Source organism: Amblyraja radiata, chromosome 5 (genome assembly GCF_010909765.2).
Source record: "Amblyraja radiata isolate CabotCenter1 chromosome 5, sAmbRad1.1.pri, whole genome shotgun sequence".
NCBI lineage: Eukaryota > Metazoa > Chordata > Chondrichthyes > Rajiformes > Rajidae > Amblyraja > Amblyraja radiata.
The window spans coordinates 111,440,139-111,957,774 of record NC_045960.1 but is presented as its reverse complement, the minus strand read 5'-3'; the positions used below and the strand labels follow the sequence as shown (position 1 = coordinate 111,957,774).

Below are 517,636 nucleotides of genomic sequence, written 5' to 3'. Positions count from 1 at the left end.
GACTACGGGCGCTGTCTGCACGCAGTTTCTACCTTCTCCCCGTGACCGCAGTTTCTACCTCTCCCCGTGACCGCGTGGGTTTTCTCCGGGTGCTCCGGGTTTGTTGGTTAATAGACAATAGACAATAGGTGCAGGAGTAGGCCATTCGGCCCTTCGAGCCAGCACCGCCATTCAATGTGATCATGGCTGATCATCCCCAATCAGTACCCCGTTCCTGCCTTCTCCCCATATCCCCTGACTCCGCTATTTTTAAGAGCCCGATCTAGCTCTCTCTTGAAAGTATCCAGAGAACCTGCCTCCACCACCCTCTGAGGCTGGGTAAAAGTGTAAATTGTCCCCGGTGTGTGTAGGATAGTGTTAGCGTGCGGGGATCGCTGGTCGGCGCAGACTCGGTGGGCCGAAGGGCCTGTTTCCGTGCTGGATCTCAAAACTAAACAACACAAGACTGGTTGAGGTGGCATGTGTTGGCATTGAGTTGGCACCATACTGCTTGACTTTTCATGTGCTCATTTCAGAGGACAGTGGAATCAAAGATTCAACGGTTACATATTATACGTTGCAAACATGTTCCGCGTGTCAGCAGCTACATTTGGGGAGCGCAGCTGGGAGAGTTGCTACCTCAAACTGTGCCAAGGTTCTGGGTTTGATCCTGACCTCGGTTGCTGTCTGTGTGGAGTTTGTACGTTCGCCCTGTAACTGCGTGGGTTTCCTCCAGGTGCTCCGGTTTCCTCCCACATCCCAAAGGGGTGAGCAGGTGTGTAGGGTAATTGGCTTTTGGTAAATTGCCCTGTAGTGGAGGGGGTGGGGAGTTGATGAGTATATGGGGAGACGGCATCACGGGTTATTGATTGGGGACGATCAGCCATGATCACAATGAATGGTGGTGCTGGCTCGAAGGGCCGAATGGCCTCCTCCTGCACCTATGCCTGTTTCTATGTTTCTATAACCGTGGGGTGGCTGTCTGTGCACCAGTCTCCCCACGTTAAACAAAGTCACGCACAGGCGCCCTCCAACCCTGGAGACGCCCCTGGCCAAAGGGGGCCTAAGGGGGAGACGGCATCATGTTCGGCACAGACAATATGGGCCGAAGGGCCTGTTCCTGTGCTGTGCTGTTCTACGTTCTTTGCACTTTGCTGCACTTGCACGGAATCTAGGTCAAGGTCTTGTTATTGGATACCCAGCAGAAAGAACTGTTCACAGTTTGTAGTCAGGTTTCTGTCAACATAATATAAAGGACAAGGCGCTACAATGGGTTTGTATGCAAATTGAAATGGAGCTGAGCAGTGAAGATTGTTGTACGTACAGTATACTTGTGCAGAACTGGGGCAGCTGGTGAAAAAGGACAGGAGGTGACATTTCAGTAGAAACCCATAGTCGTTATGTAACTTTGAATCGTTGCTGTTGGAGGAAAAGCAACAGATATTTGATAGTCACAGGGCTGCACAACATAATCAAGGACCAGTCTCACCCTGGCCACTCCCTCCTCTCCCCTCTCCCATCGGGCAAGAGGCACAGAAGTGTGAAAACGCACACCTCCAGATACAGGGACAGTTTCTTCCCAGTTGTTATCAGGCAACTGAACCATCCTACCACAACCAGAGAGCGGTCCTGAACTACTATCTACCTCATTGGTGGCCCTCGGACTATCCTTGATCAGACTTTACCTTGCACTGAACGTTGTTCCTTTATCATGTATCTGTACACTGTGAACGGCTCGATTGTAATCATGTATTGTCTTTCCGCTGACTGGTTAGCACGCAACAAAAGCTTTTCACTGTAGCGCCTTGAGGAGTGGGGGGAGAGACAAAGGAGGACCTCGGTACACGTGACAACATAGAAACATAGAAACATAGAAAATAGGTGCAGGAGGAGGCCATTCTGCCCTTCGAGCCAGCACCGCCATTCATTGTGATCATGGCTGATCGTCCCTATCAATAACCCGTGCCTGCTTTCTCCCCATTTCCCTTGATTCCACTAGCCCCTAGAGTTCTATCCAACTCTCTTATATCCATCCAGTGATTTGGCCTCCACTGCCTTCTGTGGCAGGGAATTCCATAAATTCACAACTCTCTGGGTGAAAAAGTTTTTTCTCACCTCAGTCTTAAATGCCCTCCCCTTTTATTCTAAGACTGTGGCCCCTGGTTCTGGACTCGCCCCACATTGGAAACATTTTTCCTGCATCTAGCTTGTCCAGTCCTTTTATAATTTTATATGTTTCTATAAGATCCCCCCTTATCCTTCTAAACTCCAGTGAATACAAGCCTTGTCTTTTCAATCTTTCCTCATATGACAGTCCCGCCATCTCAGGGATCAATCTCGTGAACCTACGCTGCACTGCCTCAATCACAAGGATGTCCTTCCTCAAATGAGGAGACCAAAACTGAACTGAAACAAGCCCTTTGGCCAACCTTTTCCCAGGCGAGTCCCATTCAGCTGCATTTGGCCCCTATTCCTCTAAACACCTCCTATCCATACATCTGTCCAAGTATCTTTTTAAATCCACAGTTGTATCCGCCATTCCAGATACGGTGTGGAAACAGGCCCCTTGGCCCACTGAGTCAGTGCCAACAGGTTACTATTAAATCTTTTCCCCCCTTCCCCCTCATCTTAAACCTATGTCCTGTTACATGATTCCCCTTCTCTGTGCAAGAGATTTTGTGTGTTTACCCGATCTAATCCTCTCATGATTTTGTCCACCTCTATAAGATCCTTCTGCGCTCCAAGGAATAAAGACCCAGCCTGCTTAACCTCTCCCAAAAGCTCATGCACTCTGGTCCTGGCAAGTTCCTTGTCGATCCCCTCTGCACCCTTTCCATTTTGACAACATCCGTCCCAAAGCTGGTAGACCAGAACTGTACGGAGACAGTTCCAAATACAGCCTTAACAATGTATTTTGCAGCTGTGACATGATGTCCCAACTCTTGTACCCAATAGAAACAAAAAGCTGGATAGATGGAATGGGTGACGTTTCAGGTAGACACCCAAAGATGCTGCCTGTCCCGCTGAGTTACTCCAGCATTTTGTGTCTTTTTGCACAAAGTCCGCGAGCATTGCCACTTTTCATATCACTGCACATCTCGGTATAAAATCAAGTCAAGTTTATTCGTCACTTACACATACGAGATGTGCAGTGAAATGAAAAGTGGCAATGCTCGCGGACTTTGTGCAAAAAGACAAACAAACAACCAAACAAACTACAAACAGAATCACATATTCTTATAAATGAGCATCTGCAGTTCTTTTCTGTACTCAATATGTGTAGGAAGGAACAGCAGATGCTGGTTTATACCGAAGATGGACACAAAGTGTTGGAGTAACTCAGCGGGTTTATACTTTTTTTGCTCAGTCCGTATCTGGAATCAGCTGCCAGAGGAATGGTGGGGAGAGGCACGGTGTTGCAGCGGTAGTGTTGCTGCCTCATAGCGCCAGAGACCCAGGTTCCTTCCTGACTTCGGATGCTGTCTGTACGGAGTTTGTACCTTCTCCCTATGACCTGCGTGGGTTTTCTCCGGATGCTCCGGTTTCCTCCCACACTCCAAAGACGTGCAGGTTTGTAGGTTAATTGGCTCTGATATAATTGTAAATTGTCCCTAGTGTGTGTAGGATAGTGTTAATAGAAACATAGAAATTAGGTGCAGGAGTAGGCCATTCGGCCCTTCGAGCCAGTACCGCCATTCAATATGATCATGGCTGATCATCCAACTCAGTATCCCGTACCTGCCTTCTCTCCATACCCTCTGATCCCCTTAGCCACAAGGGCCACATCTAACTCCCTCTTAAATATAGCCAATGAACTGGCCTCAACTACCCTCTGTGGCAGGGAGTTCCAGAGATTCACCACTCTCTGTGTGAAAAAAGTTCTTCTCATCTCGGTTTTAAAGGATTTCCCCCTTATCCTTAAGCTGTGACCCCTTGTCCTGGACTTCCCCAACATCGGGAGCACTTCCCCAACATCGGGAGCAGGTGCGGGGATCGCAGGTCGGCGCAGTCTAGGTGGGCCGAAGGGCCTGTTTCCGCGCTGTATCTCTAAACTAAACTAAACTAAAGGAAACTATTGATGCAGATACAATTACGAATACATTTGGACAGATATATATCATATATGACCCTCCATTGACAAACTGTGCACTACCAGGGGGGGGGGGAGGAGGAGGGGGGAGTGGGCGGCGGCTTCAATCCAGAGCCCGGGGGCGGCAGGAGGAGGGGAGTGTGGAGCGGGGCGAGCAGATGGGGTCACGGCGAGGAAAAGGGAGCGTGCGGTCTTTTTGGAGCTGGGGTTTCCGATTTGCGGTGTCTATTGAGCGGGCTGGGCCAACGGCGAGCGGGCGAGACCGACGGCGAGTGGACGGGGCCACGGCGAGGGGGGCTGACGGCAGGTTAGTGGGCGGGGCTGAAGGCGAGTGGGGCTGACGGCAGGTTAAAACATAGAAAGTAGGTGCGAGAGTAGACCACCAGGTCCGTCGAGCCCGCACCGCCATTCGCTCATGGCTGAACACTAAACAGACACACTTACCCACAAACAGTAGACACAAGACACAGAACACAAGACACTACCCTCCCCTTTATACCGCTATCACCCCTCTCCACCCCAAGAACCTCGTGATCTCCTGGGGGAGGCAAAAAAACGGATAAAAACCCAGGTCCAATTCGGGAAAAAAATCCGGGAAATTCCTCTCCGACCCCAATCCAGGCGATCGACACTTGTCCAGGAGATCACTCAGGTCTCACTATACTAACCATACCTAGGTCCATATCCCTGCCCTCTCCCCGTAGCCCCTTATCCCCTCGGCAGCTAAAAAACCATCTATTCTAGACTTAAATATATTTAACGATTCTGCTTCCACTGCTCCCTGGGGCAGTGAATTCCATAAATTAACCACCCTCTTGGTGAAGAAGTTCTTCCTCATCTCAGTTTTAAAAGAGCCCCCCCTTATTCTGCAACTATGTCCCCTAGTTCTAGTTTCCCCGATCATTGGGAACATCCTCGGTGCATCCACCCGATCAAGGCCCCTCACGATCTTATATGTCTCAATGAGATCGCCTCTCATTCTCCTAAACTCCAAAGAGTAGAGCTCCAGCTTGCTCAACCTTTCCTCATATGTCAATCCCCTCATTGCAGGAATCAATCTTGTAAACTTCGCTGCACTGCCTCCAGGGCTAGTACATCCTTCCTTAAGTATGGACCCCAGAACTGTACACAGTATTCCAAATGTGGTCTCACTAATACTGTGTACAGCTGCAGCAAGACCTCCGTGTTTTTATACTCAATCCCCCTAGCAATAAAGGCCAAAACTCCATTGGCCTTCCTGATTGCTTGCTGCACCTGCATACTGACCTTTAGTGATTCATGTACTAATACCCCTAGATCCCTTTGCGTTGCATTACAACGCAGCTCCTCCTCATTTAGAAAATAACTTGCCCTATCATTTTTTTCCCAAAGTGAATGACTTCACATTTATTAGTATTAAATTTCATCTGCCAAGTTGTTGCCCACTCACCTAGCTTATCTATATCCATTTGCAGACTCTTCCTATCCTCCTCATCCCCAACTTTTCCTCCCATTTTTGTATCGTCCGCAAATTTTGATATATTACACTTGGTTCCCTCCTCCAAATCATTTATATAAATTGTGAACAACTGGGGTCCCAGCACCGACCCTTGCGGAACCCCGCTAGTTACCGGTTGCCATCCCGAGTATGAACCATTTATCCCCACTCTCTGCTTCCTATTTGTCAGCCAATCCTCTACCCATGCTAATATATTACCCCCAATCCCATAATTTTTTATTTTTAGCAATAGTCTCTTATGTGGCACCTTGTCAAAAGCCTTTTGGAAGTCCAAGTATACCACATCCACCGGTTCCCCTTTATCCACCCGGGTTGTTACTTCCTCAAAGAATTCGAGCAGATTCGTTAAACAGGATTTCCCCTTCACAAAACCATGCTGGTTCTGTCCGATGAAGTCATGTTTATCCAAGTGCCCCGTTAGTGTTTCTTTAATAATTGTCTCTAACATTTTACCCACCACCGATGTTAGACTAACCGGTCTATAGTTACCCGCCTTCTGTCTACTTCCTTTTTTAAATATAGGTGTTACATTGGCCATTTTCCAATCCACTGGGACCGTTCCTGCCTCCAGGGAGTTTCGGAAAATTATCACCAATGCATCCACAATCCCCACCGCTATCTCCCTCAAGACCCTTGGATGTAATCCATCAGGCCCAGGGGATTTATCCTCCTTCAGTCTCATTAATTTCCCTAATACCACCTCCTTGGTGATCTTAATAGTATTTAGCTCCTCCATTCCTACCGCCCCCTGTTTATCCAGCGTTGGAATATTTTTTGTGTCTTCTATGGTGAAGACTGATACAAAATACTCGTTTAATGCCTTTGCCATTTCCATGTTCCCCACCAACAACTCTCCAGTCTCACCCTCCAATGGACCAACGTTCACCTTAGCCACCCTTTTTCTTTTTATATAGCTATAAAAACTCTTACTATTAGTTTGGCGGGGTTAACGGCGAGGGGGCTGACAGCGAGTGGGCGGGGCCACGGCGAGTGGGCGAGGGGGGCTGACGGCAGGTTAGTGGACGGGGCTGAAGGCGAGGGGGGCTGACGGCAGGTTGGCGGGGTTAACGGCGAGGGGGCTGACAGTGAGTGGGCGGGGCCACGGCGAGGGGGCTGCCGGCGAGTGGGCGGGGCTAACAGCGAGTGGGCTGAAGGCGAGTGGGCGGGGCCACGGCGAGGGGGCTGCCGGCGAGTGGGCGGGGCTAACAGCGAGTGGGCGGGCCACGACGAGTGGGCTGAAGGCGAGTGGGCGGGGCCACGGCGAGGGGGCTGACGGCGAGTGGGCGGGGCTAACAGCGAGTGGGCGGGGCCACGGCGAGGGGGCTGACGGCGAGTGGGCGGGGCTGACGGCGAGTGGGCGGGGCTGACGGCGAGTGGGCGGGAACAAAGGACTGAATGTCGGGGGTGACTTCACTCGCATCGAAGAAAATAAATCAATAAATTAAATAAAATCGATCACAATGAAATGTATTTCTATTTGGAACTGTAAATGTTAATGTAGTAAATTTTTCGAAGGATTATTGAAACAGTAATGACAAAAAAAACGCTGCCTTTGAAATTAAATGTTAAACGTTAAATATTAAACCTACAGCGAATTTTTGTCCAAAACCTATCAAAATTGGCGGGCTTGGCTGCGTTCAATACGGAGACTTTCTTGTCGAATTAAATCAATCACAACAGAATTTATTTCTAATTGCAAATGTAAACGTTAATGTAGTAAAAAAGGGAGGGGGAGAGAGAAGTGGGAGAGAGGGGGGGAGAGAGAGGGGGAGGGAGGGGGATGGGGAAGAGAAGGGAGAGTTGAGAGGGGGGGAGAGGGGGGAGGAGAAGAGGGAGGGGGAGAGAGGGGGGAGGCCTGGGCTGAGCCGAGGGGGCGAGAAAGGAGGAGAGAGGGTGGAGGAGAGGGAGAGGGAGGGAGGGGGGGGGACTGAGGGGGGGGTTGGGGGGGGGGGAGAGACACGAGCCAAGGCGTAAGTGGGCGAGCGAGTGTCGACCAAAGGAGCGCAGGTTGGGCCGAAGCAGTCTGGGCAGGCTGCGGGCGTGCATCGACCAAATCTCTCAGCAGCTCTCAGTTCTCGGGAAAGCCGAGGCGCAAGCGTGGAGAAGAGTGCGCAGCGGGCCGCGAGGAGTAGAGCCATTGTGACGTCAGCTCGTTAACTTTAAAAAATATTTCTGATTTGTTAACAAATTTAATAAATAACTCAACAAATAATGAATCAAATTTTCAGATAAGGCGATTTTTGACATCATGGCGTAAATCTCTATCGGAATATGTAAAAATTTCAACGTTAGCGCGTCGTGTTTTCATCGGAGATGTGAATCACAGACCAACAGACATATACACAAATAAATAAATAAATACACATCCAAGATCTGAGTTTTATAATTATAGAGATAAGAAAGATGAGAGTGGTCGGTGAAACAGCCGCCTAGTCTATGCTCGGTCTCGACCATGTAAAGGAGGCCACGTCAGGAGCACCGAATGCAGTAGATAATAGACAATAGGTGCAGGAGTAGGCCATTCGGCCCTTCGAGCTAGCACCAACATTCAATGTGATCATGGCTGATCATCCCCAATCAGTACCCCGTTCCTGCCTTCTCCCCATATCCACTGACTCCACTATCTTTAAGAGCCCCATCCAGCTCTCTCTTGAAAGCATCCAGAGAACCTGCCTCCACTGCCCTCTGAGGCAGAGAATTCCACAGACTCACAACTCTCTGTGAGAAAAAGTGTTTCCTCGTCTCCGTTCTAAATGGCATACTCCTTATTCATTAAACTGTGGCCCCTGGTTCTGGACTCCCCCAACATCGGGAACATGTTTCCTGCCTCTAGTGTGTCCAAGCCCTTAATAATCTTATATGTTTCAATGAGATTGCCTCTCATCCTTCTAAACTCCAGAGTGTACAAGCCCAGCTGCTCCATTCTCTCAGCATATGACAGTCCCGCCATCCTGGGAATTAACCTTGTAAATCTACGCTGCACTACCTCAATAGCAAGAATGTTCTTCCTCAAATTAGGGGACCAAAACTGCACACAATACTCCAGGTATGGTCTCACTAGGGCTCTGTACAACTGCAGAAGGACCTCTTTGCTCCTATATTCGATTCCTCTTGTTATAAAGGCCAACGTGCCATTCGCTTTCTTCACTGCCTGCTGTACCTGCATGCTTACTTTCATTGACTGATGTACAAGGACCCCCAGATCCCGTTGTACTTCCCCTTTTCCCAACTTGACGCCATTTAGATAGTAATCTGCCTTCCTGTTTTTGCTACCAAAGTGGATAACCTCACATTTATCCGCATTAAACTTCATCTGCCATGCATCTGCCCACTCCCCCAACCTGTCTAAGTCACCCTGCATTCTTATAGCATCCTCCTCACAGTTCACACTGCCACCCAGCTTGGTGTCATCTGCAAATTTGCTAATGTTACTTTGAATCCCTTCATCCAAATCATCAATCTATCCAACACCATTTCCTGCCTAATGTGGATTTCCTTCAGTTCCTCCGTCACCCCAGATCGTCTGGCCACTACTATATCAGGAAGGTTGTTTGTGTCCTCCTTAGTGAAGACAGATCCAAAGTACCTGTTCAACTCATCTGCCATTTCCTTTTTCCCCATAATAAATTCACCTTTTTCGGTCTTCAAAGGTCCAACTTTGGTCTTAACTATTTTTTTCCTCTTCATATACCTAAAGAAGCTCTTACTATCCTGCTTTATATTCTTGGCTAGCTTACCTTCGTACCTCATCTTTTCTCCCCGTATTGTCTTTTTGGTTATCTTCTGTTGTTCTTTATACATTACCCAATCCTCTTGCTTCCCGCTCATCTTTGCTACGTTGTACTTCTTCACGTTAATTTTTATACTGTCCCTGACGTCCCTTGTCAGCCATGGTCGCCCCTTTCTCCCCTTGGAATCTTTCTTTCTCCTAGGAATGAACTGATTCTGCACCTTCTGTATTATTCCTAGAAACAGCAATCATTTTTGTTCCACTGTCATCCCTGCAAGTGTACCTTTCCAGTCAACTTTGGCCAGCTCCTCCGTCATGGCCCCATAGTCCCCTTTATTCAACTGTAACACTGACACCTCCAATCTACCCTTCTCCCTCTCCAATTGTAGATTAAACCTGACCATGTTATGGTCACTGCCTCCGAATGGCTCATTAACCTCGAGTTCCTTTATCAAATCCAGTTCATTACATAACACTAAATCCAGAATTGCCTTCTCCCTGGTCGGCTCCAATACAAGCTGCTCTAAGAATCCATCACAAAGACACTCTACAAAGTCCCTTTCTTGGGGTCCAGTACCAACCTGATTTTCCCAGTCTACCTGCATGTTGAAATCTCCCATAACAACCACAGCATTACTTTTACTACATGCCAATTTAAATTCCTGATTCAACATCGCCCTATGTCCAGGCTACCGTTTAGACACACACACTCTCACACACACACACACACACACACACACACTCTCACACACACTCTCTCACATACACACACACACACCTGGTGCATGCATGTGAAGAAGGGTCCCGAGCCGAAAGGTTTAATTTCAACTGTGGTTGTGGTTGTTCTCTTGTTGTGTAAAAGGAAGGAAATGAGAAAGAGAGTTAAAGAGAGAGAGAGTGTGTCCCCCGGTGGTGGGAGAGGAAAAAAAAAAGTCTACGGCACCTGGTATTCCCAGGCGGTCTCCCATCCAAGTACTAACCAGGCCTGACCCTGCTTAGCTTCCGAGATCAGACGGGATCGGGCGTGTTCAGGCTAGTATGGCCGTAGGCAGAGAGTAGCTGTTTGTGCCCACATTTAACCTGCGTGTACACAATGCCCAGCTGCCACACACACACACACACACACACCCATAACCCCTCTGTCCACCTCCTCATTCTGCCCCTTACTACTCACCAGCCGTCCATCCTCACACTCTACCTCAAGCCCTCCCTCCGCTCCACCCTACGCTGATTTCTGAACAAGGGTCCCCACCCCCAACATCCAAAAACATCGCCCATCCATCTTCTCGGTGCTGGCTTGAAAGGCCGAATGGCCCACTCCTGCACCTATTGTCTATTGTCTAAAGCAGCTCCCGTTGCTCCAGAAACAAGGTGAATCTGTTCTCCTAGAGAAGCAGACCCCGCTGATAGAATTCTACGATGACGTGCAAAACACACCAGAGGAATATTGAACAATAGTCTGCAAGGATTACTGGCTCTTTCTTCCCGCAACATCATAATGGGGGTGGGTTTTTGTCCCAGTTACCCAGGACCCCAGAGAAAGACCGTGAGGCTGAACATTACAAATATGAAGACCCTGATGTTGGGGGCTAGTTGTAGTTTGATCCGGCGCCGATATGTGCAGCTTTTGGTTTACTTTTTCTGTGAGACCGATTAGGTCTCAAAGGGGGGGAATTATATGGGAGTATAGAAATCCGTCATTGTATCTTTATCTATCTATATTACTAAAAGTCTGATCTTGACCACTTCCTGTTTTTCTGTTTCATGATTTTAGAAAAAGCGCTGCCACTTACGGCTGTGATTTTTCGCCATCTTACTCAGAGTCGCCCTCCGCTGCGCAGGACAAGAGGATTTTTCCTATCGAATAAAAATAAAAGAGTTATTAATGTTTTTAAAATGTTGAGATTCTCTCTGCTGCCCCTGCTGGTGGGAGGGGGGAGGGACTATAAAACCCGGAAGTGTTGTGCCTCAGTCAGTCTCTGCATGATGGAGGAAGCGAGAGGGTCACGTCTCTCTGAGCTGTGAATAACACTGAACACATGTAACCTCAACTGTGAGTGCCCTTAATGTGGTTTAAAAATGAAAATGTGGTTGCTTTGAAATGCTGCACTGCAAATGGTTGTCGGTGGCGGTTGCTTTGAAATGCTGCACTGCAAATGGTTGTTGGTCTAAACTTGACAACTTCCTGTTTGCACTGTATATTGATGTTAGATAAAACGCTACCATTTACGACTGCAATTTTTGGCCATCTTACTCAGTCCCCCTCCGCTCATCAGGTGCAGAGGATTCTTCCCATCAATGAAAAACAAAAGTGTTATAAGTGTTTAAAAAAATGTTGAGAATCTCTCTCCTGTCAATCACGCCATGAAGGCAACGCCCCTTCTGGTGGGAGGGATTATAAAACCCGGAGTGTGTGTGTGGCTCAGTCTCTGCAAGATGGGGGAGGGAGAAGGCACAACTGTCTGAGCTGTGAATCAACTGAACACACTGAATGTCTACTGAACTGTGAGTGTGGTGTTTTGTGTGATTTTATGGTGGTTTCACCTTACTTGAAGTGGTATGAAACTGCATTTGAATTTGGTTGTCTTGCACCCTGCTTGAAGTGGCATGAAACTGCACTTGAATTTGGTGGCCTTGCACCTTGCTTGAAGTGGCAGGAAACTGTACTTGAATTTGGTGGCCTTGCACCCTGCTTGAAGTGGCATGAAACTGTACTTGAGTTTGGTGGCCCTACACCCTGCTTGAAGTGGTAGGAAACTGCGCTTGAATTTGGTGGCCTTGCACCCTGCATGAAGTGGTATTAAACTGCACTTGAATTCGGTGGCCTTGCACCCTGCTTGAAGTGGTAGGACACTGCACTTGAATTCAGTGGCCTTGCACCCGGCTTGAAGTGGTAGGAAACTGCACCTGAATTTGGTGGCCTTGCACCCTGCTTGAAGTAGCAGGAAACTGCAATTGAATTTGTGGCCTTGCACCCTGCTTGAAGTGGTAAGAAACTGCACTGCCGTATCCAGAAGTGGCGGCGCTGATAAACGGCTGCGGCTCGCCTGCAATCCGTTTGTCTTTACTTTTTTATGTTGTTTTTTTTCGTTTTGTCTAGTTAGTTTTTGTTTTTTAGGTTGTGTTTATGTGGGGGGGGGGGGGGTTTAAACGGGGCTTGCTGTCTCTCTCTTCGGGGGAATATGACTTTTTTATCGTATCCCCCTTCTCTGCCTCCGTCTGCGCTGAGGCCTAATGGCGGAGCTGGCGGCCTCGAGACTCCGGAGGCAGAGCCAGTCAGGACTTGCCCTGGGCTCGCTCCCGTGAGGGCGCCCGGCTAGGGGCTGGAACGGTGCTTCCGTCGGAGTGGCCCGGCTCGGGGCTGGAACGGTGCTTCCGTCGGAGCGGCCCAGCTCAAGGGTGGAACGGTGCTCCCGTCGGAGTGGCCCAGCTCGAGGGAGGAACGGCGCTCACGTGAGGGCGATCCGGCTCGGGGCTGGAACGGTGCTCCCGTCGGAGTGGCCCAGCCCGAGGGTGGAATGGCGCTCCCGTCGGAGTGGCCCAGCCCGAGGGTGGAATGGCGCTCCCGTCAGAGTGGCTGAGCTCGAGGGTGGAATGGCACTCCCATCGGAGTGGCCCACCTCGAGGGAGGAACGGTACTCACGTGAGGGCGATCCGGCTCGGGGCTGGAACGGTGCTCCGGTGGCTGGGACGGCGTTCTGGCGGCTATGACCTGAGTCCGGGGTTGAGCCGCGGGCCAGCGGCTGCGTATGCTGGACTGGAGGGCGGCAGCTTCGACCACCCCGGGCCGCGGTGTTTGAGCCGGCCCGTTGCGGGGTTCGGTGAGCCGCGGGACTGTTTGTACCATCGCCCGGTGGGGAATCGCCTCAGCGCAGAGGGAGAAGAGGAGGGAAGAGACTGCAGCCCTAAGATTTTTGCCTCCACCACAGTTAGGTGCTTGGAGGACTCACTGTGATGGTGTTAATTTGTGTTTATTGTTATTATTGTATGATGTATGTATGACTGCAGGCACGAAATTTCGTTCAGACTGTAAGGTCTGAATGACAATAAAGGCATTCAATTCAATTCAATTCAATTCAATTCAATTGAATTGAATTTGGTGGCATTGCACCCTGCTTGAAATAGAATTTCAAGGAATAGCCGTGAGTCAGCTGCTTGCCCACCAGCCGTGAGTGAGTGAGCTGCCAGCACATCAGGCTTGAGTGACTGAGCTGCCACCTCAAGAATCCATTTGACCCACAATGTCCATACTAGCCCTCTGGAAACCAGTCCCTTCGGCCCACAATACCCATACTAGCGCTCCAGAAAGTGCCCCCCCCCCCACAATATTGGAATTGGTAGAGAGGTGGAGTATTGCGTTGGGGGACCAGCCCTCCCGTGGGAACATAAGACCCAACGGGTCCCACTTAGTCTAGTATTCTTTATATCCTTAGTGTTTGTAATACTTGAGATACTTGACTTTTATCCTTTGTATTTTGTATTGATGTGGATAGAGAACTGGCTGGCAAACAGGAAGCAAAGAGTAGGAGTAAACGGGTCCTTTTCACAATGGCAGGCAGTGACTAGTGGGGTACCGCAAGGCTCAGTGCTGGGACCCCAGCTATTTACAATATATATTAATGATCTGGATGAGGGAATTGAAGGCAATATCTCCAAGTTTGCGGATGACACTAAGCTGGGGGGCAGTGTTAGCTGTGAGGAGGATGCAAGGAGACTGCAAGGTGACTTGGATAGGCTGGGTGAGTGGGCAAATGTTTGGCAGATGCAGTATAATGTGGATAAATGTGAGGTTATCCATTTTGGTGGCAAAAACAGGAAAGCAGACTATTATCTAAATGGTGGCCGACTAGGAAAAGGGGAGATGCAGCGAGACCTGGGTGTCATGGTACACCAGTCATTGAAAGTGGGCATGCAGGTGCAGCAGGCAGTGAAGAAAGCGAATGGTATGTTAGCTTTCATAGCAAAAGGATTTGAGTATAGGAGCAGGGAGGTTCTACTGCAGTTGTACAGGGTCTTGGTGAGACCACACCTGGAGTATTGCGTACAGTTTTGGTCTCCAAATCTGAGGAAGGACATTATTGCCATAGAGGGAGTGCAGAGAAGGTTCACCAGACTGATTCCTGGGATGTCAGGACTGTCTTATGAAGAAAGACTGGATAGACTTGGTTTATACTCTCTAGAATTTAGGAGATTGAGAGGGGATCTTATAGAAACTTACAAAATTCTTAAGGGGTTGGACAGGCTAGATGCAGGAAGATTGCTCCCGATGTTGGGGAAGTCCAGGACAAGGGGTCACAGCTTGAGGATAAGGGGGAAGTCCTTTAGAACCGAGATGAGAAGAACATTTTTCACACAGAGAGTGGTGAATCTCTGGAACTCTCTGCCACAGAGGGTAGTCGAGGCCAGTTCATTGGCTATATTTAAGAGGGAGTTAGATGTGGCCCTTGTGGCTAAGGGGATCAGAGGGTATGGAGAGAAGGCAGGTACGGGATACTGAGTTGGAGGATCAGCCATGATCATATTGAATGGCGGTGCAGGCTCGAAGGGCCGAATGGCCTACTCCTGCACCTAATTTCTATGTTTCTATGTTTCTATGAAACTGCATGTTTATATAAGCCATTTGTGCTTTGTTCACTTTTGTTTGTTTTTGAAAGCTGTGTGTAGGCGTTTGGGTTCTTCTCTCACAGCTAGTTCGGCAATTAGTGTAAATCAATTGTGACAGGTATATGACCTTTGTAACTCAATAGACAATAGAGAATAGACAATTGGTGCAGGAGTAGGCCATTCAGCCCTTCGAGCCAGCACCGCCATTCAATGTGATCATGGCTGATCATCCCCAATCAGTATCCCGTTCCTGCCTTCTCCCCATATCCCCTGACTCCGCTATCTTTAAGAGCCCTATCTAGCCCTCTCTTGAAAGCATCCAGAGAACCTGCCTCCACCGCCCTCTGAGGCAGAGAATTCCACAGACTCACAACTCTCTGTGAGAAAAAGTGTTTTTGAGAAAAAGGGGGGGGGGGGGGGGGGGGGTGTTTGGTGGGGGGGCAGTCTGCGGCGTCACACACAATAACCACCCCCCTTGATATTATAACTCGAGAAATATAGCATTAAATTTTCAGTTTGAACTCCACGGGAAAAATGTCTACCGAATATGTAAAGATTGTAGTTACCGCGTAGTTTTTTCGCAAAGATGTGATAATACACAAACATATCCACATACAAGATCAAACTTTTAGTTATATAGATGTGTGGGGGCAACATCTATTTTTACACAGAACATGGTGCTGGTTGATGCAGATACAATGGTGGCATTTAAGAGACTTTTGGATAGGCACATGGATATGCAGGACATGGAGGGGGATATGGATATGGATCAGGTGCAGAGATGCTGACATGGGTGGGTCGAAGTTTAGTTACGTTTGGAGATAATGTGGAAACAGGCCCTTTGGCCCACTGACCAACGATCACTCATACTACTAGTTCTATCGTACATACTGGGAGCAATTTACAGCAGCCAATTAACCTATAACCTTGGGACGACTGATGGCACAATGGGCTAAGTGTTCGGCTGGCAACCGGAAGGTAGCCGGTTCGAATCCCGCTTGGAGTGCATACTGTCGTTGTGTCCTTGGGCAAGACACTTCACCCACCTTTGCCTGTGTGTGAGTGATTGGTGGTGGTCGGAGGGGCCGTAGGCGCAGATTGGCAGCCACGCTTCCGTCAGTCTGCCCCAGGGCAGCTGTGGCTACAGAAGTAGCTTACCACCACCGAGTGTGACTGAGGAGTGAATGAATAATGCGATGTAAAGCGCCTTGAGTATTAGAAAGGCGCTATATAAATCCCATCCATTATTATTATTATAATCCTGCACGTCTAGGAGGAAACTGGAGCACCCGGAGAAAACCCACACGGTCACGGGGAGAAGGTACAAACTCCGTACAGACTGCACCCGTGGTCAGGATGGAAGCGGGGTCTCTGGCGCTGTGAGGCAGCAACTCTACCGCTGTGCCACCCATGTGCTGCACTGTTCCATCTACTATTGTAGCAACACCTGTAATGGTGCTACCAGAAGCAATTAGAACTGGTTCACATAACCAGATGCAAAGTAGATTTACGAGGATGTTGCCAGGACTCGAGGGCCTGAGCTACAGGGAGAGGTTGAGCAGGCTGAGACTATTCCTTGGAGCGCACGTGAATGAGGGGTGATCTTATAGACGTGTACAAAATCATGAGAGGAATAGATCGGGTAAATCCAGAGTCTCTTGACCAGAGCAGTGGAATCAAGAACTAGAGGACATAGGTTTAAGATGAGGGGGGAAATATTTAATAGGAACCTGAGGGGTAACTTTTTCACACAAAGGGTGGAGGGTGTATGGAACAAACTGCCAGAGGAGATAGTATTGCAACATTTACGATACATTTAGACAGGTACATAGATAGGACAGGTTTGGAGGGAATGTTGGGGGAATATTGGGGGAGTCCAGAACCAGGGGCCACAGTGTAAGAATAAGGAGTAAGCCATTTAGAGCGGAGACAAGGAAACATTTCTTCACACAGAGAATTGTGAATCTGCGGAATTCTCTGCCTCAGAGGGCGGTGGAGGCAGGTTCTCGGGATGTTTTCAAGAGAGAGCTAGATAGGGCTCTTAAAAATAGCGGAGTCAGAGGATATGGGGAGAAGGCAGGAACGGCGTACTGATTGGGGATGATCAGCCATGATCACACTGATTGGCGGTGCTGGCTCGAAGGGCCAAATGGCCTACTCCTGCACTTATTGTCTATTGATATGGGCCAAATGCAGGCAGATGGGACTAGTGTAGATGGTACATGTTGTTCGGTGTGGGCAAGTTGGGCCGAAGGGCCTGTTTCCACGCTGTATCACTAGACAATAGGTGCAGGAGTAGGCCATTCGGCCCCTCAAGCCAGCACCACCATTCAATGTGATCATGGCTGATCATCCACAATCACTCTGTGTGCTAAGGGAAAAGACAAGTCTGCAGTGTTGGGGATAAGACTGGACATGATCTCAGGCAAACAGCTGAATGGTCTAAATTGTTTAACATGTCTTGGGTTTGTTTTGTTCATTTTCCCACGAGCCCCAGAATAGTTTGGATTCAAAAGTAGCCATAATGAAAGATAATTACACGATTGAGAATTTGATATCTTGTTCAATTCATTCTTTATAACAAATAAGGCAACGGTATCAATTATTGTCCACCACAACTGCCTCTCCAAAGGAAGGTGCAGTTTGTGAGAACAATTTGCTCAGCAAATGACAGCTGGAATCAACCAGGGCTGATTGAAACAGTGCAGCTTCCATAACACAAGAGAGGGGAACAGTACAGAAGACATCACCCCCCCCCCCCACCCCACCCAAGAACTGAAGCAGAGATAAAATCATGTTGACATTAACTCTGTGTGGAAGTGTGTCTGAACAATGATGTGGTTGTGCTTGCCGGAAGTGAAGCTTGGTGTATCCGTGGGCCAGTGGTCGTGGTGTGTGCTGTGTTCCCCTCACTCCACTCTCGCACTCTTGGGGTTGCTCCCTGCCTGGTCCTCCTCCACCACCTCCTCCTCCTCCGCTGCTGCTGGCGCTGCCGCAGCCACCTTCGCCCCTTTTCTCTTCAGCCCTTTCATCTTCCTGGTCTGCAGCTTAGCGAGGTCTTGCTTCTCCATGTGTATACGACCGTAGCTTGTCCCAAACACGTCCCGGGACAGGTTCTTCTTCTTCTTGGCCTGGAGTGAAAGATGTCACAACTCAATCACAGCAAAGACCGGCCCCTTTCCACACTGACCCCAACCCTCCTCAGCAGCGACTGACAACCTGAGTGGTACAGCACGGAAACACAGAGCGGTCTTGACCTATCTACCACCTACCGCATTGGAGACCCTTGCACTGTCTTTTATTTTACAGTTTAATTATTGTCATGTGCAGTGAAAAGCTTTTAGTTTAGTTAACAGATACAGCGCGGAAACAGGCCCTTCGGCCCACCGAGTCCGATCCGACCAGCGATCCGCGCACACTAACACTACCCTGCACACACTAGGGACAATTTACAATCTTTACCAAAGACAATTAACCTACAAATCTGTACGTCTTTGGAGTGTGGGAGGAAACCAGAGCACCCGGAGAAAACCCACGTGGTCACGGGGAGAAGGTACAAACTCCGTACAGGCAGCACCCGTAGTCAGGATCGAACCTGTGTCTCTGGCGCTGTAAGGCAGCAACTCTACCGCTGCGCCACTGTGTTAAACAGTCAGCAGAAAGACAATACATGATTACAATCATGTCATTCACAGTGTAGATACATGATAAAGGGAATAACATGAATAACATTTAGTGGAAAATAAAGTCGGATCAAAGATAGTCGGAGGGTCACCAATGAGGTAGTTGAGGACTGCTCTCTGGATGTTGGAAGGATGATTCAGTCGCCTGATAACAGCTTGGACTTTACTGGACTTTATCTTGCACTAAATGTTATTCCCTTTATCCTGTGGACGGTTCGATTGTAATCATGTATTGTCTTTCACCTGACCCATGTGGTCACAGGGAGAACGTGCAAACTCCACAAAGACAGCACCCGAGGTCAGGATCAAACCTGGGTCTGTGGCACCGTGAGGCAGCAGCTCTACCAGCTGCGCAGCCCAAGATGTTACCACAATAATACGGTGTCTCTTGGACAAAAGAGGGAAGGAATTTGACTTGCTGCGATCACAAAACATTGTTTCTCAGAATTAATTTAAATTTACTAAAGTTACATGTAAGTTAAAGTAATAACTTTCAGTTTAGTTTAGACATACAGCACGGAAACAAGCCCTGTGGCCCACCGAGACCGCACTGACCAGTGATCAACCCTGTCCTTGTTCTATCCTCTACACGAGGGACAATTAACCTACAAACCTGCACGTCTTTGGGATGTGGGTGTAAATCAGAGCACCCGGAGAAAACCCATGTAGTCACAGCGAGAACGGGCAAACTCCGTACAGACAGCAACTCTACCGTGCCACCACAAATATGCAGCACATGCCTGGTGCCTTAACTCACATGATCTGCTGATCTCACCTTCAGGGACTTTGGTTGCTGCAGGGATTTCTTGTAGAGGTCGTCAGATGCCAAGTGGGTTCTCTTCAGCACAAAGTCAAAGGAAGGTCCCATTTCTTCCAGCTCTATCCGGGGTATTCTGCATCCAGATTTCTTCATCAGCACTCTGTGGATAAAGCAGACCCAAAAACATCACCTCTTACCCAGAGAAGGCAAATCGAGAAACAGAGGACAAACGTTCAAGGAGGCAAATTGAGAAGCAGAGGACAAGCGTTCAAGGCGAGAGGGGAATATTTAATAGGAACATGAGGGGAAAACTTGTTTTTACATTGTACGTTGGAGGAGGTAGTTTGGTTTAGTTTATCGTCACGTGTACCGAGGTACAGTGAAAAGCTTTTGTTGTGTGCTAGCCAGTCAGCGGAAAGACAATACATGATTCCAATAGATCCGTCCACAGTGTACAGACACATCAAAGGGCAAAGGACATTCATTGTCACATACACCAAATGGTGTAGTGAAATTTGTCTTCCCATGCAGCACACTGATAAAGATCAGACATAACATTAAAGAAATTTAACAATAAACATAAAAACATCCCTCCACAATGGTTCCCACTGTGGGGGAAGGCACAATGTCCAGTCCCCATCCCCAGTTCACCCATAGTCGGGCTTATTGAGGCCTCCGCAGTCGCCTCTACGGAGGCCCGATGTTCCAGGCTGTTCTCGCCGGGTGATGTAGCTCCGGTGTCGGGAGAATCAGGAGAATCCTCACAGCGGCTTGGGAACCCTGGAACAGCCGCTTCCGTACTGGAGGCCGCGCCGGATGGAGCTCCACAACTGCCGATCTCGGCGAGAGATCCCAGGCTCCCGATGTTAAAATCAGCGCTGCCGCCCGCACCACAGTCCCGCAGCTCTGCGATGTTTCTCGGCGGTCTCAGCACAGCTCCACCGCGGCGACCCGGGCAAGGCATCGCCCGCTCCACGATAGCGCTCCAGCGCTATGCCTCCGCCGAAGCTGAGGTTCTGGCCGGTCCCCTCAGGAAACGCCGCTCCAGGTCCGCTGGTAGGCCGCGAGGACAGGTCGACGGTGCAGCCCGGAGAAAAGCTGCCTCTCCGACCAGGTAGGGACCCTGAAAAGTAGTTTCCCCCTTCCCTCCCTCCCCTCATAAAAAAAAGGCTAGAACTCCTAAAAACAAAACACTCAACTAACTAAATTCTTTTTAAAAAAGATGAAAAACAGACAGCTGCAGGCAGGGTGGGCAGCCATACCACACAGGACGGCGCCCCCTAGGTGGCGTGATCAAGGGAATAATGTTTAGTGCAAGTTAAATCCAGTTAAGTCCAAACAAAGATAGTCAGAGGGTCTCCAATGAGGTAGATAGTAGTAGTTCAGGACTGCTCTCTGGTTGTGGTAGGATGGTTCAGTTGCCTGATAACAGCTGGGAAGAAACAGTCCCTGAATCTGTAGGAGTGTGTTTTCACACTTCTGTTCCTTCTCTGCTATTTCTTGCGGTCTTGGATGGAGCTGTTTCCAAACCGTGCTGTGATGCATCTCGATAAAATGCTTTCTACGGCGCATCTGTAGAAGTTGGTGAGAGTTGTAGGGGCCATGCCGAATGTATAGGATAGTGTTAGAGGGATATGGGCCAAACGTAGGCAGGTGGGACTAGTACAGATTGGGCATGTTGGTTGAATGGAAGGGCCTGCTTCTACACTTTATGACTAAATGCGGACAGTGGATAGGCTGCATTTGGAGTATTGCATGCAGTTCTGGTTGCCTCATTACAGGAAAGATGTGGAGGCTTCAGAGAAGGTGCAGAGGAGCAGGTCATCATGTGCTTTGCCCGTGTTTGGCCCATATCCCTCTAAACCTCTCCTATCCATGTACCTGTCCAAATGTCTTTTCCACAGGGTCTGCTTCCACGCTGTATCTCTATACACTAAATGCTGTTATAGTACCAGCCTCAACTATCCCCTCTGGCAGCTCATACCATACACCCACTACCCTTTATGTGAAAACGTTAACTCTTGCCCCTCTCACCGTAAAACAGATGGAGAATGCCTGGTGAATGCAGAGCAGAACAACAGACAGCCAACCATGTCATCTCTGGGTGCCCGCTCTAACACCCACCAAATGGAGCTCGGGGCCTGGCAGACATTGACGCAGAGACAACAACCTGGCTGTTCAACACCCAGCTTGAGATCTAACTATTCCTTTGGTTCATGTTTCATTCGCAAGAAGAAGAAGGAGAGACCGTAAAGCCTATCTTCTCTTATTTTTAATTTCTCTATCCTGGGTGAAAGAGGCAGGTATCATCGCAATGTTTAAGAAGCATTTAGACAGGTACATGGATAGGACAGGTTTAGAGGGATATGGACCAAACACAGACAGGTGGGACTAGTGTAGCTGGGCCATGTTGGTCATCGTGGACTAAGGCCCGTTTCTACACGGTGTGACTCTATAACTGTGCGCACTCACCCTCTCACTTCGTCGAACCCCATAATTAAAGTTTGAAGGAGATCACCTCTCATTCTTCCAACGCCAGAGAATATCGGCCTGGAGCAATGATGGTGATGGAGCGATACAGCATGGAAACACAGCCTGTTTCTATCGTTTCAGAGCATGCCCAGACAGGAGATTTCCAGTTGATTGTTCATTATTCATCACGCTGCTGAGACTGGATGCTACGCCTCATGTGACATTTGGGGCCACTGTGCAAGTCTGACCTTGTTATTGAATTGAATAAATGTTATTGGCCAAGTACGGCAGGGTGGCCTTCTGCTCTCTGCTTTTGCCTGATTCCAGCTACCTGTTGATCCTGCCAGTAGCATATGCTTGTGTCAAAGATTAAGCCATGCATGTCTAAGTACACACGGCCGGTACAGTGAAACTGCGAATGGCTCATTAAATCAGTTATGGTTCCTTTGATCGCTTGCTTTGTTACTTGGATAACTGTGGTAATTCTAGAGCTAATCCATGCCAATGACGCTGAGCCCATTGGAGGTGATGCGTGCGTTTATCAGACCAAAACCAATCTGTGCTCGCCCGGCAGCTTTGGTGATTCTAGATAACCTGGGGCCGATCGTACATCCTCGTGACGGCGACGATACATTTGAATGTCTGCCCTATCCACTTTCGATGGTACTATCTGTGCCTACCATGGTTACCACGGGTAACGGGGGATCAGGGTTCGATTCCGGAGAGGGAGCCTGAAAAACGGCTTCCACATCAGTACAAGGAATTTGCCTTGGTAACAACACGATATACAGTAGACAATTAAAATAAAACATTATAATTTAAACATGTGAAGAATTAAATTAAATACCAGAGCAAAAGGAGGCTACAGATTTTTGGTTATTGAGTAGAGCTACTGCTCGTGGGGAAAAAAGCTGTTTTTATGTCTGGCTGTGGCAGCTTTGACAATCCGGATTCGCCTTTCAGAGGGAAGTGATCCAAAGAGTTTGTGGCCAGGGTGAGAGGGGTCAGAGATGATCTTGCCCGCTCGCTTCCTGGCCCTTGCAGTGTACAGTTCATCAATGGAGGGGGGGAGATTGCTGCCAATAACCTTCTCGGCTGATCGAACAATTCACTGCCGCCTCCGGACGTCATGCTTAGTGGCTGAGCCAAACCAGACCATGATAGACAATAGATGCAGGAGTAGGCCATTCGGCCCTTCGAGCCAGCACCGCCATTCAATGTGATCATGGCTGATCATCCACAATCACTACCCCGTTCCTGCCTTCTCCCCATATCCACTGACTCCACTATCTTTAAGAGCCCTATCTAGTTCTCTCTTGAAAATATCCAGAGAACCGGCCTCCACTGCCCTCTGAGGCAGAGAATTCCACAGACTCACAACTCGCTGTGTGAAAAAGTGTCCTCATCTCTGTTCTAAATGGCTTACTCTTTATTCTTAAACTGTGGCCCCTGGTTCTGGACTCCCCCAACATCGGGAATATGTTTCCTGCCTCTAGCGTGTCCAAATCCTTAATAATCTTATATGTTTCAATAAGATCCTCTCTCATCCTTCTAAACTCCAGAGTGTACAAGCCCAGCCACTCCATTCTCTCAGCATATGACAGTCCCGCCATCCCGGGAATTAACCTTGTAAACCTACGCTGCACTCCCTTATTGCAAGAATGTCCTTCCTCAAATTAGGGGACCAAAACTGCACACAATACTCCAGGTGTGGTCTCACTAGGCCCCATACAACTGCAGAAGGACCTCTTTGCTCCTATATTTGATTCCTCTTGTTATAAATGCCAACATGCCATTTGCTTTCTTCACTGCCTGCTGTACCTGCATGCTTACTTTCATTGACTGATGAACAAGGACCCCCAGATCCCGTTGTACTTCCCCTTTTGCCAACTTGACACCATTTAGACAGTAATCTGCCTTCCTGTTTTTGCTACCAAATTGGATAACCTTACATTTATCCACATTAAACTGCATCTGCCATGCATCTGCCCACTCACCCAACCTGTCCAAGTCACCCTGCATTCTCATAGCATCCTCCTCACAGTTCACATTGCCAACCAGCTTTGTGTAATCTGCAAATTTGCTAATGTTACTTTGAATCCCTTCATCTAAATCATTTATGTATGCTATAAATAGCTGTGGTCCCAGCACCAAGCCTTGTGGTACCCCACTAATCACTGCCTGCCATTCTGAAAAGGATCCGTTAATCCCTACTCGTTGTTTCCTGTCTGCCAACCACTTCTCTAACCATGTCAGCACTCTACCCCCAATACCATGTGCCCTCATTTTGCCCACTAATCTCCTGTGGGATCTTATCAAATGTTTTCTGAAAGTCCAGGTACACTACATCCACTGGTTCTCCATTGTCCATTTTCCTAGTTACATCCCCAAAAAATTTCAGAAGATTAGTCAAGCATGATTTCCCCTTCGTAACTCCATGCTGATTCGGACCGATCCTGTTACTGCTATCCAAATGAGCCGCTGTTTCATCTTTTATAATCATCTTCCCCACCACCGATGTCAGGCTAACTGGTCTATAATTCCCTATTTTCTCTCTCCCGCCTTTCTTAAAAAGGGATAACATTAGCTACCCTCCAATCCACAGGAACTGATCCTGAATCTATAGAACATTGGAAAATGATCCCCAATGCGTCCACAATTTCGAGAGCCACTTTCTTGAGTACCCTGGGATGCAGAGCATCAGGCCCTGGGGATTTATCAGCCTTCAGTCCCATCAGTCTATCCAACACCATTTCCTGCCGAATGTCCTTCAATTCCTCCGTCACCCCAGGGCTTGGAGGGCCCTCTGCTGGCAGCCTTCAGATTTGCAGGAAAAAACACAAAGTGCTAGAGCACTTCAGCGGGTGTTGCAATACAGAATCAGACCCATTATAAATTGTATCAGCAATTGGCTAAAGTAATCGAGTGAGGCATTAAGAGCAAAGAAGAAAAGGATTTTGATCCCACACAAAATGATCATTGACCTGAAGTGTGAAGTTTCTCTTTCCACAGATGCTGCCGACCCGATGAATTTTTGCAGCATTTCATTTCAGATTTAGTGTTTGCTATTTTTCTGATTGTCACCCCATCAGACTGCGTTGTATTTAAATTCACTTTCAGTGTAGTTGGCTTCAGGAAGATCTACTGTCATTAAATAATGTAGTTGTGAACACTAACGCCCTTGGACTATCTTTGATCGGACATTACTGGCTTTACCTTACACTAAAACATATTCCCTTGTCATGTATCTGTAAATGGCTCGATTGTAATCGTGCCTGGTCTTTCCGCTGACTGGTTAGCATGCGACAAAAGCTGTTCACTGTACCTGGGGACAATAAACAGGTGACAATGAACCAAACTAACAGTCTGTGCCTAAAGCTGCTTAAGAATCTCCTCAGGGATGTAAACTTAAACTGAGCATTGACTTAGTGCCCGGCATCAGAGTCTAGAGATCACCTTTGGTAGGCTGCACGGTGGCACAACGACAGTTGCTGCCTTGTGACGCCAGAGTCCCGGGTTTGATCCTGGTTACGGGCGCTGTCTGTACGGAGTTTGTACCTTCTCCCTGTGACCACGTGGGTTTCCTCCGGGTGCTCCGGTTTCCTCCCACACTCCAAAGACATGCAGGTTTTAAGGTTAATTGGTGTGTGTAAATTGCCCCAAATGTGTAAAGGTGCCAAACTGGGATAACATAGAACTAGTATAGATGGGTGATCGCTGGTCGGCACGGAGTCGGTGGGCCGAAGGGCCTGTTCCATGCTGTATCTGTAAACTAAACCAGAACATTGAAATACAAGAACAGAAACATTCTGCATCAAACTCACTTGTAGCTTCGCATGAAGATTTTCCCTGCTAAAGCCGTAAAATGCAAAACGATTTCCAGTCCTCCCAAACGAATGTTTAGCACCGTGGGCCCTCGAAAGAAATCTATGGACAGATTTCAACGACCATTTTAGAACAAAAGTAATAGCAGATCAACTAGAAAATGTTAAACATTACTAGTTGTAATAAAAAACATAATATTGACTTCCCTTCCTGTGTACGGCGTGCACAGCCTAAAGTTGTAAGACAACTTGTTCTGTTTGATCTTCTGTTTGTGCACACCAGGTTGATTGCATTCGTTGAAACAGGGTGGACCACGTGAAGGTTGCAATCTCCCAGCCCATAATATTGACTGACACTCTCTTTGTGACAGGTCCCATTCCTTCCTAGAGCCAGGATTCACCTCTACCCCATTGTGGACATTGGACTTTGTCTGTGGAACTGATGCGCTACAATGCTGAGAACTATATTCTGCACTCTGTATCTTCCCTGCTGCTCTACCTATTGTACTGGAGTTTGTCTTGATTGTATTTCTGTATGGTATATGGATTGGGTAGCCTGCAGAACAAAGCTTTTCATTGTTCCTTGGTGCATGTGACAATAATAAACCTAAAAATACTGTATTTCCACGTGTCTATCCAAAAGTCTTATAAATAGAAACATTGAAAGTGCAGGAGTAGGCCATTTGGCCCTTCGAGATCATTCAATATGATCATGGCTGATCATCTAATATCAATAACTCGTTCCTGCCTTCTCCCCATATCCCTTGATTGCGTTAGCCCTAAGAGCTAAATCTAACTCTCTCTTGAAAACATCCAGTGGATTGGCCTCCACTGCCTTCTGTGGCAGAGAATTCCACAGATTCACAACTCTCTGGGTGAAAAGGTTTTTCCTCATCTCAGTCCTAAATGGCCTACCTCTTATTCTTAAACTGTGACCCCTAGTTCTGGACTCCCCCAACATGGGGAACATTTTTCCTGCCTCTACCCTGTCCAATCCTATAAGAATTGTATATGTTAGTGTAAGGTCTAAATGCCACTATTGTTTCTCCTTCCACCACTATCCCCAGCAACATGGTCCAGGCAGTCAGACATTCCACTCTGCAAGGCAGATGTACAAGGAGACTCACATCTCACATTCACCCAGGCAATCTCAGCTAGAACATTCCATCTCAAATATCATATTTACATGGGGAAAACTTACCAATAAGAAGGTTTTTCAGTCTTTTATGATTATTGTCCAATTCGAATAAATCTCCAGCAAATACCAACATAGGTTTGGAACCCTCTGCCGACTTGCTATTCTGGGGAACATAAAAGATTCAAAACGTGTATTCCTGGCATTATCACTTCTACTGCTGGTTCCAAAAGCTCAAAGAGAATCCGACACAACTTCTGTTAGACACAAGGAACCGCAGATGCTAGCACCTTGAACAAAACACAGTGTGCTGGAGGAACTCAGTGGGTCAGGCAGCATCTGTCGAGGCAATGGACAGGCAATGTTTTGGGGTGGGAATGAAGAAGCCGTGACATTTATTTCTGTCATTGGTAAAAAGTGCTGGAAAATGCTTGGGTTCAGTAAGTTGTTGTCACCCAGGGCAAAACTCTGTTCTCTCAACAGGATATATCCGGGGGTAAACGTGAAGGTTACAGTAAAAATAAAACAAAGTACTCAAAGTACTCCGAGAAAGGTTCCTGATCAAAACGTCACCTGCTCATTCCTTCCACACATAGAAACATAGAATATAGATGCTGCCTGACCCCTCCAGCACTTTATTCTTTACTTATATTATAGTTATTGAGCCAGTGTGGAAACAGGCCCTTCGGCCCAACTTGCCCACACCGCCCAACATGCCCCATCTACACTAGTCCCACCTACCTGTGTTTGCTCCATATCCGTCTAAACTTATCCTATCCATGCAACTTACCTTAAAATCACTTAAACCATGGAACTTTTCAATTCCCAGCTCAATCATATCTAGAATGTGGTAATCAAACATTCGGCCTGCAAAGAGGGAAGAATTAATTAATTGCCTTTAGAAACATTTCATTGGGATAACAGAAAATAAACACACATTAAACACACATTTAATAAGATTATCTTGTAAACCAAACAATTGAAACACTGCATCTCAAACAGCTAGTCAAAGTAATGGAGACTGCTGTGTAGGAAGGAACTGCAGGCGGGTTTAAACCGAAGATAGACATAAAAGACATAAATAGCTCAGTGGGTCGGACAGCATCTCTGAAGAAATGGAATAGGTGATGTTTCGGGTCAATACACCTGTGTCGACCTGAAAGATCACCTATTCCTTTGCTCCAGAGTTACTGTCTGACCCGCTGAGTTATTCCAGCTTTTTGTGTCTATCCAATGGAGACTATTATTTGTATCTTCCCTTCGGATTAAATAAAACATTAATCAAAACCAGAGTTTGCGCAGAACTTTCTCAAAATAAAACAAATGGGTGCAGGAAAGTTACCAGTAATAGAACTTATATTCAATAAATACAAATACATAGTACTGGAGGCGAACTTACATCAGTGCAAACACATCTGAAAATGACACTTTAATTTAACGAAAAAATAATTGAAGGATCAGTTCAGTTAATGAAACATCTTCACGTGGGAGCTTGAATTAATATTCAACTGCCTCTACGATTTATAAATCCTGCCCATGGTCTCTAGTTCATTTATAAATATTGTACGGCAGTGTAAACACGCTTTGTCTTGAGTCATAGAGTGTGGAAACAGGCTCTTCGGCCCAACGTCCACACTGACCACCATGCCCCATCCACACTAGTCCCACCTGCCTGTGTTTGGTCCATATCCCTCTAAACCTGTCCTATCCATGCACCTGTCAAAATGTTTCTTAAGCGTTACTATGTACCTGCCTCAACTACCTCCTCCAGCAGCTTGTTTCATACACCCGCCACCCTTTGTATAAAAAAAGTAACACCTTCAGTTGCTATTAAATCTTCCCCCCCCCTCGCCTTAAACCTGGTTCTCAGTTCCCCAACCCTGGGCACAAGGCTATGTCCGTCTACACGATCTATTCCTCCTGAATTCAATCATTTTTTTTTAGCAGTTTTCCCCAGTAAAGCAATAAATGTAACAGCTGCTTCAGAGATATTTAATATGTGACATTACTGTTATCAGGTTTTCTAAATGACATTTGTGAGGCCGCTGTCCTAGGAGAGAATACCTTTAGCCTCTTGACTTAAGCATAAAAGATGAGCTCACTGGTTTCAGCTTGAAACAAGAGGGCAGAGTCTCATAATATGGAGTCAAACACTTAACAAGAGAGGAAGCTGAATTTCTTCTCCAGAGGATTGTGAAGTTAGGACCATTTTATGTTTTTGATTGTTTGTCTTTATATGTATGTGTGTTTATGTATGTGTTTATGTGTGTGTGTTTATGTGTGTGTGTTTGTGTGTGTGTGTGTGTGTGTGTGTGTGTGTGTGTGTGTGTGTGTGTGTGTGTGTGTGTGTGTGAAAGTGTCTGCGTGTGTGTGTGTTTTTATGCCCACACATACACCTCTTTTTCTTGTTTATTATTACAAGGTTAATTCCCGGGATGGCGGGACTATCATATGCTGAGAGAATGGGGCGGCTGGGCTTGTACACTCTGGAGTTTAGAAGGATGAGGGTTCTTATTGAAACATATAAGATTATTAAGGGTTTGGACACGCTAGAGACAGGAAACATGTTCCCGATGTTGGGGAAGTCCAGAATCAGGGGCCACAGTTTAAGAATAAGGGGTAAGCCATTTAGAACGGAGACGAGGAAACACTTTTTCTCACAGAGAGTTGTGAGGCTGTGGAATTCTCTGCCTCAGAGGGCGGTAGAGGCTGGTTTTCTGGATACTTTCAAGAGAGAGCTAGATAGGGCTCTTAAAGATAGCGGAGTCAGGGGATATGGGGAGAAGGCAGGAATGGGGTCCTGATTGGGGATGATCAGCCATGATCACATTGAATGGCGGTGCTGGCTCGAAGGGCCGAATGGCCTACTCCTGCACCTATTGTCTATTATATTTCTATATTGTTTACAGTGTACTGTTTACATATTGTTTTGTGCTGCTGCAAGAAATAATCTCATTGTTCTATCTGGAACATACAACACTAAAACACTCTTGGACCTTGGGAATCCCTACAACACAGAGTGTTTTGTATGTTCAAGGCTGAGGTAACTAGATTTACCCACCACCCATACCTGCCTGGGCCAGGACCCTCTGTGTGACAAAGTTGACCCTTAGTTTCCTATTCAATCTTTTACGTGACAATCCATCATATGGCTTTTGGAACTTCAAATCACAAATGCACAGTTCCCCTGTGGACTGCCCATTATACCAAGAAACGTGAGCACATTTGACAAACATGATCTTCATTTTCATAAAACCATTTTGATTTGACTATATTTCTAAAAGTTTATCTATTTAGTGTAGTTTTAGATTAGAGATACAGCATGGAAACAGGCCCTTCGGCCCACCGAGACCGCACCGACCAGTGATCCCCGCACACTGACACTATCGTACACACTCTAGGGACAATCTTTTACACTTATACCAAGCCAATTAACCTACAAACCCGTGCGTCTTTGGAGTGCGGAAGGAAACCGAAGATTGCGGAGAAAACCCACGCAGGTCACAGGGAGAATGTACAAACTCCGTACAGACAGCACCTGTAGTCAGGATGCAACTCAGGTCTCTGGCATTGTAAGGCTTTACCGCTATGCTACTGTGCCACCATTTCTAAACGTTTCCCCATGATTATAGACTCTAGCTTCTACCCAGCAACAGATACATGTGATTCTCAAGTTATATAAAACATCTTACTGATGCAAGAGACTACAGATGGTGAAATCTTGAGCACAAGGCTAAGTATTAGAGGAACTCGGCGGGTCAGGCAGCATCTGTAGAGGGAATGGACAAGTGAGGCTTTGGGTCAGGACCCTTCTTCAGACATCTGTAATCTTACCTATTATCAAATTGTGTGGTCGTTTCTTATTGTGAGAACCAAACATGAACAAAGAACAATCTGACTTCTTTGAAAAGAATTCCTGTGAATACAGAGAGAAGAGGAAAACCAACCGTTAGAAATTTCACCTCAAAATAGACCAATAACCCTGTTGTGTTTCTCCCCAATCTAGGTTAGATAAAAGGACAGATCATAGAATAGTACAGCACAAGAACAGGCCCTTCGGCCCACAATGTCTATGCCAAACATGTTGCCAAGACCATCTCTTACCTGCCTACCTATAATCCATATCCCCGTACATCCATGTGCCCATCCAAAAGATTCTTGAATGCCACAATGGTATCTGTCTCCGGCTCCACACCTGGCACCCACCACCCTCTGTGTAAAGAACCCAAAGGGAAGTGTGCAAACTACAGACAGCACCCGAGGTCAGGATCAAACTGTGGACTCTGGCGGGCGGAGCGAGGCATATTGGGGACAACTTTCTCTGCACCTCTACATGACATCTCCCTCATGGTGGGGGGGGGGGGGGGGGGGAGCATCTGCAGTTGCAACTACATCCATCTCTAACTCCTTCACTCCCATCACTTCACTACTTAGCAACAAAACATGCAAAATGGCGAGTCAAAATGCTCTTCAAGGTGAACTGGGGTCTCCATAAAAAACAACTAAATAACCAGAGGAGTCTAACAGTATGAAATAATATCAAGTCCACTCACCACCGAGGTCTGATCTTCAAAGGGGCGGGTGATATTTTTCCTGGTTAAAAATAAGAGTTTACATTTTTTAAGAAAAACAGATTTCAATAGCACATTTTTCATTTTAGTGGGCAAAGCATGGTCACTAAGTCATAGTTTTGTTAAATCTGTATTTATACAGCAATGTTGCACAATGTGCTACAATGCTGAGAACTATATTCTGCACTCTGTATCTTCCCCTTTATTCTACCTATTGTACTTGAGTTTGATTTGATTCAGGTAAAGTGTTATCTGATCCTTTAGGATAGCATTAAATGCAAATCTTTTCACTCTACATAGAAACATAGAAATTAGGTGCAGGAGTAGGCCATTCGGCCCTTCGAGCCTGCACCGCCATTCAATATGATCATGGCTGATCATCCAACTCAGTATCCCGTACCTGCCTTCTCTCCATACCCTCTGATCCCCTTAGCCACAAGGGCCACATCTAACTCACTCTTAAATATAGCCAATGAACTGGCCTCGACTACCCTCTGTGGCAGAGAGTTCCAGAGATTCACCACTCTCTGTGTGAAAAAAGTTCTTCTCATCTCGGTTTTAAAGGATTTCCCCCTTATCCTTAAGCTGTGACCCCTTGTCCTGGACTTCCCCCAACATCGGGAGCAATCTTCCTGCATCTAGCCTGTCCAACCTCTTAAGAATTTTGTAAGTTTCTATAAGATCCCCTCTCAATCTCCTAAATTCTAGAGAGTATAAACCAAGTCTATCCAGTCTTTCTTCATAAGACAGTCCTGACATCCCAGGAATCAGTCTGGTGAACCTTCTCTGCACTCCCTCTATGGCAATAATGTCCTTCCTCAGATTTGGAGACCAAAACTGTATGCAATACTCCAGGTGTGGTCTCACCAAGACCCTGTACAACTACAGTAGAACCTCCCTGCTCCTATACTCAAATCCTTTTGCTATGAAAGCTAACATACCATTCGCGTGAAGGTGGAGGTGACCTGCAACCTCCTACCACCTCCCACGCATATGTTGAAAACCTTCCTCGACTATGAAGAAAACTGGCTTCGACTAGACCCGCGACTAAAAAATTATCAATTTTTAAAACGGCAACCTAGGTTTAGTCGAGGCCGGTTTTAATCATGATGAAAAAATAGCAGCAACCTAGACGAAGCCTTGACCACGCAGAAACCACTTTCGACCATTAGGGAGAGTGACCAAAAACCTCCGGTGACCTCATGGAAACCTTGCGTGGTGGGCAAGGTCACCGGAGGTTGCTGTTTAGGTCTCCTAAGTGGGACAGGGGCTTAATATACTTCCATCAGGTCTCTTCTCTTTCGTCAGAGGGTAGGAATTTGGCCACAGAAGGCTGCGGAGACCAAGTCAATGGATATTTTTACAGCAGAGATAGATGGATTCTCGATTTGTACAGGCGTCAGGGATTATGGGGAGAAGGCAAGAGAATGGGGTTAAGGGAGAGATCGATCAGCTAATTGAATGGCAGAGTCGACTTGATGGGCCGAATGGCCTAATTCTGCAATTACAGCTTAGGAACTCCCCTCAGCCTCAGAGTTTGAAACTCACTAGGGAAAGACATGAATCTTGGAAGCCACTTCCCCCATTTTTACTGCATAGCCAGCACAAACTATAGCAGCAGTAATCCTGAGATAAAGCAGGATGTTAATAAAACTGACTTACTTATTAATATATAAAGATACTTACTTCTTATACAGAACAGCATTTGGCTTCTTTAAAGAATACTGCAAAACATAAGCAAGATGGTTCATAATAAGTGTAGGTAAAATTGCTAATGTTCATAGATCACATTGTTGTTGCTTTATGATGTACATCATAATGTTGCTTTAGATCCTGCATCAATTGTACACTTCGAAAATCTTTTTGATTGATTGTGTGAAAGATACAGCATGGAAACAGTCCCTTCAGCCCATTGAGTCCATGCCGGCCATTGATCACCCGTTCACATTAGTTTAATGTTATCCCACTTTCTCATCCACTCCTCACACACTAGGGGCAATTTACAGAGGGCCAACTAACCTACAAACCCGCACGTCTTTGGGACGTGGGAGGAAATCGGAGCACCCGGAGGAAACCCATGTGGTCACAGTGAAAACGTGCAAACCGACAGCAGCTGAGGTCAGGATCGAACCCAGGTCTCTGGTGCAGTGAGGCAGCAGCTCTACCAGCTGAGTCATTTACGATGTCCAATAAGTTACATTTTCGGGGGGACTTCTAGAGGGGGTTTCAACTGTGCTCTCGTAGTTTTGTCTGGATTAAAGGGGAGGACCACCAGTTGCGAGAAAAATCGATGGTGAACCTGTACATCAATGCAACATTGTCACATTGATAAACACACATGGAGAATAATATTCCTTTGTTCCATTGTGTGGGAAGGAACTGCAGATGCTAGTTTAAACTAAAAATAGACACAAAAAGCTTGGTGGACAAAAATGCTGGAGAAACTCAGCGGGTGAGGCAGCTTCTATGGAGCGAAGGAATAGGTGATGTTTCGGATCGAGACCCAAAACATCACCTATTCCTTTGCTCCATAGATGCTGCCTCACCCGCTGAGTTTCTCCAGCATTTTTGTCTGCCTTCGATTTTTCCAGCATCTGCAGTTCTCTCTTGAACACAAAAAGCAGGAGTAACTTAGCGAATCAGACAGCATCTCTGGAGAAAAGGAACAGGTGACGTTTTTGAAGAAGGGTCCTGACCCGAAACGTCACCTATTCCTTTTCTCCAGAGATGCTGTCTGACCCACTGAGATACTCCAGCTTTTGGCGCCTATCTTCCTTTGTTCCATTGTTGGCACACAAGACAATTAAACACACACGACTCTTAAAATGTTGCTAATCTGCACTGGCATTTTACTCTGTACTCACAATGTTTTTCAAAGCTTCAGTCACTGTTTCACTCGTGTTTCCTCCTTTTATAAGCATGACATTCTTGGTATTCTCCAGAAGTTTGGGATCTCTCTTCTCAATAAATCTCTTTGCCCGTTTGGTCTTGGGCTTGCTTCAGTTCAGCAATGTAAAGGAAAACAACAAGTTATTAATGCACTTACATGTTAGAAACATTAAGAGATCCTCTTATTTTGCCACCAAATCATAGAACATAGAAGAGTCCAGCACATGAACAGGCCATTCAGCCCACAATGTCTGTGCCGAACATGATGTCAAGACCAACTCTTATCTGCCTGTTTGTTAAGATTGTTAAGGGGTTGGACACGCTAGAGGCAGGAAACATGTTCCCGATGTTGGGGGAGTCCAGAACCAGGGGGCACAGTTTAAGAATAAGGAGTAAGCCATTTAGAACAGAGACGAGGAAACACTTTTTCTCACAGAGAGTGGTGAGTCTGTGGAATTCTCTGCCTCAGTGGAGGCAGTTTCTCTGGATACTTTCAAGAGAGAGCTAGATAGGGCACTTAAAAATAGCGGAGTCAGGGGATATGGGGAGAAGGCAGGAACGGGGTACTGATTGGGGATGATCAGCCTTGATCACATTGAATGGCGGTGCTGGCTCGAAGGGCCGAATGGCCTACTCCTGCACCTATTGTCTATTACACATGATCCATGTGTCCATCTAAAAGCCACTGTCGTATCTACCTCCACCACCACACCTCTCTGTTACAAATAACTAACCCTGCACATCTCCTTTAAACCCGAGACACAAGGAACATGAGATGTTGGTTTAAAAAAAGAGACGGCAAGTCCTGGAGTTACTCCCAGTGCTGGTGTGAATAGAAATTCAGGGATGGGTAATTGATGAGGATTGGGCAGTAGATATTGTCCACGTGGATTATAGTGAGGCAATTGATAAAGTGAGTAAAGCTTGAAGGTGCAAGGACAAACTATAAGATGTGGGGCAAGCTTTTGTTTTACTCTAGAGTGTCGAGTGCCTGGAACACGCTTCTAGAGGTAGTAGTGGAAGCAGATACCATAATGAAGTTTAGGAGGCTTTTAGATAAGCAAATGGATATGCAGGGAATTGAGAGACATGGATCACAAGCGGCCAGAGATTAGATTAATAGCATCAAATTTGGCATGGAAATTGTGGGCCGAAGGGTCTGTTCTTGTGCTGTTCTATTGTGTGCAGTTTTAGTCTCCAAATTTGAGGGACATTCCTGCTATTGAGGGAGTGCAGCGTAGGTTCACCAGGTTAATTCCTGGGATGGCGGGACTGTCATATGTTGATAGAATGGAGCGACAGGGTTTGTAGACACTGGAATTTAGAAGGATGAGAGGGCATCTTATTGAAACATATAAGATTATTAAAGGATTGGGCACGCTAGAGGCAGGAAACATGTTCCCAAGGTACACAAAAATGCTGGAGAAACTCAGCGGGTGCAGCAGCATCTATGGAGCGAAGGAAATAGGTAACGTAACCTATTTCCTTCGCTCCATAGATGCTGCTGCACCCGCTGAGTTTTTCCAGCATTTTTGTGTACCTTCGATTTTCCAGCATCTGCAGTTCCTTCTTGAACAACATGTTCCCAATGTTGGGGGAGTCCAGAACCAGCGGCCACAGTTTAAGAATAAGGGGTAAGCCATTTAGAACGGAGATGAGGAAAAACTTTTTCACACAGAGAGTTGTGAATCTGTGGAATTCTCTGCCTCAGAAGGCAGTGGACGTCAATTCTCTGGATGCTTTTAAGAGAGTTAGATAGAGCTCTTAAAGATAGAGGATATGGGGAGAAGGCAGGAACGGGGTACTGATTGTGGATGGTCAGCCTTGATCACATTGAATGGTAGCGCTGGCTCGAAGGACCGAATGGCCTACTCCTGCACCTATTGTCTATTGACGGAGGAATGCAGGCTGACAAGCTGGTGATGGGGGAAAGGGTTTTAGCTACACGGGTCACTGGGATCACTTCTGGGTCAGTTGGGACCTGTAAACAAGGTCTGAGAGCATCTAAACAGGGAAAGGAAAGACACCCTTACAAGGAAGTTTGCTAACACGACTCAGGATGATTCATATGGCAGAACGTGGCTGGCTGCGTAACAGATGCACACAAAAATATAGAAGTCAAGACCTTATTCCCTGTAGTGCAGGAGGATGTGATCTTAGAGGTGTATAAAATCATGGGGCAGAGATTTACAAGGACATTGTTAGGACTAGATGTCCTGAGCTACAGGGTGAGGTTGAGCAGGCTGGGACTCTATTCCATGGAGTGCAGGAGGATGAGGGGTGATCTTATAGACGTGTATAAAATCATGAGAGGAATAGATCGGGTAAACGCACGGTTGGGGAACCGGTGTGGGCGAGTTGGGCCGAAGGGCCTGTTTCCACACTGTATCACTCTATGAGCAGAAGACAAAGGTTTAAGATGAGGGGGGAAAGATTTAATAGGAATCTGAGGGGTAACTTTTTCACACAAAGGATAGCGAGTGTCTGGAACAAGATGCCGGAGGAGGTAGTTGAGGCTGAGACTATCACAACGATGAAGAAACTGTTAGACAGGTACATGGATGGGACAGGAATATGGGCCAAACGCAGGCAGGTGGGGATAGTGTAGATGGGTCGTGTTGGTCAGTGTGGACAAGTTGGGGTGAAGGAGAGAGGGGGGAAGAGAGAGGGGGTTCGGGGAGAGACAGAAGGGGGGTGGGGGAGAGAGAGGGGTGGAGAGGGGGAGGGGGGTGGGGAGGGGGGAGGGACAGAGGGACAGAGCAGTCGGTGCGTGAGTCCCAGCGGCGGAGGAAGGCTGCGGTCTCCCCGCCCGGGACTAGGCCCGGTCTCCCCGGCAACGGGCAGCGGCGGACGGACACTCACGTGACCCTGTCGAGCTGCGTCATGACTGCGGCCGCCGCGTGGCTGCAACCAACTGCCGGCAACGGTCGCCGGTCCCGGTGGGGAGGATGAAGCAGCGGCGTCACTTCCTGTCGCGAGGGCCGGAAATGGTGGCTGTTCCCCGCAGGGAGCGGGGCGAGCGGAGGGCAGTAGCGTCACTTCCTGCAGCCAGGGCCGGAAATGGTGACTGTTCCCCGCACGGAGCGGGGCGAGCGGAGGGCAGCGGCGTCACTTCCTGTCCCGAGGGCCGGAAATGGGGGCTGTTCCCCGCAGGAAGCGGGGAGAGCGGAGGGCAGGAGCGTCATTTCCTGTAGCGGGGGCCGGAAATGGTGGCTGTTCCCCGCAGGGAGCGGGGCGAGAGGAGGGCATTAAGAACGTCACTTCCTGTCCCGTGGGCCGGAAATGGTGACTGTTCCCCGCAGGGAGCGGGGCGAGCGGAGGGCATCGACGTCACTTCCTGTCCCGGGGGGCCGGAAATGGTGGCTGTTCCCCGCAGGGAGCGGGGCGAGCGGAGGGCATCGACGTCACTTCCTGTCCAGAGGGCCGGAAATGGTGACTGTTCCCCGCAGGGAGCGGGGCGAGCGGAGGGCAGTTGCGTCACTTCCTGCAGCCAGGGCCGGAAGTCATTGATCATTCGGCATCATGGCGTCCATGGAACAACTACAGCTGGCGCTGCGGTTACAAGGATTGCTGCTTGAAGCTGCCTTGCTACTGTTAGATAAACCGGGCCCGAGTACAAGAAGGAAGGTGAAGAGGCCCAGGAAGAGGTCTGTGTGCGCGAGGTCCTTGTTCCTGAGGAGAAACAGGTTGGGTGAGTATGAGACGATGATGGCCGAGCTCCAGCAAGGAGAGGAGGAGGAGGAGGAGGCCTTCACACACTTCACCAGGCTGCCCCCTCACCTGTTTCACCAAATGAAGACACGAGTCGCTCCTCTCCTCCACATCTCCATCAGGGAGCCACTGGAACCAGGGCTGCGTTTAGCCATCACCCTCCGCTACCTGGCGACAGGTGAATCCTACCACAGCCTCTCCTACAGCTTCCGTCTGTCCCACAACACCATCAGCAAGGTTGTCCTGGACACCTGCCAGGCCATCGCCAAGGCATATGAAGACAAAGTCATGGACTGCCCCAGTACACCTGATGAGTGGAGGAAAGTGGCGCACGGCTTTCAAACCAGATGGAACTGCCTGCACACATGTGGGGCAGTGGGCGGCACGCATGTGGCCATCCGCTGTCCACCCAAGGAAGGTTCTATGTACTTTAACTACAAGAAGTTCCATTCCAGCATACTCCTTGCTGTGGTGGATGCAAACTACAACTTCCTGTATGTGGCTGTGGGCACACCTGGCAGTGTCTCAGATGGAGGGATCTGGAGTGAGACCTCCCTTGGGCAAGCACTGGAAGAAGGAAGAGCAGGCTTTCCTGACCCAGAACCTCTGCCAGGAGAAGACAACCCTGACATCCCCTACGCACTGGTTGGTGATGACGCCTTCCCACTCAGGTCATGGATGATGAAGCCATACCTTCACAGGCAGATATCAGGAGAGCAGAGGATCTTCAACAACCGACTGTCCAGGGCTAGGAGGGTAGTGGAAAACGCCTTTGGCATCCTTGCTAGCAGATTCAGATGCTTGCTGACCACAATGGAGCAGGAGCCCGAGAATGTGCAGACCATTGTCTACGCGGCATGCGTCCTCCACAACCTGATCCGCACCAAAAGTGCAGCAGCAGCAGCCATGGCGGAGGGTGACACGGTGGACACCCAGACGGGAAACATCACACCAGGCTCATGGAGAGCTGGAGGACAGGCTGCACCGATGGTGGGACTGGAGAGATTGCCTGGAAACACCTCCAACAAGAGAGCCAAGGAGCAGAGAGAACATCTCTGCGCTTACTACAACTCCGAACTGGGCAGTGTACCGTGGCAGAACGACATGTGCTGAAGATCTGCGGTAAACATCCCACACCACAAACAAAGGACCACCACCACAGCCTTTTTTTCAGGGCCACCCACATCCTCCCAAAAGAGTTTAATTTGAAAAGCAGTCAAATGCTCGTGTTTGTGTTCCTTTTATTGATCACATTATGTGAATTTTATTTTGCATTTCAATGCAGTGCAATGTTTGTGTGTGTCTGATTGATCTAAACACATGAGAATTTATATATGTGAAATCGATATAATGATTAATAATACTGAGAAGTGAGAAGATCTTCACATGTCAAATTTTCATAGAAACTAGACTAAGTGGGACCTGTTGGGTCCCAGCATCACACGGGAGGGCAGGTCCCCCAACGCAATATTCCACCAATTCCAATACTGGTGGCCTGTGGTTGGGGTGGGGGAGTGGGTGGGCGGGGGAGCTTTCTGGAGCGCTAGTATGTGGGCTGAAGGGCTGGTTTCCAGAGGGCGAGTATGGACATTGTGGGCCGAATGGATTCTTGGGCTGGCGGCTCAGTCACTCAAGCCTGTTGTGCAGGCAGCTCACTCACGGCTGGTGGGCTGGCAGTTGACTCACGGCTATTCCTTGAAATTCCATTTCAAGCAGGGTATACGGCCACCAAATTCAAGTGCAGTTTCATACCATTTGAAGTAGGGTGCAAAGACGCTAAAGACAGCGAGTCGTGACCTCTCCCTCCTCCATCTTGCAGAGACTGAGCCACACCCACATTTCTGGGTTTTATAACCCCTCCCCCCCTCTACCGGAAAAGGTGTGGCTTTCATGGAGTGATTGACAGGAGAGAGATTCTCAAAAAAAAATTTTAAACTAATAACACTTTTATTTTTCATTGATGGGAAGAATTCTCTGCACCTGCTTAGCGGAGGGGGACTGAGTAAGATGGCCAAAAGTCACAGCCGTAAGTGGTAGCATTTTATCTAAAATCAATATAGAGTGCAAACAGGAAGTAAGTGCATTTACAGTAGTGCCTTTTAACTTCAAGCCAAAGCACCTAAGACGCCATTTGCAGTAAATAGTACCTTTCAACTTCATGCCACCATTTGCAGTAAGTGGTGCCTTTCAACTTCAAGCCAATGCATCCACGCCACCATTTGCAGTAAGTAGTGCCTTTCAACTTCATGCCACCATTTGCAGTAAGTAGTGCCTTTCAACTTCAAGCCAATGCATCCATGCCACCATTTGCAGTAAGAAGTGCCTTTCAACTTCAAACCACACCCAAGCCACCATTAGCAGTAAGAGGTGCCTTTCAACTTCAAGTCAAAACTCCCAAGCCACCATTTGAAGTAAGTAGTGACTTTCAACTTCAAGCCAAAGCAACCAAGCCACCATTTGCAGCAATAGTGCCTTTCAACTTCATGCTACCATTAGCAGTAAATAGTGCCTTTCAACTTCAAGGCAATGCACCCAAGCCACCATTTGCAGTATGTAGTGCCTTTTCTACTTCAAACCAAAGCTCCCAAGCCACCACTTGCTGTAAGTAGTGCCTTTCAACTTAATGCCAAAGCACCCAAGCTACAATTTGCAGTAAGTAGTGCCTTTCAACTTAAAGCCAAAGCATCCAAGCCACCATTTGCAGTAAGTGCCTTTCAACTTCAAGCCACAATTTGCAGTAAGTAGTGCCTTTCAACTTCAAGCCACAATTTACAGTAAGTAGTGCATTTCAACTTCAAGCCAATGCACCCACGCCCCCATTTGCAGTAAGTAGTGCATTTTAACTTCAAGCCATTGCACCCAAGCCACCATCTGCAGTAAGTAGTGCCTTTCAACTTCAAGCCACACCCAAGCCATCATTTGCAGTAAGTAGTGCCTTTCAACTTCAAGCCAAAGCTACCAAGCCACCATTTGCAGTAAATAGTGCCTTTCAACTTCAAGCCAAAGCAATCAGGCCACCATTTGCAGTAAGTAGTGCCTTTCAACTTCATGCCAACATTTGCAGTAAGTGGTGTCTTTCAACTTCAAGCCACATCCAAGCCATCATTTGCTGTAAGTGGTGTCTTTCAACTTCAAGCCACACCCAAGCCATCATTTGCAGTTAGTGCCTTTCAACTTCAAAGCTCCCAAGCCACCATTTGCAGTAAGTAGTGCCTTTCAACTTCAAGCCAAAGCACCCAAGCCACCATTTGCAGTAATAGTGCCTTTCAACTTCAAACCAAAGTTCCCAAGCCACCATTTGCAGTAAGTACTGCCTTTCAACTGCAAGTCAAAGCACCCAAGCCACCATTTGCAGTAAGTAGTGCCTTTCAACTTCAAGCCAAAGCAACCAATCCACCATTTGCAGTAAGTAGTGCCTTTCAACTTCATGCCATCATTTGCAGTAAGTGGTGTCTTTCAACTTCAAGCCACCATTTGCAGTAATAGTGCCTTTCAACTTCAAGCCAAAGCTCCCAAGCCACCAATTGCAGTAAGTAGTGCCTTTCAACTTCATGCCACCATTTGCAGTGCCTTTCAATTTCAAGACACACCCAAGCCAAGCCAATCGGGGAGGGGAGGCTTTCTGGAGCGCTAGTATGAACCATTTTAGAACCAATAGACATTTTTTGCAAGCTTTAGAACCAATAGTCCTTTTTTTTTGTAAGCATTAGAACCAATAGTCCTTTTTTTGCAAGCTTTAGAACCAATAGACATTTTTTTTGCAAGCTTTAGAACCAATAGACATTTTTTTTGCAAGCTTTAGAACCAATAGACATTTTTGCAAGCGTTAGAACCAATAGACATATTTTTGCCAGCTTTAGAACCAATAGACATATTTTTGCCAGCTTTAGAACCAATAGACATATTTTTGCAAGCTTAGAACCAATAGAGACATATTTTTGCCAGCTTTAGAACCAATAGACATATTTTTTGCAAACTTTAGAACCAATAGACATATTTTTGCAAGCTTTAGAACCAATAGACATATTTTTGCAAGCTTAGAACCAATAGAGATTTTTTTTGCAAGCTTTAGAACCAATAGACATTTTTTGCAAGCTTTAGAACCAATAGAGACATTTTTTTGCAAGCTTTAGAACCAATAGACATTTTTTTGCAAGCTTTAGAACCAATAGACATTTTTTGCAAGCTTTAGAACCAATAGACATTTTTTGCAAGCTTTAGAACCAATAGACACTTTTTGCAAGCATTTTAGAACCACTAAGGGTACTTACATTTGAGTAGACATGTGTTCAGTGTTATTCACAGCTCAGAGAAACGTGACCTTCTGCCCAAAGATCTTATAGCGGAGCACTATAAGATCTTTGCCTCTGCCTTCCTCTATCTTGAAGAGACTGAATGAGGCACACCACTTCCTGGTTTTATAGTCCCTCCCCCCTGCCGCCAGCGGGGGCAGCAGAGAGAATGGGGAAAAACATGGGCATCACACGCCTCAGCACTCGTGAGTAAGGCAAGGCAGCGCCTTTACCACCTCAGGCAATTGAGGAAATTCAGAGTGTCTCTGAGGATCCTCCAGTGCTTCTACGCAGCGGCAGTGGAAAGCATCTTGTCCAGGAACATTACCATCTGGTTTGGGAATTGCTCTGCCAAGGACAAGAAGGTTCTGCAGAGAGTAGTGCGTTCGGCCGAACGCACTATGGGAACTTCACTTGCCCCCCTGCAGGAACTATACATCAGGAGGTGCAACTCCAGACCCAACAATATCATGAGAGACCCCTTCCACCCCTGCAACGGACTGTTCCAGCTGCTACGGTCAGGCAAACGCCTCCGTTGCCATGCGGTGAGAACGGAGAGGTTGAGAAGGAGTTTCTTCCCAGAGGCCATTCGGACTGTAAAGGCCTATCTCGCCAGGGCCTAACTCTACTGAACGTTTTTCCTTCCATTATTTATTATGTAAAAGAATATGTGTGTTATGATTGTGTTTATAGTTTGTTTGGTTGTTTGTCTTTTGCACAAAAGTCCGCGAGCATTGCCACTTTCATTTCACTGCACATCTCGTATGCGTATGTGACAAATAAACTTGACTTAACTTGACTTGACTTGAATTTTGTAAAATCATTAATATCTCTGTGATTTTTCATCGACTGGAAAAATCCTCGGCACACATGCGGCGGAGGGGGACTCTGAGCGAGGTGGCCAAAAATGACGGCCGTAGGTGGTGGCGTTCTCTCGGAAATCGCAGCACAGATCGCCAAAAGCGGTCAAGAACAGAGTTTTAGTAATATAGATATAAGATATAGATGTCAAGAATTTCCTTTACTGATAGTTGAACAAACAACTTTTTTCACAACACAAGAAGGTTTTACTGAAATATAATAATCACATTGATAATAGACAATAGGTGCAGGAGTAGGCCAGTCGGCCCTTAGAGCCAGCACCGCCATTCAATGTGATCATGGCTGATCATCCCCAATCAGTAGCCCGTTCCTGCCTTCTCCCCATATCCCCTGATTCCGCTATTTTTAAGAGTTTTGCTGGTGTTCAGGGCCAGGGTATTGCGCTGGCACCATATGGACAGTTGCTCGATCTCTCTTCTGTACTCTGACTCATCCCCATCAGTGATACGCCCCACAACACACGCACTCTCCTTCTCATTGTCGGTGGACCCTGAGGGGGCCGCCCGACATTCACTGGACAAGGTGAGAGGCGAGAGGCACGGCCGAGAGTCCCCGACCGTGACCCCGACCCCACGCAGCAGCAGCATCTCACTCACTCTCTCACCCACTTAGATTCCGAGATCAGACGGGATCGGGCGTGTTCAGGCTAGTATGGCCGTAGGCAGAGAGTGGCCACACTAAACGTGTATTTAACACACGCACTCTTCTTCTCATTGTCGGTCGACCCTGAGGGGGCCGCCCGACATTCACTGGACAAGGTGAGAGGCGAGAGGCACGGCCGAGAGTCCCCGACCCTGACCCCGACCCCACGCAGCAGCAGCATCTCACTCACTCTCTCACCCACTCACTCACTCACCCACCCAAGCATAAAGCAGAAAAAAACACAAAATCATCGTAACATTGTAGAAAGGAACAAAAAGCCTTTGATGAGGTCCCACACAAGAGATTAGTTTAGTGTGCAAAATTGACTTGGATAGGTGTGTGTGTGTGTGTGTGTGTGTGTTTGTTTGTTTATTTATTTGTGCACTTGAACGAGAAAGGAAAAGAGCGAGGAGGAGAGTTAAAGAGAGAGAGAGAGAGAGAGTGTGTCCGCCGGTGGTAGTAGGGAGAAAAAAAAGCCTACGACACCTGGTATTCCCAGGCGGTCTCCCATCCAAGTACTAACCAGGCCTGAGCTTGCTTAGCTTCCGAGATCAGACGGGATCGGGCGTGTTCAGGCTAGTATGGCCGTAGGCAGAGAGTAGCCACACTAAACGTGTATTTAACAAGTCAAGTCAAGTGAGTTTATTGTCATGTGTCCCTGTATAGGACAATGAAATTCTTGCTTTGCTTAAGCACACAGAAAATAGTAGGCATTTACTACAAAACAGATAAATGTGTCCATATACCATGATATAAATATATACACACATGAATAAATAAACTGGTAGTGCAAATAACAGAAAGTGGTTGCTAATAATCAGAGTTTTGTCCGAGCCAGGTTTAATAACCTGATGGCTGAGGGGAAGTAGCTATTCCTGAACCTGGTTGTTGCAGTCTTCAGGCTCCTGTACCTTCTACCTGAAGGTAGCAGGGAGATCAGTGTGTGGCCAGGATGGTGTGATGATACTGATCTTTGATGATACTGCCAGCCTTTTTGAGGCAGCGACCGCGATAAATCCCCTCGATGGAAGGAAGGTCAGAGCCGATGATGGACTGGGCAGTGTTTACTACTTTTTGTAGTCTTTTCCTCTCCAGGGCGCTTAAATTTCCGAACCAAGCCACGATGCAACCGGTCAGCATGCTCTCGACTGTGCACCTGTAGAAGTTAGAGAGAGTCTTCCTTGACAATCCGACTCTCCGTAATCTTCTCAGGAAGTAGAGGCGCTGATGAGCTTTTTTGATAATTGCGTTCGTGTTCTCGGACCAGGAAAGATCTTCAGAGATGTGCACCCCCAGGAATTTGAAGTTCTTGACCCTTTCAACCATCGACCCGTTGATATAAACGGGGCTGTGGGTCCCCCTCCTACTCCTTCCAAAGTCCACAATCAGTTCCTTGGTTTTGCTGGTGTTCAGGGCCAGGTTATTGCGCTGGCACCATATGGACAGTTGCTCGATCTCTCTTCTGTACTCTGACTCATCCCCATCAGTGATACGCCCCACAACACACGCACTCTCCTTCTCATTGTCGGTCGACCCTGAGGGGGCCGCCCGACATTCACTGGACAAGGTGAGAGGCGAGAGGCACGGCCGAGAGTCCCCGACCGTGACCCCGACCCCACGCAGCAGCAGCATCTCACTCACTCTCTCACCCACTTAGATTCCGAGATCAGACGGGATCCGGCGTGTTCAGGCTAGTATGGCCGTAGGCAGAGAGTAGCCACACTAAACGTGTATTTAACAAGTCAAGTCAAGTGAGTTTATTGTCATGTGTCCCTGTATAGGACAATGAAATTCTTGCTTTGCTTAAGCACACAGAAAATAGTAGGCATTTACTACAAAACAGATAAATGTGTCCATATACCATGATATAAATATATACACACATGAATAAATAAACTGGTAGTGCAAATAACAGAAAGTGGTTGCTAATAATCAGAGTTTTGTCCGAGCCAGGTTTAATAACCTGATGGCTGAGGGGAAGTAGCTATTCCTGAACCTGGTTGTTGCAGTCTTCAGGCTCCTGTACCTTCTACCTGAAGGTAGCAGGGAGATCAGTGTGTGGCCAGGATGGTGTGATGATACTGATCTTTGATGATACTGCCAGCCTTTTTGAGGCAGCGACCGCGATAAATCCCCTCGATGGAAGGAAGGTCAGAGCCGATGATGGACTGGGCAGTGTTTACTACTTTTTGTAGTCTTTTCCTCTCCAGGGCGCTTAAATTTCCGAACCAAGCCACGATGCAACCGGTCAGCATGCTCTCGACTGTGCACCTGTAGAAGTTAGAGAGAGTCTTCCTTGACAATCCGACTCTCCGTAATCTTCTCAGGAAGTAGAGGCGCTGATGAGCTTTTTTGATAATTGCGTTCGTGTTCTCGGACCAGGAAAGATCTTCAGAGATGTGCACCCCCAGGAATTTGAAGTTCTTGACCCTTTCAACCATCGACCCGTTGATATAAATGGGGCTGTGGGTCCCCCTCCTACTCCTTCCAAAGTCCACAATCAGTTCCTTGGTTTTGCTGGTGTTCAGGGCCAGGTTATTGCGCTGGCACCATATGGACAGTTGCTCGATCTCTCTTCTGTACTCTGACTCATCCCCATCAGTGATACGCCCCACAACACACGCACTCTCCTTCTCATTGTCGGTCGACCCTGAGGGGGCCGCCCGACATTCACTGGACAAGGTGAGAGGCGAGAGGCACGGCCGAGAGTCCCCGACCGTGACCCCGACCCCACGCAGCAGCAGCATCTCACTCACTCTCTCACCCACTTAGATTCCGAGATCAGACGGGATCGGGCGTGTTCAGGCTAGTATGGCCGTAGGCAGAGAGTGGCCACACTAAACGTGTATTTAACACACGCACTCTTCTTCTCATTGTCGGTCGACCCTGAGGGGGCCGCCCGACATTCACTGGACAAGGTGAGAGGCGAGAGGCACGGCCGAGAGTCCCCGACCCTGACCCCGACCCCACGCAGCAGCAGCATCTCACTCACTCTCTCACCCACTCACTCACTCACCCACCCAAGCATAAAGCAGAAAAAAACACAAAATCATCGTAACATTGTAGAAAGGAACAAAAAGCCTTTGATGAGGTCCCACACAAGAGATTAGTTTAGTGTGCAAAATTGACTTGGATAGGTGTGTGTGTGTGTGTGTGTGTGTTTGTTTGTTTATTTATTTGTGCACTTGAACGAGAAAGGAAAAGAGCGAGGAGGAGAGTTAAAGAGAGAGAGAGAGAGAGAGAGAGTGTGTCCGCCGGTGGTAGTAGGGAGAAAAAAAAGCCTACGACACCTGGTATTCCCAGGCGGTCTCCCATCCAAGTACTAACCAGGCCTGAGCTTGCTTAGCTTCCGAGATCAGACGGGATCGGGCGTGTTCAGGCTAGTATGGCCGTAGGCAGAGAGTAGCCACACTAAACGTGTATTTAACAAGTCAAGTCAAGTGAGTTTATTGTCATGTGTCCCTGTATAGGACAATGAAATTCTTGCTTTGCTTAAGCACACAGAAAATAGTAGGCATTTACTACAAAACAGATAAATGTGTCCATATACCATGATATAAATATATACACACATGAATAAATAAACTGGTAGTGCAAATAACAGAAAGTGGTTGCTAATAATCAGAGTTTTGTCCGAGCCAGGTTTAATAACCTGATGGCTGAGGGGAAGTAGCTATTCCTGAACCTGGTTGTTGCAGTCTTCAGGCTCCTGTACCTTCTACCTGAAGGTAGCAGGGAGATCAGTGTGTGGCCAGGATGGTGTGATGATACTGATCTTTGATGATACTGCCAGCCTTTTTGAGGCAGCGACCGCGATAAATCCCCTCGATGGAAGGAAGGTCAGAGCCGATGATGGACTGGGCAGTGTTTACTACTTTTTGTAGTCTTTTCCTCTCCAGGGCGCTTAAATTTCCGAACCAAGCCACGATGCAACCGGTCAGCATGCTCTCGACTGTGCACCTGTAGAAGTTAGAGAGAGTCTTCCTTGACAATCCGACTCTCCGTAATCTTCTCAGGAAGTAGAGGCGCTGATGAGCTTTTTTGATAATTGCGTTCGTGTTCTCGGACCAGGAAAGATCTTCAGAGATGTGCACCCCCAGGAATTTGAAGTTCTTGACCCTTTCAACCATCGACCCGTTGATATAAACGGGGCTGTGGGTCCCCCTCCTACTCCTTCCAAAGTCCACAATCAGTTCCTTGGTTTTGCTGGTGTTCAGGGCCAGGTTATTGCGCTGGCACCATATGGACAGTTGCTCGATCTCTCTTCTGTATTCTGACTCATCCCCATCAGTGATACGCCCCACAACACACGCACTCTCCTTCTCATTGTCGGTCGACCCTGAGGGGGCCGCCCGACATTCACTGGACAAGGTGAGAGGCGAGAGGCACGGCCGAGAGTCCCCGACCGTGACCCCGACCCCACGCAGCAGCAGCATCTCACTCACTCTCTCACCCACTTAGATTCCGAGATCAGACGGGATCCGGCGTGTTCAGGCTAGTATGGCCGTAGGCAGAGAGTAGCCACACTAAACGTGTATTTAACAAGTCAAGTCAAGTGAGTTTATTGTCATGTGTCCCTGTATAGGACAATGAAATTCTTGCTTTGCTTAAGCACACAGAAAATAGTAGGCATTTACTACAAAACAGATAAATGTGTCCATATACCATGATATAAATATATACACACATGAATAAATAAACTGGTAGTGCAAATAACAGAAAGTGGTTGCTAATAATCAGAGTTTTGTCCGAGCCAGGTTTAATAACCTGATGGCTGAGGGGAAGTAGCTATTCCTGAACCTGGTTGTTGCAGTCTTCAGGCTCCTGTACCTTCTACCTGAAGGTAGCAGGGAGATCAGTGTGTGGCCAGGATGGTGTGATGATACTGATCTTTGATGATACTGCCAGCCTTTTTGAGGCAGCGACCGCGATAAATCCCCTTGATGGAAGGAAGGTCAGAGCCGATGATGGACTGGGCAGTGTTTACTACTTTTTGTAGTCTTTTCCTCTCCAGGGCGCTTAAATTTCCGAACCAAGCCACGATGCAACCGGTCAGCATGCTCTCGACTGTGCACCTGTAGAAGTTAGAGAGAGTCTTCCTTGACAATCCGACTCTCCGTAATCTTCTCAGGAAGTAGAGGCGCTGATGAGCTTTTTTGATAATTGCGTTCGTGTTCTCGGACCAGGAAAGATCTTCAGAGATGTGCACCCCCAGGAATTTGAAGTTCTTGACCCTTTCAACCATCGACCCGTTGATATAAACGGGGCTGTGGGTCCCCCTCCTACTCCTTCCAAAGTCCACAATCAGTTCCTTGGTTTTGCTGGTGTTCAGGGCCAGGTTATTGCGCTGGCACCATATGGACAGTTGCTCGATCTCTCTTCTGTACTCTGACTCATCCCCATCAGTGATACGCCCCACAACACACGCACTCTCCTTCTCATTGTCGGTCGACCCTGAGGGGGCCGCCCGACATTCACTGGACAAGGTGAGAGGCGAGAGGCACGGCCGAGAGTCCCCGACCGTGACCCCGACCCCACGCAGCAGCAGCATCTCACTCACTCTCTCACCCACTTAGATTCCGAGATCAGACGGGATCCGGCGTGTTCAGGCTAGTATGGCCGTAGGCAGAGAGTAGCCACACTAAACGTGTATTTAACAAGTCAAGTCAAGTGAGTTTATTGTCATGTGTCCCTGTATAGGACAATGAAATTCTTGCTTTGCTTAAGCACACAGAAAATAGTAGGCATTTACTACAAAACAGATAAATGTGTCCATATACCATGATATAAATATATACACACATGAATAAATAAACTGGTAGTGCAAATAACAGAAAGTGGTTGCTAATAATCAGAGTTTTGTCCGAGCCAGGTTTAATAACCTGATGGCTGAGGGGAAGTAGCTATTCCTGAACCTGGTTGTTGCAGTCTTCAGGCTCCTGTACCTTCTACCTGAAGGTAGCAGGGAGATCAGTGTGTGGCCAGGATGGTGTGATGATACTGATCTTTGATGATACTGCCAGCCTTTTTGAGGCAGCGACCGCGATAAATCCCCTCGATGGAAGGAAGGTCAGAGCCGATGATGGACTGGGCAGTGTTTACTACTTTTTGTAGTCTTTTCCTCTCCAGGGCGCTTAAATTTCCGAACCAAGCCACGATGCAACCGGTCAGCATGCTCTCGACTGTGCACCTGTAGAAGTTAGAGAGAGTCTTCCTTGACAATCCGACTCTCCGTAATCTTCTCAGGAAGTAGAGGCGCTGATGAGCTTTTTTGATAATTGCGTTCGTGTTCTCGGACCAGGAAAGATCTTCAGAGATGTGCACCCCCAGGAATTTGAAGTTCTTGACCCTTTCAACCATCGACCCGTTGATATAAATGGGGCTGTGGGTCCCCCTCCTACTCCTTCCAAAGTCCACAATCAGTTCCTTGGTTTTGCTGGTGTTCAGGGCCAGGTTATTGCGCTGGCACCATATGGACAGTTGCTCGATCTCTCTTCTGTACTCTGACTCATCCCCATCAGTGATACGCCCCACAACACACGCACTCTCCTTCTCATTGTCGGTCGACCCTGAGGGGGCCGCCCGACATTCACTGGACAAGGTGAGAGGCGAGAGGCACGGCCGAGAGTCCCCGACCGTGACCCCGACCCCACGCAGCAGCAGCATCTCACTCACTCTCTCACCCACTTAGATTCCGAGATCAGACGGGATCGGGCGTGTTCAGGCTAGTATGGCCGTAGGCAGAGAGTGGCCACACTAAACGTGTATTTAACACACGCACTCTTCTTCTCATTGTCGGTCGACCCTGAGGGGGCCGCCCGACATTCACTGGACAAGGTGAGAGGCGAGAGGCACGGCCGAGAGTCCCCGACCCTGACCCCGACCCCACGCAGCAGCAGCATCTCACTCACTCTCTCACCCACTCACTCACTCACCCACCCAAGCATAAAGCAGAAAAAAACACAAAATCATCGTAACATTGTAGAAAGGAACAAAAAGCCTTTGATGAGGTCCCACACAAGAGATTAGTTTAGTGTGCAAAATTGACTTGGATAGGTGTGTGTGTGTGTGTGTGTGTGTGTGTGTTTGTTTGTTTATTTATTTGTGCACTTGAACGAGAAAGGAAAAGAGCGAGGAGGAGAGTTAAAGAGAGAGAGAGAGAGAGAGTGTGTCCGCCGGTGGTAGTAGGGAGAAAAAAAAGCCTACGACACCTGGTATTCCCAGGCGGTCTCCCATCCAAGTACTAACCAGGCCTGAGCTTGCTTAGCTTCCGAGATCAGACGGGATCGGGCGTGTTCAGGCTAGTATGGCCGTAGGCAGAGAGTAGCCACACTAAACGTGTATTTAACACACGCACTCTCCTTCTCATTGTCGGTCGACCCTGGGGGGCCGCCCGACATTCACTGGACAAGGTAAGAGGCGAGAGGCACGGCCGAGAGTCCCCGACCGTGACCCCGACCCCACGCAGCAGCAGCAGCAGCATCTCACTCACTCTCTCACCCACTTAGATTCCGAGATCAGACGGGATCCGGCGTGTTCAGGCTAGTATGGCCGTAGGCAGAGAGTAGCCACACTAAACGTGTATTTAACAAGTCAAGTCAAGTGAGTTTATTGTCATGTGTCCCTGTATAGGACAATGAAATTCTTGCTTTGCTTAAGCACACAGAAAATAGTAGGCATTTACTACAAAACAGATAAATGTGTCCATATACCATGATATAAATATATACACACATGAATAAATAAACTGGTAGTGCAAATAACAGAAAGTGGTTGCTAATAATCAGAGTTTTGTCCGAGCCAGGTTTAATAACCTGATGGCTGAGGGGAAGTAGCTATTCCTGAACCTGGTTGTTGCAGTCTTCAGGCTCCTGTACCTTCTACCTGAAGGTAGCAGGGAGATCAGTGTGTGGCCAGGATGGTGTGATGATACTGATCTTTGATGATACTGCCAGCCTTTTTGAGGCAGCGACCGCGATAAATCCCCTCGATGGAAGGAAGGTCAGAGCCGATGATGGACTGGGCAGTGTTTACTACTTTTTGTAGTCTTTTCCTCTCCAGGGCGCTTAAATTTCCGAACCAAGCCACGATGCAACCGGTCAGCATGCTCTCGACTGTGCACCTGTAGAAGTTAGAGAGAGTCTTCCTTGACAATCCGACTCTCCGTAATCTTCTCAGGAAGTAGAGGCGCTGATGAGCTTTTTTGATAATTGCGTTCGTGTTCTCGGACCAGGAAAGATCTTCAGAGATGTGCACCCCCAGGAATTTGAAGTTCTTGACCCTTTCAACCATCGACCCGTTGATATAAATGGGGCTGTGGGTCCCCCTCCTACTCCTTCCAAAGTCCACAATCAGTTCCTTGGTTTTGCTGGTGTTCAGGGCCAGGTTATTGCGCTGGCACCATATGGACAGTTGCTCGATCTCTCTTCTGTACTCTGACTCATCCCCATCAGTGATACGCCCCACAACACACGCACTCTCCTTCTCATTGTCGGTCGACCCTGAGGGGGCCGCCCGACATTCACTGGACAAGGTGAGAGGCGAGAGGCACGGCCGAGAGTCCCCGACCGTGACCCCGACCCCACGCAGCAGCAGCATCTCACTCACTCTCTCACCCACTTAGATTCCGAGATCAGACGGGATCGGGCGTGTTCAGGCTAGTATGGCCGTAGGCAGAGAGTGGCCACACTAAACGTGTATTTAACACACGCACTCTTCTTCTCATTGTCGGTCGACCCTGAGGGGGCCGCCCGACATTCACTGGACAAGGTGAGAGGCGAGAGGCACGGCCGAGAGTCCCCGACCCTGACCCCGACCCCACGCAGCAGCAGCATCTCACTCACTCTCTCACCCACTCACTCACTCACCCACCCAAGCATAAAGCAGAAAAAAACACAAAATCATCGTAACATTGTAGAAAGGAACAAAAAGCCTTTGATGAGGTCCCACACAAGAGATTAGTTTAGTGTGCAAAATTGACTTGGATAGGTGTGTGTGTGTGTGTGTGTGTTTGTTTGTTTATTTATTTGTGCACTTGAACGAGAAAGGAAAAGAGCGAGGAGGAGAGTTAAAGAGAGAGAGAGAGAGTGTGTCCGCCGGTGGTAGTAGGGAGAAAAAAAAGCCTACGACACCTGGTATTCCCAGGCGGTCTCCCATCCAAGTACTAACCAGGCCTGAGCTTGCTTAGCTTCCGAGATCAGACGGGATCGGGCGTGTTCAGGCTAGTATGGCCGTAGGCAGAGAGTAGCCACACTAAACGTGTATTTAACACACGCACTCTCCTTCTCATTGTCGGTCGACCCTGGGGGGCCGCCCGACATTCACTGGACAAGGTAAGAGGCGAGAGGCACGGCCGAGAGTCCCCGACCGTGACCCCGACCCCACGCAGCAGCAGCAGCAGCATCTCACTCACTCTCTCACCCACTTAGATTCCGAGATCAGACGGGATCCGGCGTGTTCAGGCTAGTATGGCCGTAGGCAGAGAGTAGCCACACTAAACGTGTATTTAACAAGTCAAGTCAAGTGAGTTTATTGTCATGTGTCCCTGTATAGGACAATGAAATTCTTGCTTTGCTTAAGCACACAGAAAATAGTAGGCATTTACTACAAAACAGATAAATGTGTCCATATACCATGATATAAATATATACACACATGAATAAATAAACTGGTAGTGCAAATAACAGAAAGTGGTTGCTAATAATCAGAGTTTTGTCCGAGCCAGGTTTAATAACCTGATGGCTGAGGGGAAGTAGCTATTCCTGAACCTGGTTGTTGCAGTCTTCAGGCTCCTGTACCTTCTACCTGAAGGTAGCAGGGAGATCAGTGTGTGGCCAGGATGGTGTGGGTCTTTGATGATACTGCCAGCCTTTTTGAGGCAGCGACCGCGATAAATCCCCTCGATGGAAGGAAGGTCAGAGCCGATGATGGACTGGGCAGTGTTTACTACTTTTTGTAGTCTTTTCCTCTCCAGGGCGCTTAAATTTCCGAACCAAGCCACGATGCAACCGGTCAGCATGCTCTCGACTGTGCACCTGTAGAAGTTAGAGAGAGTCTTCCTTGACAATCCGACTCTCCGTAATCTTCTCAGGAAGTAGAGGCGCTGATGAGCTTTTTTGATAATTGCGTTCGTGTTCTCGGACCAGGAAAGATCTTCAGAGATGTGCATCCCCAGGAATTTGAAGTTCTTGACCCTTTCAACCATCGACCCGTTGATATAAATGGGGCTGTGGGTCCCCCTCCTACTCCTTCCAAAGTCCACAATCAGTTCCTTGGTTTTGCTGGTGTTCAGGGCCAGGTTATTGCGCTGGCACCATATGGACAGTTGCTCGATCTCTCTTCTGTACTCTGACTCATCCCCATCAGTGATACGCCCCACAACACACGCACTCTCCTTCTCATTGTCGGTCGACCCTGAGGGGGCCGCCCGACATTCACTGGACAAGGTGAGAGGCGAGAGGCACGGCCGAGAGTCCCCGACCGTGACCCCGACCCCACGCAGCAGCAGCATCTCACTCACTCTCTCACCCACTTAGATTCCGAGATCAGACGGGATCGGGCGTGTTCAGGCTAGTATGGCCGTAGGCAGAGAGTGGCCACACTAAACGTGTATTTAACACACGCACTCTTCTTCTCATTGTCGGTCGACCCTGAGGGGGCCGCCCGACATTCACTGGACAAGGTGAGAGGCGAGAGGCACGGCCGAGAGTCCCCGACCCTGACCCCGACCCCACGCAGCAGCAGCATCTCACTCACTCTCTCACCCACTCACTCACTCACCCACCCAAGCATAAAGCAGAAAAAAACACAAAATCATCGTAACATTGTAGAAAGGAACAAAAAGCCTTTGATGAGGTCCCACACAAGAGATTAGTTTAGTGTGCAAAATTGACTTGGATAGGTGTGTGTGTGTGTGTGTTTGTTTGTTTATTTATTTGTGCACTTGAACGAGAAAGGAAAAGAGCGAGGAGGAGAGTTAAAGAGAGAGAGAGAGAGAGAGAGTGTGTCCGCCGGTGGTGGTAGGGAGAAAAAAAAGCCTACGACACCTGGTATTCCCAGGCGGTCTCCCATCCAAGTACTAACCAGGCCTGAGCTTGCTTAGCTTCCGAGATCAGACGGGATCGGGCGTGTTCAGGCTAGTATGGCCGTAGGCAGAGAGTAGCCACACTAAACGTGTATTTAACACACGCACTCTCCTTCTCATTGTCGGTCGACCCTGGGGGGCCGCCCGACATTCACTGGACAAGGTAAGAGGCGAGAGGCACGGCCGAGAGTCCCCGACCGTGACCCCGACCCCACGCAGCAGCAGCAGCAGCATCTCACTCACTCTCTCACCCACTTAGATTCCGAGATCAGACGGGATCCGGCGTGTTCAGGCTAGTATGGCCGTAGGCAGAGAGTAGCCACACTAAACGTGTATTTAACAAGCTTCCGAGATCAGACGGGATCGGGCGTGTTCAGGCTAGTATGGCCGTAGGCAGAGAGTAGCCACACTAAACGTGTATTTAACAAGTCAAGTCAAGTGAGTTTATTGTCATGTGTCCCTGTATAGGACAATGAAATTCTTGCTTTGCTTAAGCACACAGAAAATAGTAGGCATTTACTACAAAACAGATAAATGTGTCCATATACCATGATATAAATATATACACACATGAATAAATAAACTGGTAGTGCAAATAACAGAAAGTGGTTGCTAATAATCAGAGTTTTGTCCGAGCCAGGTTTAATAACCTGATGGCTGAGGGGAAGTAGCTATTCCTGAACCTGGTTGTTGCAGTCTTCAGGCTCCTGTACCTTTTACCTGAAGGTAGCAGGGAGATCAGTGTGTGGCCAGGATGGTGTGGGTCTTTGATGATACTGCCAGCCTTTTTGAGGCAGCGACCGCGATAAATCCCCTCGATGGAAGGAAGGTCAGAGCCGATGATGGACTGGGCAGTGTTTACTACTTTTTGTAGTCTTTTCCTCTCCAGGGCGCTTAAATTTCCGAACCAAGCCACGATGCAACCGGTCAGCATGCTCTCGACTGTGCACCTGTAGAAGTTAGAGAGAGTCTTCCTTGACAATCCGACTCTCCGTAATCTTCTCAGGAAGTAGAGGCGCTGATGAGCTTTTTTGATAATTGCGTTCGTGTTCTCGGACCAGGAAAGATCTTCAGAGATGTGCATCCCCAGGAATTTGAAGTTCTTGACCCTTTCAAAAAAAAGCCTACGACACCTGGTATTCCCAGGCGGTCTCCCATCCAAGTACTAACCAGGCCTGAGCTTGCTTAGCTTCCGAGATCAGACGGGATCGGGCGTGTTCAGGCTAGTATGGCCGTAGGCAGAGAGTAGCCACACTAAACGTGTATTTAACACACGCACTCTCCTTCTCATTGTCGGTCGACCCCAAGGGGGCTATGGGAACTTCACTCGCCGCTCTCCAGGAACTATAGGGTGATTTCACGAAAGGTCACTGGAGCGTAAATCCCCACTCACGTGACCGAAAATTTTAACTGGGGGACAAGCGTCACTTCCGGTACATGTTAGTGAATGGGAAAACACGCACTTTCACACCCGTGAAAAACATCGAAAACGGCCAGTTTTTGAGCTGCAATTAAGTGAGCCAGTCGGGGTGACCGTGAAGAACAGCTACCTAAATTTACAGTCCCAAAAAAAGATAGAAACTCAGGTAAATACAAGAGGGAGCTGAAGGTGTTAAAACGGCGGAAGTTGATTGCGGACATTTTTCGTGGAGATTTAAAGATCCAAAATATCGGGAATTATCGCGTTTGCTCGCTGCATTTCATCAAAAGTGGCATTATTGGCTTTGTTATCTTTATTCATTTGTTAGATGAAAAGTATTATAAGTTAGAAACCCGTCAGTAAAATTGCAAAATCGCCCATGGTTCTCGGGTGGGTTTTAACATGCAAAATAAAAACGCTTCTGAAGCTCCATTTACCATTTAAATAATCGTAAACTCTCAATGCGTTTGGAAATCAATTTTACTCAGATGCAAGCTTACGATTATTTAAGGAAAAGAGAAAGGAAAAGAGCGAGGAGGAGAGTTAAAGAGAGAGAGTGTGTCCGCCGGTGGTGGGCGGGAGAAAAAAAAGCCTACGACACCTGGTATTCCCAGGCGGTCTCCCATCCAAGTACTAACCAGGCCTGAGCTTGCTTAGCTTCCGAGATCAGACGGGATCGGGCGTGTTCAGGCTAGTATGGCCGTAGGCAGAGAGTAGCCACACTAAACGTGTATTTAACACACTCACTCTCCTTCTCATTGTCGGTCGACCCTGAGGGGGCCGCCCGACATTCACTAGACAAGGTGAGAGGCGAGAGGCACTGCCGAGAGTCCCCGACCGTCACCCCGACCCCACGCAGCAGCAGCATCTCACTCACTCTCTCACCCACTTAGATTCCGAGATCAGACGGGATCGGGCGTGTTCAGGCTAGTATGGCCGTAGGCAGATAGTGGCCACACTAAACGTGTATATGAACACTTTGTCTACTCCACTGCGATATCTCTTCAAGGTATGCCCACTTTGAAGAAGTTCTCCTCCTCTCTCCGGAGACAGTTTCACAACCTCCTCTCTAACTGCACACCTTCTGTGCTCCTCCCACCCTCCCATCCGCCCGCCCTCGGGCTCCTCCTCCTCCCTTTTTCCTTCTTTCTTTCCCCACCCCCCATCAGTCTGAAGAAGGGTTTCGGCACGAAACGTCACCTATTTCCTTCGCTCTATAGATGCTGCTGCACCCGCTGAGTTCCTCCAGCAATTTTGTGTACCTTCGATATTCCAGCATCTGCAGTTCCCTTTTGAACACTTTGTCTACTCCACTGCGATATCTCTTCAAGGTATGCCCACTTTGAAGAAGTTCTCCTCCTCTCTCCGGAGACAGTTTCACAACCTCCTCTCTAACTGCACACCTTCTGTGCTCCTCCCACCCTCCCATCCGCCCGCCCTCGGGCTCCTCCTCCTCCCTTTTTCCTTCTTTCTTTCCCCACCCCCCATCAGTCTGAAGAAGGGTTTCGGCCCGAAACGTCACCTATTTCCTTCGCTCTATAGATGCTGCTGCACCCGCTGAGTTCCTCCAGCAATTTTGTGTACCTTCGATATTCCAGCATCTGCAGTTCCCTTTTGAACACTTTGTCTACTCCACTGCGATATCTCTTCAAGGTATGCCCACTTTGAAGAAGTTCTCCTCCTCTCTCCGGAGACAGTTTCACAACCTCCTCTCTAACTGCACACCTTCTGTGCTCCTCCCCCCCCCCCATCCGCCCGCCCTCGGGCTCCTCCTCCTCCCTTTTTCCTTCCTTCTTTCCCCACCCCCCATCAGTCTGAAGAAGGGTTTCGGCCCGAAACGTCGCCTATTTCCTTCGCTCCATAGATGCTGCTGCACCCGCTGAGTTCCTCCAGCAATTTTGTGTACCCTCTCCTTCTCATTGTCGGTCGACCCTGAGGGGCCGCCCGACATTCACTGGACAAGGTGAGAGGCGAGAGGCACGGCCGAGAGTCCCCGACCCTGACCCCGACCCCACGTAGCAGCAGCATCTCACTCACTCTCTCACCCACTCACTCACCCACCCAAGCATAAAGCAGAAAAAAACACAAAATCATCGTAACATTGTAGAAAGGAACAAAAAGCCTTTAATGAGGTCCCACACAACAGATTAGTTTAGTGTGCAAAATTGACTTGGATAGGTGTGTGTGTGTGTGTGTGTGTTTGTTTGTTTATTTATTTGTGCACTTGAACGAGAAAGGAAAAGAGCGAGGAGGAGAGTTAAAGAGAGAGAGAGAGAGTGTGTCCGCCGGTGGTAGTAGGGAGAAAAAAAAGCCTACGACACCTGGTATTCCCAGGCGGTCTCCCAATTGACTTGGATAGGTGTGTGTGTGTGTGTGTGTGTTTGTTTGTTTATTTATTTGTGCACTTGAACGAGAAAGGAAAAGAGCGAGGAGGAGAGTTAAAGAGAGAGAGAGAGAGTGTGTCCGCCGGTGGTAGTAGGGAGAAAAAAAAGCCTACGACACCTGGTATTCCCAGGCGGTCTCCCATCCAAGTACTAACCAGGCCTGAGCTTGCTTAGCTTCCGAGATCAGACGGGATCGGGCGTGTTCAGGCTAGTATGGCCGTAGGCAGAGAGTAGCCACACTAAACGTGTATTTAACACACGCACTCTCCTTCTCATTGTCGGTCGACCCTGGGGGGCCGCCCGACATTCACTGGACAAGGTAAGAGGCGAGAGGCACTGCCGAGAGTCCCCGACCGTGACCCCGACCCCACGCAGCAGCAGCAGCAGCATCTCACTCACTCTCTCACCCACTTAGATTCCGAGATCAGACGGGATCCGGCGTGTTCAGGCTAGTATGGCCGTAGGCAGAGAGTAGCCACACTAAACGTGTATTTAACAAGTCAAGTCAAGTGAGTTTATTGTCATGTGTCCCTGTATAGGACAATGAAATTCTTGCTTTGCTTAAGCACACAGAAAATAGTAGGCATTTACTACAAAACAGATAAATGTGTCCATATACCATGATATAAATATATACACACATGAATAAATAAACTGGTAGTGCAAATAACAGAAAGTGGTTGCTAATAATCAGAGTTTTGTCCGAGCCAGGTTTAATAACCTGATGGCTGAGGGGAAGTAGCTATTCCTGAACCTGGTTGTTGCAGTCTTCAGGCTCCTGTACCTTCTACCTGAAGGTAGCAGGGAGATCAGTGTGTGGCCAGGATGGTGTGGGTCTTTGATGATACTGCCAGCCTTTTTGAGGCAGCGACCGCGATAAATCCCCTCGATGGAAGGAAGGTCAGAGCCGATGATGGACTGGGCAGTGTTTACTACTTTTTGTAGTCTTTTCCTCTCCAGGGCGCTTAAATTTCCGAACCAAGCCACGATGCAACCGGTCAGCATGCTCTCGACTGTGCACCTGTAGAAGTTAGAGAGAGTCTTCCTTGACAATCCGACTCTCCGTAATCTTCTCAGGAAGTAGAGGCGCTGATGAGCTTTTTTGATAATTGCGTTCGTGTTCTCGGACCAGGAAAGATCTTCAGAGATGTGCATCCCCAGGAATTTGAAGTTCTTGACCCTTTCAACCATCGACCCGTTGATATAAATGGGGCTGTGGGTCCCCCTCCTACTCCTTCCAAAGTCCACAATCAGTTCCTTGGTTTTGCTGGTGTTCAGGGCCAGGTTATTGCGCTGGCACCATATGGACAGTTGCTCGATCTCTCTTCTGTACTCTGACTCATCCCCATCAGTGATACGCCCCACAACACACGCACTCTCCTTCTCATTGTCGGTCGACCCTGAGGGGGCCGCCCGACATTCACTGGACAAGGTGAGAGGCGAGAGGCACGGCCGAGAGTCCCCGACCGTGACCCCGACCCCACGCAGCAGCAGCATCTCACTCACTCTCTCACCCACTTAGATTCCGAGATCAGACGGGATCGGGCGTGTTCAGGCTAGTATGGCCGTAGGCAGAGAGTGGCCACACTAAACGTGTATTTAACACACGCACTCTTCTTCTCATTGTCGGTCGACCCTGAGGGGGCCGCCCGACATTCACTGGACAAGGTGAGAGGCGAGAGGCACGGCCGAGAGTCCCCGACCCTGACCCCGACCCCACGCAGCAGCAGCATCTCACTCACTCTCTCACCCACTCACTCACTCACCCACCCAAGCATAAAGCAGAAAAAAACACAAAATCATCGTAACATTGTAGAAAGGAACAAAAAGCCTTTGATGAGGTCCCACACAAGAGATTAGTTTAGTGTGCAAAATTGACTTGGATAGGTGTGTGTGTGTTTGTTTGTTTATTTATTTGTGCACTTGAACGAGAAAGGAAAAGAGCCAGGAGGAGAGTTAAAGAGAGAGAGAGAGAGAGAGAGAGTGTGTCCGCCGGTGGTGGTAGGGAGAAAAAAAAGCCTACGACACCTGGTATTCCCAGGCGGTCTCCCATCCAAGTACTAACCAGGCCTGAGCTTGCTTAGCTTCCGAGATCAGACGGGATCGGGCGTGTTCAGGCTAGTATGGCCGTAGGCAGAAAGTAGCCACACTAAACGTGTATTTAACACACGCACTCTCCTTCTCATTGTCGGTCGACCCTGGGGGGCCGCCCGACATTCACTGGACAAGGTAAGAGGCGAGAGGCACGGCCGAGAGTCCCCGACCGTGACCCCGACCCCACGCAGCAGCAGCAGCAGCATCTCACTCACTCTCTCACCCACTTAGATTCCGAGATCAGACGGGATCCGGCGTGTTCAGGCTAGTATGGCCGTAGGCAGAGAGTAGCCACACTAAACGTGTATTTAACAAGCTTCCGAGATCAGACGGGATCGGGCGTGTTCAGGCTAGTATGGCCGTAGGCAGAGAGTAGCCACACTAAACGTGTATTTAACAAGTCAAGTCAAGTGAGTTTATTGTCATGTGTCCCTGTATAGGACAATGAAATTCTTGCTTTGCTTAAGCACACAGAAAATAGTAGGCATTTACTACAAAACAGATAAATGTGTCCATATACCATGATATAAATATATACACACATGAATAAATAAACTGGTAGTGCAAATAACAGAAAGTGGTTGCTAATAATCAGAGTTTTGTCCGAGCCAGGTTTAATAACCTGATGGCTGAGGGGAAGTAGCTATTCCTGAACCTGGTTGTTGCAGTCTTCAGGCTCCTGTACCTTTACCTGAAGGTAGCAGGGAGATCAGTGTGTGGCCAGGATGGTGTGGGTCTTTGATGATACTGCCAGCCTTTTTGAGGCAGCGACCGCGATAAATCCCCTCGATGGAAGGAAGGTCAGAGCCGATGATGGACTGGGCAGTGTTTACTACTTTTTGTAGTCTTTTCCTCTCCAGGGCGCTTAAATTTCCGAACCAAGCCACGATGCAACCGGTCAGCATGCTCTCGACTGTGCACCTGTAGAAGTTAGAGAGAGTCTTCCTTGACAATCCGACTCTCCGTAATCTTCTCAGGAAGTAGAGGCGCTGATGAGCTTTTTTGATAATTGCGTTCGTGTTCTCGGACCAGGAAAGATCTTCAGAGATGTGCATCCCCAGGAATTTGAAGTTCTTGACCCTTTCAAAAAAAAGCCTACGACACCTGGTATTCCCAGGCGGTCTCCCATCCAAGTACTAACCAGGCCTGAGCTTGCTTAGCTTCCGAGATCAGACGGGATCGGGCGTGTTCAGGCTAGTATGGCCGTAGGCAGAGAGTAGCCACACTAAACGTGTATTTAACACACGCACTCTCCTTCTCATTGTCGGTCGACCCCAAGGGGGCTATGGGAACTTCACTCGCCGCTCTCCAGGAACTATAGGGTGATTTCACGAAAGGTCACTGGAGCGTAAATCCCCACTCACGTGACCGAAAATTTTAACTGGGGGACAAGCGTCACTTCCGGTACATGTTAGTGAATGGGAAAACACGCACTTTCACACCCGTGAAAAACATCGAAAACGGCCAGTTTTTGAGCTGCAATTAAGTGAGCCAGTCGGGGTGACCGTGAAGAACAGCTACCTAAATTTACAGTCCCAAAAAAAGATAGAAACTCAGGTAAATACAAGAGGGAGCTGAAGGTGTTAAAACGGCGGAAGTTGATTGCGGACATTTTTCGTGGAGATTTAAAGATCCAAAATATCGGGAATTATCGCGTTTGCTCGCTGCATTTCATCAAAAGTGGCATTATTGGCTTTGTTATCTTTATTCATTTGTTAGATGAAAAGTATTATAAGTTAGAAACCCGTCAGTAAAATTGCAAAATCGCCCATGGTTCTCGGGTGGGTTTTAACATGCAAAATAAAAACGCTTCTGAAGCTCCATTTACCATTTAAATAATCGTAAACTCTCAATGCGTTTGGAAATCAATTTTACTCAGATGCAAGCTTACGATTATTTAAGGAAAAGAGAAAGGAAAAGAGCGAGGAGGAGAGTTAAAGAGAGAGAGTGTGTCCGCCGGTGGTGGGCGGGAGAAAAAAAAGCCTACGACACCTGGTATTCCCAGGCGGTCTCCCATCCAAGTACTAACCAGGCCTGAGCTTGCTTAGCTTCCGAGATCAGACGGGATCGGGCGTGTTCAGGCTAGTATGGCCGTAGGCAGAGAGTAGCCACACTAAACGTGTATTTAACACACTCACTCTCCTTCTCATTGTCGGTCGACCCTGAGGGGGCCGCCCGACATTCACTAGACAAGGTGAGAGGCGAGAGGCACTGCCGAGAGTCCCCGACCGTCACCCCGACCCCACGCAGCAGCAGCATCTCACTCACTCTCTCACCCACTTAGATTCCGAGATCAGACGGGATCGGGCGTGTTCAGGCTAGTATGGCCGTAGGCAGATAGTGGCCACACTAAACGTGTATATGAACACTTTGTCTACTCCACTGCGATATCTCTTCAAGGTATGCCCACTTTGAAGAAGTTCTCCTCCTCTCTCCGGAGACAGTTTCACAACCTCCTCTCTAACTGCACACCTTCTGTGCTCCTCCCACCCTCCCATCCGCCCGCCCTCGGGCTCCTCCTCCTCCCTTTTTCCTTCTTTCTTTCCCCACCCCCCATCAGTCTGAAGAAGGGTTTCGGCCCGAAACGTCGCCTATTTCCTTCGCTCCATAGATGCTGCTGCACCCGCTGAGTTCCTCCAGCAATTTTGTGTACCTTCGATATTCCAGCATCTGCAGTTCCCTTTTGAACACTTTGTCTACTCCACTGCGATATCTCTTCAAGGTATGCCTACTTTGAAGAAGTTCTCCTCCTCTCTCCGGAGACAGTTTCACAACCTCCTCTCTAACTGCACACCTTCTGTGCCCATCCGCCCGCCCTCGGGCTCCTCCTCCTCCCTTTTTCCTTCTTTCTTTCCCCACCCCCCATCAGTCTGAAGAAGGGTTTCGGCCCGAAACGTCGCCTATTTCCTTCGCTCCATAGATGCTGCTGCATCCGCTGAGTTCCTCCAGCAATTTTGTGTACCCTCTCCTTCTCATTGTCGGTCGACCCTGAGGGGCCGCCCGACATTCACTGGACAAGGTGAGAGGCGAGAGGCACGGCCGAGAGTCCCCGACCCTGACCCCGACCCCACGTAGCAGCAGCATCTCACTCACTCTCTCACCCACTCACTCACCCACCCAAGCATAAAGCAGAAAAAAACACAAAATCATCGTAACATTGTAGAAAGGAACAAAAAGCCTTTAATGAGGTCCCACACAACAGATTAGTTTAGTGTGCAAAATTGACTTGGATAGGTGTGTGTGTGTGTGTGTGTGTTTGTTTGTTTATTTATTTGTGCACTTGAACGAGAAAGGAAAAGAGCGAGGAGGAGAGTTAAAGAGAGAGAGAGAGAGTGTGTCCGCCGGTGGTAGTAGGGAGAAAAAAAAGCCTACGACACCTGGTATTCCCAGGCGGTCTCCCAATTGACTTGGATAGGTGTGTGTGTGTGTGTGTGTGTTTGTTTGTTTATTTATTTGTGCACTTGAACGAGAAAGGAAAAGAGCGAGGAGGAGAGTTAAAGAGAGAGAGAGAGAGTGTGTCCGCCGGTGGTAGTAGGGAGAAAAAAAAGCCTACGACACCTGGTATTCCCAGGCGGTCTCCCATCCAAGTACTAACCAGGCCTGAGCTTGCTTAGCTTCCGAGATCAGACGGGATCGGGCGTGTTCAGGCTAGTATGGCCGTAGGCAGAGAGTAGCCACACTAAACGTGTATTTAACACACGCACTCTCCTTCTCATTGTCGGTCGACCCTGGGGGGCCGCCCGACATTCACTGGACAAGGTAAGAGGCGAGAGGCACGGCCGAGAGTCCCCGACCGTGACCCCGACCCCACGCAGCAGCAGCAGCAGCAGCATCTCACTCACTCTCTCACCCACTTAGATTCCGAGATCAGACGGGATCCGGCGTGTTCAGGCTAGTATGGCCGTAGGCAGAGAGTAGCCACACTAAACGTGTATTTAACAAGTCAAGTCAAGTGAGTTTATTGTCATGTGTCCCTGTATAGGACAATGAAATTCTTGCTTTGCTTAAGCACACAGAAAATAGTAGGCATTTACTACAAAACAGATAAATGTGTCCATATACCATGATATAAATATATACACACATGAATAAATAAACTGGTAGTGCAAATAACAGAAAGTGGTTGCTAATAATCAGAGTTTTGTCCGAGCCAGGTTTAATAACCTGATGGCTGAGGGGAAGTAGCTATTCCTGAACCTGGTTGTTGCAGTCTTCAGGCTCCTGTACCTTCTACCTGAAGGTAGCAGGGAGATCAGTGTGTGGCCAGGATGGTGTGGGTCTTTGATGATACTGCCAGCCTTTTTGAGGCAGCGACCGCGATAAATCCCCTCGATGGAAGGAAGGTCAGAGCCGATGATGGACTGGGCAGTGTTTACTACTTTTTGTAGTCTTTTCCTCTCCAGGGCGCTTAAATTTCCGAACCAAGCCACGATGCAACCGGTCAGCATGCTCTCGACTGTGCACCTGTAGAAGTTAGAGAGAGTCTTCCTTGACAATCCGACTCTCCGTAATCTTCTCAGGAAGTAGAGGCGCTGATGAGCTTTTTTGATAATTGCGTTCGTGTTCTCGGACCAGGAAAGATCTTCAGAGATGTGCATCCCCAGGAATTTGAAGTTCTTGACCCTTTCAACCATCGACCCGTTGATATAAATGGGGCTGTGGGTCCCCCTCCTACTCCTTCCAAAGTCCACAATCAGTTCCTTGGTTTTGCTGGTGTTCAGGGCCAGGTTATTGCGCTGGCACCATATGGACAGTTGCTCGATCTCTCTTCTGTACTCTGACTCATCCCCATCAGTGATACGCCCCACAACACACGCACTCTCCTTCTCATTGTCGGTCGACCCTGAGGGGGCCGCCCGACATTCACTGGACAAGGTGAGAGGCGAGAGGCACGGCCGAGAGTCCCCGACCGTGACCCCGACCCCACGCAGCAGCAGCATCTCACTCACTCTCTCACCCACTTAGATTCCGAGATCAGACGGGATCGGGCGTGTTCAGGCTAGTATGGCCGTAGGCAGAGAGTGGCCACACTAAACGTGTATTTAACACACGCACTCTTCTTCTCATTGTCGGTCGACCCTGAGGGGGCCGCCCGACATTCACTGGACAAGGTGAGAGGCGAGAGGCACGGCCGAGAGTCCCCGACCCTGACCCCGACCCCACGCAGCAGCAGCATCTCACTCACTCTCTCACCCACTCACTCACTCACCCACCCAAGCATAAAGCAGAAAAAAACACAAAATCATCGTAACATTGTAGAAAGGAACAAAAAGCCTTTGATGAGGTCCCACACAAGAGATTAGTTTAGTGTGCAAAATTGACTTGGATAGGTGTGTGTGTGTTTGTTTGTTTATTTATTTGTGCACTTGAACGAGAAAGGAAAAGAGCCAGGAGGAGAGTTAAAGAGAGAGAGAGAGAGAGAGAGAGTGTGTCCGCCGGTGGTGGTAGGGAGAAAAAATAGCCTACAGCACCCGGTATTCCCAGGCGGTCTCCCATCCAAGTACTAACCGGGCCCGACCCTGCTTAGCTTCCGAGATCAGACGGGATCGGGCGTGTTCAGGCTAGTATGGCCGTAGGCAGAAAGTAGCCACACTAAACGTGTATTTAACACACGCACTCTCCTTCTCATTGTCGGTCGACCCTGGGGGGCCGCCCGACATTCACTGGACAAGGTAAGAGGCGAGAGGCACGGCCGAGAGTCCCCGACCGTGACCCCGACCCCACGCAGCAGCAGCAGCAGCATCTCACTCACTCTCTCACCCACTTAGATTCCGAGATCAGACGGGATCGGGCGTGTTCAGGCTAGTATGGCCGTAGGCAGAGAGTAGCCACACTAAACGTGTATTTAACAAGTCAAGTCAAGTGAGTTTATTGTCATGTGTCCCTGTATAGGACAATGAAATTCTTGCTTTGCTTAAGCACACAGAAAATAGTAGGCATTTACTACAAAACAGATAAATGTGTCCATATACCATGATATAAATATATACACACATGAATAAATAAACTGGTAGTGCAAATAACAGAAAGTGGTTGCTAATAATCAGAGTTTTGTCCGAGCCAGGTTTAATAACCTGATGGCTGAGGGGAAGTAGCTATTCCTGAACCTGGTTGTTGCAGTCTTCAGGCTCCTGTACCTTTTACCTGAAGGTAGCAGGGAGATCAGTGTGTGGCCAGGATGGTGTGGGTCTTTGATGATACTGCCAGCCTTTTTGAGGCAGCGACCGCGATAAATCCCCTCGATGGAAGGAAGGTCAGAGCCGATGATGGACTGGGCAGTGTTTACTACTTTTTGTAGTCTTTTCCTCTCCAGGGCGCTTAAATTTCCGAACCAAGCCACTGATGCAACCGGTCAGCATGCTCTCGACTGTGCACCTGTAGAAGTTAGAGAGAGTCTTCCTTGACAATCCGACTCTCCGTAATCTTCTCAGGAAGTAGAGGCGCTGATGAGCTTTTTTGATAATTGCGTTCGTGTTCTCGGACCAGGAAAGATCTTCAGAGATGTGCATCCCCAGGAATTTGAAGTTCTTGACCCTTTCAAAAAAAAGCCTACGACACCTGGTATTCCCAGGCGGTCTCCCATCCAAGTACTAACCAGGCCTGAGCTTGCTTAGCTTCCGAGATCAGACGGGATCGGGCGTGTTCAGGCTAGTATGGCCGTAGGCAGAGAGTAGCCACACTAAACGTGTATTTAACACACGCACTCTCCTTCTCATTGTCGGTCGACCCCAAGGGGGCTATGGGAACTTCACTCGCCGCTCTCCAGGAACTATAGGGTGATTTCACGAAAGGTCACTGGAGCGTAAATCCCCACTCACGTGACCGAAAATTTTAACTGGGGGACAAGCGTCACTTCCGGTACATGTTAGTGAATGGGAAAACACGCACTTTCACACCCGTGAAAAACATCGAAAACGGCCAGTTTTTGAGCTGCAATTAAGTGAGCCAGTCGGGGTGACCGTGAAGAACAGCTACCTAAATTTACAGTCCCAAAAAAAGATAGAAACTCAGGTAAATACAAGAGGGAGCTGAAGGTGTTAAAACGGCGGAAGTTGATTGCGGACATTTTTCGTGGAGATTTAAAGATCCAAAATATCGGGAATTATCGCGTTTGCTCGCTGCATTTCATCAAAAGTGGCATTATTGGCTTTGTTATCTTTATTCATTTGTTAGATGAAAAGTATTATAAGTTAGAAACCCGTCAGTAAAATTGCAAAATCGCCCATGGTTCTCGGGTGGGTTTTAACATGCAAAATAAAAACGCTTCTGAAGCTCCATTTACCATTTAAATAATCGTAAACTCTCAATGCGTTTGGAAATCAATTTTACTCAGATGCAAGCTTACGATTATTTAAGGAAAAGAGAAAGGAAAAGAGCGAGGAGGAGAGTTAAAGAGAGAGAGTGTGTCCGCCGGTGGTGGGCGGGAGAAAAAAAAAGCCTACGACACCTGGTATTCCCAGGCGGTCTCCCATCCAAGTACTAACCAGGCCTGAGCTTGCTTAGCTTCCGAGATCAGACGGGATCGGGCGTGTTCAGGCTAGTATGGCCGTAGGCAGAGAGTAGCCACACTAAACGTGTATTTAACACACTCACTCTCCTTCTCATTGTCGGTCGACCCTGAGGGGGCCGCCCGACATTCACTAGACAAGGTGAGAGGCGAGAGGCACTGCCGAGAGTCCCCGACCGTCACCCCGACCCCACGCAGCAGCAGCATCTCACTCACTCTCTCACCCACTTAGATTCCGAGATCAGACGGGATCGGGCGTGTTCAGGCTAGTATGGCCGTAGGCAGATAGTGGCCACACTAAACGTGTATATGAACACTTTGTCTACTCCACTGCGATATCTCTTCAAGGTATGCCCACTTTGAAGAAGTTCTCCTCCTCTCTCCGGAGACAGTTTCACAACCTCCTCTCTAACTGCACACCTTCTGTGCTCCTCCCACCCTCCCATCCGCCCGCCCTCGGGCTCCTCCTCCTCCCTTTTTCCTTCTTTCTTTCCCCACCCCCCATCAGTCTGAAGAAGGGTTTCGGCCCGAAACGTCACCTATTTCCTTCGCTCTATAGATGCTGCTGCACCCGCTGAGTTCCTCCAGCAATTTTGTGTACCCTCTCCTTCTCATTGTCGGTCGACCCTGAGGGGGCCGCCCGACATTCACTGGACAAGGTGAGAGGCGAGAGGCACGGCCGAGAGTCCCCGACCCTGACCCCGACCCCACGTAGCAGCAGCATCTCACTCACTCTCTCACCCACTCACTCACCCACCCAAGCATAAAGCAGAAAAAAACACAAAATCATCGTAACATTGTAGAAAGGAACAAAAAGCCTTTAATGAGGTCCCACACAACAGATTAGTTTAGTGTGCAAAATTGACTTGGATAGGTGTGTGTGTGTGTGTGTTTGTTTGTTTATTTATTTGTGCACTTGAACGAGAAAGGAAAAGAGCGAGGAGGAGAGTTAAAGAGAGAGAGAAAGAGAAAGAGAGAGAGAGTGTGTGTCCTGGTGGTGGGAGGGAGAAATAAAAGCCTACGACACCTGGTATTCCCAGGCGGTCTCCCATCCAAGTACTAACCAGGCCTGAGCTTGCTTAGCTTCCGAGATCAGACGGGATCGGGCGTGTTCAGGCTAGTATGGCCGTAGGCAGAGAGTAGCAACACTAAACGTGTATTTAACACACGCACTCTCCTTCTCATTGTCGGTCGACCCTGAGGGGGCCGCCCGACATTCACTGGACAAGGTGAGAGGCGAGAGGCACTGCCGAGAGTCCCCGACCGTGACCCCGACCCCACGCAGCAGCAGCATCTCACTCACTCTCTCACCCACTTAGATTCCGAGATCAGACGGGATCGGGCGTGTTCAGGCTAGTATGGCCGTAGGCAGAGAGTAGCCACACTAAACGTGTATTTAACACACGCACTCTCCTCATTGTCGGTCGACCCTGAGGGGGCTATGGGAACTTCACTCGCCCCGCTCAAGTTCAAGTTCAAGTTCAAGTGAGTTTATTGTCATGTGTCCCTGTATAGGACAATGAAATTCTTGCTTTGCTTAAGCACACAGAAAATAGTAGGCATTTACTACAAAACAGATAAATGTGTCCATATACCATGATATAAATATATACACACATGAATAAATAAACTGATAGTGCAAATAACAGAAAGTGGTTGGTAATAATCAGAGTTTTGTCCGAGCCAGGTTTAATAGCCTGATGGCTGAGGGGAAGTAACTATTCCTGAACCTGGTTGTTGCAGTCTTCAGGCTCCTGTACCTTCTACCTGAAGGTAGCAGGGAGATGAGTGTGTGGCCAGGATGGTGTGGGTCTTTGATGATACTGCCAGCCTTTTTGAGGCAGCGACTGCGATAAATCCCCTCGATGGAAGGAAGGTCAGAGCCGAGATGGACTGGGCAGTGTTTACTACTTTTTGTAGTCTTTTCCTTTCCAGGGCACTCAAATTGCCGAACCAAGCCACGATGCAACCGGTCAGCATGCTCTCGACTGTGCACCTGTAGAAGTTAGAGAGAGTCTTCCTTGACAATCCGACTCTCCGTAATCTTCTCAGGAAGTAGAGGCGCTGATGTGCTTTTTTGATGATTGCATTAGTGTTCTCGGACCAGGAAAGATCTTCAGAGATGTGCACGCCCAGGAATTTGAAGCTCTTGACCCTTTCAACCATCGACCCGTTGATATAAATGGGGCTGTGGGTCCCCCTCCTACTCCTTCCAAAGTCCACAATCAGTTCCTTGGTTTTGCTGGTGTTGAGGGCCAGGTTATTGCGCTGGCACCATATGGACAGTTGCTCGATCTCTCTTCTGTACTCTGACTCATCCCCATCAGTGATACGCCCCACAATAGTGGTGTCGTCAGCGAACTTGATGATGGAGTTCGCACTGTGGTTCGCTACGCAGTCATGGGTATAGAGTGAGTACAGCAGGGGGCTGAGCACGCAGCCTTGAGGTGCTCCTGTGCTGATTGTTATTGAGGCTGACACATTTCCACCAATACGAACAGACTGTGGTCTGTGGACGAGGAAGTCAAGGATCCAGTTGCAGAGGGATGCGCAGAGACCCAGTTCTGCGAGTTTGGTAACCAGTTTGGAGGGGATGATTGTGTTAAATGCCGAGCTGTAATCAATGAATAACAGCCTGACATATGAGTTTTTGTTGTCCAAGTGGTCCAGTGCGGAGTGGAGGGCCAGCGAGATCGCATCCACCGTTGATCTGTTGTGGCGGTACGCGAACTGCAGTGGGTCCAGGTTTTTGTCGATGTAGGAGTTGATTTGCTCCATGATCAACCTCTCAAAGCACTTCATCACCACTGGCGTTAGTGCCACTGGTCGATAGTCATTGAGGCATGTCACCTTACTCTTCTTGGGCACCGGTATAATTGATGCCCTTTTAAAGCAGGTGGGGACCTCAGACCTCAGAAGTGAGAGGTTGAAAATGTCCGTAAAAACTCCCGCCAGTTGGTCCGCACAGGTTTTTAGAACACGACCGGGTATACCATAGGACCAGGTGCTTTTCTGGGGTTCACCCCTCTGAAGGATTTCCTGACATCGGCCTCTGTGACTGAGACTGAAATGCCATCGCAGCGAATGGGGGATCGGGAAGGCACATCAGTATTCTCCCTGTCAAAGCGTGCGTAAAACGCATTGAGCTCGTCAGGGAGTGATGTTACACCGGCATTCGAGCTGCCTCCTGGTTTTGCCTTGTAGGAGGTGATTGCATTCAGACCCTGCCACAGCTGCCGAACATCTGTCTCGTCCTCCAGTTTGGAGCAGAAGTCCCTTTTGGCCTTTTTGATGGCCTTACCAAGGTCGTATCTGGTCTTCATGTAGGCCACTGTATCATCGGAGGTGAATGCCCTGTGTCTGGACTTCAGGAGAGTGCGGATCTCCAGGAACTATACATCAGGAGGTGCAACTCCAGAGCCAATAAGATCATGGGAGACCCCTTCCACCCATGCAACGGACTGTTCCAGCTGCTACGTTCAGGCAAACCCCTCCGTTGCCATGCTGTGAGAATGGAGAGGTTGAGAAGGGGTTTCTTCCCGGAGGCCATTAGGACTGTAAACTCCAATCTCACCAGGGACTAACTTTACTGTACCACTCTACTGCTTTTTGTTTAATTGATGTTTTTTTCCCCTTTTCCTTCCGCCCACCATATTTAATATGTAAAAGAATATGTGATTCTGTTCCATTCTGTTTGTAGTTTGTTTGGTTGTTTGTTTGTTTGTCTTTTTGCACAAAGTCCGCGAGCATTGCCACTTTCATTTCACTGCACATCTCGTATGTGTATGTGACGAATAAACTTGACTTGACTTGGCTCACTCACTCACCCACCCACTCAAGCATAAAGCCAAAAAAAAACACAAAATCATCATAACATTGTAGATTGGAACAAAAAGCCTTTGACGAGGTTCCACGCAACAGATTAGTTTAGTGTGCAAAATTAACTTGGATAGGTGTGTGTGTGTGTGTGTGTTTGTTTGTTTATTTATTTGTGCACTTGAACGAGAAAGGAAAAGATCGAGGAGGAGAGTTAAAGAGAGAGAGAAAGAGAAAAAGTGAGAGAGAGAGAGAGTGTGTCCGCCGGTGGTGGGAGGGAGAAAAAAAAGCCTACGACACCTGGTATTCCCAGGCGGTCTCCCATCCAAGTACTAACCAGGCCTGAGCTTGCTTAGCTTCCGAGATCAGACGGGATCGGGCGTGTTCAGGCTAGTATGGCCGTAGGCAGAGAGTAGCCACACTAAACGTGTATTTAACACACGCACTCTCCTTCTCATTGTCAGTCGACCCCAAGGGGGCTATGGGAACTTCACTCGCCCCGCTCAAGTTCAAGTTCAAGTTCAAGTGAGTTTATTGTCATGTGTCCCTGTATAGGACAATGAAATTCTTGCTTTGCTTAAGCACACAGAAAATAGTAGGCATTTACTACAAAACAGATAAATGTGTCCATATACCATGATATAAATATATACACACATGAATAAATAAACTGATAGTGCAAATAACAGAAAGTGGTTGGTAATAATCAGAGTTTTGTCCGAGCCAGGTTTAATAGCCTGATGGCTGAGGGGAAGTAACTATTCCTGAACCTGGTTGTTGCAGTCTTCAGGCTCCTGTACCTTCTACCTGAAGGTAGCAGGGAGATGAGTGTGTGGCCAGGATGGTGTGGGTCTTTGATGATACTGCCAGCCTTTTTGAGGCAGCGACTGCGATAAATCCCCTCGATGGAAGGAAGGTCAGAGCCGAAGATGGACTGGGCAGTGTTTACTACTTTTTGTAGTCTTTTCCTTTCCAGGGCACTCAAATTGCCGAACCAAGCCACGATGCAACCGGTCAGCATGCTCTCGACTGTGCACCTGTAGAAGTTAGAGAGAGTCTTCCTTGACAATCCGACTCTCCGTAATCTTCTCAGGAAGTAGAGGCGCTGATGTGCTTTTTTGATGATTGCATTAGTGTTCTCGGACCAGGAAAGATCTTCAGAGATGTGCACGCCCAGGAATTTGAAGCTCTTGACCCTTTCAACCATCGACCCGTTGATATAAATGGGGCTGTGGGTCCCCCTCCTACTCCTTCCAAAGTCCACAATCAGTTCCTTGGTTTTGCTGGTGTTGAGGGCCAGGTTATTGCGCTGGCACCATATGGACAGTTGCTCGATCTCTCTTCTGTACTCTGACTCATCCCCATCAGTGATACGCCCCACAATAGTGGTGTCGTCAGCGAACTTGATGATGGAGTTCGCACTGTGGTTCGCTACGCAGTCATGGGTATAGAGTGAGTACAGCAGGGGGCTGAGCACGCAGCCTTGAGGTGCTCCTGTGCTGATTGTTATTGAGGCTGACACATTTCCACCAATACGAACAGACTGTGGTCTGTGGACGAGGAAGTCAAGGATCCAGTTGCAGAGGGATGCGCAGAGACCCAGTTCTGCGAGTTTGGTAACCAGTTTGGAGGGGATGATTGTGTTAAATGCCGAGCTGTAATCAATGAATAACAGCCTGACATATGAGTTTTTGTTGTCCAAGTGGTCCAGTGCGGAGTGGAGGGCCAGCGAGATCGCATCCACCGTTGATCTGTTGTGGCGGTACGCGAACTGCAGTGGGTCCAGGTTTTTGTCGATGTAGGAGTTGATTTGCTCCATGATCAACCTCTCAAAGCACTTCATCACCACCGGCGTTAGTGCCACTGGTCGATAGTCATTGAGGCATGTCACCTTACTCTTCTTGGGCACCGGTATAATTGATGCCCTTTTAAAGCAGGTGGGGACCTCAGACCTCAGAAGTGAGAGGTTGAAAATGTCCGTAAAAACTCCCGCCAGTTGGTCCGCACAGGTTTTTAGAACACGACCGGGTATACCATAGGACCAGGTGCTTTTCTGGGGTTCACCCCTCTGAAGGATTTCCTGACATCGGCCTCTGTGACTGAGACTGAAATGCCATCGCAGCGAATGGGGGATCGGGAAGGCACATCAGTATTCTCCCTGTCAAAGCGTGCGTAAAACGCATTGAGCTCGTCAGGGAGTGATGTTACACCGGCATTCGAGCTGCCTCCTGGTTTTGCCTTGTAGGAGGTGATTGCATTCAGACCCTGCCACAGCTGCCGAACATCTGTCTCGTCCTCCAGTTTGGAGCAGAAGTCCCTTTTGGCCTTTTTGATGGCCTTACCAAGGTCGTATCTGGTCTTCATGTAGGCCACTGTATCATCGGAGGTGAATGCCCTGTGTCTGGACTTCAGGAGAGTGCGGATCTCCAGGAACTATACATCAGGAGGTGCAACTCCAGAGCCAATAAGATCATGGGAGACCCCTTCCACCCATGCAACGGACTGTTCCAGCTGCTACGTTCAGGCAAACCCCTCCGTTGCCATGCTGTGAGAATGGAGAGGTTGAGAAGGGGTTTCTTCCCGGAAGCCATTAGGACTGTAAACTCCAATCTCACCAGGGACTAACTTTACTGTACCACTCTACTGCTTTTTGTTTAATTGATGTTTTTTTCCCCTTTTCCTTCCGCCCACCATATTTAATATGTAAAAGAATATGTGATTCTGTTCCATTCTGTTTGTAGTTTGTTTGGTTGTTTGTTTGTTTGTCTTTTTGCACAAAGTCCGCGAGCATTGCCACTTTCATTTCACTGCACATCTCGTATGTGTATGTGACGAATAAACTTGACTTGACTTGGCTCACTCACTCACCCACCCACTCAAGCATAAAGCCAAAAAAAAACACAAAATCATCATAACATTGTAGATTGGAACAAAAAGCCTTTGACGAGGTTCCACGCAACAGATTAGTTTAGTGTGCAAAATTAACTTGGATAGGTGTGTGTGTGTGTGTGTGTTTGTTTGTTTATTTATTTGTGCACTTGAACGAGAAAGGAAAAGATCGAGGAGGAGAGTTAAAGAGAGAGAGAAAGAGAAAAAGTGAGAGAGAGAGAGAGTGTGTCCGCCGGTGGTGGGAGGGAGAAAAAAAAGCCTACGACACCTGGTATTCCCAGGCGGTCTCCCATCCAAGTACTAACCAGGCCTGAGCTTGCTTAGCTTCCAAGATCAGACGGGATCGGGCGTGTTCAGGCTAGTATGGCCGTAGGCAGAGTAGCCACACTAAACGTGTATTTAACACACGCACTCTCCTTCTCATTGTCAGTCGACCCTGAGGGGGTCGCCCGACATTCACTAGACAAGGTGAGAGGCGAGAGGCACTGCCGAGAGTCCCCGACCGTCACCCCGACCCCACGCAGCAGCAGCATCTCACTCACTCTCTCACCCCTTCCGAGATCAGACGGGATCGGGCGTGTTCAGGCTAGTATGGCCGTAGGCAGAGAGTAGCCACACTAAACGTGTATTTAACACACGCACTCTCCTTCTCATTGTTGGTCGACCCTGAGGGGGCCGCCCGACATTCACTGGACAAGGTGAGAGGCGAGAGGCACGGCCGAGAGTCCCCGACCCTGACCCCGACCCCACGCAGCAGCAGCATCTCACTCACTCTCTCACCCACTCACTCACTCACCCACCCAAGCATAAAGCAGAAAAAAACACAAAATCATCGTAACATTGTAGAAAGGAACAAAAAGCCTTTGATGAGGTCCCACACAACAGATTAGTTTACTGTGCAAAATTGACTTGGATAGGTGTGTGTGTGTGTTTGTTTGTTTATTTATTTGTGCACTTGAACGAGAAAGGAAAAGAGCGAGGAGGAGAGTTAAAGAGAGAGAGAAAGAGAGAGAGAGTGTGTGTCCCGGTGGTGGGAGGGAGAAAAAAAAGCCTACGACACCTGGTATTCCCAGGCGGTCTCCCATCCAAGTACTAACCAGGCCTGAGCTTGCTTAGCTTCCGAGATCAGACGGGATCGGGCGTGTTCAGGCTAGTATGGCCGTAGGCAGAGAGTAGCCACACTAAACGTGTATTTAACACACGCACTCTCCTTCTCATTGTCGGTCGACCCCAAGGGGGCTATGGGAACTTCACTCTTCTTCTGCTTCTTCTTCTTTGGAGTTTTACGGCAGCCGGCATCCACAATGTTGCATTGCTGCCACCTTGTGGCTTCACTCCACAGTCCTCATGTCTTTACATTATATCCTTTTTATAAGGCCAGAGGCCCTCAAGAAATTAAACAACACCTTTACTCCTTTTCCTTCCCCTCCATACTCTAGAATGTTCTTTTCTGATATATCTGTCATTCCAATATTCTTCATTTCACTGATCAAAACTCTTCTTTCTGTTTCATATCTTGTACATGCAACTAGAGCATGCTGAACTGTTTCCGGCTGATGGCATTCCTCACACAGCCCAGTAGGGTGTTTTCCCAACATTTTTAATGTGCTGTTCAGGTGAGTGTGTCCTATCCTCAATCTTGCTAATACTACCTGTTCTCTCCTGTTCCCCCCTCTTCTTGCTGTAATGCCCACTCTATTTTGTAGCGAATAGAGGTGTCTCCCCTTTGTCTCCTGTTCCCAGTATTGTTGCCATTCCTGATTTATTTTCTTCCACACAATGTGTTTTCCTTCAGATTTGGATAATTGTAAGTTTACCTCTATGTTCTCTTTTTTAACGGCCTCTTTTGCTAATTTATCCACTTTTTCATTTCCTAGCACACCAATGTGTGCTGGGACCCACAACAAAGTCACGTCACTGCCCTTCCTTGTTTCTTGGCTTAATAGTAGTAGAATTTCATACACTAGGTCAGGCCGCCTATGGGATGCACCAGACCCAATACTCTGGATTGCAGACAATGAGTCGCTACATATTAATACTTTGCATGGTTGCACCTGTTCTATCCACCGAACTGCCATCAAAATAGCGTACAGTTCCACTGTATACACTGCCAAATAGTTATTTGTTCTTTTGCAAATCTCAACATTCATCCCTTGCACTACCACAGCTGCCCCTGTTGTTTCAGCTACTGGGTCCTTTGATCCATCTGTGAAGATTAAGAGGTGTTCCCTGTATCTATTATATATATGGTTATGGTATTCTGTTTTTAGGTCCGAATTTATTCCCCTCCTTTTTGCCTCCCATATCTCCAGATCAACTTTTGGGATGTTTAGTAACCATATTGGGACAGATGGCCACAATACTGCAGGGCAGAACTCTTTGTCCTCTACTTCCATGTCCCTTGCCACACCTCCTCCAACCCAGCCGAAGCTTCCAGACTGAGCCACCCCTCTCTCCCAGCACTCCTGTACTACCTGTTTTGTTGGGTGGTTCTCTCCATGACCCTTAAGGCTTAGCCAGTAATTAGCCATTAGTTGTCTGCGGCGCAGTCTCAACGGCATCTCCCCAGTTTCCACCTGTAGTGCACATACAGGTGACGTCCGCACACCTCCTATACAGATTCTTAGAGCTTCCGCTTGGACTTTGTCCAACTCGGACAACACTGACTTAGATGCTGATCCATAAGCTAAACTGCCATACTCTAGTCTGGATCTGATCAGTGATACATAGATATGTTTAAGAGATAATATATCTGCTCCCCACTCTAAACCTGCTAAGCATCTCATTACATTGATGGCTTTTTTGCATTTTCCAATTATTTTTGTAATGTGGACCCTCCATGTTAATCTGGAGTCAAAATGGACTCCCAGGAAACGGAAATGTTTACTCTTTCCAAATTGTTGACGTATAGTTTCAACTGGACATCCTCTTTAATTTCATTCCTTGTGAAAACCATTGTCTTTGTCTTTTCTATAGATAATTTAAAACCCCATTTCACTCCCCACTCTTCCACCTGGGCTATCCCTTGCTGCATTTCCCCCACGATAACATCTATATTCTTCCCCTTTCTCCATAGACTGCCTTCATCTGCAAAGAGCGATCGCCCCATCTCTGGTTGAATGTTTGCAAATATATAATTGATCATGATTGAGAATAAGATCGGGCTTATCGCACTTCCTTGGGGAGTTCCATTCTCGACTACACATGTACTAGAGATGTCTGACCCTATTTTAACTTGGATACTTCTACCGTTAAGAAAATCCATTCTCCAGTTAAAAATATTTCCTCCTACTCCCATTAAATGCAGCTTCATTAGAAGACCTTCTCTCCACAACATATCATAAGCCTTCTCTACATCAAAAAATACAGTAACTACAGATTCTTTTTTAATTAACTTGTGCTTTCCTTAAATCATCTTCCAAGCACAGAACTGGACTTCACTCGCCCCTCTCCAGGAACTATACATCAGGAGGTGCAACTCCAGAGCCAATAAGATCATGGGAGACCCCTTCCACCCATGCAACGGACTGTTCCAGCTGCTACGTTCAGGCAAACCCCTCCGTTGCCATGCTGTGAGAATGGAGAGGTTGAGAAGGGGTTTCTTCCCGGAGGCCATTAGGACTGTAAACTCCAATCTCACCAGGGACTAACTTTACTGTACCACTCTACTGCTTTTTTTTTAATTGATGTTTTTTTCCCCTTTTCCTTCCGCCCACCATATTTAATATGTAAAAGAATATGTGATTCTGTTCCATTCTGTTTGGTTGTTTGTTTGTTTGTCTTTTTGCACAAAGTCCGCGAGCATTGCCACTTTCATTTCACTGCACATCTCGTATGTGTATGTGACGAATAAACTTGACTTGACTTGGCTCACTCACTCACCCACCCACTCAAGCATAAAGCCAAAAAAAAAAACACACAAAATCATCGTAACATTGTAGATTGGAACAAAAAGCCTTTGACGAGGTTCCACACAACAGATTAGTTTAGTGTGCAAAATTAACTTGGATAGGTGTGTGTGTGTGTGTGTGTGTTTGTTTGTTTATTTATTTGTGCACTTGAACGAGAAAGGAAAAGATCGAGGAGGAGAGTTAAAGAGAGAGAGAAAGAGAAAGAGTGAGAGAGAGAGTGTGTCCGCCGGTGGTGGGAGGGAGAAAAAAAAGCCTACGACACCTGGTATTCCCAGGCGGTCTCCCATCCAAGTACTAACCAGGCCTGAGCTTGCTTAGCTTCCGAGATCAGACGGGATCGGGCGTGTTCAGGCTAGTATGGCCGTAGGCAGAGAGTAGCCACACTAAACGTGTATTTAACACACGCACTCTCCTTCTCATTGTCGGTCGACCCCAAGGGGGCTATGGGAACTTCACTCTTCTTCTGCTTCTTCTTCTTTGGAGTTTTACGGCAGCCGGCATCCACAATGTTGCATTGCTGCCACCTTGTGGCTTCACTCCACAGTCCTCATGTCTTTACATTATATCCTTTTTATAAGGCCAGAGGCCCTCAAGAAATTAAACAACACCTTTACTCCTTTTCCTTCCCCTCCATACTCTAGAATGTTCTTTTCTGATATATCTGTCATTCCAATTTTCTTCATTTCACTGATCAAAACTCTTCTTTCTGTTTCATATCTTGTACATGCAACTAGAGCATGCTGAACTGTTTCCGGCTGATGGCATTCCTCACACAGCCCAGTAGGGTGTTTTCCCAACATTTTTAATGTGCTGTTCAGGTGAGTGTGTCCTATCCTCAATCTTGCTAATACTACCTGTTCTCTCCTGTTCCCCCCTCTTCTTGCTGTAATGCCCACTCTATTTTGTAGCGAATAGAGGTGTCTCCCCTTTGTCTCCTGTTCCCAGTATTGTTGCCATTCCTGATTTATTTTCTTCCACACAATGTGTTTTCCTTCAGATTTGGATAATTGTAAGTTTACCTCTATGTTCTCTTTTTTAACGGCCTCTTTTGCTAATTTATCCACTTTTTCATTTCCTAGCACACCAATGTGTGCTGGGACCCACAACAAAGTCACGTCACTGCCCTTCCTTGTTTCTTGGCTTAATAGTAGTAGAATTTCATACACTAGGTCAGGCCGCCTATGGGATGCACCAGACCCAATACTCTGGATTGCAGACAATGAGTCGCTACATATTAATACTTTGCATGGTTGCACCTGTTCTATCCACCGAACTGCCATCAAAATAGCGTACAGTTCCACTGTATACACTGCCAAATAGTTATTTGTTCTTTTGCAAATCTCAACATTCATCCCTTGCACTACCACAGCTGCCCCTGTTGTTTCAGCTACTGGGTCCTTTGATCCATCTGTGAAGATTAAGAGGTGTTCCCTGTATCTATTATATATATGGTTATGGTATTCTGTTTTTAGGTCCGAATTTTTTTCCCTCCTTTTTGCCTCCCATATCTCCAGATCAACTTTTGGGATGTTTAGTAACCATATTGGGACAGATGGCCACAATACTGCAGGGCAGAACTCTTTGTCCTCTACTTCCATGTCCCTTGCCACACCTCCTCCAACCCAGCCGAAGCTTCCAGACTGAGCCACCCCTCTCTCCCAGCACTCCTGTACTACCTGTTTTGTTGGGTGGTTCTCTCCATGACCCTTAAGGCTTAGCCAGTAATTAGCCATTAGTTGTCTGCGGCGCAGTCTCAACGGCATCTCCCCAGTTTCCACCTGTAGTGCACATACAGGTGACGTCCGCACACCTCCTATACAGATTCTTAGAGCTTCCGCTTGGACTTTGTCCAACTCGGACAACACTGACTTAGATGCTGATCCATAAGCTATACTGCCATACTCTAGTCTGGATCTGATCAGTGATACATAGATATGTTTAAGAGATAATATATCTGCTCCCCACTCTAAACCTGCTAAGCATCTCATTACATTGATGGCTTTTTTGCATTTTCCAATTATTTTTGTAATGTGGACCCTCCATGTTAATCTGGAGTCAAAATGGACTCCCAGGAAACGGAAATGTTTTACTCTTTCCAAATTGTTGCCGTATAGTTTTAACTGGACATCCTCTTTAATTTCCTTCCTTGTGAAAACCGTTGTCTTTGTCTTCTCTATAGAGAATTTAAAACCCCATTTCACTCCCCACTCTTCCACCTGGGCTATCCCTTGCTGCATTTTTCCCACGATAAAATCTATATTCTTCCCCTTTCTCCATAGGCTGCCATCATCTGCAAAGAGCGATCGCCCCATCTCTGGTTGAATGTTTGCAAATATATCATTGATCATGATTGAGAATAGGATCGGGCTTATCGCACTTCCTTGGGGAGTTCCATTCTCGACTACACATTTACTAGAGATGTCTGACCCTATTTTAACTTGGATACTTCTACCGTTAAGAAAATCCATTATCCAGTTAAAAATATTTCCTCCTACTCCCATTAAATGCAGCTTTATTAGAAGACCTTCTCTCCACAACATATCATAAGCCTTCTCTACATCAAAAAATACAGTAACTACAGATTCTTTTTTAACTTGTGCTTTCCTTATATCATCTTCCAAGCACAGAACTGGACTTCACTCGCCCCTCTCCAGGAACTATACATCAGGAGGTGCAACTCCAGAGCCAATAAGATCATGGGAGACCCCTTCCACCCATGCAACGGACTGTTCCAGCTGCTACGTTCAGGCAAACCCCTCCGTTGCCATGCTGTGAGAATGGAGAGGTTGAGAAGGGGTTTCTTCCCGGAGGCCATTAGGACTGTAAACTCCAATCTCACCAGGGACTAACTTTACTGTACCACTCTACTGCTTTTTTTTTAATTGATGTTTTTTTCCCCTTTTCCTTCCGCCCACCATATTTAATATGTAAAAGAATATGTGATTCTGTTCCATTCTGTTTGTAGTTTGTTTGGTTGTTTGTTTGTTTGTCTTTTTGCACAAAGTCCGCGAGCATTGCCACTTTCATTTCACTGCACATCTCGTATGTGTATGTGACGAATAAACTTGACTTGACTTGGCTCACTCACTCACCCACCCACTCAAGCATAAAGCCAAAAAAAAAAACACACAAAATCATCGTAACATTGTAGATTGGAACAAAAAGCCTTTGACGAGGTTCCACGCAACAGATTAGTTTAGTGTGCAAAATTAACTTGGATAGGTGTGTGTGTGTGTGTGTGTTTGTTTGTTTATTTATTTGTGCACTTGAACGAGAAAGGAAAAGATCGAGGAGGAGAGTTAAAGAGAGAGAGAAAGAGAAAGAGTGAGAGAGAGAGTGTGTCCGCCGGTGGTGGGAGGGAGAAAAAAAAGCCTACGACACCTGGTATTCCCAGGCGGTCTCCCATCCAAGTACTAACCAGGCCTGAGCTTGCTTAGCTTCCGAGATCAGACGGGATCGGGCGTGTTCAGGCTAGTATGGCCGTAGGCAGAGAGTAGCCACACTAAACGTGTATTTAACACACGCACTCTCCTTCTCATTGTCGGTCGACCCCAAGGGGGCTATGGGAACTTCACTCTTCTTCTGCTTCTTCTTCTTTGGAGTTTTACGGCAGCCGGCATCCACAATGTTGCATTTGCTGCCACCTTCTGGCTTCACTCCACAGTCCTCATGTCTTTACATTAGATCCTGTTTATAAGCCCAGGGACCCTCAAGAAATCAAACAACACCTTTACTCCTTTTCCTTTCCCTCCACGCTCTAGAATGTTCTTTACTGATATTTCTGTCAATTCCAATTTTCCTCATTTCGACTGATCATAACTCCTCTTTCTGTCTCATATCTCTACATGCAACTAGGGCATGCTGAACTGTTTCTGGCTGATGGCATTCCTCACACAGCCCAGTAGGGTGTTTTCCCAACTATTTTTAATGTGCTGTTCAGGTGAGTGTGTCCTATCCTCAATCTTGCTAATACTACCTGTTCCCTCCTGTTCCCCCCTCTTCTTGCTGTAATGCCCACTCTATTTTGTAGCGAATAGAGGTGTCTCCCCTTTGTCTCCTGTTCCCAGTATTGTTGCCATTCCTGATTTATTTTCTTCCACACAATGTGTTTTCCTTCAGATTTGGATAATTGTAAGTTTACCTCTATGTTCTCTTTTTTAACGGCCTCTTTTGCTAATTTATCCACTTTTTCATTTCCTAGCACACCAATGTGTGCTGGGACCCACAACAAAGTCACGTCACTGCCCTTCCTTGTTTCTTGGCTTAATAGTAGTAGAATTTCATACACTAGGTCAGGCCGCCTATGGGATGCACCAGACCCAATACTCTGGATTGCAGACAATGAGTCGCTACATATTAATACTTTGCATGGTTGCACCTGTTCTATCCACCGAACTGCCATCAAAATAGCGTACAGTTCCACTGTATACACTGCCAAATAGTTATTTGTTCTTTTGCAAATCTCAACATTCATCCCTTGCACTACCACAGCTGCCCCTGTTGTTTCAGCTACTGGGTCCTTTGATCCATCTGTGAAGATTAAGAGGTGTTCCCTGTATCTATTATATATATGGTTATGGTATTCTGTTTTTAGGTCCGAATTTTTTTCCCTCCTTTTTGCCTCCCATATCTCCAGATCAACTTTTGGGATGTTTAGTAACCATATTGGGACAGATGGCCACAATACTGCAGGGCAGAACTCTTTGTCCTCTACTTCCATGTCCCTTGCCACACCTCCTCCAACCCAGCCGAAGCTTCCAGACTGAGCCACCCCTCTCTCCCAGCACTCCTGTACTACCTGTTTTGTTGGGTGGTTCTCTCCATGACCCTTAAGGCTTAGCCAGTAATTAGCCATTAGTTGTCTGCGGCGCAGTCTCAACGGCATCTCCCCAGTTTCCACCTGTAGTGCACATACAGGTGACGTCCGCACACCTCCTATACAGATTCTTAGAGCTTCCGCTTGGACTTTGTCCAACTCGGACAACACTGACTTAGATGCTGATCCATAAGCTATACTGCCATACTCTAGTCTGGATCTGATCAGTGATACATAGATATGTTTAAGAGATAATATATCTGCTCCCCACTCTAAACCTGCTAAGCATCTCATTACATTGATGGCTTTTTTGCATTTTCCAATTATTTTTGTAATGTGGACCCTCCATGTTAATCTGGAGTCAAAATGGACTCCCAGGAAACGGAAATGTTTTACTCTTTCCAAATTGTTGCCGTATAGTTTTAACTGGACATCCTCTTTAATTTCCTTCCTTGTGAAAACCGTTGTCTTTGTCTTCTCTATAGAGAATTTAAAACCCCATTTCACTCCCCACTCTTCCACCTGGGCTATCCCTTGCTGCATTTTTCCCACGATAAAATCTATATTCTTCCCCTTTCTCCATAGGCTGCCATCATCTGCAAAGAGCGATCGCCCCATCTCTGGTTGAATGTTTGCAAATATATCATTGATCATGATTGAGAATAGGATCGGGCTTATCGCACTTCCTTGGGGAGTTCCATTCTCGACTACACATTTACTAGAGATGTCTGACCCTATTTTAACTTGGATACTTCTACCGTTAAGAAAATCCATTATCCAGTTAAAAATATTTCCTCCTACTCCCATTAAATGCAGCTTTATTAGAAGACCTTCTCTCCACAACATATCATAAGCCTTCTCTACATCAAAAAATACAGTAACTACAGATTCTTTTTTAACTTGTGCTTTCCTTATATCATCTTCCAAGCACAGAACTGGACTTCACTCGCCCCTCTCCAGGAACTATACATCAGGAGGTGCAACTCCAGAGCCAATAAGATCATGGGAGACCCCTTCCACCCATGCAACGGACTGTTCCAGCTGCTACGTTCAGGCAAACCCCTCCGTTGCCATGCTGTGAGAATGGAGAGGTTGAGAAGGGGTTTCTTCCCGGAGGCCATTAGGACTGTAAACTCCAATCTCACCAGGGACTAACTTTACTGTACCACTCTACTGCTTTTTTTTTAATTGATGTTTTTTTCCCCTTTTCCTTCCGCCCACCATATTTAATATGTAAAAGAATATGTGATTCTGTTCCATTCTGTTTGGTTGTTTGTTTGTTTGTCTTTTTGCACAAAGTCCGCGAGCATTGCCACTTTCATTTCACTGCACATCTCGTATGTGTATGTGACGAATTGACTTGACTTGACTTGGCTCACTCACTCACCCACCCACTCACGCGTAAAGCCAAAAAAAAAACCACACAAAATCATCGTAACATTGTAGATTGGAACAAAAAGCCTTTGACGAGGTTCCACACAACAGATTAGTTTAGTGTGCAAAATTAACTTGGATAGGTGTGTGTGTGTGTGTGTGTTTGTTTGTTTGTTTATTTATTTATTTGTGCACTTGAACGAGAAAGGAAAAGATCGAGGAGGAGAGTTAAAGAGAGAGAGAAAGAGAAAGAGTGAGAGAGAGAGAGAGTGTGTCCGCCGGTGGTGGGAGGGAGGAAAAAAAAGCCTACGACACCTGGTATTCCCAGGCGGTCTCCCATCCAAGTACTAACCAGGCCTGAGCTTGCTTAGCTTCCGAGATCAGACGGGATCGGGCGTGTTCAGGCTAGTATGGCCGTAGGCAGAGAGTAGCAACACTAAACGTGTATTTAACACACGCACTCTCCTTCTCATTGTCGGTCGACCCTGAGGGGGCCGCCCGACATTCACTAGACAAGGTGAGAGGCGAGAGGCACTGCCGAGAGTCCCCGACCGTCACCCCGACCCCACGCAGCAGCAGCATCTCACTCACTCTCTCACCCCTTCCGAGATCAGACGGGATCGGGCGTGTTCAGGCTAGTATGGCCGTAGGCAGAGAGTGGCCACACTAAACGTGTATTTAACACACGCACTCTCCTTCTCATTGTCAGTCGACCCTGAGGGGGCCGCCAGACATTCACTGTACAAGGTGAGAGGCGAGAGGCACGGCCGAGAGTCCCCGACCCTGACCCCGACCCCACGCAGCAGCAGCATCTCACTCACTCTCTCACCCCTTCCGAGATCAGACGGGATCGGGCGTGTTCAGGCTAGTATGGCCGTAGGCAGAGAGTGGCCACACTAAACGTGTATTTAACACACGCACTCTCCTTCTCATTGTCAGTCGACCCTGAGGGGGCCGCCAGACATTCACTGTACAAGGTGAGAGGCGAGAGGCACGGCCGAGAGTCCCCGACCCTGACCCCGACCCCACGCAGCAGCAGCATCTCACTCACTCTCTCACCCACCCAAGCATAAAGCAGAAAAAAACACAAAATCATCGTAACATTGTAGATAGGAACAAAAAGCCTTTGACGAGGTCCCACACAACAGATTAGTTTAGTGTGCAAAATTGACTTGGATAGGTGCGTGTGTGTGTGTTTGTTTGTTTGTGGACTTGAACGAGAAAGGAAAAGAGCGAGGAGGAGAGTTAAAGAGAGAGAGAGAGAACGAGGAAGAGAGAGTGTCCCCCAGTGGTGGGAGAGGGTAAAAAAAGCCTACGGCACCTGGTATTTAACACACGCACTCTCGATGAAGAGAGGCCCTAAGCTGTTCCACTTGTGAGCCCCACACCCCCCAATCCCCCGCCCGCACGACTAGAGGAAGATGGTCCACCAGATTGACACCGATTTGCAGCCGAATGTGGCCAATGTGATATGGGGCTGGAAAGCTGTGCTTTATTTATTCATTTATTTATTGCCACCGCTAGTGTCGAGTTATTGGCTTAAAACAATATTATTCTGAAATGGAGGGCAAGAAAAATGACTGACGGGTTGTTTAGAGACTACAGTGCGTTGTGACAGCATATGTAAGAAAGGCCTATGACAGTGTCAAAAATATTATACACCTTGCAGGGCTCTCACTTAATTTTTTTTCTCTGTTGTCAGCCGGGCAACCTTGGCAGCTTTTAAAGTTGCGAAATGACAGTTTAGGTGGTCATTTAAGACGACTTGCATGATGCGTGCGATAATTAGCTTGGACGAAGTGCGTAGTTACCAGTCGGAATTATGCTCAATGAAGCATTCACATATTATTTCTGCTTCAAATAAAACCACAATCTAAACATATTCACCATTCAAGACATGATATATACAATGACATGCAGCAAAATTATAATACAGTATCTCAACTCTTTTTACACATTGCAATGAATACAATTTCTATTATTTCTTTCCACTTCCAAACAAAAATGTGGTTGGATTATTCAGCGTATGATCAACCTCGGTGAGACCAAGCATAGGCTTGGCGATCGCTTCGCACAATACCTCCACTCACTTCGCAATAACCAACCTGATCTCCCGGTGGCTCAACACTTCAACTCCCCTTCCCATTCCGACCTTTCTGTCCTGGGCCTTCTCCATGGCCAGAGTGAGGCCCACCGCATATTGGAGGAGCAGCACCTCATATTTGCTTGGTTAGTTTACACCCCAGCGGTATGAACATTGGCTTCTCTAATTTCAGGTAGTCCTTGCTTTCTCCCTCCTTCCCAGCTCTCCCACAGCCTACTGTCTCCGCCTCTTCCTTTATTTTTCATGTCACCCCCCCTCCCCGACAATCTGAAGAAGGGTCTCGACCCGAAACGTAGTCTATTCCTTCGCTCTACAGATGCTGCCTTACTCGCTGATGTTCTCCAGCTTTTTTGTCTACCAATGGGATCCCACCACTGGCCACATCTTCCCATCTCTTCACCTGTTGGCTTTCTGCAGAGACCGCTCCCTCCGTAACTCTCTGGTCAATTCGTCCCTTCCCACCCAAACCACCCCCTCTCCTGGCACTTTCCCTTGCAACCGCAGGAAATGCTACACTTGTCGTTTTAATTAAGTTCAAGACTGTGGGGCTGAACATTGGCCATAAAATTGCTGCCTAAAAGTGCCACAGAACCGGAATTGATCCTGAATATGGGTGCTGTCTGTATGGAGTTTGCTCCTTTTCCCTTTGATCACATGGGTTTTCTCCGGGTACTTTGTTTCCTTCCACATTCCAAAGTTGTGCAGGAACCTATTTCAGACCCAACCCAAACGTAATATTTTCCTTTTGTCCGGAGATTCTGTCTGACCTGTTGAGTTACTCCAGCTTTTTGTGTCTATCTTCAGTTTAAGCCAGCATCTGCAGTTCCTTCCTACACACACGATACTATACGATAGAACTTTATTAATCCCAGGAGGGAAATTGTGTGTGTGTGTGTGGGTATATATATATTATACACACACACATATATTTATATAGTTATATATTCATATATAAATTACACTGTTTTGTTTTCTCGTTTATAACATTGTTTACAGAGTACTATGTTTACATATTCTGTTGTGCTGCTGCAAGTAAGGATTTCATTGTTCTAACTGGGACATGAGAGAATAAAACACTCTTGACTTACTCCGCTAATGTGTGGGAAAGAACTAGTGTATGGGTGATTGGTGGTCGGCGTGGACTCGGTGGGCTGAAGAGCCCGTTTCCACGCTGTATCTTTAAATTAAACTAAAGACACTAAAACCAGAGGGAGTCTAAAGAAGGGTCTCTACCCGAAATGTCACCCAATTTCTTCTATCCTGAGTTGCTTGCTGCTCCATGGAGTTCCCCCGCACAATTAAAGCATGGAATAGTCTTCACCCTACCATAGTTACCCAACCAGATGCAACTACATTTTAAGGTACCTCTTTTTTTCCCCAAGGACCCATTTTTGTTTAAGTCCAAGTCAAGAGTCAAGAGAGTTTTATTGTCATGTGTCCCAGATAGGACAATGAAATTCTTGCTTGCTGCAGCACAACAGAATATGTAAACATAATACAGAACAGGAGATAAAAGTTCACCATAGACCATATATATACACAATAAATAAACAGATAAAATGCAATATGCTGTTATTGTTCAGCCCTCTACCACCTCCAGTTTAAATTCCATTTAGAATATTTATGGAGGACCAGGAAACCAGAAGCAAGAGTTACTCCAGATCCAGGGTCAGGGAATGATTCTGCGTTGGTTTTCAGCGCTGGCGGCGAGGCAGCGACCGGACAGCAATGGCGGCCAAATCTCCCACAATTCAAAGCGAGGGAGAAAGTGCCCAGCGCCGACCAGTTGCCGTTGCAGTGCGCATGCGCAGGGCGGCCGATGATGTGCTGGCCGTGGTTGGGCGCATGTGCAGAGGGAGAGCACGTGCAGGCCGCAGCAATACGCATGTGCAAGGCGGCCTGCCGTGCTGGCGGATGAGGAGCGAGCGGAGTGCGGAGACCAGGCAGCCCGGATATGGATAGCGGGGGGAGACGGAGAGAGAGAGTGTGGGGGGCCGCCCAGAGTGAACGGCAGGTGTCCTGCCTTGGCTAGAGGCCCCTAGATTTCGAGGCCCTAGGCTTCAGCCTATGAAGCCTAGTGGTAAATCCGGCTCTGCGAGGCCCCCCTAGATGTCGAGGCCCTAAGCTTAAGGTTGTCTAGCTTATTGGTAAATCCGGCCCTGATCCTCAGAGACACTCTGAATTCCCTCAATTGCCTGAGGTGGTAAAGGCGCTGCCTTGCCTTACTCACGAGTGCTGCGGCATGTGATGTCCATGTCATATCCTCAGAGATGTGGACTCCCAGATATTTAAAACAGCTCACCCTATCCACAGTATCCCCATTTATCCTCAATGGTGTGTACGTCCTCGGATGATGTGCCCTCCTAAAGTCAACGATCAGCTCCTTAGTTTTTTTGTTGTTCAAGAGGAGGCTGTTGTGCTGACACCAGAGTGCAAGATCAGCCACCTCCTCCTGTGGGCCTTCTCATCATTGTCTGAGATCAGGCCCACCACCACAGTGTCATCAGCAAACTTAATTATTGAGTTAGAGCTGAACCTAGCCACAGTCATGTGTGTACAGGGAGTACAGTAGGGGGCTGAGGACGCAACCCTGGGGCGATCCTGTGCTCAGGGTGAGGGACTTCGATGTATTCCCTCCCATCTTGACTACCTGGGGCCTGGAGGCGAGAAAGTCCAGGGCCCAGGCACATAGGGGGGTGTTTAGCACTAATTCCAGCAGCTTCTCGGCCAGTCTGGTGGGGACTATCGTGTTGAAGGCTGAACTGAAGTCTATGAACAGCATCCTCACATAGCCCCCCTTCTGGCTGTCAAGATGAGAGAGAGCGGTGTGCAAAACCTGGGAGATCGCATTGTCCGTGGATCTGTTCGGACGGTATGCGAACTGTAACGGGTCCATGTTGCGAGAGAGGAAGGTGCAGATGTGTTTCTTTACTAGCCTCTCAAAGCATTTCATGACTACCGAGGTGAGGGTCACCGGACGGTAGTCATTCAGACAGGCTGGGGAGGCATTTTTTGGTACCGATACAATGATGGATTTTATGAAGCAGGCAGGGACCACGGACTTGGCCAAGGAGAGATTGAATATTGTAGTGAGCACCGGGGCTAGCTGCGTAGCACAGGAGTTGAGTACTCGCCCCGAGATGCCATCGGGGCCTGCAGCTTTCCTCGTGTTCACCCGTGTCAGAGCCCTCCTCACATCGTGCTCGGACAGCAAGAATGTGTGCACATTCCTCCCTTCAGCTCCCATAAACATCCACCACAGTGACTCCTCCACATACCTCTCTGAGCCGAGAAAAATTCAATCTCTCCCTTCTTTGTCCTCCCGCGGTCGGGGGCCTCTAACCTTCCGTTGACGGGACGATCTTACTCCCGTAGCCGGCAAGGTAGTCGGGGCGATCAAGCTCCTGCATCGGTGGGGGAATCTCAACTCCCCCGCACTGGGCGATCTACCCCGGGTCGGTGCCAGTCGAACATTGTGCGGCTTCTGGAGCTTCCCGACGTCGGTCTCAACCCAAGACTGCGAGCTTCTTGATTGTAAAGTCCGCAGGCCGCGGTTGGAGCGTTGATCCCAGGCAAGGGATCGGGTCCGATGGTAAGTCCACGGCCCCGTGGTGGGGCTCAAAGTCAGTCCCGAGCAAGGCCTCCGGCTCCACGATGTTAGGCCGTAGAGCGACCGGAGATACGATCCGGAAAACAATCGCATCTCTGGCAAGGTTAGAGATTGAAAAAAAGTTTCCCCCGACCCGCCTTCCCATACATAAAACAAAAAGACAGACTGTTGACGAGGCTGCCCTCGAAGCGCCACCTGGTGGTAGATAAAACTGTGTAGATAAAACTATGAATGCTGATATATGCTAAAGGGAATAACGTTTAGTGCAAGATAAAGTCCAGTAAAGTCCGATTAAATATAGTGCGAGGGTCACCAATGAGGTAGATAGTAGTTCAGGACCGCTCTCTGGTTGTGGTTGGATGATTCAGTTGCCTGATAACAGCTGATAAGAAACTGTCCCTGAATCTGGAGGTGTGCGTTTTCACACTTCTGTACCCCTTGCCCGATGGGAGAGGGGAGAAGAGGGAGTGGCCAGGGTGCGACTGGTCCTTGATTATGCTACTGGCCTTGCCGAGGCAGCGTGAGGTGTAGATGGAGTCAATGGAAGGGAGGTTCGTTTGTGCGATGGTCTGGGCTGCGTCCACAACTTCACGACAGACTACATCAGCAAGTGTGGAGAGGCTTGCGTACAAAAGAAGATGATACCTGTGTTCCCCAACCGTGGTGAACCATGAGGTCCATCCACTACCAGGTGAAGTCCATGTCTGCAGTGGTCAAGACATCTATCCACGACGTTTACAAGCCCATTAAAGATGCCAGGAGGGAAATATGGATGAGGTTGGCGCTAGAATAACTACAAGGACATCCATAGATTGTGGCAAGGCTTGCACACTCCAACGGGCTCCAATGTGATGCTGGACATTATCGCTGGTAACAATGGGACCTTCCCCAACAAGCCCAATGCATTCTACTAGAGTGGCACGGTGGCGCAGTGGTAGAGTTGCTGCCTCACAGCGCCAGAGACCCGGGTTCCATCCCGACTACAGGTGCTGTCTGTACGGAGTTTGTACCTTCTCCCCGTGACCTGCGTGGGTTTTCTCCGAGATCTTCGGTTTCCTCCCACACTCCAAAGACGTACAGGTTTGTGGGTAAATTGGCTTGGTATAAATGTAAATTGTCCATCGTGTGTGTAGGGGTGTGTTAATGTGCTGGGGTCACTGATCGGTCTGGATACGATAGCCTGTTTCCGTGCTGTATCTCTAAACTAAACCCTGCGTGGGTTTTCTCCGTGTGCACCGGTTTCCTCCCACACTCCAAAGACGTACAGGTTTGTAGGTTAATTGGCTTCGGCAAAAATTGTTAATTGTCCCCAGTGCGTGTAGGATAACGCAAGTGTGCGGGGATCACTGGCCGGAGCGGACTCGGTGGGCCGAAGAGGGCCTCTCCTTCTCGCTCTCATCCCCTCTCTCCTCCCCCTCTGCCCCACTCTCTACCCCCTCCCTGTCGACGTTAACCTCCCCCACCCCCCGCGCCCGGCGTCAGCTCCCTCCCCGCCCGGGATCAACTCTCTTTTCAACTTTGAAAAAAAGTTCCCCCTTTCTATGACCCAACTATGGACGCTCGTTCGCTCACGGCCGTCCAGCTGTTGACACTTCCCGCCCGCCTTCACCCTCTCAATTGTCGGCGCCCATCAAACAACCGCCCGCACCGGCACCTCCCCACCCAGCCAGCAGTGTCCGCCCGTTAACCGCACGGTCCAACTGTTGCCGATTCAATTGTCAATAGGGTGATTTCACGAAAGGTCACTGGAGCGTAAATCCCCACTCACGTGACCGAAAATTTTAACTGGGGGACAAGCGTCACTTCCGGTACATGTTAGTGAATGGGAAAACACGCACTTTCACACCCGTTAAAAACATCGAAAACGGCCAGGTTTTGAGCTGCAATTTACGGAGCCAGTCGGGGTGACCGTGAGGCACAGCTACCTAAATTTACAGTCCAAAAAAAAGATAGAAACTAAGGTAAATACAAGAGGGAGCTGAAGGTGTAAAAAAGGCGGAAGTGCTTGCGGACTTTTTTCTTGGAGATTTAAAGATCCAAAATATCGGGAATTATCGCGTTTGCTCGCTGCATTTCATCAAAAGTGGCATTATTGACTTTTTATCTTTATTCATTTGTTATATGAAAAGTATTAAAAGTTAGAAACCCGTCAGTAAAATTGCAAAACAGCCCATGGTTCTCAGGTAGGTTTTAACATGCAAAATGAACACGCTTCTGAAGCTCCATTTAAATAATCGTAAACTCTCAATGCGTTTGGAAATCAATTTTACTGAGATGCAAGCTTACGATTATTTAAATGGTAAATGGAGCTTCAGAAGCGTTTTCATTTTGCATGTTAAAACCCACCCGAGAACCATGGGCGATTTTGCAATTTTACTGACGGGTTTCTAACTTTTAATACTTTTCATATAACAAATGAATAAAGATAAAAAGTCAATAATGCCACTTTTGATGAAATGCAGCGAGCAAACGCGATAATTCCCGATATTTTGGATCTTTAAATCTCCAAGAAAAAAGTCCGCTAGCACTTCCGCCTTTTTTACCCCTTCAGCTCCCTCTTGTATTTACCTTAGTTTCTATCTTTTTTTTGGACTGTAAATTTAAGTAGCTGTTCCTCACGGTCACCCCGACTGGCTCCGTTAATTGCAGCTCAAAAACTGGCCGTTTTCGATGTTTTTAACGGGTGTGAAAGTCCGTGTTTTCCCATCCACTAACATGTACCGGAAGTGACGCTTGTCCCCCAGTTAAAATTTTCGGTTACGTGAGTGGGGATTTACGCTCCAGTGACCTTTCGTGAAATCACCCTATTGGCCTGTGAACCGCCGCCAGCTGTTCGAGAAGCGAACTACGAATAAATGACCGTTGGTGAAGAACCTTCTGGAAACCAAAGATCCTATAGCGGAGCTCCTCTATAATCTTTGCTGGAAACGGCTCCTTCCCAGCGGGCGACGCTCGCTCATTCACCAACCGCAACTGTCAGCGCTCGCCCCCCCCCGACATCAGCTCCCTCCCTCCCCCCCCCCCCGACGTCAGCTCCCTCCCTCCGCCCCCCCCCCCGGCCCGGCGTCAGCTCCCTCCCTCCCTCCGCCCCCCCCCCCGGCCCGGCGTCAGCTCCCTCCCCCACTCACACCTGCCCACGTCCGTTAACCGCAAGGTCCTGCCGTCGACCATCGATCCCGAACAACTGTCCCCGCACGACTGTGGTATTATGGAATAATAGTGTAAGGAATGCCTTTATTTTGTAGTAACCGGAAGGGGGCGCTGCTGCCAGTGGTCAGGCTGCAGTGACGGCATCCGGCCTGAAGTTGGCGCTGTGGGCGTAACCGGATGTGACGTGGTTAACGGGGGGTGTGAGGGAATGCCCGGGTATGCACACGAGCCTGCTGCTGCTGTACAGAGTTGCTAAATAAAGACAGACTCCGATTACGTCGTTGTACGAGCCTTATTATAAGAAAAACTTGACATGGTGTCAGAAACGGGAGACTTGTAAGCGAAAAAAAAAAAGAAGAAGAAGGGGAAGGTGTATCGTTTTGGCGGGAAATGGGAGACGAGCCGGAAGATATGGCGCAACCTACACCAACTGCTACGTTCACAATACAACCTCCAGAGCCATTCGATTTTACCAAGCCTCAAGAATGGGAGCGTTGGATCAGGAGATTCGACCGCTTTCGGCTTGCAAGCAGCTTAAACGCGACGTCGGCAGAAAACCAGGTGAACACGTTAGTGTATTGCATGGGCAATGAAGCCAAAGATGTGCTAAAGGGGCTAACGCTAACTGCAGATGAGAGGAAGATGTACACGGATGTCAAGGCGGGCTTTGATGCATTTTTTGTGCCTAAAAAGAATGTAATCTACGAAAGAGCCAAGTTCAATCAGCGTGTGCAACTGCCAGGAGAAACGGTGGATTCCTTCATCACTGCTCTATACGGATTAGCTGAACACTGCAACTATGGACAGTTACAGAACGAGCTGATCCGCGACAGGTTAGTGGTCGGGCTGAGAAACGTCTCATTGTCAGAAAAGCTACAGCTAGACAGAGACCTAACCCTTGGAACTGCTATAACAAAGACAAGGCAGTCTGAAGAAGTTAGACGACAGCGGTCTGACTTAAGAGGAGAAAATAGCGGTGCTAGCAAGTGCTCTAATGTTGATGCTGTGCATGCTAAAAGCTACAGAAAACCCAAATTTCCCTCAAAGCCTCAGCCACAAGCACAAACACCAGGCAAAAATAAACTTAATACACGGCCACAGCCAGGTTCAAAGGCCTGTTATAGATGTGGAAAAATGCCCTCGCATGGAAAATTGGAATGCCCTGCTAAAGATGCTGTGTGTCACAACTGTGGCAAAAAGGGACATTATGGCAAAGTGTGCAGAAACAGTGCCAAATCTCTCAATGCTGTCACTACAGAGGAAGAAGAGAGCTTTTTCCTGGGAGCCGTGGATTCTGTAAAAGACCCGTGGACGGTGCAGCTACAAGTGAGACAAAAAAAAGTGTGCTTTAAAATAGACACTGGTGCTGATGTCACCGCCATGCCAGCCGAGGTGTACCATGACATTACAGGGGGGCATGATGTGAAGCGCCTGGCAGTGTCGACACGCCCATTGTTTGGGCCAGGGGGCAATGCACTCTCTGTCCTGGGTGTAGCCAGAGAAACACTGCGCAGAGGCAAAAAGACAGCCATAGAGAACATTTATGTAGTAAAAGACCTGCACACTGCACTGTTGGGAAGGCCTGCCATAGAACGGCTTCAGCTTGTGTGCAGGGTTGACGGCATCACCTTGGAATCAGTGAAACAACAATATCCGAAGCTGTGTAGCGGCTTGGGTCTTGTTCGGAGGCCATACTCAATTAAATTGAAGCCAGAGGCTGTGCCCTTCTCTCTCCACACACCACGCAGAGTCCCTCTGCCGCTTATAGGAAGAGTGAAGGAGGAGATAGACCGTATGGAGAAGATGGGCGTAATCACCAAGATTGAGGAGCCGAATGATTGGTGTGCCTGGATGGTGGTGGTGCCGAAAAAAGCAGGTGATGTTCGCATTTGTGTGGACTTCACAATGATGAATGAATCAGTATGCAGAGAAAAGTTTATCCTGCCTTCTGTCGAGCACACTCTGGGCATGCTAGCTGGCGCAACAGTATTCAGCAAATTAGATGCCAACATGGGCTTTTGGCAAGTACCATTGACAAAAGAGTCTGCCAAATACACCACCTTCATCACGCCTTTTGGGCGCTACTATTTTAACCGTCTACCCTTTGGCATAGCATCAGCCCCCGAGCACTTTCAAAGGATGATGATGACAGAAGTGACCGGTGGCCTGGAGGGGGTACTGTGTCACATGGATGACATCCTGGTCTGGGGACAGACGCAGGAGGACCATGATGTGCGGCTACATGCGGTGCTAGAGAAGGCACAAAAGGCCGGCATTACGCTCAACATGGACAAATGTGAGCTCACACGCCACACAGTCAGATTCCTGGGTCATGTCATTTCAGCAGATGGAGTGAAGCCAGATCCAGAGAAGACGAGAGCAGTACAAGAGATGGATGCACCCAAAAATGTCAGCGAACTCAGGAGTTTTCTGGGCATGGTCAATCAGCTGGGCCGCTTCTTGCCTAACCTGGCTGAAAAAGACAAAGTGCTACGAGACCTGCTGTCCAAGAAGAACCACTGGTACTGGGGGACAGAGCAGCAGGCCGCCTTTGATCAGTTAAAAACAGAGCTGTCATCCACACCAGTGCTCACATTATACAACCCAAACAGTGCTCTAAAGATCTCTGCTGATGCCTCTTCCTTTGGCCTGCGGGCAATCCTGCTGCAGAAGAGCGATGCCATGTGGTCACCTGTGGCATATGCGTCCAGGTCAATGACACCAACAGAGCAGCGCTATGCTCAAGTAGAGAAGGAGGCATTGGCTGCAACGTGGGCATGTGAAAGGTTCAGCTGTTTCATCCTGGGAAGACCATTCGAGCTGGAAACTGACCATAAGCCGTTGGTGAGTCTGCTGGGAGGGAAAGCTTTGGATGACCTCCCACCAAGAGTCCAAAGATTTAGGATGAGACTCATGAGGTACAACTATACAGTCGATCATGTCCCTGGCAAAAGCCTGTGGACAGCCGATACCTTATCTCGTGCTCCTCTGAGAGCCGCAAGAACACACACAGACACAAGCCTATTAGAGGACACCAACATCTGTGTAGACTCTGTCATCAGCAACTTTCCTGTCAGTGGAGATTATCTGAGCAGCCTACGTGAGCACCTGAAGGCAGACAGCACATGCTCTGCACTGATGGAGTACTGCACAGACGGCTGGCCCGACAAAAGCCAACTGCAGGGAGTGCTGAGACATTACTGGGCTGATAGAGCAGTGCTGACTGTGCACGATGGGCTGCTGCTGCGGGGCACGAGGCTCGTCATCCCATCAGCCTTACAAGGTGATGTGCTGCAGAGACTACATGAGGGACACCTGGGGGTGACAAAGTGCAGGGGCCGGGCCAAACAGACGGTATGGTGGCCAGGACTCAGCAGCCAGCTGAATGACATGGTGCTGAAATGTAGAACCTGCATCCAAGAGAGAAGGAACGTCAAAGAGCCGCTGATGCCAACGGAGATGCCAGACAGGCCTTGGCAAACCTTGGGAGCTGACCTGTTCACGCTGAAAGACAAGATTTATCTACTAGTAGTAGATTATTTCTCAAGGTATGTGGAAGTTGCGCTTCTGTCAACCACAAGGTCTACAGATGTGGTGGTGCACCTGAAATCCATGTTTTCTCGTCATGGAATTTGTGAATTTCTTAAAAGTGACAATGGGCCCCAGTTCTCAGGTAGCCACTTTAAAGCCTTTGCAGCAGAGTATGGCTTTGTGCACATCACGAGCAGCCCCAAGTTTCCTCAGAGCAATGGGGAGGCGGAACGCGCTGTACAAACCGTGAAAAACCTGCTAACAAAGGCATCAGACCCATATCTTGCATTGCTGGCCTACAGAGCAACCCCTCTACAGAACGGCTATAGCCCGGCCGAGCTGTTGATGGGGCGCCGCCTCCGCACTACAGTTCCTGCCCTTCCAACCCTGCTGAATCCAGTTTTGCCTGACTACAACGCGCTGGGGCCAAAGAAAGGGAGAAGAGGAGGAACGACGCAAGATCCTTCGACAAGAGGCACGGTGCGAGAAATCTGGAGCCACTCGTACCTGGGGAGGATGTGTGGATCACCGATGCACGAGTCCAGGGCACAGTGCTATCTACACACAATACCCCTCGCTCTTATATCGTTCAGGTGGCTCAGGGCACACTGAGGAGGAACCGGCATCACTTGGTGCCGCTGCAGACCAACAGTGGGGTAGTCGACGCTGATGAGCCACCGGTGGGAGAAGATTCACCTACACCAGAGCCAGCTCCACCAGTGACAACATCACCCAGCAGAGAGGGCCCCACCACAGAGACTGTGCGGACCAGGTGTGGGAGAGAGGTTAGAAAGCCGAAGAGACTTGATTGGTGATTTATTGATTTGTTTTCTACAGTAAAGAAAAAGAGAGTGAAATGTGATTGTGAAATTGTTCTGCTAAACCTGTTACATTGACCTGAAACCTGAGAGTTTAAGTTTTGAAGAACACAGCCTGCTAAAGTAATAGTTCACAGTATGGTAACGCGTAAGTTATTTTATTTCTATTTTGCATGCTTGAATCAGGGACAGGTCTTCCAGCAAAAGGGCAGAATAAACCCCTTAATACCTGCAGAGACAAAGGTAGTCCACCCTTTGTTCTCAAACAAAGGGATATGTGGTATTATGGAATAATAGTGTAAGGAATGCCTTTATTTTGTAGTAACCGGAAGGGGGCGCTGCTGCCAGTGGTCGGGCTGCAGTGACGGCATCCGGCCTGAAGTTGGTGCTGTGGGCGTAACCGGATGTGACGTGGTTACCGGGGGGTGTGAGGGAATGCCCGGGCATGCACACGAGCCTGCTGCTGCTGTACAGAGTGGCTAAATAAAGACAGACTCCGATTACTTCGTTGTACGAGCCTTATTATAAGAATAACTTGACACCTCCCTCCGCCCCCCCCCCCCCCCCCGGCCTGGCGTCAGCTCCCTCCCTCTCTCCGCACCCTCCCCCCCCGGCCCGACGTCAGCTCCCCCCCCCCCCCCCGGCCCGGCGTCAGCTCCCTCCCCCACTCACACCTGTCCACGTCCGTTAAGGGCACGGTCCTGCCGTCGACCATCGCTCCCGAACAACTGTCCTCGCACGACCAACTGTCGACGATCGCTCCCGCCCAATCCACCTCAGCCGTTGCCGCCCGTTATTTCCCGCTCGCGTTGCCCGCTGGGAAGAAGCTGTTCGTTTCCAGAACGTTCTTCACCAACGGTCATACATTCGGAGTTCGCTTCTCCACAACGACGGACTCCGGAACACAGTTCGATAAAAAAACACTGGGTTTTCTGCCATTTTTAATTTTTGTTTGTTTTGAAAATCTTTTTATTTTTGATTACATTCATTATTTCGATTTACACCATTTTTCAAAAGGTAAAAACGCTTTTCTTTTTTTTCCCAAACGTAGACGTTTTTTTCAATAATTGGTTCTTGGTTTCTTGGTCCAAAATATTCCAAATGGAATTTAAACTATATATTTATTAAACTGTTATTTATATTTGAATAATCCTTTTTGAAAAGATGATTGCATAACTCAGTAGCAATGTTACAACATTTTGAGATTTTAAAAATCAAGTCTGTAATTTATCCCATCAGATAAAGCATAAAAAGAAGTTTAATTTGACACCTAATTCACTTTCATATCTTCAGTATTAAAAAAGTTATGGCCATTTTCATACTCAGAAATTAGCATCTTGTTCCCTATTGCTTTTCCATTGACTTAACTCAAAAGCTGTGATCAAGGACAGTCATAAGCCCATAACTTTATTAAAAATTAAGAGATTAAATACATTTTCAGTTATTATAGATTGAAGCATTCTGAAACAAATATGAAACAATCTTACTTGGATGACCTGAAATTAAAGTATATAATTAGTTAGTTACCTAATTGTAGCTAATTACAAAATTCAATTACTAGATCTAAACATCTATCCATTTCTTAAGAAATGGTTAACATTTTTAAATAGCCTAAGTGTCCAAATAACATTCACACAAGTACTAACCAGGCCTGAGCTTGCTTAGCTTGCGAGATCAGACGGGATCGGGCGTGTTCAGGCTAGTATGGCCGTAGGCAGAGAGTAGCCACACTAAACGTGTATTTAACACACGCACTCTCCTTCTCATTGTCGGTCGACCCCAAGGGGTCTATGGGAACTTCACTCGCCCCTCGCCAGGAGGGAGCTGAAGGTGTAAAAACGGCGGAAGTTGATTGCGGACATTTTTCGTGGAGATTTAAAGATCCAAAATATCGGGAATTATCGCGTTTGCTCGCTGCATTTCATCAAAAGTGGCATTATTGGCTGTTATCTTTATTCATTTGTTAGATGAAAAGTATTAAAAGTTAGAAACCCGTCAGTAAAATTGCAAAATCGCCCATGGTTCTCGGGTGGGTTTTAACATGCAAAATAAAAACGCTTCTGAAGCTCCATTTACCATTTAAATAATCGTAAACTCTCAATGCGTTTGGAAATCAATTTTACTCAGATGCAAGCTTACGATTATTTAAGGAAAAGAGAAAGGAAAAGAGCGAGGAGGAGAGTTAAAGAGAGAGAGTGTGTCCGCCGGTGGTGGGAGGGAGAAAAAAAAGCCTACGACACCTGGTATTCCCAGGCGGTCTCCCATCCAAGTACTAACCAGGCCTGAGCTTGCTTAGCTTCCGAGATCAGACGGGATCGGGCGTGTTCAGGCTAGTATGGCCGTAGGCAGAAAGTAGCCACACTAAACGTGTATTTAACACACGCACTCTCCTTCTCATTGTCGGTCGACCCTAGGGGGCCGCCCGACATTCACTGGACAAGGTAAGAGGCGAGAGGCACGGCCGAGAGTCCCCGACCGTGACCCCGACCCCACGCAGCAGCAGCAGCAGCAGCAGCATCTCACTCACTCTCTCACCCACTTAGATTCCGAGATCAGACGGGATCCGGCGTGTTCAGGCTAGTATGGCCGTAGGCAGAGAGTAGCCACACTAAACGTGTATTTAACAAGTCAAGTGAGTTTATTGTCATGTGTCCCTGTATAGGACAATGAAATTCTTGCTTTGCTTAAGCACACAGAAAATAGTAGGCATTTACTACAAAACAGATAAATGTGTCCATATACCATGATATAAATATATACACACATGAATAAATAAACTGGTAGTGCAAATAACAGAAAGTGGTTGCTAATAATCAGAGTTTTGTCCGAGCCAGGTTTAATAACCTGATGGCTGAGGGGAAGTAGCTATTCCTGAACCTGGTTGTTGCAGTCTTCAGGCTCCTGTACCTTCTACCTGAAGGTAGCAGGGAGATCAGTGTGTGGCCAGGATGGTGTGGGTCTTTGATGATACTGCCAGCCTTTTTGAGGCAGCGACTGCGATAAATCCCCTCGATGGAAGGAAGGTCAGAGCCGATGATGGACTGGGCAGTGTTTACTACTTTTTGTAGTCTTTTCCTTCCAGGGCGCTCAAATTGCCGAACCAAGCCACGATGCAACCGGTCAGCATGCTCTCGACTGTGCACCTGTAGAAGTTAGAGAGAGTCTTCCTTGACAATCCGACTCTCCGTAATCTTCTCAGGAAGTAGAGGCGCTGATGTGCTTTTTTGATGATTGCATTAGTGTTCTCGGACCAGGAAAGATCTTCAGAGATGTGCACGCCCAGGAATTTGAAGCTCTTGACCCTTTCAACCATCGACCCGTTGATATAAATGGGGCTGTGGGTCCCCCTCCTACTCCTTCCAAAGTCCACAATCAGTTCCTTGGTTTTGCTGGTGTTGAGGGCCAGGTTATTGCGCTGGCACCATATGGACAGTTGCTCGATCTCTCTTCTGTACTCTGACTCATCCCCATCAGTGATACGCCCCACAATAGTGGTGTCGTCAGCGAACTTGATGATGGAGTTCGCACTGTGGTTCGCTACGCAGTCATGGGTATAGAGTGAGTACAGCAGGGGGCTGAGCACGCAGCCTTGAGGTGCTCCCGTGCTGATTGTTATTGAGGCTGACACATTTCCACCAATACGAACAGACTGTGGTCTGTGGACGAGGAAGTCGAGGATCCAGTTGCAGAGGGATGCGCAGAGACCCAGTTCTGCGAGTTTGGTAACCAGTTTGGAGGGGATGATTGTGTTAAATGCCGAGCTGTAATCAATGAATAACAGCCTGACATATGAGTTTTTGTTGTCCAAGTGGTCCAGTGCGGAGTGGAGGGCCAGCGAGATCGCATCCACCGTTGATCTGTTGTGGCGGTACGCGAACTGCAGTGGGTCCAGGTTTTTGTCGATGTAGGAGTTGATTTGCTCCATGATCAACCTCTCAAAGCACTTCATCACCACCGGCGTTAGTGCCACTGGTCGATAGTCATTGAGGCATGTCACCTTACTCTTCTTGGGCACCGGTATAATTGATGCCCTTTTAAAGCAGGTGGGGACCTCAGACCTCAGAAGTGAGAGATTGAAAATGTCCGTAAAAACTCCCGCCAGTTGGTCCGCACAGGTTTTTAGAACACGGCCGGGTATACCATCAGGACCAGGTGCTTTTCGGGGGTTCACCCCTCTGAAGGATTTCCTGACATCGGCCTCTGTGACTGAGACTGAAATGCCATCGCAGCGAATGGGGGATCGGGAAGGCACATCAGTATTCTCCCTGTCAAAGCGTGCGTAAAATGCATTGAGCTCGTCAGGGAGTGATGTTACACCGGCATTCGAGCTGCCTCCTGGTTTTGCCTTGTAGGAGGTGATTGCATTCAGACCCTGCCACAGCTGCCGAACATCTGTCTCGTCCTCCAGTTTGGAGCAGAAGTCCCTTTTGGCCTTTCTGATGGCCTTACCAAGGTCGTATCTGGTCTTCATGTAGGCCACTGTATCATCGGAGGTGAATGCCCTGTGTCTGGACTTCAGGAGAGTGCGGATCTCAAAGTTCATCCAAGGTTTCTGATTGGGAAACACTCGGAAGGTTTTTGTAGGGATGCAGTCCTCCACACATTTCTATATGAAGTCTGTAACGACTGTGGCGTATTCGTTCAAGTCCGTTGCCGAGTCCTTGAACATTGCCCAGTCTACAGACTCCAAACAGTCCTGGAGTTGTTCTTCTGCCCCCCCCGACCAGCTCTGTGCTGTCCTCACTTCTGGGGGTGCGCTCTTTAATTGCTGCTTGTAGGCAGGAAGAAGCAGCACCGCGGTATGGTCGGATTTACCGAAGTGAGGGCGAGGGATAGAACGATAGGCATTCTTGATGGTGGTGTAGCAGTGGTCGAGGGTGTTTGGTCCTCTGGTGCAGCAGGAGACATGTTGGTGGAAGTTGGGGAGTGATTTCTTGAGGTTCGCCTTATTGAAGTCCCCAGCAATGGTGGTAAATGCCTCGGGGTAAGACGTCTGGTGTTTGTTGACCACGGCCTGCAGCTCCTCCAGTGCCAGACGGACGTCTGCCTGGGGTGGGATGTAGACCGCGGTCAGGATAACGGAGGTGAATTCTCTCGGGAGGTAGAAGGGACGGCACTTCACCGCCAGATGTTCGAGGTGTGGAGAGCATGAGTTGGACAGGACTGCCACGTCGGAACACCACGCAGAGTTGACCATGAGGCAGACGCCCCCTCCTCTCCCTTTCCCAGATGCCAGGGTACGGTCCATGCGGTGGATGGAGAACCCTTCAGGCTGGACCGCTGAGTCTGGGGAGCTGGGGGTGAGCCATGTCTCTGTGAAACAGAACACAGAGCATTCCCTCAGCTCCCTTTGATAAAGCAGTCTTGCCCTTAAGTCCTCCACTTTGTTTTCAAGGGACTGTACATTAGCCAGTAGGATAGTAGGGAGAGGGGGCCGGAGGCCCCTGCGCTTCATTCTGACCTGAAGTCCTGCCCGACGGCCACGTTTCCGGACACAATGGAGGCTTCCCCTTTGTTTCCAGGTACTGTGTTTGCTGTACCTGCTGTTTCTGCGGACCTGCGCTGGAACGGGGATTCCCTCACAGACGGCCGCTCCAGCTCCGTAACGAACAGGGGTTCCCTCAAAGTCGGCAACTGCAGCTCCGTTGTTGCTGGGAGATCCAGCCCGTCGGCTCTGGGGGTCATCCCGGCGTTTCAAGGTACAGTACCTGTGATCCACAGTCGGGTCGGGAGTTCCACAGCCAGTGTGGGAAAGTTTAAAGTCCTGGATTCCCGCAGCTGCGGGAGCTCGCGAAATTGCGAGAGCCTTGAGGATCTCAATCAGCTTGTCCGAAACGGCGCCGATATCTGCCGTTTTTCTGATCCAGGTAAGTTGTTGGAAGTTGTAGTTGAGCCTTTTATTTTCCGGAGCTCCGCAAAAGTCGCCGCAGGCAGGCGCCATCTTGGAGGGGATAATAAGATATTGGCTTTGTTATCTTTATTCATTTGTTAGATGAAAAGTATTAAAAGTTAGAAACCCGTCAGTAAAATTGCAAAATCGCCCATGGTTCTCGGGTGGGTTTTAACATGCAAAATAAAAACGCTTCTGAAGCTCCATTTACCATTTAAATAATCGTAAACTCTCAATGCGTTTGGAAATCAATTTTACTCAGATGCAAGCTTACGATTATTTAAGGAAAAGAGAAAGGAAAAGAGCGAGGAGGAGAGTTAAAGAGAGAGAGTGTGTCCGCCGGTGGTGGGCGGGAGAAAAAAAAGCCTACGACACCTGGTATTCCCAGGCGGTCTCCCATCCAAGTACTAACCAGGCCTGAGCTTGCTTAGCTTCCGAGATCAGATGGGATCGGGCGTGTTCAGGCTAGTATGGCCGTAGGCAGAGAGTAGCCACACTAAACGTGTATTTAACACACGTACTCTCCTTCTCATTGTCGGTCGACCCCAAGGGGTCTATGGGAACTTCACTCGCCCCTCTCCAGGAGGGAGCTGAAGGTGTAAAAACTGCGGAAGTTGATTGCGGACATTTTTCGTGGAGATTTAAAGATCCAAAATATCGGGAATTATCGCGTTTGCTCGCTGCATTTCATCAAAAGTGGCATTATTGGCTTTGTTATCTTTATTCATTTGTTAGATGAAAAGTATTAAAAGTTAGAAACCCGTCAGTAAAATTGCAAAATCGCCCATGGTTCTCGGGTGGGTTTTAACATGCAAAATAAAAACGCTTCTGAAGCTCCATTTACCATTTAAATAATCGTAAACTCTCAATGCGTTTGGAAATCAATTTTACTCAGATGCAAGCTTACGATTATTTAAGGAAAAGAGAAAGGAAAAGAGCGAGGAGGAGAGTTAAAGAGAGAGAGTGTGTCCGCCGGTGGTGGGCGGGAGAAAAAAAAGCCTACGACACCTGGTATTCCCAGGCGGTCTCCCATCCAAGTACTAACCAGGCCTGAGCTTGCTTAGCTTCCGAGATCAGACGGGATCGGGCGTGTTCAGGCTAGTATGGCCGTAGGCAGAGAGTAGCCACACTAAACGTGTATTTAACACACTCACTCTCCTTCTCATTGTCGGTCGACCCTGAGGGGGCCGCCCGACATTCACTAGACAAGGTGAGAGGCGAGAGGCACTGCCGAGAGTCCCCGACCGTCACCCTGACCCCACGCAGCAGCAGCATCTCACTCACTCTCTCACCCACTTAGATTCCGAGATCAGACGGGATCGGGCGTGTTCAGGCTAGTATGGCCGTAGGCAGATAGTGGCCACACTAAACGTGTATATGAACACTTTGTCTACTCCACTGCGATATCTCTTCAAGGTATGCCCACTTTGAAGAAGTTCTCCTCCTCTCTCCGGAGACAGTTTCACAACCTCCTCTCTAACTGCACACCTTCTGTGCTCCTCCCACCCTCCCATCCGCCCGCCCTCGGGCTCCTCCTCCTCCCTTTTTCCTTCTTTCTTTCCCCACCCCCCATCAGTCTGAAGAAGGGTTTCGGCCCGAAACGTCGCCTATTTCCTTCGCTCTATAGATGCTGCTGCACCCGCTGAGTTCCTCCAGCAATTTTGTGTACCCTCTCCTTCTCATTGTCGGTCGACCCTGAGGGGGCCGCCCGACATTCACTGGACAAGGTGAGAGGCGAGAGGCACGGCCGAGAGTCCCCGACCCTGACCCCGACCCCACGTAGCAGCAGCATCTCACTCACTCTCTCACCCACTCACTCACTCACCCACCCAAGCATAAAGCAGAAAAAAAACACAAAATCATCGTAACATTGTAGAAAGGAACAAAAAGCCTTTGATGAGGTCCCACACAAGAGATTAGTTTAGTGTGCAAAATTGACTTGGATAGGTGTGTGTGTGTGTGTGTGTGTGTGTGTGTGTGTTTGTTTGTTTATTTATTTGTGCACTTGAACGAGAAAGGAAAAGAGCGAGGAGGAGAGTTAAAGAGAGAGAGAAAGAGAAAGAGAGAGAGAGTGTGTGTCCCGGTGGTGGGAGGGAGAAATAAAAGCCTACGACACCTGGTATTCCCAGGCGGTCTCCCATCCAAGTACTAACCAGGCCTGAGCTTGCTTAGCTTCCGAGATCAGACGGGATCGGGCGTGTTCAGGCTAGTATGGCCGTAGGCAGAGAGTAGCCACACTAAACGTGTATTTAACACACGCACTCTCCTTCTCATTGTCAGTCGACCCCAAGGGGGCTATGGGAACTTCACTCGCCCCGCTCAAGTTCAAGTTCAAGTTCAAGTGAGTTTATTGTCATGTGTCCCTGTATAGGACAATGAAATTCTTGCTTTGCTTAAGCACACAGAAAATAGTAGGCATTTACTACAAAACAGATAAATGTGTCCATATACCATGATATAAATATATACACACATGAATAAATAAACTGATAGTGCAAATAACAGAAAGTGGTTGGTAATAATCAGAGTTTTGTCCGAGCCAGGTTTAATAGCCTGATGGCTGAGGGGAAGTAACTATTCCTGAACCTGGTTGTTGCAGTCTTCAGGCTCCTGTACCTTCTACCTGAAGGTAGCAGGGAGATGAGTGTGTGGCCAGGATCGTGTGGGTCTTTGATGATACTGCCAGCCTTTTTGAGGCAGCGACTGCGATAAATCCCCTCGATGGAAGGAAGGTCAGAGCCGAAGATGGACTGGGCAGTGTTTACTACTTTTTGTAGTCTTTTCCTTTCCAGGGCACTCAAATTGCCGAACCAAGCCACGATGCAACCGGTCAGCATGCTCTCGACTGTGCACCTGTAGAAGTTAGAGAGAGTCTTCCTTGACAATCCGACTCTCCGTAATCTTCTCAGGAAGTAGAGGCGCTGATGTGCTTTTTTGATGATTGCATTAGTGTTCTCGGACCAGGAAAGATCTTCAGAGATGTGCACGCCCAGGAATTTGAAGCTCTTGACCCTTTCAACCATCGACCCGTTGATATAAATGGGGCTGTGGGTCCCCCTCCTACTCCTTCCAAAGTCCACAATCAGTTCCTTGGTTTTGCTGGTGTTGAGGGCCAGGTTATTGCGCTGGCACCATATGGACAGTTGCTCGATCTCTCTTCTGTACTCTGACTCATCCCCATCAGTGATACGCCCCACAATAGTGGTGTCGTCAGCGAACTTGATGATGGAGTTCGCACTGTGGTTCGCTACGCAGTCATGGGTATAGAGTGAGTACAGCAGGGGGCTGAGCACGCAGCCTTGAGGTGCTCCCGTGCTGATTGTTATTGAGGCTGACACATTTCCACCAATACGAACAGACTGTGGTCTGTGGACGAGGAAGTCAAGGATCCAGTTGCAGAGGGATGCGCAGAGACCCAGTTCTGCGAGTTTGGTAACCAGTTTGGAGGGGATGATTGTGTTAAATGCCGAGCTGTAATCAATGAATAACAGCCTGACATATGAGTTTTTGTTGTCCAAGTGGTCCAGTGCGGAGTGGAGGGCCAGCGAGATCGCATCCACCGTTGATCTGTTGTGGCGGTACGCGAACTGCAGTGGGTCCAGGTTTTTGTCGATGTAGGAGTTGATTTGCTCCATGATCAACCTCTCAAAGCACTTCATCACCACCGGCGTTAGTGCCACTGGTCGATAGTCATTGAGGCATGTCACCTTACTCTTCTTGGGCACCGGTATAATTGATGCCCTTTTAAAGCAGGTGGGGACCTCAGACCTCAGAAGTGAGAGGTTGAAAATGTCCGTAAAAACTCCCGCCAGTTGGTCCGCACAGGTTTTTAGAACACGACCGGGTATACCATCAGGACCAGGTGCTTTTCTGGGGTTCACCCCTCTGAAGGATTTCCTGACATCGGCCTCTGTGACTGAGACTGAAATGCCATCGCAGCGAATGGGGGATCGGGAAGGCACATCAGTATTCTCCCTGTCAAAGCGTGCGTAAAACGCATTGAGCTCGTCAGGGAGTGATGTTACACCGGCATTCGAGCTGCCTCCTGGTTTTGCCTTGTAGGAGGTGATTGCATTCAGACCCTGCCACAGCTGCCGAACATCTGTCTCGTCCTCCAGTTTGGAGCAGAAGTCCCTTTTGGCCTTTTTGATGGCCTTACCAAGGTCGTATCTGGTCTTCATGTAGGCCACTGTATCATCGGAGGTGAATGCCCTGTGTCTGGACTTCAGGAGAGTGCGGATCTCCAGGAACTATACATCAGGAGGTGCAACTCCAGAGCCAATAAGATCATGGGAGACCCCTTCCACCCATGCAACGGACTGTTCCAGCTGCTACGTTCAGGCAAACCCCTCCGTTGCCATGCTGTGAGAATGGAGAGGTTGAGAAGGGGTTTCTTCCCGGAGGCCATTAGGACTGTAAACTCCAATCTCACCAGGGACTAACTTTACTGTACCACTCTACTGCTTTTTGTTTAATTGATGTTTTTTTCCCCTTTTCCTTCCGCCCACCATATTTAATATGTAAAAGAATATGTGATTCTGTTCCATTCTGTTTGTAGTTTGTTTGGTTGTTTGTTTGTTTGTCTTTTTGCACAAAGTCCGCGAGCATTGCCACTTTCATTTCACTGCACATCTCGTATGTGTATGTGACGAATAAACTTGACTTGACTTGGCTCACTCACTCACCCACCCACTCAAGCATAAAGCCAAAAAAAAAAACACACAAAATCATCGTAACATTGTAGATTGGAACAAAAAGCCTTTGACGAGGTTCCACGCAACAGATTAGTTTAGTGTGCAAAATTAACTTGGATAGGTGTGTGTGTGTGTGTGTGTGTTTGTTTGTTTATTTATTTGTGCACTTGAACGAGAAAGGAAAAGATCGAGGAGGAGAGTTAAAGAGAGAGAGAAAGAGAGAGAGAGTGTGTGTCCCGGTGGTGGGAGGGAGAAAAAAAAGCCTACGACACCTGGTATTCCCAGGCGGTCTCCCATCCAAGTACTAACCAGGCCTGAGCTTGCTTAGCTTCCGAGATCAGACGGGATCGGGCGTGTTCAGGCTAGTATGGCCGTAGGCAGAGAGTAGCAACACTAAACGTGTATTTAACACACGCACTCTCCTTCTCATTGTCGGTCGACCCTGAGGGGGCCGCCCGACATTCACTAGACAAGGTGAGAGGCGAGAGGCACTGCCGAGAGTCCCCGACCCCACGCAGCAGCAGCATCTCACTCACTCTCTCACCCACTCACTCACTCACCCACCCAAGCATAAAGCAGAAAAAACACAAAATCATCGTAACATTGTAGAAAGGAACAAAAAGCCTTTGATGAGGTCCCACACAACAGATTAGTTTAGTGTGCAAAATTGACTTGGATAGGTGTGTGTGTGTGTGTGTTTGTTTGTTTATTGATTTGTGCACTTGAACGAGAAAGGAAAAGAGCGAGGAGGAGAGTTAAAGAGAGAGAGAAAGAGAGAGAGAGTGTGTGTCCCGGTGGTGGGAGGGAGAAAAAAAAGCCTACGACACCTGGTATTCCCAGGCGGTCTCCCATCCAAGTACTAACCAGGCCTGAGCTTGCTTAGCTTCCGAGATCAGACGGGATCGGGCGTGTTCAGGCTAGTATGGCCGTAGGCAGAGAGTAGCCACACTAAACGTGTATTTAACACACGCACTCTCCTTCTCATTGTCGGTCGACCCCAAGGGGGCTATGGGAACTTCACTCGCCCCTCTCCAGGAACTATAGGGTGATTTCACGAAAGGTCACTGGAGCGTAAATCCCCACTCACGTGACCGAAAATTTAAACTGGGGGACAAGCGTCACTTCCGGTACATGTCAGTGAATGGGAAAACACGCACTTTCACACCCATTAAAAACATCGAAAACGGCCAGTTTTTGAGCTGCAATTAAGTGAGCCAGTCGGGGTGACTGTGAGGAACAGCTACCTAAATTTACAGTCCAAAAAAAAGATAGAAACTCAGGTAAATACAAGAGGGAGCTGAAGGTGTAAAATCGGCAGAAGTTGATTGCGGACATTTTTCGTGGAGATTTAAAGATCCAAAATATCGGGAATTATCGCGTTTGCTCGCTGCATTTCATCAAAAGTGGCATTATTGGCTTTGTTATCTTTATTCATTTGTTAGATGAAAAGTATTAAAAGTTAGAAACCCGTCAGTAAAATTGCAAAATCGCCCATGGTTCTCGGGTGGGTTTTAACATGCAAAATAAAAACGCTTCTGAAGCTCCATTTACCATTTAAATAATCGTAAACTCTCAATGCGTTTGGAAATCAATTTTACTCAGATGCAAGCTTACGATTATTTAAGGAAAAGAGAAAGGAAAAGAGCGAGGAGGAGAGTTAAAGAGAGAGTGTGTCCGCCGGTGGTGGGAGGGAGAAAAAAAAGCCTACGACACCTGGTATTCCCAGGCGGTCTCCCATCCAAGTACTAACCAGGCCTGAGCTTGCTTAGCTTCCGAGATCAGACGGGATCGGGCGTGTTCAGGCTAGTATGGCCGTAGGCAGAAAGTAGCCACACTAAACGTGTATTTAACACACGCACTCTCCTTCTCATTGTCGGTCGACCCCAAAGGGGCTATGGGAACTTCACTCGCCCCTCTCCAGGAACTATACATCAGGAGGTGCAACTCCAGAGCCAATAAGATCATGGGAGACCCCTTCCACCCATGCAACGGACTGTTCCAGCTGCTACGTTCAGGCAAACCCCTCCGTTGCCATGCTGTGAGAATGGAGAGGTTGAGAAGGGGTTTCTTCCCGGAGGCCATTAGGACTGTAAACTCCAATCTCACCAGGGACTAACTTTACTGTACCACTCTACTGCTTTTTGTTTAATTGATGTTTTTTTCCCCTTTTCCTTCCGCCCACCATATTTAATATGTAAAAGAATATGTGATTCTGTTCCATTCTGTTTGTAGTTTGTTTGGTTGTTTGTTTGTTTGTCTTTTTGCACAAAGTCCGCGAGCATTGCCACTTTCATTTCACTGCACATCTCGTATGTGTATGTGACGAATAAACTTGACTTGACTTGGCTCACTCACTCACCCACCCACTCAAGCATAAAGCCAAAAAAAAAAACACACAAAATCATCGTAACATTGTAGATTGGAACAAAAAGCCTTTGACGAGGTTCCACGCAACAGATTAGTTTAGTGTGCAAAATTAACTTGGATAGGTGTGTGTGTGTGTGTGTTTGTTTGTTTATTTATTTGTGCACTTGAACGAGAAAGGAAAAGATCGAGGAGGAGAGTTAAAGAGAGAGAGAAAGAGAGAGAGAGTGTGTGTCCCGGTGGTGGGAGGGAGAAAAAAAAGCCTACGACACCTGGTATTCCCAGGCGGTCTCCCATCCAAGTACTAACCAGGCCTGAGCTTGCTTAGCTTCCGAGATCAGACGGGATCGGGCGTGTTCAGGCTAGTATGGCCGTAGGCAGAGAGTAGCAACACTAAACGTGTATTTAACACACGCACTCTCCTTCTCATTGTCGGTCGACCCTGAGGGGGCCGCCCGACATTCACTAGACAAGGTGAGAGGCGAGAGGCACTGCCGAGAGTCCCCGACCCCACGCAGCAGCAGCATCTCACTCACTCTCTCACCCACTCACTCACTCACCCACCCAAGCATAAAGCAGAAAAAACACAAAATCATCGTAACATTGTAGAAAGGAACAAAAAGCCTTTGATGAGGTCCCACACAACAGATTAGTTTAGTGTGCAAAATTGACTTGGATAGGTGTGTGTGTGTGTGTGTTTGTTTGTTTATTGATTTGTGCACTTGAACGAGAAAGGAAAAGAGCGAGGAGGAGAGTTAAAGAGAGAGAGAAAGAGAGAGAGAGTGTGTGTCCCGGTGGTGGGAGGGAGAAAAAAAAGCCTACGACACCTGGTATTCCCAGGCGGTCTCCCATCCAAGTACTAACCAGGCCTGAGCTTGCTTAGCTTCCGAGATCAGACGGGATCGGGCGTGTTCAGGCTAGTATGGCCGTAGGCAGAGAGTAGCCACACTAAACGTGTATTTAACACACGCACTCTCCTTCTCATTGTCGGTCGACCCCAAGGGGGCTATGGGAACTTCACTCGCCCCCCTCCAGGAACTATAGGGTGATTTCACGAAAGGTCACTGGAGCGTAAATCCCCACTCACGTGACCGAAAATTTAAACTGGGGGACAAGCGTCACTTCCGGTACATGTCAGTGAATGGGAAAACACGCACTTTCACACCCATTAAAAACATCGAAAACGGCCAGTTTTTGAGCTGCAATTAAGTGAGCCAGTCGGGGTGACTGTGAGGAACAGCTACCTAAATTTACAGTCCAAAAAAAAGATAGAAACTCAGGTAAATACAAGAGGGAGCTGAAGGTGTAAAATCGGCAGAAGTTGATTGCGGACATTTTTCGTGGAGATTTAAAGATCCAAAATATCGGGAATTATCGCGTTTGCTCGCTGCATTTCATCAAAAGTGGCATTATTGGCTTTGTTATCTTTATTCATTTGTTAGATGAAAAGTATTAAAAGTTAGAAACCCGTCAGTAAAATTGCAAAATCGCCCATGGTTCTCGGGTGGGTTTTAACATGCAAAATAAAAACGCTTCTGAAGCTCCATTTACCATTTAAATAATCGTAAACTCTCAATGCGTTTGGAAATCAATTTTACTCAGATGCAAGCTTACGATTATTTAAGGAAAGAGAAAGGAAAAGAGCGAGGAGGAGAGTTAAAGAGAGAGTGTGTCCGCCGGTGGTGGTAGGGAGAAAAAAAAGCCTACGACACCTGGTATTCCCAGGCGGTCTCCCATCCAAGTACTAACCAGGCCTGAGCTTGCTTAGCTTCCGAGATCAGACGGGATCGGGCGTGTTCAGGCTAGTATGGCCGTAGGCAGAAAGTAGCCACACTAAACGTGTATTTAACACACGCACTCTCCTTCTCATTGTCGGTCGACCCCAAGGGGGCTATGGGAACTTCACTCGCCCCTCTCCAGGAACTATACATCAGGAGGTGCAACTCCAGAGCCAATAGGATCATGGGAGACCCCTTCCACCCATGCAACGGACTGTTCCAGCTGCTACGTTCAGGCAAACCCCTCCGTTGCCATGCTGTGAGAATGGAGAGGTTGAGAAGGGGTTTCTTCCCGGAGGCCACTAGGACTGTAAACTCCAATCTCACCAGGGACTAACTTTACTGTACCACTCTACTGCTTTTTTTTAAATTGATGTTTTTTTCCCCTTTTCCTTCCGCCCACCATATTTAATATGTAAAAGAATATGTGATTCTGTTCCATTCTGTTTGTAGTTTGTTTGGTTGTTTGTTTGTCTTTTTGCACAAAGTCCGCGAGCATTGCCACTTTCATTTCACTGCACATCTCGTATGTGTATGTGACGAATAAACTTGACTTGACTTGACTTGGCTCACTCACTCACCATATAATAACCATATAACAATTACAGCACGGAAACAGGCCATCTCGACCCTTCTAGTCCGTGCCGAACACGTATTCTCCCCTAGTCCCATATACCTGCGCTCAGACCATAAGCCTCCATTCCTTTCCCGTCCATATAACTATCCAATTTATTTTTAAATGATAAAAACGAACCTGCCTCCACCACCTTCCCTGGAAGCTCATTCCACACAGCCACCACTCTCTGAGTAAAGAAGTTCCCCCTCATGTTACCCCTAAACTTCTGTCCCTTAATTCTCAAGTCATGTCCCCTTGTTTGAATCTTCCCTACTCTCAGTGGGAAAAGCTTATCCACGTCAACTCTGTCTATCCCTCTCATCATTTTAAAGACCTCTATCAAGTCCCCCCTTAACCTTCTGTGCTCCAAAGAATAAAGCCCTAACTTGTTCAACCTTTCTCTGTAACTTAGTTGCTGAAACCCAGGCAACATTCTTGTAAATCTCCTCAGTACTCTCTCTATTTTGTTGACATCCTTCCTATAATTAGGCGACCAAAATTGTACCCCATACTCCAGAATTGGCCTCACCAATGCCTTGTACAATTTTAACATTACATCCCAACTTCTATACTCAATGCTCTGATTTATAAAGGCCAGCACACCAAAAGCTTTCTTTACCACCCTATCTACATGAGATTCCACTTTCAGGGAACTGTGCACAGTTATTCCCAGATCCCTCTGCTCACCTGCATTCTTCAATTCCCTGCCATTTACTCACCCAAGCAAAAACCCCCAAAAACCCCCAAATCATCGTAACATTGTAGAAAGGATCAAAAAGCCTTTGACGAGGTCCCACACAAGAGATTAGTTTAGTGTGCAAAATTGACTTGGATCGGTGTGTGTGTGTGTGTTTGTCTATTTGTTTGTGCACTTGAACGAGAAAGGAAAAGAGCGAGGAGGAGAGTTAAAGAGAGAGAGAGAGAGAGAGTGTGTCCCCCAGTGGTGGGAGAGGGTAAAAAAAGCCTACGGCACCTGGTATTCCCAGGCGGTCTCCCATCCAAGTACTAACCAGGCCTGTGCCTCAGACGGGATCGGGCGTGTTCAGACTAGTATGGCCGTAGGCAGAGAGTAGCCACACTAAACGTGTATTTAACACACGCACTCTCCTTCTCATTGTCGGTCGACCCCAAGGGGGCTATGGGAACTTCACTCGCCCCTCTCCAGGAACTATACATCTGGAGGTGCAACTCCAGAGCCAATAAGATCATGGGAGACCCCTTACACCCATGCAACGCACTGTTCCAGCTGCTACGTTCAGGCAAACCCCTCCGTTGCCATGCTGTGAGAATGGAGAGGTTGAGAAGGGGTTTCTTCCCGGAGGCCATTAGGATTGTAAACTCCAATCTCACCAGGGACTAACTTTACTGTACCACTCTACTGCTTTTTTTTTAATCGATGTTTTTTTCCCCTTTTCCTTCCGCCCACCATATTTAATATGTAAAAGAATATGTGATTCTGTTCCATTCTGTTTGTAGTTTGTTTGGTTGTTTGTTTGTTTGTCTTTTTGCACAAAGTCCGCGAGCATTGCCACTTTTCATTTCACTGCACATCTTGTATGTGTATGTGACGAATAAACTTGATTTGGCTTGACTCACTCACTCACCCACCCACTCAAGCATAAAGCCAAAAAAAACACAAAATCATCGTAACATTGTAGATAGGAACAAAAAGCCTTTGACGAGGTCCCACACAACAGATTAGTTTAGTGTGCAAAATTGACTTGGATAGGTGCGTGTGTGTGTGTTTGTTTGTTCGTGGACTTGAACGAGAAAGGAAAAGAGCGAGGAGGAGAGTTAAAGAGAGAGAGAGAGAACGAGGAAGAGAGAGAGTGTCCCCCAGTGGTGGGAGAGGTTAAAAAAAGCCTACGGCACCTGGTATTTAACACACGCACTCTCGATGAAGAGAGGCCCTAAGCTGTTCCACTTGTGAGCCCCCCCCCCCCAATCCCCCACCCGCACGACTAGAACAAGATGGTCCACCAGATTGACATCGATTTGCAGCTGAATGTGGCCAATGTGATATGGGGCTGGAAAGCTGTGCGTTATTTATTTATTTATTTATTTATTGCCACTGCTAGTGTCGAGTTATTGGCTTAAAACACTATTATTCTGAAATGGAGGGCAAGAAAAATGACTGACGGGTTGTTTAGAGACTACAGTGCGTTGTGACAGCATATGTAAGAAAGGCCTATGACAGTGTCAAAAATATTATACACCTTGCAGGGCTCTCACTTAATTTTTTTTCTCTGTTGTCAGCCGGGCAACCTTGGCAGCTTTTTAAGTTGCGAAATGACAGTTTAGGTGGTCATTTAAGACGACTTGCATGACGCGTGCGATAATGAGCTTGGATGAAGTGCGTAGTTACCAGTCGGAATTATGCTCAATGAAGCATTCACATATTATTTCTGCTTCAAATAAAACCACAATCTAAACATATTCACCATTCAAGACATGATATATACAATGACATGCAGCAAAATTATAATACAGTATCTCAACTCTTTTTACACATTGTAATGAATACAATTTCTATTATTTCTTTCCACTTCCAAACAAAAATGTGGTTGGATTATTCAGCGTATGATCAACCTCGGTGAGACCAAGCATAGGCTTGGCGATCGCTTCGCATAATACCTCCACTCACTTCGCAATAACCAACCTGATCTCCCGGTGGCTCAACACTTCAACTCCCCTTCCCATTCCGACCTTTCTGTCCTGGGCCTTCTCCATGGCCAGAGTGAGGCCCACCGCATATTGGAGGAGCAGCACCTCATATTTGCTTGGTTAGTTTACACCCCAGCAGTATGAACATTGGCTTCTCTAATTTCAGGTAGTCCTTGCTTTCTCCCTCCTTCCCAGCTCTCCCACAGCCTACTGTCTCCGCCTCTTCCTTTCTTTTTCATGTCACCCCCCCTCCCCGACAATCAGAAGAGGGTCTCGACCCGAAACGTAGTCTATTCCTTCGCTCTACAGATGCTGCCTTACTCGCTGATGTTCTCCAGCTTTTTTGTCTACCTATGGGATCCCACCACTGGCCACATCTTCCCATCTCTTCTCCTGTTGGCTTTCTGCAGAGACCGCTCCCTCCGTAACTCTCTGGTCAATTCGTCCCTTCCCACCCAAACCACCCCCTCTCCTGGCACTTTCCCTTGCAACCGCAGGAAATGCTACACTTGTCGTTTTAATTAAGTTCAAGACTATGGGGCTGAACATTGGCCATAAAATTGCCGCCTAAAAGTGCCAGAGATCCGGAATTGATCCTGAATATTGGGTGCTGTCTGTATGGAGTTTGCTCCTTTTCCCTTTGATCACATGGGTTTTCTCCGGGTGCTTTGTTTCCTTCCACATTCCAAAGTTGTGCAGGAACCTATTTCAGACCCAACCCAAAACGTAATATTTTCCTTTTGTCCAGAGATTCTGTCTGACCTGTTGAGTTACTCCAGCTTTTTGTGTCTATCTTCAGTTTAAGCCAGCATCTGCAGTTCCTTCCTACACACACGATACTATACGATAGAACTTTATTAATCCCAGGAGGGAAATTGTGTGTGTGTGTGTGGGTATATATATATTATACACACACACATATATTTATATAGTTATATATTCATATAGAAATTACACCGTTTTGTTTTCTCGTTTATAACATTGTTTACAGAGTACTATGTTTACATATTCTGTTGTGCTGCAGCAAGTAAGGATTTCATTGTTCTAACTGGGACGTGAGAGAATAAAACACTCTTGACTTACTCCGCTAATGTGTGGGAAAGAACTAGTGTATGGGTGATTGGTGGTCGGCGTGGACTCGGTGGGCTGAAGAGCCTGTTTCCACGCTGTATCTTTAAATTAAACTAAAGACACTAAAACCAGAGGGAGTCTAAAGAAGGGTCTCTACCCAAAATGTCACCCAATTTCTTCTATCCTGAGTTGCTTGCTGCTCCACGGAGTTCCCCCGCACAATTAAAGCATGGAATAGTCTTCACCCTACCATAGTTACCCAACCAGATGCAACTACATTTTAAGGTACCTCTTTTTTTCCCCAAGGACCCATTTTTGTTTAAGTCCAAGTCAAGAGTCAAGAGAGTTTTATTGTCATGTGTCCCAGATAGGACAATGAAATTCTTGCTTGCTGCAGCACAACAGAATATGTAAACATAATACAGAACAGGAGATAAAAGTTCACCATAGACCATATATATACACAATAAATAAACAGATAAAATGCAATAGGCTGTTATTGTTCAGCCCTCTACCACCTCCAGTTTAAATTCCATTTAGAATATTTATGGAGGACCAGGAAACCAGAAGCAAGAGTTACTCCAGATCCAGGGTCAGGGAATGATTCTGCGTTGGTTTTCAGCGCTGGCGGCGAAGCAGCGACCGGACAGCAATGGCGGCCAAATCTCCCACAATTCAAAGCGAGGGAGAAAGTGCCCAGCGCCGACCAGTTGCCGTTGCAGTGCGCATGCGCAGGGCGGCCGATGATGTGCTGGCTGTGGTTGTGCGCATGTGCAGTGAGAGCACGTGCAGGCCGCAGCAATACGCATGTGCAAGGCGGCCTGCCGTGCTGGCGGATGAGGAGCGAGCGGAGTGCGGAGACCCGGCAGCCCGGATTAGCGGGGGGAGACGGAGAGAGATAGAGTGGGGGGCCGCCCAGAGTGAACGGCAGGTGTCCTGCCTTGGCTAGAGGCCCCCTAGATTTCGAGGCCCTAGGCTTCAGCCTATGAAGCCTAGTGGTAAATCCGGCTCTGCGAGGCCCCCCTAGATCTCGAGGCCCTAAACTTAAGCTTGTCTAGCTTATTGGTAAATCCGGCCCTGATCCTCAGAGACACTCTGAATTCCCTCAATTGCCTGAGGTGGTAAAGGCGCTGCCTTGCCTTACTCACGAGTGCTGCGGCGTGTGATGTCCATGTCATATCCTCAGAGATGTGGACTCCCAGATATTTAAAACAGCTCACCCTATTCACAGTATCCCCATTTATCCTCAATGGTGTGTACGTCCTCGGATGATGTGCCCTCCTAAAAAAAAGGAGAGATTGAATATTGTAGTAGCACAGGAGTTGAGTACTCGCCCCGAGATGCCATCGGGGCCTGCAGCTTTCCTCGTGTTCACCCGTGTCAGAGCCCTCCTCACATCGTGCTCGGACAGCGAGAATGTGTGCACATTCCTCCCTTCAGCTCCCATAAACATCCACCACAGTGACTCCTCCACATACCTCACTGAGCCGAGAAAAATTCAATCTCTCCCTTCTTTGTCCTCCCGCGGTCGGGGACCTCTAACCTTCCGTTGACGGGACGATCTTACTCCCGTAGCCGGCAAGGTAGTCGGGGCGATCAAGCTCCTGCATCGGTGGGGGAATCTCAGCTCCCCCGCACTGGGCGATCTACCCCGGGTCGGGGCCAGTCGAACATTGTGCGGCTTCTGGAGCTTCCCGACGTCGGTCTCAACCCAAGACTGCGAGCTTCTTGATTGTAAAGTCCGCAGGCCGCGGTTGGAGCGTTGATCCCAGGCAAGGGATCGGGTCCGATGGTAAGTCCACGGCCCCGCGGTGGGGCTCAAAGTCAGTCCCGAGCAAGGCCTCCGGCTCCACGATGTTAGGCTGTAGAGCGACCGGAGATACGATCCGGAAAACAATCGCATCTCTGGCAAGGTAAGAGATTGAAAAAAAGTTTCCCCCGACCCGCCTTCCCATACATAAAACAAAAAGACAGACTGTTGACAAGGCTGCCCTCGAAGCGGCACCTGGTGGTAGATAAAACTATGAATGCTGATATATGCTAAAGGGAATAACGTTTAGTGCAAGATAAAGTCCAGTAAAGTCCGATTAAAGATAGTGCGAGGGTCACCAATGAGGTAGATAGTAGTTCAGGACCGCTCTCTGGTTGTGGTTGGATGATTCAGTTGCCTGATAACAGCTGATAAGAAACTGTCCCTGAATCTGGAGGTGTGCGTTTTCACACTTCTGTACCCCTTGCCCGATGGGAGAGGGGAGAAGAGGGAGTGGCCAGGGTGCGACTGGTCCTTGATTATGCTACTGGCCTTGCCGAGGCAGCGTGAGATGTAGATGGAGTCAATGGAAGGGATGTTGGTTTGTGCGATGGTCTGGGCTGCGTCCACAACATTCACGACAGACTACATCAGCAAGTGTGGAGAGGCTTGCGTACAAAAGAAGATGATACCTGTGTTCCCCAACCATGGTGAACCATGAGGTCCATCCACTACCAGGTGAAGTCCATGTCTGCAGTGGTCAAGACATCTATCCACGACGTTTACAAGCCCATTAAAGATGCCAGGAGGGAAATATGGATGAGGTTGGTGCTAGAATAACTACAAGGACATCCATAGATTGTGGCAAGGCTTGCACGCTCCAACGGGCTTCAATGTGATGCTGGACATTATCGCTGGTAACAATGGGACCTTCCCCAACAAGCCCAATGCATTCTACTAGTGTGGCACGGCGGCGCAGTGGTAGAGTTGCTGCCTCACAGCGCCAGAGACCCGGGTTCCATCCCGACTACAGGTGCTGTCTGTACGGAGTTTGTACCTTCTCCCCGTGACCTGCGTGGGTTTTCTCCGAGATCTTCGGTTTCCTCCCACACTCCAAAGACGTACAGGTTTGTGGGTAAATTGGCTTGGTATAAATGTAAATTGTCCATCGTGTGTGTAGGCGTGTGTTAAGCGGCCTTTTCACGGGGCGACTTGACGCAAGAGTTAACCAGAGTTTAACATCGTGGGAACCTCGTGCGATAACAGTACGGCATTCGTGGACCACCGTGGACCACCGTAGCGCTAACGGCAGGTAATCGTGTATCTTGGTCACTCGGGAGAAAATTCAAGAAAGTTTGAATTTCTCCAAGAGTGACTTGTACACTTGTGGTTGAGCATTGCAACATTATATGGACGTAGTGGCCAGTGCGATATCCGTAATAACTCTTGCGGGTACCGTGGGAACTCCTGCGAACGGTGAACCCGGAAGCTGGACAGAGGGGACAGAAGGTGAGTAAAAATTGTCTTCTGTGGGATTGAATTTAAAAAATAAATAAAAATAAAGATTTGCATCCGCATATGGACATCAACTTATTCATGAGTTATGTTAATGAGATTCAAGAAAATAACTATAATCTTTAAAAGGGACTTTAAAAGGGACTTTACTGAAAGGTTACGCATTTTTATGGTCCGTGAGAAATTTTTCACATGTACTTCTTTGAGAGATACAGGTCGGAGTCCTCGCCGACTAGCGATTGATGCCTTTCCGAAGCAGGGTCCGGAACGCTACCAATCAATGTTGTACAGAGACCAGTGTAAGGAGTGAACTGCACATGCTGGTTTAAACCGAAGACAGACACAAAAAGCTGGAGTAACTCAGCGAGTCAAGCAGCATCTCTGGAGAAAAATAGCTGATGTTTCGGGACGAGACACATCTTCAGACTCAATTCCGATTAGGCTGTCTGAAGAAAAGTTCCGATTCGAATCGCCACCTATTCTTTTTCTCCAGAGATGCTGCCTGACCCGCTGACTTACTCCAGCTTTTTATGTTTATGTCTATATCAACTGTGCGTATTAACCAGCATTAACCAGCGTCTGCAGTTCCTTTAGACATTACCTTCTATTCAACTTTGAAAAAAAGTTTCCCCCTTTCCCCCGTTTTAAACTGAATAAGGGGGGTGGGGTGTCGAATGGGCTAGTGGAGGATGGAGTTAAAGGGAAAGGGTTTCTTAAATGTGTGGGCGTAGAGACAGAGGGGTGTAAAATGAGGGTAGAAGCAATAGGTAGCAAGGTGAAAAGTAAAAGTGGCAGGCCGGAAAATCCAGGGCAAAAATCAAAAAGGGCCACTTTTCAACAAAATTGTATAAGGGGTAAGAGTGTTGTAAAAACAAGCCTGAAGGCTTTGTGTCTCAATGCAAGGAGCATTCGTAATAAGGTGGATGAGTTGAATGTGCAGATAGCTATTAATGACTATGATATAGTTGGGATCACGGAGACATGGCTCCAGGGTGACCAAGGCTGGGAGCTGAACATCCAGGGATATTCAATATTCAGGAGGGATAGAGAGAAAGGAAAAGGAGGTGGGGTAGCGTTGCTGATTAGAGAGGAGATTAACGCAATGGAAAGGAAGGACATTAGTTTGCAGGATGTGGAATCGGTATGGGTAGAGCTGCGAAACACTAAGGGGCAGAAAACGCTGGTGGGTGTTGTGTACAGGCCACCTAACAGTAGTAGTGAAGTTGGAGATGGTATCAAACAGGAAATTAGAAATGTGTGCGACAAAGGCAAAACCGTTATAATGGGTGACTTCAATCTACATATAGATTGGGTGAATCAAATTAGCAGGGGTGCTGAGGAAGAGGATTTCTTGGAATGTATGCGGGATAGTTATCTAAATCAACATGTAGAGGAACCAACGAGAGAGCAGGCTATTTTAGACTGGGTATTGAGTAATGAGGAAGGGTTAGTTAGCAGTCTTGTTGTACGTGCCCCCTTGGGCAAGAGTGACCATAATATGGTTGAGTTCTTCATTAGGATGGAGAGTGACATTGTTAATTCAGAAACAATGGTTCTGAACTTAAAGAAAGGTAACTTTGAGGGTATGAGATGTGAATTGGCCAAGATTGACTGGCAATTAATTCTAAAAGGGTTGACGGTGGATATGCAATGGAAGACATTTAAAGACTGCATGGATGAACTACAAAAATTGTTCATCCCAGTTTGGCAAAAGAATAAATCAGGGAAGGTAGTGCATCCGTGGATAACAAGGGAAATCAGGGATAGTATCAAAGCGAAGGATGATGCGTACAAATTAGCCAGAAAAAGCAGCATACCGGAGGACTGGGAGAAATTCAGAGACCAGCAGAGGAGGACAAAGGGCTTAATTAGGAAAGGAAAAATAGATTATGAAAGAAAACTGGCAGGGAACATAAAAACTGACTGCAAAAGTTTTTATAGATATGTGAAAAGAAAGAGATTAGTTAAACAAATGTAGGTCCCTTGCAGTCAGAAACGGGTGAGTTGATCATGGGGAACAAGGATATGGCGGACCAATTGAATAACTACTTTGGTTCCGTCTTCACTAAGGAAGACATAAATAATCTGCCGGAAATAGCAGGGGACCGCGGGTCAAAGGAGTTGGAGGAATTGAGTGAAATCCAGGTTAGCCGGGAAGTGGTGTTGGGTAAATTAAATGGATTAAAGGCCGATAAATCCCCAGGGCCAGATAGGCTGCATCCCAGAGTACTTAAGGAAGTAGCTCCAGAAATAGTGGATGCATTAGTAATAATCTTTCAAAACTCTTTAGATTCTGGAGTAGTTCCTGAGGATTGGCGGGTAGCAAACGTAACCCCACTTTTTAAGAAGGGAGGGAGAGAGAAAACGGGGAATTACAGACCAGTTAGTCTAACATCGGTAGTGGGGAAACTGCTAGAGTCAGTTATTAAAGATGGGATAGCAGCACATTTGGAAAGTGGTGAAATCATTGGACAAAGTCAGCATGGATTTACAAAAGGTAAATCATGTCTGACGAATCTTATAGAATTTTTCGAGGATGTAACTAGTAGCGTGGATAGGGGAGAACCAGTGGATGTGGTGTATCTGGACTTCCAGAAGGCTTTCGACAAGGTCCCACATAAGAGATTAGTTTACAAATTTAAAGCACACGGCATTGGGGGTTCAGTATTGATGTGGATAGAGAACTGGCTGGCAAACAGGAAGCAAAGAGTAGGAGTAAACGGGTCCTTTCACAATGGCAGGCAGTGACTAGTGGGGTACCGCAAGGCTCAGTGCTGGGACCCCAGCTATTTACAATATATATTAATGATCTGGATGAGGGAATTGAAGGCAATATCTCCAAGTTTGCGGATGACACTAAGCTGGGGGGCAGTGTTAGCTGTGAGGAGGATGCTAGGAGACTGCAAGGTGACTTGGATAGGCTGGGTGAATGGGCAAATGTTTGGCAGATGCAGTATAATGTGGATAAATGTGAGGTTATCCATTTTGGTGGCAAAAACATGAAAGCAGACTATTATCTAAATGGTGGCCGACTAGGAAAAGGGGTGATGCAGCGAGACCTGGGTGTCATGGTACACCAGTCATTGAAAGTGGGCATGCAGGTGCAGCAGGCAGTGAAGAAAGCGAATGGTATGTTAGCTTTCATAGCAAAAGGATTTGAGTATAGGAGCAGGGAGGTTCTACTGCAGTTGTACAGGGTCTTGGTGAGACCACACCTGGAGTATTGCGTACAGTTTTGGTCTCCAAATCTGAGGAAGGACATTATTGCCATAGAGGGAGTGCAGAGAAGGTTCACCAGACTGATTCCTGGGATGTCAGGACTGTCTTATGAAGAAAGACTGGATAGACTTGGTTTATACTCTCTAGAATTTAGGAGATTGAGAGGGGATCTTATAGAAACTTACAAAATTCTTAAGGGGTTGGACAGGCTAGATGCAGGAAGATTGCTCCCGATGTTGGGGAAGTCCAGGACAAGGGGTCACAGCTTAAGGATGAGGGGGTAATCCTTTAAAACCGAGATGAGAAGAACTTTTTTCACACAGAGAGTGGTGAATCTCTGGAACTCCCTGCCACAGAGGGTAGTCGAGGCCAGTTCATTGGCTATATTTAAGAGGGAGTTAGATGTGGCCCTTGTGGCTAAGGGGATCAGAGGGTATGGAGAGAAGGCAGGTACGGGATACTGAGTTGGATGATCAGCCATGATCATATTGAATGGCGGTGCAGGCTCGAAGGGCCGAATGGCCTACTCCTGCACCTAATTTCTATGTTTCTATGTTTCTATGTGATTCTGTTCCATTCTGTTTGTAGTTTGTTTGGTTGTTTGTTTGTTTGTCTTTTTGCACAAAGTCCGCGAGCATTGCCACTTTCATTTCACTGCACATCTCGTATGTGTATGTGACGAATAAACTTGACTTGACTTGGCTCACTCACTCACCCACCCACTCAAGCATAAAGCCAAAAAAAAAAACACACAAAATCATCGTAACATTGTAGATTGGAACAAAAAGCCTTTGACGAGGTTCCACACAACAGATTAGTTTAGTGTGCAAAATTAACTTGGATAGGTGTGTGTGTGTGTGTGTGTGTTTGTTTGTTTATTTATTTGTGCACTTGAACGAGAAAGGAAAAGATCGAGGAGGAGAGTTAAAGAGAGAGAGAAAGAGAAAGAGTGAGAGAGAGAGAGAGTGTGTCCGCCGGTGGTGGGAGGGAGAAAAAAAAGCCTACGACACCTGGTATTCCCAGGCGGTCTCCCATCCAAGTACTAACCAGGCCTGAGCTTGCTTAGCTTCCGAGATCAGACGGGATCGGGCGTGTTCAGGCTAGTATGGCCGTAGGCAGAGAGTAGCCACACTAAACGTGTATTTAACACACGCACTCTCCTTCTCATTGTCGGTCGACCCCAAGGGGGCTATGGGAACTTCGCTCTTCTTCTGCTTCTTCTTCTTTGGAGTTTTACGGCAGCCGGCATCCACAATGTTGCATTGCTGCCACCTTGTGGCTTCACTCCACAGTCCTCATGTCTTTACATTATATCCTTTTTATAAGGCCAGAGGCCCTCAAGAAATTAAACAACACCTTTACTCCTTTTCCTTCCCCTCCATACTCTAGAATGTTCTTTTCTGATATATCTGTCATTCCAATATTCTTCATTTCACTGATCAAAACTCTTCTTTCTGTTTCATATCTTGTACATGCAACTAGAGCATGCTGAACTGTTTCCGGCTGATGGCATTCCTCACACAGCCCAGTAGGGTGTTTTCCCAACATTTTTAATGTGCTGTTCAGGTGAGTGTGTCCTATCCTCAATCTTGCTAATACTACCTGTTCTCTCCTGTTCCCCCCTCTTCTTGCTGTAATGCCCACTCTATTTTGTAGCGAATAGAGGTGTCTCCCCTTTGTCTCCTGTTCCCAGTATTGTTGCCATTCCTGATTTATTTTCTTCCGCACAATGTGTTTTCCTTCAGATTTGGATAATTGTAAGTTTACCTCTATGTTCTCTTTTTTAACGGCCTCTTTTGCTAATTTATCCACTTTTTCATTTCCTAGCACACCAATGTGTGCTGGGACCCACAACAAAGTCACGTCACTGCCCTTCCTTGTTTCTTGGCTTAATAGTAGTAGAATTTCATACACTAGGTCAGGCCGCCTATGGGATGCACCAGACCCAATACTCTGGATTGCAGACAATGAGTCGCTACATATTAATACTTTGCATGGTTGCACCTGTTCTATCCACCGAACTGCCATCAAAATAGCGTACAGTTCCACTGTATACACTGCCAAATAGTTATTTGTTCTTTTGCAAATCTCAACATTCATCCCTTGCACTACCACAGCTGCCCCTGTTGTTTCAGCTACTGGGTCCTTTGATCCATCTGTGAAGATTAAGAGGTGTTCCCTGTATCTATTATATATATGGTTATGGTATTCTGTTTTTAGGTCCGAATTTTTTTCCCTCCTTTTTGCCTCCCATATCTCCAGATCAACTTTTGGGATGTTTAGTAACCATATTGGGACAGATGGCCACAATACTGCAGGGCAGAACTCTTTGTCCTCTACTTCCATGTCCCTTGCCACACCTCCTCCAACCCAGCCGAAGCTTCCAGACTGAGCCACCCCTCTCTCCCAGCACTCCTGTACTACCTGTTTTGTTGGGTGGTTCTCTCCATGACCCTTAAGGCTTAGCCAGTAATTAGCCATTAGTTGTCTGCGGCGCAGTCTCAACGGCATCTCCCCAGTTTCCACCTGTAGTGCACATACAGGTGACGTCCGCACACCTCCTATACAGATTCTTAGAGCTTCCGCTTGGACTTTGTCCAACTCGGACAACACTGACTTAGATGCTGATCCATAAGCTATACTGCCATACTCTAGTCTGGATCTGATCAGTGATACATAGATATGTTTAAGAGATAATATATCTGCTCCCCACTCTAAACCTGCTAAGCATCTCATTACATTGATGGCTTTTTTGCATTTTCCAATTATTTTTGTAATGTGGACCCTCCATGTTAATCTGGAGTCAAAATGGACTCCCAGGAAACGGAAATGTTTTACTCTTTCCAAATTGTTGCCGTATAGTTTTAACTGGACATCCTCTTTAATTTCCTTCCTTGTGAAAACCGTTGTCTTTGTCTTCTCTATAGAGAATTTAAAACCCCATTTCACTCCCCACTCTTCCACCTGGGCTATCCCTTGCTGCATTTTTCCCACGATAAAATCTATATTCTTCCCCTTTCTCCATAGGCTGCCATCATCTGCAAAGAGCGATCGCCCCATCTCTGGTTGAATGTTTGCAAATATATCATTGATCATGATTGAGAATAGGATCGGGCTTATCGCACTTCCTTGGGGAGTTCCATTCTCGACTACACATTTACTAGAGATGTCTGACCCTATTTTAACTTGGATACTTCTACCGTTAAGAAAATCCATTATCCAGTTAAAAATATTTCCTCCTACTCCCATTAAATGCAGCTTTATTAGAAGACCTTCTCTCCACAACATATCATAAGCCTTCTCTACATCAAAAAATACAGTAACTACAGATTCTTTTTTAACTTGTGCTTTCCTTATATCATCTTCCAAGCACAGAACTGGACTTCACTCGCCCCTCTCCAGGAACTATACATCAGGAGGTGCAACTCCAGAGCCAATAAGATCATGGGAGACCCCTTCCACCCATGCAACGGACTGTTCCAGCTGCTACGTTCAGGCAAACCCCTCCGTTGCCATGCTGTGAGAATGGAGAGGTTGAGAAGGGGTTTCTTCCCGGAGGCCATTAGGACTGTAAACTCCAATCTCACCAGGGACTAACTTTACTGTACCACTCTACTGCTTTTTTTTTAATTGATGTTTTTTTCCCCTTTTCCTTCCGCCCACCATATTTAATATGTAAAAGAATATGTGATTCTGTTCCATTCTGTTTGGTTGTTTGTTTGTTTGTCTTTTTGCACAAAGTCCGCGAGCATTGCCACTTTCATTTCACTGCACATCTCGTATGTGTATGTGACGAATTGACTTGACTTGACTTGGCTCACTCACTCACCCACCCACTCACGCATAAAGCCAAAAAAAAAAACCACACAAAATCATCGTAACATTGTAGATTGGAACAAAAAGCCTTTGACGAGGTTCCACACAACAGATTAGTTTAGTGTGCAAAATTAACTTGGATAGGTGTGTGTGTGTGTGTGTGTTTGTTTGTTTGTTTATTTATTTATTTGTGCACTTGAACGAGAAAGGAAAAGATCGAGGAGGAGAGTTAAAGAGAGAGAGAAAGAGAAAGAGTGAGAGAGAGAGAGAGTGTGTCCGCCGGTGGTGGGAGGGAGGAAAAAAAAGCCTACGACACCTGGTATTCCCAGGCGGTCTCCCATCCAAGTACTAACCAGGCCTGAGCTTGCTTAGCTTCCGAGATCAGACGGGATCGGGCGTGTTCAGGCTAGTATGGCCGTAGGCAGAGAGTAGCAACACTAAACGTGTATTTAACACACGCACTCTCCTTCTCATTGTCGGTCGACCCTGAGGGGGCCGCCCGACATTCACTAGACAAGGTGAGAGGCGAGAGGCACTGCCGAGAGTCCCCGACCGTCACCCCGACCCCACGCAGCAGCAGCATCTCACTCACTCTCTCACCCCTTCCGAGATCAGACGGGATCGGGCGTGTTCAGGCTAGTATGGCCGTAGGCAGAGAGTAGCCACACTAAACGTGTATTTAACACACGCACTCTCCTTCTCATTGTCGGTCGACCCTGAGGGGGCCGCCCGACATTCACTGTACAAGGTGAGAGGCGAGAGGCACGGCCGAGAGTCCCCGACCCTGACCCTGACCCCACGCAGCAGCAGCATCTCACTCACTCTCTCACCCACCCAAGCATAAAGCAGAAAAAAACACAAAATCATCGTAACATTGTAGATAGGAACAAAAAGCCTTTGACGAGGTCCCACACAACAGATTAGTTTAGTGTGCAAAATTGACTTGGATAGGTGCGTGTGTGTGTGTTTGTTTGTTTGTGGACTTGAACGAGAAAGGAAAAGAGCGAGGAGGAGAGTTAAAGAGAGAGAGAGAGAACGAGGAAGAGAGAGTGTCCCCCAGTGGTGGGAGAGGGTAAAAAAAGCCTACGGCACCTGGTATTTAACACACGCACTCTCGATGAAGAGAGGCCCTAAGCTGTTCCACTTGTGAGCCCCACACCCCCCAATCCCCCGCCCGCACGACTAGAGGAAGATGGTCCACCAGATTGACACCGATTTGCAGCCGAATGTGGCCAATGTGATATGGGGCTGGAAAGCTGTGCTTTATTTATTCATTTATTTATTGCCACCGCTAGTGTCGAGTTATTGGCTTAAAACAATATTATTCTGAAATGGAGGGCAAGAAAAATGACTGACGGGTTGTTTAGAGACTACAGTGCGTTGTGACAGCATATGTAAGAAAGGCCTATGACAGTGTCAAAAATATTATACACCTTGCAGGGCTCTCACTTAATTTTTTTTCTCTGTTGTCAGCCGGGCAACCTTGGCAGCTTTTAAAGTTGCGAAATGACAGTTTAGGTGGTCATTTAAGACGACTTGCATGATGCGTGCGATAATTAGCTTGGACGAAGTGCGTAGTTACCAGTCGGAATTATGCTCAATGAAGCATTCACATATTATTTCTGCTTCAAATAAAACCACAATCTAAACATATTCACCATTCAAGACATGATATATACAATGACATGCAGCAAAATTATAATACAGTATCTCAACTCTTTTTACACATTGCAATGAATACAATTTCTATTATTTCTTTCCACTTCCAAACAAAAATGTGGTTGGATTATTCAGCGTATGATCAACCTCGGTGAGACCAAGCATAGGCTTGGCGATCGCTTCGCACAATACCTCCACTCACTTCGCAATAACCAACCTGATCTCCCGGTGGCTCAACACTTCAACTCCCCTTCCCATTCCGACCTTTCTGTCCTGGGCCTTCTCCATGGCCAGAGTGAGGCCCACCGCATATTGGAGGAGCAGCACCTCATATTTGCTTGGTTAGTTTACACCCCAGCGGTATGAACATTGGCTTCTCTAATTTCAGGTAGTCCTTGCTTTCTCCCTCCTTCCCAGCTCTCCCACAGCCTACTGTCTCCGCCTCTTCCTTTCTTTTTCATGTCACCCCCCCCCCTCCCCGACAATCTGAAGAAGGGTCTCGAACCGAAACGTAGTCTATTCCTTCGCTCTACAGATGCTGCCTTACTCGCTGATGTTCTCCAGCTTTTTTGTCTACCTATGGGATCCCACCACTGGCCACATCTTCCCATCTCTTCTCCTGTTGGCTTTCTGCAGAGACCGCTCCCTCCGTAACTCTCTGGTCAATTCGTCCCTTCCCACCCAAACCACCCCCTCTCCTGGCACTTTCCCTTGCAACCGCAGGAAATGCTACACTTGTCGTTTTAATTAAGTTCAAGACTATGGGGCTGAACATTGGCCATAAAATTGCTGCCTAAAAGTGCCAGAGGCCCAGAATTGATCCTGAATATGGGTGCTGTCTGTATGGAGTTTGCTCCTTTTCCCTTTGATCACATGGGTTTTCTCCGGGTGCTTTGTTTCCTTCCACATTCCAAAGTTGTGCAGGAACCTATTTCAGACCCAACCCAAAACGTAATATTTTCCTTTTGTCCAGAGATTCTGTCTGACCTGTTGAGTTACTCCAGCTTTTTGTGTCTATCTTCAGTTTAAGCCAGCATCTGCAGTTCCTTCCTACACACACGATACTATACGATAGAACTTTATTAATCCCAGGAGGGAAATTGTGTGTGTGTGTGTGTGGGTATATATATATTATACACACACACATATATTTATATAGCTTATATATTCATATAGAAATTACACCGTTTTGTTTTCTCGTTTATAACATTGTTTACAGAGTACTATGTTTACATATTCTGTTGTGCTGCTGCAAGTAAGGATTTCATTGTTCTAACTGGGACGTGAGAGAATAAAACACTCTTGACTTACTCCGCTAATGTGTGGGAAAGAACTAGTGTATGGGTGATTGGTGGTCGGCGTGGACTCGGTGGGCTGAAGAGCCCGTTTCCACGCTGTATCTTTAAATTAAACTAAAGACACTAAAACCAGAGGGAGTCTAAAGAAGGGTCTCTACCCGAAATGTCACCCAATTTCTTCTATCCTGAGTTGCTTGCTGCTCCATGGAGTTCCCCCGCACAATTAAAGCATGGAATAGTCTTCATCCTACCATAGTTACCCAACCAGATGCAACTACATTTTAAGGTACCTCTTTTTTTCCCCAAGGACCCATTTTTGTTTAAGTCCAAGTCAAGAGTCAAGAGAGTTTTATTGTCATGTGTCCCAGATAGGACAATGAAATTCTTGCTTGCTGCAGCACAACAGAATATGTAAACATAATACAGAACAGGAGATAAAAGTTCACCATAGACCATATATATACACAATAAATAAACAGATAAAATGCAATAGGCTGTTATTGTTCAGCCCTCTACCACCTCCAGTTTAAATTCCATTTAGAATATTTATGGAGGACCAGGAAACCAGAAGCAAGAGTTACTCCAGATCCAGGGTCAGGGAATGATTCTGCGTTGGTTTTCAGCGCTGGTGGCGAGGCAGCGACCGGACAGCAATGGCGGCCAAATCTCCCACAATTCAAAGCGAGGGAGAAAGTGCCCAGCGCCGACCAGTTGCCGTTGCAGTGCGCATGCGCAGGGCGGCCGATGATGTGCTGGCCGTGGTTGGGCGCATGTGCAGGGGTAGCACGTGCAGGCCACAGCAATACGCATGTGCAAGGCGGCCTGCCGTGCTGGCGGATGAGGAGCGAGCGGAGTGCGGAGACCAGGCAGCCCGGATATGGATAGCGGGGGGAGACGGAGAGAGAGTGTGGGGGCCGCCCAGAGTGAACGGCAGGTGTCCTGCCTTGGCTAGAGGCCCCCTAGATTTCGAGGCCCTAGGCTTCAGCCTATGAAGCCTAGTGGTAAATCCGGCTCTGCGAGGCCCCCCTAGATCTCGAGGCCCTAAGCTTAAGCTTGTCTAGCTTATTGGTAAATCCGGCCCTGATCCTCAGAGACACTCTGAATTCCCTCAATTGCCTGAGGTGGTAAAGGCGCTGCCTTGCCTTACTCACGAGTGCTGCGGCGTGTGATGTCCATGTCATATCCTCAGAGATGTGGACTCCCAGATATTTAAAACAGCTCACCCTATCCACAGTATCCCCATTTATCCTCAATGGTGTGTACGTCCTCGGATGATGTGCCCTCCTAAAGTCAACGATCAGCTCCTTAGTTTTTTTGATGTTCAAGAGGAGGCTGTTGTGCTGACACCAGAGTGCAAGATCAGCCACCTCCTCCTGTGGGCCTTCTCATCGTTGTCTGAGATCAGGCCCACCACCACAGTGTCATCAGCAAACTTAATTATTGAGTTAGAGCTGAACCTAGCCACAGTCATGTGCGCACAGGGAGTACAGTAGGGGGCTGAGGACGCAACCCTGGGGCGATCCTGTGCTCAGGGTGAGGGACTTCGATGTATTCCCTCCCATCTTGACTACCTGGGGCCTGGAGGTGAGAAAGTCCAGGGCCCAGGCACATAGGGGGGTGTTGAGCACTAATTCCAGCAGCTTCTCGGCCAGTCTGGTGGGGACTATCGTGTTGAAGGCTGAACTGAAGTCTATGAACAGCATCCTCACATAGCCCCCCTTCTGGCTGTCAAGATGAGAGAGAGCGGTGTGCAAAACCTGGGAGACCGCATTGTCCGTGGATCTGTTTGGACGGTATGCGAACTGTAACGGGTCCATGTTGCGAGAGAGGAAGGTGCAGATGTGTTTCACTAGCCTCTCAAAGCATTCCATGACTACCGAGGTGAGGGTCACCGGACGGTAGTCATTCAGACAGGCTGGGGAGGCATTTTTTGGTACCGATACAATGATGGATTTTATGAAGCAGGCAGGGACCACGGACTTGGCCAAGGAGAGATTGAATATTGTAGTGAGCACCGGGGCTAGCTGCGTAGCACAGGAGTTGAGTACTCGCCCCGAGATGCCATCGGGGCCTGCAGCTTTCCTCGTGTTCACCCGTGTCAGAGCCCTCCTCACATCGTGCTCGGACAGCGAGAATGTGTGCACATTCCTCCCTTCAGCTCCCATAAACATCCACCACAGTGACTCCTCCTCATACCTCACTGAGCCGAGAAAAATTCAATCTCTCCCTTCTTTGTCCTCCCGCGGTCGGGAGCCTCTAACCTTCCGTTGACGGGACGATCTTACTCCCGTAGCCGGCAAGGTAGTCGGGGCGATCAAGCTCCTGCATCGGTGGGGGAATCTCAGCTCCCCCGCACTGGGCGATCTACCCCGGGTCGGGGCCAGTCGAACATTGTGCGGCTTCTGGAGCTTCCCGACGTCGGTCTCAACCCAAGACTGCGAGCTTCTTGATTGTAAAGTCCGCAGGCCGCGGTTGGAGCGTTGATCCCAGGCAAGGGATCGGGTCCGATGGTAAGTCCACAGCCCCGCGGTGGGGCTCAAAGTCAGTCCCGAGCAAGGCCTCCGGCTCCACGATGTTAGGCCGTAGAGCGATCAGAGATACGATCCGGAAAACAATCGCATCTCTGGCAAGGTAAGAGATTGAAAAAAAGTTTCCCCCGACCCGCCTTCCCATACATAAAACAAAAAGACAGACTGTTGACGAGGCTGCCCTCGAAGCGCCACCTGGTGGTAGATAAAACTGTGTAGATAAAACTATGAATGCTGATATATGCTAAAGGGAATAACGTTTAGTGCAAGATAAAGTCCAGTAAAGTCCGATTAAAGATAGTGCGAGGGTCACCAATGAGGTAGATAGTAGTTCAGGACCGCTCTCTGGTTGTGGTTGGATGATTCAGTTGCCTGATAACAGCTGATAAGAAACTGTCCCTGAATCTGAAGGTGTGCGTTTTCACACTTCTGTACCCCTTGCCCGAGGGGAGAGGGGAGAAGAGGGAGTGGCCAGGGTGCGACTGGTCCTTGATTATGTTACTGGCCTTGCCGAGGCAGCGTGAGGTGTAGATGGAGTCAATGGAAAGGAGGTTGGTTTGTGCGATGGTCTGGACTGCGTCCACAACTTCACATCCGGAAGTGGCGGCGCTGCCCTGGCAGCAGCGGCTCACCTGCAGTCCGTTTGTTTTTGCTTTTTTTGTGTTGATTATTTCGTTTTGGCTAGTCCAGTTTTTGTTTTTTTAGTTTGTGTTTTGGGGGGGGGGGTTGAAACGGGGCTTGCTGTCTCTCCCTGCGGGGGAATGCGACTTTTTTGTCGTATTCCCCTTCTCTGCCTCCGTCTGCGCTAAGGCCTAATGGCGGAGCTGGCGACCTCGAGGCTCAGGAGGCAGAGCCCGCCAGGACTCACCCTGGGCTCGCTCTCGTGAGGACGGCCCGGCTCGGGGCTGGAACAGGGCTTCCGTGAGGGGCTGTGACGTTCCCGGGGGGCGGCCTGGTCCGAGGAAGGAACGGTGCTCCCGTCGGAGTGGCCGAGCTCGGGGAGGTGCGGCGCTCCCAGCCCGAGAGGAGTGGCGCCCATGTTTGGACGGCCCAGCCCAAGGGAGGAGCGGCGCCCATGTCGGGGCTGCCCGGCCCGAGGGAGGAGCGGCGCCCATGTCGGGGCTGCCCGGCCCAGCCCGAGGGAGGAGCGGCGCCCATGTCGGGGCGGCCTGGTGCGAGGCTGAGACAGTAACGGCACTCACGTGAGGGCGATCCGGCTCGGGGCTGGAACGGTGCTCCGGTGGCTGGGATGGCGTTCTGGCGGCGGTGACCTGAGTCCGGGGTTCGGCCGCGGGCCAGCGGCTGTGTCAGCAGGACTGGTGGACAGCAGCTTCGACCACCCCGGGGCCGCGGTGTTTGAGTTGCGGGATTGTTTGCTACATCGCCCGGTGGGGTATCGCCTCAGCGCAGAGAGAGAAGAGGAGGGAAGAGACTGCAGCCCTAAGAGTTTTGCCTCCATCACAGTGAGAAGGTGCTATGTGGACTCACTGTGGTGGATGTTAATATGTGTTTATTGTTGTTTTTTATTGTATTGTATGTATGTATGACTGCAGGCACGAAATTTCGTTCAGACTTCGGTCTGATAATAAAGGAAACCCTGTAAACCCTGTAACGACAGACTACATCAGCAAGTGTGGAGAGGCTTGCGTACAAAAGAAGATGATACCTGTGTTCCCCAACCATGGTGAACCATGAGGTCCATCCACTACCAGGTGAAGTCCATGTCTGCAGTGGTCAAGACATCTATCCACGACGTTTACAAGCCCATTAAAGATGCCAGGAGGGAAATATGGATGAGGTTGGCGCTAGAATAACTACAAGGACATCCATAGATTGTGGCAAGGCTTGCACACTCCAACGGGCTTCAATGTGATGCTGGACATTATCGCTGGTAACAATGGGACCTTCCCCAACAAGCCCAATGCATTCTGCATTCTACTAGTGTGGCACGGCGGCGCAGTGGTAGAGTTGCTGCCTCACAGTGCCAGAGACCCGGGTTCCATCCCGACTACAGGTGCTGTCTGTACGGAGTTTGTACCTTCTCCCCGTGACCTGCGTGGGTTTTCTCCGAGATCTTCGGTTTCCTCCCACACTCCAAAGACGTACAGGTTTGTGGGTAAATTGGCTTGGTATAAATGTAAATTGTCCATCGTGTGTGTAGGGATGTGTTAATGTGCTGGGGTCACTGATCGGTCTGGATACGATAGCCTGTTTCCGTGCTGTATCTCTAAACTAAACCCTGCGTGGGTTTTCTCCGGGTGCACCGGTTTCCTCCCATACTCCAAAGACGTACAGGTTTGTAGGTTAATTGGCTTCGGCAAAAATTGTTAATTGTCCCCAGTGCGTGTAGGATAACGCAAGTGTGCGGGGATCACTGGTCGGAGCGGACTCGGTGGGCCGAAGAGGGCCTCTCCTTCTCTCTCTCTTCTCCCCCTCTGCCCCACTCTCTACCCCCTCCCTGTCGACGTTAACCTCCCCCACCCCCCGCGTCAGCTCCCTCCTCGCCCGGGATCAACTCTCTTTTCAACTTTGAAAAAAAGTTTCCCCCTTTCTATGACCCAACTATGGACGCTCGTTCGCTCACGGCCGTCCAGCTGTTGACACTTCCCGCCCGCCTTCACCCTCTCAATTGTCGGCGCCCATCAAACAACAGCCCGCACCGGCACCTCCCCCCCCCCCCCCCCCCCCCCAGCCCCCAGCCAGCAGTGTCCGCCCGTTAACCGCACGGTCCAACTGTTGCCGATTCAATTGTCAATTGGCCTGTGAACCGCCGCCAGCTGTTCGAGAAGCGAACTACGAATGAATGACCGTTGGTGAAGAACCTTCTGGAAACCAAAGATCCTATAGCGGAGCTCCTCTATAATCTTTGCTGGAAACGGCTCCTTCCCAGCGGGCGACGCTCGCTCATTCACCAACCGCAACTGTCAGCGCTCGTCCCCCCCCGTCCCCGGCGTCAAGCTCCCTCCCCCCCCCCCCCCCCCCACCCCCCCCCGGCGTCAGCTCCCACCCCCCCCCCCCCCGGCCCGACGTCAGCGCCCTCCCCCCCCCCCCCCCCCCCGGCCCGGCGTCAGCTCCCTCCCCCACTCACACCTGTCCACGTCCGTTAACCGCACGGCCCTGCCGTCGACCATCGCTCCCGAACAACTGTCCCCGCACGACCAACTGTCGACGATCGCTCCCGCCCAATCCACCTCAGCCGTTGCCGCCCGTTATTTCCCGCTCGCGTTGCCCGCTGGGAAGAAGCCGTTCGTTTCCAGAACGTTCTTCACCAACGGTCATACATTCGGAGTTCGCTTCTCCACAACGACGGACTCCGGAACACAGTTCGATAAAAAACACTGGGTTTTCTGCCCTTTTTTATTTTTGTTTGTTTTGAAAATCTTTTTATTTTTGATTACATTCATTATTTCGATTTACACCATTTTTCAAAAGGTAAAAACGCTTTTCTTTTTTTTCCCAAACGTAGACGTTTTTTTCAATAATTGGTTCTTGGTTTCTTGGTCCAAAATATTCCAAATGGAATTTAAACTATATATTTATTAAACTGTTATTTATATTTGAATAATCCTTTTTCAAAAGATGATTGCATAACTCAGTAACAATGTTACAAAATTTTGTGATTTTAAAAATCAAGTCTGTAATTTATCCCATCAGATAAAGCATAAAAAGAAGTTTAATTTGACACCTAATTCACTTTCATATCTTCAGTATTAAAAAAAGTTATGGCCATTTTCATACTCAGAAATTAGCATCTTGTTCCCTATTGCTTTTCCATTGACTTAACTCAAAAGCTGTGATCAAGGACAGTCAAAAGCCCATAACTTTATTAAAAATTAAGAGATTAAATACATTTTCAGTTATTATAGATTGAAGCATTCTGAAACAAATATGAAACAATCTTACTTGGATGACCTGAAATTAAAGCATATAATTAGTTGGTTACCTAATTGTAGCTAATTACAAAATTCAATTACTAGATCTAAACATCTATCCATTTCTTAAGAAATGGTTAACATTTTTAAATAGCCTAAGTGTCCAAATAACATTCACACAAGAATTCATAGTATAACATGATTTTAAAATCTCATTGTCATGAATTCATAGGCCAAATGGAAGGAATTTAATGTTTAATTCCTGTAAATAATGGTCATTTTAATCATCTTGCGAGTGGGTTTTTGTTGAACGCGATCGATTGGAACGTTGCGGTTTGCGGTGAATTTGACCACATATCGGCAGGAAAAACACTGCCGGTTCGTATGGGGCCCAAATCACATTTTCGCAACGTGAAATTTTGTTTAAAGTCATCCTAAGAAGCAAGTTTATATGTAAAATACACAACTTCCCTTGCTTTGTCCCATACGTGAGATCCGTTCCGTTGCCTGCGTTGATGGCGTTAGAAGTAGCTTTTTATTTTACTCCAGCGCTGAAATTGGCCCCCGGGGGGGGTGTTTTTTTTTATTCCGAGACCGGCAGTCAGAAGGAATTTTCAGCATCAGGTAGAAGCCCGAGAAAATATATCTCGGACAGGCAGGAGGAACCGGCATTTTAATCCAGCCCCCCTCCTCAAAGGCCAGTGACAGAACTGCAGCGCCGCTGAAGGTAAGTTTTGTAACATACCTAATAACTGTTTCAAAACTTTGCGCTTATTTGATCCGCTGATTTAGACTGAAATTGCTTTTCTTTAATTTACATGAAACAATTAATTTTTTCAAAAATTGCTTCTTTTGAAATGTTTATATCCCCACTGCTCTCTCCTTTCTATTTACTTTTTCAAACATTGCCGTTGTTTTCTTTTCCGTTAATATCCCCGCTGCGATCTATCCTCAAAGTCACAAGTAAGTGGATAGGCAGTGACACAGATAGGCCGCTCTCAGAGGAGGGAGGGAGGGAGGGAGGGACAGAGGGAGAGAGGGCGCTTTTAAAGCCAAAAAAACCCCTATATCGTTAACTTGTAGAAAGGATCAAACAGCCTTTGACGAGGTCCCACAAAAGAGATTAGTCTAGTTTCCAAAATTGACTTGCATAGGTCTGTGTGTGTTTGTGTGTGTGTTTGTTTGTTTGTGCACTAGAACGAGAAAGGAAAAGAGCGAGGAGGAGAGTTAAAGAGAGAGAGAGAGAGAGAGTGTGTCCCCCAGTGGTGGGAGAGGGTAAAAAAACCCTACGGCACCTGGTATTCCCAGGCGGTCTCCCATCCAAGTACTAACCAGACGGGATCGGGCGTGTTCAGGCTAGTATGGCCGTAGGCAGAGAGTGGCCACACTAAACGTGTATTTAACACACGCACTCTCCTTCTCATTGTCGGTCGACCCCAAGGGGGCTATGGGAACTTCACTCGCCGCTCTCCAGGAACTATAGGGTGATTTCACGAAAGGTCACTGGAGCGTAAATCCCCACTCACGTGACCGAAAATTTTAACTGGGGGACAAGCGTCACTTCCGGTACATGTTAGTGAATGGGAAAACACGCACTTTCACACCCGTGAAAAACATCGAAAACGGCCAGTTTTTGAGCTGCAATTAAGTGAGCCAGTCGGGGTGACCGTGAAGAACAGCTACCTAAATTTACAGTCCCAAAAAAAGATAGAAACTCAGGTAAATACAAGAGGGAGCTGAAGGTGTTAAAACGGCGGAAGTTGATTGCGGACATTTTTCGTGGAGATTTAAAGATCCAAAATATCGGGAATTATCGCGTTTGCTCGCTGCATTTCATCAAAAGTGGCATTATTGGCTTTGTTATCTTTATTCATTTGTTAGATGAAAAGTATTATAAGTTAGAAACCCGTCAGTAAAATTGCAAAATCGCCCATGGTTCTCGGGTGGGTTTTAACATGCAAAATAAAAACGCTTCTGAAGCTCCATTTACCATTTAAATAATCGTAAACTCTCAATGCGTTTGGAAATCAATTTTACTCAGATGCAAGCTTACGATTATTTAAGGAAAAGAGAAAGGAAAAGAGCGAGGAGGAGAGTTAAAGAGAGAGAGTGTGTCCGCCGGTGGTGGGCGGGAGAAAAAAAAGCCTACGACACCTGGTATTCCCAGGCGGTCTCCCATCCAAGTACTAACCAGGCCTGAGCTTGCTTAGCTTCCGAGATCAGACGGGATCGGGCGTGTTCAGGCTAGTATGGCCGTAGGCAGAGAGTAGCCACACTAAACGTGTATTTAACACACTCACTCTCCTTCTCATTGTCGGTCGACCCTGAGGGGGCCGCCCGACATTCACTAGACAAGGTGAGAGGCGAGAGGCACTGCCGAGAGTCCCCGACCGTCACCCCGACCCCACGCAGCAGCAGCATCTCACTCACTCTCTCACCCACTTAGATTCCGAGATCAGACGGGATCGGGCGTGTTCAGGCTAGTATGGCCGTAGGCAGATAGTGGCCACACTAAACGTGTATATGAACACTTTGTCTACTCCACTGCGATATCTCTTCAAGGTATGCCCACTTTGAAGAAGTTCTCCTCCTCTCTCCGGAGACAGTTTCACAACCTCCTCTCTTAACTGCACACCTTCTGTGCTCCTCCCACCCTCCCATCCGCCCGCCCTCGGGCTCCTCCTCCTCCCTTTTTCCTTCTTTCTTTCCCCACCCCCCATCAGTCTGAAGAAGGGTTTCGGCCCGAAACGTCACCTATTTCCTTCGCTCTATAGATGCTGCTGCACCCGCTGAGTTCCTCCAGCAATTTTGTGTACCTTCGATATTCCAGCATCTGCAGTTCCCTTTTGAACACTTTGTCTACTCCACTGCGATATCTCTTCAAGGTATGCCCACTTTGAAGAAGTTCTCCTCCTCTCTCCGGAGACAGTTTCACAACCTCCTCTCTAACTGCACACCTTCTGTGCTCCTCCCACCCTCCCATCCGCCCGCCCTCGGGCTCCTCCTCCTCCCTTTTTCCTTCCTTCTTTCCCCACCCCCCATCAGTCTGAAGAAGGGTTTCGGCCCGAAACGTCGCCTATTTCCTTCGCTCCATAGATGCTGCTGCACCCGCTGAGTTCCTCCAGCAATTTTGTGTACCCTCTCCTTCTCATTGTCGGTCGACCCTGAGGGGGCCGCCCGACATTCACTGGACAAGGTGAGAGGCGAGAGGCACGGCCGAGAGTCCCCGACCCTGACCCCAACCCCACGTAGCAGCAGCATCTCACTCACTCTCTCACCCACTCACTCACCCACCCAAGCATAAAGCAGAAAAAAACACAAAATCATCGTAACATTGTAGAAAGGAACAAAAAGCTTTTGATGAGGTCCCACACAACAGATTAGTTTAGTGTGCAAAATTGACTTGGATAGGTGTGTGTGTGTGTGTGTGTGTGTGTGTGTGTGTGTGTTTGTTTGTTTATTTATTTGTGCACTTGAACGAGAAAGGAAAAGAGCGAGGAGGAGAGTTAAAGAGAGAGAGAAAGAGAAAGAGAGAGAGAGTGTGTGTCCCGGTGGTGGGAGGGAGAAATAAAAGCCTACGACACCTGGTATTCCCAGGCGGTCTCCCATCCAAGTACTAACCAGGCCTGAGCTTGCTTAGCTTCCGAGATCAGACGGGATCGGGCGTGTTCAGGCTAGTATGGCCGTAGGCAGAGAGTAGCCACACTAAACGTGTATTTAACACACGCACTCTCCTTCTCATTGTCGGTCGACCCTGAGGGGGCCGCCCGACATTCACTAGACAAGGTGAGAGGCGAGAGGCACTGCCGAGAGTCCCCGACCGTCACCCCGACCCCACGCAGCAGCAGCATCTCACTCACTCTCTCACCCACTTAGATTCCGAGATCAGACGGGATCGGGCGTGTTCAGGCTAGTATGGCCGTAGGCAGAGAGTAGCCACACTAAACGTGTATTTAACACACGCACTCTCCTTCTCATTGTCGGTCGACCCTGAGGGGGCCGCCCGACATTCACTAGACAAGGTGAGAGGCGAGAGGCACTGCCGAGAGTCCCCGACCCTGACCCCGACCCCACGCAGCAGCAGCATCTCACTCACTCTCTCACCCACTCACTCACCCACCCAAGCATAAAGCAGAAAAAAACACAAAATCATCGTAACATTGTAGAAAGGAACAAAAAGCCTTTGATGAGGTCCCACACAACAGATTAGTTTAGTGTGCAAAATTGACTTGGATAGGTGTGTGTGTGTGTGTTTGTTTGTTTATTTATTTGTGCACTTGAACGAGAAAGGAAAAGAGCGAGGAGGAGAGTTAAAGAGAGAGAGAAAGAGAAAGAGAGAGAGAGTGTGTGTCCCGGTGGTGGGAGGGAGAAAAAAAAGCCTACGACACCTGGTATTCCCAGGCGGTCTCCCATCCAAGTACTAACCAGGCCTGAGCTTGCTTAGCTTCCGAGGTCAGACGGGATCGGGCGTGTTCAGGCTAGTATGGCCGTAGGCAGAGAGTAGCCACACTAAACGTGTATTTAACACACGCACTCTCCTTCTCATTGTCAGTCGACCCCAAGGGGGCTATGGGAACTTCACTCGCCCCGCTCAAGTTCAAGTTCAAGTTCAAGTGAGTTTATTGTCATGTGTCCCTGTATAGGACAATGAAATTCTTGCTTTGCTTAAGCACACAGAAAATAGTAGGCATTTACTACAAAACAGATAAATGTGTCCATATACCATGATATAAATATATACACACATGAATAAATAAACTGATAGTGCAAATAACAGAAAGTGGTTGGTAATAATCAGAGTTTTGTCCGAGCCAGGTTTAATAGCCTGATGGCTGAGGGGAAGTAACTATTCCTGAACCTGGTTGTTGCAGTCTTCAGGCTCCTGTACCTTCTACCTGAAGGTAGCAGGGAGATGAGTGTGTGGCCAGGATGGTGTGGGTCTTTGATGATACTGCCAGCCTTTTTGAGGCAGCGACTGCGATAAATCCCCTCGATGGAAGGAAGGTCAGAGCCGAAGATGGACTGGGCAGTGTTTACTACTTTTTGTAGTCTTTTCCTTTCCAGGGCACTCAAATTGCCGAACCAAGCCACGATGCAACCGTTCAGCATGCTCTCGACTGTGCACCTGTAGAAGTTAGAGAGAGTCTTCCTTGACAATCCGACTCTCCGTAATCTTCTCAGGAAGTAGAGGCGCTGATGTGCTTTTTTGATGATTGCATTAGTGTTCTCGGACCAGGAAAGATCTTCAGAGATGTGCACGCCCAGGAATTTGAAGCTCTTGACCCTTTCAACCATCGACCCGTTGATATAAATGGGGCTGTGGGTCCCCCTCCTACTCCTTCCAAAGTCCACAATCAGTTCCTTGGTTTTGCTGGTGTTGAGGGCCAGGTTATTGCGCTGGCACCATATGGACAGTTGCTCGATCTCTCTTCTGTACTCTGACTCATCCCCATCAGTGATACGCCCCACAATAGTGGTGTCGTCAGCGAACTTGATGATGGAGTTCGCACTGTGGTTCGCTACGCAGTCATGGGTATAGAGTGAGTACAGCAGGGGGCTGAGCACGCAGCCTTGAGGTGCTCCCGTGCTGATTGTTATTGAGGCTGACACATTTCCACCAAAACGAACAGACTGTGGTCTGTGGACGAGGAAGTCAAGGATCCAGTTGCAGAGGGATGCGCAGAGACCCAGTTCTGCGAGTTTGGTAACCAGTTTGGAGGGGATGATTGTGTTAAATGCCGAGCTGTAATCAATGAATAACAGCCTGACATATGAGTTTTTGTTGTCCAAGTGGTCCAGTGCGGAGTGGAGGGCCAGCGAGATCGCATCCACCGTTGATCTGTTGTGGCGGTACGCGAACTGCAGTGGGTCCAGGTTTTTGTCGATGTAGGAGTTGATTTGCTCCATGATCAACCTCTCAAAGCACTTCATCACCACTGGCGTTAGTGCCACTGGTCGATAGTCATTGAGGCATGTCACCTTACTCTTCTTGGGCACCGGTATAATTGATGCCCTTTAAAGCAGGTGGGGACCTCAGACCTCAGAAGTGAGAGGTTGAAAATGTCCGTAAAAACTCCCGCCAGTTGGTCCGCACAGGTTTTTAGAACACGACCGGGTATACCATAGGACCAGGTGCTTTTCTGGGGTTCACCCCTCTGAAGGATTTCCTGACATCGGCCTCTGTGACTGAGACTGAAATGCCATCGCAGCGAATGGGGGATCGGGAAGGCACATCAGTATTCTCCCTGTCAAAGCGTGCGTAAAACGCATTGAGCTCGTCAGGGAGTGATGTTACAACCGGCATTCGAGCTGCCTCCTGGTTTTGCCTTGTAGGAGGTGATTGCATTCAGACCCTGCCACAGCTGCCGAACATCTGTCTCGTCCTCCAGTTTGGAGCAGAAGTCCCTTTTGGCCTTTTTGATGGCCTTACCAAGGTCGTATCTGGTCTTCATGTAGGCCACTGTATCATCGGAGGTGAATGCCCTGTGTCTGGACTTCAGGAGAGTGCGGATCTCCAGGAACTATACATCAGGAGGTGCAACTCCAGAGCCAATAAGATCATGGGAGACCCCTTCCACCCATGCAACGGACTGTTCCAGCTGCTACGTTCAGGCAAACCCCTCCGTTGCCATGCTGTGAGAATGGAGAGGTTGAGAAGGGGTTTCTTCCCGGAGGCCATTAGGACTGTAAACTCCAATCTCACCAGGGACTAACTTTACTGTACCACTCTACTGCTTTTTGTTTAATTGATGTTTTTTTCCCCTTTTCCTTCCGCCCACCATATTTAATATGTAAAAGAATATGTGATTCTGTTCCATTCTGTTTGTAGTTGTTTGGTTGTTTGTTTGTTTGTCTTTTTGCACAAAGTCCGCGAGCATTGCCACTTTCATTTCACTGCACATCTCGTATGTGTATGTGACGAATAAACTTGACTTGACTTGGCTCACTCACTCACCCACCCACTCAAGCATAAAGCCAAAAAAAAAAACACACAAAATCATCATAACATTGTAGATTGGAACAAAAAGCCTTTGACGAGGTTCCACGCAACAGATTAGTTTAGTGTGCAAAATTAACTTGGATAGGTGTGTGTGTGTGTGTGTTTGTTTGTTTATTTATTTGTGCACTTGAACGAGAAAGGAAAAGATCGAGGAGGAGAGTTAAAGAGAGAGAGAAAGAGAAAAAGTGAGAGAGAGAGAGAGTGTGTCCGCCGGTGGTGGGAGGGAGAAAAAAAAGCCTACGACACCTGGTATTCCCAGGCGGTCTCCCATCCAAGTACTAACCAGGCCTGAGCTTGCTTAGCTTCCGAGATCAGACGGGATCGGGCGTGTTCAGGCTAGTATGGCCGTAGGCAGAGAGTAGCAACACTAAACGTGTATTTAACACACGCACTCTCCTTCTCATTGTCGGTCGACCCTGAGGGGGCCGCCCGACATTCACTAGACAAGGTGAGAGGCGAGAGGCACTGCCGAGAGTCCCCGACCGTCACCCCGACCCCACGCAGCAGCAGCATCTCACTCACTCTCTCACCCCTTCCGAGATCAGACGGGAACGGGCGTGTTCAGGCTAGTATGGCCGTAGGCAGAGAGTAGCCACACTAAACGTGTATTTAACACACGCACTCTCCTTCTCATTGTCGGTCGACCCTGAGGGGGCCGCCCGACATTCACTGGACAAGGTGAGAGGCGAGAGGCACGGCCGAGAGTCCCCGACCCTGACCCCGACCCCACGCAGCAGCAGCATCTCACTCACTCTCTCACCCACTCACTCACTCACCCACCCAAGCATAAAGCAGAAAAAAACACAAAATCATCGTAACATTGTAGAAAGGAACAAAAAGCCTTTGATGAGGTCCCACACAACAGATTAGTTTACTGTGCAAAATTGACTTGGATAGGTGTGTGTGTGTGTGTTTGTTTGTTTATTTATTTGTGCACTTGAACGAGAAAGGAAAAGAGCGAGGAGGAGAGTTAAAGAGAGAGAGAAAGAGAGAGAGAGTGTGTGTCCCGGTGGTGGGAGGGAGAAAAAAAAGCCTACGACACCTGGTATTCCCAGGCGGTCTCCCATCCAAGTACTAACCAGGCCTGAGCTTGCTTAGCTTCCGAGATCAGACGGGATCGGGCGTGTTCAGGCTAGTATGGCCGTAGGCAGAGAGTAGCCACACTAAACGTGTATTTAACACACGCACTCTCCTTCTCATTGTCGGTTGACCCCAAGGGGGCTATGGGAACTTCACTCTTCTGCTGCTTCTTCTTCTTTGGAGTTTTACGGCAGCCGGCATCCACAATGTTGCATTGCTGCCACCTTGTGGCTTCACTCCACAGTCCTCATGTCTTTACATTATATCCTTTATTATTATCCTACATTATATCTGTCATTCCAATTTTCTTCATTTCACTGATCAAAACTCTTCTTTCTGTTTCATATCTTGTACATGCAACTAGAGCATGCTGAACTGTTTCCGGCTGATGGCATTCCTCACAGCCCAGTAGGGTGTTTTCCCAACATTTTTAATGTGCTGTTCAGGTGAGTGTGTCCTATCCTCAATCTTGCTAATACTACCTGTTCTCTCCTGTTCCCCCCTCTTCTTGCTGTAATGCCCACTCTATTTTGTAGCGAATAGAGGTGTCTCCCCTTTGTCTCCTGTTCCCAGTATTGTTGCCATTCCTGATTTATTTTCTTCCACACAATGTGTTTTCCTTCAGATTTGGATAATTGTAAGTTTACCTCTATGTTCTCTTTTTTAACGGCCTCTTTTGCTAATTTATCCACTTTTTCATTTCCTAGCACACCAATGTGTGCTGGGACCCACAACAAAGTCACGTCACTGCCCTTCCTTGTTTCTTGGCTTAATAGTAGTAGAATTTCATACACTAGGTCAGGCCGCCTATGGGATGCACCAGACCCAATACTCTGGATTGCAGACAATGAGTCGCTACATATTAATACTTTGCATGGTTGCACCTGTTCTATCCACCGAACTGCCATCAAAATAGCGTACAGTTCCACTGTATACACTGCCAAATAGTTATTTGTTCTTTTGCAAATCTCAACATTCATCCCTTGCACTACCACAGCTGCCCCTGTTGTTTCAGCTACTGGGTCCTTTGATCCATCTGTGAAGATTAAGAGGTGTTCCCTGTATCTATTATATATATGGTTATGGTATTCTGTTTTTAGGTCCGAATTTTTTTCCCTCCTTTTTGCCTCCCATATCTCCAGATCAACTTTTGGGATGTTTAGTAACCATATTGGGACAGATGGCCACAATACTGCAGGGCAGAACTCTTTGTCCTCTACTTCCATGTCCCTTGCCACACCTCCTCCAACCCAGCCGAAGCTTCCAGACTGAGCCACCCCTCTCTCCCAGCACTCCTGTACTACCTGTTTTGTTGGGTGGTTCTCTCCATGACCCTTAAGGCTTAGCCAGTAATTAGCCATTAGTTGTCTGCGGCGCAGTCTCAACGGCATCTCCCCAGTTTCCACCTGTAGTGCACATACAGGTGACGTCCGCACACCTCCTATACAGATTCTTAGAGCTTCCGCTTGGACTTTGTCCAACTCGGACAACACTGACTTAGATGCTGATCCATAAGCTATACTGCCATACTCTAGTCTGGATCTGATCAGTGATACATAGATATGTTTAAGAGATAATATATCTGCTCCCCACTCTAAACCTGCTAAGCATCTCATTACATTGATGGCTTTTTTGCATTTTCCAATTATTTTTGTAATGTGGACCCTCCATGTTAATCTGGAGTCAAAATGGACTCCCAGGAAACGGAAATGTTTTACTCTTTCCAAATTGTTGCCGTATAGTTTTAACTGGACATCCTCTTTAATTTCCTTCCTTGTGAAAACCGTTGTCTTTGTCTTCTCTATAGAGAATTTAAAACCCCATTTCACTCCCCACTCTTCCACCTGGGCTATCCCTTGCTGCATTTTTCCCACGATAAAATCTATATTCTTCCCCTTTCTCCATAGGCTGCCATCATCTGCAAAGAGCGATCGCCCCATCTCTGGTTGAATGTTTGCAAATATATCATTGATCATGATTGAGAATAGGATCGGGCTTATCGCACTTCCTTGGGAGTTCCATTCTCGACTACACATTTACTAGAGATGTCTGACCCTATTTTAACTTGGATACTTCTACCGTTAAGAAAATCCATTATCCAGTTAAAAATATTTCCTCCTACTCCCATTAAATGCAGCTTTATTAGAAGACCTTCTCTCCACAACATATCATAAGCCTTCTCTACATCAAAAAATACAGTAACTACAGATTCTTTTTTAACTTGTGCTTTCCTTATATCATCTTCCAAGCACAGAACTGGACTTCACCTCGCCCCTCTCCAGGAACTATACATCAGGAGGTGCAACTCCAGAGCCAATAAGATCATGGGAGACCCCTTCCACCCATGCAACGGACTGTTCCAGCTGCTACGTTCAGGCAAACCCCTCCGTTGCCATGCTGTGAGAATGGAGAGGTTGAGAAGGGGTTTCTTCCCGGAGGCCATTAGGACTGTAAACTCCAATCTCACCAGGGACTAACTTTACTGTACCACTCTACTGCTTTTTTTTTAATTGATGTTTTTTTCCCCTTTTCCTTCCGCCCACCATATTTAATATGTAAAAGAATATGTGATTCTGTTCCATTCTGTTTGGTTGTTTGTTTGTTTGTCTTTTTGCACAAAGTCCGCGAGCATTGCCACTTTCATTTCACTGCACATCTCGTATGTGTATGTGACGAATTGACTTGACTTGACTTGGCTCACTCACTCACCCACCCACTCACGCGTAAAGCCAAAAAAAAAACCACACAAAATCATCGTAACATTGTAGATTGGAACAAAAAGCCTTTGACGAGGTTCCACACAACAGATTAGTTTAGTGTGCAAAATTAACTTGGATAGGTGTGTGTGTGTGTGTGTGTTTGTTTGTTTGTTTATTTATTTATTTGTGCACTTGAACGAGAAAGGAAAAGATCGAGGAGGAGAGTTAAAGAGAGAGAGAAAGAGAAAGAGTGAGAGAGAGAGAGAGTGTGTCCGCCGGTGGTGGGAGGGAGGAAAAAAAAGCCTACGACACCTGGTATTCCCAGGCGGTCTCCCATCCAAGTACTAACCAGGCCTGAGCTTGCTTAGCTTCCGAGATCAGACGGGATCGGGCGTGTTCAGGCTAGTATGGCCGTAGGCAGAGAGTAGCAACACTAAACGTGTATTTAACACACGCACTCTCCTTCTCATTGTCGGTCGACCCTGAGGGGGCCGCCCGACATTCACTAGACAAGGTGAGAGGCGAGAGGCACTGCCGAGAGTCCCCGACCGTCACCCCGACCCCACGCAGCAGCAGCAATCTCACTCACTCTCTCACCCGGCCGATGATGTGCTGGCCGTGGTTGGGCGCATGTGCAGGGGGAGCACGTGCAGGCCACAGCAATACGCATGTGCAAGGCGGCCTGCTTGCTGGCGGATGAGGAGCGAGCGGAGTGCGGAGACCAGGCAGCCCGGATATGGATAGCGGGGGGAGACGGAGAGAGAGTGTGGGGGCCGCCCAGAGTGAACGGCAGGTGTCCGACCTTGGCTAGAGGCCCCCTAGATTTCGAGGCCCTAGGCTTCAGCCTATGAAGCCTAGTGGTAAATCCGGCTCTGCGAGGCCCCCCTAGATCTCGAGGCCCTAAGCTTAAGCTTGTCTAGCTTATTGGTAAATCCGGCCCTGATCCTCAGAGACACTCTGAATTCCCTCAATTGCCTGAGGTGGTAAAGGCGCTGCCTTGCCTTACTCACGAGTGCTGCGGCGTGTGATGTCCATGTCATATCCTCAGAGATGTGGACTCCCAGATATTTAAAACAGCTCACCCTATCCACAGTATCCCCATTTATCCTCAATGGTGTGTACGTCCTCGGATGATGTGCCCTCCTAAAGTCAACGATCAGCTCCTTAGTTTTTTTGATGTTCAAGAGGAGGCTGTTGTGCTGACACCAGAGTGCAAGATCAGCCACCTCCTCCTGTGGGCCTTCTCATCGTTGTCTGAGATCAGGCCCACCACCACAGTGTCATCAGCAAACTTAATTATTGAGTTAGAGCTGAACCTAGCCACAGTCATGTGCGCACAGGGAGTACAGTAGGGGGCTGAGGACGCAACCCTGGGGCGATCCTGTGCTCAGGGTGAGGGACTTCGATGTATTCCCTCCCATCTTGACTGCCTGGGCCCTGGAGGTGAGAAAGTCCAGGGCCCAGGCACATAGGGGGGTGTTGAGCACTAATTCCAGCAGCTTCTCGGCCAGTCTGGTGGGGACTATCGTGTTGAAGGCTGAACTGAAGTCTATGAACAGCATCCTCACATAGCCCCCCTTCTGGCTGTCAAGATGAGAGAGAGCGGTGTGCAAAACCTGGGAGACCGCATTGTCCGTGGATCTGTTTGGACGGTATGCGAACTGTAACGGGTCCATGTTGCGAGAGAGGAAGGTGCAGATGTGTTTCACTAGCCTCTCAAAGCATTCCATGACTACCGAGGTGAGGGTCACCGGACGGTAGTCATTCAGACAGGCTGGGGAGGCATTTTTTGGTACCGATACAATGATGGATTTTATGAAGCAGGCAGGGACCACGGACTTGGCCAAGGAGAGATTGAATATTGTAGTGAGCACCGGGGCTAGCTGCGTAGCACAGGAGTTGAGTACTCGCCCCGAGATGCCATCGGGGCCTGCAGCTTTCCTCGTGTTCACCCGTGTCAGAGCCCTCCTCACATCGTGCTCGGACAGCGAGAATGTGTGCACATTCCTCCCTTCAGCTCCCATAAACATCCACCACAGTGACTCCTCCTCATACCTCACTGAGCCGAGAAAAATTCAATCTCTCCCTTCTTTGTCCTCCCGCGGTCGGGAGTCTCTAACCTTCCGTTGACGGGACGATCTTACTCCCGTAGCCGGCAAGGTAGTCGGGGCGATCAAGCTCCTGCATCGGTGGGGGAATCTCAGCTCCCCCGCACTGGGCGATCTACCCCGGGTCGGGGCCAGTCGAACATTGTGCGGCTTCTGGAGCTTCCCGACGTCGGTCTCAACCCAAGACTGCGAGCTTCTTGATTGTAAAGTCCGCAGGCCGCGGTTGGAGCGTTGATCCCAGGCAAGGGATCGGGTCCGATGGTAAGTCCACAGCCCCGCGGTGGGGCTCAAAGTCAGTCCCGAGCAAGGCCTCCGGCTCCACGATGTTAGGCCGTAGAGCGATCAGAGATACGATCCGGAAAACAATCGCATCTCTGGCAAGGTAAGAGATTGAAAAAAAGTTTCCCCCGACCCGCCTTCCCATACATAAAACAAAAAGACAGACTGTTGACGAGGCTGCCCTCGAAGCGCCACCTGGTGGTAGATAAAACTGTGTAGATAAAACTATGAATGCTGATATATGCTAAAGGGAATAACGTTTAGTGCAAGATAAAGTCCAGTAAAGTCCGATTAAAGATAGTGCGAGGGTCACCAATGAGGTAGATAGTAGTTCAGGACCGCTCTCTGGTTGTGGTTGGATGATTCAGTTGCCTGATAACAGCTGATAAGAAACTGTCCCTGAATCTGAAGGTGTGCGTTATCACACTTCTGTACCCCTTGCCCGATGGGAGAGGGGAGAAGAGGGAGTGGCCAGGGTGCGACTGGTCCTTGATTATGTTACTGGCCTTGCCGAGGCAGCGTGAGGTGTAGATGGAGTCAATGGAAAGGAGGTTGGTTTGTGCGATGGTCTGGACTGCGTCCACAACTTCACATCCGGAAGTGGCGGCGCTGCCCTGGCAGCAGCGGCTCACCTGCAGTCCGTTTGTTTTTGCTTTTTTTGTGTTGATTATTTCGTTTTGGCTAGTCCAGTTTTTGTTTTTTTAGTTTGTGTTTGGGGGGGGGGGGTTGAAACGGGGCTTGCTGTCTCTCCCTGCGGGGGAATGCGACTTTTTTGTCGTATTCCCCTTCTCTGCCTCCGTCTGCGCTGAGGCCTAATGGCGGAGCTGGCGACCTCGAGGCTCAGGAGGCAGAGCTCGCCAGGACTCACCCTGGGCTCGCTCTCGTGAGGACGGCCCGGCTCGGGGCTGGAACAGGGCTTCCGTGAGGGGCTGTGACGTTCCCGGGGGGCGGCCTGGTCCGAGGAAGGAACGGTGCTCCCGTCGGAGTGGCCGAGCTCGGGGAGGTGCGGCGCTCCCAGCCCGAGAGGAGTGGCGCCCATGTTTGGACGGCCCAGCCCAAGGGAGGAGCGGCGCCCATGTCGGGGCTGCCCGGCCCGAGGGAGGAGCGGCGCCCATGTCGGGGCTGCCCGGCCCGAGGGAGGAGCGGCGCCCATGTCGGGGCTGCCCGGCCCAGCCCGAGGGAGGAGCAGCGCCCATGTCGGGGCGGCCTGCCGCGAGGCTGAGACAGTAACGGCACTCACGTGAGGGCGATCCGGCTCGGGGCTGGAACGGTGCTCCGGTGGCTGGGATGGCGTTCTGGCGGCGGTGACCTGAGTCCGGGGTTCGGCCGCGGGCCAGCGGCTGTGTCAGCAGGACTGGTGGACAGCAGCTTCGACCACCCCGGGGCCGCGGTGTTTGAGTTGCGGGATTGTTTGCTACATCGCCCGGTGGGGTATCGCCTCAGCGCAGAGAGAGAAGAGGAGGGAAGAGACTGCAGCCCTAAGAGTTTTGCCTCCATCACAGTGAGAAGGTGCTATGTGGACTCACTGTGGTGGATGTTAATATGTGTTTATTGTTGTTTTTTTATTGTATTGTATGTATGTATGACTGCAGGCACGAAATTTCGTTCAGACTTCGGTCTGAATGACAATAAAGGAAACCCTGTAAACCCTGTAACGACAGACTACATCAGCAAGTGTGGAGAGGCTTGCGTACAAAAGAAGATGATACCTGTGTTCCCCAACCATGGTGAACCATGAGGTCCATCCACTACCAGGTGAAGTCCATGTCTGCAGTGGTCAAGACATCTATCCACGACGTTTACAAGCCCATTAAAGATGCCAGGAGGGAAATATGGATGAGGTTGGCGCTAGAATAACTACAAGGACATCCATAGATTGTGGCAAGGCTTGCACACTCCAACGGGCTTCAATGTGATGCTGGACATTATCGCTGGTAACAATGGGACCTTCCCCAACAAGCCCAATGCATTCTGCATTCTACTAGTGTGGCACGGTGGCGCAGTGGTAGAGTTGCTGCCTCACAGCGCCAGAGACCCGGGTTCCATCCCGACTACAGGTGCTGTCTGTACGGAGTTTGTACCTTCTCCCCGTGACCTGCGTGGGTTTTCTCCGAGATCTTCGGTTTCCTCCCACACTCCAAAGACGTACAGGTTTGTGGGTAAATTGGCTTGGTATAAATGTAAATTGTCCATCGTGTGTGTAGGGATGTGTTAATGTGCTGGGGTCACTGATCGGTCTGGATACGATAGCCTGTTTCCGTGCTGTATCTCTAAACTAAACCCTGCGTGGGTTTTCTCCGGGTGCACCGGTTTCCTCCCACACTCCAAAGACGTACAGGTTTGTAGGTTAATTGGCTTCGGCAAAAATTGTTAATTGTCCCCAGTGCGTGTAGGATAACGCAAGTGTGCGGGGATCACAGGCCGGAGCGGACTCGGTGGACCGAAGAGGGCCTCTCCTTCTCTCTCTCCTCCCCCTCTGCCCCACTCTCTACCCCCTCCCTGTCGACGTTAACCTCCCCCACCCCCCGCGCCCGGTGTCAGCTCCCTCCCCGCCCGGGATCAACTCTCTTTTCAACTTTGAAAAAAAGTTTCCCCCTTTCTATGACCCAACTATGGACGCTCGTTCGCTCACGGCCGTCCAGCTGTTGACACTTCCCGCCCGCCTTCACCCTCTCAATTGTCGGCGCCCATCAAACAACAGCCCGCACCGGCACCTCCCCCCTCCCCCCTCCCCCCTCACCCATCCCCCCCCCAGCCAGCAGTGAGTGTCCGCCCGTTAATCGCACGGTCCAACTGTTGCCGATTCAATTGTCAATTGGCCTGTGAACCGCCGCCAGCTGTTCGAGAAGCGAACTACGAATGAATGACCGTTGGTGAAGAACCTTCTGGAAACCAAAGATCCTATAGCGGAGCTCCTCTATAAACTTTGCTGGAAACGGCTCCTTCCCAGCGGGCAACGCTCGCTCATTCACCAACCGCAACTGTCAGCGCTCCCCACCCCGACGGCTTCTCCCCACCCACCCCGGCGTCAGCTCCCTCCCCCACTCACACCTGTCCACGTCCGTTAACCGCACGGTCCTGCCGTCGACCATCGCTCCCGAACAACTGTCCCCGCACGACCAACTGTCGACGATCGCTCCCGCCCAATCCACCTCAGCCGTTGCCGCCCGTTATTTCCCGCTCGCGTTGCCCGCTGGGAAGAAGCCGTTCGTTTCCAGAACGTTCTTCACCAACGGTCATACATTCGGAGTTCGCTTCTCCACAACGACGGACTCCGGAACACAGTTCGATAAAAAACACTGGGTTTTCTGCCCTTTTTTATTTTTGTTTGTTATGAAAATCTTTTTATTTTTGATTACATTCATTATTTCGATTTACACCATTTTTCAAAAGGTAAAAACGCTTTTCTTTTTTTTCCCAAACGTAGACGTTTTTTTCAATAATTGGTTCTTGGTTTCTTGGTCCAAAATATTCCAAATGGAATTTAAACTATATATTTATTAAACTGTTATTTATATTTGAATAATCCTTTTTGAAAAGATGATTGCATAACTCAGTAGCAATGTTACAACATTTTGAGATTTTAAAAATCAAGTCTGTAATTTATCCCATCAGATAAAGCATAAAAAGAAGTTTAATTTGACACCTAATTCACTTTCATATCTTCAGTATTAAAAAAGTTATGGCCATTTTCATACTCAGAAATTAGCATCTTGTTCCCTATTGCTTTTCCATTGACTTAACTCAAAAGCTGTGATCAAGGACAGTCATAAGCCCATAACTTTATTAAAAATTAAGAGATTAAATACATTTTCAGTTATTATAGATTGAAGCATTCTGAAACAAATATGAAACAATCTTACTTGGATGACCTGAAATTAAAGTATATAATTAGTTAGTTACCTAATTGTAGCTAATTACAAAATTCAATTACTAGATCTAAACATCTATCCATTTCTTAAGAAATGGTTAACATTTTTAAATAGCCTAAGTGTCCAAATAACATTCACACAAGTACTAACCAGGCCTGAGCTTGCTTAGCTTGCGAGATCAGACGGGATCGGGCGTGTTCAGGCTAGTATGGCCGTAGGCAGAGAGTAGCCACACTAAACGTGTATTTAACACACGCACTCTCCTTCTCATTGTCGGTCGACCCTAGGGGGCCGCCCGACATTCACTGGACAAGGTAAGAGGCGAGAGGCACGGCCGAGAGTCCCCGACCGTGACCCCGACCCCACGCAGCAGCAGCAGCAGCAGCAGCATCTCACTCACTCTCTCACCCACTTAGATTCCGAGATCAGACGGGATCCGGCGTGTTCAGGCTAGTATGGCCGTAGGCAGAGAGTAGCCACACTAAACGTGTATTTAACAAGTCAAGTCAAGTGAGTTTATTGTCATGTGTCCCTGTATAGGACAATGAAATTCTTGCTTTGCTTAAGCACACAGAAAATAGTAGGGATTTACTACAAAACAGATAAATGTGTCCATATACCATGATATAAATATATACACACATGAATAAATAAACTGGTAGTGCAAATAACAGAAAGTGGTTGCTAATAATCAGAGTTTTGTCCGAGCCAGGTTTAATAACCTGATGGCTGAGGGGAAGTAGCTATTCCTGAACCTGGTTGTTGCAGTCTTCAGGCTCCTGTACCTTCTACCTGAAGGTAGCAGGGAGATCAGTGTGTGGCCAGGATGGTGTGGGTCTTTGATGATACTGCCAGCCTTTTTGAGGCAGCGACCGCGATAAATCCCCTCGATGGAAGGAAGGTCAGAGCCGATGATGGACTGGGCAGTGTTTACTACTTTTTGTAGTCTTTTCCTCTCCAGGGCGCTTAAATTTCCGAACCAAGCCACGATGCAACCGGTCAGCATGCTCTCGACTGTGCACCTGTAGAAGTTAGAGAGAGTCTTCCTTGACAATCCGACTCTCCGTAATCTTCTCAGGAAGTAGAGGCGCTGATGAGCTTTTTTGATAATTGCGTTCGTGTTCTCGGACCAGGAAAGATCTTCAGAGATGTGCACCCCCAGGAATTTGAAGTTCTTGACCCTTTCAACCATCGACCCGTTGATATAAATGGGGCTGTGGGTCTCCCTCCTACTCCTTCCAAAGTCCACAATCAGTTCCTTGGTTTTGCTGGTGTTCAGGGCCAGGTTATTGCGCTGGCACCATATGGACAGTTGCTCGATCTCTCTTCTGTACTCTGACTCATCCCCATCAGTGATACGCCCCACAACACACGCACTCTCCTTCTCATTGTCGGTCGACCCTGAGGGGGCCGCCCGACATTCACTGGACAAGGTGAGAGGCGAGAGGCACGGCCGAGAGTCCCCGACCGTGACCCCGACCCCACGCAGCAGCAGCATCTCACTCACTCTCTCAGAGATCAGATGGGATCGGGCGTGTTCAGGCTAGTATGGCCGTAGGCAGAGAGTAGCCACACTAAACGTGTATTTAACACACGCACTCTCCTTCTCATTGTCGGTCGACCCCAAGGGGTCTATGGGAACTTCACTCGCCCCTCTCCAGGAGGGAGCTGAAGGTGTAAAAACTGCGGAAGTTGATTGCGGACATTTTTCGTGGAGATTTAAAGATCCAAAATATCGGGAATTATCGCGTTTGCTCGCTGCATTTCATCAAAAGTGGCATTATTGGCTTTGTTATCTTTATTCATTTGTTAGATGAAAAGTATTAAAAGTTAGAAACCCGTCAGTAAAATTGCAAAATCGCCCATGGTTCTCGGGTGGGTTTTAACATGCAAAATAAAAACGCTTCTGAAGCTCCATTTACCATTTAAATAATCGTAAACTCTCAATGCGTTTGGAAATCAATTTTACTCAGATGCAAGCTTACGATTATTTAAGGAAAAGAGAAAGGAAAAGAGCGAGGAGGAGAGTTAAAGAGAGAGAGTGTGTCCACCGGTGGTGGGCGGGAGAAAAAAAAGCCTACGACACCTGGTATTCCCAGGCGGTCTCCCATCCAAGTACTAACCAGGCCTGAGCTTGCTTAGCTTCCGAGATCAGACGGGATCGGGCGTGTTCAGGCTAGTATGGCCGTAGGCAGAGAGTAGCCACACTAAACGTGTATTTAACACACTCACTCTCCTTCTCATTGTCGGTCGACCCTGAGGGGGCCGCCCGACATTCACTAGACAAGGTGAGAGGCGAGAGGCACTGCCGAGAGTCCCCGACCGTCACCCCGACCCCACGCAGCAGCAGCATCTCACTCACTCTCTCACCCACTTAGATTCCGAGATCAGACGGGATCGGGCGTGTTCAGGCTAGTATGGCCGTAGGCAGATAGTGGCCACACTAAACGTGTATATGAACACTTTGTCTACTCCACTGCGATATCTCTTCAAGGTATGCCTACTTTGAAGAAGTTCTCCTCCTCTCTCCGGAGACAGTTTCACAACCTCCTCTCTAACTGCACACCTTCTGTGCCCATCCGCCCGCCCTCGGGCTCCTCCTCCTCCCTTTTTCCTTCTTTCTTTCCCCACCCCCCATCAGTCTGAAGAAGGGTTTCGGCCCGAAACGTCGCCTATTTCCTTCGCTCCATAGATGCTGCTGCACCCGCTGAGTTCCTCCAGCAATTTTGTGTACCTTCGATATTCCAGCATCTGCAGTTCCCTTTTGAACACTTTGTCTACTCCACTGCGATATCTCTTCAAGGTATGCCCACTTTGAAGAAGTTCTCCTCCTCTCTCCGGAGACAGTTTCACAACCTCCTCTCTAACTGCACACCTTCTGTGCTCCTCCCACCCTCCCATCCGCCTGCCCTCGGGCTCCTCCTCCTCCCTTTTTCCTTCCTTCTTTCCCCACCCCCCATCAGTCTGAAGAAGGGGTTCGGCCCGAAACGTCGCCTATTTCCTTCGCTCCATAGATGCTGCTGCACCCGCTGAGTTCCTCCAGCAATTTTGTGTACCCTCTCCTTCTCATTGTCGGTCGACCCTGAGGGGGCCGCCCGACATTCACTGGACAAGGTGAGAGGCGAGAGGCACGGCCGAGAGTCCCCGACCCTGACCCCGACCCCACGTAGCAGCAGCATCTCACTCACTCTCTCACCCACTCACTCACCCACCCAAGCATAAAGCAGAAAAAAACACAAAATCATCGTAACATTGTAGAAAGGAACAAAAAGCCTTTGATGAGGTCCCACACAACAGATTAGTTTAGTGTGCAAAATTGACTTGGATAGGTGTGTGTGTGTGTGTGTGTGTTTGTTTGTTTATTTATTTGTGCACTTGAACGAGAAAGGAAAAGAGCGAGGAGGAGAGTTAAAGAGAGAGAGAAAGAGAAAGAGAGAGAGAGTGTGTGTCCCGGTGGTGGGAGGGAGAAAAAAAAGCCTACGACACCTGGTATTCCCAGGCGGAATCCCATCCAAGTACTAACCAGGCCTGAGCTTGCTTAGCTTCCGAGATCAGACGGGATCGGGCGTGTTCAGGCTAGTATGGCCGTAGGCAGAGAGTAGCCACACTAAACGTGTATTTAACACACGCACTCTCCTTCTCATTGTCAGTCGACCCCAAGGGGGCTATGGGAACTTCACTCGCCCCGCTCAAGTTCAAGTTCAAGTGAGTTTATTGTCATGTGTCCCTGTATAGGACAATGAAATTCTTGCTTTGCTTAAGCACACAGAAAATAGTAGGCATTTACTACAAAACAGATAAATGTGTCCATATACCATGATATAAATATATACACACATGAATAAATAAACTGATAGTGCAAATAACAGAAAGTGGTTGGTAATAATCAGAGTTTTGTCCGAGCCAGGTTTAATAGCCTGATGGCTGAGGGGAAGTAACTATTCCTGAACCTGGTTGTTGCAGTCTTCAGGCTCCTGTACCTTCTACCTGAAGGTAGCAGGGAGATGAGTGTGTGGCCAGGATGGTGTGGGTCTTTGATGATACTGCCAGCCTTTTTGAGGCAGCGACTGCGATAAATCCCCTCGATGGAAGGAAGGTCAGAGCCGAAGATGGACTGGGCAGTGTTTACTACTTTTTGTAGTCTTTTCCTTTCCAGGGCGCTCAAATTTCCGAACCAAGCCACGATGCAACCGGTCAGCATGCTCTCGACTGTGCACCTGTAGAAGTTAGAGAGAGTCTTCCTTGACAATCCGACTCTCCGTAATCTTCTCAGGAAGTAGAGGCGCTGATGTGCTTTTTTGATGATTGCATTAGTGTTCTCGGACCAGGAAAGATCTTCAGAGATGTGCACGCCCAGGAATTTGAAGCTCTTGACCCTTTCAACCATCGACCCGTTGATATAAATGGGGCTGTGGGTCCCCCTCCTACTCCTTCCAAAGTCCACAATCAGTTCCTTGGTTTTGCTGGTGTTGAGGGCCAGGTTATTGCGCTGGCACCATATGGACAGTTGCTCGATCTCTCTTCTGTATTCTGACTCATCCCCATCAGTGATACGCCCCACAATAGTGGTGTCGTCAGCGAACTTGATGATGGAGTTCGCACTGTGGTTCGCTACGCAGTCATGGGTATAGAGTGAGTACAGCAGGGGGCTGAGCACGCAGCCTTGAGGTGCTCCCGTGCTGATTGTTATTGAGGCTGACACATTTCCACCAATACGAACAGACTGTGGTCTGTGGACGAGGAAGTCAAGGATCCAGTTGCAGAGGGATGCGCAGAGACCCAGTTCTGCGAGTTTGGTAACCAGTTTGGAGGGGATGATTGTGTTAAATGCCGAGCTGTAATCAATGAATAACAGCCTGACATATGAGTTTTTGTTGTCCAAGTGGTCCAGTGCGGAGTGGAGGGCCAGCGAGATCGCATCCACCGTTGATCTGTTGTGGCGGTACGCGAACTGCAGTGGGTCCAGGTTTTTGTCGATGTAGGAGTTGATTTGCTCCATGATCAACCTCTCAAAGCACTTCATCACCACCGGCGTTAGTGCCACTGGTCGATAGTCATTGAGGCATGTCACCTTACTCTTCTTGGGCACCGGTATAATTGATGCCCTTTTAAAGCAGGTGGGGACCTCAGACCTCAGAAGTGAGAGGTTGAAAATGTCCGTAAAAACTCCCGCCAGTTGGTCCGCACAGGTTTTTAGAACACGACCGGGTATACCATCAGGACCAGGTGCTTTTCTGGGGTTCACCCCTCTGAAGGATTTCCTGACATCGGCCTCTGTGACTGAGACTGAAATGCCATCGCAGCGAATGGGGGATCGGGAAGGCACATCAGTATTCTCCCTGTCAAAGCGTGCGTAAAACGCATTGGGCTCGTCAGGGAGTGATGTTACACCGGCATTCGAGCTGCCTCCTGGTTTTGCCTTGTAGGAGGTGATTGCATTCAGACCCTGCCACAGCTGCTGAACATCTGTCTCGTCCTCCAGTTTGGAGCAGAAGTCCCTTTTGGCCTTTTTGATGGCCTTACCAAGGTCGTATCTGGTCTTCATGTAGGCCACTGTATCATCGGAGGTGAATGCCCTGTGTCTGGACTTCAGGAGAGTGCGGATCTCCAGGAACTATACATCAGGAGGTGCAACTCCAGAGCCAATAAGATCATGGGAGACCCCTTCCACCCATGCAACGGACTGTTCCAGCTGCTACGTTCAGGCAAACCCCTCCGTTGCCATGCTGTGAGAATGGAGAGGTTGAGAAGGGGTTTCTTCCCGGAGGCCATTAGGACTGTAAACTCCAATCTCACCAGGGACTAACTTTACTGTACCACTCTACTGCTTTTTGTTTAATTGATGTTTTTTTCCCCTTTTCCTTCCGCCCACCATATTTAATATGTAAAAGAATATGTGATTCTGTTCCATTCTGTTTGTAGTTTGTTTGGTTGTTTGTTTGTTTGTCTTTTTGCACAAAGTCCGCGAGCATTGCCACTTTCATTTCACTGCACATCTCGTATGTGTATGTGACGAATAAACTTGACTTGACTTGGCTCACTCACTCACCCACCCACTCAAGCATAAAGCCAAAAAAAAAAAACACACAAAATCATCATAACATTGTAGATTGGAACAAAAAGCCTTTGACGAGGTTCCACGCAACAGATTAGTTTAGTGTGCAAAATTAACTTGGATAGGTGTGTGTGTGTGTGTGTTTGTTTGTTTATTTATTTGTGCACTTGAACGAGAAAGGAAAAGATCGAGGAGGAGAGTTAAAGAGAGAGAGAAAGAGAAAAAGTGAGAGAGAGAGAGAGTGTGTCCGCCGGTGGTGGGAGGGAGAAAAAAAAGCCTACGACACCTGGTATTCCCAGGCGGTCTCCCATCCAAGTACTAACCAGGCCTGAGCTTGCTTAGCTTCCGAGATCAGACGGGATCGGGCGTGTTCAGGCTAGTATGGCCGTAGGCAGAGAGTAGCAACACTAAACGTGTATTTAACACACGCACTCTCCTTCTCATTGTCGGTCGACCCTGAGGGGGCCGCCCGACATTCACTAGACAAGGTGAGAGGCGAGAGGCACTGCCGAGAGTCCCCGACCCCACGCAGCAGCAGCATCTCACTCACTCTCTCACCCACTCACTCACTCACCCACCCAAGCATAAAGCAGAAAAAACACAAAATCATCGTAACATTGTAGAAAGGAACAAAAAGCCTTTGATGAGGTCCCACACAACAGATTAGTTTAGTGTGCAAAATTGACTTGGATAGGTGTGTGTGTGTGTGTGTGTTTGTTTGTTTATTGATTTGTGCACTTGAACGAGAAAGGAAAAGAGCGAGGAGGAGAGTTAAAGAGAGAGAAAGAGAGAGAGAGAGAGAGAGAGAGAGTGTGTGTCCCGGTGGTGGGAGGGAGACAAAAAAGCCTACGACACCTGGTATTCCCAGGCGGTCTCCCATCCAAGTACTAACCAGGCCTGAGCTTGCTTAGCTTCCGAGATCAGACGGGATCGGGCGTGTTCAGGCTAGTATGGCCGTAGGCAGAGAGTAGCCACACTAAACGTGTATTTAACACACGCACTCTCCTTCTCATTGTCGGTCGACCCCAAGGGGGCTATGGGAACTTCGCTCTTCTTCTGCTTCTTCTTCTTTGGAGTTTTACGGCAGCCGGCATCCACAATGTTGCATTGCTGCCACCTTGTGGCTTCACTCCACAGTCCTCATGTCTTTACATTATATCCTTTTTATAAGGCCAGAGGCCCTCAAGAAATTAAACAACACCTTTACTCCTTTTCCTTCCCCTCCATACTCTAGAATGTTCTTTTCTGATATATCTGTCATTCCAATTTTCTTCATTTCACTGATCAAAACTCTTCTTTCTGTTTCATATCTTGTACATGCAACTAGAGCATGCTGAACTGTTTCCGGCTGATGGCATTCCTCAAACAGCCCAGTAGGGTGTTTTCCCAACATTTTTAATGTGCTGTTCAGGTGAGTGTGTCCTATCCTCAATCTTGCTAATACTACCTGTTCTCTCCTGTTCCCCCCTCTTCTTGCTGTAATGCCCACTCTATTTTGTAGCGAATAGAGGTGTCTCCCCTTTGTCTCCTGTTCCCAGTATTGTTGCCATTCCTGATTTATTTTCTTCCGCACAATGTGTTTTCCTTCAGATTTGGATAATTGTAAGTTTACCTCTATGTTCTCTTTTTTAACGGCCTCTTTTGCTAATTTATCCACTTTTTCATTTCCTAGCACACCAATGTGTGCTGGGACCCACAACAAAGTCACGTCACTGCCCTTCCTTGTTTCTTGGCTTAATAGTAGTAGAATTTCATACACTAGGTCAGGCCGCCTATGGGATGCACCAGACCCAATACTCTGGATTGCAGACAATGAGTCGCTACATATTAATACTTTGCATGGTTGCACCTGTTCTATCCACCGAACTGCCATCAAAATAGCGTACAGTTCCACTGTATACACTGCCAAATAGTTATTTGTTCTTTTGCAAATCTCAACATTCATCCCTTGCACTACCACAGCTGCCCCTGTTGTTTCAGCTACTGGGTCCTTTGATCCATCTGTGAAGATTAAGAGGTGTTCCCTGTATCTATTATATATATGGTTATGGTATTCTGTTTTTAGGTCCGAATTTTTTTCCCTCCTTTTTGCCTCCCATATCTCCAGATCAACTTTTGGGATGTTTAGTAACCATATTGGGACAGATGGCCACAATACTGCAGGGCAGAACTCTTTGTCCTCTACTTCCATGTCCCTTGCCACACCTCCTCCAACCCAGCCGAAGCTTCCAGACTGAGCCACCCCTCTCTCCCAGCACTCCTGTACTACCTGTTTTGTTGGGTGGTTCTCTCCATGACCCTTAAGGCTTAGCCAGTAATTAGCCATTAGTTGTCTGCGGCGCAGTCTCAACGGCATCTCCCCAGTTTCCACCTGTAGTGCACATACAGGTGACGTCCGCACACCTCCTATACAGATTCTTAGAGCTTCCGCTTGGACTTTGTCCAACTCGGACAACACTGACTTAGATGCTGATCCATAAGCTATACTGCCATACTCTAGTCTGGATCTGATCAGTGATACATAGATATGTTTAAGAGATAATATATCTGCTCCCCACTCTAAACCTGCTAAGCATCTCATTACATTGATGGCTTTTTTGCATTTTCCAATTATTTTTGTAATGTGGACCCTCCATGTTAATCTGGAGTCAAAATGGACTCCCAGGAAACGGAAATGTTTTACTCTTTCCAAATTGTTGCCGTATAGTTTTAACTGGACATCCTCTTTAATTTCCTTCCTTGTGAAAACCGTTGTCTTTGTCTTCTCTATAGAGAATTTAAAACCCCATTTCACTCCCCACTCTTCCACCTGGGCTATCCCTTGCTGCATTTTTCCCACGATAAAATCTATATTCTTCCCCTTTCTCCATAGGCTGCCATCATCTGCAAAGAGCGATCGCCCCATCTCTGGTTGAATGTTTGCAAATATATCATTGATCATGATTGAGAATAGGATCGGGCTTATCGCACTTCCTTGGGGAGTTCCATTCTCGACTACACATTTACTAGAGATGTCTGACCCTATTTTAACTTGGATACTTCTACCGTTAAGAAAATCCATTATCCAGTTAAAAATATTTCCTCCTACTCCCATTAAATGCAGCTTTATTAGAAGACCTTCTCTCCACAACATATCATAAGCCTTCTCTACATCAAAAAATACAGTAACTACAGATTCTTTTTTAACTTGTGCTTTCCTTATATCATCTTCCAAGCACAGAACTGGACTTCACTCGCCCCTCTCCAGGAACTATACATCAGGAGGTGCAACTCCAGAGCCAATAAGATCATGGGAGACCCCTTCCACCCATGCAACGGACTGTTCCAGCTGCTACGTTCAGGCAAACCCCTCCGTTGCCATGCTGTGAGAATGGAGAGGTTGAGAAGGGGTTTCTTCCCGGAGGCCATTAGGACTGTAAACTCCAATCTCACCAGGGACTAACTTTACTGTACCACTCTACTGCTTTTTTTTTAATTGATGTTTTTTTCCCCTTTTCCTTCCGCCCACCATATTTAATATGTAAAAGAATATGTGATTCTGTTCCATTCTGTTTGGTTGTTTGTTTGTTTGTCTTTTTGCACAAAGTCCGCGAGCATTGCCACTTTCATTTCACTGCACATCTCGTATGTGTATGTGACGAATTGACTTGACTTGACTTGGCTCACTCACTCACCCACCCACTCACGCGTAAAGCCAAAAAAAAAAACCACACAAAATCATCGTAACATTGTAGATTGGAACAAAAAGCCTTTGACGAGGTTCCACACAACAGATTAGTTTAGTGTGCAAAATTAACTTGGATAGGTGTGTGTGTGTGTGTGTGTTTGTTTGTTTGTTTATTTATTTATTTGTGCACTTGAACGAGAAAGGAAAAGATCGAGGAGGAGAGTTAAAGAGAGAGAGAAAGAGAAAGAGTGAGAGAGAGAGAGAGTGTGTCCGCCGGTGGTGGGAGGGAGGAAAAAAAAGCCTACGACACCTGGTATTCCCAGGCGGTCTCCCATCCAAGTACTAACCAGGCCTGAGCTTGCTTAGCTTCCGAGATCAGACGGGATCGGGCGTGTTCAGGCTAGTATGGCCGTAGGCAGAGAGTAGCAACACTAAACGTGTATTTAACACACGCACTCTCCTTCTCATTGTCGGTCGACCCTGAGGGGGCCGCCCGACATTCACTAGACAAGGTGAGAGGCGAGAGGCACTGCCGAGAGTCCCCGACCGTCACCCCGACCCCACGCAGCAGCAGCATCTCACTCACTCTCTCACCCCTTCCGAGATCAGACGGGATCGGGCGTGTTCAGGCTAGTATGGCCGTAGGCAGAGAGTGGCCACACTAAACGTGTATTTAACACACGCACTCTCCTTCTCATTGTCGGTCGACCCTGAGGGGGCCGCCAGACATTCACTGTACAAGGTGAGAGGCGAGAGGCACGGCCGAGAGTCCCCGACCCTGACCCCGACCCCACGCAGCAGCAGCATCTCACTCACTCTCTCACCCACCCAAGCATAAAGCAGAAAAAAACACAAAATCATCGTAACATTGTAGATAGGAACAAAAAGCCTTTGACGAGGTCCCACACAACAGATTAGTTTAGTGTGCAAAATTGACTTGGATAGGTGCGTGTGTGTGTGTTTGTTTGTTTGTGGACTTGAACGAGAAAGGAAAAGAGCGAGGAGGAGAGTTAAAGAGAGAGAGAGAACGAGGAAGAGAGAGTGTCCCCCAGTGGTGGGAGAGGGTAAAAAAAGCCTACGGCACCTGGTATTTAACACACGCACTCTCGATGAAGAGAGGCCCTAAGCTGTTCCACTTGTGAGCCCCACACCCCCCAATCCCCCGCCCGCACGACTAGAGGAAGATGGTCCACCAGATTGACACCGATTTGCAGCCGAATGTGGCCAATGTGATATGGGGCTGGAAAGCTGTGCTTTATTTATTCATTTATTTATTGCCACCGCTAGTGTCGAGTTATTGGCTTAAAACAATATTATTCTGAAATGGAGGGCAAGAAAAATGACTGACGGGTTGTTTAGAGACTACAGTGCGTTGTGACAGCATATGTAAGAAAGGCCTATGACAGTGTCAAAAATATTATACACCTTGCAGGGCTCTCACTTAATTTTTTTTCTCTGTTGTCAGCCGGGCAACCTTGGCAGCTTTTAAAGTTGCGAAATGACAGTTTAGGTGGTCATTTAAGACGACTTGCATGATGCGTGCGATAATTAGCTTGGACGAAGTGCGTAGTTACCAGTCGGAATTATGCTCAATGAAGCATTCACATATTATTTCTGCTTCAAATAAAACCACAATCTAAACATATTCACCATTCAAGACATGATATATACAATGACATGCAGCAAAATTATAATACAGTATCTCAACTCTTTTTACACATTGCAATGAATACAATTTCTATTATTTCTTTCCACTTCCAAACAAAAATGTGGTTGGATTATTCAGCGTATGATCAACCTCGGTGAGACCAAGCATAGGCTTGGCGATCGCTTCGCACAATACCTCCACTCACTTCGCAATAACCAACCTGATCTCCCGGTGGCTCAACACTTCAACTCCCCTTCCCATTCCGACCTTTCTGTCCTGGGCCTTCTCCATGGCCAGAGTGAGGCCCACCGCATATTGGAGGAGCAGCACCTCATATTTGCTTGGTTAGTTTACACCCCAGCGGTATGAACATTGGCTTCTCTAATTTCAGGTAGTCCTTGCTTTCTCCCTCCTTCCCAGCTCTCCCACAGCCTACTGTCTCCGCCTCTTCCTTTCTTTTTCATGTCACCCCCCCTCCCCGACAATCTGAAGAAGGGTCTCGACCCGAAACGCAGTCTATTCCTTCGCTCTACAGATGCTGCCTTACTCGCTGATGTTCTCCAGCTTTTTTGTCTACCAATGGGATCCCACCACTGGCCACATCTTCCCATCTCTTCACCTGTTGGCTTTCTGCAGAGACCGCTCCCTCCGTAACTCTCTGGTCAATTCGTCCCTTCCCACCCAAACCACCCCCTCTCCTGGCACTTTCCCTTGCAACCGCAGGAAATGCTACACTTGTCGTTTTAATTAAGTTCAAGACTATGGGGCTGAACATTGGCCATAAAATTGCTGCCTAAAAGTGCCACAGAACCGGAATTGATCCTGAATATGGGTGCTGTCTGTATGGAGTTTGCTCCTTTTCCCTTTGATCACATGGGTTTTCTCCGGGTACTTTGTTTCCTTCCACATTCCAAAGTTGTGCAGGAACCTATTTCAGACCCAACCCAAACGTAATATTTTCCTTTTGTCCGGAGATTCTGTCTGACCTGTTGAGTTACTCCAGCTTTTTGTGTCTATCTTCAGTTTAAGCCAGCATCTGCAGTTCCTTCCTACACACACGATACTATACGATAGAACTTTATTAATCCCAGGAGGGAAATTGTGTGTGTGTGTGTGTGGGTATATATATATTATACACACACACATATATTTATATAGTTATATATTCATATATAAATTACACTGTTTTGTTTTCTCGTTTATAACATTGTTTACAGAGTACTATGTTTACATATTCTGTTGTGCTGCTGCAAGTAAGGATTTCATTGTTCTAACTGGGACGTGAGAGAATAAAACACTCTTGACTTACTCCGCTAATGTGTGGGAAAGAACTAGTGTATGGGTGATTGGTGGTCGGCGTGGACTCGGTGGGCTGAAGAGCCCGTTTCCACGCTGTATCTTTAAATTAAACTAAAGACACTAAAACCAGAGGGAGTCTAAAGAAGGGTCTCTACCCGAAATGTCACCCAATTTCTTCTATCCTGAGTTGCTTGCTGCTCCATGGAGTTCCCCCGCACAATTAAAGCATGGAATAGTCTTCACCCTACCATAGTTACCCAACCAGATGCAACTACATTTTAAGGTACCTCTTTTTTTCCCCAAGGACCCATTTTTGTTTAAGTCCAAGTCAAGAGTCAAGAGAGTTTTATTGTCATGTGTCCCAGATAGGACAATGAAATTCTTGCTTGCTGCAGCACAACAGAATATGTAATACGCATGTGCAAGGCGGCCTGCCGTGCTGGCGGATGAGGAGCGAGCGGAGTGCGGAGACCAGGCAGCCCGGATATGGATAGCGGGGGGAGACGGAGAGAGAGAGTGTGGGGGGCCTCCCAGAGTGAACGGCAGGTGTCCTGCCTTGGCTAGAAGCCCCCTAGATTTCGAGGCCCTAGGCTTCAGCCTATGAAGCCTAGTGGTAAATCCGGCTCTGCGAGGCCCCCCTAGATCTCGAGGCCCTAAGCTTAAGCTTGTCTAGCTTATTGGTAAATCCGGCCCTGATCCTCAGAGACACTCTGAATTCCCTCAATTGCCTGAGGTGGTAAAGGCGCTGCCTTGCCTTACTCACGAGTGCTGCAGCGTGTGATGTCCATGTCATATCCTCAGAGATGTGGACTCCCAGATATTTAAAACAGCTCACCCTATCCACAGTATCCCCATTTATCCTCAATGGTGTGTACGTCCTCGGATGATGAGCCCTCCTAAAGTCAACGATCAGCTCCTTAGTTTTTTTGATGTTCAAGAGGAGGCTGTTGTGCTGACACCAGAGTGCAAGATCAGCCACCTCCTCCTGTGGGCCTTCTCATCATTGTCTGAGATCAGGCCCACCACCACAGTGTCATCAGCAAACTTAATTATTGAGTTAGAGCTGAACCTAGCCACAGTCATGTGCGCACAGGGAGTACAGTAGGGGGCTGAGGACGCAACCCTGGGGCGATCCTGTGCTCAGGGTGAGGGACTTTGATGTATTCCCTCCCATCTTGACTACCTGGGGCCTGGAGGTGAGAAAGTCCAGGGCCCAGGCACATAGGGGGGTGTTGAGCACTAATTCCAGCAGCTTCTCGGCCAGTCTGGTGGGGACTATCGTGTTGAAGGCTGAACTGAAGTCTATGAACAGCATCCTCACATAGCCCCCCTTCTGGCTGACAAGATGAGAGAGAGCGGTGTGCAAAACCTGGGAGACCGCATTGTCCGTGGATCTGTTCGGACGGTATGCGAACTGTAACGGGTCCATGTTGCGAGAGAGGAAGGTGCAGATGTGTTTCTTTACTAGCCTCTCAAAGCATTTCATGACTACCGAGGTGAGGGTCACCGGACGGTAGTCATTCAGACAGGCTGGGGAGGCATTTTTTGGTACCGATACAATGATGGATTTTATGAAGCAGGCAGGGACCACGGACTTGGCCAAGAAGAGATTGAATATTGTAGTGAGCACCGGGGTTAGCTGCGTAGCACAGGAGTTGAGTACTCGCCCCGAGATGCCATCGGGGCCTGCAGCTTTCCTCGTGTTCACCCGTGTCAGAGCCCTCCTCACATCATGCTCGGACAGCGGGAATGTGTGCACATTCCTCCCTTCAGCTCCCATAAACATCCACCACAGTGACTCCTCCTCATACCTCACTGAGCCGAGAAAAATTAAATCTCTCCCTTCTTTGTCCTCCCGCGGTCGGGAACCTCTAACCTTCCGTTGACGGGACGATCTTACTCCCGTAGCCGGCAAGGTAGTCGGGGCGATCAAGCTCCTGCAACGGTGGGGGAATCTCAACTCCCCCGCACTGGGCGATCTACCCCGGGTCGGGGCCAGTCGAACATTGTGCGGCTTCTGGAGCTTCCCGACGTCGGTCTCAACCCAAGACTGCGAGCTTCTTGATTGTAAAGTCTGCAGGCCGCGGTTGGAGCGTTGATCCCAGGCAAGGGATCGGGTCCGATGGTAAGTCCACGGCCCCGCGGTGGGGCTCAAAGTCAGTCCCGAGCAAGGCCTCCGGCTCCACGATGTTAGGCCGTAGAGCGATCAGAGATACGATCCGGAAAACAATCGCATCTCTGGCAAGGTAAGAGATTGAAAAAAAGTTTCCCCCGACCCGCCTTCCCATACATAAAACAAAAAGACAGACTGTTGACGAGGCTGCCCTCGAAGCGCCACCTGGTGGTAGATAAAACTGTGTAGATAAAACTATGAATGCTGATATATGCTAAAGGGAATAACGTTTAGTGCAAGATAAAGTCCAGTAAAGTCCGATTAAAGATAGTTCGAGGGTCACCAATGAGGTAGATAGTAGTTCAGGACCGCTCTCTGGTTGTGGTTGGATGATTCAGTTGCCTGATAACAGCTGATAAGAAACTGTCCCTGAATCTGAAGGTGTGCGTTTTCACACTTCTGTACCCCTTGCCCGATGGGAGAGGGGAGAAGAGGGAGTGGCCAGGGTGCGACTGGTCCTTGATTATGTTACTGGCCTTGCCGAGGTAGCGTGAGGTGTAGATGGAGTCAATGGAAAGGAGGTTGGTTTGTGCGATGGTCTGGACTGCGTCCACAACTTCACATCCGGAAGTGGCGGCGCTGCCCTGGCAGCAGCGGCTCACCTGCAGTCCGTTTGTTTTTGCTTTTTTTGTGTTGTTTATTTCGTTTTGGCTAGTCCAGTTTTTGTTTTTTTAGTTTGTGTTTTGGGGGGGGGGGGGGGTTGAAACGGGGCTTGCTGTCTCTCCCTGCGGGGGAATGCGACTTTTTTGTCGTATTCCCCTTCTCTGCCTCCGTCTGCGCTGAGGCCTAATGGCGGAGCTGGCGACCTCGAGGCTCAGGAGGCAGAGCCCGCCAGGACTCACCCTGGGCTCGCTCTCGTGAGGACGGCCCGGCTCGGGGCTGGAACAGGGCTTCCGTGAGGGGCTGTGACGTTCCCGGGGGGCGGCCTGGTCCGAGGAAGGAACGGTGCTCCCGTCGGAGTGGCCGAGCTCGGGGAGGTGCGGCGCTCCCAGCCCGAGAGAGGAGCGGCGCCCATGTTTGGACGGCCCGGCCCGAGGGAGGAGCGGCGCCCATGTCGGGGCTGCCCGGCCCAGCCCGAGGGAGGAGCGGCGCCCATGTCGGGGCTGCCCGGCCCGAGGGAGGAGCGGCGCCCATATCGGGGCTGCCCGGCCCGAGGGAGGAGCGGCGCCTATGTCGGGGCTGCCCGGCCCAGCCCGAGGGAGGAGCGGCGCCCATGTCGGGGCGGCCTGGCGCGAGGCTGAGACAGTAACGGCACTCACGTGAGGGCGATCCGGCTCGGGGCTGGAACGGTGCTCCGGTGGCTGGGATGGCGTTCTGGCGGCGGTGACCTGAGTCCGGGGTTCGGCCGCGGGCCAGCGGCTGTGTCAGCAGGACTGGTAGACGGCAGCTTCGACCACCCCGGGGCCGCGGTGTTTGAGTCGCGGGATTGTTTGCTACATCGCCCGGTGGGGTATCGCCTCAGCGCAGAGAGAGAAGAGGAGGGAAGAGGGATATATTGCTTGGTCATCAACTTCACTCATATTGTTATTTAGATTTTCAATTTTAGAATTTCTTGTAGAAGTTTCCATAGAGAATGCTGGAAGTGTTGGAGGAAATTCCTGATTAGTGTTATCAAGAAGTGACGGAGCTGACGGAGGAAGTTCTCGATTAGTGTTGACGGACATGGTGCAAGGTCACGAAGTGAGACAGTTGACTGACGTCCATCCCCATACTTGATAGTTGCATAAGAAGGGTTGACATCAGTCAGTTCAACTTCATCAACAAAAGGTTCATTCATATTTAATCGGACATTACGACGAAGCAACACAGGCCCAGGGCTCGTCAACCATGATGGCAGAGAAGTACCACTAGAAGAACGCCGTTTGAAGTTAAAGAACCGCTCGTGTGGAGTAGTATTGGTAGCAGTTGACAGTAGAGATCTGATGGAGTGTAATGCATCTGGTAGAACACATTCCCACTGCTGATCTGGTATATCATTTGACTTTAAAGCCAGTTTCACTGCTTTCCAAATGATTCCATTATACCTCTCAACCTGACCATTTCCAATAGGATGATATGGTGTTGTTTTACTTGTTGCAATTCCTCTCTTAGAAAGGTAGTCCTTTAAATCTTTTGACCTGAATGAGGTGCCCCTATCAGAATGTATGTAACTTGGAAATCCACAGAATGAAAACAGTTGATCTAAACATTTGATAACCATAGCAGCTGAAATATTTGGACAAGGAAAGGCAAATGGAAACCTCAAATATTCGTCAACTAAGGTAAGTATATAAAAATTTCGAGAGGAGGATGGTAAAGGCCCTTTGAAGTCAATACTCAAACGTTCCATAGGTTGAGCAGCTTTGATCAATCTTCCTTCTTCAGGACGGAAGAACCTTGGTTTTAATTCAGCACAGATTATACATGAAGCACACGTCATCTTCACATCTTCTGTAGAGAAAGGTAAATTTTTGGAACGAGCATAGTGTAACAAACGAGTGACTCCAGGAAGACACAGCCCATTGTGAAGATCAGTGAGTGCAGAAGAATGAACAGAGGCACAAAATGCTCGAGTTAATGTGCCCGGAGCAACATTATCCTTATCAGTTACTCAATTGAATAACTATATGCGGATAATTCAATCCTCCATTCATTAATTTTACTATTTTTAATCTTCGTTGGTTTCCGATTATCCAGCATAAAAGCTACTGAACGCTGATCTGTTATCAAAGTGAAGTGCTGGCGAGCAACGAAATGACTCAATTTCCTCACTGCTTCAATAATTGTTGTAGCTTCCTTTTCGACGGATGGGTAGTGCAATTCACTACCTTGGAGAGTACGAGACATGAAAGCCACTGGTCGTCCTCCTTGATTTAATGTTGCTGACACTGCTAAATCAGAGGCATCACATTCAACAACAAAGGGGAGATCCTCATCGATGCAGTGTGATGTCGCAGATTCCAATTGTTTAAGAAGTAAAGGCACCAATTGCTGTAGAGTCAAGGGGGAAAGATTTTGCTCTAATCAAAGGTTGAATTATGTCAGAAAAAATTGGTATCCATTTAGCATAATATGCAAACATCCCAAGAACCCTTCGTAGAGAGTTTAATGTTGCTGGAACAGGTATCTCTTGGAGTGGGCGGAGTCTTTCTGGATCAGGCTTGATTATATCATTTCCAACCCAATAACCAAGAATATTAATTGATGATACTGATGTTATTGACTTAGCCTCATTTAATGTTAGATTTTTAGAATGTACAACATCTAAAAACCGTTGTACATTTTCATCATGTTCAGCTTGGTCTTTTCCTGCAATAGTTATATTATCAAGATAAGGGAAAGTATCTTTCAGGTTTTCCTGTTCAACAAGTTTGTCCATCTCTCTCTGAAAAACAGCCACACCATTAGTTACCCCAAAAGGAACTCTGCAGTAGTGATATAATTTCCCATTTGCTTCAAACGCAGTGTATTTCTTCTCTGATTCCTTCAGAGGAATTTGATAGTAAGCACTTTTTAAGTCAAAAGTAGAGAATATCTTATACTTAGCTAATGTATTGATAATCTCTTCTATTCGAGGTAATGGATATGCATCAAGCTCCGTGAACTGGTTTATAGTTTGAGAGTAATCAATGCAGAGTCTCTTTCTATGTCTCTCCAAGGGGTCCTTAACCACGACAACTTGTGCCCTCCAAGGGGAAGAACTGGGTTCTATAATCCCTTCTTGTAAAAGATTAGTTACTTCTGTGTTGATAAAGTTCCTATCATCTTTACTAAAATGTCTTGATTTTGTAGCAATTGGCTACAAAGGATAAATTAGTGAATAATGAAGGACATTCAACAGATGCAGCAGAAAAAAAACACAATACTGGTGGCTTTGACAATACAAGATCAGGCATAGTTCCTTCATACATTATTTGAAGTGATCTGTGCAGTTTCTGGAAATCCTGACCTAGAATTATATCGCTACACAAATTTTTCAAAATACCAAGACATACAGATTTATAGCTAATTTTGTTCAGAATAAAGTCTACAATACAAGATCCTATAATTTGAGTATTGAGAGTTGTCAGAGCCATCGAGATTTCTCTATTTGAAGGAATTATAGTTAGATTTAGACGAGACACAACTTGTTCACTTATAAAACTTTCTGAACTGCCAGATTCAAGTAGTACATTAAGTGTATGGCCATTAATGGATACCGTTGTAGCTGCATGAGACAAGCTCTGAGGAAATGCAGCTGTAATTGCACATAAAGAAGGCGTGTATATGGCAGCAGTCACACTTTTAGTAGTTGCTTTGGACTTGCATACTCTAGAATAATGTCCCTTCTTGCCACAACTATTACAAGTTGCCTCTCGAGCAGGACATGTCTCTCTCTTATGAATATTACCCCCGCAAAAGTAACAGTTCCTTTTTGAATAATTATATGCTGCAGCAAGGGCACCTTTATCAGTGGAAATTGTTTCCGTTTGCTCCATATTAGTACGTGGGTGAAATTCTTTTGTAGTAGTTGCAGCAGAATACACATTAGATGAGCCATAAGCATCTGAATTTTTCTGAGCCAAGTCTAAAGAGTAAGCTTGATTGTAAGCTGACTGTAAATGCAAGGTTTTGTGTTCTAATAGTCTCTGTCGTATTAAAGGCGATGCCAAACCATTGATAAAAGAGTCTCGAATAACTTCCTGTCGTTATTGATCAGCCGTAACTGCTTTGAAGGCACAGTCTTTACTAAGTCTTTGAAGTTCTTGTAAAAATTCATCAAGTGACTCACCAGGTTTTTGTTTCCGAGTCGCAAGGAGGTGTCGAGCGAATATCACGTTGGGTGTCTTAACGAAGAGTTTGCTTAGTACATCAATAGCAGAATCATAAGTTGTACATTCCTCTATGTAATCATATACATCAGAAGAGACGAAGCTTATTAATGTCTTGAGTCTGTCTGGTGCATCATTGCCACACTCATCAAAGAAGTTATTTAGTATACAAAGCCAGTGCTTCCAATTCTTTGCAGCAGCAGGTGAGTTGGGATCCAGATCCAAGCGTTGTGGTTTCAGTAGCTTCTCCATCCCAAGTCGGACTGTTTGACTTCTAAGATAAGTTGCTTAAATTGTTGTGAGATAAATTAAACTTTGACGACTCGCAATTAACTTAACTTTATTTAAGCTTTAAGCAACTTATTTCTTTAATACATAAACCTCAGAAACGTCTGGCAAACATGGCTGATTCCGCAGGCTTTTCCCGCCCGAAATACTTCGCACATGCGCACACTCCGGAAATGTCCTGCACATGCGCACACTCTAGAAGAGCTCCGCACATTCGCCCACTTCAAGGTGTGTGTGTGTGTGTTTGTTTATTTGTTTGTGCACTTGAACGAGAAAGGAGAGCGAGGAGGAGAGTTAAAGAGAGAGAGAAAGAAAAAGAGAGAGAGAGAGAGAGTGTGTCCCCCGGTGGTGGGAGAGGGGAAAAAATGCCTATGGCACCTGGTATTCCCAGGCGGTCTCCCATCCAAGTACTGACCAGGCCTGACCTGCTTAGCTTCGGGATTGGGCGTGTTCAGGCTAGTATGGCCGTAGGCAGAGAGTGGCCACACTAAATGTGTATTTAACACACGCACTCTCCTTCTCATTGTCGGTCGACCCTGAGGGGGCCGCCCGATATTCACTGGACAAGGCGAGAGGCGAGAGGCACGGCCGAGGGTCCCTGACCCTGACCCTGACCCCACGCAGCAGCAGCATCTCACTCACTCACTCACTCACTCACTCACTCACTCACTCACTCACTCACTCACTCACTCACTCACTCACTCAGGGCTGGATTTAGATGAAGAGAGGCCCTCAGCTGTTCCATTTGTGAGGCCCCCCCCAATCCCCCACGACTAGGGGAAGATGGTCCAGCAGATTTACACCAATTTGCAGCCGAGCGTGGCCAATGAGATAAGGGGCTGGAAAGCTGCACTTCATTTATTTATTTATTGACACTGCTAGTGTCGAGTTATTGGCTTAAAACACTATTATTCTGAAATGGAGGGCAAGAAAGATGACTGAAGGGTTGTTTAGAGACTACAGTGCGTTGTGACAGCATATAGTATAGTATAGTATAGTATATCTTTATTGTCATTTTCCTGAGTACTCACATACCCAGAGGAAACAAAAAAATGTTGCTCAACCAGTGTCCATTCAGTGAGCAGTAAAAAATAAATAGAAATAAAAATACATATATCATGAACAAATTAAACACTCTACTCTCTACTAAACATCAACAGGCGTTCCGATCGGCAGCGGCACGACAGTGGCTCTGCTGCAGTGTGTCCAGGTTGGTGGTTGGTGCGCGATACTTTGGCAGGGGGCATAGTCTGTTTATCAGTCTTATAGCCTGCGGGAAGAAGCTGAGGAGTATCCTGCTGGTTTTGCAGCTAATGCTCCTGTACCTCTTCCCAGATGGCAGGATGGAGAATATGTGATGCGATGGGTGGTAGGGGTCTTTGATGATGGAGATGGCTCTGCTGATACATCTCTTCCTGTATATGTCCAGCAGGAAAGGGAGTGGAGCACCAATAATCCTGCTGGCGGTCTTCACAATCCTGTCTAGTTGGTGCCGTTCGTACGCCTTGCAGCTCCCGAACCAGGAAGTGATGCCGTAGGTTAATGTGCTCTTGATTGTCCCCCTATAAAAAGTTCGTAGGTGTGTAGTGGGGAGACCTGCTTTCCGTAGTCTTCGGAGATGGTGTAGTCGCTGCTGGGCTCTCTTGACCAGTGCTGTGGTGTTGGTCGTGGACGTCAGGTCATCTGACAGGTGGAGTCCTAGGAACTTCACGCTGCTGACCCTTTCCACATCAGCTCCATCGATGTGCAGAGGTGTATGGTGTTGTTTTCCCGCCCTCCTGAAGTCAACCACCATCTCCTTAGTTTTTCCCACGTTGAGAATGAGGTTGTGGGATTTGCACCATCCTGTGAGCAGCTCCACCTCCATCCTGTACGCCGACTCATCATTGTCACTGATGAGACCCACCACTGTTGTGTCATCAGCGAACTTGTTGAGGAAGTTGTTGTTGAGTCTAGCAGTACAGTCGTGTGTAAGCAGACTAAACAGCAGGGGGCTTAGCACACAGCCTTGGGGCGAGCCAGTGCTCATGGCTATGGTTTTTGATGTCCTACTGCCCACCCTGACTGTCTGCTGCCGTTGCGATAGAAAGTTCAGGACCCAGTTACATGTGCCAGCATCAACCCCCAATAGCTCCAACTTCTCCACCAGCTGCTGCGGAATGATTGTGTTAAAAGCAGAGCTGAAGTCTATGAAGAGGATCCTGGCATAAGTATTTTTCCGATCAAGGTGTGACAGTACGAGGTTCAGTGTTGTTGAGACTGCGTCCTCTGTGGATCGGTTGGCTCTGTAGGCGAACTGCAGTGGGTCTAGGTCGGCAGGTAGACTATTTTTGATATGCTGCATAACCAGTCGCTCAAAACACTTCATTACTATGGGTGTTAGAGCCACTGGTCGAAAGTCATTATGGCAGGCTGGGTTTGGTTTCTTCAGGATATATATATAAGAAAGGCCTATGACAGTGTCAAAAATATTATACACCTTGCAGGGCTCTCACTTAATTTTTTTTCTCTTGTCAGCCGGGCAACCTTGGCAGCTTTTTAGGTTGCCAAATGACAGTTTAAGTGGTCATTTAAGACGGATTGCATGACTCGTGCGATAATGTGCTTGGACGAAGTGCGTAGTTACCAGTTGGAATTATGCTCAATGAAACATTCACATATTATTTCTGCTTCAAATAAAGTCACAAACTAAACATATTCACCAATCAAGACATGATTCGTGGATGACACAACAGTGGTGGGACTCATCAGCGGAGATGATGAATCAATGTACAGGGAGGAAGTAAAACAACTAGTGGACTGGTGCGGCAACAACAATTTAGCATTAAACGTCGACAAAACAAAGGAGATGATGTGTCGACTTCAGGAGAGGTCGCAGCCAAAACACACACCCCTCAACATCAGTGGCACCACGGTGGAGAGAGTGGAGAGCACAAACTTCCTCGGAGAGCAAATTACAGACAGTCTCACCTGGTCCAGGAACAACACTGGGATTGTCAAACGGGCCCATCAGCGACTGCACTTCCTGAGGAAACTCAAACAGGCCTCACTCCCCACCAACATCCTCAGGACCTTTTACAGGGGCACGGTGGAGTCTGTACTCACGTACTGCATGAACACGTGGTACTCCAACTGTAATTGCTCAGACAGGAAGGCTCTGCAGAGGGTAGTGAGGGGAGCAGAGAGGATCATTGGCATCTTCCTACCCTCGGTACAAGAACTGTTCCAGAGCTGCTGCCTGAAAAAAGCTCTGAGAATAGCTAAGGACAAACTGCACCCCCTCCACACACATCTGGATCTCCTGCCATCAGGCAAGTGATACCGTAGCATCAAAGCCCGGACTACCAGACTGCTAAACAGCTTCCTGCCACAGGCTGTGAGGCTGCTAAACAGTCACTCCACCTGATTCTGCGGCTTTGTACTGACATTTTAATAACTCTGGCACTGGCCACTCAAATCAGATGCACTGGACATTTTAATGACTGTTTTTACTGTATTTTAATGTTGCTGTTTTACCTGCTTTTAACTATTTATACTGTTTCATCAGGGACTGGATTGCATTTATTGTTATTATGTGTGAAATGTTTTATGTGCGATGCTCCGGTATTCCCTGGGAAACGTCTTCTCATTTTGCACTGTACAATTGTTGCTTTGCAAGATAACAATAAAGGTTGATTTGATTTTTTTATTTGATTCTATCATTTCTTCCCACTTCCAAACAAAAATGTGGTTCGATTATTCAGCGTATGATCAACCTCGGTGAGACCAAGCGCAGGCTGGGCGATCGCTTCGCACAACACCTACACTCAGTTCGCAATAACTAACCTGATCTCCCGGTGGCTCAACACTTCAACTCCCCCTCCCATTTCGAATCCGACCTTTCTGTCCTGTGCCTTCTCCATGGCCAGAGTGAGGCCCACCGCATATTGGAGGAGCAGCACCTCACATTTGCTTGGGCAGTTTACACCCCAGCGGTATGCACATTGGCTTCTCCAATTTCAGGTAGTCCTTGCTTTCTGCCTCCTTCCCTTCCCATTCCCAGCTCTCCCACAGCCTACTGTCTCCGTCTCTTCCTTTCTTTTTCATGTCACCCCCCCCCCCCCCCCGACATCAATCTGAAGAAGGGTCACGACCCGAAACGTTGTCTATTCCTTCGCTCCACAGATGCTGCCTTACTCGCTGATTTTCTCCAGCTTTTTGTCTACCAATGGGATCCCACCACTGGCCACATCTTCCCATCTCCTCCCCTGTTGGTTTTATGCAGAGACCGCTCCCTCCGTAACTCCCTGGTCAATTTGTCCCTTCCCACACAAACCACCCCCTCTCCTGGCACTTTCCCTTGCAACCGCAGGAAATGCTGCACTTGTCGTTTTAATTAAGTTCAAGACTATGGGGCTGAACATTGGCCATAACATTGCTGCCTAAAAGTGCCAGTGACCCGGAATTGATCCTGAATATGGGTGCTGTCTGTATGGAGTTTGCTCCTTTTCCCTTTGATCGCATGGGTTTTCTCCGGGTGCTTTGTTTCCTTCCACATTCCAAAGATGTGTAGGAACCTATTTCAGACCCAACCCAAAACGTAATATTTTCCTTTTGTCCAGAGATTCTGTCTGACCTGTTGAGTTACTCCAGCTTTTTGTGTCTATCTTCAGTTTAAACCAGCATCTGCAGTTCCTTCCTACACACACGATACTATACGATAGAACTTTAATAATCCCAGGAGGGAAATTGTGTGTGTGTGTGGGTATATATATATTATATAATATATATACCCACACACACACACACACATATATATTTATATAGTTATATATTCATATATAAGTTACACCGTTTTGTTTTCTCGTTTATAACATTGTTTACAGAGTACTATGTTTACATATTCTGTTGTGCTGCTGCAAGTAAGGATTTCATTGTTCTAACTGGGACGTGAGAGAATAAAACACTCTTGACTTACTCCGCTAATGTGTGGGAAAGAACTAGTGTATGGGTGATTGGTGGTCGGCGTGGACTCGGTGGGCTGAAGAGCCTGTTTCCACGCTGTATCTTTAAATTAAACTAAAGACACTAAAACCAGAGGGAGTCTAAAGAAGGGTCTCTACCCAAAATGTCACCCAATTTCTCCTATCATGAGTTGCTTGCTGCTCCATGGAGTTCCCCCGCACAATTAAAGCATGGAATAGTCTTCACCCTACCATAGTTACCCAACCAGATGCAACTACATTTTAAGGTACCTCTTTTTTTCCCCAAGGACCCTTTTTTGCTTAAGTCCAAGTCAAGAGTCAAGAGAGTTTTATTGTCATGTGTCCCAGATAGGACAATGAAATTATTGCTTGCTGCAGCACAACAGAATATGTAAACATAATACAGAACAGGAGATAAAAGTTCACCATAGACCATATATATACACAATAAATAAACAGATAAAATGCAATAGGCTGTTATTGTTCAGCCCTCTACCACCTCCAGTTTAAATTCCATTTAGAATATTTATGGAGGACCAGGAAACCAGAAGCAAGAGTTACTCCAGATCCAGGGTCAGGGAATGATTCTGCGTTGGTTTTCAGCGCTGGCGGCGAGGCAGCGACCGGACAGCAATGGCGGCCAAATCTCCCACAATTCAAAGCGAGGGAGAAAGTGACCAGTTGCCGTTGCAGTGCGCATGCACAGGGCAGGTGATGATCTGCGATGATCTGTTTGTGCGCATGTGCAGGGGGAGCACGTGCTGGCCGCAGCAATACGCATTTGCAAGGCGGCCTGCCGTGCCGGCGGATGAGTAGTGAGCGGAGACCCGGCGGCCCGGACACGGATAGCGGGGGGAGACGGAGAGAGATAGAGTGGGGGGCCGCCCAGAGTTGAACGGCAGGTGTCCTGCCTTGGCCGGAGGCCCCCTAGATTTCGAGGCCCTAAGCTTCAGCCTATGAAGCCTAGTGGTAAATCCGGCTCCGCGAGGCCCCCCTAGATCTCGAGGCCCTAAGCTTAAGCTTGTCTAGTTTATAGGTAAATCCGGCCCTGATCCTCGGAGACACTCTGAATTTCCTCAATTGCCTGAGGTGGTAAAGGCGCTGCCTTGCCTTACTCACGAGTGCTGCGGCGTGTGATGTCCATGTCTCGGCTTGTACACGCTAACATTTAAAGATTGAGGGGGGATCTTATAGAAACGTACAAAATTCTTAAGGGGTTGGACAGGCTAGATGCAGGAAGATTATTCCCGATGTTGGGGAAGTCCAGAACTAGGGGTCACAGTTTAAGGATAAGAGAAAAGTCTTATCCTTAAACTTCTGCATTCGGGGCCTGCAGCTTTCCTCATGTTCACCCGTGTCAGAGTCCTCTTCACATCGTGCTCGGACAGCGAGAATGTGTGCACATTCCTCCCTTCAGCTCCCATAAATATCCACCACAGTGACTCCTCCACATTCCTCACTGAGCCGAGAAAAATGTAATCTCTCCCTTCTTTGTCCTCCCGCGGTCGGGGGCCTCTAACCTTCCGTTGACGGGACGATCTTACTCCCGTAGTCGGCGGCGGGCCTCCTCGTCGGGGCAATCAAGCTCCTGCATCGGGGGGGAATCTCAACTACCCCGCACTGGCCGATCTACCCCGAGTCGGGGCCAGTCGAACATTGTGCGGAGCTTCTGGACTGTTAAAGTTGGAGCGTGGTTGGAGCGTCGATCCCAGGCAAGGGATCAGCTCCGATGGTAAGTCCACGCCCCGCGGTGGGGCTCAAAGTCAGTCCCGAGCAAGTCCTCCAGCTCCACGATGTTAGGCCGCAGAGCGACCGGAGATACGATCCGGAAAACAATCGCATCTCCGGCAAGGTAAGAGATTGTACAAAAAGTTTCCCCCTCCCCCACCCACCCCCCACATAAAACAAACCAGAGAACATTAACACAAACTTTTAAAACAAACTAAAAAGATCAAAAACAAACAAAAAGGACAGACAGACTGTTGGCGAGACTGTCATCGTAGCGTCACCTGGTGGTAGATAAAACTGTGTAGATAAAACTATGAATGCTGATATATGCTAAAGGGAATAACGTTTAGTGCAAGATAAAGTCCAGTAAAGTTCGATTAAAGATAGTGCGAGGGTTACCAATGAGGTAGATAGTAGTTCAGGACCGCTCTCTGGTTGTGGTTGGATGATTCAGTTGCCTGATAACAGCTGGGAAGAAACTGTCCCTGAATCTGGAGGTGTGCGTTTTCACACTTCTGTACCCCTTGCCCGATGGGAGAGGGGAGAAGAGGGAGTGGCCAGGGTGCGACTGGTCCTTGATTATGCTGCTGGCCTTGTCGAGGCAGCGTGAGGTGTAGATGGAGTCAATGGAAGGGAGGTTGGTTTGTGCGATGGTCTGGGCTGCGTCCACAACTTCACGACAGACTACATCAGCAAGTGTGGAGAGGCTTGCGTACAAAAGAAGATGATACCTGTGTTCCCCAACCATGGTGAACCATGAGGTCCATCCACTACCAGGTGAAGTCCATGTCTGCAGTGGTCAAGACATCTATCCACGACGTTTACAAGCCCATTAAAGATACCAGGAGGGAAATATGGATGAGGTTGGCGCTAGAATAACTACAAGGACATCCATAGATTGTGGCAAGGCTTGCACGCTCCAACGGGCTTCAATGTGATGCTGGACATTATCGCTGGTAACAATGGGACCTTCCCCAACAAGCCCAATGCATTCTGCATTCTACTAGTGTGGCACGGCGGCGCAGCGGTAGAGTTGCTGCCTCACAGCGCCAGAGACACGGGTTCCATCCCGACTACAGGTGCTGTCTGTACGGAGTTTGTACCTTCTCCCCGTGACCTGCGTGGGTTTTCTCCGAGATCTTCGGTTTCCTCCCACACTCCAAAGACGTACAGGTTTGTGGGTAAATTGGCTTGGTATAAATGTAAATTGTCCATCGTGTGTGTAGGGGTGTGTTAATGTGCTGGGGTCACTGATCGGTCTGGATACGATAGCCTGTTTCCGTGCTGTATCTCTAAACTAAACCCTGCGTGGGTTTTCTCCGGGTGCACCGGTTTCCTCCCACACTCCAAAGACGTACAGGTTTGTAGGTTAATTGGCTTCGGCAAAAATTGTTAATTGTCCCCAGTGCGTGTAGGATAACGCAAGTGTGCGGGGATCACTGGTCGAGCGGACTCGGTGGGCCGAAGGGCCTGTTTCCGCGCTGTATCTAAAAACTAAACTATACTTTCATTGGACAAAGTCAGCATGGATTTACGAAAGATAAATCATGTCTGACGAATCTTATAGAATTTTTCGAGGATGTAACTAGTAGAGTGGATAGGGGAGAACCAGTGGATGTGTTGTATCTGGACTTTCAGAAGGCTTTCGACAAGGTCCCACATAAGAGATTAGTATACAAACTTAAAGCACAAGGTATTGGGGGTGCAGTATTGATGTGGATAGAGAACTGGCTGGCAAGCAGGAAGCAAAGAGTAGGAGTAAACGGGTCCTTTTCACAATGGCAGGCAGTGACTAATGGGGTACCGCAAGGCTCACTGCTGGGACCCCAGCTATTTACAATATATATTAATGATCTGGACGAGGGAATTGAATGCAACATCTCCAAGTTTACGGATGACACTAAGCTGGGGGGCAGTGTTAGCTGTGAGGAGGATGCTAGGAGACTGCAAGGTGACTTGGATAGGCTGGGTGAGTGGGCAAATGCATGGCAGATGCAGTATAATGTGGATAAATGTGAGGTTATCCACTTTGGTGGCAAAAACCGGAAAGCAGACTATTATCTAAATGGTGGCCGATTAGGAAAAGGGGAGATGCAACGAGACCTGGGTGTCATGGTACACCAGTCATTGAAAGTAGGCATGCAGGTGCAGCAGGCAGTGAAGAAAGCGAATGGTATGTTAGCTTTCATAGCAAAAGGATTTGAGTATAGGAGCAGGGAGGTTCTACTGCAGTTGTACAGGGTCTTGGCGAGACCACACCTGGAGTATTGCGTACAGTTTTGGTCTCCAAATCTGAGGAAGGACATTATTGCCATAGAGGGAGTGCAGAGAAGGTTCACCAGACTGATTCCTGGGATGTCAGGTCTTTCACTTGAAGAAAGACTGGATAGACTCGGCTTATACTCACTAGAATTTAGGAGATTGAGGGGGGATCTTATAGAAACTTACAAAATTCTTAAGGGGTTGGACAGGCTAGATGCAGGAAGATTGTTCCCGATGTTGGGTAAGTCCAGGACAAGGGGTCACAGCTTAAGGATAAGGGCGAAATCCTTTAAGACCGAGATGAAAAAAACATTTTTCACACAGAGAGTGGTGAATCTCTGGAACTCTCTGCCACAGAGGGTAGTTGAGGCCAGTTCATTGGCTATATTTAAGAGGGAGTTAGATGTGGCCCTTGTGGCTAAAGGGATCAGGGGGTATGGAGAGAAGGCAGGTACAGGATACTGAGTTGGATGATCAGCCATGATCATATTGAATGGCGGTGCAGGCTCGAAGGGCCGAATGGCCAACTCCTGCACCTATTTTCTATGCATCTAGAAAATCCCACTTTGAAACAGGGCTGCTGTATGACGTCTCCCATCCTGACAAACTTAGTTTGAACAATGGTCTCGACCCGAAACGTCACCCATTCCTTTTCTCCAGAGATGCTGTCCGACCCGCTGAGTTACTCCAGCTTTTTGTGACTGTCTTAAGCTTGTTTTAATTCCAGAGGTGATGATCATTTGTGGGTCATATGTGTAAAGGCTGCCACCTAATGGCACATTCAGTACATAGCAATGAGGAGCAGGGAAAATTACATGACCCTTCAAGAGTCAAGAGTGTTTTATTGTCATGTGTCAAGTCAAGTCAAGTTTATTTGTCACATACACATACGAGATGTGCAGTGAAATGAAAGTGGCAATGCTCGCGGACTTTTGTGCAAAAGACAAACAACCAAACAACCAAACAAACTATAAACACAATCATAACACACATATTCTTTTACATAATAAATAATGGAAGGAAAAACGTTCAGTAGAGTCAGTCCCTGGTGAGATAGGCGTTTACAGTCCGAATGGCCTCTGGGAAGAAACTCCTTCTCAACCTCTCCGTTCTCACCGCATGGCAACGGAGGCGTTTGCCTGACCGTAGCAGCTGGAACAGTCCGTTGCAGGGGTGGAAGGGGTCTCTCATGATATTGTTGGCTCTGGAGTTGCACCTCCTGATGTATAGTTCCTGCAGGGGGGCAAGTGAAGTTCCCATAGTGCGTTCGGCCGAACGCACTACTCTCTGCAGAGCCTTCTTGTCCTTGGCAGAGCAATTCCCAAACCAGATGGTAATGTTCCCGGACAAGATGCTTTCCACCGCCGCTGTGTAGAGGCACTGGAGGATCCTCGGAGACGCTCTGAATTTCCTCAATTGCCTGAGGTGGTAAAGGCGCTGCCTTGCCTTACTCACGAGTGCTGAGGCATGTGATGCCCATGTCATATCCTCGGAGATGTGGACTCCCAGATATTTAAAACAGTTCACCCTATCCACAGGATCCTCATTTATCCTCAATGGAGTGTACGTCCTCGGATGATGTGCCCTCCTAAAGTCCATGATCAGCTCCTTCGTTTTTTTGATGTTCAAGAGGAGGCTGTTATCCTGGCACCAGAGTGCTAGACCAGCCACCTCCTCCCGGTAGGCCTTCTCGTCGTTGTCTGAGATCAGGCCCACCACCACAGTGTCATCAGCAAACTTAATTATTGAGTTGGAGCTGAACCTAGCCACACAGTCATGTGTGTACAGGGAGTACAATAGGGGGCTGAGGACGCAACCCTGGGGCGATCCTGTGCTCAGGGTGAGGGACTTCGATGTATTCCCTCCCATCTTGACTACCTGGGGCCTGGCGGTGAGAAAGTCCAGGACCCAGGCACACAGGGAGGTGTTGAGCCCCAATTCCATTAGCTTCCCGGCCAGTCGGGTGGGGACTATCGTGTTGAAGGCTGAATTGTAGTCTATCAACAGCATCCTTACGTAGCCCCCCTTCTGGCTGTCCAGATGGGAGAGAGCGGTGTGCAAGACCTGGGAGACCGCATCGTCCGTGGATCTGTTCGGACGGTATGCGAACTGTAACGGGTCCATGTTGCGAGGGAGGAAGGCGCAGATGTGTTTCTTCACCAGCCTCTCAAAGCATTTCATGACTACCGAGGTAAGGGCCACCGGACGGTAGTCATTCAGACAGGCTGGGGAGGCATTTTTTGGTACCGGTACAATGATGGATTTTTTGAAGCAGGCAGGGACCACGGACTTGTCCAGGGAGAGGTTGAATAATGTAGTGAGCACTGGAGCTAGCTGCGTAGCACAGGAGTTGAGTACTCGCCCCGAGATGCCATCGGGGCCTGCAGCTTTTCTCATGTTCACCCGTGTCAGAGCCCTCCACACATCATGCTCGGACAGCGAGAATGTGTGCACATTCCTCCCATCAGCTTCGGTAGCCAGCCCGCTGGCGGTATTGTCGATAGTCAGCAGACCTGGAGTGGTGTTGTCCCAGATAGAACAATGACATTCTTACTTGCTGCACAATGACATTCTTACTTGCTGCAGCACAACACAATATGTAAACATAATAAATAATAGAACAAAAACTCAGAAAAAAAAGAACAAACAATAACCGTGCAATAATAATAATATTAATAATAATAGTCTAATGTAGCCCTGATAGCCCATTCAATAATATAATGGTCCATATCCCACTGAACGTAAACCTTTCCTGCCCATCGCTGAGCCATAAGGTCAAAGACCAATAAGTCTTACAGCATGGAAACAGGCCCTTCAGCCCAACTTGCCCACTTGACAGAGTTTGGTTATTCTGCAAGTAAGGATATCATTGTTCTATCTGTAACTCTTGATTCTCTCTCTCTCTCTCTTGAACTTTACAATAGATTTTTGAGATACCGCATAGAAACAGGCCCTTCAGTCTGTGCCGACCAGCGATCCCTGCACACTAACACTACCCTACACACACTGGGGGCAATTGACAATTTTTACCAAAGTCAATTAATCAACAAACCTGTACGTCCTTGGAGTGTGGGAGGAAACCGGAGCACCCGGAGAAAACCCACGCAGGTCTCGGGGAGAAGGTACAAACTGCGTACAGACAGCGCCCGTAGTCAGTATGGAAGTCGGGTCTCTGGCGCTGTGAGGCAGCAACTCTACCACTGCGCCTCCGTCTCTGTGACATTTGGTTTCGCTCCACATACAACACACACACACTTTATCATCAGCCAAATGTCATAGTGTGTAAGTTGAGTTATTTCCCTGGAGATGGGCTTCAGGGCAAGGTGCGACTCAGAACCTGGCGGTGAGACACTTTCCTGACTGACAGCAATCTTTCAGTTGAGGCTGCAACCTTCCCTCCATTGATGAACTGTACACTGCAAGGGCCAGGAAGCGAGCGGGCAAGATCATCTCTGACCCCTCTCACCCTGGCCACAAACTCTTTGAATCACTTCCCTCTGGAAGGCGACTCCGGACTGACATAAAAACAGTTTTTATCCACGAGTAGTTGCTCTACTCAACAGCCAAAAATCTGTAGCCTCCTTGTGTTCTGGTATTTTATTTAATTCACATGTTTAATCAATAATGTTTTATTATTAATGTTTTATGTGTCATTCCTAACTGTCACTGTATGTTGTGTTGATATTTGCGGGCGGAGCATCAAGGCAAATTCCTTGTATGTGTACATACTTGGCCAATAAACTTATTCATAAACTTCGCCAGAATGCTGAGGCAACAGGAGATGCAGGATTTGGACCCAGTGGCATGAAACATAGAAACATAAAAAATAGGTGCAGGAGTAGGCCCTTCGAGCCTGCACCGCCATTCAATATGATCATGGCTGATCATAAGGGTCACATCTAACTCCCTCTTAAATATAGCCAATGAACTGGCCTCAACTACCTTCTGTGGCAGAGAATTCCACAGATTCACCACTCTCTGTGAAAAATGTTTTTCTCATCTCGGTCCTAAAAGATTTCCCCCTTATCCTTAAACTGTGACCCCTTGTTCTGGACCCCCAACATCGGGAACAATCTTCCTGCATCTAGCCTGTCCAACCCCTTAAGAATTTTGTAAGTTTCTATAAGATCCCCCCTCAATCTTCAAAATTCTAGCGAGTACAAGCCGAGTCTATCCAGTCTTTCTTCATATGAAAGTCCTGACATCCCAGGAATTAGTCTGGTGAACCTTCTCTGTACTCCCTCTATGGCAAGAATGTCTTTCCTCAGATTTGGAGACCAAAACTGAACGCAATACTCCAGGTGTGGTCTCACCAAGACCCTGTACAACTGCAGTAGAACCTCCCTGCTCCTATACTCAAATCCTTTTGCTATGAATGCTAACATACCATTCGCTTTCTTCACTGCCTGCTGCACCTGCATGCCTACTTTCAATGACTGGTGTACCATGACACCCAGGTCTCGTTGCATCTCCCCTTTTCCTAATCGGCCACCATTCAGATAATAGTCTACTTTCCTGTTTTTGCCACCAAAGTGGATAACCTCACATTTATCCACATTATACTGCATCTGCCATGCATTTGCCCACTCACCCAGCCTATCCAAGTCACCTTGCAGCCTCCTAGCATCCTCCTCACAGCTAACACTGCCCCCCAGCTTCATGTCATCCACAAACTTGGAGATGTTGCATTCAATTCCCTCGTCCAAATCATTAATATATATTGTAAATAGCTGGGGTCCCAGCACTGAGCCTTGCAGTACCCCACTAGTCACTGCCTGCCATTCTGAAAAGGACCCGTTTACTCCTACTCTTTGCTTCCTGTCTGCCAGCCAGTTCTCTATCCACATCAATACTGAGCCCCCAGTGGCATGAAGATGAATGAATGATGGATGTCCTGGTGCTGATGAGGTGCACCTTGTAGAGGGGCCTGCAGGTGGCAGTGTTGCCCACGACATACCTACAGAGCAAGGCACAAAGTGCTGGAGAAACTCAATGAGTCAGGCAGCATCTCCGGAGAAGTTAGACCTCTAGAGGCACGGTGATACAGCATAGAGTTGCTGGCTCACAGCGCCTGAGACCCGGGTTCGATCCTGACTACGGGTGCCGTCTATACGGAGTTTGTACATTCTCCCCGTGAACTGCGTGGGTTTTCTCTGGGCGCTCCGGTTTCCTCCCGCACTCCAAAGACAGACAGATTTGTAGGTTAATTGGCTTCTGTAAATTGCTCCTGGTGTGTTGGAAGTGAATGGGAAAGTGGGATAACATAGAACTAGTGTGAATGGGTGAGCAACGGTCGGCGTAGGCTCGGTGCAGCGAAGAGCTTGTATCCATGCTGTATCTCTGAACAATAGGTGTGAGACCTCACCTGGAGTATTGTGTGCAGTTTTGGTCCCCTAATTTGAGGAAGGACATTCTTGCTATTGAGGGAGCCCAGCGTTGGTTTACAAAGTTAATTCCCGGGATGGCGGGAGTGTCATATGCTGAGAATGGAGCAGCTGGGCTTGTACACTCTGGAGTTTAGAAGGATGAGAGGGTATCCCATTGAAACATATAAGATTGTTAAGGGCTTGGACGCACTAGAGGCAGGAAACATGTTCCCGATGTTGGGGGAGTCCAGAACCAGAGGCTACAGTTTAAGAATAAGGGGTAAGCCATTTAGAACGGAGATGAGGAAACACTTTTTCTCACAGAGAGTGGTGAGTGTGGAAATCTCTGCCTCAAGAGGGCGGTGGAGGCAGGTTCTCTGAATGCTTTCAAGAGAGAGCTAGATAGGGCTCTTAAAAATAGCGGAGTCAGGGGATATGGGGAGAAGGCAGGAACTGATTGGGGATGATCAGCCATGATCACATTGAATGGTGGTGCTGGCTCGAAGGGCCGAATGGCCTACTCCTGCACCTATTGTCTATTGTCTAAAACTGTTTTGAATGATGCACGACAACACACATAGTGAAAGATTAGTCTTTATTCCATATGTAATCCAGAACATTTAAACTGCCAGCCATTCTGCCGGCTTCTGCGAGCCGGCTGACCTTGTTAGTGTAGTACCGTGTAGTACCATAGTACCATGTAATGGGTGGCATGCATCTATGTGCAGTGGAGTTTATAAATGGCATGGATTAATAAGGGTTCATCTACTCCCTCTTCACCCACGACTGCATCCCTAAGTACGGATCCAACGCCATCATTAAGTTTGCTGACGACACCACGGTGGTAGGACTGATCAGTGACAACGATGAGTCATGGTGTTCAGTGTTATAGTGGAGGAGGTGAGGTTGTTGACCCAAACAGACTGTGGTCTGTTGGTGAGGAAATCCAGTGTCCAGTTGCAGAGGGAGGTGGAGATGCCAAGTCCACTGAGTTTGGTGATCAAGCTGGCGGGGATGACAGTGATAAAGGCAGAGCTGAAATCAATGAACAGCAACCTGATGTAAGAGTTGTTGTTGTCCAGGTGGTGAGTCTGTGGAATTCTCTGCCTCAGAGGGCGATGGAGGCAGGTTCTCTGGATGCTTTCAAGAGAGAGCTAGATAGGGCTCTTAATGATAGTGGAGTCAGGGAATATGGGGAGAAGGCAGGAACAGGGTACTGATTGGGGATGATCAGCCATGATCACATTGAATGGCAGTGCTGGCTTGAAGGGCCGAATGGCCTACTCCTGCACCTATTGTCTATTGTCTATGTTTTCTCACTGCCTATCATCCACAGATTGTTCCAGCATCTGCAATCTGGAAGGGCCTGTTTCCACACTGTATCTTTAAAATCTAAACTGCATTTGCTAGTAAGTTTCACCTTTTAACACTGGCGATACAATACCATATAACCATATAACAATCACAGCACGGAAACAGGCCATCTCGGCCCTTCTAGTCCGTGCCGAACACGTATTCTCCCCTGAGTTCAGTTCTAGTTTAATACGTCTCCAGAAATGTTCATGATTAGTGATTTTCAAAAATATTTATGGCCTCTACTTTCTCGATTGATTGAAAGATACGGCATGCAAACAGACTCTTCAGCCCACGCCAACCAGCCCACTAGTTCTATGTTATCTCACTTTTGCATCCACTCCCTGCGCACTTGGGGCAATTTATAGAGGGCCAACGAACCTTTGTACGTGCACGTCTTTGGGATGTGTGGGAGGAAACCCTTGCGGTCTCAATAAGAACGTGCAAACTCCGTACAGACAGCACCCGAGGTCAGGATCGAACCTGGGACTCTGGCGCTGTGAGGCAGCAACTCTAACGCTGCGCCACCGTGTTACCTGAAGGTCTATTCTGGTAAACCTTTTTGTAATATTAAGAGTCCTTTATTTTGAGGAAAATGCCCCAGTAATCATTCTCTGCCTGAATCTATCACGCCTTTGCTAAGAGAGAACTTTTCTGTCTTTCTTATAGGGTGGCACAGTGGTAGAGTTGCTGCCTTACAGCGCCAGAGACCCGGGTTCTATCCTGACCACCGCCTGTACGGAGTTTGTACCTTCTCCCTGTGACCGCGTGGGTTTTCTCCGGGTGCTCCGGTTTCCCCCCACACTCCAAAGACGTACAGGTTTGTAGGTTAATTGGCTTCGGTAAAGATTGTAAAATTGTCCCTAGTGTTTGTGGATAGTGTTAAGGGGCTGTCCCACCTGGCGATTTTTTCGGTGACTGCCGGCATCATTGACGTGTTGACGCGCGGTGTTGTTTTCAAGTGTCGCAACATTTTCTTTGTCGCAGCTGGATTTTGAAATGTTCAAAATCTTTTGGCGACACTGATAACACACCGGCAGTCGCAGAAAAAATCGGCCAAATGGGACAGGCCGTTTAGTGAGCGGGGTGATCGCTGGTTGCCGCCGACTCGGTGGGCTGAAGGGCCAGTTTCCATGCTGTATCTCTAAACTAAATGAGAGGAGGACCTTCCCACGTGCATCTTATGCCAGTAAATCACTGTGTGTGTAACACAACCACAGACAGCAAAGTGCTCCAAAGTGCAGTGACTTGCAATATCAGTTCAGTGACTTTGACAAGCCCGCTTTCAATAACTGAACGCACTAACTAACAGGAGCAAGCGGAGCTTTTTATTACAATGGAAGATACAAAATAAATTCACAGAAGTCGTTTTGCAAGTTTATTATAATAACAGTCTTATATTTTAAACTCCAAGGTTATTTTTGTACATTTTTACGCTGAAAGCAATGAGTTCTGATTTCTAGCTGCTCACTGGCATGTTTTTGTAACGTGGTTTTAACGTTATGAAGTGGCGGTAATGATGCTTCAGAAGCTCACACAGATGATACATAATACAGTAGTAAAAAAACTAACTAACTATTCATTACTGTCTGCCCCCTACACAGGAATGTAACACTACCGTTACCTTTGCAAGGCAAAACTGGGAATGACGTGCAGCTTCCACAGGTTCACTAACTTATCATTAAATCTACGATAATACATCACTCTTGTGTCTCCACTACATCATAACCTTGTTCCTTTAGAGTCTAGGAAGACAATCGCTGCTAAAAAAAAATTAAATATATTGGAATAATTTATTGAGAAGAATATGGAGATAAGAGTGCTTTCAGATTAAAATAAACCGAGGTGAATTCCTTTATTGTGTAGATTAGTATAAATATTGTGGAATATACACAGAACATTTTATTCATCGACAAACAAATAAACGTGTAAAAAATTGTCTCAGGCAATTAATTCAGGATCTTTTAAGTAGTGCTTGTCCTGACTATAAAATATACCCGAGGGAACATATCTAAAGATGGCTTTTCTACTTGGTCAGTCTGAATAAGCAGACTGCTACTTTAAAATGATTGCAGATTAGATACTTGTTTAAAACTTTCGTTTTTACAAATACAAATGAAGTTTAAACAGGTTTTGTTCTGAAATGCTCTAGTTACATAGTTACTGCTGAGGTAAAAGGTGCACAGAGAATTGTGGAAATGAGTTTCCTGTGCGACTCGATCAGTAATGGATGGTTTCATTGAGAAGCAAAGAACTGCAGATGCTGGTTTATTCCAGACAGCCGCAAAGTACCGGAGTAACTCAGCGGGTCAGGCAGCATCTGTGGAGAAAAAGACTGGGTGATGTTTCGGGTCGTGTCTGAGGAAGGGTCAGCGTTCCGAATATTGTGTTCAGTTCTGGGCACCATGTTATAGGAAAGATGCTGTCAAGCTGGAAAGTGTACAGAGAAGATTTACCAGGATGTTGCCAGACCTGAGCTATAGGGAGAGGTTGAGTAGGCTGGGTCTCTATTCCTTGTAGCGCAGGAGGATGAGGGGTGATCTTATAGATCATGAGAGAAATAGATCGGGTAGACGCACAGAACCTCTTGTCCAGAGTAGGGGAATCAAGGACCAGAGGACACAGGTTTTAAGTGAAGGGAAAAAGATTTATATACGAACCTGAGGGGTAACTTTTGCATAAAAAAGGGTGGATGGAACCAGCTGCCAGAGGAGGTAGTTGAGGCAGGGACTATCGCAATGTTTGAGAAACATTTAGACAGGTTCATGGATAGGACGGGTTTAGAGGGATATGGGCCAAACGCAGGCAGGTGGGACTAGTGTAGATGGAACATGTGGGCAAGTTGGGCTGAAGGGCCTGTTTCCACACTGTATCACTCTGTGATACCCCGACCCGAAATGTCACCCATCCTTTCCCTCCACAGATGCTGCCTGACCCGCAGACTTACTCCGGCACTTTGTGTCCATCTTTGGTTTGATGAATGGTTGAGCTTGAAGGGGCTGGTGAATGTGCGCCACAGTTCTCCTTGTTGAAGGATCACTACTTTCATACACTTACTGGCCAACTGCTCCGGTGAGTACACTATTATACAACTGAAATCCAAGCTGCAATGAATATTGTAGTGAATGTTGTAATTTAGTAACTATTTCAGTGAATGATTTAGCACCGGAGTGGTGCATTTGTAGAATGTAAACATCAAGGGGAAGAGGATATTAAATGACATACAATACACAGTTCATTGTTTGATGCAGTGGCTGAGACGGTGAGTGAGTGGACAGCAGTGACCGGCATCGACCTGGTGTACTTGCTGTTGTTAAATGGCTGTTAAGGAAATGCAGGAGCATTTCCGCCATTTTGATGCACAAATGCAATTGTAAGTTTGTATACGGACCCAACTAGTCCCGGAGTGATCTCAGTCTTTTTCCTACATTGTGCAGCAGAGTCCAGGATGGATATCTTATGAGAGGGGAAAAATGGATTGGGTCGGAAGGGCCGTACAAAAAGGGGCAACACGGTGGTGCAGCGGTAGAGTTGCTGCCTCACAGCGCCAGAGACCCGGGTTCCATCCTGACTACGGGCACTGTCTGTACGGAGTTTGTACCCTCTCCCCGTGACCTGCGTGGGTTTTCTCCGGGAGCTCTGGTTTCCTCCCACACTCCAACATGCAGGTTTGAAGGTTAAATTCGCAGTGAAGAAAACAAAATGGCATGTTGGCCTTCATAAGAAAAGTAGTCGAATATAGGAGCAAAGAGATCCTTCTGCAGTTGTACAGGGCCCTAGTGAGACCACTCCTGGAGTATTGTGAGCAGTTTCGGTCCCCTAATTTGAGGAAGGACATTCTTGCTATTGAGGGAGTGCAGCGTACGTTCAACAGGTTAATTCCCAGGATGGCGGGACTGTCATATGCTGAGAGAATGCAGCAGCTGGGCTTGTACACTCTGGAGTTTAGAAGGATAAAGAGGGGATCTTATTGAAATATAAGATTATTAAGGGCTTGGACACACTAGAGGCAGGAAACATGTTCCCGATGTTGCGGGAGTCAAGAACCAGGGGCCACAGTTTAAGAATAAGGGGTAAGCCATTTAGAACGGAGGTGAGGAAACACTTTTTCACCCAGAGAGTAATGAGTCTGTGGAATTCTCTGCCACAGAGGGCAGTGGAGGCAGGTTCTCTGGACACTTTCAAGACGTAACCGCCCGACGCCGTACGACGTCCAAATTCAATCGGCCTGCCTCCTGCCCTGCTGATTGGTGAGTATGATGTCGGGACCAGCCCCGCACAACTCCACACGCCTCCGTGGTTCGAATTGGGACCGGCCCCGCATGGCCGTACGCCTCAAGCCACCACATTTGGTCGCGCATGACGCATGCTATCGCATGCTGGTGCGACAGGCCCTTAAGATAATGTGCTGTACAGCTTATACCCACGTTTGACCCCATCGGAAATGCTCTCACACCCTCCCCTTCCCACACACTAATGGGGCTGTCCCACTGTATGAGCTAATACAAGAGTTCTCTCGAGTTTCCCCTGATTAGAACTCGGAGAATTACGGTATTAGCCGCTCGTAGGTACTCGGGGCTCTCGTGGACATTTTTCAACATGTTGAAAAATCTTCACGAGTCTTCATGAGCTTACTGCGTTTCCCCGAGTACCTGCCGTTAGCTTTACGAGCCGCTAAGAGACGTCCCCGAGCTCCGACGTACCCGCTATGTACATTCTACGTACTTAGAAATATAGAAAATAGGTGCAGGAGGAGGCCATTCGGCCCTTCGAGCCAGCACCGCCATTCATTGTGATCATGGCTGATCGTCCCCTATCAATAACCCGTGCCTGCCTTCTCCCCATATCCCTTGATTCCACTAGCCCCTGGAGCTCTATCGAACTCTCTCTTAAATGACCTCCCCTTTATTCTAAGAGTTACCACGAGTTTGATTATTTTTTTAAACTCGGGAGAGCTCTTGAATTACCTCGTACAGTGGGACAGGCCCTTAACAAGCTTCCGTCTCCCCTTCCGAGTTCTGACGGGATTTTATCTTTATCCTTCCAGGGCTGCTGAGTATTTGCAGCATTTTGAGTTTTTACTTTGTATGTGGAATTTCATTGGCGCAGGAAGGAACTGCAGATGCTGGTTGATACCGAAGATATGGCACAAAAAAGCTGGAGTAACTCAGTGGGACAGGCAGCAGCATCTCTGGAGAGAAGGAATGGGTGAAGTTCCGGGTCGAGACCCTTCTTCAGGCTCAATAAATAGCATTATCGGGTGACATTTCAGTGGTACAATTAACACAGGCAGCAGAATTCCCCTCCAATCTAATTGTGTTTTACAATCAATCTATAGGAAATGGAATTGTATCCAGGCCACAATAAATTGTGTTCACAGATATTAACAAGCAACAAAGATTTTTAAGCCTCAATATTTTATGCAACATATGCTGGAAGTCATAGTGGCTGGAAGATATAAATGGATACAAGATCTTTAATTTAATCAGTATCGTTTAAAGGTTTCAAATGCTATTGTATCTTGCCATTACTGGCAGGCCCCATTACTAGTGTAGATGGGGCATGTTGGTCGGCATGGGCAAGTGGGGCCTGTTTCTACGCTGCATGACTCTATGACTGTTAGTGTTAATTAGATTACAATCTTACACAACAAGGATGTTGCCAGGTCTCGAGGGCCTGAGCTATAGGGAGAGGTTGAGCAGGCTGGGTCTCTATTCCTTAGAGCGCAGGAAGATGAGAGGTAATCTTATAGAGGTGTACAAAATCTTTAGAGGAATAGATCGGGTGAATGCACAGTCTCTTGCCCAGAGGAGAAGAATCGGGAACCGGAGGACATAGGTTTAAAGTGAAGGAGGAAAGATTGAATAGAAACCTGAAGGGTAACATTTTCACACAGAGGGTAGTGAGTGTGTGGAATGAGCTGCCACAGGAGGTAGTTGAGGCAGGGACCATCGCAACATTGAAGAAACATTTAGACAGGTACATGGATAGGATGGGTTTGGAGAGATATGGGCCAAATGCAGGCAGGTGGGTCGAGTGTAGATCAGATTCAGATTCAGATTCAGATTCAATTTTAATTGTCATTGTCAGTGTACAGTACAGAGACAACGAAATGCATTTAGCATCTCCCTGGAAGAGCGACATAGCAAATGATTTAAATAAATAATAATAAGTGATAATAAGTGTCCGGGGGGTGGGGGGGTGATTGGCAGTCACCGAGGTACGTTGTTGAGTAGAGTGACAGCCGCCGGGAAGAAGCTGTTCCTGGACCTGCTGGTTCGGCAACGGAGAGACCTGTAGCGCCTCCCGGATGGTAGGAGGGTAAACAGTCCATGGTTGGGGTGAGAGCAGTCCTTGGCGATGCTGAGCGCCCTCCGCAGATAACGCTTGCTTTGGACAGACTCAATGGAGGGGAGTGAGGAACCGGTGATGCGTTGGGCAATTTTCACCACCCTCTGCAATGCCTTCCGGTCGGAGACAGAGCAGTTGCCATACCATACTGTGATGCAGTTGGTAAGGATGCTCTCGATGGTGCAGCGGTAGAAGTTCACCAGGATCTGAGGAGACAGATGGACCTTCTTCAGTCTCCTCAGGAAGAAGAGACGCTGGTGAGCCTTCTTGATCAGAGTTGAGGTATTGTGGGTCCAAGAGAGGTCATCGGAGATGTTGACTCCCAGGAACCTGAAGCTAGAAACACGTTCCACCTCCGTCCCGTTAATGTGGATGGGGGTGTGCGTACCGCCCCTGGACTTCCTGAAGTCTACAATGAGCTCCTTGGTCTTCTTGGAGTTAAGGGCCAGGTTGTTGTCAGCGCACCATGCTGCTAAGTGCTGGACCTCCTCCCTGTAGGCCGACTCATCGTTGTTGCTGATGAGGCCAATCACCGTTGTATCATCTGCATACTTGATGATGGTGTTAGTACCATGTACAGGTGTGCAGTCATAGGTGAAGAGGGAGTAGAGGAGGGGGCTCAGCACACAGCCCTGTGGAACGCCGGTGTTCAGGGTGAGGGTTGAAGAGGTGTGCTTGTCTAACCTAACAGACTGGGGTCTGTTGGTTAGAAAGTCCAGTATCCAGTTGCAGAGGGAGGGGTCGATGCCCAGGTTACCGAGTTTGGTGATCAGTTTTGATGGTATAATGGTGTTGAATGCTGAGCTGTAATCGATGAACAGCATTCTTACGTAAGTGTCTCTGTTGTCGAGGTGGGAGAGGGCGGAGTGAAGTGCCGTTGAGATGGCATCCTCCGTACTCCTGTTCTTGCGGTAGGCAAACTGATAGGGATCCAGTGTGGGGGGTAGGCAGCTTTTGAGGTGTGCCAGGACCAGCCTCTCGAAGCACTTGGTGATGATGGGGGTAAGTGCAACTGGGCGGAAGTCGTTGAGGCTTGCCGCAGTGGAGTGTTTTGGCACTGGCACGATGGAGGTGGATTTAAGGCACGTGGGGACAACTGCTTGGGCAAGTGACAGGTTGAAGATGTCAGTCCAGACGTCTGTCAGCTGCGCAGCACAGGCCCTGAGCACGCGCCCGGGGATGCCGTCAGGGCCAGCAGCTTTACGTGCATTAGTCCTACTCAGTGCCACGAATACGTCGTAGGGGGTGAGTGTGAGGGGTTGGTGATCGGCAGGTAGCACAGCCTTGATGGCTGTCTCTAGATTGTCCCTGTCGAAGCGGCCATAGAAGTGGTTAAGCTCCTCAAGGAAGGAGGCGTCGCTGGATGTGGGGGTGGTGTTGGAGGGTCTGTAGTCCGTGATGGCCTGGATGCCTTGCCACATGCGTCGGGGGTCGGAGTTGTTGTTGACGGGACGTGTTGGTCGGTTTGGGCAAGTTGGAGCCGTTGGGCCTGTTTCCACGCTGTATCACTCGATGACTCTAACTACAGCAGACAACCTACAACCTCTGAGAGAGATGGGAGGCAGCAGAGCCAGCCGTAGATGGCGCAGAACTGGGAACGTCTGCCTGCCGTACAAAGTGATGCCCGGTCTGTGGACAGATGTGTTTGACGTTAGGCAGATAGAGAGTTGAAGAGGATGAAAGTTGAAGACTCCCTGAGTAACTGGCAAAGCTCAGAATGATAGGACAGGTTGCAATGAGAGCAAGGAAGACTGGGATGAATATTCAGTTGATGTATCATTGTATAGCTAGTGTTCCAGTAACACAGACTTAGTTTACAAAAGCGCGTACTGGCAGTTCAGGCACTTGGGTTGATGCATCTGATTTGTGGTATCCTCAATATGTATCTCGTGGTCTGAGAATGTATATTTATTAGCGCTGATGGAACGCCCACTAAAGTGGGTGAAGCTCAATACTGGAGCTGTGCTCTACTAAAGGTGTGGCCCCTTGAAGCAACTGGGGCCAAAGATCCTATAGTGAGCAAGATAGTCCACTCGACGAAAAAGACGTAGTACGGTCATGGGCGGGTTCATGGGTAATATTCGGCACCATTTCCGTAACCGGCTTCCGTCTCCGCACCAAAGATCCCGTAGCGGAGTCCGTGGAATTCTCTGCCTCAGAGGGGGGTTGAGGCAGGTTCTCTGGATGCTTTCAAGAGCGAGTAAGATAGGGCTCTTAAAAATAGCGGAGTCAGGAGATATGGGGAGAAGGAAGGAACGGGGTACTGATTGGGGATGATCAGCCATGATCACATTGAATGGCGGTGTTGGCTCGAAGGGCCAAATGGCCTACTCATGCACCTATTGTCTATTGTCTATTGTCTATAGTCTAAAGATACTAGTGCGGAGACGGAAGCCGGTTACGGAAACATCCTCGTAAAAATCAAAGTTCTTTGGTAAAAATCTTCTCATTTTCAGAATTATAATTTATTAACACAAACTGTTCCCCCGCATCGTTGATTACACTGCGGGTCTGGTCGGGTCGGGTCGGGTTACTGAAATGGATGAAAAAAGGCCCACGTTCCGTTCCTTTGCGTACTACACTTCAGCCCATTGCATTTAGTAGGAGTGGTCTATCTTGCTCCGCTATAGGATCTTTGAGTGGGGACCATGCTGGGACCTGCCACAGGCATTGCTGCTTTAACAGGTAAAACCAACGCTCTTCACACTTGCTGTCAACCCACCCTGTTTTACGTTTGAGCAACTCAAATCTAAACACCTGGCGAAGAAAAACTTACAAAAAATAAATAAAAAGGTATTTCTGCAGAACTGGTTTAGATGTGCAGCAAAAATGAAAAATATATATCAATTAAAAGTACAAGTTTAAAAAAAAACCACAAACAGCCATCTACACAAAACCATCGAGTGCTTAAAGAGTTACGTGATTAATGATGTACCTAAACGTGATGTGTATGTGTGTTTTAAATATTTTTTGCCCCGTAAGCTTACAAAAATGGAATTCCTACATTTAGGTTGAGGGGAAGCAAGTGTAAAGACTGTGATAGCATCACATAGTGCTCTAGATACTTAGTGAACTCAGTAAAGAGCTCAAATCAACCGTCCTGCTCTTTAAAAGATATTTACACATTACTTCACTGAAATGACCCCGGCTGTCTAAAAGGTTATTTCATTTTTCTAATAATCTCTGCTAAATAATGCAAGTTTATACTTCAGAGTATAAGAAACTTTACGTGCATGGACAGGTTCATTGGACTCCACTTACAGGGACCTTTGTGCATTAATCAACATTGCTGTAGATGTTCCTGTGATGCTGGTTGAACGGCTGGTGCTGATCAGTACCTGTGAGTCTGGTGAGGGTACTGAGAATTCTGCTGGGTTGAAGAAGCATAGCCAGTGGTGGTCTGAGACTGGGAAGAACCCTGGACATTGCTTTGGTAACTCAGGCGAGGAGCGGCGTGCTGCAAAGACCAAAAACACCATGTCAGCAGTACAAGATATGCTCGAGCTAACGATGAACACATTCTACATTACAGCTCATGTGCTGGAAAGCTGGTAAAATTCGAAGGTAGACACAAAACGCTGGAGTAACTCAGCGGGTGAGGCAGCATCTCTGGAGAGAAGGAATGGGCGATGTTTCAGGTCGAGATTGTTAAGGGTTTGGACACGCTAGAAAGATTGTTAAGGATTTGGACACGCTAGAGGCAGGAAACATGTTCCTAGTGTTGATGTTGATGTTGGGGGAGTCCAGAACCAGGGGCCACAGTTTAAGAATAAGGAGTAAGCCATTTAGAATGAAGACGAGGAAACACTTTTTCTCACAGAGAGTGGTGAGTCTGTGGAATTCTCTGCCTCAGAAGGCGGTGGAGGCAGGTTCTCTGGATGCTTTCAAGAGAGAACTAGATAGGGCTCTTAACAATAACGGACAGGGGATATGGGGAGAAGGCAGGAACGGGGTACTGATTGGGGATGATCAGCCATGATCACATTGAATGGCGGTGCTGGCTCGAAGGGCCGAATGGCCTACCCCTGCACCTATTGTCCATTGTCTATTGAGACCCTTCTTCACACTTCAGTCTGAAGGTCTCGATCCAAAACGTCGCCCATTCCTTCTCTCCAGAGATGCTGCCTCACCCACTGAGTTACTCCAGCATTTTGTGTCTACATTTCAGTTCAGTTTAGTATATTGTCACGTGTACCGAGGTACAGTGAAAAGCTTTTTTGTTGCGTGCTATCCAGTCAGCGGAAAGACAATACATGATTATAATCGAGCCATTTACAGTGAACAGATACATGATAAGGGAATAACGTTTAGTGCAAGGTAAAGTCAGCAAAGTCCGATCAAAGATAGTCTGAGGGTCACCAAAATGGTAGATAGTAGTTCATCACTGCTCACTCATTGTGGTAGGATGACATTTCCTTATCATCATCTGCTTTCATAGAAACAGAGAAAATAGGTGCAGGAGTAGGCCATTCGGCCCTTCGAGCCAGCACCGCCATTCAATATGATCATGGTTGATCATCCAAAATCAGTACCCCTTTCCTGCTTTCTCCCCAAATCCCTTGATTCCGCTAGCCCTAAGAGCTAAATCTAACACTCTCTTGAAAACATCCAGGGAACTGCCCTCCACTGCCGTCTGTGAATATATGATTCTGTTCCATTCTGTTTTGTAGTATTTTTGCACAATCCACAAGCATTGCCACTTTTCATTTCACTTCACATCTCGTATGCGTATGTGACGAATAGACTTGACTTGACTTGGCTCGGAGTGAAAACGTTTTTCCTCATCTATGTCCTAAATGGCCTACACCATATTCTTAAACAGTGACCCCTGGTTCTGGACTCCCCTAACATCGGGAACATTTTTCCTGCATCTATCATGTCCAATCCCTTAAGAATTTTGTATGTTTCTACAAGATTCCCTCTCATCCTTCTAAACTGCAGTATACAAGCCCAGCCGCTCCATTCTCTCAGCATATGACAGTCCCGCCATCCCGGGAATTAACCTGGTGAACCTACGCTGCACTCCCTCAATAGCAAGAATGTCCATCCTCAAACTACGAGACCCAAACTGCACATAATACTCCAGGTGGGGTCTCACCAGGGCCCAGTACAACTACAGTAAGACCTCCTTGCTCCTTAACTCAAATCCTCTCACTATGAAGGCCAACATGCCATTAGCTTTCTTCACTGCCTGCTGTCGTTTTTATTCCTTACCCTTCCATATCTCTAGCCTCCCTCTCCCCTCCGTCTGAAGAAGGGTCTCTACCCGAAATGTCACCCATCCCTTCTCTCCAGATATGCTGCCTGTCTGACTGAGTTACTCCAGCATTTTGTGTCTATCTTCGGTGTAAACCAGCCTCTTCAGTTTCTTCCAACACAATATATACAGTAGGAATGAAAATTCAAATACACTTTTTAAATCATCAGATCATCCAAGCCGATGCATGGAATTTTCAAATGCTGGTACCTTGAGGAAAACACAAAGTGCTGGAAGAACTCAGCGGGCTAGGCAGCATCTATGGAGGGACAGACGGGCAAAATTAGTTTTATGTGCAAATGTGAGGTGTTGTACTTTGGTAGGTCGCATGTAAGGGTAACAAATACAGTTAGTTTAGTTTAGTTTAGTTTAAAGATACAGCATACGACTACTGAATGGTCAATGGTTCAATGGTACTTTGTAGTTACGAGTACCATGAGCTTGGTGTGGGCCCTAATCTTCCAACCTATGTCATTGCAGGCCTTGTACTGTTTTTACTTGCACTTTCTTTGTAACCTTTAAAGGGTTTAGAAAATATTCACGGAGATGTTGCCAGGACTAGAGGGTGTGAGCTATAGGGAGGGGTTGAGTAGGCTGGGTCTCTATTCCATGGAGCGTAGGAGGATGAGGGGAAATCTTATTGAGGTGTACAAAATCATGAGAGGAATAGATCGGGTAGATGCACAGAGTCTTTTACCCAGAGTAGGGGAATCGAGGGCCAGAGGACATAGGTTCAAGGTGAAGGGGAAAAGATTTAATAGGAATCCGAGGGGTAACTTTTTTACACAGAGGGTGGTGGGTGTATGGAACAAGCTGCCAGAGGAGGTAGTTGAGGCTGGGACTATCCCATTGTTTAAGAAACAGTTGGACTGATACATGGATAGGACAGGTTTAGAGGTATATGGATCAAACGCAGGCAGGTGGGACTAGTGTAGGTGGGACATTGTTGGCCGGTGTGGGCTAGTTTGGCCAAAGGGCCTGTTTCCACACTGTATCACACTGTGACCATGACTGTGAGGCTATAAAGCTGTAACACTATATTCTGCACTTGGTTATTGCTCCGGTCTGTTTCCAATAACATTCGTGACTAGATTATGATATCCTGCAGGCTTGACATTTTGTACATACTATCTATTCAATACAAAAATAAACAAAGGACTTACAAAACACAGAAGTAATTTCTCAATATTAACAGTACAGGAACAAAAGATCAACTGAGTAGCATCGAAACAACTGCAACAGTTAAATCATTTAAAGCCCTGTCCCACTGTATGAGTTCATTCCAAGAGCTCTCCCCGAGTTTGCCCTGATTCGAAATTGGAGATTTACGGTAATGGCCACTCGTCGGTACTCGGGGCTCTCGTGGACATTTTTCAACATGTTGAAAAATCTTCACGAGTCTTCCCGTGCTTACCTGCCATTAGCGAGTCTTCCCGAGTACCTGCCGTTAGCGTTACGAGCCGCGAAGAGACGCCCCCGAGCTCCGACGTACCCGCTACGTTCATTCTCCGTGCTTACCACGAGTTTGATTTTTTTTAAACTCGAGAGAGCTCTTGGAATTAACTCGTACAGTGGGACAGGGCTATTATAAAATATTTTAAAAATTGCACTGGTTTTGTTAATTTTACAAAGAACTAGATCAGGTGCAGACTCGTTGGGCCTGTTCCCCCTAGGCAATATTCCACCACTCTCCCATAGCCCCCCACTGCGCAGGCGCGTCTGACGGGGTCCCGTTGTGACGTGACTCACGGCAACCCTCCCCAACTGCACCTCGCCACCCCTCTTCCAACCCCTATCCTCCTCCTCCATTCCCCCCTCATCCCCCCAGCACTCCCTGCCCCTTTTCTTTACCCTCCTTCATCTTTCCCCTCTCCTCTTCCACTCTCCCCTCACCTCGCCCTCCCTTTCCTTTCCCCTACCCTCAGTCACTCCCTCCCTCCATAACCCCTCTCCCCTCCCTACCCCCCTCTTCTCCCTCTATCCCCCACTCCTCACCTCCCCCGAAACCCACCCCTCCCACAATGAAAATCACAATGTATTTTTTTAAACGACACCTCCCCCCTATCCCACGCCCCCACAATGAAAATCGCGTTTTTAATTTAAAATAACCTAAACAATGTTAGCTGTTAATGAAAACAGAGGAATTTGATTAAAACTGAGGGTTTTTTTTAAATCGCATTTTTTGAATGGAAATGAGATTCGGAATCCCATTGTGACGTCAAACGTGGCAGGGCAAGTGGAAAAATGGTTAGAAAAGTGATTTTTGTAAAGTTTTAAATGTCAATAACGTGTAAAATATACCTTCAATCCAAACGAAACTTATTTCATTTAAATCCCAGGACAATGGTGATGAAGGTGAGCCAAAAACTGTAGCGTTGTCACATACCGCTTTGGAGGGATTTTGGAATATTACGCACACGCACGCACGCACGCAAACAAACAACATGAGAGTTTTAGTAATATACTAGACTAAGTGGGACACGTTGGGTCCCAGCATCATACGGGAGGGCTGGTCCCCAACGCAATATTCCACCACTCCACCAATTCCAATATTGATAGCCAGTGTGGGGGGGGGCTTTCTGGAGCGCTAGCATGGGTGTTGTGCGCTGACGGGACTGGTTTCCAGAGGGCTAGTATGGACATTGTGGGCCGAATGGTTTCTTGGGCTGGCGGCTCAGTCACTCAAGCCTGTTGTGCTGGCAGCTCATTCACTCACGGCTGGTGGGCTCACAGTTGACTCACGGCTATTCCTTGCAATTCCATTTCTAGCAGGGTGCAGGGCCATCAAATTCAAGTGCAGTTTCATACCATTTCAAGCAGGGTGCAAGACCACTAAAGACAGCGAGTCGTGACCTCTCCCTCCCCCATCTTGCAGAGACTGAGCCACGCCCACACTTCCGGATTTTATAGTCCCTCCCCCCCTCCCACCAGAAGGGGCGTGGCCTTCATGGCATGATTGACAGGAGAGAGAATCTCAACATTTTTTAAACACTAATAACTCTTATTTTTCATCGATGGGAAAAATCCTCGGCACCTGATGAGCAGAGGGGGACTCTGAGTAAGATGACCAAAAATCACAGCCGTACGTGGTAGCGTTTCTTCTAAAATCAATATAAAGCGCAAACAGGAATCTAACTCACTCTTGAAAACATCCAGTGAATCGGCCTTCTGTGGCAGAGAATTCCAGATTCACAACTCTCTGGGTGAAAGCATTTTTCCTCATCTCATTACTAAATGGCCGACCCCTTATTCTGGTTTGCCGCTTCTTCTGGCCAATTTATAAGCCTCTTCCTTGGCTTTAACACTGTCCTTGACTTCCCTCGTCAGCCATGGTTGAGCTGCCTTCCCCGTTTTATTTTTTCGCCAGACAGGGATGAACAATTTCTGTAGTTCATCCATGCAGTCTTTAAATCTTTGCCATTGCATCTGCACCGTCAACCCTTTAAGTATAATTTATCAGTCTATCCTAGCCAATTCCCCTCTCATACCTTCAAAGTCTCCTTTATTCGAGTTCAGGACCCTAGTCTATGAATTAACCGTGTCACTCTCCATCCTAATGCAGAATTCCACCATATTATGGTCACTGTTGCCCAAGGAGTCTTGCACAACAAGATCGCTAACTAATCCTTCCTCATTATACAATACCCAGTCTAGGATGGCCTGTCCTCTAGTTGGTTCCTCTACATATTGGTTTAGAAAACCGTCCCGTATACATTCCAGGAAATCCTCCTCCTCAGCGCTGCTACCAGTTTGGTTGCCCCAATCTAAATGTAGATTAAAGTCACCCATGACAACCGCTGTACCTTTGGTGGTCACCCATGAGAACCGCTGTCCAAAGGAGTCTAATTATAAACTAATTTTACCTCATAGCATCATGTTCAGCACAGATGCTGTGGACAGTAGGACCAGGTTCAGGAATAGCTACTTCCCCACAGCCATCAGGCTATTAAACTCGGCTCGGACAAAACTCTGAACATTAATAGCCCATTATCTGTTATTTGCACTTTATCAGTTTATTTATTCACGTGTGTATATATTTATATAATGGTATATGGACACACTGATCTGTTCAGTATTCATGCCCACTGTGTTCTGTTGTGCTGAAGCAAAGCAAGAATTTCATTGTCCATATCTTGTATCTTGCAGTTTTATAGTTAGCAAGAAAGGGTGAAGTTATACAGTGAACGTGCAGATCCTGACAGGACTTTAATTGTGGTAAACTCTGACATGGTTGATGGTGGACAACTCCTTTAGCCCCTATGTGGTCAACATTGTCATACATTGAACCAGTTAAGGTTTTGCCTGCTGCCCTCCAATGTTTTTCTAAGGGCATTAATCCGAGAATATTTCCACAGATTTGTTCACTTACTGCTATCCAAGATGGCGTCCAACCTAGGCGACTATCCGCGTGCTCGCCACTGACAGAAGCAGATCAACAATCACAAGGATTTGAGTATAAGAGCAGGGAGGTTCTACTGCAGTTGTACAGGGTCTTGGTGAGACCACACCTGGAGTATTGCGTACAGTTTTGGTCTCCTAATCTGAGGAAGGACATTCTTGCCATAGAGGGAGTACAGAGAAGGTTCACCAGACTGATTCCTGGGATGGCAGGACTTTCGTATGAAGAAAGACTGGATAGACTTGGCTTGTACACGCTAGAATTTAGAAGATTGAGGGGGATCTTATAGAAACTTACAGGCTAGATGCAGGAAGATTATTCCCGATGTTGGGGAAGTCCAGGACAAGGGGTCACAGTTTATGAATGAATGATGAATGAATACGTTTATTGTCATTGCACAAACTGTGCAATGAAATTCCATTACATCTCCTCCGGTTAAAAAAATACAAACACGACAACCATTAACACATATGTACACTTATTAGTAAAATAATAAATAAGTATTTTAAAAGAGTTTAAAAGAATTTGGCGGCATTTCTTGGAATTATATTTTGCTTCCCCAGTGTTCTCTGTTGGAATTTAGCTCTTTTATCGCACATGGGTAGAAACTATTTTTAAGTCTGACTGAGACCTGAATCGCCTCCCAGAGGGTAGCAGAGTAAAAAGGTGGTTGGCAGGGTGGGATGTGTCCTGCTTGATGCTTGTGGCCCGGCGCAAGCATCGGGCCCTATATATGTCATCCAAGGAGGGTAGTTGAGCGTTTGTAATGCTCTGCGCAGTTTTTATAATTCCCTGCAGCGCCCTCCTCTCAGCCACAGTACAGCTAGCAAACCACACCAGGATTCCATAGGAGAGGATACTTTCCACGGCGCATCGGTAGAAGGACAGCAGCAGCGGCTGTGAGACGTTTGCTCTCCGCAGAGACCTCAGGAAATACAGCCGCTGATGTGACTTCTTCACGAGAGTGACGGTGTTCATTTGCCATTTGAGGTCCTGGGAGATGTTTATTCCCAGGAACTTAAAGCCGGTGACTCTCTCCACCATGTCTCCTTTGATGTACAAGGGAGCAGGTTCCTCTCTCCTCTTCCTCCTGAAGTCAACGACCAGTTCTTTTGTCTTTGATGGGTTGAGTACCAGGTTGTTTTTGGTACACCAGACAGTCAGTTTTTGGACTTCATCCCTGTAGGCAGACTCGTCGTTGTTGTTTATCAGTCCCACCACAGTCGTGTCGTCCGCAAACTTGATGATCCTGTTTGTACTGTGTGTTGGTATACAGTCATAAGTGTATATTGTATACAAGATGGGACTCAGCACACAACCTTGTGGCACTCCTGTGCTGAGCGTCAGGACTGGGGAGTAATTGGACCCCATCCTGACAGTCTGTGGGCGGTCTGTTAAAAAGTCCTTAATCCATCCGCATGTGTTTGCATTAACACCCAGATCAGACAGTTTGTCCACCACTCTGCTGGGGATAATTTTATTAAATGCAGAACTAAAATCTACAAATAACATCCTCACATATGAGCCAGGACGCTCCAGATGTGTCAGTGTAGAATGTAGAGCCATGTTGATGGCATCCTCCGTTGACCTATTAGCTGTATATGCAAACTGATGCTGATCCAGGGTGGATGGGAGTGAGGACTTAATGTGGGCCAGGACCAGCCGTTCAAAACACTTCATCACCGTTGAAGTGAGAGCAACAGGTCTATAGTCATTCAAGCTGGTAATGGATGTTTTTTTGGGTACAGGCACGATGGTAGCAGTCTTAAAGCATTTAGGGACAGTGCACGTTGACAGAGAGAGGTTGAAGATGTCGCTAAAAACCTCCGCTAACTGGTCTGCACAGTCCCGCAATACTCTCCCTGGGATGCCATCTGGGCCAGCAGCCTTCCTGGGGTTGACCCTGCGAAGTGTTCTTCTGACGCCCTCCGTACTCACAGTGAGTGGCACCGTGAGTGCCAGGTCGTCAGTGCTGGGTGCGGCTGCAGGTGCAGGCTCCGCCTCATTCAGCTCAAAACGGGTGAAAAAATGGTTGAGCTCCTCAGCTAGCGAGTTGTTACTGCTGCAGATGGTCGGCCCCCCCTTGCCCTTGTAGTTGGTAAGTTGCTGAATGCCCTGCCAGACACGCCGAGGGTCCCTCTCGTTAAAATACCCCTCTAACCTTCTTCCATAGGCTGTCTTTGCCTCTTTAATGGCTCTCTTTAGTTTAGATCTGGCAGTGCTGTACAATTCATCACTGCCAGATCTAAAGGCTGAGTTGCGTTCCCTCAGCAGTTTCCTGACATCCCTGGTCATCCATGGTTTGTTGTTTGGATAGCACCTGACCTCCCTGTCGACAGTGACGTTGTTGATACAGTTCTGTATATAGAACATGACTGTGGATGTGTATTCTTGTATGTCCTGGTTTGCAAACAGGTCCCACTCGGTGCGCTCAAAACAGTCCTGAAGTTGGGCGGCAGCGCCCTCGGGCCAAGTCTTTATGCTTCTCACACTGGGCTTGGTTCTCATAATGAGAGGTCTGTATGCCGGGGTGAGAAAGAGTGATAGATGGTCAGACTGGCCGAGGTGAGGGAGAGAGGAGGCTTTGTATCCATCCCTAATGTTGCTGTATACGTGATCCAGTGTATTTTGACCTCTCGTCGGACACGTGACATGCTGGTGGAATTTAGGGAGGACAGTTTTTAGATTAGCCTGGTTGAAATCTCCAGCCACGATGAAAATCCCATCAGGGTGCGCAGTCTGTAATTTGTTGATTGATGCTAGCAGGGTGTTCAGTGCTAGCTTGACGTTGGCACTTGGTGGAATATAAACAGCCAGAATAACGACAGCTGTGAACTCCCGCGGCAGGTAGAAGGGTCGACATTTCAATGTAATAAACTCCATGTCTGGTGAACAATGTCTCTCGACAACGTTTACATTTGTACACCATTTGTCACAAGAGTAAATACATAACCCCCCTCCTCTGCTCTTACCAGAGTCACTGCTCCTGTCGGCCCGGTGTGTTGTGCGACCTACCAGACTGATGGCCTCGTCCGGGATCCCAGCGTGAAGCCAGGTCTCAGTTACCACCATGATCGAGCAGGTTTGTACAGTTGTGTTTTCTTCAGTGATCAGCTCCAGCTCGTCCATCTTGTTGCTGAGCGATCGGGCGTTCGTCAAAAAGATGCTGGGTAGCGCTGGTCTGTAAGGATCTTCCTTTAGCCTAGCGTGAATGCCGGCTCGACAACCGCGCTTCTGCCGCCTCCGTCTGCGCCGCCTCCCGCACCGTCCTTTCGGTATGGTGATCCACTCGGACTCCGCTGGGTGGGTGATTTCTGGCGGGATATAATCGTTGTGGGAGCTTCTTGCGAACTCTAGTTCGCTACACAGCGTCCCAATCCTTAGAAGGTCCTGCCGGTTGTACTTCGAGTCGCAGGTCCACAGACAAACGGACAAAACAGACAAAAACAACAACATCCACACGGGGAGGGCAAAACCGCTGCATTCAGGTACGCCGCCATTTTCGATTAAGGATAAGAGAGAAGTCTTTTAGGACCGAGATGAGAAAATCATTTTTTACACAGAGAGTGGTGGATCTGTGGAATTCTCTGTCACAGAAGGTAGTTGAAGCCAGTTAAATGGCTAGATTTAAGAGGGAGTTAGATGTGGCCCTTGTGGCTAAAGGGATCAGGGGGTATGGAGAGAAGGTAGGTACAGGATACTGAGTTGGATGATCAGCCATGATCATATTGAATGGTGGTACAGGCTCGAAGGGCCAAATGGCCTACTCCTGCACCTATTGCCTATGTTTCTATATTACAATCGCTCCACACTCTGAAATCTCTCCCTTATCTGTACACTGTGAATGGCTCGATGGTAATCATGTACTGCGTTTTCACTGACTGGTTAGCACGTAACAAAAGCTTTTCACTGCACCTCGGTACACGTGACATAGAAACATAGAAAATAGGTGCAGGAGGAGGCCATTTGGCCCTTCGAGCCAGCACCGCTGACCATAAACTAAACTGAACTGAACTTTTATGTTTGCAATAAACAAGATCATCAACAACAACAAGGAGAGGGGAGAAAGATTTAATAGGAACGTGAGGGGCAACCTTTTCACACAGAGGGTGGTGGGTGTATGGAACGAACTGCCGGAGGAGGTAGTTGAGTCTGGGACTATAACAGCATTTAAAAGGCACTTGGACAGATACATGGATAGGACAAGTTTGGATGGATCTGGGACAAACGTGGGCAGGTGGGACTAGTGTAGCTGGGACATGTTGGTTGGCGTGGAAGACTTGGCCTGTTTCCGCGCTGTGTGACTCTGTCATTCTATAACAGTGTCAGCGTGGTTTTATTCGAAGAGGTGATGAATGTGGAATACTTCTATAGGGAGAGGTTGAGCGGGCTGGGACTCTATTCCTAGGAGCGCAGGAGGATGAGGGGTGATCTTACCCAGAGGTGTACAAAATCATGAGAGCGTAGATGCCCAGAGTCTCATGCCCAGAGTAGGGGAATCGAGAACCAGAGGACATAGGTTTAAGGTGAAGGGGAAAAGATTTAATAGGAGCTGGAGGGGTAACCTTTGCACACAGAGGATGGTGGGTGTATGGAACAAGCTGCCAGAGGAGGTAGTTGAGGCAGGGACTATCCCAACTTTTAAGAAATAATTGGACAGGTACATGGATAGGACGGAGCTGGAGGTATATGGACCATACGCAGGCAGGTGGGACCAGTGTAGCTGGGACATGTTGGTTGGCATGGAGGACTTGGCCTGTTTCCGTGCTGTGTCACTCTGTTACTCTGTGACAGTGTCGGGGTAGTTTTATTTGGGGAGGTGATGAAGTGGAATACCTGATAATCGGCAGCCATGGCCTGTGAGCCGGAAGATGTGGCGGATGTCCCGAGACGAGGCTTCTTGGTGGGAGGTCCCTGGCTGAGCCCGCTGTCCTGGTTGTGCTGGAGACTCCCCGCAGCCGTACCACTGCCGACACCACCAGTGCCCCCAGCCGCTGTGCCGTTGGTCTGCGAGCTGCTTTGTTGCTGTGCGGCCTGCTGCTGCTGCTGCTGCTGCTGCTGCTGCTGGTTCTGCTGGGCTGTCTGCTGGTGCTGCTGTGTTTGCTGCTGATTCTGCAGAAAACAGGAACAAAACAGCTCATCATCAACTTCAACCATCACATCATCAACATCAAGCATCACATTATCAACATCAAGCATCACATCATCAACATCAAGCATCACATCATCATCATCATCAACATCAAGCATCACATCATCAACATCAAGCATCACATCATCAACATCAAGCATCACATCATCAACATCAAGCGTCACATCATCAACATCAAGCGTCACATCATCAACATCAAGCGTCACATCATCAACATCAAGCGTCACATCATCAACATCAAGCGTCACATCATCAACATCAAGCGTCACATCATCAACATCAAGCGTCACATCATCAACATCAAGCGTCACATCATCAACATCAAGCGTCACATCATCAACATCAAGCGTCACATCATCAACATCAAGCGTCACATCATCAACATCAAGCGTCACATCATCAACATCAAGCGTCACATCATCAACATCAAGCGTCACATCATCAACATCAAGCATCACATCATCAACTTCAACCATCACATCATCAACATCAAGCATCACATCATCAACATCAAGCATCACATCATCAACATCAAGCATCACATCATCAACATCAAGCATCACATCATCAACATCAAGCATCACATCATCAACATCAAGCATCACATCATCAACATCAAGCATCACATCATCAACATCAAGCATCACATCATCAAGCATCACATCATCAGCATCATCAACCATCACATCATCAACACCACATTATCAACATCAAGCATCACATCATCAACATCAAGCATCACATCATCAACACCACATCATCACATCATCAAGCATCACATCATCAACATCATCAACCATCACATCATCAACCATCACAACATCAACCATCACATCATCAACATCACATCATCAACCATCACAACATCAAGCATCACATCATCAACATCATCCATCACATCACAACATCAAGCATCACATCGTCAACATCAAGCATCAACATCAAGCATCACATCGTCAACATCAAGCATCACATCATCAACATCAGCCATCACACATCACACTGCCCATGTCTGATTGTTAATTTGTTAAATATAGATTCGGCCCTTCGAGCCAGCACCGCCATTCAATGTGATCATGGCTGATCATCCCCAATCAGTACCCCGTTCCTGCCTTCTCCCCATACCCCCTAACTCCGCTATTTTTAAGAGCCCTATCTAGCTCTCTCTTGAAAGCATCCAGAGAACCGGCCTCCACCGCCCTCTGAGGCAGAGAATTCCACAGACTCACCACTCTCTGTGAGAAAAAGTGTTATCCTCGTCTCCGTTCTAAATGGCTTACTCCTTATTCTACAATTAACCTACAAACCTGTACGTCTTTGGAGTGTGCGGGAGAAAACCCGAAGATCTCTGAGAAAACCCATGCAAGTCACAGGGAGAACGTACAAACTCCGTACAGACAGCACCCATAGTCAGGATCGAACCTGGGTCTCCTGCATTGCAAGCGCTCCAAAGCAGTAACTCTACCGCTGCTCTACCGTGCTCAGAAACCGGCCCTCAGCCCAGAGTCCGCAACGCCCAGTGATCAAACCCGGATCTGTGGTGCTATAAGGAAGCAACTCTAATGCTGCACCACCGTGCCACCCATGATGTATATATGTAGACACAAAATGTTGGAGTAGCTCAGCGGGTCAGGCAGCATCTCTGGAGAGAAGGAATGTGTGATGTTTTGGATCGAGACCCTTCTTCAGGTCTGAAGAATAGGTCTCGACCATAAATGCCACCCATTCCTTTTCTCCAGAGATACTGCCTGACCCGCTGAGTTAATCCAGCATTTTGTGTCTATCTTCAATTTCAACCGCTTACCAGCATCAGCAGTTCTTTCCTACACATGTATATATGTATGTATGTACATGTATATATACTCCTTCTGCAGTTGTACAGAACCCTAGTGAGACCACACCTGGAGTATTGTGTGCAGGTTTGGTCCCCTAATTTGAGGAAGGACATTCTTGCTATGGAGGGAGTGCAGCGTAGGTTTACAAGGTTAATTCCCGGGATGGCGGGACTGTCATATGCTGAGAGAATGGAGCAGCTGGGCTTGTACACTCTGGAGTTTAAAAGGATGAGAGGGGATCTCATTGAAACATACAAGATTGTTAAGGGCTTGGACACGCTAGAGGCAGGAAACATGTTCCCGATGTTGGGGGAGTCCAGAACCAGGGGCCACAGTTTAAGAATAAGGAGTAAGCAATTTAGAACGGAGACGAGGAAACACTTTTTGTCACAGAGAGTGGTGAGTCTGTGGAATTCTCTGCCTCAATGGGCGATGGAGGCAGGTTCTCTGGATGCTTTCAAGAGAGAGCTAGATAGGGCTCTTAAAAATAGCCGAGTCAGGGGATATGGGGAGAAGGCAGGAACGGGGTACTGATTGGGGATGATCAGCCATGATCACATTGAATGGCGGTGCTGGCTCGAAGGGCCGAATGGCCTACTCCTACACCTATTGTCTATTACACACACTGAACATTTTTTCTCATTTATTATATTGTTTACATCGTACTATGTTTACATATTCTGTTGTGCTGCAGGTAAGAATTTCATTGTTCTATCTGGGACATATAACAATAAAACACTGTTGACTCTTGAGGAAGGGTCTCAACCCGAAACGTCACCTATTCCTTTTCTTCGGAGATGCTGCCTGTCCCGCTGAGTAACTCCAGCATCACAGGTTTCACAATCGTGGTTAAACACTTTAGGCATGTTGTACAATGAGGCTGTGCTACTGACAATTGAGAATAACCTTCTGAGTTCCTCTGTTTGTGGTTATCCTGGTCCAGGCGTTTATAGAGTCATAGAGTGATACAGTGTGGATACCGGCCCATCAGCCCAACCTGCCCAATCCGGCCAACATGTCCCAGCTACACTAGTCCCACCTGTGTGTGTTTGGCCCATATCCCTCCAAACCTCTCCGATCCATGTTCCTGTCTAATTGTTTCTGAAATGTTGCGATTGTCCCTGCCTCAACGACCTCCTCTGGCAGCTCGTTCTGTGCGCCCACCACCCTTTGTGCATAAATGCAAATGTTGCTTGGAAGTGAGAATGGCATGTCTGCCCATAAACAGTTCAAGCAATAACATTTTGACAGAGAATGTCCAGCCATCACCTTGTTCACTCGTTCTATCCTACACATGAGGGCCAATTTACCAAGGCCAATTAACCTACAAACCTGCACGTCTTCAGAATATGGGAGGAAACTGGAGCACGGAGAAAACCCAAGCAGGACACGGGGAGAAGTTTACAAACTCTGTACAGACAGCGCCCGTAGTCAGGTTGGAACCTGGGTCTCTGACGCTGTGAGGCAGCAACTCTACCGCTGCGCCATCATGCCGCCGTTAGAAACAAAGAGTTTGAGGAGGTCAACATGTCGCAACAGCATCAATGGAGACAAATGGATGGTCAACATTTCGGCTAGAGACCCCGCATCAGGATCTCATTTCGGTTAGAAATATAGAAACATAGAAAATAGGTGCAGGAGGAGGCCATTCGGCCCTTTGAGCCAGCACTGCCATTCATTGCGATCATGGCTGATCGTCCCCTATCAATAACCCGTGCCTGCCTTCTCCCCATATCCCTTGACTCCACCAGTCCCTAGAGCTCTATCTAATTCTCTCTTATATCCATCCAGTGACTTGGCCTCCACTGCCCTCTGTGGCAGGGAATTCCACAAATTCACAACTCTCTGGGTGAAAACGTTTATTCTCACCTCAGTCTTAAATGACCTCCCCTTTATTCTAAGACTGTGGCCCCTGGTTCTAGACTCGCCCAACATTGGGAAAATTTTTCCTGCATCTAGCTTGTCCAGTCCTTTTATAATTTTATATGTTTCTATAAGATCGCCCCTCATCCTTCTAAACTCCAGTGAATACAAGCATAGTTACAAGCCATATGATGGTCACGCCATCCCAGGGATCAATCTCGTAACCCTACGCTGCACTGCCTAAATCACAAGGATGTCCTTCCTCAAATTAGGAGACCAAAACTGTGCACAATACTCCAGATGTGGTCTTACCAGAGCCCTATTTAACTGCAGAAGAACCTCTCTACTCCTATACTGAAAACCTCTTGTTATAAAGGCCAACATTCCATTAGCTTTCTTCACTGCCTGCTGAACCTGCACGCCAAATTTCAGTGACCAGTGTACAAGGTCTCGCTGTACCTCCCCCTTACCTAACCTAACCCCATTGAGATAATAATCTGCCCCCTTGTTTTTGCCACCAAAGTGGATAACCTCACATTTATCTATATTATACTGCATCTGCCCACTCACTCAACCTGTCCAGGTCACCCTGCAACCTCCCAACATCCTCTTCACAGTTCACACTGCCACCCAGCTTTGTGTCATCTGCAAACATAGAAACATAGAAACATAGAAAGTAGGTGCGAGAGTAGACCACCAGGTCCGTCGAGCCCGCACCGCCATTCGCTCATGGCTGAACACTAAACAGACACACTTACCCACAAACAGTAGACACAAGACACAGAACACAAGACACTACCCTCCCCTTTATACCGCTATCACCCCTCTCCACCCCAAAAACCTCGTGATCTCCTGGGGGAGGCAAAAAACCGGATAAAAACCCAGGTCCAATTCGGGAAAAAAATCCGGGAAATTCCTCTCCGACCCCAATCTAGGCGATCGACACTTGTCCAGGAGATCACTCAGGTCTTACTATACTAACCATACCTAGGTCCATATCCCTGCCCTCTCCCCGTAGCCCCTTATCCCCTTGGCAGCTAAAAAACCATCTATTTTAGTCTTAAATATATTTAAAGTTTCTGCTTCCACTGCTCCCTGGGGCAGTGAATTCCATAAATTAACCACCCTCTGGGTGAAGAAGTTCTTCCTCATCTCAGTTTTAAAAGAGCCCCCCCTTATTCTGCAACTATGTCCCCTAGTTCTAGTTTCCCCGATCATTGGGAACATCCTCGGTGCATCCACCCGATCAAGGCCCCTCACGATCTTATATGTTTCAATGAGATCGCCTCTCATTCTTCTAAACTCCAAAGAGTAGAGTTCCAGCCTACTTAACCTTTCCTCATATGTCAATCCCCTCATTGCAGGAATTAATCTTGTAAACCTTCGCTGCACTGCCTCCAGGGCTAGTACATCCTTTCTTAAGTATGGACCCCAGAACTGTACACAGTATTCCAAATGTGGTCTCACTAATACTGTGTACAGCTGCAGCAAGACCTCCGTGTTTTTATACTCAATCCCCCTAGCAATAAAGGCCAAAACTCCATTGGCCTTCCTGATTGCTTGCTGCACCTGCATACTAACTTTTAGTGATTCATGTACTAATACCCCTAGATCCCTTTGCGTTGCATTACAACGCAGCTCCTCCTCATTTAGAAAATAACTTGCCCTATCATTTTTTTTCCCAAAGTGAATGACTTCACATTTATTAGTATTAAACTTCATCTGCCAAGTTGTTGCCCACTCACCTAGCTTATCTATATCCTTTTGCAGACTCTTCCTATCCTCCTCATCCCCTACTTTTCCTCCCATTTTTGTATCGTCCGCAAATTTTGATATATTACACTTGGTTCCCTCCTCCAAATCATTTATATAAATTGTGAACAACTGGGGTCCCAGCACCGACCCTTGCGGAACCCCGCTAGTTACCGGTTGCCATCCCGAGTATGAACCATTTATCCCCACTCTCTGCTTCCTATTTGTTAGCCAATCCTCTACCCATGCTAATATATTACCCCCAATTCCATAATTTTTTATTTTTAGCAATAGTCTCTTATGTGGCACCTTGTCAAAAGCCTTTTGGAAGTCCAAGTATACCACATCCACCGGTTCCCCTTTATCCACCCGGGTTGTTACTTCCTCAAAGAATTCGAGCAAATTCGTTAAACAGGACTTCCCCTTCACAAAACCATGCTGGTTCTGTCCGATGAAGTCATGTTTATCCAAGTGCCCCGTTAGTGTTTCTTTAATAATTGTCTCTAACATTTTACCCACCACCGATGTTAGACTAACCGGTCTATAGTTACCCGCTTTCTGTTTACTTCCTTTTTTAAATATAGGTGTTACATTGGCCATTTTCCAATCCACTGGGACCGTTCCTGCCTCCAGGGAATTTTGGAAAATTATCACCAATGCATCCACAATCCCCACCGCTATCTCCCTCAAGACCCTTGGATGTAATCCATCAGGCCCAGGGGATTTATCCTCCTTCAGTCTCATTAATTTCCCTAATACCACCTCCTTGGTGATCTTAATAGTATTTAGCTCCTCCATTCCTACCGCCCCCTGTTTATCCAACGTTGGAATATTTTTTGTGTCTTCTATGGTGAAGACTGATACAAAATACTCGTTTAATGCCTTTGCCATTTCCATGTTCCCCACCAACAACTCTCCAGTCTCACCCTCCAATGGACCAACGTTCACCTTAGCCACCCTTTTTCTTTTTATATAGCTATAAAAACTCTTACTATTAGTTTTTATGTTGTTTGCTAAATTCCTTTCATAGTCTATTTTCCCCGTCTTAATTAATCTCTTAGTTATTTTTTGCTGACCTTTAAATGCTTCCCAATCCTCTACCCTCCCACTATCTCTGGCTACCTTATATGCCCTTGCCTTCAGCCGAATACTATCCTTTATAGTTTTACTGAGCCATGGCTGACTGTTCTTACCCTTACCCCTTTTTTTCTTCATAGGAATAAATTTTTCTTGAAGGTTATACAGTAGACCCTTAAACGTACACCACTGCTCATGTACCGTCTTATTCTTGAGTCTGCTATCCCAGTCAACTTTGATCAGCTCAGTCCTCATACCTTCATAATCCCCCTTATTTAGACTAAGCACCCTAGCCTGAGTTTCAACCTGCTCCCCTTCTATTTGAATATGGAATTCGACCATATTGTGGTCACTTGTTCCCAACGAGTCCCTAACTATGACATTTTTAATTAATCCTGCTTCATTACACAGGACCAGATCCAAGATTGCCTCCCCCCTTGTCGGTTCTGTGACATACTGTTCTAGGAACCCGTCTCTAATACATTCTATGAATTCTTCCTCTAGTCTACCCTGCCCAGTTTGGTTTGCCCAATTAATATGAAAATTGAAGTCCCCCATGATTACAGCAGTTCCCTTTTTACATGCGTCAACTATTTGCAGATTTATGTTCTGACTAACAGCGTCACAGCTATTTGGAGGTCTATAAATTACACCCACTAGTGTTTTTTTCCCCTTGTTATTCTCTATCTGTACCCAAGCTGTTTCACTATCCTGATCCTTCAACGCAATATCCTTCCTCTCTATTGCCGTTATTCCCTCCCTTATTAAAAGCTGCTAGTGTTGCTCCTAATTCCCTCTTCCAAATCATTAATATATATGGTAAACAGTTGCGGCCCCAACACCGAGCCTTGCGGCACTCCACTCGCCACTGCCTGCCATTCTGGAAAGGACCCGTTCACTCCTACTATTTGCCAACGAATTTTTTATCCATGTCAACACCCTACCCCCAATACCATGTGCTCTAAGTTTAGTCACCACTCTCCCGTGCGGGACCTTATCAAAGGCTTTCTGAAAGTCTACATACACTAGACATAGATATAGACATAGACATAGAAAATAGGTGCAGGAGTAGGCCATTCGGCCCTTCGAGCCTGCACCGCCATTCAATATGATCTTGGCTGATCATCCAACTCAGTATCCTGTACCTGCCTTCTCTCCATACCCCCTGATCCCTTTAGACACAAGGGCCACATCTAACTCCCTCTTAAATATAGCCAATGAACTGGCCTCAACTACCTTCTGTGGCAGAGAATTCCATAGATTCACTCTCTGTGTGAAAAATGTTTTCCTCATCTCGGAAAGATTTCCCCCTTATCCTTAAACTGTGACCCCTTGTTCTGGACTTCCCCAACATCGGGAACAATCTTCCTGCATCTAGCCTGTCCAATCCCTTAAGAATTTTGTAAGTTTCTATAAGATCCCCCCTCAATCTTCTAAATTCTAGCGAGTACAAACTGAGTCTATCCAGTCTTTCTTCATATGAAAGTCCTGACATCCCAGGAATCAGTCTGGTGAACGTTCTCTGTACTCCCTCCATGGCAAGAATGTCTTTCCTTAGATTAGGAGACCAAAACTGTACGCAATACTCCAGGTGTGGTCTCACCAAGATCCTGTGCAACTGCAGTAGAACCTCCCTGCTCCTATACTCAAATCCTTTTGCTATGAATGCTAACATACCATTCGCCTTCTTCACTGCCTGCTGCATCTGCATGCCTACTTTTAATGACTGGTGTACCATGACACCCAGGTCTCGTTGCATCTCCCCCTTTCCTAATCGGCCACCATTCAGATAATAGACTACTTTCCTGTTTTTGCCACCAAAGTGGATAACCTCACATTTATCCACTTTATACTGCATCTGCCATGCATTTGCCCACTCACCCAGCCTATCCAAGTCACCTTGCAGCCTCCTAGCATCCTCCACACAGCTAACACTGCCCCCCAGCTTCGTGTCATCCGCAAACTTGGAGATGTTGCATTCAATTCCCTCGTCATGAATATATATCGTAAATAGCTGTGGTCCCAGCACTGAGCCTTGCAGTACCCCACTACTCACTGCCTGCCATTCTGAAAAGGACCCGTTTACTCCTACTCTTTGCTTCCTGCCTGTCAGCCAGTTCTCTATCCACATCAATACTGAACCCCCAATACCGTGTGCTTTAAGTTTGTATACTAATCTCTTATGTGGGACCTTGTCGAAAGCTTTCTGAAAGTCCAGATATAACACATACACTGGTTCTCCCTTATCCATTCTACTAGTTACATCCTCGAAAAATTCTATAAGATTCGTCAGACATGATTTACCTTTCATAAATCCATGCTGACTTTGTCCAATGATTTCACCACTTTCCAAATGTGCTGCTATCCCATCTTTAATAACTGATTCTAGCAGTTTCCCCACTACCGACGTTAGACTAACTGGTCTGTAATTCCCCGTTTTCTCTCTCCCTCCCTTTTTAAAAAGTGGGGTTACATTAGCTACCCTCCAATCCTCAGGAACTACTCCAGAATCTAAAGAGTTTTGAAAAATTATCACTAATGCATCCACTATTTCTGGGGCTATTTCCTTAAGTACTCTGGGATGCAGCCTATCTGGCCCTGGGGATTTATCGGCCTTTAATCCAGTCAATTTACACCACTTCCCGGCTAACCTGGATTTCACTCAGTTCCTCCATCTCATTTGACCCCCGGTCCCCTGCTATTTCCGGCAGATTATTTATGTCTTCCTTAGTGAAGACAGAACCAAAGTAGTTATTCAATTGGTCTGCCATGTCCTTGTTCCCCATGATCAATTCACCTGTTTCTGACTGCAAGGGACCTACATTTGTTTTAACTAATCTCTTTCTCTTCACATATCTATAAAACTTTTGCAGTCAGTTTTTATGTTCCCTGCCAGTTTTCTTTCATAATCTATTTTCCCTTTCCTAATTAAGCCCTTTGTCCTCCTCTGCTGGACTCTGAATTTCTCCCAGTCCTCTGGTAGGCTGCTTTTTCTGGCTAATTTGTACGCTTCATCTTTTGTTTTGATACTATCCCTGATTTCCCTTGTTATCCACGGATGCACTACCTTCCCTGATTTATTCTTTTGCCAAACTAGGGATGAACAATTGTTGTAGTTCATCCATGCAGTCTTTAAATGCCTTCCATTGCATATCCACCGTCAACCCTTTAAGAATCAATTGCCAGTCTATCTTGGCCAATTCACGTCTCATACCCTCAAAGTTACCTTTCTTTAAGTTCAGGACCCTTGTTTCTGAATTAACAATGTCACTCTCCATCCTAATGAAGAACTCAACCATATTATGGTCACTCTTGCCCAAGGGGCCACGCACAACAAGACTGCTAACTAACCCTTCCTCATTACTCAATACCCAGTCTAGAATAGCCTGCTCTCTCGTTGGTTCCTCTACATGTTGGTTTAGAAAACTATCCCGCATACATTCCAAGAAATCCTCTTCCTCAGCACCCCTGCCAATTTGATTCACCCAATCTATATGTAGATTGAAGTCACCCATTATAACTGTTTTACCTTTGTTGCACGTATTTCTAATTTCCTGTTTGATGCCATCCCCAACTCCGCTACTACTGTTAGGTGGCCTGTACACAACTCCCACTAGCGTTTTCTGCCTCTTAGTGTTTCGCATCTCTACCTATATCGATTCCACAACCTCCAAGCTAATGTCTATTGCGTTAATCTGCTCTCTAACCAGCAACGCTACCCCACCTCCTTTCCCTTTCTGTCTATCCCTCCTGAATATTGAATATCCCTGGATGTTCAGCTCCCAGCCTTGGTCCCCCTGGAGCCATGTCTCCATGATCCCAACTATATCATAGTCGTTAATAGCTATCTGCACATTCAACTCATCCACCTTATTACGAATGCTCCTTGCATTGAGACACAAAGCCTTCAGGCTTGTTTTTACAACACCCTTATACAATTATGTTGAAAAGTGGCCCTTTTTGATTTTTGCCCTGGATTTGTCTGCCTGCCACTTTTACTTTTCACCTTGCTACCTATTGCTTCTACCCTCATTTTACACCCCTCTGTCTCTACGCTCACACTTTCCCTTTAACTCCATCCTCAACTATCCCATTCGACACCCCACCCCCCTTATTCAGTTTAAAACCACCCCTGTAGCAGTGGCAAACCTGCCTGCCAGAATGCTGGTCCCCCACCTGTTAAGATGGGGGACCAGATTAATGACTACATCCACCGGCTCCCTTCATCCATTTTGCTTGTCACATCCTCAAAAAATTCCAGAAGATTAGTCAAGCATGATTTTCCTTTCATAAATCCATGTTGACTTGGACTAATCCTTTTACTGCTATCCAAATGCCCCATTATTACCTCTTTAATGATTGACTCCAGCATCTTTCCCACCACCGAAGTCAGGCTAACTGGTCTGTAATTCCCCGTTTTCTCTCTCGCTCCTTTCTTGAAAAGTGGGATAACATTAGCTATCCTCCAATCCCCAGGAACTGATCCTGAATCTATTGAACATTGGAAAATGATCACCAGAGCATCCTCTATTTCTAGAGCCACCTCCCTGAGGACCCTGGGATGCAGACCATCAGGCCCAGGGGATTTATCATCCTTCAGTCCCATTAGCCTACCCAATACTATTTCTCGCCTAATGAAAATTTATTTCAGTTCCTCTACCCCCTTTGATCCTCTGTCCTCCAGTACTTCTGGGAGACAAGTTGCAAGGAGAAAGTGGATTTGGGTTGGATGTGTTTTCGTTGGAGCAGGGGAACCTGAGTGGAGACAAATATAGGAGGACAAAGTAAGGATAGATTGTAGGAAAGCTTTCTCAGTGGCAGAGGTATCTGATACTGGAGGGCACAGGTTCAAGATAAGGATTAAGAGACAGCTAGCATCTCTGTTTTTCTAGGTTTTCTCCGGGTGCTCCGGTTTCCTCCAACACTCCAAAGACGTACAGGTTTGCAGGTAAATTGGCTTGGTCTAGTTGTAAATTGTTCCTAGTGTGTGTAGGATAGTGGTAGCTTGTCGGCACGGACTCGGTGGGACGAAAGGCCCGTTTCCACACTGTATCTCTCAAGTCTAAAGTCTAAACTTAGATCTGTTAATCATTTATTAAAAATGCTTATATCACTGACCTCCTTGACATTCGATAGCCATTAACATTTAGTTCAATACCTTGCACTCTCTGGCCCCTTTGGCTGAGAAATCTGGCAGCCATGCATCAAACCAGGCTGCCCCTGTATCATGACTTTCATATGAAGAAAGACTGGCTTGCACTCGCTAGAATTTAGAAGATTGAGGGGGGATCTTATAGAAACTTACAAAATTCTTAAGGGGTTGGACAGGCTAGATGCAGGAAGATTGTTCCCGATGTTGGGGAAGTCCAGAACAAGGGGTCACAGTTTAAGGATAAGGGGGAAATCTTTTAGGACCGAGATGAGAAAAACATTTTTCACACAGAGAGTGGTGAATCTCTGGAATTCTCTGCCACAGAAGGTAGTTGAGGCCAGTTCATTGGCTATATTTGTTAGATGTGGCCCTTGTGGCTAAAGGGATCAGGGGGTATGGAGAGAAGGCAGGTACAGGATACTGAGTTGGATGATCAGCCATGATCATATTGAATGGCGGTGCAGGCTCGAAGGGCCGAATGGCCTACTCCTGCACCTATTTTCTATGTTTCTATGGGTGTATGTGTCTTGTAAATCACTCTGTGGAAAAGTAACAATGCCTTCTTGAAATGATATCCAATGCCCCACACATTACCTTCCTACAGTGCCCTGCATAATGTTTGGGACAAAGACCCATCATTTATTTATTTGCCTCTGTACTCCACAATTTGAGATTTGTAATAGAAAAAAAATCACATGTGGTTAAAGTGCACATTGTCAGATTTTAATAAAGGCTATTTTTATACATTTTGGTTTCACCATGTAGAAATTACAGCAGTGTTTATACATAGTCCCCCCATTTCAGGGCACCATAATGTTTGGGGCACAGCAATGTCATGTAAATGAAAGTAGTCATGTTTAGTATTTTGTTGCATATCCTTTGCATGCAATGACTGCTTGAAGTCTGTGATTCATGGACATCACCAGTTGCTGGGTGTCTTCTCTGGTGATGCTCTGCCAGGCCTGTATTGCAGCCATCTTCAGCTTATGCTTGTTTTGGGGGCTAGTCCCCTTCAGTTTTCTCTTCAGCATGTAAAAGGCATGCTCAATTGGATTTAGATCGGGTGAATGACTTGGCCACTCAAGAATTGACCATTTTTTAGCTTTGAAAAACTCCTTTGTTGCTTTAGCAGTATGTTTGGGATCATTGTCTTGCTGTAGAATGAACCGCTGGCCAATGAGTTTTGAGGCATTTGTTTGAACTTGGGCAGATAGGATGTGTCTATATACTTCAGAATTCATTATGCTACTACCATCAGCAGTTGTATCATCAATGAAGATAAGTGAGCCAGTACCTTCAGCAGCCATACATGCCCAGGCCATAACACCCCCACCATCGTGTTTCACAGATGAGGTGGTATGCTTTGGATCTTGGGCAGTTCCTTCTCTCCTCCATATTTTGCTCTTGCCATCACTCTGATATAAGTTAATCTTCATCTCATCTGTCCACAAGACCTTTTTCCAGAACTGTGGTTGCTCTTTTAAGTACTTCTTGTCAAACTGTAACCTGGCCATCCTATTTTTGCAGCTAACCAGAGGTTTACATCTTGCAGTGTAGCCTCTGTATTTCTGTTCATGAAGTTCATGCGGACAGTGGTCATTGACAAATCCACACCTGACTCCTGAAGAATGTTTCTGATCTGTTGGATAAGGTGTTTGGGGATTTTTCTTTATTATAGAGAGAATTCTTCTGTCATCAGCTGTGGAGGTCTTCCTTGGCCTGCCAGTCCCTTTGCGATTATTAAGCTCACCAGTGCTCTCTTTCTTCTTAATGATGTTCCAAACAGTTGATTTTGGTAAGCCTAAGGTTTGGCTGATGTCTCCAACAGTTTTATTCCTGTTTCTCAGTCTCATAATGGCTTCTTTGACTTTCATTGGCACAACTTTGGTCCTCATGTTGATAAACATCAATAAAAGTTTCCAGAGGTGATGGAAAGACTGGAGGAAAGACTAGGCGCTGAGAGCTCTCTTATACCTGCATTAAGGAGGCAATTAAACACACCTGAGCAATTACAAACGCCTGTGAAGCCATGTGTCCCAAACATTATGGTGCCCTGATACAGCTATGTATAAACACAGCTGTAATTTCCACATGGTGAAACCAAAATGTATAAAATACCCTTTAATAAAATCTGACAATGTGCACTTTAACCACGTGTGATTTTATCTATTACAAATGGTGGAGTACAGAGGCAAATAAATAAATGATGGATCTTTGTCCCAAACATTATGGAGGGCACTGTATTTCTCTCTGACCGCACTGTAATATTAATTGTGGAATCCTAGATCAAATGACATGCTTAAGAGGATGTAAAATTACTTTAGAACAATTAGTGACATGAGGCGCAGTAGAGTTGCTGTCTTACAGCGCCAGAGTCTCAGGTTCGATCCTGACTACGGGTGCTGTTGTATGTTCCATCTGTGACGAGTGGGTTTCTCCAGGTGCTCTGATTTCCTCCCTAGTTACAAATACGTACAGGTTTGTACGTTAATTGGCATCAGTAAAATTATAACTTGTCCCTAGTGTGTAGGATGGTGCTGGTGATTGCTGGTCGGCACAGACTCGGTGGGCAGAAGGGCCTGTTTTCGCGCTGTATCTCTAAAGTCAAAAGTAAAGTCTAAAGTGAGAATGAATTTTATCCCACATTTTAAATTATTTTTGTGAATTCTGTAAGGGCGAGTTTATGTAGCCAAAACACGGGGGTCATAAGGTCATAAGTGAAAGGAGCAGATTTAGGCCATTTGGCCCATCAAGTCTACTCCGCCATTCAATCATGGCTGATCTATCTCTCCCTCCTAACCCCATTCTCCTGCCTTTCCCCCCTAACTTCTGACACCTGTACTAATCAAAAATGTATTAAAACTATACTCTGACTTGGTCTCCACAGCCTTCTGTGGCAAAGAATTCCACAGATTCACCACCCTCTAAATCCATTTCTTCTCATCTTCCTAAAAGAACATCTGTTAACTCTGAGGATATGACCTCTGGTCCTAGACTCTCCCACTAGTGGAAACATCCTCCCCACATCCACTCTATCCAAGCCTTTCTTTATTCTGTATGTTTCAATGAGATCCCCCTCATTCTTCTGAACTCCAGTGAGTACAGGCCCAGTGCCAACAAACGCTCATCATAGGTTAACCCACTCATTCCTGAGATCATTCTTATAAACCTCCTCTGGACCATCTCCAGAACCAGCACATCCTTCCTCAGATAAAGTGCCCAAAATTGCTCACTGTCAAGTCAAGTCAAGTTTATTTGTCACATACACATACGAGATGTGCAGTGAAATGAAAGTGGCAATGCTCGCGGACTTTTGTGCAAAAGACAAACAACCCAAACAAACTATAAACACAATCATAAACACACATATTCTTTTACATAATAAATAATGGAAGGAAAAACGTTCAGTAGAGTTAGTCCCTGGTGAGATAGGCATTTACAGTCCGAATGGCCTCTGGGAAGAAACTCCTTCTCAACTTCTCCGTTCTCACCGCATGGCAACGGAGGCGTTTGCCTGACCGTAGCAGCTGGAACAGTCCGTTGCAGGGGTGGAAGGGGTCTCTCATGATATTGTTGGCTCTGGAGTTGCACCTTCTGATGTATAGTTCCTGCAGGGGGGCAAGTGTAGTTCCCATAGTGCGTTCGGCAGAGTCTTCTTTTCCTTGGCAGAGCAATTCCCAAACCAGATGGTAATGTTCCCGGACAAGATGCTTTCCACCACCGCTGCGTAGAAGCACTGGAGGATCCTCGGAGACACTCTGAATTTCCTCAATTGCCTGAGGTGATAAAGGCTCTGCCTTGCCTTACTCACGAGTGCTGAGGCGTGTGATGCCCATGTCATATCCTCGGAGATGTGGACTCCCAGATATTTAAAACAGTTCACCCTATCCACAGGATCCCCATTTATTCTCAATGGAGTGTACGTCCTCGGATGATGTGCCCTCCTAAAGCCTATGATCAGCTTCTTCGTTTTTTTTGATGTTCAAGAGGAGGCTGTTATCCTGGCACCAGAGTGCTAGACCAGCCACCTCCTCCCGGTAGGCCTTCTCATCGTTGTCTGAGATCAGGCCCACCACCACAGTGTCATCAGCAAACTTAATTATTGAGTTGGAGCTGAACCTAGCCACACAGTCATGTGTGTACAGGGAGTACAATAGGGGGCTGAGGACGCAACCCTGGGGCGATCCTGTGCTCAAGGTGAGGGACTTCGATGTATTCCCTCCCATCTTGACTACCTGGGGCCTGGCGGTGAGAAAGTCCAGGCATCTCTGTACTCCACTGTACTCCATATGCTGCCTTACCAGCTCATTAACGAGCCTCAGCATTACATCCCTGCTTTTGTACACAAGCCCTCTTGAAATAAATGCCAGCATTGAGTTTGCTTTCTTTACTACTGATTCAACTTGCAGATTAACTTCTTGGCAATCCTGCACCAGCTCCCAAGTCCCTTTGCACCTCCGATTCCTGGATTCTCTCCCCATTTAGAAAATAGTCCACGCCTTTATTCCAACTACCAAAATGCACGACTCCACACTTTGCTACACTATATTCCATCTGCCACTTCTCTGCCCACTCTCCCAACCTGTCCAAGTCCTTCTGCAGATTTCCTGCTTTCTCTACACTACCTGCTCTTTCACCTATTTTCGTATCCGCAGACATATAAAATTATTAAGGGATTGGACACGCTCGAGGCAAGAAACATGTTCCCGATGTTGGGGGAGTCCAGAACCAGGGAGCAGTTTAAGAATAAGGGGTAGGCCATTTAGAACAGAGATGAGGAAAAACGTTTTCACACAGAGAGTTGTGAATTTGTGGAATTCTCTGCCTCAGAAGGCAGTGGAGGCCGGTTCACTGGATGCATTCAAAGGAGAGTTAGATAGAGTTCTTAGGGCTAGTGGAATGAAGGGGTATGGGGAAAAGGCAGGAACGGGGTACTGAGTGTGGGTGATCAGCCATGATCACATTGAATGGCGGTGCTGGTTCAAAGGGCCGAATGGCCTCCTCCTGCACCTATTGTCTTACAAAATTCTTAAGGGGTTGGACAGGCTAGATGCAGGAAGATTGTTCCCGATGTTGGGGAAGTCCAGGACAAGGGGTCACAGTTTAAGGGTAAGGGGGAAATCCTTTAGGACCGAGATGAGAAAAACATTTTTCACACAGAGAGTGGTGAATCTCTGGACCTCTCTGCCAGTTCATTGGCTATATTTAAAGATCTTCGAAGAAATGGCATAATAAATTTATGTGGAAAATGTAATTAAAAAAATAGAATGTTATCCACACCCTGCACAATAAACAATGACCGCTTCCTCCACAGACTCCGTACGTTGTCATTTCCGCAAATCTCTCCAATGCTGCATTATTCTCCTCAGTTTATGCTGCCACTGCCCCTTCTGTCTCTGTTATCTTGCTTGAACACTTTGTATCTAACAATAAATTATATCCCTGCCTAATTTTAACCATTCTTTGCAATTGCCACAACAACATTGTAATCCCATTTGTTGACGTGCGGCTGCAGTTCACCAACCATGCCGAGTGTGTTTGTTGGATTTGCGTGGCTGCACTGTAATAGCCTTGTCCCACTGAACGAGTTCATTCAAGAGTTCTCCCGAGTTTGCCCTGATTCGAACTCGGAGATTTACGGTAAAGGCCGCTCGTAGTTGCTCGGGGCTCTCCTGGACATTTTTCAACATGTTGAAAAATCTTCATGAGTCTTCCCGAGCTTACCGCGTTTCGCGAGTACCTGCCGTTAGCGTTACGTGCCGCTAAGAGACGTCCCCGAGCTCCGACGTACCTGCTACGTACACGAGTGCAGAGGAGGTTCACCAGACTGATTCCTGGGATGTCAGGACTTTCATATGAAGAAAGACTGGATAGACTCGGCTTGTACTCGCTAGAATTTAGAAGATTGAGGGGGGATCTTATAGAAACTTACAAAATTCTTAAGGGGTTGGACAGGCTAGATGCAGGAAGATTATTCCCGATGTTGGGGAAGTCCAGAACAAGGGGTCACAGTTTAAGGATAAGAGGGAAGTCTTTTAGGACCGAGATGAGAAAATCATTTTTTACACAGAGAGTGGTGAATCTGTGGAATTCTCTGCCACAGAAGGTAGTTGAGGCCAGTTCATTGGCTATATTTAAGAGGGAGTTAGATGTGGCCCTTGTGGCTAAAGGGATCAGGGGGTATAGAGAGAAGGCAGGTACAGGATACTGAGTTGGATGATCAGCCATGATCATATTGAATGGCGGTGCAGGCTCGAAGGGCCGAATGGCCTACTCCTGCACCTATTTTCTATGTTTCTATGTTTCTATATATCTATGTTTGTAGGTTCATTGGCTTGGTATAGTTGTAAATTGTCCCTAGTGAGTGTATGATAGCGTTAGTGTGTGGGGATCGTTGGTTGGCACAGACCCGAGGGGCCGAAGGGCCTGTTTCCACGCTGTATGTCTAAAGTAAACTAAACTATGTGATCCCACTTTCTCATGCACACCCTACACACTCGGGGTAACATAAACCTAATAACCTACAAACCGCACGTTTGGGATGTGGGTGGAAACCAGAGCATCCAGAGGAAACCCACACGGTCCCAGAGAGAATGTTTATTTCGAGATGGCATGTGTACAAAAACAGGGATGTAATGTTGAGGCTTGATAAGGCGATGGTCAGGCAGCATTTGGAATACTGTGAGCAATTTTGGGCACCGTATCTGATGAAGGATGTGCTGGCTCTGGAGAGGGTCCAGAGGAGGTTTACAAGAATGATCCCAGGAATGAGTAGGTTAACCTATGATGAGTGTTTGTTGGCACTGGGCCTGTACTCGCTGGAGTTTAGAATGAGGGGAGACCTCATTGAAACATATAGACTAGTGAAAAGCTTGGATAGAGTGGATGTGGAGAGAATGTTTCCACTAGTGCGAGAGTCTAGGACTAGAGGTCACAGCCTCAGAATTAATGAACGTTCTTTGAGGAAGGAGACGAGGAGGAATTTTGTTAGTCAGAGGGTGGTGAATCTGTGGAATTCATTGCCACTGACGGCTGTGGAGGCCAAAATGGATATTTTTAATGCAGAGTATAATCGATTCTAGGTTACACAAAAAAGCTGCAGTTCCTTCTTAAACACTTTGTATACTCCACTGCGAAATCTCTTCAAGGTATGCCTACCTTGATGCTGCTGCACCCGCTGAGTTTCTCCAGCTTTTTTGTGTACCTTCGATTTTCCAGCATCTGCAGTTCCTTCTTAAACACTATGATAGATTCTTGATTAGTACGGGTGTCAGGGGTTATGGGGAGAAGGCAGGAGAATGGGGTTAGGAGGGAGAGATTGATCAGCCATGATTGAATGGCGGAGAAGACTTGATAGGCCGAATGGCCTAATTCTATTCCTATCTCTTATGAACATGCAAACTCCACACAGTTCAAGCACGAACGCGGGTCTCTGGCGCTGTAAGGCAGCAGCTCTACCGCTGCACCACCGTACCATCCATTCGAGGAGATGTGAACAGCTGTTAGCAGCAGAACCAGATTGGTGTAGTGGGGAAAGCCTGTGGGTGAAATGGATGTGTGTGGGCGTGGGGTGTGTGGCGCTGAGAGGCAGCGGGTCTACCCGCTATGTCACTGTGCCGTCTACCTTTCTGTTATGCATGCCATCCATTTTCAGTTGTGTTTGTTATCTAACAAGTGAATGTTTTCTTCACACTAGCTGCTATCACACTTTTGCCTTCTCTGTCTACATACAGTATATTAAATGCTAATGTGGCTCCTTAACCATAGTAAATTACAAAGAACAGCTAAAACTATAATGTACATGCATAATGCACAGCAGTCTATATAATAACGTGATATGATGCTTAATTATTTAAAAAAATACTGTCAAAGGTGCAGCGGGACCTGGGTGTCCTTGTACACCGGTCACTGAAAGTTGGCTTACAGGTACAGCAGGCAGTGAAGAAAGCTAATGGAATGTTGGCCTTCATAACAAGAGGATTTCAGTATAGGAGTAAAGAGGTTCTTCTGCAGTTGTATAGGGCTCTGGTGAGACCACATCTGGAGTATTGCGTACAGTTTTGATCTCCTAATTTGAGGACGGACATCCTTGTGATTGAGGCAGTGCAGCGTAGCTTCGCGAGATTGATCCCTGGGATGGCGGGACTGTCATATGAGGAAAGATTGAAAAGACTAGGCTTGTATTCACTGGAGTTTAGAAGGATGAGGGGGAATCTGATAGAAACATATAAAGTTATAAAAGGATTGGACAAGCTAGATGCAGGAAAATTGTTCCCAATGTTGGGCGAGTCCAGAACCAGGGGCAACAGTCTTAGAATAAAGGGGAGGTCATTTAAGACTGAGGTGAGAAAAAACGTTTTCACCCAGAGAGTTGTGAATTTATGGAATTCCCTGCCACGGAGGGCAGTGGAGGCCAAGTCACTGAATGGATTTAAGAGAGAGTTAGATAGAGCTCTAGGGGATACTGGAGTCAAGGGATATGGGGAGAAGGCAGGCACGGGTTATTGATTGGGGACGATCAGCCATGATCACAATGAATGGCAATGAATAGGCTGCACCTATTTTCTATGTTTCTGTGTTTCTATGTTTCTAAACAACAATATGGCAAAACAATTATATTAAACATTTTAGGTTTAGTAACGCTTTAGGTTTGGGAGCAGCTCCATCCAAGAGAGTAAGAGATTGCAGCGAATTGTGGACGCAGCCCAGACCATCGCACAAAAACCAACCTCCCTTCCATTGACTCCATCTACACCTCACGCTGCCTCGGCAAGGCCAGCTGCATAATCAAGGACCAGTCTCACCCTGGCCACTCCCTCTTCTCCCCTCCCCCATCGAGCAAGAGGTACAGAAGTGTGAAAACGCACACCTCCAGATTCAGGGACAGTTTCTTCCCAGCTGTTATCAGGCAACTGAACCATCCTACCACAACGAGAGAGTGGTCTTGAACTACTATCTACCACATTGGTGACCCTCGGACCATCTTTGATCGGAATTTACTGGCCTTGCACTAAACATTATTCTCTTAACTGTAGATGGCTCAATTGTAATTATGTATTAGAAACATAGACAATAAGTGCAGGAGTAGGCCATTCAGCCCTTCGAGCCTGCACCGCCATTCAATATGATCATGGCTGATCATCCAACTCAGTATCCTGTACCTGCCTTCTCTCCATACCCCCTGATCCCTTTAGCCACAAGGGCCACATCTAACTCCCTCTTAAATGTAGCCAATGAACTGACCTCAACTACCTTCTGTGGCAGAGAATTCCACAGATTCAGCACTCTCTGTGTGAAAAATGTTTTCCTCATCTCGGTCCTAAAGGATTTCCCCCTTATCCTTAAACTGTGACCCCTTGTCCTGGACTTCCCCAACATCGGGAACAATCTTCCTGCATCTAGCCTGTCCAACCCTATTGTCTTTCCACTGACTACACAACAAAAGCTTGTCACCATACCTCGGTACAGGTGACAATAAACTAAACTCAGGAAGAGGTTATGTGATATTTAGAAATATTAATGATCTATTTTTTCAGTGTAGTCCCCATGTTCACATGATTCAACCGTTCACTATCATTAATAGCCTTTCTTATCAGCAATGTGAACAACAAAAAGCACATATTGTTAGGTCACAATGTGACGTGATGAATGATTTAAAATGAATAAGAATGGTTTAACTTGTCAAGTCCCCTTAATTCTATGGTGAGGTCAAGGAAAGAGCGTTCACGTCGCGGCCCTGTTTCCACCACCACGCACAAGACACCATTGTATGCAGATGCCGAGAAATGTGTTCAGCTCTGGCTCAACAATTTCTAATCTTGTGTTATGGACTCGATAAGAAGAATTTGGCCCCCTAATTTGAGGAAGGACATTCTTGCTATTGTGGGAGTGCAACGTACGTTTACAAGGTTAATTCCCGGGATGGCAGGACTGTCATATACTGAGACAATGGAGCAGCTGGGCTTGTACACTCTGGAGTTTAGAAGGATGAGAGGGTATCTCATTGAAACATGCAAGATTGTTAAGGGCTTGGACACACTAGAGGCAGGAAACATGTTCCCAATGTTGGGGGAGTCCAGAACCAGGGGCCACAGTTTAAGAATAAGGGGTAAGCCATTTAGAACAGAGATGAGGAAACACTATTTCTCACAGAGAGTTGTGAGTCTGTGGAATTCTCTGCCTCAGAAGGCGGTGGAGGCCGGTTCTCTGGATGCTTTCAAGAGAGAGCTAGATAGGGCTCTTAAAAATAGCGGAGTCAGGGGATATGGGGAGAAGGCAGGAACGGGGTACTGATATGGGGATGATCAGCCATGATCACATTGAATGGCGGTGCTGATTCGAAGGGCCAAATGGCCTACTCCTGTGCCTATTGTCTATTGTCTAATTCTACTGCAGGAGTTTCCCAGGCTCCGTTCCTGAGAACTGTTCATAATACGGACAATTCACAAGTCGTAAATGTGGCCATGAACTGAGTTCCCACTGGGCAGCCCACAGCTGCCGGCAGTCGCAGATTCATGGAGTGCTACAGCATGGAAACAGGCCCTTCGGCCCAACTTGCCCACACAGGCCAACATGTCCCATCTGCCTGGTTTGGCCCATATCCCATTAAACCTATCCAATCCATGTACCTGTCTAAATGTTTCTTAAATTTTGCGATAGTACCTGCCTCAACTACCTCCTCCGGCAGCTCGTTCCGTACACCCACCACCCTTTGTGTTACCCCTCAGGTTCCTATTACATCTTTCCCCCCTCGCCTTAAACCCATTTCCTCTGGTTCTTGATTCCCCTACTCTGGGCAAGAGACTCTGTGCGTTTACCCGATCTATTCCTCACATGGTTTTATACACCTCTGTAAGATCGCCCCTCATCCTCCTGAGCTCCAAGGACTAGAGTCCCAGCCTGCTCAACCTCTCCCTATAGCTCAGGTCTTCAAGTCCTGGCAATATCCTCGTAAATCTTTTCTGAACCCTTTCCAGCTTGACAAAATCTCTCCTATAACACGGTGCCCGAAACGGAACACAATATTCTAAATGTGGCCTCACCAACGTCTTATACAACCAGGGGCGCCGTACGATTGGCAGCCCCACCAACAGTCTGTGTGTTTTTTTGTCTTTTTAAAATGTTTAGTGTGTGTTAAAAGTCTGTGTAAATGTTCTCCGGTTTGTTTTATGTGGGGTAGGGGGAGGGGGAGGGGGAAACTTTTTTTTCTGTTTCTTCCCTTGCCGGAGATGCGATTAATTTTCGGATCGCATTCTCCGGTTGCTCTGCGGCCTACCATCGATGGAGCTGGAGGCCTCCTCGGACTGACCTTGGGCCCCACCGTGAGGCGTGGACTTAACATCGGAGCCGATCCCTAGCCTGGGATCACTACAACTGCGGCCTGCGGACTTTACCATCGAGAGCTCGCAGTCTCGGGAGAGGCCGAGTCGGGAGTTCCAACGATGCAGAGACTCGACCGGCCACAATGCGGGGTCCGATCGCCGGTGCGGGGGAGCTGACATCCCCCCAATGCAGGAGCTGATCGGCTCGATGCGGAGGGCCCAAACGCCGCCGGCTACTGCAGTCAAGATCGTCCCGTCACAGTGAGGAATGTGGGGGAGTCACTGTGGTGGATGTTCATGTTAAAATGTGTTTTGTGTGTTCCGCTGCTTTTTATTTGTCTGACTGACTTGGCAAATGAAAAACATCCATGGCTTGTGAGTATTATTGTGATTGTGATTGTGAACTGCAACATAACCTCCCAACTTCTACACTCAATGCTCTAACTGAAGGCCAATGTGCCAAAACCCTTTTGGACCGCCCTAGTTCCATCCCGCCGGTCTCCCAAATGTGCTGTATGTAAGTTGGATGCTTGTACGTCTGGCAGGACCTACATATGCATATCAGATTGATGATGGAAATTTATACAGGTCCACCACTGATTTCCTGACAACTGATGATCCGGCACCTCCTTTAGTCCTGACAAAATTACGAGAGCATTGCATGTGGCGCATGCTCTTTCAGGACGTGTACTTCGACCCTGAAATAATTAATTGTCTACTTCTTTAGTTTAGCTTAGTTTACAGATACAGCGCGGAAACAGCCCCTTCAGACCACCGAGTCGGCGCCCACCAGCGATCCCCGTACACTAACACCATCCAACACACACCAATGGCAATTAAAATTGTACCAAGCTAATTAGCCCACAGACCTGCACGTCTTTGGAGTGTGGGAGGAAACCGGAGCACCCGGAGAAAACCCACACGGTCACAGGGAGAACGTGCAAACTCCGTACAGACAGCACCCGTAGTCAGGATCGAACCTGGGTCACAGGCGCTGTGAGGCAGCGACTCTACCCGCTGTGCCACCGTACAAATAACGTTGTAATTTTGTTCATTCTTTACTTAGATGTCTCGCAGCCCATGGTGCTTTGGAGATATGGGAGGGGTATAATTAGTGGGACAGAGGTGGGTTGTTGAACTATTATCACGTGACATTTGTTGGTCCTGCAAGGTTCTGGAACCAAGGGTGCTGGGAAATCGATGGTGTACCTGTATTGAAAATGAAATGCAGACTGGTCTGCCCCAACAGCTGCTGACAACCTTCTACCGCTGCACCACAGAGAGCATATTAACGTATGGCATCTCTGTGTGGTATCTCAGCTGCACGGAGAAGGAGAGGAGAGCTCTTCAGCGCGTCGTCCACAGAGCGCAGAAGATTATTGGGACACAGCTACCAGCCTTGGAGGGCATCTACCACAGGATATGCCGTCAGCATCCACAAAGACTCCTCACACCCTTGTAATAGTCTGTTCGAACTCCTACCATCGGCAGACGTTACAAGGCCCTCTACGCCCGAACCTCCAGACTCAGGAACAGCTTCATCCCCAGAGCTATAGCTGCTCTGAACCGGCCCTGCTGAGTGCCCCCCCACCCCCCCCCCATGGACTGTCTCCCTCGGATGGTCACGTCGCACATCGACCCGGCACAGACATATCTGCACTTTAGACTGTTTTAACTGTTTTACTGTTCTTTTTTATAAATCATGTTTACACCTATGTGTAATGACAATAAAATATATTATTATTATTATTATTATTATTATTATTATTAGGCTTAATAGTAGCAAAAAACAAAAAGCAAATAAACTGATGTAATTGAAAGCAGAATGCCCAGTTCGGCTCTGATCAAGGTAATGATGAACTCCCCCCCCCTCCCCCCCCACTTTCCCTCCTACCTTGTCTCCTTTCTCTTCCGGTTCATCCTCGTTTAGAAATTCTCGCTTTGGATATGGAATCTGACAGCCGGAAAACACGCTGAAATTTGAAATAAAAAATTGTAAACATGAGAGAGAGAGGTCAGAGCAGAACGTTACAGGTTGTGGTTTTATGGCTACACTTTGCAATTCAAAACAAGTCCAGTCAAGTCAAGAGAGTTTTATTGTCATGTGTCCCAGATAGGACAATGAAATTCTTGCTTGCTGCAGCACAACAGAATATTGTAAGCATAAATACAGAACAGTTCAGTGTGTCTATATAGCATAGACCACACATATACACATAAATAAACAGATAAAGTGCAATAGGCTGTTACAGTTCAGAGTCTGTTTGATGGCGAGTTTAATAGCCTGATGGCTGTGGGGAAGTAGCTATTCCTGAACCTGGATGTAACAGATTTCAGGCTCCGAAACACAAAGTGCTGTTGCAAGGAGCAAATGTGAAAGCACTCACATGAGATAACACATTCAACTCTCTTTGACCGACCAATTTGCTAAATGATGTCCCTTCATGCACCCTTTCAGCGCCCTATGTGTGGCAACTATTTGCATACCTTGCAAGCAAAGAATTTCACCGTGACTTGTCACACGTGACAATAAAGTGTTAATTAATTAATTCAATCAATATGCTAGATCATGTGAAGAAAGGAACTGCAGATGCTGGTGTATACCAAAGTTAGACACAAAATGGTGGAGTAACTCAGTGGGTCAGGCAGCATCTCTGGAGAAAAAAGATGGGTGATGCTTCGGGTTCGCACCTTTCCTCAGAATGCAATTGTTAAGTTATGTTTTGGTCATCACTGTGACCAAAGCATAAGACCAGCGTGGCCGGACACCATAAGACCAGCGGGCGGTTACCAAACCCCGACAGGTAGAGTGGATGTGGAGATATTTCCACTAGTGAGTGAGTCCCAGGTGAAGTAAGATGGAACGACTGATTTCCTTCAGTAGAGGGGCAGAGGGTGCAGAACTATATCCTGCACTCTGCATCTTCCCCTTTGCACTAACTATTGTACTTGAATGTGACTTGATTCATGTACAGTATAGTATCAACTGATCTGATCTGCTAGTGGATGTGGAGAGGATGTTTCCATTAGTGGGAGAGTCTACGACCAGAGGCCAGCACCTCAGAATAAAAGGATGTAGCTTTAGGAGATGAGGAGGAATTTCTTTAGTCGGAGGGTGATGAGGGTGAAGGCTGTGGAGGCCAAGTCAGTGGATATTTTTAAGGCAGAAATAATAGACAATAGACATATGGCCCTTCGAACCAGCACCGCCATTCAATGTGATCATGGCTGATGATCCCCAATCAGTACCCCGTTCCTGCCTTCTCCCCATATCCCCTGACTCCGCTATTTTTAAGAGCCCTATCTAGCTCTCTGTTGAAAGCATCCAGAGAACCGGCCTCCACCGCCCTCTGAGGCAGAGAATTCCACAGTCTCACCACTCTCTGTGAGAAAAAGTGTTTCCTCGTCTCCATTCTAAATGGCTTACCCCTTATTCTTAAACTGTGGCCCCTAGTTCTGGACTCCCCCAACATCGGGAACATGTTTCCTGCCTCTAGCGTGTAGAAACCCTGAACAATCATATGTTTCAATGAGATACCCTCTCATCCTTCTAAACTCCAGAGTGTACAAGCCCAACTGCTCCATTCTCTCAGCATATGACTGTGATCATGTGATCATGGCTGATTATCCACAATCAGTACCCCGTTCCTGCCTTCTCCCCATATCCTCTGACTCTGCTATCTTTAAGAGCTCTATCTTACTCTCTTTTGAAAGCGTCCAGAGAATTGGTTTCCCCTGCCTTCTGAGGCAGAGATTTCCACAGATTCGCAACTCTCTGGATGAAAATGTTTCTTCTCATCTCCGTTCTAAATGACTTACCCCTTATTCTTAAACTGTGGCCCCTGGTTCTGGACTCCCCCAACATCGGGATCATGTTTCCTACCTCTAGCGTAATCTATATGACTAAAAGTTTGATCTTGACCACTTCCTGTTGTTCTGTATATTGATTTTAGAAAAAACGCTGCCACTTACGGCTGTGATTTTTGGCCATCTTATTCAGAGTCCCCCTCCGCTGCGCGGAACAAGAGGATTTTCCCCATCGATGAAAAATAAAAGAGTTATTAGTGTTTAAAAAATGTTGAGATTCTCTCTCCTGAAGGCCACGCCCCTTCTGGAGGGACCTTAAAACCCGGAAGTGTGGAGGTGCCTCCGTTCTCTGCAAGATGGGGGAGCGAGAGGTCGCAATTTTCAGTCTGAGCTGTGAATAACGCTGAACAGTCTACTAAACTGTGAATGGTTTTTACTGACCTGTCAGTGCCCCTAATGTGGTTTGAAAATGTAGTTTGAAAATGCAAAAGTGTGTTTTGGTTTGAAAGTGCTAAAGCTGTGTTGCCTTTGGTTTTGAAAGTGCTAAAGCAAGCTGTGTTGCCTTTGATTTTGAAAGTGCTAAAGCAAGCTGTGTTGTCTTTGGTGTTGAAAGTGCTAAAGCAAGCTGCGTTGTCTTTGGTTTTGAAAGTGTTAAAGCAAGCTGTCTTGCCTAATTAGAGCTGCCTTGCCTAATTAGAGCTGCCTTGCCCGATTAGAGCTCCCTTCTGTATAATTAAAAGTCTAATCTTGGGCTTTATATTGATTTTAGATAAAACGCTACCACGTACGGCTGTGATTTTTGGCCATCTTACTCAGTCCCCCTCCGCTCATCAGGTGCCGAGGATTTTTCCCATCGATGAAAAATAAAAGAGTTATTAGTGTTTAACAAATGTTGAGATTCTCTCTCCTAATGGCCACGCCCCTTCCGGAGGGACTAAAAACCCGGAAGTGTGGAGGTGCCTCAGTTCTCAGCAAGATGGAGTGAGAGGTAGCAATTCTCAGTCTGAGCTGTGAATAACACTGAACACATGTCTACTAATCTGTGAGTGGTTTTACTGACCTGTCAGTGCCCTTAATGTGGTTTGAAAATGCAAAAGTGTGTTTTGGTTTGAAAGTGCTAAAGCTGTGTTGCCTTTGGTTTTGAAAGTGCTAAAGCAAGCTGTGTTGCCTTTGGTTTTGAAAGTGCTAAAGTGAGCTGTGTTGCCTTTGATTTTGAAAGTGCTAAAGTGAGACATCACATACAGACTCGGATTGAACCCGGGACTCTGGCGCTGAAAGAGCTATGGACCTGGTGCTGAAAGATGGAAAAGGCTGCCGAGCTCTTTGTTAACAGGCATGGGATAATCGGCTGAATAGCTCCTGTGTTATTGAAAAACATCACTATGAAAATAAGCAAAATCATAGAATCGTAAAAGTTATGACACCCTTTTTTATTGCTAACGTACCCTCACGCCAAGAAGCTGGATGCTGCTGTCAACAGCAGACTGTCCCGGATGCCTACGAGCCACCCCAGTAAACCAACTGCCCGTCCTCGCTGACTGCGCCAGAGATCCAGGTTCAATCCTGACCACGGGTGCTGTCTGTATGGAGTTTGTACCTTCTCCCTGTGACAGTGTGTATATTTTCCGGGTGCTCCGGTTTTCTCCCACACTCTAAAGAGGGAGAAAGGGCCTGTTTCTGTGCTGTATCTCTAAACTAACCAAACAGCACTCTGAACCAAACATGGGTTAGAATCTGATTCACCTTGAGCATTTCCTGAACTAACATCTATCGATCTCTGTGGGTTTGGAGATCATCCTTTAGTTTACTTCAGAGATGCAGCGATGAAACACGCCCCGGGTGACAATAGACAATAGGTGCAGGAGTAGGCCATTCGGCCCTTCGAGCCAGCACCACCATTCAATGTGATCATGGCTGATCATCCCCAATCAGTACCCCGTTCCTGCCTTCTCCCCATATCCCCTGACTCCGCTATTTTTAAGAGCCCTTTCTAGCTCTCTCTTGAAAGCATCCAGAGAACCTACCTCCACCGCCCTCTGAGGCAGATAATTCCACAGACTCACCACTCTCTGTGTGAAAAAGTGTTTCCTCATCTCCGTTCTAAATGGCTTACCCCTTATTCTTAAACTGTGGCCCCTGGTTCTGGACTCCCCCAACATCGGGTGCTCCAGTTTCCTCTCATATTCTGAAGACGTACAGGTTTGAAGGTTAATTGGCTTTGGTAAAACTTTGGATTGTCCCTAGTGTATAGGATAGTGCTTGTGTATGGGGTGATCGCTGGTCGGTATGGACATGGTGGGCCGAAGGGCCTGTTTCTATCTCTAAAATGTAAAGTAAAGATAGGCACACGGATATGCAGGGAATGGAAGGATGTGGATCACGTGCAGTCAGAGGATAACAGTTTAACATGGCATCAAGTTCAGCACAGACATTATGGGCTGAAGGGTCTGTTCCTGTGCTGAATAAGAAGGAACTTCAGGTGCTGGTTTACACCAAAGACAGACACAAAATGCTAGAGTAACTCAGCGGGTCAGGCAGCATCTCTGAAGAAAAGGAACGGGTGACGTTTCAGGTCGAGACCCTTCTTCAGATCTGCAGTGTGATGAAGGATCTCGACCCGACACGTCACCTATCCATGTTCTCCACAGATGCTGCCTGACCCGCTGAGTTACTCCAGCACTCTGTGAAACGTCACCTATCCATGTTCTCCACAGATGCTGCCTGACCCGCTGAGTTACTCCAGCACTCTGTGAAACGTCACCTATCCATGTTCTCCACAGATGCTGCCTGACCCGTTGAGTTACTCCAGCACTCTGTGAAACGTCACCTATCCATGTTCTCCACAGATGCTGCCTGACCCGCTGAGTTACTCCAGCACTCTGTGAAACGTCACCTATCCATGTTCTCCACAGATGCTGCCTGACCCGCTGAGTTACTCCAGCACTCTGTGTCAAAACTATTCTATTTTCTATACAATAAAATCAGAACAAGAGTTCAAACTTTGACATGAGAATATATGATGACCATGTGTTCAGCCACATTAGTCCCCCTATAATGAGGTCAGTTTACAGTTTAGTATATTGTCACGTGTACCAAAGTACAGTGAAAAGCTTTTGTAGCGTGCTATCCAGTCGGCGGAAAGATTGATTAGTAGGACTGGATGTTACAATCCCTAAGATTTTTCACTACAATTGACATTCTTGGGTATGACCACTAGGTGAATTTGCTACCAATCAGACACATCTTCAGTTGTGTACCTCAACGTCACTGGATGTTTCGGCCTTTTATCACAAGACACCCTCAGTCGAGGCAGGCCCACCACAGGGTGATCAGACCTGGGTGTGTGTCTTATTGTTAGCCTCTACATGGTCACGTGGCAGCCCAGACAGCATCTTTCCTCTTCAGCCACAGCCAGTGACTGCTCCATTAGGCGGCATTGGCAAGTTCTTTTATTGCCCTCCTTTGTGCCTGCCCTTTGACTCCTACTTCCCTCAGGAGCCTTGCAGTGGAACTGGCCATAAAGCCCCTGCACCCCACCTCCACTGGACACACCCTAATGCCCCTGTCCCACTTGGGAAACCTGAACGGAAACCTCTGGAGACTTTGCGCCCCACCCAAGGTTTCCGAGCGGTTCCCGGAGGCTTTTGTCAGTCTCCCTACCTGCTTCCACTACCTGCAACCTCCGGCAACCACCTGCAACCTCCGGGAACCGCACGGAAACCTTTGGTGGGGCGCAAAGTCTCCAGAGGTTTCCGTTCAGGTTTCCTAAGTGGGACAGGGGCATAACCCTCCAACCTCTCTCCTCTGCCTCTGCTGCAAGGTTTGAATATCAAAGCTATGATTACAATCGAGCCATTTACAGTGTACGGATACATGATAAGGGAATAACGTTTAGTGCAAGGTTAAGTCAGCAAAGTCTGGTCAAGGATAGTCCGAGGGTCACCAATGAGGTAGATAGTAGTTCAGCACTGCTCTCTGGTTGTGGTTTGATGATTCAGTTGCCTGATAACAGCCGGGAAGAAACTGTCCCTGAATCTAGAGGTGTGCGTTTTCACACTTCCATAAGAGGGAGTGGCCAGGGTGCGACTGGTCCTTGATGATGCTGCTGGCCTTGCCGAGCCAGCGTAAGGTGTAGATGGAGTCAACGGAAGGGAGTGTGTAGGAAGCAACTGCAGATGCTGGCTTAAACCGAAGATAGGCTGGAGTAACTCAGCGGGTGAGGTATCTCTGGAGTAAAGGAATAGGTGACGTTTCGGGTCAATGGAAGGGAGGTTGGTTTGTGTGATGGTCTGCGCTGCGACATCTGACTGCATTTTGACTGTACTATCCAAGGTTTATTCCAGTTATACCCATGTGTAGTCACACTTTCTGTGCACGCCGGGCAGCATCAGATGCTTCCCACATGGACTGAAGGAAGGAAGGAAGGCCTGAAGGGAGAAATGCCAGTGGAACAGGAAAGCATTATGCAGGCTGGAGAGGAATAATGTGTTATGCGTTGTGGGTGAATTGTAGGAAGGATTGTGCAGGGATTATCCCATGCTGTGCAGCTGATATTTTTTCCAATACAGGCAAGTGCCATGTGGCTGTTGCAAGAGAAAACAATGCGACATTGTATTGTCAGGCCTTTGAAAGCCAAAACAAATGTACTGTCCTCTCACAAGACCTTGAGTATTCATCTGGAATACTGAAACGATAACTGCACAGTATGAAAAGATTCAGAGGACAGCCGGTCTAATATAAAGCCTTGAGAGATATAGAATCATAGTTGTTCAGCATGAAAACAGGCTGCACACAGGGGCCGCAGCGGGTAGAGTCGCTGGCTCACAGCGCCAGAGACCCGGGTTCCATCCTGACTACGGGTGCTGTCTGTACGGAGTTTGTACGTTCTCCCCCTTGACCTGCGTGGGTTTTCTCCAGGATCTCCGGTTTCCTTCCACAGTACAAAGACGTACAGGTTTGTTCGTTAATTGGCTTGCTAAATGCTATATAATGGGTATAATTGTAAATTGTGTACGTGTGCGGGGATCGCTGGTGGGCGAGGACTCGGCGGGCCGAAGGGCCTGTTTCCGCGCTGTTCTCTACACCAAACTCTGGCCCAGCTCCGCCATTCTGACCAAGTTATCTAACGAGTGTCCAAGGAAGAACTGCAGATGCTGGAAAAATCGAAGGTAGACTAAAATGCTGGAGAAACTAAGCGGGTGAGGCAGCATCTATGGAGAGAAGGAACAGGAGACGTTTCGGGTCGAGACCCTTCTGAAACGTCGCCTCTCCTTCGCTCCATAGATGCTGCCTCACCCGCTGAGTTTCTCCAGCTTTTCAAGATTCAAGATTCAAGAGAGTTTATTGTCGTGTGTCCAGATAGGACAATGAAATTCTTGCTTTGCTTCAGCACAACAGAATATAGAAGGCATGAATACAGAACAGATCAGTGTGTCCATATACCATTGTATAAATATATACACACATGAATAAATAAAACAGATAAAGTGCAAATAAACAGATAATGGGCTATTACACAGTTTAAGGATAAGGGGGAAATCTTTTAGGACCGAGATGAGGAAAACGTTTTTCACACAGAGAGTGGTGAATCTCTGGAATTCTCTGCCACAGAAGGTAGTTGAGGCCAGTTCATTGGCTATATTTAAGAGGGAGTTAGCTGTGGCCCTTGTGGCTAAAGGGATCAGGGGGTATGGAGAGAAGGCAGGTACAGGATACTGAGTTGGATGATCAGCCATGATCATATTGAATGGCGGTGCAGGCTCGAAGGGCCGAATGGCCTACTCCTGCACCTATTTTCTATGTTTCTATGTTAATGTTCAGAGTTTTGTTTGGGTTGAGTTTAATAGCCTGATGGCTGTGGGGAAGTAGCTGTTTCTGAACCTGGACGTTGCAGTCTTCAGGCTCCTGTACCTTCTACCTGAAGGTAGCGGGGAGATGAGTGTGTGGCCAGGATGGTGTGGGCCCTTGATGACGCTGCCAGCCTTTTTGAGGCAGCGACTGCAATAGATCCGCTCAATGGTAGGGAGGTCAGAGCCGATGATGGACTGGGCAGTGTTTACAACTTTTTGTAGTATTTTTCGCTCCTGGGCACTCAAGTTGCCGAACCAAGCCACGATGCAACCGGTCAGCATGCTCTCTACTGTGCACCTGTAGAAGTTAGAGAGAGTCCTCCTTGACATACCGCGTCTCCGTAATCTTCTCGGGATGGTTTGCTTTCTTTATAATTGCATTAGTGTTCTCGGACCAGGAGAGATCTTCAGAGATGTGCACGCCCAGGAATTTGAAACTCATGACCCTCTCCACCATTGACCCGTTGATATAAACGGGACTGTGGGTCCCCATCATACCCCTTCCAAAGTCTACAATCAGTTCCTTGGTTTTGCTGGTGTTGAGAGCCAGGTTATTGTGCTGGCACCATATGGTCAGTCGGTCGATCTCACTTCTACACTCTGACTCGTCCCCATCAGTGAAACGTCCCACAACAGTGGTGTAATCAGCAAACAGTGATACGTCCCACAACAGTGGTATCATCATTTTTGTCTACCTTCAAGTAATCTAACAAAATTACTCCTATTTGCTCGCACCATATCCCCCTTAAATCTTCCTATCCATGTAGCTGTCCAAGTGTGGTTTTAAAATGATGTGATTGTACCTGGCTTCACCACTTCCCCTGGGGGTATGTTCCATGCATTTACACACAGGGTGATGGAATGAGCTGCCAGAGATGGTAGTCGGGGAAGAAACTATCACAACATGTAAAAGATATGTGAGCAGATGCATGTAGTTGCAAATTTATGGAATTCCCTGCCACAGAGGGCAGTGGAGGCCAAATCACTGGATGGATTTAAGAGAGTGTTAGATTGAGCTCTAGGGGCTAGTGGAGTCAAGGGATATGGGGAGAAGGCAGGCACGGATTATTGATAGGGGACGATCAGCCATGATCACAATGAATGGCGGTGCTGGCTCGAAGGGCCGAATGGCCTCCTCCTGCACCTATTTTCTATGTTTCCAAATGTGGCCTTACCAATGTCTTGTACGGCTGTAACATGACAAACGCTAGTTACAATCATCATCGTTGACAAACATCAACGGGCACGGTGCTTTACAATGCCGTGTATGTTGGCTCTCCAGTAGCTCATCCGCCCTTTGACAGGTCTTGTTTTTGGTCTCGCTCGGGGTCCACAGCCCCCTCCTCACCTGGCAAACCAGGTGGGGGAGACGGTTTAGTTGCCGACTATCCGACCATGAAGCAGGTAGCACGGGATTACATGGTACCCGTGGCGGGGGGAACTTCCCCCAACCTAGTTACAATGGTAGACTTTTAACTCTATAAAAACAGTGAATTCAAGCTTGGATTGTCATTTAATACAATGGCAGATCAGTTTGTGTAGGAAGGAACTGCAGATGCTGGTTTACACCGAAGAGGGACATAAAATGCTGGAGTAACTCAGTGGGACAGGCAGCATCTCTGGAGACAAGGAATAGGTGGGATTTTGGATCGGAACCCTTCTTCAAACTCCAGTGTCAGACTTCAGGGTCTGAAAAAGGGTTCTGACCTGAAACATCACGTATTTCCTTTCTCAGGAGATGCTGCCTGTCCCACTGAGTCAAGAGCGGAACTCACTATCAAAACATGGAGGGGACGGGGGACGCCATTTTTTTTTGCGGCCACGCGCGCATGCGCACACTCACACACACACGCGAGGCTTCGGAGGCTCAATCCAGCGCTAAAAGCGGAGATTTTAAAATCGGGATCACAAAAACTTGGGGGGGATGTCCCCCACCTCTCAAAACATGGGGGGGACGTGGCCCCTCTGGCCCCCCCGGGTTTTTCGCCCCTGCACTGAGTTACTCCAGCATTTTGTGTCAGTCTGATGTGGATCAGTTTATTCGTTTGTGTACGAAGGAACAGCAGATGCTGGTTTAAATTTGAAGATACACACAAAAAGCTGGTGTAACTCAGCAGGTCAGACAGCACCTCTGGAGAAAAGGAATACGTGACGTTTCAGGTCAATACACTTCTTCAGACCCAATAGGTGACGTTTCTCCAGAGATGCTGTCTGACCCGCTGAGTGCCCAGCTTGAGTGCCCAGGAGCGGAAAAGACTACAAAAAGTAGTAAACACTGCCCAGTCCATCATCGGCTCTGACCTCCCTACCATCGAGGGGATTTATCACAGTCGCTGCCTCAAAAAGGCTGGCAGCATCATCAAGGACCCACACCATCCTGGCCACACACTCATCTCCCCGCTACCTTCAGATAGAAGGTACAGGAGCATGAAGACTGCAACGTCCAGGTTCAGAAACAGCTACTTCCCCACAGCCATCATGCTACTGAACTCAACTCAAACAAAACTCTGAACATTAATTGTTTAAGAAGGAACTGCAGATGCTGGAAAATCGAAGGTACACAAAAATGCTGGAGAAACTCAGCGGGTGCAGCAGCATCTATGGAGCGAAGGAAATGGGCAACGATTTGGGCCGAAACCCTTCTTCAGACTTCACTCTGAACATTAATAGCCCATTATCTGTTTATTTTCACTTTATCTGGTTTATTTATTTATGTGTGTATATATTTATACAATGGTATATGGACACACTGATCTGTTCTGTATTTATGCCTTCTGTTGTGCTGCAGCAAAGCAAGAATTTCATTGTCCTATCTGGGACACATGACAATTAACTCTCTTGACTCTGGCTTTTTGTGTCTATCTTCAGTTTGGCCCTTTATCCCCCAAGGACAACCAATGTTGTTTAACAGGTAATTGTCGACACAGAAAGTGAAGATAAGCGACATAATCCTGAGCTAGGTGACAGGTCAGGGATACAGCTTAGAATTTCAGCTCCGCCACGCGTGTATTTTTCAACTGATTCTAAATTGAAATGAAATCAAGACCTACTGTGGGAATTTGAACTGCCAACATCCACATCCATGGAGCACAGAACGAGTGAGTGTGATGTCCATCCACATTCCAGGAATGAGTAGGTTAACTCGTGAAGAGCGTTTGACGGCACTGGGCCTGTACCTGCTGGAGTTTAGAAGAACGAGGAGGGGACCTCATTGAAACTTACTGAATAGTGAAAGGCCTGGATAGAGTGGATGTGGAGAGGATGTTTCCACTAGTGGGAGAGTCTAGGACCAGAGGGCACAGCTTCAGAATTAAAGGACGTTCCTTTTGGAAGGAGATGAGGAGGAATTTCTTTAGACAGAGGATGGTGATATCTGTGGAATTCTTTGCCACAGGCTGTGGGGGCCAAGTCATTAGGTATTTTTAAAGCAGAGAATTGAATTGAATTGAATTGAAAAGAGATAGATAGGTTCTTGATTAGTACTGGTGTCAGGGGTTATGGGGAGAAGGCAGGAGAGATAGATCAGTCATGATTGAATGGCGGAGTAGACTTGATGGACTGAATGGCCTAATTCACATTCACAAGTTATAGGAGTAGAATTAGGCCGTTCGGCCCATCGAGTCCACTCAGCCATTTGTGGAATTCCCTGCCACAGAGGGCAGTGGAGGCCAAGTCACTGGATGGATTTAAGAGAGAGTTAGATAGAGCTCTAGGGGCTAGTGGAATCAAGGGATATGGGGAGAAGGCAGGCACGGGTTATTGCTAGGGGACGATCAGCCATGATCACAATGAATGGCGGTGCTGGATTGAAGGGCCGAACAGCCTCCTCCTGCACCTATTTTCTATGTTTCTACATTTCTATGTATTTTACCGCGGAGATTGATAGGTACTTGATTAGTGCGGGTGTCAAAGGTTACGGGAGACGGCAGGAGAATGGGGTTAGGAGGGAGAGATAGATCAGCCATGATTGAATGGCGGAGGATACTTGAATGGCCGGATGGCCTGATTCTGCTCCTATCTCTTCTGGTCTTACACTGGAGCTTGGGTTCCGAGCGTGTTTCCTTCTGCAACCTCGCATTTACCGCAAGCGTCTCACTGTTTTAGAGTTTAGTTTAGTTTAGAGATTCAACGCTGAAACGGGCCCTTCGGCCCACTGGGTCCTCGTGACCCACGATCCCCGCACACTAACACTATCCTACACACTAGTGACAGCTTACGATTTTTACCGAAGCCAAATTAACCTACAAACCTGCACGTCTTTGGGGTGTGGGATGAAACCGGAGCACCTGGGTAAAACCCATGCGGTCACGGGGGAAACGTGCAAACTACGTACAGACAGCACCTGTAGTCAGGATGGAAGCCGGGTCTCTGGCGCTGTGAGGCAGCAACTCTACCACTGCGCCACCTGGTCATTGATTTTACTCACGGTCCACGTGTTGACAAGCACAATAGACAATAGACAATAGGTGCAGGAGTAGGCCATTCGGCCCTTCGAGCCAGCACTGCCATTCAATGTGATCATGGCTGATCATCCCCAATCAGTACCCCGTTCCTGCCTTCTCTCCATATCCCCTGACTCTGCTATCTTTAAGAGCCCCATCTAGCTCTCTCTTAAAAGCATCCAGAGAACCTGCCTCCACCACCCTCTGAGGCAGAGAATTCCACACACTCACCACTCTCTGTGAGAAAAAGTGTTTCCTCATCTCCGTTCTAAATGGCTTACCCCTTATTCTTAAATTGTGGCCCCTGGTTCTGGACTCCCCCAACATCGGGAACATGTTTCCTGCCTCCAGCATGTCCAAACCCTTAACAATCTTATATGTTTCAATGAGGGCACCTCTCATCCTTCCGAACTCCAGAGTGTACAAGCCCAGCCGCTCCATTCTCTCAGCATATGACAGTCCCGCCATCCCGGGGATTAACCTTTGTTAATATTTGTAGGACGTAATATTTGTTGGAATTTCCCAACTTTAACCTGTGGCAACATCCCATTACCTTGTGAGCAAAGGCCAGAGATTAAAACCGAGGCACTTCTTGCCTGTAGTTCTTCATTGGATAAACTTTCATAGCGATCAAGAAAATTGCATTAAAAAACCTAACAAAATCACTTTTTTTCAACACAAAAAACCTTCATCTCAATCATTTTCTATTCCTTCGACAGAAGTTGCATTCTGTGCAAGAAAATCATGGGAGAAAAAGTATTTAAACTGGAATGACTTACATAGTCACACAAAGTTAAATATTAGCTTAATTACAAAACCTTAAAACGATAGTGAATACCCAGCAGACTTGTTTTCTGATCACTGTTTGCTGTTATCCAAATTCTACCTCATTGAAACTTACCGAATAATGAAAAGCCTGGATAGAGTGGATGTGGAGAGGATGTTTCTATTATTGGGAGAGTCTAGGACTAGAGACCACAGCCTCAGAATAAAAGGACGTACCTTTAGAAAAGAGATGAGGAGAAATTTCATTAGTCAGAGGGTGGTGAATCTGCGGAATTCATTGCCACAGACGGCTGTGGAGGCCATGTCAGTGGATATTTCTAAGGCGGAGATAGATAGATTCTTGGTTAGTACGGGTGTCAGGAGCTACGGGGAGAAAGCAGGGGAATGGGGTTGAGAGGGAGAGATAGATCAACCACGATTAAATGGCAGAGTAGACTTGATGGTTCAAATGGCATAATTCTGCTCCTAGAACTTAGGAAAAAAAGTTAGAAGTGAGTGCCCTTGACCTGCACACACACTGTCTCTACACACTGGGTCAAACAACGACTGCTAACAAAATGAACTGATATTGCAGGGTTTCAGGTGAACTGGTTTTCCCCCAGTTTCCAAGTGAAAACGTAAATGTATTGTAAGGATTGAGCAGAGCCAGATAGCTCCTGGCCTGGCCAGCTTCAGCTCTGACGTCAGGCTGCATGGTATCTTAACAAAAGGCAAGCCAGCTATTTTGAGTGCTGGAGTAACTCAGCGGGTCAGGCAGCATCTGTGGAGAACATGGATAGGTGACGTTTCATAGAGTGCTGGAGTAACTCAGCGGGTCAGGCAGCATCTGTGGAGAACATGGATAGGTGACGTTTCACAGAGTGCTGGAGTAACTCAGCGGGTCCGGCAGCATCTCTGGAGAACATGCAGAGGTGACGTTTTGGATCTGAACTCTTCTTCAGACTTCAGATCGGGAATAGATATTCCATTATCATGTACAGTGGGAATGGCCAGATTGTAACCATGTATTGTGTTTCCGTTGGCTGGTTAGCACACAGTTTTCGGTTTCCGTGACAATAAACTAAACTGATCTAAAAGAAATGCTGGTGTAACTTAGTGGATCACTCCAGCATCTTGTGTCTTATCTGATCTGATCTGATAGATCGGGTAAACGCAGTCTTTTGCCCAGAGTAGGGGAATCGAAACTAGAGGGCACAGGCTTAAGGTGAGAGGGGAAAGATTTAATGGGAACCTAAGGGGTAACTTTTATACACAAAGGGTGGTGGGTGTATGGAATGAGCTGCCGGAGGAGGTAGTTGAGGCAGGGACTATCGCAATAGTTAAGAAACATTAAGACAGGCACATGGATTGGACAGGTTTAGTGGGATATGGGCCAAAGGCAGGCAGGTGGGTCTAGTGTAGATGGGACATGTTGGTCGGCGTGGTTTGGGAACAGCTCCATCCAAGACCTCAAGAAATTGCAGCGAATTGTGGAAGTCTTGAAATATTATCAATCTCATTGACCCTCGGACTATCTTTGATCGGACTTTACTGGCTTTATCTTGCATTAAACGTCATTTACATCATTCCCTTTATCATGTATTTGTACACTGTGAATGGCTCGTTGGAATCATGTATAGTCTTTCCGCTGACTGGTTGGCACCCAACAAAACCTTGGTGCAATAACGTGACAATAAGTGTGAAGGTGGCGCGACCAACGTTGCAGCGGCCTCTGCAGTCCATCTGTCTATTTTAAATGTTTGTCCTGTTGAGTGTATAGTTTGTTGTGGTTTTTATATTGTTTTTAGCTGTGTATATGTGGGGAGGGGTGGAACTTTTAAATCTCTTCCCTGTACGGGGGACCCAACCTTTTCCCTGTCGGGTCTCCGTTGTCGTTGGGGCCTAGCACCGTGGAGCGGCCTCCAACCGGAACGACCTGGGGCTCCAGTCGCGGAGCCTGTGGACTCACCATCGTGGGGCTGGCCGGCTTCGGAGCGTGGAGAGCTGTGGTGGCGCGCTGCTGCGACCCGACCCCGGAGCTTCGAAGGCTCCAGCCGCAGGTCCGGTGGACGGTGACATCGGGAGCTCGCGGGTCCCTGGTGGGAGACCGCTTTTCGGAGCTCCCACCACGGCAACTTCTCCCGCCCGAGTTGCGGGGTTGAAAATGACCCGGAGCGGGGCCTTGCATTGCCCGGCGCAGCTTTAACGGCCACGGGACTTGCCATCGCCCGCCGGGGGCTCCAACATTAAGACCCGGAGCGGGGTCTTACATCACCCTGCGCGGGACTTGCCATCGCCCGCCGGGGGCTTTAACATCGGGAGAAGAATAGAAAACAGGGGAGAGCCAAGACTTTGCCTTCCATCAGTGAGGAGGAGATGTGTGGATGGATCTTTGTGTAAATTGTATTAATTGTGTGTCTTGGTTCTTTTCTTGTTGTATGTCTGCAGAAACCAAATTTCGTTTGAACTTCTTTTGAGGTTCAAATGACAATAAATAAATTGTATAATAAACTCAACTAAACCAAGTTCCTTTGTCCGAGGTTAGACTTCAACTGCTAGAGTGTTTTCCCTTTAATATCCTTTGGCTTCAGTGTCACCAAGGCTCAGGATACCACACTTGGTCAAATGCTACATGAAGCCAGGGACATTCGCTTCAATCGGAACCATGAGATTTTTACTTGCTGCAGCTGAGAAGGCCCATGGATGCCAATGAGTTATGCGCGAACAAACTGCAGATGCTGGTTTACACCAAAGATTGACACACGATGCTGCAGTAACTCAGTGGGACAGGCAGCATCCCTGGATAGCAGGAATAGGTGACGTTTCGAGTCCAGACCCTTCTTCAGTGCCATATTTTCAGACTACCAATCCCGGCAGCAGCCGAGTCAATTAGTTTTCCGTTTAGTTTCGAGCTACAGCATGGAAACGGGCCCCTTCGGCCCACCGAGTCCACTCCGTTCACTGATCACCCGTTCGCACACGTTCTCTGTCATCTCACTTACGCATCCACTCTCGACAACCGAGGGGCTATTTATAAACCCTAGAAACCTACAAACCCCCATGTCATTGTGGGAGCAAACCGTAGCACCCGGTGGAAACCCACGCATGCAGTCGCAGGAAGAACGTGCAGACTCAACACAGGCAGCGGGTCTGGGCTGAACCTTGGCCTCTGGTGCTGTGAGGCACGGCTATACCAGCCGTCTAACTCTTGCCAACATTGTTTTCCAACAACTATTTGAACTGCTTCAAGGTTAATTCCCGGGATGGCGGGACTGTCATATGCTGAGAGAATGGAGCGGCTGGGCTTGTACACTCCGTTGTTTAGAAGAATGAGAGAGGATCTCATTGAAATATATAACTTGTTAAGGGTTTGGTCACGCTAGAGGCAGGAAACATGTTCCCGATGCTGGGTGAGTCCGGAACCAGGGGCCACAGTTTAAGAATAAGGAGTAAGCCATTTAGAACCGAGACGAGGAAACACTTTTTCTCACAGAGAGTGGTGAGTCTGTGGAATTCTCTGCCTCAGAGGGCGGTGGAGGCAGGTTCTCTGGATACTTTCAAGAGAGAGCTAGATAGGGCTCTTAAAAATAGCGGAGTCAGGGGATATGGGGAGAAGGCAGGAACGGGGTACTGATTGGGGATGATCAGCCATGATCACATTGAATGGTGGTGCTGGCTCGAAGGGACGAATGGCCTACTCCTGCACCTATTGTCTATTGTCTATTGCTCGTATCTAACACCAAGGTCATTTTCAGAACAGGCCCAGTTAGCAGTTGAACCTTTCTGAATTTATCAACTACACTAATGATTCCATTAAGTCATTTTACTGCACAGCAGCTTCGTGCTATATTGCAAAAGGAAAAGAAGAACCAGTCGATGGAAAGTAGCTGTATTTACAGAAAACAATGTGAAATACACTGACATCGCTCATGTTATACAGTCAGGTTCTAAGTTGAGATACTCATTGGGGGATACTCTCAAGGTCATTGCTTCATCATTTTTATTGCTTCACGTATCTTTTTTTCTGGTTTTGATTTAACGACTTAATACATTTTCTATTCAACGGAAAATGCAAATGAAAAAATATAATTTAAATTGAAATCTTCCAGGTCATCAAACCATCTTGCAAATGTTAGTTTAGTTCAGAGATACAGCGTGAAAGCAGGCCCTTCGGACCTCAGTGTCCGCGCCGACCAGCGATCCCCGCACGTTAACACTATCAATAGACAATAGACAATAGGTGCATTCGGCCCTTCGAGCCAGTACCGCCATTCAATGTGATCATGGCTGATCATCCACAATCAGTACCCCGTTCCCGCCTTCTCCCCATATCCCCTGACTCCTACACAAAGGACAATTTTTACATTTATACCACGTCAATTAACCTACAAACCTATACGTCTTTGGATTATGGGAGGAAACTGGCGATCCTGGCTCGGACAAAACTTTGATTATTAATAACCAATTATCTGTTATTTGCACTTTATCATTTTATTGATTCATGTGTGTATATATTTATATTATAGTATATGGACACACTGATCTGTTTTGTAGTCATGCCTACTATGTTCTGTTGTGCTGAAGCAAAGCAAGAATTTCATTGTCCTATCAGGGACACATGACAATAAACTCTCTTGAATCTTGAAGTAAGCAAAGTCTTACGATAACAAGTCGCACCCCGACCACTCCCCTCTCCCATCGCTCACCCCCAGATTCAGGAACAGCTTCTTCCCAGCTGTTGTCAGGCAATTGAACCATCCTACCACCAATTCGAGAGCAGTCCTGAACTACTATCCAACTCATTGGAGACCCTCGGACTATCCTTGATCGGACTTGGCTCTACCTTGCACTGAATGTCATTCACGTTATGCCCTTATCATGTATCTATACGCTGTAGATGGCTCGATTGTAATAAATGAATGATTGAATAAGTTTATTGGCCAAGTATTCACATACACGGAATTTGCTTTGGTGCTCCGCCCGCGTGACAACATGACATACCGCGACGGTTAGGAATGACACATAAAACATTAGACATTAATAATCATGTATTGTCTTCCCACTAACTGACTGGTTAGCAGGCAACAAAAGTTTTTCACTTGTACAACAGTACAAGTGACAAGAAACTAAACTAACTGCACCTTGTAAAAACAGCTTGAAATTTATAGTAGACAAAAATGCTGGAGAAACTCAGCGGGAGAGGCAGCATCTATGGAGCGAAGGAATTAGGGTCGAGACCTTCCGTCACCTATTCCTTCTCTCCATAGATGCTGCCTCACCCGCTGAGTTTCTCCAGCATTTTTGTCTACCTTCGATTTTTCCAGCATCTGCAGTTCTTTCTTGAAATCTATTGAAGCCATTAATGAAGTGCAAGAGAAAAAGTTATTTATTTTTGCATACAATCAAGAAATATACCTACTCTGTTGTTGGCAAAGGTTCTTCCAAGAAGTAAGGATCCTGAAGAGCCTGTTCAGAGGTGATTCTCTTTGTTGGATCCATGGTCAGGAGTTTTTGCAGCTGAAACAGAGACCACAGATAGAAGTTAGAAATGAGCTCTGCATTACCTCTGGATGGTTACATTTTTGTATTTCAGGTCAGCTCAGTTTAGTTTAGACAATAGACAATAGACAATAGGTGCAGGAGTAGGCCATTCAGCCCTTCAAGCCAGCACCGCCATTCAATGTGATCATGGCTGATCATCCCCAATCAGTTCCCCGTTCCTGCCTTCTCCCCATATCCCCTGACTGCTATTTTTAAGAGCCCTATCTAGCTCTCTCTTGAAAGCATCCAGAGAACCTGCCTCCACCGCCCTCTGAGGCAGAGAATTCCACAGACTCAACACTCTCTGTGAGAAAAAGTGTTTCCTCGTCTCCGTTCTAAATGGCTTACCCCTTATTCTTAAACTGTGGCCCCTGGTTCTGGACTCCCCCAACATCGGGAACATGCAGTTTAGTTTAGAGATGCAGCGCAGAAACAGGCCCTTTGGCTCACCAAGCCCGCACCGACCAGTGATCCCCGCACACTAACACTACCCTACACACAATGGGGACAATTTTACATTTACACCAAGCCAATTAACCTACAAACCTGTACGTCTTTGGAGTGTGAGAGGAAACCGAAAATCTCGGAGAAATCCCATGCAGATCACGGGGAGAAGGTACAAATTCCGTACAGACAGCACCCATAGTTACTTCTGTCTTTACTTTGTGTACTAGTCATGTCTCTACTATTTATTTCATTCCCCTTACATGTTTTTCCTCTACCTGCTAAATTTTTGTAAGGTGTCCTTGAGACTCTTGAAAGGCGCCCATAAATAAAATGTATTATTATTATTATAGTTAGGATTGTACCCGGGTCTCTGGTACCGTAAGGCAGCAACTCTACCTCTATGCCACCATGCCGCCAATAATGATAGTTTAGAGTACAGATACAGCACGGAAACAGGTCCACCGAGTCCACGCCGACTCAGATTGGAACAAATTTCAATGTTTAATACCTAACATGCCAAGTAGTGCTTGTGTTGGTCAATTTAAATCTTCGACCGCCGGCCTGTGGCCTACACCATCTTGAAGCCACGGTCTCCGGTGGGGAGGCACTGATTCAGGACTTACCTGGACTTACCTTGTCTGTACATCTGGACGCCCGCAGCGGCGACTGCGGAGGGTTGAGGTCCCGACCACGGGGGAAAATGGAGGAGGACTGGCCAAATGTTGTGCCTTCCACTACAGTGATGAATGCTGTGGTGGATGTTTGTGTTAAAAAAAAAATTTAATTGTGTATTGTGTGTTCTTTTTTATTGTACCACTGCTAGCAAATTCATTTCACTGCACTTATGTGCAAGTGACAAATAAAACTTGACTTGACTTGACTTGACGTTGAATTGTTTCTTAAGAGTACAAGGACGAGTCGCCTCACGACACAAGGAATTGCAGATGCTAGCTTACAGAAAAAAAGACATAGAGTGCTGGAGTAACTTCGTGGATGGGCCAGCATTTCATGCTAGGTACAAGTAACAAGAAAGAATCATGTTTAAGAAGGAACTGCAGATGCTGGAAAAAATCGAAGGTAGACAAAATTGCTGGAGAAACTCAACGGGTGAGGCAGCATCTATGGAGCGAAGGAATAGGTGACATTTCGGGTCGAGACCCTTCTTCAGACTGATGTGGGGGTGGTGGAGGGGGGGGGGAAGGGAAGAAGAAAGGAAGAGGCAGAGATAGTGGGCTGTGGGTGAGCTGGGAAGGGGCGGGGAAAGAGGGAGAAAGGGGGAATCACAGAGGTGGGGCAGTGAGAGAGGAGGTTGTTAAACTGTCTTCGGAGAGAGGAGGAGAACTTCTTCAAAGTAGGCATACCTTGAGGAGATTTTGCAGTGGAGTAGATGAAATGATTAAGAAAGAACTGCAGATGCTGGAAAAATCGAAGGTAGACAAAAATGCTGGAGAAACTCAGCGGGTGAGGCAGCATCTATGGAGCGAAGGAATAGGTGACATTTCGGGTCGAGACCCTTCTTCAGACTGATGTGGGGGTGGGAAGAAGAAAGGAAGAGGCGGAGACAGTGCGAAATGTTTAAGAAAGAACTGCAGATGCTGGAAATGAAAGTATCATCATATCAACGTGAACATTTGCTAATGCACCATTTGAGCTTGTGCAGATGGCATCACATCAAACAGAATCTTAGAGGCTCGAGTAAGGAAACTCCAGCTCTTCCGGCAGCAACAGAAAGTTAATGTGCAAAACCTTGTAGAAGAAGAATTAGGCCATTCGGCCCATCAAGTCTACTCCACCGTTCAACCGTGGCTGATCAATCTCTCCCTCCTAACCCCATTCTCCTGCCTCCTTCTCCCCATAACCCCTGACACCCGTACTAATCAAGAATCTATCTATCTCTGCCTTAAAAATATCCATTTGACGTGGCCTCCGCAGCCTTCTGTGACGATGAATTCCACAGATTCACCACCCTCTGACCAAATAAATTCCTTCTCATCTCCTTTCTAAAAGTGCGTCTATATAATTCTGAGGCTATGGGCTCTGGTCCTAGACTCTCCCACTGGTGGAAACATCATCCCCACATCCACTCTATCCAGGATCATCATCATTTCTCATACAAAAGAGGCCCTCCTCGAGTGTCGTGTCAAGCCCTGCCGGCTGATGGGTCTGTAAGGAAACCCACATAGTCTACAAGAGCGGCATGGTTGCGCAGCGGTAGAGTTGCTGCCTTACAGCGCTTGCAGCTCCAGAGACCCGGGTTCGATCCCGACTACGGGTGCTGTCTGTACGGAGTTTGTACATTCTCCCCGTGACTTGCGTGCGTTTTCTCCGGGTGCTCCGGTTTCCTCCCACACTCCAAAGACAATAGACAATAGGTGCAGGAGTAGGCCATTCGGCCCTTCGAGCCAGCACCGCCATTCAATGTGATCATGGCTGATCATCCCCAATCAGTACCCTGTTCCTGCCATCTCCCCATATCCCCTGACTCCGCTATTTTTAAGAGCCCAATCTAGCTCTCTCTTGAAAGCATCCAGAGAACCCGCCTCCACTGCCCTCTGAGGCAGAGAATTCCACAGACTCACCACTCCCTGTGAGACGTACAGGTTTGTAGGTTAATTGGCTTGGTATAAGTGTAAATTGTCCCTAGTGTGTGTAGGATAGTGTTGGTGTGCGGGGATCGCTGGTCGGTGCGGACTCGATGGGCCGAAGGGCCTGTTTCCACGCTGTATCTCAAAACTAAACTAAACCTAAACTAAATCAGATTGTTGTTATTTTTTTCCCTGATCAGCTAAAATGTTATTCTATAACTGCGTTGAAGAAACAAGAAACATTTCCTGCAAATGGCAGTAGTATTCAATTTGGGAGATAAGAACATTTTGGACAAGATCCTTGACTATGAGTCAATGTTGGCAAGTGGCCCGGCGCGCGTGGCAACATTACAATTCACTCCATCCCCGAGAGGAAGGTTGGTGTTGAACCCATGTACATGTGGAACAACTGAGTGACAACAAGCAGAGAACATGAACCAGTACAATCACCTCTTTAATATACACATGTGGAGAGGCTATTCATGTTTGTAACTCTGAAACAGAAATGACCAGGCCTAAAGTGCAGCAAATGTCTGAACATTTTGAGCACTGCTTTTGTCAGAACTGATAACTAAAAGATAAGCAGGAATCATTGGAGATGAGAAAGGACAAACTAAACACTCCATCCGAGGACCCAAGCAGTCTTTCCAGGTGCGGCAGAGGTTCACCTGCACCCCCTCCAACCTCATCTATTGCATCCGCTGCTCTAGGTGTCAGCTGCTCTACATCGGTGAGACCAAGCGTAGGCTTGGCGATCGCTTTGCCCAACACCTCCGCTCGGTTCACAATAACCAACCTGATCTCCCGGTAGCTCACTTCTGAGGTCCAAGGTTCCCACCTGCTTCAAAAGAGCATCAATTATACCAGTGCCCAAGAAGAGTAAGGTGACGTGCCTCAATGACTGTCGACCAGTGGCACTAACGCCTGTGGTGATGAAGTGCTTTGAGAGGTTGATCATGGCACAAATCAACTCCTACCTCGACAAAAACCTGGACCCACTGCAGTTCGCCTACCGCCACAACAGATCAACGGTGGATGCGATCTCGCTGGCTCTCCACTCTGCTCTGGACCACTTGGACAACAAAAACTCATATGTCAGGCTGTTATTCATTGATTACAGCTCGGCATTTAACACAATCATCCCCTCCAAGCTGGTTACCAAACTCGCAGAACTGGGTCTCTGCGCATCCCTCTCCATTTGGATCCTCGACTTCCTCATTCACAGACCAAGTCAGTTCGTGTTGGTGGAAATGTGTCAGCCTCGATAACAATCAGCACGGGAGCACCTCAAGGCTGCGTGCTCAGCCCCCTGCTGTACTCACTCTATACTCATGACTGCGTAGCCGGTCATAGTGCGAACATCATCAAGTTCGCTGACGTATCACTGATGGGGATGAGTCAGAGTATAGAAGAGAGATCGAGCGACTGTCCATATGGTGCCAGCGCAATAACCTGGCCCTCAACACCAGCAAAATCAAGGAACTGATTGTGGACTTTGGAAGGAGTAGGATGGGGACCCACAGTCCTGTTTATATCAACGGGTCGATGGTTGAAAGGGTCAAGAGCTTCAAATTCCTGGGCGTGCACCTCTCTGAAGATCTTTCCTGGTCCGAGAACACTGATGCAATTATTTAGAAAGCACATCAGCTCCTCTACTTCCTGAGAAGATTACGGAGAGTCGGTTTGTCAAGGAGGACTCTCTCTAACTTCTACAGGTGCACAGTAGAGAGCATGCTGACCGGTTGCATCGTGGCTTGGTTCGGCAACTTGAGCGCCCTGGAGAGGAAAAGACTACAAAAAGTAGTAAACACTGCCCAGTCCATCATCGGCTCTGACCTTCCTTCCATCGATGGGATCTATCGCAGTCGCTGCCTCAAAAAGGTTGGCAATATCATCAAGGACCCACACCATCCTGGCCACACACTCATCTCCCTGCTACCTTCAGGTAGAAGGTACAGGAGCCTGAAGACTGCAACGACCAGGTTCAGGAATAGCTACTTCCCCACAGGCATCAGGCTATTAAACTTGGCTCGGACAAAACTCTGAACATTAATAGCCCATTATCTGTTATTTGCACTCTATCAGTTTATTTATTCATGTGTGTATTTACATATATAATGGTATATGGACACACTGATCTGTTCTGTATTCATGCCTACTATGTTCTGTTGTGCTGAAGCAAAGCAACAATTTCATTGTCCTGTCAGGGACACATGACAATAAACTCTCTTGAATCTTGACTCCATTCCGAATCCGACCTTTCTGTCCTGGGCCTCCTCCATGGCCAGAGTGAGGCCCACCGCAAATTGGAGGAGCAGCACCTCATATTTCGCTTGGGTAGTTTACACCCCAGCATTATGAACATTGACTTCTCCAATTTCAGGTAGTCCTTGCTTCCCCCTCCTTCCCCTCCCCTTCCCAGCTCTCCCACAGCCCACTGTCTCCGCCCATTCCTTTCTTCTTCCCACCCCCCTCCCCCACCCCCACATCAGTCTGAAGAAGGGTCTCGACCCGAAACGTCGCCTATTTCCTTCGCTCCATAGATGTTGCGTCACCCACTGAGTTTCTCCAGCATTTTGTGTCTACCTTCGATTTTCCAGCATCTGCAGTTCCTTCTTAAACAAAACATTCCCGTGCCTTCTGGAAGTGTGCGTTTCCAACCTATGCTTGTTGTTGTGAATCGCAGTATGTTGTTGAGTTGGCTCCAGGCCAGGGAAATCTAGTCAGCTGAATTTAGAGACTTTTCGCTGCTTTTCACTTGACAATAAACTAAAACTAATCTAATCTACGTACTTAAGAAGGAACTGCAGATGCTGGAAAAATCGAAGGTAGACAAAAATGCTGGAGAAACTCAGTGGGTGAGGCAGCATCTATGGAGCGAAGGAATAGGTGACGTTTTCGGTCTTGACCCTGAAGGAATAGGTGACGTTTCGGGTCGAGTCCCAGAAGGGTCTCGACCCGAAACATCAGCTATTCCTTCGCTCCATAGATGCTGCCTCACCCGCTGACTTTCTCCAGCATTTTTGTTTACCTTAAACTAAATAATTTCTTGTCATGCGTACCGAGGTACAGTGAAAAGCAGTGAGAAGTCTTACAAGGCAGGCCTCCTCCACTGTCAGAGGGAGGCCCAACTGACAGATTGGAGGAACAGCACCATATTCATTTGTGCTGCTTACAACCCAGCGGTATGAAGATTGACTTCTCTAACTTCGAATAGCCCTTGCTTTCCCTCTCTAGTGTCACAGAGTGGTACACCGTGGAAACAGGCCCTTCGGCCCAACTTGCCCACAACGGCCAACATGTCCCAGCTACACTAGTCCCACCTGCCTGCATTTGGCCCATATCCCTCCATACCTGTCCTATCCATGTACCTGTCTAAATGTTTCTTAAATGTTGCGATAGTTCCTGCCTCAGCTACCTCCTATGGCAGCTTATTCCATGCACCCACCACCCTTTGTGTGAAACATAGAAACATAGAAATTAGGTGCAGGAGTAGGCCATTCGGCCCTTCGAGCCTGCACCGCCATTCAATATGATCATGGCTGATCATCCAAGGGCCACATCTAACTCCCTCTTAAATATAGCCAATGAACTGGCCTCAACTACCTTCTGTGGCAGAGAATTCCAGAGATTCACCACTCTCTGTGTGAAAAATGTTTTTCTCATCTCGGTCCTAAAAGATTTCCCCCTTATCCTTAAACTGTGACCCCTTGTTCTGGAAAAAGTTACCCCTCAGATTCCTATTAAATCTTTTCCCCTTCACCTTAAACCTACAGTGCCCTCCATAATGTTTGGGACAAAGATCCATCATTTATTTATTTGCCTCTGTACTCCACAATTTGAGATTTGTAATAGAAATAAATCACATGTGGTTAAAGTGCACATTGTCAGATTTTAATAAAGGCTATTTTTATACATTTTGGTTTCACCATGTAGAAATTACAGCAGTGTTTATACATAGTCCCCCCCATTTCAGGGCACCATAATGTTTGGGGCACAGCAATGTCATGTAAATGAACATAGTCATGTTTAGTATTTTGTTGCATATCCTTTGCATGCAATGACTGCTTGAAGTCTGCGATTCATGGACATCATGGCTGGGTGACTTCTCTGGTGATGCTCTGCCAGGCCTGTATTGCAGCCATCTTCAGCTTATGCTTGTTTTGGGGACTAGTCCCCTTCAGTTTTCTCTTCAGCATGTAAAAGGCATGCTCAATTGGGTTCAGATCAGGTGATTGACTTGGCCACTCAAGAATTTACCATTTTTTAGCTTTGAAAATCTCCTTAGTTGCTTTAGCAGTATGTTTGGGATCATTGTCTTGCTGTAGAATGAACCGCCGGCCAATGAGTTTTGAGGCGTTTCTTTGAACTTGAGCAGATAGGATGTGTCTATATACTTCAGAATTCATTATGCTACTACCATCAGCAGTTGTATCATCAATGAAGATAAGTGAGCCTTCAGTAGCCATACATGCCCAGGCCATAACACCCCCACCACCGTGTTTCACAGATGAGGTGGTATGCTTTGGATCTTGGGCAGTTCCTTCTCTCCTCCACACTTTGCTCTTGCCATCACTCTGACATAAGTTAATCTTCATCACATCTGTCCACAAGACCTTTTTCCAGAACTGTGGTTGCTCTTTTTGGCAAACTGTAACCTGGCCATCCTATTTTTGCAGCTAACCAGTGGTTTGCATCTTGCAGTGTAGCCTCTGTATTTCTGTTCATGAAGTCTTCTGCGGACAGTGGTCATTGACAAATCCACACCTGACTCCTGAAGAGTGCTTCTGATCAGTCGCACAGGTGTTTGGGGAGTTTTCTTTATTATAGAGAATTCTTCTATCATCAGCTGTGGAGGTCTTCCTTGGTCTGCCAGTCCCTTTGCGATTAGTAAGCTCACCAGTGCTCTCTTTCTTCTTAATGATGTTCCAAACAGTTGATTTTGGTAAGCCTAAGGTTTGGCTGATGCCTCTAACAGTTTTATTCTTGTTTCTCAGTCTCATAATGGCTTCTTTGACTTTGATTGCCACAAGTTTGGTCCTCATGTTGATAAACAGCAATAAAAGTTTCCAAAGGTGATGGAAAGACTGGAGGAAAGACTAGGTGCTGAGAGCTCTCTTATACCTGCATTAAGGAGGCAATTAAACACACCTGAGCAATTACAAACACCTGTGAAGCCATGTGTCCCAAACATTATGGTGCCCTGAAATGGGGGGACTATGTATAAACACAGCTGTAATTTCTACATGGTGAAACCAAAATGTATAAAAAATACCCTTTAATAAAATCTGACAATGTGCACTTTAACCACATGTGATTTTATCTATTACAAATGGTAGAGTACAGAGGCAAATAAATAAATGATGGGTCTTTGTCGCAAACATTATGGAGGGCACTGTATGTCCTCTGATCCCTGATTCGCCTCCTCTGGGCAAGAGACTCTACCCAATCTATTCCTCTCATGATTTTATACACCTCAATGAGATCACCCCTCGTCCTCCTGCGCTCCAAGGAATAGAGACCACATCTCCTCTCCCTGTAGCTCAGACACTCTAGCCCCAGCAACATCCTCGTAAATCTTCTCTGTACCCTTTCCAGCTTGACAACATCTTTCCAGTCACATGGTGCCCAGAACTGAACACAATACTCCAAATGCGGCCTCACCAACATCTTATACAACTGCAACATGACCTCCCTCCCACCTTCTATACTCAATAATAGACACAAAACACAAGGCAAATTCCTTGTCTCTGTACATACTTGGCCAATAAACGTATTCATTCATTCAAAAAGCTGGAGTAACTCAGCGGGACAGGCAGCATCTCTGGAAAGAAGGAGTGGGTGTTGTTTCGGGTTGAGACCCTTCTTCTATACGCAATACTTTGACCGATGAAGGCCAATGAGCCAAACGATCATTCGATCTACCTGCAACTCCACCTTCAAGGACCCATTTACCTGCACTCCTAGATCTCACTGCTCTACAACACTTCCCAGAGCCCTACCCTGGGATGGCGGGACTGTCATAAGAGGAAAGATTGAAAAGACTAGGCTTGTATTTACTGGAGTTTAGGATGAGGGGGGATCTTATAGAAATATAACATTATAAAAGGGCTGGACAAGCTGGATGCAGGAAAAATGTTCCCAATGTTGGGTGAGTCCAGAACCAGGGGCCACAGTCTTAGAATAAAGGGGAGGCCATTTAAGACCCAGAGAGTTGTGAATTTGTGGAATTCCCTGCCACAGAGGGCAGTGGAGGCCAAGTCACTGGATGGATTTAAGAGAGAGTTAGATAGAGGTCTAGGGGCTAATGGAGTCAAGGGATATGGGGAGAAGGCAGGCACGGGTTAATGATAGGGGCCGATCAGCCATGATCACAATGAATGGCGGCGCTGGCTCGAAGGGCCGAATGGCCTCCTCCTGCACCTATTTTCTATGTTTCTATGTTACCATTTACTGTGCAGGTCCTGCCCAGGTTAGACTTCCCAAAATACAGCACCTCACATTTCTCTCTCTCCATCCCTCCCCCATCCTAGTTCTCTTATGAGTTTCACTATCCTCCTGATCACATTTTACTGATGGTACTCCTCCTTGCCACCTTCTCCGCAGCTATCAATGAACCACTCTACGTCTCCTTTTCAGCTGCTCCTTTTCCTGTCATTTTCACCTTACCCTTCCATATCTCTAGTCTCCCTCTCCCCTGACTGACTCTCAGTCTGAAGAAGGGTCTCAAGCCAAAATGTCACTCATCCCTTCTCTCCAGAGATGCTGCCTGTCCCGCTGAATCTTCTTGTCGAGTCCACACACAAGATTAGAAGTTGTCCAGCCAGAACTGAACGCACTTCTCGGCATCTGCGTACAATGGTGTCCGTCTTGTGCTTCTTGTGTGTGGTGGTGGAAAGATTGGTGGAAACAGGGCCGTGACGTGAACGCTCTTCCCTTGACCCCACTCCCTCTGAGTTCCTCCAGCATTTTGTGTCTATCTTCGGTTTAAACCAGCATCTGCAGTTTCTTCCCACACAAAAGTCTCTAAATTCAGCCGACCAGATTTCCTAGTGTAACTAGTCTAACATGGAGCTAACTAGACAACATAGAATTAACCATGAACACTTGTTTGTAAAATTGCTAAATAGAGGTGCCCCTAAATTCTTAGTGAGAATCTTAGTGTTCTGGTATGCCCATCAAACGTTTTACGTTAAATGGGACAATGTTGTATCTGCTCCATTCTGTGTTAGTAACGGAGTGCGGCAAGGAGGAATTTTGTCTCCTATTTTATTTAATGTTTATATGGACGAATTGTCAAATCAGTTAAATAGGCTAAAAACTGGCTGTCTTGTGGGCAACACTATTGTTAATCATCTGATGTATGCAGATGACCTGGTCCTGCTCTGTCCATGTAGTGCTGGGCTGCAGCAGATGCTGAAGGTGTGCTCTCAGTATGGCCTTGATTATGACATTAAGTATAACGCTAAGAAAAGCCGCATAATGGTAATTAGAAGCGCTGAGGACAGAGAATCAACTTTTCCGACCTTTTATTTGTCAGACAGTCCTCTTGCTGTGTGTGAGGAAATTAAATACTTAGGTCATGTCATATCTGATGACTGGAAGGATGACAAAGACCTCTACCGACAGCGCTGTAAAATTTATCTTCAAGCCAACATGCTTATAAGGAAGTTTTATATGTGCTCTGATTCTGTGAAGTGTTCCCTGTTCAGAACCTACATCACACCGTTATATACTGCTCAATTGTGGTCTAATTATAAGAAAAAGAGTATGCAGAGGCTTAAGGTTGCATACAATGATGCAATGAGGTTGCTACTTCGTGTCCCTAGGTGGCATAGTGCCAGTCCATTGTTTGTGTCTACTAGAGTGCCAACCTGTGAGGCACTCTTAAGACAGCTGATGTTTAGTTTTATGTGTCGCCTGGACAAGTCAGAGAACCACATAATTGAAGCCCTAGTCAGCCCTCTGAAAAGCTGCTATAGATTCACTTCTAGGCTAAGACGGCATTGGTGCAATAGCTTATATATATTTTAGGCTAATATGCAATTTTTTAATGTATCTTTGTAATTCTTTGTACTGTTTGATGTGTTATATGGACCTGTGTCTGAAATAAAGCTTTAATAATAATAATAACATACTGCAATTAACCATAACAAGAAAAGGCCAGAAATGCACACTGCGAGAAGGCGCAGGAATTAACAAAATTAAATGCTCCTTAGTTTATTGTCATGTGTACTGAGGTACAGTGGAAAGCTTTTTTGTTGCCTGCTATCCAGTCAGTGGACGGACTATATTGTGGCGCCACCTGGTGGTTGGCCACTTGCTACACCAACCCTCAGCAGTCGGGGGTATTGGTCATGTGGCTGGGCAATGGCAGGGAGGAGTTGTCATGGGGTACAGGTTTTAACGAACCCCGGGTCAACCCTCTCACTTCGAGTTGACCAGCTCTCTTCTTCTCTCTTCGGGTGCGTGACCCACACAAGAGCTCAACTCGAGCCCACGAGGCAACAACCTCGCAGCAGCAACAATGACTTTTGTGTCAGAGGACTAAACGTCGATGTATATCTAACCGATAATGCCTGAATAAAGAAACCCTTTATTAGACAATAGGTGCAGGAGTAGGCCATTCGGCCCTTCGAGCCAGCACCGTCATTCAATGTGATCATGGCTGATCATCCCCAATCAGTACCCAGTTCCTGCCTCCTCCTCATATCCCCTATCTTTAAGAGCCCTATCTAGCTCTCTCTTGAAAGCATCCAGAGAACCTGCCTCCACCGCCCTCTGAGGCAGAGAATTCCACAGACTCACCACTCTCTGTGAGAAAAAGTGTTTCCTCGTCTCCTTTCTAAATGGCTTACTCCTTATTCTTAAACTGTGGCCCCTGGTTCTGGACTCCCCCAACATCGGGAACATGTTTCCTGCCTCTAGTGTGTCCAAACCCTTAATAATCTTATATGTTTCAATGAGACTCCCTCTCATCCTTCTAAACTCCAGAGTGTAGGCAGGTGGGCGGCGCGACTCACGTCGCAGCGGCCTCTGCAGTCCGTCTGTCGTTTTTTTATTTTTTGTCTCGTTTGTATGTAGTTTTTTTTTTTTTTAACTGGGTATGTGTGTGTGGGGGTGGGGGAAACTTTTAAAAATCTTTCCCCTGCACGGAGAACCCGACCTTTTCTCTGTCGGGTCTCCGTTGTCGTTGGGGCCTAGCACCGTGGAGCGGCCTCCAACCGGAACGACCTGGGGCTCCAGTCGCGGAGCTGCGGACTTACCCACCATCGTGGAGCTGGCCGAGTTCGGAGCGGGAGGAGCGGTGGTGGCGCGCTGCTGCGGCCCGACCCAGGAGATTCGGGGGCTCCAGCCGCCAGCCCGGTGGACGGTGACACCGGGAGCCCGCGGGTCCCTGCTGGGAAAACGCTTTTCGGGGCTTCCGCAACGGCGACTTCTCCCGCCCGAGTTGCAGGGTTGAGGATGACCTGGAGCGGGGCCTTACATCGCCCGGCGCGGCTTTAAATGGCCGCAGGACTTGTTAGCGCCCGCCGGGGGCTCCAACACCAAGACCCGGAGCGCGGCCTTGCATCACCCGGCGCGGCTTTATAATTGCCGCGGGACTTATTTACCATCGCCCGCCAGGGGCTTTGACTCTGACATCGGGAGGAGAACGAGGAGTGCAGGGGAGAGATGAGAGATAAGACTTTGCCTTCCATCACAGTGAGGAGGAGATTCACTGTGATGGATGTTCGTGTAAATTGTGTTGTCTTGGTTCTTCTTCTTGTTTGTATGACTGCAGAAACCAAATTTCGTTTGAACCTCTGGGTTCAAATGACAACAAATAAATTGTATTGTATTGTATTGTACAAGACGTTTTAATGCAATGTTTTAATGCAATAACGTTTTAGTGCAATGTAAAGCCAATGAAGTCCGTGAAGGATAGTCCGAGTATCTCCAATGAGGTAGATAGTAGTTCAGGACCGCTCTCTGGTTGTGGTAGGATGGTTCAGTTGTCTGATAACAGCTGGGAAGAAACTGTCCCTGAATCTGGAGGTGTGCGTTTTCACACTTCTGTATCTTTTACCCGATGGGAGAGAGGAGAAGAGGGAGCAGCCAGGGTGAGACTGGTCCTCGATTATGCTGCTGGCCTTGCCGAGGCAGCGCGAGGTATAAATGGAGATAATGGAAGGGAGGTTTGTTTGTGTGATGGTCTGGGCTGTACCCACAATTCTTTCCAATTTCTTGCGGTCTTGGATGGAGCTTTTCCCAAACTCGAGCCCACGAGGCAACAACCTCGCAGCAGCAACAATTACTTTTGTGTCAGAGGACTAAACGTCCATGTATATCTAACATATAATGCCTGAATAAAGAAACCCTTTATTAGACAATAGACAATAGACAATAGGTGCAGAAGTAGGCCATTCGGCCCTTCGAGCCAGCACCACCATTCAATGTGATCATGGCTGATCATCCCCAATCAGTACCCCGTTCCTGCCTTTTCCCCGTATCCCCTGACTCCGCTATCTTTAAGAGCCCTATCTAGCTCTCTCTTGAAAGCATCCAGATTTCCTGCCTCCACCGCCCTCTGAGGCAGATAATTCCACAGACTCACCACTGTCTGTGAGAAAAAGTGCTTCCTCGTCTCCGTTCTAAATGGCTTATCCCTTATTCTTAAACTGTGGCCCCTGGTTCTGGACTCCCTCAACATCGGGAACATGTTTCCGGCCTCTAGCGTGTCCAAGCCCTTAACAATCTTTATTGTTATATCAAAGTAAATACTTGTTTAAGAAGGAACTGCAGATGCTGGAAAAATCGAAGGTAGACAAAAATACTGGAGAAACTCAGCGGGTGAGGCAGCATCTATGGAGAGAAGGAATAGGTCACGCTTCGGGTCGAGACCCTTCTTTAGACTGAAGAAGCATCACCTATTCCTTCGCTCCATAGATGCTGCCTCACCCGCTGAGTTTCTCCAGCATTTTTGTCTACATTTAAGTAAATACTCGAATCGCTGAGTTGTGGAAGGCCGTGGATTACATGCCGGTAACGTCGATTGGTATTTATGGCCACTGATGGTTAGCATTGAAATGTTAAGGGCCAACAGAACTGTGTGTGTGTTCTGCATTACTCTACGACGATGATTCTATTAAGGGGTGATAAAGTAAGTGGTGGAACGTGTTGTTTATGGATGAAAATGCCAGAGAAATCTGAAGTCTGCAAGGCAAGGAAGATAACGATGGACTTCAGGAAGTGAAGCGGTACACATACACTAGTTTGTATCGACGGTGCCGAAGTAGATAGTTAAAAGGTTTACATTCCTAGGAGTCAATATTACCAACATCTTCTGGAGCTAGATAGGACTCTTAAAGGTAGCGGAGTCAGGGGATATGCGAGAAGGCAGGAACGGGGCACTGATTGGGGATGATCACATTGATGATTGGGGATGATAACATTGTCAATAGACAATAGACAATAGGTGCAGGAGTAGGCTATTCGGCCCTTCGAGCCAGCACCGCCATTCAATGTGATCATGGCTGATCATCCCCAATCAGTTCCCCATTCCTGCCTTCTCCCCATATCCCCTGACTCCGCTATTTTTAAGAGCTCTATCTAGCTCTCTCTTGAAAGCATTGAATGGCAGTACTGGCTCGAAGGGCTGAATGGCCTACTCCTGCACCTATTGACTATTGTCTATTGTCACCAATATTGAAGCAACGACCAATAAAGCCCACTAACTTCCTTAGAAGGCTTTAGGAAGTTCAGCACATCCCCTACAACTCTCACCAACTTCTACAGATGCTCCACAGAAAGCATTTTATCGAGATGCACCATAGCTTGGTTTGGGAACAGCTCCTTCCAAGACCGCAAGAAATTGGAAAGAATTGTGGACACAGCCCAGACCGTCACACAAACCAACCTCCCTTCCATTGACTCCATTTATACCTCACGCTGCCTCGGCAAGGCCAGCAGCATAATCAAGGACCAGTCGCACCCCGGCCACTCCCTCTTCTCCCCTCATCCATCGGGTAAAAGATACAGAAATGTGAAAACGCACACCTCCAGATTCAGGGACAGTTTCTTCACAGCTGTTATCAGGCAACTGAACCATCCTACCATAACCAGAGAGCGGTCCTGAACTACTATCTACCTCATTGGAGACCCTCGGACTATCCTTCACGGACTTCACTGGCTTTACATTGCATTAAAACGTTATTGCATTAAAACATTGCATTAAAACGGCTTGAACACTCTGGAGTTTAGAAGGATGAGAGGGCATCTCATTGAAACATAAAGGATTGTTAAGGGTTTGGACACACTAGAGGCAGGAAACATGTTCCCGATGTTGGGGGAGTCCAGAACCAGGGGCCACAGTTTAAGAATAAGGAGTAAGCCATTTAGAAAGGAGACGAGGAAACACTTTTTCTCACAGAGAGTTGTGAGTCTGTGGAATTCTCTGCCTCAGAGGGCAGTGGAGGCGGGTTCTCTGGATACTTTCAAGAGAGAGCTAGAAAGGGCTCTTAAAGATAGCGGAGTCAGTGGATATGGGGAGAAGGCAGGAACGGGGTACTGATTGGGGATGATCAGCCATGATCACATTGAATGGCGGTGCTGGCTCGAAGGGCCAATTGAACTACTCCTGCACCTATTGCCTATTGTCTATTGTTATTCCCTTATCATGTATCTGTACACGGGACATGTAAATATCACGAGTGTAATCATGTATCGGCTTTCTGCTGACTGGTTAGCAGGCACCAAAAAACTTTTCTCTGTAAACCAAACTAAAAATTATAGAGCGGAACAAGGAAAAAAAAGAAACTCAACAGGTGATGGAGATGAGAAATAAAATGAGATAATGCAGGAGACATTCAGCAGGTTGGGCAGCATCTGTGGAAAGAGAAACAGAGGTTAAATGCCCTGTCCTACTTTCCCGAGTTACTCACGAACTCTCCCGAGTTTTCCCCTTGATTCGAACTCGGGGAATGCCGGGTAATGTCGGTAGCGAGTCCGTAGGAGTCCGTAGATGTTTCGTAGCTTCGTAATGCCAGCCGTAGGTACTCGGGGCATCAGGTAAGTCGGGACGTATTTTCAACATGTTGAAAAATGTCCACGAGTAAAAAAATTAGCCCCGAGTACCTACGAACGGCTATTACCGTAATTCTCTGAGTTCGAATCAAGGGGAAAGCTCGGGAGAGTTTGTGAGTAACTCGGGAACGTGGGACAGGGCCTTAAGTTGAGGAGCCTTCATCGTGTAGAAAAATAGGGAATGGGATTAGGCAGAGTTTGTTGAATGCCGTCCAATTACAGTGCAAGGTCATCATCGATCAGGCCACATGTCAATTATTTACAGATTAATGATTTTTCTATTCCAATTGTTAGATATCATGCCACAAAATACCAAATGTTCATATCAGCTGAAATATGATACCTGGAGTCAGAGCAGCAGCCCCCGTGCATGTTTTGAAAGTACGGTGTTTTTTGATAAAGTACAACTGTGCATTTGTACCTAAATTCTAGGATAGACCCGAGAATGGACTTCCATAGTGGATTTTTCCTTTAACCACATCTCCATCAGGATGTACAGCCACCAAAAATGTTGCAGACGGCCTGGGCGGCCAAGCCAATGGATATTTGTGAGGTGGAAATTGATAGGTTCTTGATTAGTACGGACGTCAAGGGTTATGGGGAGAAGGCAGTGATTGAATAGCGGAGTAGGCCGAATGGCCTAATTCTGCACCTATCACTTATGAACCTACACCACATGCATACCCTGTAACATCACCTAATTCACGACCTCTGCCGAGTTTGCCCTTGACTCATACTCGCAGCATGGTCGTCACAAGGTCGTAGGAGGACGTAGGTAGGTCGTAGGTAGGTCGTGATGCTAGTCATAGGTACTCGTGGCATCAAGTAGGTCGGGGCGTTTTTTCTAGCCTGATAAAAAATGTCCACGAGTAAAAAAGGTCGTGAATTAGGTCGTGAAAGTGGGACAGGCCCTTTAATGATATTAATGACACATATTAGTAAATCAATGAGCCTTACATCTGTTGTAGGTAAATGAATGAACAGGATGTAGTGGCACCAACCGTGGTGAATAAACAGTTGCTCTATTCAGACCTTACATGGTTGTTTGTTCCTCTCTAACATATTGTCATTGCTGCTGCTGCTGCTGCTGCTGCTGCTGCTGAGCGAGGGTGTTGCCTTGAGCTCAGCTACCTGTACACTGATGATCTCCAGGTAGGATCTGCTGAAGTACTAGGTCACTCCCCTTAGCCCATGACGTCACGTGACTGTCCTCATACCTACTGACGAGGGTTCGACCCGTGGTCTGACCATCAGCTGACGCCACAAGGATTATGAGGGATAAGAGGGCGGTGGAGGCAGGATACTTTCAAGAGAGAGCTAGATAGGGCTCTTAAAGATAGCGGAGTCAGGGGATATGGGGAGAAGGCAGGAACGGGGTACTGATTGTGGATGATCAGCCATGATCACATTGAATGGCGGTGCTGGCTCGAAGGGCCGAATGGCCTACTCCTGCACCTATTGTCTATTGTCGAACATTATTTAATTTTGATGACATCAATCCATTTGGGGCAGTTTTTTAAAATCAAAGTGCTTGAGGTAAAAACTCACCAGAAGAAAGACTTTACTGTCAGGCTTGACTTTATGTTTCTCCATATATTTATTCAGGCTGCTGTTTGCATAACTGAACGCAAGAGGAAATCAAAATTAGACTTTCTCACCAATTTAATTCCAAACCAATAAGACAATATTACGTGCACACAATTTGCTACAGAATATACATTTAATTGTATGATTTACAGTGTTTCTCCACACAGTGACATAACCAAAGTATGTGGGAGTGCACAGGACACACTAATGGACAGCCACACACCCTCAGCTGCCTAAGATCACATTAGCCTGCCTTCCCCCAGTCAGTATATGGCCCGGGGGACCAAAGGACAGGAAGAGAAAACAAGATGATGCACAAATGTCTCTTATTTACTGTCATATTCAGTTAGCGTGCAGGTACAGCAGGCAGTGAAGAAAACGAATGGCATGTTGGCCTTCATAACACGAGGAGTTGAGTATAGGAGCAAGGAGGTCCTTCTGCAGTTGTACAGGGCCCTAGTGAGACCACACCTGGAGTATTGTGTGCAGTTTTGGTCTCCTAATTTGAGGAAGGACATTCTTGCTATTGAGGGAGTGCAGCGTAGGTTTACAAGGATAACTCCCGGGATGGCGGGACTGTCATATGCTGAGAGAATGGAGCAGCTGGGCTTGTGCACTCTGGAGTTTAGATGGATGAGAGGATATCTCATTGAAACATATAAGATTATTAAGGGTTTGGACACGCTAGAGGCAGGAAACATGATCCGCATGTTGGGGGAACCCAGAACCAGGGGCCACAGTTTAAGAATAAGGGGTAGAACGGAAGACGAGGAAACCTCTGTGGCAGGGAATTCCATAAATTCACAACTCTCTGGGTGAAAAAGTTTTTTCTCACCTCAGTCTTAAATGACCTCCCCTTTATTCTAAGACTGTGGCCCCTGGTTCTGGACTCGCCCAACATTGGGAACATTTTTCATGCATCTAGCTTGTCCCGTCCTTTTATAATTTTATATGTTTCTATAAGAACCTCCCCCTCATCCTTCTAAACTCCAGTGAATACAAGCCTAGCCTTTTCAATCTTTCCTCATATGACAGTCCCTCCATCCCAGGGATCAATCTCATGAACCTACGCTGCACTGCCTCAATCACAAGGATGTCCTTCCTCGGTGAGCCAAAGGGCCTGTTTCTGCGCTGTATCTCTAAACTAAACTGCATGTTCCCGATGTTGGGGGAGTCCAGAACCAGGGGCCACAGTTTAAGAATAAGGGGTAAGCCATTTAGAACGGAGACGAGGAAACACTTTTTCTCACAGAGAGTGGTGAGTCTGTGGAATTCTCTGACTTAGAGGCTGGTGGAGGCCAGTTCTCTGGATACTTTGAAGAGAGAGCTAGATAGGGCTCTTGACGGTAGCGGAGTCAGGGGATATGGGGAGAAGGCAGGAACGGGATACTAATTGTGGATGATCAGCCATGATCACATTGAATGGCGGTGCTGGCTCGAAGGGCCAAATGGCCTACTCCTGCACCTATTGTCTATTGTCTCTTATTCCAATACAGAGATTCTAATCAAAGCAAATTACGACGACTGCAATATGAACAAAATTAGCAGAACATCCAGAAAGCAAATGTTGTTAAAGAAGTTCCACCTGTGCAGCTGAGTAGACAAAGAAAAAGAGAATGTTTCTTTACAAAACATATTGTTCGGCATGATAGAGAAGTGTTCAATTCTGTATTCACTGCACTCTGTTGAGCTGTGCTCCGTTGAGGGCAAATTCCTTATAGCACTTGGTTGATTGAAAGATACAGCTTCGAAACGGCCCCTTCGGCCCACCGGGTCCACGCCGACCATCAATCACCTGTTCACACTGATCCTATGTTATCCCACTTTCTCATCCACTCCCTGCACACTAGGCGAAATGTACAGAGGTCAATTGACCTGCAAACCCGCACGTTCTCTGGGATGTGGGAAGAAACCGGAGGACCAGGAGGAAACCCACAATAGGGTGGATAGGGTGAGCTCTTTTAAATATCTGGGAGTCCACATCTCTGAGGATATGACATGGACATCACACACTGCAGCACTCGTGAGTAAGGCAAAGCAGCGCCTTTACCACCTCAAGCAATTGAGGAAATTCAGAGTGTCTCCGAGGATCTTCCAGTGCTTCTACTCAACGGCTGTGGAAAGCATCTTGTCTGGAAATGTTACCATCTGGCTTGTGAATTGCTCTGCCCAGGACAAGAAGGCTCTGCAGAGAGTAGTGCGTTCGGCCGAACGCACTATGGGAACTTCACTCGCCCCTCTCCAGGAACTATACATCAGAAGGTGTAATTCCAGAGCCAATAAGATCATGGGAGACCCCTTCCACCCCTGCAACGGACTGTTCCAGCTGCTACGGTCAGGCAAACGCCTCCGTTGCCATGCGGTGAGAACGGAGAGGTTGAGAAGGAGTTTCTTCCCGGAGGCCATTAGGACTGTAGACTCCAATCTCACCAGGGACTAACTTTACTGGACCACTCTACTGCTTTTTTTTTTTAAATTGCTGTTTTTTTCCTTTTTTCTTCCTCCCACAAAATGTAATATGTAAAAGAATATGTGATTCTGTTCCATTCTGTTTGTAGTTTGTTTGTTTGTTTGTTTGTCTTTTTGCACAAAGTCCACGAGCATTGCCACTTTTCATTTCACTGCACATCTCGTATGTGTATGTGACGAATAAACTTGACTTGACTTGACACGGTCGCAAGGAGAAGGTGCAAGCAGCACACAGACAGCACCGGAGGTCAGGATCAAACATGGCTCTGTGAGTGAGTCTCTGTGACTACAATCCAAATGATCATAAGTACAACACAAGAACAAAGTAAGAACGGCACGGTGGCGCAGCGGTAGAGTTGCTGCCTCACAGCGTCAGAGACCCAGGTTCAATTTTGCCTACGGGAGATGTCTGTACGGAGGGAGACAAAAGTGCTGGAGAAACGCAGCGGGTGCAACAGCATCTATGGAGCGAAGGAAATAGGCAACGTTTTGGGCCGAAACCCTTCTTCAGACTGATATAGGGTTGGGGGGGGGGGGGGGGGGGGGGGGGTTGGTGGGGGGAGGGGGGTGAAGAAAGGAAAAAGGAAGAGGAAGAACCCAAGGGTTGAGGGAGAGCTGAGAAGGGGAGGAGACAGCAAGGGCTACTGGAAATTGGAGAATTCAATGTTTATGCCGCTAGGGTGCAGACTGCCCAAGCGGAGTTTGTCCCTTCTCCTTGTGACTGCGTGGGGTTTCTCCGGGGGCTCCGGTTTCCTCCCGCGCTCCAAAGACATGCAGGTTTGTAGGTTGATTGGCTTAGGTAAAATTGGAAATTGTCCCTCGAGCATGTGGGATCGTGCTGGTGAACGGGGATCGTGGACTCGGTGGGGACGTAGGACCTGTTTCTTCACTGTGTCTCTAAACCACACAAAACTAAACTGCAAACCCGTCCACACATTGAACAGCTGCCATCCCCCGCTGCTGGCCACTGTGGAGTTGGAAACATGGTGAGAATCTTTGCCCTCCACTGCCGTTCCCCCAGCTACAAATTACTGGCGACCCTGTGCAGAGAACCCGCTGTGAGGGGGAGTATTGATCGCTCCGTGTTGCCCTGATGCTACGCTCTCTTTCATCTTGCACCATCTGTGTTTTTAGTTTAGAGGTACAGAGCTGAAACAATAGACAATAGGTGCAGGAGTAGGCCATTTGGCCCATCGAGCCAGCACCGTCATTCAATGTCATCATGGCTGATCATCCACAATCAGTACCCCGTACCTACCATCTCCCCATATCCCCTGACCCCGCTATTTTTAAGTCCTATCTAGCTCTCTCTTGAAAGCATCCAGAGAACATGCCTCCACCGCCCTCTGAGGCAGAGAATTCCACAGACTCACCACTCTCTGTGAGAAAAAGTGTTTCCTCATCTCCGTTCTCAATGGCTTACTCCTTATTCTTAAACTGTGGCCCCTGGTTCTGGACTCCCCCAACATCAGGAACATGTTTCCTGCCTCTAGTGTGTCCAAGCCCTTAACAATCTTATATGTTTCAATGAGATACCCTCTCATCCTTCTAAACTCCAGAGTGTACAAGCCCAGCTGCTCCATTCTCTCAGCATATGACAGTCCCACCATCCCGCGAATTAACCTTGTAAACCTACGCTGCACTCCCTCAAAAAGCAAGAATGTCCTTCCTCAAATTAGGGGACCAAAACTGCACACAATACTCCAGGTGTGGTCTCACTAGGGCTCTGTACAACTGCAGAAGGACCTCTTTGCTCCTATATTCGATTCCTCTTGTTATAAAGGCCAACATGCCATTCGCTTTCTTCACTGCCTGCTGTACCTGCATGCTTTCAAAGACTGATGTACAAGAACCCCCAGATCCCATTGTACTTCCCCTTTTTCCAACTTGACACCATTTAGATAGCAATCTGCCTTCCTGTTTTTGCTACCAAAGTGGATAACCTCACATTTATCCGCCTTAAACTTCATCTGCCATGCATCTGCCCATTCCCCCAACCTGTCCAAGTCACCTTGCATTCTCATAGCATCCTCCTCACTGCCACCCAGCTTTGTGTCATCTGCAAATTTGAAAATTCGCAAAACGCGTGCAAGTGGGACTTGGGTAGCTGGGACATTGTTGGCCGGTGTGGGCGAGTTGGGCCGAAGGGCCTGTTTCCACACTGTATCACTCTATGACTCTACAAAAACCAACCAGAAAGAGCAACTGCGAACGTTCAGAACTTACGTTGTTCTCCTGAAGTCTTTCTGCAGGGTTGGATATTCAGGCATTTTGCGGATATCTTCCCAATCTTTATCTGGCAAAATAAAAACAGGTTTTGTGCAACATGTTACAATATCACATGCATATATCTATAATCTTAATGTTACAGCATTAAAAAATGGCACCATTGGCCTCTTCACTTCCTCTAATGTTTACAGATTCTGTGACAGTCCATGGCCAAGTCAATAATACTTTTGCTAAAGATAGACACAAAGTACCGGAGTAACTCAGCGGGACAGGCAGCATCTCTGGAGAAAAAAAGATAGGCGATGTTTCGGGTCGAAACCCTTCTTCAGATATACTTTTCTTATTCTTGATAAATGAAAGTAAGCATGCAGGTACAGCAGCCAGTGAAGAAAGCGAATGGCATGTTGGCCTTCATGACAAGAGGAGTTGAGTATAGGAGCAAAGAGGTCCTTCTGCAGTTGCACAGGGCCCTAGTGAGACCACACCTGGAGTATTGTGTGCAGTTTTAGTCCCCTAATTTGAGGAAGGACATTCCTGCTATTGAGGGAGTGCAGCGTAGGTTTACAAGGTTAATCCCCTGGACGACGGGACTGTCATATGCTGAAAGAATGGAGCGGCTGGGCTTGTACACTCTGGAGTTTAGAAGGATGAGAGGGCATCTTATTGAAACATATAAGATTATTAAAGGTTTGGACACGCTAGGGGCAGGAAACATGTTACCAATGTTGGGGGAGTCCAGAACCAGGGGCCACAGTTTACGAATAAGGGTAAACCATTTAGAACGGTGACGAGGAAACACTTTTCCACACAGAGAGTTGTGAGTGTGTGGAATTCTCTGCCTCGGACCACGGTGGAGGCAGGTTCTCTGGATGCTTTCAAGAGAGAGCTAGATAGGGCTCTTAAAGGTAGCGGAGTCAGGGGATATGGGGAGAAGGCAGGAACAGGGTACTGATTGGGGATGATCAGCCATGATCACATTGAATGGCGGTGCTGGCTCGAAGGGCCGAATGGCCTACTCCTGCATCTATTGACTATTGTCTATAATAAGTAAAACCGCTTGAAATAAATCATGGGGGGGGGGGGGGGGGGAGTGCAAAGTAATTCCTGCACTAATTCTCATTTTAGATTTTATTGAAGGACACTTGTTCGCCTGAGATGGCTGGCAGCTACAACACTGATAAACTGGATCTCTTATCCTGGGCCCTGAGTTTATGGTGGCTCTAGATCTGCCACTCTGTGAGCAGGATTTAGCCTAGTAGACACAACTAGATTCTCACAGTCCATATGTCCATGTTGGTCCTTAGTGAATGGGATGCTGCAGTCATTTAAAAAGTGGCAATATGTTGCGCGGAACTGCAGATGCTGGTTTACATCGAAGATAAAGACACAACATGCTGGAGTAACTCAGCGGGACGGGCAGCATCTCTGGAGAGAAGGAATGGGTGGCATTACGGGTCGAGACCCTTCTTCAGACTGAGAGTCAGGGGAGGGATATGGAAGGATGAGGTGTGAAAACGACAGATCAAAGCAGACGATGTTCACGGAAATGTAGAATGGTTCAGTGTTGGCTGAGGAGATTCAAGATTCAAGAGAGTTTATTGTCATGTGTCCCTGATAGGACAATGAAATTCTTGCTTTGCTTCAGCACAACAGAACATAGTAGGCATGACTACAGAACAGATCAGTGTGTCCATATACCGTTATATAAATATATACACACATCAATAAATAAAGAGATAAGGTGCAAATAAACAGATAATGGGTTATTAATGTTCAGAGTTTTGTCTGAGTCAAGTTTAGTAACCTGATGGCTGTGGGGAAGTAGCTATTCCTGAACCTGGTTGTTGCAGTCTTCAGGCTCCTGTACCTTCTACCTGAAGGTAGCGGGGAGATGAGTGTGTGGCCGGGATGGTGTGGGTCCTTGATGATACTGCCAGCCTTTTTGAGGCAGCGACTTCGATAGATCCCCTCGATGGAAGGGAGGTCAGAGCCGATGATGGACTGGGCAGTGTTTACTACTTTTTGTAGTCTTTTCCTCTCCAGAGAAGGTGACAACGAGGGATACAATCAGTAAAAGTAATCAGGAGGACAGTGAAACTAGTCGGAGAGCTGGGAGTGGGGTAGGGACGGAGAGAGAGGGAAAGCAAGGGTTACTTGAGGTTAGAGAAGTCAATGTTCATACCGCTGAGGTGTAACCTACACAAGCGAAATATAAGATGCTGTTCCTCCAATTTGCGTTGGGCCTCACTCTAACAATGGAGGAGGCCCAGGACAGAAAGGTTTAGTGTTGGAATGAGAGGGGGAGCTGATGTGTTTAGCAAACGGGAGATCTCCCAGAGGCTGGCCTCGTGTTACTGGAATAAAAAGAACTATAAAAAGACAAAGGTTCAAAGGTTCTTTATTAGTCACATACACCATAGGTGTAGTGAAATGTGTGTTGCCATTGCAGCACATAAAAAAAGAATACAACATAACAATAATAAAGAAATTTAAACATAAAAAACATCCCCCCACAATGGTTCCCATTATGAGGGAAGGCACAAAGTCCAGTCCCCATCCCCATGTCCACCCATAGTCGGGCCTATTGAGGCCTCCGCAGTCGTCTTTACGGAGGCCCGATGTTCCAGGCCGTTCTCGCCGGATGATGGTGCTCCGGCGTCGGGAGAATCCTCACAGCGGCTTTGGAAACCTGGAACAGCCATACCCATACAGGACGGTGCCTCCCCGCTGGGTTACTCCAGACACAGAGTGCTGGAGTAACCCAGCGGTTCAGGCAGCATCTCTGGAGAACAAGATAAGTGACGTTTCAGGTCCTATCCATTTTCTCCAGAGATGCCGCCTGACGCGCTGAGTACTTTCAAAACTTTGCGTCTTTTTTTGGTGAGCCAGCACCTGCGGTTCCTTGTGTCGCCATTCAAATAACAATAGTTTGAAAATAGTTTATTCACAACTAGCTTTTAATTCAGAGAAATGGAGAGCCCTTCATTGGGAGTTGGGACATTTTCAGTGTGTGACTAATAGTTATTTTCACTTGCTGATAACGAGTCTGACAATGGGCCGACTGTGGGCAGGAATGGGAGTGAACCCTTCTCCCACTGGCCTTGGTATTTTCCAGATACCATTATTGCAATCATACTGTTACAATGAGCTGCAGGAATGTTTTAATTGAATTCTCGTTCACAAGGTCCGGTTGATAACAGGATTGTTTTATTATAATCTGTAAGCATTGCCCTGTATTCATGCTGAGAGTAAAACAGTGCGAGCTTCCACTTGGTGAGGCTGCGTTTAGAGTATTGTGTTCAATAGACAATAGACAATAGGTGCAGGAGTAGGCCATTTAGCCCTTCGAGCCAGCACCGCCATTCAATATAATCATGGCTGATCATCCCCAATCAGTACCCTGTTCCTGCCTTCTCCCCATATCCCCTGACTTCTCTATTTTTAAGAGCCCTATCTAGCTCTCTCTTGAAAGTATCCAGAGAACCTGCCTCCACCACCCTCTGAGGCAGAGAATTCCACAGACTCACCACTCTCTGTGAGAAAAAGTGTTTCCACGTCTCCATTCTAAATGGCTTACTCCTTATTCATAAACTGTGGCCCCGGTTCTGGACTCCCCCAACATCGGCAACATGTTTCCTGCCTTTAGCGTGTCCAAGCCCTTAACAATCTTATATGTTTCAATGAGAACCCTCTCATCCTTCTAAACTCCAGAGTGTACAAGCCCAGCCGCTCCATTCTCTCAGCATATGACAGTCCCGCCATCCCAGGAATCAACCTTGTAAACCTACGCTGCACTCCCTCAATAGCAATAGTAGTCACATGTTTATACAGAGTTGCAGCAATGATGTTTAATACAAATCAATCCCAGGCTGTACCCATTCAAAGTATTCTTCTCACTGATACAATACACTTTTCATCTTGTGGCTCTATCTATCACAAACTGTTGATCACAAACTTTGAAACAGGAACTTGGTCAAAAAGCCCAACATTTACAATTCCGTCTTAGCAATGTAATCTTCGATGTCAGCCAGAAGGCTTCTGTTTACAGAAGCTACCACCTTCCCAGGAAATACATCCTTTCTCACTATTGTAAATGGTATTCTACTTGGGAAGAACAGGGTGCACTATCAGAGCAGTTTGAATGCTGGCCTCCAGTTTCCTGATTCCCACATCTTTGCAACTTCAGCTTATTTCAAAACCCAAAAAGGTTAAGCTCCACTCAAGCTAATCTTCTACTTAATCAATTCTAATGATCAAATATTTCACTATTCACTGGGATATTATCACTTTCATCTTCACCCCCTTTCTCACTGTGCCTGCACTCGCACCAATGAATATCCTCACACTGACAATGGAGGAGGCCCAGGTCAGGGTGGGAATGGGAAGGGGCATTAAAATAGTTAGCAACCGAGAGCTCTAGTAGACCTGTGCGTATCAATTTAGGGGACAGTATAGTAACCTTAATTAATGCACCAGATGACATTACACAGTACATCAGCAAACTGACCTGCAGGAAAGCCCATAACGCTGAAGATACGATCCAACTGATCGTGGTGAAAAGGGTTACTCGTTTTGATATCTTCCTGCCGACAATGGAAAATGGGTTCCGATGTTAACAGTTCTGCAAAAATGCACCCAATGGCCCAAATATCTACAATAAAAAGACAGGAAATGAAATAAAGCAAAGAATATCGTTGTTGAATTCATTGTAAATGACACATGCTGCTCATTGTTATTAGTCATAGTCATACAGCATGGAAACAGGCCCTTCAGCCCAACTAGAGAGGAGTGCTGAACTACTATCTACCCCATTGATGACCCTTGGACTATCTTTGATCAGACTTTACCTTGCACTGAACGTTATTCCCTTAACATGTTTCTATACGTTGTGAATGACTAGAGTGTAATCATGTATTGTCTTCCTGCTGACTGGTTAGCACGCAAAAAAGTGTTTCACTGTACCTCGGTACACGTGACGATAAACTGAACCGAACAGAATTTTCTCACACCGATCGATGGATTAGTTTAGTTTAGTTGAGTTTAGTTTATTGTCACGTGTACTGAGGTACAGTGAAAAGCTTCTGTTGCGTGCTAACCACCCAGCGGAAAGACAATACATGATTACAATCGAGCTGTTTACAATGTACATAAAGGGATAAAGGGAATAACATTTACTGCAAGATAAAGTCCAGTAAAGTCCGATTAAAGACAGTCCGAGAGTCTACAATGGCGCCAATATCATTTAGGTGCCCAATCCATTATATAGGAAATAACAAGTCAATAGTCAATTGTCAATAGTGAGATTTATTCGTCACATGCACAATGAAGTGCAGTGAAATTAATTTGCCAGCAGCAGCGGTACAATAAAACAAACACACAGTCCTTCTGCAGTTGTACAGAGCCCTAGTGAGACCACACCTGGAGTATTGTGTGCAGTTTTGGTTCCCTAATTTGAGGAAGGACATTCTTGCTATTGAGGGAGTGCAGCGTAGGTTTACAAGGTTAATTCCCGGGATGGCGGGACAGTCATATGCTGAGAGAATGGAGCTGAGCTTGTACACTCTGGAGTTTAGAAGGATGAGAGGGGTTCACATTGAAACATATAAGATTGTTAAGGGTTTGGACACGCTGGAGGCAGGAAACATGTTCCCAATGTTGGGCGAGTCCAGAACCAGGGGCCACAGTTTAAGAATAAGGAGTAAGCCATTTAGAACGGTGACGAGGAAACACTTTTTCTCACAGAGAGTGGTGAGTCTGTGGAATTCTCTGCCTCAGAGGGCGGTGGAGGCCGGTTCTCTGGATGCTTTCAAGAGCGAACTCGATAGGGTTCTTAAAAATAGCGGAGTCAGGGGATATGGGGAGAAGGCAGGAACGGGGTACTGATTGGGGATGATCAGCCATGATCACATTGAATGGCGGTGATGGATTGAAGGGCCGAATGGCCTACTCCTGCACCTATTGTCTATTACACAATAAATATTTAACATAAACATCCACCACAGCATTCATCACTGTGGTGGAAAGCACAAAGTTTAGTCAGTCCTCCTCCATTTTCCCCCATGGTCGGGATCACAACCCTCCGCAGTCGCCGCTGCGGGCTTCCAGATGTACAGACAAGTCCTGAATCGGCGCTTCCCTACCGGAGACCGCGGCTTCAAGATGGTGCAGGCCGCAGGCTGTCGGTCGAAGATCTAAAGACCCCGCCGCGCCGCAGTTAGAAGCACCGCAGACCGCAGCTTCAAAAGATGTTGTAGGCCGCGGGCCGGCAGTCGGAGCTCTTCTCCTCCGGGGTCCCCAACGAGGGATCCCAGCTCCGGACGGCACACCAGCTGGAGCCCCGCAGACCGCGGCTTCAGGCTGCTGGGGGCCAGCGTTCGGAGCGCTCCCTTCTGGCGACCCCCGGCGAGGGTTCGTCCGCTCCACGATGAAAAAGTCCACGCTGCACCTGCTGCTGAAGCCCCGGGCCCGTCTCCGGGAAAGGCCGCATCGATTCTTTGTGTTAGGCCGTGCGGGAGGCGACATGGAAAATGTCGCCTCTCCGTGGAGGAGGCGACCAAAGCGGTTCCCACTTACCCCCCCCACACAAGACACACTGAGAAACATCAAAAACACACATTGGGACATACTAAAAAAACAAAAAAAGTAGAAAATGACTAACACGCTGCGGGCAGGGCAGCCAGCTCGCAGCGCCTCCACCGAGTTTAGTTTAGTTTAGAGACACAGTGCGGAAACAGGTCATTCGGCCCACCGAGTCCGCGCCGACCAGCTTTCCCTGCACACTATCCCTCGCCGGGGGTCACCGGGGAAGAGCTCCGACCGCTGGCCTGCGGCCTACAACATCTGGAAGCCGCGGTCTCCGGTAAGGAGGTGGCCGATTTGGGAGCTCCGGGCCGGGGTGTGCTCGACCTGTCCCGACGTCGGCGTCCGACCATCACGACCAGACGGCTCCAACATCGACCAGAGGCCGTCCATAGCGGCGACTTATGGAGGGTCAGGGCACCGACCGCGGAGATCTTGATTACTCTGTTACCATATCCTCGCCCACCACATCTTAATGGACAAGTGACAATAGGTGCAGGAGTAGGCCATTCGGCCCTTCGAGCCAGCATCACCATCCAATGTGATCATAGCTGATCATCCCCAATCAGTACCCCGTTCCTGCCTTCTCCCCATATTCCCTGACTCCGCTATCTTTAAGAGCTCTATCTGGCTCTCTCTTGAAAGTATCCAGAGAACCGGCCTCCACCGCCCTCTGAGGCAGAGAATTCCACAGACTCACCACTCTCTGTGTGAAAAAGTTTTTCTTCATCTACGTTCTAAATGGCCTATCCCTAATTCTTAAACTGTGGCCCCTTTGTCCATGATTACATGTATTTGCTGGCAAAAATCTGCTGGTAGTGTTTAAGAGGTTTTCGGACAGGCACATGGAAATGCAGAGAATTGGAGGCTGTGGATCACGTGCAGGCAGAGGAGATTAATTTAATTTTGCATCATCTTTGGTATGGATGGTCATAAGGTCATGTCATAAGTAATAGGAGCAGAATTTGGCCATTCGGCCCATCAAGTCTACTCCGCCATTCAATCAAGGCTGTGCTATCTCTCCCTCCTAACCCCATGCTCCTGCCTTCTCCCCATAACCCCTGACACCCGTACTAATCAAGAATCTATCTACCTCTGCCTTAAAAATATCCATTGACTACCTTTCTCCTCATCTCCTTCCCAAAAAGTGTCCTTTAATTCTGAGGCTGTGAGCTCTAGCCCCAGACTTTCCCATGAATGGAAACATCCTCTCCACATCGTAACATTCCGTACAGACAGCACCCATAGTCATGATCGAACCTGGGTCTCTGGCACTGTAAAGCAACAACTCTACTGCTGCGCCACCGTGCCATCCCAAGCTGCTTGTCTGATGGGATAACACGTTTGGTGTGGGCTGAAGGGCCTCTTCTTGCGCTGTAGGGTCTGTTCTGTTCTGTTTCAGGAACACAGGAGATGGGAAGTCGAGGAGTGTGGGAAACAACACCGGTGTTTAGTTTAGTTTGGAGACCCAGCGTGGAATCAGACCCTGTCTTTGGAATGTGGGAGGAAACCAGAGCACCCGGAGAAAACCCACGCAGGTCATGGGGAGAACAATAGACAATAGACAACAGGTGCAGGAGTAGGCCATTTGGCCCTTCGAGCCAGCACCGCCATTCAATGTGATCATGGCTGATCATCCCCAATCAGTACCCCGTTCCTGCCTTCTCCCCATATCCCTTGACTCCGCTATCTTTAAGAGCCCTATCTAGCTCTCTCTTGAAAGCTTGAAGGGTCACAGTTTAAGGATAAGGGGGAAATCTTTTAGGACCGAGATGAGGAAAACATTTTTCACACAGAGAGTGGTGAATCTCTGGAATTCTCTGCCACAGAAGGTAGTTGAGGCCAGTTCATTGGCTATATTTAAGAGGGAGTTAGATGTGGCCCTTGTGGCTAAAGGGATCAGGGGGTATGGAGAGAAGGCAGGTACAGGATACTGAGTTGGATGATCAGCCATGATCATATTGAATGGCGGTGCAGGCTCGAAGGGCCGAATGGCCTACTCCTGCACCTATTTTCTATGTCTATTCAGAGATCCTGCCTCCACCGCCCTCTGAGGCAGAGAATTCCACAGACTCACCACTCTCTGTGAGAAAAAGTGTTTCCTCGTCTCCATTTTAAATGGCTTACTCCTTATCTGGGACGACAGATGGCACAATGGGCTAAGTGTTCGGCTGGCAACCGGAAGGTAGCCGGTTCGAATCCCGCTTGGAGTGCATACTGTCGTTGTGTCCTTGGGCAAGACACTTTACCCACCTTTGCCTGTGTGTGAATGTGTGTGAGTGATTGGTGGTGGTCGGAGGGGCCGTAGGCGCAGATTGGCAGCCACGCTTCCGTCAGTCTGCCCCAGGGCAGCTGTGGCTACAGAAGTAGCTTACCACCACTGAGTGTGACTGAGGAGTGAATGAATAATGCGATGTAAAGCGCCTTGAGTATTAGAAAGGCGCTATATAAATCCCATCCATTATTATTATTATTATTATTCTTAAACTGTGGTCCCTGGTTCTGGACTCTCCCAACATCGAGAACATGTTTCCTGCCTCTAGCGTGTCCAAGCCCTTAACAATCATATGTTTCAATAAGATACCCTCTCTTCCTTCTAAACTCCAGAGTGATACCAACTGCTGAGAGACAGCATCCGTAGTGGCGATGGAAGCGGGGTCTCTGGTGCTGTGAGGCAGCAACTCTACCGCTGCGCCACTCAATGAGAAAGGAAGTGGGGAAACAGTCCCATTGAGTCACAGGAGTGCAGGGACAGACTCTCTGCAAGTTTCAAGGAGACAGGAACCAAAATTCCTATGAGTTTAGGCAGATAATGGGGGTAAAAAATAGCTCCAGTGGATATAACGGGAGCATGAAATAGAGCCCTTGTGATTTTAAAAGAAGCATGGTCAAAGTATCGTGGCGAGTAAAAGAAGCATTGTCATTGAATTTAGAAGTAGCGAGGCAAACAGGATAGCAGTGAACCTAAAAGGAGCATGAGGAACAGAGGAGCAGTCAAAATGTAGAAACAAGGAGTCACAGCACTTGAAACAAGCGTTTGCTTCAAACACAGAGCCAGAGGATTCAAGACGTTCCTTCAGGATAAGTAAATCAGCATGTAATGTGGTACTGACGCTATTGTAAGTACACGCTCTCTGTTTGCTGGGCGAGTTGAATAAACAGAGGCACGGCATGCCTCCTCAGTCCCATGGAGTGCACAATCCATGTCATGTGGGAGCTGCAGGATATGTCAGGGACAAGCAGAGGGCAGGATGTGTGGACAATGGGTGCCGGCTTTTGCTGAAAGCATTGCCACACATGCAGGAAGCTAGGCGTCAGGAGGTGGCTACCAGCAACAGATGCAAAGGGTGCGTCAGTCACAGTGGCGCAGGGGAGCGGCACGGTGGCACAATGGTATAGTCGCTGCCTCACAGCACCCGCGACCAGGGTTCCATCCCGACTACGGGTGCTGTCTGTACGCAGTTTATAACAAGAGGAATCGAATATAGGAGCAAAGAGATCCTTCTGCAGTTGTACAGAGCCCTAGTGAGACCACACCTGGAGTATTGTGAACAGTTTTGGTCCCCTAATTTGAGGAAGGACATTCTTGCTATTGAGGGAGTGTAGCGTAGGTTTACAAGGTTAATTACCAGGATGGCGGGACTGTCATATGCTGAGAGAATGGAGCAGCTGGGCTTGTACACTCTGGAGTTTAGAAGGATGAGAGGAGATCTCATTGAAACATATAAGATTGTTAAGGGTTTGGACACGCTAGAGGCAGGAAACATGTTCCCGGTGTTGGGGGAGTCCAGAACCTGGGGCCACAGTTTAAGAATAAGGAGTAAGCCATTTAGAACGGAGACGAGGAAACACTTTTTCCCGCAGAGAGTGGTGAGTCTGTGGAATTCTCTGCCTCAGAGGGCAGTGGAGGCAGGTTCTCTGGATGCTTTCAAGAGAGAGCTAGATAGGGCTCTTAAAAATAGCGGAGTCAGGGGGTATGGGGAGAAGGTACACAAAAATGCTGGAGAAACTCAGCGGGTTCAGCAGCATCTATGGAGCGAAGGAAATAGGCAACGTTTCGGGCCGAAACCCTTCTTCAGACTGATGGGGGGGGGGGGGGGGGGGGGGGGCGGGGAGAAGAAAGGAAAAAGGATGAGGAGGAGCCCGAGGGCTGGGGGATGGGAGGAGACAGCCCGAGGGCCGAGGAAGGGGAGGAGACAGCAAGGGCCAACAAAATTGGGAGAATTAGGAGGTTACGAAACTGTCTCCAGAGAGAGGAGAACTTCTTCAAAGTAGGCATACCTTGAGGAGATTTCGCAGTGGAGTACCTTTGTGTACCTTCGATTTTCCTGCATCTGCAGTTCCTTCTTAAAAACGATATGGGGAGAAGGCAGGAATGGGGCACTGATCGGGGATGATCAGCCATGAATGGCGGTGCTGGCTCGAAGGGCCGAATGGACTATTCCTGCACCTATTGTCTATTGTACCTTCTCCTGCGTGGGTTTTCTCCGGGATCTTCAGTTTCCTCCCACACTTCAAAGACGTATGTTTGTAGGTTAATTTAGTTTAGTTTAGTTTAGACATACAGTTTAGACATACAGTGCGGAAACAGGCCCTTCAGCCCACCGGGTCCGCGCCGACCAGCGATCCCCGCACACTAACACTATCCTACACCGACTAGGGACAATTTTTACATTTACCAAGTCAATTAACCTACAAACCTGTAGGTCTTTGGAGTGTGGGAGGAAACCAAAGATCTCGGAGCAAACCCACGCAGATCACGGGGAGATCGAACCCGGGTCTCTGGCGCTGCATTCGCTGTAAGGCAGCAACTCTACCGCTGCACCACCGTGACCGGCTTGGTGTAAATGCAAATAAATAGTCCCTAGAAGCGTTAATGTGCGGGGATCGCTGGTCGGCGCGGTGTTTCCACGCTGTATCTCCAAACCAAACTAAACAATTGCCCATCCATTGGCACTGCTTCACAGGCACTGCACTGGTTCATTTTTAAGGTAGAACATTTCCTCCCACACACCAAGGACGTACAGGTTTGTAGGTTAATCGGCTTTGGTAAGAATTGTAATTGTCCCTAGTGTGTAGGATAGTACTAATGTGTGGGGATCGCTGGTCGGTGCGGACACGGTGGGCCGAAGGGCGTGTTTCATTGCTGCATCTCTGAAGTAAACTAAAGGATGATCTCCAGACCAACAGAGAATGATACTTCTCACTCTCTGTTTCTTTCTCATAGAGAGATAAGAATAAGGAGTAAGCCATTTAGATCGGAGATGAGGAAACACTTTTTCTCACAGAGAGTGGTGACTCTGTGGAATTCTCTGCCTCAGAGGGCGGTGGAGGCGGGTTCTCTGGATGCTTTCAAGAGAGAGCTAGATAGGGCTCTTAAAAATAGCGGAGTCAGGGAATATGGGGAGAAGGCAGGAACGGGGTACTGATTGGGGATGATCAGCCATGATCACATTGAATGGTGGTGCTGGCTCGAAGGGCCTGAATGGCCTACTCCTGCACCTATTGTCCATTGATAGATGTTAGTTCAGGAAATGCTCAAGGTGAATTAGATTCTAACCCATGTTTGGTTCAGAGTGCTGTTTGGTTTAGTTTAGTTTAGAGATACAGCACAGAAACAGGCCCTTCGGCCCACCGAGTCCACCCTGACCAGCAAGCCACGCACATCCGACACACAATTTACAATTTGTACTGAAGCCAATTAACCTACAAACCTGTACGATTTTGGAGTGTGGGAGAAAACCGGAGCACCCGGAGAAAACCCACACAGGTCACAGGGAGAAGGTACAAACTCCGTACAGACAGCACCCGTGGTTAAGATGGAACTGGGGAGTGATGGAAATGGGTTTTAGGAACTGGGGGTGCTCTAAGGTCCGTGAGGCTGAGGTTGGGAAGGAAGGAGGGGGGGGGGTGGAATTTTTTATGTGAGGTCATGCCCATGTAAGTACAAGAATGCATAACTTGTTTGTGTATTTATAATATAGTTTATTGTGAGTAGTAGTAGAGCTAATAGACTTGATGTTTCAATCCGTGTAATAAGTCGGCACTCTTGCTATTTGCAGTGGGATTGGAGTGGTGAAAGGTCGGGTAGGTACGTCATCGGGGTCACCCTCCTTCTTTGACGTTTCATTGATAAGCCCACAACATCTCCAGAGGGCTCAACGGTGATACCTGGCGTCCCAGTTACACCCCCCTCAATTCCATACCCTCCTGTATTCATCTTGCAGCCCAATTGTTGTCTCCCTTTTGATCCAAATCCAATTGCTGCTTTTTTTCTGCAGAATTTGATGATGATTTGATTGCTTGTTGGAGGGAGCGACACCTCACCCCCATTTTCTTTAATAGCCTGGTCATAGATGTAGCAACAAATCGTGTATTATGTCAGCTGCTTTCTTGTATCTCTCTCTCTCTCTGTTTCCATTACAAAATGTCCCGTAATGGTATATGGCCTGTTTCTGTGCTGTATCTCTAAACTAAACTAAACCAAACAGCGCTCTGAACCAAACATGGGTTAGAATCTAATAGTAAGATTAAACGAGAACTTACCAGTTTGAAGTTTGATCTGTATTTTATGAGGAGTTACGATGAGGGATTACGTGAAGAACCCGCTCAGTGCGCAGGCGCGGCATACTTCCAAGCAGCGGTGTGGAATCACAGATAGACACAGTTATTTTGAAGTAAACATAGTAAAGATAAGGAGACATCAATTTATTAGTTTGATCCATATAATGAGGGTGGGAGCGGAGGGCACGTAATCCCTCATCGTAACTCCTCATAAATACAGATCAAACTTCAAACTGGTAAATTCTCGTTTAATCTTACTATTTTACTTCGGAGTCACGTGAGTGACTACGTGAAGATTTCAAAGCTCTGTGATTTCAAACCGTGTAACAGTTTCATTTCACTCACTGCCGAAGTTCTTGAGGGAGGAAGTGTTATCGTAATGAACCAATGAGTCTATTTGTAGAAAAACACAATGGTATTTTTTAAACAATAACAACAAAGAATTAAGTTGCTCCCCTGGGCTTAAATTAAATATTTGCAGTTCGTAAATCTTTACTGCAAATAAACCAGGTTTTGCCAACGGCTTATTATAAAATTTCTGAACGGTCTTTTCCCTTCCCACCATCCTGCTGTAGCCAGGATGTGGTGTATAGGCATGTCCATTTTTTAGCCGTCGACATGGATGCTGCCCTGGTGGAATAAAATTTGTACATGTTAGTGTTTATCCCAGCAGTTTCTAGCACCTGCTTGAGCCATCTCGCAATGGTTTGGCTCGTACCCCACCATAAGGTTTTTGTGACTGACCCACAAGGCTTTTCATCTCCCTCGAATATTCTGGTTGTGTCTATGTAGGATAGTAGGTAGGTCATGGCACATAACCGTGGTTCTGGTGGGTAAGCCACGACTGGATTAGGTGTTCCTGGTCTGCTCTGTTTGACCAGTCGCTGGATAACGACAGATCTGGTTGGAGCTGTGATCATGTTGTCCAGTCGCAATAGGTGTAGTGACTGGACCCTCTGAGCGGATACAAGTGCCATCAACCTAAGCGTCTTTAGTGTAGCTTGCTCGAGGCCGGGGGATCTGGCTGGTGGCCATTCCCTGAGATATGTCAGGACCACACTGATATCCCAAATATGGGTATACCTGGGCTTAGGGCTTGATATTGTAAATGCCCATCATCAGTTTTACCACCAGTGGATGGGATCCCATCGCCTGTTGTCCTGCCGCTGGTTTGAGATAAGCAGAAAGAGCTCTCTGCGCTGTGTTGATGGCACTGTAGCTGATCCCTACATCGTGGTGTAGATGGCCAGGAACTCCAGTATGTTGGTGGCTGTAGCTGTTGCGTATGTTGTCCATGTTTCCTGGCAGTACTTCTCCCTTTTTTGATGCTGGTTAAGTACTGCCTCTTGGTGGATGTTCGAAGGGATGCCGACATGGTGGTGATGGTTTGTTTGGACAATCCCAGTTCCAGGTAAGGTCTGTTCAAACTTGCAACCCTGGCGTTTAATTTTCTCATGGCATGGGTGTTTAGCTTACCTGGTAGGTAAGTAGCTGATAGCCAAATATGTCTTTCGACATACCATTGTCAAATCATGTTGACCAATTTGTCGCATGATAATGATTTTATGCCACCCATATGGTTAATATAAGCCATCACCGTAGTATTTATCAATTTGTAACCGAACATGCAAGTGTTGCATATTAGATACATATGCTTTTAAACCATAAAAGGCGCCCAACATCTCTAGATAGTTAATGCCCAGTGTAAGTAGTAATGATGACTCTAGTTTAGTCCATCTACCATTTGTGCTGGATATGGAGTTGGTCGCTCCCCAGCCTTGAGCACTGGCATCTGTTTGAATAACTAAAGTAGGGTTAGTGATAAAGATAGGGCTGAAACTATGCCAAACGTTTTCTGCCCACCACTGTAGCTCTGATATTGCTTCAGTGGGTAAGTTCATGACACGATCATAGTGACCTGTATGTCGTTTTATTGCACGTACCTTTGCTCTCTGTAAAATTTTTTGATAGTGCAAAGGTCCGAATTGTGTAGCCGGAAATGCTGCTACCATTTCCCCAATTACTCTTGCTACTTGTCGAATAGTTGGTCGCTCGTTGACCATTAATTTGTTGCATGATTGTGCTAATTCAACCATTTTTGCCTTTGGCAAGGTAACAGTCATATGGACTGAGTTAATTGTGAAGCCCAGGTAGTCCATGGTAGTGGATGGCTTCAACTTAGATTTATCTGGATGTAGGACGAACCCGAGTTTCGAGGAGCTGTTTTGTAGCTGATACTGCTGCCACAGCCAATTCCATCGTTTTCCCTACTATGAGAATATCCTCCAGATATGCCATGACAATATGTTTTTGTTTTCTTAGTATTGCCATGGCTGGGTTCAATATTTTGGTGAATAATCTTGGGCTGAAGTTCGCCCATAGAGCAATGCTTTGTACCATCCAGATAAATTTTAGGTATCTGCGATGATCCTTGTATATGGGTACTAGATAGTAAGCATCTTTAAGATAAATGCTTGCCATGAAGTGTCCTTTGGAATTCAGTTGTTTGGCAGTAACATATGTCTCCATTTTGAAATGTATATACTTAACAAATTTGTTTAGTGATGTTAAGTCAATGATGATGCGACAGACACCATCTTTTTTGGTTTTAGTGAATATATTCGATACAATTTGCAAAGGTTCATGTTTGGTCTTTTAGATGACCCCCTTTGTGATAAGTCTCACCAGTTCAGCTTGTCCCTCACGTTTCTCTTTGACGGAGGGAGAAATACCCTTTGGGGCCATTGTTGAACTGGCGGCGTTTTTTCTGACATGAATTGTATTTTATATCCTGTAATGTTGTTGAGTATATACTTGTCACTCGTGACCATACCCCATGCTTCTTTAAACAAGTGTAATCTCCCCCCTGTTAATAAAGCACCCTTATTCTCTATATGCTGGTAGGGACCAGACCCACCTACCTCCATGGTTATTGGCGATTCTGTTTCTTCATTTTCCTGAAGATTTTGTTCTGACGTGCTGGCGATGTTGGCGGGAGGCGCATTTTCCAGAGGGTCCGCTGCGGGCCCTGATCTGAAAGATCTTTGGGGATAATGTGCGGACCCCAAGCGTTCACCAGTCCCATATTGCGGACGTCGACTGGTGGATGCCGTGGGGTGCTGCCACTTGGGTATCGGAGGTCTTGGTTTGCTCGTCCCGGGGCCTGCCCTCATTAGGCCGAAGGTTTTTGATGCTTCCTGCATCTCCTTCAGTTGTTATTGAAATCTTTCCCAAATGGCAGCGCGTCCGTCTCCGCAGCTGGGGCTTTACACAAGCCAGCAAATTTGGGATTGAGGGCAGGTCTTATGTTTCCCTCCTTCTCAAATTGTGTGGTACACATTAATGCCAGCACATCCTGCTGGCAGGTATCCATCTCCGTGGTCTCCACGGAACGAGCAAAGGCTGTGATGGCTGACGTCAGGAGCCTTAGGATCCGCTGTAGTTTGAGTTCTTGGGTCTGGATGTGTGACCCACATACCCCCAGATTTGGCTGTTGACACTTTTTACTTTGAGGGCCTCACCGTTTTCTGGTGCTGTGTTGTTTCAGCACCTCAGCGAGCACCTTTTCCAGTAATGGTTGATGCTGGCCGCCATTCTTGGTTCCAGCGGTGCTCCAGCCCGTGGGGTTGCTACAAGCGGTCCATCACACCCAACAGCTCTTCATGTTCCTGCACCCCTGGCATACTCCCGAATTCGTCCGCCTGCCCCTGTTCCAGACCAGCCCAGCCCTGGTCACCAATGCTAGCCTCCAGTAATGAGGGAGCAGAGGGCAGTGCATGAAGCACTGTGGAGGGGGTGCCTGACCTCCCTCCGCGAGATCGCTCTTTCTGCGCATCTCGCTGGAGCTGCTCCAATTGCTGTTGGATGCAGCTCAGGCGGCTGTCTCTCCTCCATTTAGGTTGAGACATGTCCCCGTCCGACGAATCGGACGCCACCGGCCGGATGCCTGTTCGGATGGCTAGACATCCAGCCCGCAGTTCAGGCACTAGCGGGACTGGGCTCGGCGTGGTGATGGGGATAGCGGGGCGCCCGGTTATTGTTCCTACCGCCTGTTGCTGCCCCCCCTGCAATGGAACACTCCTCCGCTGGAGTCGAGCGGGGGACAGGTTCTTCTGGAGCTTTTGTGCCTTGCTGTAGCGAGAGCGCCCCTCAAGCAGCGCGTCTCGCAGGCATTTGCTCCGTGAGCCGCTCCAGCGGCTCAGGCGGCTCTCTCTCCCCCCGTGCGGGAGGAGAGACGTCCCGTCCGACATCGGGAAACACCTGCCGGATGCCTCTCGAGTGGCTATGCGTCCAGCCCGCTGCTTCAGGTACTAGCGGGCTGGCCTCGGCACGGTGTCGGGGAATTACGGAACACCGGGTCGCTCCTACCGCCGTTGTTGCCCCCCTCCCCAACGGGAAAACGGGGGACAGTTTTGTTCCAGAGCCTTTTTCTCTGCCTGTAAAAACACAAGCAGAAAAAGGCTCACCTGTAAAGAAAACCCGACCTCAGGATACTCACCTGACGGTCCGGTTCATGCTGTAACGAGAGTGCCTAGCTCCCGTTGCAAGCCGCTGTTGCACTGCTGGCGTAATGCCGCGCCTGCGCACTGAGCGGGTTCTTCACGTAGTCACTCACGTGACTCCGAAGTAAAATTCACCTTGAGCATTTCCTGAACTAACATCTATCATCGTAATGGCACCAACTAGACAGGATTTTGAAGACCGCCAGCAGGATTATTGGTGCTCCACTCCATTTCCTGCTGGACATATACAGGAAGAGATGTATCAGCAGAGCCATCTCCATCATCAAAGACCCCTACCACCCATCGCATCACATATTCTGCATCCTGCCATCTGTGAAGAGGTACAGGAGCATTAGCTGCAAAACCAGCAGGATGCTCCTCAGCTTCTTCCCGCAGGCTATAAGACTGATAAACGGACTTTGCCCCCTGCCAAAGTATCGCGCACCAACCACCAACCTGGACACACTGCAGCAGAGCCACTGTCGTGCCGCTGCCGATCGGAACGCCTGTTGATGTTTAGTAGAGAGTAGAGTGTTTAATTTGTTCATGATATATGTATTTTTATTTCTATTTATTTTTTACTGCTCACTGAATGGACACTGGTTGAGCAACGTTTTTTTGTTTCCTCTGGGTATGTGAGTACTCAGGAAAATGACAATAAAGATATACTATAATCTCCATTTTTTTCTGTCACCTCTTTCTTTCTGCATGCCATTTCTTCAGCACACCTTCTGTCCTGATCAGTTTGAAGTCTTGTGCGTTGTGGTACATGCATAAATTCATGCCACTGACGCTTCTTTCACATTCTGCTGTTGATACTGGAATTGTATTTTCAGCCGCTAGCAGCGGCTGAAAATCTGCAGAATCTATCTTCCCTTTAGATTCCTTGAATTGTCTGCAGGCTCTGACACAAAGCCGACCATTTAAGCCAAGTTGTTCTGCCATTTCTTCTATATCATTATCCCCAAAGGTAAAAAGTGAATCTTCTGGAATATTGTTAATATCTAAATATTTCTAATGGTTAATAAACTTTTTACATTTATCATTGAATCATAGACTGCGCAAATCATGTACAAAGCAAGAAATAATTTACTTCCAAGAAATATACAAAAGCTGTTTATGGAAAGACAGGGTGGGTATAATTTGAGAGGGGAACATAATTTAAAAAAAACTCAATGTCAGAACAACTCTTAAAAGTATGTGCATAGCAATCAGTGGTGTGAATTTGTGGAATGGTCTGGAACAGGAGATAAAACTTAGCACAAGCATAATTCTGTTTAAAAAGATGTACAAAAACACTTTTTTTAAAGGATATTGGGATGAGGATAGGTGATTGTGAGTGGGATATTTGTTATACTGATTGTATTGGGAAGGGTGATTATAGGGTGATGGGTTGTATATATGACTAAGATACTGTATAGTATATTTTCTTTTTTCTTTTTCTCTCTCTTTTGTATGGCTTTGTAAATATTTGATTAGTGTATAAATGTAAATAATTTGGTGTACATATGGCTGCTGGTGTACATATGGTGTACATATAGCTGCTAAATTTGTATAAGATAATTATAATCAGTTGAATAAGGGGTGGGAATTAATAAGCTTTGGCTTCTTCCTGCTCCTTTTCGTTCAGATACGATTTCATTTATTTATAGATATTGTTTATGACACTTTATAAATATTCTTGTAACCGATGGTATTAGAAGAGACTGGGAACAAGAACTAGCTATAAAAAATTCAAAAGAGAGCTGGGATAAACACTTACTATATGTGCATAAATGCTCGATCAACGTACGACATACTCTAATTCAATTCAAAACATTACATAGGCTATATTATTCAAAAACTAAAATAAATAAACTTTTCCCCAATGTCTCACCCACTTGTGATAAATGTCAGTCACAAGAAGCTACCATAGCGCACTCTTTTGTTTTTTGTATAAAAATCCAAAAATTCTGGAACTAAATATTTGAAATCTTCACAAAATTAATTAAAATAAAACTTGTACCAAAAGCAGAATGGATCATTTTTGGAATATCGGAAGGTAACCCCGAACTAAACGTGTTTCAAAAGAACTTACTTAATTACGGGCTAATAATGGGAAAAAAGCTTATACTCAAATTCTGGAAAAACGCTCCAATACCAACAATAAAAATGTGGATTTCAAACATGTTCGAAACATTACACCTGTAAGAGATGAGACTCCTCCTAGCAGGCAAAGTAGACCACTTCCAAAAGACGTGGTCTGAATTTATGGAACTATTACAAGCATAAGGTGCAATAGTAATTTAAAAAATAAATGGTACCAGGATCTGGTAACGGGTGGTAAAAAAACAAAACAAAAAAAAAACACGGTTGGTATATCCTTTTTTGCGGAGTTTTGTGTTATAATAGAGCGATTGTTTCTCCTTTTTTTTCTTTTCTTTCTAGGGTCTTATTTCCTTTCTTTACTTCCTTCTCTAACTTCTTCTCTAAGGGGCTTTCTATTCCCAACACTTTCCTGCACCTTCACGACTCTTGCTCACTTTCCTTACTTCTTTTATTTCTACCTTTTTTAAAGCTCGGAAAACGAAGTGGTACAACAAATGTAATAAGATATATGTCATGTGTATTACTGTAATTTACTGTACTTCTAATTAAAAAATAAAAAATAAAAAATAAAAATAAATAAAATAAATATTCTTGTTTTGTTTTTTGTATGCTGTTTCACACTTGCTTTTTATTCTTTTATTCTGTTCGAAATGTTTTCTATGTTCTATGTAATAAAGAATTAAATAAATAAATAGATTCAAGCAGCCTGGATTTCATATTATTGACCAAACTCTTCAAAAACTGTTGTCTATGTATAGTAGGTACTTTACCAGCTCTCAAATGGATTCCATTAAATATCATCAGGATTGTTGTTTTCTCCACTTGAGTACAACATTGCCCTGGCTTCTCTATTTGACATTCAAGAACTTGATAGTTGGTTTAATTTCCTCATGTGCTTTATTAAGTGTACAATTTCCGTTCTGCAGTTCAAGTGACAGTTCAGACAACTTTAGCAATCAATAAGCCCAAATTATTTACGAAAGCTGATGATTCTAATACTTGTTCTCAGCCCGTCGTACTTTGCTCCCTCTGCACTAGATCTTGAAGCATCACAGCTTGCTTGTCCAAAATGCTCCCAAATAGCTTTATAAGACGGCCACATTGCCTTTACAGTTCGGTAAGACGAAGCAACCCATCTCACACTGAAAACACGACCAATTTTCAACAGTGAAGAGTCTCAGCGCATGCAGTTAACTCATCCTGATTCTTAGGAGACCTATAATATAAGGAATACAATTTGTCACAAAATATCTGAAAATGATTCAAACCTGCAACTTCACTTATAGCATCACCTACACTGAGTTCAAGCCTGTGACTGGCTATTGTTTTGCTAAATAAAACCACCCACAATAAATATTCACCACCCACGATTTAGGCTGGAAAAAACTATTGGTACTACTTATTTAATTTCTCCCCATCCATTCTAATTTAACTGAAACACTTAATCTGAAAATACAGTTTCTTATTGGGGGGCAAATATAGAAAAAGTAATGCTCTTGGAGACAGCTGGCTGATTGGACGGGAGGAGACCGATTTGTTGATTGGACGGGAATTTTAAGGGAAGCTTGTCGGTGATTGGACGCAACCCCCTTAGAGACAGCGGTTGGTTGGCCGCCAAGTAATCGGGCACAAATAATTGACAAATAGGAAAACAAAAAAATCGGAATTCCGATTTAAATCTGATATAAGGTACATAGGGTGGGTATCGATTAATTCTAGACAACAGATTTAAAAAAAATCTAACCCCATTAAATCACTTAGGGTGTATTATGATATGTTCTACAGTATGAAGTGTACAGGCAAAACTTGCACTTCCAGAGTGGTTCATCGTGTAGTTTCTTCAGCGGACCCACGGATTTATTTTAAGAGCAAAACATAAAGTGCTGGAGAACTCAGCAGGTCAGGCCGGATCTATCGAGGGTCCGAAGAAGGGTCTCGACCAAAAATGTCACCTGTTCCTTCTCTCCAGAGATGCTGCCTGACCCGCTGAGTTACCCCAGCGAAAGACAGAGAGACACTGCAAGAGAGGGGGAGAGGGAGAGAGGGAAGGAAGGAGAGAGCGAAAGACAGAGAGACACATCGAGAGAGGGAGAGAGGGAGGGAAGGAGAGAGCGAAAGAGAGAGACACAGGGAGAAAGGTCGAGGGAGAGAGGGCAAGGGCAAGGACGAGGACGAGAGGGAGAGAAAGCGAGAGAATAATAAAACAACGTGGAATAATAAAATAACGTGACTACGTGCACACCAGAAGAAGCCCGTGATCGGTGTCCGGAGCAATGACAGTGAGTTTATTAAATTCCCCTATCAATTTTATTCAAAGGAACGCGGTGTCATTAACACATGGTCAAAACACAATTACATTTACTGAGGAATGTGGATCGATGTATTGATGACACATTGCATAACTACGTGTTAACTACTGGCTGTTAACAAGTGCTAACAGTGGCAGTTAACAAATCGTTTTCATCTCATGGCCGGTGCAGCGGTGACTCGTTGTAACGATTATCCAAGGTCTTTTAAAAAAAAATCCGAATTTAACAACTCTGACTCCCTTCTTGCACAGAAATTGGACATAAACTAGAAACTGAAAAGTTGGGGAACGCCGACCCCCTCCGTACCCCCGATTTCCATCACTGATCCTGGGTCTCTGACGCAGCAACTCTACCGCTGCGCCACCGCGCCACTGCTGGGGAAGAAGGATTCTCTGGGGCGTGAAACCTGGGTCAAGACCGCAGCACTGAGGGTGGCTCAGCAGTTCAGAGAGAGCTGAAGAGAACAACAGTTAGAAGGAATTCTACAGCTATGATTACAGATGTGAATCCAAGATGATATGGTGCCTCCTTGGTAAAGGATTAACCTGTTCCGTGCCACCCCCGAGTATATTCGAGTCATGACCAAACGTTGGCAGGGAACAGGTTAAGGTTATGATAGAACACAGAACAAAGCGGCACACGAACAGGTCCTTCTGCCGACAATGTCCATGGCAACCATGGTGCTAATCTCCTCTGCCTGTATGTAATTCCTTGCATGTCCACGTTCCTATCTAAAAACTATGTAGCGATGTTACAAAACCTACCTTCAGCGGCGCTGCAGTTCTGCCACTGGCCGTGTGCGCGGCTTTGGCGCCTTTGAGGGGGGGTGGGCGAGATTAAAATGCCGTTTTCTCCTGCCTGTCCGAGATATAGTATTGGAGTGATGGGGAAAGCAAGGCATGTTTTGAATGAGAGAGCACTGTATATTCTGTACAGCTCACTTGTGTTACCGTATTTAAATTACTGTGTGGAAGTATGGGGCAACACCTACAAAACCACCTTACAATCACTAAGCACACTACAAAAAAGAGCTAGTCGTATAGTAAACAATGTAGGATATCATGAACACACCAATATACTGTATTTAAAATTACACACCTTAAAGATTAAGGATGTGGTAGAATTTAAGACTGCACAAATAATTTATAAAGCAAAAAATAAACTGCTACCTGTAAACATACAAAAACTGTTCAAAGACAGAGAGGGGGGTTATAACTTTAGAGGGAAACTAAACTTGAATCAGCATTATGCTCGGACCAATTTAAAAAGTATGTGTATTTCCATTTGTGGGGTGGTTTTGTGGAATGGTCTTGACGAAACGATTAAACAAAGTATGAATATAATGCAATTTAAAAAAATGTACAAAAGATATATCTTTGAAAAGTACAGTAATGAGGAAGGAGAATGTAAATCTCACAGATGTTAATGGTGCTTGTTCTTCTTGTTCTTTACTTTTTTTGTTCTTTTTTTCTTAATAGCTTGATTGGAGTAGTTTTATTTGAATTGTCTGTTTAGTTTATTTTATTGAATTTTGCATTTGTTAATGGTGAAGAATGGGGGGTAGGACTTGACAAGCATAGGCTTCTTCCTATCCCTTTTCGAACGAGTCTAATGTGTATTATGTTGAAATTGGCTTTTGATTTTTTTAATTTATGTATGTACATATATGTTATGTATGTGAATGTGTGTGAATGTGTGTGAATGTGTGTGAATGTGTGCGAGTGATTGGTGGTGGTCGGAGGGGCCGTAGGCGCAGATTGGCAGCCACGCTTCCGTCAGTCTGCCCCAGGGCAGCTGTGGCTACAGAAGTAGCTTACCACCACCGAGTGTGACTGAGGAGTGAATGAATAATGCGATGTAAAGCGCCTTGAGTATTCTAGAAAGGCGCTATATAAATCCCATCCATTATTATTATTATGTATATGTGTATGTTTGTATATGTGTATATGTTTGTATATGTGTATATGTATGTATGTATATATGTACATGTATATGTATGTATGTGTGTATGTATTTATGTATATATATATGTATATATATAATTTTCCTTTTATTTATTCATTTTCATCTTTTCTTTTCTTCTTTTTTTTTTAATCGTTCGAAATAAAAGATATCATTCATTCATTCATTCATTCATATGTCGCGGGACAATTTAATCGCAGGAGTAAAATAAAAAAGTTGTTTCTAACGCCGTCAACGCCTACAACGGGACGGATCTCACGTAAGGGACAAAACATAATGTAAGTCGTGTATTTTACACATAAACTTGCTTCTTAGGATGACTTTAATCCAAATTTAATTGGCGAAAATGTGATTTGAGCCCTATACGAACCGGCAATGTTTTTCTGCCGATATGGGGTTTAAATTCGCCGCATCCACAATGTTCCAATCGATCGCGTTCCACAAAAACCCACTCACAAGATGATTTAAATGCCCATTAATTTACAGAATTAAACATTAAATTCCTTCCATTTGGCCTATAAAGTCATGACAATAAGATTTAAAAATCATGTTATATTGTGAATTCTTGTGTGAATGTTATTTGGACACTTAGGCTATTTAAAAATGTTAACCTTTTCTTAAGAAATGGATAGATGTTTAGATCTAGTAATTGAATTTTGTAATTAGCTACAATTAGGTAACTAACTAATTATATGCTTTAATTTCAGGTCATCCACGTAAGATTGTTTCATATTTGTTTCAGAATGCTTCAATCTATAATCACTGTAAATGTATTCCAGTTCTCTTAATTTTTAAGAAAGTTATGGGCTTTTGACTGTCCTTGATCACAGCTTTTGTGTTAAGTCAATGGAAAAGCAATAGGGAACAAGATGCTAATTTCCGAGTATCAAAATGGCCATAACTTTTTTAATACTGAAGATATGAAAGTGAATTAGGTGTCAAATTAAACTTCTTTTTATGCTTTATCTGATGGGATAAATTACAGACTTGATTTTTTTAATCTCAAAATGTTGTAACATTGCCACACTATGGTACCTGGTTCCACCACCACCCCCGGCAGCGCGTTCCAGGCACTCTGTGTGGAAAAACATGCCCCTGCACATCTTCTTCTGGATGAGCAGCTACTCGGCGGCAGGAGAGTGAACGGACTGCGGTTAAATCATCAGCGGAAGAAATAGAAAGTGTGTGAACATAGAACAAGGTGTATGAACACAAGACAGCATGGGCACGGGCCATTCGGCCCTCTATGTTGGTGCCAAACAGGATGCCAGGTTAGACTGATCTCATCTACCCGTACATGACTCATAGCCCTCCATTCCCTGCATATCCCGGTGCTTATCCAAAAGCCCCAAACTCCAATATCTTATCCACTTCCATCACCACCCCTGGCAGCACATTCCAGACCACCGCCACTCTCTTTGTAAAAGACATCTCCATTAAACATTTCCCCCTCACAATGTACAACGGCACCCTCTAGTGTTGGACGTTTCCAATTTGGGAAAAGGTTCTGACTGTCTACCCCATCGATGCCTCTCATAATTTTATATATTTCCATCGTCTCCTCTCAACCTCTGATGTTCCAGAGAAAGCATCCAAATCGATTCAACCTCTCCCTGTAGCTGAACCCCTCTAATCTAGGCAGCGTTCAAAACACAAAAAGCTGGAGTAACTCAGCGAGTCAGACAGGAATGAGATGCTGTCTGACCCGCTGAGTTACTCCAGCTTGTAGTGCTTATCTTCAGTTTAAACCAGCATCTGCAGATCCTTCTGGTAAACCTCTTCTGCACCCTCTCTGAAGCCTTTGGACGGAATCAAATGCACAAATAGAGCTAGACACACTTACAGCCCTGTCCCACTGTACGAGTTCATTCAAGAGCTCTCCCAAGTTTAAAAAAAATCAAACTCATGGAAGCACGTAGAATAGAAACATAGACAATAGGTGCAGGAGTAGGCCATTCGGCCCTTCGAGCCTGCACCGCCATTCGATATGATCATGGCTGATCATCCAACTCAGTATCCCATCCCTGCCTTCTCTCCATACCCCCTGATCCCTTTAGCCACAAGGGCCACATCTAACTCCCTCTTAAATATAGCCAATGAACTGGCCTCAACTACCTTCTGTGGCAGAGAATTCCACAGATTCACCACTCTCTGTGTAAAAAATGATTTTCTCATCTCGGTCCTAAAAGACTTCCCTCTTATCCTTAAACTGTGACCCCTAGTTCTGGACTTCCCCAACATCGGGAATAATCTTCCTGCATCTAGCCTGTCCAACCCCTTAAGAATTTTGTAAGTTTCTATAAGATCCCCCCTCAATCTTCTAAATTCTAGCGAGTACAAGCCGAGTCTATCCAGTCTTTCTTCATATGAAAGTCCTGCCATCCCAGGAATCAGTCTGGTGAACCTTCTCTGCACTCTAGCATGTACGTAGCAGGTACGTCGGAGCTCGGGGACGTCTCTTAGCGGCACGTAACGCTAACGGCAGGTACTCGCGAAACGCGGTAAGCTCGGGAAGACTCATGAAGATTTTTCAACATGTTGAAAAATGTCCAGGAGAGCCCCGAGCACCTACGAGCGGCCTTTACCGTAAATCTCCGAGTTCGAATCAGGGCAAACTCGGGAGAACTCTTGAATGAACTCGTTCAGTGGAACAAGGCTATTACAGTGCAGCCACGCAAATCCAACAAACACACTCGGCATGGTTGGTGAACTGCAGCCGCACGTCAACAAATGGGATTACAATGTTATGTTGTTGTGGCAATTGCAAAGAATGGTTAAAATTAGGCAGGGATATAATTTATTGTTAGATACAAAGTGTTCAAGCAAGATAACAGAGACAGAAGGGGCAGTGGCAGCATAAACTGAGGAGAATAATGCAGCATTGGAGAGATTTGCGGAAATGACAATGTACAGAGTCTGTGGAGGAAGCGGTCTTTGTTTATTGTGCAGGGTGTGGATAACATTCTATTTTTTTTATTACATTTTCCACATAAATTTATTATGCCATTTCTTCGAAGATCATATCAAAAATTTAATTGGTTCCGGTTGGCGGCGCGACTCACTGTTGCAGCGGCCCTGGCAGCCTGCCTGTCTTTGTTATTTTTTTGTCTAGTAAAATGTAGTTGTTGTGTTTTATTATACTGTTTTTAACTGTGTTTATGTGGGGGGCGGGAGGGGAGGGGGGGGGGAGGGGAGGGGGAAACTTTAAAAAATCTCTTCACTGCACGGGAGACCCGTGGGAATGTTTTTTGTTTGTATGGCTATAGAAACAGAGTTTCATTTGAGCCTCCCTGAGGTTCAAATGACAATAAATATTGTATTGTATTGTAAATATTTTAACAGTAATTTTAAGTAAATTTTCCCATTTATATAATTTGGGCAATTTTTGCTTTCTTTTATACATTGAATAAGTTATTTGCAAATTAGTATTTATAATACTTGAAGAACTTGAATACTTGTATACTGAAGAAGGGTCTCAGCCCGAAACGTCACCTATTCCTTTTGTCCAAAGATACTGTCTGACTCACTGAGTTACTCCAGCATTTTGTGTCTATCTTTATAAAATATAATATGTATGTACTCAAAACAGTGGTTCGATCTTATACATGATGAGGTTTAGTGACTGCAAAGTGCTGGTGGAACTCAGGGATCAGGCAGCATCTGTGGAGGGGAAAAAAGGTGTGGGAAGGAACTGCAGATGCTGGTTTACACCGAAGATAGACACAAAGATCTTCCAGCTTCGGACAATAGCTAAAATAAAACAATTCCTCCAGTTTGGCGACCTCGAAAAGATCATCCACACATTCGTCTCCTCTGCCTCGATTACTGCAACTCCCTTTACACTGGCATCAGCCAATCTTCCCTGTCCCGCCTGCAACTGGTCCAAAACGCCGCAGCGAGACTCCTGATAGGCACCCGAAAAAGGGACCACATCACCCCGATCCTGGCCTCTCTCCACTGGCTCCCTGTGCGGTTCTGAATAAATTTCAAGATCCTTCTTTATGTTTACAAAGCCCTTAACGGGCTTGCCCCCACCTACATCAAAAGTCTGCTTACCCACCACACCACCTCCAGGTCCCTCAGATCGGCCGACTTGGGGTTACTGGCCATCCCGTGGTCTAGGCATAAGCTCAGGGGCGACCGTGCCTTTGCGGTTGCAGCTCCTAGACTGTGGAACAGCATCCCTCTTCCCATCAGAACTGCCCCCTCCATCGACTCCTTTAAGTCGAGACTTAAAACTCATCTTTACTCTCAAGCCTTTCTTGACATCCTGTGAGGGTGGGCTATATGTGTGTATTTATGTATGTACTTAGTCTATGAACCAATGTTGTATAACGTTAGTACCTCCACCAATGTAAAGCACTTTGACCAACGAGAGTTGTTTTTTAAATGTGCTATAGAAATAAAGGTGACTTGACTTGACAAAAAGCTGGAGTAACTCAGCGGGACAGACAGCATCTCTGGGGAGAAGAAATGGGTGATGTTTCAAGTGGAGATCCTTCTTCAAAGATGCTGTCTGTCCCGCTGAGTCACTCCAGCATTTTATGTCTATGGACAGAATCTATATTTGTACAGATAACACTACCAACGGGTCGGAAGGATGTTGAGCATTTGCAGGAAAATGACAGAGATTGCAAAAACTGTAAGACTATTAATAATGAAGAACTTCAATTATCCAAATTGGAAGTTGGAGGGGGGGGTGGGGGGGGGGTGCTGGAGTAGGGTACAATTTAGAAGATTGAGGGAGGATCTTATAGAAACTTACAAAATTCTTAAGGGGTTGCACAGGCTAGATGCAGGAAGATTGTTCCCGACGTTGGGGAAGTCCAGAGCAAGGGGTCACAGTTTAAGGATAAGGGGGAAATCTTTTAGGACCGAGATGAGAAAAACATTTTTCACACAGAGAGTGGTGAATCTGTGGAATTCTCTGCCACAGAAGGTAGTTGAGGCCAGTTCATTGGCTATATTTAAGAGGGAGTTAGATGTGGCCCTTGTGGCTAAAGGGATCAGGGGGTATGGAAAGAAGGCAGGTACAGGATACTGAGTTGGATGATCAGCCATGATCATATTGAATGGCGGTGCAGGCTCGAAGGGCCGAATGGCCTACTCCTGCACCTATTGTCTATGTTTCTATGTTGAGTGTAACTTCATCCAATCCCAAACTAAGCTTTCAACCCTGATTCTGTTAAACCAATTTACCTTTTCAAATATTCAATAAATGGAGACCATATTCTAACAAAACATTCTGGTTTGTCAATGAAGACAAGTCTCATTTTTTCCAAGTGCAAGTTCTCAGTCATTTCCGTAATCCACATTTTAATTGAGGGGGCTGCTGTTTTTTTCCAAAATGTTAGTATTAATTTTTTCGCAGTTATTAGACAAACCTGCTTTTATTCCGATTCAGATTAATCCTTGTCATATATACCAGGGTGCTATGAAATTCCCCGTTCACTCGAAGCTCCCATAGTAAACAATATACATACAGTGTTGATAGAGAGCAGTGCTGAACTACTATCTACCTCTTTGGTGACCTTGATCGGACTTTGCTGGCTTTACCATGCACTAAAGGTTATTCCCTTATCATGTATCTATACACTGTGAATGGCTCGATTGTAATCATGTATTGTCTTTCCGCTGACTGGGTAGCACACAAAAGCTTTTCACTGTACCTTGGAACACGTGACTATAAACTAAACGGAACTGAACGGACCTGAACTGAGATATGCAAGAAATAGTGGAAAACGGCAGAATGTTGTGAGTTTGTATTTGATACAAATAGTACAGAACACCATTACAGTAACAATAATGGAATAACCAAATGAGGTCGTGAACAGTAAGAGTACGTGGCAGCATCTCCAGGACTGGAGTATCCGACAGGTTCAAATAAATACACCATAGAACAGTACAGCACAAGAACAGGCCCTTCAGCCCACAATGTCCATGCAGAACAGGATGCCAAGACCAACTCTTATCTACCTGTACATAACCCATATCCCTCCATTCCCTGCATATCCATGTGCCTATCCAAAAGCCTCTTAATCACCACTGTCATATCTGCCTCCACCGCCACCCCTAGCAGCACGTTCCAGGCACCCTGTGTAAAACAAACTTGCCCCGCACACCTCCTTTAAACTTTCCCCCTCTCACTTTATAGCTATGCCCTCTAGTATTTGATATTTCAAACCAGGGACAAAATATTTAAACTGTTTACTCTATCTATGCCTCTCATCATTTTATGTACATATGCTCACAATGTTCTACCAACAACTGAAAGAATTCTCTGCCTCAGAAGGCAGTGGAGCCCAATTCTCTGGATGCTTTCAAGAGAGAGTTAGATAGAGTTCTTAAAGATAGCGGAGTCAGGGGATATGGGGAGAAGGCAGGAACGGGGTACTGATTGTGGATGATCAGCCATGATCACATTTGAATGGCGGTGCTGGCTCGAAGGGCCGAATGGCCCACTCCTGCACCTATTGTCTATTACTTTTCTGTGGATTGTCACCTTGTCGTGGTGGAGAAGCTTGTGTGGACCTGAGATCCTGAGAGCGATGCCGTCTGGAGCTATGCTCCTGGTAGGGCCACCCATGGCGGTAAGGTCAAGGGGGAGGTCTCTGACAAAGAGCAATCCAACCAAGACCTCAACGGTGGAACAGGCGGAGGACGATGGCTGACCTTAGTGGAGCGTTACAACGGCTGGGAAGGCGGCTGAAGGCTGCGGCAGAAAAGGGTCTCCGGTCGTCTTGGACTCCATGCCACTGGATCCTGACCCAGATCTGTCAAGGACCGTGGGGTGGCTGTCTGTGCACCAGTCTCCCCACGTTAAACAAAGTCACGCACAGGGGTCCTCCATATAGGGAATAGCCCCCTGGAGACACCCATGGACAGCCATGACCGAAGGGGGCCTAAGAAGATTGTCTATTGTCTATAATTATTATTTATTCCACTTTTGGAAATGGTTGAAGTTGAAATGCCGGACAGAACATGAAGAAAACACTCTATTCTTGTTGATGTACTGCTGTTATATCATTGAAACCCATCAGCCAAAGTGTAAAGAACATTCAGAATCTTTATTAAAAAACAAAGACTGTTGTTCATCTTAGGTCATCCCTTAATATTTATGTATTTGAGTCCTCAAGCTATGCAACATGGAAACGGGCCCTTTGACCCAACGTCCATGCCTGCATTTGGCTCATCCCACATTATTAATCAAATGAAGGGGAGGTCATTGATCAGTATTTTAATTTTCACCATCAATATATTCCTATCAACCATTTTCGAACTCTCCATCAATGCATAAGAGTTTTATTGAACAAAATTGAGCCATTAGACTTATGGGAGACCCCTTCCAACCCTGCAACGGACTGTTCCAGCTGCTACATTCAGGCAAACGCCTCCGTTGCCATGCTGTGAGAACGGAGAGGTTGAGAAGGAGTCTCTTCCCAGAGTCCATTCGGACTGTAAACTCCTATCTCACCAGGGACTAACTTTACTGAACCTTTTTCCTTCCGCCCACTATATTTAATATGTAAAAGAATATGTGATTCTGTTCCATTCTGTTTGTAGTTTGTTTGGTTGTTTGTTTGTTTGTCTTTTTGCACAAAGTCCGCGAGCATTGCCACTTTTCATTTCACTGCACATCTCGTATGTGTATGTGACGAATAAACTTGACTTGAGGGAAATCGCCCTTATTTCCTTCAGTTATGGTGAAACACCTTTGAACCCTGCCATCAGCTGATATGGTAGCGGTATTCCCATAGTACTATCAGACAGCAAGTTACAGGATTTTGATATCTATATAATTAAAAGTCTCATCTTGACCACTTCCTGTCTGCGCTGTATATTGATTTTAGAAAAAAACGCTACCATATATCGCTATGATTTTTTGGCCATCTTACTCACAGTCCTCCTCCGCTGAACAGGCCCCGAGGATTTTTCCCTTCGATGTAAAATAAAAACATTATGAGTGTTTAAAAAACCTTGAGATCCTCTCGCCTGTCAATCACTGCGATTAAGGTAACGCCCCTTCCGGGGGGGGGGGGTGGTGGGGGGCAGGACTATAAAACCCCGGATGTCTGGACGTGACTCAGTCACTCTGCAAGATCACGATGGAGAGGCCACGACTCTCATTCTAAGCTGTGAATCAACTGAACTGTGAGTCTGCAATGTACTTGCAATAAATGATTTGTTAGCCCTTAATGACAATGCCAGGAGTTGCTTGGCCCGCTGCCCTGCCTGCGCTTGAAACTGCAATGCTTTATTAGGTCCGACTGTGTTTGGTTCAAATGTCCCGCTCATTTCGTGACTTCCGCTTAGCGGACAGGTCGCGCTGATTGCGTAATTTCTGGTGAGTGCAGAGGTCGCACTGATTGCGGAAGTCCCGCTGACTGCAGAAGCCCCAAAGTGGAGAGGCTGCGCTTAGCCGTGTGAGTATTCAAGAAAGTTTACTGCCATATATATGGTGGGTGAGTCAGTGAGTGTGTGTGTATGTGTTTCTGAGTGTATTTGTGTGTGTGTGTGTGTGTGTGTGTCTGTGTGTGTGTGTGTGTGTGTGTGTGTGTGTGTGTGTGTGTGTGTGTGTGTGTGTGTGTTGCGTGCATGTGAGTATGTGTGTGAGTGTGTATCTGTGTCTGTGTGTGTGTGAGTGTGTGTGTGTATTGAATTGAATTGAATTGAATTGAATCCTTTATTTGTCATTCAGACCTTTCGGTCTGAACGAAATGCTGTTGCCTGCAGCCATACATGTAATAATAACAAAACACAATAAACACAAATTAACATCCACCACAGTGAGTTCACCAAACACCTCCTCACTGTGATGGAGGCAAAAGTCTTAGTTACTGTCTCTTCCCTCCTCTTCTCCCTCTGCGCCGAGGCGATACCCCACCGGGCGATGGTAAGTCAGTCCCGCGGTTCAAGCTCCGTGGCCCGGGGGTGGTCGAAGCTGCCGCCCTCCAGTCCAGCGGACGCAGCTGTTGCAACGGGTGCTCCGGAAAACAGGCACCAGCCTGTGACCTGCGAGCTCCCGACATTGTCATCCACTGGCCCGCGGCTGAGCCCCGGATCCAGGTCGCCGCCGCCAGAACGCCGCCTCAGCCGCCGGAGCACCGTCTCCGCCCCGCACCAGGCCGCCCACACGGCAACGTCTCAGCCCCGCACCGGGCCGCCCCCACGGGAGCACCTTCCAGCCGGGAGCCGGTCCGCCCTCACCGGAGCGCCTTCCAGCCGGTAGCCGTGCCGCCCGTGTGTGTGTGTGTGTGTGTGAGTGTGTGTGTGTGTGTATGTGTTTATGTATGTGTGTGTGTGTGTGTGTGTGTGTGTGTGTGTGTGTGTGTGTGTGTGTGTGTGCATGTGTTTATGTATGTGTGTGTGTGTGTGTGTGTGTTTATGTATGTATGTGCGTGTGTGTGTGCGTGTATCTGTGTCTGTGTGCGTGTGTGTGTGTATGTGTTTATGTATGTGTGTGTGTGTGTGTGTTTGTGAGTGTATGTGTGTGTGTGTATGTGAGTGTGAGTGTGTATGTGAGTGTGAGTGTGTATGTGTGATTGTGTGAGTGGGTGTGTGTGTGAGTGGGTGTGTGTGTGTGGGAATGTGTGTGTGTGTTTGTGTGTGTGAGTGAGTGTGTGTGAGAGTGAGTGAGTGAGTGAGTGAGTGAGTGAGTGAGTGAGTGAGTGAGTGAGTGAGTGAGTGGTCTCAGTGACTGAGCTGCCAGCCCAAGAATCTATTTGGCCCACAATATCCATACTAGCCCTCTGGAAACCAGTCCCTTCGGCCCACAACACCATGCTAGCGCTCCAGAAAGCACCCCCCACCCCACTGGCCAGCAATATTGGAATTGGTGGAGAGGCGGAATATTGCGTTGGGGGACCAGCCCTCCCGTGTGAAGCTGGGACCCCCACTTAGTCTAGTAGACAGTGAAAATTATGGTACATTTCTGTAGAACTGGAGGTGACAGCTCAGTGGCGCAGCGGTAGAGTTGCCTCCTTACAGCACCAGAGACCCGGGTATCATTTTGACTATGGATGCTTTCTGTACAGAGTTTGCACGTTCTCCCTGTGACTGCGTGGGTTTCCTCCGGGTGCTCCGGCTTCCTCCCACATTCCAAAAAAAGACGTATTTGGCTCCTGTAAATTGTCCCCAGTGCGTAGAATAGAACGGCACGGACTCGGTGGACCGAAGGGCCTGTTTTCACTCTGTACCTCCAAACTAAAACTAAATTAAACTGCCTGGACTTGGATTTGCTGAGGAATTGGCACGGGTGATTGGGATGTAGTCAAATTACCAGGGTATGATGAATGACGGCTCTCAGGAATTTGTTGGAAGCTCGGGTTTTTCACGACATTTATTCACGGCTTGGATGAAGAAATAAAGACAGGTTTGCCAAATTGTCCAGGATGGAAAAATCAAATACTAGAGGCCGTAGCTTTAAGGTGAAAGGGGCGAAGTTTAAAGGCGATGTGCAGGGCAATCTTTATTTTACACATAGGTGGTGGTGGGTGCCTAGAACGTGCTGCCGGGGTTGGTGGTGGAGGCAGATACGATAGTAGCGTTTCAAAGACTTTTGGATAGGCACATGGATATGCAGGGAAGGGAGGGATATGGGTTATGTACAGGTAGATAAGAGTTAGTCTTGGCATCCTGTTCGGCACGGACATTGTGGGCTGAAGGGCCTGTTCTTGTGCTGTAGGGTTCTGTATTCTATTCTAAATACCTTGATAGATGCTAATTCAATATTCACACTTGGAAGGAGTATGCGGTTGAGTTACATGCCTCACAGATGTAAGGCATTTCCAGAGGATATTCATGCACACATAGACTTCATATGATTCAAGACCAGTTAAAGTACGGGATGAAGATATTTTCCCCTTCAAGCCCGTTCCAGCCTTATGCAAGACTAATTCAGCTAACCCCATTTCCCTTCCCTTTCCCCACAGCCCAGCAAATCCACTCTTTGCAACTACTTGTAAAATATCTTATGAATGCAGCCCCTGAACCTGTATCCTCTCCCATCATCGCGTTGCATCGCAGCCTATAAACCACCTGCTGAAAACCCTTACTTTGGGTTTGCTGCGAGTCGGCTGCCCTGCCAGCAGCCTGTTCGTTATTTCGACTTTTGTTTTTTTGTTTGGTGTGTCCAAATGTTTGTTTTGGTGTCTCTCGGTGTGTCTTGTGTGGGTGGTGGTGGGAGGGAAAAGGGGGAAACCGTTCTTTTAGTCACTTCCTCGATGGAGGCGACTTTTTCCACCTCGCTTCGCAGCCTCCCTCGCGGCCTAACAGCTTGGATTGGAGCGGCCTTTCCCGGAGTCGGGCCAGAGCTTCAGCAGTGGGCGCAGCGTAGACTTTTCCATCGCGGAGTGGGCGATCCCTTGCCGGGGGTCGCCAGAGAGGAGTGCTCCGATCGCTGGTCTGGTGACTTTGGCATCATGGGGCTGTGGTCTGCGGAGCTTATAGCCGCGGGCGTGGCGTGGACTTATCATCCGGAGTCTGGGATCCCTTGCCAGGGATCGCCGAAGAAGAGCTCCGAACGCCGGCCTGCGGCCTATAACATCCTAAAGCCGCGGTCTCCAGTAGTAAAGTGCCGATTCGGGCACTCCAAGCCGCGGATTGTGTTCGACGGTCCCGACGTCGGAGTTTAGATCATCCTGACCAGAGGGCCTGTAGATGGCGCTGTCCGTAGCGGCGACTACGGAGGGCTCATGGCCCTGACCACGGATGAACAAAGGAGGAGGACTGGCTGAATGTTATTGCCTTTCACCACAGTGAAGAATGCTGTGGTGGATGTTTGTGTTAAATTCTATTGTGTTTGTGTGTTCTTTTTTTAATGTTTCGCTGCTGGCAAATTCATTTCACTGCACCTTCGTTGGTGCATGTGACGAATAAAGCTCTTCCTTTCATCTTCCTTTCCCTTTCATCTTTCATTTGCCTTTCCCACTCCATGCACTAAAGGTCACAGTTATAAAGTCATAGAGCATGGAAACAGACCCTTCGGCTCAACTTGGCCATGCTGATCAACATGCCCAGCTACGCTAGTCCATCCTGCCTGCGTTTGGCCCATATCCTTCTAAACCTTTGCTATTCACGTACCAGTCAAAATGTCTTTTAAATGTCGTGATAGTACCTGCGTCAACTGCCTTCAATTGTTAGTTGTCAAATATTGTCGCAAGATCTTGATCGGTTGGGCTGAGGAATGGTTGATGGAATTTAATACAAAGCAATGCGAGGTGTCACATCTTGGGACGTCTAAGAAGGGCAGGACCTATACAGTGAATGGCAGGGGCTCTAGATGCATAGATACATAGAAAATAGGTGCAGGAGGAGGCCATTCGGCCCTTCGAGCCAGCACCCCCATTCATTGTGATCATGGCTGATCGTCCCCTATCAATAACCCGTGCCTGCCTTCTCCCCATATCCCTTGGCCTCCACTGCCCTCTGTGGCAGGGAATTCCATAAATTCACAACTCTCTGGTGAAAAAGTTTTTTCTCACAGTCTTAAATGACCTGTGGCCCCTGGTTCTGGACTCGCCCAACATTGGGAACATTGGGAAGTCCAGGACTCGCACAACATTGGGAACTCTGGGCAGTGATACAGAGCAGAGGGATCTAGGAGTGCAGGTGCATAGTTCCTTGTAAGTGGCATCACAGGTACATAGGGTGATCAAAAAGGCTTAAGGCATAATGGCCTAATCAGTCAGGCTACAGAAGTTGGGAGGCCATGTTACCCTCGTATAAGACATTGGTGACACCATAGTTAGTGTATTGTGTTCAGTTCTGGGCACCATGTTATAGGAAAGATGTTGTCAAGCTGGAAAGTGAGCAGAGAGATTTACGAGGATGTTGCCAGGACTAGAGGGTGTGAACTATAGGGAGAGATTGAGCAGGCTGGGTCTCTATTCCTTGGAGCGCAGGAGGATGAGGGGTGATCTTACAGAGGTATACAAAATCATGAGAGGAATAGATCTGGTAGAGTAGGGGAATCGAGAACCAGAGGACATAGATTTAAGGTGAGGGGGGAAAGATGTAATGGAAACCTGAGGGGTAACTTTTTTACACAACTGGTGTTAGGTGTATAGAACGAGATGCTGGAGGAGGTAGTTGAGGCAGGGACGATCACAGCATTTAAGAGACATTTGGACAGGTACGTTGGGATGGGTTTAGAGGGTTATGGGCCAAGTGCGGGTAAGGTGGGACAGTTGGTCAGCGTGGGCAAGATGGGCCGAAGGGCCTGTTTCCCTGCTGTATCACTCCATGACCGTTACCAAGACAATCGACAGATATGGAACAAGAAAATAGAATACTTGGAGATATTCATCCATACGATCAATGATCAATAGGCTATACTGTCTGCACATGCTCTTCCCTATAGAATGTTCTCAGCATTAGGTCGAGCATTCATGGAATGGTGTTGTGTGCAGAATCGCAATGTGTGCAACATACCGATTGCTTTTGTGTAATGCCTGGCTCCCAGCAGTAACTCCGGCGCACGGTACCAAAACGTCACCACCACTGGATCCAAATCAGCCAAAGGTTTCAGCGGAGAATTAAACAACCTGGCAAATCCCATGTCAGCTAGAAATTAAAAATACACATTTGATAAGGTTATTGAACTAAAACTAATCTTAATTCCATAGGTTTTTCATCAATCTTTTTATCTTTTTATACAAATAATCATCCATGCATTGTATAATATCAACATGGCGTAAAAAGAAAAGGAACGTTCTTGGTTCTTGGTTCTTGGTTTCTTGGTCCTCCAAAATATTCCAACTGGAATTTAAACTGGAGGTGGTGAAGGGAGGGATTAAGCCAGAAAGGGTTATTGGGAAGAAAATGCTACTTTAAATTTAGTTGCATCTGGTTGGGTAACTATAGTTTGGTGGAGATTATTCCATGCTTTAATTGTGCGTGGGAAGGACGCAATCATTTTAACACATTTCAAAACTATTCTTGGTTTTGAAATGTAAGCAGTGATCACCCATTTCCTCATGCTACAATGGAATGTGGATATTACAAATATCTGTAATTATATTTATGTAGACGGCACAAATGCGATGTTAATATATGTCCTTAAGGGGCTGCCCCACTGTACGAGCTAATTCAAGAGTTCTCCCGAGTTTCCCCTGATTCGAACTCGGAGATTTACAGTAATGGCCGCTCATAGGTACTTGGGGCTCTCGTGGACATTTTTCAACATATAGCATTGGATAGATAACATGTTGAAAAATCTTCACGAGTCTTCACGAGCTTACAGCGTTTCCCGAGTACCTGCCGTTTCGTGTCGAGACTCTTCTTCAGTCTGAAAAGAAGGGTCTTGACCCGAAACGTCACCCATTGCTTCTCTCGCTGAGTTACTCCTGCATTTTGTGTCTATCTTCAATTTTCTTGGCCCCACTCTGGGAGTAGAAGTGGGGCGGATCCGGACCACAACGGCCGTGAGCCCCAGGCCGAGTTCGGCGATCGTTTGCCTGCTTCTGCTGCTGTTGAAGGTGAGACGTTGCGTCGCGCCAGGGTCTTGGGTCTGTCCCACTTTGGCCGTCAGTTCCGCGACAGGCTGTTGGTGCGCAAAGATTTTGTTCACTACGAAAATTTTGGAGCCCCGCGCGATGTCGCGCACAACTACATACCCCTCCGCGCTTCTCAGTGGGATCGGCCCGCGCGGCCACACGATGCCCGTACGCCTCAACGCCACCACGAGTTCGCATAATGTGCATGCCAAGGACACGTAAGTGGGACAGGCCCTTAAGTTTGCATGGTTTCACTGGTTTGTTTGTAATTTAAATTGCATCAACTGGTTATCTCTAGGGATCGGAGAAAATCCAGGCATTTCTAGTGCTGCTCATTGAAAAGCTGGCATGACGTTCATAGCCAAGCACTTGCCAAAACCAAAGCTCCAAATCCTTCAAACTATACACCAGAGAATATAAACTGTGCCATGTGTGAAATAATAATAGTTACCTATTTTCACACACCCCCGCTCCGCACCTTCACCCATTACCAGGATATTTGCTGGTTTCTGTAAGGAAATAAACAAAAAAAGATTTAAAAGCAGTTGAGTCATTTGCAACAAAAACTGAAATATAATGGTGGCCGGTATAATATAGGTAACATGGGTCTGGTTTACACCAAGTGCTGGCATGCAGCAGAGGTGAAGCATGTTGCACCTACGTTCCCCCAAGTTGTTACTAACTGCATCAAATAAAAGTTTTTGCCACTCTAGATCACTCTCATAATCATCCCATCAGCACCAGGGACTAACTTTACTGAACCTTTTTCCTTCCGCCCACAATATTTAATATTTAAAAGAATATGTGCTTCTGTTTGTAGTTTGTTTGGTTGTTTGTTTGTTTGTCTTTTTGCACAAAGTCCGCGAGCATTGCCACTTTTCATTTCACTGCACATCTCGTATGTGTATGTGACGAATAAACTTGACTTGGCTTGATTAGTCATAAAAGGCAAGCAGTCAGGAGAGGGTGAAACTGCAATGGGGAAATAAGTACCAAGTTCGATTCATCTCTCCACCCCATGTGTAGGAAGGAACTGCAGATGCTGGCTTACACCAAAGATAGACAAAAAAATGCCGGAGTAACTCAGCGGGCCAGACAGCATCTCTGGAGAAAAGGAACAGAGTCCAAAGAAGGTTTCCGACTCGAAACATCACCTATTCCTTTTCTCCAGAGATGCTGCCTGACCTGCTGAGTTACTTCAGCATCTTCACCGCTATCCCATTGCAGACATTGGACTTAGTCTGTGGAACCAATGCACTACAATGCTGAGAACTATATTCTGCAGTGGACGCATTGGTGATCATTTTCCAATGTTCAATAGATTCAGGATCAGTTCCTGGGGATTGGAGGATAGCTAATGTTATCCCACTTTTCAAGAAAGGAGCGAGAGAGAAAACGGGGAATTACAGACCAGTTAGCCTGACTTCGGTGGTGGGAAAGATGCTGGAGTCAATTATTAAAGAGGTAATAATGGGGCATTTGGATAGCAGTAAAAGGATTAGTCCAAGTCAACATGGATTTATGAAAGGGGAAATCATGCTTGACTAATCTTCTGGAATTTTTTGAGGATATGACGAGTAAAATGGATGAAGGGAGCCAGTGGATGTAGTGTATCTAGACTTTCAGAAAGTCTTTGATAAGGTCTCACGCACGGGAGACTGGTGACTAAAATTAGAGCACATGGTATTGGGGGTAGGGTGTTGACGTGGATTGAAAATTGGTTGGCAGACAGGAAGCAAAGAGTAGGAGTGAACGGGTCCTTTTCAGAATGGCAGGCAGTGGCGAGTGGAGTGCCGCAAGGCTCGGTGTTGGGGCCACAACTGCTTACCATATATATTAATGACTTGGAAGAGGGAATTAGGAGCAACACTAACAAGTTTGCGGATGACACAAAGCTGGGTGGTAGTGTGAACTGTGAAGAGGATGTTGGGAGGTTGCAGGGTGACCTGGACAGGTTGAGTGAGTGGGCAGATGCGTGGCAGATGCAGTATAATTTAGATAAATGTGAGGTTATCCACTTTGGTGGCAAAAACAAGGGGGCAGATTATTATCTCAATGGGGTTAGGTTAGGGGGAGGTACAGCGAGACCTGGGTGTCCTTGTACACCGGTCACTGAAAGTTGGCGTGCAGGTACAGCAGGCAGTGAAGAAAGCTAACGGAATATTGGCCTTCATAACAAGAGGATTTCAGTATAGGAGTAGAGAGGTTCTTCTGCAGTTGAATAGGTCTCTGGTGAGACCACATCTGCAGTATTGCGTACAGCTTTGGTCTCCTAATTTGAGGAAGGACATCCTTGTGATTGAGGCAGTGCAGCGTAGGTTCACGAGATTGATCCCTGGGATGGCGGGACTGTCACATGAGGAAAGATTGAAAAGACTAGGCTTGCATTCATTGGAGTTTAGAAGGATGAGGGGATTTCTTATAGAAACATATAAAATTATAAAAGGACTGGACAAGCTAGATGCAGGAAAAATGTTCCCAATGTTGGGCGAGTCCAGAACCAGGGGCCACAGTCTTAGAATAAAGGGGAGGCCATTTAAGACTGAGGTGAGAAAAACTTTTTCACCCAGAGAGTTGTGAATTTGTGGAATTCCCTGCCACAGAGGGCAGAGGAGGCCAAATCACTGGATGGATTTAAGAGAGAGCTGGATAGAGCTGTAGGGGCTAGTGGAATCAAGGGATATGGGGAGAAGGCAGGCACGGGTTATTGATTGGGGACGATCAGCCATGATCACAATGAATGGCTCGAAGGGCCGAATGGCCTCCTCCTGCACATATTTTCTATGTTTCTATGTTTCTATGATATGGTGCCCAAAATTGCTCACAATATTCCAAATGTGGCCTTACCAGCGCCTTATAAAGCCTCAGCATTCAAATCACTTCAAAAATGATTAGGGGAACTATCCTTGCTCTGTCTGTGGGGGATGGAGAGTGAGAGAAAAACTAGGGTGACACGGAGTACACACGGGTGAGGGCGCCAAACTAATGATCATTTATTAGTTTGATAAATGCTCTGGTTTCCTCCCTCCAAAGACGTACTGGTTTGCAGGTTAATTTGGTAAAATTGTAGCTTGTCCCTTGTGTGTGTAGGATAGCGTACAGGGATCACTGGTTGGCGTGGACTCGATGGGCCGAAGGGCCTGTTTCTGTGCTGCATCTTGAAACCAAATCACTGGATGGATTTAAGAGAGAGTTAGATAGAGCTCTAGGGGCTAGTGGAGTCAAGGGATATGGGGAGAAGGCAGGCACGGGTTATTGATAGGGGACGATCAGCCATGATCATAGATACATAGATACATAGAAAATAGGTGCAGGAGTAGGCCATTCGGCCCTTCGAGCCTGCACCGCCATTCAATATGATCATGGCTGATCATCCAACTCAATATCCCGTACCTGCCTTCTCTCCATACCCCCTGATCCCTTTAGCCACAAGGGCCACATCTAACTCCCTCTTAAATATAGCCAATGAACTGGCCTCAACTACCTTCTGTGGCAGAGAGTTCCAGAGGTTCACCACTCTCTGTGTGAAAAATAGATTGTCCCTTGTATGTGTAGGATACACACACAATGAATGGCGGTGCTGGCTCGAAGGGCCGAATGGCCTCCTCCTGCACCTATTTTCTACGTTTCTATGTTTCTATGTTTAAACTAAACTACCACGAAGATAGACACAAACAGCTGGAGTAACTCATTGGGACAGGCAACATCTCTGGAGAGAAGGAATTGGTGACGTTTTGGGTCGAGACCCTTCTTCGAGCTATGGTACCCTCTTGCTAAATATTATGCACAAAAGTAACTTTTGTGGGTCTTATTACAAAAAAAAATCGATCACATGAAAATAAATCAAATGATAATATAGCCTCAGTTCGAGCTGGTCATGGCCTTGTGACTGGTTAAGTTGTAGCCCTTAGAGAATTTGTTCCACGACTTATGGACAGATTTTCTTGTGATTATTAAACAAGCATCCCTTTCTGCTCTATACTAAAGAAAGTTAGATAAGAATCGTCTTTACAAACTAAACCACGAGAATTTATATGCTAATTATAAAAATAGTGATTGTGCAGGGTGTGGACAACATTCTATTTTTTTAATTACATTTAATTTCCACATAAATTTCTTCGAAGATCCTAATAAAAATATCTTAACAGTAATTTTAAGTAAATTTCCCCATTTATATAATTTTGGCAATTTTTGCTTTCTTTTATACATTGAATAAGTTATTTGCAAATTAGTATTTATAATACTTGAAGAACTTGAATACTTGTATACTGAAGAAGGGTCTCGACCCGAAACGTCACCTATTCCTTTTCTCCAAAGATACTGTCTGACCCACTGAGTTACTCCAGCATTTTGTTTCTATCTTTATAAAATACTAGACCCTGTTGGGCGGGGGGCGGAGGGGATGAGGGGGGTAGGGGGAGACAGGGGTGGAGGGAGGGGAGAGGGGGAGAGGAGGTGGAGAGGTATGGAAGGGGAAGGGGAGAGGGGAGAGAGGGGGGGGAGAGAGAAGGGGAGAGAGAGGGGGAGGAGAGAGAGAGAGGGGGAGAGAGAGGGGGGAGGGGGAAGAGAGTAGAGGGGAGAGAGGAGGTGGGGAGAGAGGAGGGGGAGTGGGTAGAGATGTGGGGAAAGAGAGGGGGGAAAGGGAGGGAGGTAGGGGGGAAGGGAGAGGGGGTTGGAGGAGGGGAGAAGTGGTTTGGATTAGGGGAGGAGGGGTTGGAGGGGGGAGAGGGGGATTGGAGGTGGGTAGAGATGTAGGCAGGAACTGCAGATGCTGGTTTACACCGAAGATAGACACAAAAAGCTGGGGTGACTCAGCGGGTCAGGCAACTGGAGAGAAGGACTAGGTAATGTTTCGGGTCAAGACCCTTCTTCAGAATGGACAGGCAACTTTTCATGTCTTTATCTTCAGACTCATTGAAAATGAGTCCATTCCCTCCACAGATGATGCCTGACCGACTGAGTTCCTCCAGTATTTAGTATTTTGCTCAAGATTTCAGCATCTGCAGTTCCTTGTGTCTCCATTTTAATGACCTGCGTGCTCCCCTCTCTGGTCCACCAAATACAACAACTGACTACATTTTTACCAAGATTGTGGATTTTTTTCTATGACCAGCATAAAGCCCTGATGAACTCACATAATAGCACCTGACTTCACTGTAGTGAATTGTCACATAATCATAAATGCTATAAAGATAACATTGCAGCAAATTTTGGAAGAGTTGACTTTGTCAAGTTACTAACAGAGTTGTTGAGATTTAATATGTGAAATAATATAAACATCAGTACAATAAATTTGAAGGCCAATTTACTGTTGCTCTTGATTTTCTGTAAATCAAAGTAAGAGAAATATCCAAATATCCCAAATGGCAACACAACAAACTACAGGCTTTGAAACCTTGAACAAAACACAAAGTGTTGGAGGAACTCAGCGGGTCAGGCAGCATCTGGGGAGGGAATAGACAGGTGACATTTTAGGTTGGGTCTCTGCTTCAGACTGATCTGAAGAAACGTCATCTGTCCATTCTCTCTGATGCTGCCAGACCCGCTGAGTTCCTCCAGCACCTTGTCTTTTTGCACTATTATTGTTTGCTTGTTTTTATCGAGAGAGAGGGGGAGAGGGAGGGGGAGGGGGAGGGGGAGAGGAAGGGGGAGAGGGAGAGATTGAAGGGGCGAGGGAGAGGGAGAGGGAGAGGGAGGGGGAGGGGGGAGAGAGAGAGGGAGAGAGAGGGAGAGGGGGGAGGGAGAAGGAGAGGGAGAGGGACGAGGAGAGGGAGAGAGAGGGAGAGGGAGAGGGAGAGGGAGAGGGAGAGGAGAGGGAGAGGGAGAGGGAGAGGGAGAAGGAGAGGGAGAGGGAGAGGGAGGGGGAGAGAGAGGGGGGAGAGAGAGAGGGAGAGAGAGGGAGAGGGGGGGAGGGAGAAGGAGAGGGAGAGGGAGAGGGAGAGGGGGATACTCATAAAAACAAGCAAACTATATATATATATGAGAGAGAGAGAGTACATATATATAATAGATACACATAAAAAAACATTCACACACATACACACACACACACATAGATACACAAACACACCAATAACAAGCAACTGTGATGGAAGGCAAACAAGTTCAATCTTCTTCCCTTCTTTCCTCTCCCGCGGTCGGGGCAGCTGAACCGTCCGCTGTCGGGGCGATCAAGCTCCCGCATCAGGGGGATCACCGATCATGCCTGATCTATCTCTCCCTCCCTCCGAACCCCATTCTCCAACCTTCGCCCCATAACCCCTGACACCCGTACTAATCAAGAATCTATCTATCTCTGCCTTAAAAATAAAAATGACGGCCTCCACAGCCTTGTGTGGCCATGAATTCCACAGATTCACAACCCTCTGACTGATAAAATGAGAGACATAGAAACATAGAAAATAGGTGCAGGAGGGCTCGAAGGGCCGAATGGCCTACTCCTGCACCTAATTTCTATGTTTCTATGTTTCTATGTAGGAGTAGGCCATTCGGCCCTTCGAGCCTTCACCGCCATTCAATATGATCATGACTGATCATCCAACTCAGTATCCCGTACCTGCCTTCTCTCCATACCCCCTGATCCCTTTAGCCACAAGGGCCACATCTGTGACAGAGAATTCCACAGATTCACCACTCTCTGTGTAAAAAATGCAATATAAGCAAACATTTCTCAATCTCAAAGCCATCAAAGTTCAAATGTGGCAAAGTACCAAGAAATAATAAATCATCCAATTTGATTTGGATTGAATTGCAGACGAGTTTGCCAGTCTCATGGGCCTCGTACAGCCCCACAGGGCATGGTCTGGATATTCTGAAGGATAGCCCCACTGATCATCATATTCCTGATCTGATGACAAAAACACAGCTTTCTCTTTGTTGAGAAATCTCTCACCAGTCTGCACGCTAAACAGAGCCAGAAGGTTCGTTTTCTCCCATTGACGTTCTGAAGATCAAATAGAAATAGAAATAGAAATAGAATGTATTCCACAGATTCACCACGTGTGCTGTACATACATGACAATATAGAACAATTGAAACAGTGACCAGCAGCAGCATTCTATTGTACCCTCTCACTACCATGACTCACTCCTATATGAAACATTACTCCAAAGCAATAAGTTCAAAATGTTAGTGTCGGAAGGAGCTGCAGATGCTGGTTTAAAGCGAATGGCATGTTGGCCTTTATAACAAGAGGAATCGAATATAGGAGCAAAGAGGTCCTTCTGCAGTTGTACAGAGCCCTAGTGAGACCACACCTGGAGTATTGTGTGCAGTTTTGGTCCCCTAATTTGAGGAAGGACATTCTTGCTATTGAGGGAGTGCAGCGTAGGTTTACAAGGTTAATTCCCGGGATGGCGGGACTGTCATATGCTGAGAGAATGGAGCGGCTGGGCTTGTACACTCTGGAGTTTAGAAGGATGAGAGGATATCTCATTGAAACATATAAGATTGATAAGGGCTTGGACACACTAGAGGCAGGAAACATGTTCCCGATGTTGGGGGAGTCCAGAACCAGGGGCCACAGTTTAAGAATAAGGAGAAAGCCATTTAGAACGGAGACGAGGAAACACTTTTTCTCACAGAGAGTGGTGAGTCTGTGGAATTCTCTGCCTCACAGGGCGGTGGAGGCAGGTTCTCTGGATGCTTTCAAGAGAGAGCTAGATAGGGCTCTTAAAAATAGTGGAGTCAGGGGATATGGGGAGAAGGCAGGAACGGGGTACTGATTGGGGATGATCAGCCATGATCACATTGAATGGCGGTGCTGGCTCGAAGGGCCAAATGACCTACTCCTGCACCTATTGTCTATTGTCTATTGTCTAAACTGAAGACAGACACAAAATCCTGGAGCAACTCAACAGGTCAGGCAACATCTCTGGACAAAACCAATAGGTGACGTTTCGGGTCGAGACCCTTCTTCAGACTGAGAGTCAGAGGAAAATGAAACGAGAGATATAGACGGTGATGTAGAGAGATATAGAACACATTCATGAAAGAAAAGCAAAAAAAGATGATAAAGGAAACAGGCCATTGTTAGCTGCGGTGTTTAAGAAAGAACTGCAGATGCTGCAAAAATCGAAGGAGGGGGTCTATGGAGCGAAGGAATAGGTGACGTTTCTGGTCGAGACCCTTCTTCGGGGTAGCTGTGGGGTATGTGCGAATGAGTTACAGTCAATGGGACTCCCACAAGACGACTTTGAAGCTAGTATAACGACTTGTGTGGGGGAGGGATGGAGAGAGGGAAAGCAAGGGTTACTTGAGGTTAGAGAAATCAATATTCATACCGCTGGGTTGTAAGCTGCCCAAGCGAAACATGAGGTGGCGTTCCTCCAGTTTGCGTTTGGCCTCACTCTAACTGTGGAGGAGGCCCAAGACAGAAAGGTCAGTGTGGGAATGGGAAGGGTTATTTGTGTTGGAGAGTACTACAGCTTCTGCTTGTGAAAAATCCATTGAAGAGGTGGCTAGCAAAACTGAACCATGCAATGTTTATAACATGAATGAGTGGTTCAATAGCAGCAACAGTAAAGATGGAAGCAAAATGCTTCCCAGGAATAGAGGCAACAACGTTTATAGTTGAAAGCATAAATGGCTTGGCCATGCCCCCTTCCCACTGTTACTTTTGGCATGAAGTTCCATACCACCAGGGTTCAGGAACGGCTACTTTCCTCCAACTGTTGGAGTCTTGAACCAACAAGGTTTAGATTTAGGTTTCTTTTCATCACGTACACCGTGCTACAGGGAAAAACTTTGTTTTGCATGTTATCTAAACAGGTCCGATATACTTTACAACCAAGTCAAACTCAAGGACAATATGTAGAGCAAAGGGGAAGATACAGAGTGCAGAATATAGTTCTCAGCATTGTAGCGCATCAGTTCCACAGACAAAGTCCAATGTCCGCAATGGGGTAGAGGTGAATCGGACAGTATGGAAGGGCCGTTCAGAAGCCTGATAACAGAGGGGAAGAAGCTATTCCTGAGTCTGGTGGTGCGCACTTGAATTGAATTGAATTGAATTGTATAAATATTATGAGCCAAATAAGTATACATGCAAGTGATTCAAAGAGTTTGTAGGCAGGGTGAGAGGGGTCAGAGATGACCTTGCCCGCTCGCTACCTGGCCCTTGCAGTGTACAGTTCATCAATGGAGGGAAGGTTGCAGCCAACAACCTACTCAGCTGATTAGACAATAGACAATAGACAATAGGTGCAGGAGTAGGCCATTCGACCCATTCAATGTGATCATGGCTGATCATCCCCAATCAGTACCCCGTTCCTGCTTTCTCCCCAATTCCCCTGACTCCGCTATCCTTAAGAGCCCTATCTAGCTCTCTCGCAACAATTCGCTGCAGCCTCTGGATGTCGTGCTTGGTGGCTGAGCCAAACCAGACCATGATAGATAAGGTGAGGACAGACTCTATGATGGCCGTATAAAACTGGACCATCATTACCTGCAGCAGATTGTGTTTCCTCAACTCCTGCTGGAGTACACCCTCTGTTCAAAACATCTGTACCTTCTGTCGGACGGGAGCAGGGAGAAGAAGGAATGACCGGGGTGGGAAGTCTCTGATTATGTTGGCTGTTTTTGGGAGGCAGCGTGAAGTGTAGACGGAGTCAAAGTTCCTGAGAATTTATCCTGTTAAGATTTACGAAAACTGACTGGTGACACTAGGACAAAAGGACCAAGAGTTATATAGCACAGATAAATCCATTTGGTTATTTGTGCATTTTCTGACCTTTGGTAAGAATAGACAATAGGTGCAGGAGCAGGCACAGACTCACAACTCTGTGTGAAAAAGTGTTTCCTCATCTCCGTTCTAAATGGCTTACCCCTTAAACATAGGCCCCTAAATGGCTTACCCCTTAAACATAGGCCCCTGGTTCTGGACTCCCCCAACATCGGGAACATGTTTCCTGCCTCTAGCGTGTCCAAACCCTTAACAATCTTATATGTTTCAATAAGATGCCCTCTCATCCTTCTAAACTCCAGAGTGTACAAGCCCAGTCGCTCCATTCTCTCAGCATATGATAGTCCCGCCATCCCGGGAATTAACCTTGAAATCATACGCTGCACTCCCTGAATAGCAAGAATGTCCTTCTTCAAATTAGGAGACCAAACCTGCACACAATACTCCAGGTGTGGTCTCACTAAGGCCCTGTACAACTGCAGAAGGACCTCTTTGCTCCTATACTCAACTCCTCTTGTTATGAAGGCCAACATTCCATTTGCTTTCTTCGCTGCCTGCTGTACCTGCATGCCAACTTTCAGTAACTGGTGTTCTAGGACACCCAGGTCTCGCTGATCCCGTTGTACCTCCCCTTTTTCCAACTTGACACCATTTAGATAATAATCTGCCTTCCTGTTTTTGCTACAAAAGTGGATAACCTCACATTTATCCACATTAAACTGCGTCTGCCATGCATGTGCCCACTGACCCAACCTGTCCAAGTCACCCTGCATTCTCATAGCATCCTCCTCACAGTTCACACTGCCACCCAGCTTTGTGTCATCTGCAAATTTGCTAATATTACTTTGAATCCCTTCATCTAAATCATTGATGTATACTGTATTGTAAATAGCTGCGGTCCCAGCACCGAGCCTTGCGTTAACCCACTAATCACTGCCTGCCATTCTGAAAGGGACCCGTTAATCCCTACTCTTTGTTTCCTGTCTGCCAACCAATTTTCTATCCATGTCAGCACTCTACCCCCAATACCATGTGCCCTAATTTTGCCCACTAATCTCCTATGTGAGACCTTATCAAATGCTTTCTGAAAGTCCAGGTACACTACATCCACTGGCTCTCCCTTGTCCATTTTCCTAGTTACATCCTCAAAAAATTCCAGAAGATTAGTCAAGCATGATTTCCCCTTTGTAAATCCATGCTGACCGATCCTGTTACTGCTATCCAAATGCTATCCACATTTTATCTTTTATGATTGACTCCAGCATCTTCCCCACCACCGATGTCAGGCTAACTGGTCTATAATTCCCTGTTTTCTCTCTCCCACCTTTCTTGAAAAGTGGGATAACATTAGCTACCCTCCAATCCACAGGAACTGATCCTGAGTCTATAGAACATTGGAAAATGATCACCAATGCATCCACGATTTCCTGAGCCACTTCCTTAAGTACCCTAGGATGCAGAGCATCAGGCCCTGGGGATTTATCAGCCTTCAGTCCCATCAGTCTACCCAACACCATCCTCTGGCCACTAGTACATCAGGAAGATTGTTTGTGTTTTCCTTAGTGAAGACGGATCCAAAGTACCTGTTCATTTCCTTGTTCCCCACAATAAATTCACCCTTTTCAGTCTTCAAGGGTCCAACTTTGGTCTTAACTAATTTTTTCCTCTTCACATACCTAAAGAAGCTTTTACTATCCTGCTTTATATTCTTGGCTAGCTTACCTTCGTACCTCATCTTTTCTCCCCGTATTGTCTTTTTGGTTATCTTCTGTTGCTCTTTAAACATTACCCAATCCTCTTGCTTCCCGCACATCTTTACTACGTTGTACTTCTTCTCTTTTATTTTTATACTGTCCCTGACTTCCCTTGTCAGCCACGGTCGCCCCTTTCTCCCCTTGGAATCTTTCTTCCTCTTTGGAATGAACTGATTCTGCACCTTCTGTATTATTCCCAGAAATACCTGCCATTGTAGTTCCACTGTTATCCCTGCTAGGCTATCTAACTAATTTTCTCAGTCCCTACCTGGTCGGAGATGCAGGTTTTCTCCGGGCCGTATTTTCGCCCCTTCCTTGCGGCCTACCACCGGGACTGGAGTGGCGTTTCCTGCCGGGACCGGCCAGAACTTCGGCTTCGGCGGCGGCGTAGCGCTGGGGCGCCATCGTGGAGTGGGCAATGCCTTGCCCGGGTCGCCGTGCGGTGCTGAGACCGCCGACTCCCAACATCGCGGAGCTGTCGTTGCAGAGCTCCCAGCCGCGGCGGCGCTGACTCTGAACACCGCGGAGCCTGGGATCTCTCGCCGAGATCGCCAGTGTCGGAGCTCCGACCAGCTGTGGATTTCGGGAGCCGCGGTCTCCGGGGAGGAAGCGGCCATTCCAGACGCTCCAGACCGCTGAAGAGTGTTCTACCGACGCCGAGGCCCCATCATCTGGCGAGAGGGCCGGAAACATCGGGCCGCTGTCGCGGCGACTGCGGAGGCCTCAATAGGCCCGACTACGGGGTGAACAAGAGGATGAGGACTGGACTTTGTGCCTTCCTTCACAGTGGGAACCATTGTGAGGGGATGTTTTTATGTTTTATGTTCAATTCTCTTTTGTAATGTGGGGTCATACTTTTATTGGTGTGCTGCAAATGGTAAAACTCTGAATTCCCCTGAGGTGATTAATAAAGTATTTATCTATCAGTCTATCTATCTATCTATTCAACTGTAACACTGACACCTCCAATCTACCCTTCTCCCTCTCCAATTGTAGATTAAACCTGACCATATTATGGTCACTACCTCCTAATGGCTCCTTAACCTCGAGTTCCTTTATCAAATCCGGTTCATTACATAACATTAAATCCAGAATTGCCTTCTCCCTGGTCGGCTCCAATACAAGCTGCTCTAAGAATCCATCACAAAGGCACTCTACAAAGTCCCTTTCTTGGGGTCCAGTACCAACCTGATTTTCCCAGTCTTCCTGCATGTTGAAATCTCCCATAACAACCACAGCATTACTTTTACTACATGCCAATTTAAATTCCTGATTCAACATCGCCCTATGTCCAGGCTACTGTTTGGGGGCCTGTAGATTAGTCCCATTAGGGTCTTTTTACCCGTACAATTCCTTAGTTCTATCCATACTGACTCCATATCTCATGTTTCAATATCACCCCTTGCAAGGGACTGAATTTCATTCCTCACCAACAGAGCAACCCCACCCCCTCTGCCCACCTGTCTGTCTTTTCGATAGGAGGTATACCCTTGAATATTCAGTTCCCAGCCCTGGCCCTCTTGCAGCCATGTCTCAGTAATTCCCACAACATCATACTTGCCAGTTTCTAACTGAGCCTCAAGCTCGTCCACTTTATTTTTGCTGAACCTTCTCCTGCATTCTTTTAAGACCCCTCGAACAAATCCCAATTTAATCTTCACTGCCATTTGGGACTTTGATGAAAACTGGTAAATGGTAAACCGTGGGAAGTGTGAGAAAATGATTTACGCAAACCATAACCATTGGATAAAGCAGACTTCGAGGACAAATAGCGGGCGGTTTAAGAATTGTTTGCGTGCTTGAAAAGGTATAACCTAAGGATACTTCTGAGTAAATGTGCCAGAATCTATCATCAATCATATCTAACTTCTGTTCAGTAACTTCCAAATACTATCCTCTTCACAAAACTTCCTTCTGCAGTTGTACAGAGCCCTAGTGAGACCACACCTGGAGTAGTGTGTGCAGTTTTGGTCCCCTAATTTGAGGAAGGACATTCTTGCTATTGAGGGAGTGCAGCGTAGGTTTACGAGGTTAATTCCCAGGATGGCGGGACTGTCATATGCTGAGAGAATGGAGCGGCTGGGCTTGTATTCTCTGGAGTTTAGAAGGATGAGAGGAGACCTCTTTGAAACATATAAGATTGTTCAGGGCTTGAACACGCTAGATGTTGGGGGAGTCCAGAACCAGGTGCCACAGTTTAAGAATAAGGAGTAAGCCATTTAGAACGGAGACGAGGAAACACTTTTTCTCACAGAGTGGTGAGTGTGGAATTCTCTGCCTCAGAGGGCGGTGGAGGCCGGTTCTCTGGATGCTTTCAAGAGAGAGCTAGATAGGGCTCTTAAAAATAGCGGAGTCAGGGGATATGGGGAGAAGGCAGGAACGGGGTACTGATTGGGGATGATCAGCCATGATCACATTGAATGGTGGTGCTGGCTCGAAGGGCCGAATGGCTTACTCCTGCACCTATTGTCTATTGTCTATTGTCAATGGCAACAGTTAAGAAGTTCACAGGACAGATGCCTGTCAAAAGAAACACTACAAATATCTGTAGTGAACCATAGCTTCAGTCAAAATATAATCAGGATTATTTTTTACAAAAGGTTTAATTTAGCATTTGTCTGGTTTCTTTTGGATTTAGTTTAGTTTAGTTTAGTTTGGTGTAGTTTGGAGACAGGGTCTAGGGCCCACTGAGGCCACTTCAACCAGCGATCCCCGCACATTAAAGCCATTCTACAATTATACCAAGCCAATTAACCTACACACCTGCACGTCTGAAGTGTGGGAGGAAACCGAAGATCTCGGAGAAAACCCACGCGGTCACGAGGAGAACGTGCAAACTCCGTGCAGACAGCACCCGTAGTCAGGATGGAACCCGTGTTTGTGGCGCTGCGAGCGCTGTAAGGCAGCAACTCCACTGCTGCACCATTCAATACGTGCAAAACGATACGCTCATGTTTTAACAGGAAAGAAACCTACTTTGAAGTTCTATAATTTATGATTCTGTATGATTTGTTTATCCCATTCAGCTGAATTCAATGGTGTATACACCCAGATGCCAGCACACGGAGACAATAACAGTACACTGTGGACACTGGAGATATGAAATTTAAACAGAAAATACAGGAAATTTTTAGCACGACACACAGAGAAAGTGGCTGGCTTCATTCTCTTCTCTCCATGAAACAGTCCACGGGACCTTCATTGAGTGACATTTGGGAATTTCTTTCCACAATTCCCCAAAAAGGTTGAGCAGTTGATTAGTGACTTCACCCAAAGATGAAAAATATCGGGCCATTTGGGACATTCGATTCATCACCTCAGCAGAACTCTCTTTTGCATTACATCGAATTTTCCGGCTACTGGTGGTCCGGCACTTCCGTTCATCCGGACAAAATTACGAGAGCGCATTTGCGAGATACAGTTGCGTGCTAACCAGTCAGCGGGAAGACAATACGTGAATACTGGGATAATAGTCTTTAAGAGGCTTTTAGATAGGCACTTGGGTATGCAGAGAATTGAGACATGGATCATGTGCAGGCAGAGGAGATTAGTTTAACTTGGCATCACGATTGGCACGGGCATTGTGGGCCGAAGGGCCTGTCACTGTTCTATGTTCTATTTGAGTTTCAGCATCTGAGGTAATTTTGTTTAGGATTTTTGCTCCTGTGAGGCTTGGGATATTTTACTAGATTCATGTTCATAAGTGATTGGAGCACAATAGGCCATTCGGCCCATCAAGTCTACTCGGCCATTCATTACTGGCTGATCTATCTCTCCCTCCGAACCACATTCTCCTGCCTTCTCCCCATTACCCCTGACACCCGTACTAATCAAGAATCTATCTATCTATCTCCGCCTTAAAAATATCCATTGACTTGGCCTCCACAGCTTTCAGTGGCAATGAAACATATAAGATTATTAAGGGTTTGGACACGCTAGAGGCAGGAAACATGTTCCCGATGTTGGGGGACTGCAGAACCAGGGGCCACAGTTTAAGAATAAGGAGTAAGCCATTTAGATCGGAGATGAGGAAACACGTTTTCTCACAGAGAGTGGTGACTCTGTGGAATTCTCTGCCTCAGAGGGCGGTGGAGGCAGGTTCTCTGAATGCTTTCAAGAGAGAGCTAGATAGGGCTCTTAAAAATAGCGGAGTCAGGGGATATGGGGAGAAGGCAGGAACGGGGTACTGATTGGGGATGATCAGCCATGATCACATTGCTGGCTCGAAGGGCCAAATGGCCTACTCCTGCATCTATTGCCTATTGTCTATAATTCCACAGATTCGACATCCTCTGGCTAAATAAATTCCTTCTCATCTCCTTCCTAAAGGAACGTCCTTTAATTCTAAGACTATGAACTCCAGTCCTAGACTCTCCCATCAGTGGAAGCATCTCTCCACATCCACCCTATCCAAGCCTTTCAATGAGGTAAGTTTCAATGAGGTGGCCCCTCATTCTTCTAGACCCCAGTGAGTACAGGCCCCGTGCCGTCAAACGCTAGTCATATGTTCACCACTCATTCCTGAGATCAGTCTGTTAAATCACCCAAACTCATCTTGGAAACAATCCAAGCGGCTGCACAATGCAAATTGAATCTGCAGTCATAGAATTTATTTTAAAAATTGCAATTCAAAAGGAGAAATATTCAACATATTACTATGTATAGGCCCAAATGAATGAATAAGTGTATTGGCCAAGTATGTACACATACAAGGAATTTGCCTTGGTGCTCCGCCCGCAAGTAACAGCACGACATACAGTAACAATTTATAATGACACATAAAACATTAAACATTAATAATAAAACAGTTTAGCGGACGCAGAAGCGACGACTACGTTTTCTGAACGATCTTTATTGAACACTCGCTCCTTACAGGTCTATGCATACACCATGATCAGCCATGATCATATTGAATGGCGGTGCAGGCTCGAAGAGCCGAATGGCCTACTCCTGCACCTATTTTCTATGTTTCTATGTATCTACACGTCTGGTCACAACGGTAGTCAGCAAAAACAACTGTGGCGCGAAAGCGAAACCGCGCGAAAACAGCAGCCCCTCCCTAGTCACGTGACCGCGGCTTCCGAACGCCGGGTTCGATATCCGCGTGCGCCAGCAGGCGCCACTACAACATTACAGTTTAAACATGTGATTGAAATAAAATACCAGAGCAAAAGGAGGCTGCAGTCTTTTAGTTATTGAGTAGAAAATAAATAGTTATTCAGATGAATCCTACTTTCCAGCTGTCAATCTGTGCCTTGCAGGATTGGTCAGAGCACGTGCTCAGCCTAGTCCTTGATAAATGAATAATGATGCTGCAGGCTTCTGCTTCAACCATTCCGGGAATTGTACAGTCAACAATCTTTCTCAGCTCCCTACTTGTCAGCCTCGGCATCATCTAAATCTATCCCTCTTTCATTATTCATCACTCTGCTGGAGAAAGCAGGACATTTCCACTTTTCCTATCCAAATGTTTCATAATATTTTTACGCTGATCTAATCTTCCCTTCCCCTCCCCGTTCCCAGAGGGAACCGCCCAGTGTAACCTCATTAATACATCGTTCTTGTCCTACGCAAAAACCTCATAATATCCCCCTAAATCCTTTCTAATATTATACATCCTTCCTGTACTGTGAACTGAAAATAGTACTTTGTGGTGACCTGAATCTGTCCAGCATGTTTCCCTGCTTTATTATCATGGCCTCAGATAATAAGATGTGTTCCATGTAGAAACAACAAATTGCAGATGCTGGTTTATATTGAAGATAGATACAAAGTGCTGGAGTAACTGGAGCTAGGCAGCATCTATGGAAACAAAGGATGTGTGACGTTTTATGTTGGGACCCAATACGTGTCCCATCCTTTTTCTCCAGAGATGCTGCCTGACACGCTGTTATTCCATCGGTTTGTGTCCATCTAAGAAGATGTGTTCCATGCCTTCTTTGTCTGTATACAGTGCTGAATTAAAAAACCTATGGGTGTGTGCAGATAGCTCTCTCTCTCTATTCATTTACTCTACACAGTATCATCTATATAATTAAAAGTCTCATCTTGACCACTTCCTGTCTGCGCTGTATATTGATTTTAGAAAAAAACACTACCCTGTATCGCTGAGATTTTTGGCCATCTTACTCACAGTCCTCCTCCGCTGAGCCAGCCCCAAGGATTGTTCCCATCGATGAAAAATAAAAAAGTTATGAGTGTTTAAAAAACCTTACTATCAGCTGATTGGTCCTCTCACCTGTCAATCACCGCGATTAAGGTAACGCCCCTTCCGGGGGGGGCAGGACTATAAAACGCCGGATGCCTGGACGTGAGTCAGTCACTCTGCAAGATCTCAAGGGAGAGGCCACGACTGTCATTCTAAGCTGTGAATCAACTGAACTGTGAGTCGGCAACGTACTTGCAATAAATGATTTGTTAGCCCTTAATGACAATGCCATGAGTTGTTTGGCCTGCTGCCCTGCCTGTGCTTGAAAGTGCAATGCTAAATTGTAAATGAAATAAAATGAAATGACACTGCCATGAGTTGTTTGGCGTGCTGCCCTGCCTGTGCTTGAAACTGCAATGCTTTATTATGTCCGACTGTGTTTGGAAGGAATAAATGCTATATTGGGTCCAACTGCGTTTGGAAGGAATAAATGCTTTATCAGATCCGACTGTGTTTGGAAGGATTAAATACTTTATTAGGTCCGACTGTGTTTAGTCCAAAAGTCCCGCTCATTTCGTGACTTCTGCTTAGTGGACAGTTCACGCTGATTGCGTAATTTCCGGTGAGTGCAGAGGTTGTGTTGATTGCGTAATTTCCGGTAAGTGCAGCGGTCACGCTGATTGCGGAAGTCCCGCTGAATGTGGAAGCCCCACAGTGGAGAGGGCGTGCCCGGCCATGTGAGTAGGTTCAAGAAAGTTTACTGTCATATATAGAAACATAGAAACATAGAAATTAGGTGCAGGAGTAGGCCATTCGGCCCTTCGAGCCTGCACCGCCATTCAATATGATCATGGCTGTGTGTGTGTGAGTGTGTATGTGAGTGTGTATGTTTATGTGTGTGAGTGTATGTGTGTGGGTGTGTGTGTGTGTGTGTGTGAGAGAGAGTGAGTGTATGTGTGAGTGTGTGTGTGTGTGTGCGTGCGTGTGTGTGTTTGAGTGTGTGTGTGTGTGTGTGTGTGTGTGTGTGTGTGTGTGTGTGTGTGTGTGTGTGTGTGTGTGTGTGTGTGTGTGTGTGTGTGTGTGTGTGTGTGTGTGTGTGGGTTGGTGTGTGTGTGTGTGTGAGTGTATGTGTATATTGGATTTGGTGGGGAGGTGGAATATTGCGTTGCGGGACCAGCCGTCTCGTGTGAAGCTGGGACCCGACGGGTCCCCCTTAGTCTAGTGACATTTATTGGGCTTTTTCCTGCTTTGTTTTTTCTCCGTGCATTCACCTGGTTCCATTTTATTATCCCCCCCTTCTTAACAAGCATTGTTATCCACCCATGATCTGTCAGTGTGTTTTTTGGTGAAGAGTCTAGACCCAGGAGTCACAGTCTCAGGATAAGAGGTGACCCATTTACACTGAGATGAGGAGTCTAGGAGTCTAGATGAGGAGGTTATAGTGAATGCGGTCATACAACGCGGAAACAGGCCCTTCAGCCCACCGAGTCCGCACCGACCAGCGACCCCCGCACATTAACACTATCTTACACTAGGGACAATTTTTATATTTCATACCAAGCCAATTAACCTACAAACCTGTACATCTTTGGAATGTGGGAGGAAACCGAAATTCGATGAGAAAACCCACGCAGGTCACGGGGAGAACATACAAACTCCGTACAGACAGCACACGTGGTCAGGATCGAACCCGGGTCTCTGGCGCTGTGAGGCAGCAACTCCTCTGCTGCGCCACTGTGCCGCCCACATCTTTACACTGAAGATAGACACAAAACTCTGGAGTAACTCAGCGGGACAGGCAACAACTCTGGGGAGAAGATATGGGTGACGTTTCGGGTTGAGACCTGCAAATTATGTGGATTGGGGAGGAAGATGGAGTTTCGGCCAAAGCTCAGATCACTTATAGGTTTTATGAATATTGGGCAGACTATAGTATACTTCTGCTTCTGTGTTCAATTTGTTCATTAGTTTTCCTCCCCACTGTCAACCATATGGGCAATTTTATATCAACTGCAAGCTTCTGTATCATGCTCCCCTGTAAATAGTTTATATATACACCACAAACAAGCAAGAGACATAGCAATGGATCTCGGTGGGGGGGGCCGGTATCTCAGCCCCCCACCGAGGGGCCGCGATACCGGCCCACAAAGTCGGCCTCGGGAGTCGACTACGGGAACGGATCTGCGGGCCGGAGTTCCAGAGTCCCGGCCGCAGGGGGCAAATTCGACCCGCTGATCGGCCGCAGAGGTCCCGATGAGTTTGAGATCGGCCGCCTCACCCAGCCTGGGAGCCACATTCATGGAGGACTGGACGTGCGGTGCAGGCCGGTTCTCTGGATGCTTTCAAGAGAGAGCTAGACAGGGCTCTTAAATATAGTGGAGTCAGGGGATATGGGGAGAAGGCAGGAACGGGGTACTGATTGGGGATGATCAGCCATGATCACATTGAATGGCGGTGCAGGCTCGAAGGGCCGAATGGCCTACTTCTGCACCTATTGTCTATTGCCTTTCAGCACCAGGTCCATAGCTCTTACAGCGCCAGAGACCCGGGTTCAATCCTGTCCTCGGGTGCTGTCTGTGTGTGCAGTCTGCACCTTCTGCCCGTTCCCCCTAACATAAAAATATGTGATATGATAGTGGTGTTGCAAAGAACAAGCTTTTAGATTTTTCTTTGTAAGGGGGCGGCGGTAGAACTGCTGCCTCACAGCGCCAGAGACGCGGGTTTGATCCTGAGTACGGGTGCTGTTTGGACGGTGTTTGTATGTTTTCCTTGTGGCCGCGTGGACTTTCTCCGGATGCTCCATTTTCTCCCACACTCCAAAGACGGGGGGGTGGGGGTTTGTCACTGACGTGGCCCTCTGCAAATGGCTCCCATTCTGTAGGGAGTGGATATGAAAGTGGGTTCACACAGGCCTAGTGTGAAAGGGTGACCGATCGTCGGTGTGGACTTGCTTGCCCATTCCCCAAGTGACCTTGTGGGTTTTCTCCGGGTGCACCGGTTTCCTCCCACACTCCAAAGATGTACAGGTTTGTAGGTGAATGGGCTTTTGGTTGTAAGTTGTCCCCAGTGTGTGTAGGATAGTACTAGTACACCGGGATTGATGGGTGGTTCGGACCCGGTGGGCCAAAGGTTCTGTTTCTGCACTATATCTTTATAACAAGAGGAATCGAATATAGGAGCAAAGAGGTCCTTCTGCAATTGTACAGAGCCCTAGTGAGACCACACCTGAAGTATTGTGTACAGTTTTGGTCCCCTAATTCGAGGAAGGACATTCTTGCTATTGAGGGAGTGCAGCGTAGGTTTACAAGGTTAATTCCCGGGATGGCGAGACTGTCATATGCTGAGTGAATGGAGCAACTGGGCTTGTACACTCCGGAGTTTCGAAGGATGAGAGGATATCTCATTGAAACATATAAGATTGTTCAGGGCTTGAACACGCTAGAGGCAGGAAACATGTTCCCGATGTTGGGGGAGTCCAGAACCAGTGGCCACAATTTAGGAATAAGGAGTAAGCCATTTAGAACGGAGACGAGGAAACACTTTTTCTCACAGAGAGTGGTGAATCTGTGGAATTCTCTGCCGCAAAGGGCGGTGGAGGCAGGTTCTCTGGATGCTTTCAAGAGAGAGCTAGATAGGGCTCTTAAAGATAGCGGAGTCAGGGGATATGGGGAGAAGGCAGGGACGGGGTACTGATTGGGGATGATCAGCCATGATCACATTGAATGGCGGTGCTGGCTCAAAGACCCAAATGGTCTACTCCTGCACCTATTGTCTATTGTCTACTGTCTATATCTAAACTAAACGAAATTAAACAAAACTTTCTATGAACTGTTTTCAGTGCAAGTTGATCTTTCCAATAACGTGGTGACCAGAATTGTGCGCAATACCCAAGCTGTGGTTTACCTCGCGTTGTATGCAGGTTGCACAACCTTCCTACTGATGTGTTCTATGCCACAGCAAGGAAAGCATCCCATATGCTTTTGCGCCATTTTAACAGTCTATTTTACTTCGGAGTCACGTGAGTGACTACGTGAAGACCCCGTCCAGTACGCATGCGTGTCATATCGTCTATCGCATTGCGTGACGACTGGCAGGGTGAACGTGATTCTCCTGCCAGCAACAGACCTGAGGTAAGTTTTTAAAATACTTTCAGGTTAAATCTTCTTGCAGGAACCTCTACTTAGAGGTCCTGCTTAAAGTCCGGGGCTAAGTCGGGACGGAGGGAAAACCCCAGTCTCGAACTTCAGGGAACCCCGGTCACTGGGAATCCCGCCCACGGACCTAGACGCTCGGAACCGCGGAATGCGGGTAGCGAGCGGCGGTAAATTCACCATTGAGCCGCTGGCAGCAAACCAACGGCTTCATATGGTGGAGAACCCACTCGGGAGACCGCGGGACGCGGGGAGCGGACGGCGGGGATTCGCCTTTGAGCCGCTGGCTGTGGAGCCAGCGGCTTCATATTGGTGCCGGGGAGGGCACCTGCATAGCCGCTCCGGAGACTGCGGGGAGCTGACGGCGGCAGATTCGCCTTCGAGCCGCTGGCTGTGGAGCCAGCGGCTTCATATTGGTGCAGGGGGCACCTGCGTAGCCGCTCCGGAGACCGCCGGGAGCGGACGGCGGTGAATTCACCTTCGAGCCGCTGGCAGTGGTGCCAGCGGCTTCATATTGGTGCCGGGGACACCGGGACAGCCGCTCCGGAGACCGTAGAATACGGGGAGCGACCGAGAACCCGCTCTGTAGACTGCGGGATGCGAGGAGCAGACGGCAGTAAGTATACCCCCCCTCGAAGCAGGATAACCCCACCCCCGACTTTGTAAATTGCGGCTATCCCTTTGATAGGGACCGCGGGGATATCCCGGCTGCAGTTACTGCAGGGATACCCAGATTGGGGGGGGGAAAAGAAAGCCCCAGCTGGAGAACACCGTGGAGAAGCCCTGTTATAAGGGACCGCGGAAAAGCTGGGGGGGAGAAATAACCCGCAATGGAGTGTTTCTACAAGGACCACAGAGGAACCCCACCTGTAACAAACCACGACCACGAGACCAGGCTCGGGAGGAGTGTTGCCCCGCAGCAGAAGGTTTTAAAAGGACATGCAGGTAAATTCCTTACTTGAAGGTCGTTGTGTCCTGTTTTGTGAGAATATGTTACAGGAATGGACGCCGGCGGGAGCAACTGTGATCGCATATCCCGCATGGAGCGGTTGATGGATCAGAAGCTCCTATGTGACATGCTCCGGTACATGGAGCCTAGTCACCAGGGGGTCCTTGGACGCCCATAGCAGCACCTTATTGAGGGCTGCATAATGCAAATCCGTCGACAGAGGGGTGTATTAGGAGTCACTTCTGGGCTGACTCTGAAGACAGGGGTTTGGCTGAAGAAACCACAAGTGTGCAGGGGGTGCAGGAACAACACTACCAGCAGCAGGAGCTCGACGAGTGGCGTCGGGTTCAGGAAGGCCACATCATCACGCAAGACCTCACATCTTCGACGGCAGCACCCCTATGCACCCACCAGCAAACCAAGATGAACTGAAGCTGGTGAAAGCTTGAAGGCCGTACAACCAGGACAAAGGTCTTTTTTAGGCCACAGTCCAGAACGGCCTTCGTTGGAAGATGCGCCAACCTCGTACGCGAGCTCCTCTACCTCCAGGAGCAGATGTAATCATGCACACATGTTTGAGGCAGCTCCTGGTCGGGTTGCATAAGTCCTCCCATTCGGATAAAGGTATGGAACCTCATCGATGATGTCTCCAGTCACGGATACAAGTTGGTAATATTAAACTGGTTTGAATATTTACACTGGTTTGGGATAACACTAGATTAGTTTATACTGCACACAGGTATGGTTGGAGTTGCCTTTCAAGACAAGGCTCACAAGAATGGGATGTGGACTGATCATTGTCAACAGCCTCAAACCGCATGTGCAATATAGACTTTTCTGAATAACTTCCATGTGATCATTTCCACTCACAGGGTTGAAGATATTTGAAATTTAACTGGATGAGGCAACGATTCACTCAGTAGCGTTACAATGGGCTAACTCCAGTTTCCAGATTATTTACCAAATCACTACTATCAGTGCTTCGACTGCACAGAGCTAACAAATAAGTAGCATGGTCAATCTGGATGATATTGAACATACTGTATTTTACTAAATTAGCCTTATCAGCCACATAGCTATATTTGAGGAATTGGTTCACACCCGTCCAGTTAAATTTAAATTAAGTTGATACCAACTGAAACTATTGATTGTTGGGATACAATCATCCATTTATTGGTCTGGGATCAGCTCTGAGATAAAAAATTAGACCTCTGCTATTTTTAGCTGAAACAATCAAAGTCACTATGATGGACAGCTTTGCTCCACTAAAACCTCTTATCCGTAAATCTTCAGTCATTTCCAAACTGATGCTATTGCCCAAAGATGGGTAATTTACTAATACCATCTCTAGTTACGGAGGCAGATGGGATTAGCATGAGTTATCAAGTGTTCAGTCATGGTATCAACTGCCAATGGACACCAGGTGCATTCTGTGCATTAAAGGGTGTGTGGATATGCATATAAGGCATGCACAAGTCCAAGGTGATACACTTTGGAGGTGGTATATGATAATCACAAAGGTACAATCAAATCAAAGTATCCGGTGATAGTTTTACCAAACCACATTTAGCACTGGTGTATTATTATGCAAAATCAATGACAACACAGAATGAATGTGTGATCACAAAGTATTTAATGACAATGTGGATTGATAGAACACTAACTATTGAGATGCTTGCATCCAGTTTCAATCAACAGAGAACGAGCCATACAGTGGCGAAAGGTGCATTCTCGCTACACTAGGAAGGAATGTTCTTTTATGTCTTCCTCCATTTGGCCTCAATAGACGGGTTTTGCAAAATTCAGCAAGATTCCCGCTTCCAGGTTTTCATAGTGCCTGCCTGGGTTATACACCTATGGCTCCTGCTGAGGCGAAGAATGAACATAAAACCTTACATGGTTAATTCCGGATAAAAAGATGCTGGCTCAGTTGTGATGTTGAAACCATCCTCTGCATGATATAATCAATCATAGACTCACAGACTCTGAGAGATCGTTCCTGCGGCTTGGGTTGTCAAACCATGAGCGTTAGAGTGCTCACTACAGATTGCAGGGATAGCCTCATATAGCAGCTATCTGCATAGGAGATGGGAAGCATTGTTTATGCTTCCTTACGTTTAACAAGGCACGGTGGACTGACACGTTAAAATTCAGTTTTATGGGATTATAACATTAAGTTACTATTCCATTACTGTGCCTTAAGTACCTCCTAATCATTTGGCTGATGGGTACATAAACCATTCTGTCCGGTTCTCACCCTCTGATATCCAGAGAATGAAGGTACCATCAGCTTAAAACCTCCCAGGTTTAGGGACGCAGAGATATGGGTTGTTAACATTGTACTACATCACTTCACCGATGGGCATCAGCAACATCCCTGCCCATGGTCATACTCACGTACTAGTAATTACGCCATGACACTGAGTACAGGGCTATGGGTCCAGTCATTGCAACACTGGATAGGATGATCATATCTGCGGGCTATTATAACATGTTTGTTTATGTTTACGCATTTACACCAGTAGGGGGCGCCGTCCTGTGTGGTATGGCTGCCCAGCCTGCAGCTGTCTGTTTTTCATCTTTTTTCTTATTTTTAGTTAGTTGAGTGTTTTGTTTTTTAGGAGTTCTAGCCTTTTTATGTGGGGTGGGGGGGGAAGGGGGAAACTGCTTTCTAGGGTCTCCTACCTGGTCGGAGAGGCAGCTTTTCTCCGGGCTGCAGTTTCGACCTGTCCTCGCGGCCTACCAGCGGGCCTGGAGCGGTGTTTCCTGAGGGGAGCGCCCAGTACCTCGGCTTCGGCGGCGGCACAGCGCTGGAGCGCTATCACGGAGCGGAGCGGGCGATGCCTTGCCCGGGACGCCGCGCTGGAACTCCGGTGAGCTGAAGACCGCCGATGAACATCGCGGAGCTGCGGGACTGTGCAGCGGCCAGCTGCGGGCGGCGGCGCTGAACTTTACATCGGGAGCCTGGGATCTCGCGACGAGATCGCCAGTGGTGGAGCTCCATCCGGCGCGGCCTTGTTGGCTTCGGAAGCCGCGGTCTCCGGTAAGGGAAGCGGCCGTTCCAGGGTTCCCATGCCGTTGAGAGGATTCTCCCGACGCCGGAGCACCATCACCCGGCGAGAACGGCCTGGAACATCGGGCCTCCGTAAAGGCAACTGAGGCCTCAATGGGCCCGACTATGGGTGGACATGGGATGGGGACTGGACATTGTGCCTTCCCCCACAGTGGGAGCCATTGTGGGGGGATGTTTTTATGTTTAAATTTCTTTATTACTGTTATGTCTGTATTCTTTCTTCATGTGCTGCATTGGCAAGAAGCATTTCACTACACCTAGGTGTATGTGACCAATAAAATAACCTTTGAACCTTTGAATTAATCAAGCAGATTAGACAGGGACATCAAGACCAAACTAGAGCTGCATACCCCATGGACCTTGGGTTGCGTGTGATCACGCATTTATACCAGTATGTCAAGGTTCCTAAGAGTTTTATAGACTGACAGCAATATTATAAGTTACATAAAATCCTGTTAGAAGGTATCACTACGAACCTTCTCCAGATGGTTATATGGGTCTGGCATATACAGCAGTGTACATTGACATTGAGTCTCACTCCACCAGGACCGCTATATCTCAGCAGCAGGAATGGACCACATCCTAGCGGTTGCAGGATGTTCAAACTATTGATCTGTCCAAATATTCAGAATAAACCTATTGCCAGAACAGGGGTATTTGCCAACTCTATGTTAGGTATGGTTCATACTTCCTCCAGGTTGAGGGAGGTTACTATTGCCACTATTATTCATTTATAGCATCAACATGTCTATATCTATGTCATGTCTGAATGTATTCTTAATGCTCACTCATCATTGGCCTACTGATGCAGTGTATGACGTCTGGACTTGGTTCCACGGCATGAAATCACAGAGCTTTAAAATATTCACGTAGTCGCTCACGTGACTCCGAAGTAAAATGGTAAGATTAAACGAGAACTTACCAGTTTGAAGTTTGATCTTTATTTTATGAGGAGTAACGTTGAGGGATTACGTGCCCTCCGCTCCCAGCCCTCTATCATAAAGTTCAACAGGTATTATGGTTCTCTTATCTTACTATGTTCATTTCAACAACTGTTTTCTGTGATTTCACACCGCTGCTTTGAAGATTGACACGCATGCGTACTGGACGGGGTCGTCACGTAATCCCTCAACGTTACTCCTCATAAAATAAAGATCAAACTTCAAACTGGTAAGTTCTCGTTTAATCTTACCATTCTAATCTCAATCTTTAACTCAATGTAATGTTTTAACTTGAATGTCTGAATGTCTGATAGTACATGATGATGGTCAATGGATATTTTATAGGCACGTGCAGCAAAATTACAGTGAAATAAATCTTTTGCATATCGATAGAGATTATTGCCGGACATCGACAATCCCCGATTTAATCCACCATGCATGAAAACGACCATGTCATAAGCAATTGGAGCAGCATTAGGCCATTCAGCCCATCAAGTCTACTCCGCCATTCAATCATGGCTGATCTATCTCTCCCTCCTAACCCCATTCTCCTGCCTTCTCCCCATAACCCCTGACACCCGTACTAATCAAGAATCTATCTATCTCTGCCTTAAAAATATCCATTGACTTGGCCTCCACAGCCTTCACCCTCATCACCCTCCGACTAAAGAAATTCCTCCTCATCTCCTTCCTAAAGCTACGTCCTTTTATTCTGAGGTGCTGGCCTCTGTTCTTAGACTCTCCCACTAATGGAAACATCCTCTCCACATTCACTAGCAGATCAGATCAGTTGATACTATACTGTACATGAATCAAGTTACATTTAAGTACAATAGTTAGTGCAAAGGGGAAGATGCAGAGTGCAGGATATAGTTCTGCACCCTCTGCCCCTCTACTGAAGGAAATCAGTCGTTCCATCTTACTTCACCTGGGACTCACTCACTAGTGGAAATATCTCCACATCCACTCTATCTGTCGGGGTTTGGTAACCGCCCGCTGGTCTTATGGTGTCCGGCCACGCTGGTCTTATGCTTTGGTCACAGTGATGACCAAAACATAACTTAACAATTGCATTCTGAAGAAAGGTGCGGACCCGAAGCATCACCCATCCTTTTTCTCCAGAGATGCTGCCTGACCCACTGAGTTACTCCACCATTTTGTGTCTATCTTTGGTATAGACCAGCATCTGCAGTTCCTTTCTTCACATGATCGAGCATATTGATTGAATTAATTAATTAACACTTTATTGTCACATGTGACAAGTCACGGTGAAATTCTTTGCTTGCAAGGTATGCAAATAGTTGCCACACATAGGGCGCTGAAAGGGCGCATGAAGGGACATCATTTAGCAAATTGGTCGGTCAAAGAGAGTTGAATACTTTGACTCAAAAAGGCAGCCAGCATCATCAAGGACCCACATCATCCTGGCCACACACCCATCTCTCCGTGGCCATCGGGAAAAAGGTACAGGAGCCTGAAATCTGAAACATCCAGGTTCAGGAACAGCTACTTCCCCACAACCATCTGACTATTAAACTCGCCATCAAACGAACTCTGAACTATAACAGTCTTATTACTATTGCATTTTATCTATTTATTCATTGTGTGTGTATATATGTATATATATATATATGGTCTATGGACACACTGAACTTTTATCTCCTGCACAGTGAGATTATTTTTGCTTTATTACACACGCAGGCACCGCCATGTTTTGCCGCCGTTATTCAAAGTCTAAAGTCAGGTGGGCCCGCACGCTCAATGTACTGAAACAGGTCCCGTGAACCGACGACCCTCTCCTCTCCTCTCCTCACCCGGCCATCTTTGTGTCCCGGGGATGCCTCCTGCAGCCGACCGTGAAGGCGCTGGAGCCGTTACCCCGGTTCACCCTCATTTCACTGGATAGAGAATTAGGTGATCAAGTACAGAATTGGAAACCACTGGTCTTCATGTTCATTGTAGACTGGATTCTGTTAATACCATTGATCATAACACACCACGGATGCCCTTCAGTCAATCTGCTTCTAATGGCCTTCTAAAATAGCATTGTTCATAGGTGCCAGGGAGGCAATAGACAATAGACAATAGGTGCAGGAGGAGGCCATTTGGTCCTTCGAGCCAGCACCGCCATTCAATGTGATTATGGCTGATCATCCCCAATCAATACCCCGTTCCTGCCTTCTCCCCATATCTCCTGACTCCGCAATTTTTAAGAGCCCTATCTAGCTCTCTCTTGAAAGCATCCAGAGAGCCTGCCTCCACCGCCCTCTGAGGCAGAGAATTCCACAGACCCGATATGATTAAAACCATGTACTCACAGAAGAAGTTGCCAGAGAGGTATCTGTATGGACGTGAATATTGTCCAGCTTGCACACCGGGGTAACACAATTGAAGGAGGGTCTCGACCCGAAACGTCACCTATTTCCTTCCTTCCATAGATGCTGCCTCACCCGCTGCGTTTCTCCAGCATTTTTGTCTACCTTTGAATTTGATATTAGTTTAGTTTAGAGATGCAGCGTGAAAATAGGCATTTTGGCTCACTGAGTCCGCGCCGACCAGCGATCGCCGCACACGGACGCTATCCGACACACACGAGGGACAATTTAGAGTTTTATTTGTGCATCACTGGAGTGTGGGAATAAACCAGAGCTCCCAGAGAAAAGCCACACGGTCACGGGGAGAACGTACAAACTCTGTACAGACAGCGCCCGTAGTCAGGATCGACCCCACTACTGCGCCACCCATCCGTGAAGGAAAGGTTAATGCCTTCTATACTAGGTATGGCGTTTGGGTCTCGTCCGGACTGATTCCTGGGATGGCAGGACTTTCATATGAAGAAAGACTGGATAGACTCGACTTGTACTCGCTAGAATTTAGAAGATTGAGGGGGGATCTTATAGAAACTTACAAAATTCTTAAGGGGTTGGACAGGCTAGATGCAGGAAGATTGTTCCCGATGTTGGGGAAGTCCAGAACAAGGGGTCACTGTTTAAGGATAAGGGGGAAGTCTTTTAGGACCGAGATGAGAAAAACATTTTTCACACAGACAGTGGTGAATCGGTGGACTTCTCTGCCACAGAAGGTAGTTGAGGCCAGTTCATTGGCTATATTTAAGAGGGAGTTAGATGTGGCCCTTGTGGCTAAAGGGATCAGGGGGTATGGAGAGAAGGCAGGTACAGGATACTGAGTTGGATGATCAGCCATGATCATATTGAATGGCGGTGCAGGCTCGAAGGGCCGAATGGCCTACTCCTGCACCTATTTTCTATGTTTCTATGTTTCTATGTACTGTGTCAAACTGAGAAGCAGCAGAGGTAAGTAGCAACAAGAAGCTACACTAATCCTGAGACTAAGCCGCGTGTGATCCTGACCTTGACCTCCAGGAGCACAGCAATCCAGTCACTTGAAAAATCCTCACGTGTTGGAGGTTGTAGAAAGGTGACAATCTCATCCAGTCCAGAGGGGTCACGGAAAGAGCGTTCACGTCGCGGCCCTGTTTCCACCAATCTTTCCACCAACGCCATGCACAAGAAGCGACAGGACAGACACCATTGTATGCAGATGCCGAGAAGTATGTCCAGCTCTGGCTGAACAACTTGTAATCTTGCGTGTGGACTCGACAAGAAGAAGATCGAGTCCAAAGAATGCTGCTTGAGTGATAGCCTTTAAATGTGCATTTCTATGGAAGTGGCTTTCCCAGAAGAAGGGTCTCAACCCGGAACGTCACCTATTCCTTTTCTCCAAAGATGCTGCCTGACCCACTGAGTTACTCCAGCATTTTGCGCCTGTCTTCGGTTTAAAACAGTTGCCTCCTATGCATTGGGATGAATATAACATGGTTGTTCTGTGAGCAAATAACAACTGGGGGAGAAACGCTGCAGAGGAATGATGCAAGTTATTGATTTCATACGTGTCAGTGTTATGTCACCAAAAACGTGTTAGAGAGAAGAAAAGATAGACAAAAAAATTAAGGAACACTATGACAACCAGAAATGGTTGCAATAGAACAATAGAACAATAGACAATAGGTGCAGGAGTAGGCCATTTGGCCCTTCGAGCCAGCACCGCCATTCAATGTGATCATGGCTGATCATCCCCAATCAGTACCCCGTTCCTGCCTTCTCCCCATATCCCCTGACTCCGCTATTTTTAAGAGCCCTATCTAGCTCTCTCTTTCTTGAAAGCATCCAGAGAACCTGCCTCCTGAGGCAGAGAATTCCACAGACTCACCACTGTGAGAAAAAGTGTTTCCTCGTCTCAGTTCTAAATGGCTTACTCCTATTCTTAAACTGTGGCTCCGGGTTCTGGACTCCCCCAACATCGGGAACATGTTTCCTGTCTCTAGCGTGTCCAAGTCCTTAATAATCTTATATGTTTCAATAAGATCCCCTCTCATCCTACTAAACTCCAGAGTGTACAAGCCCAGCTGCTCCATTCTCTCAGCATATGACAGTCCCGCCATCCCGGGAATTAACCTTGTAAACCTACGCTGCACTCCCTCAATAACAAGAACGTCCTTCCTCAAATTAGGGGACCAAAACTGCACACAATACTCCAGGTGTGGTCTCACTAGGGCCCTGTACAACTGCAAAAGGACCTCTTTGCTCCTATATTCGACTTCCTCTTGTTATAAAGGCCAACAATGTTGTTCCAAAACAGCTGAAACCAATTTTCAGCAGTACTGCATCATTTCTTGTGGCATTGTGTGATGGAATTTCTAGACAAAGGAGTTTGAATATCTTGAAAATATTCAGATTGTTTAAGAATGAACTGACAGGGAAACATAAATGTCGGTCAAACTTGTCTGAATACTTTTTGAAACGTTGCTACAGTAATGACTAGTTACATTCTGCACTGAGTCCGCACCGACCAGCGATCCCCGCACACTAACATTACCCTACACACCCTAGGGACAATTTTCACATTTACACCAAGCCAATTAACATACAAACCTGTATGTCTTTGGAGTGTGGGAGGAAACCGAAGATCTCAGAGAAAATCCACGCAGGTAACGGGGAGAACGCACAAACTTCGTACAGACAGCGCCTGTAGTTAGGATCGAAGCTAGTCTCTGGCGCTCTAAGGCAGTAGCTCTACCGCTACGCCACCGTGCCACCCCAGATCTGTGTTGAGGCCAGAACTATTCTCTATAATTTTAAATGACTTAGATAGCCACATACCTGTATCCCAAACATATAAAAATCGGTAACGTTATAAGCAGAAACAATTTACAAAGCAATATGAATAGATTAAGAGAATACCTAAATAAGAGAACAACTGATTAATAGGTTGCTGGAAGCACACTGACAACACATCACATTACACGACTTGTCATTGTGTTGGATCAGTACTTCCACTGTTGAATAGGACAAATAGACTATTGTTAAAGAATTTCACAAGAACTTATATGTGCAAACTGCAATTTTCAACTTTCATAGCAAAACAAAAAAGACGTAGTCGATAGCACATTTAAAGTTCAGGTAGTCTTTTCACATTGTTTCCTAATCAAAATGAAATCATTGTTCTCTACTTGTGCTTAAGATATGGACATCGAGTTAAAGGCCTGTCCCACTTGACGATTTTTTCGGCGACTGCCGGCATCATTGACTGACGTATCAGGTCACCGAAAAATCCGTGGTGTGATGCGGCGTTACGACGTTTGACGCGGCGTGATGACGTATGACATGACGGTGGCGCGGCGTGATGACGTATTGACGCGCGGTGTTTTTTCAAGTGTCGCAACATTTTTTTGTGGCCGCTGGATTTTGAAATGTTCAAAATCTTTCGGCAACACAGATATGATGCCGGCAAAATCGCCACAAGGGACAGGCCCTTTATACAGCTCAGAAACTGGTCCTTCGGCCCAACCTGCCCATGTACAGTCTGAAGCCAAGATCCTATAGCGGAGCAAGATAGACCACTCCTGCTAAATGCAATGGGCTGACGTGTAGTACGCAACGGAGCGGAACGTGAGCCTTTTTTTCATCAATTACAGTAACCCGACCCCACTCGCAGTGGCTCCCCCATGCCTTACAGCGCCAGAGACCTGGCTATGGGTGCTGTCTGTACATAGTTTGTACGTTCTCCACGTGACCTGTGTGGGTTTTCACCAAGAACTTTGGTTTCCTCCCACACTCTAGACATACAGGTTTGTGGGTTATTGGGTTTAGTATAAATGTAAAAATAGTCCCCAGTGTAGCATTGTGTAATGTGCGGGGATCGCTGGCCGGTGCGGACTCGGTGGGCCGAAGAGCCTGTTTACGCACTGTATCATGGACCGATTACAGGGCATCTTCAGGGGTGAAGATGAGCAGCCGGAAGTGGTAGTGCATGTCGGCACAAATGACGTCGAGAAGAAGAGGAAAGAGATTCTGCAGCGTGACTTTAGGGAGCTCGGAAGCAGGACCTCCAGGGTGGTTATCTCTGGTTTGCTTCCAGTTCCTCGTGCTGGTGAGGGCAGGAACAGGGAGATACAGGACCTGAATGTGTGGCTGAGCAGCTGGTGCAGGGGGCAGGGATTTAGATTCTTAGATCACTGGCATCTGTATTGGGGTAAGGGGGAACTGTACAAAAGGGACGGGTTGCACCTTAACAGGCGGGCGACCAGCATTCTGACAGGCAGGTTTGCCACTGCTACACAGGTGGGTTAAAACTAAATAAGGGGGGGAAGGAGACAAATTGGAAATACAAGGATGGAGTTAAAGGGAAAGAGAGTATAGGAAAAGTTAAGAAAGACACCAGAATTAACGAGACAGAAAGCTCACAAAGGGATAGGAGAGTATGGCCAAGTGAAATAGGAATCGATGTGAAAGGTGAGGTGAGTAATGGATTTAAAGTATTATATATAAATGCGCCAAGTATAAGAAGTAAAGTGGATGAGCTTGAGGCTCAGTTAGAGATTGGTAGATATGACATTGTGGGGATTACAGAGACATGGCTGCAGGAGGGTCGTGGCTGGGAACTTAATATGCAGGGTTATACATCCTATAGAAAGGACAGGCAGGTGGGCAGAGGAGGTGGGGTAGCTCTGCTGGTGAGGGATGGAATTCAGTCCCTTGCGAGGGGTGACATAGGGACGGACAAGGTAGAGTCACTGTGGATAGAATTGAGGAATTGTAAAGGTAAGAAGACACTAATGGGAGTTATCTACAGGCCCCAAACTGTAGCCTGGATATAGGGTGCAAGTTGCAGCAGGAGTTAAAATTGGCATGTAACAAAAGTAATGCCACTGTGGTTATGGGAGATTTCAATATGCAGGTAGACTGGGAAAATCAGGTTGATTCTAGACCCCAAGAAAGGGAGTTTGTAGAATGCCTCCGAGAATGCCTCTTAGAGCAGCTTGTAATGGAGCCGACCAGAGAGAAGGCAATTTTGGATTTAGTGTTGTCCAATGAAACAGATGAAAGGGAACTCAAGGTGAAGGAACCGCTAGGAGGTAGTGACCATAATATGATGTTTTAAACTGCAATCTGATAGGGAATCAGAAGTGTCAGTGATGCAGTTGAACAAAGGGGACTATGAAGGCATGAGAGAGGAGCTGGCCAAGGTCGACTGGAAAAGGATCCTAGCAGGAATGACGGTGGAACAGCAATGGCAGGAATTTCTGCGCATAATCCAGAAGATGCAGGATGATTTAATTCCAAAAAGAAAGATTTTTAAAAAAAAATTATTTACTTATTTATTAGAAGTAGACATATTATAAAATGTAGTTACATATTATAGTAAAAAAACTTTTCATATACATCAGTCATACATTATTAAAATTTTCTATTATCAATTGCTTCTGCTTCTGTTGTGTTTTTATTTTTTATAGAAAGAGGGAAAAAGAGAACACAACAGAAAAACAAGGGAGGTGGAATGGGTTACCTGTAATACATCAATGGAGATAGGTTCGTAGGTTATAAAGTATAGCTTTTCCTCTGTTCCTGAGTTCAAGTTTCAGTTGGGTCCTCGTGCTGTGCCAATCTATCCCTTCAGATAGTTAATGAATGGAGCCCAAATTTTATGGAAAAGATCTTGTTTGTCCATTAAGACAAGTCTAATTCTTTCTAAGTATAGGGTCTCCGACATTTCCGTAATCCACATTTTAATTGTGGGGGTTGTAGGGCCTTTCCAAAATTTTAATATTAATTTTTTCCCGGTTATTATACTGTAGTTGAGGAAATTTCTTTGGTTTGTTGTGAGTGTTAAGCTTTGTTCTGATATTCCAAGTATTATTAATTTTGTGTCTGGGTCCAGTTTTGTATTAATAACTTCTGAAGTTATTTCAAAAATATCAGTCCAGAAATGTTTAAGTTTTATACAGTTTGCAAACGTATGTGTTAAATTAGCCTCTAGATGTAGACATTTATCACAAATAGGAGAGATTTGTGGGAAGATTCTATTTATTTTTATTTTAGAGTAGTGTAGTCTATGTAAGACCTTGAATTGTATTAAAGTATGTCTGGCATTTAATGAACATTGATGTATTTGTTGTAAACTTTCGTCCCACATATCTTTCGTGATAGGGTGACCTATTTCATTTTCCCATTTGTATCTATATGGTTCGGTCTGTGGTACCTCGTTATTTAGTAGGGTGTTATAAATATAAGCTATTAGTTTTTCAGTATTAGGATGCTTGTTCAGACATTCATCAAGAATTTCTGATTCCCTATTCCTGTAGACTTGTGTATTAGATTTAACATAATCTCTAATTTGTAGATATCTGAAGAAATTATTTGAGTGCAGTCCATAATTCTGTTGTAACTCTTGAAATGAAAGAAAAGTACCTTTCCCATAAAGATGTCCTATATTTTTGATTCCATAATTTTTCCATTGTGTGAAACCTTTGTCCATAAAGGATGATTTGAATAAAGGAATATTTACAATGGGAAGGCAGAGTGGTATATTATTCAATTTTAAATCTTTTTTTATTTGTTTCCAAATTCGTATTCCACTATGTATTATGGGGTTTTCTTTATAGGTTTTTTTGTGCAGTTTTGTGGGGGCAAATATGATCGGTCCAATTTCAAAAGGTAGACAGTCTTCCTTTTCCATCATTAGCCAATCTGGTTGTTGATCCATTTCTTCCAGCCAGAAATTCATGTTTTTAATATGGACTGCCCAAAAATAAAATAAGAAATTTGGCAAAGCCAAACCTCCATTTATCTTTGATTTACATAAATGTTTTTTACTTATTCTATGATTCTTATAATCCCAGACAAAACTTGTAACAATGGAATCGACTTTTTTGAAAAAAGTTTTTGGGATATATATCGGAATTAATTGAAGTAGGTACAGCAGTTGCGGTAAAAAAATCATTTTTATAGCATTAATTCTCCCAAGTATAGAAATGGGGAGTGTTTTCCAGTATTGAATATTCTTATGTAGTTTATTCAGTAAGGGTGGGAAATTTAGTTTAAATAAAGAGGTATATGTCTTAGTTACATAGATTCCTAAGTATTTAAATTTATCTTTAACTATTTTAAAAGGGGATTGTTGTATTGTATGTAAATTGAATTTTGTTATTGGCATGATTTCGCTTTTATTCCAATTAATTCTATATCCAGAGGAAGAAAGATTCTAAGGGGAGTAAGAGGCAACCGTGGCTGACAAGGGAAGTTAGGGATGGAATAAAACTAAACGAAAAGGTTTATAACAGAGTAGCGTGAAGCCAGAGGATTGGGAAACTTTCGAAAGACAACAGAAGGTAACAAAAAGGGCAATATGGGGTGAAAAGATGAAGTACGAGGGTAAGCTGGCCAAGAATATAAAGAAGGACAGTAAAAGCTTCTTTAGGTATGTTAAGAGAAAAAGATTAGTAAAGACAAATGTGGGTCCCTTGAAGGCAGACATGGGTGAAATTATTATGGGCAACAAGGAAATGGCAGAGTTGAACAGGTACTTTGGTTCTGTCTTCACTAAGGAAGACACAAACAATCTCCCAGATGTACTGGAGGACAGAGGATCTAGGGAGACAGAGGAACTGAAAGAAATTTGCATTAGGCGAGAAATAGTATTGGGTAGACTGATGGAACTAAAGGCTGATAAATCCCCAAGGCCTGATGATCTGCATCACAGGGTACTAAAGGAGGTGGCTCTACAAATATTGGACGCATTGGTGATCATTTTCCAATGTTCTATAGATTCAGGATCAGTTCCTGTGGATTGGAGGGTAGCTAATGTTATCCCACTTTTCAAGAAAGGAGCGAGAGAGAAAACGGGGAATTACAGACCAGTTAGCCTGACTTCGGTGGTGGGAAAGATGCTGGAGTCAATTATTAAAGAGGTAATAATGGGGTATTTGGTTAGCAGTAAAATGATTAGTCCAAGTCAACATAGATTTATGAAAGAGAAATCATGCTTGACTAATCTTCTGGAATATTTTGAGGATGTGACAAGTAAAATGGATGAAGGAGAGCCAGTGGATGTAGTGTATCTGGACTTTCAGAAAGCCTTTGATAAGGTCCCACACAGGAGATTAGTGGGCAAAATTAGAGCACATGGTATTGGTGGTAGGGTATTGACATGGATAGAGGATTAGTTGGCAGACAGGAAGCAAAGAGTAGGAATAAACGGGTCCCTGTCAGAATGGCAGGCAGTGGCGAGTGGAGTGCCGCAAGGCTCGGTGCTGGGGCCTGCAACTATTTACAATATATATTAATGATTTAGATGATGGAATTAAAAGTAACACTAAGCAAATTTGCAGATGACACAAGCTGGGTGGCAGTGTGAACTGTGAAGAGGATGCTAGGAGGTTGCAGGGTGACTTGGACAGGTTGAGTGAGTGGGCAGATGCATGGCAGATGCAGTATAATGTAGATAAATGTGAGGTTATCCACTTTGCGGCAAGAACAAGGAGGCAGATTATTATCTCAATGGTGTCAGATTAGGAAAAGGGAAGTGCAATGAGACCTGGGTGTCCTTGTACACCAGTCACTGAAAGTAAACATGCAGGTACAGCAGGCAGTGAAGAAAGCTAATGGCATGTAGGCCTTCATAACAAGAAAATTTGAGTACAGGAGTAAAGAGGTCCTTCTGCAGTTGTATAGGGCCCTGGTGATACCACATCTGGAGTACTGTGTACAGTTTTGGTCTCCTAATTTGAGGAAGGATATCCTTGCTATTGAGGCAGTGCAGCGTAGGTTCACGAGGTGAATCCCCGGTTAATGGCAGGACTGCCATATGAGGAAAGATTGGAAACACTGGGCTTGAATTCACTGGAAATTAGAAGGATGAGTGGTGATCTTATAGAAACATATACAATTATAAAAGGACTGGACAAGCTAGATGCAGGAAAAATGTTCCCAATGTTGAGGGAGTCCAGACCAGGGGCCACAGTCTAAGAATAAAGGGGAGGCCATTTTAAACTGAGATGAGAAAAAACATTTTCACCCAGAGAGTTGTGAATTTGTGGAATTCTCTGCCACAGAAGGCAGTGGAGGCCAAATTACTGGATGAATTTAAAAGTGAGTTAGATAGAGCTCTTGGGGCTAGCAGAATCAAGGGGTATGGGGAGAAGGCAGGCACGGGTTACTGATTGTGGATGATCAGCCATGATCACAATGAATGGCGGTGCTGGCTCGAAAGGCCAAATGGCCTCCTGCTGCACCTATTTTCTATGCATTTATGCCAATTAAACTTTCCTCCTCTCACCATAAAGCTCACCATAGAGACATTTCCACACCAGGAAAAAGGTTCTGACTATCTTCCCGATCTATGCTTCTCATAATTTGAATAAACCCTCAACCTCTGACGTTTCAGAGATACAAATTCTATACTGTTCTATGTATTAAAGATATAGGTCATGCAAAGAAATTATTTATAATCACTTAAAACTTATTTTTCTGAATAATAATAATATACAATTGTGTTTATGCACGATTTTATAGGTACATCCTTGTCATTTTCCATTTGGCGCGACTGCCACAGAAATTGCCTTTAACATGCTCTTATCATGATCTCCTGTGGCCTTCGCCATAACGTAACAATTAGTTGTAGGAAGGAACTGCAGATGCTGGTTTACACCGAAGATAGACACAAAATTATAGCCATGACATATAAGAGCTCTATCTAACTCTCTTTTAAATCTTACATATAAGATTGTTAAGGGCTTGGACACACTAGAGGCAGGAAACATGTTCCCGATGTTGGGGGAGTCCAGAAGCAGGGGCCACAGTTTAAGAATAAGGGGTAAGCCATTTAGAACGGAGACGAGGAAACACTTTTTCTCACAGAGAGTGGTGAGTCTGTGTAATTCTCTGCCCCAGAGGGCGGTGGAGGCAGGTTCTCTGGATGCTTTCAAGAGAGAGCTAGATAGGGCTCTTAAAAATAGCGGAGTCAGGGGATATGTGGAGAAGGCAGGAACGGGGTATTGATTGGGGATGATCAGCCATGATCACATTGAATGGCGGTGCTGGCACGAAGGGCCGAATGGCCTACTCCTGCACCCATTTTCTATTGTCTATTGTCTATAAATTGCTGGAGTATCTGAACATCACCGCCTAGACCTACCTGATCTCCCGGTTAGTAAACACTTTTACTCCCCATCCCATTCCCACACTGACCTTTCTGTCGTGGGCCTCCTCCATTGTCAGGGTGAGGCCCAATGCAAATTTGAGGAGCGCATTTCATATTTCACTTGAGCGGTTTACACCCCAGATTTCCCACTTTCTCCGTCCCTCCCCCATTTTAAGATAGACACAAAAAGCTGGAGTAACTCAGCGGAGGCAGGCAGCATCTCTGGAGAGAAGGAACAGGTGGTCTCGACCCAAAACGTCACCCATTCCTTCTATCCAGAGATGCTGCCTGTCCCGCTGAGTTACTCCAGCTTTTTATGTCTATCTTCGGTTTAAACCAGCATCTGCATTCATTCTTATGCACCTCCACCATCCTAATTCTCTGACTAGTTTCACTGTCCTCCTGATTAAATATTACTGTTTGTAAGCCTCGTTGTCTCCTTACCCTCAGCTAACCTTTAGAAGGATGAGAGGGTATCTCATTGAAACTTATAAGTGTTAAGGGTTTAGACATGCTAGAGGCAGGAAACATGTTCCCGATGCTGGAGGAGTCCAGAACCGGGGGCCACAGTTTAAGAATAAGGAGTAAGCCATTTAGAACGGAGACGAGGAAACACTTTTTCGCACAAAGAGTGGTGAGTCTGTGGAATTCTCTGCCCCAGAGGGCGGTGGAGGCATGTTCTCTGGATGCTTTCAAGAGAGCTAGATTGGGCTCATAAAAATAGCGGTCAGGGGATATGGGGAGAAGGCAGGAACGGGGTATTGATTGGGGATGATCAGCCATGATCACATTGAATGGCGGTGCTAGCTCGAAGGGCCAAATGGCCTACTCCTGCACCTATTGTCTATTGTCTATTGTCCGCAGATACTACCCGACCCACTGAGTTCCTCCAGCACTTAGTGTTCTGCTTCAAACTACCCAGAAACTGGAAGACCCAGTTTTTTGGCCTGCAAACAGATCGCGTTTAACGCTAACTCCCATTTAGGTTCTTTCATTAATAATGCAAAATTGCCAAAACTGTGCTGAGGTGACAAGCACCCAGAAACAAAGTGCTAAAATGGGACGTGCACAATTCCTGCTGGAATTTGGCATGGCAAACATTGCGGTACTGTGCTGCCCTGTTATGCTATGAGGAGTCCTGAGATAGTGGCCATGAATATTTCTCAGTAAAATATCATCAATCGCTGTCTAAAAAAGAGCGCTGTCTAAAAAATTCACACGGGCTGGTGAAGGAAACAATGTGTGTGTGTGTGTGTTCCACTCTGACAGTCGCCGTTTCCAGTTGCCGGTTTTTCACGCGACTGCCGGCAGTCTGCTGAAAAACCGCCCAAGTGGGACAGGCCCATAACTGTCAGATTAGCCTGATGGTTTAAAAAACAGCCCTCAACCCTTTTGTGTACAAGAGATTTAAAGCATTGTTTTCAACAATTCAACCCAAAAAAATTCACTTGCGAGCGAGCGCACAAGATAAAATCTGGAGAAATATTTGAACTATTTCTGTCATGGGAAGAACAGCAGCTTCTCTGGCTCCCACGCTGCCGAGAGCCAAAGAGAAGCAACACACACACACACAATCTCCAAACTTATACACTTGAATGATTCCAACACACATTTTATAACTAGGATGGGGGAGGGACAGAGAGAAGGAAAGCAAGAGTAGTTCTCCGACTAGGTACACAAAATTGCTGGGGAAACTCAGCGGGTGCAGCAGCATCTATGGAGCGAAGGAAATAGGCGACGTTTCGGGCCGAAACCCTTCTTCAGACTGATGGGGGGTGGGGGGGGGAGAAGGAAGGAAAAGGGGAGGAGGAGGAGGAGCCCGAGGGCGGGCGGATGGGAGGGTGGGAGGAGACAGCTAGAGGGTTAAGGAAGGGGAGGAGACAGCAAGGGCTAGCAAAATTGGGAGAATTCAATGCTAATGCCATCCGGACGCAAGGTCCCCAGACGGAATATGAGGTGCTGTTCCTCCAATTTCCGCTGTTGCTCACTCTGGCAATGGAGGAGACCCAGGACAGAGAGGTCGGATTGGGAATGGGAGGGGGAGTTGAAGTGCTGAGCCACCGGGAGTTCAGGTAGGTTATTGCGGACTGAGCGGAGGTGTTCGGCGAAACGATCGCCCAACCTACGCTTAGTCTCCCCGATGTAAATCAGCTGACATCTAGAGCAGCGGATGCAGTAGATAGGTTGGAGGAGATACAGGTGAACCTTTGTCGCACCTGGAACGACTGCTTGGTCCTTGAATGGAGTCGAGGGGGGAGGTGAAGGGACAGGTGTTGCATTTCTCCGACTAGTTCCACTGTCCTGATTAAATGTTACTGATTGGATTCCGTGTTGTCACCATCCCCTCAGTTAACAATGAACCATTCCACATTTCATTATCATCACCCGCTTTGATCTGTCATTTTCACCCTTCTCCCTCTCTGGACTCCCTCTCAATAGACAATAAACAATAGGTGCAGGGGTAGGCCATTTGGCCCTTCGAGCCAGCACCGCCATTCAATGTGATCATGGCCGATCATCCCCAATCAGTACCCCGTTCCTGCCTTCTCCCCATATCCCCTGACTCCGCTATTTTTAAGAGCCCTATCTAGCTCTCTCTTGAAAACATCCAGAGAACCTGCCTCCACCGTCCTCTGAGGCAGAAAATTCCACAGACTCACCACGCTCTGTGAGAAAAATTGTTTCCTCGGCTCCGTTCTAAATGGCTTACTCCTTATTCTTAAACTGTGGCCCCTGGTTCTGGATTCCCCCAACATCGGGAACATGTTTCCTGCCTCTAGCGTGTCCAAGCCCTTAACAATCTTATATGTTTCAATGAGATACCTTCTAAACTCCAGATTGTACAAGCCCCTGACTCTCAATCTGAAGAAGGGTCTCGACCCAAAACGTCACCCATTCCTTCTCTCCAGAGATGCTGCCTGTCCCGCTGAGTCTCTCCAGCATTTTGTGTCTATCTTTGGTGAAAGCCAACATCTGCAGTTCCTTCCCACACATTTTATAAATTTACCTTGAGAATTATCAGGAATAAAGATACCCCAAATCACAACCAGATTTGGGAACAGGCTGCTATCATTATGGACCATTTCCAAAAAATAACGGCCATGTTGTTGACATGATCTTTATTTCGCTTGGGCAGTTTACATCCCAGCAGTATGAACATTGACTTCTCTAATTTCAGAGAGTCCTTGCTTTCTCCCTCCTTCCCCTCCTCTTCCCAGCTCTCCCACAGCCCACTGTCTCCACCTCTTCCTTTCTACTTCCCGCCCCTCCCCCACCCCCACATCAGTCTGAAGCAAAGATCCTACAGCGAGCAAGATGGTCCACTCGACGAAAAAGACGTAGTACGGTCATGGGCAGATTCATGTGTAATTTTCGGCCCCATTTCCGTAACCGGCTTCCGTCTCCGCACCAAAGATCCCATAGGATAACTAGTGCGGAGACGGAAGCCAGTTACGGAAACATCCTCGTAAAAATAAAAGTTATTTGGTAAAAATCTTCTCCTCGTTTTCAGAATTTAAATTTATTAACACAAACTGTTCCCCCGCAACGTTGATTACACTGCGAGTCGGGTCGGGTCGGGTCAGGTCGGGTTACTGAAATGGATGAAAAAAAGGTCCACGTTCCTCTCCGTTGCGTACTACACGTCAGCCCATTGCATTTAGCAGGAGTGGTCTATAGGATCTCTGATCTGAAGAAGGGCCTCGACCCGAAACGTCACCTATTCCTTCATTCCATAGATGCTGCCTCACCCGCTGAGTTTATCCTGAAATTTTGTCTACCTTTTACTAAGCTCACAGTTGTATTTAAACTGGAACTTTATTCAAATATTAGTTAATTTAGAGAGAGCATTGAATCAGGCCCTTCAGCCCACCGAGGCCACAATGACTATCGATCACCCATTCTATGTTACTCAATTTGTCGTCCACTCCCTACACATTAGTGGCATTTTGTTTTTAACAAATGCCAATGAACGTACATATCCAAACCTACAATCTGGGAAATGGGAAGAAACCTGACCACTCGGAGAAAACTCATGTGGTCATAGAGAGGACGTGCAAATTCCATCCAAAGTCAGGATCAAACCCAGATTTAGTTTAGTTTAAAGATACAGCTCGGAAACAGGCCCTTCTGCCCACTGAGTCCGCACCGACCAGCGATCCCCGCACACTAACACTATCCGACACACACTAGTGACAATTTACAATTATACCATGCCAATTAGTCTACAGACCTGCACGTCTTTGGAGTGTGGGAGGAAACTGAAGATCCCGGTGAAAACCCACGCAGGTCACGAGGAGAACGTAAAAACTCCGTACAGACAGCAACCTGCAGTCAGGATGGAAGCCGAGTCTCCGGCGCTGTAAGGCAGCAACTCTACCGCTGTGCCACTGTGCCACCAGTCTCTGGCACTGTGAGCTCTACCAGCTGCCCTTTTTGTTATGTTATTTAATATAATATATTTTATTTTTAAAGCTTCTTTTAATGCCACAATCTAAACTGAAAAGATACTAAACTTTATGACAACCTGTCTAGCAGCACATACCAATGTCAAGGCTAGAATGCTTCGAGTTACGTCATGTTGTGACTACAGCCCTTACAATGACCTTTTAAATATCTATCTATCTATCTATCTAAAGTTGTCAGCCCGATCACTGTCCCAAGACGTTACAATAATATACTATTTCCACCAGCCACCGAGAACATCTCTATTGTTACAAGCAGATCCAAGGTCATATATTCACGAACGGCTTTTCTGAAGGGTTTAGGTTTGTCCTTCAATGTGATTATGATACATCCTGCCAGACCTACTGTTTCAAGGCAAAAATAATAATTGAAAAATATCGTGAATCTATTTTTACTTTCAGACTTTGGAGATGCAGTGCAGAACCAGGCCGAGTCCGCTCCGACCTGCCATAACCCTGTGCACTTACTTACACTATCCTACACAGGATCATTTACACTTTTACTGAAGCCAATTAACCTACAAACCTGTACGTCATTGGTGTGTGGGAGGAAACCGGAGCTCACGGTAGAAAAACCCATGCGGCCACGGGGAGAACGTGCAAACTCCGTACAGGCAACGCCCGTAGTCAGGATGGAATCCGGGTCTCTGGCGCTGCAAGGCAGCAACTCCACTGCTGTGTTACTGTGCCGCTCCCTATTGACTTTCACATTTTTGTTAAGTATATTTCAAGGACCACATTAAATGAAATTAAACAAACACTGCTGAAATTTTATGGAATAAAATGCGTGTGGCCACACGACACCTTCCTGACCACTCGTTAATGCATAAAATTCACAGCAACGTGCGAGCAAGTTGATAAATGATAGGAGCAGAATCAGGCCATTCAGCCCATCAAGTCTACTCCGCCATTCAATCATGGCTGATCTATCTCTCCCTCTCAACCCCATTCTGCTGCCAGCTCCCCAAAACCCCTGACACTTATACTAATCAAGAATCTATCCATCTCTGCCTTAAAAATATCCATGGGCCTCCACAGCCTTCTGTGGCAATGAATTCCACAGATTCTACACATTCACCACCCTCTGACGAACAAGGAAACCCAGACTGAGAACAAGAGAGTGACTTAAAAAACATTCATGGTTTACACAGAAATAAATGGCAACTCAGGGTTTATTTTTTTATAGATAGTCCAAGAACTTATGCTTACCAAGTCTCTGTGCAGAACCCAATTTGTGTGTAGATAATGAATTCCATCAAGTATTTGATAAAGCAGTGATTTAACCATTCCCCGAGGCAACTGCACAGCTTTTTTATTTGCTTTCGAGGCACGATGGAACTTGATAATGTGCTATTGAGAAAGCAAAACAAAAGTGACAAGGTGTTTAATCCCAATATCCACAACATACATTTTACTTAAGGGCCTGTCCTACTTACTCAACTTTTTGGGCGACTGCAGGGATGACAGTGGAACAAAAATGGCTGGTGTTTCTAGGAATAGAAACATAGAAAATAGGTGCAGGAGTAGGAGTAGGCTATTCGGCCCTTCGAGCCTGCACCGCCATTCAATATGATCATGGCTGATCATCCAACTCAGTATCCTGTACCTGCCTTCTCTCCATACCCCCTGATCCCTTTAGCCACAAGGGTCACATCTAACTCCCTCTTAAATATAGCCAATGAACTGGCCTCAACTACCTTCTGCGGGAGAGAATTCCACAGATTCACCACTCTCTGTGTGAAAAAGGTTTTCCTCATCTCGGTCCTAAAAGTGTTTTCCCCTTTATCCTTAAACTGTGACCCCTTGTTCTGAATAACACAGAAGGTGCAGGATCAGTTCATTCCTAGGAGGAAGAAAGATTCCAAGGGGAGAAAGGGATGACCATGGCTGACAAGGGACGTCAGGGACAGTATAAAAATTAACGCGAAGAAGTACAACGTAGCAAAGATGAGCGGGAAGCAAGAGGATTGGGTAATGTTTAAAGAACAACAGAAGATAACCAAAAAGGCAATACGGGGAGAAAAGATGAGGTACGAAGGTAAGCTAGCCAAGAATATAAAGCAGGATAGTAAAAGCTTCTTTAGGTTTGTGAAGAGGAAAAAAATAGTCAAGACCAAAGTTGGACCCTTGAAGACCGAAAAAGGTGAATTTATTATGGGGAACAAGGAAATGGCAGGTGAGTTGAACAGGTACTTTGGATCTGTCTTCACTAAGGAGGACACAAACAATCTTCCTGATATAGTAGTGGCCAGAGGATCTGGGGTGACGGAGGAACTGAAGGAAATCCACATTAGGCAGGAAATGGTGTTGGATAGACTGATGGGACTGAAGGCTGATAAATCCCAGGTCTGCATCCCAGGGTACTTAAGAAAGTGGCTCTAGAAATCGTGGATGCATTGGTGATAATTTTCCAATGTTTTATAGACTCAGGATCAGTTCCTGTGGATTGGAGGGTAGCTAATGTTATCCCACTTTTTAAGAAAGGCGGAAGAGAGAAAGGGAATTATGAACCAGTTAGCCTGACATCGGTGGTGGGGAAGTTGCTGGAGTCAATTATAAAAGATGAGATAGCCGAACATTTGGATAGCTGTAACAGGATCAGTCCGAGTCAGCATGGACTTACGAAGGGGAAATCATGCTTGACTAATCTTCTGGAATTATTTTAAGATGTAACTAGGAAAATGTACAAGGGAGAGCCAGTGGATGTAGTGTACCTGGACTTTCAGAAAGCATTTGATAAGGTCCCACATAGGAGGTTAGTGGGCAAAATGAGGGCACATGGTATTGGGGGTAGAGTGCTGACATGGATAGAGAAGTGGTTGGCAGACAGGAAACAAAGAGTAGGGATTAACGGGTCCCTTTCAGAATGGCAGGCAGTGCCTAGTGGTGTACCACGAGGCTCGGTGCTGGGACCACAGCTATTTACAATATACATCAATGATTTGGATGAAGGGATTCAAAGTAACATTAGCAAATTTGCAGATGACACAAAGCTGGGTGGCAGTGTGAACTGTGAGGAGGATGCTATGAGAATGCAGGGTGACTTGGACAGGTTGGGGAGTGGGCAGATGCATGGCAGATGAAGTTTAATGTGGATAAATGTGAGGTTATCCACTTTGGTAGCAAAAACAGGAAGGCAGATTACTATCTAAATGGCGTCAAGTTGGGAAAAGAGGAAGTACAACGGGATCTGGGGGTCCTTGTACATCAGTCTATGAAAGTAAGCATGCACGTACAGCAGGCAGTGAAGAAAGCGAATGGCATGTTGGCCTTTATAACAAGAGGAATCGAATATAGGAGCAAAGAGGTCCTTCTGCAGTTTTACAGAGCCCTAGTGAGACCACACCTGGAATATTGTGTGCAGTTTTGGTCCCCTAATTTGAGGAAGGACATTCTTGCTATTGAGGGAATGCAGCATAGGTTTACAAGTTTAATTCCCGGGATGGCGGGACTGTCATATGCTGAGAGAATGGAGCAGCTGGGCTTGTACACTTTGGAGTTTAGAAGGATGAGAGGCGATCTCATTGAAACATATAAGATCGTTAAGGATTTGGACACACTAGAGGCAGGAAACATGTTCCCGATGTTGGGGGAGTAAAGAACCAGGGGCCACAGTTTAAGAATAAAGAGTAAGCCATTTAGAACGGAGACAAGGAAACACTTTTTCACACAGAGAGTCAAGAGTCTGTGGAATTCTCTGCCTCAGAGGGCAGTGGAGGCCGGTTCTCTGGTTGCTTTCAAGAGAGAGCTAGATAGGGCTCTTAAAAATAGCGGAGTCAGGGGATATGGGGAGAAGGCAGGAACGGGGTACTGATTGTGGATGATCAGCCATGATCACATTGAATGGCTGACTCAAAGGGCCAAATGGCCTGCTCCTATTGTCTATTGCCGGCACCCGTCATAGGTTGCCGAAAATTTTCAACATCTTGAAAATTCAGTGGCGACCAGAAAGACGCTACGACTCTTTGTGTGACTAGGAGACGACTCACGACCATACAGGGGACACCCCGGCCGACATGTCGCGGGGTGAAGACTGAATGGTCGTGAGTAGTCGCCTAAAGAGTCGTACCTTGTTCTTGTCACCGCTGGATTTTCAACATTTTCCACGACCTGTAACGACCTATGACGGGTGCCAGCAGTCGCTGAGAAAGTGGCGTATGTGGGACAGGCCCTTTATGAGCAATGAAAATTAAAAAAGCTGCAGATGTTTTAAATCTGAAATAAACTAAAAACAGAAAATGTTGGAAGTGCTCATCAGTCAAACATCTGAAAGGTTAAGCTCTGTTTCTCTTCCCCACGGATGCTGCCTGGCCTGCTGAATGTTTCCACCATTTTCCGTTGTTACTGTCTGTGAGTAATTGAACAGTACTTCATTGTTCAATTGTAAATAAATGCACAAATGCCTTGCATTCTGTGATGCATTCATTAAAATTCCCCATTACAAAAGTTTCTATTATACACTTTAGTTCTACACAAGCAGAAATATTAACAACGGAACAAAAGGAAATGTTCCACATCTGATGCAGAAAACAGCATTTTCTCAGCATAGCGAGCGAACATCGACACAGATGATCATTGCTGAAAATAGGTATTATTGTTCGGTTTAAGTTACAACATACGATTCAATTTTAAGAATTCTACTTCCATGGTCGCATTTCTTCTCTCAGATTAACTTAAATAATTCCGAACCACTTTATCAAAAAAAAGCATGATATTCGACATCATTGCTGACTCATATTGTCTTAAAAAAATATACCTAAATGTGAGTGCGTGTGAATAGGTGACCCGAAACGTCACCTATTTCCTTCGCTCCATAGATGCTGCCTCACCCACAGCATTTTTGTCTACCTCAGATTCCCATTAAACCTTTCCCCCCTCATCTTAAACTTATGTCGTATGGTTCTCAATTCCTCTACTCTGGGCATCTGCGCCTTCCTCCCTCGCAACATGGACCCGTTACAATTCGCATACCGTCCGAACAGATCCACGGACGATGCGGTCTCCCAGGTTTTGCACCGCTCTCTCTCATCTTGATAGCCAGAAGGGGGGCTACGTGAGGATGCTGTTCATAGACTACAGTTCAGCCTTCAACACGATAGTCCCCACCAGACTGGCCGAGAGGCTACTGGAATTAGGGCTCAACACCTCCCTGTGTGCCTGGGCCCTGGACTTTCTCACCGCTAGGCCCCAGGTAGTCAAGATGGGAGGGAATACATCAAAGTCCCTCACCCTGAGCACAGGATCGCCCCAGGGTTTCGTCCTCAGCCCCCTACTGTACTCCCTGTACACACATGACTGTGTGGCTAGGTTCAGCTCCAACTCGATAATCAAGTTTGCTGATGACACTGTGGTGGTGGGCCTGATCTCCGATAATGATGAGAAGGCCTACGGAGAGGAGGTGGCTGATCTGGCACTCTAGTGTCAGGACAACAGCCTCCTCTTGAACATCAAAAAAACTAAGGAGCTGATCGTGGACTTTAGGAGGGCACATCATCCGAGGACGTACACACCATTGAGGATAAATGGGGATACTGTGGATAGGGTGAGCTGTTTTAAATATCTGGGAGTCCACATCTCTGAGGATATGACATGGACATCACACGCTGCAGCACTCGTGAGTAAGGCAAGGCAACGCCTTTACCGCCTCAGGCAATTGAGGAAATTCAGAGTGCCTCCGAGGATCCTCCAGTGCTTCTTAAGATTTCTAATTCATTCTGTTAAAGGCTTGACCTTGTCCCTGCCTCCATCCTTCAACTGTGTACACAACAAGCACTTACACCAAGCACGTACAACAAGCAGACCGAGTCATGGAAATGTGTGCACATCCCTGGAGTAGGTGGCACCCAAAATATTTAAAGGCATTTAAAATCCTTAAAGGCTTTACATAGAAACATAGAAACATAGAAATTAGGTGCAGGAGTAGGCCATTCAGCCCTTCGAGCCTGCACCGCCATTCGATATGATCATGGCTGATCATCCAACTCAGTATCCCATCCCTGCCTTCTCTCCATACCCCCTGATCCCTTTAGCCACAAATCTAACTCCCTCTTAAATATAGCCAATGAACTGGCCTCAACTACCTTCTGTGGCAGAGAATTCCACAGATTCAGCACTCTCTGTGTGAAAAATGTTTTTCTCATCTCGGTCCTAAAGGATTTCCCCTTTATCCTTAAACTGTGACCCCTTGTTCTGGACTTCCCCAACATCGGGAACAATCTTCCTGCATCTAGCCTGTCCAACCCCTTAAGAATTTTGTACGTTTCTATAAGATCCCCCCTCAATCTTCTAAATTCTAGCGAGTACAAGCCGAGTACAGTCTTTCTTCATATGAAAGTCCTGCCATCCCAGGAATCAGTCTGGTGAACCTTCTCTGTACTCCCTCTATGACGGATGCCGGCAGTCACCGAAAAGGTCGCGCAAGTGGGACAGGCCCTTAAGAGTTCACAAATGGTATTCAATCCCACTTCTGCTGACACCAACTTCTATCAAATCAATCTGTATTCTTTACTTGAATAAAAACAGCTCAGGTTTACCAATCGGTCTGAAGAAGGGTTTCGGGCCGAAACATCACCTATTTCCTTCGCTCCATAGATGCTGCTGCACCCGCTGAGTTTCTCCAGCATTTTTGTCTACCTCAGGTTTACCAAACCTTTCTTTCTAATGTACATCCGTACACATGAGGTTATGCTCGTGAATCTTGTGCGAGATCGACACAAAATGCTGGAATAGAGCTGTCTCTTTTGCCCATTATCATTTCCATAATAAAAAAAGTTGGAAACATTCAACAGAATCAATCAACACGTGTGCAAGAGTCAGAGCAAGCAAGTGCGGGCTCGGCGATCGTTTCGCTGAACACCTCCGCTCAGTCCGTCTTAACCTACCTGATCTCCAGGTCGCTCAGCACATCAACTCCCCCTCCCATTCCCAATCTGACCTGGGTCTCCTCCATTGTCAGAGTGAGGCCCAGCACAAATTGGAGGAACAGCAACTCATATTTCGCTTGGGTAGTTTACACCCCAGCAGTATGAACATTGACTTCTCTAACTTCAGATAGCCCTTGCTTTCCCCCTCTCTCCATCCCTCTCCCCTTCCCAGTTCTCCCACCAGTCTTACTGTCTCCGCCTACATTCTATCTTTGTCCCGCCCCCTCCCCTGACATCAGTCTGAAGAAGGGTCTCTCCAGAGATGCTGCCTCACCCGCTGTTACTCCAGCATTTTGTGTCTACTAACATTTGTGGAATCCAGGTTAATAACCCCGTGACCACCCTTCTTCTAACCCATTATGGGCCTTTCTGATGTAGACAAAAGTGCTGGAGAAACTCAGCGGGTGCAGCAGCATTTATAGAGTGAAGGAAATAGGCAATGTTTTGGGCTGAAACCCTTCTTCAGACTGATGGAGGGTGGGGGGGCGGGGAGAAGAAAGGAAAAAGGAAGAGGAGGAGCCCGAGGGCTGAGGGACAGCTGAGAAGGGGAGGAGACAACTAGGGCTACCGGAAATTGGAGAAGTCAATGTTCAGGCCACCGGGGTGTAAACTGCCCAAGCGGAATATGAGGTGCTGCTCCTCCAATTTCCGGTGTAGAGCTCACTCTGGCCATGGAGGAGGCCCAGGACAGAGAGGTCGGATTCGGAATGGGAGGGGGAGTTGAAGTGCTGAGCCACCGGGAGGTCAGGTTGGTTAATGCGGACCGAGCGGAGGTGTTGGACGAAACGATCGCCAAGCCTACGCTTGGTCTCACCGATGTAGATCTAGAGGCGATGTAGATCAGCTGACATCTAGAGTGACATCCAGATATCTAGTTTGTCTACCTTCGATTTTCCAGCATCTGCAGTTCCTTCTTAAACACATGGGCCTTTCTGATGAAGGGATTAGTCACTCACCACTTGAGAGTCAACATCTGACCTGTCCCTGCAGCTACAATGTTTATGACGCTGGTCCCGTTAAGTTTCTGGTCAATGGTGACCGAAGATACTAGAGGATCCTCTAGTATCTTTGGTGGTGACACGCCTTGCCCTGAGGGTGTTTATGACATGGAAACCAGGGCTGCCAACATTGGGTGAGAGTTGGGAGTGAGAAATTGTGAGAGACCAAGCCCGAGGGAGCATAGAAACCGGGGGGGGGGGGGGGGGGGGGGGGGGGGGGGGGGGGTGGGGAGGGGGGTGGGTGTGAGGAGGGTGTCCCCCTCCCATTGGAATTGTGCAATATGGTGCATACTGCAGCGAGTCTTTTAACTTACACTTGAATACAATATATACGCTTTAAATTGGATTGTTTTTATATTTAAATTTCTTTATTATTGTTATGTCTGTATTCTTTCTTTATGTGCTGCATGGCAAGAAGCATTTCACTACACCTAGGTGTATGTGACCAATAAAATAATCTTTGAACCTTTGAACCTTTGATTGGAGCGTTTTTGAAAGGGGGGAGGCTGTGCGATCACTGATCACTGGCCTTGGGGGTACCCGATGAGGGAGTGGAGCAACCGAGTGGGGAGAGGGTGTGGAAGAAGGGTGTCCTCCCTCCAAGGGTAGGAACTTTTTGAAATTTGATGTATTAAAATCATGTTTTAATGCACTGTAGAAGTATGATTTCAATGTTTTTTGTATGAAGTATTTTTAAGAGGTGACTTTTTAAGGGGTAACTTTATCCACACAAAGGGTGATGGGTGTATGGAACAAGCTGCCAGAGGAGGTAGTTGAGGCAGGGACCATCCCAACATTTAAGAAAAAGTTAGACTGATACATGGATAGGACAGGTTTGCAGGTATGGACCAAAAGCAGGTGGCGTAGCTGGGACATGTTGGCGGGTGTGGGCAAGTTGCACCGAAGGGCCTGTTTTCACACTGTATCACTCTATGACTACATTATACCTCCACCATGCATGAATGCTTCAAAATCAAGTGATCGAGTTTTATTGCCATATACTCAAGCATAGATACATAGAAAATAGGTGCAGGAATAGGCCATCGGCCCTTCGAGCCAGCACTGCCATTCAATATGATCATGGCTATTCATCTAAAATCAGTACCTCTTTCCTGTTTTTTCCCCATATCCCTTGATGTCGTTAGCCCCAAGAACTAAATCTAACTCTCTCTTGAAAACATCCAGTGAATTGGCCTGCACTGCATTCTGTGGCAGAGAATTCCACAGATTCACAACTCTCTGCGTGAAGAAAGTTTGTCCTCCATCTCAGTCCTAACTGGCCCCCCCCTTTATTCTTAAACTGTGACCCATGGTTCTGAACGCCCCCAACATCGGGAACATTTTTCCTGCAGTTACAGTAAGTGAAAATCTAGCAGGCAAGCAGGATGCTTTCTCCAACCACCCCCATTTGCCACTATCTTCCACCGTTTCTACCCAGTGCTTGGTACTTACTTCCAGCAGCCACTGGTTGTCCTCCAGGATGCACTCTCTCCCCCTCTATCTCTCCCCTCCATCTCTCTTTCCCCTCTCTCTCTCCTCTCACCTCTCACCCCTCTCTCTCCCGTCTCACCACAGAGCGTGAGAAATTTCTGATCAGCGTGAGGGCGTGAGAGTTTGCTTGAGGGCGTGATTCTCACGCTCAAAGCGTGGGAGTTGGCAGCCCTGTGGAAACTGACAATGCTGTTCAATGTCATGATCTTCAAAGCTAAGGGATTATCTTGCAAGACGCACACAAAACACAAAGTGCTGGAAGAACTCAGCGGGTCAGGCAGCATCGGTGGAGTGAATGGACAGACAATATTTCGGGTCAGGTCCCTTCTTCAGGCTCAAACTCTTCTATCCAGCATCTGCAGGTTCTTGTGTCTCCATCTTGCTCGACTTGGTCATTGTCTTAGCTTTATGTTGAACAAATACTGCTCAGTTCTGAGTAGCCCAAGCCTAAAAGCTGAGGCTACAGTCAGGAAAGCCAGGATCTTATTAAATAATAGAGCAAGCTTGACGTACGAAGCAGCCTGTTTATATTTAGCTGAAAGACACAATGTGGAACTAGGCCCTTCGGCCCATCGCATCCACACTGACCAACGATCACCGATACACAAGTTGTGTCCAACACACGAGGGACAATTTACAATTTTACCAAAGCCAATTAACCTACAAACCCTGTACGTCTTTGGAATGTGGGAGGGAACCGAAGCACCTGGAGAAAACCCACGCAGGTCACAGGGAGAACGTACAAACTCTGTAAAGACAGCATCTGTAATCAGGATCGAACCCAGGATTCTGGTGCTGTAAGGCTGCAACTCTACCACTGTGCCACCCCACACAACATATGTTCTGTGGAGGAAAGAACTGTAGATGCTGGTTTAAATCAAAGATAACACTAAAAGCTGGAGTAAAGGGCCTGTCCCACTTACGTGTCCTTGGCAACGCGTGGTCGCGTTGAGGCGCACGTGCATTGTGTGGCCGCGCGGGGCCAGTCCCACTGAGAAGCGCGGAGGGGTATGTAGTTGTGCGCAACATCGCGCGGGGCTCCAAAATATTTGTAGTGAACAAAATCTTCGTGCGCCAACGGCCTGTCGCGTAACTGACGGCCAAAGTGGGCCAATCCCAAGACCCTCGGGCGACACAACGTCTCACCTCCAACAGCAGCAGAAGCAGGCAAACGATCGCCGAATTCGGCCTGGGGCTCACGGCCGTTGCAGTCCTGATCCGCCCCCACTTCTACTCCCAGAGCGGGGCCAAGAAAATTGAAGATAGACACAAAATGCAGGAGTAACTCAGCGGGACCAGCAGCATCTCTGGAGAGAAGCAATGGATGACGTTTCGGGTCAAGACCCTTCTTTTCAGACTGAAGAAGAGTCTCCACACGAAACGGTACCCATTGCTTCTCTCCAGAGATGCTGCCGGTTCCGCTGAGTTACATGTGTCCATCTTCAAATGACGTCACGCGCTCCAGACGGCTGTGCGTACGCATGGAATCGCGCCCGACCTTCGCAGGACCATCGCGACTCAACGCGACCACAAGGTCGCGTAATTTGCATGCCAAGGACACGTAAGTGGGACAGACCCTTAACTCAGCAGGACAGGCAGCACCTCTGGAGAGAAGGAATGGATGACATTTTGGGTCGAGACCCTTAAGACAGTATGTTCTGTGACCATATGTTCTGTGGATCTTTCTACTTGGAAACAAGGGGCACTTCTTTCTCTAAGGAGTTACAAGTGGATGCATTCATCAGCTAATATTCCCATTTCAAGTGCTTAAGATTCTAGCGACAGAGTCCTTACCCATAAATCGTGCTCGGCGTAATCAAACAGGAGCCATACTTTTCTGTCGCTGTGTGAAAGAAATACCTTCTGCAAGGCAATCACGTTCGGGTGCTTCAACTCTCGCAGCAACTGGGAGGAAAGAAATTGAAATAATTTTAGATAATTGGTAAAGGTGCAGCGGTACACTTAGACAGACAACAATAAATCAGCCGTACATCTTACATTATACCTGAAAAATAATCTGTCAACACACAACAATAGACAATAGACAATAGGTACAGGAGTAGGCTATTTGGCCCTTCGAGCCAGCACTGCCATTCAATGTGATCATGGCTGATCAATCCACAATCAGTACCCCGTTCCTGTCTTCTCCCCATATCCCCTGACTCCGGTTTTTAAGAGCCCTATCTAGCTCTCTCTTGAAAGCATCCAGAGAACCGGCCTCCACCGCCCTCTGAGGCAGAGAATTCCACAGACTCACCACTCTCTGTGAGAAAAAGTGTTTCCTCGTCTCCGTTCTAAATGGCTTACTCCTTATTCTTAAACTGTGGCCCCTGGTTCTGGACTCCCCCAACATCGGGAACATGTTTCCTGCCTCTGGCGTGTCCAAACCCTTAAGAATCTTAACAACTCTAGCGTGTCCAAACCCTTAACAACCATCCTACCACACCCAGAGAGCAATGCTGAACTACCATCGACCTCATTGGTGTCCCTTGGACTATCCTTGATCGGACTTTACCTTGCACTAAATTAAGGGTTCCCAACCTGGGGTAAATTTACCGCCAGGGGGTACATTTTGCCAACCCAGGGGGTAAATTTATTGATTCTGGACTTGTACATGTTTTTTCTCATTGACTGACTGTTTCTTCTGAATCTTCTGAATTTGTAGTCGGCAGGGCAGTACTCTGCATATCGCCAACTTGGATGTGTTGTGCATACTAACGTGCTGTTAGTGCCCCCTTAAAACTGACTAGTGAAGGTGATTTGATTATATTGTTGTCTAGTTTATTCCATTCCCTTAAGGTCTGGTATACCTGTACCAGTATCTGTTCATCATTAGTTGTAAAGCGATGTAAAGCGATGTAAAGCGCCTTGAGTATTAGAAAGGCGCTATATAAATCCCATCCATTATTTATTATTATTAGTTGTTCATAAATAAGTGAAATAACATTGTTATGCGCTATTAATGTAGCCTGGGGTAAACGGGATGAAAAAGGTTGGGAACCCCTGCACTAAACGTTATTCCCTTATCACGTATCCATACCTAATTTGAGGAAGGACATTCTTGCTATTGAGGGAGTGCAGCGAAGGTTTACAAGGTTTATAATTCCCGGGATGGCGGGACTGTCATATGCTGAGAGAATGGAGCAGCTGGGCTTGTACACTATGGAGTTTAGAAGGATGAGAGGGGAAGTTATTGAAACATATAAGATTATTAAGGGTTTGGACACGCTAGAGGCAGGAAACATGTTCCCGATGTTGGGGGGAGTCCAGAACCAGGGGCCACACACAGTTTAAGAATAAGGGGTAAGCCATTTAGAACGGACACGTGGAAACACTTTTTCTCACAGAGAGTGGTGAGTCTGTGGAATTCTCTGCCTCAGAGGGGGTGGAGGCAGGTTCTCTGGATGCTTTCAAGAGAGAGCTAGATAGGGCTCTTAAAAATAGCGGAGTCAGGGGATATGGGGAGAAGGCAGGAACGGGGTACTGATTGGGGATGATCAGCCATGATCACATTGAGTGGTGGTGCTGGCTCGAAGGGCCAAATGGCCTACTCCTGCACCTATTGTCTATTGTCTATTATCTATTGTCTATAGTCATACACTGTAAATGGCTCGGTTGTAATCATGTATTGTCTTTCCGCTGACTGGTTAGCACGCAACAAAAGCTTTTCACTGTACCTCGGGATACGTGACAATAAACTGAACTGAACATTTCATGCCTTAAACCAATTTTATCTCCAGTTCTTCGTGTTTACTGAGCTCTATGTTCACATGTCCTTCTCCATGGATTGTCACCTTGTCGTGGTGGAGAAGCTTGTGCGGTCCTGAGGTCCTGAGAGCGATGCCGTCTGGAGCGATGTTCCTGGTAGGACCACCCATAGCGGTAAGGTCGAGGGGGAGGTCTCTGACAAAGAGCAATCCAACCAAGGCCTCCACGGTGGAACAGGCGGAGGATGATGGCTGACCTTAGTGAAGCGTCACAACGGCTGGGAAAGCGGATGAAGGCAGCAGCAGAAAAGGGTCTCCGGTCGTGTTGGACTCCATGCCACTGGTTCCTGACCCAGATCTGTCAAGGACCATGGGGTGGCTGTCTGTGCACCAGTCTCCCCACGTTAAACAAAGTCATGCACAGGGGTCCTCCATGAGAGTCACGAGTGACCACCAATGATGACATATCTGTTGTGCTGCACCAAGTAAGAATTTCATTGTTCCATTTCGGACAAATGACAATAAAACACTCTTAACTCTTGAGTCAGATAGTTGTAGATAAATCTGTATTCTTTGACATGCACACAGCAAAATCAAGCCTCAGGGGGTTACAACCAACAAGGCATGGAACTGTATTATACAGTGTATATTAAATCAAAAGTTAATTTTTGAATAAGAATCGTAGAATCAACTTTGAACTGTTTGGCTGACTGAAAAAGCGCTCATTGTGAAGCACTCTAAGTGAAGGCGGCTCTCGACCCGAAACATCGCCTATTCCTTCGCTCCTGGATGCTGCGTCACCCGCTGAGTTTCTCCAGCATTTTTGGCTACCATTGAAATCTACTGTGATGCCTCCTGATTAGACCCCAGGACTGTGCTCTTGGTGAAAGGGCATGATCGTACTGAGGCGCGTGCAAGAAAGATTTCAGAGTGGAGAGTGGGGAAGGGTAATGAGCCTGTCCCACTTAGGCGATTTTTCAGGCATCTCTCCACATTCCACACCTGAAAAACCAGCGACTGGAATGGCGACTGCCAGAGTGGAATATGTGATGTGTCGGGTCGAGACCCTTCTTCAGACTGAGAGTCCTGGGGAAAATAAATGAGAGATATAGACGGCGCCCAGGAGCGTAAAAGACGGCAAAAAGTTGTAAACACTGCCCAGTCCATCATCGGCTCTGACCTCCCCACCATCAAGGGGATCTATCGCAGTGGTTGCCTCAAAAAGGCTGGCAGCATCATCAAAGACCCATGCCATCTTGGCCACACACTCATGTCCCTGCTACCTTCAGGTAGAAGGTACAGGAGCCTGAAATCTGCAACATCCAGATTCAGGAATACCTACTTCCCCACAGCCATCAGGCTATTAAACTCAACTCAAACAAAACTCTGATCGTTAAATAGCCCATTGCACTTTATCTGTTTATTTATGTGTGGTATATATATATATATATATATATAAAATCATTGGTATATGGACACACTGATCTGTTCTGTATTTATTTATGCCTACTATATTCTGTTGTGCTGAAGCAAAGCAAGAATTTCATTGTCCTATCTGGTGCACATGACAATAAACTCTCTTGAATCTTGAATGTAGAGAGATAAAAAACAAATGAATGAAAGACATGCAAAAAAGTAATGATGATAAAGGAAGCAGGTCATTGTTAGCCGTGGTCTCGGTAAAAACGAGTTACAGACAATGGGACTCAATAAGACAACTTTGAAGCTGGTACAATCAGCTTCCCATCAGAACTGCCCCATCCATCGACTACTTTAAGTCGAGACTTAAAACTCATTGTTACTCTCAAGCCTTTCTTGAGGTCCTCTGAGTGAGGGATATATGTATGTATTTATGTATGTACCACCAATGTAAAGCATTTTGGCCAACAAGAGTTGTTTTTTAAATGTGCTATATAAATAAAAGTGACTTAACTTGACAAGTTGGGTGGGGGAGGGGTGGAGAGAGAGGGGTTGCAAGGGTTACTTGAAGTTAGAGAAATCAATATTCATACCGCCGGGTTGTAAGCTGCCCACTACATCACTGATATAATGCAGCATGGAATCTACACAATTCAACCGATTGATATAGGATGACATTATGCATGCCAGCTTCTTCAGTGATCACATTGCTGCATGTACAAACCAGAGAGGGTTGCATCATTTTACAATTGCATCATATTACAATTGCATCATATTTAACCGTACCAGATACACATTTTGTTGTTTCTTGCTACGGTTCGAGACGTATTTCAGATTTTCACGTCACAGTGAGAGCACATGCACCAGTCCAAGCTGCAAATAACGACGCATCGTGAAATACCCTTTCCATGACTGTATTCCCATCTAAGTAAAGCTCTATTGTGGCAGTCTCGTATAACGTGCGTGGTAAAGTGAAACCATGCATGGAAACCAGAGAGTAAGCGATCGTCTCTGGAGGAATACCAACTGGAGATAATTCAGCAGCATGCGATATTCCAGATAAGGAATGATGACAGATCAAAAGACCGCTGACATGTCAGCATTTACGGCTAAGATTCAAGCATTTTACCTGCACGAGCTATATGGCATAAATAGGAAGTGTAACTTCTCTGCACTACAAGGAACACATGACATTGCTTTCCTTCTAAGTAGGGTGGCAGAAGTTGCCGGCATTGTAGATTCTGCTTCATTCATACACTGCCAGAAGCAGAGGTCCAAACACGCACCAATGTTGTTGGTGAATTGGGCCTGGCCAAGCTGGCCATCCGCGAGTCAAGGTGCCAGTTGGTGGAGGGCTCTACCCGAGCCGGCTGCCTGCCCCTTTTTCGGGGTTACGTCCGTGCCCGGGTGGGGTTAAAATGGGAATACGCCCTGTCCACGGGCACCCTGAGGGAGTTCCGGGACCGCTGGGCTCCGCAGGGTGTTGAATGCATCCTCAATAAGGATTGTAACATAGCTGTATAGTAGTTTATGATGGATATATGTTTGTATTGTATTATGGTGGTGGGTTCTGGCTTGTTTTATTGTAGTGTAAATATTATTTTTTAATAATTGTGTACATTTTTTGATTAAAAAAAAAATGTTGTTGAGAATTGAACACAAATTAACCAAGTCCCAAACACGTGCACATCAATGAAACGTATAATTCAATTTGTGCCTCTCCGTCACAACGGCCTTTCAATCAATTAACGCACAAGAAACTGCAGATATGAGCAAAACGCAAAGCGTAGCAGGTCAGGTGGTATCTGGGCAGGCGATGTTTCACTCGGGATCCGCCCTCAGACTTAATTAACCCGTCAAAGCCAGCAAGATAGAATCATACCTTCTTGAACACATACATGGGGAATTATAATCCTAAGAAAGAGATTTAAATCCCACGGAAATTAATAGCTTAAATATTACAAACACAAATTCAAAGCTAAGTTGAAAAGTTCAGAATGGCAGGCAGTGGCGAGTGGAGTGCCGCAAGGCTCGGTGTTGGGGCCGCAACTGTTTACCATATATATTAATGATTTGGAAGAGGGAATTAGGAGCAACACTAACAAGTTAGCGGATGACACAAAGCTGGGTGGCAGTGTGAACTGTGAAGAGGATGTTAGGAGGTTGCAGGGTGACCTGGACAGGTTGAGTGAGTGGGCAGATGAGTGGCAGATGCAGTATAATATAGATAAATGTGAGGTTATCCACTTTGGCGGCAAAAACAAGGGGGCAGATTATTATCTCAATGGCTGACGAGCCCCATCTGCCCGAGACTCGTGGGGGCGGGAGCGTCTACCTTCCCGTGCAGGTCTATAGCACCTGCCCACTGCCCACTGCCCAGGTACAATAGACAATAGACAACAGGTGCAGGAATAGGCCATTCGGCCCTTCGAGCCAGCACCGCCATTCAATGGCTGATCATTCCCAATCAGTACCCCGTTCCTGCCTTCTCCCCATATCCCCTGACTCCACTGTCTTCAAGAGCCCTATCTAGCTCTCTCTTGAAAGTATCCAGATAACCTGCCTCCACTGCCCTCTGAGGCAGAGACACTTGTCCCACCTTCCCATATCTCTATAAACCTGTCTAAACCTGGCTTTGGAGTGTGGGAGGAAACCGGAGCACCCGGAGATAAGCCACGCAGGTCACGGGAAGAAGGTACTGACAGCGCCCAGAGTCAGGATGGAACCCGGGTCTCTGGCGCTGTGAGGCAGCAACTCTACCGCTGCGCCACCGTGCCGCCCTTGTTACAGATTAAGATACACTTTTTCACTTATGCCTGTAACTCTCTAGCGGCTGCTGCATGCTGACGTGTCACCCATGCTTACAATTTAAAGAAACATTTCATTGTTTTATTTTGAATCCTTAACCACCTTGGTGTGGTTTGCATATGACATGTGTATCTCTCTGTATCTCTGTACATCTTTGCATTTGCAGTCTCAAAGGTCACCTTGATGATGTGTACATTTTGCCCTCACCGAAGTATTATGCTCCAATCCATGGACTACACACACTTGTACAATTCTCTATCTTGTGATGAGTGATAAATGTAAACCATATAACGCAGCCTCCCTTTGCCTCAACTTTTCAATGACTTTTAAACGTGGCATCTTTGTGGGCCTGTCCCACTTAGGTGTTTATTAGCCGGTGGTCGCCGCGGTGAATGGTCGTCAGTCGTCTCCTCAGTCGCCCAAAGAGTCGTAGCGTCTTTCTGGTCGCCGCTGGATTTTCAACATGTTCAAAAATCTTCGGCGAAAATTTTTAAAAATAGGGCTCTGGTGAGACCACATCTGGAGTATTGTGTACAGTTTTGGTCTAATTTGAGGAAGGACATCCTTGTGATTGAGGCAGTGCAGCGTAGGTTCACAAGATTGATCCCTGGGATGGCGGGACTGTCATATGAGGAAAGATTGAAAAGACTAGGCTTGTATTCACTGGAGTTTAGAAGGATGAGGTGTGATCTTATAGAAACATATAAAATTATAAAAGGACTGGCCAAGCTAGATGCAGGAAAAATGTTCCCAATGTTGGGCAAGTCCAGAACCAGGGGCCACAGTCTTAGAATAAAGGGGAGGTCATTTAAGACTGAGATGAGAGAAAACGTTTTCACCCAGAGAGTTGTGAATTTATGGAATTCCCTGCCACAGAGGGCAGTGGAGGACAAATCACTGGATGGATTTAAGAGAGAGTTAGATAGAGCTCTAGGGGCTAGTGGAGTCAAGGGGAGAAGGCAGGCACAGGTTATTGATAGGGGACGATCAGCCATGATCACATTGAATGACGGTGCTGGCTCGAAGGGCCGAATGGCCTCCTCCTGCACCTATTTTCTATGTTTCTATGTTTCTAAAACTCGTTATCACTCTCCCCGGGTAAGATAACCCCTTATGTTCAGAAGCTCATAGTTTAGAAGACATAGGAGCAAAATTAGGCCATTCAGCCCATCGAGTCTACCCCACTATTCAATCATGGTGGACCTGTCTTTCCCTCGCAACCCCATTCTCCTGCCTTCTCCCCATAACCCTTGACATCCTTAATAATCAACAATCTGTTCATCTCCATCTTAAATATACCCAATGAGTTGGCTTCCACAAGCGTCTGTGGCAATGAATTCCACAGATTCACCACTCCCTGACGAAATTAATAAAAGGTACATCCTTTTATTCTGAGGCTGTGCCCTCTTGTGTTAGACTCTCCCACTAGTGGAACCATCCTCACCACATCCCCTCTATCCAGGCCTTTCATTATTCAGTAAGTTTAAATGAGGTGTCCTCTCATCCTTCTAAACTCCAGTGAGCACAGGCCCAGTGCCGTCAAACGCTCATCATAGGATAACCCAATCATCCCTGGGATCATTTTCGTAAACCTCCTCTGGTCCCTCCCGAACGGCAGCACATCCTTCTCAGATATGGGGCCCAAAACCAACAGTACTCCAAATGGGGGGGGGGGGGGGGGGAGGTTGGAGTCCTGGAAATTGAGCCATATTACGATGTTCTGTTGTACAAGACACATCGTTTGTGCACGAGTCAAGAAACACAGGATGAAAAAAGATTATTGTTCAGTTAATTTTGATCACTCCCATCCCACACAGATTCCATGAGAGAAAAATGTAATCCATATCTCAAAGTTTTGGTAATAGATGAATTCTATAAGGACACATTTCTGTAAGGACAAAGAATAAACCCTAATACGTCATAGGAGCAGATTTAGGCTATTCGGCCCATCAAATCTACTCAGCCATTCAATCATGGCTGATCTATCTTTCCCTCACAACCCCATTCTCCTGCCTTCTCCACATAACCTCTGACTCCGGTACTAATCAAGAATTTATATATCTCTGCCTTAAAAATATCCTTTGACTGGACCTTCACAGCCCTCTGTGGCAAATAATTCCACAGATTCTCCACCCTCTGACTAAATAAATTCCTCCTTATCTCTTTTCTAAAGGCAAGTCCTTTTATTCTGAGGCTGTGGCCTCTGGTCGTAGACTCTCCCACTAGTGGAAACATCCTCTCCACATTCACTCCATCCAGGTTTTTCACTATTCGGTAAGTTTCAATGAGGTCCCTCCTCATCCTTCTAAACCCCAGCGAGTACAGGCCCAGTGCCTTCAAACGCTCATCATATGTTAACCCACTCATGCCCGGGTCATTCGCGTAAACCTCTTCGGAACCCTCTCCAACACCAACACAACCTTCCACAGATATGGGGCCCAAAACTGCTCATTATACTCCAAATAATTCCTTCTGCAGTTGTACAGAGCCCTCGTGAGACCACACCTGGAGTATTGTGTACAGTTTTGGTCCCCTAATTTGAGGAAGGACATTCTTGCTATTGAGGGAGTGCAGCGTAGGTTTACAAGGTTAATTCCCGGGATGGTGGGACTGTCGTACACTGAGAGAATGGAGCAGCTGGGCTTGTACACTCTGGAGTTTAGAAGGATGAGAGGGCATCTAATTGAAACATATAAGATTGTTAAGGGTTTGGACACACTAGAGGCAGGAAACATGTTCTCGATGTTGGGGAGTCCAGAACCAGGGGCCACAGTTTAAGAATAAGGAGTAAGCTAACACTTTTTCTCACAGAGAGTGGTGAGTCTGTGGAATTCTCTGCCTCAGAGGGCAGTGGAGGCGGGTTCTCTGGATGCTTTCAAGAGAGAGCTAGATAGGGCTCTTAAAGATAGCGGAATCAGGGGATATGGGGAGAAGGCAGGAACGGGGTACTGTTTGGGGATGATCAGCCATGATCACATAGAATGGCGGTGCTGGCTTGAAGGGTCGAATGGCCTCCTCCTGCACCTATTGTCCATTGTCTGTAAATGTGTGCACAAAATACAGGGGTAACTTAGCTGGAAAGTTGTTGTTGAGTTAATTACTTTATCACTCCCACACAGATTCCACGAGAGAAAATTTAAATCCATATCTCAAATTTTTGGTGATAAGTAAATTCTGTAAGGACAAGTTCCCAGAACTGAAATGGCCGTAAAGTGGCTGAACTTTGGGAAACGCATGGAAACAGATTTACACCGCACAACTTGGCTTTGTTAACCCGTCAACAGCTAATTACCACAGCAACCCTGCCTTCACCAGATCATAAATATCCCCATTGCTTCATCAACATCTCCCCACACTCTCTCAAATTTAAATCAAAATGATCTGCCTTTGACATAATACGTTAAGTTTACAGCTCTTTCCACAGGGCGGTCATGGTGGCGCAGCGGTAGAGTTGCTGCCTTACAGCGAATGCAGCGCCGGAGACCCGGGTTCCATCCTGACGTACGGAGTTTGTACCTTCTCCCCGTGATCTGCGTGGGTTTTCTCCGAGATCTTCAGTTTCCTCCCACACTCCAAAGACGTACAGGTTTGTAGGTTAATTGGCCTGGTAAATGTTTTTAAAAAATTGTCCCCAGTGGGTGTAGGATAGTGTTAATGTGCTGGGATCGCTGGTCGGCATGGACCCGGTGGGCCGAAGGGCCTGTTTCCACGCTATATCTCTAAACTAAACTAAACTAAATTATCTGACCTACTGCTTTTGCTCCTGTCTTTCTGCCGACTGGTTAGCACGCAACAAAGGCTTTTCACTGTACCTCAGTACACGTGACAATAAACTAAACTCAACTGAACTGAACCTACTGAGTATTTCCAGTATATTTTGTTTCGGTGACATACAAAATATTTAGAGATGTAAACTGTGACGGTGTGGTAGCGTGCACTTCTGATCACATTGAATGACGGTGCTGGCTCGAAGGGCCGAATGGCCTAATCCTGCACGTATTGTCTATTGATCACCCCATTACAGGAAGCATGTTGACACTTTGGAGTGCAGAGGAGGTTTACTAAAATCATGTCAGAATTATGGGCCTGTCCCACTTACGCCATTTTGTCGGCGACTGCCGGCACCCGTCATAGTCGCAGCAGGTCTCTGAAAATGTTCAACATGTTGAAAATCCAGCGGCGACCAGAACAAGGTACGACTCTTTGGGCGACTACTCACGACCATACAGGCTTCACCAGGGTGTCACCAGGGTGTCACCTGTATGGTCGTGAGTATTCTCTCAGTCACCCAAAGAGTCGTAGCGTCTTTCTGGTCGCCGCTGAATTTTCAACATGTTGATTATTTTCGGCGACCTATGACGGGTGCCAGCAGTCACCGAAAAAGTCGAGTAAGTGGGACAGGCCCGTTCGGGGGTATTACAGAGAGAGAATGGACAGACTTAGATTGTTTTCCCTGTAAAGCCAGAGGTTAAAGGGCAACCTAGTCATAGAATCATAGAGTCAAACAGTACAGAAATAGGCCCTGTGACGATCAAGATGCCCCATTTACACTAGTCGCATCTGCCCATATTTGGCCCATATATCTCTAAATCTTTCCTATGTATGTACCCGCCTAAATGTCTTTTAAATGTTATATCGGCCTCATATATTGATAAATTGATATGTCGGCCTCAACTATCTGCTCTCCACATACCCACCACCATCCGTATGAAAAGACTACCCCTCAGGATCCTATTCAATCTTTCCCATTTCACCTTAAACCTATGCCTCTGGTTCTTGATTCCTCTACTCTGGGTAAAAGACTCTGTGCATGAAACCTATCCATTCCCCTCGTGATTTTATACACCTCTATAAGATCACCCCTCATTCTCAGCGCTGTGAGGAATAAGGTCCTAGCCAGCCCAACCTCTCCCTGTAGCTCAGGGCCTCAAATCTTGGCAACATTCTCGTAACTCTTCTCTGGTAGACAAAAATGCTGGAGAAACTCAGCGGGTGAGGCAGCATCTCTGGAGCAAAAGAAATAGGCGACGTTTCGGGTCGAGACCCTTCTTCAGACTGATGTGGGGGTGGGGGTGGGAAGAAGAAAGGAAGAGGCAGAGACTGTGGGCTGTGGGGGAGCTGGGAAAGGGAGGGGAAAGAAGGAGAAAGCAGGGACTACCTGAAATTGGAGACGCCAATGTTCATCTTCTCTGTACTCTTTCCAGCTTAACAACATCCTCCCGAGAGCAGAGTGACCAAAACTGAAGACAAACAGTGTTCACAGACACAATGACTTAATCTGAGGAAATACATTCTTGCCATAGAGGGAGTACAGAGAAGGTTCACCAGACTGATTCCTGGGATGTCAGGACTTTCATATGAAGAAAGACTGGATAGACTCAGCTTGTACTCGCTAGAATTTAGAAGATTGAGGGGGGATCTTATAGAAACTTACAAAATTCTTAAGGGGTTGGACAGGCTAGATGCAGGAAGATTGTTCCTGATGTGGGGGAAGTCCAGAACAAGGGGTCACAGTTTAAGGATAAGGGGGAAGGAAGTCTTTTAGGACCGAGATGAGAAAAACATTTTTCACACAGAGTGGTGAATCTGTGGAATTCTCTGCCACAGAAGGTAGTTGAGGCCAGTTCATTGGCTATATTTAAGAGGGAGTTAGATGTGGCCCTTGTGGCTAAAGGGATCAGGGGGTATGGAGAGAAGGCAGGTACAGGATACTGAGTTGGATGATCAGCCATGATCATATTGAATAGCGGTGCAGGCTCGAAGGGCCGAATGGCCTACTCCTGCACCTATTTTCTATGTTTCTATGTTTCTAATATGTCTGAAGGAGGGTCTCGACCCGAAACCTCACCTGTTCCTTATCTCCAGAGATGCTGCCTGTCCCGCTGAGTTACTCCAGCATTTTGTGTCTATCTTCGGTCTAAACTAGCATCTGCAGTTCCTTCCTACACAATCCTCTAACAGACTCACCAACATCCTGAACAATGTCAACATAACATCCCAACTTCTATACTCAATACTTTGACTGATGAAGTCCAACTTACCCTCTTGCCAAAAACCCTATCTACCTGTGCAGCCATTTTCAGGGAACGATGTATCTGCATACCATCTTTTTTCCCTCCTTTTACCGACTATTGTCTTCATCTAATTTCTTCTCACAATTTTTAGTACTGACAATGCATGCTTTTAATCTGGGTAGAATTCACTGGTTTGTGGAAAATGCATATTCTACTGCTTAATTTTTCTAGTTACGTCTCGTGAAACTAAAAGGTCACCTTTTGTATCGCATATACAAACAAATAAACATCACTGATGGAAAAAATGTAAAGTTCTCAGTATACACAAACTTTGTGTACAGCAAGCATCAGACAGACAGGTGCAGAATCACCATGTGGATCTGAATATACCTGCCTTCACTGACATTGCTGTGGTGGTACAGCATAGGTGGTGCTGGGATGTACCTCAACCTAGGCTATATTTTGTACTTTAGAGAACTTTAGGGGGGAGGAAAAATATGAAGTTGGTATATCCCCTTTGCGCGGTTTTTATAATAGAGGTTTTTTTCCTCTTTCCTTCTTTCTTTTCTAGGGTCTATTTCTTAATTCTTTTCTCTAACTAATGTTTTTTTTTTTCATTTTTAATTGATCACTCTTTTACACAAACACAACTTTCTCTCTCTCACTTTCTCTACTTTCTTTATTTCTATCTTTCCTTAAAGCTTAAAAAATGAAGGGGTACCATAGATGTAATAAGATATATCTGGCTTGTACTACTGTAATTTACCGTACTTTTAATAAATAAAAATATATATTTTTAAAAAGAGATAAAATGTGGTAACAGGCCCTTCGACCAGCGATCACCCCGTATGCTAGCACTATTTCACACTACTAGGGGCAAGCCAGTTAACCTACAAACCTGTACGTCTTTGGAGTGTGGGAGGAAACCAGAGCACCCGGAGAAAACCCACGTGGTGACAGGGAGAACGTACAAGACAGCAGCCGTAGTCAGGATTGAATCCAAGTCTCTGGCGCTGTAAGGCAGCAACTCAACCACTGTGCCACCGTGCTGCCCTGTCCACTATTTGAACCAGTCTTGTGACTCAATATGTTGAGAGTGTGTAGGAGGAAACTGTAGATGCTGGCTTAACCAAAGATAGACACAAAAAGCTGGAGTAACTCAGCAGGGGTCAGGCAGCATCTCTGGAGGAATGGATCAAGAATGGATCAAGAACTTCAAATTCCTGGGCGTGCACATCTCTGAAGATCTTTCCTGGTCCGAGAACACTAACGCAATTATCAAAAAAGCTCATCAGCGCCTCTACTTCCTGAGAAGATTACGGAGAGTCGGATTGTCAAGGAAGACTCTCTCTAACTTCTATAGGTGCACAGTCGAGAGCATACTGACCGGTTGCATCGTGGCTTGGTTCGGCAATTTGAGCGCCCTGGAGAGGAAAAGACTACAAAAAGTAGTAAACACTGCCCAGTCCATCATCGGCTCTGACCTTCCTTCCATCGAGGGGATTTATCGTAGTCTCTGCCTCAAAAAGGCTGGCAGTATCATCAAAGACCCACACCATCCTGGCCACACACTCATCTTCCTGCTACCTTCAGGTAGAAGGTACAGGAGCCTGAAGACTGCAACAACCAGGTTCAGGAATAGCTACTTCCCCACAGCCATCAGGCTATTAAACCTGGCTCGGACAAAACTCTGATTATTAATAACCACTTTCTGTTATTTGCACTTTACCAGTTTATTTATTCATGTGTGTATATATTTATATCATGGTATATGGACACATTTATCTGTTTTGTAGTAAATGCCTACTATTTTCTGTGTGCTTAAGCAAAGCAAGAATTTCATTGTCCTATACAGGGACACATGACAATAAACTCACTTGAACTTGAACTTGAATAGACCCTTCTTCAAAAAAAAGCCAAATCAGAACCTCTTATGAGAAACCTTACTGTGCAGTTTAGTTTTTAGTTTAGAGATACAGCGCGGAAACAGGCCCTTCGGCCCACCGGGTCCGCACCAACCAGCGATCCCCACACATTAACACCATCCTGCACTCACTAGGGACAATTTTAACATTTACAAAGCCAATTAACCTACAAACCTGGACGTCTTTGGAGTGTGGGAGGAAACCGAAGAACTCGGAGAAAACCCACGCATGTCACGGGGAGAACGTACAAACTCCATACAGTCAGAACCCGTAGTCGGGATCGAACCCGGGCCTCCGGCGCTGCATTCGCTGTAAAGCAGCAACTCTACCGCTGCGCCACCGTGACCGTTCCCAATGGGATATGGGATATTTTGCCTTCTTCAGCCAGGGCATGGAATATAAGAGCGGAAAGGCTACGGTACCTCATCATGATACGATGGTTGGATAATAGTCAGAGCACCGTGTACAGTACTGATCACCATTTCATTTCTTAAACTGTATCCACAACAAGATACCTCTAGCACCGGATTGAGGAACAGCTTCTTCCCCGCTGCTATCAGGCTACGGAACGGCTGGCGTGTGGTCCCAATCTTCCAACCCGCCTCAGAGCGTACTTTCCGCGTAACGCTAAAATGCTGCAGTACTATATTCTCAACTCCAGTATTGTTTTATCTTTGCACTACTTGCTGTAAAAAAAAACTCCCCTTCCCCCAAAACCCCACGTCCCAAATAAATACTTCCCTTCTCCCAACCTCCGTCCCCTCAAAGCCCCGTCTCAAAACACCTGCCACTCCACCAAAGCCCGACCTGCAGCAGTGTACGCGGTCTGCTGCCCTCTGCCTTGGGTGCAATCTACTATCTCCCACATAGGAGCAGTATTAGCCCATCACGTCTACTCCGCCATTCAATCATGGCTGATCTCTTTCCGTCTCAACCCCGTTCCACCTTCTCCCCGTAACCCCCGACACCTGTACTAATCAAGAATGTTGCACCTCAGCATGAGGGTGCTGATGTAAAGTGAGTTTTTTGCTAAATTGTATGCGAAAAAAGGGATGTCACTCGAGCCACGTACTTGTGACAATAAAATACCATTGAGACATTGTACTAATGTGGATAGAGACAAAGTGGTGGAGTCACTCAGAGGGTCAGGCAGTATCTCTGGGGAAAAAATGATGGGTGATGTTTCAGGTCAGAACTCTTCTTCTTCAAAGACATATTGTGGGGGGGGGGGACACACGGAGTCACAGTGACACGGTGGTAGAGTTGTTGCCTTACAGCGCCGGAGACCTGGGTTAAATCCAGACGGAGTTTGTACGTTCTCCCCGTGACCGCGTGGGTTTTCTCTGAGATCTTCGTTTTCCTTCCACACTCCAAAGACGTGCAGGTTTGCAGGTTAATAGGCTTCGTAAATGTGAAAATTGTCCCCAGTGTGTGTGGGAGAGTGTCAATATGCGGGGAACGCTGCTCGGCACGGACCCAATGGGCCGAAGGGCCTGTTTCCGCGCTGTATCTCTGAACTACACTAAACTTGTGTAATATGGCCTGAGGCACAGTATGATTTGGCTGGATAGCACACAAAGCTTGCCACTGCATCCCGTTACATGGGCAATGATAAACCAATACCATATATATTCCCTCTCCTCCTCTTTCAACATTTTGATGGGATCACTCCCATCGTCTCTAGTCAGAGACCCTGCCTATCATTCTCCAGACAACCGTAGAGGGTGCAACACCTGTCCTTTCACCTCCTCCCTTCCCACCAAGTCATCTTTCCAGCTGTCCACTTGCACTTCTTTCCAATCGTGTGTAGGGCATTCAGGAGAAACAAAACACGTATCACTTCCAGACAACCAATGCTCAATCTGCAGGAATGATCTACCCGCTCTTCTCCCCCCTCCCATCAGGCAAAAGGTACAGAAGTGTGAAAACGCACACCTCCAGATTCAGGGACAGTTTCTTCCCAGCTGTTATCAGGCAACTGAATCATCCTACCACAACCAGAGAGCGGTGCTGATCTTCCATCTGCCTCATTGGCGACCCTCGGACTATCAGGAGAATGGGGTTAGGAGGGAGATAGATCAGCCACGATTGAATGGCGGAGTAGACGACGGGCCGAATGGCCTCATTCTACTCCTATTCCTGATGACCATATGACTGCTGGCTTTACCTTGCACTAAATGTTACTCACTTACCATGTATCTCTATACACTGTGGACAGCTTGATTGTAATCATGTATTGCCTTTCTGTTGACTGGTTAGCACGCAACAAAAGCCTTTCACTGTACCTCGGTACACGTGACAATAAACTAACTATCCCGATATTCAGGCTGTCCGGCACCTTAATCACTACTATCCAATACCCATTCATCCTTCCTGCACAACATGGCCCAACATAAATTAGAGGAACAACACCGCCTGGGCACATTATAGCGTGCATTATCCAACTCTCCAACTTTAGATAAATAGCCTTTCTGTCTGTATGATAACTAGCCATTTTTGTTTGCCATCCTCTTTCCTTTTATTTATACATTGGGCTCTGTTTTTCTCACAGAGAGTGGTGAGTCTGTGGAATTCTTTGCCTCAGAGGGCGGTGGAGGCCGGTTCTCTGGATGCTTTCAAGAGAGAGCTGGATAGGGCTCTTAAAAATAGTGGAGTCAGGGGATATGGGGAGAAGGCAGGAACGGGGTACTGATTGGGGATGATCAGCCATGATCATATTGAATGGCGGTGCTGGCTCGAAGGGCCGAATGGCCTAATCTTGCACCTATTGTCAATTGTCCCACAAGGCCAGACTGTAAAACATTATACAGACTATATAACATTGGAACGATATTGCAAAGACAGCATGATATTAAACGCCCCTTAATGCTCTTATCATTTTATCCTGTCGGAAATATTTCCTTTGTTCCACCCTTCTTCTCTGCAACCTCGACTAAATAATTTTGCTTTCTTAGTTTTGATAAAGGGAGATTGGAGCTGAAACATTTTCTCTTTCTGCTGACGCAAAATGACGTGTTGAGTTTGACCAACATTTTCAGCTTTCGTTACTGAATATGTTAGGTTTGTTTTCTTGGGGTGGAGGGTACTGATAAGCTAACTTATGAAAGGCACAGATAGAGTCAAGTCAAGTCAAGTCACTTTTATTTCTATAGCACATTTAAAAAACAACTCTCGTTGGCCAAAGTGCTTTACATTGGTGGAGGTACTAACGTTATACAACATTGGTTCATAGATTAAGTACATACATAAATACACACATATAGCCCTCCCTCACAGGACGTCAAGAAAGGCTTGAGAGTAAAGATGAGTTTTAAGTCTCGACTTAAAGGAGTCGATGGAGGGGGCAGTTCTGATGGGAAGAGGGATGCTGTTCCACAGTCTAGGAGCTGCAACCGCAAAGGCACGGTCGCCCCTGAGCTTATGCCTAGACCGCGGGATGGTCAGTAACCCCAAGTCGGCTAATCTGAGGGACCTAGAGGTGGTGTGGTGGGTAAGCAGACTTTTGATGTAGGTGGGGGCAAGCCCATCAAGGGCTTTGTAAACATAAAGAAGGATCTTGAAATTTATTCGGAACCGCACAGGGAGCCAGTGGAGAGAGGCCAGGATCGGGGTGATGCCAGTGTAAAGGGAGTTGCAGTAATCGAGGCGGGAGGAGATGAATGTGTGGATGATCTTTTCCAGGTCGTCAAACTGGAGGAATTGTTTTATTTTAGCTATCGTCCGAAGCTGGAAGAAGCTAGCTTTTACCACGGCATTGACTTGTTTGTCAAATTTCAACGCTGAGTCAAATATCACTCCAAGGTTTTTGACGTGAGGTTGGAGAAGTGGGGTAAGGCCTCCAAGGCTGCCTGCTATCATTTTGATTGAGTCCGAGGGGCCGAGAAGGATGACCTCAGACTTACTCTTGTTTAATTGGAGGAATGTTGTGGGCCATCCGACACTCTTATATCCTCGAGGCAGTGGATAAGGTTAAGTAGATTTGATCGGTTTTTGGGCTTCAGGGGGAGATAGAGTTGTGTATCGTCCGCATAGCAATGGAAGGAAATGCCGTACCTTTGAATGACTTGGCCTAAGGGGAGCATATAGAGGGAGAAGAGAATGGGGCCAAGGATGGAACCTTGTGGAACCCCACAGCAGAAACTAGCTGGGGAGGAGAAAGAGTTGCCTATGTTAGTAGAGAAACTCCTACTTTTGAGGTAGTAGATGAACCAGCTCAGGGCAATGCCATCAATACCAACCCCGTACTGGAGACGGTCAATTAGGAAACCATTTTTCATTGCAGATGCAAGTAAAACTAAAGAGTATAGGTTGAGGGTATGGGGCAAGTGGTTTCGAGAGGAACCTATTCACTCAGATGGTAGTTGGAATTTGGATTGCACTATCTGAATGGGCGATGATGACAGGGCCTCTCAAAGAATTAAAAAATACCGAGATGAGCACATGAATTATTAATGCAGAGACTGATACAGACCTCTGCTGACAGCAGAGTGACACAGCGGTAGAGTTGCTGCCTTACAGTGCCACAGACCCTGGTTCCATCCTGACCATGGGTGCGGAGTTTGTACGTTCTCTCCGGATGCTCCGGTTTCTTCCCACACTCCAAAGACGTAAAGGTTTGTAGGTTAATTGGCTTGGGTAAAAAATTATAAATTGTCCCGAGTGTGCGTGTGAGATAGCGTTAGCGTGCGAGGATCGTTGGTCAGCGAAGACTCAGTGTGAGGCGAAGCGTCTGTTTCCGTGCTGTATCTCTAAACTAAACTAAACCTACTCCTGGTAAATGGAATTAATAATCGTATGTATTTGATGGTGACAGTGGGCCAAAGGCCTGTCTCGATGATGTATGACTATGTTTCTGTGAGTAAAATCAATAGACAATAGACAATAGGTGCAGGAGTAGGCCATTCGGCCCTTCGAGCCAGCACCGCCATTCAGTGTGATCATGGCTGATCATCCCCAATCAGTACCCCGTTCCTGCCTTCTCCCCTGACTCCGCTATTTTTAAGAGCCCTATCTAGCTCTCTCTTGAAAGCATCCAGAGAACCTGCCTCCACCGCCCTCTGAGGCAAAGAATTCCACAGACTCACCACTCTCTGTGAGAAAAAGTGTATGCTCGTCTCCGTTCTATATGGCTTACTCCATATTCTTAAACTGCCCCAGGTCCCAGGTTCTGCACTCCCCCAACATCTGGGAACATGTTTCCTGCCTCTAGCGTGTCCAAACCTTTAACAATCTTATATGTTTCAATGAGATATAACCATATAACCATATAACAATTACAGCACGGAAACAGGCCATCTCGACCCTTTTAGTCCGTGCCGAACACGTATTCTCCCCTAGTCCCATATACCTGCGCTCAGACCATAACCCTCCATTCCTTTCCCGTCCATATAACTATCCAATTTATTTTTAAATGATAAAAACGAACCTGCCTCCACCACCATCACTGGAAGCTCATTCCACACAGCCACCACTCTCTGAGTAAAGAAGTTCCCCCTCATGTTACCCCTAAACTTCTGTCCCTTAATTCTCAAGTCATGTCCCCTTGTTTGAATCTTCCCTACTCTCAGTGGGAAAAGCTTATCCACGTCAACTCTGTCTATCCCTCTCATCATTTTAAAGACCTCTATCAAGTCCCCCCTTAACCTTCTGCGCTCCAAAGAATAAAGCCCTAACTTGTTCAACCTTTCTCTGTAACTTAGTTGCTGAAACCCAGGCAACATTCTAGTAAATCTCCTCTGTACTCTCTCTATTTTGTTGACATCCTTCCTATAATTAGGCGACCAAAATTGTACACCATACTCCAGAATTGGCCTCACCAATGCCTTGTACAATTTTAACATTACATCCCAACTTCTGTACTCAATGCTCTGATTTATAAAGGCCAGCACACCAAAAGCTTTCTTTACCACCCTATCTACATGAGATTCCACTTTCAGGGAACTGTGCACAGTTATTCCCAGATCCCTCTGTTCACCTGCATTCTTCAATTCCCTCTCATCCTTCTAAACTCCAGAGTGTACAAGCCCAGCTGCTCCATTCTCTCAGCATATGACAGTCCCGCCATCCCGAGAATTAATCTTGTAAACCTACGCTGCACTCCCTCAATAGCAAGAATGTCCTCCCTCAAATTAGGGGACGAAAACTGCACACAATACTCCAGGTGTGGTCTCACTAGGGTTCTGTACAACTGCAGAAGGACCTCTTTGCTCCTATATTCGATTCCTCTTGTTATAAAGGCCAACATGCCATTCTCTTTCTTCTGCTGTACCTGCATGCAAGTCGTCAAGTCCAAATTAGACCGGTTCTTTTGAAGTAAATCAAAAACTACCTTCTCATCATTCCCACGTCGATATACCTACTCTATGAAAGCAGATGAACGTCAAGGTGGCTCAACAGAGGATTTCTCAAGATATTGAAAGTTCCATATGTTACCATGCAAATCCCATGCGTTTAGTGCATACGTCAGTTTAAGAAGGAACTGCAGATGCTGGAAAAATCGAAGGTAGGCAAAAATGCTGGAGAAACTCAGCGGGTGAGGCAGCATCTATGGGGCGAAGGAATAGGTGACGTTTTGGGGCTCGATCCCGAAGGAATAGGTGAAATGTCACCTATTCCTTCGCTCCATAGATGCTGCCTCACCCACTGAGTTTCTCCAGCTTTTTTTCTACTAATAGTGCATACATCTAGTATTTTACTGATTAATATTTTAATTATACTTCCAGTTACCCTTTTAGATATAACAGTACACTCACATGAAAGGCTAACTAACACTATCCCTTAATATAAGTGCCACTGCATTTATGAATAACATTAACCATGCATCTAGGAAACTAGCCAGATCGAATGAATGGTCTGGCCGTATCATTGAACACTGAACTTAAATAGCATGTGATAAAAGTATAAATAGTCAACACTGAGCAACTGTCCAGCCCTGCTTGCAGCCGTAGCAGTGCTAGCAGTGACTAGTGGGGTGCCGCAAGGCTCAGTGCTGGGACCCCAGTCATTTACAACATATATTAACGATTTAGACGAGGGAATTAAAGGTAACATCTCCAAGTTTGCGGATGACACAAAGCAGGGTGGCAGTGTGAGCTGTGAGGAGGATGCTATGAGGCTGCAGGGTGACTTGGACAGGTTGGGGGAGTGGGCAGATGCATGGCAGATGCAGTACAATGTGGATAAATGTGAGGTTATCCACTTTGGTGGCAAGAACAGGAAGGCAGAGTATTATCTGAATGGTGTCAGATTAGGAGAAGGTGAAGTGCAACAAGACCTGGGTGTGCTTTTACACCAGTCACTGAAAGTAAGCATGCAGGTACAGCAGGCAGTGAAGAAAGCTAATGGCATGTTGGCCTTCTTTGCGAGAGGATTTGAGTTTAGGAGCAAAGAGGTCCTACTGCAGTTGTACAGAGCCCTGGTGAGACCACACCTGGAGTATTGTGTGCAATTTTGGTCTCCTAATTTGAGGAAGTACATTATTACTATTGAGGGAGTGCAGTGTAGGTTCACTAGGTTAATTCCCAGGATGGCAGGACTGACATATGATGAAAGAATGGGTCGACTGGGCTTGTATTCACTGGAATTTAGGATGAGAGGGTATCTTATAGAAACATATAAAATTCTTAAGGGATTGGACAGGCTAGATGCAGGAAAAATGTTCCCGATGTTGGGGGAGTTCAGAACCAGGGGTTACATTTTAAGAATAAGTAGTAGGCCATTTAGGACTGCGATGAGGAAAAACGTTTTCACCCAGAGGGTTGTGAATCTGTGGAATTCTCTGCCACAGAAGGCAGTGGAGGCCAATTCACTGGATGTTTTCAAGAGAGTTAGATATGGCTCTTAGGGCTAAAGGAATTAAGGGATATGGGGATAAACACCGTTTAATTTGTACTTTTGTGCCTTTCAGCACACGCATTTCCAGGTTAAGTAGATTCAGATTCAAACTAATATTGCAGTTCAAAGATAGATACAAAATGTCGGGGTGTCTCAGCGGGTCAGACAGCAACTCTGGAGGAGAAAAGGAGGGAGAAATGCCGCCTATTCCTTTTCTCCAGAGATGCTATCTGACCCGCTGAGTTACTTCAGGTTTTTGTGTCTATCTTTGATTTAAACCAGCATCTGCAGTTCCTTCCTGCACAATATTTTAATTCCTTCTGTCTCCATTATACCACTGCAGAATCTCCACAAAGATGTCTACTTTCAAGAAGTTCTCCTTCTCTCTCATTAATGGTTCTATGAGTCATTCACTGCTCCACTCCGTGATTCCTGTTGTTCTCCTGCTCTTCATAGAAACATAGAAAATGGCTGATCATCCCCTATCAATAACCCGTGCCTGCCTTCTCCCCATATCCCTTGATTCCACTAGCACCTAGAGCTCTATCTAATTCTCTCTTAAATCCATCCAGTGACTTGGCCTCCACTGCCCTCTGTGGCAGGGAATTCCATAAATTCACAACTCTCTGGGTGAAAAAGTTTTTTCTCACCTCAATCTTAAATGACCTCCCCTTTATTCTAAGACTGTGGCCCCTGGTTCTGGACTCGCCCAACATTGGAAACATTTTTCCTGCATCTAGCTTGTCCAGTCCTTTTATAATTTTACATGTTTCTATAAGATACCCCCTCATCCTTCTAAACTCCAGTGAATACAAGCCTAGTCTTTTCAATCTTTCCTCATATGACAGTCCCGCCATCCCAGGGATCAATCTCGTGAACCTACGCTGCACTGCCTCAATCGCAAGGATGTCCTTACTCAAATTAGGAGATCAAAACTGTACGCAATACTCCAGATGTGGTCTCACTAGAGCCCTATACAACTGCAGAAGAACCTCTTTACTCCTATACTGAAATCCTCTTGTTATGAAGGCCAACATTCCGAGTTGTGACGCAAACTCACTACCTTTCACTTGCCAAGCCCTGTCCCGCCCCACCTCTCTATTCCAGCTTTCTCCCCGAGTACAATCAGCCTCAAGAAGGGTCTCAACCCAAAACTCCATTCCATCCACAGGTACCGCCTTATCTTCTGAGCTTCTTCAGCACTTTGAGTGTCACTCAACACTGAGTAAGATTCAATACTCAAGGTCAAGCTGATTGCTGACTTAGCTGATTGAGTTTATTGAAGTAACCAAAAAGGTTAATGAGGGAAAAGCCGTAGAAGTCATCTATATAGACTTCAGCAAGGCACTTGACGCATGCTAAGCTGCTCTGGAAGGTTAGATCGCATGGGATCCAGGGAGACACAGCCAATAGAGAATTGGCTTCAGGTAAGAATGAGGAGGATGCTGGTGGAAGTCTTCCAGACTAGAAGCCTGTGATTAGTGGTGTGCTTCAGGGATCGGTGCTGGGCCCATTGCTGTCTGTGGTTTATATCAACGATTTGGATGAGAATGTACAAGGTATGATTAGTAAGCTTGCAGACGACACCAATGTCGGTAGTATCATAGATAGCGAAGATGGTTATTTAAAATTACAGCAGGATCTTGATCAGTTTGGCAAGTGGGCTGAGAAATGGTTGATGGAATTTAATGCAGATATGCACGAGGTGTTGTACATTGGGAAGTCAAACCAGGGCAGGACCTACACAGTGAACGGCAGGGCCCTGGGGAGTGGTGTAGAGCAGAGAGATCTCGGAGTGCAGGTACAGAGTGCTTAGAAATTGGCGTCACAGGTAGATAGGGTTAGAGGGACCCTATCCTTACCTCAGATAAAGGCAGGAAAGGTTTAGGGGAATGTAGGCCAAACACAGGCAGGTGGGACTAGTGTAGACGGAGTATCTTGTTTAGCATGGGAAAGTTGGGCCGAAGGGCCTGTATCCGCACTGTATGACTCTATTCCAATAGACAATAGACAATAGGTGCAGGAGTAGGCCATGCGGCCCTTCAAGCCAGCACCGCCATTCAATGTGATCATGGCTGATCATCCCCAATCAGTACCCCGTTCCTGCCTTCTCCCCATATGACTCCGCTATTTTTAAGAGCCCTATCAAGCTCTCTCTTGAAAGAGCAAATTATTCCAGCAAATAAATCCTTGTCTCTCCATAATCTATTAGGCCGTAAATATTTGCCAAAATTACCATGCCGAAATACGCCACATTTCTACTGTATCTTAAAAATCTCTAAATTTGCTTCACAAATATTTCTTTGAATCAGAAGCAGTAATCTTTCATTACAATAGAGCACGATGCATTGTTCATGCTTGCTGCCATTCATCGAAGTACTAGCCTTATGGATATAAACACATTCTCTACAATAAGTACAATTCTTAAATGCCACAAAATATGATAATGTATCCAACAAAACAGGGGAACGAAAGGCTAGCCAGCAAGGCTGCACTGTGTTTCACAGTTTACAAGAAAGATGCCAGCTAAATTTGGGAGTTCCCCCAATATTGCAGCAGAAAGACCTTCAGGGAGTGTGAAAATAGGGCTTCAGTCACACCCTACTCTGCAACAATAGACTTTGATACTTCAGCACACTGATCTACAACAAACACCAATTGTAACATGAGACGCCTCGTGAGTCACCATCATAAATAGCATTAACATGGAACCGAATCGCTTGAAGTCAAATTACAAACTATATAAATGACCAAACAACTAAAGAGGCTACTGCCAGAAACAAAAGTCCATGAACTTTTCTTGTAAGTTTTACATTTTTAAAGAAAAGTTTTGAACTTTTCTTCAGTCAGAGGGTGGTGAATCTGGGGAGTTCATTGCCACAGAAGGCTGTGGAGGTCAAGCCAATGGATATTTTTAAGGCAGAGATAGATCAATTCTTGATTAGTATGGGTGTCGGGGGTTATGGGGAGAAGGCAGGAGAATGGGGTTTGGAGGGAAAGATAGATCAGCCATGAATGTGTGTGAATGTGTGTGAGTGATTGGTGGTGGTCGGAGGGGCCGTAGGCGCAGATTGGCAGCCACGCTTCCGTCAGTCTGCCCCAGGGCAGCTGTGGCTACAGAAGTAGCTTACCACCACCGAGTGTGACTGAGGAGTGAATGAATAATGCAATGTAAAGCGCCTTGAGTATTAGAAAGGCGCTATATAAATCCCATCCATTATTATTATTATTATGATTGGGGAGGGGGAGTTGGGGATATGGGGAGAAGGCAGGAACGGGGTACTGATTGGGGATGATCAGCCATGATCACATTGAATGGCGGTGCTGGCTCGAAGGGCCAAATGGCCTACTCCTGCACCTATGGTCTATTGTCTATTTGAATGGCAGAGTAGACTTGATGGGCCGAATGGCCTAATTCTGACCTATAGAAAAAATATATGGGATTAACATTTCTTAATGAAAGTAATTAATATAAAAATCAAAAATATTAACAATATAGATAAGTCTCTTCATTCTGGATCATGGTATAATGTGAGGTGGTGGGGATGCCAACTATAGAGGCTATCTCCTTGGAAAGGAAAATCTATTTCAGCTGGAAGCTAGAATAAAATTCCATTACAAATGAGAGTGCAATCAACGTTTAAAATATTTTGAACATATGTCTTTTATATTTTCTAACAAGAAACGTATTTGTTTCAAATTATGGTTGTTAGGCCTTCTTCACTTTTCCACCTTCCTGACTTTATAAGTGTAACAGAAAAATGCAAAGTCTGAAGAAGTGTCTCGACCCGAAAAGTCACCTGTTCCTTTTCTCCAGAGATGCTGCCTGACCAGCTGAGTTACTCCAGCTTTTTGTGTCTATCTTCTTTGAAAAAAATAAAAAACCTGGTGATGCCAATCAGTGTACCATCATTTTACAGAAACTGAAAAACAGAATCAAAACTGTAATAGGTCAGCAAATAAAACAGCATGGAATAAAGGGAAGATTGTTGCTAAATTGGGATGGGATGTAGAGTGCAATCAAGTCCGGGTAATATTAAGGGAGGCCTGGACAGAGTGGATGTGGAAAGGATGTTTCCACTAGTAGCCCCAGAATTAAAGGACGTTCTTTTAGAAAGGAGATGAGGAGGAATTCCTTTAGTCAGAGGGTAATGAATCTGTGGAATTCGTTGCCACAGAAGGCTGTGGAGGCCATGAGTAGATATATTTAAGGCAGAGATAGATAGATTCTTGATTAATACGGGAGGTTATGGGGAGAAGGCAGGAGAATGGGGTTAGGAGAGATAGTTTAGCCATGATTGAATGGCGGAGTAGACTTGAATGACTGAATTGCCTAATTCAGCTTCTATCACTTATAATTTTATGACTTTTGGCTCAGCACCAACTCCCCCTCCCATTCCGTATCCGACCTTTGTGTCCTGGGCCTCCTCCATGGCCAGAGTAAGTCCCACCTCAAATTGGAGGAGCAGCACCTCATGTTTCACTTGGGCAGTTTACACCCCAGCGGTATGAACATTGCTTTCTCCCTCCTTCCCCGCTCTCCCACAGCCTACTGTCTCCGCATCTTCCTTTCTTCTTCCCGCCCCCCTCGCCCCCACATCAGTCTGAACAAGGGTCTCGACCCGAAACGTCACCGATTCCTTCGTTCCATGGATGCTGCCTTACCCACTGAGTTTCTCCAACATTTTTGTCTACCTATGGTCTTATGATAAGGTAACTTTTGTTTCTAATAGCCCTGTCCCACGGTACGAGTTCATTCCAAGAGCTCTCCCGAGTTAAAAAAAAATCAAACTCGTAGTAAGCACGGAGAATGAACGTAGTGGGTACGTCAGAGCTCGGAAACGTCTCTTAGCGGCTCGTAACGCTAACGGCAGGTACTCGAGAAGACTCGCTAATGGCAGGTAAGCACGGGAAGACTCGTGAAGATTTTTCAACATGTTGAAAAATGTCCACGAGAGCCCCGAGTACCGACGAGTGGCCATTACCGTAAATCTCCGAGTTCGAATCAGGGCAAACTCGGGAGAGCTCTTGGAATGAACTCGTACCATGGGACAGGGCTTTAACACTTCACAGATGCTAATTCTACTTTAATTCCATTTAAGTTTGCGTTTCAAAATGAACAGTTATAAAAATCATCCGCTTTCATAAAAATGGAATTGGTTGCCAGTCTTTGAGATGTGTAAATAATGAAGGCTCTATCTTGTTCAATGTTGGAGGAAAACAAAAGGCACAGTGGCACAGTTGGTAAAGCTGCTACTTCAATCCTAAACCTTGGGTGCTGTCTGTGTGAATAGGAGCAAAAATAGGCCATTCAGCCCATCAAATCTACTCCGCCATTCAATCATGGCGGATCTATCTTTCCCTCTTAACCCCATTTTCCTGCCTTCTCCCAATAACCCCTGACATCTGTACTAATCAAGAATCTGTCAATTTCCATCTTAAAAACATCCATTGACTTGGCCTCCACAGACATTTGTGGCAAAGAATTCCACATTTTCATCACCCTCAGTCTAAAAGAAATTCCTCCTAATCTCCATCCTAAACGAACGTCCTTTTATTCTGAGGCTGTGGCCTCTGGTCCTAGACTCACCCACTAGTGAAAGCATCCTCTCCACATCCACTCTATCCACGCCTTTCACTGTTCGATAATTTTCAATGAGGTCGCCCCCTCATCCTTCTAAACTACAGCGATTAGATTAGAAGCTTCATCTTATATCAACCAGAAATTTATCAGAGACCTGCTTCCCAATTAAGAATAAGGGGTAAGCCATTTAGAGCAGAGATGAGGAAACACTTTTTCTCACAGAGAGTTGTGAGTCTGTGGAATTCTCTGCCTCAGAGGGGGGTGGAGGCCGGTTCTCTGGATACTTTCAAGAGCAAGGTAGATAGGGCTCTTAAAGATAGCAGAGTCATGGGATATGGGGAGAAGGCAGGATTGGGGATGATCAGCCATGATCGCATTGAATGGCGGTGCTGGCTCGAAGGGCCAAATGGCCTACTCCTGCACCTATTGTCTATTGAACAAAATGACTTGGCTAACAAGTCAAAATCCCATTTTGCACTGAGTCTAAAGTATAATCAGAGAAGATCTAGTCTTTGGTCACCAGCACTAATCGGCTGAAGATATTACTGCTCAAGAGTTGTGCTCAACAATCAAGAATGTTTAATTATCAAATGTACCAACAACAGAACAATGCTCCAGCTTAACAGGGCCATTAATTCAATAACATACAAATAAATATACAACAGATAATAGTAGTATAAATTAATAATCAGTAATACTAGGTAGAACTAGAATAGTTCAGAATTGAAGTGGGGCCTCTCGAACTCTGGCAAGTTCAACTGTGGAGAGGTACAGACAATGGCCCACCCACTGACTTGTGGCGGAGAGGCACGCACTGTGGACGATCTCCGCAGAGGCACAGATGTGGCGGCACTGGCTGTGGCAAAGCGATGGCAGAACGCCGTCTGGCACACGAGCGAATGAACTGAAGTCCATAGTGCAACCACAGACACAGTCCATGGAAGATCACAGTTTCTGAGGTCGGTGTTGTGCAGTGTTCAAGACCCTGATGGTCGCTGGGAAGAAGCTGTTCTTAATAATAATAATAATAATAATAATAATAATATATTTTATTGTCATTACACATAGGTGCAATGAGATTTGGTATGCAGCTTCCATCCGATGTCATAACTTAAACACCTAATAAAATTTAGATACCCCGAGAAACATGATTTATAAAAAGAACAGTAAAACAGTAAAACAGTCTAAAGTGCAGATATGTCTGTGCCGGATCGATGTGCGACGTGACCATCCGAGGGAGACAGTCCATGGGGGTGGGGGGGAGGCACTCAGCAGGGCCGGTTCAGAGCAGCTATAGCTCTGGGGATGAAGCTGTTCCTGAGTCTGGAGGTGCGGGCGTAGAGGGCCTTGTAACGTCTGCCGGAAGGTAGGAGTTCGAACAGTCTATTGCAAGGAACCTGGAGGTCACGATTGTCAGGCTCCCTCCTGTATCTTCTTCCCAACGGTAGTACAAACAAGTCAGGGTGTGTGGGCCTTTGAAGATATATTGATTGCTTTTTTGAGGCAGCACATCCTGTAGATTCCTACGATGGTGGGGAGGTCAGTACCCGTGACGGACCGGGCAGTGTCCACCACTCTCTGCAGTCTCCTTCATTCCTGGTCTTCTGGACATTTGGTCACAAAGATTTAAATGAAACCTAAATGTACAGAAAATAAACAAAACCGCCGACCTGATCACCTCACATCTGATCAGCATTAGCAGTTAAAACAAAATTTCACCCTACAAGTTCCCTTCCCTTGACAAGACGGAACATGAAAGATTAATCCAACTCTATTCATAGTAAATAGCATCATGTAATTATTTGAATCAATTATAGTATTTTCCTTTTTGTATAAACAATGAAAAATAAGGACTCAACTTTATGTGAGCAAACTTTGAAGACAATAGCAGTAAAGTACCAGCTGTCACGTACAACTGCAAACATTACACAAAGGACATCATTAAATACAACTAACACAAAAAGCATTGAAAACCAGTCATATGCTCTGGTGTAGGCATTTTTTCAAATAGTCCAGGGGAAATTGATGCTTAAAACATGTTTAAGCTTAGCCTTTTGGCGAGAACCCTGTACATGCATTGAGGAGGAGGGAAGTTGCAAATACATTTAAACATTTGACAATAGACAATAGGTGCAGGAGTAGGCCATTCGGCCCTTTGAGCCAGCACCGCTATTCAATGAGACCATGGCTGATCATTCACAATCAGTACCCCGTTCCTGCCTTCTGCCCATATCCCCTGACTCCGCTATCTTTAAGAGCCCTGTCTAGCTCTCTCTTGAAAGTATCCAGAGAACCGGCCTCCACAGAATTCCACAGACTCACCACTCTCTGTTTCCTCGTCTCCGTTCTAAATGGCTTAATATTCTTAAACTGTGGCCCCTGGTTCTGGACTCCCCCAACATTGTGAACATGTTTCCTGCCTCTAGCGTGTCCAAACGCTTAATAATCTTAGATGCTTCAGTAAGATACCCTCTCATCCTTCTAAACTCCAGAGTGTATGTTTGAACAAATATGCTATTTTACATGTTTCTTCGGATTGTTTAAAAAGTCTTGTTCGTTCGTGGACACTTCAAAATGAGGACAATAAATATGCCTATGGGAATAACCGTTCTTGTACACGTACCGCAATCTCTCTGCACGCAGACATGGAAATGCCAGTTCCTTCGATTTGTTTCAGAGCGTACTCTTTCTCCTCATTCCTGCCAAAGGAAATGAAAAAAATCAAAATGGTCAAACAAAAGGGTCGACATGTTTTCTTATAGTCAGGACACAATAGTTACAAACAAGGTGAAATTGCAAAACTAGGTCTTATTTGGAATCTTATCAATTCAACATTTAGAGTATTGGGGTCAGTTTGGTTCAAGGAATCCCAGGCTCCGCGATGGAAAGTCCACACCATCGCGGAGTCTAGGATCCCTTGCCGGGGATCGCTGGAGAAGAGCTCCGACCGTCGACCTGCGGACTATAACATCATGAAGCCGCGGTCTCCGGTAGGAAGTGGCCGATTCGGGACCTCCAAGCCGTGGAGTGTTCGTCCATCCCGACGTCGGAGTTTTGAGCATCCCGACGAGAGGGCCTGTACATCGGTACATCCGTAGCAGCGACTGCGGAGGGTTCATGGCCCCGACCACGGGTGAACAAAGGAGGAGGATCTGACTGAATGACATTGCCTTCCACCACAGTGAAGAATGTTGTGGTGGATGTTCATGTTGTATTCTATTGTGTATTGTGCTCTTTTTGATTGTATGGCTGCATGGTAAATCAAATTGCACTGGACCTTAATTGGTGCATGTAGCAATAAATGTGAACTTGGACAAGTTCTGGGCACCATGTTAAAGGAAAGATGTTGTCAAGTTGGAAAGAATACAGAGAAGATTTACGAGGATGTTGCCAGGACTAGAGGGTGTGAGCTACAGGGAAAGGTTGAGCAGGCTGGGACTCTATTCCGTGGAGTGCAGGAGGATGAGAGGTGATCTTATAGAGGTGTACAAAATCATGAGAGGAATAGACCGGGTTGGTAGATACACAGAGTCTCTTGCCCAGAGTAGGGGGATCAAGAGGACATGAGTTTAAGTTGAAGGGGAAAAGATTTAATGGGAATCTGAAGGGTATATTTTGCACACAAAGAGTGGTGGGGGTGTGGAACAAGCTGCCAGAGGAGGTAGTTGAGGCTGGGACTAACCCAACATGTAAGAAAGAGTTAGACAGGTACATGGATAGGACAGGTTTAGAGGAATATGGGCCAAAAGCAGGCAGGTGGGACTAGTGTAGGCTGATGTGGGCAAGTTGGGCCAAAGGGCCTGTTTCCATGCTGTATCACTCTATGACTCTATGCAGAGAAAATAAAAAGCCAAAAACCTGAAATAATGCAGAAAATATCTTGACAATTTAAAGTGTGTTGGATTAGATATCAAACAAAGTCATTAATAAAAGAAGAAATTTGTTCACATTAATTGTGGCCATGGAAATTAAAGGATCCGAGTGAATAAAAATTATAAAGGGAATTGTAAGTAAGTAAGTAAGTTTATTGGCCAAGTATTCACATACAAGGAATTTGCCTTGGTGCTCCGCCCACAAGTTACAATACAGTGACATACAGTGACAGTTACGAACGACTCAGAAAACACTAAACATTAATAATAATAAAACATTAATGATAAAACAACATTGAACACTTATAAAGAAAATTATAGACACAGAAGAGATGTTTCAACATTGAGGGAAAATAAAATAGCAAATGCCCTAATCACTATCTTTCAATCATTCCAGGACTGGGACATCATACAGCAGGAATATATTTTATTTAATTGTGGCACCTCTGTTCAAATAGAGATCTTCAGTATAGTCATTTGAATATCTTAAGTGGAAAGGAATGGCCGTGGCTGATTTTACCCCATGTGACTGCCATGTTAGGAACACAGAGACCAACATCGGTTCAGTTTAGTTTATTGTCACGTATACCGAGGTACAGTGAAAAGCTTTTGTGCGTGCTAACCAGTCATTGCAAGCGAGCCGTTCAGTGTGCAGATTCCCAATATGGGAATAACGTTCAGTACAAGGTGAAGCCAGTAAAGTCCGATCAAAGACCAACATATGATGTCAGATGCATGTTCTTTGATGCTTGTGTCAGGAAGTTAGGAATCGATGGCCAATTGAAAGCAGGCAACCCGATATATCGGCGAGACCAAGCACAGGCTCGGCCATCCTTTCACTGAACACCTCCACTCAATCTGCCCAAACCTACCTGATCTCCCAGTTGCTAAACATTTTAACTCCCCCTCCCCATTCCCACACTGACCTTTCTGTCCCGGGCCTACCCCACTGTCAGAGTGAGGCCCAGCGCAAATTGGAGGAACAGCATCTTATATTTCGCTCGGGCAGCTTACACCCCAGCGGTACAAACATTGACTTCTCTAACTTCAAGTTACCCTAGCTTTCCCTCTCTCTCCGTCCCTCCCCATCCTAATTCTCCCACCAGTCTGACTGTTCCCTTAATTACATTTATATCTCTGTATGCTTTGTCATCACCTTCATCAGCTAACAATGATCTATTCTAGCGGTGCTGGCTCGAAGGGCCGAATGGCCTCCTCCTGCGCCTATTTTCAATGTTTCTTTGTCCCCTTTGATGTCTCGTTTTCACACCCTACATTCTTTATCTCTGTGTCTCCCCCTCCCCTGACTCTCAGTCTGAAGAAGGGTCTTGTCCCAAAGCATCACCCATTCCTTTTATCCAGAGATGCTGCATGTCCCACTGAGTTACTCCAGCATTTTGTGTCTATCGGTACCTGATGGCTTCTGCAATTAAAGATTTACATTGGAGAGGGAGTCGCACACAATAATTTTGTTCCATTTACTATGGGGTGATTAAATTGAGCCACTCACTGAATGGCAAGCAACAGCTTGATGTGCAGCGATCATAAAAGCCGTGAGGTGTACCCAGAATCCATGTTATTTAGAAAGCTGAGATAGAAACAAAAAGCTGGAGCAACTCAGCATGTCAGGCAGTATCTCTGGAGAAAAGGAATAGGTGAAGCTTTGGGTCAAGCAAAGATCCTATCGCTATTGGATCTTTGGGGTCAAGACCCTTCTTCAGAATGAGAGTCAGGGGAAAGGGAAACGAGAGATAGGTGATGTAGTGAGATATAGAACACAGGTGTTGGGGAAGATGCTGGAGTCAATTATAAAAGATGAGATAGCCGAACATTTGGATAGCAGTAACAGGATCAGTCCGAGTCAGCATGGACTTACGAAGGGGAAATCATGCTTGACTAATCTTCTGGAATTTTTTGAAGATGTAACTAGGATTATGGACAAGGGAGAGGCAGTGGATGTAGTGTACCTGGACTTTCAGAAAGCATTTGATAAGGTCCCACATAGGAGATTAGTGGGCAAAATTAGGGCACATGGGAGTGCTGACATGGATAGAGAAGCGGTTGGCAGACAGGAAACAAAGAGTAGGGATTAACGGGTCCCTTTCAGAATAGCAGGCAGAGACTAGTGGGATACCACAAGGCTCGGTGCTGGGACCGCAGCTATTTACAATACACATCAATGATTTGGATGAAGGGATTCAAAGTAACATTAGCAAATTTGCAGATGACACAAAACTGGGTGGCAGTGTGAACTGTGAGGAGGATGCTATGAGAATGCAGTGTGACTTGGACAGGTTAGGGACGTGGGCAGATGCATGGCAGATGAAGTTTAACGCGGATAAATGTGAGGTTATCCACTTTGGTAGCAAAAACAGGAAGGCAGATTACTATCTAAATGGCGTCAAGTTGGGAAAGGGGGAAGTACAACGGGATCTGGGGGTCCTTGTACATCAGTCTATGAAAGTAAGCACGCGGGTACAGCAGGCAGTGAAGAAAGCAAATGGCATGTTGGCCTTTATAACAAGAGGAATCGAATATAGGATCAAAGAGGTCCTTCTGCAGTTGTACAGAGCCCTAGTGAGACCACACCTGGAGTATTGTGTGCAGTTTTGGTCCCCTAATTTGAGGATATTCTTGCTATTGAAGGAGTGCAGCGTAGGTTTACAAGGTTAATTCCCGGGATGGCGGGACTGTCATATGCTGAGAGAATGGAGCAGCTGGGCTTGTACACTCTGGAGTTTAGAAGGATGAGAGGATATCTCATTGAGACATGTAAGATTGTTAAGGGTTTGGACACGCTCGAGGCAGGAAACATGTTCCCGATGCTGGGGGAGTCCAGAACCAGGGGTCACAGTTTAAGACTAAGGAATAAGCCATTTAGAACGGAGACGAGGAAACACTTTTTCTCACAGAGTGTGGTGAGTGTGGAATTCTCTGCCTCAGCAGTGGAGGCAGGTTCTCTGGATGCCTTCAAGAGAGAGCTAGATAGGGCTCTTAAAAATAACGGAGTCAAGGGATATGGGGAGAAGGCAGAAACGTGGTACTGATTGGGGATGATCAGCCATGATCACATTGAATGGCGGTGCTGGCTCGAAGGGCCAAATGGCCTCCTCCTGCACCTATTGTCTATTGTTCGAGAGCCTGATGGTTGCTGGTTACATGAATAAAAGAAATGCAAAAATGTATTGTTGGCTGTGGGCTAAGTGATAACGAGTTATACAAACAATGAACTTCAACAGGACAGTGAAATTAGTACGACGACTAGGATGGGGGAGAGATGGGGAGAGGTTGCAAGGGTTAATTGAAGTTAGAGAAATCAATATTCATAGCCGCTGGGTTGTAAGCTGCCCAAGTGAAATATGAGGTGCTGATCCTCCAATTTGCATTTGGCCTTGCTCTGACTCATTTAGAAACCTGCAAGGTTAACGCAGTTGGGGAATGGTGGGGATGTGGGTAGAATTTGGAGATTCAAGATTCAAGAGAGTTTATTGTCATGTGTCCCAGATAGGACAATGAAATTCTTGCTTTGCATGAATACAGAACAGATCAGTGTGTCCATATACCATTATATAAATATATACACATGAATAAACAAAACAGATAAAGTGCAAATAAACAGATAATGGGCTATTAATGTGCAGAGTATTGTTTGAGTTGAGTTTAATAGCCTGATGGCTGTGGGGAAGCGGCTGTTTCTGAACCTGGTTGTTGCAGTCTTCAGGCTACTGTACCTTCTACTTGAAGGTAGCGGGGAGATGAGTGTGTGGCCAGCATGGTGTGGGTCCTTGATGATACTGCCAGCCTTTTTGTGGCAGCGACTGCGATAGATCCCCTCGATGGAAGGGAGGTCAGAGCCGATGATGGACTGGGCAATGTTTACTACTTTTTGTAGTCTTTTCCGCTCCTGGGCGCTCATGTTTCCAAACCAAGCCACGATGCAACCGGTCAGCATGCTCTCTACTGGGCACCTGTATTTTGTTTCTCTTATTTGTTTAAATGGTTATTTTTAATCGGGTAGTGAATGTGATTAAATCTTCAAAAAGGTATTTGGATAATATTTCCTTGGTGGAGTGCAACTGGGGAGGGGGGGGGGGGGGGGTACAACAGCTGAAATAGCATCTGTAGTTCCTGAAGACATCAGAAGCTGAACAAAGTCTGTCCAATTCATCAATCACCTTTATCTTTGTGAACACACATTAGCTCGCAGTCAACCAACGCTGTGATTTCAAAGCGTAGAAACAAAGAATTTCAGATGCTGGTTTACCAAGGAAAGACACAAAGTGCTGGAGTAAACATAGAAACATAGAAAATAGGTGCAGGAGTAGGCCATTCGGCCCTTCAAGCATGCACCGCCATTCAATATGATCATGGCTGATCATCCAACTCAGTATCCCATCCCTGCCTTCTCTCCATACCCCCTGATCCCTTTAGCCACAAGGGCCACATCTAACTCCCTCTTAAATATAGCCAATGAACTGGCCTCAACTACCTTCTGTGGCAGAGAATTCCACAGATTCACCACTCTCTGTGTAAAAAATGATTTTCTCATCTCGGTCCTAAAAGACTTCCCTCTTATCCTTAAACTATGACCCCTAGTTCTGGACTTCCCCAACATCGGGAATAATCTTCCTGCATCTAGCCTGTCCAACCTCTTAAGAATTTTGTAAGTTTCTATAAGATCCCCCCTCAATCTTCTAAATTCTAGCGTGTACAAGCCGAGTCTATCCAGTCTTTCTTCATATGAAAGTCCTGCCATCCCAGGAATCAGTCTGGTGAACCTTCTCTGTACTCCCTCTATGGCAAGAATGTCTTTCCTCATATTAGGAGACCAAAACTGTACGCAATACTCCAGGTGTGGTCTCACCAAGACCCTGTACAACTGCAGTAGAACCTCCCTGCTCTTATAGTCAAATCCTTTTGCTATGAATGCTAACATACCATTTGCTTTCTTCACTGCCTGCTGCACCTGCATGCCTACTTTCAATGACTGGTGTACCATGACACCCAGGTCTCGTTGCATCTCCCCTTTTCCTAATCGGCCACCATTCAGATAATAGTCTACTTTCCTGTTTTTGCTACCAAAGTGGATAACCTCACATTTATCCACATTATACTGCATCTGCCATGCATTTGCCCACTCACCCAACCTATCCAAGTCACCTTGTAGCCTCCTAGCATCCTCCTCACAGCTAACACTGCCCCCCAGCTTCGTGTCATCCGCAAACTTGGAGATGTTGCATTCAATTCCCTCATCCAGATCATTAATATATATTGAAAATAGCTGGGGTCCCAGCACTGAGCCTTGCGGTACCCCACTAGTCACTGCCCGCAATTCTGAAAAGGACCCGTTTACTCCTACTCTTTGCTTCCTGTCTGCCAGCCAGTTCTCTATCGACATCAATACTGAACCCCCAATACCTGTGCTTTAAGTTTGTATATAATCTCTTATGTGGGACCTTGTCGAAAGCCTTCTGAAAGTCCAGATATAACACATCCACTGGTTCTCCCTTATCCACTCTACTAATTACATCCTCGAAAAATTCTATAAGATTCGTCATACATGATTTACCTTTCATAAATCCATGCTGACTTTGTCCAATGAATTCACCACTTTCCAAATGTGCTGCTATCCCATCTTTAATAACTGACTCCAGAATTTTCCCCACCACCGATGTTGGACTAACTGGTCTGTAATTCCCCGTTTTCTCTCTCCCTCCCTTTTTAAAAAGTGGGGTTACATTAGCTACCCTCCAGTCCTCAGGAACGACTCCAGAATCTAAAGAGTTTTGAAAAATTATCACTAATTCATCCACTATTTCTGGGGCTACTTCCTTAAGTACTCTGGGATGCAACTTATCTGGCCCTGGGGATTTATCGGCCTTTAATCCATTCAATTTACCTAACACCACTTCCCGGCTAACCTGGATTTCACTCAGTTCCTCCATCTCATTTAACCCCCGGTCCCTTGCTATTTCCAGCAGATTATTTATGTCTTCCTTAGTGAAGACAGAACCAAAGTAGTTATTCAATTGGTCTGCCATGTCCTTGTTCCCCATGATCAATTCACCTGTTTCTGACTGCAAGGGACCTACATTTGTTTTAACTAATCTTTTCCTCTTCACATATCTATAAAAACTTTTGCAGTCAGTTTTTATGTTCCCTGCCAGTTTTCTTTCATAATCTATTTTCCCTTTCCTAATTAAGCCCTTTGTCCTCCTCTGCTGGACTCTGAATTTATCCCAGTCCTCTGGTAGGCTGCTTTTTCTGGCTAATTTGTACGCTTCATCTTTTGTTTTGATACTATCCCTGATTTCCCTTGTTATCCACGGATAGAAACATAGAAACATAGAAAATAGGTGCAGGAGTAGGCCATTCGGCCCTTCGAGCCTGCACCGCCATTCAATATGATCATGGCTGATCATCCAACTCAGTATCCTGTACCTGCCTTCTCTCCATACCCCCTGATCCCTTTGCACACAGGATGCACTACCTTCCCTGATTTATTCTTTTGCCAAACTGGGATGAACAATTGTTGTAGTTCATCCATGCAGTTTTTAAATGCCTTCCATTGCATATCCACCGTCAACCCTTTAAGAATCATTTGCCAGTCTATCTTGGCCAATTCACGTTTCATACCCTCAAAGTCACCTTTCTTTAAGTTCAGGACCCGTGTTTCTGAATTAACAATGTCACTCTCCATCCAAATGAAGAACTCAACCATATTATGGTCACTCTTGCCCAAGGGGCCACGCACAACAAGACTGCTAACTAACCCTTCCTCATTACTCAATACCCAGTCTAGAATAGCCTGCTCTCTCGTTGGTTCCTCTACATGTTGGTTTAGAAAACTATCCCGCATACATTCCAAGAAATCCTCTTCCTCAGCACCCCTGCCAATTTGATTCACCCAATCTATATGTAGATTGAAGTCACCCATTATAATTGTTTTACCTTTGTTGCACGCATTTCTAATTTCCTGTTTGATGCCATCCCCAACTCCACTACTACTGTTAGGTGGCCTGTACACAACTCCAACCAGCTTTTTCTGCCCCTTAGTGTTTCGCAGCTCTACCCATATCGATTCCACATCCTCCAAGCTAATGTCCTTCCTTTCTATTGCGTTAATCTCCTCTCTAACCAGCAACGCTACCCCGCCTCCTTTTCCTTTCTGTCTATCCCTCCTGAATATTGAATATCCCTGGATGTTCAGCTCCCAGGTCACCCTGGAGCCATGTCTCCGTGATCCCAACTATATCATATTCATTAATAACTATCTGCACATTCAACTCATCCACCTTATTACGAATGCTCCTTGCATTAAGATACAAAGCCTTCAGGCTTGTTTTTACAACACTCATACCCCTTATACAATTATGTTGAAAAGTGGCCCTTTTTGATTTTTGCCCTGGATTTGTCTGCCTGCCACTTTTACTTCTCACCTTGCTACCTATTGCTTCTACCCTCATTTTACACCCCTCTGCCTCTCTGCTCTTGCACCCATCAGGTGGTCAGGCAGGATCGCCGGAGAACTTGGATAGGTGATGTTTCGGGTCAGACTGAATCAGTTTGAAGAAGGATCCCGACCAGACATGTCACCGATCCATAGATTGACACAAAATGCTGGAGTAACTCAGCAGGACAGGCAGCTTCTCTGAGGAGGTGACGTTTCGGGTTGAGACCCTTTTTCTGAGAAACCCACTTCCACAGAAATGCAAATTTAAAGGCTATCACTGAAACAGCATTCTTTGGACTGGATCTCCTTCTTATCGGATCGAGACCCTTCTTGGGGTGGGAGATTGCAACCTTCACGTGGTCCGCCTTGTTTCGACTAATGCAATCAACTCGATGTGCACAAACAGAAGATAAAATAGAACGTTGTCCTAGAACTTTAGGCTATGCACGCCACACGAAAGAAGAAGAAGAGACCCGTCTTCAGACCTGAAACGTCACCCTTTTCTTCTCTCCACATCTGCTGCCTGTCCTGCTGAGTTACTCCAGCTTTTGTTTGGCGATCTCCGGTTTAAACCAGCATCTGCAGTTCCTTCTTTACACATGTCATGTTCTCTCGGGATGCTGCCGGTGAATTACCCCAGCACTTTGTGTTTTTCGTACTGTGAGCATAAACTTCTTTTGAACTGAGTTCCTGAGTTCATTCGCTTTAATTCTGCAACATCCTCAAGTCAATGTAGCACTGCTGAACCGCTTCACATCTGATCTTGTGTTTTCCTGCAGCCGAGAGTCTCAAGATCCTATGTTCTGAATTTCCAACAAGGATTTTTATCTGATTACTCTCTCTTTAGTGCTAATCAATCTTTCGGTTCTTCTTTGACCCAATCAATTTTACTCGAATGAAGCTCGAACAATGTATCTTGGAATGTTTTACCGCAGTCCAGCCACTGCCTCACAGCACCAAAGATCCGGTTCGATCATGACTTCAGGTGCTCTGTGTGTGGATTCTGCTCATTTTCATAGGTTTCCTCTCACATGTTCAGTTTTGTAGATCAATTGGCCACCGCACGTTGCCCCGAGTGTGTAGGTCACAGAAAATATTATTGAAACATATAAGATTATTGAGGGTTTGGACACGCTAGAGGCAGGAAACATGTTCCCGATGTTGGGGGGAGTCCAGAACCAGGGGCTACAGTTTAAGAATAAGGGGTATGCCATTTAGAAAGTAGACGAGGAAACACTTTTTCTCTCAAGAGAGTGGTGAGTCTGTGGAATTCTCTGCCTCAGAGGGCAGTGGAGGCCGGTTCTCTGGATACTTTCAAGAGAGAGCTAGATAGGGCTCTTAAAAATAGCGGAGTCAGGGGATATTGGGAGAAGGCAGGAACAGGGTACTGATTGGGGATGATCAGCCATGATCACATTGAATGGCGGTGCTGGCTCGAAGGACCGAATGACCTACTCCTGCACCTATTGTCTATTGAAAACTTGGGGGCAGTTGATCAGAAAATGGGGAGAATTAAAAATAAATGGAATGAATGATCAGTTCAGTTTAGTTTAGTATCACGTGTGCAGTGTAAAGCTTTTGTTGCGTGCTACCAAGTCAGCGGAAAGACAATAAATGATTACAATCTGGCCATTCACAGTGTATAGATACATGATAAGGGAATAACGTTTAGTGCAAGGTGACGCCAGCAAAGTCCGATCAAGGATAGTCCAAGGGTGACTGATAGTCTGCACGGACTTGGTGGGCCGAAGGGCCTACTTCTTCATGTTATAGGAGCAGAATTAGGCCATTTGGCCCATCAAGTCTACTCTAGTGGAAACATCCTCCCCACATCCACTCTATCCTGGCCTTTCACTATTTGGTGAGTTTCAATGAGGCCCCCCCCCCCCCCCTCATCCTTCTAAACTCCAGCGAGTACAGGCCCAGTGCCATCAAATGCTCATCACATGCAAACCCAATAATTCCTGGGATCATTCTCTTAAAACTCCTCTGGATCCTTCCCAACACCTTTCCTCAAATCTTTCCTCAAATATGAGGCCCAAAACTGCTCACAGTCCTCTGGCATCAAACAGGAAATTAGAAATGCGTGCAACAAAGGTCAAACAGTTATAATGGATGAATTCAATCTACATATAGATTGGGTGAATCAAATTGGCAGGGGTGCTAAGGAAGAGGATTTCTTGGAATGTATGCGGGATAGTTTTCTAAACCAACATGTAGAGGAACCAACAAGAGAGCAGGCTATTCTAGATTGGGTATTGAGTAATGAGGAAGGGTTAGTTAGCAGTCTTGTTGTGCGTGGCCCCTTGGGCAAGAGTGACCATAATATGGTTGAGTTCTTCATTAGGATGGAGAGTGACATTGTTAATTCAGAAACAAGGGTCCTGAACTTAAAGAAAGGTAACTTTGAGGGTATGAGACGTGAATTGGCCAAGATAAACTGGCAATTGATTCTTAATGGGTTGACGGTGGATATGCAATGGAAGGCATTTAAAGACTGCATGGATGAACTACAACAATTGTTCATCCCAGTTTGGCAAAATAATAAATCAGGGAAGGTAGTGCGTCCGTGGATACCAAGGGAAATTAGGGATAGTATCAAAACAAAAGATGAAGCGTACAAATTAGCCAGAAAAAGCAGCCGACCAGAGGACTGGGAGAAATGCAGAGTCCAGCAGAGGAGGACAAAGGGCTTAATTAGGAAAGGGAAAATCGATTATGAAAGAAAACTGGCAGGGAACATAAAAACTGACTGCAAAAGCTTTTATAGATATGTGAAGAGAAAAAAATTAGTTAAAACAAATGTAGGTCCCTTGCAGTCTGAAACAGGTGAATTGATCATGGGGAACAAGGACATGGCAGACCAATTGAATAACTACTTTGGTTCTGTCTTCACTAAGGAACTGAGTGAAATACAGGTTAGCCGGGAAGTGGTGTTAGGTAAATTGAATGGATTAAACGCCGATAAATTCCCAGGGCCAGATAGGTTGCATCCCAGAGTAATTAAGGAAGTAGCCCCAGAAATAGTTTTTCAAAACTCTTTAGATTCTGGAGTAGTTCCTGAGGATTGAAGGGTAGCTAATGTAACCCCACTTTTTAAAAAGGGAGGGAGAGAGAAAACGGGGAATTACAGACCAGTTAGTCTAACGTCGGTAGTGGGGAAACTGCTAGAATCAGTTATTAAAGATGGGATAGCAGCACATTTGGAAAGTGGTGAAATCATTGGACAAAGTCAGCATGGATTTACGAAGGGTAAATCATGTCTGACGAATCTTATAGAATTTTTCGAGGATGTAACTAGTAGAGTGGATAAGGGAGAACCAGTGGATGTGTTATATCTGGACTTTCAGAAGGCTTTCGCCAAGGTCCCACATAAGAGATTAGTATACAAACTTAAAGCACACAGTATTGGGGGTTCAGTATTGATGTGGATAGAGAACTGGCTGGCAGACAGGAAGCAAAGAGTAGGAGTAAACGGGTCCTTTCACAATGGCAGGCAGTGAATAGTGGGGTACCCCAAGGCTCAGTGCTGGGACCCCAGCTATTTACGATATATATTAATGATTTAGACGAGGGAATTGAATGCAACATCTCCAAGTTAGCGGATGGCACGAAGCTGGGTGGCAGTGTTAGCTGTGTGGAGGATGCTAGGAGGCTGCAAGGTGACTTGGATAAGCTGGGTGAGTGGGCAAATGCATGGCAGATGCAGTATAATGTGGATAAATGTGAGGTTATCCACTTTGGTGGCAAAAATAGGAAAGTAGACTATTATCTGAATGGTGGCCGATTAGGAAAAGGGGAGATGCAACGAGACCTGGGTGTCATGGTACACCAGTCATTAAAAGTAGGCATGCAGGTGCAGCAGGCAGTGAAGAAGGCGAATGGTATGTTAGCATTCATAGCAAAAGGATTTGAGTATAGGAGCAGGGAGGTTCTACTGCATTTGTACAGGGTCTTGGTGAGACCACACCTGGAGTATTGCGTACAGTTTTGGTCTCCAAATCTGAGGAAAGACATTCTTGCCTTAGAGGGAGTACAGAGAAGGTTCACCAGACTGATTCCTGGGATGTCAGGACTTTCATATGAAGAAAGACTGGATAGACTCGGTTTGTACTCGCTAGAATTTAGAAGATTGAGGAGGGATCTTATAGAAACATACAAAATTCTTAAGCGGTTGGACAGGCTAGATGCAGGAAGATTGTTCCCGATGCTGGGTTTCTTCCCAGAGGCCATTCGGACTGTAAACGCCTATCTCACCAGGGACTAACTCTACTGAACGTTTTTCCTTCCATTATTTATTATGTAAAAGAATATGTGTGTTATGATTGTGTTTATAGTTTGTTTGGTTGTTTGGTTGTTTGTCTTTTGCACAAAAGTCCGCGAGCATTGCCACTTTCATTTCACTGCACATCTCGTATGTGTATGTGACAAATAAAGTTGACTTGACTTGACTTGACTTGGGGAAGTCCAGAACAAGGGGTCACAGTTTAAGGATAAGGGGGAAATCTTTTAGGACCGAGATGAGGAAAACATTTTTCACACAGAGAGTGGTGAATCTGTGGAATTCTCTGCCACAGAAGGTAGTTGAGGCCAGTTCATTGGCTATATTTAAGAGGGAGTTAGATGTGGCCCTTGTGGCTAAAGGGATCAGGGGGTATGGAGAGAAGGCAGGTACAGGATACTGAGTTGGATGATCAGCCATGATCATATTGAATGGCGGTGCAGGCTCAAAGGGCCGAATGGCCTACTCCTGCACCTATTTTCTATGTTTCTATGTTTCTAAATGCGGTCTGATGAGTGCCTTGTAAAGCCTCAGCGTTACATCGCTTCTGCGAGGTATGTAACAGTAAGATCATCTCACACTATTCTGAGCAAGAGTGAACGGGCTCGTTCTGCTTCATCTCCCCTTACAAATGGAACAAATGGAAGGGCTTTTAACATTTCAGTTTATAAACTTGCATCACTGTTCAAGATGAGATTAAGGCTTCATTACAGCTGTAAACCTATGTTCTTGCTCCAAAGGACTTAATTTGTCAGATCAATCAATCACCTCTCAGAAGCTAGTCAAGAAGTGGTACCAAAAAAAGCATCCCAACAACTTAGATTGTAGAAGTGTCTCGACCCGGTAAGTCACCTTCGCTCCATAGATGCTGCCTCACCCGCTGAGTTTCTCCAGCATTTTTGTCTACCGATTTTTCCAGCATCTGCAGTTCCTTCTTAAGCATCCCAACAACTTACGTTATTATTGTATGATAAAGGCAGGAGTGGGAGGAAGAAAATAGCTTCTGATCATGGAAACTCCAGACATTGTCAGGGATATTTGCGCATTTCAAATGCCTTCACCTTCTGGCAGATATAAAATTAAAAATATCAACCCCCTGTAACGTTCCGCTGTGCTTTCTGCTTCTGCCTCGAAACAATTGGGTCACAATATTAAATACTGAGCAAGAAAAAAATGAACAAGTGCATTCACTCATTCATTATGAAGTGCATTTGCAACACCACATCTCCTTCACACAATTGAGAGAGGCCTCCCTTGAGACTGGCAAAAATATAATCATGCCAAATGACTGCAATAAATCAGCCCAGGAAAATGGCTGCCCACAGAGAGGCTTTGTGTCCTTCACAGTCAAAGAATCGCATCAATTCTGTAGGACACAACCAAGCCAATGAGTATAGTTAAGTTAATTTTGGTGTGTATCCTCCACACCTGCATGAATCCTAAACCCACAAGCCTGTTTATTCATTCTTTTAATTACTAATTTAACGTTCTTAAATGATGCAATAGTCTCTGTTTCAATTCAAACTAGGCAACTCTTTCCATGATCTCATAACCATGTGTATTCCATCATCAGGTCAGTTTCAAATCATTTCAATTGAGAAACAAGGAGCTGTAAATGCTGGTTTACAAAAAAATGCTGGAGTAATTCAGCATGTCAGGCAGGCAGCATCCATGGAGAACATGGACAGGTGACTTTTCATTTTGGGATTAAAGGCGGCTGGAGTCACCTATCTATGTTCTCCAAAGATGCTGCCTGACCCATTGAGTTACTCCAGCACCTTGCGTCTTTTTAAAAAATGTTTCAGTTCATCTGGTTTGGTAAATTGGCAGTCAAAGCATGGCAGGCAAAACGGCAATGGAGGCTTGTGTGAGGAAAATGTTTCAACTAGCTCCAGGTATATCTGCCATGAGGAAAAAGGGCAAGTTGGATGTCCAGAAAGATGGAGAATATGGAGAGGCCAAAGTCAGCATGGCTTTGTGAAGGGGAGGTCTTGCTTGACAAATTTGCTGGGATCCTTTGTGGAGCGAAGTGTGGAGTCATGCATTTTGGTCGTAACATTAAAGATGCGCGACTCTCGTCTGCAGCGGCCTCTGCAGTCCGTCTGCGTTTTTATTATTTTATGTCTATGTTTTAATGTAGTTTTTGTTATTTTTGTTGGGGTATGTGTGTGGGGGGGTGGGGGTGGAGTGGGGGGGTTGGGGGTAACTTTTAAATCTGTCCCTGCACGGGAGACCCGACCTTTTCTTTGTCGGGTCTCCGTTGTCGTTGGGGCTGCAACGAGGAGCGGCCTCCAACAGGAAAACTGGGGGCTCTGGTGCCAACTACTCACCTCACCGTCGCGGAGCTGGCCGAGTCCAGAGCGGGTGGAGCTGTGGTGGACGCTGCTGCGACCCGACCCCCGGAGATTCGGTGGCTGCAACTGCGGGTTTGGCGGACGATAACACCGGGAGCCCGCGGGTCCCTGGAGGGAGACCGCTTTTCGGGGCTTCCGCAGCGGCAACTTCTCCCGCCCGAGTTGCGGGGTTGAAGAGCTCCTGGAGCGGGGCCTTACAGCACCGCCCCGCGCGGCTTGGAATGGCCGCGGGAGTTTGCGAGCGCACGCCGGGGGCTCTAACATCAAGACCCGGTGTGCGACCTTGCATCACCCGGCGTGGTTTTAATGGCCACGGGACAATTCGCCATCGCCCGCCGGGGGCTTTGACTTTGACTCTGACATGGGGGGGGGAGAGTGCAGTGGAGAGATAAGTTTTTTTGGCCTTCCATCACAGCAATGTGATGGATGTTTATGTGAAATATGTTGTGTCTTGGGTCTATTTGTTTGTAATGTATGGCTGCAGAAACGGCATTTCGTTTGGACCTCAAGGGGTCCAAATGACAATAAATTGAATTGAATGAATAAATGGGGAGAGAATCCAGAAATCGAGGTGCATAGGGATTTGGTGGTGCTGGTGCAGGATTCCCAATGCTAGAATTTATTTCAAGAGGGCTTGTATACAAAAACAGGGATGTAATGCTGAGGCTCTATATGGCGCTGGTAAGGCAGAATTTGGTATATTGGGAGCAATTTTGTGCATTGTATCTGAGGAAGGATGTTCTACCTCTTGAGAGGGTCCAGAGGAGGTTTACAAGAATGATCTCAGGAATGAAACGGTGAACCTATGATGCGTGTTTGTCGGCACTGGGCCTGGCATTTAAAATGATGGGGGACCTCATTGAAACGTATAGAGTAGTGAAAGGCTTGGATAGAGTGGATGTGGAGAGGATGTTTCCACTAGTGGGAGAGTCTAGGACTGGAGGTCATAGCCTCAGAATTAAAGGGCGTTCTTTTAGAAAGGACACGTCAGAGGGTGATGAATCTGTGGAATTCTTTGCCACAGATGGCTGTGGAGGCCGTCAGTAGATATTTTTTAGGCAAAGATAGAGATTCTTGATTAGTACAGGTGTCAAAGGTTATGGGGTGAAGGCAGAGGAAGAGATAGATCAGCCATGATTTAATGGCGGAGTAGACTTGATGGGCCGAATGGCCTAATTCTACTCCTATTCCTTATGACTTTACGACCAGGAACAAGGGATCACAGTTTAAATGTTGCACATTTAGAACAGAGGTAAAATCACAAGAATCTAGACTTCACTTACAGGTCATCATCAGAAGAAAATTGGATATTTGGATGAGGAATAGAGATTGAGAAAAATATAAAGTTAAAAAGTGTTATTACAGCAATTCACTTGCGTGATTGTTAAATATTAACATTGGGATGTTGTTTTATTGTAATTGCATCATTTTCACTCTTCCTCAAATAGTCAAATTACTGACAAGATGTATATCTCACTGTGTGACACCTGTATTCAATTCTAACTACTTGAATATGAATCTTCCTCCTGGCCATTTTTATCTAAAATGCTACAGAAAAGCAGTTTGCGCTCAATAAATTGGACTTTTCTGAGACATTCACAGTGTGGTTTCCAGATTGTACATCAACAGTAATATCCAATGAAATCCAATTACCCTCACAGATCTAGTGTTACCTTGCAAATAAATGACTCGTAACACAAATCAGAACAATTTTCTGGTGTATTACCCAGATTCTGTGCATAATCCAGATGTAATCTCCCACAACTACAGTACTTTTACGACAACAACATTTAAAAGGCATTTAGACAGGTACATGGATTAGAGTTTAGCGGAATATGGGCCAAACACAGGCAGGTGGGATTAGCGTAGATAAACATCTTGGTTGCCATGGACAAATTGGGACAAATGGCCTGTTTCCAAACTGTACGACTCTAATTCTATTGCATAGAATTACAGGTTACGGCACACAGGACCATCAGACCCATGATGCTTGTGCCATCTCTCTACCAGAGCAATTCCTGGCCTTCTACTTATTTTTGCAAAACTGTTGTGCCTTATTCACTGCTTTTTCAACCAGCCAGTTCTACTGGCTCCTGCTCCCAGGCCCCTCTGCTCCTACACCCTTTTTAAAATAGTCCTTCATTTTATATTGCTTCTTATCACTCTTCCTGCTAATATACACCCCCTTGCATTTATCTGAATTAAAATTATGCCCACCCATTCTACCAGTCTGCTTATATAGAAACATAGACGAGGGTGTAGGCCATTCAGCCCTTTACCAGCACCGCCATTCAATATGATCATGGCTGATCATCCAAAATCAGTACCCCGTCCTTGCTTTTTCCCCATATCCCTTGATTCCGTTTAACCCCAAGGGTTAAATCTAACTCTCTTGAAAACAACCAGTGAATTGGCCTCCACTGCCTTTTGTGGCACAGAATTCCACAGATTTACAACTCTCTGGGTGAAAAGGGTTTTTCTCATCTCAGTCCTAAATGGCCAATACCTTATTCTTAAACCGTGACCTCTGGTTCTGGACTTCCCCAATATCTGAACATTTTTCCTGCATCTCGCCTGTCCAATCCCTGAAGAATTTTATATGTTTCTATAAGATCCCCACTCATCCTTCTAAATTCCAGTGAATACAAGCCCAGTCGATCCATTCTTTCATCATGTCAATCCCACAATTCCAGGAACTAACCTGGTGAACCTACTCTGCACTCTCTCAAAAGCAAGAATGTCCTTCCTTAAATTATTAGATGGGATGCAAGCAGAAGCCTCCATGTGGCGCATCCTGGCAATGCTGACGACAGAAATTGTACCACAGTGACTGACTGAAGTAGCCAATTCTGCAACCACCGACCGTCACTGACCGACCGGAAAGACGTGATAAAGAAGATGGCCGGATATGAGGAAGAAGAAGAATTATTATACCAAAACTGCACACAATACTCCAGGAAGGCAAAAATGCTGGAGAAACTCAGTGGGTGAGGCAGCATCTATGGAGCAAAGGAAAACCTTATAAGCCCACTGACTTCCATGGCTATCTGGACTACACCTCTTCCCACCCTGCTTCCTGTAAGGACTCCATCCCCTACTCCCAATTCCTCCGTCTACGCCGCATCTGCACCCAGGATGAGGTGTTCCACACCAGGGCATCGGAGATGTCCTCATTCTTCAGGGAACGAGGGTTCCCCTCTTCTACTATAGATGAGGCTCTCACCAGGGTCTCTTCTATACCCCGTAACTCTGCTCTCACTCCCCATCCCCCCCACTTGTAACAAGGGCAGAGTCCCCCTAATCCTCACCTTCCACCCTACCAGCCGTTACATACAACAAATAATCCTCCAACATTTTTGCCACCACCAACAGGATCCCACCACTCGCCACATCTTCCCATCTCCTCCCCTGTCTGCTTTCCGCAGAGACCGCTCCCTCTGTAACTCCCTGGTCAATTTGTCCCTTCCCACCCAAACCACCCCCTCTCCTGGCACTTTTCCTTGCAACCGCAGGAAATGCTACACTTGTTGCTTTACCTTCCCCCCTTGACTCCATTCAAGGATCCAAGCAGTCTTTCCAGATGCGGCAGAGGATCACCTGCACCTCCTCCAACCTCATCTATTGCATCCGCTGCTCTAGGTGTCAGCTGCTCTACATCGGTGAGACCAAGCATAGGCTTGGCGATCGCTTCGCCCAACACCTCCGCTCGGTTCGCAATAACCAAGCTGATCTCCCGGTGGCTCAGCACTTCAACTCCCCCTCCCATTCCGAATCTGACCTTTCTGTCCTGGGCCTCCTCCATGGCCAGAGTGAGGCCCACCATAAATTGGAGGAGCAGCACCTCATATTTCGCTTGGGCAGTTTACACCCCAGCGGTATGAACTTTGACTTCTAAAATTTCAGGTAGTCCCGGCTTTCTCCTCCCCTTCCCAGCTCTCCCTCAGCCCACTCTCTCCGCCTCTTCCTTTCTTCTTTCCGCCCCCCCCGCCCGCCCTCCCCACCCACCCTCACATCAGTCTGAAGAAGAGCCTGGACCCGAAACGTTGCCTATTTCCTTCACTCCATAGATGCTGCCTCACCTGCTGAGTTTCTCCAGCATTTTTGTCTACCTTAGATTTTCCAGCATCTGCAGTTCCCACTTAAACAATACTCCAGGTGTGGTCTCACCAGGGCCCTGCACAACTGCAGTAGGACCTCCTTACTCCTATACTCAAATCCTCTCGCTCTATCCTCTGTAATATGTCACTATTCTCTTCACATTTTCAAAATTGCCGTGTTTTATATCATCTGCAAATTTGGAAATTTAAATCATCAAATCAAATCAAAAAGGTCTGACATCAACACCAATCTCTGCAAGAACGCAATGGACTACCTGCAATGGTGCAGCGGTAGAGTTGCTGCGATCCTGACTACGGGTGCCGTATGTACGGAGTTTGTACATTCTCCCTGTGACCACTGGAACTCTGTTTTTTTCCCACCCTCTAATGACGTACAGGTTTGTAGATTAATTGGCTTTGGTAAAATTGTAAATAGTCCCTAATGTGTGTAGGATAGTGTTAATGTACGGGGATCGCTGGTCGGCACGGACTCAGTGGGCCAAAAGGGCTGTTTCCACACTATATCTCTAAACTAAAAAACGAACTTCCTCCTGTCTAAAGAAACAACCATTCACCATGACCCACTGTTGTCTCCCACTTGGACAACATTACAACCATACCATCAATACTCTTTGGATATCACGTGCTTCAACTGTGGCGAGAAGCTTTAATCATTATTTCTCTAATTTGCCAAATCTATGGGCTGTGTGCTGAGCCCCGTCCTCTACTCCCTCTTCACCTACGACTGCACACCTGTACATGGTGCTAACACCATCATCAAGTATGCAGATGATACAACGGTGATTGGCGTCATCAGCAACAACGATGAGTCGGCCTATAGTGAGGAGGTCCAGCTCCTAGCAGCATGGTGTGCTGACAACAACCTGGCCCTTAACTCCAAGAAGACCAAGGAGCTCATTGTAGACTTCAGAAAGTCTAGGGGTGGCACGCACACCCCCATCCACATTAATGGGACAGAAGTGGAACGCGTTTCCAGCTTCCTGTTCCTGGAGGTCAACATCTCCGATGACCTCTCTTGGACCCACAATACCTCAACTCTGGTCAAGAAGGCTCACCAGCGTCGCTTCTTCCTGAAGAGACTAAAGAAGGTCCACCTGTCTCCTCAGATTCTGGTGAACTTCTACCGCTGCACCATCGAGAGCATCCTTACCAACTGTATCACAGTATGGTATGGCAACTGATCTGTCTCCGACCGGAAAGCATTGCAGAGGGTGGTGAAAATTGCCCAACGCATCACCGGTTCCTCGCTCCCCTCCGTTGAGTCTGTCCAAAGCAAGCGTTGTCTGCGAAGGGCGCTCAGCATCGTCAAGGACTGCTCTCACCCCAACCACAGACTGTTTACCCTCCTACCATCCAGGTCTCTCCGTTGCCAGACCAGCTTCTTCCCTGCGGCTGTTACATTACTCAACTTTGTACCTCGGTGATTACCAATCACCCCCCCCCCCCCCGGACACTCCTTCCACCAGGAAAAAAATAATAAATAATAATTACACTACTATGACTGTATGCACGTAAATATATTTATTTATTGCTCATATTCTATGTCGCTCTTCTAGGGAGATGCTAACTGCATTTCGTTGTCCCTGTACTGTACACTGCACAATGACAATAAAGTTTGAATCTGAATCTGAATCTGAATCAAGTAGAAATAATAATAAATGCACACATTGTCTTTTATATTAATAGGGACAATGGACAAAATTGGGAAAAGTGGTGTCAAGAATGTTTAATTGTTATGAGTTGCCACAACGGAACAATGAAATTCTTACTGGCTGCAGATTTACAGGTCCATTAATGCAATAACTTACAAATAAATACCCAATAATCAAAATTACAATAAATGAATAATCATTAATATTAGTTAACCAGTCAATGATAGTGCAAAACTGAAGTAAACCAAAATAAATTCCATAGATCACAGTTGCTGAGGTTGGGTTGTGTTGTGCTGTGTTCCCCGTATATTAACAAGGTTAATTCCCGGGATGGCGGGACTATCATATGCTGAGAGAATGGAGCAGCTGGGCTTGTACACTCTGGAGTTTAGAAGGATGAGAGGGTATCTCATTGAAACATATAAGATTCTTAAGGGCTTAGACACGCTAGAGGCAGGAAACATGTTCCCGATGTTGGGTGAGTCCAGAACCAGGGGCCACAATTTTAAGAATAAGGAGTAAGCCATTTAGAACGGAGGCGAGGAAACACTTTTTCTCACAGTGAGTGGTGAGTCAGTGGAATTCTCTGCCTCAGAGGGCGGTGGAGGCAGGTTCTCTGGATGCTTTCAAGAGAGAGCTAGATAGGGCTCTTAAAAATAGCGGAGTCAGGGGATATGGGGAGAAGGCAGGAACGGGGTACTGATTGAGGATGATCAGCCATGATCACATTGAATTGCGGTGCTGGCTCGAAGGGCCAAATGGCCTACTCCTGCACCTATTGTCTATTGTTCAAGAGCCTGATGGATGCTGGAAAGAAGCTGCTCCAGAAGTTGATGGTCATAGTCTTCAGAATTCTGTACCTTAATTCCAATGGTAATAGCAATGTCAGAGCATGGCCAGGGTGGTGGGTGTCTTCCATTATATTAGTTGCCTTTTTGACGCAGCACCTCCTGTAGATCTCCTTCGTTCCTGGACGTTAGAGCTGCCGAACAGGCCATGATGTAATCAGTTAGAATGTTCTCCTTTATCTTCTAAGTAGCGACGTTGATTAGCTTTCTTTGTGATTGCATCGATGTGCTGGGACAAGGACAGATCTTCAGGGATATGCACGCTCAAGAACTTATGTTTATGCACACTGGACCCACACCGCACGTTCCAGTTTCCAATGTCCACAATGGGATAGAGATGGATCGGGCAGTACCCAAGCTTATGGAAGGACCTGGTTTGGAAGCCTAATAGCAGAGGGGAAGATGGGCGAGGAGGAATGTCCAAGACATGCTTCTGTAAACCGTAGTAGCAGCACATGTAATGGACCTGCTCTGCAATTGGGACACAAAGTATATAGGGATGGTGATGAAGCATGATTGCAAGTTATGATTCTGTGAGTACTAATTTGTCAGCTCCTTCACACGCTTGTGAGGCAGCTCTCTCAGTTTAGACACCGGAAACAAGACAACATGCTTGTGAGGTAGACAAAAGTGCCGGAGAAACTCAGTAGGTGCAGCAGCATCTATGGAGCGAAGGAAATAGGCAGCGTTTCATGCCGAAACCCTTCTTCAGACTGAAGGAAAATCTCCTCAAGGTATGCCTACTTTGAAGACCTCCTCCCTCCGAAATACTCCACAACATGCTTGTGAGGAATTGACAATAGACAATAGGTACAGGAGTAGGCCATTCGGTCCTTCGAGCCAGCACCGCCATTCAATGTGATCATGGCTGATCATCCCCAATAAGTACCCCGTTCCTGCCTTCTCCCCGTATCCCCTGACTCTGCTATTTTTAAGAGCCCTATCTAGCTCTCTCTTGAAAGCATCCAGAGAACCGGCCTCCACCGCCCTCTGAGGCAGAGAATTCCACTGACTCACCACTCACTGTGAGAAAAAGTGTTTCCTCGTCTCCGTTCTAAATGGCTTACTCCTTATTCTTAAAATTGTGGCCCCTGGTTCTGGACTCACCCAACATCGGGAACATGTTTCCTGCCTCTAGCCTCTAGCGTGTCTAAGCCTGCAGCTGTCTGTCTTTTCATCTTTTTTTTATTTTTAGTTAGTTGAAGTGTTTTTGTTTCTGGAGTTCTAGACTTTTTTATGTGGGGGGTGGGGGGGGGGGAAGGGGGAAACTACCTTTCAGGGTCCCTACCTGGTCGGAGAGGCAGCTTTTCTCCGGGCTGCAACTTCGACCCGTCCTCGCGGCCTACCAGCGGGCCTGGAGCGGCGTTTCCTGTCGGGCACTGCCCAGAACCACGGCTTCGGCAGCAGCACAGCGCTGGAGCGCTATCGTGGAGCGGGCGATGCCTTGCCTGGGTCGCCGCGCTGGAGCTCCGGTGAGCTGAAGACCGCCGGGAACAACATCGCGGAGCTGCAGGTTTGAGGAGCGGCCAGCTGCGGGCGGCGGCGCCGAACTGTACACCGGGAGCCTGGGATCTCGCGACGAGATCGCCAGTTGTGGAGCTCCAACCAGCGCGGCCTTGTTGGCTTCGGAAGCCGCGGCCTCCAGTACGGAAGCGGCCGTTCCAGGGTTCCCAGGCCGCTGCGAGGATTCTCCCGACGCCGGAGCAACATCACCCGGCGAGAACGGCCAGGAACATCGGGCCTCCGTAGAGGCAACTGTGGAGGCCTCAATGGGCCCGACTATGGGTGAACTGGGGTTGGGGACTGGACATTATGCCTTCCCTCATGGTGGGAGCCATTGTGGGGGGATGTTCTTTATGTTTAAAACTCTTATTAATGTCATGTCTGTATTCCTTCTTCATGTGCTGCATTGGCAAGAAGCATTTCACTACACCTAGGTGTATGTGACTAATAAATAACCTTTGAACCTTTGAACCTTTGAAGAGAACCCGCCTCCACCGCCCTCTGAGGCAGAGAATTCCACAGACTCACCACTCTCAGTGAGAAAAAGTTTCCTTTTTTAATCTCTTTTAACCTCTAAGGAGGAAGATTTTGCAAAGCCAGCCGAATTCAGCACCTGCGGTGACGCCAGACGGTCCCTCCTGTTTTATTCTTATTCTGCTCTAACATGGCATTCACGCAGCTAAACAGTTTGCTCGACTATTTCAGGGGGAATTAAGAGTCCGTCATGTTGCGTGGTCTGGAGCCATGTTTGGACCATACAAGAACGACATCAATAATAGTGGTGGCTTTCCTGACATTTTAAATATTCCAGCTTATAAAATGAATTGAACCAGAACTCCACAAAAGCAGTGAACCCATCCCGGGTTGGTTTCAAGATTGCTGATTTGTTAACCACTGTGCTGCCATTCATTTATCAATAGCAGCTCCAAGCCCACACCCCCTATCAAGAGATGAAAACAGACGGGGATGCCACCACTACCCGTTTCCTTGCAAATTACCCAACAACGGCACTTGGAAGCATATCACGCATTGTTCCTTCACTGCAGCCTGCTCAATCAGAATCAGAATGCCGTTTATTGGCATTTAAACAAAGGTTCAAACGAAGTTACGTTCCTGCAGTCAAACACCAAAAAAAACAAAACACACAATTAATACAATTCCTCACAAACATCCATCACAGTGAATCCCCAAACACTTCCTCACTGTGATGGAAGGCAAAAGTCTTCCCTGGTCTCTGTTCTTATTTCTTCTCCCACAGTCAAGCAGCCAAACTGCTGCATCGAGCTGGTCGAGGCTCTTGATGTTAGAAGTTAGAGTCCCCGGCTGACAATGGTAAGTCCCGCGGCCGTTTAAGCCGCTCCGGGCGATGTAAGGCTCCGCTCCGGGACGATTTAAACCCCTCGATTCGGGCGGGAGAAGTTGCCGTCGCGGGAGCTCCGAAAAGCGGTCTCCCACCAGGGACCCGCGAGCTCCCGATGTTACCGTCCACAGGCCTGCAGCCGAAGCCTCCGAAGTCGGGTCGCAGCCGCGCGCCACCACAACGCTCCGCCCTCCGAAGTCGGCCAGCTCCGCGATGGCGAGTTTGCAGGCTCAGCGACTGGAGCCCCCAGGTCGATTCTGGTTGGAGGCCGCTCCACAATGCTAGGCCTCAACGACAACGGAGACTCGACAAGAAAAAGTCGGGTCCCCGTACAGGGAAGAGATTAAAAAGTTTCCCCCACCCCCCACATATACACAGCTAAAAATAATATAAAAACTAAAACCAGGACATCCACTTAACAGGACAAAAGAAATAAAAAAGACAGATGGACTGCAGAGGCCGCTGCCACGAGGCGCCGCCATCTTGTCCAACAACCTAATTCCCTACTTTGTGTATCTCTTTGGATAAAGAGAAAGAGGTTAGATATTAAAGATGGAGTTCAAATTAAGAATATACTACAAAAAATTGAAATACTGGCTTTAGCACCTTTACAAGGTAAGTCACATTTCATATACTGGGGATTGCACCCCCATCTGTGACAAGAATGGCAGAGAATGGAGAGTACACATTATTAGTGAAGGCGAGGACCTGACTGACTGGACTGACAGCTTCAAAAATAAGCAGACTGTGCAGTAACAAGTTTGAAAATGTAGTTATAAATGACTCACATTGGGCTAGTCATGGGAGGCAAGGTTGAAAGATAGAACAGGAAAAAAGATCATGTACAAGAATATACAGTAAATGCCTCAATTTGGAGATTTTATTAGGGTTAGACATTGGAAGCGAGGTTGAAAAATAGAACAATGTCGAGCGATACAAGAAAAAGATCACAACTGGTTTTGTTTATGATTGAGAGGAATAAAGAGAGCCCTGTGATGGCTTGGCCAAATTTTAGAAGGATCAGAATCTTCTCTTAAGTTAATGCATTACTTATTCTTGGGTTTATAAGTTTACAAGCTTTTTCATAATATCACATTGCACAGATGCACATCAATATACCCTGTCACTCAGAAAAAACAGGACCCATTGGACAATTCTACTTCATGGAAAAGTTTATGAATTTGAAACATTTGCATTTTAAAAAAAGTTTGATCTGGTTACCTGGCCAATTTCTGAAAAACCAAAAAATGGAGATTATAGAAAGTGTAATTTATGGCTGATACATTACGTTGGGTAATGTCCTATTGTCATATGATGTTAGATTAGATTTAGATTAGATATAATTTATTGCCACACAGCCAGGCTGGTGGAAATTTGGGTTGTCTGCAGCGATGTTGAAGTTCTATCCACAGTTCAGATTATTTCTTTATATATAACAGGTAGTTTCAGTTTGGTCAGGTGATCATTAACAAGCTTAGAATCACCCGATCAGCTGCAGCAACGTTGCACTACTGGATAAACCAAGATTCTCTTAATAACATGTTTTATAATATGTGTGAAATTAATCTGTGTGAAATTGTTCCTTTTCAAAATTATTGTCAATGGAATTTTTAATAAAATCATATTGCTCAAAATGTATTTTGCACGTGTGTGAGAAAATGCAAAGTGCAGATAAATGCAACCGAGAAAATAAGTCTTCTGAAAATTATCTATAGTTTTATTTCAGATATGCGTTTTACATCACTTAAGGTGCCACCCACATATAATTCGATGAGATAGTTTAAAGTAGCAGCAAGCTTCACAATCCATATACCAAATATTTGACAATTGTTAATCAAAGCCGCCACAGCCAGACATAAAAAACATTTTTTTTCCCACGAGTAGTAGCTCTACTCAATAACCAAACGTCTGCAGCCTCCTTTTGCTCTGGTATTTTATTTCATTCACATGTTTAAACTGTAATGTTTTATTATTAATGTTTAATGTTTTATGTGTCATTCTTAATTGTTACTTTCGTGATGTTACTTGCGAGCGGAGCACCGAGGCAAACTCCTTGTATGTGTACATACTTGGCCAATAAACTTATTTATTCATTCATTCAAAAGCTTGAGGTTACATTTGTCGAATAACTCCATAGAACACATAACCTCACGGCTCCCACAATTTGCAGAACCTTTGCACAAAAAGTCATTTGAAATAATTTGCCAAGAACAGGATTTTGGTACGCAATAGCACAAACATTCACCTGTCTCCAGTTTTTCCAGAAACCACCGACATGCTAACACATTTAAAAAATGCCACAACTACAAACGAGCTTCCCATTCCTCAGTTTAGAAATTACTTTAGAGATAAAGGGAGGAAACAGCCCACCGGATCTACGCCGATCAGCGATCACCCACATACTAACACTATCCTACACACTAGGGACATATGGCAAAAAACAGCAAAAAGGCATGGAGCCTCATCCGAAAAATCAACAATGACCCATCAACACCAACACATCAACAGTATACCACCACGGCCAACCAAGTTGCGTATCAGTTGCTGCTCAACGGGAAATCCACCACCAAACAGCCAAGACCAAAGGCAGACCGACTTCAGCACTCCCAAAACACCGGACTGACTGAGCCGTTCTCCCTTGAAGAGCTTAATATCAGCATCAAAGCCCTCAAGACTGGCAAAGCCATCGGCCTGGACAATATTTTCACAGAGGAGATCAAGCAGTTTGGACCTCTGACACGGAAGTGGGTCCTTGAACTGATGAACAACTGCATGCTGACAAGAAACATCCCAAAGATCTGGAGGAAAACCAAAATCATCGCTCTTCTGAAACCCGGTAAAGATCCAGCATGTGCAAAGAGCTTCCGCCCAATCTCCCTGCTATGCCACCCGTACAAGCTGTTTGAGCGCCCGATCCTCAACAGGCTTGCCCCAGTCGCTGAACCAGCCATCATCCCTCAACAAGCTGGATTCCGACTTGGCAAATCCACAACAAGTCAACTTCTGAATCTCACACAGCACATTGAAGACGGGTTCCAGAAAGGACTGGTGACATGAGCCGTCTTTGTTGATCTGTCTGCCGCGTATGACACTGTGAACCACCACCTCCTCCTAAAAAAGATCTTGGAGAATACCAAAGACCTGGCACTCACGGACCTCATCGGAGCTCTCCTGAAAGATAGGCGCTTCTATGTTGTCCTTAACAACAAGCAAAGTCGCTGGCGACGACAACGGAATGGCTTGCCTCAAGGTAGTGTGCTGGCTCCACTACTATATAACATCTACACCAATGACCAGCCAATGGACCAGAACACTGAGCGGTTCATCTACGCCGACGACCTCTGTGTAACATCCCAAGAGAGTACGTTTGAAGCTGTAGAAGCGAATCTCACCTCAGCCCTAGATGAGCTACACCTCTACCACGAGCGCAACCACCTACACGCAAACCCTGCGAAGACCCAAGCCTGCTCGTTCCATCTCAGGAACCGGGAAGCAAACAGACCCCTTAACATCACATGGTCTGGAACACCTCTTGAGCACTGCACCAACCCTGCCTACCTCGGTGTAACGCTGGATCGCACTCTCTCCTATAAGGAACACGTCAAAAACACCAAATTGAAAGTTAACTCCCGAAATAACATCCTCCGGAAGCTGACCAACTCCAATTGGGGAGCCACAGCACACACATTAAGATCTACTGCTCTGGCCCTGTGCTACTCCTCTGCGGAGTATGCGTGTCCTGTTTGGGAGAGATCATCCCATGCCAAGAAACTAGATCCAGCGTTGAATAACACCTGCCGCTCAATCACTGGCTGCTTGAAGCCCACCAACATAAACAACCTGCACCTCCTCGCTGGCATTGCCCCTGCTGATGTGAGACGGGAAGTCGCCAGCGAGTAGAGATGACCAAGGCCACCAGTGATGAACGCCACCTCCTCTATGGACGTGTACCCCCGGCCCAACGGCTGAAGTCCAGGCGAAGCTTTCTCAGCCATGTCCAGCCCCTAATAGCATCACGGGAAGAAACCAGACTCCAACTATGGACAAAAAGGCTTGAGGACGACCCCCCTCCTACTGACATGGGTATCCCTCCTTCTGAAGCCCTCCCTCCGGGCTCAGAAGCACCATGGGTCCAGTGGAAGACGCTCAACCGCCTGAGAACAGGAACAGGGCGATCAAAAGCTGCTATGGCCAGATGGGGCTATGAAACTGGCCAAACCACCTGTGAATGTGGAGAAGAGGACCATACAATGCAACACTGCCTTGTCTGCCCCCTACTACCCAACCAGTGCAGCCCAAAGGATCTTGCAGTGTTCAATAAAAACGCAAAGGACTGTGTAAAGGAATGGGAAACTGTCATATAACCAACCAGCTTCAAAGACACGAAAAGAAGAAGACTAGGGACAATTTATAAATTTTGTCATAAATTCCACCACCAAGGTTCTAGAAATCATTCCCTTAAGATGCCCAATAATGTAAGTGACTGTCTCAAAACCTACAAGTTGAATTCATGGTACATGACCATCCTTTTTGAATACCTGACCTTGAGAAGTTATGCAGTTGTCACCATTCTATGATTAAATGCAAATTTCTGCACACCTCATGATTGCTACACTGGTGACAAAGTGAGAGTCCACTTCATAATCTCTCACATTCATGCTGGACGCATCACATTTCATGCAGCGCTCCCTATTAATCATTTATCTTTAATGGGGCCTTAAGACAATGACCCTTGTAGTAGTAAAAGTGCAGTGTTCCCCTTTCCCCAGACTCTCAGTCTGAAGAAGGGACTCAACACGAAACGTCACCTATTCCTTTTCTCCGGAGATGCTGCCTGACCCGCTGAGTGACTCCAGCCTTTCGTGTCTGTCCAAGATGCATGTGGGGTTGGTTTTTGCCCTACTGCTGCGACATTCTTTTTTGATCCTTGTCATTTGTGCTTCATGTTTTAGCTAGGCTCCCCTCCTGATCCTGAATGCTATACTCCGCCACTGCAAGTTAATATATCTGCGTGGGTGTCTGTGGGATCAGGGGTAAGAAAGAAAGAAAGAAAGACTGTCTACTAGTTTCTGGTCTCGCCTACATCATCTTGGGAGATCTCTATACAAAAAGAAGAGGAACACATGTTAGCATGGTGCTCATGTGAGACAGTTATTGACAGTGTTCCAACACAAACATACTATATACCACAAAATAAAAATGTTGCAGATGCTGGAAATGTTAAATAAAAACTGCAAAAGCTATTGGGCAGTTTCTGCAGCCAGGGAGAGAGAATTTATATTTCAGGTTAATGATCTTTCATCAACACTGGGAATATTTCGATAATAATTAAATTATAAAATTCAGAGAAAGGGGAGGAGAGGAAAGAACTCAGTGGAAGGTGCAATACCTGTGGAAGACAGAAGAGATTAAAAATGATAAAAAGGAATATGCAAGGTCAAAGAAGCTGATTGACATGGAGTAGGTGTAAATGTAATATAATTATCTAAAAATATACGAGTAATGTAGAATGCAGATAGTCCTTCATAAAATTGCCAAAAATACTGACTGTGTACCTTAATTTTTTTTCCACAATGAAGAATGTAATGTGTCTAGTTAGAAGATGAGGTGTTATTCAATGAGCATACATTGACCTTGGGTGGAATGGTGTAGAAAGCCAACAATAGATAGGTTAGAATGGGAGAAACACATTAAATTAAAGTTCCAAATGACTGAACCCTCAGATATTGGTTGCAGACTCGGTGGAAGTGTTTGTTCCTCCCAGTGTAGAGGAAACCAGCCAAATTGTAAGCAGTGAAATGGAGACACAAAGATCCACAGATGCTGGAATCTTGAGTTACTCAGTGGGTCAGGCAGCATCTGGGGAAGGAAATCGACAGGCATTTTTTTCTGGTCAGGACCCTCCTTCAGACTGCGTGTGAGCGGTGAATGCAGGACACTAACTTGAAAGAAGCACATCTAGTTTGTGGATTAACATAGAAAGAGACTGTGGATGTCCTGGAGAAAAGGAAAGAAGAGGAGAGGAACCAGGTGAGCATCTGCTACAGATGGTGAGATAGGCAGATTTTAAAGGAAAGGTGCAGGGCAAGTTTTTTTTTACACAGAGGATGGTGAGTGCTGCTGAGGGAGGCGGTGGAGGCAGATACGATAGTGGCATTGAAGAGGCTTTTGGATAGGCACATGAATATGCAGGGAATGGAAGGATATGGATTATGTGCAGGCAGATAAGAGTCGGTCTTGGCATCGTGTTCGGCACCGATATTGTGGGCAGAAAGGTCAGTTCCCGTGCTGTGTTGTTCCATGTATAGAAAGGTACTCTGGGCAGAACATGTATTTCCTGTGTTTCCCATCCATCTCTTTCACTGATGGCCTGCTTCTCTGTTCATCTTTGATCGAGAATCTACTGAAACGTGCTTACAGTGCCATTTGGATTCGATGAAAGTGAGAGAATTTGAGGGTGAAAGTGACAGAAGTCAAAAGAGAAGTTGTTGAGGGTTTTACAGCGTCATTTCATTTTACTCAGTAAATGTCTCCGATTCAGATTTATTCCACGTGGATTTCAACTTGAAATCCATCTCCACGTAGCTTGAATTTACCACTGATTACGGATATCTTCAAAATATTTAGCACTTCTTGAATCATTATGTGTTCCACCTTTTCCAATCCAGCCTTAATCTTATGCACCAGTATTTGCACATTCTTGATAGCTCTTTCCAGCTGCAGCAACTCACTCTTTGTCAAAGTTGTCTTGAGTACATTCTTCATCTAAATCACCTTTTTGGTTTGGAAGAACACAAGTAAGTAAGTTTATTGGCCAAGTATTCACATACAAGGAATTTGCCTTGGTGCTCCGCCCATAAGTAACAACTTGACATACAGTGACAGTTACGAATGACTCAGAAAACAATAAACATTAATATTAATAAGTATTAATGATAAAACACCATTGATCAAGCATGTGAACCAATAAAATACCAGATCAAAGGGAGGCTACAGATTTTTGGTTATTGAGTAGAGCAACTACTCATGGATAAAAACTGTTTTTATATCTGGCTGTGGCAGCTTTGACAATCCGGAGTCGCCTTCCAGAGGGAAGTGATCCAAAGAGTTTGTGGCCAGGGTGAGAGGGGTCAGAGATGATCTTGCCCGCTCGCTTCCTGGCCCTTGCAGTGTACAGTTCATCAATGGAGGGAAGGTTGCAGCCAATAAACTTCTCTGCTGATCGGATGATTCGCTGCAGCCTCCAGGTGTCGTGCTTGGTGGCTGAGCCAAACCAGACCATGATGGAGAAGGTGAGAACAGACTCTACGATGGCCGTGTAGAATTGGACCATCATTGCCTGTGGCAGGTTGTGCTTCCTCAGCTGCCGCAGGAAGTACATCCTCTGTTGTGCCTTTTTCACTGTGGAGTCGATGGTAGCCCCCCCACTTAAGGTCCTTGGAGATGATGGTTCCTAGGAACTTAAAAGACTCCACAGATGTGACTGTGGTGTTGTTGATGGTGAGTGGGGTGAGGGGAGGGGGAGCTCTCCTAAAGTCTACAATCAATTCCACTGTCTTAAGAGCATTGAGCTCTAGGTTGTTGCAACGGCACCAGGACACCAGCTGTGACACTTCCTGTCTGTTGGCAGATTCCTCCCCATCCTGGATCAGTCAAATCAGGGTTGTGTCGTCCACAAACTTGAGAAGCTTGACAGAGGTGTCTGTGGAGGTGCAGTCGTTGGTATAGAGGGAGTAGAGGAGAGAGTACACGGCCTTGCGGTGCTCCTATGCTGAGCATTTGTGGGTTCGAGATGTGCTTTCCCAGCCTCACATGCTGCTTCCTGTCCGTCAGGAAGTTGGTGATCCACTGACAGAGGGGTTCAGGCACAATCAACTCGTTGAATGCAGAGCTAAAATCAACAAACAGGATCCTAGCATAGGTCCCCTGGCGGTCTAGGTGCTGTAGGATGAAGTGCAGGCCCAACGTGAGGTTATCCACTCAAAAACAGGAAGGCAGACTACCATCTGAATGGTGTCAAGTTGGGAAAAGGGGAAGTACAACGGGATCTGGAGGTCCTTGTTCATTAGTCACTGAAAGTAAGCATGCAGGTACAGCAGGCAGTTGGCCTTCATAACAATAGGAGTTGAGTATAGGTGCAAAGAGGTCCTTCTGCAGTTGTACAGGGCCCTAGTGAGACCACACCTGGAGTATTGTGTGCAGTTTAGGTCTCCAAATTTGAGGAAGGACATTCTTGCTATCGAGGGAGTGCAGCGTAGGTTCACAAGGTTAATTCCCGGGATGGCGGGACTGTCATATGTTGATAGAATGGAGCGGCTGGGCTTGTATACTCTGGAATACAGAAGGATGAAAGGGTATCTTATTGAAACATATAAGATTATTAAGGGTTTGGACATGCTACAAGCAGGAAACATGTTCCCGATGTTGGGGGAATCCAGGACCAGGGGCCACAGTTTAAGAATTTGGGGTAGGCCATTTAGAACGGCGATGAGGAAAAACTTTTTCACCCAGAGAGTTGTGAATCTGTGGAATTCTCTGCTTCAGAAGGCAGTGGAGGCCAATTCCCTGGATGCTTTCAAGAGAGAGTCAGACAGAGTTAAAGATAGCGGAGTCAGGGGATATGGGGCGAAGGCAGGAACGGGGTACTGATTGTGGATGATCAGCCATGATCATATTGAATGGTGGTGCTGGCTCGAAGGGCCGAATAGCCCAGTCCTGCACCTAATGTCTATTGTCTAAGCTTCAACAGCAGTTGGACATTCCAGATTGAGAAAAGTCCTGCTTGTGGATTCTAGGGAGAAGGTTGAAGCAGCGTGTGCATGGATCATTTCTTCACTTCACTTTCCTGTGACCCGATCTCTCTTACCAAGCCATATTCTGAAGAAGGGTCCTGACCTGAAATGCCGCCTATCCATTCCCTCTACAAATGGTACCTGGCCCACCGACTTTCTCCAGGACTTTGTGTTTTGTTCAAGATTCCATCATTTGTACTTCCTTGTATCTCCAAGCCAGATTCTTGTCATGTTTTCACTAAAACTTCCAACCTTCCCCACTATGACTTCAACTGATTTGCTCACAGCAGAGGTCTTAGCTTCAACCATTTCAATAAGTTTCAAGCCCTGCAGCCACATCACCGGCCAAAAGCTTCACCTTCTTTTCAGAATTTCCAATCCATCTGTGTCCCTATCACTGGCCTCCTGCCCTATCTTCCTTGCTAACGTCTGATGCAACATCCATGCATTTCCACTTCCCAGCCAAGTTTCACTGTCCTTCTGATCAATCTTATTGATTGTACGCCTCCTTGTCACCCTCCCTTAAGCTAACAATGAACCATTCTACATTTCCTTATCATCGTCTGCTTTGATTTGTCATTTTCACCTTACCCTTCCATATCTCTAGACTCCCTCTCCCCTGACTCGCAGTCTGAAGAAGGGTATTGACATGAAACATCACCCATTCCTTTTCCCCAGAGCTGCTGCCTGTCCCGCTGAGTTACTCCAGCATTTTGTGTCTATCTTCGGTGTAAACCAGCATTCCTACAGAGTTCCACTTTTCCAATGACGGCAGCATCCCATTCACTGAGGACCATGTCATTAAACTTGCTGCAATGTTGTCTTTGTTGTTTCCTAAACTAACCATGTCCTTGCAGAGATTAAAAGCCAATTCTCTTATGGCGGAGTAGACTTGATGGGCTGAATGGCCCAATTCTGCTGCTATCACATGACCTCTTCTTCTTGCGAATAAAACATAAATAAACCAAAGGAATAGTTAGATCTCAAGCCGGGTGGGTGTTGAGCAGCCAGCTTGTTGGCTCTGTTGGCGTCAATATCTGCCAGGCCCTGACACAGCTCCATTTGGTGGGTGGTAGAGCAGGCACCCAGAGATGACATGGTTGGCTGCCTGTTGTTCTGCTCCACATTCACAGGCTGGGCTCTGGCGGAGGGAGCCCCCATCTTCACACGCTGGCATTGAAACGCCCAACTCCAGTACCAAGTCTGTTGAGCTTCACCCATGCTCCTCTGGAGAGGTCAGACCCTGGACAGCTTTTATCTGGTGAAGAGATGTAGCTGTGTAATGGAGATGAGGTTGCCTTCCACTCCTGTGACCACTTGGTGGCTATCCAGTGTACTTTTGTCTCAGTTGGCTGGATGGATGCTAGGAGTTGTTTTCCATGTGGAGCAAAGGGGTGACGGGACTTCAGTCAAGTTCAAGTTCAAGTGAGTTTATTGTCATGTGTCCCTGTATAGGACAATGAAATTCTTGCTTTGCTTAAGCACACAGAAAATAGTAGGCATTTACTACAGTCGGGGTGGCCTCTGCTCTCTGCTGATACCCTGATGGAGGAGGTGATCTGGGTCCATGGCACGACGAGATAGTGCCAGAGTTGCTGCTTGCCTTCGGATCCCTGCAGGCGGAATACCTGCAAGTATAGGGAGCTGCTCGACTGGAGTAGGTTGAAGGCACCCAGTGATGGTTCGCAAGGTGCCATTCAGGCTCGTGTCTACCAGGCTAGTATGTCTGCTTCTACTCCATACGGGTGCGCAGTACTCAGCTGGAGCATACACAAGAGCTAAGGCAGAGGTGCGAAGAGTTGATGGACTGGCTCCCCAACTTGTTCCCGCCAGGTGTCGGATGAGGCCGCTACGTGCCATGACCTTGTCGCGGCGACCAGCCAGGTGATGACAAAATGTAAGCGACCTGTCCAGCCGAGGTAAGTGGGTGTTTGTTGGAAGTCCAAGCGCCTATTCTTAATGAAGATAGCTAGCTCTCGCTTAGCTTCCTTGTTGTTTAGATGGAATGCTGTTGACCTCTTCATACCGCACTTTGGGGATACAATCCCATCGATTAAAACAATCATTTCTCTGTCAATCACTGACATCATTTCCTTTGCAGATCTCTCTTCCATTGCCTCCAGCCTCAGTTTCGCCATCTTGCATAACTCACTTATCTCATCTCTGTGATCCAAAGCTAACCCTTAATTTTCAAATTCCATTGTTAACCTTTGCTGTTAATTGTGCTTTGGTTCTGTGGCATCACAGTTATGGCCCTGTGTGCTACATCAATATTTTTCCATAGGGAATGCCAAAAGATCAGTTCTTTCGTAAGTCATGACCCTTTAAAATATCTATTCAGGTATACAGGCCAAAGAAACTAAACGTAAAATAATCAAAACACTTCTTATAGTCATAGAGTCAAAAGCTCCTCCCTTCAGCTGTCATAGAGTCATGCAGTGCAGAACCAAGCCCGTCGGCCCAACTCGTCCATGCTGATCAAGATGCCCCAACTAAGCTGGTCCCATTTGCCAGTGTTTGACACATATCCCCCTTATTGTTTCCATGTACCTGTCCAGGGCAGTTGTTAGAGTAGCATGCTCAACTTATTTTAATAAGCTATGTGACATAGTTATGAGTTTAAACATGTTAATTTACTACAAACCCATTTTGTTCTCACTGAATACACTCACTATCCCCCAAAAATGGTGAACAATGATGAGTAACCAAGAAACAATATTTCAATCTCCCATCTTGACCTCGTCAGCCTATAAGTACAAAGATCCATTTGTAATGACTATGACTTGATTTATTCCTGGTTCGGTTCATGGATTTTTGCTACCTTTTTTGTAATAAAGTGTTCACAATATTATGTATTTTCCATACTTTTAAAAGTCATCTTATTAAAATGCATTATCATCTACCAGGTATCACATCATTCAACTGGCCAACATATCCCACTACTAAAGGAATTGGAGTGTACTAATGTGATTTAGAAAGTCAAGTACAACCTTCTTAAAGAAAAATGAATGAAAGATTAAATTATGAACCAATGACAGTTATTGCTGCCCAAGAATTTTATCTACTGGAAAAAATGATTTTCCAAGTAGGACTTCACATGTGTTTTTGTCCAATTATAAGGGAAAAGAACAAAAATACCTCATTAAAAAAACGTAATTCAAGAGAACAATGATGTATGTGACATATGATGTAGGACATATATCATAAGTGTTTGACAGCGCTGGGTTTGTACTCGCTGGAGTTTAGAAGAAGGAGTGGGGGACCAAATACTGAAAGGCTTGGATAGAGTGGATGAGGAGAGGATGTTTCCACTGGTGGGAGAGTCAAGGACTAGAGGTCATAGCCTCAGAATTAAAGGACGTTCCTTTAGGAAGGAGATGTGAAGGAATTTCTTTAGTCGCGGTGGTGAACCTGTCGAATTCTATGGCTGTGGAGGCCAATGGATATTTTTAAGGCAGAGATAGATAAATTCTTGATTAGTACAGGTGACCACCAGGGGCGGTGCACGATTGGCAGCCCCGCCAACAGTCTGTGTTTTTTTGTCTTTTTTAATTTTTAGTGTGTTAATAGTTTGTGTAAATGGTCTCCGGTTTGTTTTATGTGGGGTAGGGGGAGCGGTCGGGGGAAACTTTTTTTTCTGTTTCTTCCCTTGCCGGAGATGCGATTAATTTTCGGATCGCATTTCCGGTCGCTCTGCGGCCTACCATCGATGGAGCTGGAGGCTTCCTCGGACTGACCTTGGGGCCCCACCGCGGGGTCTGGACTCAACATCGGAGTCGATCCCTTGCCTGGGATCGCTCCAACCGCGGCCTGCGGACTTTACATCGGGAGCTCGTCGTCTCGGGAGAGGCCGTGGATGTCGGGAGCTCCAACGTCGGGGAAGGTCCGACCAGCCCCGACGCAGGGTTCGATCGTCTGGCACGGGGGAGCTGACATCCCTCCTAATGCAGGAGCAGATCGCCCCGACGCGAAGGGCCCGACCGCCAACTACGGGAGTCAAGATCATCCCGTCAAGGGAGGGCTCGAGGCCCCCGACCGCGGGAGAGCAAAGGGAAGAGATTGAACTTTTTTTCGCGTTCCATCACAGTGAGGAATGTGGAGGAGTCACTGTGGTGGATGTTTATGTTAAAATGTGTTTTGTGTGTTCCGTTGCTTTTTATTTGTATGACTGACTTGGCAAATTAAATTCCTCTTATGTTGCAAAACATAGTTGGCTAATAAAGTATTATTGTGATTGTGATTGGGTGAATGTGTGAGGGGTTATGGGGAGAATGCAGGAGAATGCTGTTAGGAGGGAGAGATAGATCAGCCATGATTGAATGGCAGAGTAGACTTGATGGGCCGAATGGCCTAATTCTGCTCCTATCACTTATGACATTAAAAGTGGGACTCAGATAAATAAAACTTGATACACTTATAGTGCCCTCCATAATGTTCCTAAGACCCTCATTTATTTAGTTGCCTCTGCACTCCACAATTTGAGATTTGTAATAGAAAAAAATCACATGTGGTTAAAGTGTGATTAAAATGTGGTTTTAATCATGTGGTTAAAATCTTTATTATCAGATTTTAATAAAGGCCATTTTTATGGAAGTATAGGATTTTGGTGTGTGTGCTTTATCATCATTCCTTACAATGCTACGTACGACAGTGATCACAATTTCCACTGAAGTGTGGATGGCCGTTGGCTCGCTAGGAGCTCATCCGCCCTTTGACCTGTCTTGTTTTTGGTCCTGCTGAGGGTCCACAGCCCCCTCCTCACCTGGCAAACCAGGTGGGCAGGACGGTTTAGTCGCCGACTATCCGACCGTGGAGCAGTTGGCATGGGATCACATGGTACCCGTGGCGGGGGGAACTCCCCCCGACCTGAACCTGGACAGAGATGTGTGGTGCATCCGTCACCGTTCCCGTCGGAAACCAGCACCACTGTGTCGCTAATGTTTTCAACGATGATGAATGAATGATTTTTTTTAGAGATTTTGGTTTCACCATGTGAAAATTACAGCTGTGTTTATTTATACATAGTTCCTCCCCCTCATTTCAGGGCACCATAATGTTTGGGACACATGGCTTCACAGGCGTTTGTAATTGCTCAGGTGTGTTTAATTGCCTCCTTAATGCAGGTATAAGAAAGCTCTCAGCACCTAGTCTTTCCTCCAGTCTTTCCATCACCTTTGGAAACTTTTATTGCTGTTTATCAACATGAGGACCAAAGTTGTGCCAATCAAAGTCAAAGAAGCCATTATGAGACTGAGAAACAAGAATAAAACTGTTAGAGGCATCAGCCAAACCTTAGGCCTACCAAAATCAACTGTTTGGAACATCATTAAGAAGAAAGAGAGCACTGGTGAGTTTCTTAATCGCAAAGGGACTGGCAGGCCAAGGAAGACCTCCATAGCTGAAGACAGAATAATTCTCTCTATAATAAAGAAAAATCCCGAAACACCTGTCCGGCAGATCAGAAACACTCTTCAGAAGTCAGGTGTGGATTTGTCAATGACCACTGTCCGCAGAAGACTTCATGAACAGAAATACAGAGGCTACACTGCAAGATGCAAACCACTGGTTAGCCGCAAAAATTGGATGGCCGGGTTACAATTTGCAAAGAAGTACTTAAAAGAGCAACCACAGTTTTGGAAAAAGGTTTTGTGGACAGATGAGACGAAGATTAACTTATATCAGAGTGATGGCAAGAATTAAGTATGGAGGAGAGAAAGAACTGCCCAAGATCCAAAGCACACCACCTCATCTGTGAAACACGGTGGTGGGGGTGTTATGGCCTGGGCAAGTATGGCTGCTGAAGGTACTGACTCACTTATCTTCATTGATGATATGACTGCTGATGGTAGTAGAATAATGAATTCTGAAGTGTATAGACACATCCAATTAGCTCAAGTTCAAACAAATGCCTCAAAACCTATTCGCCGACGGTTCATTCTGCAGCAAGACAATGATCCCAGGTCTGAAAAAGGGTTTCGACCCGAAACGTTGCCTATTTCCTTTGCTCCATAGATGCTGCCTCACCCGCTGAGTTTCTCCAGCATCTTTGTCTACCTTCAATTTTCCAGCATCTGTAGTTCCTTCTTAAACAATGATCCCAAACATACTGCTAAAGCAACAAAGGAGTTTTTCAAAGCTAAAAATTGTCAATTCTTGAGTGGCCAAGTCAATCACCCGATTTGAACCCAATTGAGCATGCCTTTTATATGCTGAAGGGAAAACTAGGGGACTAGCCTCCAAAACAAGCATAAGCTGAATATGGCTGCAATACAGGCCTGGCAGAGCATCACCAGAGAAGACACCCAGCAACTGGTGATGTCCATGAATCGCAGACTTCAAGCAGTCATTGCATGCAAAGGATATGCAACAAAATACTAAACATAACTACTTTCATTTACATGACATTGCTGGGTCCTAAACATTATGGTGCCCTGATATGGGAGGGGGGGGGGGGGTGACTAAATATAAACACTGCTGTAATTTCTACATGGTGAAACCAAAATGTATAAAGATTAACCACATGTGATTTTTTCTATTACAAATCTCAAATTGTGGAGTACAGAGGCAAATAAATAAACGATGGGTCTTTGTCCCAAACATTATAGAGGGCACTGTACCTACTGTCAAAACTAACTGACAAATCTGTGTCCTTTATTACCCTCTGCAGTTACATGCCTCTGACATTGAGTACATCTTTATTTTCCATTCTCCCAAAAGAACCTTTAAATGCTTTGGCCTACCTTCTGGATTTTGTTCCCTAAATATCATCAGCTTTTTAACAACACTTTTAGCCTACCTTTCCCTGGAATTCTGTGCCACTGTTCCGGTCAGTTACCATGCTTTGGAATGTATTTATACACTAATTCCTGGATAAATACAAACTATTTTCACTGCTGTGATAACATTTGCCAGTTTCACAATTGGCAATGTAGTGCCTCCAGAAAAAAAAATCGGATCATTTAATTCTTGAAATCGGAGTATTCCTATTCCTCATAAATTACATTTACACACAACTGAACGTTAATTTAAGTGGCGATCACATTTTCAATCGATAATTTCCAAAGAGATGATGGAAGTTTCAAATGTCAAACTCTGGCTGACGGTCGGCAAGACAACAATAGGAAAACTCACGAGTAAATCACTTTATATCGTGACAACAGTGCTCTAAAGAAATACGGTTTCCAAAATAAATGTTATGAAGGCTGTGGTCCTTGGCCCGAAACAAGCGAGCATATAGTAGAAGGAGTGTAAACACAGGCTGTTACAAACCAGAAACAAACACTGGTCTGTGTAGCACGTGAAACGAGCAAGCCAGAAATAGGTTTGTTTTTATATAAAGAACACTATTGTAACGGCAGCAACATCAGTATCCCGGGGGAAACAGCTTTCGTTCCTTACCCATCTTTCCTCTTTGCTTTATAAACATGACCGTAGGTACCACGACCCACTTTGCAACCTTCATATTCAAACAAATCTTCTACTTTCTCTCGCTCCGCCGCCAGTTTCGTTTTAAAATCGTAATCCATGGTTGTCACTCCATCGATGCTTAAACGATTCACGCCTTCGGGAAGAGGGGTTCCCCGCAGAGAAGGGGGAGGGGGAGGGGGGGAGCGGGTGTCAGATATTTTTTAGTTTCCTCATGTCGTGTTTTGGTCTCTTCCAGCAAGTTCACACGGCGACATTTACTGAGCGTTTGTTGTGTTGACGTTCAGCAGCCTACAAATGGCGACCCGCCGGGCACGCCGGGACTTGTAGTCCCCATTCCACCTGCTCGCCATCGCCGACGCTGCGGCCCCGTCAGCACCGGAACTACAACTCCCGTGACGCTGCACCGGGGGACGGCCAGGCACTTCTCGGTACCCCGCTCAACAACAACAAAAAATAGGGACAGTTAGTCCAAGTAGAGCGGGCGAAAGGCGACCGAGTGTGGCCACCCCCACCTCTCTCTCCTTCTCCTGCTCTTAAAACTATTTCACCAGATGCAAAACAATGGAAATAACGATAACCCTGCATAGATCCTCCTGTCATCCAAAATCAAGTTCCCGCTTTCTTGCAACATAGTCCTGGAAGCATTGACTGATCGGGAAACTGCACTTTTCAAAAATATATATATTAAAATATCATTTATTTAACTGTGAATGACTGAAACGTTCGTGGTTTGATTGTGGTTTTGATGGCAGTCGGTGGTCCCGCCGCACGAGCGCCGTGGACGGTTTCTCCCCACCCCCCACCACCACTCTCCGTTGAACGCCGTGGACGGTTTCTTTTCCTCCTGCTCCCCTTTCCGCGAAACAACGTGGACGGTTTCTTCTTCCCCCCCATGAAGAACAGCGTGGACGGTTTCTTCTTCCCCCCATGAAGAACAGCGTGGACGGTTTCTTTTCTTCTACCCCCATCACAATGCTGAGCGCCGTGTGACGGTTTCTATCCCCCCCCCTTCCATACTCTCCGTTCAGCGCTGCGGACGGTTTCTCTTCTCCCCACCCCTTCCCCAACGGGTTTTTTTTTTCGCGGGAGTGGCGCGCGCGGCATTCTTCCGCGAGGCCGACGTCACAGGCGCCCCCATTGTGTCCCGGGGCGTGAGGGGAAGGGAGGGGGGGGCGTGACCGGTCGTCAGGGGCGACGGTGGGCGTGGCCGTCGTCCCCGGCGGTGGTGGGGGAGGGGAGGGGAAGGGAGGGGGCGTGGCGAGGGAAGCTATATAAGGACGGGCTGGCGGACGGAGCGCTGCTATTCACAGCATGGCCGGCGACATTAGCTAGCGGTCGCTCAAAGCAATTCTCTGTCAAAAAAGGGATTGGCCTTAAGTTTAAAAAAAAACCAAGCAAAAGAGAAATAATCACTTAAAATCGAACTCCCCACTCCTGCACCACCAACTCCCCCCCAACCCCCACTGAAACAGAGCAATTGAAACTAACTTATTCTAATTAAGCTTTTTAAAACAAGAGGAGAGAGGAAAAAAAAGAAAAAAAAATATTCCCCCCCAAAAAAAGTTTTTTTTTGTTTCATTTCGTGCGATTTGTTTCACGATGGAAAACGGTGCACACTTTTTCGAAGGGACCGAGAAGCTGCTGGAAGTGTGGTTTTCTCGGCAGGATAAGTGCAAGGAATCGGGAGACCTTCGGACCATTCCAAGGTATTGAATGGGAGAGTAAAGATGGTGGTGGTGGTGAAATTGTTCTGTTGTAAAATATAACGCTGTTCAAGTTTTAATATTTTTAAAACGAAAAAATGAGAATGAATCACGCCGCAATGTTCCTCCATGCTGGAGGCTAGACCCTGTCATTGCTTACTTGCATTGTAACGTTTCACTGCAAGCTGTGGTGTACATCTGTGGTGATTAAAACAAATAATTGTTATTTATCTTTCAAATGCAAAAGCTCCAGGGTGCGTGGAGAAGGTTATTAGGTTAGAGATGGAAGGCCCTCGGTGCAAGGTTAACGTTAAACTATTGCAAAGCGCTCCTGCTTAGGGCGCGGTCTCTCTCTTTCTGCCTTTTAAGGCTTAATATTCAGAGGTGAAGATGGCAGAGGGGAAAAAAAGAACTGGGATTGAATGTTGGAAGTACAGAGAGAGAGGAGACAGTGAGAGCATCAGCCCCGGGACGACAGCAACAGGTCTGGATCCAGACCCGCAGGACTTGCCCTTCCCCGGGTATTCATTTTAAAATAAAATAACCCCCTCCCCGAGTGAAAATGAGTCCCAATTTGCCTTGTTGAGCCATCTTTCTTTTCGAGGTTCTTCACATAAGGCCAGACAGAGTAGGGCCGCGCACGTGTTTAATGTCTAGTGTCGAAAGGCTCTTCCTCTCCCCGGGCTGGCTTCCATTTAATGCAATCTCTTTATTTTATTTTATTTTTAGTTTGTTTTGCTTCCAATTCCCTTTGCAATCACTGAGGAAGGGTCTCGACCCGAAACGTCACCCATTCCTAACCTTCCCTCCAGAGACGTCGCCTGTCCCGCTGACTGTCTCGCATTTTGTGTCAACTCACGACCAGAAACGTCGCCTGTCCATGTTCTCCAGCTGCTGCCCGAGTTGCTGAGTTACTCCAGGATATTGTGCCCAAATACTATAGGATCTTTGATTGTGCCTCTCTCTACCTTTGGTCTCCATTAGAGCCAGTCCGGGTGTAATTTGCTCCCAGGCTTCTTTCAGCTTGGTTTGTAGGTGGGGAGGGGGGTCGAGATACGACATGGCTGTCTCCCGTCAAAGCTGTTCAACCGGCCTCGTTAAATAGGGAAGCTCTGATAAACTCGTTACATTAAACATCCAGCGTCGAAAAAAATAGAAATATCGCCCTTGGAGTTAGCAATATCGATAATTATCACTCCCTCCCTCGCCCTGACTAGACAGATTGCCCGCCATCATCACAGACTTTAAGCATGGCCTCTCGCCGCCCCACGAATGTACACGTACTTTCTCCAGTTAATTGTCTCCCTGCTACAGATTTACCAGGCAATTTGTGTGTGTGTGTGTGTGCCGCCACCCAGGCAATCTGTCTTGTTCCTCGGGCATTTTGTGTGTGTGTGTGTGTGTGTGTTCCCTCACGACCCGGGCATTTTGCGTGCTGCTTGCTCCTCATGTCGGTTCCAGTTTTATGTGGTATTCGGGCAGCTTTGCTCTGGCACTTCATTGGGATGTTTTTTTGGCGGGCTCCTGGCGTGTTTGGAGCCGAGCCGACTGTGACTCCCTCTCCCCCACCCACCCACCCCGTGAGAGACCTTCCATTCTGACCCTCAAACCGAAAGTGGGGCCACCACGTGTGTGTCCGCCGATGCTTCCAGGCGCCGTTTTATTTTTCTTCTTTTTAACACCCGCGTTCGTTCCCCTTTCGCGCATTAATTCTTAGTTGAAAGCAGCATAGGGTGCGAAATCTCGATTTAAAAAACGCCTAAGTATGTTGTTTGTGACACCTTCGATGTGGTTATGTTGCCTTTTTTTTAAATGTACGTTGACATTTCCCATGCACTCGAGGTTTTGGATCCATCTCCCCTGCGCAGCAGCATCTTCCTAGTTGAAAGAGACGCCATTGTTGCGAAGGCAAGTGTACTCCAGCCAGAGAAAGCTATCTGTCGATCAACGCATGCCGCAATGCTCACTCAGCTCTTGCAGTCATTCCATGGACACGGATGGCGCTAGTTTACTCTGTGGTCAATATTCGCCCTACGTACTTCTGTGAAAAGTGGTGAACGCACGAAGGGCACGGATGTTAGGTTTTAAAATGGATGCGGTGTCAACATTTGAATGACACGAAATCACTTCCCGAGTTACTAATTAATATAGAAAAGAGTCGACAATACATTGAAATACGATGAGGTTTCAAACTGCTTATCCAAAGCCCTTCAAAAGTTTGTACCTATTAACCATTTAAAACATCAAATTATCACTACTACATAGGAGGAAGTTCATCATTTGGGCTCCTTGTAGAGCAATCAGGTGCTGTTAAAGATAGAGACAAAGTGCTGGAGTAATTCAATGGGTCAGGCAACATCTCTGGAGAAAATGAATAGCTGATGTTTCTGGTCAGGACCCTTCAGTGTTGCTAAGCTACTTCTGAAGGCTGCTAGTGATTTGAGAAGTATGAACTTGAAGTACGGTGTGCCTACCTCCTGGAAGTAATAATTGTGTAGAGGAACAGCTGCCGGAAAAAGTTCCAGGATTTGCAAATCAAAATTACTTGATTGTCATTGGGGGCAGATAATTATACAGAACATTGGAGTAAAGAGTAAACCATGAACTCTTCTATGGAGTGAGTTGAGATCCCTATATCCAGTTGCCCATATGAGATCTCGGTTTACGCAAAATTGCTGGGGAAACTCAGCGGGTGCAGCAGCATCTATGGAGCGAAGGAAATAGGCGACGTTTCGGGCCGAAACCCTTCTTCAGACTGATGGGGGGTGGGGAAAGAAAGAAGGAAAAAGGCTGCGAGATCTCGGTTTAATGTCTTACCCAAGAGCAAATGTTTCACCTGAACAGAAGCTAATTCAGCAGATCCTGAGATTGATCTTGATGAATGAAGTTCTACACATTGCTTTGATTGTTTAGACCATGTATTTGGTTAGATAGTTCCAGATAAACACATTACTGAGCCAGAAATCTGTTATAATGGATTATTGTTTTGTTTTTTAAACTCGGCAGTTCTGAACCAAGAGGAAAATATAATCATTAATGGATCTTGCTTCTCATTTTGTTTGTGGTATTTGCTGATTTTGGCCTTTGAACATTCCTTCAGAGAGGGCCAGTTCTTAAGCTTGTACCTTTCTGCTCAAGTTGAAGTAAAACAAATTATTTTAATTTGCACACAGCAAATGAGTGTAGAATTGAAACGTGTGCTGCTGGTCCCCTCTCTCACTGAAAACTAGTAGAAATTATGTATGTGTGCCATTGGCTGCCAATTAGCTCTTGCAGGGTCCATGTAATTGCTCCGTTCTAGTAATTGCTAAAGCTAATCAGCTTGTTTTTATCACTCGTTGTATTTTGTGGAGGGTTATGGGCATGCTCAGACATACTGTGCAATTAAAGGATAAGAATGAAAGAGTAGTGGGAAGTCTTTGCATCCATTCACTGCTCTCCTTACAGAAAGGTCTATAAGCTGCTATTCTAGTACTGGGAGATGTTTCATTGTAAATCCTTTTAGACAAGGTGCTAAACCAAAACCATGCCCTCATGTAGACCTTGATCTGGCAACACTATTTCATAGAACAGTACAGCACAGGAACAGGCCTTTGGCCCCACAATGTCTGTGCCAAATATGATGCTAAGTTACACTGATCTAATTTGCCTGTACATGGTCCATATCCATCTGTTTGCGTTCCAGGCCCGCACTGCTCTGTGGGGATAAAACTTGCCCCGCACATCTCTAATAAACTTTCCCCCCCATGCCTTCTAATGTTGGGCATTCTCACCCTGGGAGAATGATTCTGGCTGAATATTTTAAAGAAGAGTAAAGAGTTCCTCTCCTGTCCTGACCAATATTTATCTCTCAATTATATAAATCATTAGAAACATAGAAAATAGGTGCAGGAGTAGGCCATTCGGCCCTTCGAGCCTGCCCCGCCATTCGATATGATCATGGCTGATCATCCAACTCAGTATCCCATCCCTGCCTTCTCTCCATACCCCCTGATCCCTTTAGCCACAAGGGCCACATCTAACACCCTCTTAAATATAGCCAATGAAATGGCATTCTGTGGCAGAGAATTCCAAAGATTCACCACTCTCTGTGTAAAAAATGTTTTTCTCATCTCAGTCCTAAAAGATTTCCCCTTTATCCTTAAACTGTGACCCCTTGTTCTGGACTTCCCCAACATCGGGAACAATCTTCCTGCATCTAGCCTGTCCAACCCCTTAAGAATTTTGTTCAAGAAGGAACTGCAGATGCTGGAAAATCGAAGGTACACAAAAATGCTGGAGAAACTCAGTGGGTGCAGCAGCATCTATGGAGCGAAGGAAATAGGCAACGTTTCGGGCCGAAACCCTTCTTCAGACTGAATTTTGTAAGTTTCTATAAGATCCCCCCTCAATCTTCTAAATTCTAGCGAGTACAAGCCGAGTCTATCCAGTCTTTCTTCATATGAAAGTCCTGACATCCCAGGAATCAGTCTGGTGAACCCTCTCTGTACTCCCTCTATGGCAAGAATGTCCTTCCTCAGATTAGGAGACCAAAACTGTATGCAATACTCCAGGTGTGGTTAAATACATCTGTTTATATGTTAGAAGGATGAGAGGATATCTCATTGAAACATAAGATTGTTAAGGGCTTGGACACGGCAGAGGCAGGAAACATGTTCCCGGTGTTGGGGGAGACCAAAACCAGGTCTCACAGTTTAAGAATAAGGAGTAAGCCATTTAGAACGGAGACGAGGAAACACTTTTTCTCACAGAGAGTGGTGAGTCTGTGGAATTCTGCACTACCTGTCCCACTGAGTTACTCCAGCATTTTGTGTCTATTTACATTCAAATCCCTGTCTTCGCGGCACATTCATTCTCAGAAGGAATTGCTATTTAGTCTTCCAGTTTAAGGCCCAAGTTCCAGAAAATAGAGTAAATAAATTAAATTCTAAACTGCGTATTAAAAGTTGATAAAATTCAGCTTTCTGGTTTTCATCTTTTTTGCATCCTCTGTCTCGGGAAGAAGTGATGTATATAGTGCGAAAATGGAGCTTGTACAAATAATACCCAGCCTGTTTTCCTTGCATGTTATAAATGCACACACTCTTATCACTTATGACCTCATGACCTAAATACGTCACACTGCGTTTATTTGTATTAATCGGATTTGCTACTGATGACCGCAACAACCAGGTTCTGGTCTTAACTAAAAGATGAAACGTTCAACAAAGCAACAATGGACTCTGCCTGGAAAATTACATACTCAGTCAGCCCTGGCCTTATAAGTTGGGACAGTGTTAACACTGAAAAGGATGGACTATATTTTCAAAATAAACTTATTCCCGTTATGTCCAGCATTTTCACATGGGGTTAGCTGTTATAGCTAATTTGTATTCTTGAAATTATATTCTATCTTTGTTAATACTGATGTAATGGATGATTAGTGAATGTTGCTGATATTAATCATTTGGAATTCAAACATTTCAAAGCACAATGTCGTTTCATAGCATGGCAAGTTACGTTGCTAGAACATTATCCTTTGAATGAATCCTTTGTTTTGAGCAGCTGTTTGAATTTTGAACTTAATGTTTTGATTTATCTCGATTTACTAAATGAAAATAAGTAGAACTAAGGTTATTTGCTCGGTATTAATCCATGTAATGTTTTGATGTCATAGGAGCAGAATTATGCCATTTGGCCCAGCGAGTCTACTCCACCATTCAGTCATGGCTGATATATCTCTCCCTCTCAATCCCCTTCTCCCCATAACCATTGACACCTTTACTAATCAAGAATCTGTCAATCTCCGCATTAAAATAACAAATGACTTTGCCTCCATGGTCATCTGTGGCAATGAATTCCACAGATTCACCACTCTCTGACTAAAGAAATTCCTCCTCCTTTACAAAGGTACAACAATTTAATTCTGAGGTTATGGCCTCTGATCCTAGACTCTCCCACCAGTGGAAACATCCTCTCCACATTCACTCTATCCAGGCCTTTCACTATTCGATAAGTTTCAATGAGGTTCACCCCTCATCCATCTAAACTCCAGTGAGTACAGGCCCAGTCCCTTCAGACGCTCATATGTTAACCCAATCATTCCTGGGATCAATTTCGTAAACCTTCTCTGGATCTTGTCCAATGCCAGCACATTCCTCCTCAAAGAAAGGACTCAAAACTGCTCACAATACTCTAAATGTGGTCTAACCAGTGTCTTATAAAGCTTCAGCTATATATCTGTTCCTATATTCTGGTCCTCTCAAAATACAATGCCCTCCATAATGTTTGGGCCAAAGACCCATCATTTATTTATTTGCCTCTGTGCTCCACAGTTTGAGATTTGTAATAGAAAAATATCACATGTGGTTAAAGTGCACATTGTCAGATTTTTAATAAAGGCCATTTTTATACATTTTGGTTTCACCATGTGGAAATTACTGCAGTGTTTATAAATATTCCCCCCCCCCCCCCCCCCCCATTTCAGGGCACCATAATGTTTGGGGCACAGCAATGTCATGTAAATGAAAGTGGTCATGTTTAGTATTTTGTTGCATATCCTTTGCATGCAATGACTGCTGGAAGTCTGCAATTCATGGACATCACCAGTTGCAGGGTGTCTTCTCTGGTGATGCTCTGCCAGGCCTGTATTGCAGCCATCTTCAGCTTATGCTTGTTTTGGGGGCTAGTCTCTTTCCATTTTCTCTTCAGCATATAAAAGGCATGCTCAATTGGGTTCAGATCGAGTTATTGACTTGGCCACTCAAGAATTGACCATTTTGTAGCTTTGAAAAACTCCTTGTTGCTTTAGCAGTATGTTTGGGGTCATTGTCTTGCTGTAGAATGAACTGCCGGCCAATGAGTTTTGAGGCATTTGTCTGAACTTGGGCAGATAGGATGTGTCTATACACTTCAGAATTCAATATGCTACTACCATCAGCAGTTGTATCAATGAAGATAAGTGAGCCAGTACCTTCAGCAGCCATACATGCCCAGGCCACAACACCCCCAACACCGTGTTTCACAGATGAGGTGGTATGCTTTGGATCTTGGGCAGTTCCTTCTCTCCTCCACACTTTGCTCTTGCCATCACTCTGATATAAGTTAATCTTTGTCTCATCTGTCCACAAGACCTTGTTCCAGAACTGTGGTTGCTCTTTTAAGTACTTCTTGGCAAACTGTAACCTGGCTGTCCTATTTTTGCAGAAAGGTGATGGAAAGACTTGAGGAAAGACTAGGTGCTGAGAGCTCTCTTATACCTGCATTAAGGAGGCATTTAAACACACCTGAGCAATTATAAACACCTGTGAAGCCATGTGTCCCAAACATTATGGTGCCCTGAAATGGGGGGGACTATGTATAAACACAGCTGTAATTTCCACATGGTGAAACCAAAATGTATAAAAATGGCCTTTATTAAAATCTGACAATGTGCACTTTAACACGTGATTTTTTTTCTATTACAAATCTCAAATTGTGGAGTACAGAGGCAAATAAATAAATGATGGGTCTTTGTCCCAAACATTACGGAGGGCACTGTAAATGCCAACATTTCATTTACCTGCCTTACTACTGATTTAACTTGCAAATTAACCTTTTGGAATTCAAGTCCCTTTGTACGTCCGATTCCTGAATCCTCCCCACTTAGAAGAAGGTCTACGTTTTTATTTATTTTTACCCTAAGTACATGACAACACACTTTGCTGCACTGTATTTAAACTGTCACTTCTTTGCCCCCGCTCCAAACCCGTCCAAGTCCTGCAGACTCCCTGTTTCCTCTATCTACACTACCTGCCCCTCCACCTTATCATGTATCTATACACTGTAAGGGGCTTGATTGTAATCATGTATTGTCTTTAACCACGTGAGTCACCAACGGGTGACTGGATAGCACGGAACATAAAGCTTTTCACTGTACCTCAGTACACGTGACAATAAACTAAACTGTAACTGTAGGAGAGGGACGTCAGTTTACGGAAACTGCTCCAGTACATCGAGCGTGCGGGCCGACCGGACTTTGGTATTTTAATAATGGTGTCAAAAATGGCGACGCCTGCATGTGTAATATGCACAAGGAATTTCACTGTGAAGTTGCATATGTGACAAATAAAGCATTATTGAATCACTTCTTTTCGTAACATTTGCAAACTTTAGCCTTTAATTCCCTCACCAAATCATTGATGTGCAATGTGAAGACTAGTGGCCCTAACACCAACCCCCGCAGAACACCAACAGTTGTTGGCAGCCAACTGGAAAAAGCCCCCTTTATGCCCACTGTTTGCCTTCTGTCATTCAGCCAACTGCTGTCCATGTTAGTATCTTCCCTCTCGTACCATGGGCTCTCATCTTGTTTAGCAGCCTCACGTGCGGTATTATCAAAGGCCTTCTGAAAATCCAGGTAAACAACATTTACTGATTCTCCTTTATCAATCCCGCTATTTACTTAATAATAATAATAATAATAAATTTTATTTATGGGCGCCTTACAAAAATTTAGCGAGTAGAGGGAAAAACATGTAAGCGGAATGAAATAAATAGTAGAGACATGACTAGTACACAAATTAAAGACAGAATTCAATTCAAAACACAATATGAGGCAATTCAAGCACAGATGAAAAGGGAGGGGGACGTGGGGCTAAGGATAGGCAGAGGTGAAGAGATGGGTCTTGAGGCGGGACTGGAAGATGGTGAGGGACACGGAATTGCGGATCAGTTGGAGGGAGTTCCAGAGCCTGGGAGCTGCCCTGGTGAAGGCTCTGTCCCCAAAACTGAGGAGGTTGGACTTGTGGATGGAGAGGAGACCGGCTGATGTGGATCTGAGGGACCGTGAGGGTCGGTAGGGGGAGAGGAGGTCAGTGAGATATGGGGGGGCCAGATGGTGGAGGGCTTTGTAGGTGAGGATCAGGATTTTGTAGGTGATCCGGTGGGAGATGGGAAGCCAGTGAAGTTGTTTGAGGACTGGAGTGATGTGATGCCAGGATTTGGTGTGGGTGATGAGTCGGGCGGCTGCGTTCTGGACCAGTTGGAGTCGGTTGATGTAGGTGGAGCTGATGCCAAGGAGAAGTGAGTTGCAGTAGTCCAGTCGGGAGGAGATGAAGGCATGGATGAGTCTTTCAGCAGCGGGAGGTGTGAGAGAGGGTCTGATTTTGGCGATGTTGCGGAGATGAAAGAAGGAGGTTTTAATGACATGGCGGATGTGAGGCTCAAGGGAGAAGGTGGAATCAAAGATCACGCCAAGGTTGCGGGCCTGGGGAGATGGGGAGACAGTGGTGCCGTCGATGGTGAGATGGGGTTATTGATTTTGCTGAGTGTGGATTTGGAGCCTATGAGGAGGAATTCTGTTTTATCGCTGTTGAGTTTGAGGAAGTTATGTTGCATCCAGGTTTTTATAGCTGACAAACAGGATTTTGTCTTTCTCAAAGATTTCCAACAGATTTGCAGGGCAAGTTTTCTCCTTCACAAAACCGTGCTGACTTCGGCCTATTTAATCATGTGCTTCGGACTCCGAAACCTCATCCTTAATAATGGACTCTTTATAATCTTACAACTACTGAAGTTAGGCTAACCTGTCTGAACAGTGGAATAGCATTTGCAATGTTCCGGTTCTCTGGAACCACCCCTGACTAGTGATTCTTGAAAGATTGCCACTGATGTCTCCACAATCCCTAAAGCTACTTTTTCACAACCCTGTGGTGTAGTCTATCCGATCCAAGTGACTTATCCACCTTCAGGTCTTTCAGATTCCTAAACACCTTCTATTTAGTAATAGCAACTCCAGTAACTGCCCCCTGACTCTCTTGAGTATCAGGTACGTTACTGGTGTCTTCTACTGAAGACTGGAGCAAAAACCATATTCAATTCATCTGCCATTCTTTATTCCCCATTACTACTACTACAACATAATTTTCCAGCGGTCCAATCTCTACTCTTGTCTATCTTTTGCTCTTTACATATCTAGATACTTTTGCTATCCTCAAGTTTCCCCTGCTAATCTTTGCAATATTATGCCTTCTCTTTTAGTTTTGTGACGTCTTTGACTTCCCTTGTCGGCCACAATCACCTCATTCCCTCCTTCGAATCTTTCTTCGTCTTTGGGATGAAAAGATTATATTTTTTGTTGGGTAAAGTACTTTGTTTTCCATAATTGTAGTTGGGCTACATTGCAAAATCCAACGAGCCGTTCCAATTGGCATTACTGTACAAAAGGCTGCCAGAGTTAAAGTTGCAAAATTTACATATTTAGATCCAGTAAACCAGTGGATACTGCACCAATTGTTTTATTTTGAACAAGGAATTACTTGGAAATATTTGTGAGCCAACACAGCATTTCTGTTGCACAGAGCTTTGAATTTGTGATCTTGTCCTTCAGAGCCTTTATTTCATGCAGTGTTCTTGCTTTCCTTGAACTGGTGAATGGAAGTTAATCAATCACCTGTTGCATGCAATGTTAAATCATTTAACATGGGGAAAGATGAGAGAAAAACATTTTAAAATCCAATAGTGGGAGCTTACAATGTGCAGGGCTGGGTCATGCCAGCCTGAGACCTCCAGCTGCGAATTGCTCACCTCAGGCCAGGTTTGAAGTACCTGTCTCGCTGGCCCTCTTTACTCTGGAGCAGCTGGTTTGAATAATGACTAGACCTTCGGCAGTGCAGGACAGAGGCCTATTCTTGAAACTTCCCTGACAGGGATGAGGATGTTGCCAGGAATTGAGGGCCTGAGCTACAGGTGGTGGTTGGGCAGATTTAGAGAGCAGGGGACTGTGGGGTGATCTTATTGAGGTGTATACAATGATGAGGGGGATAGATAGGGTGAATGTACACGAGTTGTTTGCCCAGGGTAGGGCAATCAAGAACAAGAGGTCATATGTGAGAGGGGCATGATTTAATAGCAACATGAGCGGCAAATTTTTCACACCCCGGGTGATGGGTATATTGAAGAAACTGCCAGAGAAGGTCCTTGTAGGAAGTACTAAACAGCGTTTAAAAGACACTTGGACAGCTACATGGATAGGAAAGGTTTAAAGGGATATGGGCCAAACATAGGCAAATGGAATTGGCTTAGATGGGGCATCTGGGTTGGCTTGGGCAAGTTGGAACTGACTTAGACAATAGGTGCACGAGTAGGCCATTCAGCCCTTCGAGCTAGCACCGCCATTCAATGTGATCATGGCTGATCATCCCCAATCAGTACCCCGTTCCTGCCATATCCCCTGACTCCGCTATTTTTAAGAGCCCTATCTAGCTCTCTCTTGAAAGCATCCAGAGAACCTGTCTCCTCCGCCCTCTGAGGCAGAGAATTTCACAGACTCACCACTCTGTGAGAAAAAGTGTTTCCTCGTCTCCGTTCTAAATGGCTTGCTCCTTATTCTTAAACCGTGGCCCCTGGTTCTGGTCTCCCCCAACATCGGGAACATGTTTCCTGCCTCTGGTGTGTCCAAGCCCTTAACAATCTTATATGTTTCAATGAGATACCCTCTCATCCTTCTAAACTCCAGAGTGCACAAGCCCAGCTGCGCCATCCCGGGAATTAACCTTGTAAACCTTCGCTGCACTCCCTCAAAAGCAAGAATGTCCTTCCTCAAATTAGGGGACCGAAACTGCACACAATACTCCAGGTGTGGTCTCACTAGGGCTCTATACAACTGCAGAAGGAGGCTCTGTACAACTGCAAAAGATGGGGCATCTTGGTTGGCTTGGGCAAGTTGGTCTGAAGTGCCTGTTTCCGTGCTGTATACCTCTTGACATCTGGAGGTTGAAGCTTTTGAAAATCGCCACTCATTTTTCAGGTTTGTGTGAAAGACAGGTACAAACCATTATAATTGAGATGAATACAAAATAAATATGAACAGGCTTTTAAAAATAACCTTAACCTAATTGACAAAATCACAAATAATGATTAAGATTAGTTAGGATCCAAGTGGTGACTGTATTAGATGCACTGGTACCTAAACCTGGCATTGGACACCTGTCAAGTCCTGGGGTGAACCAATTTGAATGATTGGGGTTTCTGAAACATTGGCAGCATGTCTGAGAAATGTGCTTCATCGTCTGCACCAAAATCTAGAATTTCCCAAAGTTTCATCAGCAGTTTGGAACTCTGGCAAAGGTCACCATGATCTCCCATCACAAGGATGAATGTGAGAGTTGAAAAAAACCTCACTCTTGACACAATATGACATTAGACATGCAGATGAGAAGTGGTACCGATAGAAATAATGGTATATGTACAATAATTTCAAAGCAGAGTTTTCCAACAGAGGATATTTAAGCTATAAAAATAGCTCTAAAAGGAGTGTTGCCAGGCCTCTGGCATATTGAGAGGGTATATAATTTGAAAGCATAGTGAATAGAAGATTGGATTGAAATGTTAGATATAATTCATTTTGGAGCAAAAATAGCCGATTAACTGGATAAGCTACAGCGTTGCTGCCTCACAGTGCCAGTGCCCTTGGTTCAATCTTGACTGGGTGCTGTCTCCGCGGAGTTTGTACGTCCCCCCCCCCTCTTTCCGTGTGGGTTTTCTCCGGGGGCTCCAGTTTCCTCCAGCATCTCTAAGATGTGCAGTAGGTTAATTGGCTTCTGTAATCTGTCCCTCGTGGGTAGGACATAAAACTAGCATGATCGATGATTGCAGTAGACTCAGTGGGCTGGAGGAGCTTACCTCTAATAGTGGGGCGGCGGCAGAGCAAAGGCAATATAAATTTGCTTCTTCTGTACAGAGTTGTCTCTGCATATTCATTTCTCTTGGCTGTCGTCAAAGGTATCACCAAATGTGTTGAGTAATGTTTTTTTCAAAGGATTGTTTGTTCGTTGGACTCAAATTATGGGGAAATAAATAACTGCAGGAATTGACAAGTCAAAAATATAACCATCAGAAAATCTGGTCAACTCACGATGAAAGATGTTCTTAATTTTTGTTGACTTTATATGAATTAAACTTGAAAGATGCTCCTTGCCCATTTTTGAAATGATCTTACCCAAAGTTTTATTTGGGTAAAGTTGTTATTTAATAAAATTCAGTCCTTTTCGACATTGAAAGGGAACCTTTATTTGTTTCTCTGGGTGCATTTGCTGTCAAGTCATTCTACACTATCGACTCTTAAGTCCATGGTTTTGGGAGAGTCTGAAATCTTTGAGTTTAAACTTTAATGAAGTTTTTTTATTCATTCTCAGGATATCGACATACCTGACGAGGCTGGCATTTATTGCCCATCCCCAATTGCCCTTCAGAAGGTGGTGGTGGGTCGCTGCCTTGAGCTGCTACAGTCCATGAGATAAAGGTGCTCCCACAATGTTATTGGGTTTAAAGACTCCAGTATTCAGTGGTGGAGGGGAATCAGTAAATGTGATTTTTTTATTTTTTTTTTATTTACCTTTTTGATGTCAAAGGATAGAATTTCTGTGGAAAATCTTTTCGACTATCATTGTAACTTCAGAAGGTTCATCAAAACCTCATTCTCTTGTCAGTTACTAGAAGAACCCCACATGAAATACCCATGCAGAACTCCAAATTGACAATTAAATCAGCATTTTTCTTCACAAATCATTTAAAAGTCAATATGATAAACTACTAATGTACCATTTTTTTGTACTTGGTCTGTTGAATAGCATGTTTTCTAATGTAGCTGCCTGACATGGGATATGGATGTGTACAAGAAATGTTTAAATGTGTGAGTGTCGTTGCTTAACTTTCACAACAGTAAATATTTCATCTCGTCTAGTCACTCCACTTCAAAATATAATTGGATAGTTCAGTAGTTTGGCTTTTAAAATGAATAATTTTGCTTGATTATTTTTCCCTCAGACTTTGGCCTTCATGGTTCACTGGATGCAAATAGGTTTTGGCTGTTTTATCGTGCAGTCATCATTTCAGGGTTAAAATTGAACTGTTCAAAGAGAAAGGATGTCATTACTAAGTTTGATTGAAGATTGTAATAACGCATGACTCGGTGTTTAATTTTCCCAACTGTGATTCCATGCTTGGCGTCAACTACAAGCCGGGTGTCTCTCAAGATCTAACCATTGTCTCTCAAGAACTTACCTAGTTTTTGTGATCTAACTTGTTATTTCTCTCGCATCCCACGTGAACGATCATTTCCAAGGCAAAGCCAAATGCTGAAAGATCACTTATCCACATTCTCAGTCTGAAGGAGGGCCCCGACCTGAAACATATCCTATCCACGTCTCCAGATATGTTGCCTGACCCGCTGAATTTTTATTTTGTAAATCAGCATTTGCAGTTCCTCTAAAGCCAAATACTTGACGAGATGAGGCTAAGGTGCTATCTTAAAGATAGCAAATGAAACTAGAGCTGTTGAAACTTATTGCTTATCACTTTCCACTAAGCAACATCCACACAAGGTCGTAAGTGATAGGAGCACAATTAGGCCATTCGGCTCATCTAGTCTACTCTGCCATTCAATCATGGCTGATCTATATCTCCCTCCTAACCCCATTCTCCTGCCTTCTCCACATAACCTCTGACACCTGTCCTAATCGAGAATCGAGAAAAAAATATCTATTTACTTGGCCTCTGCAGCCTTCTGTGGCAAAGAATTCGACAGATTCGCCACCCTCTGACTGAAGAAATTTCTCCTCATCTTCCTAAAGGAACGTTCTTTAATTCTGAGGGTATGACCCTAGTCCTAGACTCTTCCACTAGTGGAAACATCCCCTCCACATTCAGTCAATCCAAGTATTTTACTTTTCAGTACATTTCAGTGAGACCCCCCCCCCCCCCATTCATCTAAACTCCAGCGATTACAGGTCCAGTGCCGTCAAACGCTCACATATGATAATTCTTGCAAGCCTCCTCTGGACCCTCTCCAGAGCCAGCACATCCTTCCTCAGACTACGGTGCTGATTATTAAGGGCCTCATGGAGGTTTGTAAAAGTTAATGTACAAATATGCTTTTAATTGATTTGATGCTGATAATGTTTTGTGAAGATTAATAACAATACCTATCAGGATGAAGGTTTTTCATACTTAACATTTTGAAACCTCAAGTAGCAATGTTACAAAATTTTGAGATTTTAAAAATCAAGTCTGTAATTTATCCCATCAGATAAAGCATAAAAATAAGTTTAATTTGACACCTAATTCACTTTCATATCTCAAGTATTTAAAAAGTTATGGCCATTTTCATACTGGGAAATGAGCATCTTGTTCCCTATTGATTTTCTATGGACATAACAAAAAAGCTGTGATCGTGAACAGTCAAAAGCCCATAACTTTCTTAAAAATTAAGAGAACTGAATGTAATTTTCAGTTATCATAGATTGAAGCATTCTGAAACAAATATAAAATAATCTTACTTGGATGACCTGAAATTAAAGCATATAATTAGTTAGTTACCTAATTGTAGCTAATTTCAGACTTCAATTACTAGATCTAAACATCTATCCATTTCTTAATAAATGATTAACATTTTTAAATAGCCTAAATGTCCAAATAATATTCACAAATAATTCACAATAAAACATGATTTTTAAATCTCATTTACATTAATTTATAGGCCAAATGGAAGGAATTTAGTGTTCAATTGCTGTAAATAAATGCCCATTTAAATCAGCTTTCCAGTGTGTCCCTGTGGAACGCGCTGGTTTAGAACGTTCACATTGCGGTAGATTTGTGCCCCCAAATGCCGAGAAAAATACTGCGGGATATAATGGGCCCAAAATGAGCTACTCGCAACATTAAACTTTGTATAAAGGGATCTTTAGAAGCCCTTTTTAATGTAAAAATATGCAGCCTACCTTCAGTTATTTGCTTTATGAGACCCTGCGGTTGCTGGTGGTCGCGGGTTTAGAGATTGATTTTTAAACTACTATAACTATTATACGAGGCCTTTAAAACTAATAATAGCTTTTGCGACGGGGTCTTTCAGCGATTTTTCGTTAATAATTAACTAGGCTGAACATCTTCGATTTGAACAGCCTAGAGAAAATCGCGTTTTAAACCCGCCCCCCTCTAAACGGCGCCAAAATCGCGCACACCTGCAGCGACAGATTTTCAGCGACGCTTCAGGTAGGCTTTGCAACATACCTTCCTCAAGCACTTCTGGGTAACTAGCACTGCAAAGATAATCTTTTAAACAGAGTGGGCAGCTATCTGCAGAGCCAAAAGAGATGGGGGAGATATTGAACAATTTCTTTTCTTCGGTATTCACCAAGGAGAAGGATATTGAATTATGTGAGGTAAGGGAAACGAGTAGAGTAGTTATGGATACTATGAGTTTCAAAGTAAAAGAAGTACTGACACTTTTGAAAAATATAAAAGTGGATAAGTCTCCAGGTCCTGACAGGATATTCCCTAGGACATTGAGGGAAGTTAGTGTAGAAATAGCCGGGGCTATGACAGAAATATTTCAAATGTCATTAGAAACGGGAATAGTCCCCGAGGATTGGCGTACTGCGCATGTTGTTCCATTGTTTAAAAAGGGTTCTAAGAGTAAACCTAGCAATTATAGACCTGTTAGTTTGACTTCAGTGGTGGGCAAATTAATGGAAAAGATACTTAGAGATAATATATATAAGCATCTGGATAAACAGGGTCTGATTAGGAACAGTCAACATGGATCTGTGCCTGGAAGGTCATGTTTGACTAATCTTCTTGAATTTTTTGAAGAGGTTACTAGGGAAATTGACGAGGGTAAAGCAGTGGATGTTGTCTATATGGACTTTAGTAAGGCCTTTGACAAGGTTCCTCATGGAAAGTTGGTTAAGAAGGTTAAACTGTTGGGTATAAATGCAGGAATAGCAAGATGGATTCAGCAGTGGCTGAATGGGAGAAGCCAGAGGGTAATGGTGGATGGCTGTTTGTCGGGTTGGAGGCAGGTGACTAGTGGGGTGCCTCAGGGATCTGTGTTAGGTCCTTTGTTGTTTGTCATGTACATCAATGATCTGGATGAAGGGGTGGTAAATTGGATTAGTAAGTATGCAGATGATACCAAGATAGGGGGTGTTGTGGATAATGAAGAGGATTTCCAAAGTCTACAGAGTGATTTAGGCCATTTGGAAAAATGGGCTGAAAGATGGCAGATGGAGTTTAATGCTGATAAATGTGAGGTGTTACACCTTGGCAGGACAAATCAAAATAGGACGTACATGATAAATGGTAGGGAATTGAAGAATACAGTTGAACAGAGGGATCTGGGAATAACCGTGCATAGTTCCTTGAAGGTGGAATCTCATATAGATAGGGTGGTAAAGAAAGCTTTTGGTATGCTAGCCTTTATAAATCAGAGCATTGAGTATAGAAGCTGGGATGTAATGTTAAAATTGTACAAGGCATTGGTGAGACCAAATCTGGAGTATGGTGTACAATTTTGGTCGCCCAATTATAGGAAGGATGTCAACAAAATAGAGAGAGTACAGAGGAGATTTACTAGAATGTTGCCTGGGTTTCAACAACTAAGTTACAGAGATAGGTTGAATAAGTTAGGTCTTTATTCTCTGGAGCGCAGAAGGTTAAGGGGGGACTTGATAGAGGTCTTTAAAATGATGAGGGGGATAGACAAAGTTGATGTGATCAAGCTTTCCCTTTGAGAATAGGGAAGATTCAATCAAAAGGACATGACTTCAGAATTAAGGGACAGAAGTTTAGGGGTAACATGAGGGGGAACTTCTTTACTCAGAGAGTGGTAGCGGTGTGGAATGAGCTTCCAGTGGAAGTGGTGGCGGCAGGTTCGTTGGTATTTAAGAATAAATTGGATAGGCATATGGATGAGAAGGGAATGGAGGGTTATGGTATGAGTGCAGGCAGGTGGAACTAAGGGAAAAAAATTGTTCGGTGCGGACTTGTAGGGCCGAGATGGCCTGTTTCCGTGCTGTAATTGTTATATGGTTATATGGTAAATAGCATATGCAGTTGGATGCTCATCTGCTTTTAATAATACAAAGCTCTTATTTTCTAACCAGGTGAAACGCATTTAGATGAAAAATGTAATGAACTGATAAAAAAAAAATAAGGGGCTGTCCCACTGCGGCGACCTAATCTGCGAGTTTAGAAGAGTTTGCCCTCGACTCAAACTCACAGCGTGGTCGACACGTGGTCCTATGAGGTCACTGGAACTCCTTCATGCTCGACGGAAGTTCCCGCATACTCGCGGCCTCAGCTAGGTCGCGGAAAATCTTTCAGCATGTTGAAAAATTTCCCGCACGTAAAAATTGGTTGGCATGGTTCTTTTGAACTTGTAGTGCAGTGGAGTGGGGTCGCGATGTAGTTACAGGCAGTCGAGGACAGCCGTAGGCAATCTCCTTGGCTGACCGGGCGTCTTTTACCTTTCTGTTCATCACGGGTGTGAATTTCAGGCACTGCTCCCCCGCTCTCCCTGGCCCCCGCCTTTGCGATGTGTGTGTGCGGTCGGTCGATCTAGCTCTCGGTTTCATCGCTGACAGTCGAGGTTTTTCAGGCGAGCTTGAAGGTCAAAGACAGTCTCTGAAATGTCCCCGCAGTGGGACAGCTCCTTTACTGTGAATACCGCTGTATAGTTTAGCGATACAACGCAAAAACAGGTAATTCTACCCACTGAGCCTGTGCCGACCAGTGATCCCCACACACTAGGAACAATTTAAGTCAATTAACCTACAAACGTTTGTGTCTTGAGGAAACCGGAGCATCCGGAGAAATCCCACACGGTATCAATGTGCAAACTCCGTACAGACAGCACCCACAGTCAGGATCTCTGCCTCTGCATCAACTGCCTTTGTATATTTATAAAAAATATTTCACGTACTAGCAATTTTCTGATTCTCCATTTCTAAAAGAGCAACTTTTTGTTCTGAATACATAAAATGCAAGTAACTCATTGCTTGAACAATTTAAGGTGCAAAATTCACAGATGAAGTTGTTGCCTTTTACGGACCGAATAAAGTTAGTGTCCATGAAATGTCCAAGTTGTATTGTAATTCATAAGGTAGTCAGATTTGACCCCTCTAGATATATATATTTTTTGATACAACTGTTCACAAGATTGTTTAGATCCCATTAAGGGTTTTTAAAATTAAGTTGGCATTGCACCTCTGTTTTTGTTCCACTGTTTTTGAAGAAACTTGAAGAAAAGCATAGACAAAATGCTGGAGTAACTCAGCACGTCAGGCAGCATCTCTGGAGAAAGGGAATAGATGACGTTTCGAGTCAGAAACCTTCAGACCCTTTCTTGTTTTGAAGAAAAGGAGATAAGTTTCCATTTAGATCAGTTCAGCAGAATGATACAGGCTCAATATATTAAATGCAAAGATGGGTTTATTGTTTGATATATAGGAGTATAAGAAAAGTGCTCCGATTAAGGTGTGTATCATTATTAAATGATCCTAAAGGATAATAACAAGGAAATGTTAGGAACACAAGGTAATGGAAATCTGGCGCTCTTCCTCAAAGCTGCTGAAGCTGGCAATGTTAAAAGAAACTGGCAATTGAGAATTGAAAGAAACTGATTTTTGATTTGCGTGGCATTGTGGATTGTAGAACTAGGGTGGTTGGATGAAAGTGAGGTTTGAGCTGGCTTCAATGTTGAATTGTGGAAGATGCTCGAGCTAAACGGTCTATCCATTTTCCAGTGTCTATCGTTGCACATCTTTGATTAAATACTTTGTCGTTGTCTTCATTGCCGAGACCTAATCATTCTTAAATTCTAGAAAACATAAAACGCATGTTATTAGAAGTGGAATTTCTATCGGCATGAAGCCAGATAGTATTTTAATTTGGATTAGGTTTTTAAGTTGCCTAGGAAGTAAATTTCTGAACACATTGGAATGGACATTAAGTATTTAACATTGGTGGTGTTGATGACCTGTTCTCAATTTAATGTTCCTTATTAAATAGAATATTAATCCCACCGGTGCAGCCATGGCGATAATTTTCAGTTCAAATATTTGTACTTTGTGGCTTTATTTCACAATCTAAGACATTTTCATTAAAAATCAAGATGAACAAGTTTGGATTTTCCCTTAATTAATTTTGCTGCAGAAATTAAATTATATGTTAAAACGATATGGGTGCCTTCGTCCGCAAGTCACAAAAAGTCAAAAAGGCGCAACAATTTGTAAGATGAATCATATGTTGGCCTTAATGAGAGGTTTTGAGTACTGTAGTAAAGGTGTCTTCACGCAATTACTAAGGGAGGCTATATTGGAGCTGAGAAATAAAGGGACAATCGTCTTGTTGTGATTGTATTTTAGGCTCCCAAATAGTCCGTGGGAATGAGATGAACAAATATGCCGGGAGATTGCAGGGCTAATGGGCTTGCCATGATAATTGATTTTAATTTTCCCAATATATACTGGGGCTGCCCTAGCGCCAAGGGCTGGAATTTGTCATGTGTGTTCAGGAAAGTTTCCTCAAGCAATATGTAGAGGGCCCTACAAGGGAGAGGGCAATACTTGACTTGCTCTTGGAATTGGCTGAAGTGTCAATGGGTGTGCAATTTGGGATTAGCCACTACGTTTCTATTCAATTCAAAATATTTATGGATATGAACTGGGCTGGTCCACAAGTTAAAATTATAAATTGGAACAAAGCCAACTTTCGGAGTAGCCAGCACCTTGCAAAAGTGGTTTGGAGTAGATTGTTTGAGGGCAAAGGGGTGTCCAGAAGAGAGATGTTTTTAAAAGTGTGATAGTTCAAGGCATTGCATGAAACTGTTAGAGTGGAGGGCAAGGCAGGTAGGAGAAAGACATCTGGATGACCAGAGAGATTGGGGCTCTGGTCAGGAAAAAGGAGTCATGGGTCAGGTGCAAGCAGTTGATAATTTGTCCCTGTAGGAGTATAGGAGACTGGGGAAATGAAGAAACCAGGAGAGAAAAAAGGGAACATTAAATAGCTCTGACATGGAAAATGTGGACAAATGGAAGGTGGCTATTTATTCTTAAATATTATGCTTTTTAAGTAGGCCTCAAGAGCTGAGAACTATCAACCAGTACATTTCCTTTATTATCAAGATTACCGAGGTACAGTGAAAAGCATTTGTTGCGTGCTATCCAGCCAGCAGAACGATAATACAATAGCAATAGTCATTTACAGAGTATAGATGCATGATAAGGGAATGCCATTTAGTGCATGGCAAAGCCAGCAAATTCCGATCAAGGATAGTCCAAGGGTCACCAGTGGTAGATAGTAGTTCAGGGCTACTTCAAGAAAGTTGATGAGGGCAGGGTTATTGATATTGACTTAAATGGACTAGCAAGGTCTGATAAAAGATAGACAAAAATGCTGGAGAAACTCAGCGGGTGAGGCAGCATCTATGGATCGAAGGAAATAGGCAATGTTTCGGGCCGAACCCCTTCTTCAGACATTTTTTTTTTGAATTTTTTGAATTTAGAAACAATTGTACAGGAATAAGGCAATCGACATGACAGTTATACAATTGTTGTACAGCTTCATTTTTAACATTGAAACCTAAATCGAAAAAAAGAGAAAAAAGGAGAGAATGAAGAAAAATAAAAGAAAGAAAGGAAAAGACCCCTAAACTACCAAAGAAGTGTAGGAGGAAAGAAGAGAAATAAGAAAAAGGAAGCTGGAGATACACCTTCTCCCCACCCCCCCCCACACCCACACCCATCCCTAGCATCGTTTTTAAATTTGTGTTTAACCATTCTGTTACAGAAATTCAGTGAAAGGCGACCATGTTTTGAGAAATTGATATGCTTTTTCAGCCAAAACAAGCGTAATGTTTTCTAAATGTAGTATCTCGGGCATATCAGTAATCCACATCTTCACTGTGGGGACTGCTGTCTTTTTCCAAAATTTGAGTATGAGTTTTTTCGCAGTTATTAGGCCATAATCAAGTTCTTCAGACTTTGATGAAGTTTGCATGGTAAGCTGTTCGGCAATGATGGACCATGTGTGATCCAGGGACAGCTAGTTGACTGATTAATAAATTGGCTTCACGGTAGGTAATGTGATGGTGGAAGGCCTGTGGAAGGCCTTTTGGATCGGAGGCCTGTGACTGGTGGTGTGCCTCGGATCGGTGCTGGGCCCATTGCTGTTTGTTATCTATCTGAACGATTTGGATGAGATTGTACATGGGATTATCAGTAAGATAGCTAATATCAAAATGGTTGACATTGTGGACGGTGAAGATGGTTATCAAGAGTTGGAGCAGGATCTTGATCAGTTGGACAAATGGGCTGAGGAAAGGTAAATGGTTAAGTGTGAGGTGTTGAATTTAGGGAAGTCAAACCAGGGCAGGACTTTCAGTGATTGATAGGGCCCTGGGAAGCAGAGGAATCTAGGCGTGCAGGTACATGGTTTCCTGAAAGTGCCTTCACAGGTAGACCAGATAGTGAATGTGGCTTTTAGAACATTGGCCTTCAGTCGAGGATTGGTTTAGAAGTTTGTACAAAACATTGAGGCCGCCCTTGGAGTATTGGGTTCAGATTTGGTCACCCTGCTACTGAAAAAAATGCCTTCAAACTGGAAGGCATGCAGAGAACATTTAAGAGAATGGTGCAAGGATTTGTTAGACTTCCCAAAATGCAACACCTCACACTTCTCTGTATTAAATTCCATCAACCATTCCTCCGCCCACCTGCCCAATCGATCCAGATCCTGCTACAATTTTTCACAACCATCTTCACTCTCTGCAAAAACCACCCATTTTTGTATCATCTGCAAATTTGCTAATCTTGCCCTGTATGTTCTCATCCAAATCATTGATATAGATGACACGCAACAACAGGCTCAGCATCAAACCCTGGGCAACCACAGGCCTCCAGTCTGAGGAGCAACCTTCCACCATTGCCCTCTGCTTCCTTCCATGAAGCCAATTTTCTATCCATTCAGCTATCTCTCCTTGGATCCCATGCGATCTAACCTTCTAGAGCAGCCTACCATGCAGAACCTTGTCGAATGCCTTGCTGAAGTCCATGTACACAACATCTACAGCTCTGCCCTCATCGACCTTTTCGGTCACGTCTTCCAAAAACTCTAAATCATATTTGTGAGACACTACCTCTCGTGTACAAAAAAACCATGCTGACTGTCCCTAAATCAGCCCTTGCCCATCCAAATGCCTGTATAACCGATCCCTCAGAATACTCTCTAGTAACTTTCCAACTACAGATGTTAAGCTCAGTGGCCAATAGTTCCCAGCATTTTCACTGCAGCCCTTCTTGAATAGAGGCACAACATTTGCCACCCTCCAGTTTTCCGGCACCTCTCCTGTATTTAAGGACAACTTGTAAATTTCAACAAGGGCAATGCAATTTCCCCTCTAGTTTCCCACAATGTCCCCAGATACATCTGATCAGGCCCTGGATATTTGTCTACCTTCTTACACCTCTTCGACCATAAAAGTGACTGCTCTCAAGACACTTCTATAGAATAATACCCGGTGAAGGACCATAGGGCCTACTGCTGCTCCTTGTATTTGCACTATGCCTGCACTTCCAGTGTTGAATTGGGAGGTTATGCATGCAAGTGTTACTTATACTTTGTCCTTAGAAGGTTAAGGAAAACCGAATTTGCTTACTATTCTGGGACTTCAGCTATTTTTGCTGGGGAATTTGGGAGCAAGAGGGGTTTCTATAAAAAAAATTCTGATGTCTTCAGAAACACACTTTGGAGTAATCTGCAAATGGTATCTGATTCTAGACTAATTGTCAATCTGAAATTGGTACATTTTGTGTTAAATATAGTTAATTAAGTTAATGGTAGAACAGGTTATAAGGATTTATTAGCCATACCACAACTCTTGTAACGCTTGAAATGTCAGCTGTGTGCACACGCAGAGAAGGTCACAGTCTTTGTTTTCATGACCTTATGTTCTGCTTCTAGTTATAATATCTATGCCAAATGTTGAATTACTATCTGAACAATACTGCTTCGGAGGTATTCACATGTTGATTTGGAATAAAGCATCCGAAATACTCAGTGGGTCAGGCATCCGCTGTGGAAAGAAAATTAACATTTCAGGTTGAAGATTTGTCAAAACTTATTTTCTTTATTTAATAAATCACTAATATTAATGGCTTCTCCATTGATTGTCACCTTGTCGCTGTGCTCCTGGTAGGGCCACCCATGGCAGTAAGGTCGAGTGGGAGGTCCCTGACAAAGAGCAATCCAACCAAGACCTCAACGGTGGAACAGGCGGAGGACGATGGCTGACCTTAGTGGAGCGTCACAACGGCTGGGAAGGTGGATGAAGGCTGCAGCAGAAAAGGGTCTCCGGTCGTCATGGACTCCATGCCACTGGATCCTGACCCAGATCTGTCAAGGACCGCGTGGTGTGGCTGTCTGTGCACCAGTCTCCCCACGTTAAAGTCACGCACAAGCATCCTCCAACCCTGGAGACACCCATGGTCAGCCATGACCGAAGGGGGCCGAAGAAGAATATTCATGAGGTTATGTTGAAGATGATGGGTTTTACCATGTGAAAGCAATACATAGCTTATTCCTTCCTCTTTACTATAGTGATTGAGATTTTGGGATTGCAGCATTCCTGGGGTGAACCCATCAGTGGACAACATGGATGCATGTGCATGTGACCACACATGATGCCCGGTGTTTCCAAGCCAAGTTACATGAATTTTTAAATCAATTATCTATAAGAATTTGTGTGTGCAGGAAGAGCAGTCATTTTTCATAACTTGTGTGCACTGGTGAAGTAAGTGTCTGCCTGGAAGTGGCAGCATATGGACAAGCACTCTCTGCATGATATTATCCATAAGAAACCAATGATTACGTCATGATCAATTCTTAACATTAGTGGGTGAGGTCCTTTTGCAGATCTTGCATATGTTATTCGGTATATGTTAGTGTAAATTCTTGACATAATGAAAGGAAACACTTAGAGGTTAAATAGGTGCAAGTCACAGAGAGGTGTGTCGATGTGATAGGACTAATGACAATGCTCTGCCCGTGAGGTCTGACACCATATAGACCACTACTGCTCTAACTGATTCACTGTTTCTGATTGACATTTACATAGTGCGATGTTTAATTTGAAGAGCAGCTTGTTTGGTATGTGAAGTGTATTGCATATTGTGTGATTTGTGTAACAAAGGGTATCTGTTGAAAATGTTCAGGGCTCATGAAAGTTTCTTCTTTTTCCAGGTTTGAGTGGGACAAGCTATTGGAAAATGTGCATTGTTTGATCATAAGTGTGACAAAGACAGACAGGCAGGATGCCTATATACTCAGGTATTTCAATGTTCAGTATATTTGCAAATTCCTCTGAAATAGATTGCTGAGCAGATTTTCTGATATAGCTTTTTGTTTAAACATAGCACGTTTTAATTCATGTTGGTGTTTATTATCAAAGATATTTAGCATTTGCTCAATCGTAAAATCATTTTTGTCTAATTTTAATACTTCACTGCTTACAATTAGGTGTATTCCTAAAGTTAGTAACTAAAATAATATTAGGGCTGGAGATTTACCTTATACAGTACTTTAGATAGGATATGATTCCTGAAATTTCAGGATATTATTGCGAGTATTATTTTATATGATTAGTACACAGCACCGGAACAGGCTTTTCACCCCACTTGCCCATGCCGGCCAAGGTGCACCATCTATGTTAGTCCCATTTGCCTGTATTCAGCCCATATCCCTCTAAACCATTCCTATCCATGTATCTGCCCAATTGTCTCTTAAGCCTTTTAAGCGCTGTTCTATTACCTGCCTCAACTACCTCCTCTGACAGCTCGTTCCTCTGTGAAATGACAATAACAGGAATAAAACTTAAGTCGCAAGTATTTGATTCATGAGTTAGGCCATTTGGCCCATCACGTTTACTCCGCCATTCAATCATGCCTGATCCATCTCTCCCTCGTAAAAAAAATATAGTGGCATGTTATTTGGCTCCAATGCGACCACAGCTGACCTTTCATTACACCACCTCTTTCCTGCAATAATCCCCACATCTATTAGTTATTTTAATATCCTACAAGATGCATCAATATCTATTGAGAATTTGCTCATCTCTGCTCCCCTCGGGTAGAAAATTCCAAAAATCTGTTAATCTCCGTGATAAATTTTCTTCAAGTCTCTGTTGAGATTTGTTCCAGATTCCCAATCGTTGAAAATATCATCCCTGCATCTATATATGGTTTTACTGGGTTAGATGCAAAACAAAGCATTTCACTGTACCCACCTGCAAGCGACAATTAAGTATGACATTAAGCTGGATCAACTCAGCGGGTCAGGCAGCTTCTCTGGAGAACATGGATAGGTGACGTTTCACAGAGTGCTGGAGTAACTCAGCGGGTCAGGCAGCATTTCTGGATAACATGGATAGGTGACGTTTTGGGTCGGGATCCTTCAGACTAGTTCAGACAAACTCAAAACATCACCTATCCTTTAGACTTTAGAGAAACTGAGGCCCTTCGGCCCGCTGAGGCTGTGCCGACGAGCAATCACCCCATACTGTAGCACTCTCCTACACACTAGGGACAATTTACAGAAGCCAATTAACCTACAACCATCTGTGGAGAACATGGATAGGTGACGTTTCACAGAGTGCTGGAGCAACTCAGCGGGTCAGGCAGCATCTGTGGAGAACATGGATAGGTGACGTTTCACAGAGTGCTGGAGTAACTCAGTTGGTCAGGCAGCATCTGTGGAGGTGCTGATAAAGTATTGAATCCTGTAGAGGCAAGTAAACAAAACTTGTTTCGATGAGGCATCCTCTCGATCTTCTCAACTTGAGTTAGTGCAATGTCTCATAGAAACATAGAAAATACGATCAGGAGTAGGCCATTCGGCCCTTCGAGCCTGCACCGCCATTCAATATAATCATGGCTGATGATCATATCCTGTACCTGCCTTCTCTCCATACCCCCTGATTCCCTTTAGCCACAAGGGCCACATCTAACTCCCTCTTAAATATAGTCTTCTCAGGACAATACTCATTGTTCCATTTAGGTAGCCTCTGCTCTTTTCTACAGGTAATGTCCCAGACTTCCATATATTTTAGGTGCTGCGTCACATGGACCCTTTAGCTCCTCATCTTCCTTGCTTCTTCCCGCCCCACCCTACATCAGTCTGAAGAAGGGTTTCGGCCCGAAACCTTGCCTATTTCCTTCGCTCCATAGATGCTGCCGCACCCGCTGAGTTTCTCCAGCACTTTTGTCTACCTTCGATTTTCCAGCATCTGCAGTTCCTTCTTAATCATTTGTCTTCTGAATTGCTTTGTGTATTAACTGTTAATGGTTCTTAGACAAGCTCCTGTAAATACCAATACTTTTCAATCCTGCTATATAAAAGTATGTTGCTTCAATTTTTTCTACCAAAGTGAATCGAATGTAAGATTTCGGAATGGGTGAATCTCAAAGTATTTCTGCCTTCAAACTATTGAAGCTAATGTTGTCGGCTTACCTTGTATTAGTGGTTTCATTTATTGTTGATATTTATTGATTATTGTAGCTTTGTTGTGTTGATGCGTTAATGTGCCCGTTAAACTGCAGTCAATGTTGCATTCCTTGTACAAATGACAATTAAACACTAACCTCCACACTCTTGAAGCTGTGACCATACGTGTTTTTTTTTGTTTAACAAGAATGTTCTTCGTCTGGATTCTCTTCAGCTTGACACCACATTAAATATTTTGCAAGAATTACACTGCTTAGTGCATACGTGACAATAAAAGAATTATTGAACCATTGATATTTCAGAGGTCCTTTGGGTCTAATTTGAACTGTTAGAATGGAGATGAGGAATTTATTTTGCCAGAGGGTGGTGGATCTGTAGAATTTATTGCCACAGGCAGCTGTGGATGTCAAGACAATGGGTATTTTGAAGCGGAGAGTGATAGATTCAGCCGTGATCTACTCCGAAAGGCGGAGTCGACTCAAAGAAGCCGAATGACCTAATTCTGCTCCTATGACTTACGGTGTTCATTGAGACTTGCATTGTTGTACATGAACGTTTTAAGGTTTGGACACTCGGGTGTCTTGAAATATCTTATTTTTGAGCAGAGCTTTGTTCACAAGCAAAGATACAAGGAACTGCAGGTGCTGGTTAACACAAAAAGACACAAAGTGATGGAGTAACCCAGCTAGTCGGGACCCTTCCAACGGCATTTCGTTTGGACCTCAAGGGGTCCAAATGACAATAAATTGAATTGTATTGTATTGTAGTCAGGCAGCATCTCTGGAGAACATGGATAGCTGACTTTTCAGGTCGGGGCGCTTCTGACTGAAGAATTATGAGTCTGCAGAAGGGTCCCGACCCGAAACGTCATCTATCCATATTCTCCACGGATGCTGCCTGACCCTTGAGTTATTTCAGCAATTTTTTATTGGAATAAAGTCTCTCCTGGTGCAGGAGTTTAGATTTCTGGACAACTCGGGTAAACAAACATCGGTGGTTAGTATTGAATCCGGGTCTTTGGCGCTGAAAGACAGCACCTGTGCCAACCTGTTGTGAGGAAGATGAGTGTGTATTTACTTCTTATTTCTGTAGCCTGTGTCCGAAGTGGATTGGCAGGCAGATTAAAAACACTTCCCGTCGGAGAGAGAAAGCGGCCAGACTTGGGCCAAGTAGCAGCTTCACAATAGACAATAGGTGCAGGAATAGGCCATTTGGCACTTCGAGCCAGCACCGCCATTCATTGTGGTCATGGCTGATCATCCACAATCCACAATCAGTACCCCGTTCCTGCCTTCTCCCCCTAAATGGTTTACTCCTTATTCTTAAACTGTGGCCCCTGGTTCTGGTCTCCCCCAACATCGGGAACATGTTTCCTGCCTCTAGTGTGTCCAAGCCTTAACAATCTTGTATGTTTCAAAGATCTCCTCTCATCCTTCTAAACTCCAGAGTGTACAAGCCCAGCATATGACAGTCCCGCCATCCCGGGAATTAACCGTGTAAACCTACGCTGCACTCCCTCAATAGCAAGAATGTCCTTCCTCAAATTAAGGGACCAAGACTGCACACAATACTCCAGGTGTGGTCTCACTAGGGCTCTGTACAACTGTACACTTGGTCTACACAGATCTCATCATACTTAAACACTTTCCATATCATCTGCTCTCTCAGGTGTTACCTCTGAAAGTGGCGTCACGGATGGACAGGATGGTGGAGAAGGCTCTTGGCGCATTGGCCTTCAACTAGGGAATTGTGTATTTCAGTCAGGTTGTTATAAATGTATAATTATCTATACTATTACTAAAATTCTCATTGTGACCACTTCAGGTCTACGTTGTAAATGCATTTGCGCAAAAACGCTACCCTGTATAGCTATGATTTTTTTTCGCCATCTCACCATTCTCCTCTGCTCCAAGCGCCCCAAATTTTGTTCTGATCAGTAAAATAATAAAAAAGTTAATGAATGTTTTTTAAAAATCGTGAGGTTGGTGTTCTCGCCTGTCAGTCACCATGAAGGTAACGCCCCTTCCGGGGCCAGGAGAATAAAGCCCCGGAGGCCGGTCGTGAGTCAATCAGCCCGGAAGGTCGTGAGAGTTGAGTCCAGAACTGGGAGTCTACGCCTTCCTGACTGAACTGTGAGTCTACAAGCAGTTAGTGAGCGTTGAGTCCAGAACTGTGAGTGATCCAGCCGTTAGTGAATGTGAATCTACAAGCCACAGAGAGTGTCTCACTCCGAAAGTCGCGCTCAGTCCAGAAGTCCGAACTTAGTCCAAGGCCGTGAGTCAGGCGCGAGTAGATTCAAGAGAATTTTACTGTAATATGTCCCGGATGGGTGTGTGAGAGAGATGGAGGGTGGGTGGGTGTGTGTGAGATGGAGGATGCGTGTGTGGTGAAGGGCCGGTGTGTGTGTGTGCGTGTCAGATGGAGGGTGTGTGATGGAGTGTGTGTGTGAGCCCACCAGCCGTGAGTGAGTAAAGTGCCAGCCCACCAGCCATGAGTGAGTGAAGTGCCAGCTCACCATCCGTGACTGACTGAACGGCGAGTCCAAGAATACGTTCGGCCCACAATGTCCATACTAGCCCTCTGGAAACCAGTCTCTGGCTTACAACACGCATACTAGCACTCCAGAAAGTGCGTCCACACCCCCACTGGCCACCAATATTGGAATTGGTGGAGAGGTGGAATATTGCGTTGGGGGACCAGCCCTCCCGTGTGAACATGGGGCCCAACTGGTCCCACTTAGTCTAGTTACATTTATTGATCGCTGGTCAGGACATTGAGGTTGCATTTGGAGCATTGTGTTCAGTTTGGGCGACCCTGCTCTTATATTTGATTAGGGCACACATGTCATGTAAGTTCACAATAATTGGTAGGTTTTTGAAAAGGGTAGGGGAGTGATGGAATTTTGGCATGTATGTCCACAATTGTACGATAGTGATTCAAAAGATAATTTCCTTTCATATCTGAGGCATTGAAATAAATGCACATTGGTAATTCCAGAGTTCTATAAATCAGCATTTGACCTACAGCTAGAGTACTATGTATAATGTGGTCAACTCTGAATGCCTTGACTTGAATCAGCACCACCACCACCTGCAACTGGATCCTCAACTTCCTGACTCATAAATCACAGGTAGACAAAAGTGCTGGAGAAACTCAGCGGGTGAGGCAGCATCTATGGTGCGAAGGAAAACCTTTCGGGTAGAAACCATTCTTCAGAACGTTTACAGATGACACCACTGTAGTGGGCCAGATCTCAAACAATGACCAGACGAGAATACAGGAAGGAGATGGGCTGCTAAAGCTGGTTTTAAGATGACCGCCTCCTCTTTGATGTCAGCAAACTGAAGGGGCCTGTTGTTCAGTTAAAGAGCTGGCATGCAATCGTAATCAGCATCTTCCTCAGTCATGTAGGGCGCACGCAGCGTCTCGACGGCGTACGCCTTGCGCGATGATGTCAGGCCACCCCCTCCCCTAGCAACCGTGCGTTGCGGGAACAGACCCAAAGGGTCTGCACTTGGTCTAGTTAGTTATAAAGTTGAGCTTAGGCGCAGCAAATAAGGAACACACTTTTCCCTTGGTAGAGGTGTCAGTAATTATCTGGCAGAGTTGAGGTGCCTGGTAAACGGTTGAAGACGGTTGGAAATCTCTCTTCCCAAGAGAGATGATGGGAATCTGGAACACTGAGCTCAAAAGGCTGCTTGAATCAAAAAACCCTCACTACATTTATGAAGTAATTGGATAGTCGTGAGTTATTAAGCTGTAAAATTGGTATGTTGGCTAGTTGGAAAACATTGTTCAATATCAACGTTTGGGCTCATTTCATTGAAATCTCAATATTTGTTGCTAACTATAGAACCGCTTACCAGGGAAGAACAAAGTCATGAGAGATGATGCATGTACAATTGTAAACGCCAACAACACAATTCCAACATCCTGTGCCCTATTAGGAAGAGTTAATCAGTGGAAATTGAAATTGAAGTTAAGGGGGAGTGCATACTGTCGTTGTGTCCTTGGGCAAGACACTTCACCCACCTTTGCCTGTGTGTGTCCTTGGGCAAGACACTTCACCCACCTTTGCCTGTGTGTGGATGTAATTATGTGAAGCACTTTGGGGTCAATGCAAGTTGACTAAAAATGTGCTATATAAATAAAGAAATTTAATTTAATTTTTAATTTAATTTAAATTTAATTTAAAATAATCACATCTGCATTGTTATATTCTTTAGTACTTGGTGTCAATTGATCAGATCAAGGAAGGTAGACAAAAATGCTGGAGAAGCTCAGCAGGTGAGTCGGCATCTATGGAGCTAAGGAATAGGCGACGTTTCAGGTCGAGACCCTTCTTCAAACTGAAGGCTTCAGACTAACATTGTGTTTAGGTTATTTTAAAGAAAAAACAGGATTTTCATTGAGAATTTCATTTTTTTTAAATGGTGGGGGGGAGTGGGCTGGGGGGGGTGGGGAGTGGGGGATAGTGGGAGAGGATGGGGATAGAGGGAAATGAGTGGGGGAGCAGGGGGATAGAGGGAGAGGAGGGGGAGGGGAAAGTGGGAGAGGAGGGGGAGTGGGAGGAGGGCAGTGGGGGATAGAGGGAGAGGAGGCGGTAGGGAGGAGAGAGAGGTTATGGAGGGAGTGACTGAGAGGAGAGGGAGGGAGAGAGTAGGGGAGGAGGAGAGGGGAAAGAAGATGGAGGGTGAAGAGGAGGTGGATGGGAGTGCTGGGGAATGGAGGAAGATTGGGGTAGGCAGAGTGATGGCGAGGGGGAAGGGAGGGGGTGAGCGGATGAAGTAGAGGAGGGTTGATGGAGGGTGGGGAGAGGGAGGATAATGGGGGAGGGGAATGGAGGACTGAAGAGGGAGAATGAGGTGCTTTCACATTGATCTTATATTTTACAAGTTATTGCCATGTTAAACTTTAAAAACGTCGCAGTCGCACTCCCACTTGCCGGCCGTGCCTGTTCAGTTAGGTGAGGGTTGCGTGACTTGCGTCCCAACTGGGATCTCTGGCGTCACATCGGGAGAATGAAATCGGATGTGTCAGTATTACAGCTGAGCCAAGGGGAATACCTCAAGATGCACGAGGGAGGAGCTGGCAAAGATTGATTGGAAAGGGGTTTTAGTGGGAATTACGGTGGAGCAGGAATTTCTGCGGATAATTCGGAAGGCGCAGGATCATTTCATTGCAAAGAGGAAGAAAGATTCCGGGGGAGAATAAGACATCCATGGCTGACAAGGGAGGTCAAGGACAACATAAAAGCAAATGAGAAAGCATATAACCACCAGGGGCGCCGTACGATTGGCAGCCTCACCGACAGTCTCTGTTTTTTCGTCTTATATTGTTATTTTTAGTGTGTTTTGAAAGTTTGTTTTAATGGTCTCTGGTTTGTGTTATGTGGGGAGACGGCCAGGAGAAACTTTTTTCCAGTTTCTCTGGTCACTCTGCGGCCTACCATCGATGGAGCTGGAGGCCTCCTCAGACTGACCTTGGGCGCCACCGCGGGGCGTGGACTTACATCGGAGTCGATTCCTTGCCTGCGGTCTTTTACATCGGGAGCTCGCATTCTCGGGAGAGGCCGTGGATGTCAGGGGCTCCAACGTCGCGGAAGGTTCGACCAGCCCCGACGCGGGGTTCGATCGACCGACGCGGGGGAGCTGACATCCCCCCCCCCCCCCCTGATGCAGGAGCAGATCGCCTCGGCGCAGAGGTCCCGACTGCCGGTTACAGGAGTCAAGATCGTCCTGTCAACGGAGGGCTCGAGGCCCCCGACTGCGAGAGGATAAAGAAGGGAAGAGATTACACTTTTTTTCGCCTTCCATCACAGTGAGGATTGTGGAGGAGTCACTGTGGTGGATGTTTATGTTAAAATGTATTTTGTGTATTCTGTTGTTTTTTATTTGTATGACTGACTTGGCAAATGAAATTCCTTGTATGTTGCAAAACATGGTTGGCTAATAATGTACTATTGCATTGTATAACATTGCAAAGATTAGTGGGAAGCCAGAGGATTGAGATTTGTTTTAAAGAACAACAAAGGGTAACTAAAAGAACAATACGGCGAGAAAAGATGAAGTAGGAATGTAAACTAGCCAATAATGTAAAAGATGATAGTGAGAATTTCTACGGATATATAAAGAGTAAAAAAGAGGCAAGAGTGGATGTTGGGCCGCTGGAGAATGATGCAGGAGAAGTGATAACGGGAAATCTAGAAATGGAAGAGGAATTGAATAACTTTTTAGCATCAATCTTCACAATGGACGACACCAGCAACGTGTCTGTAATACATGCCAGAGAGTCAGTGGGTGGAAGTTAGTGGAGTGGCGATTACTAAGGCGAAGGTGCTTGGAAAACAGAAAGGTCTGCGGGTGGAAAAGTCACCTGGACCAGATGGACTGCACCCCAGGGTTCTGGCCTCAGAGATTGTGGAGGCATTAGTTGTGATATTTCAAGACTCACTAGAGTTAAGAGTGGTTCCTGAAGATTGGGAAAATTGCAAACTATAGGCCGGTTAGCCTGACTTCGATAGTAAGATTTTAGTCAATGATAAAGGATGAGTTATGCAGTACTTGGAAGTCCCCAGGGCTGGATGAGATTTATCCCAGGCTGCTGTGGGAAGCAGAAGAAAAGATAACTGGCACTCTGAAATTTTTACGCCTTCATTGGCTACATGTGAGGTACCAGGTGACTGTTTATTTTAGAGATACAGCATGGAAACGAGCCCCTTCGGCACACGGTGTCCGCACTGACTATTGATATCTCACTTTCTCTCGCTCAGGTTTCTCATTGGAGATATCCTCATTCTTCAGGGAACGGGGGTTCCCCTCTTCTACTATAGATGAGGCTCTCACCAGGGTCTCTTCTATACCCCGTAACTCTGCTCTCACACCTCATCCCCCCCCCCACTCGTACAACAAATAATCTTCTGACATTTTCGCCACCTCCAACGGGATCCCACCACTGGCCACATCTTCCCATCTCCTCCCCAGTCTGCTTTCCGCAGAGACCGCTCCCTCCGTAACTCCCTGGTCAATTCGTCCCTTCCCACCCAATCCACTCCTTCTCCTGGCACTTTCCCTTGCAACCGCAGGAAATCCTACACTTGTCGCTTTACCTCCCCCCTTGACTCCATTCAAGGACCCAAGCAGTCTTTTCAGGTGCGGCAGAGGTTCACCAGCACTTCAACTCCCCCTCCCATTCCGAATCCGACCTTTCTGTCCTGGGCCTCCATAGCCAGAGTGAGTACCACTGTAAATTGGAGGAGCAGCACCTCATATTGTGCGGTATGAACGTTGATCTCTAATTTCAGGTAGTCCCTGCTTTCTCCTCCCCTTCTCAGCTCTCCCTCAGCCCACTGTCTCCGCCTCTTCCTTTCTTCTTCCCACCACCCCCACATCAGTCTGAAGTAGGGTCTCGACCCGAAACGTCGCCTATTCCTTCGCTCCATAGATGCTGCCTCACCCGCTGAGTTTCTCCAGCATTTTTGTCCACCACTTTCTCTTCTGCTCCCTACATGCTCTGGGCACTATTATAGAGGCTAACTAACCACACACATCCACACACCTTTGGGATGTGAGAGGAAACTGGAATACCCTGAGGAAACTCGCTTGTTGGCAGGGGAGCATGCTGACCGGTTGAATCGTGGCTTGGTTCGGCAATTTGAGCGCCCTGGAGAGGAAAAGACTACAAAAAGTAGTAAACACTGCCCAGTCCATCATCGGCTCTGACCTCCCTTCCATCGAGGGGATCTATCGCAGTCGCTGCCTCAAAAAGGCTGGCAGCATCATCAAGGACCAACATCATCCTGGCCACACACTCATCTCTCCGCTACCTTCAGGTAGAAGGTACAGGAGCCTGAAGACTGCAACGACCAGGTTCAGGAATAACTACTTCCCCACAGCCATCAGGTTACTAAACTAGGCTCGGACAAAACTCTGAACCTTAATAGCCCATTATCTGTTTATTTGCACTTTATCAGTTTATTTATTCATGTGTGTATATATTTATACAATAATATATGGACACACTGATCTGTTCTGTAGTCATGCCTACTATGTTCTGTTGTGCTGAAGCAAAGCAAGAATTTCATTGTCTTATCAGGGACACATGACAAACTCTCTTGAATCGTGAATCTTAAGAACGTGTAAATCCCACACAGACAGCACCCAAAGTCAGGATTGAATCTGGGTCTCTGGCGCTGTGAGACAGCAGCACTACCAGCTGGTAAATGTGGTCCTCTTTTCCTGGAATGCTCTGCCTGAAAGAGTGGTGAAAGCAGAGTCACTAACACCATGTACGAGGTCAAGTGTTGGTAGGTGACAATAGGTGCAGGACAGGCACGTGCCGTGAGTAATTAGCCAGGGTAGGCTGTGATTTTTTTAAAATCTTGAAAACCGCGTATGCGCAGATTATTTTCTCCCCGGTGACCTGTCAGACGTCTTTTTTTTTAAATCGTGGAAACCGCGCATGCGCAGATTGTTCTCTCCCCGGTGAGCTGTCAGTCGACTTTATTAAAAAAATCATGAAACTTGCGCATGTGCAGTAGGCTGGTGCACATGCACGCAGTCCACAGTGTAAAGGCAGAATTTCAGCTGCCTTTACGGACCGTTCCCACTGATGGCTTGAAGCAGCGTCGACGGCACATGAGTAGCACATACTTCAGCGTTTAAAACGTACTGCTGATGAAAGGCACGGGAGAATTATGCCTCACTAAGAGATCGATCTCTTAGAGAGGCATAATTCTCCCGTGCCTTTACTATTTATGACCATTTTATATATGTTTTATATATATATTATAATTTTAGTCAGGGTAGGCACTGCCTACCTTGCCCACCCTGACGGCACGTGCCTGATGCAGGAGTAGGCCATTCGGCCCTTCGAGCCACACCGCCATTCAATGTGCTGGATTATGACGGATGGGTTTGCACTTGTTGCTGGGGATGGAGTGACCCAAATGGCCTGTTTCCTTGCTCAAGGGCACAATTGGCAGCCCCGCCAACAGTCTTTTTTTTGTCTTTTTTATTTCTAGTGTGTGTTAAAAGTTTGTGTAAATGTTCTCCGGTTTGTTTTATGTGGGGAGAGGGGTCGGGGGAAACTTTTTTTTCCAATTTCTTACATTGCCGGAGATGCGATTAATTTTCAGATCTCATTTTCCGGTTGCTCTGCGGCCTACCATCCATGGAGCTGGAGGCCTCTTCGGACTGACCTTGGGCCCCACAGCGGGGCGTAGACTTACATCGGAGTCGATCCCTTGCCTGTAGTCGCTCCAACCGCGGCCTGCGGACTTTACATCCGGAGCTCGCCGTCTCGGGAGAGGCCGTGGATGTCGGGAGCTCCAATGTCGCGGAAGGTTCGACCAGCCCCGACGCAGGGTTCGATCAACCGGCGCGGGGGAGCTGACACCCCCCCCCCCGATTCAGGAGCTGATCGCCTCGACGCGGAGGGCCCGACCGCCGGCTACGGAGGTCAAGATCATCCCGTCAAGGGAGGGCTCGAGGACCCCGACCGCGGGAGAGCAAAGGGAAGAGATTGAACTTTTTTTTTCGCCTTCCATCACAGTGAGGAATGTGGAGGAGTCACTGTGGTGGATGTTTATGTTAAAATGTGTTTTGTGTGCTCCGTTGCTTTTTATTTGTATGACTGACTTGGCAAATAAAATTCCTCGTATGTTGCAAAACATACTTGGCTAATAAAGCATTATTGTCATTGTGTTGTCTTGTCTGTCTCCGCCACCCTTTTATTGTGGTGAACAAGTTCAGGTTGGTTGACCTGCTCATGTTTATGTTCTGGGATTCAGAACAATGTTTGGCGTGTTATCGAGTCATACAGTGTGGAAATCGGACCTTCGGCCCAACTTGTCCACAACGACGAACATGTCCCATCTACACTTGTCCCACCTGCCTGATTTTTGCCCATGTTCCTCTAAACCTGTCCTATCCACGTACCTGTCTAAATCTTCCTTAAAACATTGTGATAGTACCTGCCCCAACTACCACCTCCGGCACATCGTTCCATACACCCTTTGTGTGAAAAAGTTACTGCTCAGATTCCTATAAAATCTGTTGAACTGCTATTTAGAAATGTCTAGGAACTCAGATTATCAGTGTAGACCAGGGGTCGGCAACCTACGGCCCCCGGGCCGAATGTGGCCCTTAGCCCGAAATCATCCGGCCTGCAGGCGGATATTTACCCCCGTTATCATCCGGTTGCCCTGAGCAGCGGCCTCGAGCGGCGAGCTCTGGCTGTACCGCATGTTGCGCAAAGCCACCGGCACGGCACGGCCCGGCGCCTTCTGTGAACACGTTTAAGAAAGAACTGCAGATGCTGGAAAAATCGAAGGTAGACAAAAATGCTGGAGAAACTCAGCGGGTGAGACATGCAAGGATTGCATGAGGCAGCCTCACCCGCTGAGTTTCTCCAGCATTTTTGTCTGCCTTCTGTGAACACGTGATTTGATGCCTGCCATCCGGGGCGGGATCAATGTGTACACGTGATGGGTGTGGCCCGCCATCCGCTCACAGACATGCGTCCCGGCCCCTATGCAGAACAAGGTTGCCCACCCCTGGTGTAGACTAAGCCTTAGAAAGACATTGAAATGTAAACTGTAAATAATGCCATATGAATTCTGTAATTCCGTTTGCCCTATTTGTAACAGCTATGCATAGAACAGTAGAGGACAGGAACAGGTCCTTCTGCCCACAATTTCTTTGCCGAACATGATGTCAAATAACCTCTTCTGTCTGCATGTGATCCGAGCCCCTCCGTTGCCTGCATAACCATGTGCCTATCTAAAAGTCTCCTAAATGCCACTATCATATTTGCTCAACCACCAGGCACCCACCACCCTCCGTAAGAAAAGAAAAAAAATATTGCTGCGTTCATCTTTAGACTTTGCCCCTCTTACCTTAAGCTATAACCTCTCCCGGTGGCTCAGCACTTCAACTCCCCCTCCCATACTGAAATCCGACCTTTCTGTCCTGGGCCTCCTTCATGGCCAGAGTGAGGCCCACCGTAAATTGAAGGAGCAGCACCTCGTATTTCGGTTGAGTAGTTTACACCCCAGGGGTATGAACCTTGACTTCTCCAATTTCAGGTAGTCCCTAGTTTCTCCTCTTCCTTTCACCTTCTTTCCCCCTCCCCTTCCCAGCTCTCCCTCAGTCCACTGTCTCCACCTCTTCCTTTCTTCTTCCTGCCCCCCCACCACACCCTCGCATCAGTCTGAAGAAGGGTCTCGACCCAAAACGTCGACTATTTCCTTCGCTCCATTGATGCTGCCTCACCCGCTGAGTTTCTCCAGCATTTTTGTCTACCCTCTAGTACGTCATCTCCACTGTGGGGGGGAAAAGGGTTCTGTCAACCATTGGATTGCAATTCTTGATAACTTGAATACTACAACTAGGAGATGTAGTCTAAAACTAAAAACATGGTGAAATCTAAAAATAAGAGGAGAATCTGACATGCTCGGAATTTAGTGTTACCGTTAAATGGTATTTAGTATTTCCAAAAATGACGGGGGGTTTTTAAAAACATGTTTAGACTTGTTTTAATGTTGGTTGCCATTTGTATTTCTTGTATCTATCACAATAGGTATTGTGGCATGTGACTGAACGGTCATTTAAAAGAACGTTTTTAGACATGCAACAATGCATGGGGCCGTGATGTTGACGCAATCTCCCCTGCTTTCACGCATTTAAATCTTTTGATTTACGAGCTTAATTATGTTCCCTGTGGAATTCAACGCATTTAGTATTTTTCACAATGTTTTCGGCAAGAAGGTCATTCAGTTTGATCAATCACTTGCTCACGAGTGATTTTCCAGCTAGCTCCATTCCCCACCAGCCTCCTGAATGGCCCGTACAGATACGTTTCCTTCAGCTACTTATCCAAATCCCCTTTGAATGTTATAAAATTACCTTCACTACTATCCTTGGTTTTGATCTCCAGCCTCTAACCATTTGCTATGTTTAAATATATACTATACCCGTTGGGTCCCAGTCACACGGGAGCCCTGGTCCCCCGACGCAATATTCCACCACTCACCCATAGTCCCCACGGGATGCCTGGACCCACAACACAACCCGTTCCCCAAGGCAATATTCCACACCACTGACCCGTTTACCCAACGCACCAGTTGGCCTTATTAAAAATTGAGTGTACTGTGACTTTAAAATATTTTTTTAAATGAACCTTCCCTCCATGCTGCCAGGAATTTAAAAAAAGGAATAGCAACAGCACTTTCTAGTGCTGGCATCCATACTGCCGGGGCGGGGGTCAAGAGCCAAGAGTGTTTTATTGTCATATGTCCCAGATAGGACAATGAAATTCTTGCTTGCTTGGCTGTAGGGAAGAAGCTGTTCCTGAACCTGGACATTACAGTTTTCAGGCTCCTGTACCTTCTCCCCGATGGCAATGGTGAAATGAGTATGTGGCCAGGATGGTGTGGGTCTTTGATTGTTAAACTGAGTTCTTTTGCCAGTCTAATTCAAGAAAACTTGATTCAAACCATTGCTGCTGTTGAAATCGATTCTTTATTCTGACAGCGCTGGATAATTCTTTAAACCTTCCAACACAGAGCTGGAAGCTCCAGGTCAGGTCCAAAGAGCTAGTAACTTTGGTACAAACTTAACGCATTATACAGGTATTAAACAATTATGGTACAGAAGGTGTGGCAAACTATTAACCAATCATTATGGTTTACCATACATTAGCTTATTTGCATTAACCAATCAACTAAATCCTTTCCAGTGATTTGACAACACGTGTAATCACATGATTTTCCCTTTTCTGGCCTCTTTACAACCCTTGCTTCCTCTGTGGTTCTCTTTACTATCTTTGTCCAAAATCATTTTATTTCAATGAAGTAAAACCACAGAAATATAAAATCAATTCTCAGAGACCACCTCTCAGAATATAAAATACACATCATACAGCAATTACACACTACATACACACAAACATATATTTTCACTTTTGGAAATAAAGTTATTTCTAAAACTTCAGATTTAAACAAAGTCTAATACTTACAATCCTAATTAAAACACAATATACTTCACAAATAATTTCCCATACAACTACATAGCTTAAAATACAGTTACAAAGATTAAATATGAGTTTTGCCCCATTCTTACAAAGTGGTAAAGACTTAAGTTATTTCTAATCACACAATTCCCAACGCCAAGCACACAAAGGCCATATACTTGTCGCACTTGATAAATTATAATTGCTTCTTGCCAAGCTCGGGTCTAGTTTCATTCTGAATTACCTCCCCCTACTATCTCTGGAGAAAGGGAATGTAAGGCCTCTTTATGACCCTCACTAATAGCATTCCACACAGCAAATGGAAGATTACTATATGCAGACCCCAATCGTTTGACTTAGATCAAAACAGAGTTACTTTCTCAGTTTTCTATAAACATAAGAAATCGCCCTTATACAAAGGTCACACAACCATCACCTATGCCTTATCTCTTATCTCAACATAAATACATTTAAACAGCACAAACCAAATCACAGACTATTATCTAGCCTTGCGGTCTAAGACCCAACACAAACAACTATAAACTCTCTGCGACACACCAGAGCTCAAATATGTGTCACAAAGAAAGAACAACTTGTGCCTATGTCCTGGGAAGAGACCGCTTTAACAACCTACACTCTAAACACCAAACTAAACCAAATACAACTTCTGACAGCGTTATAGCTGCTTCAAAGCAAACAAAGCTATGCCTATTCAGATCAACATTTCCATGTTATGATAAGCCATCTGTTCTATGTGTTCTTTGTACTTTATTTCTTTGTGGGGACATGTATTTCTGAAAACCCCAACTCCAAGCCCTTCTCTTGCAACTTAACATAAGTTCCTCACACGAAAGTTATCTGAGCAATTCTATTATATAATATTTCCTCATGATGATGGTGGCTGCCTTTTTGAGGCTTCAGGTGAGAAGAGGGGGCGGGGGATGTGAATAACCCCTGGGGGAGGGGGCGGGGGAGGTGTTGGCTGTCTTTTTGAGGCGACACGGATGGTGAATAACCCGGAGGGGGCGGGGGTGTGGCACTCGGCAACTTGAGAGCCCATTGTGATTGGTGCACTGAGAGTGGCATTGTGACATCATCATTGGAAGCGCCTGGAAAAAGGCTGTGTGTGAGAAGCGGTATTTGGCTTTATTTTTTAAACTTTAATCGTGAATAACTTGTGAAATATAGGATAAAATCTTAAGTGAACCTGATTAAGACGTGGAGGGGGAAAATGTGAGTCAGAATATGTACAAACATACGTAGCGGATAACGTTTTGAGGAAGATACAAAAAAAACATACAACACACAAGATGAGACTTTTATAGGTATAGAGATATAGATAGAAAGATATTTTCACTTGTTTTTTTAGCCCATGTTCAATCTATGTCCTCTGGTTCTTGATCCCTTACATGGAAATATATTCTGTCTATACTCTTCATGATTTTAAACACCCATTGGGTCAGGCAGCATCTGTGGAGGCCAAGGGTAGTCAACATTTTGCATCAGAACCAATGAAGCCTCAAGCCACAATGTCAACTATTCCTTTGCCTCCACAAATGCTGCTTGACTCACTGAGTTCTTCCAACACTTATTCATGTTTAGGTTTATTATTATTGTCACAAGGTACAGTGAAAAACTCTGTTGCCTGCTATTCAACCAGATCAGATATTCCATATATAGACACATTAGTATAATAATTAGGTAGAACAAAGGGGAAAATACAGAATGCATTCCACGCACCTGTCTATATCTCAAACCTATAAACTCACAATTCACTCACCAAATTTTGAGTTACCTGCCAATTTGGAAATTGTGTCCAGTGCACCCAGATCAGAGATATTAATTTATAGTTTAAAATATAAATCACTAGTCCTTGTACCAAGGGAAACTTCACTGTACAGTTCTCCCTTGTCCAAAACACATCATTTGACTGCTATTTACCCTTGCCATTTTTCTATCTATGCTGTCACACTAGATAACCATTATTTTGTAGCATTTTACCAAATGCCTTTTGGAGCTTCAGTATTCACCATACTGAATTTCTCTAAGTGAATCATTGTTCAAGTAAGTGCAATGCTGTCCCTGCCTATTGCCCCACACCTTGGTTAAACTACCTGGTGTGTAATTACTGGGTTTGTTCATAGTCATACACCATAGACACGGGCCCTTCGGCCCTACCCGTTCATGCTGATCAAAGTACCCCATCTGAGCTAGTGCCCCATTTGGCCCATATCCCTCTTCTATCCATATACTTGTCCATGTGTCTTTTAAATGCTGTTGTGGTACTTGCCTCAACTATCTCCTATGGCAGCTCGTTCCATACAACCACCATCATCTGTGTAAAAAAAAAAAAACTTGCCCCTTGGGTTCCTATTAATTCTCCATCTTAAATTCTCTCACTTCACCCCCTCCCACCTACAACCTCCGGTTCTTGATTCCCGTATGCTGGGTAAAAGACTGTGCATTCACCTTTTTTGAACAAGGGGGTAACATTTTTTGGTTCCCCGTTGTTAGATCCCACACCTGAATCGACACAACCCTTTTCCTGTTCTTAAGCCCATTGAGCACTTTTCCACTTTTCCAGTTGAGCCAACCTTCCCTCTTGCTCTTTCATTGCCTGTCCTATTTCCTTCTTTACTTACCCCCCTGGACATCTTGTAACCAGCCTGGTTCTCGCTTGCGTTGACTAGATTATAATTAACTCATGTTTTATTGTCAAGTGACAGGTCATGGTTACTGATTGTATCTATGTACGGTTGATCTACTTGGATAGCGTGCCACACTGAGCTTTTCACTGTACCTTGGTGCAAGTATGCAAAACAAGTCGACACATAAAGGGCACCTGCAAAGAATGCCAAGGCACGTCGTCCCCCATTGTTCTTTTCCCCCCATCCCCGTTCCTCCCCTCCCCTCATGGCAGTCCCCCACGCCGGGTCCTCCTTTGTTCGTCCCCTCCCCCCATTAGTATCGGTAGCTGAGCCTCTGCCATGTGGTTTGCTTTTTTGAATTGGTGTTTAGTTTAAGAGATACAGCACGGAAACCGGCTCTTCAACCTTGGACTTGGACACGCTAGAGGCAGGAAACATGTTCCCGATGTTGGGGGAGTCCAGAACCAGGGGCCACACAGTTTAAGAATAAGGAGTAAGCCATTTAGAACGGAGTCGAGGAAACACTTTTTCAGTTGTGAGTCTGTGGAATTCTCTGCCTCCTCGGAGGGCGGTGGAGGCTGGTTCCCTGGATGCTTTCAAGAGAGAGCTAGATAGGGCTCTTAAAAATAGCGGAGTCAGGGGATATGGGGAGAAGGCAGGAACGGGTTACTGATTGGGGGTGATCAGCCATGATCACGTTGAATGGCGGTGCTGGCTCGAAGGGCCGAATGGTCTACTCCTGCACCTATTGTCTATTGACCTGCTGAGTCTACGCCAAACATCAAACACCTGTTCACACTAGTTCTATGTTGTCCCACTCACCACATACTAAGGCCTATTTACAGAGGCCAATTATCCCCCATGTTTTCGGGATGTGGGAGGAAATCAGAGCTCCCGGTGTCAAATCCACACAAACTGCACCCGGGCCTGGCGCTGTGAGGCAGCAAATCTACTAACTCCGCCACCTTGCCGCCCTTACTTCACAAACTTTTTGGTCATCCAGGGAATATTCTCTGACTGTCTCGTTGAGGGCAGTATTACTAGCTGGTAGTTCCATGTTAAAGGCCTTCAGTTATTCACCCAAGCCAGAGTTGTTCTCATCCCTTGGAAGTTAACACATCCAACTAATTATTTTTCTCATTTTTACACTCAAAAATAGATGCTCAGACCTTGAATTCAAATGCGCAATTAACTGTGCAGTCAAGACCAATTAAAATAAGTTACTGCCGTGCCAGTTGAGTAGAACTTGGTTTGACAGGTTTGTTTACTGGTGGGGCAGCTGGCTTAGACATTGTGCTTCAGGGCAAGGTTGCTTCTTCATGCTGAACATTTCCATAATCTATCATTACCTGCTCATGAATTGTTTTATGTTATCCAGTAATGCCGAGTAATTTGTAGGAGAGAACTGCAGATGCTTGTTTACACCGAAGATAGACACAAAATGCTGGTGTAACTCAGCGGGACAGGCTGAGAGAAGGAATGGGGGAGGTTTTCGGGTCGAGACCCTTCTTCAGGCTGAGAGTCAGGGGAGAGGAGGACACGGGTATGGACGGACGGGTGAGATGGGAAAACGAGAACAACGGGAATGCAGATCAGGGGAAAAAGTAGACTAGATCATTGTTAGCCTGGGGCCATACAAAGACAAAATGTAATCATGATGACAGTCAGACTGGTCAGAGAACGGCGGGGGGTGGATAGAGAGGAAAAGCCAGGGTTACTTGAAGTTGGAGAAGTCAATATTCAGAGTAATTTGTTTGAACCATACCTTTCCAGCATCGGTTTTGTTGGAGGCTTCCAGTTGCTTGTTATCAGAGGCAGGGAGTCTGCTGTTGGTCAGGACAGTGTTGCAGTGCCCTAATGGTTGTTAAATAGTTTATCCGTTCTCTAGAGTTTATCATGGGTTTATATATTCGATGTATTGACTCAGGAGGGCGCCATTTAGTCTTGGCCGGTTGTGTGCCTTTCCTTTATGTAATATGTAATATCAGTACCGAAACCGAGCGGCACAGTGCCTCTGCTGGTGGAGCTGCCTCACAGCACCAAAGACCCCGCTTCCATCCTGCTCTCTGTGTGGAGTTTGCACGTTTCCCCCTGTGACCACACAACCATGAGGCTTCCTCCCACATCCCACAGACGTGCAAGCTTGTAGATTAATTGGCTTGTGTAAATTGTTCCCAGCGTGTAGGGTAGAACTAGTTTACAGGTGATTGCGGTTGGCATGTTTTTGGCAGTTTGGAAGTGCCTGTTTCCACGCTGTATCTCGAAACAAAAACTGTGTGGGTTTGTAAGTTAATTGGGCTCTAAACATCTACAGTGTGTAGGGAGTGCATGCAAAAGTGGGATAACAAAGAACTAGTGTCAACAGGCGTTGATCGACAGGTTGGTAGACGAAAATGCTAGAGAAACTCAGCAGGTGAGGCAGCATCTATGGAGCGAAGGAAATGCGCGACGTTTCGGGTCGAGACTGATGGGTCCACAGGATGGTCGCCATGGAGTTGGTGGGCTGAATGGCCTGTTTCCATGCTGTATCTTGTAATCAATTAAAACTGTATATATATATATATATCGCAAACTCTGGATTGTGGATCAGTCTTAAGCAGCACTTAAAAAAAAACTGTGATGGGAGTTCTGAAATTGACGTAAACACACCTTGTTTTTCAGTGAGAGTAGCATGTTTGTCTCCAAGAGACGTTTCATTTTGAAGACATGTGGTACCACCCTCTTACTGCAAGCACTGGAGCCGCTGTTGGACCTTGCTCGTGAGTACTGCGGCTTTGATTCCATTCAGGTAACTTTTAACTTTGTTTGCAGGCTTTGTATCCATGCTCGCTTTAACAATAGATTTTAATTAGCAGATGAATCGTGCTACTGCGGTAACGTTTACAGGTAACTAGGGAAGGGGGTTGATCTGAATGTGCAGAAGACAACAACGAACAGTTTGTTTTTTATTTTGTTTTTAAATTAGTCTATACGAAATATTACTGATGTTTCAGCAAAGAGGTCCTTCTGCAGTTGTACAGAGCCCTAATGAGACCGCACCTGGAGTATTGTGTGCAGTTTTGGTCCCCTAATTTGAGGAAGGGCATTCTTGCTATTGAGGGAGTGCAGCGTAGGTTTACAAGGTTAATTCCCGGGATGGCGGGACTGTCATATGCTGAGAGAATGGAGCGGCTGGGCTTGTATACTCTGGAGTTTAGAAGGATGAGTGGGTATCTCATTGAAACGTATAAGATTGTTAAGGGCTTGGACACACTAGAGGCAGGAAACATGTCCCTGATGTTGGGGGAATCCAGAACCAGGGGCCACAGTTTAAGAATAAGGAGTAAGCCATTTAGAACAGAGACAAGGAAACACTTTTTCTCACAGAGAGTGGTGAGTCTGTGGAATTCTCTGCCTCAGAGGGTGGTGGAGGCAGGCTTCTCTGGATACTTTCAAGAGAGAGCTAGATAGGGCTCTTAAATAAAATAGCGGGATCATGGCTGATCATCCCCTATCAATAACCCGTACCCGCCTTCTCCCCATATCCCTTGACTCCACTAGCCCCTAGACCTCTATCTAACTCTTAAATCCATCCAGTGATTTGGCCTCCACTGCCCTCTGTGACAGGGAATTTCATAAATTCACAATTCTCTGGGTGAAAAAGTTTTTTCTCACCTCAGTCTTAAATGCCCTCCCCTTTATTCTAAGGCTGTGGCCCCTGGTTCTGGACTCGCCCAACATTGGGAACATTTTTCCTGCATTTAGCCTGTTCCAGTCATTTTATAGTTTTGTATGCTTCTATAAGATTTACCCCTCATCCTTCTAAACTCCAGTGAATAGAAGCCTAGTCTTTTCAATCTTTCCTCATATGACAGTCCCGCCATCCCATTGTACCAGCAGCTCTAGCATCGGCCATAATGAAGAGCTGTGAAAGGTTAGTAATGGCCCATATTTGCGCCAGCCTTCCACACTAACTAGCCCCACTGCACTGAAAAATAGATCTATGGAGGGCATGCTTCTCTTGCAGTACAGTCAGGCCTGGATCACCTTGTAAATAAAAATATCTCTATCAGAATGCAATTCGAGCTATAATAACAAATAAGCCCATCCCTAAGCGTCTGGGCCATGACCTGGGCCCGAAACGTCACCTATTCCTTCACTCCACAGATGCTGCCTCACCCGCTGAATTTCTCCGGCATTTTTGTCTACTTTCGATTTTTCCAGCATCTGCAATTCTTTCTTAAACACCAAGAAGAAGGAGTAGTTGGTTGTTGACCAAAGGAGGCAAGGGGGTTAAACACACCCCTGACCTCGTCAGTGGAGCTTCGCTAGAGATGATTGACAACTTCAAGTTCCTCGTCATCCATATCATCAGCAACCTAGCCTGATCTCTTTACATTGATGCCCTGATCATGAAAACACCAATGTTTTGAGACGATTCAGAATGTTCACAGGGTCACCTTGACCTTGTACAGATGTGCTCTAGAAGTGTGATGATGTGATGCATGGTATGGGTACCGACTCATGGCTACTCTTGACTGCCTGAACCTGCAGAGATTGGTGGACACAGCCCAGTCCATCACTGGCTCCTTACGTCCTTCCATCCAGTCCATCTTCACAGTTTGTTGCATCAGGGAGGCTGGAGGTATCGTCAAGGATACCTGCCCCCCCCCCCCCGGCCATTCCCTTCTTCATTCTTCCACCTTCTGGGAGAAGACACACAAGCTTCAAAGCTCAAACGACCAGAACTTAAGAACGTCTGAAGTCCCCACTGCTGTCCAATTCCTGAATAAATCTTGTCTTTCAAATCCACTTCCTCGGTGCTGCCATGTACTCTTACACTTAACTCCACCTCATTCGGTTATGAACTAATTGACACTAGATCTGTTTCTAGTTTGCGCACTCCAAACTCCTCCCACCCTTGCTCCAGGGATGGTGAACGGTGTACATTTGCCAAAACAAATTGTTTGTATTCCGTGTGAAGGATGGGAGAGAAAGGAAAGCAGGTCTGTGGTAGGGTGTAACAAACAGGCTGGAATCTACTCTGAGCACTCCCAACATTAAATAAGGTTTCTGTTTGAATTTGGCTGACAGACACATTCTCAAAAGATTCTCCACTTTCCTTTATGGTGGGTATAGATTGATCTCCCTTCTTGAGATACTACTTCAATTATAAACAAATTTGAGGGTTATTTATTCTGCATTAAATTTAGCAACGATACTGTTTGTAGGAGGATCTGACCTGATGTGTTTGTTTGCCTGCAATGCTTGATTAGCTGACATGAACAAGTTTAATCCTTAGCTGGTTTTGCTGTCTAGGTAAAAATAGTTTTGAGCTTGAGAGGATTAGGAGATATAGATCGGGTAGACGCACAGAGTCTCTCGCCCAGATTAGGGGAATCAAGAACCAGACAGGAATTTAGTTGAGAGATACAGCGCGGAAACAGGCCCTTTGACCCACCGGGTCCGCGCCGACCAGCGATCCCCACCCATTAACACTATCCTACACCCACGAGGGACAATTTTTAGATTTACCAAGCCATTTAACCTACCAACCGATACGTCTTTGGAGTGTGGGAGGAAACCGAAGATCCCGGAGAAACCCAACGCAGGTCACGGGGAGAATGCACAAACTCTGTGCAGACAGAGTCGGGATCGAACCTGGATCTCCGGCGCTGGATTCGCTGTAAGGCAGCAACTCTATCGCTGTGCCACCGTGACCACCCAATCTATGGGGTACATTTTTCACGCAAAAGGTGGTGGGTGTATAGAACAAGCTGTCAAAGGAGGTAGTTGAGGCAGGGTCTATTGCAACGCTTAAGAAACATTTAGACAGGTACATGGATAGGAAAGATTTGGAGGGATATGGGTCAAACGCAGGCAGGAGGGACTAATGTACATGGGACATGTTGGTCAGTGTAGGCAAGTTGGGCCGAAGGCTTTTTGACTCTGAGCTTATATTTTAAAAAGAGAGACTTAAATGTGATTTGTTTTTTGATGAGGCCATTTCTGTCGAACACATACACTGTTATTACCATCCCTGGCTACCTGTAGCTTGATTCCTTTGGTGGGTTAGTCTGGAAGCAGTTAAAGCAACACCTTTGTATCACAGATAGCCGGATGCAAAGGTCGACAGAGTTCCTTTGTCCAGAAAACTCTTGAACCAATGCGTTTTTTAGAATGATCTAATGGCTATTCTCATCTGCATTATTTTTATTTTCCCAGATTTTTCAAAATGTATCTATTGTAATCTTGACCAACGTACTGGCAGTTAAATGATCAAAATGTTATGATTAGGGTCATTTTTGGAATAGATAGTAAATAGGTGGTAAAATGTGCTGTTCATAAAAAAATCTGGGGTTTAATTGTGACTAAAGTTAATGGAGCTGTTTTAATCTCTTCAATATTAAAACAAGCTGGTGGTATGCTAGAAATGAGTAAATTTTAATGCACTATATTGTTTTCCATTTAATGACAAGTTCTGTGTATATGTTTCAAACACAGGATTTTTTCTATTCCCGTAAAAACTTTGTGAAGCCAGCACATCAGGAATACCCACATAGGAACTTTCAGGAGGAGGTGGAATTTCTGGATCTGGTTTTTCCAAGTAAGTTTAGATCAGTACAAATTGCATCAAGTTTTACAATTTCAGTCTAATTATGGCTCTTGGTAAAATGTGTAGGAAGGAACTGCAGACGCTGGTTTAAACTGAAAACGGACACAAAAAGCTGGAGTAACTCAGCGGGTCAAACTGCATCTCCAGAGAGAAGGAATAGGTGACGTTTGGGGTTGAGGCCATTCTTCAGACTGAGAGTCCGTGGAATGACTTTCCCCTGGTTTTTCTCCTGACTCTCAGTCTGAAGAAGGGTCTCAACCCAAAACGCCACCTATTCCTCTTCTCCAGAAATGCTGTCTGGCCCGCTGAGTTACTCCAGCTTTTTGTGTCTATTTATGGCTCTTGGTAATATATATATATGTAGAACATGGAAACATACAGTGTCTGTGCCGAAAACAATGCCAGGTTAAACTGATCTCATCTGCCTGCATACGATCCATATCCCTCCACTCCCTGCATATACATGTGTCTATCTAAAAGCCACTTAAATGTCACCATAGTGTCTGCCTCCACCACTACCCCTTGCAGCATATTCCAAGCACCCGCCATTCTGTAAAAAAAACTTGCCCCGCACACCTCCACTATCTGCCCCCCATTATCCATTATCTCCACTATCTGCCCCCCTCATGGTTTTATATACTTCTATCGGGCTTCCCCTCAGCCTCCAGCATTCCAGAGAAAACGATCCAATCTCGCATGGATTCATAGAATGATACAGTGTGGAAGCAGGCCCTTCGGCCCAACTTGCCCACGCCGCCAATATGTTCCAGCTACACTAGTCCCACCTGCCTGCATTTGTTCTATATCCCTCCAAACCTGTCCTATCCATGTACCCGTCTCACTGTTTCTTAAATGTTGGGATAGTCCCAGCCTCAACTACCTCCAGCAGCTCGTTCCATACACCCACCAGCCTTTGTGTGAAAATAAGTAGCCCTCAGATTCCTATTAAATCTTTTTCCTTTCACCATGAAACTATGTCCTCTGGGCCTCGATTCCCCTACTCTGGGCAAGAGATTTTGTGCATTTACCCGATCTATTCCTATCATAATTTTATACCCCTCAATAAGATCACTCCTCATCCTCCTGCTCTCCAAGGAATAGAGACCCAGCCTACTCAACCTCTCCCAAAACCTCAGACCCTCTAGTCCTGGCAATATCCTCATAAATCTTCCCTGAACCCTTTCAAGCTTGACAATATCTTTCCTATAACATGGTGCCCAGAACTGAACACAATATTCTAAATGCAGTCTCACCAGCGTCTTATACAACTGCAACATGACCTCCCAACTTCTATACTCAATACTCTGACTGATGAAGGCCAATGTGCCAAAAGCCTTTTTGACCACCTTATTTACCTGCGACTCGACCTTCAAGGAACCATGCACCTGCACTCCTAGATCCCTCTGCTCTACAACACTACCCAGAGGCCTACCATTTACACGATGCCCTTGTTCGACATCCCAAAATGCAACACCTCACACTTCTCTGTATTAAATTCCATCTACCATTCCTCCGCCCACCTGGCCAATCGATCAAGATCCTGCTGCAATCGTTCACAACCATCTTCACTATCTGCAAAACCACTACCTTATGTATCATCAGCAAACTTGCTGATCTTGCCCTGTATGTTCTCATCCAAATCATTGATGTAGATAACAAACAGTAACGGGCCCAGCACCGAACCCTGAGGCACACCACTAGTCACAGGCCTCCAGTCCGAGAAGCAACCTTCCACCATCACCCTCTGCTTCCTTCCATGAAGCCAATTTTCTATCCATTCAGCTATCTCGCCTTTGATCCCATGCAATCTAACCTTCCAGAGCAGCCTACCATGCGGAACCTTGTCGAATGCCTTACTGGAGTCCATATTACAACATCTACAGCTCTGCCCTCATCGACCTTTTTGGTCGTCTTCAAAAAACTCTAAATCAGATTTGTGAGATAGGGCCTCCCAAGCACAAAACCATGCTGACTGTCCCTAATCAGCCTTTGCCCATCCAAATGCCTGTATGACTTATCCCTCAGAATTCTCTCTAGTAACTTTCCAACAACAGATGTTAAGCTCATCGGCCTATAGTTCCCTGCAGCCCTTGAAAAGAGGCACAACATTTGCCACCCTCCAGTCTTCCGGCACCTCTCCTGTATTTAAGGACGACTCGTAAATTTCCACCAGCCTCTGCTTGTAGCTAATGCTTCCTAATCCAGAATGCTATACTTTGTTCTTGAAAAAAGAAGTGTCTATACCCAGTATTGAAGTGCTACTGGATACGAATGATTAAAGCTACACCTCAATTCTGGATGAGAAAATAATCAGACTTCTCAGTGAAATAGTCATTGTAAATTGCACATGCACAAAGATAAGATGGGATGAATGAGGACTTCAACTCAATGGTAGCACCATTATTTGTATGGGAAGAGAAATGCTTAATGTTGATATGTAATTCTTCCATCTTATGTATCTGGTGTCATCTTCAACAATTCACAATTGTGTCTCATAGAAGCAGAGTAATATATACCCAGCCATACCAGAGTGATGGTCTCCATTTCCCTAAATAATCCTGTATCTCGTCTCTAAGGAATGCTAAGAAAGGGGAATGTTGGAATAGCTTTGCTTTTTCTTTGTACTGGGAATGAATTTGTATTTGGCCCAGTTAGCTAGAATAGAAGATGTTTCTCTTCATCAAAATGAAGAGACCAATATCCAACCTGTGTTCACTTTCTTTTTCCACTCCTGCTCTCTGTCGTTAGAGTTTAATTTCTGCTATTGTCTTGATATTTCAGAGAGCCACGAACTAAAAAAGACACACAGTGCTGGAGTAACTCAGCGGGTCAGGCAGCATCTCTGGAGAACATGGATAGGTGACGTTTCGGGTCGGGAACCTTCTTCAGACTGATTGTGGGTGGGGAGGGGGAGAAAGCTAAGATGAGGAGGGTCAGGACAAAGCCTGGCGACTGATAGGTTGATACAGGTGTAGATGGGTTGTTGGCAGGCAGATAGTTGGATGAGGCCAGAGATGAAATGTCAGAAGGTGTAAGACAAGCTTAGAAGAGTTCTTCTTCTTGAGTTTGAGGCAGCAGAAGTCCGCAGCAGGGTGATGCCAGCCGGCTCGACATCCGTAGGTGCCCGCCCTAAAAAGGGCGCATGCTCCGGGTTGGCGCCGAGCTGCGGCGCTGCTGCTGCTGTCTCTGTTTGTTGTCGTGCGCCCGACTGAGGTCAGTTGACAGGCTCACCATGGGGAGGTCGAAAACATGAAGAGGTGAGAGTTGTGAAGCCAGAGGAAGGAATAAGGTCGGAGGGGAAAGGGGTGAAATGGGTGTGGGTCGAGTTGGGGCACAGGGAGGGGGGGGGGGGGGGGGGAGAATGAAAGTTGTATGTAGGGTAGTTGACAAATTGGAGAATTCAATGTTCGTACCGTTGGGGTGTAAGCTGCCCAGGCAGAATATGAGATCCTCCAGTTTGCGTGTGGCCTCACTCTGGTAATGTAGAGGGCCCAGGACAGAAAGATCAGTGTGGGAATGGGATGGGGAGATCCAATAGGCTTTGGCGGACCGAGCACAAGTGTTTGGCGGTGGTCGCTGAATCAACGCTTGGTCTCGCCGCCAGTGTAAAGGAAGCCACGCCAGGAGCAGCGAATGAGGTTAAATGAGGCCACAAACTAATTGATTTTGATGGCAGGCTGGGCAGCTACTCGAGGGAGAGCAAAAGAGAATCGATTAATTTTTCAGATCAATGACGTTTGCAGTAGCAACTATTCCATGCAATATATTTCCGATCCTCGCTTTCCTTCCCGATCTCGGGACAATCCCAAAGTGGTTTTGTTCTTCCTCGCAACTAAATAGAAAAATGATCATAAGCTGCCATAAGCACCACGATAACTTGTTTCTTCATTGCTCCGCTTCTGCAAATGGGAATACCAAGCTAACACGCAATCAAATATCAATCTTCTTTGGCATTTCAGTTCTGGGTAGAATCAGTGAAGCACATTTTGAAATTTTAAATCCAAAATTTGAGATTTTACAAATTAACCATTCCTAATGGTGATTTTGTTTTCATTCTTTACCAGATGGGGCAGCCTATTGTATGGGACGTATCAATTCTGATTGCTGGTAAGTTGCTTTATTATACTCTTTTTAATTGCTTGTATGGGTGTAGACAATAGGTGCAGGAGGAGGCCATTCGGCCCTTCCAGCCAGCACCGCCATTCAATGTGATCATGACTGATCATCCCCAATCCGTACCCTGTTCCTGCCTTCTCCCCATATCCCCTGACTCCACTATCTTTAAGAGCCTCATCCTGCTCTCTTGAAAGTATCCAGAGAACCGGCCTCTGAAGCAGAGAATTCCACAGACTCACAACTCTCTGTGAGAAAAAGTGTTTCCTCGTCTCTGTTCTAAATGGCTTACCCCTTATTCTTAATCTGTGGCCCCTGGTTCTGGACTCCCCCAACATCGGGAACATGTTTCCTGCCTCTAGCGTGTCCAAACCCTTAATAATCTTACATGTTTCAATAAGATACCCTCTCATCCTTCTAAACTCCAGAGTATACAAGCCCAGCCGCTCCATTCTCTCAGCATAGGATCCAATTAACTTTTAAATGCTAAGAATATTATCTTTCGCCATGAAATGACACACATTGCTGGAGTAACTCAGCAGGCCAGGCAGCTTCCTTCTCGTGTATGGAGTGCACAGCCTAAAGTTGTAGGTCAACTTGTTCTCTTTGATCTTCTGTTTGTGCACGTCGGGTTGATTGCATTAGTCGAAACAGACCACGTGAAGGTTGCAATCTCCCACCCCAGGCAGCATCCTTGGAGAAGATGGATAGGTGACATTTAGGATCAGGGCCCTTTAGACTTTTCCATTGATCTTATTTGTTTTCAAATGATGTAATATTTTGGGCCATGTCAAACCATGGGAAAGGCAACACAACGACAAGCTTGTAATTAATTTCACCTTGTATTGCTCTTTTAGTTCCTAGTTGAAGTTGATTCAAACCTAGGTTATGAGTGAACACCAACTGTACTACATAGAACATGAGCATAGAACAGTGGAGCTCAGGAACAGCTCTGCGGCCCTCAATGTCCCTGCTGCACATGAAGCCAAGATAAACTCATCTCATCTGCCCATACATGATCCATGTCCATTCCCTGGGATGTCCATGTGCCTATCCAAAAGCCTCTTAAATGCCACTGTCGTATCTGCCTCCATCACAATGATTGGCAGCAACTTCCATGTCTAGGACAGGTTTAAAAGGATATGGGCCATATGCAGGCAGGTGGGACTAGTGTAAATCGGCAAGTTGGTCCAAAGGGCCTGTTTCCACTGTAAGACTCTATTAATCTAATCTAAGAGTTCCCAACCTGGGCTAAATTTAGTTACCCCAGGGGGTAAATTTGTTGATTCTGGATTTGTACATATTTTTTCTCATTGACTGACTGCTTGGTTCTGGTATCTGTTCATTATTAGTTGTTCATAAATAAGTGAAAGAACATTGTTATCATGTGCTATTAAAGTTGCCTGGGGTAAACGGGACGAAAAAGGTTGAGAACCCCTGATCTAATCCATCACCCTCTGTGTTAAAAAGATAACTCACCCTGCAGAGCTCCTTCATATGTTAACCCTTTCCCCTTAAAGCTGTGCCCTCTAGTCTTTCACCTTTCCACCCTGGGATAAAGGTTGTGACTGTCTACCCTATCTACACCTCATAGTGGTATGTACTTCTATCAGGAATCCCATCCACCTCCGGCGTTCCAGAGAAAACAGTCCATCTGTGTAAAGCTCTTGTGGCTAATACCCCCTGGTTCAGGCATCATTCTGGTAAACCTCTTGTGCACCGATGCCTCGACATTACTGTAATGGGGGTAACCAGAACTGCACACGATATTCCAAATGCCGTCTAACCAAAGTCCTATAGTTCTAGCTGCGTCATGACTTGGTCTCTTATACTCTATGCCCTGGCCAATGAAGGCAAGCATACTGTATGCCTTCTTTCTTTCTTTTAAAATCTTTTTAACAGTTTTTTCCCCCAAAACAAAACAAAAAGAATAATGATAAACATAACAATGATATTGATACATAGGGATCAGGATTACATTAATAACAGGTATAACCTATATATGAGTTCAGTGTCAAAATACACATTGAATATATAAAAAAAACAAAAAGATAAAAAGAAAAAAGACAGAAAAAACGAAATCCCCCGAAACTAGAAAAAAAAAAGCAAAACAGAATCTGGGCTGCAAAGAATTTCAACAATTTAAGTCCTTGTTTGTCGTCCAGTCCGTTCCACTGTATAAAGGTAAAATAATGATTATAATGGTTGGAGAGTATATGCCTTCTATCTCAAGTTCAAGTGAGTTTATTGTCATGTGTCCCTGTATAGGACAATTAAATTCTTGCTTTGCTTCAGCACACAGAACATACTAGGCATTTACTACAAAACAGATCAGTGTGTCCATATACCATAATATAAATATATACACACATGAATAAATAAACTGATAAAGTGCAAATAACAGAAAATGGGTTATTAATAATCAGAGTTTTGTCCGAGCCAGGTTTATCTTCTTGCATTATCTTCCTGCGTGACCACCTTCAGGGAGCCGTGGGCTTGCACCTCAAGGTCCTACTGTACATCAATGTAATTAAAGGTTATGCCATTAACTGTGTACTTTTCCTCTTGCATTCAAACGCTGAATTATTGGATGCTGTGCGCTGTATTTAGTATTGTATTTAGTTGGCATTTGTGAAAGGTGTGGTTTAATACAAATGTCATTGTTTGGTCCAGGTATCTTTACACTCTGGATATGTCGGAGGATAGTGGGATCAAACAGCCAGATCAGACACTCGAGGTACTGATGAGCCAGCTTGATCCAGCTGTCATGGACCAGTTCTTCATGAAAGATGGTGTTACTGTAAATGAAGTCACTCGAGTATGTATTAACTTGTAACATTCAAAAAAGACACGGGCTTTTTATAAAAAAGAGATCCTACAAAATCTTCAATTTTGGCTTTTGGTTTCAGATGAGTGGAATTCGTGACCTGATACCAGGTTCAGTGATTGATGCCACATTGTTCGATCCTTGTGGCTATTCAATGAATGGAATGAAAGTGGATGTGAGTATGTGCCCTGTATTACTAAATGTCTGCCTCTCCCCTCCCCCTCCCCCTCTCCACCCCTCTACCCTCGCCCCCCCCCCCCCCCCCCTCTCCCTCCTCCTCCCCCTCTCCCTTGTTTCATTTAATCTTTCACATCTCTCCAACAACTGTGGCTGGCAGAGTGGCGCAGCGGTAGAGTCGCTGCCTGCCGACGCCAGAGATTCGGCTTCCACCCTGACTATGGGTTCTGTCTGTGTCAAGTTTGTACGTTCTCCCTGTGACCACGTTGGTTTCTTCCAGGTGCTCCATTTTTCTCCCGCACTCCAAAGACGTGCGGGTTTGTTGGTTAATTGGTTTTTGTAAATTCCCCCTCATGTCGAGGGGGCAATAGTGTGAACGGGTGATCGATGGGTAGCATGGACTCGGTGGGCCGAAGGGCCTGTTTTCATGGCACATCTCTAAACAAAGACATTAGTGGACTCGTGTTGTCTTTCTTTGAACACAACTGGTGAAGCAGGGCTTTCCCGCTCAGCAAAGTATTTGAATATCAGTTCTGTTATTGAGATAGCCCATGAGAGGGAACAAAATGCTTCTAAGATGCACCTATTTTTTTTTGCATTAATAGCTTTGGAACATGGGTCCAGCATAGATTTCAATAAAAATAAGCTAAATGTACCTGAAATAATGAAATGGCAGACCACACCCAGCTATCATCAGGGTGGAATAAGACATCTTGCATTGGAAGCCAATACTCCACAAGGAAATATCAGTTAGCCAATCCTATCAGGCCTACAGAACATTATTCATAGAGTCATAGATTTATATATAGAATCACAGCAGCCCAGCTCATCCATGCCAACCAAGTTGCCCCATCTAAGTTAGTCCCATCTGCTTGAATTTGGCCCATAAACTTTGGTGTAACTCAGCGGGATAGGCAACATCTCTGGAGAAAAATAATCGGTGACCTCTTGGGTGGTGAACGGTGGCGGCCCGAAACTTCACATCTTCAGTTCCTTGCTACACAAACCTCTAATCCATTTACCTGTCCAAGTGTCTTTTATATCTTGTTATATCATCTGCCTCTTCCGAAAGTGCTATTCAACCTTGTTCGGCTGACGTTTAGGACATGCCAGCTACCAATGTTTAGGTCGTATTTAACACTAGTAAAAATGACTTGAAGAGCGACATGTCTGTCTTTGTGTATCCCATCAGAATGGATTACAGAGATGAAGAAAGCATTTTTCTCTTGCAGGGGCTGAGTGCTTTCAACAATTTTCCCATTTCTCCCGAATATTTGCATCACTTATAACCTTCCGTGGTTCCCTCTTATTTTCTTTTCCTTCCCCTTCGAGAAGAATCGGTTCAGGCCATCACACCCCGGTCATTTCCACAAACTGTGTCGCCTATTCCTTGCAAATGCAATCAGTGCATGTCTTACTTCAATAACCCGTGGTCAAACTTCATGAGATCCAGGAGCAGAATTAGGCCATTTAGCCCATCAAGTCTACTCTGCCATTCAATCACGGCTGATCTATTTTTCCCTCTCAACCCCATTCTCCTGCCTTCTCCCCATTATTCCTGACACTCATACTAATTAAACGTAAAAGTATCCTGGGCACAAAACATTATTTTTCCTTAGCAGATGGCAAGAATGCATATTTTGAACCATTGTGATCCAGTAGAGATCTAAATCTGCGATCTACAACTAAAATATTTAAATACTTCATTTAAGCAACTTAATGAAACCTCCAAAAAAAAATCCTACAGTGTTGGAGTAACTTATCGGGTCAGGCAGCATCTCCTAGAGAATGGATCGGTAATGTTTTGGGTCAGGACCCTCTCACTGCTCCCTCTTTGATTCCTGCTCTTTAACCATAAACGGTCCCAACACAAAACGTCACCTATCCATGTTCTCCACAGATGCTGCCTGACCCGCTGAGTTACTCCAGCACTCTGTGAAACGTCACCTATCCATGTTCTCCACAGATGCTGCCTGACCCGCTGAGTTACTCCAGCACTCTGTGAAACGTCACCTATCCATGTTCTCCACAGATGCTGCCTGACCCGCTGAGTTACTCCAGCATTTTCTTTTTTGTAAACCAGCATCATTTGTTCCTCGTGTCTCAAACAAAATCTGTTGTTTCATTTCTTCAGCAGTGATATATACCAGATCAGATTTTATAGTGTAAACATATTGATGAGCGAAGAATGTTTTTTTTTTTGTAAGTCTGCTAATAATGATTTAAAAACGGCTTGTGATTGAATTCTATTCTTTTTGTTTTAGGGAACTTACTGGACAATTCACATTACCCCAGAGCCAGACTTTTCCTACGTTAGTTTTGAGACTAACCTGGCCCAGACTTCGTATGATGATCTGATCAATACAATTGTCGATGTTTTTAAGCCAGGGAAATTTGTTACCACCCTTTTTGTTAATCAGGTGAGAATCCAGATCTCCATCCAAACCATTTCTGTGCACCCTAGATTGGGATTGGGGGGGGGGGGGTTGTGAAATCTTGGCAGTCCAATTTTGGAAATTGAAATTAATTTAATGTTTTAAATCTTGGAACCAAAAAGTTGATCAGTGGAAGTGAATGGAAATGCTGAGATTGGAATAAACACCAAACTGCTTTACTATTTGGAGAATGACGTGTGCTGGCCTTGACAGCCTGATCCACATGCTTTACATACAATACAGGAACGGGCCCTGCGGCCTACAATGTCCGTGTCCAACGCGACCCCAAGTTAAACTAGTCTCTGCCTGCAGTTAATCCATATCTTTCCATTCCAAGCATATTCATATGCCTATCCAAAAGCCTCTTAAACACCACTTTCATGTCTGCCTCCTCCTCCACCACCACCATGTTCCATGCACCCACCATCCTCTGTAAAAAAAAAATGCAACTCACACTTCTGTTAAACGTTGCCCCTCTTATCCTAATAGTATTTGATATTTCCAACTTGTGTCTCCTCTACCTATGCTTCTCATAATTGTATATACTTCTATCAGGTCTCCCCTTGACCTCTGCATTTCCAGAGAAAACAATCTATAATTGTAGCTAGAACACCAGGCAGCATTCTACTCAAGTTCCTCTGGACCCTTTCCAAAGTCTCCCCATCCTTCCTGTAATTGGGCGACCAGAACTGCACACAATACGCCAAACGTGGCCTGACCAAAGTACTATGAAGCTACATGTCTTCCTGACTCCTACTCAATGCCCCAACTGATGAAGGCAAGCTTGCCATGGGCTTTCTTTACCACTCACTCTACTTGTGTTGCCACTTGCAGGGAGCTGTGGGCTTGGACTCTCAAGACCCCTCTGTACATCAATGTTGTTAAGGGTCTTGCCATTAATTGTACAGTCGGCCCTTATTAAAGACCTCTCTAGAGCGTATTCTGATTATAATGGACACCTGTCTTTTTACGAACACAATAGGTACACAGTGGAAGGACATTGACATTGACATTGACAAGCTGTGGCTTGTGTCGACACACAAGTGCAACAATGCTCTGTTTAGCAGTGTCACAAACAGCTTTTAGTATTTTTGGCTTGCAGTAACAAAAATACATTTTGGCTAGTAAAAATAACTATTTCAGAACAACTTGTTTCACGGAGTGAAGGGAATGCCTTACTCAGTTATAGTGGACAATTAGCCATAACGGACACCTTTTTTATCCCCACCCCCTCCCTCCCCATGGTCTGTTATAATGAGGGTTACCTGTATATATTGCCTTTTATAAAATCAAGTACCACCCCCCCACCCCAGCATGAAGTCTGCTGTACTTCCCTCTGGCTGAGGCTAATGACTTACGTCTGGTGTTTCTTCTGGTCTGATATTAAAGAACCCTTAATTATTTTGTGTTGGTCCATTTTTGTAATAGTCCTCCCTGTAGTTGCAACTTCCATATATGGAATCGTAGTCATACAGTCAATGGGGTTAGGAGAGAGAGAGAGATAGATCAGCCATGATTGAATGATGGAGTAGACTTGATGGGCCACATAGCCTAATTCTACTCCTCTCATTATGGCCTTATGAGCATGGAAACATGCCCTTCGGCTCAATCTGTCCAAGCCAACCAAGATGCCCCGTCTCCGCTAGTCCCGTTTGTCCACTTTTCCTATCTGTATCTGCTCAAATGTCTCTTAAATGCTGAAGGGTCTCAATCCAAAATGTTACCTGTTCCTTCTCTCCAGAGATGCTGCCTGTCCCACTGAGTTACTCCAGTATTTTGTGTCTATTTCCTCTTAAATGCTGTCACGGTACCAGTTCCCTAGCGGCTTGTTCCATATCCACAAATCCCTTTTGATTAGATTTTTACTCAATGCTTAATTGAACCAAGAGCCAAACACGGTGCTGGGAGAATCTGGGTTCAGTTAGCATCTGGTGAGGGAATGGTAGGCGATAATTCAGATCAGAACCCTCCTCCAGCACCAGAAGCCTGGGTTCGATCCTGACTACGGGTGCTGTCTGTACGGAGTTTGTACGCTCTCCCCGGGACCTGCGCAGGTTCAACCCGAGATCTTCGGTTTCCTCCCACACTCTAACGACGTACATGTTTTATAGGTTAATTGGCTTGGCATCGAAAAGTAAAATTGCCGTTTGTGTGTGTTAGTGTGTATGTAGACTCAGTGGGCCAAAGGGCCTGTTTCCGCGCTGTATCTCTAAACTAAACTAACCTGCAAGCTCTTTTGTCTCCACTTCATGGCACAAAGTTCTGGGTGGGTGAACGATAAAATTGCCAAACCTTCTCTTTAATGGTTTCTCTTTTCTCCGCAGAACTCCAAATGTCGTAGTTCGTTTTCTTCTGCCCAGGACATTGAAGGATTCAAGCGCCTCGATCGCCAGTGTGCCCAGTTCAATAATTACAACTTTGTCTTTACTAGTTACGTCAAGAAGTGTCGACAGCCGAGTTGAATAGTAAAAGTGAAAAAACGCGAGAAGAAAATGTGCAAAGAAACTTGTGGCAGTTCACTAGTTGAGGGTAGCAAGGGCCAAACTTCACACTGCCACTGTCGTATCCATTTTGTAGGCCCTCTATGTAATCTTAGAATTGTGTCAAGTTTGAAATGTACGCGTTATTGTAACAAAACGTTGGATATCTTGCATGAATGCTCCTTTCTCTGTTTAGATATGCTAGGCCATTCTTGCTGTGGTATTGAAGTGCATGTAGAACAGTCCCGTGCTTATTGTTTACAGTTATATAACAATTGCAAAGTTAGAAATGTGTGGTATGTAGATTTTCTACAGGTGACGCCAAAAATCCTCCACAGACAAGGTTTTCGCCCTCATTAGGTGAACCCTGGCATGCTTTGAGCAGTTTTGGTTTCCTTTCATTCCTATTTTCTCCAATAAATTTCTAGCTATCGATCAATTTTCCTTGCACAGTCCTAGCACTGGGATAGCTTCAGGAGTCGGATCGGGCTCATTATATGTGGTAGATTTTTTTTGTGATGTGTGATTGGATGATTTAAATCTTTTTATTTGGATTTAAGATGAAAATTTGCTGCGCAGTTTTAATTTAACGTGACTGAAAAGATGTTGTGCTTTCTAGCTTAAGCATGCCAGGAATCACCTCAAAATATGATCTGTGGGTTCCCTAATTAAACAGGCACTGTGTAAATTGTAATATTCCACATTTTTGTAATCATTTTTGATTAAGCAGAAAAGACAATTGATCATCCGGAACATAATCCAAGGACACTTTGTCTTTTCTCTCCTTTATCACTTGGTGATACAAAATTTTTTTTTTTTTTACTTCATTAGGATTGTATGAGTTAGTATGGACACATGTAGAGAAAGGATGCCCAGGGAGGTATGATAAAATTGAAATATTAGTTGCTTATAATCAAAAGATGGTTTTTGGCTAATTGCCACTGATTTCCTGCTGTTTTGGGCTGACTTCTAGTAGTTTGAGGTTGTTTTTGAACTTCTCTAAGCATACACGATGTGGCATTTGTCTCTTGAATATTTGAACAGTAACTTTGGTTTATCTTGGTACGCTTTTTTTCAATCTTCTAAAATGTGGTTGTTGGTTAAGTGCTGTGTTGCACGCACTTCACTGAGTGAGGTTTCAGTTTCACAGCTAAACTGCCATGGTTTGTTTTGGCATTGAGAGAAACGATCCATAAAGGATGGGTGAGCTTGCTGGTGGACCAATCTTTATTTTGTTAAATTAAGACTTTATTCAATCTTTAACAATTGTGAGCACATCCTCGAGCCTTAAGTTACCAAACCATTCAATTCCATTTATGAGCTGCTGTCTACGTTGCTTGAGTTAGCCAAACGGTGCACTCGTGTTGAAATATATAATTTTTATAACAGTCGGCAGCCTCCACTGTGAACGATGAGGATATTTGCTCATTGGTACCTTTAATTGTACCTATTGAGGGGAGATTTTGGCACCAATTAAAAAAAAATAATTAATGCCAAGTTGTTTAAATATTTAAAGTTCTGAAATCTTTTATCTGTACCACAAGATGCGTCAATAAATTTTAAGATTTATGGTATCTGCTCATTTCATCCGATTCTGCTTCAGTTTTTGCCCATTGAGCGGTGTGTGTTATTTCTCGCATTCACATGTGGAAATCTATAAAAACTCTCATTTTGTCATCTTTCAGTTTGCGTTGTTTTTAAATTTGCGCAAAAACGGTACCCTATGTCGCTAGGATTTTTTCCACCACCTTACTCCTCTGCTCCAAGCACACCACGTTTTGTTCCGACCGGTGGGATATTACAAAAGTTATGAAGGTTTAAAAAATCACCCGATTGGCCTTCTCGCCTGTCAGTCTGCATGAAGGTAACACCCCTTCCGGCACCCGCTGTCAATCACCGGGGCGAGGAGGCCGGGCTTGAGTCCAGAAGTCGGGCATGAGTCAGTCAGTCCGGACCCGGAAGCCGTGAGTGAGAGTTGAGTCCAGAACTGTAAGTCCACAAGCCGTGACTGAGTGAACTGTGTGTCCACCCCCATCCACATCCCCCTCCCCTCGCACACCGCCACCCACTCCCCCGCGGCAGGCCACAGCAGTGCTCCCTCCCCCCCACCCCACTGGCCCCTGCCTGAAGCCGTCCCCCTCCCCGGCTACAGAACGGTCCCACCAGCCCCCGCCTGAAGCCGACCCCCTCCCCTGGCTGCAGAACGCAACAGGAAAGAATGGACTGACTAAATTTCCTCTTTAACGTTTAAATTGTTGTTATATTTTAAGAGTCATTCACATTTAAAGCTTTAATAAATCCCTTTTCCAACTGCGCAGTAATACCTGCGTGTTCTACGTCACAATGGGAACCCAATGGGAGGGAATGGCTGCGCCGCCAGAGCCGCTAAGAGTGGATGGAGGGGGGGGAATGGAGTGAGTGTGGGGGAGGGGGGGATCATGTGCGTCACAACCGGAACCCGTCAGCCGCGCCTGCGCAGTTGGGGGCTATGCATCAGTGGTGGAATATTGCGTTGGGGGACCAGACCTCCCGTGAGAATGGGACCCAACTGGTCCCACTTAGTCTAGTTGTGAAATAAAAGTGGGAATGTTAGAAGTCTTAGAGGTGTATAAAATCATGAGGGTGTGGCGTCAGCTGATGGTCAGCCCACTTCCGGTCAAACCCACATAAGTGGTTACGAGGGCAGTCACGTGACATCATGGGTTAAGGGGAATGTCCTGCTACATAAGCAGATCTGGGAATCGCCTCAGTTGGTCGCCAGTAAAGGCCGCCTCGGTCTGGAATTCTCTGCCTCAGGTTCTCTGGATGCTTTCAAGAGAGAGCTAGATAGGGCTCTTAAAAATAGCGGAGTCAGGGGATATGGGGAGAAGGCAGGAACGGGGTACTGATTGTGGTGATCAGCTATGATCACATTGAATGGCGGTGCTGGCTCGAAGGGCCGAATGGCCCACTCCTGCACCTGTTGTTTATCTCACCTTGAGATCAGGAGTCGACAGTAGCTGAGCTCGAGACAACATCCTCGCTCAGCAGCAGCAGCAGCAGCAGCAATGACAGTATGTTAGAGGACCAAACTTGCATGTACACCAACCATGTAATGTCTGAATGTGACTGGTCTCAGCAGCCGCAGGCCGCCTGGGTCATTAGGCACGGTCTGGGCCTTGTTTGACGGCCGCCAATCTCCCTCATGACCCGCCCGGAGCAGACGACCGAGGCTGAGAGGCTGCGGCTGGCTGCTGCCGCTCCCTCACCAACTGCTGCAGGGGCGAGTATATCAGCACCCTGTTCCCAGCATCACCGCACACCCGCCCCGGGAGCGGGGAGAGAGCGGACCCGCCCATCACCCCGCCGGCCACTGCTCAAGGCCTAGCCTCCCGATCGAGCGGGCCTACCTGGGGCGGCTGCCCAAAAACGTCCTTCTGCTCCTCGCTGTTTCCGAAGATCCCCGACTGCTGGCTGCCCGTCTGGTCGGGCTGTGATCGGCCCAGCAGCGGGGTGGAGCTTCGGCCGGTTGTGAGTCGGCCGTCCCACGACCGATTCCCCAGCAGCTTCCAGTCTTTGCCGAGGTCAAACGGGCCCATCGGCGACTGCACTTCCTGAGGAAACTAAAACAGGCCTCACTCCCCACCAACATCCTCAGGACTTTCTACATGGGTACGGTGGAGTCTGTACTCACGTACTGCATAAATACGTGGTACTCCAACTGCAACTGCTCGGACAGGAAGGCTCTGCAGAGGGTAGTGAGGGGAGCAGAGAGGATCATTGGCGTCTCCCTACCCTCAGTACAAGAACTGTTCCAGAGCCGCTGTCTGAAAAAAGCTCAGAGAATTGCTAAGGACAAACTGCACCCCCTCCACATACACCTGATCTGCCATCAGGCAAGAGATATCGCAGCATCAAAGCCCGGACTACAAGACTGCTAAACAGCTTCCTGCCACAGGCTGTGAGGCTGCTAAACAGTCACTCTGTACTCACAGTCACCTGATTCTGTGGCTTGGCACGGACACTTTAATAACTGGCAGTGGCCACTTTAATAACTCTGGCACTGGCCACTCAAATCAGCTGCCCCGGACATTTTTATGATTGGTTTTACTGTATTTTAATGTCGTTGTTTTACCTGCTTTTAACTATTTATACTGTTCCATCAGGGACTGGATTGTTTTTAGTGTTATTATGTGTGAAATGTTTTAAATTTCATGTGCGATGCTCCGGTTTTCCCTGGGAAACGTCTTTTCATTTTGCACTGTACAACTGTTGCTTGCAAGATAACAATAAAGGTTGATTGATTGAAGCGTTCTCCGAAGACACCGGCGACGGTGGGTGTGATCCTACCGGCAGCGGTGAGGCGAGGCCCACCGATGACGTCCGCCCAGCACGCATCTGGGAATCATCTTGGTTGGTCGCCAGTAAAGGTCGCCTCGGTCGGCAGCCAAAATGGCCGCCGCAGTTGACTGCCAAAATCAGGGCTGCCAACTCTCACGCTTTGAGCGTGAGAATCACGCCCTCGAGCAAACTCTCACGCCCTCACGCTGATCAGAAATTTCTCACGCTCTGTGGTGAGAAATTCTGTGATCAACGAAAAGTTCAAAACTCGGATAAACTGCATGGTTGGAGAGCCAGGGCTGAGGGAGGGATGGAAGCAGAACCAGAAGCGGGGAGCCGAGGCTGGCGAGTTTGCCTGGCAGTCGAGTGTTTGCGGGGCTGGCGAGTCGCTCGCTGCAGCTCCGGCCATGGAGCGGTGCAAGAGTCCCGGGCCGACTGAGGCGTTGCGCCGCTGCCGCAAGAGTCTCTGCCGAAGGGACAGACTCTCAAAGGGAGGTGGAGAGAGAGAGAGGGAAGGAGACAGCGAGACAGTGGGGAGAGAGAGGGGGAGTGAATGGACAGAGAGAAGTGTGGCAACCCCTGACTTTAAAGAACTAGATGATACATCAAAACTAAGAATAATCCTCGGCACATCTTGGTGCACAATACGTAACAGCATGCCATAACCTGAGAGACGGTGAATGACCAACATGCACATATGTACGCACACACTAATTGACATTAACACTAAGAAATTAATATTGAATTGCTAAACTTGCTATTGTGTTGTACTGCTTACAGCTGCAAGAACGTGTAGCAATCAATAAAGGGCTATAGGCCTATTGCGAGTTTATGTACAGGGACATATCTATCCATGCACTGTATACTTGTATTTATACTTATGCATTTTAAACATGTATGTCATGTTTTATACTTTGGCAATATAACAATGTTTTTTTATCATGCCAATAAAGTTTTTAAATTGAAATTGAAAAATTGAGAAGAGGGAGAGGGGAAAGAGAGGGAGGGGGGAGAGGGAAGAAAGGGAAGAGAGAGGGGGTGGAGAGGGTAGGAGAGAATGGGAGAGGGGGAAGAGAGAGGGGTGGTAAAAGAGAGAAGGGGAAGAGAGAGAGAGATGGGGGGCAAAGAGAAAGAGGAGATAGAGAGAGGGGGGGGGGAGAAAGCCAGGGGGAGAGTGAGGTGGGAGAGAGAGGAGAGACAGAGAGGGGAGAGTGTGTGGAGAGGGGGAGAAAGAGAGAGAGAGGGGGGGAGAGTGAGGTGGGAGGGAGAGAGAGGGAAGGTGAGATAGTGAGGGGGAGACGGGAGAGGATAGAGAGGGGAAAGAGAGGGGGAGGGGAGAGATAGAGGGGAGGAGAGAGGGGAGAGAGAGAGTCTCTGCCGAATTCGCCCAGGTGACCGGCATGGATCAGGCTGCGGCTCGGTGCATCCTGGAGGACAACCAGTGGCTGCTGGAAGTAAGTACCAAGCACTGGGTTGATACGGTGTAAGATAGTGGACTTCAAATGGGGGTGGTTGGAGAAAGCATCCTGCTTGCCTGCTAGATTTTCACTTACTGTAACTGCAGGAAAAATGTTCCCGATGTTGGGGGCGTTCAGAACCATGGGTCACAGTTTAAGAATAAAGGGGGGCCAGTTAGGACTGAGATGGAGGACAAACTTTCTTCACGCAGAGAGTTGTGAATCTGTGGAATTCTCTGCCACAGAATGCAGTGCAGGCCAATTCACTGGATGTTTTCAAGAGAGAGTTAGATTTAGTTCTTGGGGCTAACGACATCAAGGGATATGGGGAAAAAACAGGAAAGAGGTACTGATTTTAGATGAATAGCCATGATCATATTGAATGGCAGTGCTGGCTCGAAGGGCTGATGGCCTATTCCTGCACCTATTTTCTATGTTTCTATGCTTGAGTATATGGCAATTAAAACTCGATCACTTGATTTTGAAGCATTCATGCATGGTGGAGGTATAATGTAGTCATAGAGTGATACAGTGTGAAAACAGGCCCTTCGGTGCAACTTGCCCACACCCGCCAACATGTCCCAGCTACGCCACCTGCTTTTGGTCCATACCTGCAAACCTGTCCTATCCATGTATCAGTCTAACTTTTTCTTAAATGTTGGGACGGTCCCTGCCTCAACTACCTCCTCTGGCAGCTTGTTCCATACACCCATCACCCTTTGTGTGGATAAAGATACCCCTTAAAAAGTTACCTCTTAAAAATACTTCATACAAAAAACATTGAAATCATACTTCTACAGTGCACTATAACATGATTTTAATACATCAAATTTCAAAAGGTTCCTACCCTGGGAGGGGGGACACCCTTCTTCCACACCCTCTCCCCACTCGGTAGCGCCACTCCCTCACCGGGTACCCCCAAGGCCAGTGATCAGTGATCGCACAGCCTGCCCCCTTTCAAAAACGCTCCATTCCAATTTAAAGCATATATATTGCATTCAAGTGTAAGTTAAAAGACTCGCTACAGTATGCACCATATTGCACAATTTCAAGCTGAAAAATGCAAACGCATCGTATCAATGGAAGGGGGAGCACGTTAGTGAGAGCATGTTCTATCCTTTTCGCCTGCGCATTTATGAGTTTTGGTTGCCGCGTTTCATTGGCCTGCTCCTTTTCCTTCTTGGAGGGAGGGGGGGTCGTCCTGTGGTGTCAGCTGATGGTCAGACCACGTACGGTCGAACCCTCGTCAGTGGTTAAGAGGGCTGTCAAGTGACGTCATGGGTTAAGGAAAATGTCCTGCTACATAAGCAGATCTCACCTTGAGATCAGGAGTCAACAGGTAGCTGAGCTTGAGACAACACCCTTGCTCAGCAACAGCAGCAGCAGCAATGACAGTATGTTAGAGGTCCAAACTTGCATGTACACCAACCATGTAATGTCTGAATAAAGCAACTATTCGTTCAGCACATTTGGTACCGCTACAGAATAACAGATGCTGCCATCATCGGCATAACACAGCGTGTCGGAGTAACTCAGCAGGTCAGGTCAGGCTACACACACTAGAGAACATGGATAGGTGACAATAGACAATAGGTGCAGGAGTAGGCCATTCAGCCCTTCGATCCTGCACCGCCATTCAATGTGATCATGGCTGATCATCCCCAGAGAATTCCACACACTCCCAACTCTCAGTGTGAAAAAGTGTTTCCTCGTCTCCGTTCTAAATGGCTTACCCCTTATTCTTAATCTGTGGCCCCTGGTTATGGACTCCCCCAACATCTGGAACATGTTTCCTACCTCCAGCGTGTCCAAACCCTTAATAATCTTTCGGCTCGGGACCCTTCTACACATGCATGCATCACGTGTGTGTGTGTGCGCGTGTGTGTGTGTGCATGTAGGTGTGTTAGTGTGGCGGTAGTGTGTAGGTGTGTGTGTGTGTGAGAGAATGTGTGTGTGCGTGTGCGTAGGTGTGTTAGTGTGGCGGTAGTGTGTGTGGGTGTGGGTGAAAGAGAGTGTCCCCCGGTGGTGGGAGAGGGTAAAAAAAGCCTACGACACCTGGTATTCCCAGGCGGTCTCCCATCCAAGTACTAACCAGGCCTGAGCTTGCTTAGCTTCCGAGGTCAGACGGGATCGGGCGTGTTCAGGCTAGTATGGCCGTAGGCAGAGAGTAATGATACTAAACGTGTATTTAACACACGCACTCTCCATCTCACTTTTTTTTTTTTTTTTTTAAATTTGTTTATTTTATTAGAAGTTAAAACAGTACAGTGAAACCTAATTTTAGGTGCCAACTATGTCATACCGTAATCCATTCTATGTACAACCTCTAGTTTTATGTTATGAGAAGGAAGTAAGCAAGACAAGAAAAAGAAAATAATAGAAAGGAGAAAAAGTGGAAAAATAGATGGTAGAGAATAGAAAAACGTGAAGTGTGTATATAAAAAAGAAAAAAGAAAAAGTGGAGTGGAAAGTAGAAATAGAAGAGAAGGCCCCTTAAAAGAGAATTTTTCAAATCTGTATTCGGAGATGTAGATCTATCCACGTCATGAACTGAAATCAGCAATCCTTATGGTACCGCTGCATCACATGATTCCAAAAAGTCGATGAAAAGAGACCAACTCCTTAAGAATTGGTCATATTTATCTATTAGTCGGAGTCTCATTTCTTCAAGGCGTGCTATGTCCATCATATTCCTAATCCACATTTTAACAGTTGGTATGGTTGCATTTTTCCAAAATTTAAGTATCAATTTCTTTCCAATTATTAACCCATAATTAAAAAAAACATTTTGGTCTTTATTTAAATTGGTATCTTCTCCTATTATTCCAAATATAATCCATTCCATTTTGGGTTCTATTCTTGACTTGAAGAGCTTTGTAAATATATCAAATATATCACTCCAAAATGTATTCAACTTTGTACATCCTACAAATGAATGTGTTATATTAGCGTTTTGAAACAAACATCGCATCTGGGAGAGACGTTTGGATAAAATTTATTCAACCTCGTTTTTGAATAATATAGTCTATGTAATAATTTGAATTGAATTAAATTATGTCTTGCATTAATAGAACAGTTATGTGTAATCATCAAATACTTTTCCCATCTATCCTTCGAGATCTTTAGCATTAGCTCATGTTCCCAATCTTCCCTTAGTGCTTCTGTTGAGGGTGATTCTCTATTTAATATATTATTATAAAAGTATGATATTAATTTTTGTGAATCAGCCTTAATATTCATTGCTTCTTCTAAAGGGTCTAAAAATATAGTTTGAAATCTATGTGTATATTTCTTCATAAAGTCACATACCTGTATATATTTAAAATGTTGATTATCCTTCAATTTAAATTTTAATTTTAATTGTTGAAATGATAACAGTTTGCCCAATTCATACATATCCCCTACTTTCCTAATCCCCAGTCTATCCCATTGTTGATATGTGTTGTCGATGAGAGAAGGTTTGAATGCGGGGTTGTTCAATAGTGGGGTTAGTACTGATAAATTATTTAATTTCAAGGATACTTTTATTTGTTTCCAAATTCTTATTATATTGTGAATAATTGGGTTCTTCTTATATTAGAAACATAGAAACATAGAAATTAGGTGCAGGAGTAGGCCATTCGGCCCTTCGAGCCTGCACCGCCATTCAATATGATCATGGCTGATCATCCAACTCAGTATTCCGTACCTGCCTTCTCTCCATACCCTCTGATCCCCTTAGCCACAAGGGCCACCTCTAACTCCCTCTTAAATATAGCCAATGAACTGGCCTCGACTACCCTCTGTGGCAGGGAGTTCCAGAGATTATACTATTCAATTTTATCGGTGAGAGCAGGATCGTTCCTATATCGTGCGGATAGCACTCCTCTTTCTCCATTCTTATCCACTCCAACTGCTGAGTGGAACTATCCAGCCAGTACATTATGTTCTTAATATGCACTGCCCACTAGTAATACATAAAGTTAGGTAATGATAAACCCCCAACTTCTTTAGATTTGCACAAATGCTTTCGTTGAATTCTATGTGTTCTGTAATCCCATATAAAATTAGTGATAGTGGAATCTAGTTTTTTGAAAAAATATTTTGGAATATATATTGGGATCGCTTGAAACAAATATATTAATTGTGGTAAGAAAGTAATTTTTATAGCGTTAATTCTACCTATCAATGAGAGCGGAAGCGTTTTCCAAAATTTAATCATATCATTCAGTTTATTTAATAGTGGTATAAAATTGGCACTAAATAATGATTTGTGTCTTCTCGTAATTTGAATACCCAGATACTTGAATTTTTCTGTTGCAATTTTGAAGGGGAATTTTAGTAAGTGTCTCGAATCCTGTGGTTTTAAAGACATAATTTCGCTTTTATTCCAATTTATTCTATATCCTGAAAAAGAGCCGAATTCCTCAATTAGTGTTAATAAGGTGGGTATACTCGTTTGTGTATTAGTAATATATAAAAGGATATCATCATCATATAGTGAAATTTTATTATTTGAGTCCTTAGTGTTATATCCGTGAATATTCGGGTGATTTCTAATCCTTTCGGCCAACGGTTCTATCATAAGGGCAAATAGCAATGGTGATAAGGCACACCCTTGCCTATTACCCCTTGATAAGTAAAATTTTGGAGATAGCGTATTGTTAGTTAGTATTCTTGCCGTAGGTCTATCGTAAAGTAGTTTAACCCATCTAATAAAATTCTCTCCCATATTGAATTTTTGGAGTACCTTGTATAAATACTGCCATTCTACTTGATCAAATGCCTTCTCTGCATCCAGCGTGACAACTGAAATATCTTCATTGTCCTCATTATGAGAGTACATTATATTGAAAAGCTTTCTCAAATTATTAAATGATTGTCTTTTGGGTATAAATCCCGTTTGATCCGTATTTATTAAATTGTTAATATAATTATTTAACCTTCTAGCTAGAATCTTTGCTAAAATTTTCTGATCCGTATTTAGAAGTGAAATAGCTCTATAAGAACCCGGTTCATCTAAATCTTTATCTTTTTTTGGTATAAGTGTTATTGTTGCTTCTGCTAGGGTTTCTGGTAGTTTATTTTCAGATTAAGCCTGCGTGTATAAATTGAATAATCTTGGTACAATTGACTCCTGAAATCTTTTATAAAATTCATTACTAAAACCGTCTGGTCCTGGGGTCTTCCCATTTTTCAGTGAGTTTATTATTTGTTTTATTTCTTCATTAGTAATTCGTGCTCCTAATTGCTCTTGTTCTAAACTATCCAATTTTGGGAGCTTGCAATTATCTAAAAAATTTGGTAATTTTACTTACATCTGTATTTATTTTAGATGTATATAAATTGTGATAAAATTGGGCAAACCTCTTATTAATATCCTTAGGCAGTGTTAAAAACTCACCCTTATCCGATTTAATTTTAGTAATAGTTTTTTCCTTTTCTCGTTGCTTCAGTTGCCTCGCAAGTAGTTTATGTGGCTTATACCCAAATTCGAAGTGTGCTTGTTTTGTAATTTGGAATAATCTTATTACTCTAGCCGATAGTATTCTATTGACTTTATATTTCAATAAAGTTATCTTATTATGTTTATTTATGGTTGGGTCAGTTGCATTGTCCAGTTCTAGTAATTTTATTTTCTGTTCTATCCGCTGAAGTTCTGTTTTATTTTCCTTATTTTGAAAACTTTGGTAAGAAATTATGACACCGCGAATGTATGCCTTGAAGGTTTCCCATAATAGCGGTGCAGAAATACCCGGCGTGTCATTTATTTCAAAAAAAAGTTTTATTTGTTCTTTTATATACTCATAACCCTGCGGGTTATTTAATATGTGTACATTGAATCTCCAAAAAGGTTTTATACTCGGCATTCCCTCAATTTTAAGTATAAAAGTCAATGGTGAATGATCAGAAATAATACTATTATGATATGATGGTTTATTCGTATACGGGATTAATTTTATGTCCAATAAAAAATAGTCAATTCGCGAATAAGTTTTGTGAACTGATGAATAAAATGAGTATTCCCTACCACTTGGATTTGCTATTCTCCAAACATCAGCTATGTTATTATTTTTTATATAAGTATTTAAAAATTCACAGGTCTTAATTTTAACAAGACGCTTCCCTAGCTTTATTGATTTATCTAAGTATGGATCTATAACACAGTTAAAATCTCCCCCCATTATTATATTTTGATAATTATGCTCTGCGATTAAATCTATTATTTTCCTAAAAAAATTGTGGGTTATCAAAATTAGGCGCGTAAATATTTATCATAGTTAATGGTGTATTGTAAATTTCTCCCGTGACTATAACATATCTTCCCTCTTTATCAGATATAGATTTCTTTAATTTAAAAGGTATACCCTTCCGAATTATAATGGCCGTGCCTCTTGCTTTAGAGGTGAATGAGGAGTAATAGGTTTCTATCCACTAACACTAATAGACCTATCCAATTTGCCCTTAATCTAATCTGAGTTTGTTGTTTCAAATGTGTCTCTTGTAGGAAAGCAATATCCATATTTAATGATTTTAATTGTGCCAGAATTTTACCCCTCTTAATTGGCTCATTCGCACCTCTGATGTTCCAACTACAGAAGGTGAGACCTCCGATATTTATTCGACTATTATCTTGCATTGGCTATTATTACCAGACTGTATGATTCATGTGATGCAGCCAAGTACCTCGGAATCCCGAATCCAGCGTTGTCCTTCATAATTTCTACAGTAGTTTTACATCTCCTGACACTATTAAACATAATTAAGGCAAAGAGAAAAACATAAAATAAAGTGTACATAAAAATTATTAAGTCATACAACACATAATTGTGAATAAACAAAAAAAGTGAATGTAATTTATCAAAAAAGCGATAAATTACAAAAAAGCCACCTAAGGTAGCTAGGTTTGTTTTTAAATTGACCTCCGTCGATGAGATTATGCACTGGGCCTTATTTTGCTATTAGAATTTGACCCATCGTTAGTCGGTTCCCTCTAATTGTTACCATAATTATCATATCAGGTCAATTAATCGCTGAACAGTTTAAAATAGAATAAAATAAAAGGGAAGGTAGAAGATTTGGATTAAAATAAAAGAAATTATGGGTTAAAGTACCTCGTCAATAATTACACTTTTCATTTACCTGCATGTTAATTAATTCATAATTAGTATTTAGTATTTAAAATATATGTCTAACCTCCCCCATCCTTCCTGCTATATAGTTAGTCGTGTTAGTATAGTACATTACGCCTTTAACAGATGTTGCCATCATCGGCATAACACAGCGTGTCGGAGTAACTCAGCAGGTCAGGTCAGGCTGCACACACTAGAGAACATGGATAGGTGACAATAGACAATAGGTGCAGGAGTAGGCCATTCAGCCCTTCGATCCTGCACCGCCATTCAATGTGATCATGGCTGATCATCACCAGAGAATTCCACACTCCCAACTCTCAGTGTGAAAAAGTGTTTCCTCGTCTCCGTTCTAAATGGCTT

General features: G+C 46.2%; 3 protein-coding genes, 4 long non-coding RNA genes, 47 other non-coding genes and 1 pseudogene across 62 annotated transcripts; 5 read left to right on the top strand and 50 right to left on the bottom strand.

Annotated features, from left to right (window-relative positions):
* Positions 1 to 10,228: 10,228 nt before the first annotated feature.
* Positions 10,229 to 10,347, bottom strand: LOC116973811. The gene has a single exon (XR_004412130.1). It is a non-coding gene; the product is annotated as a 5S ribosomal RNA (ribosomal RNA).
* Positions 10,348 to 16,566: 6,219 nt separating this feature from the next.
* LOC116973698 lies at positions 16,567 to 22,290 on the top strand. Its single transcript, XR_004412108.1, has 2 exons — positions 16,567 to 16,597; positions 22,144 to 22,290. It is a non-coding gene; the product is annotated as an uncharacterized LOC116973698 (long non-coding RNA).
* On the bottom strand, positions 17,457 to 37,241 carry LOC116973697 (ribosome production factor 2 homolog). The gene is made up of 10 exons (XM_033022001.1): positions 37,098 to 37,241; positions 34,211 to 34,343; positions 33,033 to 33,070; positions 31,329 to 31,368; positions 30,610 to 30,691; positions 27,566 to 27,642; positions 26,842 to 26,941; positions 25,641 to 25,743; positions 19,360 to 19,504; positions 17,457 to 18,032 (listed from the first exon to the last, which is right to left on the bottom strand). Exons 1-10 carry the CDS (start codon positions 37,118 to 37,120, stop codon positions 17,811 to 17,813), a joined length of 963 nt encoding a protein of 320 aa, XP_032877892.1. The 5' UTR covers positions 37,121 to 37,241; the 3' UTR covers positions 17,457 to 17,810.
* A 6,995-nt stretch (positions 37,242 to 44,236) lies between these two features.
* On the bottom strand, positions 44,237 to 44,355 carry LOC116973802. The gene has a single exon (XR_004412121.1). It is a non-coding gene; the product is annotated as a 5S ribosomal RNA (ribosomal RNA).
* A 2,685-nt stretch (positions 44,356 to 47,040) lies between these two features.
* LOC116973801 lies at positions 47,041 to 47,159 on the bottom strand. The gene has a single exon (XR_004412120.1). It is a non-coding gene; the product is annotated as a 5S ribosomal RNA (ribosomal RNA).
* Positions 47,160 to 50,961: 3,802 nt separating this feature from the next.
* On the bottom strand, positions 50,962 to 51,080 carry LOC116973943. Its single transcript, XR_004412219.1, has one exon. It is a non-coding gene; the product is annotated as a 5S ribosomal RNA (ribosomal RNA).
* A 1,801-nt stretch (positions 51,081 to 52,881) lies between these two features.
* LOC116973942 lies at positions 52,882 to 53,000 on the bottom strand. The gene has a single exon (XR_004412218.1). It is a non-coding gene; the product is annotated as a 5S ribosomal RNA (ribosomal RNA).
* Positions 53,001 to 54,795: 1,795 nt separating this feature from the next.
* LOC116973941 lies at positions 54,796 to 54,914 on the bottom strand. The gene has a single exon (XR_004412217.1). It is a non-coding gene; the product is annotated as a 5S ribosomal RNA (ribosomal RNA).
* Positions 54,915 to 55,966: 1,052 nt separating this feature from the next.
* Positions 55,967 to 56,085, bottom strand: LOC116973940. Its single transcript, XR_004412216.1, has one exon. It is a non-coding gene; the product is annotated as a 5S ribosomal RNA (ribosomal RNA).
* Positions 56,086 to 56,854: 769 nt separating this feature from the next.
* LOC116973939 lies at positions 56,855 to 56,973 on the bottom strand. The gene has a single exon (XR_004412215.1). It is a non-coding gene; the product is annotated as a 5S ribosomal RNA (ribosomal RNA).
* A 1,782-nt stretch (positions 56,974 to 58,755) lies between these two features.
* Positions 58,756 to 58,874, bottom strand: LOC116973937. Its single transcript, XR_004412213.1, has one exon. It is a non-coding gene; the product is annotated as a 5S ribosomal RNA (ribosomal RNA).
* Positions 58,875 to 60,665: 1,791 nt separating this feature from the next.
* Positions 60,666 to 60,784, bottom strand: LOC116973936. Its single transcript, XR_004412212.1, has one exon. It is a non-coding gene; the product is annotated as a 5S ribosomal RNA (ribosomal RNA).
* Positions 60,785 to 61,835: 1,051 nt separating this feature from the next.
* LOC116973935 lies at positions 61,836 to 61,954 on the bottom strand. The gene has a single exon (XR_004412211.1). It is a non-coding gene; the product is annotated as a 5S ribosomal RNA (ribosomal RNA).
* Positions 61,955 to 62,723: 769 nt separating this feature from the next.
* On the bottom strand, positions 62,724 to 62,842 carry LOC116973934. The gene has a single exon (XR_004412210.1). It is a non-coding gene; the product is annotated as a 5S ribosomal RNA (ribosomal RNA).
* A 1,447-nt stretch (positions 62,843 to 64,289) lies between these two features.
* LOC116973933 lies at positions 64,290 to 64,408 on the bottom strand. Its single transcript, XR_004412209.1, has one exon. It is a non-coding gene; the product is annotated as a 5S ribosomal RNA (ribosomal RNA).
* A 1,794-nt stretch (positions 64,409 to 66,202) lies between these two features.
* Positions 66,203 to 66,321, bottom strand: LOC116973812. The gene has a single exon (XR_004412131.1). It is a non-coding gene; the product is annotated as a 5S ribosomal RNA (ribosomal RNA).
* Positions 66,322 to 67,289: 968 nt separating this feature from the next.
* LOC116973932 lies at positions 67,290 to 67,408 on the bottom strand. The gene has a single exon (XR_004412208.1). It is a non-coding gene; the product is annotated as a 5S ribosomal RNA (ribosomal RNA).
* A 770-nt stretch (positions 67,409 to 68,178) lies between these two features.
* Positions 68,179 to 68,297, bottom strand: LOC116973930. The gene has a single exon (XR_004412207.1). It is a non-coding gene; the product is annotated as a 5S ribosomal RNA (ribosomal RNA).
* Positions 68,298 to 69,265: 968 nt separating this feature from the next.
* Positions 69,266 to 69,384, bottom strand: LOC116973929. Its single transcript, XR_004412206.1, has one exon. It is a non-coding gene; the product is annotated as a 5S ribosomal RNA (ribosomal RNA).
* A 2,970-nt stretch (positions 69,385 to 72,354) lies between these two features.
* Positions 72,355 to 72,473, bottom strand: LOC116973928. Its single transcript, XR_004412205.1, has one exon. It is a non-coding gene; the product is annotated as a 5S ribosomal RNA (ribosomal RNA).
* Positions 72,474 to 75,211: 2,738 nt separating this feature from the next.
* On the bottom strand, positions 75,212 to 75,330 carry LOC116973810. The gene has a single exon (XR_004412129.1). It is a non-coding gene; the product is annotated as a 5S ribosomal RNA (ribosomal RNA).
* Positions 75,331 to 76,003: 673 nt separating this feature from the next.
* LOC116973927 lies at positions 76,004 to 76,122 on the bottom strand. The gene has a single exon (XR_004412204.1). It is a non-coding gene; the product is annotated as a 5S ribosomal RNA (ribosomal RNA).
* A 2,994-nt stretch (positions 76,123 to 79,116) lies between these two features.
* On the bottom strand, positions 79,117 to 79,235 carry LOC116973925. The gene has a single exon (XR_004412202.1). It is a non-coding gene; the product is annotated as a 5S ribosomal RNA (ribosomal RNA).
* Positions 79,236 to 82,235: 3,000 nt separating this feature from the next.
* LOC116973924 lies at positions 82,236 to 82,354 on the bottom strand. The gene has a single exon (XR_004412201.1). It is a non-coding gene; the product is annotated as a 5S ribosomal RNA (ribosomal RNA).
* A 3,005-nt stretch (positions 82,355 to 85,359) lies between these two features.
* Positions 85,360 to 85,478, bottom strand: LOC116973923. Its single transcript, XR_004412200.1, has one exon. It is a non-coding gene; the product is annotated as a 5S ribosomal RNA (ribosomal RNA).
* A 15,019-nt stretch (positions 85,479 to 100,497) lies between these two features.
* Positions 100,498 to 100,616, bottom strand: LOC116973922. The gene has a single exon (XR_004412199.1). It is a non-coding gene; the product is annotated as a 5S ribosomal RNA (ribosomal RNA).
* Positions 100,617 to 104,522: 3,906 nt separating this feature from the next.
* LOC116973901 lies at positions 104,523 to 104,641 on the bottom strand. The gene has a single exon (XR_004412181.1). It is a non-coding gene; the product is annotated as a 5S ribosomal RNA (ribosomal RNA).
* A 514-nt stretch (positions 104,642 to 105,155) lies between these two features.
* Positions 105,156 to 105,274, bottom strand: LOC116973921. The gene has a single exon (XR_004412198.1). It is a non-coding gene; the product is annotated as a 5S ribosomal RNA (ribosomal RNA).
* A 931-nt stretch (positions 105,275 to 106,205) lies between these two features.
* Positions 106,206 to 114,622, top strand: LOC116973696. Its single transcript, XR_004412107.1, has 3 exons — positions 106,206 to 106,230; positions 107,069 to 107,071; positions 114,523 to 114,622. It is a non-coding gene; the product is annotated as an uncharacterized LOC116973696 (long non-coding RNA).
* LOC116973918 lies at positions 106,264 to 106,382 on the bottom strand. Its single transcript, XR_004412197.1, has one exon. It is a non-coding gene; the product is annotated as a 5S ribosomal RNA (ribosomal RNA).
* LOC116973917 lies at positions 109,114 to 109,232 on the bottom strand. Its single transcript, XR_004412196.1, has one exon. It is a non-coding gene; the product is annotated as a 5S ribosomal RNA (ribosomal RNA).
* Positions 109,669 to 109,787, bottom strand: LOC116973916. Its single transcript, XR_004412195.1, has one exon. It is a non-coding gene; the product is annotated as a 5S ribosomal RNA (ribosomal RNA).
* Positions 110,555 to 110,673, bottom strand: LOC116973915. Its single transcript, XR_004412194.1, has one exon. It is a non-coding gene; the product is annotated as a 5S ribosomal RNA (ribosomal RNA).
* LOC116973914 lies at positions 111,478 to 111,596 on the bottom strand. Its single transcript, XR_004412193.1, has one exon. It is a non-coding gene; the product is annotated as a 5S ribosomal RNA (ribosomal RNA).
* On the bottom strand, positions 112,033 to 112,151 carry LOC116973911. The gene has a single exon (XR_004412191.1). It is a non-coding gene; the product is annotated as a 5S ribosomal RNA (ribosomal RNA).
* On the bottom strand, positions 112,918 to 113,036 carry LOC116973910. The gene has a single exon (XR_004412190.1). It is a non-coding gene; the product is annotated as a 5S ribosomal RNA (ribosomal RNA).
* Positions 114,623 to 124,784: 10,162 nt separating the features above from the next.
* On the top strand, positions 124,785 to 138,338 carry LOC116973695. Its single transcript, XR_004412106.1, has 3 exons — positions 124,785 to 124,795; positions 127,355 to 127,363; positions 138,229 to 138,338. It is a non-coding gene; the product is annotated as an uncharacterized LOC116973695 (long non-coding RNA).
* Positions 124,829 to 124,947, bottom strand: LOC116973909. Its single transcript, XR_004412189.1, has one exon. It is a non-coding gene; the product is annotated as a 5S ribosomal RNA (ribosomal RNA).
* Positions 127,951 to 128,069, bottom strand: LOC116973908. The gene has a single exon (XR_004412188.1). It is a non-coding gene; the product is annotated as a 5S ribosomal RNA (ribosomal RNA).
* Positions 138,339 to 139,145: 807 nt separating the features above from the next.
* On the bottom strand, positions 139,146 to 139,264 carry LOC116973907. Its single transcript, XR_004412187.1, has one exon. It is a non-coding gene; the product is annotated as a 5S ribosomal RNA (ribosomal RNA).
* Positions 139,265 to 140,575: 1,311 nt separating this feature from the next.
* On the bottom strand, positions 140,576 to 140,694 carry LOC116973906. Its single transcript, XR_004412186.1, has one exon. It is a non-coding gene; the product is annotated as a 5S ribosomal RNA (ribosomal RNA).
* A 685-nt stretch (positions 140,695 to 141,379) lies between these two features.
* On the bottom strand, positions 141,380 to 141,498 carry LOC116973807. Its single transcript, XR_004412126.1, has one exon. It is a non-coding gene; the product is annotated as a 5S ribosomal RNA (ribosomal RNA).
* Positions 141,499 to 144,237: 2,739 nt separating this feature from the next.
* On the bottom strand, positions 144,238 to 144,356 carry LOC116973905. The gene has a single exon (XR_004412185.1). It is a non-coding gene; the product is annotated as a 5S ribosomal RNA (ribosomal RNA).
* A 677-nt stretch (positions 144,357 to 145,033) lies between these two features.
* Positions 145,034 to 145,152, bottom strand: LOC116973904. Its single transcript, XR_004412184.1, has one exon. It is a non-coding gene; the product is annotated as a 5S ribosomal RNA (ribosomal RNA).
* Positions 145,153 to 148,082: 2,930 nt separating this feature from the next.
* Positions 148,083 to 148,201, bottom strand: LOC116973903. The gene has a single exon (XR_004412183.1). It is a non-coding gene; the product is annotated as a 5S ribosomal RNA (ribosomal RNA).
* A 7,914-nt stretch (positions 148,202 to 156,115) lies between these two features.
* LOC116973902 lies at positions 156,116 to 156,234 on the bottom strand. The gene has a single exon (XR_004412182.1). It is a non-coding gene; the product is annotated as a 5S ribosomal RNA (ribosomal RNA).
* A 1,281-nt stretch (positions 156,235 to 157,515) lies between these two features.
* Positions 157,516 to 157,634, bottom strand: LOC116973814. Its single transcript, XR_004412132.1, has one exon. It is a non-coding gene; the product is annotated as a 5S ribosomal RNA (ribosomal RNA).
* Positions 157,635 to 160,370: 2,736 nt separating this feature from the next.
* LOC116973898 lies at positions 160,371 to 160,489 on the bottom strand. Its single transcript, XR_004412179.1, has one exon. It is a non-coding gene; the product is annotated as a 5S ribosomal RNA (ribosomal RNA).
* Positions 160,490 to 160,939: 450 nt separating this feature from the next.
* LOC116973886 lies at positions 160,940 to 161,058 on the bottom strand. Its single transcript, XR_004412168.1, has one exon. It is a non-coding gene; the product is annotated as a 5S ribosomal RNA (ribosomal RNA).
* A 2,958-nt stretch (positions 161,059 to 164,016) lies between these two features.
* On the top strand, positions 164,017 to 174,372 carry LOC116972874. The gene is made up of 3 exons (XR_004411941.1): positions 164,017 to 164,027; positions 171,023 to 171,025; positions 174,266 to 174,372. It is a non-coding gene; the product is annotated as an uncharacterized LOC116972874 (long non-coding RNA).
* Positions 164,062 to 164,180, bottom strand: LOC116973875. Its single transcript, XR_004412160.1, has one exon. It is a non-coding gene; the product is annotated as a 5S ribosomal RNA (ribosomal RNA).
* On the bottom strand, positions 174,328 to 174,434 carry LOC116973820 (annotated as a pseudogene).
* A 24,070-nt stretch (positions 174,435 to 198,504) lies between these two features.
* Positions 198,505 to 441,892, bottom strand: cdk19 (cyclin dependent kinase 19). 3 transcript variants are annotated; one of them, XM_033021999.1, is made up of 13 exons: positions 441,072 to 441,891; positions 400,063 to 400,138; positions 369,944 to 370,054; positions 359,947 to 360,087; positions 315,530 to 315,587; positions 314,015 to 314,146; positions 281,087 to 281,230; positions 276,577 to 276,646; positions 271,843 to 271,915; positions 254,076 to 254,173; positions 235,688 to 235,766; positions 210,478 to 210,744; positions 198,505 to 199,442 (listed from the first exon to the last, which is right to left on the bottom strand). In XM_033021999.1, the coding sequence occupies exons 1-13, from the start codon at positions 441,197 to 441,199 to the stop codon at positions 199,317 to 199,319; spliced, it is 1,503 nt and encodes a 500-aa protein (XP_032877890.1). In that variant the 5' UTR covers positions 441,200 to 441,891; the 3' UTR covers positions 198,505 to 199,316. The 3 variants fall into 3 exon arrangements, with proteins under 3 accessions (XP_032877890.1, XP_032877889.1, XP_032877891.1); XM_033021998.1 differs by having other exon boundaries at positions 210,478 to 210,753; positions 441,072 to 441,890; XM_033022000.1 differs by lacking the exon at positions 359,947 to 360,087 and having other exon boundaries at positions 210,478 to 210,753; positions 441,072 to 441,892.
* Positions 441,893 to 442,339: 447 nt separating this feature from the next.
* amd1 (adenosylmethionine decarboxylase 1) lies at positions 442,340 to 505,969 on the top strand. 7 transcript variants are annotated; one of them, XM_033021995.1, is made up of 11 exons: positions 442,387 to 442,807; positions 455,959 to 456,065; positions 467,840 to 467,926; positions 488,419 to 488,545; positions 492,241 to 492,343; positions 495,134 to 495,223; positions 496,417 to 496,459; positions 499,139 to 499,283; positions 499,375 to 499,467; positions 501,734 to 501,889; positions 504,229 to 505,969. In XM_033021995.1, the coding sequence occupies exons 4-11, from the start codon at positions 488,429 to 488,431 to the stop codon at positions 504,364 to 504,366; spliced, it is 885 nt and encodes a 294-aa protein (XP_032877886.1). In that variant the 5' UTR covers positions 442,387 to 442,807; positions 455,959 to 456,065; positions 467,840 to 467,926; positions 488,419 to 488,428; the 3' UTR covers positions 504,367 to 505,969. The 7 variants fall into 7 exon arrangements, with proteins under 7 accessions (XP_032877884.1, XP_032877886.1, XP_032877881.1 ...); XM_033021996.1 differs by having other exon boundaries at positions 442,404 to 442,807; positions 495,134 to 495,211; positions 504,229 to 505,958; XM_033021990.1 differs by lacking the exon at positions 455,959 to 456,065.
* Positions 505,970 to 512,204: 6,235 nt separating this feature from the next.
* LOC116973805 lies at positions 512,205 to 512,323 on the bottom strand. The gene has a single exon (XR_004412124.1). It is a non-coding gene; the product is annotated as a 5S ribosomal RNA (ribosomal RNA).
* Between the last annotated feature and the right edge of the window lie 5,313 nt (positions 512,324 to 517,636).

Bases quoted from the DNA above. Each gene is read 5' to 3' on its own strand.
- LOC116973697 (XM_033022001.1), bottom strand. From the start codon at position 37,120: ATGACGCAGCTCGACAGGGTCAC. The intron at 25,744-26,841 runs GTAAGTTTTCCC...ATCTGTCCATAG, and splicing joins ACTGAAAAACCTTCTTATTG to ATTTCTTTCGAGGGCCCACG. The intron at 18,033-19,359 runs GTGAGATCAGCA...CTTTCACTCCAG, and splicing joins AGCAACCAAAGTCCCTGAAG to GCCAAGAAGAAGAAGAACCT.
- cdk19 (XM_033021998.1), bottom strand. From the start codon at position 441,199: ATGGATTACGATTTTAAAACGAAACTGGCGGCGGAGCGAGAGAAAGTA. The intron at 314,147-315,529 runs GTAACTATTATT...TTTAATTTCTAG, and splicing joins GCGGGGGTGTGTGAAAATAG to CTGACATGGGATTTGCCAGG. The intron at 235,767-254,075 runs GTAGGTATATTT...TTCAAATTTCAG, and splicing joins GAACCTTTGCCAACAACAGA to CGTGTTTTCCGGCTGTCAGA.
- amd1 (XM_033021990.1), top strand. From the start codon at position 442,701: ATGGAAAACGGTGCACACTTTTTCGAAGGGACCGAGAAGCTGCTGGAA. The intron at 467,927-488,418 runs GTATTTCAATGT...CTTGTTTTTCAG, and splicing joins CAGGATGCCTATATACTCAG to TGAGAGTAGCATGTTTGTCT. The intron at 501,890-504,228 runs GTGAGAATCCAG...TTTTCTCCGCAG, and splicing joins CCACCCTTTTTGTTAATCAG to AACTCCAAATGTCGTAGTTC.